The 560,743-nt window shown below is 42.4% G+C and overlaps 7 protein-coding genes across 23 annotated transcripts; 3 read left to right on the plus strand and 4 right to left on the minus strand.

Annotated features, from left to right (window-relative positions):
* Positions 1-2,421: 2,421 nt before the first annotated feature.
* On the minus strand, positions 2,422-22,751 carry RRAGD (Ras related GTP binding D). The gene is made up of 7 exons (XM_086743602.1): positions 22,516-22,751; positions 15,269-15,564; positions 14,653-14,852; positions 13,567-13,681; positions 7,576-7,718; positions 5,612-5,760; positions 2,422-3,710 (listed from the first exon to the last, which is right to left on the minus strand). Exons 1-7 carry the CDS (start codon positions 22,661-22,663, stop codon positions 3,559-3,561), a joined length of 1,203 nt encoding a protein of 400 aa, XP_086599728.1. The 5' UTR covers positions 22,664-22,751; the 3' UTR covers positions 2,422-3,558.
* Positions 22,752-27,482: 4,731 nt separating this feature from the next.
* On the plus strand, positions 27,483-137,585 carry ANKRD6 (ankyrin repeat domain 6). 4 transcript variants are annotated; one of them, XM_086743336.1, is made up of 19 exons: positions 27,483-27,601; positions 27,996-28,128; positions 29,614-29,654; positions 82,782-82,937; positions 100,067-100,323; positions 109,401-109,499; positions 118,818-118,916; positions 119,469-119,567; positions 123,038-123,136; positions 124,179-124,277; positions 126,073-126,171; positions 126,406-126,483; positions 127,248-127,352; positions 127,604-127,741; positions 128,109-128,285; positions 130,372-130,524; positions 131,125-131,238; positions 133,004-133,346; positions 134,574-137,585. In XM_086743336.1, the coding sequence occupies exons 5-19, from the start codon at positions 100,204-100,206 to the stop codon at positions 135,146-135,148; spliced, it is 2,397 nt and encodes a 798-aa protein (XP_086599462.1). In that variant the 5' UTR covers positions 27,483-27,601; positions 27,996-28,128; positions 29,614-29,654; positions 82,782-82,937; positions 100,067-100,203; the 3' UTR covers positions 135,149-137,585. The 4 variants fall into 4 exon arrangements, with proteins under 4 accessions (XP_086599462.1, XP_086599460.1, XP_086599463.1 ...); XM_086743334.1 differs by lacking the exon at positions 29,614-29,654; XM_086743335.1 differs by lacking the exons at positions 27,483-27,601; positions 29,614-29,654 and adding an exon at positions 27,862-27,907.
* On the minus strand, positions 128,720-140,969 carry LYRM2 (LYR motif containing 2). 6 transcript variants are annotated; one of them, XR_015257990.1, is made up of 4 exons: positions 140,878-140,969; positions 140,376-140,516; positions 139,288-139,450; positions 128,720-129,893 (listed from the first exon to the last, which is right to left on the minus strand). XR_015257990.1 is itself a non-coding variant. In XM_086743338.1 (3 exons), the coding sequence occupies exons 1-3, from the start codon at positions 140,920-140,922 to the stop codon at positions 139,370-139,372; spliced, it is 267 nt and encodes an 88-aa protein (XP_086599464.1). In that variant the 5' UTR covers positions 140,923-140,969; the 3' UTR covers positions 139,062-139,369. The 6 variants fall into 6 exon arrangements, 1 of the variants encoding a protein (XP_086599464.1); XR_015257988.1 differs by having other exon boundaries at positions 139,275-139,450; XR_015257989.1 differs by lacking the exon at positions 128,720-129,893 and adding an exon at positions 139,062-139,185.
* A 1,643-nt stretch (positions 140,970-142,612) lies between these two features.
* MDN1 (midasin AAA ATPase 1) lies at positions 142,613-245,141 on the minus strand. 4 transcript variants are annotated; one of them, XM_086745950.1, is made up of 102 exons: positions 244,920-245,141; positions 239,257-239,483; positions 238,407-238,631; positions 236,743-236,850; positions 236,468-236,663; positions 234,282-234,494; positions 232,892-233,023; positions 231,308-231,411; positions 229,389-229,503; positions 228,404-228,597; positions 227,277-227,358; positions 226,485-226,580; positions 225,238-225,350; positions 224,537-224,685; positions 224,370-224,430; positions 223,607-223,818; positions 222,245-222,348; positions 221,106-221,250; positions 219,605-219,701; positions 217,866-217,979; positions 216,510-216,657; positions 216,226-216,336; positions 215,251-215,402; positions 214,615-214,793; positions 214,025-214,233; positions 212,768-212,914; positions 211,980-212,121; positions 211,718-211,852; positions 211,503-211,641; positions 210,417-210,555; positions 210,191-210,321; positions 206,967-207,111; positions 205,687-205,816; positions 204,866-205,099; positions 203,937-204,134; positions 202,264-202,472; positions 201,615-201,737; positions 200,408-200,605; positions 200,209-200,316; positions 198,925-199,113; positions 197,714-197,803; positions 197,341-197,601; positions 196,925-197,195; positions 196,046-196,205; positions 195,623-195,739; positions 193,939-194,147; positions 193,228-193,373; positions 192,146-192,348; positions 190,851-191,071; positions 189,704-189,817; positions 188,774-188,906; positions 187,996-188,105; positions 187,222-187,355; positions 186,522-186,682; positions 186,066-186,186; positions 184,793-185,003; positions 184,419-184,650; positions 183,125-183,251; positions 182,283-182,453; positions 181,924-182,138; positions 181,450-181,831; positions 181,136-181,245; positions 179,315-180,011; positions 178,160-178,321; positions 176,957-177,230; positions 175,882-176,117; positions 175,109-175,204; positions 174,791-174,885; positions 173,961-174,085; positions 172,678-172,824; positions 172,295-172,404; positions 171,777-171,850; positions 171,391-171,586; positions 170,149-170,308; positions 169,833-169,979; positions 168,610-168,736; positions 167,713-167,818; positions 165,832-165,947; positions 163,985-164,464; positions 163,207-163,433; positions 162,731-162,880; positions 162,341-162,507; positions 161,806-161,967; positions 161,534-161,671; positions 161,184-161,325; positions 160,052-160,224; positions 159,676-159,819; positions 158,835-158,970; positions 157,875-158,200; positions 157,465-157,626; positions 156,995-157,096; positions 156,598-156,799; positions 155,783-155,956; positions 154,120-154,280; positions 151,189-151,278; positions 149,586-149,701; positions 148,786-148,960; positions 148,067-148,140; positions 147,860-147,974; positions 146,869-146,932; positions 145,000-145,142; positions 142,613-143,590 (listed from the first exon to the last, which is right to left on the minus strand). In XM_086745950.1, exons 1-102 carry the CDS (start codon positions 245,016-245,018, stop codon positions 143,402-143,404), a joined length of 16,731 nt encoding a protein of 5,576 aa, XP_086602076.1. In that variant the 5' UTR covers positions 245,019-245,141; the 3' UTR covers positions 142,613-143,401. The 4 variants fall into 4 exon arrangements, with proteins under 4 accessions (XP_086602076.1, XP_086602078.1, XP_086602077.1 ...); XM_086745952.1 differs by lacking the exon at positions 236,743-236,850; XM_086745951.1 differs by lacking the exon at positions 156,995-157,096.
* Positions 245,142-246,172: 1,031 nt separating this feature from the next.
* On the plus strand, positions 246,173-271,044 carry CASP8AP2 (caspase 8 associated protein 2). 4 transcript variants are annotated; one of them, XR_015258118.1, is made up of 11 exons: positions 246,173-246,252; positions 247,401-247,476; positions 248,643-248,723; positions 250,564-250,664; positions 251,851-251,925; positions 253,971-254,086; positions 256,551-259,066; positions 261,579-264,540; positions 265,547-265,646; positions 266,997-267,492; positions 268,784-269,987. XR_015258118.1 is itself a non-coding variant. In XM_086744493.1 (10 exons), the coding sequence occupies exons 2-10, from the start codon at positions 247,428-247,430 to the stop codon at positions 270,923-270,925; spliced, it is 6,003 nt and encodes a 2,000-aa protein (XP_086600619.1). In that variant the 5' UTR covers positions 246,173-246,252; positions 247,401-247,427; the 3' UTR covers positions 270,926-271,044. The 4 variants fall into 4 exon arrangements, 3 of the variants coding, with proteins under 3 accessions (XP_086600619.1, XP_086600617.1, XP_086600618.1); XM_086744493.1 differs by lacking the exons at positions 266,997-267,492; positions 268,784-269,987 and adding an exon at positions 270,923-271,044; XM_086744491.1 differs by having other exon boundaries at positions 266,997-269,987.
* Positions 271,045-274,210: 3,166 nt separating this feature from the next.
* GJA10 (gap junction protein alpha 10) lies at positions 274,211-282,982 on the plus strand. Its single transcript, XM_086745484.1, has 2 exons — positions 274,211-276,948; positions 282,007-282,982. The coding sequence occupies exons 1-2, from the start codon at positions 275,578-275,580 to the stop codon at positions 282,043-282,045; spliced, it is 1,410 nt and encodes a 469-aa protein (XP_086601610.1). The 5' UTR covers positions 274,211-275,577; the 3' UTR covers positions 282,046-282,982.
* A 5,530-nt stretch (positions 282,983-288,512) lies between these two features.
* Positions 288,513-478,523, minus strand: BACH2 (BACH transcriptional regulator 2). Of its 3 annotated transcripts, XM_086743288.1 has the most exons (9): positions 477,938-478,523; positions 437,831-437,917; positions 413,933-413,972; positions 393,004-393,112; positions 371,423-371,574; positions 335,371-335,625; positions 304,632-306,176; positions 296,559-296,765; positions 288,513-291,445 (listed from the first exon to the last, which is right to left on the minus strand). In XM_086743288.1, exons 6-9 carry the CDS (start codon positions 335,611-335,613, stop codon positions 290,966-290,968), a joined length of 2,475 nt encoding a protein of 824 aa, XP_086599414.1. In that variant the 5' UTR covers positions 335,614-335,625; positions 371,423-371,574; positions 393,004-393,112; positions 413,933-413,972; positions 437,831-437,917; positions 477,938-478,523; the 3' UTR covers positions 288,513-290,965. The 3 variants fall into 3 exon arrangements, 1 of the variants encoding a protein (XP_086599414.1); XR_015257977.1 differs by lacking the exons at positions 288,513-291,445; positions 296,559-296,765; positions 304,632-306,176; ... (1 more) ...; positions 371,423-371,574; positions 413,933-413,972 and adding an exon at positions 381,382-381,549 and having other exon boundaries at positions 393,008-393,112; XR_015257976.1 differs by lacking the exons at positions 288,513-291,445; positions 296,559-296,765; positions 304,632-306,176; ... (1 more) ...; positions 371,423-371,574; positions 413,933-413,972 and adding an exon at positions 381,382-381,549 and having other exon boundaries at positions 477,938-478,522.
* Positions 478,524-560,743: the final 82,220 nt, after the last annotated feature.

Below are 560,743 nucleotides of genomic sequence, written 5' to 3' on the forward strand. Positions count from 1 at the left end.
AAATATGTTGTATCTTTTAAGAATGTTAGTACCATGTAATGGATTTTATACAATTTATACATTTTTGTACTCAGTATTTTTTTTTCAGTAGCTTTTTGCTCAAGACTTAGCCTGTAGCTTGTAACGCTTGTAAGCCAAAAACAGGCTGACAGGAACCAAGGAGACTGGGTATCAGACCTGTTTACAGTGAAACGTATACACAGATAGCAAAATGAGAAAGGTAACGCAAAAGGTACCAGGGAGAAAACTAATGAAAAGAAACAGTCTGTTAAAGTCTTTTTAAAAATGTGGCCATTTGAGGATATATGCATGAGCTAATGTGCAAATATTAATACACTGGGAAATCAAGTGGGATGTCAGCCGTATGCCACCACATCAGAGGAGTCTAAGAATTTCCCAACCAAGCTTATTTCTCATTTCCCACACAGCTGAAATGGGTGAAGTTGAAATGTTTGTCTGTAATTGAGTAAATTCACATGTGGCTATTGATGAATATTTAGAATCTGAATAAGAAATTTCAGTGTCAATGATCTGATTTCCCCATTGAGCAGGAGATAAAGTTACAGCAACAAAAATCACTGTGTAATAATGTCATGCACATCATGCAGTACAAAAATGGAAAAACATAAATGTTCAATTTAAGAAAAATATTGTGCAATGACTGTTGCAAATGGCAGGAACAGTAAATATGTCATTAAAGCAAACAGTTGCTACTGTATATGATTACCTGTTTAGGGTCATTTTCTTTAATTCTTCAACTTAATCTGATGATGTATTAAAAAATGGAGAGAGTTTATATATTCTTTAAAATTTCTTTTAAAAATTGCTGCAGTACTTTCACAGAATGAACTCCCTTAATATAAAACTTTATCATAGGAGTGTAATTTCACATCCAAGAAAACCCAGAAAAAGCAAGAGACTTTAAATAATAAATTCTCTAGAAAAATAAAAACCTTGTGTGCCTCAGTCAGTCACTTCAGCTAGAACATGAAAATCTGAGGTACTAATTAGAAAATGATTACGCAAAAGTGAAACACACAAGTCATCACCTAAACTGAAAATGCCAATGTTAAACAGTAAAGCTAATCCATTTTTAACATTCTTTCAATTTTATGATTAAACATATTTGAAACATAAGTAATCTGATAATATCCAACTAGAAATTTTGTATTTTTGCTAAAGTCACCTTCACTAAATTATACAACACAGTCTATGCCAAATTCTGGAGGGGACTACAAGAGCTAACTTAATTGTGTTAAACAAGTTGATAGTCTGTAAATAGAAAGGTATGTGTGACTACACAGAAGTCAGGCCAAGTATACGGAAACTACATTCTTTAGTTATGGTTCATACCATAGCCAGTATGGTAAGATACATTATTAACGACAAAATCAAGCATCTGGTCCAGCCTGGTAGGTGTTCTTGGTCCTACATAGTTGCCTATACCTGAAGGTGTGACAAGAGAACAGAGATTATGCCCCAATGGTGGGTCTTAACAAAATGAATGACAAATGTGTGGCCAGAAATTATGGCAGCCCTTCAGTGAAAAGTCTGTGGACTGCAGAGGTGTCAAAAGGTTGCTCTAACCCACCATTGCTGTGGTGAATTCTGAAGACAGCTTTGTGTTACTTTAACCAAGGCGTTGTTCAGAAGAACTGCCCTCACCTAAGATGACAGGTGGTGACAGTAGTGAAAAGGAATTTGAACGCTCTGTATTTTTGAAGTGTTCTGCTTTGATGACAGCTACTGTCATTATCCTTCACACTGGCAACAGGACTGGTACTTTTAGCTATTCTCAATGTTTCTCACCTCACTGAGCAGCTAGAACTGCATTACTTATCAAGTGAGCCTCGATGGAGCTGAGCTGCATCTATTGACTAGCACCTTTTCCAAATAACTCCACATATATTCAACAGACTCATGCCAAAAGAGCCAATTTGTTCCAAAAAAGATAAGCCACGTGCATCAGGCAGCAGTAAAGGGCTTGGAAACTACTGGTCTTTCTTTTGGTAGATGTTTGTGTAGAGAGCCTTTGCATCCATGCCAACTGGCTCTCCCAGGTCGCATTCAGTATAGTACTAGAGCCTCAAGATGTGTCAATATATAGCATACAGGAACTCTGCACTTGCATTCAAACCACACCTGAATTTAGACCCTTCTGTCTCCAGAGCTATCTCAGCCAGGGGCGGAGCAGTTATGAATGAATGAGGGACAGCTCCCCTTACCTGTTTCTGGTGTACGGCAAGCTACCTGCCATTCAGGTCAAGCTCTTCCTACTCCCAAAAGCTGCTGACAACACCACTGGACTGTGCATGCAATTCGTTTGTGGCGGGACTGGGAAAAAAAAAAAAAGTTGCTCTTCCCGCTAGAAACTACAATTTTGTATCATTAATTAAAAAAAAAAAACAGTGAATGCACAACTCGGAAAGTAAGTTTTACTTCTTTTTACATTTGAGAGTGCTCTGCTGTCCTGGCTGATCCGGTGGTAAGTCTGCCCACGTTCAATATTAAAAAGGAGTGACGTACTGATTACTACAGCAAGTAGATTGTCCAGTCCTCAGTTTAATGGTCTCTCCTTAACTTCAATCACAGATGCACCCCTATTAGAGGGAATCAGAACCCAGTGCTCACATCTTCAGGATATCCTATCAGTACATCAGAACGTCAGGGTGGAAATACAGATTCTTCACTGCATCAACTGTAGACGTGCAGGCTCTCAAAACAAACTTAGCAATGTAAATTCAACCTTTCAGATACAACACCCTCCTCTGAAGCCTTATAAAAATACCAGTGCAACATAGAGCCATTTTACAAAACAATTATCTTTATAGAAAGGTATTTTAGTGGTATATGCTGAGGTAAATAAAACAGACCCAACAGAGGGCATGACCAGTGTTATGGAGAACTCCGGATGAAATTTGGCCACAAGCCTGTTTTATAAAAGCTAATATTTACCTACCAGTTATGATTCCTGGTAAGGTGCTTATTGCTGTAATACTTCAAAATTATTCTTTAGTTTACAAATTGAAAAATATACGAAATTAGAGCTGTATGAATGTTAGGTATTAGCTATCACAAATTTTAAAAGGCATTGTACCCAGTTTTCTTAATTGTTTACTAACCAATTTGATTGTAGCAGGTAAATAAACTACAGCATACATTTACCTGACACCATGCATCAAAATCACCATAAAAACTAAGTTTATCAAAGTCCAACTCCACGAGGAAAACATGAAAAAGTGCAAATTATGTACCCAGTATTTCTGTCACAGCTGTTTTTTCTTACTATGGCATGAAAAAGGTTTACAGCATATATTAAGAAAATTATTACAAGTGTTCACCTCAATGCTTATATATACAACATTTTGCTCAAAGTGCTCACTATATGAAAAAAAACTGATTGGATAAAAATATTTAAACAGTGCTTTCTGAACGTTGAGGGAAAATTCATATAATACATCAGTCCCAGTCGTTTTCCTCTTCACTCAGTGCAATAAGATGCAGAAGTCACATCAACCTCATGAAAACTTTGCTTGCCACATTGCCAGAAAACCTCAGTTACAGTGGCATTCTTGGTGTCCCATTGGGAGTGGGTCTTTTATTTTTCTGTATGTGGCTTTGATGTTTTCGAGATCTTACTACTTTCATTCTTACTTCAAATACTTCTTGTATGGCTTTTCGAAAACAATGGAAATTGTAGTCTATTAATCCTACAGAGACAGAAATGTTTTCCGTATTAATAAAGACACTTATACAAATTAAGTAATTAAAAAATGCTTATATTCTACATTTAGTGAAATATCACCCTCTCTATGGAGTTCACAATCAGTGACTTTCCCAGGCATTTTTCTTCTGTCCTAAGCAAAAGTGTGTTTGATGAATAAAAATAATTCAGCAAGCATTATAGTTCCATATTATGTCCAATATTAAATATACTTAGTAGTCTTAAGAAAAAAAAAATAGCAGTTCATTGGCAGATAAAGACCTTTGGAGAAGTGCTCAGAACAAGAAAGATTAAAATCTTTCATAAAATACGGTGTCATTTGATAAATTTGCTTTACAGAATAACTGTGATAAAAATAAGTAGCACCTAGTAATCAAAGAATTTTTTTTGACAACGTGTAAGCTTTGAAATGGATATTTGATACAAATATTACCAAATAAGAGACAATCATGCTTCATCTTACATTGTAATTGAAAAATAACATAATAAACACACTGTTGGATTACATACATACATGACAGGCAGATAACATTACCATGTGAGTGGGCTGAATCTGATCCCACAGAAAAGCTGTAAAGCCATATTGTTAGTCAATTGGAAGACTTACTGGGTGCTACAATTGTGTAATACTGCAATACAATTTTAGAATTTTGGTACTGAGCTTATAACCTCATTCAAAGTTAATGCCATAAGCTTTCTTAACTCACATACTGCAGCGTTTTCCACTTCAGTTTCCCTAACAGGAGATGATACATATTTTAAGTGGTTTAAATCCACCATGTTACATTTTATTTTTTTTTCCAGAAATTGTTTTCCCTCTCGCTAGAGCTCAGACAAAACACTATGTGGAAGGCACCAGGCACCAAAAGCTAATCTGCATTATAATACCAGAACTGTACTGTTGAAGAGTACAGGGTACAGAACAAAGTGTTCCTAACTATGTAGACACAACAACCTGACCCATTTGTGGATGAACCCTAATGGGTGTTTATTCAACATGGTATCTTTTCAGCAACAGTGTTCTTAGTAGGTATGTCAAAGTAACACTTCTTGTGCTTACAGCAAAAAAAGAAAGTGACCACATCTAACATTCATAGATAATAAAGGCATAGGGGTATTAAAGAGAAATTAAACCAGTTGAAGTTCTATAAAATAAAAGCTAAATAGCCTGTCAAACAGCCCAGCAGCCATGGCATAAGTACTGCTGTCACATCAACACTGACTGGTGAATTAGTATCACAAGATGGGGACACAAGCCTAGATGATGGCTCATTCTTCCACGGCTCAGTTCTGGTCTCAGGATATTTCACTAAGACCAGTAACACAGTGAAGATCATGCCAGCGAGAAGAGTGATCATGGACTAAGCTTTCAGTATTGACCTTGACCAGGAGGGTCAGGGAGATAACCAAGAAATTTTATGCACTTTAACTGCAAAATATGAAAGCCACCTAGTTCCCAAATATGTAGCTTTTCAAAAGCCTCCTTTCAGAGATGAGAAAAGCAAGAACATATTTCTATCAGCCAGTTTCAATAATTTTCCCTTGGTTGTGGCACGCAAGCTGTTCCAAATGCACATGCTGTCGCCAACAGGTACAAATCAATGTTAGCCAAGATAAACCGACACATTCTACTGTTGCAGATGGATGTAAACTTTCATATGCTTTCATATCAGAGAGTTGTCAAATACATATATGATTTCACCTTACCTTAATGCCAGTACAAATATCTCATGCCTTTGAATGTCTCATGTGAGCCCTATCAAGCTGTATTTACCTTTAATATTTGTGATACAGCTAAAGGCTGTTATCAGCTAATCACAACCACTGTTATTCATTAACCCGTTACATAAGAGAAAAATAATACAATACAAGAAAAGGGAAAAATACCTTTTCTCTCAAAGCTTTCTTCTCTGACAAAACAAACAAGAGCAAGGAATTTTGTCACCTCTTTTAAATAAAGGACAGTTGTATTGTTCAGTTTTATGATTGCCATTGATTCTTTGTCATAAGGAGCTCCAGTGCCATCATCTTTAAGCCTAAAGGGCAATATTCAAACAAACAAACAAGAAAAGATAAGCCACCAGGTGAACTAACAGAAGTACTTCCACATTGGTTCTTTCACCAGATAATATCAAACTTTATGAATTTTTTATTTTAACCTTTCAGGGAGACTCTTCTTCAAACTACACGCTACATAAACTAAGACGACGTAGAGATTCAATCATTTATCCAATCACACACCAAATCTTAGATGTGGGGCTAGAAATCAGATTGTTTGATTGCTGAGTCCCTGAACTGGAGCCTTATTTTTTCATCTATTAATTGCCAACTATTTACCACAACCTTGTCTGTTTTCTTTTAATTACTGCACTGTATTATGACTTTATCTAAAACCTGTGAACTAATAAGTCTGTACTGATAATTCCAAATCTAGTAACCTTGCTTGAGGAGTGGCAGCTGACTGTTAGTTTAAGCCATCATGAGACTTTTCTCAGATGCTGACTCTTGCAACATCATATAATGAAGAGATTTCTCCTTCACAGATGATGTGTTATGATGATCACTGTATTAGTTTTGTAACCTGTAATTTTATCCTCATTCCTAAATGCACACACAGATCTTGTTAAATGGGTAGTTATCACCAGCCTCTCAGAACAATGAGTTTCAATAATGTATTAAGGCAGCAAATTCCACAGATGCTCCAGGAATAAGAAATGAATTGTAATACCATTTCTTTAGTCTATAGCTAAAAACATGACAAGCAGATTTCCGATGATAAATGGTGACACAAAGACAGTGGCAGACTGACATTTTGTGAATAGAGAGCCCCACAAGTGGTGGTGTACAGATAGTAATTAAATGCATAGTCTTTTGAACTACACAGCAGCATCTTTGTCTGTACAAAAAAAAAAAAAAAAGCCAGAGAATCAGCATCCTTTATTGTATACCTCTGTAAAACAAAAGTTCTTGTACAGTTACTGAAGTGACTGTCTCCAAAATCTGAAATATACAGTAGAATATAGAAACTTAAGAAATTTTAGAAACGTAGTAAAGAATTTGTTGTTCAAGGATAACATATGCATATCTGCATCAGCATTCTCCCTCGTGCCTTCTCCAAGAGTGCAAGAAGTCTATCAATGGCTAAGAATGCAAGGCTACCAAAGACTACCACACTCTTAAGTATGCTGCAGTTTAGCCTCCACTAATTCTTAATGTGCCCTTGCCTTTTCCAGGAATAGCTGGCAGCACATTTGGCCAAAGGCCACATAATTTAAAACATAACTTGGAAGGAGATGTACATGCTTCCCCAGGAATTCTCCAGTTGCTAGTGTATAAGGAGAGGGAAACTAAAAAAAAACACCACAAAGGTCATATAGGGAAAAGAGGATGTACAGAGAACTGAAGCAAAAGTGAAGCAGCTCTCTGAGGCCAGTAGAGGCCACTAGCTATTAAAGTAAACAAAACTAAATATGGCCCCACCTTTTTTTTTTTTTTTTTTAAATGGGAGGCATCCATCCATTGAATTAATCCCTGCGGGACAAAAAGATAATGTTTCCTTTTATTGTAGATTGGTTATTTCCCACTCCTTCCTCCAAATAAAATTCTTAGCATAGAAAGAGGAAGGTATTCACAAAAGATGGTGGACAGGGAATCTGTACCTTGTTGGTGGAATCCCTCTGTTGCTGGCAGGGTACCTGTACCTCAGAGGCCTGCCGTTTCCTCCTTCTCCTGGTCCTGACAAATTATTCTGGCAAATTACACATCCTCATTACTGTTTATACCCACATCATTCCTATTTTGAGGCGGTTCCATGGACACAGTTTGATGAAAAACATTAACGATTTACTTACCCATATATACAAGAAATGTCAATCACAACATCTATCATATCACAGCAGAGCTCATAAGTTTGCATATCCACTGGAGTACTGTCCGTTGCAATATAGATCTTACTGACAACATCAAATAAAAATGCTTTCTCAATTCCAGAATTCTATTTAAGAAAAGAAGAAAGAAAAATAAAATGGAAGCCATGTCTTCAAATTAATATCAAGGTTTTTTGACCCCCTACTTGCCTGTTATACAAAAAGCTAAGCTGAAAAAGTGGAAGTTAAACTGCAATCAAGCTCATTTTGAAAGAACTGTACGTACAGCACTGACGTGTTTGTAGCAAACTCTGATGCTCACAGACCTTCCAACAGTTTCTGCCTCTGAGCAGACATAACGCCAAGTTGCACTCCCAAAATTCCCCTCTCTGGAAAACATCCGGAGAGATTGCATTTTCAGTGGAAAATGCAGGGGAAAAAAAATCTTCCAAGATCAAGCTTTTGGGTTTTTGACTGTAACAATGGATATAAGAAGAGAGCTGTAATGGAAAGTTTTTCTAGTTGGACATGTAAGAAGGTAGAAACAAGGAAAAGAAAAAGCTGATGGACAAAGAAGGCAGTACTATTCAGGAACTAATTTCTCAAGGAAATTGAGAAATTGTCTCATTGAGGTCTACAGCTGTTTTACTGTCTGGTTCCCTAGAACATCTTCTAGGATCACAGGAGAAAGACCAGCATTTTGATGTGCTCTTTCAGTTTTCATGTAGCATTGGTGGTTAAAGCCATGTTTATAATGCTAAGGCTTGCTAATGTGATGACAGCTATGTTTGTGTCATCCTGCCAAGCTGATTAAGACTCTTTCCATACTGGAGATGTATCGTATTTGCAGCTCTCAGAGGCTAGCCAGGAATGCTAGCTCATACTCTTTGTGTAGATAAGTAAACTGCCACAAGCCTCTGCTTCCTGCGGGGGGCGGGGAAAAAAAAAGGAGGAAAAAAAAGTGTACTGTTTAACCGAAAACAGTAGCTTTGCCTGGTGATATCAAGGGATTGCACCTGGGCAGCTGTTCCAGCATGAACACAAAAGGCAATTTCCCAGTATTGCTAAAGCTCAAGCTAAAAAATATGCTTCAGAATCCACCCATACAGAAAGAGAAGCAACCTTCTCCCACCAAACCAAATTTTCTCCATATATGAGCTTCCCTTTTCAATATGGTTTGGGGCTGATGCCACAGCAGTTTCGTAACTACCAAAAAACACACTGAAAACCCCTAACAACTTCAGCTTACTTTGTAGTAACATAACTTTTCCTTTTCTTCCTCTTCTTCCCTAAGTCAACTACTTAACACATAGTTAAGAGACTAAAGTGACGCCCTAACTTTCCAAATGCCCTGAAATAGGTAGAAAAATTTCAGCCCTAGGTATGTTATTGAACAATGGCCAGCAATATTTTGGACTTTTTCTTCTTAAAGAACCTTATTTCTTTCACCATCACACACGTAACTAAGGCTGGAAATATCCATCAATAACAACAGAGTATAGAGGTTAATTTCTTGCATTTCATTATGGAAAAGAGTCCATGAGTGGCACATTTCAGTAATTAATTAATAGAAAAAATATTCAACACAAAGTATACACTGGGGATACGTTAGGTACATGGGCTGAAGCATACAATATACAAGGAGAGTCTCAAAGAACTGTGTTTGTTCAGCCTGAGGAAGGCAAGCCTGATGGCTTGTTGCTACCTACAAATACCAAATGTAAAGGTGCACAGAAGACAGAGCCAAACTCTTCTCAGAGCTACAGTGTTGAAGGACAAGAGGCAACAGGCACAAGCTGGAATTCTGACTCGATAAAATAAAAAAAAAAATCATCATGAGAGTGGTGAAGCACTGGGAGCATGCTGACCTGAGAGGCTGCAGAGTTTCCATCCTTAGAGATAACACAAGGCTGGACTGGACCCAGCCATGAGCAACCTGCTCTAACTGGCCCAACTCTGAGCAGGAGCTGACCTCTAAAGGTCCCATTCAGCCTACGTGGGACCTATGAGTACACGTTCTTAGAGTACGACGAACAAAAATGTATGCATATTTATTTTGGTTATTCTGGCCACATGCGATAGTTCTGTCATTTTAATTTTTAAATCATAATTCTGACAGCACCTCACATACTTCAACAGATGCTGTCAAATGAGATTAATTACAAGATTCACCTATAAATATCATATAAGTATACAGCTGTAATTCATTGCCAAAATACATATTTGAAAATACAAGTCATTTTAGACAAAAAAGGTTGGAACTTGAGCTGCGTAGTGTCATTCATGAGGAATCAATTATAAAATCTGGTAGTATATAAAGAGAGATAGTGATAATTTCAGCTGTACACGTAAGATGTACCTTAAATTATTAAGAAGCCAGTGACAATAGGACAACATTTAACAATGAGAAGTGATTTTTCTGTCTCGGACCTCTGGCTGCTGCAGCCTGCCTGTACTTGCAGTGACAGTCTAAAAGGTTTTCATCTTGAGATGTTTGCCATGCCAGCAGTTGTGCCTGAAGGTAAGGGCACAGCTTGGTGTCTTAACTTAAATCATGCTTGCTTGTTTTGAGTTGAAACAAATACATTATAATAGAATCTGCTGAGAAACTGGCACGTATTTGCTTCTGTCAAACTCTGTGTGGTGACAGAAACCTCAGCAAAAGGGCAGGATGGACTGCCAGGAGTAGTAACCACTAAATTTTACCCACATGACTTCACAGATTTGCCAGGGTTTTTAGTACAACTGTAACAAAAAAAAAGCAAAGGATTTGCCAAAATATTTGTGACAAAATTGCTCAAGGAAAAAAAAATACCAGTACAAACAATAATTACAAGTCATTAAAAAATCAGAAAATGGTGGATACAAAATACTATTCAAAAAGACATTATATCATTAATGCTTAGTCATGGAAAATGACAGTAAGAAACCAACTGTTTCTGTTACTAGAGCAGGAGGGTTCCTTATTAGAGAAACAAAGGCCAACAGCTGCCTTGTGCAACACAATGAAATGCTGCCATTGATGTCAATGAGAGCAGGGTCAGAATAAGCAATAGTAATCTCTCGACACAACCCTACAGCCTGGAAAGATGCTACATGCGCTAAAAGCTCTATCAAGCACACTGAATTGATGTAAGAGTATTCCACGGCTAATGTGAACCAAGAGAGCCATTGTGTGAAAAATCTTCTGCAAGGAACATATGAGATTTTATTCTGGATAGGTAAAACCCGTGAGGCAGCTGAAATTCAAACCATGCTTCACAAGTATATTGAGTTTCATAAAGCAGAAGGCAGTTTCTATTCTTTAAATGGAATGGCTTCAGTAAAACTGGGAGTATTACTCCAATTTCTAGGTAGTAAATGGGCCTATTTTTTCCTTCTTGGAAGTATGAAGAGTAAGACAGAATTTGGCTCTAAAAAGTAATTTTTAAAAGAACTTACAGGGTATCACCAGTCACTTACAGTTAGGAATAAATTTCAGACAGTTATTTAAACAGGTCTTGTGGCAAACAGCAGATTTTGTGAATAATTTTTAATTTTAAATACTACTTTTGAATTTACAGATTAGCACATTTAAATCACTAAATAAACAAAATTGTACTTTATTTCATTTTTACCACAATAACTCATTGTTTAGTTTTTAACACATACTTTTAAACATCCCTCAAAAAACCCCCAACAGCCCTAAAATGAAAATCCTCATTCCTGCACCACACAACTTGGTTGTTTGGTAGTGCCACAGTAATTAAAACCCAGACATCCTTTGTATGAAGCTGATAAGAGTGTTGGTCAGGTAAGATTTACACGGGTTTTGAATGCCAAACAAATTGCTATTTTATGCTTTACAAGCAGTTACATTAAAGAAGGTAGAAGCAGGATTGTCACACTGATGGTTCCTCAAACATACAAGCCAACACACTGTGGCACTACAAAGTTAGGCAAAAACCTGATGTGAACTTAAGTGTCTATTTTTGTAATCATCAGCTTTTCACGTTGGAAGTCTTCATGGCATAACTGAAAGCACATCCCCATGAATATTGCTGCAAAACCCAAACTAGAACACCAATACGCCCACACTTTGATATCCAACACACTGGCTTCCTGAGGTAAGGCATGACCAAAATCTGTGTCAAGATTTGTTGTGACTAAAAGTTGCTGAAGTAAAGAGGCACCCGCTAACTAATTCTGTGCTGGGGAATGATGTTTAGTCTTCCTGTGGTTGCAAATAGAGTCATTCTGAGTCTCCTGTCTACAGACAGAAGATACTCATAAAAACAAACAGCAAGCATGCTGAGGACAGTGATGCAGCTACACCTTGTTACAGGTCATTAACAAACTGCATTTTGCTCTATTTGGAGCTAAAAAACAGTCTGAGACCTTTTCCCCTACTGAATAGGGGAAATAGCGTACCTCTGAATTTTTTGGACTTCCCATTCATTTGAAAGACTTGTTCTTCCTTACAAATTACATCAAATATTCTAGGTATTATTGGAGCTGCCTTCTGGGTGTTCCAGACACACAGGCAACTGTCACCAGTCATTCAGGAAGCAGCTCATGCTCGATTCATCTACTGATTTGGCAGAAATTCTTCACCAACTCCAAACAGTGAGGAGAGCCCATACAGAGATCTGACTCACAATGTGAGGGACTGGGGTGACTCTGGCACAAGGAGCACTATCATTCAGACAGCTTTCTCTTTCAAGACTGTGTAGCATATTCAAAATCCAATTGCTCCAGAACTGCTGTCATCACTCCTTCACTACCCTTCTGTCCTAAGTGGAGTTTGAGACTGGAGGATAACTGGTATACAGTCCAGCCATTGTGGCAGAAACAGACCTTTGTAACAAACCATTCATTACAAAATAGCATCCTTTGTTGCTTAATAGTAAGAAAATATGTTTTGGAAAGACCTTCCTCTAATCCTAGCTCTCTTTTTCAGCAACACATCCAACTTCTAAAAGTTGGATTTTTACACCCTACACTTGAGAAACTGTGAAGTCTAATTTTATCTTACAGGCTGTTGAATGATATTCAATAAATTCATTACTTCAAAATCACAAGAAGGCACAACAGAATACCTTGCTTGGAAGCTGAAGCTTGACAAATTAATGCTAGATGCAAGGTGCAAAACTAGAATAGCATGAGAAAGGGTGCAGTTTCAGGAGCGGCTATGACCTGACAATGACCACCAAAACCGGGACTTCTCCCTTTTCACAACCTACTCACTGTGCTCCCCTTTGCTCATGGCCACACATTCCCATCTTTTATCTTGTGCCAAAACAAGAGGATGTTGGACTCCTCCATGACTTGCTTTTAACTAAATTAAACAGTGCATTAGTGTGTGTCATAGTGACTCTATGAGAGAACAGGCGAGTGTCAGAACCAGTACAAAGGAGAGGCAAGCACCACACATACAGAACAGTGGAGCAAGCAATTACCTCCACAGGGATAACAAGGCACTAGATATACAAAACTCTACTTGGCCTTGGGAGTAACTATGGAAACTGTGACAGTCGTGACGGACTCTACCTCCAAAAATTTCAAGACAAGATAAGATTTTCTTAAGTGGGTTAAACTTCAATACAAAGTAGAATTAGTTCTAGGAAGCTTAACATAAGAGGTCAGACTAGATTAAGTTCCTTTAAGAACTCATTTACACTTCTTTTAAGTACTACTTAAACAAATGCATGCAGCATAGACCTTTTGCAACATTCAGATTAATGTATGAGCAGAAAAGTGATGGCTACTAACCCACTTCATGTGATTCAGCAAATACTTTGAGTATTTCAGCAGCTCAGCAACACTTTAATAGACAGGGAGGTGAGGCCAACCTGAATGTGGGTGCATTTCAACTAAGTTTTGATAATTTGAGAGTTCACATTGCTCATAACTTCTCAGAAGGCAGCAAACAGAATATCTGAACATGCATGTTGGACATAGCCAGATCTACAGACAAAGTATATAACAAGTACTTACTGAAATAAAGATGTTAAGCAGGTTTTCCAGTGTTGGGAGCTGTGGAATCAGTTTCTGTACCACTTTGCTAAATGCTTCAAATATAGAATGATCATATATGCTTGTCAGATAAAAGCTGGAAAAAAACGTCACCACATTTTCCTTTTAGCCACATACTGTGAACATGATGTACCTTTCATAATATGAGTGAAATGAAATATTGTCAAACAGCAAGTGCCTACACTTATGCAATTACCTCTTGTGATTAAAAGTCACATGTTATGATTGAAACACAGGACTTCATCTCTATACAGAAAAACGCTAGACACTGCAAACTAGACCTCAGTGTAGAACTTCATGATGCAACTCCCACCTTGGTATTCTTATGAAAATATTTTCCAAATTGCAGGAAAGGAATATTACCGAGTATGTCTGTTGTGATCTACTTTTTAAAAGCTGTGGACCCATTTATCAATGCAATGGTGCAGTCAAGCTGTTAAGAGCTCTAAAGAGCTGGCACGTTCTCGGAGCAGGTCTCTCTTTGTAATATATTTTTACTTGGCTTTAAGCGCTAAGAAAGACATGACAACTTGATCTCCTCTAGTTCCTAGTCTGCACAAGTCCACTATTTTACATTACTTGCTACAACATTCTGTTTTATCAGCAGATATAAGGCAAAGATACAGCACCTGTCTTCCCAAGTGGCTCCAAGCAGGCTGCAGCAGTGAGGACTAGTGATTGGGAGGGGACTACGAGGCAGAGAGGTTTCAGAGAAGGCAAAAGTGATGTAGGTAGCATATACACTCTACTGGTTGCTGCCACTGTTCAAGCAATTTATTTCAAGACAGCAGCTGCGGCAAGAACTGGTAGGACTCTGGCATATTTGTCATCTCTTTTTAAACACATCTCCTCTCCATCTTTCCCTCCAAGACAGCAATCACAAATAAAATATTTTATTTGTCTCAGGTCAAATACAATGTCTCTGATTATCCTTTTCCTTCATATATCAAAAACTTGTTGCCTGCTACTTCAAGAGAACAGAAAATGGTAACTTGTCAAATAAGCTGCTCTCCTCTTTAGGATTCTCTGCACAGCAGCTTTTCTCACCTGAGGTGAATCTTCTCCAATCCAGCATCTGCAAGGTCATCATTTGCTCTCTGGTGAATATCTCTTTGCGTTTCAATCTTGTGATCATCAGATAAACCATCCACTTTGTGGATAAAGATTTCAAAGTTGATATCTGGATTCACTTTATAGGCTCTGGTCACAGTAAGATGCAGCCGAGCTAACGCTTCCATATAATCATCCTAACGAAGTAAAAAGAAAAGCTACAACTGTAGGAAAGATCTTAAAAATACATGTAAAACTTTATGATACTAACTTTTAGATAATGCTATGGTTTGACAACAGCTTAATTTTTTAACTTCTTAAAAGCAGAAGCCCGAGCCTACATTCAGCACGTGCACCAATCTCATGCTGTCAGCACTTAGGAATCTGAGCAAGAACCTTGAGATATTAAAGCAAATTAGTTAACTTTAGAACATACTGCAGAGAGAGAATAAAAATAACCAAGCAGCTCTTCAATTTTAATGACTTTCTTTTAATGTGTGTTTGTGATGTAAGTTACTTATTTGCTTTGAAAAAAAAAAATCAGCGCTTTTCAACTCATTTGTCTATTGCTCAAGGAAGAAAAGGAAAAGGTAGCTTAAACCCCCCTTTTTACCTGAGAATCAATAACAAATATCAGTGCTCCAGTGCCTCTGAAAATCATCTCATAGTCAAACGTAGGGTCAAAGAAGTCAATTTGCCCAGGAAAATCCCATATCTGAAAGTTGACAAAGGAGCTGTTGGAAACATCCTCTCTGCAGATCTTGTTTGTGCTCTCCAAGAAGAGAGTCTCATTCGGCGACATTTTGTGAAAGACAACTTTCTGAATGGAAGACTTCCCACTTCTTCTCAATCCCATGAGTAGGATTCTTGGCTTAACTTCAGTACTGAAGGGATCATTGAAATCCAAAACTGAATAAAATCACACAAGAAAAAAAAGTAATATACTATAGCAATAAAATTAGTAACTGCCAGATAACATGCATTTGACATTTATTTTCATTATATTTTACTTGGATTTATGCAAATGTTATCAACTTTTAAGCTTAGGGACTGGTGCTACAGGCATTTTAACTTGAATTATTTTGCCCCTTAGGCTATACTACCAGAAAACCTACTTCTCACCTGTAAGACAGAGACTGTATAAAGTTTGATCGCTCAGTTTGTATGTGAAAAATGTGTTATCACACACAGACATCCTAAAATACCTAATTTTAGTTTAACTAACACTATCTCATATACATTCTAACCCAACTTTAAAAGAATATAACCCTGGTCAACTGATAGCTACATCATATTGCTGCAAGATAGGAGTAAGTTTGTGTTAATTACATCTGTGTGATCTTCCTAAGGCTACATGAGGGCTTCCTTCCTCTAAAATGAATAAAAAAAGAAATAGATAGATAGATAGATAGATAGATAAATAAACTCACACATCTCAGGAGCTATAGAAAGACGACAACTCAGCAGGCAAACAATTCCTCTATGTTGTGACTTACAACACTGTACTGAGCTCATGGGATGTCCTTTTCTAAGGTAGTTAGGATCTCACCTGCTATTGAACAATTTGTGTCACAATCTGTAAAAGTTTGTTATCCAATAAATAAAATTACAGCATATCCTGCCTATTTGCAAAACAAAGGCCTGGGAACACAGTGATTTCATTGTCTTACCTACTCCAATTTGAAATTGACACCACTAAACCAGAACATTTTCTAGTGCTGATGCAGTTATATTAGTATAAAGGCAGTTACGGGAGTAAACTATACTGTTATATCTGTAAGGACATCAGTGTATAGCTATCCACATCTGTAAGCACACCAACTACAGTTTCAGGTATCTCTAATCAAAACAGCCACAACAGTGTCAGTTGCTGCATTTAGCTGGGCTATAACTTTGAAATGCCCAAGCTGAAAGCGGTACTGCACGTAGATGTAAAAGCTTTCAAACAGCTCTGTGATATCCCTTCTGCAGTATCAAACACAAGCAATGCAAAAAGCGGAGTTGTCAAGGCTAAATCTGCAGAGCAAGGCTCACAGCACACAGTGATCATGTTTAAAATACTGATCAGACCACAGGCTAAACACACGAGCTGTCAGGCAGACCTCCCACCCACTGCAGTACAGACTACTCAGCATAATTCAGCGCGCAACATAATGGCATTTCTTTCTGCTGGGATAAATGTTGAGTGCAGAAAACTGGCACACATTTCTTCATACGCATCCCTCCTGCATATGTCCTGCATACTTTAAGTGGTCAGCTTTACAGCAAAAGCATGGAAATCCAAACCAAGAAATCTCAGCAATAACAATCGGAACCTGTCAGTTTATTATACAGCCTTACAGGCTGAAAAACGTGGAAAGCTTGAAGGAATCCTTTGCCTTGGAGCATGTTCTGCACCAGGGGTGGTGATCACATCCGACCTCTTGCATTCCTCAAGCCTCACTCGCGAATTTCAGAAATGCAAGAGCAGGATGTGCCTGCCAGGAGGGCACAAAACCTTGTTGACCTCTGTGCCTCTTGAGCTTCAGTTACCGAGAATGAGGGCTTCTCAAGTGAAGGTCTTGGAGTGGTAGGGTAAAACATCCCCTTGGCACCATCTACTGGCTTGAGAGTGGTTGTGCCACTCCTCGTGGGCCCATGTCACCACAGGGACTGACAGAAGTTGAAAATGCATTATCAGTGGGATCCTATCCATTTTAAATAAATTTGAGAGGCCCTGATAGCTATTACCAGTTACTGTGCTCTTGTTAATTATCACATATGAAACCCCCTCTCTAGCAGAACAGCGACAGGTAACTCCATAAGAATCTCATCCTCCTAACACAGCAACGGCCAACTTCTGCTGATCCTCGACAACAAATTTAAGAACTAATAAACTGCAGTCAATATGCTGCTCTACTCTTCCTGTCAACCTGAACAGTGATAGGACCCTCCTGTGGCTGCCAGAAGTGCGTGCCTAAAATACTTCGCACCAATGGAGAAATAATGAACCTCTGCTCTAGGGCAATGTAAAAACATTTTATGTTTTGGGGATACAGTGTTGTCAATAAAGCAAACCAAAGGTACAGGATTTAATGTGTTTCCTCCGCCCCACTTTCTTCTCTAACGCACAAATTTTCCACAGTTGCCAAATGTATAGCTGCAATTTCATTAATGTGCATATATCCAGACATGATGCAATTTGCATTTTGGCCATCAGAAGGGAAAATATTTTATTCAAAGCTTTATAAGAACTAGTTTGAATAAAATACTTTATAAAGCCATAGGAAGAACAGACTTCTCATTGAGGCTTTATTATATGTTTTTAAAAAAAAATTTAAAATTCCCATTTGCTCTGTACATAACAGAACTTATGAAGTCTAATTTGTTACAGATTTGTACTTTGTGTCCCCTTCCTCTCCCCGCCACAATAACACCAACTTCCCCATGTATGTCTTATGACATATCCTCAAATAACAGATATGACATGCTGTGGCTGATCTGGAGCTAACACGGGTCGGTCAACTAGACCATACACGCATATACACCGCTTTGCCAGCTGCTGCCACAGAGAACGCACATATCTGCTTGCCTGTCCCTTTCGTTTGGGTCTCTCCTCTCTTCTGAATGTCAGTTTTCATCAAATTTGTGGGAACTTGCTCATCTTTGAGATGTCTTTTGTTCAAATTTGGTTGAAGGTGGACAGCAGTTTCCAAAGTTCTGACCGGTGATGACACAATCAGAAGATAGGCTACCTACATAACTCCCTTTTCTTTGAGAAATAGGCTAAAAACTCACATATATCTAAAAAAAAATATATTTTAAATAACTTGCAGGTTTACATTGTTGTTGTATTAAATTATTTCAGGGTGTTAGATTTTTACGGACTTTAACACTTACTAGAAAGAAATCGCTTTATATTAAAGGCATACTAAAAAGAATACAGTTGCAAGCGCAAACAGAGCTACCAATTAGAAGAACGAACACCAGTCCTTCTGCTAGTAACACTGTTATTTAGCTTCTGAAATCCTGTCAGTTCGAAGACAGAGAAATGTAAATGAGTATCATCCAAACCTGACTAGATAGCAAGGCTGCTATAGCACTTTCCTCTGAGAGAGTTAAGAGATTACCTTATATGTAAAGGAACTGGATGATGCGCTGCCTGCCCACATTCCTTTGCAGAGTACATGACAACTCCTTCTTTAATTCGCCACAGAAATGCCAGCAGATGTATCACCACAACTTCCCAGACTAGGTTACTGAGTGAGATCATAATATGCTTAAGAGGAACATTAAACTCAGCTCTATTCTGTCATAGGAAATACAATTTTCCCTATTGTGAGATGCAACACATTTCCTGCTTCATTCACTTTTGCAAAGAGTAAATATTATAAGAGGCCAGTTTCTAATGCATATCAACAGTCCTTCATATTTCAACTTTTCTAAGCAGCTATAAAGAAGAGAAGTCACATTGGCTAGAGGCCGTATGCTTTGAAGTAGTCACAAATTAAACTGAGCACACTCAAAAGTACTTTCCCCACAGAGAAGCACTCAATTCCTTACAGAATTCCTGTAGCTGCAGTTGTGTCCTTGCTTATGGAGTACAATTTGCATACATTGCAACATGCAGAAGAGCCCAGCTCCGAGGAGTTAATCGAGAACTGCACATAGTTGGCCTCAAGTTGCGTCAGGGGAGGTTTGGATCAGGTATGAGAAAAAATTTATTTACTGAAAGAGTGGTCAAGCATTGGAACAGGCTGCCCAGGGAAGTGGTGGAGTCACCATCCCTGGCAGTGTTCAAAAAACATGTAGACACAGGACTTCGGGACGTGGTTTAGTAGGCATGGTGGTGTTGGGTTGACAGTTGGACTTGATGATCTTAGAGGTCTTTTCCAACTTTAATGATTCTACTCTATTCTATTCTAGCTGTTTTGACCTGCCTCACCAGGATGCAGAGTACAGAACAAGTACTCTAATCTCCTTTACGCTATTAGGGATATTCACTGATAACTAAAAAAGTTTTTTAAGCCCATCGTGAATTCCCTATCAATTGCAATCAATTGTCAGGGCAGGTGATTATTAGTGCTTCCCAGACATGTGTGACAGGGATGCCACATTGGAAGGTGTATTTGTAGATCTCGCCAGTTTTCAAACATCCAAATAAAGCACTGCAGTTCATCTGCTCAAGTGAGAAGTAATTGTTTTGCTCTTCTTACTGTCTGTAAGGTAACAAGCTCCTGAGTCTAGTTTTAAACTAACACAGCTAATAATGATTATTTTTTGCCCACTAATGAAATTATGTTAAAGTTTTGACCTTTATTTTTGTGTAAAGGAGAATTAGCAGCCCCAAACTTTGCACTCATGTACCTTCAAGCCCATTGATCTAGCAGCATTTCAAGTACTACTGTGACTGATATCTGCAGCACTTTGGAATGCTGTCAAGACAACAGCCTTACAAAACATATACAATGAACATCTTCAACGGTAACAGATGGCCCAAGCCTAAAGAGTTAACAGAAGAAGCTTATTTGCAATCATGAAAGCTGTTCAGCTACTGTGGGTTCATAAACATTGCAGAAATGCCTGGTGGAAGGAAATTCTTGTGGCTAGAGAAAAGACTCAGAACCAGAAGACCTGGTTCTACTCTGCCACAAGTGTGGCACCGTGCAATGATATGTCTTAAAGCTACTTCCTTGGACACTCTGCAGAGGGTTTCCTCGCTTCTAAATACTTTTTAATTGCATATATCAAAAATATGCCTAGGCTTTATGTAAACTAAGTGCCTTAAGATCTCTGAATATGACCCCTGTGTAAAGGAACAAGATTAACAAGAGGACAAGAGACGTGATTTCAGCATTCAGGCTGGACACAAGAAACCAGTATGGGGTGAGAGATGACCAATATGAAGTTCTTAAATCTCTCATATGGCTATAAGCACAAGTTATGTTTTCACTTTTAAGACTGGCTTCTCCCTTCACTTTCAACAGCCACACATTGAAGCTGTTCTCCTTATATTGCCCTTTCAATTCTTTCTTTGTAGAAAAGTGAAGGCTGGGACACTGAGTTTTGGACTACTTATTGTACAGACCCAAGAAGAGAAGACAAAAAAATGGGAAAAAGAAAGCCCCTTGCCCTGCAACTCTGTGTTAAATACATGAAACAGACCCAAATCCCAACCCCCTCCATTTCAGATGCTCTATGCCTCTTTCTCCAGAGAATTCAGAACGAAACAGAAAGCCAGGGGACCTGGACTGTTAAAATGGCCCTTTGTTTTAATCCTGTGTAAAAAAGGTCCCTGCATGGACTGTCTTCTCCTGCAATTCAAGATGTAAATGTTTGTCTCTGGTAAGTACAACATTCTTGTGTTACTCTGAAGAAGCAATTGAATTTTCTAGCAGTCTAACAAAGTTCCTATTGAAAAATATAAAAATAAATTCCTCTGAGGACAGAATATGGATTACTTCTCCACATAAAAAGCTGTTAGTTTAGAACTAAAGAAATATGCTAGAATATATTCTGTTTGCATGGAAATAAAGGCAATTTTTTTTGTAGTTTCAAGTAAGACTTTAATTAGGCTTAGCTACAGCTCTTACATCCTAGCATTCCCACAGCGTTTGACCATGAAGGCTTACACTCAAAGCACTGACCCTCTCCCCTCCCCAAAATTGTGTCAGTCAATGCGATACCTCTCATGGCAGCCTGTAGGACTAGGCCTTTAAGGAGAAGGGTTCTGCATGCTAATAATCAAAGTAGCCTTAAAACATGCAGTCTTTTTTACGTTTTTAAAAAAAAAACCAATTCTTTTTTTCAGCGGAGATACTGGGAGTTCTCCAAGCTCCTTTGTGAAATGCATCTCAGAAGAATGAATTCAGGCTCTGAATGAATGCAACAGGCTCTGAGCTGGCATTGCCTCTTTTTACTGAATGAGGCTGCTTTTCCTGGTAAGCCTGTCCTTCCTAGAATCACCGTCCACGCTGACACGGATACGCGGCAAGTAACGCAGGTCCTCATACGTGTAGACACATGGCCAAGAGACATGGGGACTGACGTTCACAGCTGCAGAGCAGCCCTGGACGCGGAGCTGCGTGTTGCTGCTGCCTTTTATAGCCTGACATCCAACCCAGCCCCCCAACCACCACCTTCTTGGCACACTCAGGTCTCAAGTCACATCACCAGGCTGTAGCTACTAATAACTAATAACTCTGACCCCAGACATGGAGAATACCGAAACGAGGTTACCCCACCACCACCTTCTTTGCACTTCTTTTACCTCCTCCCCCTCTCCCAACCCTTCCCGCTCCCTGTCAGCCTTTGCCCTACTCCCGCCTCAGAGCTCCCCGCTCCCTCTGACCCCACGGTAGCGCCCAACGAGCACCCTGTCCCCGTCCCCGTGCCGCCCCCCAGCCCCTCGATAACCTCCGCTGCATCCCCGCTCAGCCTGGCCTCTGACCGCCCACCCCCACCCGCAGCGAGGCCTGCCCTCCCCCCGGACGCCTCGTCACCCCCCTTCTACCGCCATCCCCGGCTCCCCTCTTGCCCTGCTCACCCTCCCCCTGCCCAAACCCCCGGGGAACCTTCCCTCCTCCCTGACCCACATCCGCGGGCAGCCAGGCCCGACCCCCCCCAGCCCTCGGCAGCCGAACCGAACCTCCTCCAGCGGCGGCCCCGTCCCTGCCTCACCTCGGCCCCCGCCCCGTCTCACCCCCATCTCGGCGCACACCGGGCCGCCCCTGCCCCGCACCTCGCCTCCCCCCCCGCTCCGCCCCCGTTGTCCACAGTCCCCTCCGAGGCCGCTGCCTGCCCCCCCGGCTCTCCCGGGGCAGACCCCGCTGCCCCACCGCCGGTGCCGACGCCGCTGCGGCCGCCGCGGGTGGCACTCACACGCCTCATCGCCGCCGCTCTCCGCGTCCCCGTCCGAGAAGGATTCGGCCCCGTCGGCGTAGCCCGCCAAGCCCACGATCTCCTCCTCCTCTTCCTCCTCCTCGTCCCCCTCCTCCTCCTCCGCCAGCTTCCTCGGCACCTGGCTCATGGCCGGCCGCGCTCCCGCCGGGGCTCCGAGGGCCCCTCTGTCTCCGGGCCGCCTCGGGGAGCGCCTCGCCGGGGCGGGGGGGGCCCAGGTGCCGCGCTGGCGCCGCGCCCCACCGCCGCTTCCCTCCCCTCCCCTCCCCTCCCCTCCCCTCCCCTCCCCCCAGCACGGCGCGCGGCGGAGCGCACGGCGCAGCCTGGCGGCGGGGCGCAGGCACCGGGCGGGGGAGGCGGCGGCGTGACCCGCGTCACCTGACGCGGCCGGTTACGGGCCGGCGGGGCCTCCGCGCCCGCCCCTCGCCCAGGCCGAGGCCCGGGTCCCCCGCTCGGCCCCGCCGCCGGCACCCGGCGCTGGCAGGCTGAGTGGCGGGCTACGGTGCTGGCAAGGCGGGCTGCGGGGCCTGCCGGGCGCCGCCCCGGCCCTGTGGCGCCCTACGCGGGCCTAGAGACGCGCGTGGGGCCGGTGCATACACGGTGCGCTGCGTCTGGCGTGCGTGGGGGCCCGGGGTGGGCGAGCAGAGTGGCGGCAGCAGGCAGGTGCGCCGGTCCACGGCACTAAAATGACTGCTGGCGTTTTTATGGCCGGTAGCCCGCCCGGAGGGGCCTCAAAGTCAGTCAAACCCCGCAGCCTCACCACACACGGAGCCCAAAATAGGGCTCTCGGGGCCCTCCTGCGTCACCCCGACATGTGCTTCTGCCTCCAGCGTGTGGGAGACACGGGGCCCGTGTCTGCCCCACCGTGTCTGCCCCACGCTGCTCGGCTCGCAGATCGGCCATGCCCCCTCGAGGCCCAAAGGGTGGCGGCAGCCTGCCCAGTGCTCCCTCCGTGCAGGCCGTGTCTGTTGTCATACGGCCAGGCCCAAAACGTTAAGCCAAGCTCTAATGGCAGGTAGTAACCTATTCGCCATGTGGGTGAGAGCGGTTGTTTTAGAAATAATACTCTGGATTATTTGGAAGACCAAAGAAAGCCATAGTAGTGAAACCTCCTTGGAAGAGGATGGGATTTTGAAGGCCCTGACAGACTGAAGTGTGCTCACCTGCCAGCCACAGCTTCCTCCAGACCTGCACCATGGAGACAGACCTTCTGCCCCTCAGCCAGGCCCCTTCTCAGGAGTTCCCAGTGCTGCTCTTGTTGTCTTGTACCAGTCCCGGCACTGGGGCGTGTGTGTTAGCCCCTAGCTGTCATCCCACACTGCCTGCTGTGGTTACTGGCAACTGAGTTCCCAAATCTCCAGCAGTGTATTTTCCTGTTTCTCTCTTACTAATTATTCCTGTCCCATTCTCTCTCCTTGCATTCAGTGTAATGGTTTGAGTTATGTTCGGAGTCTCCACGTGTTTCCTGCAGCTGATTATTTTCCCAGCGCTAGGCTGTGTGACAGTCTTCTCATCACCAGGCCTTCCAAGCTGCACTGACCCACTTGAGATAATGGAGGCACACTTTTGTCTGAGGAGGAAGAAATCCCCCTCTTATGTTCCACGTCACGACAAATCTACCAATACACAAATTTATTGAAGTGCCTTTCTTTATTCTCAACTCATCAAACCTGCCTGGAAGTTTTGCTTGAATGTTAACAATGTACGAGAAGATTATGGGAAACATTTCAAAGTTAAATCCCTTACAAGGAATTAGGACTTAAGTTGGGAGCAGGAATTTTTACCACTCATGGTTTCAGCATTGTGTCTTGGGACAGCCCTGGGAGGCATTAACCTGCTGAAAATTCCTGATGGAAAGAGGAGGAGAGTTTCCAGGTCTGTAATGAAGGAGCATCAGCTGACCACATCTACGCAGAAAGGGCTGTTAGCTTTCAAGGTCGGCTATGGGAAGTGGGTCTTGCCCAGAAATCCAACTGACTGTATTAGGTTTGTTTTATACAAAGAGCTATGAAACATCACCAGTGAGAGAGAAAGAATAATTTGGAGATCTTGAAATACTAAATGAGAGCGTAGAAGCTCAGGAATGACAAGACTGGTTACAATGCAGCTCTTCCCATAACACTGATGTCAGCGACGTCCAGCTTGACCACAGCTTTGTGTTCAAAGCCACGTAGACTCCAGGCCCATCACCGGGTAGGTTTTCAGAGTAGGGCTGAAGCTCTTCTGCCAACCCCTTGGCAATATAATCTGTCCTGGACTCTACTTAAGCTTCAGGACTTGTTCCTCCTTTGTCCCTTTGCCACAAAGTTGTTCTCTGTCCCCTCTGCACCTGTCCTTTTTCTTTCCTTCTTTTTCTTTTATCAAATCATTTCATTCTGAAGCCTGTTGCACATAATGAAACAGCACCCATCCTTCCATCACAGGACTTGTAGTAAGGGCAGGTAGACGTGGGATTGAGTCTTTGAATATATAGAATCACAGAATGGTTTGGGTTAGAAGGGACCTTTAAAGATCATCCAGTCCAACACCCCTGCAAGGAGCAGGGACATCCCTGACTTGATCAGGTTGCTCAGAGCCCCGTCCAACCTGGCCTTGAATGTTTCCAGGGATGGTGCATCCACCATCTCTCTGGGCAACCTTTTCAGTGACTCATCACCCTCATTGTAAAATTTTTGTTCCTTATATCAAGTCTGAATCTACCTCCTTCTATTTTAAAACTATTACCCCTCATCCTATCACAACAGACACTGCAAAAAGTTTCTGCCCATCTTTCCTGTAGGCCTCCTTGAGGTACTGGAAGACCGCTATAAGGTCTCCCCGGAGCCTCCTCTTCTCCAGGCTGAACAGCCCCAACTCTCTCAGCCTGTCCTCATAGGAGAGGTGCTCCAGCCTTCTGATGATTTTGATGGCCCTCCTTTGGATGCGTACAATATGATGCGTACAATATTAGATGTGACTGGATTTTGTCAGCAAGGAGCTGCAGTTCATGGGCATGACATACTTTCTATTTCAGGCAACTGAGGGGAATCCCTCATTAATTTATCTTCCCAACAGAAAAAAAAATCCAAAAGAATATAAAATTGGCTGTCTGGATTAAAAAAGGTTAATGATAATTAAGCACGGGGAATGGTCCCACCGACATAGAATCATAGAATCATAGAATGATTAGGGTTGGAAGGGACCTTCAAAAGTCATCTAGTCCAACCCCCCTGCAAGGAGCAGGGACAACATCCGTACAATCAAGGGAGCCCATGTGCATCTAGGTTTGCGAGATCCCAACAGTGTCTCATCCTGTTTCTGTTAAAGGGGAAAAACTCCCATTAAATAAATTGGTGGCAGATCAGTGCCAAGAAAGCCTTTTTCTGCAATGTGTTAATGTCTTGTTTCTCAATCATAATGATCAAATGTAGCCAAAGTAGTTCTGCAAACATTTACATATGTACTTATTTAACATATAGCCTCTTACTAACACAAATACTTCCATTCCTACATCAGAATTTTACACAATATCAAGTAAAATAAAATTCCCATGAATTAAGCCCACTCTGAATTTAGAAATGAGAAAAAAAAATACAGTGTGAGGAATCACAACATATTTTTATGTATTTTAGCAATTGCATTCTAATTTCAGTAATGACACCAGACTTCAGACTAGTGCTGCGGTTTTGACAGAGCTACAAGGCTTTGTTGAGATCAGAGAGGCGTCAGAACACAAAATTCAGTCAGTAAATCTTTCTTGCAGAGCACCAAGGGTTTTGATGTGAGCCTATGGTGTGACTATTGCCACAGAACAATGAACACCATAGTAATTGTTTAGTGAAAAATGCATTAAGTAGGGTAATCTGCAAAAATACATTCAAAAGAATATATTCATCGCATAATTAGACAATTTTTTTTTACAATGAGGGTGGTGGAACACTGAAACAGGTTGCTCAGAGAGGTGGTGGATGCCCCACGCCTGGAAACATTCAAGGCCAGGTTGGACGAGGCTCTGAGCAACCTGATCTGGTTGGAGATGTCCCTGCTCCTTGCAGGGGGGTTGGACTAGATGACCTTTAAAGGTCCTTTTCAACTCTAACCATTCTATGATTCTATGATTCATTTAGGGCATCATCCAGAGAATACCTTTGAGCCAGAGGAATGGCCTTTGAAAGTGATGTGCCCGTGGGATGAGGCGTTGTATCGGGAATAGCTGTGTTCTTTCTGTGTTCTCCTTCTTCAGATCCCGCTTTCATCGTTTTACTCAGTCTACTCACACAAACTCCTTTCTCCTCTGCTGGTGTCTCCAGTTGGTCACGTCTGACTTGCCTCCCTACCAGTTTATGAATTACTGACATACACGCGTAATTGCCCGCACATACGCACGACTTCGGTGAACAGAAGGTCCCTGGGACATTGCGACAGCTAGAGGGGTGGGTGAGGCGTTAAGCAAGCAACGGCGAGCTTTCATGTCAGCTGTCTCTGACCTTCAGCCTAAACTTCAAAGCCCGCCGGCTGGCTCGCTGCTGGAGGGAAGGGCATCAGGGCTCCCTGAAATTGGTTTTGTAGGGCTTATGCTCCTACGCCGATTATTCTGAGCTTCCACAACCAAGTTGCAAGGGTGCTTCGGTTCAGGAGAGCGCTCAGCTCTCCAGGAGCCTCGCTCGGGCCAGAGCCCAGTGGTCCTGGCCCGCGGTGGGTAACTCGCCCAGCTGGTGAACCAGACCGGACTCCACGCTCGCATCAGTCCCCTCTGCCCGCGCCGGTGCCAGGTAAAGTGGGGAGCCGTGGCCCCACGCCTCCAGGCGCCACCTTCCCCGTTTCCTCGGTGGGAGAATGGCAGCGAGGGGGCCGGGAGGCCTGTCCCGTCACGGCCCTTCAGCGGGGAGGAGGCGGCCCGGGATGGCGGGGTGCTGCCCGCCGCGGCCGCTGGGTGTCGCCCTCGTAGCGGGCACGGCGGCGGCGGTGACGGCGGCGCCACCTCCGGGGCAGCCCGGCCCGGCCCGGCCCAACCCGGCCCGGCGGCGCCGTTGGAGGCTGTGCCCGGCTCCGCACTCGGTGGAGAGCGTGTGCCGCAGGGGGGCCGCAGGTGAGCGGGGCGCCGCGGGTACGCCAGACGCGAGCCCGGCCGCCGGGGTTGCGTGTGGCCATGGTGAGGGGAGGGGGAACGAGTCGTAGAGGGCGGCGGAGGGCTGGGGCCAGCGGCGGGGGGCGCGGGCAGGTGGCCGCGGAGGTGGCCCGGCTGGGGCGGGGCTGCAGCTGGGTACGGGCCCTGCAGAATCAGTGCCCGACTGATTAAAGTGTTTATTACGGCCCCGAAGTAGGATCCGGGGAGAAGACCCTTCCCCACCCCTTCATTTCTCCCTTCATGCGCACACGAACTCTCCGGGCATAGGTAGAGGAGCCTGTATCTACGTAGGAGGACAATTGCAGGTTTTGGGGCATAAACGGGAAGCCTTAACGCTCTTTTTGCAACTTTTAAGGCCGCCTCTGATGAGAAATGGAAATCTGGCTCGAAGTCATCCTTCCTGTTGTTGACATCACCTGACAACTCCACTGAAAATATTTCCACTAGTTTCCTGCAAGCAGCAGCTTCCCCCGAGGACTCGACGCCTTGTGAGTATACGCTCGCTGCTGGGTAGAGCTCTCAGATTTTGGAAATCCATGGCTACGGCGTGTAATTGTTCTGCAGTGTTCGTTTTATTGCAAGCATTAATAAAGGGCTTATCGTGCCCTCGGGTGTTGTTGTCTACAGCATAGGCTGTAGACAGCGCTCTGTTTGTTTGGTTTTTTTTTCTAAAGGCATAACCAATATCTTTGTATTTTTATAGTTATGTGTGAAGTGATTCTTTGGGTTTCTGTTTGGTATTTCTTCAATACACATAACCAAAAGGACGTGTTGTTTGCTATTGTCTACCTTTCATTCACAGGGGAAAAAACTGAGAGGGGGAGAGTGTCTTACTGGAAAGGGGATCTTCCCTCCATTAATTTTTTAAATGAATTTAAAATGTCCTACCAACATTAAAGGAACAATCTGCTGAGCAGATCAGTAAATCTGTCTCTGTTCAAAGGTGGAAAAATGTAACAAAGACTACACAGCATTAGTTAGGAATGATCCAGATCCTGTAGTAGGGCTCTTTGAGTGCATGGCTTATTCTGAGGAGAATGTTATTTGCTTAACTTACTTGCTTTCAATGTGATATGTTGGGGTGTGCAGCTGGTTTTATAACAACTTATTTTGGCAGGCTCAAGTTCCAAGTATTGTGCAATCTTAATTCTGTAGGTACTTGGAAAACAGTGTTTCTGGAGATTATAATTACATGTAAGATCTTCAGTTGTGTTGCAGACACAAGACCTAGCCCAGTGACACTAATTCAGAATTTAATAATTTCTGAGCAGAAAATACTAGTTGCGTCCACTGCATATCACAGAAGTACAGTTGGCTAGCTACGTAAAGTATTAGGCACCTGCCTTTAGATTTCAGTGAGTGCTGAAGGTCTATAGAAACCCCTGTTTAGATGCCTGATATGTAGATGATGTATGCCTGTTTGTGTCAGTGAGGACCTGTTAGTTTGCGAGGGTGGATAGGGATTCTGTAACAGTAGTAATCTCATTGCTTCTCCCCTTGTTGTTTGTTTGAAAAGAAACTGTAATAAAATTCAGAAGTGGCTTTGTGATAGGGAGAATTTTCACTTTCCCCTGCTTCTTGATATTTACCCAGACAGTGCTGTCAAGCTCCTGTAGGACACTGGCTTTAAACACTGGAAATTAAATGGTCAGTAAATGATGGGTAAAAATAAGGTGGCCAACCTCCTGATCATCTAGGTGCTTTTCTTCAGGCTTTTTTGCAAAGCTCTTTTCTTTTTTGGGGAGCAGAAACTGGGAAGCAGGGTCCACAAATGGCACTCCAACATTTGTTGACAGGATGTAGTTGCAGTACCAGGCTTAGCATCATGGTCTGTCACGGGTGGCATGTTCTGGAGTTTGCACTGTCAAACTTGCGGTGTTCTTGGACTTGATTACATCTCAATACATCAGGTACGTGCAGGGCATGGTAATGAGCGATTGAGCCTCAAGTTGTATTTCTCCATTTGTCTTCAGTCTCACCTCTGTTTGACTTTGCCAGTGAGTCATTTTGTGATGTAAGAAAAAAGCCTTGCTGCCCCTTACTCTCTACATCTATATAATATGACTAACAATATTTATCTGTTTGGATGGGTGGCCTAACAATGAATGTTTGTAAAGCACTTTTAGGTTCTTAGATTAACTATACTATCTGACAACTATGTTTTATTTATTTATTCTCATTAGTTTCAGATTTGCAATTCCTTTTTTTCCCCTCAACAGGACTTTGGATGAGCTTCCAGAGAACTCATAGCTATATCTTTTCTTAGAGATGCATCAGTGCAACATGTCACTAGCGGAAGTATTTTATTTAAAACCACAAATGAGGTACCATATTTCACTGTCAAGATTGGCCTAGGGAGATATTTGTCAAAGACATAAATGAATTGTAATTGCTTTGGGCAAATAAAAAATTGAAATAAGTAATTTTAGCTCCTTTTGTTTATTAAGGAATGAAATATGTGACTTCTTAAAAAATGAGCCAACAAAAATTAGAAGGTGTAGAGCTGCACTTTGGAAAGACTGCAGTCCCTAACAGTATAGCAAGGGGCTAATTTTCTTTCCTGCCTCCTGTCTAGCTATGAGGACCCAACTTCAATGCTTTTCAGGATTTCACTTTTCTCTCTCACAACTGCTATCAATATACTGTAACAGGCTATTCTTCAGCAGCACCTGGTAACAAGGAGTGAAGTAATGAAGAGAGAAGGAACTAAACTCTTACTAGAGAGTCCACAAGCTAGTGATGGTATGCAAGAATATTTGCTGTTATTTTACTCAGAAATTATTCTGAATTTCTTTTTTTTTGTCAGAGTGCTACATAAGGTGGATATACTGGTAGAGAATATGGTGTGTACAGTGTAGAGAATTATTTACAGGTTTACAAAAATCTGTTCTGTACATAGTTTCATCTGATAAACATGTACACTCCTTTAGTACTGAGGAGAAATATGATGGACTGAAGTGCAGCCTTGCTTGCTGGGTAAATACAGCTTATTTAAATTTTGTACCAGGATTTTATCGGATCAAATTTGTGTCTAAATTAATTTTTTTTTTTAGCTACTCAGAGGGGAAAAGAATCAACCTTCTAATCAAAATTCAGATTACAGTCTGGATGAATATTTGCATGAGGCAAAGCAGAAACACCCATTTCAGTATCTCTGACATCTGCAGTTGCTTCTAGTGTCTATTCAGTTCTTTAGAGTTTTCTCAGCCTCCTTGAGAAAGAAATCTTAAAGGTGCAGGAGCAGGCTATCCCCATGTGCTGAAAGACAACCTGGGAGGGAGGACAACCAGCCTGGATGAACAGAGAGCTTTAGCTGGGACTCAGGAAATAAAGGAGAGCTTATGACCTCTGGAAGAAGGGACAGGCAACTCAGGAGCAATACAAGGATGTCATGAGCTTACGCAGGGAGAAAATCAGAAGGACATCTCCATCCTTTATTGGATGCAGGTGGAAACACAGTGACAAAGGATGAGGAGAAGGCTGAGGTACTTCATGCTTTCTTTGTTCAGTCTTTAATAGTAAGACCAGTTTTTCTCTGGGTACCCAGCCCCCTGAGCTGGAAGATAGGGACAGGGAGCAGAATGAAGTCCCCATAAACCCAGGGGAAATGGTTAGTGATCTGCTACACCACTTAAACACACACAAGTCTAAGGGGCCAGATGGGACCCACCGAAGGGTACTGAGGAAGCTGGTGGAAGTGCTCACTGAGTCACTTTCCATCATTTACCAGCAGACCTGGCTAACCAGGGATGTCCCAATTGAACTGGAGGTTACCAAACGTGATGCCTATCTACAAGAAGGGCTGGAAGGAGGATCTAGGGAAATACAGGCCTTTCAATCTGATCTCGGTGCCTGGGAAGGTTATGGAGCAAATCATCTTGAGTGCCAGCACATGGCACGTACAGGACAACCAGATGATCAGGCCCAGTCAGCATGGGTTTATGATAGGCAGGTCCTGCTTGACCAACCTGATCTCCTTCTATGACAAGATGACCCATTTAGTGGATGAAGGAAAGGCTGTGGATGTTGTTTACCTGGACTTTAGTAAAGCCTTTGACACCATTTCCCACAGCATTATCCCAGAGAAACTTGCTGCTCATGACTTTCCTGAGCATACTCTTTGTTGGGGTAAAAAAACTGGCTGGATGGCTGGTCCCAAAGAGTTGTGGTGAGTGGAGTTAAATCCAGCTGGCAGCCGTTCACAAGTGGTGTTCCCCCGGTCTCAGTACTGGGGCCAGTTCTGTTTAATATCTTTATCAATGATCGAGACGAGGGGATTGAGTGCACCCTCAGTAAATTTGCAGGTGACACCAAATTGGCCGAGAATGTTGATCTGCTTGAGGGTAGGAAGGCTCTCCAGAGGGATCTGGACAGGCTGGATGGGCCGAGGTCAATCATATAATGTTCGACAAGGCCAAATGTCCGATCCTGCACTTGCATCACAACAACCCCGTGCAATCCTACAGGCTTGGGGAAGAGTGGCTGGAAAGCTGCCCAGCGGAAAAGGAGCTGGGGGTGTTGGTTGACAGCTGGCTGAATGTGAGCCAGCTGTGTGCCCAGGTGGGCATTTTTCAGTTAAATGAGAAATACATATTTTTAAAAGCAGCTATGTTTTTAGCATCTTGCTGAGACATTTAATCTAGATATTTGGTTGAAATTGAACTAATGGTTCTTTTCATCCTAACACTTCAAGCAGAAAAATACCTTAATTTCTGCCTGTTCGAGTTCAAACAAATAGTTATGTGTGGGCCAGTTGCCATAGGCCATAGAGTAATGAAAAAACTTCTTAAAAATTCCTGTTCAAGTTCAGATGTATTTATTATATGAATTAAAATTTCACGTGTTATACAATGATAAGTTGTGGGAATTAAAATAAGCATGAACTTCAAATGTAGCTTTCTTTTCTAGGTACTCTAAGCAAACCAGTGTTTGATGGGTAATAATGTGTTTCTTGGTACACATGTGGTTACTTAGCAGAAATACAAGAAGAGATGATTTTTGATTCAAATTGCAGTTTGTAAGATTTAATTGATTCTAAAGCATTTTTTTTTTTAGTCTGGGAGCTTCTAGCTCCGGTAGTCCCATGGGACAGCCTCTGATTCCGAGTGTTGCACTTAAATTCTTTGTCTGTTTTTACGTTTAGATCTAGATTGATGAAAAGGGCTATTTAAATGATGCTATTAGTGTTGTCATCTGTGCTTACCCAACCATGAATTATATTATGACTATAGCTTGTTAATATTTCCCTTTAAAGATTGTTCCTTTAAATGGTATTAATTTAAAAATCCATTTTTTCCGGGGGGGGGGGGGGAGCCACCCCTGTGTCTTGCTGTGACCTTTCACTGAATTGTGTGTAATGACTTCTTCCTAAACTTTTTCTTCTCCTCTGTGTTTGGTTTATCTCATGCTGCCATTCAAAAGACCGTTGGGCTTGTGTAGGCAGGTGTTCAGAAGTCAGGAAGAACTGAAATAAACGTGTGTGAATTCCTGGCTTATTTGTTGCGTTGCTTTCAAATGCACACATGTTGGGGTGTTCTCCGTGTATTGCTTCCCTGGAGGATGTGGTTGTACATGACACAGTTGATGCTCTGTATCCAACGTAGTGCTAGTGTGGCCACACAGGTATTTTTCTTGTTTTCTGGAAAACCCTTGAGATTCGATTGTAGATTTACAGATCTTGATAGCGAAGCAGGGAAGGATACTGTTGGTGTGCAGTAGTTCAATACCAAGGCGAAGAATGCTATCAAAAGCCAGCAATGAAATGAGTAAGTGTCAATTTAGGACATGTTTTTGAAAGTGTGTGATAAATGAAGCATTAAGGCTGCACAGGACTTTGATGTTAAAAGAAATCTACCACATTACTCCTAATAGTTAATTAGGTGCATTGAAAGAGGAAGATGTCTTGTGAAAACAGTCCTGTTGTGATAAATAAATTCACATTGGGTGGCCTAACCAGTACAGTACAACAACTTTAATTCTTGTGTTATCCAGTTGTGGAGGGCTTGTCTTGGTAGCCTCAGTGATGTACTTCTGATGTAACATGGAGTGCGTAGCTCGCTCATGATATGGTTCAGGGCTGTAGATTGATGGCTTGTTCTTGCACCTTTTTACTTTTGATCCTTTATCAGTGATTCTGCTGTGTGTGGCATGAAATTCAAGGTCCTTGCAATCAACGAGACTGTCGTACTGCCAGCACTCATGTCTTCCTGACTGCTCCTCTGTGCCTCCCTCCTTCCTCCTCCCTTAGGCCTTCTGCTGATCCTCCAAACCCTAGCTGCATCTCAGCCAAGCCATGGCCGTGGGGGAAGCTGGCTGTGGTTGGGGATGGGATTTGGGTATGTCTGTGGGAAGAGGTGGATGGAAGCATCTAGTGTGGATGCCAGGTGGAGGGTACTGGGGCTATGGGGTGGCTGGGGTGTGATGTGCTGAGTGTGGGCACCCTAGCAGGTCTGCCCTAATCCTGAAGAAAATTTTATTTGGCCCCAAGTAAAAAAAAAAAAAGCCTAAGCTTTTTAATCTTATGTTGTGATCAAAAGTGTATTTGGAGTACTCTTCAAATCGTGAAATCTTACCTCCTTCAAATCCTGGTTTAAAACAAGCTGCTTCTAACAGCCTATCCCTTACTTTCCCTTTCTCTCTCGTGACTTGCCGCCTTCCCCACTTAAATGCCATCTGTTTTTGTGAAGTGAGTCACTGAAGATAAAGTTTTTGGGTGCATGACCTGGGATGGTGTTCGATAAAAGCATTTTCATCTACATTATGGAAGATGCATTTGGATTTGATGGGAATGAATTCCGTAAGGGAACTCATTGCATTCAATGCATCATTGTGTCCGCATTGCAGTGGGATCATTTTCTTTTCCAGTCCGAGATGGTGATTGCTTTAAGCCAGTCAAAAATATCTTCTGTTGGTTTTGTCAGCATCTGCAATGTGACATCATAGCAAGACCTGTTGCTAGTCTGTTTATATTGTGCTGATACACTTCTGAGTCAAAAATCCCTAAATTGTCTCAGGTGGGTCAGCCACTGAGGAAAGTGCTAGCTTCATAAAATAAAAAGCACCATGAATGTATGGTAATCATATGTCAGCTGAGTATTTGAGTAACTTTTTAGTAGTGAGCGCAGTGAATAATTTTAGGTGTGTTTTATTAAGGGTTTGAGGTCTATACATGTGCTATGGTTGCAGAAATTGCAGCTGGCTCAGAGTCTTGGGCAGGACATCATGTTTTCATCGTATCACTACTGTCTCAAATAATTGCATTAATATCTGCAAGGCAGACCCCTTGCTTGTCAGTTCATTAGTATATTGTAAAGCTTACATATGAGTAATTTTCCTTCATTTTCTTCCTAACCACTTTTGTGATTAGATTGCATCTGGCTGAAGTCTTTTGAGAGGATTTAGGGATGAGGGGCTGGGACTGGTCTTTCTGCTGGCTGTGGAATTATCTGCCTGCCATCTGCAGTCTTTCATTGATGTTATTGTTCTGGTTTAAATCCAGATTTTGAAAGTATACTGCTTTCTTATCATTTTGTCTTTTCCAGACTTTACAGCAGCTTCTGAATTCTTGCAAGTATGTTTTTTTTTTTTCCCTAGCTTTTCACAGTTTCTGTATCAAATCAGATTGTGCTCTTTTCATGTGCCTTTTTTTTTTTTCTTTAAGTATAAATGGTATTGGTCTCAGATCTTCGTGTTCTTCCTCTTTTGTTATAGTGTGATATAAGTTCAGCCTTTGGCTAGCCCTCAAGATCTAAAATTTACTTGTGTGGAAACACAAGAAGTTTGGATAGGTTTCTGTTGGCAACAAAGCTGCTGAAGTATCTCTCTATCTTCAGTGATACGGTTTTTCATTGAACAGTGCTGGATGATGGGGTTGCAGGCAGATGTCACAGCAGCTGTTGCTGACCAGCTTGGTTTTTTTTCATTTCAGAGTCTGAAGACAGTTACAATAAGAACAGTTGTTATGCTGTAACTTGTGTCATGTTATCATTTCTGTGTGCTGTCATATGGTGCCCTACAGGTAAATATGAGTCTCCACCCAAAAAACTTGGTAAAGGCTCAGAGGCAAGATGTAATTGGAAATTGTTTTTCCTCCTGCCGCTGTGTTATGCTGCCTGCAACATCCATTTCTTTCATATATTTAGGTTCTTGTAGACGTGCTGAAATCCAGTTTCTGGACTTGTCAGGGTTATGTCAGATTCCTCCTCAGAAAAGAGATTGTGGAGGAACGCATGTTCCAGCCCTTGAACAGATATAAATTTGCATTAGCACAGAACAAGGTAGCCTGGTTTTAGCGTGTGATGATTTCTTCCAGAAGTGTGCTAGTTTCCTCCAGGAACAGCTGTTCGGTGTGCTTGAATGCCGTGCATACTGCAGCTGTGGGTCAAGTCTGTCGACATGAATGGGAGATCCTAGTATGGAGTAAACTGAAGCATGAATTTAAAGTACAATATTTTATTGCTGAATAATCAGGTACCAAGTTGGGTCCTTTCTTTTCCACCATAAGATTACACTTAATCGGTTTGGAGAAGGCTGAGTTTAAGAAATCCTGACCTAGCATGTACTGGGTGAGGTTATCATCCATTTCACTTTCTCTGATGTCTTGATGGGCATGTGGAGATGCCTCTGCAGATGGACAGCTTAGGTACTAGTATGCCTGATAAAGCAGGGCTGGATTTGATGCAAGTGAGGCCAGCTCAGTCAAGAGAGAGGTTGATGTCAAGTGTCTTAGTTGCTACTAACCTCGAAATAAGCAAGAACACATCTAATTTGTTTAAATTTTAGTAAGATAAAGAGCCTTTTCTTCTCACTTATTTTGAGCCTTACATCTGCTGGTTTCATCTGAATGTGATCTAGTATTTCTCCAAGCTGATTTTCCCCTATTTAATTGCAGTCTTGCATTTGATTATTTTAATGTTCTTCCTTGAAACTCCTCTAGTTTTGTTAAACCTTTTCTGAGAAAACAGGGCCAGAGTTACAACTTTTAGGATGCAGTTGAACTTTTCAGACAGTTGAATGAAGGTTTTATTCTCTGTAGTAGTAATTGCTAGCACTCTCCCTGCTTTTTGACTGTGCTGATGTTTTCATAAGAAGAATCCATTATAAATCCAAGATCTCATTCCTGAGTCATTCATAGCCCATCGTTGTGCGTATGAAGTTGAAGTGCTTTTTCCCGCCATGAATATCAGTCTGTGTTTAAATGGTATTGAATTCTGCCAGCCCTTTTACCAGCTGGTTATTTGGTGTCATTAAGTCCTTCTGTATCTCTTTGCAGTTAGCACTTGCCTTTATGCTGAATAATTTAATATTATCGGTGGGGTTTGTCACTTAACTTTTGTAATCTTTCCCTGTCCCCCTGTGATTCATTAGTGGGTATACTGAACACAGTATATTCTTAATGCAGATGGCCGTGGGGCTGCAGGGTTAGTGTCCCTCCACTCTGAAGCCAGACTGCTTTTTCCTTGTACCATTTATTTCCTCTCTAGCTGGTTCTCTATACAGATGAAGACTTTTCCTATTATCCCATAGCTGCCTAGGTTTTAAACAGCCTTCCTTTGAGAAAAATCCTTGGGGATCATACCCAAATTACTGTGGCTTGAGGAATAACTTTACATCAGCGAAGCTGTGGTAACAGACTATGTGCAAACTCGCCTCAAATGTGAAGTAGCTTCATTTAAACATCTTTCTTATGTCCAAAAAATCAGCATTCAGCTCTAACTAGTCTACATTACAATCACATCCCAGCTTGCTTCATAAAATTTTAAGTTTCAGTATGCTCTTTGGGATTTTGTTTTGGTCAGAGTGCTCTGAGTGCGTTTGTTTGACAGGTCTCAAGTACAAACTCTTTAGAGTAACTATTCTGCTTCTCGTTCTTCCTACTTGTCAGACCGGGTTGACTATTTCTACATTTAAGCCTCCCTTGTTTATTCAGAAATTATCTAGTCCTTTCTCAATGAGAATTTTACACTTTGTTTACCTGGAAGCAAGATGGGACCCATTGTGAAAAGTGAACAGCAGATTTAAAAGATTGTTATGATACTTGCACCAAGTAGCATGCCATGCCAATAAGTCAAAGCAGAATTTGTAGATATAAGCTCTGGTCCTTAGCAGAGTTTCTTAGCTGAAAAAACCCCTATTTTAAAAGTGATTCCCAGATTCATTGTGTGCCTACAGGAGTAACTTAAGTCGAAAAAAACCAAACTCCAACTTTTTTCTGCCTCCTCTCAATTCCCCCTTATTCCTGTCCATCAACACATGTGCTTAAAATCAAACTTCTGGCTTCCACACTCCATGACTCTTTCAGCGAATCTAGCCTTTCATGTCTATAACTCTGCAGACATACAAATGAGGATGTTACTGCTTCAATTATTAGAATCATGTCAGGTTTTTCTTCTTCTTGTTTTTAATCCTCAAAGTGGAATACGTGGCATGGAAGCTAGGAGTATATTTTATTCAAAATCTAGCATCCAGAATTTGGATGCACATATTTCCAACTTTTAAGAATAAATTATTTTTAAATACTGTACTAATATGAATTTGCTTATGTATCATATATGGTTTTGTACCTCCAGCAAATATCTAAATATTACTTGGGATGAGCTGGTTTTAGTAGCATACACGCAAATCAAGAAAACAGGTAGTGGTGCACTCAGTAGAACTGAGCATAGCACTTAAAAAAAAAAAAAAAAGAAAACAAAACAAAGAACCAAACCCAAAACATTTTGAAGGTTTATTTGTTCTCCTTCTCATAATTTGAAATGAAGAATCTCTCCTTGACTGAGCTGAAGTAAGTGTTGAGCAAATCGTTAGGCTGCAGTGTAAAGCCAGTATTATCTGGGACCTCCGTTCTGGTCTCCGTGTTTCCCAGAGATGCAACAGAGAGTGTCGGTGAAATGGAGATCCTGCTCTGTCATTCAGTCTTCTGTAGCTCTTCTGAAATGTGTGGTTACTCTGCCTCAGTGGACAAAAACACTAAATGCACTTTTCAAGTAAGCTAAGCCAGAGAGGGTTAGCAGAGTAGAGTGAAACTGTGAGGGAATTTCTGAGCACACGACTAAAATGTGTGTACAGTGTTTTAAATTAAGATGATGGATTTTCCTATCGTTCTAGGGAGCTGTATACAGACATCCTCCCCCAGATACTAAGATTTTGAAATGCATTAACCATCCAGGCAGTGTCTCTCAGTCTGATTGTTATTAATAAATTCACATTTTAAGTTTAGTATAGCAGGCAAGCATCTGTTGCATGTCTGTGCTATTTACTTGTAAAAAACAAACCAACCAACCCTCATTTGATTAGTTCTCATGCTTCAGAGTATTCACTCTTCTACTAACAAAGAACATCAACCAATCTTCTTGTGGTTTGTATATCTTAAACTTACCTGTTCTCCAAATATACACTGTCTTTCAAGAAAAACAGGACAGGGTAGAAGTATCTGTAATGCGAAAGTTAGCAGATTTTACCAAGTGTCATTAAAAAAATGACTTCTCTTATGCTCTGTAAATGGAATTTTCAAGCTTTCTTAATTAAAGATCAACAATAAAATGATACTGAAATAATTACTCTTCTTTTACCAAAATTCTCTTGGTTTGTACTTGAATGTATTGCCCATAGAGAGGTAATTATCAACAACATGTGTATAGTAAAATTAGAATTAGTTTACTGCATTAAATCTCAGAAGGCTAGACCTGAAAAACAAAACCTTCAACTAGTCTTTGCATTATTAGATAGTTAAAAAACGGATGCTTATTATCCTCGACTTTTAAAAAATGAATTTTTATGCCATATTTTGTAGCAGTAATGATGGATTAAAACCTCATTTCCCTGCTTGTGTGACTGATCTCATTTAATTTAGTGAATCTGTTTACATGAATAAGACTCAAAGAATTTGACTTTGTATGAAAAACATTGTCCCAGAGGGAATTGTAGTAGACTTATGCTTAATATTAAAAAAAAAAAAAAAGGGAAACCAACATTTGTGTTTCCTTGTCTCACTGTATAATGATTTTCAGTGAAGTTTCATATTCCATGAAATTAAATCTGTAGCCAAGATGATATGATATTGAACAATTTTTACAAATCAACCTGCAGGTCTGTGCTGTTGAAACAAGAGGCTGAGTGTTTTAAGGTGCAGATAGCCTGACTAAAATAACGTGTGTTGCAAGAGAACTTGCAGTGCATTCTCAACGGAGAATGTTCGGCAGAGAGATATGTGTCAGCTCTGCATGGTATGTTACAATCACAGGAGCAGTAAACAAGATGATAAAGAAAATCTCAACTTACTTTCTGTTTACAAAACTGGCATTGTGGAGGGGTTGGAAAGCAAGAATACAAACATATAATATGCTTTCCTTCTCTTTTTTCCCTTCCTTTCTGCCTCCCTGAATTGAGCCAAAGATAAATGAGCAGGCTAACTGTAGGAAAAAGAAAATGGCACCAGAGTAAGTTCTCCTTTTTCTGAGTTTTCTCTCTCTGTTTGATACATTATTTAGAGCTGATGCTATTAAGCTGATGCTTAATAATGTTTTATACATTATTAAGAGCTGTGGCACTGCAGCTCCCATGATAAGGTATGATTCCGTCCTGTAGTGCTGACAGAGCAAAACGATGCTGTAACTTTGTTCCTTAATCCCGTTGCGGTAGCTGCAAGTTCAAGGATGGATCGGCATAGTTTGAGAGTGAAGTTTGATCTTGTCTGCATTGAAATGCCAATGCATGTTTTGGCCATATTAGGCCTCTGTTGTGGTTTTAAGGTAGTGAAGATGTCCTCCACCTTTTGTCTGGTGCTGTGAGTTTCATTTTCCCAAACAAAACTCCTCTTCATCTTGTACCACTTCCAAAGGTTTCTCTGTATTGTTCCTCACCTTTGTCTTCTCCCCTCTTTTGTCCGAGATGTAATTTTCTCGTCCTTGATCTGTGAATCATCTGGTTTTCTTTGATCTGTTTCCTGTCCCTTACAAATCTGCTGTTGTTTTGCTGGTTGTGTTCCTGACACTGGTTAATGAGTGCTGGGTCACCGCTTTGAACTCAGACAAGCTATGCAGAGAGCAAAATGTAGGTTAACAAACCTTTAAAAATAGAATTTGTGAGAGAGTGAAAAAGGATTCCTATCTCTCTCCCCTGCTCTTCCAGGTGCTCTTTACCAGATTGGTTGATGTAAAATATCTTCTGAGGCTTTTTGAAAACTCTGGGATTTTCTTCCTCATCTTGTCTTCTAGGCTTTCCCTGTCTCGGTTTGCAATCTCTCTTTTTTTTTTTTTTTTTTTTTTTTTTTTTTTTTTTTTTCCCCAATGCTTTCACTTCAGCCTTAGTAATGTTTGAGTCTTGGAGCATGTTTTTCCATATGCCTCTTGACTTCTTTTAACTCTGTCTACTCCAACATCAGCAGCTCATGGGCTTTCCTGGTTGTTTTTCCAGCTTTGTTAGGCTTCCAGTCCTTAGCAGTGCAGTGTTTTGGTTTTTTTTTTTTTTTGAGAACACTGGTCTACTGTGTTCCTAGGTAGGAGTGACGGGCGAGGGAATATCTGTTTCTATCTTATCGGACAGGAGCTGACTCCTTCTTGAGATTTTGGGTTTGTTGTTTGTTTTTTTTTTTTTTTTCCTATGTTGTAAAAGTGAAAATAGGATCTGTCTGGAAAGTGTGTCCTGGAACACAGGAGGCACAGGGGTGCTGAGCTTCATGGGGGTAGGGAAGCAGAAGGCCAGAAGGAAAATCCTGCCTGATTCTGGGAACATGGACCAGGAACATGATGTCCTTGTAGCATGGGCTTGCCCTTCTCTATTATTCCGTTCTGTTATTTTCCGTGTGGTAACAGTATCTTGCACAAGCTAGCTCCTTGTAAAGTATTAGAAGACTCAGGTATGCTGAAATTTCAAAATATTTATTAACTATAAAACAGGTACACTGAACTGAATGATCCTTTTCAGTACTTGAAATAAGGCCAAAGCATCTATTTTTGGTTGTAGACAAATTAGAAATATAAGGAGACGGAAATGGGCGCAACAAGTAGCGTTGTCCTCCACATGTATACCAGCGGCTGACCAAAGAGATGCTTGCACTAAAGGATCCTGATGTTACAAAGGTGTGGTAGCCTGGCCTGTGTAGTAAGGCTTTTCTGGATTTTCTTTTCTGCCAAGCTCTGGGAAACCTCAAAAGGAGGCTGAGTCTCTTTAAACCTATCTTCAGTCCCCAGAGAGATGGCTTCCAGTGCAGGCTTGCTCCTTTGGGTTCGTGCAGGGCTGGCGACCGCATGGGAAAAGGTTGGGGAACAGGGAGGAGTGGGGGCTTTTGTGTTCCCTTTGCACTTCCAGCTCCCTGTACTTGAAACAAGTACAAGTATTTCTGCATGATAAACCTTCTTGTGCATAGCCATTAGGGTAGTGTCCTCACTGGGAGATGAGATTGTGTCCTGTTAGAGGAGCAACTTTAAAGAAATGCAGTCTCTGTAGCAAAGACTCCCTTTAATCACCTAAAATTATGTTAGTCATGCTCCTCTTTATCTGTGTGAAGAGCCTGCTGGTATGGGAGATTTCTATTTTGCCTGACTGGGTATCGCGTTTTGATGCAGCAGATGGCATGTGTCTGGCAAGTGTCTTTTGGTAAGAGAGAAGACGTAGCAAGAATATACCCTAACCCATTGATGTTTTCTTAGGTCTTTTGTAACATCAAAGCACCCTTGTGCAACGCTCGTTATAGTCACCTGATGCAAGATCCAAGGTTTTGTAATACCTACTTTCTTCTGTTGTTCCAATGCTTGTACAGCTGGCAAGATTCTCAAGAGATACATGGAGGAGCAATGTGATATTCAAGGTGAATTGTGTTTAATCGAGCTGTAGCCTGCACTGAGAGAGGTTACATAAAATTAACTTCTGTTACTTGGCCTGAAAGTACTTTGTGTCGATGTATAGCTTTTAAAAATTAACTAATTGAGATCCTAGTTTGCAATATAAGTAGAATAGGACAGGAACATACGATTTTGCTTGGTGTGGAGGCATTCCTCATGAGTCAAATGCTGAGCTGAAGGTAGCAAACTGTTGATCTGCAGGCTTTACCCTGCCAGAACAAGTAAGGAAGGACCTTTTGGGAACTGGGCTATTTGATGGATTGGAACAAAAGAGCCCTAGGGTAGGGAACTGTAAGTCAGCCTTTTGCTACCCGACTGAGATTTCCACCACTGGACACCTGCATGGTGTGGAGAGTTTTCTGCAGAACTTCCAGAGAATTTAGCAAGTATTAAAGAAAGTGTAGAGGGTGCCCACAACCCACTGAGAGCTCCTTCAGCTCCATGTTTGCCATGGGATCAGGCAGGGGTATCAGGATTTCCAAAGTATTGTCTCTCATGACCTGTTTGGAGGTTACTCACAAGCATCATCTATACAGATACTGCTGTGAAGGGCAGCTTGACCATCCGTCAACCAGAAAAGACCAGAAAAAAAAGCTCTACTGCTAAGCATCAGCTGTTGTACAGCATTAGAGCTTTATAGGGGATTAAGACTACTTCTTGCAGATACTGTTACTTATGATGGTCTTCCCTCTGGAAGAACTTGGAGCATGACTGTATCTGCATGGCATCTCGCTCTTCCTATTCCTGACCATTTGTTGATAATGGTGAGTGCATGAAGCACTGGAGTCTCGTTTCTCTGAGGAATCAAGTCCTCAATTCAATCCCTTAAGTCCAGAACTTGTCAGCCTTGTCAACATTTTCCCATTTTTTTGATTGCTTCAGACATCTGCTTTCCACTGATACTCTTTAATTACCTAGGAGTAGATGTGAGCTGTTCCTTTCTGTTCTTTGAAGCACCCAGTGGGAAAGGCTTCAGAAAACCCTCAGACTGGTACAGGACATAAAGCACGCACCAGAGTTCCATCTCTGTAATGTGCAAGTCTCAATCATGCGCTGTGTCAGACTTTTTAAAAGGATATGTTTTTCCTGGTTCATGACAACCACTGTGATGGGTGATTTGCTACACCAAAGCAGGTTATTCACTGACTAAAAAGGTCAAGATTTTTCAGGTAGTAGTTACCAAGTTTATCTCTCTGTACAGGATAATTTCCATGGTGGTATTCTGTCTTTGCAGCTTTAGTGATAAACCCTGTTCCAGTTTTAATTGTTCTTTCTGTTAACTGTATTATCTTTCTGTTTCAGTAACAAAACCTTCAGGAATTACAAATCCAAATGTAACACTGTTGTACTTAGCATGGTCATGGCACTCACTGTTAGGTCTTTAGGCTGATGCATTAAAAACCTCACTGGTAAAATGAATGTGTAAGAGGAGCCCTTGTTCTCAACTACCTTCATTTATTTTACATCTTGTAAAGTACCAACAAGAACATTGTGATCACAGATCTGAGCATCACAGCATTGCATCCTTTGATATCAGCTATTGGTGAGGAAAATGAACTTTGGTATGCCTACCAGAATTATTGATTTAGTTGTGTTTGCTGCGTAGAAATTGCCTTCTTTTGGGTTGCATCGGATATCCTCAGATGTACATGGAGAACATTACTGCTGCACTGTTTGTCATTCAGTGGTTAAACAGCTCAGGATGAATTGAGGGAGTGGAGTGGTACCTACATGGAAAACACTGGTCTGGTCCTCATTTAACTGGTGGTGGTGTCTTTGTTTTGTCAAAAGAATAAATGCTTGAATACATCTTTACAAACTTTTGATTTCTAACATAGCTACCCAGTTTACTAAAAGCTTAACTAAAAGTCATAAATCTGTATTGTGTAAGTCACAGAATACATTTTAGATGGATCACAGATGGGTTGGGGTTGGCAGGGACCTCTGGAGGACATCTGGTCCAACCCCCTGCCCCCAGGCAGGGCCACTTAGAGCTGGTTACCCTGGTTGCTTAGTTTCTTTGCAATGTTTTGTATTGGAGTTATGTATCTGAACGTTTGAATGTTCTGTATCTTAAAAGGAATTCGTGCACCCGTATCTTAAGCCTCTGTAGTGCTTAAGAAGGATATTTTAACCTTTTTTTGGTTGAAAAAGCATTGCAGGTTTTACAATAAACAGTGCTCCATTAGGCAAGATCATATGTCAATTTTGATACTATACAGTCCATAAAAACTGCAGATAATGGGTACAGAGATGGCTTGATTTAACAGAGTGGTTCATAAGCATGGCTGAGAAGAATGGAGCTGGAGGGGGATGGGGCAGAGATTAGTCTCAAGAAGTAATTTACAGGCAATGTATTTTTTTTTTTTTGTGGTTCAGGATGTTTCTTAATACTTGGTATCTAAAGTGTTTGAATGTGAAGGAGTTGGAAGGGACTGAGACCTTGGCAAACGGTTTCGGCTTTGCTGATCCCATGCAGAAGGTATAACAAGAGCGGGCATGGCGTGAGATGGGTCAGTGCAGCCGAAGGCCTTTTGTAGATAATACTTTAAACCTCTGTCATCAAGGTTATTTACCCGACACTGGGACTATCTTCAGAAATAAGTGTATATTGCATGAAGTAAACTTACTCCTGGACTCTCAGGTTGTAACATCTGAGTCAGCAAACGTGTCCTACCAATACATACAGCCCAGTACGTTTTGATGAAGCAGAGATCTTGTACCAAAACCCTGCTGCTGTCATTGTTGTACAGTCTGTCCCAGCACCCACTTTTCCTCAAGCATAACCCCCCCTTCTCCCCCCAAAACTGGCAATTGTAAATATCCTACTGGCATGTCAGCACATGTCTTCAGAGAACCCCAGGGGCATTTTTAATGAGAACAGGTTTAGAATTCCTGGCTTGATTTATGAAGAAAAGAAAAAAAAAAATTACAGAGACAGTATCCTCTTACCTATTAAAATGTGTGCCTTCTGCTTAATGGTGATATCAGCTTACCTTTTGCAGATGCAAATTGAGTAACCAAATGTTTACCTGTTTTCCACTTAGAAGTATAGACTCTTTCTCTGCTTAAATGCAATACAATTCCAGAAGGAGGGAAGTGGAAAGGTAAAGGAAAAGGACTTAGAGGTCTTTTTTTCTAAATTACAGAAGAAATAAACATTCAGGACTTCAGCACTGGATGTTTCCTGCAAAGTTTTCCTGTAACTCGCCTGTGAGAAGTAAAACTGAAAATACTTTTAGCAGTTTGCTGTGCTGTTCTAAGGAAGTTTTTGTAACTTGTACAAAGTGAGGCGAACAAGGCAACAGGTCTTTGCTCTTAGTTCCCACTCATCAACCCAGCTGTGTTAATATGTGGATTTTGGTTTTTGTTTGGTTTCGAGCAAAGCTTTACGTTAGAGCCACAGAAATAAGGCAAGTACAATCATTCTGCATTATGTCTATTCATACATTCATAATCATAATTCATATTCCTAATCATATTTATAGGTGTAGAAAACCACTCCAGCCCATGCTGAGGACACCATTTACAACAGATGCCCTCGGTCTTATCTGCATCTGCGTTGCCTTTCAGAAAGTGCCAAACCTGTTCTCATTTATGCTGAACCGAGCCAGCAGACATCATTTCTCACTGTTCAGTAACACCTCCCTCTCCTTCACCCCTCAAAAAAAAAAAAAAAAAGCTTGACTGCCAACATTCCTCTCATGTCTTAGAAATATTTGTGTAAATCCTTGGCAAGAAGCTGACTCTGCTCCTCACCACTAGCCAGTCCGTTTCTGCTGCCTTCTATGCCTATTTCTTCCAGTGCTTATTTCTGTAGCTCAAATACCAGAGGAGGTGCGTACTGTGGTTTTGAACACCCTGAATACAAGTCCTGTGGATCAGTAGCATAGGCAAGTAATATGATAGAATATAGAGGCATGGAGTGCTGCTGCATATTTGGTTTTCAGTGGCTTTTATTTAAAAAGGAAGTTAAACATGCAAAACCGTAAGAAAAGAATGCTGCGGTGTAAACCTTAAAGATATCATCATCACCTATGTGTTACTCTGTGGGAGATGTGCCTCGTGTGGTGCAGAGGACAAGCAGTGGCTGGGCAGGGCTCAGAAGAGGTAAGAGTGTCTTTTGTGTGGAAGCCCTGACCTGGAACCCAAGAGCAGGCTTGCACCATCAGGAACAACGGTTGACTAATTCTGGCAGTTCCTGCCCTCTCTATTTTTTGCCTTTCAGCTTTAGCGTTATATTAACTCCTTCGGAGCAGACATGTTCCTTAGGTTTCTTGTTGCACTCCCAAACAGACACATTCATCAAAACCAGGATCATTTTCTGTACGTACATTTATTTTACTGTATTCTGTTGCATGAATTTACACTGTACATAAATCTGGAAAAAATATGTTTCAGGATTTTTGTTTCCTCATTTTAATACCTGTCACTGCGGTACTCTACTGAGGGGTTAGATCTCTGGGAAATTTCTTTGCACTATACTAATGATGGTCAATTTACATCAATTTAAATCCAGGGAATGAAGTAATAATAATGAGATTTTGTCCCTTGTCTGATCCTGAGCAGAGCTGCTCTGGAAGTGCACAGAAGGTATTCTTTGAGAGGAGACTGGCACTCTGTTGCAAAGGTTGCCCAGATGCCAGGTCCAATACTCAGTTAAGAAATTTCTTGCTCCTGTTGGTTCTGCAGACTTTGTTTCAATCTCTTAATTGTTGTTTTTTTTTTTAATCAGCTTTGAATCAAAACAAGCAAGAGCAATATTCTTCTCATAATAATGATGGTAAAACCTGAAACTTCTGAGGCAAACTCCTGTTATCTTCAGCCTAGCAGATCTGTTAGTAAATCAACATGCAGTCTAGCAAGGAGGAAACTTTTCAAGTAGAACTTTTCTTAAGCAGATGGAAATACAAATCTGTAGGTCTCAGTCTCCAAACATAGTTAATATAAAATCTCAAAATGCCTTGTAAGAGAACATCTACAAATCTGTTGATGTAAAATTGCAAGTATTGTTCTCTTGTGTAAATCGTCTGCCAATAGTACTGCAGGTACCAAAGTAGAAAGAAAACTGTGCTCACCACATGAACAGTCTGCTCTGCCTGATGGTTCTGGCAGAAATTGTGTTTCTTAGGACAGGAGCAGGATAGATTTCGGATTCTTCATTTCTTTAGCCTTTGCTGCTTCCTGCTGAACTACCTGCTTTTTTTTTTTTTTTCAGTAGCCTGAAACACATTCCAGAAATGTCTGTGTGAAGGAAAACAGTAAGAGTGCCAAGGCTGCTGATGAATAAGAGACTTTGTGATGAATCTTGTAAAATTGGACCTTTTCGTTCAGACAATGGTTCTCCATTACAGAGTCTTTTGTTGCCTTCTTTCGAATTGGAGGGGAGAGGAGGAGATGTTAAGTGTTGTCCTGGACACTTCCCTCTAGCCTACCTGAACTACCAGAGGGATGAATTGCTTTAACTGGAGGGCGTGAGGGGAAAAATGCAGAAGTTGATTCACTCTGTTAAATCTGAAGATGCAGCGATGGTATTACTTCATTTCTAAAATTACCCAGTTTTGGGAAATTTGAATTTACATTGGAAGTTTGATTTTGAACTATATTGATTTGGGCTGAGAGGTGATAACAACTTTCAATTTTAAGATCGCTCTTTTTTTAAATAGACATTCAGATCTTCTTGACTGACAGTCCCTTGGAATAAATCTCTCTTGAGTGGTTTTGGTTTTTTTTTCAGTTATAAACTATTTTGCAACTGTGTTATTATTCTGAGATTTGTTTTGTTAGTACATCAACTTGGAGCTTCCTACAAGGTGAGTTTGGATTGCATGTATATTTTACCAAGGCTATGTCAGAATCCCAAACATACAATTTTTCCCTGCTGAATGTACCACATTTCTTACAGGTTTCCTGGTAATAACAGCTGGAGAACAACTGCGGCAGTTTTTAACTTAACTAGGTGACATGTAGTGTGTGGTCAGGGCTGCAGCAGCTGTATCCCAGGCATACACCTTAGTAAGATTATCCATCACACCTCAGATGATAGTATCTGATTACACGTTGATTATTACCTATTAGTAAACTTAGACGTGTGAGCTGTCCCTTCAAGAAGGGGCACTTGATGCAGTGGAGGAACTGTATGAAGGAGCTGCCTGTAGTTTGCCAAGCTTAGGAGTCCTCGCTTGTGAGAGCTTGCAGTTAGCAGAATTGAGTCTCATGAACTTGTCTTTAAGCCTTAGTTCTTCATTAGGTATGACAGGGTATCACACAAACGTCCTTGGAGTGAATCCATTATTTGAGACTCCTGTGGTGGTTCTTAACTTACACACCTCAAGGGAGAAATGCCTTTCCGTAGTTCAGTAGTTTTGCCCCTTCAGTCCTAGCAGGAGCTCCTGTTGTGTCCACTTGCAATGTTTCCTTCTCTCTCGCTGCAGCATCCCTTCAGCATTGCCGCCGGAGCCGTCAGTCTGTAGCTTCAAGGGAGCTGCAGTGTCTCCGCAGATTGCTTCCAGCTTTTTGTGTTGGCTCCTGGTGCGTTGGCTTGGCAGTCGCTCTTATCTGAGAGAGCTTTTTAGAAGACTCTAATCTTTATTTTGTGTAAAAAAATCTTCTGGACAAAATGTCTAACTTGAAAATGAGGCTGCTGCTTTCCACACTGCATCCAAGTTCTGTGTTTGACTTCTTTATAACATATGAGGGATCTACAGTCTTCCATTGGCTGGGAAGATTGCGCTGCCTCTCTGTGCTGCTTGTCCTTCTGAACAGTTGCAGCAGCCAACATCCCTTCAGATCTCAGTGGCAAACACCTAAATCTTTTCAGTGCTACGAGGAACCGGCCCTGAGAGGGGCTTGTTGGGAAGCTTGGCAAGATCTGTGGCTACATGGGACCTCTTCTCCCTCTGCTTGTGAGGGTAGCACCCTTGGTAGCCCATGCCACCAGCTGCACCGGGTGCAGAGGTCCACTGATGCCCCTTCCCTTCTCCTTGCAGACTGAATGTGTCAGATGCACTCTCTGCCCTCCCTGATAGTTTTGTTGTGACAGGGCATCCCAGGGACATAGTCCCTCTGAAGAGCCCTCCTCCTGTCCTGTGCATGTTTATGGGGGTAGCGCAGGTCTGCCAGGACCATGCACCATGGACAACTAAGTAGCAGGTGTGGGGATGTGGTAATACACCCCTGATTTCTAGCCTGATGGTGTTCTGTGTGAAACCTTGCAGACTGGTGTGGGGAAGAGAAGACAAGCACAGTCCTCTTTCGGAAATGCTTTTCGTGACTAGTTTTGTTCTCCACTCTGCAAAAGCTGGTATTACAGGCATGAAATGTATTGAAGGGAATGAATAACCTGGTGTAAGCCAGCACTGCTTATTTTGCTCATGTGAGATCATTTGTTATGATGTCTGTTCTTCTAGCTGGGGAGCACAGCAGTGGCTTCTTGGGAGGCAGACAGCAGATCATTGCAGAAAACAGACCTGTAGACACACGTGGTTCTCTGCAGGTGTGCTGAGATGTCCTCTTCTCTTGTGCCAGGAGGTAACAATCTCCCCACCCAGCAAAGGGACTCTTTCAGTCTTAATCAAATAGGTAACATTCCTGTAAAAGTGAATCTCTGTTCTCAGGGCAAGATGGAGGAGCTGGTATCCCCACTTCTCTTCAGACCTTGCCCTGTTTTGTTATGGTATCATAGAAAGTATTGCCTCAAGTTAGAAAATACTGAATATTGTGAAAATCACAGTGTACATCCTCCCAAGAGAATTTACAGCTGTGCATTGCATTTCCTGCAGAACAGTGTATAGGGGAGGAATTTTCTGCTCAATGTAACGGTTTGAGGTTTCGGGTTGTTTGTTTTTTTTTTTTTTTTCTTCAAGGATTGGACTGTTGCTTGGTGTTACTGCTGCAGATCTCCAGGACTAATGTCCAGACCTGAACACGTTTTGCAGGCTTCTGTATTCTCTCATTGCTGCTCTCCTCTCCCTAACCCCAGCTTGCCACTTCCTCATCCACTGAATGAAGACAGAGGGCTCTTTATTGTATGATACTCAACATGTAATATGATAATGTTGCAGAAGAGCTAGTGGAGCGGTCTTTACCAGGTGTTTGGCATTTTCTGTTCCAGGGAGATCTGTAGCCGTAAGAATGGCTTCTATCTTAGTCCGTATACAGGCAGGGAAGGCCATATACAGGTTGGGGATGCCTTGTTGTGTGGCATCGTGTGCAGCCAGAGGCCTTCCCAGGGGTTGCAAGTGGATGGGGAGTGGTGTTGTGAGTTAGGTCCCTCTTAGCTGAGGAGGAATAACACCTACTGCTCAGACAGAGGTGAATGTGGAGCGGGGTCTCACAACACAGTGGATGTGAAATCCTTTGCAGAATCTCTAAAAGATGCGATTTTAGACCACATTTTTTTTTCATAGGGGAAGGATGGGCAGGTCTGTTGTCATATAAAGACATCAGGATTATTTTTTCTCTGGCCTCTCAGGATGGAAGAAGCTAAGGTTTTACTATGGGATGTGCTTTTAGTTTGCTGGTCAGATAATCTGATGTAGGTATTCCTGCTGTTTCTGTTTCACCTTCTGTTTTACTCCAAGTGTGCCTGTAAGCCTGTACTGATTACAGTGTTGTCTTTTCTGGCAGGCAGACAAATAAAGCAGGACTGATACAATTGTTGTTTCATAACTGCTTGGAAGACATCATTTTGTGGACAAGCGCAATAGCCAGAACATGTTTTCTTCATTTTTGAAAATGTGGCTCATGAAACACGTGGTGTTCTTTGGAAGTAAAGTGCATTTTAATACACAGTAAAAGTCTCTGACAAAGAGAACATACATAGCAGACAGGGAAAAGTAGCTTAATTCTGCTGTCTTTAAAGATTACATTCATTTTGGAGCTTCTCTCACAACAATATGACTAAAATAAGAGATTGCCAGTGGTTGTCTTGGACAGTTGAGCCATTAAGGCAGTTGAGATTTGGAAAGCTTTCTCAAAATGAGTTAGTCTCAGTAGCAGCCTAGCATTCTCTCAGAGAAAGACATCTGTGGGTTTTTTTCTTCTATCAGATTTTATACAGATATTTTTTAAAGGCTTATTACAAATATTCCCTCAATGAACGAGAATTGATTATAATGGTCAATGGTTGTCATTGAATGTAGTTGTACTTCCATATGAAACCATCCTTTGGCCCGTTAGTATTTTGTGTTTCTTCTGGCAAGTAGATTAGTGGATTCTTGTGGCAAGTCTTGGAACTGAGTTCTTGCTACAGTCCTCCTACAGTTTCATTGATTTTAGAAGTGACAATGTTTTTTCATATTCTACTAGTATGTGTACTTCTTAATATTTTCTAACTTCATTCATATTACAGACTAGTTGAGTTTGGAAGGGACCTCTGGAAATCTGTGGAAGCTGCACACTTTGAATGATAGAAAATTGCTTTAAATACCTGACAAGAACTAAATCCTCATAAACCATGCTATTCAGACTGAAGATGAAACCACTTTCGGCTCTGAAGCTGGTCTCCCAACAGCAACAGACCACTATTGATTTCATCTCTAGTAATAATTTCAGAGTTATCCTTATGTCATTGCCATGTTTTTGCCCTTCACCCTTGACTGAGCTTTTGAGCAGTGAGCATCTGCTGAAGGTGATGACAGTGATGAAAGTGTAACTATTCAGAAGGAGGCAGCAAGGATGTTTGCACAAAAAGGTTTATGTTGAGTATTTGCCTTCACAGGTGAAAGGTGAAGAAGTGAGATCTTGTCAGAAGGTCAGTTGTTCCCAGAGTGATTGGACAAAGTCACCAGGGCATTGCAAGATTTCATCTCACGTTATGAGGAGAGGTCATGCTGGTCAAAATTTCAAGCTAATTAGTAGTAATCTCTTGATTTTTATTTTAGAAAGAGGTCAGCACCTCCTGCTGCCGCAAAGCTAGCCTCCAAAAAGCCAGCCTCTCCTCTACCTTTTCTCTCATTACTAGATGTTCAGTTGGCAGTGGATTATCCTAATGATTCTGCTCTTCCCTCTCTTTTCTCCATGTCAAACCTACAGCCTGTGTGTACCTGAAAATGTGTGTAGGTCTCGGGTCTCTGCAGCCATTCCCTCCTCTTTTACCGTAGTTGCCTTGCTATCTGTCAAATCACTAATGGTCATAAGTTTAAGGAATAAGTCCTTGATTAGCTGGTTTGTAAGTAATGGCACAGTAACAAACACAACCACCCAGGTTGAAATGACAGCAAATCCAATAATTCACCAATACTGGGCTAAGCTTAATATCCAGGTGTGCCAATACTTACATGACCATGGTGACCAAGCAGGCCAGCAGAAAGCCAGACATAACTCTTCAGGTGAGGAGCGACTCAGACCAGCTGAGGGGCTCAGGGAATGCCGAATTCACTGATGGGACAGTCCTTCTTTACTGCTGAGCTGCAGAAGCAGTGCCTGGATTTGTTAACTAACGATCATATCCCACTTCTGCTCCCCCTCTGTACCGATTCTGTCCTTGGTGTGCACAGGCATGGAAATACCGCATAAGGCAATACTGGCCCCACGCTTATGCCTCCGTTGGCATGGCTTGTCAATCAGGAACTAATTATTCTGATTTTGGAAGGTATGAGTGGTGGTCTTGGAGGCAGATGTTTCCCTGGTGTCAGAGAGAGGTTCTGCTCCTAGGCAGGTGGTTGTAATGGATGACATTTGTCTTTACATGTGAAGAAGACACGTGACGTGTGTCTTTACATATGGAGAAGAGATCTGTTTTATGTAAGTGTACCCAGTTTTCTCACTTTCTATCCTTACATTGGAAGGAAGGCAAGATTTCATTTCCTAATATTTTAAAGGAAAAAATAAGTGGGGTAGTGAATTGGGCCACTTAATCACTCATGGAAATCTAGGGAGAGGAGTAGGGTGGCCAAGGGGTGTCAGCCACCTCTTGATGCCCCAGCTTACACAAGTGCTTTTGACTGTGCTCGTGTGTTTTATTTCTTGAGTTTTTAATGTTAGGCTCCTGAAGGCTTGAGCTTAACTATAAAATATATAGTTAAGCTGGAAGAGGGTTGAATTTAGGATTCCCATTCTCCTTACTTGCCCCTTACAGGAAATTATTGATGTATTTGTGGCTTTCCAAAATGGACAAGGAGAGGGTGGTACCTACTCAACGAGGGTTGTTGTTACTTCATTACTGATTTTACAGCCTGCTTTTACCTGCTGTATGCTGAGTTCATTTGGATCCAGCTGTTGCTGAAATAAAAGGCTATTTTGCCATCTGTGTTCACCTGCCTAGAAAGCCACCATAAGCAGAGTGGAAATAAATACTTTGAATCAGTTGGACATGTGAGGAGTGCTATTCAGTCCCATGGTAGTCATTGCTGTGGGCGTGCAGGAACTGAAACAGTAATTGTAATAGTCTGGTTTCTTTTACAGCCTCTCAAGGCAAGTGCTTGCGGTTATTTGCTGTTAGATACAAATCAGAAGCAATATGTGCATGAGGTTTTGGGAACCATTGTATTAGCCTCGTGTAAGCAGGGAAAAACAGGTAGATTCCTATGTGCTAAGGGAATTTCTTGCAATACCCTTTGTCTGCAGCATAAATGTCACGAACTATTTAAAAAAGGATATCTCTTGAAAACAAATTGCTGAATATCCATATTTAGTCGGTGGATCAGAAAGGCGTTACTCTCTTCTACAGCTTTTGCTCCAGTACCTGCACAGTGCTTTATCCTGAATAGTCATTCTGTGGGGCAGCGGAAGGCGCGGGAGAAAGGAGGGTCGCCGCCTGCTACGAAACTTCTCGTCCAGCTCTGCGTTAACAGGCTCCTTGTTTTTTTCTGGCCTGTGTGATACCTGCTAGCTGCCCCTCCTGGCACGTTTGCGCAAGGACCATTCGTGCGCTGCATTTGGCCTCAGTTTGTGCTGCAGCTGAATTAGATCAACCTAAGCTGTGTGTAAAATTTTTTTTTTTTTAATTTTTTTTTTTTCCCCCTGGTTAGACTGACCTCGGGAGCAAACCTGTTCCCTGGGGCTGTGTCTGTTTTTAGGTATGTGCTGGGTCAAAGTGTTAACCGTTAGTTGAAGTTGCTAGCTAGCTCACAGTTTACTAAAAGTAAAGCAGACACGCTAACACTGAACAGAACATCTAAAGCTCTGTTTCTTGCCAGTTGTGGGGACCTGGCCTCTTTCCTCTTGCTAGTGGTTTTGTGTACAAGAAGCTTAACTTGTCTTTATAATCTCACTTGTCAGTAAAAACAGCTGTGATATGAAAGCCCATCTCACATGGTGAAGAAAAATACTCTCTTACCCTATTGTGCAGAAGATAACCAGACAATATAGATGTGCAGCCTGTCTGCCTGACAGAAATGAGTAGGTCAACTCTGAAACTCTAATGGATGTTGTTTACTGACCCTTAATGGCTTTTCTTGTGTCCTGATCATGTCCCCTAGACAGTGGGGGAGCTGCCCGTTGCATTGAAGGACAGCATCAGACCCGAGATGCTGTGTGGTCACAGGCAGAGCAGCTGCTCTTGTGGATGTGGTGGGAGCTGTGCCCAAGTTTTAGGACTCCTTTTACCCACAACACAGGGGTAACAGCAGCTTCTGGTGCTGGATCCTGACCAACTACAGCTGTGAGTTACTTCCAGCCTTGCCTCTTCCCTCCTGTTTGGAGGTGGTGGTACCATCTTCTCTAAGGGAGAGATGGTGTGTTGGGAGGGTTCCTTATGGAGATTGCATCTGCTCCATAACTCCTTCTCTAATCAGTGGCACAACTTTTTGTGACTTCTGTGTTCTACTTTTATCACAGTGGTCCTTGCTATGCCAGAAAATGTCCAAATGAGACTTTCCATCCTTTTCTGGCTTCCTCAAGACAGATGAATTGCACCCTTGAGAGCAGTAATAAATATGAGTTTGAAACACTGGTTTTATATTGCTTTTTAACTTTTGTATTCCTTCCTCAGTGTTTCAATTAAGGCAAATTAAAAATTAAGCACATAACAAGGTATATGATAAGGTCTTGCAAGTTACCAATATAAATTCGTTGTGTATTTTTGGAGCATAAAAACAAAATGAGAGATTTCAGGGAGTCTTACAATACTAATTCATTAGCAGTGAGCAAAATAACAGACTGAGATTTGCTAGGCTCAGTGGGATCCCGGGATAATCAAACTGTGCGCAGATCCTAGATAAACATCCATACCTGCAGATAGTTAGATCATCCATATTACATTGCCATTTCTTTGGCAGTGCAAAAAAATCCACCACCCAAGTGGGGACAAAAAGTCGTGCACACTTCCATGTGTCTGACCATAAACACAATAAGTATCCTGTGCCGATCTAATTCGAGTGGTCGTTTTGCTGGCTGGAGATTTGTGTCTGGTTTCAGCCTCTGGAGGCTGGGATATTGGCACTACTGAATATCTCTTTGAACAGATAAACTAAATGTTACTTTAAAAAAAATCTGAGGCAGTCAGTCATCTTAATAATAATGATAATGTATTTTTGTAGTGTATCTTGTGTCATTTTCTAAAATCGAAGCACCGGGGCCTAAATAGCTGAGCTTCATTAAGGAGATGAAGTACATGAGGAGAGGCATCTGGCAGAAGAGCGGAGGACAGTGTAAAAATAGATGCGTATGTTGGTTTGAGTAGCATTAGTCATTTCTGATACTACGTTGCCTGTGAACCTCTGCTCCATACAAAGCTGAAGACTGAGCCAAAAAGCCAGTTTTCAGGACATTCACACAGTGTTCCTTCCTTCCTGAAAATAAGCAGCTGAAGGTTGGACAAAGTGGAGGGGCCTTTTGGCCAGCAGAAATCTTTGCCACAAGGACAATTTGATAATGTATCCTAAATAAATCTTCAAAAAGCAAATCGGTGATTTTTATACTGCCCTTAATTTATTTAATTATTTTCTCAATATGCTGATGTGTCCTGATTCATCGTGATCGGTCAATACGAGCACCCTGGAGAATATAACTTCAATAAACACACTTCTTATTTTTACATATTTATTTGTATAGCCTGTACAAAGAGGGTAGCTTGCTTTGTGCTAAGTTGCAGAGTTTTTACCTTAGGCTGCAAACTGGCTAAATAGAAACCTGTATTTCAGAAACATTAATGGCTTTTCACACTTTAAATCTTGAGTTAAAGAGTAATTTTCAAACTTCTATCCTAAACTCCTCCTTCCAATTTTTTTTTTTTGTGTGTTCGTCTTAGTTTTATCCTTTTCCTCCCTTGCACTTATTTTCTTGTACTCTCTATTTTCATCTTTTATGTTCGTTCCAAGAACCATAGCTTGGTGCAAACATAGTGCATTACTGTTGGCAATATCGTTGTATGTCACGGTAAATCTGGAATCAGCATCTCTGTAGCTTGCAAACCAGAAGCACAGAGAATTTAAATGACTCTCTCAACAGCACCGAGAAATCTGCTGTCAAACCTGGGACTGGAATATGGGTATTCTGGTCGCATCACTGGACCCAGGTACCTCTGTGTCTAATTTCTGCTTTATTTGTCTGACCTTTTCAGTTTTTTCTCATTGTTTTTCTAATATGAGCTCTATCTTCTGGTCTAGGTTGCTTCAGGCCTGCCCACTCTGGACCTGCTTTGGTATAAGTGTTCACCTGGCTCTCCATAATCCTTTCCATCATAATAGTGACATAGGCAGGATATTATTTCTTCTCATAGCATAAATATGCTCAATAATAGTATGATGGGATATGGATATAATATTTATTAACAAAGACTACAGAACATGTATCTGTTGTTACCCACGGAGAATAGGAACTTCAGGATTATTTCTGATTTATATAATTGTGTGCACCATTATAATTAGAGAATGACTGTTTCCTGAAGTAGAGAAAACATTTTTGGTAGTTGGTTGAAAATTCCCTTGCGTCACTGATTGTATTGTACAAATAATGTCATGTAGTGAGCAGGGGATTGTGTTAGATGGGAAAGACATGTTTTGCTTTAATATTTAAAGTGCAAGAACAATGCACTGCAATAAGGAATGGCAATTGACAGTTTGCTAAAGGGAGTTTTTAAGATTTTAATAGTAATAAATACAATAATTCTGTATACTGAATGCTTCTAATTGTGAAATAAAAGGTGCACCAAAACCAGTTTTCTCATGTAAAGATGGTCAGCATTTCTCGTTGAAATGAAAAAGCTGTTTAGCTCTGTAGAAATGGGTGAGATCTGTGCTGATTTGGACTAGACACAGGAGAGGTTCAGTCCCTGCCTCAGACTGTTCTCCACTCAGTTTCCAGTGAGCAGCTGCGAATGCTCAGCTTTTCATGCAGGTAGTTGGATTAGCAAAAATGGGATGATGTAGAAGTTACTTCTATCAGAGAGGAAATTCACTGGTGAGGTTTGCCATAATTTAGTACTGTCTAGTGGTCACGTGCAAAACAATTTAAATGAAAAATACACATATCAGTGTTCATTTTGTCTCGTGTTGAGGTGGAGAGATCTGGAGGAACGTGAGTAACTTGCATAAGTAGCCTAAGATTTTTTTATCAAGCTATGCTAAATGAATTAAACATGGATTACTTTATGACAGCATCACTTTATTTTTTTGCATCAGTTTAATTAAGTTGGTTTTAAATCACAATCTATGTCACACTGCATATCTTACATGAATGAGCTTCTGCATTTCTATTCCTTTGCCTACTAAAATCCACAGTTCTCTAGCCACTGGTAACATGTCTCAGTCTGAGAGGTATCTTTTATACTTCAGCATGATATTCTTTATTTGCATTTAGTTTTTGATTCACTGTGTCTAACAGGTGCTTTCCTCCAGTCCTGCTGCTTAGTCAGTTCCTTCCTATTTTTGCATTTGTAGAGTTGATTATTCCTGTCTAAATGTGGAACTTTGCACTTTATTGATTGCATCCTCTTTATTTCAGTCCATTTCTGCAATTTGAAATGACTTTGAAATACGGATCCTTTCCCTCTCTAAAGGACTTGACACTTTACCCATTCTGATGTCAGGCACAGATTTCACAAGTGTCATCTCTGTTCCCTTTGTCACAAATGGGACTACTGAACAAAACTGGACCCAGAAGAGACACGTAAGCGACTGTGTTAGAAACAACTGAACAGTTTGATAAGGAAACACTGATAACTATGGAGTTACTGATTTTTCTGAACCACTTGTGCACGTAGCTTGCAGCCATAGGTTGTGTTTCCTCAGCTCATGTGTCAGTGTCAAAAGCTTTACTGAAGTCAAGATGCAGACACTGCTTTTCTTTTTGCCTACTGACAGGTTACCCTGTCAAAGAGGATCATTAGATCAGACATAACAAAAACAAAACAGTGCAAAAGAAATAAAAAATTATCTCATTGCCATTCCTGTATTCTCCTTGTGACTGCCTAGCAATTTGTTTCTGGGTGGTAAAGGTAGGATGGCAGTTTGTAATTATTTTAGTTTTTCTTTGTTCACTTTTTCAGTGACAGTCTCAACCTTCCTTTGTAGACTTTGTGTCTTCCCTCTTCTTAGTGAGTTCCTAAATGTGAGCCTAAACAGGTTTACGGCAATTGGTTGAGTGTTTTAATTGAGGTTATTTTCCAGAGTGTCCTGACCTCCCCCAAATTTTCTCATGTGTGCTTTCTTTGGTACAACAAGACAAGGCAGAAAGATGAGTGGGTCTACCAGCTCAGCTTGCACCAAAATCTTGTTTCTTACCTTGCCTCATACAGTGGCCAGAAGTGGATGGCTAGGGAAGAGAAAGGGAAAAAAGCAAAACCAGCATAAGCGTTATTTCATAGAACCATAGAATAATTTAGGTTGGAATAGACCTTTCAGATAATAGAGTCCAGTTGTAAACCTAACACTGCGAAGTCCACCTCTAACCCGTGTCCCTAAGCACCACATCTACACTTCTTTTAAATACCTCCAGGGATGGTGACTCGGCCACTTCCCTAGGCAGCCTCTTCCAATGCTTGACAACCCTTTCAGTGAAGCAATATTTCCTAATATCCAGTCTAAAGCTCCCCTGGTGCAACTCAAGGCCATTTCCTTTCATCCTGTCACTTGTTACCTGGGAGAAGAGTCCAACACCTGCCTCCCTACAGCCTCCTTTCAGGTGGTTGTAGAGAGCAATGAGGTCTCTCCTCAGCCTCCTTTTCTCCAGACTAAACAACTCCTGTTCCCTCAGCCACTCCTCATAAGACTTCTTCTCCAGACCCTTCACCACCTTCGTTGTTGTTCTTTGGACGCTTTCCAGCAACTCAATGTCTTTCTTGTAGTGAGGGGCCCAAAAGTGAACACAGTGTTCAAGATGTGGCGTCATTAATGCTGAGTACAGGGAAAGTATCACTTCCATAGTTGTGCTGGCCACACTATTTTTGATGCAAGCCAGGATGCTGTTGGCCTTTTTGACCACCTGGACACACAACTGGCTTGTATTCAGCTGGCTGTCGACCAGCACCCCCAGCTCCTTTTCCATTGGGCAGCTTTCCAGCCCCTCTTCCCTAAGCCTGTAGCGTTGCATGGGGTTGTTGTGACCCAAGGGCAGGACCCAGCACTTGGCCTTTTTGAACATCATACGATTGGCCTCGGCGCATTGATCCAGCCTGTCCAATTCCTCTGTAGAGCCCTCCTATCCTCAAGCAGATCAACATTCCCACCCAATTTGGTGTCATCTGCAAACTTACTGAGGGTGCACTCAATCCCTTCATCCACGTTGCTGATAAAGATATTAAACAGAACTGGCCCCAGTGCTGAGCCCTGGGAACATGACTTGTGAACAGCTGCCAACTGGATTGAACTTCATTCACCACAACTCTTTGGGCCTGACCATCCAGCCAGTTTTTTGACCAGCAAAGAGTACACCTGTTCAAGCCATGAGCAGCCAGGTTTTTTTGGGGAGAATGCTGTGGGAAATGGTGTCAAAGGCTTTACTAAAGTCTAGGTAGACAACATCCACAGCCTTCCCTCATCCACTAGGTGGGTCACCTTGTTGTAGAAGGAGATCAAGTTGGTCAAGCAGGACCTGCCTTTCATAAACCCATGCTGACTGGGCCTGATCACCTGGTTCTACTGTGTGTGCTGGCACTCAAGATGACCTACTCCATAACCTTCCCTGGCACAGAGGTCAGATTGACAGGTCTATAGTTCCCTGAATCCTCCTTCCGGCCCTTCTTGTAGATGGGTGTCGCATTTGCTAACCTTCAGTTCAACTGGGACCTCCCCGGTTATTTTCTCCTAAGGCTCTCTAGGATACTACCAGCTCTAGGACTTTCAGAGCCAAGTATGGTTTTGTGTATTTGTTGTCCCTCAGTAGATTTCTTTTCCATGTACTTGTCTGCTCTCCCTTTCAGCATCTACAACATCCTTTTACAAGGAGTTGTGGAGGTCTGTCTTTCCTCTTGCTTGTTCTTAAATGACTCCTCCCAGCTTCCTCTGATGTTTCTCTTTTTTCTTTTCTTTCTTGTTTTTGTTAGAAAGGACAATGAACAGTTCACCTGTGTGCCACCTGCATTGTGCTGCCCCATGTCACTTCCCTGCAAAGTTTCTTCTATTCCTTTCTGAGGAGTTCTGGTTCATCTTGACAGTCCTTGTATGGGAGCTGGTGTCTCCTTTTTGGGTGGGAAGACCAGAACCTTGTGCAAGATTTGAGATACAGACTTTGATTTACATATCATGTGTTTATTCAGTTGCATTTTGAGGACCTCTTTTATTTTTTTCCCTAGCAATTTCTAATACTTGGTCCTGTTAATTCCCAAGGCTTTGACCATGGCTGGTTGTCAAACCAATGTTTCACTGCCCTTATTGTCATAATCCCAAGGTCCCTGAATGTCAGTGATCAGCTCCCCATTGTGTCATGTGTGATATCCACCTTGTCAGTCCTGTAAGAGCAGGGTCCCACTGTCACTCCATCAGAAGAGCTTTCGCATTCCACCCTGGCTTGGTGCCCACTCAGTGAGTTGAACCAGCTCATCCAGCAAGAGGACCATCAGGAGTAGGTGGCCAAGTGCATGGCAAAGAGTGTAAGCGCTCACATTTGAGCAGGAGCATTGTTGAGTCATCTTAGCCGAGTCAGTCACTTGCACACTTGGGATCTCCTTGCTGGATTTGGCTTTTACTCCACTTCAGATTTCCTGAAAGCCTCATGCCCTGCTCACCAGAATGAAGTCTGAAACAGTGACTTTAAGCCATCCTAGGCAGGGAGGGCCATTCCCAGCAGCCTGCCTCTTTGGGGGCTGGAGACTGAGAAAACACATTTAACACTTGAAATCGATGGCTGTCTGGCTGAACACATTTGCACCTCAAAGACCACCGCTTGCCAAGGAGGCATTTCATTGTTAGATATAACTCTTCTGTCCTCCAAACAAAGCCAGGGGAACAGCCTCCCACCCTCTCCGCACCCTCCTCGCTCTCCATCTGCAGCTTCTCTTTGAGCACAGCCTCACATTACACCAGTTCTCCTGGGCCACAGAACCTTCATACTCCGCTGCCACTTATCCAAATTTATGCTTTTTTTTTCCTTTTTCTTTTTCCTCTCAAGAAGATAATGCCATCCTTCAATTTCTAAATCTCTGTGTATTGATATCTTAATGTATTTAGATTTAAGGCAGTTGCTTGTGTAGACAAGGAGCCCTTGACAGAGGGAATAAGGAAAGAGGATCTCCAGCAGCTGATGCCTCGCAAACACCCCTCCTCATGAGGGCTTCAGTGCGTGTCTGCGAGTAGTGTTGGTGATGCTGTGTTTTGCCTGTGCAAGGTCGCATAATACCGCTGCTTTTCCCCTATCCAGCAGCTGTGGCTGCAGCACATGTCTTTGGTGGGCTGAAATGTTATTTTGGTTTTTTTTTTTTGCTTTGGGAAGAACCACTGGAAAATTCAGAACGGAAGGTTTTTTTACTCTACCTGTTGTCATCTGTAGTATGTTAGTTGGAGACTTTCTCTGGATAACATGGGATTGGATAACAACTTGATTTCCTGAATTTCATAAATGAATGTGTTAATTTCTGAAGGTGAAACAGTTCTTTTGCTGCAGTGTTTTTGTGGCTGAATATTTAATCAGACTGTATTCACATAATAAATGTTTATGTCTTCAGCAGAACTTTCCTTAATTTTTCCTGATATTAGCCTACCACTGCTGTAGCTGCAGATAGTGGGTTTTTTATCATAAACTGTGACATGGCTTTGGAATCTGGTAGAATCTTATATATTGTATGACAGTTGAATGACTGCAACATTCTTTTGGGGATACAAACATGACTGATAGAAGTTTTATCTAAAATAATTAAGAAGCATTTTTTATATTTTAAATGAAAACAGTAGGCTACTCTTAGGGAAGGGTGATGAAAGAAGGATGACAGATTCAGGTGGAACAGCAGAAAGAGAGAACTACAAGGTGCAGGATACACGTTCACTATAGCTGAGTGAGTGTACTGAAGTAATCCGGCTTTGAAGTTGTAAATTTGTATAGGCCTTAGAGATTAGCCTGTGAGATGTAAATGTCAGTGTTGCTTTTGTGTGGTTATGAAGCTGATGATTGGAAAGGAAGCACCTCTGCAAAGTGCTCACCAGCTCTAAGAATCACTGCACTTTATTTGCTTATAGTTCATCTATGAAGGAAGGAAGAAAACTATATATTTATTTATTTCAGTGATGCATGCAGTGAAACTGAAAGGGTCTGCTGTTTCTCCTGACTGCTTGGCTTTTCATTGTAGCGGTGTTTCAAACACCAAAGTCTTCTCTGACTGCATTGGAGGCCTCCATGGGGGATCAGCGTGGTTAGGATGGGAGTTTACCCATCACTAGACTGGAGACTGGACTGATGCAGGACATGCTTTGGCAATTGTACCAAAGTGATGCGTTTTCCTGAACATAATCCAAAACCAAAGTAGCAAGAAGGATTTCTCCTTTCCTTTGGCACTTTCGCAGTGATGCTTATTACTCTGACGTGGCCTTTCCAGTCATTCATGAGACATCCGAGGAGAGGCAAGACCTGAATTTCTAATGTAAGTAGTAAACAGGAGCTTTCCCTCTCCTCACCTAAATATGTATTTTAATATTATAGAGGCACAGGGTAGGCTTTCTGCAGCAGGCCATTTTTAAGAGTCTTCTACAGAGAGAAATTAAGAAGCTCGGGCAAGAAAGGAAAGATACATTTTTCTCCTGGGGTTTGAAACGAGTTGGAAAGTAGATGAGGCAGGGAGGTGCATGAAGGCTCTTCCAGCAGCACAGAGAAGAGTTTTGCACCAGCAGTGCTGATGTAATTATGGATGGGCAAAGAAAAGGCCTGCAGCACTTGAACAGGAACATCTTTTAGGGAAGAGACGGGAGCAGGATCCCAGCAGGAGGGGTGCACAAGCTGAGTGAGCCAGGCACGTTTGTGTTTTACATGCCCAGTCTCTGTCCTGCGTGGGTACCGCCGGCTGTCCACGGAGCAGTGCCGGAACAAAACGTGGCCTCATTGGAGTTGCTTGCAGATAAGGAACAACTGTGTTGGCTTGTCATGTTGTTTAGTCTGTTTAAATTTGTTAATGCATAATAATGTGAGAATTCAGCAAGAAATCCCATTCCTTCCTGCTTCCCTCTGCGATGAGGCTGCTGCCTGTATTGTTTCCTTTCTTCTTTTCCCTCTTTCTCTTCTAATACTTACCAGACGTCTGGCATAATGGAGTTGTTTTGCTTCTGCAGCAAGTGCAGCACCTGCCATGTGAAGTCTCTCTTTTTCTCTTTGAGTGAAAGCTTTAACCGACACTTCTCCCAGACAGAGATTAAGGCCTCAGTATTACTGTCTGGGCTGGACATTTGATTAATACGGGGTCTCTTTATTGTCACCCTGCCTTTCTGCTCTTCCTCATTAGAAATCAGTGACTCTTCCTCAATTAATTCATGACATGGAGAAAAGAATACCTAATGATACACATAGACAAAGAAAATACATCGCACGCATTCAGCTGGTAAAATGAACTCTTTTCCCACGTGGAGAAGGGGTTAAGCAGGGAGTGCGTTTGCCTCCTGCAGCTGCTAGCAGAAGCTTCTGCCAGACGGCAGCGCAATATAAATGCACGCGTGCATGTATGTACACACACGTAAGAGAACTGAGCACAGTTGCTGTTCATATATAATTTTGTTTCGTGTTTGCGTTTCGGTGAAGCGATGTGGCCTGGATTTTTTTTTTCCCCTCAGGAGGTTGGAAATGGTTTTGCTTCTGTGAGCTACTGAGTGTTTCCGTTAGCACTTGACGGCACTGTGTCAGCAGGGAGAATACTTATTTGCTGGGGTTTGTCCAGGGTGGAATTGCAACGAGGGGTGTGTGGGGGTGTGTTTTGGCCAGAGTGAAGTGCCCTGGGGATGTAATCCTTCCCGTAATGAATTGCACAATTTACTGAGTTAGGAATGGGTACAGCTGATAGTTTGTGGTAACCCTTTTAGCACTTACATCCAGGGTTTTCTCCGCTTTTTAGTGACGCAGTCTTTCCAGACACAGACGGTGTGAATATTTGCAGCAGTTCAGCTGGGGATAGCGATGGATGAGTGCAGTCCTACTGTCTCCCAGCTGAGCTGCCCACAGCCGTGCCGGGGCTGGCGTTTGGGGCTTGCCATGGTTCCCTTCAGCCTGGGTGGGAGCACAAGCCCGAGAGGTGCAGTGCAAAGCCCAAGCCAACGAGCTCTCTTGGATGTGTGCTGATCCTGTGTAAGGGCAGCCCTGGATGGACTGCTGATGCAAAGAGAGGTGGGAATAGCTCAGAGGAGAGACACCTCAGGTCCAACTGTTACTGAAGGGGATTTAGTGGGGAGCAGAAGCTTTCTTCTGTGGTGGCGAGATGGATGGGGGAACATGTACTTGAAGAACAGGTGCTGTGTGAGTGCTTTCTCAATGAAAGATGCTTGTCTGTCCACTGCCTTGGCAGGGAACTGCCTCCAGAATGTGCTGTATTCACCCCAAATCATAAGGTGGCGGTGGCCGTAAGGGCCTTCCTTTGTCTTTCAGCTGGTTTTACTTCTGGTTTTAATGTTTTAGCACAGTAAAACTTTTAGCATCCCAGTGCCTCCCTGAGAAACTTACACTACTGCTCTATGAACTGACCTGGATAATAACTCAATTTCAATATTAGTTTTTTTTTTAATGCATTAAGTTCTGTGTGTACCTGAAACTGGCAGCTTTCTTTGGCAGTGATGCTACAGATCAAGAAACCAAAAGTAGAGCTCATATAAAGAGGGAATTTCCACAAGCACCTGTTCACTTTGTTTATGAGAGATGTCTCTAGCACAGGATGAGCTTCGTTCTTGCAGCTCTGGCAAATGAGCTGTGACATGCTCTTACTGACGATGCTGCTGCAAGTAATCAGCTAGAGGTTACTTTCCTGGGTGAAATACATTTAAATGGCAGTGAGGGAGAGGACTGTGATTTATTTTAATTGTTTTTCTCCATGATATTTGCATACTGCAGTATGCGACATGAGCAGCTATACATAATGACCTTTTTTTTTTCTCCATATGACACCATAAATCAAAAGAGAGGTTAAAAAAAAAATTGCTTTTAGTGACATTGCCTTTTGCTTTCAAGAACCCAGGAGGAGCTCATATCCAGATGCCTCAAATGGACTTACTGTTATATTTGTATTGAGTATAATGGTACATTTCTGTGATGAGTAATGTATCATCACTTGAATATAATAAGCATTTAGAATCAGCCTTCTTTGGTTTTCTTCTCATTCTCTGGTCAGTGTTAAAGAAATGGTTATAAAGCTGTTAATCTGAGGTTTTGATAAACACTTTTCTATAGTTGTCAGAGTGATTAAGATGTAATAACTTGTTTGAGATAAGCTTGAGAAAAAAAAGCATGTAATAACATAGCACTGTACTAGCTACTACGGAACAGCTGTGTTTTTCTTCTCTTTACCAAAGAGGTTATAAATTTGAGTATTTTGCTGTGCAAATTCAGTCCTTTTTTATGTTTAGCTTTATTTAAATTGACAAGAACATGATAATAGGTAAGGCAAAAATAGGTATAATCACTCAAAATTCTGCATTAGGAGTGCATGAGTATGAATTGTTGGCACAGAGGTCCATTTGTCGAAACAGAACATAAACTCAGTTTGTAATCTGCCTGTAACAGGCTCAAGTGATACCAGTTTAGAAAGTATGAGAGCCTTGGAAGGAACCTAAGCAGTGATTGAATTTGACTTCCTTGCTTGCTAGCTTGTGCACGCGTATGTTTGCGTCTGCTTGTTTTTCAGACAATTGTGCCGGCACGATAACGATTCCTATTTGGCACAACAACACTTCAGTGCGCTGAGACTGTGATGCATGTTTTGTCCCCGCCTCTGGTGAGATTAAGTATTAGTGCTGCTGTTTAATGAACAGTTTGCGGATGTGAATGAATATTTGGAGTTGTTTTTGTTTCCTCTGGTTTGTAGCCAACAAAGCCGTCAGGATGAACAAAGCCTTCCGGACCGCCTAATATATAGATTAATTTACAGCTGCCAGTTTATATTAGTTGTTCTATTTATTCTGCTTGGGTGCTTTTTTGAGGAAAGGAGTATTTCTTAGACAATTGTCTTGCAAAGGGAAAGGAATTTGAGAAATGTGAAGCAAACAAATTCCTGCTAATTAGTCAAGCTTTTGGCAGCTGAGTTGTTTGCTCCCTCTTCTTATGATTTTAATGTTACGCTAAAGGACAGAAGGTTGAAAACAGAATTTAAGTTGGAGTCGGAACTTTTTCTTTACCTGCCTGTACTCTGCATTGGGCTCAGTGAATAGCAGCTATAACCAAATTTCTTGTCTGCCGTCTTAAAAGCCTGGCCCTACTGAAGGTTTTGACGAGCGGAGAAGGTACGTCTCTTGCCTCTGCAGCTTCCAAGATGCTGTAGGTTTATTAGGAACCTCTAACACTCCTTATTTGTGTGATGTTTCCCTATAATTCTCCTTCTCTCTGTCGCTCTTTGTGCCAGATCCTAGCTCCATGTGCCAACTGCCTGATGCAGCCAGGGACTGCTGGCTCTTGCCACTGGAGATGTCCAAACCTTCACACAACCCTGCTGATTTCGGGGGTCCACACCCCTGAGAGGTGACTCTGTGCATTAGGTGGTTGTCAGCGAGGGCATGAAAGAAATATCTGAGAGTTCATCCAAGAGATTTATGGATATGAGTGCAGACTGGCTGATATCTTTACTCATCTTCTGAAATAATTGCTTTGGAGGACACAGGTAGTTCAGAAGAGGATTAGTTGGTTTACTTACAGCAAGATCAGACACACCGGGAGATGCGCCCTTCTTCCCCACCCCCAATGGAGCTGGAGCTCTTTGTTGCCCAGATTACTGAGAATGAGATCAATCTGGGCTAAATATAATCTTCTATGATCCTGCACAGGGGGTTCCTTCTCCACCTCGCCTCTCCTAGGTTGCAGGGTGGGCTTGTTTGGAAACCAAATGGAAGGTAGTAAGATGTGAAGCATCCAAGATACTAAGAAGAGACCTTGCAGGGACAGGAGCAACTGCTCTTGGGACCCCTTAGGATCAGGGGAGCCCACTCTCCACTGAGACGTCCCCAGTGGGTTGTCGGCTCTGAGGCAGTGCAAGGAAGTAAAGTCTCTTTGACTTCTGGAAATAATTTATTTCCCTCCTGCTCATTGTAATGAATGGTACCTTCTGTAATGTACTGGTAAACCTTGACAGGTAGCAATTACAGTATCTCGTGTGTTTTGATGAAAGTGTCTAATGAGAGAGATATATCCTGCATAGATAGATAGATACATAGGAATATTTGTATACACATGTTTGTTTGGTTTTTTTCTTTTTTTCTTTTTCTCCCCCCACCCCCGCTCTGGTGAGAAGGTGGTTTTGCTCCATAGTAGGTGATTAGTAGAGGGCACAATACCTGCGCTGTAATCTCTGTTTTCTTCAGTTTTGGTTGGACTTTGGCTTTGGAGCTTGCAGCTGTCTAACTGTGGTGATGGTGCAGGTGTTTGCTATGCAATGTGCAGCTTCATTTGAGAAATATTTTCTGGTCCTGCTTTAGTCTTTATTCTTTTGAACGTCTTTTAATTGACTTGGAAATAGTGATTTAATGAATGTTGTTCTTTTAACTGTTTCATATCAGGTGTTAGAAATATGTGTATGCTCCATTCAATAAGAATTTTATTTGAGTGTGTTGAAAGTTACTTGATACGTACTATGTGAAAGGTTTCAAAACCTTATTAGCTAGTCTTGTGTTTCTAAGATTGTGTGGTAGAATGGAGTTGGTACTGAGTTTCTTCAAAGTATACTTTGACATACAGTGTCAAGGATAACTGAAAAACAAAACCTCAACCCTCTCAAATGCACCAAAATAAAAAATGAATAGTCAATGAACTATCAAAAAGAAAAAAGCTACACTGAATAGATATTTATGAAAATACAGTATCTGACTATAGATATACTATCAGACAATAAATTGTCAAATTTTACTATGAACTTTATGTTTTGTTGCAAATTGTTGTGCCTTTATCATCACTAGAGTTGCTGAGCTTTCACATTTCTTAAATCGCACGTAAAATTAGTTCTTTAAATTAAATCAGTTCCTCCCAATGCCTCACTTCAATGCCAGTTGAATCTGCTGCTCAGAAAACCCTTTTGGACGTAAAAGCCCAGGCCATGTTGGGTTGTCTTCAGAAGGTGTAAAGCTGACAAAAATGTATGTTGCAGTTGTGGGAGGTTTTACTCCTGGGGCTAACTGCCAGAACTTCAGTCCAGCCATGTGCCCAGTTAGCTGGCTAGTATTGATCGGATGTTGAGAATGATTTCCTCTACGGTTGGGGTGGATTTACAAGTGTCCTGCTTCACCCTGGGCTCATCTAGTTCCCTTGCCACGGACCAGAGCTGTAGACATCCTGGGTACCTGAGGGCCTGCTGGCTGCTGCACCTCTTCCCTGCTGTGGAGATGGTAGGGCAGATGTAGGATAACCTTGTGTAACACTGCAAGTAAATATTTGTGAAAAATACGTGGACATTTAAATCCTCTTAGCGTCCTTTTTGCCTGTTACTCCATCGCTGGTTTTGGTTTATGGAATCACATCCAGAAATTCCCTACAGTTATCTTACATCAAGGAAATTTTAGTTATGCATTGTTTTATGTTACAGCTAAATAAATATTTAAATTTCTTCATTAACTACTACATGCCCATGCAGCAATCAGAAAACCTTAGGACCTGAGTAGAAGGGAGAAAACTAGAGTACTTCTCAGTACCTGGCTTCTTCATTACATGTAGTTTTTTTTCTGCGCTCTGTTTTTGTACGCATCTAAAATCATTGTGCTTATTTTGATTGTTATCAGTAAATAGAAAAGTCTTACAAAGAACCGTACAGCTACTTAATTGCCTTCTTTCTCTTTCGTTCTGCAAAAATACATGTCTGTCACTATGTATACACCATCCAAGTCAATAGAGGCTTGATCCTTGTCTGCATGCAAAAGGGAAATTGCCCTGCAGGTGAACAGAATACAGGAGTCAGTCAATATCTGCCTTAAGCTTCCTTAAACATTTGTAAGAGTAAAACCTTTGACACATTTTGTGGTTGAAGACCTTCGTGTCAAATGGAGTTATGGGTTTTCTGATTTTTTTTTTTTTTTCATGTGCACAAATGACAACAAAAATAACGACTGCTGACTGTATCGTAGAAATATATGTTCAGAGGGTACATAATTAATAAGACCTTGTAAAGTAATTGGTGTGCATAAAAACCCACAAAATGACTTGAAATTATATATTTTTTATTTTGAATGTTTTCTTTTCAACTCCTGACTTTCTTTTTTCCTTTCTGGTGTTTTTTTATAGGAGCTGATGACAATATTGTTTTAGAGAGCAAACCTTTTTAATCACTATTTTAATCATCACATGTATTCTTTGTGGTGAGATCTGATAGGCTAACCTCAAAATAGTATGCTTATTGGTTCCTCTCAAAAGAAGAAATAAAGCAGAAGATATTTGGGATATGTTTAGTTTTGTTTTGCAAATATCCCAGTTGTAGCTATCCAGTTGTGTTATGTGATTTTGAACCTTTTTTTTTTCCCTTTTTATTCCTACCCAAGATGTGGAGCAGGCTGAGCAGGTATGCAGTCACAGGCCAGGAACAAGCAAGTGTTCTTTCAGACAGACCTGCCAGCCTGTCCAGATGCATCTGTGCGTCTTCTCTGAGCTGCATCTCTGTGGGAAGACTGAAGATGAGTCAGTAGTGGCAAGACAGTGGGAACCACTACCGAAGCTGAATCTCATATAGAATCATAGAATGGTTAGAGTTGGAAGGGGCCTTCAAAGTTCATCTAGTCCAACTCCCCTGCAAGGAGCAGGGACATCCCCGACAAGATCAGGTTGCTCAGAGCCTCATCCAACCTGGCCTTGAACATTTCCAGGGATGGGGCTTCCACCACCTCTCTGGGCAACCTGTTCCAGTGTTCTATAACTCGCATCGTAAAAAATTTTTTCCTAATATCTAATCTAAATCTACCCCCCTCTATTTTAAAACCATTACCCCTTGTCCTATCACAACAGGCCCTACTAAACAGCCTCTCCCCATCTTTCTTGTAGGCCCCCTTGAGGTACTGCGGAGCCTCCTCTTCTCCAGGCTGAACAGCCCCAACTGTCTCAGCCTGTCCTCACAGGAGAGGTGCTCCAGCCCTTTTATCATCTTCGTGGCCCTCCTCTGGATCTTCTCCAGCTGGTTCATGTCCTTCTTGTGTTGGGGGCTCCAGAACTGGACACAGTATATTTGGGTCTCAATATCCAAAACTGAAATGGGACTAATCTAGTGACCTTATATACATATATGGCAAGTATGCATGTTAGTTTATATTAGATGAGCAAAAATAGTTCCTGTATTTGCTAATATATTTTAAACATGATGATTTAGAATGAATATGAGAAAGATAAGCAGGTCATTTTGTGAAGTCTTTCGGGTGTTACTGAAATGTCAGGCTGTTCAGTTTTGGACACTTGACCCTTAAGCCAACCTGACTCTGTTGGACTCTCTTCTAGTCAATGGAAAGAGAAGTATTTCCTCCAGAGGGATATTCAGAATCTCCAAATTAAGTGCCTAGTCTGCGTTGCTTTCTGTCTCTGTCTCCATAAGTGTGCTCTGCAGTCAGCGAAGAGGATTGGGCTGGGATTCCTGTGGATGTGCTTCCCCTATCCCTTGTCTGTCCCATGGGGTGATGGTTTGGGTTCCAGTGTAGTGGTGAGGGAGAGAGGTGGGGCAGCACGGACATCAGATTCTTCAGTTACGGGATGTAATTGAACGGAGAGGTTTGACAACTTGTTCATTTGTTTGAATTAATTCGTAAATTTGGCACTCCTAAAACTCCCCAAATTTTAGAGGAAGCTTGAGTAAGTGACATTTTGTAAGCTAGCCATTCTGTTATCTAAAGAACTCTTCTGTTTTCATGTGGAGGGCGCCTCATTCCCACGGTCATACTGCTCCACAGCCCTTTGTTCATCTTTGCCTCTCTTTTTGCCCCTTTTGGATGGAGGGACATAAATCTCCCTGTCTGAAACGTCTAGCTAAAATGTCAGGGTACTTACTGAAACAGGGATGCAGCAAGTTACGTTCATCATGAAGAATTTAAACAGAGAAAAATAAACTAATCCAGCAAGTTCGTAAATACAAAGATATGTTTTCCTGCAAGAACCATGACGATTCTCTGGTGTCTGTGCATCGTAGACCGTTACGGTATCTGGTTTTATTGTGTGTGCCTTACAGTGACTGTGTAGTTACCTGAGTTAGCGTTCCTTTGGCAGCCGTAACTTTGAATTTACTTTTATGTGCTTAAACTTCTCCTCTAGTATTTCTCCCTTTTTTCATTTGATGTCCTTCTGAAAAGCAGTAAATAAACTATTGAAAGAGAAGGAAGGACGATGCAATGGAGAAATGCCATAATTCAGTTGAATGCATATTTGAATTGAAAAGAACTGTTCTTTTTAAAATTCGTGTTTTGGAGCTGTATCACAGGCTGGCAATCCTGTTCACTTCAAAGAATGTGGGGATTTTAAACAGCAGACATTAAACCCAGCAGAAAGAATTCTTCAGTGTGTTGTGTTTTAGGCGGAGAAGATCCACAGATTAAATGTTCTGAGATCCAAAAAAGATCCTATATTCGGAGATCGAAAAAATATCTTAGAGGTTTAAATCCATTTGCAAATATGAACAATAGCAAACCTTACAGCTATCTGGGTATCAGGAGCTGGAGTGAAATCCAAACCCCATCAAAGGTAACAGCAAATTGCCTGTGACTTAATAGGGTCAAGAATCAGACTTATTTTCTACTTAAGGTTTTGTAGTATGTGTAAGATTAGATGTACTCAAAGTGGCAGAAGGAATGCCTTTGCTGCTTAAAGATGTTAAATGATGGAGAAATGAACAGTGGTTAAAAGGTGCTGGGAATCCCGTAGCCTGCAGATGGGAGCTCAGGGCTATAATTACAGTTCAGAAGACAGTCTACAGACAATTTTAGCTCTTTCTGTAAGAAGATGGAAGCCTTGGAATAGCAAAGTACTTTCTTTAATGGATGACCGGTTTGTTGTTATGTATGGGGCTCACACCTGTCTAGAGGTGTGTGAAAATTAAAGGTGAGCTCCCTTTGTGATCAGAGGAAGAGGCCAGAAAGAACCTGGGATGCTCATCCTGTGACTGCATTGCAGCCATTTCTCTTTCTCCATTGACTGTGGAAGGAAATTAAATTAGTCTAAGCTGAATCTTTTAGAAGGTTTAAGTTACCCGAGGTGTATCCAGCATGTTGACTATGGAGGCTTTGAGAGGGACATGTATGCCTCCAGTTAAGTCAAAGAATTTGAGGGAATAACTAATGCATTGCCTGTAGATAGTACAAAATAGGAGTATAATCAGTGGGAGTAACAGGGAACTGCAGAGAATTGTCTGAAGTCCCCAAGGTTGTGTCTTTTTCCTTCCCCCTTGCTCCTGGGTGGGTCAATAGAAAGGGAGAGCAGTTGTGTAATGGCGTTTTTGCCCATCACTGTGTGATGTTTGTTTGACACATGCAATTTACTTGGGAAAGCTTAAGTAGCCTTAATAACAGAAAACCCCAGCAGAGCTGACACTAATGGTCTCCCCCGTTGTCAGTCTCAACAGAGAGATTAAGAACCGAATGAACAAAGAGACCAAATTACCATTCCCCTCTCTGAGTGTTGCCACATGAAGACAGGTATGAATGAGCCATGACACTGGGTCTTTGGGCAGACTCTGGCTGTCCACCATGTACTGGAACAAGAGAGGGTTTTGCCTGCACTTTCAATTTAGCACCATTACTGAGGGCTGCTGCAATGTCACCCAGTCCAACTTTTCTACACAAATAGTCAAGTCCAGTCATCTTGAAAGAAATTCAGTATCTTGTGCCCTGTTAATGCATATTATTGAATACTCTTCAGACCCTAATAATCCAATGCACTGTGATAAACCTAGCCCAGCTAGATCTGCCATTTTTTTTTTTCTACCCAGTTTTGCTCAGGCAAATCATCTTTTCTTGGCCAAAACTCTCAGTGAAATGTAACAGCACAGCTCTGTGGGTTGTGGACCCAGAGAGAGATGTGCCCCCACTGTGTTCGGTTCAACTTGCAAAAATGTCTCAAGGAAAATGCATCATCTGTTTGTGCTTTCACTAAGAGTTTGGAGAGACTTAGTTTATATATATATTTAAGTACTATCTATGAATGACTAAACACTTCCCTTTCTGAGGGCTTTTCCTTGAATATATTATAAAGTACATGACAGCTGTATTTTGCATCCCTTCTATAGGACAAGTTTGTACAATCAATCCACTGTTCAGTTAAAAAAAAAAATTGCTGCTGCATATCTTGTCTGTTTTTTTTTGTGGCCACTGCGTGGAAGGCTTTAATTGTGACTCACTTCTCAGTAATATTGGCCTTTTTTTTGGGAGTGTTGCTAATTTTCTGTTTCTATAGCATGGCAGACCAAAAATTTCTGACCATTAGCAAGTAAAACAAACGCTTTTCAAGAGGAGATTAGGTGGGCTTTACCAACGTGGGATTTGATCTGTGAAGATGATTGTGAAAAGTAGACCCTCCACCTTACTCGGTGTCAGTACTGAGGAAAAGCAGATCACCTTTCTGTGAACAGGTGATTTTCTAAGATACTGCTGTGCTGGCAAATCAGTTGTTAAACATAAACCAAACATGTATCCCCTGGATTTAGAAGATTAAAAACTTGTATGGCATCAGTATCAGTGTTGTCTAGCCTTATCAGTCTTTGCTTTATAACTCATTGTGTTTTCCAGTATTACTTACAATACTTTGCCAAGTATACCAGGTGAATGGTGGAGCTCAACGTACTTACATTTCAAAGGTAATGAAATAGATAGCTTGCATTTTATTAGCTGATTCCAAGTATATGAATGCATTTAATTGATGGTTCTATAGAGGAACAATCCTACTCTTATACAATATAATGACTAGTATTTATGTGGCTAAAGTATATTTAAGATGCATTAAAGTGATGGGGTTTTTTTGACTAAAAATGGATTTGTACAGCTTTGTTTTTCTTTGTGTATACAGCATACAAATGAACTCTGTACATCAGATTCATGCAATATTTAATCTCAAGTGATGTGTTTGACACTTGTAGCAGCAGCTCAAAGATGTGGATAGCTGTATTAGTGTTTTAGAGTCACGCTTTCTTAAATTCTTGTCTTACTGTGGTAAATTAAAGTTTTGTTGTTGGTCTCCAGCAATTACAATTTGCTCCGTTATATCACAGTTACAGTGATGTTTTTTAATCTGTTAGTGCATGTATCAAAAACGTGGGGGGGGGGGGGAGAAAAAAAATTGTTTTGATAATAATTATGAAAAATAATTACTACCCTGATGGTACCAGAAACAGATTTTTCAACACACAGCTAAGACTCTGGGAGTAAATTAAAATCTTTTAATTGTTTCTTTAAAATACGTCCTCCTTACAGTTTTTTTTTCTGCCATTTTTGTGCATTTTTTGTTTGTTTTCAAACTGCCTTCCGTGGGCAGTAAGTCAGGAATTAGTGTTTTGCCCTTTGGCAGCGCAATGTCTGACCATGTTTCCACAAATGCATCCAGAGTCAGTGCCTTTACACCAGTAGTTTCCAGCAACCACTTGTAGGTGCATTGTGAGCTAGTTGTACATTTCAGAAGTATTTTGCAATGTGTAAATGAAGTGATAAAAGAGGAAAATGTCTTGTTTGATCCACTAAATTGAACTGAGGCTCCATAAAATAACATGCTGATCCGAATCTCTGCAATGAAGGGGAGGCTGTGAGGAGCTCGGGGGTTCTAGCATAAAGGAGGGAAGGAAAACTATTGTGTTAGCAAGCAGATTGAGTGCAGATGATTGACAGGAGACGGGCTTTGAGATGGAGGCATGAAAAGATTGAAGCAGAACAGAGAGAAGAAAAAGAACATCCCAGAGAGACAGTAGCGTCTCATAAAAATGGCAAGTGAGATTCTTTCCTGTTCAGTTGGGTTTTTTTAATGTTTTAAATTATTTTTTTAATCTTTGCTTTTATTCTTAATACCTCAGTCATAATCTGATAAAAAAACCAGGATATACTATCTCTGCCTCTTCAGATGTTTTATAAAATTCATGCTGAAAACTGCCTCACATATACAGATCAAACTATATTTATTCAAATGTAAAGGAAGCACCTTGCAGTAAGAAAATCAGTCTTACCGTTATTGTCCAAAACTCTAGCACAGTGGAAGATGAGGTATGAATAAAAAGGAATTCAACTCATGAGCTCCCAATTGAAATTCATAAGTGTGGAAGAGAGAGGCTGAATCTGATTTCTTCTCTGGGAACTCTCTTTTCTGGCAGCCTACAAGGATGGAAACCAGCAAGCAGTTATAAAATAAATTTCTGGAGAGAAATAGTTCAAATAAGTGGACTTTGAAAGGAAAAGTCTGTTAAAGAAAAACAAATTTTCTCCTAGTGCCATTCTCCTTTTGCAGTGTGAAGTACCACAGCACTGTTCTGTCATTCTTCAGCCATCCTGTTTACACGAATGAACATAGCAGGGCAGCTTTGCTCAAACTTCCAGTTTTGGATTCTTAACAGCAGGTCAGGCAAAGATTACAGTTTTTCTAGACACTGAGGAAGTTTGGAAACATTGACCTGGCCAAATGGAAGGCCGCCTGAATTTTGAAGTCCTCACTTTTTGTGTGATGACTGGTGTGGAAGAAATAGATACTGTCCATGTAGGAGTCAGGCTCAAAGGTGACCTGCAAAATAACATGTATTCTGTATTTATTCAGCTATACCATAGAAGACATTAAAATATTAATTTCCAACTACATGTTTCAGTTTTCTGTGTATCAGTGTGAGCTCCCAGTATGGATTTAATGTAAGTTGGAAAGATTTTGTAGCCACTTTGCTTGGACTTCAGAGGTGGAACTGTTACGAGTTTACAATAAACTGCTTTTTCTACCTCAAAAAAGTGACAGTGTTAGACCTGCTTTTAATAGCAAGGTTTTTCCTGGTACTGGATGGGGCTGAGCAGGTGGATTTGTTCAGCATTTTGGCTTTGTTTACTGTGCTGAGAAAATTTTCATTTTTTTTCAGTTGCTTGGTCTTTGGTAAATGCCGTGATAGAAATACGGAGTTATTTTAAAACCACCTTGAGAGCTGATAATGCTGAGGGAATGTTACAGCTAATAGCCTGCATCTTATTAATATCATGGATTATTCACTTTTAATCCCTGTATCTGTTTCTAATACTTGGTGCAGTAGTTATCACCAAAGAACTGAAAAGATAGGTGCTTTCTTCTAAAAATAGAGTTGAGCTTATGTTAATGTGCAGCTATGCCCTGCAAACGGTGCAAAAGTGCCATCCCTTTTATCCTGCAGGCTGGTGTCTTTCTGGCATTAGAGCCATACTTTATTGACAGAAATTAATTAACTCCCAACTCTTTCTAACGATGGGAAAACACTGTAGAAACTGCGCTGGTGTATGCATCTGGAGCATATTTGTTAGTGAAGCTGCAATTGTGAGGAAAAGTTTTGTTCTCAGTAAAGGCACTGAAAAAACAGAGACTGTAGTGGTAGAAGAGGGGGAAAAATTGACCTTTGCATTGCAGCTGTATTTGCTGTTCAAAAAGCTATTAGAAACACTGTTATTTTATTTTTAAATTGAGCAGGTTTAAAATAGATTCAATGAGACCTATTTCACCCTCTGGACCCTTTTCTTTGAACTAAGTTTCAGCTTGTAAGTAGTCTTTAACAAATAATGTGTAAATTAGCAGCACATTGTGGTAATTTCATAAATTGCAGCTGTGTTCTAGATATTAATTGCCAGATGAACTCTTTATGTAGATGTAAAGTTACTTTTGTTAGTATACAGGTTCCAAGGAGTACAGGTAAGAAATAAGATGCTCAAGTCACAAATAACTTCCCTTTATCTGCTGGTCACGTTCCCTACTAGTGTAGTGCAGTATGGAGTTTGCCTTATTCACAGCAGAAGCACGCTGCTGGTTTATATGAAGCGCAGTGTCCACTGTAATGCTCGGGTTCCTTAGCAGGGCTATTGCTCATCTGGTCAGTTCCCAGCCTGGACTGGGCCATGGACTATTCTGCCCTGGTGCAGAACTTCACACTTCTTCTTGGGGATCTACATTGGCTCTGTCCTGAAGGTTGTCAAGGTTGATGGATCAATGCTACTTTCTAGCATGTCAGCCACTCCCCCAATTTAGTGTCATTCACGCCAATGATGTATTCAGTGCCATCTTGGGGTCATTGATGTTAAACAACAGCTCATTGTTTCATTGAGTATGGATGGGCTAGCTATTAGTGATTTACCTTCTCATCCTGCACGTGCTGGGATGTGCATTCCATGAGGATGTGCTCCATGTTTTTTCCAGGGACTGAGGTAACCAGACTGGCCTGTATTTCCCTGGGTCCTCCTTCCCATCTGTCCCATCTGAACATGGGTATAACATTACTGTTTTCTAGTTGTAACAGACATCTTCCACTTCACCATGGTTTTCTGCAACGGTAGAGAAATGATCAACCAGCTCTTTCAGCATGGATGATTCCCATCCAATCCATGCATTTGCGTAAGTCCTTGCCCTCTTGCTCCCCTGCTGTTGGTTGCTGCTGTCCTTCCCAAACTGCGCTGGTACGCACACGGGTCTGGCAGCAGGCTTTGCCTGTGAAGACTGAAGGGGAAAAAGGGGTTCAGTACCTCAGGCTGTCAGTATCTGGCCATAGGCTGGATTATCTGTCAGTAGGTTGTCTTCTCCATTCATTAATGAGCTGCAGTTTTGAGAGGAACAGCAGTTCAGCAAGGCGTGTAAGTAGCCTCTCCCAGAGTAAAAATCAGAGTTTTCTAAGCTGGTTACCAAAACTCAGATACGTGAGTTTGCAGTTCAGAGACTTGGGAAGTTTTATTTGATTTCCAACTTGCTAAGTACCAGCATCAACTTCTGTTACACTATAATATGGATCCCTAGAGACATGTGCTGTACTATAAAAGAGCTGGAGTAAATGAATAACAATGAATAATTCTTTTTACATCATTTGTGAAAAACGGCCTGCATTTTGCTTTTCATCGCTTAGTCCAGTGACAGTAAGTTAATCCACAGATACTTATGGTGTGGTAAGGGAACTGAAACATTATTTAACTCTTCAAGCATCATATACACAGGAACTTAACAACCAACATTCCTATTAGTTGCAGAAACTTTTAAACAGTTAGTAATGACTTAAATTATACAGCAAAGGATAAAAGGAGTTGAACTTAGGTCTTGTAAAATTAATCTTTTGGCATCCGTGTATCGAGTTACAGCTTAGGTTCAGTGTTACTGCATTTTGTATTGTCAACAGCTTGTGTTTCAGTGGACCACTCTGTAAAAGGAAAGAGAAGAAAGCCAGATTGGACTATTTTTGTTAAATTGTAGTCTGAATGGAATCACTGCGGTGGTTGAGTTGAAAGCCAAAATCAAACTGCCCCATTTAGTTTTGTTCAGCTGAACTTGCTTGTCCTTAGGCATGCTGCCTGTCTGGCCTGACCTCGCGTGTGGCACAGCTCCACGCATCCAGCAGCCCGCCTGGGTAATGGGAGGACGCGCAAGAGCCGGCGTTTGGGTTTTGCCCTGTCAAGCTTTGTACACGGGACGCGAAGCTCACAGGTCTTGATTCCCTTCCTGAGCTCCTTCCCAGAGAGGTCATGGTGTTGCACTGTCTACTGGTAGAAATAGTGCCGAGCAGGGTCCTGCTCAGGAGCCTCATTGCCCAGGTGCAGCCCGGGACTTGGGTCCCTCTTCAAGTGTGGTGGTGGTGGGGGTCTTCCTGTCATGCTCTCTCACACCAAGTGCTTTCTGGTGTTGAGACTTGGTGCATCAAAGCTGGAGAGGCTGGGGTTTGTGCAAGTGCACATTTGGGTCCAGCAACCAATGTGTGTCTGCTTTACTTTGATTTGGACTGTCCGGCCTGTTGATACAACCATCCTTCATGTTTGCTTTAGGCCTTCAAGACATGAAGATGGTTTTACATCTGATTCTTCTGCTATTGCCTGACTTCTGCTGGCTATCAGTAGGTGTTATTTTTGGTACTTACTCGTGTGATTACTAGCAGGTCAGAGTCCACTTGCAGAAATAAAAGTTGAAACTTGAACAAGGAGTTTTAAGCATAGCATCTAAACTACCTATTGATGTTAGGGTCTTCAATCCACCTTAAAAAAAAAAAAAAAAAAGGAAAAAAAAAAATCAGGCTTCTACCTGAGTTTGTTAATGATAGTAAAGGTTCACAGAGGACCTTCTCTATTTTCTTATAAGAAAGTAAATGCCTAACATGCATCTTGAAGTGTACTGGGGAAAAAGTTTCATCCAGGAGAGGGATGTGAGGAAGAGGAGGAGAGATGTATAGCTATTTTATTCTACTTTAAGTAATACTAGTAAGGGAGTTTTTTCCCAAATTTTTTCTTTTAAAAATAAGAGAATTTGTGATTTTCAGAGAAAGAAGGAGTGGGAGCAGTGAAATAAATACAAGGGACTTAATTTCAACAAACTTAAGGGAAGTGGTGTTCATATTCTGTGGGAATGATAAGGATTTTGAGACAGGAAGAATGGTTTCCAGACAAGGTAATTTAAAATTTTGCCTTTGATGCATTGACACTGGAAAAAAAAACAAAAAAAACAAAACAGAGAAACTGTGGAAAGCACAGCTATGGTAAAAGCTGTAAGAAGGGATTAGATGAGCTCTGGAGATCTTTCTCAGGTTTCCATTTCTGTGATTCTAGCTTTAGCCAAATCTTTTTGCACAACATCTTGTACATGGCTATTAATCGTTTACCTGTAGTTCAGATACAGTTTATTTATTTTGTTCTTTGTATTTCAATTTATATTTTTAATTAATATGAAACAGAAAGGTGTACTTGCAAGACAAGGACGTTGTCACTGACAACATAGTCAGCAAAACACTACTAGAAGGTGAAGTCACAGACATAACTAGAGGTTAGTTTCCCAGTACTGTTCTATATTATCAGGTTTTTTGTACATAAACACATCTGATCTGAATGCATTAGGAAAAGGGCAGGAAAAGCAGCTGAATTATGTGGAGATGTTAATTTTTAGGAAAGGGGGAATTAGTAGGAAAGAGGTCTTTCAACAGCATTTGCTAATTGAAGTCACTGAACTGGCATTTTGGCAATGATTTCTGCTTCGGAGATCAAGAGGGATTATTTATTCTTAGCAGTTTTCTGTCTGCAGCTCTCAAAAGTTCAAGCAGGCCAAGTGACTTCCATCATTTGTGAACATCGTTGAACAAGTAGTGACATCGCACTGAGATGGGAGGGTTCATTTTCTGGCCTGTGGGGCCAGGCACCGCCAGGCAGGCTGTTTGGTCTCCTCTCTGACCATAAGGGGAGGAGATGGCTGCTGCTCCACTTTTGTTTAACAAAAAGGTTCATTTGAAAAGGCATCACTGTTTAAAATAAATAAATAAATAAATAAATAAATAAAAAGACCCTATACAGGTATTAACTTTTTATAAGATGCATGTAGGTTTACTTGAAGCACGTGCTCAGCATTGGCGTCGTATGTTCTTTTGCAGCCTTTCTCTCACCTGTATGTGAGAATGGTGAAATGCACCTGGTCCTCACGTCCGTCTCCAGCACTGGCCTAAAGCAGATACCTAGTGAAGCACGCAAGAAGCGGGCAAGCGTGGAGTGATGCTTTGCTAGAACACTCCCCGCGTTTGCTAGCAGTGTTCATATGAAGTGTTTCTTATCTTTGCTGGATGTAAGAGGTGGGGCAGGGAAGCTTGCCATTGTTGAAGTGTGTTTCTGTAGCATGTAAGTGGGCTTCAGAAAGAGGAGGGAGTCACCTTTCTCCCCGGTGTGGTCATTGCCGTTTAGAGGCAATAATTGAGCACATCATTTACTTTTATGGCTTGCCCGGTTTTAGCAGCAGCCCAGTCTCTGGCAGATCCTTTGCCTCTACTGCAGGGATTTTAGGAGGAGAGTAAAAGTCCATTTCCTCCTTGTTAAAGGGGCAGCTGCTCACTCTTCCTCTGTGCCCTGAGGAATCTTCTACAACTTACTTCTCTACAGAGGTACGGAGCTGCTACCTTCAGAAAGGAGACCACCATGAGCCCTCAGCCCCTCCACCCCTGCATGCCTCAAGGGCTGAATTTATGACCCGGGAGTAGTAGAGACCTGCTTGTTTTGGCAGTGCAGGCCTGTCAGTCTCCTCATCTACTCACGAATACTGCTAACACAGCCTGTCTGGAGTTAAGAGGGGATATGCTGCCTTCAGAAAGGGTGCAACGACAGTTACGGCAACCAATATCCTGGAAAAGCAGCAAGGAAGAGGAGCTAGCGGGAGTATTTGTGTAAAGAGAACAAGAGAAGGACCACAGGCTGAGAATGGAAATGTTAGTGAATACACCTAATAAGTTCCCACAGCCAGAGAAAAATCTTGCTTGCATCCACCCAGGTGCCATGGCTGAAACGGGCTACCTGGGCTGGGGTGACAGCAGGATGTGATGGGGAAGGTACCAGAGACAGAAGCAGAACAAGTCCTTTTCCTGGATTTGATTGATTTGTTGTGTGATTTCTGGGAAGGTACGAGGTCTCTGTCTCATTGCCCTTATTCGTATAATTGTGCCGCTCTCACTGCTTTGCATTTTCAGAGATCGGTGAGTGAGAACCAAGTTGGAGGGCCACGTTTTGAACTTGTTTCGTTTATAGTGGGAAGCAGCTGTGAAAACCTCAGGAGGAAATAGCTGGGTTTGCCCAGGTGTATTCGGGCAGCCGAATGCTGCAGAAAGCACTGGTGTTAAATTTCTGGACTCCTCGGTCTGCTGTGACACTGTTTATGATGTGTTTCTCCTCACGCAGGAGCAGTGTACCGTGCCGTGGTACAGAGACTCGCTGTTGCAGTCAGCGCAGGAAAAGACTGAAGCTGGCGTCCCCATTGTCCCCGGCCAGAGACTACTGTGCAAGGCACAACTGTGAAATGTTCATCAGAAAAAACTGAGCAGTAGATCCTTAAGAGTGAGTAAAAAGCAAATCTGACTTTATATATATTTTTTTTTTTTCCTAAAATGTGTTAACATAATGCCATGCAGAAATTTATTTGAAGATGCATTAAAGTTCCTGGGTAAATACAGAGTGGGAGGAACTCGGTTTTACCTGTGGTGCCAGGTTAGGGTATTTATCTCAGATTGCTGTGTCCTTTGGAGTATGTAGTTCCTCACCTCCTCTGCTGTCAAGTGTTCTATTGAGATGGGATTTCCCTGAGCAAGAGGCTGGCTCCTAGGAAGGAGAACTATTTTGGCAGAGAAAAGATTACCTGAGAGGGACCAGCTTCTGGAGCTCATATGAAAGCTGCACAGGAAAGTGTCTGGACAGTTATATCAAGAAAGGAGATGTCCTGTTTTGTGGGCCAGATTCATCTGCTTAAGCAGGGGAGCTGTGTAGGGATGAAGAGGACAGTATCCTGACCTGCCTTCTCCAGGACGCCAGTGGACAACCACAGTTTTCAAAGGCAGAGAGAGATAGATAACATCTTCAGAATGCTTTCTGCGGTTTTTTTGGTGATTTTCAATTGCGTTTTAGTTTCAAATGTGAATGACTGTGTTCAGAAACCCTTTGCAAAGCTCATTCTTAGGTATCTTGTAGGTTGTAACTCTAGCTTTTAAGAGATGAACTTGGAGACCCAAAGAATTGCATAGTCAGTGGGATGCTACAGAGTATGAGGAAGTGGCTGGGCAGGTTGCAGGGAGGTGACTCCAGCATCCAGGCCTTGGCCAGCTGTTTGAACCTGGATACTACTCCTGCCTTTCCGCAACTGAAAGAGGTCTGCTTGTGGAGCCCATCACTTGAGACACATCACCTGTGCTCTGCCCAGCCCCATCTGGGAGAAATGCCCGGGACTGAATGATTGATTGCCTTCACAACAGCCCAGGGAGTTCCTTTTGTGGAGTGCTTGACCAGCTGGGATATTTGTGTAAGGTACATACATTATACGTTGTTAACTTGTTATGCATGATACAGCAATGCCGTTTTCTGAACCTTGAGTGAAAGCAAGCTGCGTGTCTTCTGCTATCTTTAACAGTTAAAGAATGAATGTTAAAATGAAATAGTATTGCTTGACTTACCAAGGTACCCACAATTCTGATATACCTGAAAGGAAAAAATCCAAACCAATCTTTACTATAAATCTCATAATTAAAGCAGTGGCAGACCGAGCAATATGTTGTTAGAAAAGCAGATTGCAATTACTTGTTTTATTTATTCAATTTTTACTTAAAATCATGGCTATATGAGTACTTCAGCAGGATAAATGCTCAGGTACAGGAAAGCATTGTGAGATACTGTATTTTTGGATAGATGGAGCTTGTAATGCTTTTTGTGGAAAATCTGTGTTTTTGACAACTTACATGGGTGTGCATACAGTGCCTACCACTTCCCGGTATGCAAACCAGGACTGCAGTGGTGGATATGGAGAAGAAGATGAAGGACCAAAATCTGGAAGCATAGTTCCCTAAAATCTTTAGCCTCTGGAGTTCTCAGTGTTAAAAGCCCAAACACTTTGTAAGAATGCTCAAAATTCCTTAGAAATTAGATCTGTATTTCTACATACTTGTACGTATGTGCATCCATATATAGGTATGTATGTGTAAAATAGTATTTTCACCTACATGTATGTGAGTGGATAGGGAAGTGGAGAAGTGTTTTATTGGAGTCAGAAAGACTGAAGGATGTAACTCTAATATTCTTTAACTGATAAATTGCTGATCGATGTAGAAACCAGCTGCAGGTCTGTAACATACATACATATATATATATACATACATACATATATATATGCGTGTGTGTATATATGTAAATGTGATATACACAGAGAGAAGAAATAACTTGGCTTTCTCCAGTCAGCCTCCTTTATGTGAGGGGTAGCTGCATCTAGGGGACTCTGTGAGGATTTTGAATAAGTTTTGTGATGATGGTTGGGTTTTTCAAGCAAAAGTCGTAGCCCGTCTGCCTGGAAGGGCCCATCCTCTGCAGGAGAGGCTTTCCATGTGCTAAGCTGTTTTATTGTTTCTGAGAAATAAAGCAGTCTTGATGCTGGAGGATGAGCTGGGCTTGTGGGATCATTGCCAGAAGCAGCTTAGGGCTTAGAAAATAAAACCTGAGACGGTGGCATGATTTCTGAAGTCCGTGCAAAAGATAAGTCATTACTGAGATTTGCTGATACTTTCTGCACCAGTTGTTTTTTGCATTTCTTTTCCAGACTGCGTGTTTTAATTCTAAATATATCATGGTGATTTACTGTTGTCAGGAGATGTCATGGTGAAGTCAGGCACATAAAAGTCCTCTAGCAAATTGCAGAAAGCTCAGTGTTTCTCACAGATACTGTGGACAGGATTCATTTAATCTAACTTTGGATGTTTATAGTGCTGTATCCAACATGATGTTTAATGAGGTAAGTAATTTTAGAGTGTGATTCATCTGACAGTTGAAATGTACTTTAGGATGACACGGATCATGTCCTTTGTTGACCGCAAAGGGATCCTAGCTGAGTGAGTCAGTAGATGTCTGCACTGCCCAGTGAACCTTTTTCTTTACATCTGGTGTGACAGTGCTGTCCAGAGAGCCCCTGACTTTCGGAGAGTCCTGAAAGTTTGTATTCAGTCGTCTGTGGTCAGAGCAGACAGAGTAGAGGTGGTGCCAAACACTTCCTTGCAATTGATTAGGTGTTTTTTTTTTTTTCTTTTGCTGTCATGAATCTGAGATGTGGCCTCAATCATCAATAACTGTCTTCAAAGGAACATTATATAGTATAATGGAAGTGATACTTTTTGAACTATTACCGTGAATTGTAGCTCTGTGGTAAAACTTGCATCTGAACTCGTGTCTTAAAAGTGTAGTCCATGCCATACAACCTCTAAAATAAGAATTTATGAAAATACAGCTCTGTTTTTTCAGTTGGATGTCAGAGGAACCAGCTATTTTGGGCTTTTAATCCTTTTGTGAAGATGTTGCAAATTTCAGTGAAGCTGGAGTGAACCAGAGCAATGAGGACAGAGCCATTCTCTCTTCAGTGGTGCTCAGTGACCGAACCAGAGGCAGTGGGCACAAACTGAAATGTAGGAGGTTCCCTCTGAACATCAGGAAGCACCTTTTCACTGTGAGGGTGACCAAGTACTGGCATGGGCTGCCCAGTGAGGTTGTGGAATCTCCATCCTTGGAGATATTCAAAAGCCATCTGGGCATGGTCCTGAGCAACCATCTCTAGGTGGCCCTGCTTGAGCCGGGGGCTGGACCAGACAGCCTCCAGAGATCCTTGCCAACCTCAACCCATCTGTGATTCTGTGAGTTAGGTAGAACTGGCTGGCTGTCCCTCACAAACTGTTGCCACTCTTCTCAGGAATTCTCACAAGGTTGTACAAACCTCCTGGCAAGGGTACTAAACATCTGCTCAATAGCAGGCGCCCATAAAACACTGAAAATGTGGCTGGGTACTTAGGAAATATTGCCCGGGTGACACTTTTTTGTTACGATGTTAGGTCAGATGGTGAAGACAGTTGTAACTGCATTTGATAGATCGTATATGCAGTCAGGGCACCTGATTCTTAAATTTGTAATGGCCCTACTTACACTAATTATCAGTGAAGCAGAGCAGATATGTTAGATCTATTACATTTACTGCAACAGGAATAGCACAGTACTCACTGGCATCAGCGTTTTACATGAAGAATTAATTGTGCAGTTAAGCTGTTGTTTTAAAATGTGTTTCCTCTCAGTGGTGAAAGTCTTCATCTGTGTAATACTGAAATTCCGCTACTAGACAGACCTAGAGATTCAGAAGGTGGTTCACAGTGTGACAGTTGTGGTATTTTTTAAAGATAGTGATAATTATGCAATTTTGTGCCCAACAATTCAAAGCAATAACATCGGCCTTCTCCAGTGCAGCCCCTTCAAGTGTAGCAACTGGATGAGAAATCAAGATGTCTACAGAAAGCTTTTGCATTGATTTATGATTCTCTTTGACAAAAATGTATTTAGCCCATAGTGATTGATTTTTCACAGCTTGCAAATAGATTTATGAAGCAAGTAATACTTGCATATCCTTCACCTTTTGTCCTGTATGTATTGTCCTTGATGGATGTTGTACGTGAAGGGGCCAAACCCTGAAGATACTCAGTGCTCATTTTGCTGCCTGCTAACGCGAATGTTAAAATCAAGGACACTGTACATGGTTGTCCTGGTTCCAGCTAGGAATAGAGTTCATTTTCACCGGAGCTGGGAGAGGAACTGGAGCTGGTGGTCCCTATAGCTGGGGGATACAGCTGGGATAGGTTACTAACTAGCCAACAGTTGGGACAATTTACCCAAATTGGCCAAAGGGCCATTCCATCCCATGTGACATCATGCTCAGTATATCAGTGAGGAGGGTGCTGAGGGGAGCCTCGTGCTGTTTGAGAGGGAGCTGGGCATCAGGATCCACTGTGAGCTATTGTACTGTAAATTATGTAAGTATTGTAAGTATTTTCTGGTATTGGGGTTTTTTGGGGGATTTTTTTTTTTTTTTTTTTTTTTTTTGGTTCTCCATCTCTGTTTTCTTTTCCTCTGTTGTTCTCTTAAACTTTTTTTTTGTCTAAACCCATGAGTTTTGCTTTCTTTTCTTTACCAATTCTCTTCCCTGTCCCACTGTGGGGGAGCGGTGAGGGGAAGGCAAGCGACTGTGTGGTATTTTAGCTGATGAGTAGGGCTAAACCGTGACAATGGTGATAGGCAGGATGACATCTCCCTGAAGAGAAAATTCTCCTCCCACAACACAAATACATTTATTGGTGCCTGAAATGAAGCAAAGTTACTTAGCCTCCCTTCCCGGCAGAGCAAGATTTTCCCACAGTAAGTTAGAGAGCTTGCTTCAGATGGTAACTTAGGAGAGAGTGGTACATGAGACTGAGAAGTACCTGCCCAGGGACTCAAACTGGAAGCTTTGTATCTCTGGGGGTCACTGCAGGTCTCCTAGTTAACACACTGGTGCCTTGTGAGCTACAGAGGTGGATGGGAAGCTGTGATTTGGGAGGGTGCTGATTGAAAGGGGTTGTGGAAGCCGGTCAATGCATGTTTTACCTATGGAAGATGCACCTTTGTAACTCATAAGAAAGCCTATTTTTTTTTCCCTATTTTAACAGGAAAAAAAAAAGTAGTAACCTGTTTGTACTACAAGTTTGTTTTGGGAGGAGGAGGGAGTAATGTGAAAGCTCAGTAGGCATCATTCCTTTGCAGTGCTTTGGTCTCACTGTCCTCAGCTTCCATGATGGAGACCTTTTTGTTCCAAGGTCTGTGTATGAGTTGTTGGAGAAGAATACGCTTCTGCAACACTACAACAGTGATTGACTGTCAGTGTCTAAGGAGGGTCTTTTTCGCTGTAAAGTCTCCCTCATTAACATGCTCCCACAAGAACACCTGTCTGGTCTCCACCTGACCTGTTCTGGTCTTGCCAGAGATTTTTCCATTGAGATAATCTCTGCACAGCTGTCTCCTATCACCCTTGCAAGCCCACGTGGAAAGAAGATCATCCATGCCATCAACATTAAAAGATCTTAGAGTTAATAGCACCATACAGTAAAGCAGGAAAAAAAAAAATCTGATGCATATAACCCTTTCCAAAATGTGTTTATTTAATTTTTTTTTTTAAAAAAAAGGTTGGTTTTATCACATAGACTTGTTTTTTTGCAAGGATTTAACTTAAATTGTTTAGATATTTCAGATTGATTAGCAGCCATGGAGTGATACTAATTAAAGTAATTACTTTAGTCCTGAGAGGACTGCAACATGTTTTAAAATACGATTTAATGCTGCTTTAACATAATAAAAAAAAAAGAGGTTTCCAAGTAGATACTCTCTCTGTTGCTGCTCAAAATGTCTGTGGGTTTTGGCCTTGATAGTTATTACTGCTTCTGTCTCTTCTGCCTGGGTAACTATACAGAAATGGGTGTTAAAACAGGCTTGTTGAGCTCCTTGCACTCACTTAAATGTGTTTTTCTTAATGCCCTCTGTTTCTCAAAAATAGAAACAGCCTTTAACCCACAGTTCACAAATGGAGTGGCGGGACAGAAAGGACCCGAAAGCTCTGTGTGGGTTGGAGTGGGGAGGAGATGTAGGAACTTCAGAAGGAGAGGAAATCCCTGGAGATTTGACTCCACCGGGTCCAAAATCAGGAGGATTAAACTCTGCGGAGGTGAGTGCCAAGCACTACACTTGTTCGGCTGTAAGAATGGATCTCTGCTTCCTACAAGGCAAGGAATGACTGATGAGGCTGCAGAAACAGGTCTGAGAGTTTGGAGCGGGCTGGGAAGTGAATTTGATCTGTCTGATGCAGTTGCAAGGAAAGGCAAGCCTGGCTGCGGACCTCTGGGATGCAGAAATGGAGCTCTGGAGGAGATCAGAGGGAATTATTAACTGAGGAGTTGTCATGACCTGAAGGGTTACCCAGCCTGCAAGAGTAAGGAGATTGCGACCGTGGGTTTGCAGGATTCTGTGGTAGACAAAGACATGAAAACTTCATCCTCTAGACTTTTCTGCTTTATTGAGGTTACCAAAAAGAACACAAAATCCAGCGCTAGCAAGTATACCTGTGATCAATACAGCACGTGTGTGTGTGTGTGTGTATATATGTCAAGCTATTACAAATTATTAGCAGCAATCAATAATAGCAGCAGCAAGTGTGTGTGTATATATATATATATATATATATAATATTGCAGGTTACTTCAAGCTTATACCTAGTAAAATCACTGATAGTATGACAGCAGATATGGTAGATTACTTACATGTATATATATGTATGTTCATCATAGTACCCAGTGTACCAAACCAGTCCCAGAAGGGGGCCAAACCACCCCAGAAGTGGGATGACAAACCAAACTGACTCCAGAAGTGGGCCCATGGGGGAACCAATAAAAGTAACAGACAGAGTCTCACTTCAAAGGTGATCCTTTTCATGGAGAGGGGAGTCAGCCAGACATCTCCAGCGAGGGTCCAAGAGCTTGTCTAGGAGATCTGGTAGAAAGTTCATGCAGGGAGCTCAGCCTGTTTCAGAAAAGGAAAACTACATGCAGCACAGGAACTTCTCAGAGGGAAAAAGTTCCATTTTGGGTAAAAATTAAGTCTTTTCTATATCACAGAAACGTAAGAGGGTGTAGGACGTGACCCCTTCAGGCAGCCAAGAGGTGCTGTTAATTTCTGTTTTTCACCTGGGAGAGCCAATAGGTGGTGATGGTTTCTGTTCTCTCAGACCATTTTTTATTTTCCAGACTGTTTTCCTGTCCTTGCAGTTAGAACAGCCAATGGCAGTTACTGATCCTTACTTTCTCAGGATGTTTTCCCCTTTTCCCAGACTATTTTTCACCTTTTCAGATGATAAGTTGTTGTTACAGTTCCTTGTTTTTGCCCTTATCTATGATATTTCAGGATGCCTCTGGTTTCAAGGCACCCAGCTGCACTTCAAAGATGCCAGCTGTGCTCGTCAAGGGTGCTGGTGGTTCCCAGGCTCACAGGCCAGTAGACATTTTCTCTGTCGGTATTTCAGGAGACATCTCCTTCTGCTCAGTATTTCTCCCCCTGCAACCAAGTTGCCTTTGGGGCTGCTCACAGCAAGAGTCCTCAGCAAATACTCTGTGTGGTTTTGAGTATCAAGCCTCAGAAAAAATACAGCAGAGGACAAACAAGCAGAGAGCTGGAAAAAGTGATCTAGAGGGAAGGGGCAAAAATACCTCAGTGTATTAGAAAAACATTAGGGATCATTGTGATAAAATGGCTTATTTTGTGCAGAAAAGAAGTGAGTGTAGTAGTTGTCTGGGTACAACACTGACAGTATTGAAGTCTCTGCTTATTGCCCTAATTTCTCTACCCTTCTGAGCCTCCATGTGTAAGAAATGATGAGGAAGTTCAATCTATTTGCTGAAACTGCTGACAAATGTATCCTTTAATAGGTATTGCATTTTTTTTGGTCATTTATGAATATCTTTGCACTGGAATCGGAATAGAGACCTTCTGTGGGTGCTGTGTAGGATCCCCCACAGCCATGAAACAGCAGCTTTGGTAGCTGACCTGACCTGGCACAGAATTGAGCCTGTGGTCCAAACAGAAAAGCTTCATCCTTTTCACCTGCTGGCTTGTAACCTGAAACACTGAGCACCATGAAGAGTGTGCAGCGTGGAGGTTTTGTGCACAACATTAGAGAGTCTTTCCCACCTTTGACCCAAACTCATAGATAGCATCGGATAGAATAGAATAGGATAAACCCACACTTACAGCCAGCTTCTTGGCAGCAGTGCTGGCAGATCAGCACATGGTTTCGGGAAGTAAGGATTACCGTCCCAGCTGTGCTGACTGTTGGGGTGATACCATGCCCCTTGCGACCTCCACTTTAACTTCCCTGCTGCACTCTGTTTCTCTCTGTGGTGGTTTAGCCCGAATTACCACACAGTTTCTCACTCACCCTCCCCCTCCCCAGTGGGATGGGGGAGAGAATTGGGAAGGAAGGAGAACTCATGGGTTGAGATGAAGACAATTTACTAAAATAACAAGGGAAAACTACAATAATAACAGAATATAAGGATATTAAAATGTACAAAGTACAGCCTGCCTGTCCCGAGCAGCAATCAGGGAAACAAAACCGAGCGGCAAGCAAAAGAGCAAAAGGGAGCCAGCAAGGTAGAGGGAACAATGCCAGCAAAAATGAGGGAGAAAAGATGGATGCCAGGAAGGCAGATACCCACCCTGGCCTGCCCCCACTTATATACTGAGCATGACGTTTATGGCATGGAATACTCTCTTTGGCCAGTTTGGGTCAATTATTCTGTCTGTCTTTCTCCCAGCTTCCTGCATCTGCAAATCAGCGAGACTTGGAGAGCAGGACAGCGTCCTTGGTCTCATTCACAACAACTGGTATCATCAGCGTGTTTATCAACATTCTTCACACACGAAATCCAAAACACACTGGCTACTGAGAGGAAAATTAACTCCATCCCTGCCAAAACCAGGACACTCTCACTTGCCCATTTTCCAGGGCGTGCCAGATCCCTGGATATTTGTGCTTCCTCTTGCTGTTGCAGTACCCTGTGATGGGACACAACTGGAAAAATTACCTTCTCTCAGCAGTGACAGTGTGCACTGTAACTCAGGCACTCACCACTCCATGGGTTACAGTGGGCATACTCAGCATTTCCACCCATGTTTGTCAGAATATGTCTCTACGCCCTCGCAACTCCATCCCTCAGATTTCATCCACTGACTTTCAGCTTGAGCCTCATTAAGGTTTTAATTGACACACTGCCTGTGAATCTTGTGCATTTGTGCCAGATGCCTAGTGATATTGAGGATTATTGTGCTAATACCATAACATCTTGGATGTCTCAGTGATTCTGTGCTGAAGTGGGAGGCACTGGTCCAGCTATGTCACCGCATCTCCCAGTGCTCTCCCAAGACATCAGCTGTGACGCTGTAGGAGGGACGATGTCATCACTGCTGGCAGCTCCTAAGGTGTTTTTTTCTTGAAGAGAAATAACATCTCCAATGTTTCTTTGTGAGCTGGAAAATATTTTGAAGCTGGTAAATGTGTGTTTTCTTCTTCCCTGCTCTGTCAGTCAGAGCATTTTCTGATTGCTGCCTGGCTGCACATCTTGACTCATGTTTATAAAAGATAGCATCTAGCTCAAATAGAGATTTGTAGCTTGGTGCTGGCTGGCATTAGATTATTGCAGTGATGTTTTCTGGCCTTGAAAAAAAAAAATCTATAACTGTAGGAATTAGGTTTTTCTTTAAATTTTCCAGCATGTCTTTTGCAATATTTACTGGAGTTGCCATTACGTGCTGGCAGGGAGGAGGGTTTGGAGCAAACATGAGGAGGGGGAGACCTCTGCACCATCACACCAACACGGGGACAGCAGGGTCCCCAGACTGAATGGCAGGTAGAATCATAGAATGGTTGGAGTTGGAAGGGACCTTCAAAGGTCATCTAGTCCAAGGCCCCTGCAAGAAGCGGGGATATCCCCGACTAGATCAGGTTGCTCAGAGCCTCATCCAACCTGGCCTTGAATGTTTCCAGGGATGGGGCATCCACCACCTCTCTGGGCAACCTGTTCCAGTGTTCTACAACCTGCCCATGCTATAGGTAATTAGAAAAGCAGCATCTCTGAAACTATCTTTCTGGTATGGAGGTGGAGTAGAGAGGTTGGAAGGCCTTTCCTGGCAGTGGAGGATGCAGCCTTGGGGGTAGGAAAGGAGGGAAGAGCAGCAGAGGAGGAAAGGGAATTGGTTATGGAAAGGATTTTGGCACCTTCAGCTCCTAGCGAGGTTCTGCAGTCAGCTTGTATGGGATCCATGTGGCCTTTTAATTGATTGGCAGGTGGCTGCTGCAGAGAAGATGATGGTGAGGGACAGTCCTCCCATCCAGAAGCCCCACTGTGCGTGAGCGTTAACGTAAAACTCCACTCTCCCACGAGCGCAGCCGTATGGCCGCTTCGTTCCCAAGGTTGGGCTCCAGCACTTCTGTTAAACAGCAGTGAGCTGGAAAGACCTCCTAACTGGTTTTATGCAAATAGGAGCGAGGCATCTCATGCATGTGTGTTTGCAGAGAGGCACTGTCCCCTGTCAAACAATAGATATTGTTTTGTTATGTAAATAGTGCTCAACTGACCGGGGCTTGCTGAGGGTTGAGCTCCCTTGTACTGAATTGTTTTGACATGCATGTGCATGCAGGTGTTGGAAGAGAGGGCAGTAATAAAGTTGTGAAACTTCATGAGATATGCCAAATTAAAAAAAAAAACGTGTTATGTGGAAAGTAGTAAGTATGTCATGGATAAGGGAGGTCAGGGCTGCATGGCAAAGAGATAAGTAGGAGGGGAAGAAAAACAGTTGTCTTCGTACAAGGAGATTAGTGATGTTTAACGGATGACTTGAAACTGCCTCTGATCGTCATCGTTGGTCTCCATGTGTCCGTGCCTCTTTCCAAAAGCATTCTGCTCTTCAGGTGCAGGTCTGAAGGTTGGTTTTGGCGGTAACATGGCATCACTCGAGCTTCCAGGAAGCTGAGGATTTACATTCAGTGAAGCCGACAGCGGAGGTCGGGCGACAGAGACGTGCTCGAAGAAGCGGTTGAGGAAGCTGCGGTCGCTGTCTCCCCACGTTCGTCGCATGTGGGGCTGGCTGTTTGTCTGGCTGCGGGCGGCCACCAGCTGTGGTGGAGCAATGACATCAGTCGGTCTGATTCTGGTTGTGGTGGGATGCGTGATGAGCTGCTCTCATGCGGATACTCCCAGGGAGGCTGCTAAATAGTCTTTGTTGAAGTAATTAATAGCAACAAGTGGAAAAAAAAAAGCCCAGAAAATATTCTCAGATGTCTCAGACTGTGCTGATACTGAGAGTGATGAATCACACAATTGTCCATAGGAAAACTGAATAATATTATTTGGTGTGATAAAATATGCAGTGAAAACAATAGGAAGAAAAAGCAGAGACCAACATATAAGCTGCCAGCCTTTTATCTAGGTGTCCAGTTCAAAATGTTCATCAATATAAAGTCAAACTCCAAAAATATTAATGATATTGTTGTAAAGAAAAGTATGAATCAGAAGCATATTGTTCTTGACTTGGTGCGGCTTTGCTGTTTTCCAGATATAACTGCTGCTGGTGTGGTTTTTATTATGACACCTTTCACTGGTTTTTAACTGTCTTTTGGGGCAGGAAGGGGTGAGAGGCAGAGTCCTGGCTTCAGTAAAATACATACATTTTTTTATGTGAGCAGTTTATACTGGATCCATGAGGGAACTGGAGAAAAATCACTTAAAGGAAAGCAGTGCTGCAGGTCTGGGAGAAAGGTCTCTCAAAATCAGTTGAGAGAAATGGTAGATATATCAGCATCCTGCAGTGAATGATAAAATGAGTTCCAGGAAACTCATTCTTTCTAGTGCAATAATCCACTGTGCTGAAAAATGCTGTTCTTCTAAAGTGAGTACAATCTTAAATGTTTTAAATATGACAAACTGCTTTGCAAACAGGCTGGACAAGATTTTATAGATTTTATAGATTTTAATATACTATTATGTTTTGATAAGCAAAGAAACCTATTTTGCTCTGACAGCTGAGCAAAGAAGAGATGGAGGCAGTATTTAGACATAGGAAACTTTCTAAGAAAGACTTTTTTATTATTGTAAAATGTAGCTATTAGATACTGTCTCATAACAAAATGATCTGACTCCGTATCTTAACATTGGGCTATTCTAAAATAATAGAATAATTTTATTGCATTATTTATATTGCATAAAATGAAGCTACCAGGTGCTGGGAGTTTTTCTTGCACTATTCAGCATCATTTCTGGTGATAAACTAGAAAAGAGGATTTGTAGTCCCATGCAGAAAAGTGGAGTACCTTTTTTTTTTTTTTTTTTTCCTTTCATCTTGTACTTTGGTACTATGGGAACTTTATGCTAGCTATGTAAGCATTCTTTTATTTAGAAGCTAATTTAACTTGGTGATTGTACTGAGAGTGACCTGTGCTCTGGCACTGCATCTTTTCCATTTAGCACAAAGGACTTCATAAAGTTGATCATTTCATATCTCTTAAATCTTTAATAGTTTTCAGCTTTTTTTTCTCTTCCCTCAGAGAGGAAGCTGGTTTTTTTTTTTTTTTTTTTTTTTTTTTACTCCTTTCTGTGAATTTAGGAGAGGCTATCACCCAGCCTTTCAGTGTCTGTGGTGTCGAAAAGTCCTGGACTTTTCTTTGGCTTTTTTGTCGGGGCCGTGTAGGTGATACGGCCACTGAAGCAGCCTGGCAGCACTTTGGAGGGGAGGGAGCTGGGGGAGGGGAAGATGCGTAGAGTGTTTTTCGCCCACTCTGCCAGTTGCACGGGAGAGAGGCCACAGCTGCGAGCTTTACGACCCTGCCACCGAGCAGCCGGCCACCCACTCGCACTGTGCTGTGCTGCTCCCAGCCACACATCTCCTGGAGCATCTGTAGGGCAGCGTTGACTCATTGAGCCGCGGGCATCAGCCGTGGGGATGCAGCTGCATCTCAGCACCTGGGGATGAAGCCTCACTGCTGCCGGTCGGGAATATGAATCCATGGTCAACCTGTCATTTTCCATGCTCTGCTGATGGGGTTAGCAGGTTATCCTTGGGGATGAGCAGGTTATCCTCAGAAAGGGATTGCCCCACAGGGGAGCAACTGAACCTGTGGGCATCATTGCACCTGGTCGACTTCCACCAAGCAGAGAGGCTTGGGAACTAGGTGTTGCTTTCACATCCTGCCCCAGGTAAGTAATCTGATCTTAAACAAAGAAGCACAGAGATGGCTGTTTCTTATTTAAAAATATATTGAAGCAAAATCCTTTTGTTTGTTTTGAAGGCAGAAGGTTTGACTTCCTGTGCTCACAGATTTGGGGGGTGATAATGAGGGATTTAATTCTGGGCAGCAGGTGCTGGCAGCAGGGATGCGATGCAGCGCCTGTAATCGCGTTGTCGGGTTCATTTTGCACCGTCTGGGTGTGAAAGGAGTGGTCCAGCTTTTCATTGTAGTCCTTGGGCATCTGATAGCTTCCTCCTGCTGCTGCGAGTGCAGATGTGTTCAAGGAAAGATGCTTTGCCTGTCTGAGGCATGTAGAGAGTTAAAGCTCGTGGGGAGTGATTCTGCTGCCTGTTGAGCTGAGGTGGGGCTTCTCTTCACCGATGCGCTGGGGAAGGGTCTATCCCTGGGGAATGGTCTGTCGGGAGGAGGAGGAGAAGGTTGTTCCCCCTCCCACTGGTCACCCTCGCCTTTTCGTACCAGCTCAGGAGAAAAGGAAAGTTGGTCCGGCCTTGGATGCACTTTTTTGAGTTGCAAATAATCCCAACTGAGAAGATGTAAAGTAGCTGGCCTGCGGAATGTGACCTGTTGTGCGATCGCCCATCTGCGAAACAGCCCGAAGCAGGAGCTTGTAATGTGACTGCCCTCTTGCAAAGGGGACCGATGACTGCCAGAGACTTGGACAACGTGGGAGAGATCTGTAAGAGACCAGTAGCTGAATCTACTCCTTAATATGCTTTTATATGTGATCCAATCTGTGGGAGAGGCAGGAAGGCAAACTACATGATAACAGCGGTGTCATCGCAGTCCGTCACTCCAGCGCGGCAGGGCATGGCAGGCTGAGGAGGCTCATGATCTCCGGGGGGAACACGCTGCAGTGATGGGAAGGCAGCAAGAGAGAGGGAGAAAAATCAAACTAGAAAGTGAGTACAATTTCCGGCATTTACCTTGCACAGGTACGTAGCTGGTAACTGGACTTTTCCCTGGTAACACTAAACTTATCACTGTTGCAAGTCATTTGAGGTGTTAGTGTGTGTGGCTGAGAGGTAACAAGCATCTGGTCTTTCTGTGAGTTTGCTCAGAAACGTCAGTGTGTCAGGAAAATGTTTGCCTTGAGCCTTTTGCAGTGAATATGAAAATGATGCAGTGTCAATGATGTTACTGCTTTCTTTTGAATTTCAGGGGTAAGAAAACCAAACAGGGTCTGACTACGGATGTTTTAAGATGAACAGAGTTGTCTAAATGCATGACTCCATCGAGTGTACGGGCAGCCAGGTTAGGTGTAAGGGTGGGGACAATCAAGTGATGGTACAGTTCATCTGGAAACCACCGCTGCAGAGGCGAGGGCTAACAAGGAAACAAACCACCCCACTGCCTGAAAAGCTTACGGAGAAAGATCCCTGTTGTAAGGCTTGCCCTGCACTGCGTACCGGTCACAGAGGGAAGGAGTGGGGAGCGCTCCTGGGTTACGGAGATGCTGCTTTGAGATGTGATGGGAGGGTCAGGGAGAGGTGTTGGGAGCAGGAGGGCCGGGCTCGGGGGGTTCAGATTGCATCGGTAGCATGTGTCACTGGAAAGCACTTAGGGAAGTGAGGTCAAAACTTGGGTTGCCTTTCACAGATCAGATTAAGTGTAGGCCATCTGGCCTTTTTTACGTGGTTTGTACTATACTGGCTGCATCACTGTGCCAGAGGGGCAGGGTATGATGTGTACGGTGCTGGTGAAGGAAACGAGGGGGGTTTTTTTCTTCTTACTTCCATCTTTTTTGTGTTGTGAGGGTGTCCAAACTGTGTCCATCACGTTGAAGGTGTGGGTGAGACTGGTCCAGTGGTACAGGGTGCAGCACTGCTTCTCTGATGTCCATTCTTGTGCTGCTTTTGAGACCCAAAAAGTTTTTATCTCATTTCTCTGAATAAATGTGCGGCTATTTTCATGTTGCTCTAAACATGTTCACACCTAGAAAGCAAGAGGATGGTAAAGAAAAGCTGCCTGAATCTTTTACCTGGAGATAGTATTGTTTAATGCTTATACTTAGAAAGCAAGAGGTGATTATCTGGAGTTATTTCCTGGCTTTGACATAACTTTTATATTAATTGGGAACTTGCCTGTGCTTTAATGGGCCCTTTTCTAAAATGCATGTGATATTCTTGAATATAGTACTCACCTCAAAAATTAATTCTCATAAAGCATTTTAAGATTAACACAAATTACCCTAGGAGTGCAAATTAAATAGTGTAAGTATCTTCTACTACTACAAATTAACCAACGTGGTTTTAATATATGTGTGCTTGTGATCAAAAATATTTTGTGTAGATCAGTGATCCTGTGGGGTCCAAGGACTTTGGATACCACTTTGGTGACACAGAGGATCACCATACCCTTTTAACCATTGGATTAAACAGGGCTACAGCACCTTTTTCTTGCAGAGGTGTACTGGTGGATGCGACCTTATAACACTGGAGTGATGTTCATTGAAAGGTCTCACCCCCAGTATTTAGAAGATGGGGAGGTTGTGTGCCACAGAATCCCATGCATTTTTTCCTTGTTGCTGGCCTGGAATGAGGATGGAAATTAAATCTTTCTGCTGTTCTGGTGAAGATCTCCCTGCTGAAGCTGTTAGAAAAATATCAATACTCTGAGTGGTGGGATTATGATGGGGAGGTTTTTGTACTCTCAGCTAAACCTAGGCAAACAAATCAATTTAGAGGAGCAGCAAAGCTATTAAGCAGTAATAGCTTTTAGTTATTCCTGTTTTGAGATAGATTCAAAGGGTTAACCTAAGGGTGAAAGATGTTGTATGCCACTATCAATCTCCAAGACCACCTAGTCGCTGTACCAGTTGCCTGTAGGCTATGCAAAGCCTGTGATACTCGTGGCTGATAAGGAGCAGTGCAGTGATTTTTCTAGAGAGAAAGGTAAATCATCTGTATGCAGACTATCTTGAAGGTGTTTTTCCTGTACTGAAATAGTTAAACCAAGGTGTGAAAAGCACAGGTAATGCTGAAATCCTCCCATACTGGGCAGGTTCTGGATCCTACAGCTCAAAGTGATCTGCGGATATCTTTTTCTGGAATTATGTCAGAAATCACTTTTCAGCTCTGATGGTTCATTGGACGGGTCAGTGGAGCCTGGGAAGAAGAGCGCGCTCACAGGTTTGCATGACAAGTGCTAAATGTGAATTGTTTCTGGGGTCAGTGTGGCGTGATGTCAGCTCTGCAGGGGGAACATCATTTCTCACTGACAGTAAAGATCAGTATTTCCCTGTTGCAGGTTGTGATCCCTCCCAAAGGTGTCCTTGGGATGGTTTGGGGGAGGCTGTGAAGCATTTTATACTCCTGAGGGAACAGTCAGCTGCCTTTAATTGCTGACTGCACTCAGTCCTTCCAGGGCAGGGGTTTGTGTATTTATATCTGTAGCCAGTAACTGTAACGTATTTTTGTTCCCTTGACCAACACAGGCTGAGCGACTACTAGCAGTGGAGGTAGTGAACCCATCCTTGCCCAATTAAAGTCTGGGAGACCAGAGTGGAGAAGAAGAGAGTGACAGGGGGGCATACAAATACAGGTTAGGCTAAAAGAGAATTACACTTTCAGAAAGTTTAAGGACTTCTGTCCCAGACTAGGGGAATGAGGGCACGCTGAGAACATGCTACTGTCTACATCCCTCTGCGTTGCAACAGAAGTGCAATGTCTTCAGGAGGCTCTGAGGGCTTTTTGTGACCCCCCTCTTCAAGTGATGGGAAGACAAATGCTGGGGGAGGAGCTGCTGCAGTGCTTCCGTCTCTGAAACCTTGCTGACAGCAGTGTTGTTTTCTGATCCACAGGTCCAGAGGATGGCATAGCTGTAGTGTCACCATCCAGGGAGCTGGGGTCCTTCCTCGCCTGCCTGCGTGCTGCTTGAACCGATCCCAAGCCTTTGTTTTTGGACCGAAGAAACCTGAAAACCTTTCTCTCCTAATTCATGAGCCAGCAGGATGTGGTCGCTGTGCTTTCAGAATGCCTGCTTGTAGCCGCCTACAAAGGCCAAGTGGAGAATGTGGTGCAGCTTATCAACAAGGGTGCCAAGGTAGCGGTTACCAAGGTAACAGGAGAAAAATGCTTTGCAAAATCCCTGGGAACTAATGTAACTCCTAGACCATTGTCTCTGAAAATGACCTCCTAGCTTTACCAATCTGAATGTGACTGAGGCCAGTGTTTAGATTTCCTTAAAGTTTATACTTACTAGCTCATGTGAATTTACAATATAGTGCATGTTTTGTATTTGTACACTTCCCAGTGAACGCAGCTGTGGTGAACACCGAATCCTTAGAAACATGGTGTGTCGATGGAGAGGCAGCGACATTTTTCAAAGTGTGCATTGACTTTTGAACACTGTGCGAACGGATGAATGGAGCGATTCATCACTGTCGAGGGGAGGCGGTTCAGAGCGCCCATCTTTCTGGGTGAGGGGATGGGGGAAAGCCACCTGTTGCGGCAGGGTAAAAGTACGCAGAAGGTGTTTCTTGCCGCTGGAGTCTCTTGGTACAGCAGCCTCGCTTGTACTGACATCCTCATTGATTCATGCTGCGTAGTCCCCAGTCAGTTACAAACTTGGGGATTGCAAACTGTGTTTGCCATACTTTCCAACTAAGGTCGGCATCGAAGATATTAAGAGAATTTAAACTGATATTCACCTATTCCTAACTCTCAACATGTTATAAATAATCCTAGTGTATTAAATATGAGATAGAATTGGCTGTTGCAGAGAAGTTTTGATCAGTAGAAAACCTTAAAAAGAATTAGGTAAGTTAGATCTTTAGAGCTGTAACATAAAATTTAGGACATCCTGTTTTGCTGAACTACTGTTCTCCATCATATCTAGTTTTATTTGTATTTCCATATTGGTCTTGAATATTATATATGTATGGGAGCTAATATTTACAGATAGAAAGCAAATGTGAGTACCTTTGATAAGTAATCTGTCTTTTCCTCTTTTTATCTGTCAGTGACATTTGTTTTCAGTCCCTTTGCAGTGTTTGAGTTGTAGAGATATTTATTTTGAAAGCTGGAGTGATACAAGGACAACCTTTGTTTGTAAGTTTTGTTTGCCAAAACTAAGTGGCTTCTTGGTGATAGATACAAAGCACAGATGTAATAAACATGAATGGTCCCATAAAGATGTCAGTTTGGCTCTGTTGTCCAAGCAGACCTGTAGCTGATGAAGAGCTATTAAATGTAGTCAGTAATAGATCAGGAAATAGTGACTTACAGATGTCTGAATGGTAACTCAGGGTTCTGTGGTGGTTGTTTTTTAAGATCATGAACTTTGAGACTGTTGAGGTACCTACCTGAAAATACAGAAATGATTGAAAGGATGCTATGCTTTGTATACGTTTATGCATTAATGTAGTTTCAAATCCAGCTTCCACACTGTTTGAACATAAAATGTGGTGTCCTTTGTAAGGCTGCCAGAGTAATCATGTCACTGATTTAACTATTCCATAGAATTGGTTGCCATAATCCACAATTCAAATGCAAAATTGACACTTTCTCATTGTTAAGGTTGTTTATTGTGAAATTTTCAATGCCTTCTGTTAATTACAATAAGAAGCAAATTTTGTAGATCTGACTTTGAAACACAAAATCAGGTTAATTTGATAAAATGCAGATTTGCTAGAGTTGACAAGTTTTGCTTTCCTATATGATACAGGTGGTTTCCTATTCCTTGCACTTGCTTTGTTGTTGGAAAATCAAAGCAAAGCTCATTTGGCAGCAAAACTGTGCCCAGGTGCAGAGTGTTGGTGTTTCCTTTGGGAAGCCGTGCTCGCTGGTGAGCTCTGAGGCCATCCCTGTAGCTGACCTGGGACTACGAGATTGTACCTGTTCTTTCCTAGAAGTTGTAGGTCATCCCCGTGGAGCCCAGGGAGTGGGGATAACACAAGCTGTCCCTCTTGTCATTCTGGGTACATCCTGGGACATCAGCAGACAGTGCAGACGAGCTACTCGGGTAGCCTGGTGACAAGCCCTGCTCAGAAGAGGTGAAGTCAGATCAGCGAGACTGTTGGAGGAGTGCAGAGGAGTGGAGAGGCTCTCGGAGGAGCAAATGGGGCTCTGTGCGTGGGGTATTTTGGAGGTGCGCACACATTTATTCCTCCCATGGTGTGAGCCAGATAGAGTTGAGCTCAGTGTGAACGAAGAGGCGTGAGGCCAAGCTGCTGCCCTCATCAAAGCCCATCAGTTCAGGCTCAGTAGTGTCCTGTCTAGGTCTACCCAGCATACAGCTTGCAGCTGGCTCTCACCCAGCCAGCTAGCTGCATAGGGAGAGCATGTGCATATTTGCCTAGGAAAGGCTGTATAAACATACCGTGGAAGAGCTTAGCTTGCTAATCTGGTGCCACATAAAGGCTGGAAGGAGAAAGAGATGTTTAAAGTCAAGGACAAGGTTGTCATAGGAGCAAGCATGTATAAATCAGCCTCAAGTATGTTTAAACTGAAAATTTGAAGGGATTTTTCAGCCATCAGTGAGCCAGGTTCTTGTGCGTTCTTTCAATAAGCGGAACAGTCACAAAATAAGAACTACTTTCAGGATAAGGTTGTTAATTTTAGGATGAAGATTCGATGGCATGCTTGTTGTAGTGGAGAACTATTGATCAAACTTTCAGATAAATTGAGACCCCGAGCCCTCTCCCCTCCCCAAGATAAAACTCATTGCAAAATGAAAAAAAAAAAAAATTATTCACGTGCATGCTTTAGTTGAGGGAAGCAGCTTTTCTGCAGAGCGTAGCATTAAGGTTATAGATACAAAATTGAATTCTGCGGAGAAGGGATGATCCTTTGGAAAAAACCATAGAACTACAAAACGTAGTGCTTCTGTTTTGATTCAGTAATTCTGTTTGTTTGATTTCATCATTGATCAAATGATCAAATTTGATTTTTTTATCTAGTCATCTTATGAAGCTGCCTTATGGCAATACTTTCGTAATGCTGGGGAACTTGTAGTCTTGTCATTAGGATTTCAACTTCAGAGCATGTTTACCTATTTAAAACAATTTTTTTTAATTCTTAAGACAGAAACAAAAAAAAGAAATATATTTTAGGGCTTTCACATTTTTGTGTGCCTTGAGTTTGAAAAACTACTTGTGTCTCTTTTAAATAATAAATGAAATGGTATTAGCAAACATTTAGGGACTTGCTGAATGCCTGTTGAGGTTGATGAGAAACTTTCTGCTGACTTGAGCAAGCAGGTTATTCGTGGAGAACAGTCTAGCAAATCATCAGTGTGAACAATGTGACAAGACTTGTTTTTTGTTTCCAAGCTTTCCAAGTAAGAGTTGGATTGGCACGTTTTTGTGTAAGTGCAGAACGGATGAATGCTTGTAAAGCACAAGAGCAGGGTGCAATGGAGAGCTGCATGTTCTTGCATGAAAGTATCTACAAATACATAAACACGAGGAAAAATCGTGTGGCTTCTGGTGCCGAGGCCGCCCTGCGTGGGTTTGATTGCGGAGTGCATACACTGGCAGCTGCCCTAAGAAAATTCTGCTTTTAAACCATACGTATTGACAGCTGCCTGTCGATGTCTGGAAGTTAGAATATGGATTAAATACAGACAAAAACCCTACCCTTACATTTTACTGCTGAAGTTCATGTGGCTGTTTACCGTGCTTGGCTGCAACCTGATATGCCCCATAGCTGTGGCAGCGTCACGGCTGTTGGAAGTTGCAGCCATTTATTTTGTTAATAAGCCCGTGACACGGGAGGATTTGTATGATTTGTTGCCTGCTGAAGCAATTATTTACATATGAATAGAAGTCCAAATTGCATATTTTTTATATGAATGACTGCTTTATTGGTTCATTAATCCCGTGTTGTACCAGTCTCTCATTTGTATTTCTCCAGTAACCCCCAAACCATTACAGTTCGTATTTGGAAATGCTCACAAGTTTGTAAGTTGGTAATCTGCATGTTAAGGAGTCTCTGGTTTTAGTGTTGTCTCCTCACAGAGAGCATCTATAGGAGACACTCTTGTTCCTGTGTTTTATCTCCCACTAGGGCCCATGTGTGTATTCAGATAAGCCCCCTCTTTTATGCTACAGTGGTGAGTGCGAAATGTGCGAAACATCTTTATGGAGCAGACACAGAGAGGAAGAAATGTCTACTTTCCTCCCTCTTCCTTCTAGATATTTTAGGTAGGATGCACTGTTGTGAGAGAAAAATTTTATTTAAAAAAAAAAAAAGTCCAATTAGTCCATCAGCATCCTCCTTCACAGCCAGTATGAAGAGCTGTTGGTTTGACTTGAGACATGAAGGAGAAGATCAGAGGTAGGCAAGAGTAGCTCTGGCTGTCACTGTGGAGGCCTCCCATCATGGCACAGACCTGTTGAAAGTTTCTCTCCAAAGATTGCCACACTCTAAGTTTGTCCTCACAGCATGAGAAATACCCAAATTGCCTTGTCTCCCTCATAGTTTGTTCTGGATTGGTGTGTGCAAACATGAGCACGTACGTTTCTGTAGGGAGGTGGGTGGGAATGTTTTTCCAGCGTTTATATTGCCCATACTGGAACACTGTCCAGCTGTACCACCCATCTCTGCCTTCATTTTGATGTTACTGGGAAGAAAAACAAAATCTGGCGTTGCCAGTTCTTGCGGAGTTATGATTAATCTTGAGATGATCAGTGTTCTTGCAAAAGCCTGAGCCTCTAATCAGTGTAATGTGCTGAAAATGGTCCTCCTTCCCACTCTCCCATCCTAGGTAGGGTCATAGATTTCCTACTCTCCCTTTATAGCCAGTGGAAGAGCTCAAGGACTGCATGTATGCAGTAGCTCTGGTCTTTGAAGGCCTCTCTCTAGGAGTCTCCAGTAGGTAGGATGCCTCTGAACCTGTTTCTGGATAGAGAATCTCAAATCAGACAACACACAAACCCTCTGGAATAAAAAGCTGGACGCCAGGTTGGATGGGGCTCAGAGCAACCTGATCTAGTCGAAGATGTCGCTGCTCCTTGCAGGGGGGTTGGACTAGATGACCTTTGAAGGTCCCTTCCAACCCTAACCATGCTGTGATTCTATATAACTATGAATCCCCTAGTCTTCCATTCAACAACTTTTTGGATTTTTTTTTTAAAGCAGAACCTCGGGTTTGGGAACCTGGTTGAAGTTTTTGAACACTTGATGATGATAGGGAAAAGGCACAGTGAACATGAATCTCTGTTCGCTGAGTGACAGGAGTGGCTAGGGAATGTCTTGCATAGGCTCCTGTCCCTGGTGGTGCTGAGGACATGGTGGTGCTTGGTGTCACTTGCTGGAGGGACTGGAATGAGGTGGTCTTCTCTGCCAGGCTCTGCTCTTTCCATCGTTCCCAGGCCTGGTGGCTTTGCTCTCTGCCTGCTGATCTGAAAACACAGCTTTCCCCAGCCCTGCAGTGGCCTCTTCCAGCAAGTACCCTCTCCTCCAGCACCCATCCCCTGAGGCTGGCCATGAGCGCGGGGAGGCCACCCAGGAGACAGGTTGGTCCCAGTGACAGGAGAGCTTGGTGATCCCTGGGGATTGGGCAGCCTCCTCCAGATAAACTCATTCCCTGGGGCGGCTTTATTTTAACGTACCTTAAGGCACTGAACCAGCGGGTGAAGGTCGAGTGATCTGTATCTTCTGTGGTTTTGCAGCCTTTTCGTGTGCGCTCTGTGTGGCGATTGCCTAGGAAGGTGTGTTGGGTGAGGAAAACACGTCCCTCGTAGTGAAATAAACACGTACTCTGCTTTCATAGTTTATTTTTAACACAGTACCTTTGGCTGAACCTCAGCATTTTTTTCAGTAGTTAGAGATGGTTATCTTATCAGAAAGTTTCCCTGCTGGGATATATTCGTGTAGCTGATGCTATTTTCCTTTTAAAGTACCTGAGCTGGCTTCAAGTTGGGTTTGTTTGGGATTTTTTTCTGCTCTGTGCACAGATTGCAATAAATTGTTTTCATGATATATTAGTAGCCTGCTGGGAAGTGAGATGGCCAGATTACGTGATTTACTTATTGCCATTAGGTAATGTAGAAAGTCAGAACCCATAAACCTGAACAAGTTGGAGCACACGTTCATAATACAAATATATTGTTCATAGCCAGGAATTATTTGTCAGTTTGGCTTCTTTTTTTTTTCTTGTCCTTTCCTTTCTTTTCTTTTTTTTTTTTTTTTTTTTTTTAATATTTTCCTCTCCTGTGTTGCCTGGAGACTTTTATACCTCCTGCTATTGAGTTACCAGGAACAGCGACGTAGCCCTGGCTCTCCTCCAGGTTGACGGAGAAGGAGGTGCGCTCAGTGCAGCTTGATGCCCTTCGCCGTAGGAGCAGGCGTTTAGGGTCCTACATCCAGGTTCAGTGAGAAGTGCCCAAGCAGCAGGCTGGACGGCGCCCAGGGGCAGTGGTGACAGCCGAAAGTGAGCCCTTCCCACACCTTCAGCAGGGCAGGACTGGAAGTTTCCCATGAGGGAGCGAGCTGGTACCGCTAACGGGAGACAGTGTTTGGGTTTTGAGAGACTTGCTTGTCAGAGTGGGTGAGGACTTTTCCATTAGGTCTGTCCCTTCAGATCAATAATACAGGACAGTTAATTAATGTTTAACACTTTGGAATCACAGCACAACTAGTCAGTAATGACATGGACATTTTGTCCCCAGCCATTCTGTGGATTTCAACACTGCTTTTCATTTTTGCTCTGAAGAGGCTGAATTCTTGAGGCTTTACCAGCTATGCAGGTATGGGATTTGCTCAGTGGAAACAATTCTGTCCTGAACTTGGTTTTTTATTTACTTGAAATAGCTGTGCTGCTGGAGAAGTTGCTTAGAACTTCAGAAAGCTGGTGGTTGCCTTCTGCTTACTTCAGGCTGCTGGTAGCCAGCCAGCTCTTGAGATCATAGAATCATAGAATGGTTAGGGTTGGAAGGGACCTTCAGAGGTCATCTAGTCCAACCCCCCTGCAAGGAGCAGGGACATCCCTGACTAGGTCAGGTTGCTCAGAGCCTCATCCAGCCTGGCCTTGAACGTTTCCAGAGATGGGGCCTCCACCACCTTTCTGGGCAACCTGTTCCAGTGTTCTATAACTCGCATCGTAAAAAATTTTTTCCTAATTTCTAATCTAAATCTACGCCCCTCTATTTTACAACCATTACCTCTCGTCCTATCGCAACAGGCCCTACTAAACAGCCTCTCCCAACCTTTCTTGTAGGCCCCCTTGAAGTACTGGAAGGCCGCTATCAGGTCTCCCCGGAGCCTCCTCTTCTGCAGGCTGAACAGCCCCAACTCTCTCAGCCTGTCCTCTTAAGAGAGGTGCTCCAGCCCTTTTATCATCTTCGTGGCTCTCCTCTGGACCTTCTCCAACTGGTCCATGTCCTTCTTGTGTTGGGGGCTCCAGAACTGGACACAGTACTCCAGGTGGGGTCTCACCAGGGCAGAGTAGAGGGGGAGAATCACCTCCCTCGACCCGCTGGCCACGCTTCTCTTGATGCAGCCCAGGATGCGGTTGGCCTTCTGGGCCGCAAGGGCGCATTGCCTGCTCATGTTAAGCTTCTCATACACCAGCACTCCTAAGTCCTTCTCCTCAGGGCTGCTCTCAATCCATTCCCCGCCCAGCCTGTATTTGTGCCTGGGATTGCCATGACCCAGGTGCAGGACCTTGCACTTGGCCTGGTTGAACTGCATGAGGTTGGCACGGGCCCACCTCTCCAAATGTTTGCTCCTTCTGAAGGTCCTGTGTTAGGGCCATTTATGTTCCTTTGCAGGGTAAATCTTTGAGTGGAAAAATAGACGATAGCAGCCATACTGAAGAAATAGATACATAGTAGGTGCAGATTAAGAGTAATGTAACTCTTCTCTATCTCGTATAATGCCCAGTGGAGAAATCGGGATTCTTTGTGAAGATACTCTGTGATTTTAGCAATGTCTGAAATCCTATTTTCTTAATTGCAATGAAATAAAATTTGCAATGAACAGTTTTAGAGTGTTGCTGTTTAACAACTCTTAAGGTGTTTCACCCGCTTTTCATGTTGATGCTTTGAGATTTTTTTTGTATACACACACTCTTCCTAGAGCAAGAGTTAATTATTGATTCTCCCTTATAAGTTTTCTTTTTCACTTTGTATGGGTTGAAAGTTTAGGGAATTGCTTGTTGTAGCTCTCCTCTCTTATCCAGACTGCTTCTTAGAATCTCTTCCCTTTTGAGCCTCTTTTACATCAATTCTTATTCCTCTTTTAGGAGAAGCAGCCTATTCTTTTCCTGACATGTTTCATTTTAAATTCTGTCAAAGGATAATCAAGTGGGGCTCAGTTACAAGTAACTTGTTTTTCTCTTGTCATTTCATTTAGATTTTTAGAACCCATTTGTTTGGGAGATGCTTTTTTTTTTTTTTTTTTTAAAATAGATTTTACTATCAAATGTCAATCTTTAGGGTTTTTTTCTCCTAAAACCATACATGATTTATCCATCTCACTAATTGAAGCTTTTCTGTCCTTCTGTTTGTTAGGGACCCGTCCCTGATTACATTACACTGCAGATTGAATTTGTCATGACTTTTTTATACTCATACTTTCATGTGGGTTAGAGCTTGATAATGTTTTAAAAATAAGTATTGTCTAAAAACACCTGACAGATCATTGACAAAATGAGGTTGGTTGTCGTACACATGAAATCACTTGGAGTGACTACAAGTCTTCCATTCCTTTTAAGGGGAGCGTCCATCATACACAACAGTACAATAATTCTTATTTCTATTGCGAAGCTGGTACCCATTACAATATATGAATTAGCCCGCTATTGCAACTTTGTTATACAGAGTGAAGTTGAAAGCCGTTGACAATTCTGCACTCCAGAGGGACAGAAATAAAAGGGCCACGAATTCTCTTTAGGCATGGACACAAAGCCAGATCCGAATTTGTAAGGAGGTATCCTTACTTGAATATAATATCCCTTTTGTAGAGTATCATTGGGATAAACTGAAATGAGGTAGAAGAGGGAGAGGAGGAGTTTTCAGCGTACACAAAACTGAGGTAAAGCCTTTGGTACACTAACATCTCAGTTGCTGCTGTTGCAGGTTTCAGAGGATGAAGTATGAACAGAAAAACAAGGAAAAGCAGTTAAAATTCTGGTCAACTACCATGCATAAAAATTCATCTGAAGGTATTATTGTTTTCTTTCATTCATAGCATGGCCGGACTCCCCTGCATCTTGCTGCCCACAAGGGTCATCTCCACGTTGTCCAGGTTCTGTTGAAGGCCGGTTGTGACCTGGATATTCAGGATGATGTAAGTAGATACAGTCTTCTTACTTGGGGTGGAGGGGAGAAGGTAATTTGCAAATAACAGTAGACCTTCTCTTCTTTGAAGTAGGATTAAATGAAAACAAAATCTGTCCCTGTATTTTCTAATTTGGAGATGTAACCTCTAATTTGGAGATGCAAAACTGCATGGGAGACAATGTAAAATGTGGTGGTTTCCAGCAAATAGCTTGGTCCTCTTGCTCAGCCTGCAGAGCTTTATAAGAGCTCTGGTTGCACCAGGCGAGTGTGAGAAGCAGTGAGAGTCGTTGTCTGCTGCTTGGTGTAGAAATGAAATAAGAGTTTATTGTACTCTGTGGGAACCCACTGGAGGACGTCAGGTAAGGGACACAGTCTGTTGCGATGTTTGCCTGAAGATGGAGGTGCTTCTTGTGTAGACGCGTGCTGCAGCGTATAGAGTATTGAGCAGCTGCCCGTAGCACAGTGCAGCATCGCAGGGAAATTGATTTGTTGGCAGCTGTGGGGTGTTTGCATCTGTGAGGCTGTCGTGTGGTGAAGCATCAGCGCAACGAAACCTGCTTTGAATTTAGCAAATGGTAGTTTGTTTTCATTCGTTAAAATACGTAAGTTTCTGGAATTTCTCAGTTTTCCTTAAGAACAGTTCTAATCTTGAACCAGGCTTTAGGGCACGGTGGAGTGACTGAGAATGTGGTTTTAGTTACCTCACTCTCATGAACAGAGGTATAGGCTTAAATATGCAACAGCAGTTGAATAATTGTGAATTCTGCAGATTTGTTGCTTACTTCTGATAGCACACTGGAACGAGTTTGAGGAAGAGTTGCTTTTATTTCCTCTGTAATATATAAGGTGTAGATTCTTCAAGGGACCTAGAGGTCCAAAGGTGGTTAGTAGAGGACTTTTGAAGGGACACTAGAAATGTCTAAGTGCCTTCTGAAAATCCTCTTAGGCATTTATTTGCATCTAAAGGGTCTTGAATATCTGTAGAAACTGAAAAACTAGATTCCTTCTCTGCATGAATAGATGCTTCCCTGTGAGACATGTGCAGTCTGTGTCTGGCAAGTGTAGGACTAGGGTTCTGGTGCAGCCAGCTTTCTACTGGGAAACTAGTTTTTCTAGGAAGAAACTTTGTTTCCGGCGCTCTTTAATCTTTCACTCTGCCTATCTGTGAAATGGAGCAGATTTGCAAGTGTAATGGGAGTATCAGTTTATTCAGATGTATCCTGAGTATGTTTTTTTGACTTCCCCCAGCAAAAATGATTCATCAGGTACTTAAGACAAAATTGCAGGTACTTTACAAGTACAGTCTGTTTTCCTGAGAAATGCAAGTTGCTCTGACTGCAAGAGCTTCCACTGATTTGCTCAAATTGGGTTTCTGTGAAAACTATTTTTTGAGTAAGTGTGGGGTTTTTTTTAATCCTCTAGTAATAAAATATAGGCTCTTTATATGTAAACGTGATAACCGTAATGGAAAAACAGTAAATCAGTGTTTACCATCATTTCAGTTTCGTAAAGAGTCTTCCATTGTAGAAATATTCGTCTCTTAGAACACCTATTTCACTTGCCTTGCAAGCTTCTCAGGACTTTGTTCACAACAACTGGGTACTGCTTCTAAATGTGTGGCTAATCTGAGCAGAATAGATGCGTGCTTGATTCATGGATACTGCTTCTTTAAAATGTATTTTGATTTTGGCCCTGTATTTAGTACTAGTAATTGCATTGGGGTTGAGGAGAGCCTCATGAGTTGCTCAGTCTCAGAGGGTGTCTTTGGATTTGTCTCAGAGGAGGAGGAAGGCTAAAACTCCAAGTGAAGATTTCTCCTTGTGAAAGGTATTAACTAAAATATTTCTGCTTTCCTTTTACATAGGTCTCCAGAGAAGGTTCTTATTTATGGTTTCTCCTTGTATAATTTATTTATGCCACACAGAATATGTTCATATACTCTTTTAATTGCAATCTATTGATTAATGCTTTGGTCACTTTTACTGTGTGCTTATTTGGCAGTGGAAGCATCTTAATATCAAGTGTTGATTAACATCTGTACGTTTCGTTTCATTGCTATTTTTCAGCAATACAGATTTAGATTCAGAGACTAAATCGCTCATGAGAGTGGAGAGTATATTTAATTGAAAAGTAAATTACTTAGTTGATTTTTGTCTGTGGCCATTGTGATGATAACACAAAAAATTATCCAGATTCTAAAAAGATGATCTATATTTGGTTTTTTCTAAATAACAAGAGAAACCTAAACCTGACTCTCTTTAGCTAATGAACGAATGCAAGACTGACTTTTCATCTGCCACATGATAAGCAAAAACTTAAAAGTTGCTAAATGTTATGGAGAGATTAAAACACTCACTTCATGTTCTGCAGATACATTCTTTAAAACACAGTAAGAGCCGTAAGAATTAGTTGAAGAATGACCTCCAGTGGCCTGGAGTGGGATTATTATGAATTTCAACCGGTGGAGTCCAGCTCTGTAGAGTACGCCACCCCGGGAGCTAACTCTTTCCTTCTCCCTGCCAATACTGAAAACTCTTACTGGGATCCCAGTGTCATCTCTGAATGGTCAATGAGTATCCATACAACACACACCTCAGAAATAGTCAAGGAGAAAATTGTCCCGGTGAAGGACATCAAGGACGAAAAAGATAAGAGAAACCAGAAGAGAAAGGCTAGGAAGGAACCTAGAAGATCAGAAAGAGAGAAGGAGGTTAGAAATCTTGTGCATCAATCCTGCCTTGAGCTTGACATCTCCCACGGCTGCATGCTGCGAAACCTGGGCCTGGCGGTCTGGCACGAGCGAGCTCTTCTGCGGTGCATGACTGCATGGCAAGCTTTGCGCTGGGTGCTCTGCATCAAGTTTCCTGCCCTGTATGTGCTCTCTGAAAATATAACTGGGAAAACAAGTTAATTTAAAACAAAGGCCGAAGGCCCCGAAACTTCTCCTCTGAAAGCTCCAGTTTAAGAAGCAGAAAATTAATTTCAAATGGAACAATAACCCAGGGTTCATAATAATTTCTATCTGAATGTAAATATGCAAAGTAGCTTATTCTTATACTCCCATTTCAGCCTCATTTAAGCTGTAATTTGTTTCCTTCAAGCTTATTTTTTTCATGCCTTGCTCAGTTCTGCTGGTCGTGCATCATCATTTATGAAATTATTCTTACCATGTATCATGATGACTGCCTTTCTTTGGCAAAGGGGGAGGAGAGCAACACGTGGACATTGAGAAACACGAGGGCACGTTCAGTGGCCTTTGTGTACAGCTGCTTCAGGATATCCACGTACGCTTGTACACTCCTGCAAGTATTTAACACTTGATTAATTTTCACTTTAAAATGTTTTTAACTTTCTACTGTGAATTTAATAGTTTGATTTCAAAGTATAAAACTTTGCAAGTGCCGTCCAGCACCTTGAACCAGGGATTGAAGGCATGAGTTTTTGCTGGTTATTTTGGTGCAGTTCTCCTGTAGCAAGACAGTTGTTTGGCAATTTCTGCAAACATGGAAAGAGAGTGAAGAGGCCAAGTGTGACACTGGAGAGGGGCTTTACAGGAGAACATACAACTGATAGATGCTCTGGAGAACAGGATAATAACCATGATAGTTATAGGGGTTTGTTTGTTTGGTTTTTTTGGGTTTTTTGTTGTTGTTGTTGTTGGTTTTTTTTTTAATCAGAGAAAAGGAAGAGTAACATTTATTACCAACTAGGGTAAACCAAATCTCGTTAAATTTGAGCGGTAGAGTCTCTAATAGAGACTCCAATAACCCAGGAGAGCTGGCAGAAGTACTAATACCTACCTGAAACCCTTTTGTAAGTTGCTTGTGTTGTTTCCTTTCCTTGGGGTGAACTTCAGATGTAAAATAGATGACTGTCCAGTTCCTAGGTGCCTGGTCCCAGTGGTTGCATCCACTGCTTTAAGTTATTCAGCAAACTAACGAAGCAACTCGAGGAGGTAATTGCAAACACCAGGACACTGAGCAATCGCCACTGGCCTAGCCAACACGAGAGTGCTAAAGGACAGGGGTCGTGCCAAAAATCCATGGAGAAGGTCAAGATTTAGGTATCTTCCTTCCCTCAGGACTCACAGCCTGTAACCCTCTCCTGAAAGCAGGTGTTTAAGCTCTCTATAAAGAGCATGGTTTCATCTTTTGGAAATGTACCTGCTGGTGCTGGGCCGTGCTGTGGAACAGCCCCATTACACGGAGAGCCCTCAGGATGTGCAGTCCCACAGCCTCTGCACCAGCGGATGCAGATGCGCATCCCAGTCTCCCACAAGCATCTTCCTCTCTCTATCCCAGCAAATACTGAGATTTTTTTTTTCTTAAAAGTAGAGCGCTTTGAACACAGCAGTGCTCTCATGGCAAGACAAGCTGGGTGAGTAATATCAACTCTGGGCTGCTGCAGAAGAGGCAGGGGCCATTTCAAAGGGTGGTGGGTGTGTCTGTGACTTGTGTGGAACTTCTTCAGCAAGTGTGTGAGAGAGGAGGGCAGACAGCTGAGTTAGGGGCTGTGGCAATGCTGGGTATGTGCTACGTAATGACCTCCTCAGTGCCACCATGACTGCGGTGCCACATGGTGTCCAGGACATTGAAGTGGAAACGACTGAGTTTGAGTTGCTTTCAGGGATAGGCAGCAGCTGAGGAAAGGGATTTAAGACACGCAGTTGCAGACTTAAGTGCCTTACTTCTACCAAGCCTCGCTTAAGCACCTAAGTGTCTTTTTGGCTTCGGGCCCAGGCCTGCATTTAGGCAGACTCTGTTGTTTCTGTCAAGGTCACATTTGTGTGACACAGCACTGGAGTTATCTCTCTTCATTGCTGCTGATCTGTGGTCTGTTCCTAAGGCGTAAATCACTTGCAAACAGGATCATAAATTGTGCCCGACATAATAGTCTGGGCAGTTACTACGCGTTTACCAGGGTAATTGCTCTCCCAGCCTCTGGAAGGGCCCTCTAATGCCTGGCTAAAGGCAGAACTCTGATGAGTGCTTTCAGAGACAGTTATTTTAGCAATTAATAAAAAGATACATGAGTTAGTAATTACACGGTCTGAAAATTAATGCTGTGGGGAAAAAAAAAAAACCTCACTCAACTTTTTTCTCTGATTCCATAAGAGGCAAGGTGGGGATTTGCTCCTCTGTTGATGGGGAGGCAAAACCAGCTAGAAACACAGCGGCGCAGGTAGTGTTATTTATAGGTGGGCTATGCCGTCGGTGGCTGGATTGCTTGGTGATTTGCATGCAGAGGCCATCACAGTCTGGTGATTTGGCTTCCACAGCACCTGAAGCAGCTTAAGGTTAATGTGCGTGCTGAGCTCTGGATGCAACGATCAACCAGGTCCTGCCCTGCTGGCTGAGGGGCCTGGGGGTGGTAGGAACCTTCACCAGGACATTGGTACCTGCCATCTCTTCACTGGGAGGTGCCTCAGTCCAGATGAGGCAGGGTTTGAGATATCCTTTGACATACTCTGTTACATGGATGAGGTTTTTATTTATCTGGTCAGGGTGCTGGTTGGACCTTACTTTTAGGTGCTTGGCTCTCCCTGTGCTTTTGTAGGGAGGATGTCAGCATCAAAGCCCACACCTTGGGCAGAAGGCACCTGAGCCTGCCATCTGCAGGACTTGTGTCCCTTCACCTACCTGGGCTTCCATTTTGGGACCAGAATACAGTATGGGACAAAGCCTGGGCACAGCTGAAGCTGTCCCAGTGCCTCTCTGCAGCCTCGGTGAATGACCCCCAAGCAAATGGGCTGGGCTCCCCAAGGGCGACCTGCTCCTGCAGCAGTCAGGTGTGCTTACCGCTTTCCAAGTATGTGTTTCTTTCTAATTTAACCAAGATGCCATTAGAAATAGCTGTTGTATCTACAAACCCCAAAAAGCTGAATGCCCTTTGTCCTCACTGCAATTACTGTGGTAGGGTTGGGCTAATGACATTAACAGCCTTGATTTAAACTGGCTCAGTGAGAAGATCCTTAAGTACAAACTAAATCAATTCCTGCCCCAAATTTGCTCTTCTCCACAATTGATTTTCTGGAGTCTGAAGAAGTAGGAACCAACCATTCATTGTTCAAGTTCCATCCATCGCAATGGCAGATGTCATCTCATTTTAGTCTTTACTATAATACCTTCCATAGTTTTGCTGGTGCAGCAATACTAGTTGGCAAGGATAGGTTGACAGGTTACTTTCCACTTCATGGTAGTCTGATAAAATGACTTTTGCACTGTCCACATCGCCCATTGCTGCAGTAGCAGTGTCAGTCATCAGTACCGTGCATTATCAAAAAAGGATGTTAAGCTCTTCTCTGGCTTGTTAGTGGGCAGATTTCTGTGCAGTGATAGTTACTGGAAGCTATCTGACACTTGCACTTGTGAGATAGTATATTTTGGACACTTTCCATAACAGTTTTGTTATCTTCAAAAATTGGAATAAATAGGCAAGTTCAGAGAACTTGGGATGCTGTCAGTTTTCCAATACTTTGTGTTTTTCTGAAAGCATCAGTTCCTGGAACCGTTATTGCCTTCTTCAAAATCTCTTAAAACACAGGTCCAGCCTTAATAAGGACAAGAACAAAAGGAGGAGTTATGTGACCTCTAGAGACAAAATATAGATGGCAAATTAAAAACAAACAAACAAACAAACAAACCCTTAACACAATTCTTTAAAATCAACTTTGTGATTATAAGCCAATTTAATGATTTCCTGGTGGCGGGAGCTGGCATTACTGGGGTTACTGACAGGTTGTGTTTGGCAATGCTCATTTTTTGCTTACGGATTAATAACTATTTTGGTGTCATTAGCACAAAAGGACCCCACCAAAAGCAAGTTTTAAGTCAGTTGCTGTCGTAGTTCAGCCCCAATCAGGACCAGACTACACAGTCTGTCTCTCGCTCCCCCCACCCTCCGAGAGAATAGGAGGAGAGGATATAAGAAAAAACAGCTCAAGGTTTGAGATAAGGACGGGGAGAAATCCTTAAAGTTACCGTCACAGGCAAAACAGACTCGACTTGGGGAAAACTATTCATTTATTTCTAAAATTAGCAGGAGAATGAGACAGGGAACAAGATAACCTCCCCCCACCCCTCCCTCTTCCCGGGCTTAACATTATCTCTACTACCTTCCCCTCCCGAGCGGCACGGGGGGGGAAAAGGGAATGGGGGTCGCGGTCAGTTCATCACGCGTTGTTTTACGCCGCTGTATCATCGTCGGGGGAAGAACTCCTCGCATTCCTCCTCTGCTCCAGCGTGGGGTCCCTCCCACGGGCCACCGTCCTTCGTGGAACTGCTCCGGTGTGGGTCATCTCTTCCACGGGGTGCAGTCCCTCTAGAACAGCTGTCCCAGCGGGCTCTCCACGGGCCACAGCCTCCTTCAGGCCTCCACCTGCTCCGGCATGGGGTCCTCCACGGGCTGCAGGTGGATCTCTGCCCCTCCGTGGACCTCCGTGGGCTGTAGGGGGACAACCCGCTCCACCATGGTCTTCACCACGAGTTGCAGAGGAATCTTGGCCAGAAGCCATATTACTCCTCCCCCTCCTTCTTCACTGACCTTGGCGTCTGCAGCCGTTCCTCACAACAGGCTGGCAGACGCCTCTCAGGATCCTTTTTACATCTCATTCACTTCTCATCTCCTCTCCACTTCTTGCAGCCAGGCCAGGCCGAGTCGGGCCCAGTCGGCTGCCCGGCGGGAGGCCAGAGGGTGAGGCCTGCAAGGCCCATGAGGCTCGCACCTCCCCCTCTCTGCCCCCCCCGCTCAGCTGCTTCACATCTTCTCCTCCTTTTTTTCCTATTTTCCCCTACTTAAATACGTTATCGCAGAGGCGTTATCACGGGACATTCTGTTACCAATTGGCTTGGCCTTGGCCAGCAGCAGGTCTGCCCTAGGCCCGGCCGAGTCCACTGAAGAAAGGGGAGCGACTTCTAGCAGTTTCCTACAGAAGCTACCACCTTAGGCCCCCCTCACTAAACAAAACCAGAACAGTTGCTAATTGCCTTTCAGAACAAATTATTCAGATTATCCAGTTATGTAAAGACTTGTAGGACAGAAAATACAGAAATTCCTCTAGTTTTAGTATTTAATAAAATCTGATGTTATCTGATAAAGATTTGTAGCAGAGAAATCTTGTCTCCATTTAGGACTTGCTTCCTGCAAGCTGCTTTTCCTCAGGATACCCCGCTTATCTCTGCCATGCGTGTGTTTTTGGTGACCGTTATCTAGATAAGCAGAAGTGGATTGGATTCCCGCTCTGTTTATTCATCCCCCAAAAAGGCTGTGTGCAGCTCTGAAGCTGGTCTTTGTGCCTAGACTCGGGCTGCAAGTTCAAAGCAACTTCAAAGGAAAGCCAAGACCGGTTGTTGTGGCAGCAGTGGAGCTACTGCAGCTCATTTTCCTGTCGGTCAGTGTCTTGCATTCCTACGCGCTGCTGCATAAATCCTCCTCTTTTATCACGGTCTCACCAACATGCACATAAAAATATATAGGTAACCCCCGCTGGGCAGGGCCAGTAGTTTGCGTCTACCCAGTCTTCAGTTTCTGGAAGGCTTGTAGAAAATTAATCTTGGGCTCTTTAGCTCAGTAAATGAGTTCAACAGTAGTTGGAGGGGAGGTTGATAGGCGGTCAGACAAGATGACTGCATCAGCGTTGCTTCTTTTGGTAACTTCTCCATAAAGGAGATAAACTGATGTAAAAAATGTGCTTGTTGCCGCTATGTGGCAGGTCAATGAGAAATTAAAGTTGTTTGGACCACAAGATCGCTCAGTTGCTTGAATGAAATAAGTTGACGGTCTTGCAGTTGTGGTCCTCATCATAAAACTGCCTCCACTCTTAGCACTAATTAGTAAATTCATCAGAGGTGCTGAAGAGACCGATCTCATCTCATGCTCCTTATCCTAAGCAGGGCTGATGGAGCAATCAGAGCCAAAACAGGAGAGCCTCATCCAGTTATTGTAAGTACTGGAGGGTCATTATGATGAATTACGACAGCCTGTAATTCCCTTTAGTTCCCTGCAGATACTGTTGATTATTAGACATGTGGTGCCAAATGTGTTAGATTCACTGCCTTCTAATATTACCATTACTTCAGCACTGTGTATGGGATTGTGATGACTTGCAGACTTCTACAGACTTGCAAGACTTCTGTAAACAGTCGATTTGTAGCGCTCTGATGCTTTCAGCAACTTGTGTAGTTGTGTACGGGGACTGTTTTCAAAGGCAGCTTGGATTTAAACAGTACGTGTGTGGAAGATGCAGCCTCAGCGTGTGGTGTGCTTTTGGATTGGGTCAAAAAAGGGGTGGGAATGGTACCGATTACAAATTTGCTTCTTTTTGCAGGGTGATCAGACAGCATTGCACCGGGCTGCTGTCGTAGGGAACACCGATGTTATAGCGACTCTGATTCAAGAGGGATGTGCTTTGGACAGACAAGACAAGGTAACAGGCAAAAGCAAAGTCCTGTGGGGTGGCAGCCTTGCCAGCCAGTACTGTTAAGGTCTCAGAGAGAAAGTTATGGTTTATACTCCTGCGTAAGTATCCGATGCTTTGAAAGTAATGGGAACAGTTACAGCGGAAAAAAAAAAGCCATACCATCTCCTTAATAGAAATCAGTGGTTACGTTATTTTTGCATATCAAGCTGATAGTTTTTGATTTAAGAGTCTGTTCTCGGCTCACTAAAGGAGGAATGAAAGAACCATACTATGCCCTATGCAAAAGCCTGCACAGTTTCCCATGATTATCCCAGCAACTAAGAATCCCAGGCTGTAAACTTAGTTTGGGAGTAAATGTAACTAAAAGTTCCAAACAAAAGAAATAAGAATATTTTTAGCCTCTTCTAAAAATTAAATAGAAAATAAGCTATTAGGAAAGGAAAAACTTTTATTTTTTAAGTAAGCAGCTGGGACACGCAGCTGCTGCGTTCTGAATGTGAGGTTACTCTGAGTGTGGACGCAGTGCACTAACCTTCTCCTCTTGTCTGTGTTCTTCAGGATGGGAACACGGCTCTTCATGAAGCTTGTTGGCATGGATTCAGTCAGTCTGCCAAAGTGCTCGTTAAAGCAGGAGCCAACGTTCTTGCCAAGAACAAGGTGAGACCCATGTAGGAGGAGCTTTCAGTTCTGGTGTAACCTGACTGATTCTCAGCACTGGCTGTGGCTTTCTCAGCGGGTGGGGGACCAGCTCCTGGTGGTTTTTTTTTTTCTCTCCTTCTTTTTTTTTTTTTTTTGCGTTTATTATGCCTGAATGGTTCCTCCACAGGCATTAGGAAATTCATATTTTGACAGCTGATGCAGGAGGAACTCAATAGGGCATTGGATGGTACATTAATTATGGCTGAGGTACACTGCAATGCCTGTGGAAATCTCCACGGTGCTCTTAATTTATACCGAGGGGAATAATTGTGATTGGTGTGATTTAAAATGAAAATTAATTGTACTAACAAGAAAATGGCAAATAACTGTGTATCTTTTGTTAGAAACTTCTTCCTAATACATTAGTGTAGGTTCTTACAAAAATCTTGTAATGAACTCAGTTTATCTTCCTTTTGCTATTTATAATACCTTGAGAGCAGTTTAGAGGGAAGAGTAACAAAGCAAGGGGTTTTAGTTCCACTCTAATTGTAATACCTGTGGGAGACTTGTCTTCAGTAATTCAAAAGGGAATGGAATAGTCTAGACAATGGCGGTAGTGGCCTGTGGAGTTTGGACCACTGTGCCGATGTGTCGGTCAGATCACGCGGTTGGCAACAGTGTCCTTCATTTCAGGTGAGAGTACTTTAGTATGGCTTTATGTGACCTCTGAGCAGTTTTTGGTAAATGTGACTCTAAAATGACAACTGAAAGGGACTAGGGAAGAAAGGAGACAGCTAAACAAAGTCTAAGATTTTCAGTAAAAAGGCATGATGATGCCTGGACTGTATGTGCACGTGAACATATGCACAGTGTTTGTACAATAGTGGTCACTTTGTGGTCTGTAATTACATCATCTTTGATATTATTTTATGTGTATTCCTTTTATATTGTTCTAACTTCCAATTTTTAATTTTCTGTAATTACTTTTGCTCTAATGTTCACCTAGATTTGTATCAAAGGTACTTTAGACAGCTTCCCATGCTTGACTTTATAGTCTTGTGAACCATTATACTCCTATCACTGGATATACTTGTCTATGTATATACAGATACTTCTGTACAAAGGTGTGGGCTTAAGATGCAGCTCTGGTTATCCTGCTTGCTTGAATGCCTCAAGGTATTAGAAGATTTAGCTTACAATAACAGCGTATGTCAACTGGAGAGAACCTCTCTTGGAAAGCATGTGCAGAGAGTCGCTCAGCAGGGCTGATGTCTGAAATATGATGGGCAGACTTTAACACTGCATTAGCAGGTCCTCCTCTGGCCTTTGATGTCTTACTCGCACAATCCTCTCCGTTTGTACTTCACCATTTGGTTGTTTTTTAACGGACAGGATCTTTTCTCAGCAGCTGCTGAAAAATGCGGGGATTGTGCATGCTTGCGCTCATGCATGTGCTTTTACCCCTTTTGATTTCAAGAAAAAGGAAGAGCTTAAGTCTACTTAATCCTGAAGTGGTTTCTCTGGTCTCTCAGCTTTTTATGTTACTGACAACAGGGCATAATCTTTCTGACAGCTTTTCTGGCAGCCAGGGCTGAGTGCCGTCTGCAGGAGCAACCTACAGGCTGTTGACTGACACCTGGGCATCGTGCGATTTTGGCTGGATGGGACAGATACGGGCTGCTAGCTTAGCCAAACCCTGCTAAGCAGCAGCAGATGTGAGGGATTTGACTTTATATTTTCTGTAAGTCTTGGTTAATATCTCCTGGGACTGCTTGAGGAATGCTTGTAGAGATGTACTTCTTGCAGCACAGCACCTTGAGCACTGTATGTAAAAGAGTAATGCAAATGAAGACAGGTTCTGTATTCAGTGAAGCGCAGAGGCCAGACAGGACACCTGGGATGTTGAAGGCAGGTCAGGCAGGCATTTGAGGAGTGGGACAACACACCAGTAAACCAGCTGGGTAGCCGTATTCCTCCTGTCCAGCAATCACCTTGGAGACGCAGTTAATTTTCAGTCAAGTTGGCTTAATAAAAACACTTCTGCTGTCACAGCTTATCCCATGAGATCAGTTGTAGCCTTCTTTTTAGATCCTCCATCGCTCTGTACATTTCAGTGAAGATTCAGTAGATCAGTGACGACCCCCACATCGGTACAACTCGGACCCAGTCTCCCTCTCACAGAAGCTGGTGAGAGGTTTGTCACCCTGTGGGAGATGACCCAGGTGAGCCTGCTGTGTGAGCCCTGACGCTGTGCACCAGCACTGTGACTTCTCCCAGCACTGAGCTCCTCACCCATCATCTACTGCACAGGACCTCTCTGCCTTCCCACCGACGCTGACCTTCCAAACGGCAAATGATAAAGACACTGCAGAGGCTTCTCAGAGATAAACCCAGGAGGGAAAATATTGACATTTAAATGCAATTTAGCTAAGAAAGAAAATGTTCATGTCTACCACAGCTCAGAGACTACATTCAGGCTTGAAACAATCTGTAAGGTGGAACTGAAGAACCTATAACCACACCTAAGGGTTGGCCTTTTGTAATTCAAACCCTGCAGCTTTGATCTGTGTCTTGAAAGCATGGGGACAAATTAGAGGACAAAATCAAGGTGAACAGGCAGCCTAGTAAGCATGAGAAACCTTTTTACCTGAGTTGACTTCATTTCTAGCTCCCAAGAGCCAAAAACTCCAAACATTTTCAGGCCAACAAAAGCCAAGTGCTGCCAGAAAAACTTGTCAGAGCAATAACATCCTTCAGAGTCTTATACAGACAATGCACAAGCAAACTCTTCTTTGATTTCTGTTCATAAAAACTGCATGTTTGCTTCTTTAAGGAACCTTAGTATGTGATTCTCTAGGGTTTAGGTGGCTTTTTTTTTCCCCCTTCTCCTCTTGCCTGAAGATGGGCATGCTTTCTGAACACTGAAGCTTCCCGATAATCTAAAATCTGCATCCTGCCCTGTGAGAGCACCTACAGACCCAGCCAGACTTGGAGCTGGTTTGTGTTACAATCATAAGGAAACAGAAATCATTGTGACCCTCGTCTGCCTGACACCCTGCAGCACTTGCGTCTGGCTGTGCTTGAGATCAGAGATGCCGTGCCATGGCAGTCTGTTTCTTTGTGTGTGTGCGTGGGAGAAACCTGAACCACAAGAGTTATATTTCTTTAATTTAAATACTTGATAGTACTGTTTGATATTACTGAAACAGACAGTTTCCAGAATCTTTGCTTCCTGCACACAGACTTGACCAATGCAGATATCGTTAGACTGTCCAATCTGCGTTTACTATATCCCAGATAAATAATTTCCAGGATGAAGAAGGTATTTCAGTTTCCAGATTCATTCAGCTCATATTGTTGGAAAAATAATAGCAACAGTTTCCCACCCTGGGTGGATCTTCTTTTGGGAAGACCTGTGAGGTTTTATTTCTTAATGCTTATGTCCAATTTCTAAATACGGCTTTTGTACTTTCCTGTATTTCTCTAAGGCAGGTAACACACCTCTTCACCTGGCTTGCCAGAATAGCCATTCCCAGAGTACTCGTGTTTTGTTACTTGGAGGATCTCGAGCAGACCTCAAAAATAATGTGAGTTTTGAAAAGAATGTGTTCATTTTTGTGTCCCTTTGTTTTAGCTATATTGCTTGTAGAAATACTCAAATGCTTTCAGCTTTGATTTTTATTATAAATGCTATTGAAAGGAACCACTAACAAACCATTGTATACGTCATGTACAGGAGTGCTTTTGATGGGACTGAGGGATGCACTACTTGTACACATCTCTTTGAGTGGGGGTGGAAGGAGCCAAAGCGGGGTTTGCTCTTGCACAGACCAAGACAGCTTTTTCTTTCGCTGCTTTTCGGGGTCCTAATGGCCCAACCCATACACTGGCGTGCAATTCTGCAGAAAGGCTCCTCTCTCAAAAAGGTGGAAATCTTAAAGGGGTTTTCTGCCGGAGTGGTGAAAGTCTTCAGAGCTGCCCTTGCTGAGATAGATACTGTGTGTCAGTCTGTCAAATGAGGTAGTTTCAAGGTGACTTCCATTTCAGACAGCTTTCCTCCTACTTTATGATGATTCTGACATGACAAAGGAGAAGAAAAAAAAAAAACCTACAAAAGGAAGCCAGATGTTGTTGTCCCTGCTCAATAACAAGGTGTGCAGAGGGACACAGAAATGGAAACCTGTGGGGCTCAGCTCCTAGTCCCAGCTGCATACGTGCCAGCCCTCGTGGGGACGCTGCTCTGGCCTCCACTCCTCATGTTTTCTTCATGATATGCAACACTGAGCTCAGTTTCCAAATCACATTGGTTTGTGGTTCAGAAGAATAGATTTAATGTGAAAATGTAAATCGGGTTTTGTAGTGTGGTAAACCAGCATTTTATTCCAGTATTTCCCATCAGCGGTTAAAGAATTTGTACTCTCGCCTTGCCTGAGCCCAGCTCTTGCTAAACCTTCCCACCCATGATAGCAGATTTTTTTACCACAGAGAAGACGGCATTGCTGTCCAGTGGAGGTGTGTGGCATTTACTGCTCTTTTTGGTTTAATAGGATTATTTCATCCCCGAACGCCATGACAAGCGCCAGCTTTCTTACTGTGATTACATGCTCAGAGCTTTGTTTCTGTTTGCAGGCAGGAGATACCTGTCTGCATGTGGCTGCTCGTTATAATCACTTGCCCATCGTTAGGGTGCTGCTCAGTGCTTTCTGTTCTGTCCATGAAAAGAACCAGGTCAGTGCATGAACCTCATTGCGACTCTGCGCCCTTCGCATACAGCTAGTTGTTGGGAACAGGGATTCCTACCCAAGTAATCCCGCTTCACTCTGTGTTTCACTGTACCACCAAAGGCCTGAGCTGTTAAGAACAGCCTCAAAGTAATGGCACATCTGTGGATTATTATTTTGCCATCGCATTTGCATCATTTCTTTAAAGCATTGCCTGTTTATGAGGGTCTGCAATCGTGCGTTGGTGTAGAAAGGAGGTTTGGGGCAGAGGTGGTAGCATAGGGTTAGGAGTTGGTGCTTGTGGGTCTTTACCAGTTCTGTGCAGAATGGGACTGGGCAAGACACTCAGTCATTTTATGGGAGCTCATTTCCTCCTCTGTAACGAGGATTTAATGACCCTATGTTCATTACAGAGACTTTGTGAATCAGAACTCACTAATGTTCAGATGCTACAAAAGTGTGAATTCCTGTGGAATATTTTTCTTTGCTGCATTTTGCTGTAGGGTGAATTAAAAGGACATAAAAATAAAGAAACAGTGTGCTTTAAATTCAAAGTAATGATCAGCCTAACCTAGGATTAATCATCCATAGTTGTTTTATAGAGAAGTAATTGATTGCTGTGCCTATAGCATAGCCTAATTGGGTGGTAGGAGGGAATAGATTTAGTACATCAAAATGTGTTAAATCTGCTAGCTAAACAGATTGTGGTGCTTAACCACATCATCTCCTGTTCCTGGGAAATTTTCCGAGCGTAGTTGAGGATCATAAAGATGTTTTCTGATCTGTACATTTAACCTTGTTTCTTAGATATGAGATTCTACAGCAACCCAAATGGGTTTCAGCATGCTAAATTTACTATGTAATTTTATTTGGAAATGAGTTTTTTAACTTGCAAAATTGAGCTATTGAATATTCTGAATATTAAGATTAACTGGTGTGAACCAGGCCCAGAGAGACACCCCTTCCCTTCGTTCCCCAGCACTACCTGAAGTTGTTCTATATTTGCACATATAATGATTTTATTTATGAATACGTCTCATCCAAGTTATCAACCAGCAGTAGATTTCCAGTAGTCTCAAGGAGATGTAATTTTCTGAAAGCAAAATGCAAGGCAAAGGGGACAGGAGGGCATTGTATATACGTGTCCCATCTCCCTTGAGCAGCTGCTGGCTCTGTTACCAGTGCCTGAATCTGATCACAGCCGTCTTCACCTCACTGCGCCGGGACAAGGGCAGGGCAGTAAGTTAGTGCTGGACCTGGATCGCCGCCTGGCTTTGGTCCAAAACCTGTTTCTCTTGAGGAATCTCATGAAGAGAACACCAGCCATCTCGCTGCTGGTACCTATCTGATTATTTTTTGAGTAATATGATACATGGCCACCTGCACACCAAATAATCAAACCTGGAAAAAAAAAAAGAAAAGAAAAAGAAAAGAAAGTTGTGATGGGAAAACTGGTTCTGCCCTCAGATATTGTACCTGTTTGCTGGTGGTGGAGCTGGGCTGTCTCCAAGCTGCATCGTGTGTCGCTTGGTTTAGTTAAACCAGATGACCTGTGCCCCAGCTGCGTTTCTCAAAACGACGCTGCAGTAGCTCCTTGCCCTGAAGTAGCTCCTTGCCACCTCCTGTCCCCTTCATCCCAACTCTGCTTTTTTTTTATTGACCAGGCCTTATTTAAGCTTAGTTGTTACATCAGTATGTGTAGGTCTTTTGACCTCTGAACATGTTTTAGGAAGGTGTGATTTCTGCAGGGTGAGACCCAAGGACTTGAGTGACGCGGTTGTTTTCTGCTTTCTAACTTGCAGGCAGGGGATACGGCGCTCCATGTAGCAGCTGCTCTGAATCACAGGAAGGTGGTTAAGCTGTTGCTGGAGGCAGGGGCTGATGCATCTGTTGTCAACAATGTAAGCAGGACATGAAGTTTCTCTGGTATTTTGTATTAACGCAGACTCCCTTCAACACTCTTCACAGTGTTGGCAGAAAATATTTGGGTGTTAGAGTTGCATTGAATCTGGGAAATGAAAGCAGTTAGTCACTTTACTCTTGTGCACAGAGCATGTACTCACTTTGGGTGGAGAAATTCCACGTTTCCAGCAGCTTGTGTTTTGAAGGAAATGCCGTTTTCTTTTTCCTCTCAGGCAGGTCAGACCCCTCTAGAGGTTGCCAGAGAGCACAATAACCCTGAGGTTGCGCTACTCCTCACTAAAGCATCACAGGTACGTTACAGACCTCTCCCCAATGCACGCATACGCATGGAGCTGAGGCCAGCTACACTTGAGAGGCCACATCCCTTGGTCCTCAATCTTCTGCTGTGAAAGGTGCCTACGTTTCTGCTGGCATTGTGCGCTGGCCTCAGGTCTATAGACGTGGAGCCTTTCAGTCCCCAGGCTCAGCAAGGTGTGCAGATTAAGCCTCAGCGTTAAGCACTGTCAGAGGTCCCACTGTCCTGACTGGCAGAGGATGGAGCAGCCAGCGGCACTTGTTCCCTGCAGTGGCCCAGGGGTTAGAAAGCTGCCCTGGACCCAAAAGCTCCTGGGTTGTGTCACTCAGCTGCCTGCCTCAGACATGTCCCAGCCCTAAGATGTTGCTCACACTGGAAGATGCTTTGAAATGGGGACAAAATGTCCTGTTTGTACTCTGCTGCTGTGTGTGAAATGCTACAACGTTCTTCAGGTCAGAAGGCACGTGGGAGGGCTCTGTATGAGACCAGGCACAATCCCTGCCCTGCTCCTCCTTGTCCTTTTTGCATGAGAAGGGCTGGGCTTGGCTTGGCAACCAGCCTGAGGACACAGGAGGGGGCCTTGATAGCCTTAGCTCAGCGGTGGTGAGGTGTTTTCACGGGTATAAACACCCATCAGCGTCCATCTGGCCGTGCGCTCTCCTTTATCCTTTGCCTTTTAGACAGAGGTGGAAAAGGTCTGCTCTGTTACTTGGCATCTGTGGTACGAAAGAGCATGACATCAGTGTGATCTGCCTTCAGGTCTCGCGCTTTAACCGTGGGAGAAGCCTGAGGAAGAAGAGAGAGAGGCTGAAGGAGGAAAGGCGAGCTCAGTCGGTACCACGGGATGAAGTGGTACAGAGCAAGGTATGGCCCAGCATTGCCAGCTGCGTCTGCTGTGAGGAGGGAGTGTAAATAAAACCCATCAGGACGAAATCTGTTTGGAGCCATCACTTGTGCATGACCATGGCATCTGTCTGAGGAAGGCTGTTGTGCTTTGCTGCTGAAGACTTGCCCGCTCACGTGCGCAGAGCAGCTTAAAACTGGGAAACCGAAGAGAAGGCACCTTATCCCCATCTCTGTAACTGCTCTGAACTCCCTGTCTTTGCTTCAAGCAGGGCAGCGTCTCCGCTGCTGACGACACGCCAAGCAGTGACCAGCCACCGCAGAGGAAGAGTGATCTGAAGGATGAACCCCGGTCAACCTCACCAGATCCCAGAGGGAAGAAAAGCAAAAAGAAAAAGCCAAAGGAAAAGGTATCAGTAGATTTAAAACAGCAGAGAGAGGAAGGGGTAGTTGTTGAGCAATAGTACAAGTGTCCCTTCGGCATGTGGGTGAGTCAGGGCAGAAGCCCCACTGTGCTTGTGGGGCAGAGGTAATCTTCAGACAAAATTGATTTCTGGTGGGGAAATTCTGCTGTTGAAGGTCACATGAACTGGGTTTGTGCAGAAATCTGGTTATTTTTCTGGCAGACACCAAGGTTGCGGCCAGCCACTGCAGCTAGATCAAGCACTTTAATCAGGTTGTTACTGTAATTGTCACAATGGATTTCTCCCGTTCCCACCAGAAATAGTTTACTTGGGGGCTCATAAACAGGGAAAACGTTGTGTGTATTTTATACAGGTTTCGGCACTCTCAGACCCCATCTCCCCAGCTGACCAGCAGACGCTTCCTCGGCCCCAGCAGAACGTGCCTAAGCGCAGAAGTAAGCATCACTGCTCCTCTCCACCCCCTCCCCACGAGGTCCGAGCCTACCAGCTCTACACGCTCTATCGAGGAAAGGACGGGAAGGTGATGCAGGTGAGCCGGCCGCTGCCCCCGTGGAGGGAGACACAGGGAGCAGCACTTGGAGCTGGGGCACAGTCAGCTAACTGATAGAAAATGCGCTTGGTTAGCTGCACTCTCAGGGGTATGAGATCGTGACTGGATTTGTTTTCCTTGTTTGGGCTTCAGCTGCATTTTGGCCTGAAGTCTGGTAAACAATAAACTGGTTTTGTGCGTGTTAAAGAAAACATCCTTAACTAGTTTAGATCTGCAAAGTGTTTGCTTTTTGGAGATAAGGTGTGAACAGTGATTGGAAATGACACTGGAAATTGTATGATACACTTCGAAATATTAAGATTTCTGAGAGGAAATGCAAAGAGCTTTTCCAAGGAGAATAAACTAGAGCAGTGTGGGAGCACTGAAGCTTAGTACCTAAACCGAGAGCTGGAAGTATGTGCGATACATTTTGTTTCAGTTCTTTCTGTTTATTGCAACACGTCTTTGGGGATTCTAGAATTGCCGGAGGCAGGAGCTGTACAGAAATTGGTTCACAAATAAACCTGGAGTTACCAGCTCATGTGCATTTATTCCAGTTTAGAGACCAATATTTTAGTCATTTTATTACGTGAGTATTTACCAGTACATGTTTATAAGAAAGCGTGAAAACAGTCAGCAAATTACCCTGTAGACATTGTAAAAAGTCTATATTGTTGTTTTCTTGATATTGCCCTCCTGTACCTCTGGGAGTTCAGTCCTTTAATTTCCTTAGCTTCTCACATCCATCCACCGGCTCTCCTCGGTCCCGTGCTGTAGTTAAGAAATTCAGCAGATTCTGGAGATGACTCAAGTCAGATTTCAAAGGTTTTACTGGCCAGATTTTCCAACATTTCACTGTGTAACACTTGGGAAATTTCCAGACCGGGAAATGGGATTATCCTAATAGCAGACATCAGGAAGGATGGAGGACTGTTTGGTGTGTTAAAAGGAGCATCTCCCTGCCCCTAGGATTTGATGGTAGGAGGATGGGCCCGTAGGAGGGACTTGGGGAGCAGGAAGAAAGGTGGAGAAAGCAGATAGGATTTGGATACAATTCTTATCTATTCACAAAGATTCGCTTAATAGAGCTAGACTCCCTTGTATTTCTTGAAATACATGACACTCCTCTCTCCCCTTCTTTTTTGCTCATCTGTGTTCTTTGATGCCCTCAGGCCCTGCATAGCAAAACATTTCTTAAGTACCTGTATTTCTGAAGCTTTCTCCAGCACTCCGCAAACCACCCACCTTCCCCTGCCAAAGGAATAATCCCCAATTTGTGAAACAGTACTGCAGGGCCAAAGGAGAGAGGGAGGCTCCTCTGCAGACAGATTCAGAGCAGCCGCTTTGGGCTTCTGACTCATCCCCCTGAAGGAGCTAATTTCTGCCTGTGGACTGCAGAGGAGGCCAATGAGGATTAGCTGTCCTCGCTTATGGGAGCCTTTTGCGACCGTCTCGAGAGATTTAAACGTGGTCAGTGCAGCTGCCCTTGCAGAGGAGCCTTGGGCTGGTGTTGTGTGAGTCAAAGGCAGGCGCAGCAGCGAGCGTGGGAACAGCAGGTAAGGGTCAGCTGAACGCCAGCGGGGTGAAGGCAGACAGGAGCAGTGAGACCTTGCCATACAGTACAAAAAAAAAAAAAAAAGAGCACATTATTGGCATTAGGTTAAAAAAAAAAATGCACAGAAAAACACACATATCCACCAAATCAGATCTTTTTTTTTTTTTTTTTTTTTTTAGTACAATTCAGAATTACGGCATCAAGACAGGGGGCATAGGCTTATAATGTGATATCCTCTCTTACAGCACGCAGTACCATGGCATACGTCATCTGAGCTCATTGCTTGTTGCCTCAGCAAAATCAACACTGCGGTGTTAGGTTGTGTCCATATAAATCAGATCAATCCTTTTCTAGTCTGTGCTTTTCCAACTAACAGCCTGTTGGCTGAGCTGCTGTAAGATGTTAGCAGGAGGGTGAGATACAGTACGTGGCACAGAAGAGCCCAAGCCTGACTCAAGGAGGCTGTGATGATGTTCCAGGTGCGCTAAGAGGGCAGCAGAATGTAGCAAGTAAATTTATTTCTCCTTTCAGGCACCGATAAATGGATGTCGTTGTGAGCCCCTGATAAATAAACTGGAGAATCAGCTGGAAGCAACGGTGGAAGAGATAAAAGCTGAGTTTGGGACAGTACAAGATAAGATGAATGTTAAGCTGGGCCAGATGGAAAGCAAAACTCAACATCAGGTAAGAATATGACCTGGAGGTCTGCTTACCCACATGACTGTTAGAAACATATCCTAAGCTTAATGAATATTTTCATTGTCATGCTTCGTTTATTGCTTCTCGTGTTGTAAAAAAGAATCTGAAATCTAATAGTCAAGAGCAGGAAATTGTGACATTCCACAGGGATCTAATGTTGCAAACCAGGGTCTTGAGAAAAACATGTTTAATGTGGTAAGTGGCTTCAGGTGCTTCTTTAGACAATAAATCTAAAGTGTCTGAGGCCCTAAGAGGGAAACTTAAAGACAGAAGGCAGCCCTACAGCTGGTTGGTCTGTAATTGTAAAAATCCCTCTTGCTGAATCCTTTCTTGCTGAAAAATCCCTTCTATTTGCACTGAGATTCAAGATTCCCTAAATTGTTTTTATTTGTAATGTAATTGTTATTAATCAATAGTTTTGTGATTGAAACTTTTTGCAAGCTATATTTAATCGTAGTTGGCAGCATTCCTAGAAATGAAGACTGAAAGACAGACTGTACTTTGACTTACAAGGTTCACACATGGGAGGTTTATATGGTTTTTAACATGACCGTCTCAGCTAAATTGTGGTTTTTTTCCCCAAAGCTCCGTGTTTTGGACAAGCTTATGGCTGAGAGGCTGTCCGCAGAGAGAACGGAGTGCCTGCACCGCCTGCAACAGCACACTGAGCTGGAAAAAAATGAGGGGGAGAAACGGCAGGTAGGGCTTGAAAAAGCTACTCCCTGTTATCTAGATCAGCTCAAGAGTTTTGTTCCAGCAGGCAGAGAGAATATTGGAGATTTCTCTCATCTGTTGGAACAGGCAAAGGAACTTCAGAGAACAAATTATTCCTATCCACCACCTTACTCTCTAAACCAAACTTAGAAAGCTTTTGCATTAGAAGTGGTGAATGTGAAATCCAGTCCCACTGTCATAATTTAATTTGGTGACTCTAAAGTGTGGGATCTATAACAAAATATATATATTTTTTTTTTCTAACCTAGTGCTTTGCAAAAATTCCTACCACCACATTTTTAACAGTTGTGCGTTCAGCTTTTGCTTAGTTAAAGGATGTCTGCAGGAACACCTGCAAATAGGAACAAAGGGCTAAGGTCTGTGGTGTTCCTTTTACTTCTCATCCATTTCGTTGTGTGCCCTGGGAATCTCTCCCTACTCCTCTGTCTGATCTTTTGTTTTCCCCCATGTATTAAAGGGTGCAGTTCTTCCCTCTGACTTTGGCAACAGTGTGCCATCTCCAAGCTGTGCATTACTGCCAGTAGACAAGTTCTTTTTGTATTTGTTTAACCAGCATTACAAGAATAACTGTTCCTGTGGAGATCCAGCTCTTCCCCCTCTAGCTTCTGCACAAATTCACCATTAGAACATGCTAAGAAATTTGTATTCCTCTACTTACATAGATAAACTTAAAGTACAGTTAAATTTCTTATTATTGGCCTTCTTCTAGGAATAGAGAAATACACTTTTTGCTAGTAAAAGTCATGACTTCTTGTAAGACAGTTCCGAATCTGTGATAAAAGGCTGGCAGCTGTTATAATCCCAGCATAAACTACTGATTAAGATACTTTGGGCTAACATCCGCAGAACTCTCTTCTCCAAAGAAAACCACTTCTCAAACTAAGGCAGCTTTATTTTTTATTTCACAGTAAGAGACATAAGGATTATATTGGCTTCTGAATGTCTGGGCTTGTGCTCTGTGTCCTTGCAATCTCCATTTAAGAAGTGAGATCCTGGAGTGATGCATCAGGTGAACTGAAGTTACCATTAAGTGATACCAGCTGTTCCTGTTCTGTTGGGTCTCATTGAAAGTAATGGCAAAACTGAGCTGGGCTTTACTAAATGCGTGGACTAAATGTCCATGTGCATAGGAGTCATATGAACAAGAGGGTAAAAGAGCTACTCACATTTTAAATGGTTACCTAAGTGGTTACTAGCAAATCCCTCTGCAGCTGACACTTATTAAGCACCTTTGTAATTTGAAAGCTGTTAGTAATTTCTCATTGAGTGTTGGACTCCTCCTTGTCACCCAATGAACAGAGGAGCACAGGTTAGTAATGGTTTAAAGGCTGTGTCCCAGCAGTGTCTAATTCGAACTTCACTCTTAAAAATGGCAGCTTTGACCACATGTGATATTCCTTGCACTTAGCCAGTACCATTGACTGTATGATTAAACAAATCAGCCTTGATCAGAGGCCTTAGAGTTGCATTTGAAGTAGCACATTCAAATCTAAGAGATGGTAGCTTGGACTGAAGAGGGTGCCTTTCATTTAGATAATGCATAATTCTTCATCTTTTCCAATTTGCAGTCCTTTAAATATTCCCAGTGGCAGCATGCGTATCTGTACAGGGAGTCTAAGCCCACAGGTACCAGGCTTGCTTCTCTTTGTCCCTGCCACGTGTCCTCAGCAGCCCAGGAACCATAGGATGTAATCATAGGATCATCTAATTTACAGTCTCTTTCTCACAGCTTTCCTTGGTCGATGAGCTGAAGACATGGTGCATGTTGAAGATTCAGAATCTGGAGCTCAAGCTTTCTGGAGATTCCAGGTCATCAAGACCAAAATCAACTTTGTCCACTTGCGAGTCTCTCACGGAGACCCTGGATACTGAGAACAACCCCCACAGTGCCAAGGACTGTAAAGCCAACCAAACCGTGCTGCAGTCAGAGGGCTCCCACCAGCATTCCTTCATCACGCTCCCAAACAGCCTCTCGGAAGACGGGGGAAGGAGCAGAGTCCAGATGTCAGAACAGAGCTTTGGGCAACATTTTTGCATTCAACAAGATGGTGCGTCAGGTACAACGCTGTCAGGTACTCAGATGTCATATTCCTTCAAAGGCAAGCTAATTAACTGAGGGCTACTTGCATTAACACCACAAATATTATTAATGCTGGCTGTGTGCTTTTCCCCCATTCATATGCATAATGTCTTGGCATTAGAATACACTTCCAGGCAGCTGCGGGGAATATTGTAAAACATGGGTGGAATTCCAGGTGGCTTTTCCTGATGCTTCTTTGTCACTGTGTCTTCGAAGCCAAGTCCTTTGGTGGTCTGAGTAACTCTGTTTTCTGAAATTTCTCCAGCTTCTCAGTCAGAATTGCTCCCATCTCACTGTCTGTCAGGAAGGTGTGCAGATTATCCGAAGTCTACTGAAGAAAATGTATTGCATTTAGTGCTTTTCAGATGTATGGAACCTATAATGGCAGGGTGCAAGGATGTGAACCTAAAATACTCGTTTCCTTTGTTGATATTCAAAGTGCAAGGATATAGAATAAACCTCCCACTTTTTCCTCTTTCCTTGAACCAAAATCTTTTTAATTATTAGTTCATTTGACAGGAACCAGCTTGAGAACATTCAAGCCCATTCAGGGATCACGGCCACCTGAAGATAGGGAAGACTTTGGTTCAAGCCACCTCTCTGTGCTTGGCCAGGGAAGCTTTTGAGGGAAAAAGAAACAGGCAGAATGCCCAGGTTTCCACAGCCAAGGAGAGTGCTGTCAAAGCCCTGGGCTTCTGTAAAGTGCATTGTATATGCCCCCCAAAAAACACTATGCAAAGGTAGCAGACAGGGACATGGATACCAGATCAGAATAGAAAGGCAGAAGACCGCACAGGGGATCTGGTGGCAGCATGAGTGTGAGCTGTACTGCACTGAACAGTTCAGAAGCATCAAAATGTGTTACCTTTGCAAAATTAGTGGGGCTTTGATTCTTGTAGAAGCAAGGGGGTCAAAACTATCAGCAGATATAAACTACTTTGGGAATCTAGCCTGATCCTTGTTACGTATCCTTCTGGTGAAGTCCTTTGATTGTTTCAGTCAGTAGTCACACAGCCGCACTGCAGTGCCTCTCTGCCTGAGCCAGCTTTTCTCTTTTAATGACTCTTTATTGTATCACCTGACTGTGAAGGTGTGATTAACTAGTACAAGCCTCTAGTACACGGGAAACCGCATCATTCATTGAACAACGAGGATTTCTGAATGCTAAAATAAATGGCCAGAGTTTTGCTAACTATTATGTATATATTTTATTCTGTAGGTACAGAGCAGCAGATAATCGTTGGCGGACCAGTTTCTTCTTCTGCCCCTGCTCAAGATGTCAGACCAAAGGACAAAGCTGTTAGTGGCAGCACCTTTCACAGGTTCCAGCAGGAGCTGCCCTCCGCTGAGCTTTTGGGCTCCAAATTAAGACACGTTAAGGTTCAAGCTGCTTTGCAGCCCTTGACTGAACCTGCAAAGACTGAACCACAGAGCGGCTACTTCATCGACAAAGGAACACAGACAAAGAAGTCCAGCAAAAGTGGGCAGTCAAGGCACAAAGCCCTGCACCACGCCGGGGCGCATCAGAGCCAGGAGCAGCAGCCCTCCGCCCTGCCTGTGGGACAGCCACCTGCCCCGCCGCTCAGAGACACCTCCCAGGCCCTGGAGATAACACAGTACTTCTTTGAGGCCGTTTCCACGCAGATGGAGAAGTGGTATGAACGGAAGATAGAAGAAGCCCGGTGCCAAGCTAATCAGAAAGCACAGCAAGACAAAGCTGCGCTCAAGGAGCACATTAAAAGTTTAGAAGAGGAGCTCAGCAAATTAAGGACTAAGGTGCAGAAAGAGAGCTAGCATCTACCAAGCAGGTGTGGGACTCATTTTGGAACCTGCTGTACAGGAATCTGGAATGTTGTTAGATATATGCATTTGTAGTGCCTGTTACATCCAAACAAAATGCTCTTTTTCAGGAGCAGAAATAACTTTGGAAACTCCAGAACCGAGGAGAATTCATATGCAGACTGTACTGATGACAACAAGATGCTGCAGATTAGATCCCTTCTTTGTTATTTCCAAGAGTCTGTTAAATACTGCAGTCTCAATTTCCAGGTGCTGCTTGAAAACAAACTGCGTTAGAAACCAAAATTGCTTTCTGAAAAGGGAATCTCCTTATTTCCACATAGGTCATGTGTGGCTAGAGGGTTCCACTGTATGCTACATGTAAACAGGTGGTGATGCCAGCACTGAAAGAAGTGCCAGATGTTTGAGAGCTTTCGACAGAAACTCCTTAGTGATGAAGGGCTATGGACACTATTTTAGATACTCCCCATGGCCTCCCTCTGCGCAGCGGAGAGAAGCCACAGAACCAAGTCACATTACAAGCCCAGGTAGGTGGCAGATGTGGGCTTCCAGTTGGGAGAGGCCAGGCTCCCACAGCGTGAGATGCAAGGTGAGTCTCATCCCATTAGGTACAGAGGCTGCGGTTGCCACTTTGCTTTGCTTTTGGTTTTACGTTGTTAAAACAAATGCTAAATTAGATTTGTCCTTTTTTTTTTTTTTTTTAATCGTTTTCTGGTTCCAAAGCTCCTTGTGGTTACGTGGTTTGGGGGCCATACTTGGGTGTCCTGACTGAGAATTTTTTTTTTTAGGGCATATAGATGGCAAATACTTTACCATAACATGCCCTACTTGTTAGGTGTAATTTTTATATAAATCTCTTTTCCTTCAAGCAGCAAATGGCTGAATTTTCTACTACTGAAGAAGCCTGGAAAAGTCCTTTAGATAAAAAAGTGAAAGCTTGGTTCCCTGTACTCAGATGCTTATTCTTCTGTAGAGCCAGGATTTTCTCCCAGACACCTTTTCCAGACTGTCTTCCTTTGTTCCTCTGAACGATTCCTCTCTGTTTTTTCCCTTGTACCTCTAAAAAGAGAGGCCAGGTGCTGGTGAGTCTGCAGATCCTAGGATTGGTTTCACACACAATCCCACAAAAGAAAACTGAATGTTTTTTTATGGATGTGTTTTGTTACAAAATAAAAAAATAAAATCATCAATGTCATCCAGGTTGACAGACTCCAAATAAATTAGAGTCACTGTAACTCATTTTATCTGCATCCCTTTAGGGTTTCCTCCTTAACTTCTGAGAAGGCTCCATCAGATTCTGTTAGAAAAGTAAGTTTACTTAACAGATCATGATAGAACAATTGTACAAAACCAATTCAAACACAGGATAGTACTGTTATGCCTAGGAGAATTTTTTTTTTTTTTTTCTGTACTGAGGAGCCTTAAAATCAATACAAAATACTTTCCAGAATTAAAGACACCATTGACTAATTAGCAGTGAAGCTTTCATCTTCTTAGCAGGTATGTAAAGCAAATAAAATTGTATTATATAACAATATTTTTAAAGTTCCTATTAATGCACTATCAAGACAAAAGTATATCTGCCGTTACAGAAATACTAGTTTTATTGCTCTGAGTTCTGTAGTCTAATAGAGACACTTTCCTATGTTTACAGTTTTGTTGAAGCTACTGTAGGAATGCAGAAGCATGCTATTTAAGTTTTGTATCATCTTGATAAAGTGAATGTTTTTGCCAAGCAATTAAAATTAAGTGTTGCTCAGAAGTCTGTGGTGTAATATTTTCTAGCCAGAGAAAATTGACAACATCCCCTCACTTGACTCAGAAGGGGAAGCAGAAAATTGGACTTGGACTTCTAGGCTTTTGTATTTGTGGCTATAAAACATGGAAACTGCATCTACCATCTGTCCTAAGGGAGGCTGCAGGGACTGGCTGCCAGTTGGTGGCTGACGCATGCACCCACCATTTTGGAAGTTCCTGGCACAGGGCTGAGTTGTGCCGCTGATCACACACATTCCTGAGCTTGCACGAGTGCCAGGGAAACAGCAAGGCTATGGCGATAGCTAATCTGCTTCACGTATGAACTGCGCTGCCGCGGTACCCACTGGAACAGTCAGGTAAGACAGGCAGTAACGTGGCGGCAGAGTACTGTTTTCAGAGATTTCTGAAGCCAAGTGTACTGTAAAATAAAGGGAGGCATTTTCTGATAATTCCTTACTATTCCCCTCTCTAGTCCTCCCTCCTTCAAAACAACTAGAGTTGAAGGATTACAAAATACCCCTATTAATCTACCTTTCTCTGCAGCATACGCTTGGAATAAACTAACTTACCCCAGCAGACTGTACTTGGTCTCCTAAAGGCTTCTGGCAGGCAATTTTATCTTGACGAGCCCAGAAAGCAGTGGAGATCTTGGGCAGCAGTACTCAGGGGGTCAGCAGCTGGCCAGGGCCTGCCTGTCAAGACCTATTCCTGGATTCTGTGGCTACAACCAAGAAATGTAGAAACTGGAGCCAAACGAGTCAGTGCAGACTCAGGGGGTCCAAATGAGGGCTGTGATGAGGTGGCTGGGAAAAGTTTCCTAATTAAGGAGCAGAAATCAAACCACTGGCTGAAGAGAAAGGGAGAGCTACGTGCAAGAACAAGCTGACATTGATTACAGGTTCGTTTAGTCAGCATTCCTTTCTAAACAGCATTTTCAGGTCATGTGAAAAATCAATCCCCAGCACACTAATGTTCTGTCAGTGTATTCTATCAGCAAATATTAACAAAATTTAGATTTTTTTAACAAAATATTTAGACATATGTATTTTTGATGGACTGATTAGAAGCTCATTCAGTCTGTACAAACCTGAACTCTTTAGCAGCCTCACTGGTTGCCTGTACCACATCCTTTACTGCAAAGCTAAATAAACATCACAGGAAAGGATTCTACAGTGACTTCCAGGAAAATAAACGGGGGGGGGGGGGGGGGAAGCAACCACCCAGCATTCTTGTTAAGTAGCAGCTCTTTGCAGAGCAGCTTTAGTGAACTACATAGCTTTGAAGACCCTTTGTTTGGCTCCAGTAAAAAGCATACTCCCTGCACCTCAGTGGGGTCTTTCTTCCCTGTAGCCTGGATGGGGAACACTGCCTGGCCCCTTCCTTTGTGCCAGTGGTGGCACTGACCGCACTTGCTGTGAGACCATCCAGCTCACTAGCTCAGCAGAAAGCCTGCTTGGCATGGGTGGTGGCTTCCTCATCACAGAATCATTAAGGTTGGAGAAGACCTCTAAGGTGAAGTCCAACCATCAACCCAGCACCACCATGCCTACTAAACCACGTCCTGAAGGGCCATGTCTACACGTTCTTTGAACATCTCCAGGGATGGTGACTCCACCACTTCCCTGGGCAGCCTGTTCCTGTGCCTGACCACTCTTTCAGTAAAGAAGGGTTTCCTAATACTGGATAGTCAGGCATCTCTCTACTGTTGTCTGGCTAGTTATGCTGAGAAAATCCCAGACTCACCTTGGCATTTTTAAATTATATGGGAGAAAAAAAAAGTACTGCCATTTACATTAAGGTAAGAACAGTTACAAGCTAACAATTAAAAGTAAAGTAGAGTAATGACATTTGGAAAAACCACAGCAATTGCAGTTAGAATTTTCTACTTGTAATTCTATTTTATATTGACTTTTAAATACGAACTTGAAGGTACTTGCTGTTAACTCAGTTATAACTGAAAATCAATATCTATATACAAAACATTTTCTTGATGTTTTATCATGTTTATTTGGTTTGGGCCCATTTATTTATCCCAAATGTTTTTTTTAATCCTAAATTTTGGTAAAAAAGTCCTTGGCACAGTACAGCAAGAGCTGTTGCCAATACTAATGTTACCACTTAGAGCTGCCACAACAGAAAACAGACAAAATAATCTGGCTAATATTTATTTTCCATTTCCCTGGCATAACACTGCTGCTGCAATTTTTGGTGCTTTCTGCTGTTCCCACAGCACATGCTACATCATCCATTCAGTTCTTTAAAATCCTTTGTGTCTGAGTGATTTCCACCTGGAAGGGTAAACAAATTGAAAAGAGGAAGGGGAAAAAAACAAACAAACAAAACCCACTGTGGTAGATTCTACCTTCCAGCATTACCAGTTTGCCAGCAAAGACTGCTATTATAACCACATTCTGTGCTATGAAATGATGAAAAGTCCAGCTGCCAGTAAAATTAAGATCAGGATTTTGCCAGCTTAAGTGTTCTTTGAAGTTCCTGAAGTTGCATGTTGCCTTGAGTAATCATCATCCTGATTGCATCCTGTAAAACAAAATGGAATGTACTGAACCGAACACCTGTACGCAGCACAGGTTTTACAGAAGCATGCGGATTTTAACACTTTGACATGGATACACTTCTTAGCAGCACTATTGTGATCTATTGGTGTGAAGTAACACTATAGTCCCTGACATGGTTAAAAAACAGGTGATCAAATAAATTAACCTTCTCCAGTTCCTTAATGATGTTTTTGGGGACATTGCTTTAAAACTCAGTTTTGAACTGGATTCAAACTCCTATTTTAATGCCTGTGTGTCTACCACCTTTGCAATTAAGTAGTGACACCTGCACACAGGCACTATGAAGAGAGGTGTTTTACACAGCAACTGCATGTTTCTCTCAACACGAATTTTTATCTAAGTACTGTAATGCTTTGTCTGCGTAATTCAGCCATCAATTCCCACAGCACTAGCTAGAAAAAGGAGCAAACTAGAAAGCAGAGGACAGGAGACATACAAGAAACATAAAGGTTTCTGCGTTTCATACATGGTTCATAGCCACAACCTTCCAATCTGATTGTGTTCAGCTTGAACACAGCTGAAATTAAAGATAAAAAGCTATAGAAAGCTTGGCCATTAATAAGTTCATATGTTACTTACTGTAGTATTCAATACACTTCTTTTTCTGATCTGTGGTTTGAGTAAGCAAGATGTTTGGTTTTTTTAGCTTTTTAACTCCAGATTATTATCTGGAAATCAGAGAAACACTACTGCTAATTAACGGACTAATATTTAGAGATGCTGAATTATTTCTTCACATAAATGCTCCTCAAAAGAAAATAACAGGAGACTTCTCACCAGTCTGGAAGTGGCACCTACAGAACAAGCCCAGTGATGGGGTACAGGACAGCACACCGACCGTTCCCCGGGCTGGGCAGGCCGTCAGGGCTGTAGGTTCCCATCCTCACCTCTTCTGTAGCACCCTTATTCCTCCTGAATTCCTCCCTGGCCCAGTCCTTCAAATAGCGGCGATCTGCTTCAGCAGGGACCTCACGAATAGCCCGCAGGATCTTCCTGTACAACTGGAGAACCTGCTGTCGCCTCAAGAACTGGGAAGGAGAGAGGGAACACTCTTTGCTGCCAGCTCTGCCCTCAGCGGCTTTGTTTGCTCTGAGGGACGTTTAAACAAACATAAAAAGTCCCCCCATTGCCTTTTCTCAAAAATTGCCTAAGATCCCAGCCCAAGAAACGTAAATTTCATATAAATGTGGAACACATTATGCTGCCCGAGGCTAGCTGTACGCACAACATACAGCACAGGCCGGCTCCCCCTCCGGCCACACCGGAGGACGGACTGCCCGCCCGCCGGGGCCCACAGCCCGGCTCCCGCTGATCTCTTCCCTTCGCCCTGCTGCTGCCATTTGCCAAGATCGGGGGGACAAGATGGGGGCCTGACCCACCCGCTCCTACCTGCTTCAGGCTGAGTGTGCTCGGGGGAAGGCGGCTGGCGGCCATGACGCGCAGCTCCGCCTCTGCCGCCGCGGCCCGGCCCGGGCGGGCGGGGCCCACCGACCGCCATTTCCTGGGCTTCGGGCCCGGGAGAGCCGGTGCCGAAGGAGGGCTCTCTCCTCCACGTGAGGGGGGGTCGTCATGGCCGCCTCGACTCCCCGCTGCAAGGAAACCGGGGAGCCGTGCGTGGTGATGCCTGAGAGCAACCAGGGAGCTACAGGCCCAGCCAGGCCCAAGTGCCCGCGCTTACCGGTGGCAGAACCGAGCCCTCCAGTCGGTGTCTGGGGGCTGTAGGAAGGCAGAGGCACCAGAAATTGCACCCGAGGAACCGAAGTGCGTGGGGTGTGCATGCCTGTTCCTCCGCTGTTTCATTCCTTCCAAAACTGCAAACAAGCTCCAGCAACAAACCAAGCACCTAAGTACTAAGCAATACACTTGCATTTCACGGAAGGCTGGGTGAAAGGCCCACTTTGAAGATTGATGCAGCTGTAAGACTAAGATATTTAACTGCAGCATCAAATTAAAACAGTGCAATAAGATCCAGAAGTCATTTGAGCAATCACAGGACATTAAGCTACCTTTAGCATCTTTCTAAATACTTGCAGCTCTCTCCAAACACGTCATTGTTGCAAACAGTGCAAGGCACTGATCATTTCTTTAGCACAGATGTGCCAGTGACTGTCAAACCCAAATACGGTCACAGAGCTGGCCTGCAGAGAAAAAACAATTAACCCATGCCTTTCCTTTTTGTGCTACTTACTCAGTGTTTCCTTGTACCAAATACAGCACAAACACTTTGTTAATTATAGATAGAGAAAAAACTTTAAGCATTTCTACAGTAAGAACTAACAATAAACATCCAACATCCCTGCAACAAACTATGATTTATGCTGGAAATGTATCCTTTCAATCTTAAGATAAGTTTTTAAAACTGTTTTCTCCAAGTTTCCTACTGCAAATATTCAGAACAACTCTGAAATGGAAGTACATTCTGGAGAATCACCAGAAATTAAACAAACCCATCTACTTCCACAGTTAAATTTCCCAAAGCATGTAAGTATTTGTACAGATGTATGAGAGATCTAAAGAACCTTGGAAGGATATTCTATCGTACCTGACATTTAAATTCTGATAGGACAGTGTTGCCCTGTTAAGGTTTCAGTTCTGAAACTTGCTTATCATGAATTAGCTGTGGCAAAGCTACACAAATATGAGAAACAGCCTTGCTGGACCATTTCACACCTCTGGGTCTTGCTGCTGCTGCACCTCAGAAAAGCTACAGCAATACTTCAAGTGAGGTTTTTCCATCTATAAGCTAAAGAAAACGATCACAACTTTGGAAATGCACCCATGTTTCCAGCCATTTTCTGATCAACTCCTGCAACCCACTTAGAGTGAGACACCTTCAATTTTTGTATGCAAAGAAAATGTTCAAAGAGAGTTTAGCCCAGGGGCATTTAAACAAAATTTCCTTCAGATTTTCATTGAGAGAATTCAAAAGACTGGATCCCTAATCAAAACTCTGTGCTGGCATATTCTCCTCATAAAAGGAGAATAGGTGAAGTTACATAAACCACAATATATTTTCATGTGAAAATTCATATTTGTGCACTGCTAGAAAATGCACAGCATTTCCATGTGGCAAATTTGGTTAATTTATTCAAGCTTTGATCAACTGAAAGAACAGACATCATAATTACAAACAGTGGTACCTCTTTTTATTAGTACAGACAATATAAGATGCATAGCTTTTGCAATGAAAAATCACGTCCATGCTCTAAGACATCGTATTAATGAAAGGTCCTCAATGTCTGCCTTGGACAGAGGGGCAAACTTCACAGTGTAAACTGATAATACAGGGGTGATCATATGGCATTATTCATAAACCTCCCTGTTTATATTGTCAGACAAAAATCAGCAATAATTAAATAGGATGTGTTAACTGCAGAATAGTTTCAAGTATTCAAGTACTTTTTTTTTTTTGGTTGTTTAAAATCATCTGCTTTCCCTGCTTCCCTGACTCCTTCCCAGAGAGGCACCAAGCCACATGGGTGAAGCAAAAGAACGCTTTTTTTTTGCAAGACACCTGAAGTTCTTCTAATGCAGAAATGCCTTCCCAGAAGCATGACCGATTTTTCTTATTGCAATAGACAGTGGTAGGAAAAATTTTAACTTTTTGAACATTACAAATACATTTTTTTTTAGAAGTAATAAGTTATTACAAGAGAAGCTGAAGAAAGTTTTACATTATTTGTGGGAATAGGCAATGAAAGAAGAAGACAGTGTCACCATTGCATAATTCTCCTCTGACAAATGTGGAAGAATGCACCTAAACCATTTTGTTCTTAAGCAGTCTGACTGCCCGAGGGCAGCTCCTGCACGTTAATCCTAGTTCGAAAGAGGCCTTCGGAACTCTCCGATGAAATGTCATTTCATATATTTCAGCGGTTTAGCAGCAATCAGGTATTGACTTTGTCTACAAAGTCTACAAAGTGTCTGAGGCAGTCACCAGTTCAAACCACTGTCTGAGTGCATCACTGAGAGTTTCTGGAAGGGCGTTCACATCTCTAAGGATCATATAGAATGGGAATGGGAATTCTTCCATGTAAGATCTGATTTCGGGCAATTCTCCAGGTCCTTTGAATATCGGTACTTTAATGTCCAAAATGGAATCCTGTAAAAAAGAATTTATGTTACTACTAAACCGCAAGCATCTTTTACAGGCCTTTGATATTATTTATCCTGTTTTTCAAATACTTATAATTCCTCCCCTGTTAAATTAAAAGTTAGAGGGTTTTAAGACTAAAAGCCATAAGTATTTAGTGGTAAAATGAAACCAAAAGCTGAACACAAAGCAGTTAAATGCCTTTGCCCTTTTAGATAAAAGTGCTCTCATCAAGGAATTATAGGCTAGGAGAGACTAAGCTTAAGCTTCTGCAATACCAAGTTCTATAAATAAATCCTGTCTTCTGTTAGTATTTTACAATTTGAGTTTACTGTTCCCACTTCAGTTTTATACATTTGATGCCTTCCTGGTACACTGGCATCTGTAAGCTCTTTAGGACTAAGAGTTCAACTTGCATTTGTGCAGTGATCTAATACAGCACGATTCTTTTGCAATTTTTAAATAACATTTCAACAAATACTACAAAGACAAAAACCAGATCAAACTCCAGCTGTGCTTCTTTTAAAGTGACTTCTTAGTTGCTCAGTGTAGCAGCTCAGAAAATTAATAAAGCTTCCAAAAACTACATTTCTGGACCACTACCCAGAATTGTCACTTGACATTATACCTAGGTTTCATGACAACCTTCTAAGTTTGTCAGCAAGAGAATTGTTATTTGTTCAACAATAAATATAGCAGATGAGTTTTGTATGGGAAAATAAAGATATAGAAAGAAAATGTGAACTACAAAATTAGAGTCTTCACCGCATAACTATAGTCTTCACTGCATAACTCAAAGTAAGGCTGAAGTTCACTAACTTACTGCACTACAGAGTCTCCCTGAAAATACCCAGTCTCCCTGAAATATCCAGAGCTCCTGGATATTTCAGCTTCCCAAAGAAATGTAACAGTTTTCTTTCACAGCTACCAAATATGGTACCCAGCTTTCCCAATTCAGGCACTAAACTCTCCATATACTCCTTTCTGTCTCATGTTTAATCTCATGTTGGCTCCAGCTGCCATATCAAATTGATACTGCTATCAGAAATTATCAGTTTGAATCAGAATTGAGATGAACAAAGCGCTTCTCAAACTTTTAATCTGTAAGCCTGCCAGTTGCTTCTCTGGTGGCCAAAATCTACAACCCTTTAATTTGAAGACAGGAACTCTTACTTAGACTTTCTGTGGCATAGAAGCCGATTTTTTTTTTTTTTAAAATATAAAAGAGGATAAACATCACAGTAGGGAGAAGTCATAGATGATCCAACAGACGTTATAAAAAACTGAAAGTGGGGTAAATATCTCTGACCTCCGCAAAAGATAAGATAGCTGCGAAGCAGTACAAAAGACAAGAAAAAGGTTTGTATCAGTTTCTCACTCACTGCACTTAAATACTTCTCTGTTGTTCACTCACTCACCCGGGAATTCGGATTGTCCAACACTACAAAAATAACAAAGATATTGGCATTCCGAGCTGCTTGAACTGCTGCTGTCACTCGTTCCTTGCCTTCCAAGAAAAGGCCTCTTCCATCAGATACAATCAAAAGCAGCTGCGCTGTTTCTGAGCACAAAGAACATTTAAAATTCCAGTTAGAGTAATCAATTTAAAAGGCAAACGGACTATTTTCTTGTTAGTCCTCTGGGTATAATGGAAAAACCCTCAGAGTATTCCTAAGGAAATTAAGTCTTTACCAAAAAGAATTCTGTGACTGAAGCTGCAGCTAGAAGTGGGTCAAGAAAGTAAGTTTTTTTTTCCACTGTGTGTAACCATTGAGAAGAACTGGGGAAAAATGCCCCAGTCCATCAGTGCCATAATTAAGCATGAAAGGCATGGAAAATAACTAATGAACTTAGTCATGGCCTTGTTTTTTCATGCCTGGTAAGTGCCTAGAAGTTAAATATTGGCTGAATTATAGGAGCTGAGGCACTAGATCACTACCTCATTACAGCAGCAGCTGCTGCAGTAAAATAAGAGTCCAAATCTCTTCCTCCAGAAGCAGGTACCTACGGGTGCATCTGCACTGGCATTTCACCTTGGGCTAAGACTGCGTTTTTGAAACATGTTTTCCTGTTGTCCTCACTTTAATGGGCTTGGTTTCCATCAGAAAGCAATCTGGGCTATTTTTTGAGGAAACTAAACCAGAAGATGGGCTCCAGAGGCACAGCCAAGGCAGTCCAACCACTACAGGGCACACAGTCCTTGGGACCAGACGAGCTAATCTGAAATAAACCTCCTGAAACACACACAGCATAGATGCTGGGTTCCTCAGCACCATTATTTTCTGGAGACATGTTACTTCACTCAAGTTGCACCCAGAGTCAGAGATACATCCCTCTAAAGGGACATCCTAAGTTATGTACCTATCTTCTTTTAATTATGAAGGAAATCACAGTAATTACAGTTAGGAATGCAAGCCCCTCTCTCCTGTTCCATGTGCAGCATAATGGCTGGAGAGGGATGCAGAACACTTCCTCCTTTTCTGCAGACAGACCCTAAGTGTGACAGGGCTTGGTCTTTTTACAAAAAGGGGGGGATGTATCCTACTGCCTTTTCTCTCACCAGCTCCCTGATTCTAGGGAGCCGATCGCTGCTCCATCCCAGTCTAGTTCAACAGGACTGGATGCTGTTTCCCCTCAGAATATTCTGACAGCCAGACTACCCTGTGACAAAGCAGCTGTGAATTAAACATTCCAGACTGTCCATTTCTTGGAGTACTTTAACAACAAACACTTTTTAAAAATATGGGTGCCACCGTGACGCTGGCACAAAGCAGCCTTTTAGGCTAACCGTGCGCCAGCTGTGAGGTAACAAGCTTTGCAGCTTTTCTGGGAAATTCAAGCAGCTCATGATCAACCTAAACTTGCACCGCAGTGGAAGGCAGGCAGGAAGCAAACACTTCTCAGAACAGTGTGCTTCTGGATACCTACAGAAATCAAGCAAGAGCAGAGGTGCCTAGGAGTCGATGTCACAAGAGGGCTGGACACTGCTCTAAAGCAGGCAGCATCTAGGGCTTGAACATGACGTAAAGGGAGGCAGGTAGGTCATGCATTTTTAAAAAGCCTTAAACAAAATTTCAGTGAATTCCTGACAAATACGAAGTAGGTGTCTTTTGGGTTTTGAGCTGAATTTGAACCAAACATTCCTTTTGACAAAGCAAAACTCAAAGCCCTAATGCAACTGATGTCTCGGCACTAGGAATCTTTCTGGCAGGATATTGCTTCAGGACTGTACTGAGCATTCTGCTGCCATGGCCACAAGCACAGTAACAAAACAAAAAAAACCTCACCTGGATTAATACTTTGAGACAACTGCTGTGCTGCAGCAAACATATTTGCTGATGATTCTAGAAACTGCAGAGGAAATGAATAAGAAAATTAAGTTCTCTCATCATAAAATCATAAACTTAATAATAATAACATTTTAAAAGAACACATTTCTGTATTTTAAATGCCAAGACAGTTTAGTCTGACCACCTATGCAGATACAGTCCTTGGCATTTTCCTATATTAACACTTGCTTCAAATTTAGTAGGTATTTTTGAACTAGAAAATCTTCAGAAAAGCCTTCAGTCTGGTTTTAACATTTTTCCAATGCTAACAAAGCCATAAAAACCTCAATAAATTGTTTAAGTGATTAATGGAATCATTAAAAAATACATCCTATTCTTGATTGAACTTCTTTTGCTTCAACTTGCAACAGAAGTATCTAGTTACATATTGCCCATGAAAATTAAGGGCATCAGCTGTCAGTCCTCCCAGTTTTGGCATTTATAAGATTACCATCGAGGTATTTGGGTCTCCTCCTTTTCCATTTAATATTAATGGGAGATCTTACTCAAGTCTGGAAAGGTAAGACTGCAAAAACTTTCCTTAAAGAAGAAAACTTTGCAGCTGTCCAGGAAGCGTTACTATAGAAAGTTATTTTCTTCAGGAATCAGTCAAGGCTCACAAACTTAAAGACTGACAAACATACAAAGCTCTTCCTCCTACTGCTACTTTGATGTGATTTGACATTGTAGTACCCAATAGCTTGTACCCAAAATACTGTTTAAGACCTAATACACATAAAGATAAATGCTTCAAAGTGGCATACAGGAGAACAAAAAGTGAGAAAACACAAACAAAATTCTGACCATTCTGTCATCTAACCAGTTATCACACACTCTAAAATATAAACAACCAGTAAATGTTACAAAATGATCATGAAACCACAAAGCTGCTGAAGTCCTGTCTGGAAAAGATTTGCAAAGATGTTGTCCCAGAGGCATTCTTCTGTACCTGGGCTATTTTTGTTTTCTTCTGCTGAAATTTGCAAAGACGCAATATCCGTGTCCCTGACTGGTCACTGAACTGTTCATGGAAGGGGTGCAGCAGCTGAACAGTCTCTCCGAAGCTTTAGAAAAGAAGAAAAAATTACAGTGTGAAACCAGTGCTTGCATTCTCTGCTCTGAAGTCTTGAAAAGCCAAGATTTCAAATAAACTCACCTACATACAGCAATTTGTCCCACTTCTAGAAGAGTCAGTGCATTTCCAATAACTGCCAGGGATTCATATGCAAGCTATTAAAGGAAAAAAATTACATTAAAATAGGATTTGCCAAGTTTTACTCACAGATCACTATTAAATATGAAGAATGTTACTGAAATTATTTTTCATAGTCTAGTAAAATAAATGAAGAGACTTCCTATCTTTTTCCTGCCATAGTTATGCAAGATAGTAATTGCAATAAAGATACACTAGTTCTACTCGAGGGCTTCCGTTGATTGATTAAGAGACACTACTTTAGGCAGGCTAATTAAATAAACACTGAAATAAGTATTTAGAAGGAAACACGCTTTTTTAATAAATACAAACCCTACAAGTGAGCTATGATGAACTTATATTTAATCCTCCAATGAACTGCATAGCTAAGCAAGTTTCGGCCTTTTGTAGGCTACAAAAAAAATAATTTTCCAGTGGATATGCACACCTCTATCTAGCAAATGTAACATCTCCTTTCAGCTAACTTTCACTGATCTTTTAGTAACAAATTTCTTCAGCATAAAGTGACAAGAGCTCAAGTGTACAGACCAGAAAAATAACTGCTCTAGAATCACCAGCCAGGCTTTCCAACAGCCACCACCTCTGTGTGAAACACGTCAGCAGCTGACATACTCATCAATAACAGGTGGTTTCTTTGTACTTCCTCCAAGGTTTTATTTTACCTGTTTAGAGTGATTGTCTATCATACTGGAGGAATCATCAATAGCCAAGCAAATCCGATACTGTCGTTTACTGGGCTTGGTCCTTCGCAACCAGATCTTATCTTTTCGGAACTGACTGGCAATATATGGAATCACTTTGCGCATGTTCAATCTCTTCCCCGTTCTGTAGTCTCCTCTGAAAGTTAAGAAAAAAAGACATAGTGACAGGGTTTGACAGTAAATACCTCATTCTGGAAATCCTGGCCTATGCAGCATATGCACCAAAATGACAACAAATTTTGCAAAATATAATAAGAACAAAATTAGTAGTTCTAATATTCATATTCAGGTAGAGATTAAAAAACTTCAGATTTTTAATGGAAGATAGATGTTCAGTGTTTTTAAAGGAAGTTTTTAAATCTAGGTGCCTAAAATGGAAGGCAGACCTTGAATTTAGACTTCTCCAGTTTGAAACAAGTCTAGAGCTCTTAAAAAAATCACTTAAAGTTAAAAACAATGTAAAACATTTTGACATCTTTGACTTAACAGCGCTTCATATGTTTAAGTTGGTTTGATCACCTGTTGCACAGAACAAAAAAAAATAGGAGGCAGTAACCTCAGGATGGGTACCTACTACTATATCATGTTTGCATTTCATAAAATAACATAGTGTTCCCATAGAAAAGTAAAATTAATGCATTTGAAAACAGGAATAGTTGCTATAAAGCAAAAACAACACAGATCTGCAGTTGTATGGAGGTTAAAGCACCGCAAAACCAGGAGTTTAAAGAAACTAGAAGCCTCAGAAAGATGCAACTTACTTCAATTTGGCTGCTTGAGTGGGTTCCAGTATGAGTCGCAGCTGTTCACAAAGCTGCTGTGATAGAGGAGCTGTCAGGACTAAATATCTCTGCCACAACTGCGCTGCTTCCTTCTCCTAAAACATCATACATCACAGAAAGAAAAAGTGAATTAGGAAAAAAACCAAAAAGTTAGGAAGCACTGCCTGAAAAAAGAAAACAAACCTCAGGTGTACTATGGGGGAGGTAGTAGATAACTAACAGCTGACACTATGAGGTGGTCTTGTGAGCACTCTATAAAGATGACAATTTGTGTTAAACTTGGGATGCTCCTTGCTGCTACAAAGCCGCACTGTGCAGTGATCATTCCTCTAGGGGTACCCAAAGCAAGTTTGGCATTGCTGTTGATACTGGAAAATCCTGTAACGGCCACCATCTGATAGCTGGTATTACAGCAAGGCAAGCTGTAAAGTTTGCTACGTTCTCTGTTGGCCATCAAGGGGAAAAAAAAAAAAAAAAAAAAAAAAAATCAGCAAAATTGTTACGCCTCATTGCACTGGCAATTTCATTCAGGAATGACTTCCACATATGGTTTACAACTCATGACTAGGACAGTCGGAAGAAGTATCATATTCTGGTTCTACTGTTGGCTAGGTCAAACTCCGCCACTGCAATTGAAGCACAGTTTCTGTTGACTATGATTTTGTGAAAGTGGTATCCAGCACTCAACTGCAGGTGGCAACTCAGAATGAAAGGAGCTTGGCAGGACTGAGAAAAGTGTTTCTAACTATGCAAGTTTTAGAAGTCATTATCAACAGAGTAACTTTCTGCAAATAATACACAGCATGTTCAAAACAATAAGAAATATTATCCTACTTTAATAATAAGGTAAGTTTTTTCAGAGTAAGTTAAACACAATGTCATGGTTTAACCCCAGTCAGCAATCAAGTACCATGCAGCCACTTGCTCACCTTTCCCCCTCCCCAGCGGGATAGGGAAGAGAATTGGGAAGAAAGGAAAACTCGTGGGTTGAGATGCAGACAGTTTACTAGGATAGCAAAGGAAGATGTTAATATTAACAAAATAGAGGGATAATAAGATATATTGATATCCCGAGCAGTGACCATGGAAATGAAACTGAAAAGCAATCCTGAAATGATCCCGAGCAGTGAGAGAAAGAGCAAGAGAGATGGCCACCTGCCAACCCCCACTTATATACTGAGCACGATATCTATGGTATGGAATGCTCTCTTTGGCCAGTTTGGGTCAACTGTACTGGCTATACCCCCCCAGCTTCCTGTACCCGCACATTACCGAAACCTGGGAAGCTGGAAAAAGTCCTTGCTCTTTTTAGCAACAACTAATAACATCAGCCTGCTATCAACATTCTTCACATACCAAATCCCATGCTAAATCCAAACCACAGCAGCTATTGAGAAGAAAATTAGCTTCATCCCAGCTAAAACCAGGACACATAACAACAAAAATAGCCTCTAAATCATGTGATTTTGAATATTTAGATTCCAGTCTGCTTGGCTTCCTCAATGCTTCAGCAGTAAAACAAGATGAAATAATGCAATGAAGGATTCTTATGACAATTTTATATTAAAATGAGGTCACAAACCTCATCGGGAGTTCCAGACTGCTGTGTCTGCCAAGCTTCCAATTGCCTTTCAAGTTCCTTTCTTAGCTCTTCGGGATCTCTGATGATGTGCTAGAAGTGTAGTTATGAGATTTATAAGACAGAAAAACAAGTTCACACATCTGGTGATCCCCAAACTATAACAAATTATTTAAAAGTACATTTTTATTATTCTTTTAGACACAAAAATACCTGAAAGAAACATAAATGAAGATTCTAAATCTCAATTTTTTTTAATAGCTTCCATGTACAGGAAGGATAAGTAACTCCCCACAAATACCTGCATCTGGGACACAATCAACACAGAAACAAAGCTAGGAACATCTATGATGCAGACACTGAAAACTGTCAAATACAGAACTTCAAGATAATTCAATGAAATTATCCTGACAAACATCAGGTTTATTGACAGTATAATGGAGCTCAAACTATTGAATACTACCTATCTAGTATCTTCCAAAATATAGCATGCTTCCTTTAATTGTAGTTTTTAAAAGTTTCATTCAAACCACTTGAAGAATTGCATGACATTTTCCTCTTCACCTACCAGCAAATACTGTTTGATAAGCCATTCTTTTAAAGGACATCCAAGCTTTGCTACATTTCTTTTACTTTTATTGTGCTTTCAGTGACTATTTCTGTTCCTGACGTGTAAAACCATTGTTTAGCCCAACAGCAGCATACAGTCTGCATAACCTGCAGGTTTACAGATTAAGGAAAATCAGCCTATGAATGCAAACTCAGCAGTACTTGTAACTTCTCATTCCTCAAGAAGCAGCAGCACTCCCTCTGGTCACTTACTGCAGGTTTAAGGAAGGGAGGAAGAATGTATGTGGAGGCGGCTTCTTCCATCTCTCTTTTGCTCAAAGGTGACAACTTGCACTTTCCCCCTGCAACGTTTCTCCCTTCCTCTTTAACTGGTGCTGCAAGAGCTCCCCCTCCTGTTTCAGGTTTTGCATGCCAATTGAAAAAATAGCAACAAGAAAAGGCACCTAACAGTCCTGACAACAGGAGAATGCTCTTGCCTTCATCAGCCTTTTTCCAAAGAGCTGCAACATTTGGCATTAAGACAGAAATTGTAGGTATAGCTGGCACACAATCTTTCCTGTGTTGTGCGCAGAAATAGTAAAATACTGTTCTCTAAGTATGTACACAGGACACAATACTATAAGCATGAAAGGTAAATACTTCTAAAAAGCAGATACTGAAAATATTCTTACTTTATCAACTGGTTGTCCACCATCAACTGCTTCTGTGCCATAGCTCTTTATGATAAAATGTGCTTTTTCACAGCTAACAGTTTGAACTGGGAAACAATGAGTGTTACAGGAAGCTCTAGGATTTTCTAGGCTATGATAATATTTTTTGAATTGAGACATTCATAAAAGGCTCAGAAAGGTTCTATACCATTTGCAATCAGCTTTTTTGAAGAAGTAATATATTTGTGATGAACTGAATGAAATGTGGTTTGTTTGTTTTTTGTTTTTTTTTTTTAATCTTTTGTGTTTTAAGGTCATTGATGCCTATCTTGCTCATCACTCTGAACACTTTTTTTATCTTCAGGCCACACACCCTTGCCTGTCGCTTTCCACTCTACTGAAGCATTTGATCAGCAAATTCATCTGAGCAAAACAGGTCTTGACAGTTAGAAAAACAAAAGTTTGTTTTAAAACGAGTGAGGATGGGACGTTTCCACATAAGAATGGGCAGGACTTGTCCCTCAGGGGTCCGTGTTTATCCCTCAGGGGTCCGTGTTGGGCCCAGCTCTGTTCACCATCTTTGTCGGTGACATGGACAGTGGGATAGAGTGCACCCTCAGCAAGTTTGCTGATGACACCAAGTTGTGTGGTGCCGTCGACACGCTGGAAGGGAGGGATGCCATCCAGAGGGACCTTGACAGTCTGGAGAGGTGGGCCCATGCCAACATTATGAACTTCAACCAGGCCAAGTGCAAGGTCCTGCACCTGGGTCATGGCAATCCCAGGCACAAATACAGGCTGGGTGGGGAATGGATCGAGAGCAGCCCTGAGGAGAAGGACTTGGGAGTACTGGTGGATGAGAAGCTTAACATGAGCAGGCAATGCGCCCTTGCAGCCCAGAAGGCCAACCGCATCCTGGGCTGCATCAAGAGGAGCGTGGCCAGCGGGTCGAGGGAGGTGATTCTCTCCCTCTACTCTGCCCTGGTGAGACCCCACCTGGAGTACTGTGTCCAGTTCTGGAGCCCCCGACATAAGAAGGACATGGACCAGTTGGAGAAGGTCCAGAGGAGGGCCACGAAGATGACCAGAGGGCTGGAGCACCTTTCCTATGAGGACAGGCTGAGAGAGTTGGGGCTGCTCAGCCTGGAGAAGAGGAGGCTCTGGGGAGACCTGATAGCGGCCTTCCAGTACTTCAAGGGGGCCTACAAGAAAGGTTGGGAGAGGCTGTTTAGTAGGGCCTGTTGTGATAGGACGAGGTGCAATGGTTTTAAAATAGAGGGAGGTAGATTTAGAATAGATATTAGGAAAAAATTTTTTACAATGAGGGTTGTAGAACACTGGAACAGGTTGCCCAGAGAGGTGGTGGAAGCCCCATCCCTGGAAACATTCAAGGCCAGGCTGGATGAGGCTCTGAGCAACCTGATCTTGTCGGGGATGTCCCTGCTTCTTGCCAGGGGGTTGGACTAGATGACCTCTGAAGGTCCCTTCCAACTTTAACCATTCTATAATTCTGTGATTTTAAAATAATTGTTTAGCTGCATATACAACAGCTGGTTGTGTGTTTCATTCTGCTATTAAAGAACAGCAAGCTACTGAGTTGTCTCAAGGAAAGTAATTCTAAAGTTTTGCATTCACAGAGTTTCATTAACACAGGTCAAATAAAACAGACTGTTTCTACTACTGTAGGCAGAAGAAGACACATTGAGTATCTTACCTGGGGAGTGTCCATCAAAAACTGTTGTGCTGTATGTATGGTCGAGTCCTTGCTTCTCTCTGGCTTCTCTTCAGTCACCTCCTTTGGTAACTTTTCTTTTGTAGGGTCGTTGACATCCTCAGAGTCAAAAGTCTGGATCTCTGGCTCCACTTCACCTGGTCCTGCAATCACAAAACTAATTACTAACTTTGTGTATCAGACGTAATACAAGAACCAATACCATATCTCAACTCTTTTACAAAGTGCCTTGCACGCTTTGTAGTACAACCCAGACTTTTTTTTTTTTTAAGAGAAGTGCACAAATTTTAAGACAAATTCATCTAATTCCTAGAAGTGATTAAGACCTTGCAACTCACTAGAACAGATAAATATGCATTTCCTTATGCAAACTGTTTTTATCTCTTATAGCCTTCTGTCCAAATGAACAAAATATTAGCAAACAGATATTTAACACCCAAAAATTCCATTGATGAAGTATATTTTTTGAGCTATAGCCTCTCTGACAGTGACAGGAGCTATAATAAAGCAATTTGAGAACATTCAGAAAATCATAATTAAAAAAATAATGGCAGTCTTATATCATCTTTTATTCTCTAGTTTTGAAATGGAACAGTTTCCTATAAATCAGAAATCAATTTATAAATGAAGGAATGGAATAAAGTTTTTATTTTATTATTGTTTCTTCTATACTACACTTTTTAACAACTCTATTTTTTAAGAATTATTCTAAGAAAAAAAACAATATGACAACATGGGAGATGTTTCAAAGGTCCTAGTTTTTCTCTAACAGAACAAACTGTTAGAGAATCATGTGGAAAAACAGATTGATTACATGCATGCCTGTACCATAAAGCTAATGAGTCTAGCAAGAGATTTATTTGAAGAGATTAAACCTGAAGGGAGTGGGAGGCAAGAAGGTGAATTCAAGCTGATGAACTCTCATCTCCCCCTCTCCAGCCAGCTTCTGTGTTGTTTGGTAAGAAAACAATTTAAAATTCCAAGCTAGTGTCATTTATTTAGATTCATCAAAATGAAATACTCCTATTGCAATTGGCAAGAGGTATTTATTTATATCTAGCTTATTTTGTCTGTGTGGGCTGCGTGGCTGACAAGTCAGACCCATCATCTTCTGATCCACCAGCCATTCACATCTGACAGCCATTTTCTATTAGGCAGCTCAGTTTTGTTTTGTTTCATTCCCACTTAAGGAAGAAAGCAGTGACAGTGCCACTTCGGTGCTAGCTCACCGGATATTGTTTGGATCAGCTCCTCAGCTTCCCTGTGTTTTGTCAGAAGTTAACCCACAAAAAAAGTTATGCGCTGCTGATGCTGGTGATACTGAAATCCATTGTTATATGCCAATTAATTAAGCTAATTGCCACTGTGTCTAACAGCAGGAAAGTGTTTGCTTTTTACTTCTTCAAAGAAGTGGATAAAGATTAGAGACCATTAACTTGAAAGAAAACAGCCAATCTCTCTGTCACTCAACCAATTTAGCAAAGGCCAATGCTAGTTACTAAGCAGAAGTAAGAATACTGCTGCAGAAAAGTCAATTATGAGCAGATGTTTTAGTCTTTAAAACGTATACACATCCATTACAGGCAAATATACATTTAAAGATGCACATCAGCATATGTTTAGAATGTTTTTAAAGTTAATGTACCAGGAGTTTTTGTGGCAGTAGACTTCTTTTTTTCTGGCTTCAGCTCCTCTGTATCTACTGCTTTGAGATCCTCATTGTTCTGCATTTCTGTTTCCATAGCTGCATCTTCAGAATCTCCCTCTTCCTTTTCTTCAAGAGGCATAATGGGTTTCTCTTGCTCCTGGGTAGCTACATCTGTATAAAGGCAACAATATTTACTAAGGGGAAGAGGAAGGAAAAGTAGTGAAGTTGCAAAAAAACCTCTGCATTTTGAGGCCACTGTGTATCAGTTTCAGTGAACTTCAGAAGAGACTCAAGCTATTGTCTCAAACCTGTTTTATCTGTCACTGTGCTACGCCATGTTGTATCAATGAGCTATTGCCCTGAAAACCTGATGAATAAAATAACTAGTTACCTTAATAGAAAGCAATATAATTAAATTTAGATCAGAGGAATATTTTAAGTAGACATAAATTTGTCTGATAAAGAATAAGGAACCTGCTGTGTTATCCGAAATATATTGCATGTGTGGTAGCAGTTTGGGCTTCAAAATAATTGAAGCGAGGTTTGGAAAGAAAGGATTTAAAATATGTGTATTAAAATAAAGTCCACTTTTATAAGTCAATTCAGTTTTTTCAAAAATGTTATCATTAGTTTGAATCTGATTGCTAAAGAGTAGCATTTATTGTAGGGAAATGGTGCTATATCTTAAAGCAAAGCAAGGATTGTTAAACATAACTTAAAAATGTACTGGGAAAAACTACAGTAAATAGTAGGAGTGCTTCAGGATACGATTCTGCAATGACAACTCTTGACACCTAGAAATACCACTGTACCGTAAGTCTGTGCATCATAGTGTTCAGAGCCTTCTTTGATATGTTCAAATGCATCAGCCTCCTCCACGTTTTCTTTAGGCTGAGTTGCATTCTGCTTTGCTTCACTGCTGGATTCTATGGTTCTCAGTCGCTTGTGGACATGTTCGTTGTGATCGCCCATTGAGCGTTCATTGTCTGCCTGACCAGGTTTCCTTTTGAAACTCTGAAAAACACCAAATTAACATCATGAACTCCAAGTAAGGTAGAAGCAAACACCAACTAGAACAAGAGTTCTAACTAGGAGAAACCGAGTCCCGCCTATTTGCTGGTTCATATTGACATTAAAATAAAAAAAAAATAAAAAAATAAAAAAAAAAAAAAGGAAAAAAAAAAAAAAAAATCAATGAAAGATAAGAACCTGGGTATTTTTTCTGCTTTGCTTCTGAGAAGCCATCCGGGCCATACGTGTGGAATCATGGCCTTCTGATTGATTTGCACTTGAAGCTCCACTTCCGTATTCCTGAGAGACCAAAAAAATTCCAACGGTAACTGAAAAGGGATTTAGCAACTTTTGTAGAAAGATTTGAGAAGTTAAACTGCAATGCTGTGCTACCTTCTATTGTGAACGACAAACGACTCACAACTGCAAGTATTATTGTCTGCTCTGCACAAGGGTATTCTGCAGCTCAATCATTAGCCTAAACTTAACACGCAGTCTTCACTGCTATGGTCTTCAGGTTTTTTTTTTTTTCAGTGAATTTATAACTGGTGTTTTAAAAATGGAATCTTAGACAATTTAAAAAAAAATGGCAGCAATTCCTTAATTGTAACTTGAAAAAACATTCACAAGTTCAGCATTTGTAACTAGGATACCTCCATGTAACTTACCTCTTTAGACTGGTCTCTTTCTGAAGCCTCTCCAGCCAGCTCAACAGCACTGTCACTCTGCAGGTTTTCTTGCCCAGTCTGCCCTTGTGTTTCATGCTCCATTCTTTCCTCAGGCTCAGGGATCTGTTCATCCATCTCTGAGTTATCTTTACCCTCTTCTTCCTGAAAAACATCAGTTTATTTTAACATTCTACGAAACATCAAGAAACACAAGGCCAAGGAGGTAACAGGAATACAGATGACAGAAACACACCAGTTTAACAGTAAGCACATCTCTGTTATCTTGATGAGGACTGACTAACATCACACCTACTCAATGTCAAATTTGTTTCAGAGCATCATAGAACACAGAACACATCTGTTTCTTAAGTCTTGTAAAAGAAGAAAAATCAGGCTTTTATTACTCTTACCTGAGGTTGAAGGCCTTGGTCAGCTGCAGGGATTCCCTTATCTTCAGCAGATTCTTTTTTTTCTTCATCAGGTGGTTGTGACTCTTCCTCCTCCTCATCTTCTGCTGCATCCTCACTGTTTCCTGCATTTTCTTCTTGATCATCAGCATCTTTGTTCCCTTCATCTTCATTCTCCTCTTTATCTTCAGAAATGTCTTCTTCAGCTGGTTCCGCATCTTGATCATCTCTTTCTGTCTCATCAGTATCCTCTTTATTTTGTTCTTCTGTCTTCTCTGCTTCACTTAAATCAGCAGGTTTCTCATCTACTTCAAAAGCATTCTCTTCTTCTGGATTAAAAAAAAATCAGAAAGGTACACAAAACTTTCAGTGAAGTACAGAGACAGTGAATATTACAGATATTTGGAAAAAAACCACCTAGCCTATCAAAAGAATCTTGAAGAAGATACTGAGAATTCTGTACATAGAATCTAATTTTCTATAGAAGATAATTTATTTAAGTCACAACTGGTTTGTAACTAACAAATACAGCAGGATTAATTCCTGTTAACTTCCTTTAACCTAATATTCTTGAGGGTCAGTTGACTTTGAGTACAAATGCTTGTAAGTACCACAGAAAAAACTGAAACCACAAAAGCAACTGGACACTGAAATAAGGAGCTTCTAGCATAAATTAGGGTGTATCACTTGGATGACATGAGAAAGCCTGCTCCATGTGAGTGTGAAAAGGAGGTAAAGGAAAATGCTGTAATGCTGAGTTCTTATCTGTCTTGCATTTCGTATCTTGATATTTTGATACAGAGAAGTGAATTTGCAGCTTCTTGTTATACAGAATCCTACCACTACCTCTCTTCATACAGAGAAAAAAAAAAAAAAAAAAAAAGAGCTCATTATTTGACTGTTCCTCCCTATTTCTATTTGGCTTTAATCTGGGAATCTGTAGAGAGATTTTTTCAATTGTACCTTCATCCTCTTCCTCTTCATCACTCTTCTCATCATTCTCCAGGTTCAAATTATCAGGAAGGTCCAAAGGTTCAATTTCAGGCTGCTTTTCCTGCTGGCCATGATAAGGATCTACTTCGTTCTCATCATACTCCCGCTGTTAGCAAAAGAATGGGGGGAAAATAAATAAGAAATGTTTTAAGTAGGAGGAAAGGCAAAGATGAGAAATAAGACACTATTGAATTCTCTAGGACACAGAAATAATGGACAGAATATTACATTCTGATCAGTTAAAAATGAATTTCCAGTGGTCCATATCCTCATGTATAAATAGTAAAAAGATTAATTTCGGCAAATGTATTTACATAAATCGTTACTTTTTCAAAACAGCATGTTTTGTGTTCAGAATGCAGTTTTCCTAGCTGAAAGATTCTGAACAGAATCTGCACTTTTGCAGATGGTAAATGCACTCTTGAATACTGTGCAGAATCTTCAAGCATCCTGTATACAAATTTTTGAGATGAGTCCCTCTGACTTAGGATGTTTCTGTTGCTAAACACAACAGAACAAGAACTACTAAGCTTTGTCTATCAAAATATCAATTCAATGTAAAGCCTGTTTTCACAGCCGTTACAAGTTCAGATTAGTACAAACAAAAAAAACTTTTTGGATTATGGATCAGAAGATATACATGTAATATAATGGATACAATATGGTTTAGTTTTAGCTCTAAAATAAACTAGCTTTTTCAGTGCACTTCACTGTTACATAAAGAGCGTTTCAAATTCTCAGAAACACATGATGCGAGCAACAGAATACAGTTTAACAGCAAGGTATTCTATGTAGTCCAAATCATTTTTACCTCATCAATTTGTTCATGGATTTTCTCTTTGTTTCCACTGTCGTCATCTTGTTGCTCTTCTTTCTCATCCTTTGGATGCTGTTTTTTATTATCCTTGTTTCCTGTGCCCAAATTGTCATCTTTGGCAACGAGCTCTGAATCCTCCTATTAACCAACAAATTCAGAAGAACTCAGTTCTGCTACCTGCTTCTCAAAGTCTGAGTGACAAGACATTATCTCCTACAGAAAAAATGACAACACTAAATAACTTGTGATATACCCAAATTATCCTTTTCCAAGACAAAGAGCTATGCAAGGGAGTTCACGGTCTAGGTCACATCAAGTTAACAGAGTTTAATTCTTTTTATATTCTTCTTCTTGCTCCTTTTCTCTTTACCTCATCCATCCCTGGTCCAGTTTCTTCTGTTTTACTACCGGTATCATCTTCATCATCATCATCGTCTTCATCCCCCCACAGCCTCTCATCCAGTTTATCATCAGCTTCAGCATCATCAAGATTTCCCATCTGCTTATCCAGCTCCTCCTCTTCATCTGAATTTTCATCATTTTCTGTGTACAGGTCAGAATGTGTTTCAGTACAGAAGAGACAAAGCTAACTTTTCTGTTAAGTTCGGAAACAAACGAGCAGTCATACTCGCACCATAATTTCATCACCCTATGCAGTTAATTGAGAGATGCAGAAAAATACACATGCTCTAACACCCAAAAGAGCAGGGTCCTAATTATGTGTTTCAGACTGTTCTCTTGGACATAGGGACACATACAGCATTCTCTCCCACAGATTAACAAGTCCCAGGTCCAAAACTTGGATGATTTAAACTCACTATTCCTTACCCTCTCCCTCCTCTACTTTTGAAATGTTTTAGCATTAATGGGATGGGAAAGGTCCATTCCACTTTATCTGTTTATTAGCTTGGGAATTTGGCCTTCTTGTGCAGATGAACTATTTCTTGGCACTTTGTCAGAGATTTGAAAGTAGATTAACGCTACTGTAATTTGTAAGCCACATTAGTTTCAGATGTTCAAGCTGTTACCCTTTAAAGTGAAGAACTGCTACCTTTTGGGCGAGGAGTAATGTGAACGAATCTACCAAATGTTGCTATTTTTTCCATTTTAAAAAGGTAAAGTTAAATTATTTTTGTTGCTTAAAAGTTAGCAATAGCTTCATTAGTCATGTTTTTAAGTTAACTACAGCCATATTCTCAACAGTTCTGCGGATCTTCAACAGCTCCACAAAGTCAGTAACTCATTTTAAAATGGATCGATAGATCAGCTCACAACAAGGAGAAAGAATCGTCTCCTTTCATTCCAAAATCACCACAGTGACAGCAAAAAGACAGTATTTTCTTTATACACTTCTTTGCATTCGTATTAATACTTCTTAGTATTTATATACAAATGACAATACTCTGTTGTTAACACTGATTTTTCAGTATATGCTTCATTATATAAAAGTAAAAACCATTATTGAACTGATCTATAAGTTTGCCATAGTGGAAGGACCAAACCTTTTTTCTCCTGTTCCCCATCATGCATTTTTCCTTCAAAGTCTTCTGACATTTCAATTGCATTGTCTTCTCCTTCAATGTCTGGTTTAGAGTCTTGATCCTCTTTTTCCTTCTCTTCACCCTTTTGAAAACTGTCTTCTATCTGAATTATTGGTAATGCAAAAAAATTACAATGGATCATATCTATATATTAAAGTACCATGGTAATATTTATAAGCTTATATGCAAAGATAAAAGCCAACCTAACTAGGAGACTGAAGGTAACTTCATGCTTCTTTTACCTGAAACATCCACAACATGGATTTCAAGGGTTCTTTTCAGTTTTACTTGAATTAAACAAGAACACTTGCCTGATCTTCACTTTCTATTTTGTCGCTCACATCCTTCTTGCCTTCCCCATCTCCAATACCACCATCCTCATAATCATGAAACTGTGTTGCTCCCTCTCCAGCTTCATCTTCAAGTAATTCTTTTGGAAGACAAAATCCCTATACAAAGGCAAACAGAAACTCAAAACTTTCTCTAATAGCAAATACATCTCTCAGCTTAGTTTCCAGTTAAGACTTTTGTATACATGAAATACACACTTAGCATATATCCACTGTTATATCTAACAACTTACCTTTTGGGCAAGCTGTGTAAAAATGCTTGTTAGAACAGAAAGCAATTTTCCAGTAGTCCTGTGAGATGCCAGTGACACAGTGAGGTAGAACAGGATAAGGTCTGCATACTTGCAGAGCATGGGCTTTAGACGCACCAGCAAATAGCAGGACTGGTTGAAGAACTGCAGTTAAAACCAAAGAACAGCCGTCAAACATGATTATGTACATACTGAGATGCACCTCATGTACAAATGATAGAGACTGAAATATCAGTAGGCAAGTTTAAATACAATTTCTGAAGTTTCCAAGGCTTTTTCTAGATTTTTACAAAAACTTTTCCTTCTTACTGAAGGAACATCCAGCTTTTGCAGTACAGAAGAGTACCTCTATTTTGCCATCAATCCTCACATGCTTCTAGTTCAAAGGTATCAGACAATAAGAAGCAATGCATTTTTAACCACCAAAGTTCACAATTGCAGATTTTTGAGACTCCCTAAGCCAAGAGTTATTGAGAAGAACAGTTTTACCTTATATTTATCTGAAGTGTAATTTTACCTTATCTGAAGTGTAACCTTCCCCATAAGATTTCAGGTTCTCCAGGAGTTCTGAAACTGCTGAAATTGCTTTCTGCACATGCAAAGAATCCAAATCAGCAGAGAGATCTTCATCCAAAAGTTTAGTTATATGTCCCGCTTTAATCACATCAAATAAAGCTGCATCCTCTTTGTTTGAAATACATAAAAAATATGGAAATCAAGTCAGACATTCTAAAATGTTATAGCAAACAATCTAGAAATATCCATCATATCTGTTTAAATAGACAATTTCTATTAAATTAGACAATTTCTTTGTGTATTGGTATCTCTGCTAGAAACACAGTTTAAAGAATTTTTAAGGTTTGCATAGTTTAATGTCTCCTCCTCCCCCTTAAATTAACAAACTTACCATTTTCCTCTGGAGATTTTTCTTCTTCTTTTCCATGTTTTCTCTCAACCAAACACTGGATGGCATACAGAACAGCATGGATAACAGTTTCCACTTTTGCTGAGAAGTGTTCCAAAAACTCTTCATCTGACTGTTGATTTCCTTTTGAACCTTAACACAGTCACAAACACATTAAATTACAGGTGAGTGGGTTTCCCCCTGTGCAAGCAACATGGTAAGCACTATGCAATTTTTACCACATCGTTCTGCTAAAGCCTCCTTGCTAATCCTGATCTACAACTATGATGTAAGAGCTGTCATCAACAGCAACTACAGGGGAAAAAAAAACCAAACCATTACTGTGTAAGTTTGAATTTCATCAACTGTTTCTGGATATCTGAATGAACATGGAGCCATCTTCTGAAATGACCAACCTAATGAACTCCTGTATCTTTATTGTACAGATTACAAAACAGGCAGAGAAGAATTGTCCTTACCACCGCAATTTGACATGGAAGCAAGAAGCTGTGTTCTCCAGGCTACAAAGTCTGTGGATGTATTATTAACTTCTTCTTGTATATACTTCAGGCTCTTAATTAAGGTCATCTGATTTGCAGCTTGCCGGCCTTCCCCATTTGGAAGAAATAGGGACTCTATGCCTTGTAACTGAGCTGAGACTTCCAGCAAACAATTCATAACTGATGTGCAAACTTCAAAATCTGTCCTGCAACAAGAAATAGCATAATATTGTAAGAAGAACAAACATTTGAAATTAAGATTAAACCTTTTCTTGGGGCAAGGATGAGGGGAAGGCAGCTGATCCACCTAACTTATGTAATAAGAAGTTTGACAAGAAGCAGATGAGCCACTTAGTCTCACTGTCTGAAGTAGACAGAAAATCAGAAGCATATATTTTGTTGGTTTTAATATTATTACTATTAAATAGACTACAGATCTCAAAATAAAAATGTCTTCATTAAATTTACATTTGAAATTCCCTTCAACTAATGAAGGAGCTATGGGGATGAAATCCCAGGAGACCAAAGACAAACTGAGAAGCTGAGATGAAACACTTTTTCTGACTTCTCAGGGGAGTAGAAGACATATATGTTTGTTTAAAAAGCCAGGCACTGCATTTTGCTAGAAAAACAAACAGAAACAAGCCTCAAGAGCACCCGAACACACTTTTCAAGATATGCAGTGTCAAGATGACTACACACATCTTATATGAACATACAACACACAGTTCCAATTTTATGCACATGTAGAACTCACCAGGAATAAAACAAGGTCTCACGTGACTGTTGTCTTATTTTGTCCACTCCTGCTTTCATTGCCTTCACATTTGCCAGCATTGCAGTCAATTGTGTAGCTACCTGCAGCCATAACTGATCCTTACTTCGCATCCTGCAGCCAGGAGGCAGTTGTTCAATTGTTACTGGAGTCAGGTATTTTAGCTCTGAGGGAATTAGGTCAGGTATTCCCACACAAGCATTTCCCATTTCAGGTCCTGAACTCTGAAAAATGTTTGTTTTGATATCTGTCCTTTCATTGTCACTGTACTTTGTTAACTCTTCTTTTGGGCAGCATTGTATAAACCAAGACAGCTCCTCGAGAACCATCACACACTGCATGGAAAGTTGCTGCAGCTTGTCAGTCCAGCGTTTAATACTGTCTTGAGGAGGAAATGCTACGTTATATTCTCTGTCAGCAGTCAACCTAGATTCCATCTCTTGTATACAACTCAGGAGATTCCTGGTTAGGAAGAAAGAAGGAAAAGATACAAACATTGAGTTTTATGTTATACTTCCCTTTGGAAAGCTCAATCTTTAGACTAAGTTCATAAAAACCCTAGATAATATAAACTCAGTGGAAGTCAAACTTTTTTTCCTGGAAAAACTAAAAATTATAGTCTTTTTTTTAAAAAAGAGCTTTGCTTAATTATTGCATTTTTCTCTCCATTACATATGTTTGAGTTGTCCTGAAAGCAGGGCTTTGTGAGATTTCTCAGAATACACACCATGTTTTCAAACAATCCTTTAACTCCTGGCCTGATACTCAAATATTATTCATTTTCCTCCATTATAAAAGCAAATTAGATTCTAATGCATCTTCATTCTCTGAAGTGCTGTGTAATAGTCAACTCATAATTAATGATTAATCTGATTTGCAATGAAAGTCACACCAATGCAGGTAAGTATCTTAGAAGTTTTACTGTTCCTGCAACTGTAAAGTTGGGGGTTTGTGTTTAGGGCTTTTGTTTGTTTTAAGAGTTTTTGGTTTGTTTTTCCAAGTTTCCTAGAGTTAACATAAATGCACTGCTAATCTCTAGTCTAGATTTCCTTCCTTGTAGAAAGGAAATAGCTCCTGACCCAACTTCAAAAAGTTTCATGGATTACAATAGTGACGAATATTCTGTACATACAAATATGCAGGAAAAGCGGAGTCTGCAGTGAAACCGATGAGTCAAGCAGTGGAGTGAAAAGTCACATCAGGTGAGAAAGATTTCCTATATGCTTCTCCTTTTACAGTTTTGACACAAGGTCTAGTATCTCTCACCCTGCTAGAATTTTTTTTTTGTAAGCTGTTGGGGTTTCTTCATATCGGCTCAAAGTGTCATCCAGATAATTCATTTGCTCCAAAGCAAACCAACAACTTGAACATAGCCAAAATTAGCTTAGGCCAATACCTAACAATCTATAGGTTTAACTTTGTAATTAACTACAGTAATTATTTCAGTCTTCATGTATGCCTAATTTGTTTCTCCCAAATTATTTTGTTTCCAAAATATTGGCTGCAATGACAGGATAAGCAATATGTAGCCCCTTCTTGCTCCCCTTTAAAATCTTTTCTAACTACACTTAATTGAGAGGAGGAAACAGGGAAGCAAGGGGAGGAAACAGGGAAGCAAGGGGAGGAAACAGGGAAGCAAGGGGAGGAAACAGGGAAGCAAGGGGAGGAAACAGGGAAGCAAGGGGAGGAAACAGGGAAGCAAGGGGAGGAAACAGGGAAGCAAGGGGAGGAATTTTATTCTCTTCTACCTTATTTTCCGTTTTTCTTGAACTGAATTGCTTACTGTCAAACTCCTTGCCAAAATTTAAATGTTGGAAAATGCAAAATACCTCAGTAAGATCCACTGTTCTGTTATTGCAGTAAGAGATTGTCTCTGTCTGACAAGTATTTGCATGAGGTGTGCTGTGAATCCTTTGCATCGTTCAATGCTGCCTAGTCCAATCTCCTAAAGAAAACAGATACAGAAAAAGTGGGAGGGAACAGTTAGATGAATAAGCAGAAAACAACATTCTCTGTGCCTCCATTTCATTTCACTGGGCAGGCTGAAAGGATATGGTTTAACTGAACAAGTCTTAAAATGCACACAAAAATTATAGTTATTACAGTTTCCCCCATCTTCATTTTTCTGCATCTTCCCTACACCCTGCATACAAATTCGATTTTCAAGTAGCTTCTGCAACAACAGTCCTATTAAACTGCATTCCATTCCAGTAACAGAAAAAAAAAAAAAAAAAAAAAAAAAAAAAAAAGGCCAGTCAGCCTCACCTCTGTGCCTAGCAAGACCATGGAGCAGATCCTCCTGGAAACCATGTCAAGGGACATGGAAAATAAGTAGGTGATTGATGACAGCCAACATGGCTTCACTAAGGGCAAATTGTGCTTGACAAGCTTGGTGGCCTTCTACGACAGGGTTATGGCATTGGTGGATAAGGTAAGAGCAATTGACATCATCTACCTGGACTTGGGCAAAGCATTTGACACTGTCCCGCATGACAACCTTGTCTCTAAACTGGAGAGACAAGGATTTGATGGACAGAGCGCTCAGTGAATAAGGAATTGGCTGGATGATCACACTCAGTTGTGGTCAATGGCTCAATGTCCAAGTGGAGATCAAGTGACGAGTGACATTCCTTGCAAGCTGGTATTGTGCTCAGCCCTGTTTAACATCTTTGTCAGCAATGTGGACAGTGCAACGGAGCGCACCCTCAGCAAGTTTGTCAGCAACACCAAGCTGTGTGGTGTGGTCGACATGCTGGAGGAAAGGGATGCCATCCAGAGGGACCTTGACAGGCTGGAGAGGTGGACCCATGCAAACCTCATAAGGTCAACCAGGCCAAGTGCAAGGTCCTGCACATGGGTCAGGGCAATCCCAACCACAAATACAGGCTGAGCAGAGAATGGATCGAGACCAGCCCTGAGGAGAAGGACTTGGGAATGCTGGTGGACAAGAAGCTCAACCTGAGTCAGCAATGTGTACTTGCAGCTCAGAAAGCCAACCGTGTCCTGGGCTGCATGAAAAGAAGTGTGGCCAGCAGGTCAAGTCTCTTGAGACCCCACCTGCAGTACTGCGTCCAAATCTGGAGCCCCCAGCATAAGAAGGACATGGACCTGTTGCAGCAAGTCCAGAGGAGGGCCACGAAGATCATCAGAGGGCTGGAGCGCCTCTCCTGTGAGAGAGTTGGGGCTATTGAGCCTGGAGAAGAGAAGGCTCCGGGGAGACCTTATAGCAGTCTTCCAGTACCTAAAGGGGGCCTACAAGAAAACTGGGAAACTAGGGAGGGACTTTTGACAAGGTAATGTAGTGATAGGACAAGGGGTAATGGCTTTAAACTGAAAAAGGGTAGATTTAGATTAGACCTAAGAAAGAAATTTTTTACTGTAAGGGTGGCGAAGCACTGGAACAGGTTGCCCAGAGAAGCTGTGGATGCTCAACCCTCGAAGTGTTCAAGGCCAGGATGGATGGAGCTTTAGCAACCTGGTCTACTGGAAGGTGTCCTAGATAATCTTTAAGGTCCCTTCCAACCCAAACCATTTTATGATTCTAATTCTTATCAAGAATTTAGTTCCAATAGTAAAAGTACCTTACATAAATGATGATTAAAATCTAAAGAGATATCAGCCTAAATTTTTTACTAATAGAAAATTTCAGTCCAAACTAGTAAAATACAGTTAACAGAAGTAGGATTTCTAATTTTATTTTGGTGTTTTACCTTGGCAGGTGCTAATAATGCTGTCTGAAGTCTAGAGAGGCGTGCAAGTGACCGATAGAAGTACTTCTGGCATCCATCCCAGGCAGAAGAAATCTCTGTCAGCAACCTGGCAGAGCAAAAAAAAGTCTGATACTACAAAGGTATGGAATTTCAGTATTCTCGTCTTAAGAAAACATTTAATTTTTAAAATAATCCCTCAGGAAATCCTAAGCAATAGCAACAAAATATCTATCTTTGAATATAATTTAACACTTAAATAGTGGTGTGAGGTTTTTTTCATGCTGCTAAATGCAGCTTGACAGGGAAGCCTTTAGTTTGGCCTTGATGAAAGGTACTGTAAACTAAACCCTTACACCAGAGGCAGACAGCAACCAGCATGCCTCAATGACAAAAATAACTTCCTACTGGAAAAACAGAGAAACATCTGAAAGAACATCTTACCTCTAGGCAGTTTTTTTCCAGAAATCCCCGCTTTGAAGTCTATGTATTTTTCTCTTGAAATATCCCATTAGTCAATTAAGATAAAACAATTAATGAATCCCTATAAATTACAACTCATTTTAATAAAATTGCTAGCATTCTAATGATGCTAGCAAAGCATCCCAGGCAAAGCTGAGCGATGGAGAGTAGTTTAAAATTTAATTCACAGAAACAATGAAACTGAGGGTAGAGTTGTCAAAAGTGCAAATTAAAAAAAAAACCCCTCTCAGTTGTACGTGCCAGTACAGTATGTACAGGATTTTCAAAGTGAGAAGTAATGGGGGGAAGAGAAAGGAGTATCTAAAATCCTAAGTAAATTATATTCCAGAAATTCCAGTCTAAATCCACATGCAATAAACTCTATGTATTATAGCTGCAATTCATACAATCTGAGTGTTAGAAATACTGTGTACGTACGTGGCATCCAGTTCATGTGTACAATTTACTACACCTAATGCACTATGCAAGTCCAGTGGACGTAGGTAGAGTATTTCATGATAGTCTTTTGAACGGGACCAAGAAAGGCCTTTCCGGTATGACAAACCTGGAATGACATTTGAACACACATCTTTCTACATCCTCATTCTTTTATATGAAAAATGTCACACATATAGTTGGTTTTAAGATATAAAACCTTCTGATGTAGTTTTTTTTTTTTCTGATGCTGTCTAATTTTGACAAGTCTTTGAACATATTGTAATTTTTGTAATGTAAGAATACATTGTAGCTTACTTATCTTCAGCTGAACGTAGCTGAAATAAGACAAAACATAGACCTACATGTATAAAGAAGGCTGGTGGTGGCAGCCAAGACAAACAACAAAAAGCCTTGAACCTGTAAGCCATGCTACAGCCTGAGAAAGTTACAGCTATATACTTTTAAAACTGAGTCTTAAGTCTGTTATTTTAGCTATTTTTAAAATCACATTAAGCATGCTCATTTCTCTCAAGCCAATTAAAACACTCCTTTCAAAGTACCCTGAAGATAAGCACAGCCTATAATAACTACTCAGTAGCTATCTAGGTTACGTTGCCATTTTTAAAAAAAATGGCAAACAAGTCTTAAGAGTGACACATTTCACTTCTCCTGGTCCTTTAAGAAAGCTGAGTTAGGGATCATCACCTCATTTTTAAGACATGAAAAGGCTGATGAATGAGGAAGGTAAAGGTGTCACCTGAAATCAAAGACAGAGCCCAGTGAAGTCCCATGTGTTAATTAAATCACCACAGTATGCCATTTCTCCAGCATAAACTTCACAGAGCAGCAATGGCAGACATCTCTGGCACCAGTGGGTGCAAAAAAATGCCAAACACAGGAAAAGTGTATGTGCTGGAAACCTCCCACTTAGATTTGCCTGTGTTTGCAGTCATCTAAATACAAGAAGGACCTTAACCTACTGGGTGCTATTTACTCAGTACACACATCACCTCATTTACGGTAGCATAAGCTAGAAACACTCAAAACTACAACTGAAGCCTCCTCCTGTACATCTAATGGAATAGAAGAGGAATAGAAGGTATTTGTGGCTCAATGACTTCAGGAACATAGTATTATAGTGGGTTTAGATGTATTGGCAAAAATGGTAAAATGCTTAAGAACTTTGTACTTTTAAACCAAGCACATTTTTATTCAAGGCTCACCTGTTTTAGCAAGGCTTTTAAAGAGATCTGACAAAGCCCGTTGCTTCTGCATCTGAATATGCTTTGCCTCTGATTTCTGCTTCTCCTTATCTGCTGTCTGATCAAATGTTAAATTTTGCAGTTCAACTACAGAAACAATGATACCACCTGTACAAAAACCAGCAGGCAAAGGTAAGAGATGTGAAAATTTAACATACACAAAGCAGCCATGGGAAGACGGTCTGGGAAGGGAACTATATATCTACACTTTTCCCCAATTTGTTCCATTTACGTTACAGAGGTCAATTATGGTATGGACGTCACAAGAATACTTAACCTGTGAACTGGTCAAGATTTTCCACCAGAGTTAAGAATGAATTCTTTTCTGTAACTGTTGTACACATTTTCTTCATTCTTTTAGTAAGCTTAGGCAGACGATACTGAAGAGATTCCGTATGAAATGTAATGCCATCCTGACATTCTTCTGGGAGTGCCCTCTGAGAAAAAAATGGAAGAAACAGTTCAATTACACCCATATACACAAAGCTGTCTTATTTGACCAGAGTAAATCACTGCAAAACAAGGGCTAAATTCTGCATTGATCTGAAACCCCAAAACAAGCCCACATGATCCTTTGAACTGTTCAGCACCAACACTTGCAGACAACATGGAACTGCAACAAGTGAAATCAACAACCCTGTTGATTATGAGTAACAGGCTTGCAAACAAACAAACAAACCACCAACCAACAAACCAAACCCACAACCAAACACATTACATTTGTATCAGATTTCTGCCTCCTCACTCTACCCTCCTGTCACAGGACAAGAGCAAAATCAGCCACCCTCCTGGTCTGAAGAAGCAGAACAAAGCCTTGGAAGATGCGAGTAACTGAGCATTTCCCACTCACCCTCAAATTCTGATGAGTTACGATTGTCTCCTTGCATCTTATTAATAAAAACTAATGTGAATAGCGATCTATAGGAAGAAAATTAGCCAACTTCCTCTCTGAGCTGGACACACTAAACTGTGGCCCTGTGGAGCAGGATTTACTACATAGCAGCTAATCCAACGCAAACATTTGCAGTACACAGGCTGTCAGTCAACAGCAAACGTGTGACAGTGTAGTGCATTCCCCTACAGGATTCAAACTCAAAGTAATTTTATATTTAATCAGAGGCTATTTGCACACAAATTCTACGGCTGGGATCATTTGTTTAGGTCCTTGTTTAGGAAAAAACGGGAAATAATAATTTCAACTCTCAGTCCATATTACTGCACTAGTAGGGAAGTAACAAATTGCTGCAGACAATATGCAAGCAGCTTGGAGATGAAATGAGTATCTGCTATCATCTCTATATTAGAGCACAGATATTGTGCCAAATCAATACACGTTTGTCTTTCCATGCTGCATTCCCACCCATCTGCACTGTTTCATAACACTGAATACAAGACAGACCAAAAAGTTGATGATATATTCAACAGATTTGACACACACATAAGATTTTTCTGCATAAAACAGTGAAAAGCAACATAGAGAAAATATCCTTCCCACACTTAGAATAAAGAACATAGTCACCTTGGTAACATCTGTTCCAACAGACAGAATTTTTTTTAATGCATGGCTCAGCCTCTGAACTTTGGTGTCTTTGTTCTCGGATTCTTCCTGCTTTTGCAAGCAGTCCAGCTGCTCCTCTTTACCAATTTCCACCAAGGCAGGCCGACATGGCTCATTCAGAACAACTTCAAATTTCTTCATGAATTTAAAGAGAGTCCTAATTACCAAAGGACAGCAAAAATGTAACTGGGTTTTACAATCCTGGAAATCCTCTCAGCAGCTGGAAATAAAAGTTTCTACTGTGTTACGAGTAGAAGAAACATGCTTGCATTCAGATTTAACATCATAAAGAAATAGTCTAGAAGGAAGGTTCCATATATGGAGCTTAATTCCAAGCTCACAGTTACCTGCGTATTTTTTCAACTGATTGTTTTATAGCCCAGAAGCTGACGTCATTCCACTTTGAAATTTTCACAAATTCCTATTAGAAAAATAAATAATCAATGGGATTGCTTATATAAATGCAATTAAGTATTTGCTATAAAAGATGATCTTTAAAGCTGTTCAGCTATGATAGTATGGCAGTCTTAAAATGCAAGACCTTTTAGTAAGCAAGCAAATTATTGCATAGGCACCTTATTCTATTAAGATATGCGTTTACGCTAAAACTGCAGCATAGTCAAATGTTGTGAAATGCAAAGGAACTTCACTACTGGGTAGAAACCTCTGTAGCTAAATAGGACTGACCAAACATTAAAGAATTCAACCAACCCCCACCTCAAAACCAAATTCTTGCCGAATAAAATATGAAGTATAGTAGGGATTTTGGTGGCCAACAGAGCTATTATATACAAATTCAAGTAACATCTGCTCCACTGTTTCCTTGATTAGATCAGAATATTGTCTGAGCAAAGTTTCCTTTTACCTTAAGTTCCTTTTCTATCGGTTGACGAAGTTCAGTGATTCTGGCCTCAACACACTCTGAAAACTGCTTATAATAATTGTATAGGTTCCACAGGATGCTGCACAGAACATCTAGAAGGGACAGACAATAACAAGCTTTTTTTAAAACAGTATATTCTTGAGTATCAAGAGAAACGCTTCCCAAGCATTATTGTGACCATGAAGCTTAGAAACAGCAAAAGATGGGGTAAGCTGACCAACAGTATTCTTCATGAAAATGGGAAAAATAGCAGCATAGGCTTGTGTTGTTTTTATGAGCTTCATGACCTGTTTGGAAAGTCCTGAATACCTGATAGTCAGGTTATTGCAAAGAAGACTCAACACATATAATGCTTAAGAACATACCCTTTTCTGGTACTCGAGGCATCAGCAAGACATGGCAGTGGAAAACCAGTAGCGCTTGAAGTCGTGCGTGAAACTCTCCCAGCGTAGATCCTTCAATGAAAGCTTGTAGTGTGCTGACCAGTGTTTTCAGATCCATTTGCCCAGTTTCTGAACATTACACCAGAAATTTAGAGAAGCATGAGAAAACAAAAAAAAACCCTCTACATGAAAACTGTTGTCTGCTCCTTGTAAGCTTCCAACTAAATATCAGGTCTCTGTTAGGAAAGGTTCAAAACAAAACACGAAACAGGAGAGGGGGAGAATTCTAATTTAATAATATGTAAAACCAACAAACAACACACTGGAAGAAGGGAGAGGAGACGAGAGGCAGCAGTAAGATAGTGACTGAGGAGTACAGCTACATGTCCAGTTTCAGAGTGCATCAAGTATTTGAAGAATACTTGCTGTTCTCTATGAATGAATGGCTTTTTTGGCCATGACATAGACAAATTAGTCACTGCCTCCTCAAAATCATGCAGACAGAAATAAATCTTAGAAGAATCTGGTAGAGAATACAGTGTCTTTAGAGCATTACCTATGGAAGAAGACATGCTGTCCACTTGGAGATATAAAATAACCCAAGGATCTGAAGCTCGTCAAGTGAGTGCATTAATTAGTCATGAGATTGGAAGAACCTTGCCTCATGCCAGAGGATGCTACTCTCATCTTTACAATTTCATTACATTTTGGGGAGGTAAGGGACTGACAGCTACCTTCTTTCCCCTATTTTATGTAATGTGAACACCTGCAGATAGATTTGCTACGAACAGTATGTACCAAAACATACTTACTGTAGGAATTCTTTAGGCTTCACACAGGATGTTAAAAGCAGTTCAGCTAGGATATGAATTATGCTTTGTATGGTTAAAAAAAAATGAGGGGCCTCTTCCAGCTGCAGATGGAGGCCTCCCACCCTCCAAATCTGTTTGAAATGTTTATATGTGCATGACATACAGTTATCACAGTTCTGCTTTCTTTCAGATGCTTTTTACAGACATCTTTTTTCTTTATACCACCTACAATGTTGGCCCTTTGAGAGACACACGTGATTCCAGAAATAAATACCAAGCTAAGTTCACTCTATATGGAAGAGACTCTACACAGTAATGGAATTTATCATAGAGTAAATGGGACAACTACACCCTGAAAGTGCATTGTCAAACTCTGGCATTTAGGATCTTAATTATGCATCCTTATTAATTGCTGGAACTGCATCACACATTCATATAAAGGCCAGCACTTACCTTCTATATTTGCCTCTGTCTGTTCTTGAACATACTTCTCAATCATCTGATAGACTGAGAACCAGTGCTTTGTGGATTTCTCTACATGCTGCTTCATAATATTGTCCAAGCTTACTGACCAGCAACTAGAAATAAGGAAGGAGAGAAAAGAAAAAAATAAAGCAAAAATACTGTGGATAGTTTGGGCTCCAAAATAACAACAAACTTTATTCTCCGTTTCTACTGAACTAAAGGAAGATTTTACAGGATGGAATAAGCTGCCCATATGCTTAATATACACAATCAACTCTTAAGGATCACTGCTTTGGGACTATTATTAAATATGAGAGAAGAAATGCAGGAACTAGGGACAGTAAAACAAAACCAGTCAGAGCCAGATTCAAAAGTTGATTTTCACAAAACCTGAGGTAGACTTGTGGAATTCCTGATTGTGGCATACTATGGATATAAAAATTTTACATGGTCTTAACAGGAGACTGGACAACAATTTTTAAGGGAAATTTAATGAGGGTTGTTAAACAGAGAAAACACTGCAGGATCAGTAAGCCCTAGGATGAAAACAGGAGGAACACTAGGAAAATATTAGGATGAAGTACTGTGGTTATCTGTCCTGGTTCTACATAGGGTCACCACGGGCCAGATACACTCATTCTGAGCCAGTACAGCTGCTAGTTTGGGGCTTTTTCCCCCCTGCATTGTTACTAGGACAGCCACACACACACAGACAGAAGCGTGTTCCATGATCAAGGCAATTCTGCATTGGAATGCATCTCTGTAGGAAGGAAGCTGACAGTATCTAAGAAAAAGCAGTAGGGAAGTACAGTTCTTACTTCAACTCCAATCTACGCCACTGAATAATCAGTTGTGTGACCAAATCAAGATGTTTCCGCAAGGACAAAGCTCGACTAGCATTTTCCTCCCAGTCCTGGAAAAAAAAAAAAGTTCCCCTTTATACAAAGCCAAAAACTAGTCTTTGCATGCAAGACTCATGCAGTATTCTGGATTACTCCTTAAACTTAAGATATAGGGCAAGTTCACTTCCTCAGATCCTGGCACGCAGACAGCTTTCAGTTGTTTTTATCATGGTACCAATATAAATAAGGAAGCATAAAAGAGAAAATAAAAGTTTCCCTTAGCTCTTTTCTTACCTGTGCCTTTGCAAGAAGAATTTCTAAGCCATTCAGGAACTTTGAGAGAGGACTAGAGAGTGGAAAACTTCTGATTCTGTCCATCACAACTAACAGCTGCAGAATAAAAAAAAAAAAAAAAAAAAAAAAAAAAAGCATTCAACCTATAGTAACAGATCTCTAACAGAAGTCATGAAGTTAGGCTCATTTATATTAGCATAATCCTCCCCTACAAGAGATAAGAACATTTTTTTTTATATTTTAAACTGCTTCCTCATTTTAGTATAAGCTCACTAGTAGCTCAGTGAAGCCCAGTGTACTCGGGGAAAGGAGCACAAAGGACCTAATGCAAAGAGCTCCAATCAATTCTGAGTTTCTGCATTACTCTAAGAAGTATAACCTGAGGGCCACACAGACCCTGTAAGCGGGACCCAAAGCTATCAATTTTAAAGCACTATGAAAGAAAGCATTTTGGGAAAAAAACAAGAGCCCAGACAGCAAAAGATCTCAAGAATCTTTGAGGTATGGCACAATGAAGATTGCTTAAAGCTGTAAGAGCAGAGTAGGTAGTGAGTAGCACTTAACATTGTATAACTAAAATAGAACAGCTAATAATACCCAGTACCTCTTAAGAAGAAACAGGTATGACTTCAAAACATCTGCATAAGTAATACAGACAACATCTAGGCAAGTGTACGCATGCGCATGTCTATGTATATCTATACATGTATTTACACACAATGCAATTCTAAAATGCTCCCGTTTTCCCTAAATATTTGTTGAGGTGTTTTTACCTGCACAAGTACTGGATGCTCCGGCCAGTCCTGCAGTAGCCCATTTATTTCTTTAGCAAAATTATCAAGTACAGGTTGGCACTGTCGGACTTGCTGAATATTAGGATGCTGGTAGAAGTCATATGGGCCATCTTGCTGCAGCACAAGATCTGAAGTTAATTCCTCAAAAAAGGTATTGTGAAGAAGAGTGCTAACTAGAAGTTGGCTTCCCAAAAGCCTATCATTCATTTCAGCACCTAGGAAAAAAAAAAAAAAAAAGAGAAAAAAAAAAAAGGAAGACATCACACATGCTATTAATTCTTTTTTTTCAGATCAACAGATGAAGTTTTTTTTCCTGTATCCCAAGCCTTAGCTTGTATCTTTTACAAGGAACATGCCACACAGAAGCAATGAGATTGGAGTATGGAACAAAAAAGATGTACTTAAAGTTTACATTCTCACACTTCACGTATGGACACAAAAATAAGTTACTGTAGAAAGAGCAGCCCTTATCTGCTGCTTCCTAAGTGCACATATGTACTTTCATTAGTGTAGAACTGAAGTACAGCTCTGCTTTGAAAAGTGTGATGGTCTTGAAGTCTCACACACTGTTATAATTATCTACACATCAAGTGATCAAGTGTGCCAAAATTCACAGTAAAAAAAAAAACAAACAACAAACCAACAAAAGAACCACCACCTTTTTTTTCAATTGTACAAGCTCCATTTAAGCCCATTCTTTTATGAATGTAATTGCAAACTACTACTGTAAAATTTCTACAAGTGCATCATCTTCCACAGGATTATGCGGAATCAAACGACGAAAATTTCACTTGGCAGTCAATTTATTCTTAAACTGTGTTGGTCTTATATATTAACAAATGGAATAAAAAAAAAAAAAATCCATGAAAGAATAAAAATCAAAGCATTCCACTAAGACAATTCTGAACATGGGGCACAATCTATGGAAAAATAAAATTTGGTTTTGTGCATTTTTCCCATAATAGGTCTGTTTCATGACCTGCAAGACAATTAATTTTAAACAAATCATTACAAAGCTAAACCTGCACATCTGAAATACTGCTAGCAGTCTTACCAATTAGAGGATAGAATTGTGACACCAGACATGCACCAGTCTGATAGCAGGAAATAAATGTACTGAAATAGTGTTTGGCTTGATGAGAAAGCTGACTCTGTTGATACCACAGGGATCGAGCAAAGTTTAAGCACAACTGTTGATGAACCGTCATTACTGTTTGCATAGAGCTCTTGGACAAAAGGGCTCTATCAACTTCCAGCTGGTCTTCCAATGGATCTTCAGTTTCCATTTTTTCTTCTAGGCTTGGCTGTGCTGTGATATCTTCGAAGTCCTGCAAATTACATCATAATCAAAAGTCAATTATAATTTCATCCTTTAATGCCTCCCCTCTCCATCTCCCCTTTTGCAGTTTTTGGCATTGCAACAATACGCTAACGATTTGGAGCTGGCACTATATAGATACACTGCCTGCCTCACAGCTCAGATGTCAGGCTGAAAGAGAACATAGGCAACCATAAGAATTAAGGGCATAACCACAGCAGGCAAGAGTGCAGTACAGCAATGGCTGAGCTGCTGCCAACGAAATATCTTTCAGAAAAAGCAGCAGCAGTCATATCTCCTGATAAACTATCTCAATGCTGTTTGGTTGCTTGAAGAAGTGAACTATCACACCCCAGCAACACAACGAAACACAATTGTCTGGTGGATTTCTGTACTGCATAACATAGCTTGGTGAAGACACACTTAAAAAGTAATGCAAGCCAGTTAAATTTGCTAAAAAAAAAAAAACCTCAAAGCTTTATTTAATCAAGTAGATTAGCCTTATTCACAGGTAATAAAACTTCAGACAACGTTATTTACTAAATTAATCAAATTCCAGAATTTTACAACAATTATACTAATGATATTGTCATTCAGTTATGTAACTTGGGATTATTCACCTGAACCACAGTATGGTTCAAGTCCAGAAATTATTTCAATATTTAAAAAAAAAAAAAAAAAAACCAAAAAAAAAAAAAAAAAAAAAAAACAACAACACACAAACAACAAAAAAAACCCAAAAAACCAACTTTCTATAACCAGAAGGTAAAAGAAGCTAAAAGCATGGTACTTAATACCTTTCTATCAAAATCTACTCCATATTTTTATTTTGAACAAAGCAAAAACTGTTTCATTCCTCATTTTACGTATAGCATGTATTTTCAGGAGCTACTTCAGAAGTATTTTTTTTATGTTTCTTTACAGAGTTACAGCTGTTACCTTTTCATGAAAAGGAAATCTCCTCTTAAATTCTTCTTCCTCCTCCTCTTCCTCACTCCGTCCTTTCCCATGACTTTTACTTCTGTATCTGTACAGACTGCGTTCCATTGCCTCCCGCTCTTGGGCACGGCGTTCCTGTTCATCCCATTCATTTATAATTGCCTAAGAAAACACAAAGCAGAATATTTTTACAAAAAATAATGTTTAAAATCACCTCATATTTCAAAGGGGCAGCATCTCTCCTGTTTAGCTCTGTCCTCCTCTACAGTCTACAACAGTATAAATCAAAGCCATCCAACTTTTTTGTGAATTTGTGAATTCACTTTTGTGAATTGCCCTCTCAAAAAGCCAATGAGGAAAAGGCATAGAAAACAGGACACAACAGAGTGCTTGGCCAAGTTCTAGTCTCCTTTCTTAACTATTTTATAAAGAAACTCTTTATAAAGAGTTTGGTTTGGGGCTTGGTGTTTTTTTTGGTGTAGTTTCAGGTTTTGTTGGGTTTTTTAATAAAATCTTTGGTAACCACCACAGGCTATGATTTTATGCCCTGATAAATCCAAACAAGTTAATTTAGTATTTTAGATTATGTTAAAACTGTCTTTTATCAATTCATTGGGGAAAAAAAAATTAAGAACATTACACTGACAATTATCACTGTAAAATCACAGAATGGCTTTGGTTGGAAGGGACCTCTAAAGATCATCTACTCCAACCCCTCTGCCATGGGCATGGGCATCTTCCACTAGATCAAGTTACTCAAAGCCTTATCCAACCTGACCTTCAACACTTCCAGGGATGAGGCATCCACAACTTCTCCAGGCAACCTGTTCCAGTGTCTCACCATCCTCATTGTAAAAAAATTCTTCTTAATATTCAATCTAAGTCTACCCTCTTTCAGTTTAAAACCATTCCACCTTGTCCTGTCACTATGAGCCTTGGTAAAGTCTCTTTCCATCCTTCTTATAAGCCTGCTTTACATACTGAAAAGCCACAATAAGGCCTCCCTGGAGCCTTCTCTTCTCCTGGCTGAACAACCCCAACTCTCTCAGTCTCATAGTCCTCTTTGAGACCTGCTTTAATAGATTCATGTCTTTCTTGTACAGAGGACAAGCTAGCTCAGTGCAAGAATCCCAGTCACTGGCATTCTGATGTTACCTGACACAGATGCCTAAAAAGTTGCAGAGATTTCTGGTCCATCTCTCCTCTGGATAGCACATGGCATCGAAGATGCAACAAAGCATTCACTAGGAGCTGTTCCAGAGTTGGGCAAGGCTGCTCTGCTCCCTCAGATTCTCCTTCAGAGTGCTTCAGAGAAAACTTTTTAAGTCCATGAAGGACCTCAACTGAATTCACTGAGCACAAAATTTCTGCACGAGCTAAGTAAGTGGGAAAGGCATGGCCAACAGAAGGAAATGTCACCAAAGAAGCGAGGAGGTTGGTGAGATCAGCTGGACGCACAAAACTTCTGAGCACTGCATAAACTTCAGAAGCCACTAATCGCATGCCATGTTGCAACTGTAAGATGGCAGCTTGCAGTGGAACGATGGCATCAGGGAATACAGCATACTCCTCTGCCAGGCGTTTTCTAAATTGATGGTGTGATTGTTGCCAGGATGCTTCTTCATTTAACAGGTTTTGTATTGCCTGGAGTGATTTAGGTCTTTCTCCACGGAGGAACTGCAGAAGGCGAGCTAAAAGATCTTGGACTGAAGAAACCCGTGCTATGCTGTGGATGTACTGGTGAGCCTCCTGGTATAAGCAATCATATGGTGGGGCTGGAGGCCTGAAAGCTTTTTTTCTGGATAGACTGCTTATTTGCTCCTTCAGCCTTTGCATTCTTTCATGCAACAGTCTGTTAAGAAATAACATTGACCATTTTAGTCATATAAACATGTTTTTATATATATGTAACATAACTGTTAGATATATAAAAAGATTCATCAGAAATATTCTGCAAGTTTGTGTGAAACAAACAAAAAAAAAAAACAATATGTACTTTCTTTCCCCACCCCACCCCCCCCTCATCGACAAACTTCAATTATTTTTTTGCTTGCTACCTGACAGCTCTGTGATCATTAAGGAAAAAGTAGTACTACTGGAAGCAATTGGTAAAACTCAGCCATTCAGAACTTGCTTTCAGTGACTATCATCCCCTTTAAGCAATAGCATAGAAGTATCAGATCCACTACGTGTATAATAATAAAATTGAAAACTTCCATTAATAGTGGAATATAATGAATAACACTCAGTTTTTATCTCCATGTACAAAAAACATCTGGAAATCAGCAAAAAGGAAAAATCTCTGTTCACTTAAAATTTCCTCCTTGAGTTCCTCCAATTAAAAAGAACAAAACCAAAACCAAACAAACAAAAACAAACAAAAAAAACCCCACCAAAATTCAGCCAACCAACAACAAAACAATGGCTACAAATTCTGAATGCCAACAGTGTACTCTATGTGGTAAGATACTTAATTGATCCACAGGACTCTAGGCAAAGGCTGCTGCTCAAATACATATCTAGAGATTGCTACTCGGTATGAAATCAGTCCAAGAACACTGCAAAACAGCACTGGCTTCCATTGAGGCCTTAAAGAGTTACAGTGGTAGATACACATTTCATCTCATTTCACTCTGTTGACAAGGTTGTCACATTTTAATGAAATTACCATAATTTAGAGGTATGGCTTTATTTTTGCTTCTGGGCATAGCTTCAATTTTATAAAGATATGAAGGCCACTGCTTTATTTGTTGTATTTACAGCAGTACAAAGTGTGTACAGACAATTTCTTGGTCACTGCAAATAAACAGAACAGCTTCTGTATTTTTCTTTACCACCTAAATATGCAAACTGATACTTCCAAATCAGCAACCTTTATTTCTACAGAACACCACAAAAACTGTAAACTGTGGAGAAGAGCATCCAAAGATGAAATTTCCAATCTAGAAGAGAAAAGCTAAGTGCCTGAGATGTTACCTGAGATGGGGATGAATATAGTTGCTGACTGCATCATCTTCAATACTTTTTCCTGTATGCAGCTGGGATGAGAAATCATTTGTTTTCCATTCACACTCCAGCTGGTGTAACTAAAAAGGAAAGAACAAATAAATCTCTGAGGTTCTGGTTTTGGTAACCAAGCAGCTACATCATCTTCTTGGACATAAAAAGAAGTTCTAACTGTATAGCTTAAAAATCATGACCAAAGATTTGCCCAAGACCACCCAAGTCAAACTCCTTTGTGTTGAATTTATACATTACAGAGATAAAAGTCAACTCAGGTCCACACTCACCTCTTCTTTTGTGTACTTGAGCTTGTATTCTCTTTTAATAGCTGGATCAAATGTAGTCTGTGGAAGCCACACCTGCATCTGCACCAAACCAATATTCACCCAGAGGCTTCCTCGCCAAGCTGTCTCTGGTAACTCCTTAAGCCCTTCCCCGAAGAACTGCTGCAAGCAAGTGAGCAGGAGAAATAGGAATTCTTTAGGAAGTAACTCCTGATCTGTGATGCTTCTAAGTATCTTGAGAAGGTACTCATATGCAACAGGATCCTTGATGTAGAGCTTCTCACAGCACTCCAGAAATTCTCCTTGAAGATCCATCGGTACCAGATCTACCAGAGCAGAGAGCTGTCTGCCTAGCATTATTCCTTGTAGTCTAGCATCTGTGTATCTGGAGGCAAAGGAATGAAAAAAGTATGGTACGCAAACTCCTGTAACATACCTGATTTAAATAACATATACGTGGAAGAGAGGTCTTAATACCTAAAATCTGCTATTGAAGAGACAGCTAGGTTGGTCCACAGTGCTGTGCTGACTTCATGAAGCTGCTGTGCCCTCTCCATCCATTCTCCCAGTGTCACATGGGATGATGACAGAACAGGGAGCCCATTCACATCCCATTGGCTTGTCTTGCTGCTGCTAGTTAGAATTTCAAAGAAGCACTTTGAGAAAACGGCTCGGGTCAAAATACCTGGGCCCTAAATTAAGAGATTAAGAGTTAGATTGTTCAGATGCAACTTGCACTGACTATGCTAGAACTTACAGTATTGCTTTAGAGAGCTGTTGAATTATTTAATAAGAGTATTCAGTGTAGTTGTTTGATTAGGTCAGAAGAGACAAACCTTCATAGAACAGTTCATACGGGATTTATAAAAGTTCTTTTCCTCTGTTGCAGGTAGTGGCTGCCAAGTCAACCAGTAGTCTGGGTCCGTGGTGAAAGTACTGCTCCAAAAGGATGCTAAGGCAGCATTAACTAGTTGAGATGATAGAACAGACATATCTTCAGGGGATATCTAAGGAGAGAGAAAAACCTAGAGCTGAGAATAATTTACAGAGAGCAAAATAGCAACTTTTTTGTTGAGGTTGCAACATGAGGTTGCATAAGCATGAAACAGATAAAGCTATCCAGTATTCTCCTCCAAAGAGGAGAAAAGTGAACTTCCTGGTTTACTGAGCTTTATGGTATCATAGTTAAGTATTAACCAATTAGAATTTCTCTGACACTAAATGGTCTGCAGACAGTACATCAAATAACTGTCTCAGTCTATCTGATTTGCAACATAGACTCAAACAAAATTCAGAGGCACAGGAACAGAGGTGAGTATTTTTCAGCATAAAAGTACTTTGAATACATACATACAACCAGCAGCCTGGCACCTGCTATTCAATTTCCTGTTTTCCATCACGTCACAGATGGATGAATGGAACAATAGTACCAAACTAGATCATATAGAACTATGCTATTTAAGACTTCATTATGTGTGATTTATGTTTTTATGTTATGTTTTAACTACATTTTTTGCAGGCTCACAGTTAATAACCTTTCTTATTAAAAGAATGAACAATTACTGTCTGGCACAAGTAGAAAAACTGCATGTCAAAAAAAATCTTATAGAGATATGCTTGTTTTGAAGAGTCTGTTGAAAACTTCTGCAAGACTAATTAAACTAAAACTTGTTCTTACTTCATTAAGGTGTAACAAGTGCCACAGTCCAGATAGCTGGTGAGAAGCAGCTGGTGTCAACTTCAGGGAAAAAGCTATAAGCTGAACTATATCTGACCGTATGTTTAGTTCTTGACTGCAGTTCTCCCTGTAGCAGGTAAAAGAAATACAATCTAAGTAACACTTAAGCAGGCAGGGCACATGAAAAATCAATTTGATAATGAAACAAACTGAGAATGGCAGATGAAGTCACAATAACAAAGATTCCCTGAAAGGTTGAAGTGACCGCATTCTAAACATTGCAGAAGAACAAGCAGTCAAACAATACTCAGAACACTTGCATCCTTCAAAGTTGGCAAAATATAAATACAACAAAAGGGGGAAAAAGTGGTATCTTCTGTAGCTAAAAGTTACGCATTCAGCAAAACATACAAAACATTTGGAGACAAACTGTCTTCCAGCTTTACAGTTCTTATGAGAATCAGAACTTTGCTGAACTCAAGAGTGAGTCAGTGATTCTAGGAGTCTCATCGCTCAAAAAAATTACTTTCACTAAAATCTATAAATAAAAAGCTCTCTTTTAAAGAATGGTAAAATAGTCAAAAAACCCCCCCACACATGGCCTCTTAAAACAACACTAACACTTCTTAAATTAATAATGTTAATTTAAAGTAGAAGCATATGCGTGTAGTTCACAAAAGTAAGCAAGCATGCTAGTGTACTTCCTCCATCACCAGGTCTAATTCAGTCTTTCTGCAGTAGCCACAACAACATGGTGATAAACATCATCATGTTAATTCCTAAAGTGAAGGACTCCTCTATTTCTTTAAAAGGCTAATACTATGTATTTCAAAAGGAAAATACTATGTACCATTTATGACATGAAAGGTTTTCGTTTTTCTCCCCCTATAATCCATTTGACTATTAGTAAAGCAGTTTCTGGAGTCTAATGTGTTTACTCTAAGGGGCTTGGACATTACACTCTTACATTTGCATCAATAAATTGTTAGAAAAGAAGAAAACTACTTCCTCATTATAAGACTAAGTTACTCCCCTTGCTGATACTTTTTATAGCTGCTCAAGTGCAATTCTCTATGCAGACAAGGAGTGCATATGCATTTATCTACATACATATATATAAGTACGTGTGCACCACATACCTATATATGCATATACATACAGCCATATATATTAGCATAGGTGTACACACACAGATATACATACAAATGTAAAGTGCTGTAGTTATAGCTTTCAGCTAGGGATTTTGAATCTCATGAAAGGAACACAGGATTTCTTTCTCCAATGTTTTTCTTACCTTCTTGCACAAGCTTTGGCCACATAATCTGCTGTCAGTTTGTACTGCCAGAGTGAGCCTATGTATTCCATTGCAGGCCACAGCTGAACCCGACTGCACAGCTGCTTTAACAAGGCAGGGTCTAACTGGTTGGAGAACGTATCTTCAGTAAACCTTTCTTCTGAATGACTACATATAACTCCTTCTGCTCTCAGCTGTGAATGTACAGCTTTCAAAAGAATCTGTAGTTGTCCTGTTTGATAGAGTGCAAGAGGCATGTAAATGCACACACTGTATTTCTTGCCAGTGAACATTTCACATCCTTTCCATTTGTATACAAAAAGAAAGCAAATAGCAGAAATCTCTTCAATGATCTCTTCAAAAGTGTTACCTACCCAGATTAACATCTTCTAAATGATTAGCTCTAATTATCAGGCCATCAGCTTGCAGCAACGCTTTCTTCATCTTCCATCCAGCGGCAGCAATTTTCAGACAGCACATTTTTTCCTGCCATCTACTTTCTCCAAAGACCAGTCTTAGCTCCAAGATGTTAAGTGGTTTGCTGAGAACTTTTAACTGAGAAAAACATTCCACGCCCAGTTTATCCTGAAGAAAATAAAAAGGATATTTGAACTAGATGCAATTTGTTTCAGCAGCACTAATAAAAGAGCAAACAAGTTCTGTGACTGTAGTCAGAACTAAGATTTCAAATTCATATGCACATGACTGAAGTACAAGTATATATAAAACAACCTGCAACAACAACTTAACCGTAACTCTTTTGTACTCAGTACAGTAGGAAGACATAAACCAAAATTGTTGGCCATAATTCCTCCTCGTCAATTTTTTTTCCATTAATGAAGAAAATACATAGACTATGCGGACAAACATAGTAACATCTCAACATGGCAACTTGCCTAAACTACGGGAAATAAATACACAAATTAATAAACTTTAGAAGCTACTGTCACTTAAAAGAAACTGGCATTTTACATCTGCAATTTAAATACATTTGGATGCCTAAAAAAACTCCCCAAATTCTCAGTAAACATTGGATGTTCTTTAAAGTCCCAGAAAGTAACTACGTGCATCTTTGAACAGTTGAGTATCTCGGAGATAAGGCCACAAAAACCAAGGTCTAATTACTAATCGACCACACAAGTAACTTAAGTGTCTGCTTGTGCTCTGCTTTTAAAAAGGGACTTATTTCTTTAGAAAATTTTACTGCAACATTTTTAATTGAATAACACCAAATGGTGAAATAACTTAAGGAAAATAAAAAACCAAAACTGTCAGTTAAGAGGCCTTGTCTTGGCAAGTAATAAGGTAGCCCCATCCTATGCTGTATAAAAGGAAGTACATGTTCTGTTCTATATACACACGTTCACTAAATAAGCAAGTGGCGTATTGATATTCACAAGTCTCCAGAACAGAGCAAGTAGTAATATTTTTATGTCTGTCCACTGCTCTATATTAAGTAAGTGCTATCTATACAAAGCAGAAATTCTATCTGGATAACTGATACATTTCACAAAAAAAAAAAAAGACATATATTAACATACACTGAAATTGCTTTTTAAATCAATCTAACAAGTCCCAAAGGAATGTATTTTTGCTGGCCTGGAAATAAAATGATACAAATATTTATGATTATTTTAAAGCATATACCTTAAAGGGAAGAGGTCTTCCTAGAGACTTCTGTAACATCTTCATATTAGCAGAAATACTGGCAGGATTGGCCAAACAGCTCTGAATCTGCTGTGAAACAGATTGAATTTCCTTGGAAACCCTTGGAGATCAAAAAAAAAAAAAAAGCCCACACAGTTAACTCAGAATTTGAGAAAAAAGACAAAAGGATGCACAAGAAAGGAAAGTCCCTTCTCTTAACCTTCCACAAAAGGGGCAATTTAACTTTAAAATACAGAAAATGGATAGAGATTCTCTATAATCATTTGTAAAGAAGCCCAATGCTACAAAACCTGAATTTTAAAAATGAACAGCTATGTAATACATTGCACTTACATCACTAATGGAACGCAATTTGGACACTAACAGCAATGTTAATTACTAACAAAGGGATAACTACACAACCACTTAACAGAAACGCAGATCAAAGCCACTTACTTGTGCTGGTCTGATCCAATAAGCATCTGAGGAATTCTGTCAATTAGATGCTTCATAACCCAGTGCCAATGCAGAGACAGAAGTGACAGTCCTGGTGAATCCACTGTCAGAGTATCAGCAACTGCCCAGAATCGGTCACGCCACAGCAAGGAGCACAAGATCTAACAACAAGCCAAAAAGGTTACAGTTTTCCCACTGATGACCCCTGTGTGTTACAGAACACTTTGTACTTCAAGCATGAGAAAATGCAAAAGCATTGTCACTTCCATTAATTTCAGAATCATGTAACAATTTACACTTAGTGGCACACAACTAGCACTCAACTATATGTTTTCTAAAACAGGAGTCTGCTGACAGGTGGAACTACAACAAGTCAAAAGCAAGGAATCCCTGCACCAAGTCTACAGTGTTATTGTCAGATTTCAGCAAAATGACCTTCAGGGTCTAAAAAGGGAGAGGGAGAAGTGAACCACACCTGTGACATGCATGTCAGAAGTCCACGTTCAGATATCTTTATCTGAGATGGGTGTGCACGCTCACTTTATCATTAGTCGAGAGAAATACGCACTTCTATGGCATATTCTGAATACCAGCAGAAACAATGCATTTTATTTCATGGTCCCTGAAACTAAAGACAGTGTTCTACACACTGTCTAATTTCATACAACTTCCATAAACATACTATGAAAAGTCTACTTACATCATGCATGTCATCATCACTTAAGGCCACCTGAGTAGATTTCACCCAGTGAAACGCAAACGCATCCCAAAGTTCAAAGAAAGCAGCAAGGTTGACCACAATTCCATGAGGAAGGCAGTTGTAACTTCCTGGATCTGAGGTTTGGGGAAGAGGGAAAGAAAGGGAGAGACTGAATATTCCAGCCACATAACATGACAAGTAAGGGTAGATCCTCTCTGTGGTTGGAGGGAAATACCCCAAAAGATCTAAGAATCAGAGTAACAAAAAGTATTCCTTCAGTATTTGCACAATTCTCTATTACCTCTATGCATTTAATATTAAAAAAAAAAAAATCCAGAATGAAGGAAACATTGATCTATTGCTTCTATGCAACATAACTTCATCACTAAATTTTCCCCCTTTGTTTTAGAAGTAAACATCCTAATTACATAAAACAATAGAAGGAGGATTAGAACAAAAGCACAACTGTAGAACTTGGCTATTCTTACTAGATAAAAACAAAATGCAATTCCAATTTCTCTCCACTGTCTTCCTAAAGTTTAGATTATTAAGAGAGAAATTACATGCACTCGCTACCTAGTAGAGGCTGGACACAAATGCCGCAGCATAAGGTATATCTAATGTAAGAATAATGTCTTACATATCATGTTAGTGCTCATTCTCCTTCGCATATTCAGGGCACATTGTATTTAAAGTACACATTTCCTAACAGTGCAAATTAACCATATTTCAAACTGACCATAGAACTGAAGGGAACAGTGAAAATCAACCCACCTTTGCGGAAATCTAGAGACATTCTTAAGACACTATTTCTTGGCTTCTTGCTGGTAATCAAATTCTTCTCAGTGTAGCTTCTTTTTTCTCGGTCAAGAAATAATACTGCTCTGAATTAAAAATAAAAGTTTTTAGGAATTCAGTAGCATTTTAAAGCCCCCGCCTTAATGAGAATGGTGAACTACAGAATGACATTTGATATTTCATTGTGTTATGAAACAAGAATGAAATGCAGCATAACTAACTGCCTGAATATAGTTTCTGCAGAAGCAAGCTTCACAAAGAGCAGATTCCTGGCTTCAGCGATCACCAGGAAGGAAAAAGCAGTGAGTTACAAGCAGTTGCAACATCACCACCTGTAGGATATGTGCACAGCTGCTTCCTTACACTGTAACTGCAAAATCTGTGTGTTTTTTGCTCTTATTAGGAAAAGCAGTCCAAAGCTACAAGCAGGGCAACAATATTGTTAGAGATTTAGAGATTTCACACTGCTGCTTCTGCCTCTTTTATGCTTTATCCCATAGTTCTGGTTTGTCCTTAAAGTACTCCAGCCTATATGGAATGTTGGGAGCCCTACTCCCTAAATTAAGTGATTGGTTTTAGTTTGCATCTACAGAAAACACAAGCAAAGAATTTAAATACATGTAGGATACCTCTACCTAGCATTTTAGACCGCATCTCTCAAAATCTAAAAGCATAGCTGGTAGATACTGCAAGTGTTTATACAGCACTGATTACAGTCATCGGGCAAGCTTCACAAGCTTTTTTTGTAACCCACCGATTTGCTACAGACTTCAAAAGGATTACAAGTTGATCTGTGTGTTCCATTTCTGTATCGAAGTTCATCGAATTCCTAATGATATCCAAAAACTGCATATTCCATCTTGGGTCCAGAGGCATCACATGTTCATCTGGGAAGGCAGACAAGACAGGACAGCAGTGGAAACATGATTCAGTGAAAGACTCTCCTTGATTCCCCTGCCTATGCAAGAACATTAAGGAAAGAATGAAGGAAGACTAGGAGAGTCTTAAGCTCTCTCACTCCAGAAATTCAAATAAAAAAGCTTTAAGTTGACTGCAGGTTCTGTAAAACAGAACAGCAAAAGCAAATTAGCCAGTGGTCAGAGTACCCAAAAAGACAGCCTGGAAACTCAAGTCCAACTCCCTTTTCCTTCACAGTCCAGGCAAGGTATCTATGACAGATCATCCATAAAGGGTCCTGTGTCACTGTAGCTTTCATGCACCTAACAAACTTTGAAAGGAAACCACAGGCCTGAGCTCCCTGTAAAACACTGAGGGAAAATTATAGGCCTCAACATAGGTTTCTGATGGCACAGTACAATAAATGCTGAAAAAAACCCAGGATGCCTAAACCATCCAGTCAGAAAGGCAGTAGAAGTATACATCACTCTTCAGAATGCTGCTTAACTTTGAGCTGTAGGAATACCCCTGGGTCACAGATACACAGCCAAGATTCATAGTCGTAGCACTCATATCTAATTTGCATAGGATGAATGCATTTAATTGCCATGTTTGCAGTTCTAAGCAGCAATAATGGCTTTGTTATTTCTTTCGCAACAAAAGAAACGTATAGTTAGAATTTAGCCTTTGTTTTGTTACACACATTTCCTAAGAATGGTTGCAGTGTGTTCAGAGAACAAATAAAGGAAGTGCCAATATCTTATATCAATTTTTTTTTCAGAAGTACCTGTCATAGTTGGCTGTAGCAACTTGATCATGTTACTGACTCCAGATGAGAGGGGACTGGCATAGAAACTACCAAGGGCTACAGCACCTGCTTCCACCTGAATCCGCACTGGATCTGTAGGTGAAGGGGAGAGAACATCAGTGTAAAAAGAAGACATAGCATTTAATCCAAATAAAGAAAAATAACTTCAACTGAGCCAGGACAAGCAGCCTGAATCTCATCTGTGCATGCACTCTGGACATGCTAGTTGCTCTTATTTTGTATTAGCTCCAAGATGTCTTAAAAGCAGTCAGAATATCATAGCCAAAGAGAGAAATCCAGTGAAGTGTTGTGGTTCAACCGGTGATACCTCATGTATGCTATTAAAAATATGGCTTGTAAAAAAATCTATGACTTTATACCTTCAAATCTTCCTCTTAGTACATCTATTTTTGATTTTTTTTCCCCTAATTAAAATTTTAAAAACCCACGTAAAAGCATATCTATCATTAAAGTAACTTTCTAGTTTATAGACACACCTGCCTGGAAACAGCAAGATCAAGGGGGAGCAATGCCATTCATGTAGGAACAATACAGTCTGAGATGTCACACCATACAAGGAAGCTCAGTGTGTGAATTACTTGCACTAATGCCTGTCTAAATTCTCCACAAGCTGAATGCAATTAATGTAATTCAGCAATGAATACCTCATCTCAGCTGCTATCCTGAATGTTCAGGCAACACAGCTTCACGAAATCTCAGTTCTGCAGTTTCCTAGCTTTCTAACCATTTGTATTTTAACACTAAATAAACAGAAGGCATTTTACTGCTTTTACTATTAAAACAAAAATAGTGAAGAGAAAGGCATATTTGCTTACACAGACCAAGAGGTATAAGAAAACAACTGTAATTCAGAAGCAGTACAAGTTACATGCATGCTTGAATAATAAAACGCAATGTCTAGTCCAAAGACTCCTTTTGTCCCTGACATGCACAATCTGTTTCTGTCTCTCTCTGGAGCCTCAATGCTCTTGATTTAGTGTGGATAGTTGAGAACTTTCATATCAGAGCATTTGAATGGTCTGGATGTTGTAATAGAAGACTTATGATTTGTGAAAATATAATAAATCAGCCCTTAGGCAAAAGAGAAAGTTAAATAATTACATACCAAGCTCCTGTGGCAGATTTTTGGCTAAGCAGTTAAGCCATTTAACTCTCAATGTCCAATCTTGATTGGTTGCCTTTTCTATGAACAATTTCACTGAAGCCTGGAGAACTTCCATTTTATCCATCCAGTTTGCATCTGTCTCAACAGCACTGAATTTGAGACTCTCAGGATTACTGGACTGCATAATTTTTTTAAGATCTTGTAGAGTCAGTGGTAGTGTCCTGAAACAAAGAAATGAAGTCCAGCAATCAAGGGCACTCAAACTGCCAGTTCCAGGAAATAATATATTTTGCAAGTCAAACTATTCAGCGTGCAACCATCTTCAGGCAAGCAGGTAGCAATGCCATAATCTCTCCTCTTCTCTTTATTTAGCTTTAAAGCCAGTTTCCAAGTTTAAATCAGTTGGGAGTGTCTACTATTAGGAACTCACTACTGGCAAAAATTCTGCAGTGCCAGAAGTGAATATGCACAGTATTTTAGTGAGTAATCGTAATTGATTTGTGTACCAGAATGATATGTGAAGGTACGTTTAAAAAGACAAAGACAGGAGAGAAGTGTCATTGATAAAAACCCCAGCACGTTGCTAAAGTTTTACAATTTCAACATCATATCTCAGTACTAACTTCTTCAGCTTGTTCTTTCACTGGAAGCAAACCACAGTACCTGTCCACAGCAGGTCACTAAGTAAAGCAGGCAGGCAGCAAGACTTTGCACCAGGGTTGTGAAAGTAACAGTTCTATTGCTCAAGATATCATTAAAAGAGTTTTTGCGTATGGCCCTTGCACATGAGACTTTCAAACAGCTCTGTTTGAAGGAAGAAATTTGGTTTTTTTCACCTGAAGCTACTGGACCTAAAGTAACTGATGAATAACTGTTTACATGAAAGCAGAAAGTACAGAAGATCATTAGTATATTTAAAACTTTTTTTTTAAAAGCTCAGAAGGAAACTGAAGAAAGATACTTTTGCAGCTCTTATTACCTTGTAAACCCAGTGTTCATATTAATGTTTTCTGCTAAATGCCTACTCCTAACTCAACTCAAAATGGATCAAATGTACTTATCGAAGATTGAAAAGAGTTAAGTATTTTGGACTGAAGAATAAATCAGTAAATAAACTTGTCTTTCTAGCAGTTGCATGGAAAGGTAATAGGAGCCTCAGCTACAGAGTGTGACCACCATAGTCTCCACCCACACAATTTGCTCAACACAAAGTTTTGCAGGGCACAATGACACCAGTAGTTCACACACATCTTGTTTCTTACTCATTTATTAGACAAAAAGTGTTTCTTGCCTACCTGCAGTTTTTAAGATTTAGTCTATTCAGCCAATACATTAGGACCTGTGCATCACTCTGGACTGTCGAAAGAAGGGAGTCTTCGGCAGCAAACACACCTGTAGGTAGGGAGTCTGGCCACAATCCCATTGCTAGCAAGGAGTCACCCCAAGTTTCAGGGGAAGCCAGTGATGAAGCATGCTTCATAACCAGTTCTAATACAAGCTACAACAAACAACCAAAAAGCAGTTTAGAATCATATTGAAACATGTATTCAAGTACAGTAGCTCAGGGAACTCTTAATTACATGTATTTATTACAAAATCATTATAAACCAAATGTTCTACAAACACTATATAACCTACAAGACAAAAGTACCAAAACATTCCAGCCATAAGTTAAATAACATGCTGTACAGTTTAAAATAGAAGTGAATATTGCTATCTCCAGATGACAGTGTGCACAGTGTGTCAGGCTATAGATAAACCAGTATTAATATCCCAAAGTCTCAGCTGAAGCTGTTAAAAAACAAGTAAGCCTCAGAGTCCAACTGGGATACTCTCTGGCTCCCTTACACTGCTAAAGAGTGAGCGACGATCTACAAAATTTCCCAACAAACCATATTTATTCCCCGGGAATATCTCAATAAGCACATCCCCGATTGAAAGTCTTTATGCAGCTCTCATTCATCTGACCTCTGTCTCCAGAAGCGTGCCACTAGGCTGAGAAAATATGTCATGACAGGACAGGGGACAGCTGAAATTCACCATACTTCACCATTCAATACAAAAAACTGCCAGCTTCTGGAGCTTCAACCAATCTGTTAGTTACATACAGAACTGTGCACTGCTTATACTGGAGCCAAAAAAGGCTCAGAATCTAAGAGATACAGAAAGTGTCCCAACGCCATTTAACTCCTCCTCTTCAACACGTGACAGATGCCTGAGAGGATATTTAAAATTGTTTGGTTCAGCTCTCCAAGAGCACTATCTTCATCAACCCCTTGCTCAGGCACTTAGAAGATCTCAAACACTAGCCTCATGAAACAGTATTTTTCACGTATCTAGACGATGTAAGAAAACCTTTCAAATACAGAACTTTTACCTTTTGGTTAATCTGCAGTTGTTGTGAGCGGCCATAAACTTCCCAACAGGCTCTGTAAAAAGACTTTGCTAATCCAAGGCCTCTTTGTATCTGCTGCACTATTAACGCAGCAGCCTGAAGCAAAGGTGACAAAGATGACACAGAACCTGAAAGATACACAGCATTTAGGGTGATATGAATGTTTAGTAACAGTCAGTCCTTTAAGCCTCTGAGGACAAGACCCCGAGGAAGACCCAGACCAAATGAATTCTAATGGGTCCTGAAAATTGAAGGGTTCTTCCCAAGGTTAGTAAGCAAATCTGACAAGACTATAAATAACAGGTGACCCGCTCAAAATAAGACATCAAGCAGCTGAGATGAATGAAAATCAGTCATCTTGCTCCACAGAAAAACTTGAATACGCCTTGTGTAAACCCTGTATTTCGCTGATTTTCACTTAGAATGTATTGCCTTCCCTATAGCAATAGACAACTGACACTTGCCAGCATATGATGTCTCTTTACACAGCACTCCAGTTACCATCTCCTTATGTTTTCGGCCTACTTCAGGAGAACACAAATAACAACCCAAACCAACCTGATTGTACTTTTATGCCTTTACTTTTATCAGAACATAACAAAATGAAACAACCAAGCTTTAATATTAAAGAGTTAATCCAAATATATGTAGTGAGTCCAAACTGTTAACAAATAGTGAACAGACTTATCTTACCTGCTATTGCTGCCTTGGTTTCTGAATGCACAGCCACAAGTGCATCACAGATGCTATCTCCCACTAAACCCAAGCCATGCAGGAGTAACTTCAAATCCAGACTGTCCAATACATTTCCATCATTCTCCCCAGGAATGTAAATTTCAATCCCACGATTACGCATGGCTCTGGATATTTCTCCATGAACAGGATCCATGGAAAGGAACAGCCTGTTGGATATTAGAACAGAATAGTTCAGTTGGAAGGCACCCACAATGATCATCTAGTCCAACTGCCTTAAATTCATAAAATCATAGAACGGTTTGGGTTGGAAGACACCTTTAAAGGCCATCTAGTCCAACCCCCCTACAAGAAGCAGGGACATCGCCAACCAGATCAGGTTGCTCAGAGCCCCGTCCAACCTGGCCTCAAATGTATCCAGGGATGGGGCATCCACCACCTTTCTGGGCAACCTGTTCCAGTGTTCCACCACCCTCATTGTAATAAATTTTTTTCTTATAACAAATCTGAATCTGCTTCCTTCTGTTTTGAAACCATTACCACTCATCCTATCACAACAGGCCGTACTAAAGTTTCTCTCAATCTTTCTTATAAGCCCCCTTAGGTACTGGAAGGTACTGAAATTCTTAAGATGTAACTTAACCACCAAATCTGCTCTTCCATAAACTAAATAAATTTTCATAAAAATGGGGACACTGATATCTAAAAAGCCAGAAGTATCTACCGAATTTAAATGAGAAATTTGTATGAATAATTGTACTTTGAAATTAGCCACAGATATATTGCATGATTTCAAACTCACTTATATCTGAGCTATATCTCCTTACAAAAAAAACATTAAACTAAGCCTCTGAGCTACTTTTAAAAGTCTTAGCAATGGCTTCAGATAAATTTGTGTTATTTAAAAACTGAAGTATCCAACACTCAAGTAGTTAATACTATCAGTAGACATCTTTTAAAAGCAAGGAGGAAAAAACCTTCTGAGATACAATTCAGCAAAACCAGGTTTCTGAACAGTCAAAGTTCTTGCTTCAAACTCAGAGGAAACAGGCCATATTAGTCTCAATATTCTTTTCATTGATAAAATGCAAGAATTATACAGAACACTCTCTTTGTTCTCGTCCCATCTCCCCCAGAGACTACTTCAGGTCTGAGAGAATACAGACTGTTTTGTTGGGGGTTGTTTGTTTGTTTTTTTTTAAAGTTCTGTCATGGCTGGAAACTCAAATTTATGGATGGGATGCAAAAAAGCTGTGAAGAAAACTATGTCCATATACTAGCTTTCATTACCAACATATCTGAATACTCCACCATCTTCAACACATGTATCCACAACTCCATTAAAGTGAGATAGGGAAGTGCTAAAATCCTAAATTGGAAATGGAAAAATCAAGGCAGAAGTATACTGCTACGAATTTTCCAATGTAACAGTCTGTGCTCCAACAGGGATATAGAGCCAAGCCTCTTCAGCTCTCTATCATATGCTCACCACACTGCAGTGTTCTTCCTTGCCAGACAGACAGTGTCACTACAGCACATGACAAAACGAACAGCATCTAAAATACCAAAAGACTGGCTCACTGCTGACATTTTTTTTTCTAAAGCTGCTATTTGGTATGGGGAAAAAAAAAAAAAAAAAAAAAAAAAACAAAACAAAAAAAAAAACAACAGAAATGCAAAGCACCTGAAGTTTGGATGAGGAGCTATTGTAGGAATTGTGCCATCTATCACACCTCTCTCACTCATGGTAAGAACGCCTCCTGGTTCAAGTAAAGCATTCAGGCGGTCCAGCACAGAAGGGCTATATTCAAAAGAAATTTATATGGTTATAAAAAGGTAACAATTTGATCCATTTCTGATCTGAAATCACAATGGTACCGATCTTAAGCAAAAAGCCAAGCAGCTAATTACATTAAAATGTAACAGGAAAACGATCAACCACTAAGCTGTCTAAGAAGGAAGATACTCTTAGAGAAAATATGTTACTGCTCCCATGTATTGTTATCAAATGCAAAATGTTCAGTTGTGAACCATACAGTAAAAGGCAGAGTAAATTAGAGAGGTTAGGGGATTTATTCAGTGAAACAAGGCCACTAAAATATCTTACTTGCAGAAGTTAACGTTGTCCATTAACAGCCAGTCTCCAGACTGCAGGGCCTGAACCAACATCCCATCCACCCACTCAAAAGTGCCATGGCTGTTGCGGTCAGCAGCCTGGGCCTGCTGCAGCTTGAAACGCCGGAACTCTTCTACCAGGTGAGCAAACTCTGAAAGGAAGTATATCTTACATCAAGACCTATGTTAGTGAGGTAGCTTCCTGTTTCATTCAAGAAAAACAGTAGTTATTTTGTTAATAAACATATATGCTTCCTACTTAAGGGAACATAGCAGCAGAGCCTCCCACTCTTCAAGTCACCTCCCATTGGCAAAATCCGTGAGGACACGCAGGATTTGCAAGCACAGAGAAACAGAAAGTAGACTGACCCTCTTCTTCCTAAACAGACACTTTTTTCCATCCCTTTTCCCCCATTAGATTAAGTTTGATAGATATTAATGCCATATTTTAGACAGTGGCTTAAAAAAAAAAGTCACATACATTATTCTGCTGACATTTGTAAAGCTCACCTGATTAATGCTTCAGAGAACAAGTACAGGAATACAATATCCAAATTCTGTTTCTTAGGAATACAAGATAAGAGCTGCATTGCATCATATGTTGAGTATTTCAGTACAGAATTTGAATGTAGACTACTGTTTGCTACCAGGTCTAACTACACACACACACACAAAAAAAAACCAACCCTGAAGAACATCACCAATGTAACTTTTTCAGAAGCTAGGCTGTTACTTAAGTAGTACAAAGCAACTACAAAGAAGGTATAAGCCACCCCCAAGTTTTCTCAAGCTTTCACTGCAGACTTAAATATTTCTCTTGTTTTCTTCAGAGGAATATATAGCGTTACTTCAAATCGCCGACCATACATACCTGCCTTTGAGTAAGAATTTATTTTGTTGTTTAGTCGCTGAATGAGCACAAGTATTCCCTCCAGTTTGCTCACTAGTTCAGCTGTAACACTTCTACCTCCTTCACCCAGAGATTTGGGTTTGTAATTCAGGATGAAATTGCTCCAAGCACGCAGCACAAGTTCAGCATCATCTGCACAAATTTCTGTCAGGAGCAGACTGTCCCTTACTAGCGTGCTCACAGCACTCTCCACTTTTTCCAACAGGTGCTGCCATGGCCTATTGATATCAACCTGCAAACATGGCATTATCGAGTTAGTTCATCCAGAACTGCGGTGCCTAAGGCTCCATTTAGTGCTTAAACACTAAGATCACAGCAGACTGGCCACTGTTAAGTAGGAAGGAGAAATATTGCTGTATTACCAAACCAGCATTTACCTGTTCAAATCCACCCAGGAGTTCAGTTGTATCCATTGCACTGTTCATTGCCATGATTTTTAATCGATGGCCGGTCAGATGGGCCAGCAGCTCAACAAGACTGGTTTTGCCGACAGCTGCTGGGCCCACCAGGATTACCATCCAGCTCATGTGCACGCATTTCATTATAGACTCAAGGGACTGCAGTGAATGATGCAGAAGTGAGAGACTTCTGCCAGGATGAGGAATATAGTTGCCACGAGAAAGAACTGAATAACCAATCTGGAAGGCATGAGAGACACATGGATGAGTAATCAAAGAGGCAAATAGGAGTTCAGCTGTGCAAGTTGCTTCCTTCTCTCTCCACTCACAAAACCTCTTGTCAACAGCTTACCTGAATGTTATATGGAGTGATGTGAAACTCCCTGGTTCCTGTATACACATCAGCCTCCTGGCCAAAAATGTCTCTGAATACAGATATAACCTGACACAGTTGAAAGAGCAAAAAAGAAACTTATCAGTCTTAATTTATCCATTGCGCTAAAGATTTACTTCAAAAGTAGCATTCCCTCTCAGCTTCATAACCACGTGATAGTAACTAACACAGTTTAATGACAAATGTCATTTCATTCAAAGTGCAGCAAGTGATTAAAGTGAGTGTGAGCTGTCCACAGCAACCCCTTCAGTAACCACACTCTCCTGTGTCTTGAAGTACTGTGAGTAATGTTTCTCTCTAACAAAATACTGGGAAAGAAGTTACTCCGTAAATACGCTCTTTGATAAGACACATAAATGTAATAATACTACAGGGAAGGGCAAGTAAACCCATGAGAAAAATATCCAGTCACATTCAGTAAGTAACTTCAGTCTTACAATCTGACTGACTTTTAGTTTAATACCATTTCAATCTTGTGAAATTAAACAAAAGCAAAGGATTTTTAGGCAAGAGAGGGATAAGTAGGTGGCAAAGGTAGAATAACAACTGCAGAGAGTGTGTTTTATCAGAGGAACGTTAAGCAGTAAGTTTAATAGAATGAAGGGAGAAATTTGACAGGCTGATGAAAGAAGTGACAGATAAATAAAAGTCAATAAAAGAAATCCAATCCCAAACAATTTAAAAATGCTGTCAGGGAAGGGCAGAATTATGGGACGTTATTTTTATTTACTGTACTGACATAAATGCTTTTTAACTGTAACTTTAAGAATTTCTCCATATCTCAGTGCTGTTTCTCTTCTCTGTTCCTTATTTTCTCTTTCCTAATGAATTCAACCATGCCACTTCTATGAGAACGTTATTTAATACAGAATCACAAAAGAATATGTTGTGTTTTGCTCTGTTCAAGTCCTTTGTTATTCTACCTGCCTTTATTTACACCAGCTTTCTGCATCTATACTAGTAGGTAATTAAATTAATATTTTAAAGGACTTATTTTAAAGGGGAGCAGGTACATATGTTAAACCACAAAACCCCAAACAAAGCTATTTTTCTTTTGTAAGAAATAATGTCTATGAATGAATTGTAAGGCAACTTCAAATTTATACTTGGATTTCTAGAAATACTTCTTGACAATCTGAAGAGCAAGGAAGGAGCCATACACAGCTCACCTTTTCTTTGTCATCCCTGGTTCTCATTCTTTCTCCATATACCAAAAATACATGCTGGCCTGGATCATAACATCCTGGTGACTGGTCAACAAGCATAAGCTGGCACCAGCGGAAGAGATCACGTAAGTTGAACTCCCAGGGTCCTCCTTTCTGTCCCCAGTCCTTTTCAGCCATTACTTCTTTGTCAATCTGGAAAAAGTAGAAATTAACAAGAGAGGGAAGGAAAAAGAAAAAAAAAAATTATTCCACCCATGTGCTGGTCTTCAAATATTTTTTAAAAAGAGCAAGCTGTATTCACTTTTCTGAAGATGTCAAGAACTAACGCTTGATTTAGTTTATGTCTCCTCTAATTCTCTAACACTCGGCTCAATTTTCCTTTTTCCTCTTGTGTGCTATAAATGAATATTCAATAAGACGCTGCCACAAAAGATTTCATGTAAGGCCACAGAATATTGCTTTCTCTTAATATTACCACACTTTTTTTTTTTGTTTCATGAGATGAAGATTAAACACAAGTTCAGAAGCATGATCATAAACATAACTCTTACTGAGAATTTTATATCCTGCACTTTGTGCAAAATGGCAGCATCTAAGCCACAAAATAGCTAGTAAGTTGATGCCTTGTAATTAATGCTTGTTGAAAATCTTTTCTATTAGCACACTTTTAGATCTGAGCATCTCTGAATCCTTTGCCATAGACAAATCCTATCAAGAAAGATTTTCCTGTTATTGGTCTCTCAGCGTTCCAGAAGAATGACATATATCCTTAAAAGCTTCTGCTTCTGTAAAGGTCAGATGCTGCTTTCACTAACAACATCCCGTAATAAAAAGCAGATTAAAAATCCAGACCAGAAACAGAAATGTGTATTTCAGTTCTTGTTAAGATATAGCTCATAGTGTTTGTGTTTCAAGAATAGTCCACATATGTGGAAAAACGTTATTTTCTCAACTCACTTGACCAAGCTACCAAACCATAATTTTTTTCATCTTTTGCAGAACAAAGCCTTTTAAAAAAAAAAAATATACATAAAATCTTCTGTGAAAAATCACACCTCTTCAGTTATCAACCAAGTGTCTTACAATTAGATAGCTGGTTGATAACTGGAGGTGTACAAGAATTCAGATGGTTTTAAGTGGTGTTCTTTATTCTGCATATATTTCTATTACTTTTTCACCCATGCACTTCTCTATAAAAATGCTCAGAAATATTACATTAGACTTAATTTTTTAAATCTTCCTGCATTCTGCCTACTTTATAAGAAATATACTAAAATATATACTTGCCTTGTTATTGAAAGCAACCATTTTAGCAATAATACTTTTATCAATAGCAGGAAATAGTGTATTCCCAATAAACTCCATATCTTCTGCTGACAGTGGGTCAACATACACCTGTAGAATTAAGAGCATGCTGAGTGTTTATATAGTTAGAAAACTGCAAGACAGGATCATGACATACTTTAAACCAAACAAATAAGCTTGCCTGTGTAAATCTATTCAAAAAGGACTTCGGCAGACCCTTTCTTCCACCTCCTTGTCTGTATGGATTCTGGCATCCAAAAATCTTAGTCTTCTTGTGCTGTACATGAAAATTCATTCCCAATTCTGGAACATAAATCTCTGCTCTGTGGTCAAAGCATGCATTTAGCCCCTCTAGTACAGACTGAGAAGCCAGATTCAACTGAGGAAAGAAATAAGGATACAATATTAATGCTCCACAAAACACTTCAGCATAATCTCTAGTTTAACAGGCTGAGATACACAGAAGGTAAAATTCAATTTCCTTGCTGTTTTAGCACTGTCATACGTTATTACACTGGAGCAATAAAACTATAACTAACACAGTTTTCCTTATATGCATTTGCTATCTGTACTGTGTTTTCACCATGATAACAAAACAATTCTCCATTGTAAAATCTGGATGCTCGAGATATTTCTTCTGAAATTATGTTCATACATTTGTGACATCCAGAGTGTTTTGTCTGCTTATTTGTTTTTTAAATGAAGGCAGTCTGGGTTATTTAAGTATCATTGTTGTTTAAAATGGTATTCTTCACAATAGGAAAAAATTGTATACAAACAGCTAAAGAATTTAAGAATTTGCACTCTGCAATAATTAGCATGCATATTGTCAAGAAGTGAGCTCTGCGCACACATATGCTTGAAAGCACTTGCTACTTGGTTTATGAGCAAATCTGTGGTGACAGGATAGTTTATACTGGAAAAAACTCCTCTTCATCTCATTTAAATAAGTACCCAACACAGTATACCAGCCCCAGCAAAAGGCCGCCTATTTCAGTGAAATTGTATCCATATAAAAGCATGTACACCAAAACTTCTGTTGACACTCTTCCCAAAAACGTTCAAATGTAAATCACATCTATCCTTGGTTTTCTGCAGTAATTTCACCTGGGATTCAATCCTTGTTCTCTTGTCTAAAAAAGGTCTAGTCAAAGCTGGTCTTTTACACTCCCTCTATGGAGGGTCAGTGGGCAGAAGGACTTAGTAGAGGGAGATTAATTTTCTCTTAAGTGGAATGATTACTTTCAATGGGGCACTAGATGCACATAACTAAAATTAAGCAAGATTTATTTCAGTCATCAGTCCTTAAAGGTATTTATCCTACATGACAAATCATCACTTTTGCTCTTCCAAAATATCCCATTTTATTTTTATTTACTTGAATTTACCTCATCTAATACAATCCAGTGTCCAGCCTTTAACGCTGCTAGTAGCGGTCCATCACGCCAGGCAAATTCTCCTCCCTTCCCACCTTCAACAGGCAAGTCTGTCCCAAACAAATCTGTCACATCCTTTAGGAGTAGAGCACAAGGAGGGGGAAAAATTTACAAAACTCCACAGAAGTTCATAAAATCCCGTGTTAGCTTTACCTCACATTTTCTCCCTCCCCTTTAAACAGAGCGAAAATGTGGGTATTAAATGTCAGTAATCGCAAGATGCTAAAAGCTTTTCCATGATAGGACTCCAGTGACCCAGTACTGTACTTAACAACAAAAAATTTGAATTGGAACAGAAAAGATGAAAAGCCTTAAGGCTGTTTTCACATAATTTTGCAGAAGCCAAGAAAAACACAGTAGGCAAAGATATGCACGTCTTCAGCTAAAAAGAACAGAGAAATCTGAGAATTGGCTTTTGCTCACAGAATGTCACTGCTCTTTCTGGCTCCTCCTTCCCACTTAGTTTTATCATGACACTAAGAAGAAAAAATTGACATTTCAGACTTAGTGCCAAATTTAAAAAGAACTACACTTTTTAAAGTTATACGAAACCTTCCTCTTGCCATAAATACTTAGATGCAAAGATAATAGTTTATTCTACCGTTTGCTCAGACAGGTTGATTCGAACAAGACAGTTTCCTGAGGCCTTTGCCAGGGCAGCAACTAGACTGGTCTTGCCCACACCAGGTGACCCCTCCAATAAAATAGGTTTGTTAAGCTGTAGGGCTCTTAACAGCCTTTGTGCATTCACTGCTGTAGTCCCAGCATTTAGAGCATAATCTGTAATGCTGTTCCTCTGGAGAACAGGGCCTAAAACAAAGGAAAAGCAAACCAGAAAACAATTAAATCAGAATGTTTATATTGGAGTGGTGACAGTGTGCTTCTGAACAAGACCATTCTGTCCGTTAACTCATGATCTCATTACAACAAGCAATGGAGGTCAAGCTCGTACCCCATTCTCAGTGATCAGGCAAATACACTTTCTGTTTGACCCACAGCTGTGTCTCAGCACACTTCCACTTATCTATGTGGAATTCTGCAAAAAGCAAATGATTATACAATGAATCTTGCCATTAAACTTCAATGCTTCCAGGTTCATGATCCCAACTCAACACCTATCACTGAAAAATCACAGATCTGTCCTTGTGCTTCAGAAATGTGGACCTAAAATTCAAAAGCAGCTTTTGAAAATTTGTCACTGAAGGATAGAATGCAGTCATATTATAGAACAGCATATTAATCTGTTCCATATACTGCCAGTTCTGTGAAGGAAGAGCGATTTAATTAAAGTGCACTGCTAGGCAAGTACTTTACTGTTATTAATTACCTTAATTAATTTACTTTAATTAATTTACTGTTAATAATAATTACTGAATTCCAGCCAGTATAGCTCACTGGGACATCACTCTCCAAATTCTGTAATACAGCATTGCTAAGGTATACAAGGTATTAATCACTACTTTATCTTACACATCTTGATATCTGCTTAGTATAAGAGACCTCCTCCCTTTTGTGATCTAATTAGCAGAGGGAAACTAAGTGATTTACAAAAAAAAAAAGCATTATCTTGTAAAATTTTATGCATGACTAACACAATCCATGAATATCAAAACGTTCAAAAATGAATTATTAATATAGCATTAGGAACACACAGTTCCATGTACCCAAAACTAACCAGCTGAACTAGAAAGCTCACAGTCACCACTTTTTAGTCCCGTCACTGTATTTTAAGGGTAGAAAGCAATATTTGGAGAGTTCCATTTGCATTCATTTGTCACACGAGGAATTGAAATGCAGAGACTTAATAATTTTGCAAAAATTGCAGTGAGTCTTCAAGAGGCTACAGCAAGGCAGGGCATTAATCTCCACTCTGTGTAGCATCGCACTCAGGACCCCTGCTTCCCATGCTTTACATAAGGCTCAGGATGAGCTGTGGATTTAGTTAATGGAAGTTAGCAGACATTCTGACCATGGAAAGTGATGGAAAATTACAACTCAAAATTAAAGAAGCTTTGTTACACCAAAAAAGTGTACTGATTAATCAGTAATTTTAAAAGCCAAAGAAAGCAATTAATAGATATGTCATCTTAATAAATATGATCAAGTGGCAAGCAACAGACTTGTAGGCAAAAAAGGCATTTTTCTAAGTCTTGAGAACAGACTATAAATTGTTCTGTAATGGTTCAGTATCCTATTTAGGCTTAGTGATTAACAGAACTACTGGGAATAAACACCACAGAATAAATGTCCACCCACTCCCACAAAGTCTCTTGCCTCTTGGAATAAAAAAGGGGTGGATTCCCATAAAGTTGTCCATCCACACAAACTCTTTCTGCTTTGTTCTGTCATAAATCTTTAGTTCATTCTTCTGATAATCGGTCAGCTGAAGGAATTGAGTCACTTTCTCACATAAGAATGTCAGGCATTTTTCACGCGCTAATAAAGCTGTATCAGCTGAGCAGGATGTTGTACCTGTAATTAGAAAAGTTAAGTGTGCTTTACAAACATAACTAGGCATGTTCATCTTATGACTAAGAAACTCAGTTTTTTCAGAGATGCCATATTTTTGTGCAGTATTCTGTTTCAGGTTTATATTTCATGTTAGCCACCGCTTCCAGTCCTATTACCATGGAAAAGTAGTTCTGTGAGCAACAGAATTAAGAACATCTTTTTTTCAAAACCCTTTTTTTCCTACCATCACTATCATCCTGATCCATTGCCATAGTCCCCTCAGGCCTTCTTTCCCTGCATTTCTTGTGTTTTTTCACTTTTACCCCACTCCCATATCTCCTGTTTATCAGCTGGGCCAGTGGCTAAACGTGCAAAGATGCACAGGATAGAGGCTATCATGTACAGATGCTGACATATGGGGCGGAAAAGGAGAATATCTGGTCATGTAATTAAGTACCATATCAGCTCAAAAGGCTCAAAAAACCACAAGCTTTCTTAATTTGTGTGTTAGCTTTTGTAATATTATTATTAGTACCTCTAATTTACGTGAGTTTGCTGTATTATTCAAACTCTTGCTACTGAAAACACTAAAAAGGCATATGAAGTACAGGATATTGTTAAATGGAAGTGAAAACTTCTCCCAGAAGACTTCTATGCTGTCCCAAAGCATTTTGTTTGCATTCTACTCAGACATACTAACACAAATACATACCTTCATATTTTCTGCTACCAAATGAGTACTGAAGACTTACCTGATCCTATTCCATCAATGTACACCAAACATGCAGCATGGACAAATGACATCACTGGAGAAATGTAAAGAAGGCTATATTCCTTGGTAGAGTTTGAGTCTTCATCCTCTACCATGACATTCATAAAATTAACCCATGACAAGATGTCTCGCACACTGAGAATACACTGGCGACCAAACTCCTGATTAGTCAGCCATGCAACAAAGTCCATCATGAGCTCTGCTATGTCTGCCCCTGAAAAGAGTTAAAAAAAAATCAACGCAGTTAGCAAATAATTTTAATGGTAACATCTACTACATTCTTCTGTAATAAGCATCACTAAAGTAGGTACAGCTGCAATGCAGGAGCAATGTGGATGGGTACTCTACATCCTAATAGGCAGTATAAATGAAGCTTAAGTCCATGCCTGTGCTGTCGTTATTTATTTAAAACCCTTTAAAAATATTTATTTTAAATCCTTTTAAATTCAAGTAACAAGACAGAAACAAGTGATTAATACTAACAGTGAAGCTCATGGCAGAAAATGAAGTGCCAGTCCTTTCAAAACCTTACACTGAAACTAAGATTGGGCACTGAGGGGCTGGGAATAATTCAGCTACCTGGATGATGAAGTAAACACAGCCTTGATCTTACTTCTGGATAGCCATATAACATACACAATTAGGGAAGAACAAAGTCCAAAGTATTTCATAAGTGTCCTCAGAGATGTACATACAAGAAAGAGGGAAAAAGTGGTGCAAATTCTGAGGAAAGTTTAACAGCCTCCAAACTAATTTTTTTCTTAACAATGTTTGAATTCCAGCACACAAAGAAACACCCACCTTGATGGTTTATTCCACCCAGAGACAATCCTGGATGAAGATTGTGTTTTACAATCTGTATCAAATCATCACGGCCATTGCTTTGGGGACACCATATTTCTGTAAATCTGTTGCGCAACGCAGGAGAAAGCTGCAAACAAGCAGAACGACAAAGCAATTTAATTTACGTTACACCATATTACTTAAGGCTGCAGTTAGTTTATAGCCTTGTAGCCACAGTATTTGCAAACAATTAAAAAAGCGAACAAGCTAGACCTCTCCTTCTAATTTTGACAGGACCACTTTACAACAAAATCTTTGAGATAATGTGAATTTTAAGATTTCTAGTAGTGGCATCGATCAGGAAACAGCTGATAAATGAGAAAGTTCAAAAGAACATGGGAAGAAACTGTGCTGGCTTGCAAACACCAAGGTTCCATTTCATTCTAGGACATTGTGTATCAGACAATGGCTATGGCTATGTCTCTTTGCTTACAGAAGCAAACTACCACATGCAAATTTGCCTCCAATTGCAACTCATTTCTGCAATTCCTTTTTTTCCCCTGGCTAAATTAGTCCAACAAAAATCATTAGCACAAATGCAATGCAGAAATAAATCCCCTTTAAACACATGGCTTTACAATGAGTTGTTCTGTTCTGTAGAAGCCACTGTAAATGGAGTACCCATCTTCTATAGGGTAGAAGAGCTTATAGCTCTTTGTTTCAGTCCTAGTTCTCAACACTGCTTAAAAGTTTTGGGGTTTGTTTTTTCGCTGGGTTTGTTCTTTTTTTTTTTTCCACCTGTGTTATGGTACTTAAAGCCAAACTTCAGAAACATTTTTTCTATTTAATGAGAATGGTCTTTTGGGATGTGATGTTCATATTAATTGAGAATGACAAGATTAATTCTGTCACTTGCTGAACAGTATTAGGGAGAATAATCTATTATGCAACTTCACACTATTTCAAACTCATGTTAGAGCTGGAATTACTTGCTTCATGAGCCACATTTCCTGTACTTGAAGTATTCTACACATCAAGCCTACCTTGAGTATTTAGAGTTTAGAAGTTTTCTTTGCCATTCTGCTGAGTATTGACTTATATCGTCAAAATGACAGCACACAGAAGTGATGGAAAACAAATACATCCTAACCCTCCTTTAGAGTGATGAGGCAGATGCCTACTAGGAAGCGCTGGGTACCAGAATTGGCATGACACATTTTTGCATTGGGCCTCAAATCACATAAGAGCTAGTAAGACAAGAAGATGCATGTTTTACTTCTGGTTACTTTGACATTTACCTCCTTTTTCCCAAAGTCACCTCCTGGGTTCATGGTTGCAAGGATACGAAATTTCTTTCCTGCAACTAATAGTTCTACCTCATTATCCTCATCATCTTGACCACCTTTTTCTGCAAGTACTAACGTCTTTTCAGCTTCAAGAACACTAAAAAGAAGGTTAAAAAAAAAAGTAACTTAGTTTAAATTTCATATCACACTTCAAAAGGTCACTTAAAAATGAAAATCACATGAATTGGCCTGATCAAACATTCATTGTCCCAGAATTTTAAGAAAAAATAAAATCCATTCATCCTCCCTAATTGAGAACACTTCTGATTTTGTTCAGAAGGAAACTCTGCCCAAACCTTGTTGATAAGGTTCAGTTCAAATGATCTGTCAAAAGACTTGTCAAGTAAAATATACATCTCACAGCTCTCTTTTTACAAAAGCAATAGTAAAATTTATATTCATAGGAGCAAGATAAAGAATCTGTGTTTAGGCTGACAAACTATACATCTGAGAAGCATTCTAGTAGCTTTTTGGTTCATCGCTCCCTCAGCAACTCCTCATAAGACTTGTTCCCTAAGTGGAAGGATAAAAATGAAGGATACTGCTGCAAGTAGATAATTAAATTAAATTTATATTTTATGAATTTTTAGACCTACAAAAAGACAGAAATAACTAGACTCTGTTTCTGGTATTTCATAAGGTGCATCATTTTCAAGAGCTCACTGACAGGCTGAAAATATTAATATTGTGGATGGTAAACTAGAGATTTGAAAGTTATGGTATCATAGGAATAACTGAAATATAGTGGGACAATTCACATGGTTGGAGGATCACCATGGATGGCTATAGCCTGTTTTGTAAAGATAGGCAAAGAAAAAGAGGAGGAGGAGGAGGAGTTGCGCTCTGTGTTTAGAAGAACCTTAAATGTACAGAAGTCAACTACAGCAATTATGGAAGCCCTGTCAAACGCCTCCGGGTCAAGATCAGAGGGGTTGTCTCTGAGGCAGATCTTACAGTAAGGATCCACTACCAACCTCCAAGCCCTGATGATAAGGCAATATTTGGGTCACTTAAGCAAGCTTCGAGTCAACAGAACATGGTTCTTATGGGCGACTTGAACTACCCAGATGTTTGTTACAAGAACAACACAGCAGCTCATATGTCATCTGTCGAGTTCCTGGAATGCGTAAAGGAATGCTTCCTCATACAAATGTTAGATGTGCCAACCAGGAACGAAGCACTGCTGGACTTGCTACTCACAAACCAAGAAAACCTGCTTTGCAATATCTTGGTTAGTGATAGCCTTAGCTGCAGTGATCACAGTATTGTGGAGTTTGGGATCCTGCCAAGCATGCTAAAGGTTACTACTAAGACAAAGGGTTTAGATTTTAGAAGAGTAAACTTCAGCTCGCTCAGGGCTCAACTAGGAGGGATTCTGTGGGAAGCTCCCATCTACAAGAAGGGCTTAAAGGAGGTTCCAGGAAATTATAGGCTCATTTTTCTTACTTCAGTCCCTGGGAAAGTTATGGAAAAAATCCTCCTGGGGGCTATCCCAAGTCAAATGAAGCATGTGATTAGGGAAAGCCAGCAGAGATTCACCAAGGGCAAATCGTGCTTGACAAACCTGATCACCTTTTACAACAAAGTAATCAGCTTAGCTGATGTGGGGCAAGCAGTGAACACTGTCTAACTGAATTTCTCCAAGGCTTTTGATACGGTTTCCCACAGCCTCCTCCTAGAGAAATTGATGCATTACGGTCTACACAAGTGGTTGGTGTGGTGAGTGGGGAACTGGCTGACAGGCTGCATCCAGAGGGTGGTAGTAAATAGCTCCTTTTCAAACTGGCAGCTTGTCACAAGTCAGGTCCCCCATGGATTGATATTGGGCCCAACACTGTTTAATATCTTCATAAGTGATCTAGATGATGGGATCAAGTGTACCATGATGAAGTTTGCAGACAACACCAAACCGAGTGGGGAAGTGGACACTTTGGAAGGAAGAGTCACCCTGCAGGAAGGCCTAGATAAGCTGTAAGAGTGGGCTAACAAGAACCTTATGAAGCTCAACAAAGACAAAAAAAAGATGCAGACAGGCTGGAGAGGGTCCAGAGAAAGGCCACAACGGTGATCAAAGGACTGGAAAGCCTGCCATATGAGGAAAGGCTGAAAGAACAGGGTTTGTTCAGCCTTGAGAAAAGAAGGCTTAGAGGAGACCTTATCACCATGTTCCAGTATTTAAAGGGTGGCTACAAAGAAGATGGACACTCTGTTTTTACAAGGAGTCACATGGAAAAGATGAGCGGTAATGGGTACAAGCTACTCCTGGGAACATTCCAATTGGACACAAGAGGAAAATTTTTCACAATGAGAACAATCAGCCATTGGAACAGTCTCCCCAGGGAAGTGGTGGATTCCCCAACATTGGATACTTTAAGATTCATCTGAACAGGGTACTAGGCCATCTTGTCTAGACCATGCTTTTACCAAGAAAGGTTGGACCAGATGATCTTTGAGGTCCCTTCCAACCTAATATTCTATGATTTCACTTGTAGATTTATTTTCCAACTTGATTCATGCTATAAACTGTCTTTAGATACTGCATAAACTGTTTCAACTAAACTAGGGTTTATGTTCTTAATTTCTTTATCCAAGTACATGAGCTATTGAATAAAGCAAGTTCTTTCATAATCTTATTTTTGTCCATGAAAAATACAGCAATTTGAGTGCAGATCAGTTTGTAGCAGTACTGTAAAGCCAAATGGAAAGTAAAAGCACTAAGTAAAGCATTCAAAGCCAACATAATCAGTGTACCAACACATGTCAAACAAACAGATATGTATCTGCTTTTCAATTGAAGTACCTTTTATTTTTCCAGGTAAGTTAAGACATCAAGATCTAGGCAAGACAAGGCAGTTTCATCTTGTCTTACCTTACTATCTTTCCCCCTAGTTGAAATTAGAATTTCAAACAGCAAAAACTGTCTAAGAATTACTATGATTAAAGGTAGCACCTCTGTCAGATGGATGACAACTAGAAAAACAAAGCAAACTGGCACAGAAGTTGAAACATGAACAAGGCCAGAATTATTTGGGTTATTCTCCCTTTCAGCAAGAACTGTATGATTACGAGAGCAGCTCACCTAGGCCAGGAAAAAAAAAACGTGCCTAAAAGAAGCTAGATTTGCCCCACTCCTGTTTATATGATGAACAGACATACAGAGGATACTTAAGACATACCTGTTAAGCCGCTCTAGTACAGAATCATCAGCTAAAGAAATCTCATCAAGGAGAAAAAACCCCTCCTCTTTCATTGCTAAAACAAGAGGTCCATCACACCACTCAAAGAGTCTAGAACCATCAGATTCCTCCTAAGAAACGGAAAAGGAAGTGAGAAGTCATTAATAATCACTACTTTTTGCTTTCATAGTCACATTATCCAAACTACTATTGATGCAAGACAAACCTGGTCTTTTGACCTCTGTCTAACTGGTCGCAGTCCTCCCAGAAAGTCTGAAGTCTCCATATGCAAGTGGCAATTCACTGAATATAGCTTCTGATTTGTTAATGCTGCAAAGATCTGACAAATGGTAGTTTTACCACATCTGCAACAAAGTAATTTAATTGAAGAGGAAGAATTAAAAAAAAAAAAAAAAACAGCTCACTTTGGGCAGCATTCACACTTTCATTGAAGAGCTATGAGGCAGAGGTCAAGCATGCAAATTCCTTCCTGCTCCTTTCCTTGAAAGGAGTATGCAAAATGAAGCCATTTTTGGCACAACTGTTGCTGACTTGCATAAGATGCTTTTAATCCAATTTAAATCACTATCTGCATTGATGGATTTCTGCAGGTTCAAAGTCAAATTTATTTCAGCCTGCCCCTACAGGTACTCAACTAGCCTAACATTTCACTGAACTGGAGACACTATGTGCCTAGACCAAGCCTAGAGTCTGAGGGAATAAACTGCTGACTACCTAGAGTTCTCATTTATTACCTAAATAATTTTACTTCTCCCTTTTCTTGTGTTTTTCTCCTCTTCTCTCCGACAAAAGATTACTCTCCAAATTTATAGCCAGCAAAAGACCAGACATCTACTTCTACGACCTCCTTTACAGTATATGAGGCAGAACGAGGAGAAGTAGTAGCAAAGGTATATTCAAGTTCTGAAAACATGTAAAGTGAATGCGCTCTCAAACAGAAAAATGTCACAATTCCCCAAAAGCAGCCTCTTTAGTGAGGCACAGTAAGATTCTACAGGGCACCTTGTGAAAGCTGGGGACAGAAGTCAGCTCATCTCAATTTTACTACTTTCGATACAATTTCTGTGTAGTTATACAGAATGCAAATAATCCCATTAAAGACTTGTGATGAAAGAGATGCAATTGCTTCCCCTCAAAAGGGAACTGTGAAAAACAGCAGTTGCAAGTCTGCCATGACAAAGGCTTAACTGTCGCAGATCAAAGAAGCACTGAAGCTCACACAATCATTTTGTGTCTGACTCGGTGGCTGGTGCAGCACTACAAAGAACTGCATCACAAAAAGCAAGGTTACCCAGTGTCTCCCACCAGCAGTACTGGTTCACCAAACTCCAGGGCTCGTCCCACCAAAATGGCAAGTCTCCTCATCCCTTTAGTCCAGACAATATGGTTAAAATCTCTGTCCATCACTGACATCTGCGTGGAGGATTTAGCTGCACAACACAAAGTGATCCATCAGCTTCAGTCACATCTAGAGAACTACCAGTGTGGTCCTTCTAGGAAACTCACCCAGTAGCTTTTTGACACTTTCCTCCGAGAAGAGAGACTTGGGATATAGGTTCTTCTTGAAGTGTTTTTCGAGGACACTCTGAATAACATCCACTTCCTCCTGTTTCCTGACTCTGCCTGCCAGAAGCATAAAACCTATAAAACAGAGAAAAAGAGAAAGCAATTACTACCTGCTTAATCAGCAACAAAACCTTATACTTAAGAATTAAAGTTAGAAAGTAATTCTACAGGCGCTCTAAAAACCTGAGGTAGCAGGGCTCACCATCATTTGCTAAGTGTTGAAGCCAGTCATACTCCTTCTCCAGCTGTTCTGCCAACCTGTACCTTTCAGCCCAACGAAACAGATCCCGCAGGGTAATGAATCCATGCTTCCCAGCAAACACTGTTGAACCTCTGCGGTAAGACTGTAATAAGAACAAAACATGAGCCATTTTTTCATGAACCTGTCCAAATACTTAAAGCAAAGCTAATCAGAGCTCTCTGATGTGATACTTCTTCAAAGAAAGTGTATAAAGAAAAAAAGAGAAAGAAAAAAGAAAAACTGTCTACTACAGTCATGACTCCCAAACTCAAATTACCTTTAAGCAGGATTTGATAGGTACCAGGAACAAAATAATGCTGCATTTCCTTTTAAATACAAGATAGTTTTAGCTATATACTAAGTGTTAAATATCTGTTAAACACAAGAGTGTCAGAATGCATCCAAAATTCTTGCTTAAAAGGAACACCAAATTTAGCATGACCCAAAACCAGCTACAAATCCAATACTGTACTTTGGATCCAGAGCAAGGGATTATTCTACATATCAAATACCAAGGCCTTTGGTTACTAATTTTTTGCAGTTAGCTTTCTCTCAAATCTGTTATCACCTTCTTCATTCTCTATCTTAACCACAGAACTAAGTCTTTTGGTGGGTTCTCTTCCATCAGTTATGATTTAGATTTTTAAATATCTGCCAGTTAGCAACACCTCCCACCCAAAAGGAAATTCCTATTACTTTGTGCTGAAATATGTTTGCATGTCTTCTACAAAAAGAAGAAAGACTCATACTTGCAGGTCTAACATGACTTTGACAAGCTTGCTGCAATAAGAAGGTGGCAAACTGCATCGCTTGTGCAGGATGGTTTCCAATTCAGCACTTGGCAGTTCATCAAAATGTAGTTCCACAAAACGATTTCTGAAGGCTCTGGACAAAACCTAAAATACAATAACAGACTATTGCTTGAACTTTTTCCTTTGATACTCCTTATGTTATTATTTTCCCTTACACATCCAAAGGAAATATGGATAGTGTCACAGCATACAAATTAGCACATACACATAAACACTGAAAGAAAGCATAAGAGACAGCCCGGATGAGGACAAGAGCTTTAAATTGTGTTGTGTTTTAATCACAGTAGGCAGGTAAGCAGCAAGTAGTCACTCACTCAATCCCCCTACAACGGGATGGGGGAGACAATTGGAAGGGTAAAAGTGAGAAAACTTGTGGTTGAGATAAAGACAGTTTCATAGGTAAAGCAAAAGGTGTGTGCACAAGCAAAGCAAAATTAGGAATTCATTCACCACTTCCCACCACCAGGCAGGTGTTCAGTTATTTCCAGGAAATGAGAGCTTCATCATGCACAATGGTTATTTGGGTAAACAAACACTAAACATCCTCCTCTTTCTCCTTCCCCCTCCAGTTTTTATTGTTGAGCATGACATCATATAGTACGGTATGCCCCTTTGGTCAACTGGGGTCAGTTGTCCTGGCTGTGTCCCTTCCCAGCTTCTTACGCATCTCCAGCCTACCTTGTGGCGGGGCAGTGTGCAAATTAGAAAAGGCCTTGACACTGTGCAAGTATGCAAGCATTGTTCAGCAACAGCCAAGACATTCCTGTATTATCAACACTGTTTAGGTCACAAATCCAAAACATAGCACCGTACCAGTCACTATGAAGAAATTTAACTATTCCAGCCAAAACCAGTACAAAAGAGACATCAATAGCCTAAGTCGAGTATTTTCTCCAGTGCTCTTGAGCAAGAAATGCTGAGTGAAATATACCATACATGAACTCCAGTTCAGTAAACCACTTAAATCTCAACTACTCAAAATTAATTAGAAATTCGATATTTGCAAAACAAGAGACTAACCTAAACAGAATCTACTTGTACTAAAAGTTAGTCCGCAGCCACCTCAACACTCTACCTCTTGAGAGTTTCATGTTAATTCTGTGCTATGCATCAGAAACTTTTCACATCACATTTCTAGTACAAGAGATTCCTCCCCTAGAGTTGTAGCTACTAAAAGGAAGAGATTACACAGACCTTTCTCCCACCATAGAGTCCTGGAGGATTCTGTGTAGCAAACAGCATGAAGCGAGGGTGAGCTTTGACAACTTCCTGGGTCTCAGTAATGAACAGCTCCCTGTTATCATCCAACAAACGGTTGAGAGCCTCCAGAACATCAGTGGGAGCCAAATTCAGTTCATCTAGAACAATCCAGTAACCCTTTCTCATTGCATCTATGAGGATGCCTTGGAGGGAATAGAAAAAGTTTAGTAAAAAATCTAAAACTAAATGTAACAAAAGCACGCATTCATATACATTTAGCAACCAGTTTTCACTCAGTCTAATGCTAATCCAGAGATGGAAGCAACGGTATTGTTTAAGGTGTTTAATTCTTTTCTTTATGTCCAATAGGTCAAGTATGATGAGATAAACTTGAACTCTTAAAAATTCACTGAAAATCACAGAAGTTATTATCATCAATATGCAACTACTAATTTTATGACAAATCATCTCTCCATGGTAATAAGACAGAGAAGTTCGACAGAAAATTAAAAAAAAAAAAAAAAAAAAAAAAAGAGCAGTAAAGTGAGACAGCAATTTGCAGTAGATATAATATGCCCACTCACCTTCCTTAAATACCAGCTTCCCAGAGGCATCTGATGTATAACAGCCAATATATTCCTGGATGTCAGTATGCTCGTGATTGTTAATCCTTACACAGTGGTTCCCAGTAGCTGCAGCCAACCAGCGAACTAAACTGGTTTTACCAACAGAGGTCTCCCCTTGAATCAGTACTGCATGAGTCCTAAAAGAGATAACCAAAATAGTAGTTTAGAAGTGTAAGTTGTATCTTTCTCATATATGATATATCAACATTATTTTAAATTTTCACAGATTGCATTACCAAAATATCACTACTTCACTCACTCGCAGTATCCAAGATCATACATTAATAGGGAAACGTAAGTCACTTCACCCCCAAATGCTAACTGCTACCCATGAAGCTTTACATGGCAGTGTGAAATAAGCAGGTTATTCTAACTGCAATTTTCTAGATTATCATTCAAATAAAACTAGGTAAGGCAGTAAAATGGCTTAAGCAGACAAGAAATACATGTACAAATTCAAGTCACTCTATAATGAAAAGTCAACTATAAAGTAAACGGAAAATTGATGTTATTCATGCCAAACAATAAAGGCTAGACAGGCACTAACACCTGAGGCTCAAATAAACATAAATGGAAAAGTTGAAACAGACATACCTTGCAGACACAACTCTGGCAATGTCTTTCAGATTAAGCTTAACTGAAGGGGTTAGCACATAAGTCTCATCTACAGTAGGTTCCTTATCCCCAGCTGAAATCCAGTATCCTTCTATAAGTATAAAACTCCCTCCTTGGGGTTTTGGTATTTGCTAAGGAGACATGACAGAAATAACAGATTATACAAATGAGTTTCAATTTGCTAATGAAGACAACTGCTGTTACGCCACTGCAACATAAATCTTTAAGAAGTCATTTTAAATTAATCCCTGAGCACTTCTGCAGTAATCACTGCCCCCTTGTCACAGAACATGAACTGCAGGAAAAGCCTGACCAGATTATTTCAAGGTCATGAGAAGCAGGAATCTTTGTCAGTGCCATGAAGATAAAAACATCTCAAGAGTCCTAGCACTGAATTTTAAAGTACGCTTCCAAGCAGGAAATTGGCTTTTATCTTTTTATCTAATATGAAGGGTTTTATTCTGAAACAAAATACATCTCTCTTACAACTGGCTTCCCCATCCCACCTGCCCAGTCCCTCAGGCAAACTCATGCTGGGCTGCCAGAACTAGTGAGATTCATTTACAATTAGCAACAAAGCACAGATGTTTGCTACCCATCCATATGTTCTTCATTCAGAGTCTAAAAATAAAAAGTCTACGAAAGCTTGTCAAAAGCCTGTGAAAGCTTTACAGCTAGAGTCAGTGTATTAAGTTGCCCACATCCCACAATGCTGTAATTATTCAGACTTCCATATTTTTTCAAATTAACAAATAAACTAGTTAACGTATGGGCATTTCAAGCAGCAGTAAAAAATTACAAAGAAACAATGCTAATTTGGGGGGGGGGTTAGTTCTTACCTTTCTAACATGAAAAATAGGACTGCGAGAGGCAATGTGGAGGAAAAAGGCAGGAGAAGGCAATTCAAATTCTACCCCGAATACTAAACAGCTCTACACAGGCTTAGTTACCTACCTGCTTGATAAGGCTTTTGATGTTGCCAGAGACTATGTGCTGGCAAATTAGCTTTTGAACTACTGGGTGAGAAACTCTGTCAAGCTGCGTCAGGAAACTCAAACAGAAGCCCTAAGAAGAAAAGTTATTTTCAGTGACAAAATTAAAAATCATTAGAAAGAAAAATTGCAAAGATGAAAGAATCATTTCTGGTCAACACTACACTTAGAAGAGAGGATTTTCTTTTACCCAAACAGTTGTTGTAGTGAATACACACTGAAACAAATGCCAACATAGGTAATCACCTCATACAGTGAGCGTGCTATGCTGCTACATGGATTAGACGCTGCAAATCTCAATGCCCTGCAAAGCGTACGGAGACTGTAGTGAGGTCTGTGGCCAGTTCCATCCACCAGCTTTGCTTCTGCTTCCTTTCTCACAGATAAATAAAAGCTGCAAAAATAAAGAGTGAAACCACTTCCAGTTACATAGTGCTGTTCCTGATCAGAGAACTGCTCTAAGGAATTAAACCCAAAAGTATGAACACTTAAGCTCATCTCCAACTGTCACTTTTTCTAAAAGCTCCAGCTTAGGATAGCTATGTTAAACTCTGCCATCTGTATAGTCAGTGAAGCAAAGCAACAGAATATTTTAGAACCATATTTTTGAGTGAGCTTGATACAAAGAGAATGACTAAGAACTCAATATATTCTAAACATGTTACAGTTCTGGCCTGTTTCGGCTGGGATGGAGTTAATTTGCCTCTCAGTAGCCAATGTGTTTTGGATTTCTTATGTGAAGAAAGTTGGTAAACACACTGATGCTATGAGTTGTTGCTAAAGAGACCAAGGACACTTTCCCGCTTCCCCGGTTTCAGTAATGTGCAGGTGCAGGAAGCTGGGAGGGATATAGTCAGAACAGTTGACCCAAACTGGCCAGAGAGAGTATTCCATGCCATAAATGTCATGCTCAGTATATAAGTGGGGGTTGGTCAGGGGGGCATCTCTCACTCCTTTGCTTGCTGCTCAGTTTTGTTTCCATTATTGCTGCTCAGGATGAGCTGTATTGCTCATTGGGACGTTGGGTGAAAAAATTGTGCATCTTTCATTTTGTACATCTTATTATACTTATATTTTGTTATTATTGTCATTTTCCTTTGCTATTCTAGTGAACTGTCTTCATCTCAACCCATGAGTTCTCCTTTCTTCCCAATTCTCTCCCCCAGCCCACTAGGGAGGAGGAGTGAGCAACTGTGTGGCGGCTAGGGCTAAACGACAAGCTCTTCAGGTGAGATAATACACCTTAAGCTAGGAGAAAGAAACGCAACTTGAACATGCAAGACTTTCATTGGTATGATCTACACAAACAAACCATTTTAGTCTCTCAAATGGGAAAGAGGACTGCAACAATAACGCTTTCTACTTAGTGCCACCAAGAAAGCATTTCTGAGTAAGAAGTGAATCTCCCCCACACAAGTACAGAAACCTTCAAGAATTAAGGGGAATGGATGTCTACTCTCTTTAACCTCCTAAGGCTATGCAAACTGCTGTATAGTGACTATTACAGTGCTTCCCAAAACAGCCTAACCACAGACTACAGTTTCATATTCTCTTTTTGTGACTTATTCCATCAAGGATTTCAAGAGATTACAACCAACTTACTTCACAATTCCTTGTACTGTATTTTTGTTCACATTCAAGCCTCTCAGATAATCCATTATAAGAATTTGCAAGTCTCCTTCATTTCTCAATTCTTCTACATAAAGTTCAGTAAACCTACAAGAATCAAATCAATCCATAACACTCAGACATTTGACAATATTTTAAAAAAATCATGTTACATGTGATTCTCATGGTATATAACATTTAACATTCTGTAAATAGCAGAATACTGACTTATCAAGCTACCTATAGGTAGACTTAAGAATCAGAGTAATTAAGAAGAAAGTATTTAGTAATATCTTCTATCTAATTTATTCTAATTTGTAATTATTTTAACATAGTAGACTGAAAATGAACTACAGGACTGTATTTTTTTAAATAAAATTTTTAAAGCAATTTCCAATAGATATCCAAACATTACAGCCTGAACACTGGAGCACTGACCGACACAGCAGGAACACTTTTCAAAATGGACTCTAATGATCTGTCAACATTTATGAGATATCACTTATTCTAATTTTGTATTAACTAGCATATCCAGAACTAGCATATCCAGGTTGTTTTCTACTTTTACAAATATCCAGCTAAGCAATGAGAAAATGGGAAAAATTCACAATAAGCAAAGGAAAACTAACAGCAAAACATTACTTTACGTTCTGAGTATCTTTAAATATGTCAGCAGTGTTTCACATTTGGTACACCACACTGGCAACTCTAGTTAATGAACATATTTTCTAACCATTAGCTAGTCCAGTATACTCACATTGGGTGTTGAATGTGAGTCTATAGTTCTTCCATACCATGCATTACAACTGCAAGCAATAGCTCAGGACAAGCCACAGCAAACCCCAAACAACTGAGCAATACCTTTAATTTCAGATGGGTGGATATTTTTGACAAATGCAAATATAAATTCATTTAAACTTAACAAGCCATGCCGAAATCTCCTTTCTTCTGTACTACTCTGTCTTTCCTTTCACTACTAAGCCAGAAGAGCTAACAGCGATAAAACCTTACTTTGCCACTAGTAACTGCAAATGACTAGTTACATAAAGTAACCGCAGTCTTGCACAGTGTTTATGACTCTGGTAAGGGACTACATGCGTGACTTTTGGCACACAGGAGGGAAACTGCATCAAATACAAGTAGAAAATCTTCGCATTCAGGAACAGGTAGTACTAAAGAATGGATTTGCCTTAACTCCAATTTCACGGCTGCAGCTTAAATGTTTGAAGATTACACATCAAATATTTTGAATATCACACATCTGCTCCACCATGCAAACCACCTTCCTTCTAAGTGAAGACGGGTGGATATACAGCTTTTTTCAAGAATCATCAACACTTCTGAGTTATCAAGAGAAAGGCTGCTAAACAGAGACAAAGCACTTCTCTTTATTATCCCCATCAGGAACATAAACTGCTGCAGTAGCATTCCCAGGCATCGACAGCTTAATTGTAAAGAATGATCATTCCCCTGGTCCCAGTGACAATCCCCTACACTACTGCTAGACCATTTGTTCATGCCTAGCTACTTCACAGAAATATTTTCCTGATGCTATTTCATGAAAAAAAAATCTTCACCATGATGTAGAAAGCATCCCTCACAGGAAATTAGAATTCACACCTATATCCTCGAGCTTCAAATAAAGCATTCTTCACTAGGTCAACCTGTGAAGCTAGTTAAATCCTGAAAGAGACATTGACTAAGAATTTGAACACAGAATCACTATTTCCTACCTGTTTCTTATTCCTGGAGGAAGATTTCTCTTTCCAACATCTGTAGCTGGATTCATGCACGCAAACAAGCGGAAATCTGGGTGACGGACAAGAGGCTCTAAAGGGAAACAGAAATAAGAGACATAAGGTTAATGCTAAACCCAGAATACTTCTTATTTTAAATGAGATATATTTCTTCTAAGTCCATTTTCTATTACTGTACTACTACATTTTCTTAAAATGCCAGGGTTAAAAGTCAGAGAATAATCCCACGTAATTTTATCAGGAGTTTCTCTGCATCTTTACAACCACCACAGGCAAGTGAAATTGACTTTTATTTGCATGTAGCAGGATGTTTTAACAACACTGGCTATTTCAGAAAATATGTAAGTCCTAAAATTGGAACTCCCTGTGTCTCTTTCAGAACAATGGATAGTGATTCCCATAGCCAGGAAGAAAACCCAGCCTAGGAAGCACATACAACATTTGTCTTTATCTGTAGCTCTAGAAAACAATATTCAACAATTACATTTTTTTACCTATAGGTCTGTAGTGGGTCTGGCTGGGAAGCAGTTAACTTTCTTCATAGCAGCCCCTATGGTGCTGTTGAGAACACACCCACATTTTGGCTATTGCTGAATTGTACTGGCAAAACATCAAGGTTTTTTTTTTTCCCCCGACTCTGCCCTCTTTCCCGAAATGACTAGGCTGGGAGTGGGAAAAAGTTGGAAAGGGACACGGTTGAGACAGCTGACTAGAACTGGCCAAAGCAATGTTCCCTACCATACAACATCATGCTCAGCAGTAAGAACTAGGGTAGAGGAAGAACAGGGTGGTGATTTTTGTCTTCCAAGGTGGGTGTTGCTTGGTGAGACTGGCCAGACTTTGTATCACTTGTTCCACATCAATATTTTTGCTTTTTCTCTTCCTATTCTCTCCCCTACCCTCTTGGGGGTGGTGGGGTGGAAGGAGTGAGTGAGCTGCTGTATGGGTGCTTAGCTGCGGGCTGGGGTCAACCCACAAGAAGGACTCAGAAAAATTAAAGGTCTTGTCCATGTATTTCTAGCTTTAGAACAAATATATTCTCAGGATCAGTGAAAGACAATGACTACAGCAGCAACTAAACCTCACATCCCACACCTTTAGCCATCAAGCTACCTCAGCTTTACAAAAAATATAACACTCTGAAAAGTCTTTAGAGACAGTAATGCTTTTTAAGGCCACTAGAGAGACCTGCTCCTTGTAGAATCCAAAGACGCAAAAGCTGCAACAATTTCTGCATACTGAAACCTCCTCAGTTGCAGTGAATTAAAACTCTCACTTCTTGCATAAAAGTATGAAGTCTAGAAAGAACACATTATTCTCTTCCACACACACTCATTTCAATGGTAAAGAATATCGTTATTTTAAGCCACATAGGATAGGAAATTCAACAAACTGGACAGCAAGATAAGCACAGAAATAAATAAGCACATAATAAATTCAACAAACTGGACAGCATAAGCAAGCACAGAAAGAGTACCTGTATCTCCTCTGTCTAGTAACACCAGCGACCCAGATGATCCTTCCAATAAACCACTCAGGCATTCTAAAGTCTCTGCTGCAGCCAAGTTAATCTCATCCAACAAAATCCACTCTCCTTTTTTTACTGCTTGTGCCAGAGTACCCTGAAAATAAGATCAACTTGTTAACTGCATCACCAGCAGTGATACATCAAGTAAAGTATCCATATTTGGTTTGGCAGTCCATGGACTGATTAGACAAATGGCAGTTCTAGACCTTTTACAACAATAGCAATTTTAGTGCACTCCCTCAATAACACCAATTATTTTGCAAGTCACAGAAGTCAGATAGTTACCACCCCTATCACCTACCATTTAGACTGGCTCAGATACAACAGAATTAAGCTCTCTTATTTATGCAACACTGCCTGTCAGTGATATCCACCACTGTGTTGACATCATGTGACAACAAAGACAATTAACCTAAAGTATCCAAATAAAGACACAAGCAATATTATGTTCCTCAGGGAACTATAACTTTTACTTAAAATTATACTTCAGTCAAAGATTCTCCAACTGTTTATATAGCCAGTTTTCAGCAAGAGGATTGGTCAACATTTTACACACTTTACGTAAAACTTGAGAGCATATATTCAGACTAATAGGGTAACAAGGAACAAACATGCATAGACCATAATAGTTTCCTGTAGCCACACCTAATGTCATTGGAGTATTATACCATGGGTTTGAAACATTTCAAAAGACAAAACAAACAAAACAACAACTTCATGATAAACAGCACAGATTCTTAATACTAAATCCTTCACAGAAATCTCCATGCCCTACTGGAGACTGGTCAAGATGTTTTCTTCTTATCTCATACACTTGAAAAGATGATATGACAAACTGCTGATATTCTTTTATCATATCAGTCCTAATTCCTATTATACAGCATTGAATTAATGTCTTAGCACAAAACAGTCTCCCACCTCCCCACCGCCTCCTTTAAGTAGCACACTTAGTTCCATGGAGTAATCATGGAACATTTTACTTCACAGCAACATTTTTGCCAGGAAGCTAATTATGTAATACTGATTGCAAAGTCTTGTAAATGCTCCTTCCTATTCTTCCTCGTATCAAAATGCAAATTTCTAAATACCTCAACAAATGCAAAGAGAAGAGCATTTTCTGTCATTTTCATCTGTTGATGAGCATGATTCAGTTTAAGACCAAACGCCTCCCACTTTTCCTTCAGTGGTGAGCCTGTAAGCAAAACAAATTTAAGCTTGTACCATCAGAACAATAGCATAAAAAGTGTTTAACAACAGTATTTTAACCAAGCTGTTTCAAGCTGAGCAATGAAAACATTCAAGTTCTACAGATAACATCTTATGAATTTAAAGAAAAAAAAGCAGCTTTTTTTTTTAATTTAGCTGAACACTATTGACATATGCGTACAGACAATTTGCCATTCATTCCAGTATGTTCTAGCATAGGAACAAATACTTATGCTGGCAATCCACTGCATTCCAATATGACTGTTTCCACTCTCCAATTCCCAGAGACAGAAAGAGCCATTTCAGAAAAAAAAAAAACAAAAAAACAAAAAAAACCCACAAATTTACAAACATTATGACAGAAGAGACAAACAATGAACACTTCAGTATCAGTAAAAACACTGGTTCAAGAACCAGTTAAAAGAAAAGGGGAGACAAGGTTCATAATTAAGTTTAGTTGGCCCACACAGAACGAGAGCTATAACTTCACTTGTTCAACAGGTCTAGAACCAGAAGCCACTCCATGCAAGGCAAAGTACCAATATTGCCTCTGTCACAAATGGGCTGTAAAGTATGAAATAAGAAAAATCACTGTTTGGTGACAAAACCACAATGAAACAAATTAAAGATCTAGGCTAGTATCACTGACAGTGAAACCAAAGTCATCAGCAAGCGCTTAGCAAGCTTTTAAAGTCAGTACTACCCTAAGAGAGCTATTACTTTGAGTTTGGTCGGTTTTTTTCTGTTGTTGCTTTGTTTTGCTTTGGTTTTGAAACAGGATGTATTTGCAAGACCTAAGGAGGTCCCAGGACTGAAAGAAAGTATGAATTAATCCATATGGAAGACCACCACATAAAAAACTAGGACTGTTCATCAACACAGTAAACAAGCAGAGTGCCAAGTGTAGATCAGATGTCAAGGGTATCATAGGTCAGACAAGTCAATCTTCACTCGGTCAGACATAACTAACAACAGCGATAGATTAAAAAGGAGGGAAAACAAAAAAAAAAAAAAAAAAAAAAAAAAAAAAAGAGCAACAACCACCACCCTATTCTAACAGTACTTTGAATGTCTTTTTGTAGAAAGAGATTGCATTTTTCAAAACCAGAAGAAAAAGTAATAAACGAGGGATGACAGAAAAAACAAACCAAAACCAAAATCAAACAAAAAATTCACCCCTATTTATCTACTCTCTGCAATGGTTCACTGCTAATGATGTGTATTTGATCAGTCTGAACTCTTACCAGATGCATTTTCTTTTGCTTCCTTATTAATAGCAGATTTATGAATATGCTGCATTAGTTTTAGCAGATCATGCCAACGTTTCTGCCTGTAGCAGGTCTGAATGTGTCCCAAGAACGTCTGATTTTTCTTTCTAGAAAATGTCTGAGAGAAGAGTTCTTCAAAAGACTCTCGCAGAGGAAGCCAGATCAGCTTGTTATCCACAGGCTTGTAACTGAAGAGAAGCCAAAGAGTAGTTATTTATTTGTTACACAAGAACAGGAACTCGCATCTGTGAACTAACAAAAACAGTTACTGAAATAACAATATTGTGCATGAAAGAACCCTGGTTTCCATATTTTTTTACTCAACTAATAAGCAAAGTAAAATTGCACATATTTAAATGCACCTTATGATGCAATTTTACAGAGACAGGATCACCCTGATAAATAAAATATCTTTACTACTGCCAACCAGTATGTCCAGTGAATATTGTGTCACATTTGTAAAAATGGCTAAGCTGTTCAATAAAGAGACATTGGGTTGTGCTTTTAAATGACTTCATCATGTACAGATGTACACACAATTCAGTGAAACTGCCTCCATTCTTCAGCAAGGATAACAAGGTTTCTGCATGCAAACATATTTCTTAAGACATTTATGCTACTACGAAACAGATACGTGTCTAAAACCAATTCTTTGACAACACAACTCTACTTGCAATAGTAGCTTGTTCTGATACTGACAATTTGTTATGCAGAACAGACAAAACAGTCAGTGACTCACCCCCCTAATAGATCTGCAGTGTCACTTTGTTGGTTCATGTTGATAACCCTCAAACGGTGTCCTTGAAACCATAGAAACAGAAAGCATCATCAGCTTGTGGGGTTTTTGTTTGTTTGTTGCTTTTTAAATCATCTTCATATAACTTACAGTCTTCACACTTTATTTACCTGTAATGTGAGCAAGGTACTGAACAGTTGAGGTTTTGCCAGTTCCTGTTTCACCAACCAAAAGCACAGGCTCTCCTTTGACAACACAAACTGCAAGCTGTTCTATCAATACTGCAGACGGCCGCGTGGCAGCGAAGGTTTGTTTTGCTCTAAAAAAAACAAAGGAAGCAACTCAAACCCAAGATTTATCAAGGAGCTCATTTCAATTTTACCTTTATTATTGTTTTAGATGAGTGGTTGAATTTAGGATTTTTAAAGTTACTATTAAAAATACAGGTTTGGAAAAAATAGTTCCAAGATACGCTCGTAGGATAATTATTTTTCTCAAGATACAACCTAGAAATCCAGAATTTCCAAAGAACGTCTTGGCCAGTGGAGTTACTGCCACATACTACAAAAGTCTCCCTTTACAAAGACAGAGTCCTCAAAATCTTGTTTTAACAGCTGCAGATACACACTGCTTTAAAGAAATTACAGTTCAAAAGAAGCTGAAAATCTCCATGCTTTGGCTGCCAGAAATATTATGCAGATAGCCTTAAAGATACACAAGGTTAAACTCGGATCACAAGAGAAAGAACTCATCACATTCCTTTCATTAGTGAGAGTAGCCAATTTGCATTATTTTTAATCCTGTGACTTCTAATCTATTCTATTCCACCACAAAATATTTTCATTCACATGGAAACGACAAGATATTCTACCTTTGTACAGTGAGAACCTGGCTTTGTTTCCTCATGAGATGCACTCTTCCAACAGAGACTTCTTGTTCCCGTATTAGAATTTCCGGTTTATAGAGCTCACAAAAGAACTCTACCTGTGAAGAAAGCATCATCATTTCCAATACTAATGCTGCCTACAACATCACACTAAGAACACCCATGATATGCTACCAGTATTACTTTGCAGCAAGCTAATTTCCTTTGTAAGATTTTATATTTTGTAAGTTCTACCTACTCATCACCTAAAATACTGAAGGACCTCAGAAGTGTTAGTTTCTATACAAACAACACCTTCCCATCCAAAAACTTGGCAATGGGTCTATGCCATTATATTTCTACTTCATCTACTTCCATGGTAGTTCAACAACCTAAACTTGAATCTGGGAACAGTTATCTTAAGTAATAATAATAAAAAAAAAAAAAAACAAAAAACAAAAAAACAAGCTCCCTCAAAAATCCTTGGTGGATACCTCTGTGTAAACAAGGATATTTTGCCATTGGCAGAGGATAATACATTATCATATTGAAATAACGCAAAGAAAGAAGGGCAAACAGAAAAATCCACAGAAGTTTCATGGATCCATCTGTCCACCCAGCTGGCAAGTTTTTCAGTCTTAAAGTAGCAAAGAAGGGAATTAGGGAATTTTCTTTGCAATCAAACTCCTATAGTCAGAAGTAGCTAAAAAAATTATTTAGTTTAACTTAGCCACTTATATCACACATTATTAATATATAGAGAGTTACTAGCCTCTAGAGAGGTACTTGATTTTGGAATAAATTATTACAGAACAAGTAGTAAGGAAGATCATGTTTCTCTCTGAACTCTTCATTTAACTGATTGAAGTTCACTGTAACTACCAAAGAAAAAACACATTCTTTACTGCTCTGTGCATCTAGCAGTATGATGTGCTTAGGGAACTGTGCTGTTCCAGCTGTGTGATCCTTCTTTTGCATGATGAAGCCATTTGCAATGTGCTCTGAAACAGGTTCACTGGCACTTTCAGAGGGAAAAAAAACCCCAACCAAACAAAAAACCCACACAGCTGAAAATAAAACAGGAGAAAAACGTAGATCCCAGGATAGTACCAAGAGCAAAAAAAGCGTTTGGGACAGAGATACAGGCATAGTTTTTTAAGAAAAATAGCAGAACACATTTAAATTAAACACTAGGAAGACTGCAAGTTATAGAATGTTACAATAAACATCATGTTAATTACAGCTCAACATACCTTTTTCTTCGAAATGTTTAGTTTAGTTCCAATAACTTTTGCCATTTTCTGTCTGCTCCCTTGGTTGGACAGCATAGCTGTGAAACAGTCCAATGCCTGCCAAGGGGAAAACAAACCAACTTCTTCCATGTAAATTTTGTATGATATGATCTGACAAGCACCATCTTAATTTACATGAGCCTGAATCCAATCCAGCCATGGTAAATAAAATTATTTTACTGTCCACAGATAGAGTCAAACAATGGATTTCAAAAGGATGTAATAACAACCTCTAAACTCTGTAGTGTAGTGGGTTTCTACTGAAAGTAAAAGCTTTTCAATGCCCAGTCACAGAAGCTATTTTTAGATGAATGGACCAAAATGGAGCAGAAAGTAGCACCGTAAGGTCTCACGTCTTAAAACTACCTTGACTAATGCACTAATTCCAAACTTGGAATGTAAATTCATGCATAGGAAAGTAGGACAGAAGCCTCCTATTACAACAAAAAGGAAAGATCCTAAAACTTCTACTCTCAGTCATATGCAATCCCAAGTCATATCACTTAAAATTATGTTGCAGTATTCTGTTTGCATTACAGTAGTAAGTCAGGATTGGCTTTCAGCACATTACTGCAAACAACTTTCCTCCTAGCAAGTAAAGCCTCTGATAGAGAGATCACAGACATTCCAACTACAGTCCAATTGCTTCAGATAAAACTGAATATAAGTTCCCATCTCACATTCTCAGAGTTAAGATTTGTGAGACAATGCCAGAATTTGAGTAAGCAATTTCTGGATCAAGTCTTACCGCACCTCCTGAAAAATATTCACTGCTGTGGTTGACGAATTACTGTCAAAGTTGTAAGCAATCCTGCTGCACCAATTCAGTAAGTCTCTAAAAAAAAAAAAAAAAAAACAAAAAGATTTGGTACAATCAAGTCAAAAAGAACAGCACCTTCTTTCACGTTCAGCTTAGGTCATTATGTCATCTTCTGGATTTCCACATTTAGTTGTTGTTTAAGTTGTACACGGGAAGACATATAAATAGGATGCTAATTCTAAAGAGTAGCTGAGCACATAAAGACCAGTGTTGCTTTCAGATATATTACTTAAAAATAGATAGTGCACACTCCATTAAACCGTAAAGTAATTATGACATTGAAAAAAATTAAAAGCAGCAAGCTTTTCATCCAGAAAGGTATAAAAACCTATTTTTTCAAGATACTCATTCCTTATCAACAACAAAATATTCCAAAAGACATGAAGAAGAAACATCTAATTCCAGAAAAGCAACTGCCATTTTAAAATTAGTAGCATTCTTATGCTTCACAAAAATATTGGGTACTACCCACACCTAGTACTCACTAACCAATTCATATGGTAATACTGGTTACAGAAATTCCACACAAGTAGAACTGACATGTGGTATGACAGGAAGAAATAATTGAACATCAAGCTGCATTTCATCATAAAAATCCGAAATTAACGGTACACTATAGATTTGCTTATTTTCAGTCATCCATATATTAGAACACTGTGGTTATCTAATACGAAATTATCTAGATAAGCAAACATATACAATTGCTGAAAACGTTATCAACTAGCTCTTGTGAGAGCATCATACAGTACATTTCAGTTCTTAACTAGAACTGATATTTTATGTTAAAAATAATTGAGAAGTAATCCATATGGCTTGATACCAACTCAGCAACCACACACAACAAAACCTACACTTTTTCCTCAAAAAAATCGTGGAAGTATAGCAAATAGGAAGGCCCGAATAATTCAGATTGAAATTTTTGAAAAGATACATTAATTATTATTTTTAAATGAAAAAGTGATTTTTGCAGTTTTTAAAAGAAAAATAGCAAGATAAACATTCCTACCTCTGCAGCTAGCTGACTAAATTTCCTTCTAATAAACATGTAAGAAAATACAACCTTAGAGATAGTTCTCGTCCTTCCAGATTTGGTTTCTTATTTTCTGATTTTGATTCTGATGAATCTTCTGGTATGGGCCTGGAGCCAGATGCACCGTTTTCTAATGCCTGATACTTGTCTCCCGTAAGGTGGATGTAAATGTCTAGCAAGTGATCAGTTACAAGAGCAAGGTTGGGGTGTCTCCTTTGAAGAACCTGAAAAAAAGAAGGAGAAAAAAAAATCTCACAAAACCCCAAACCAGAAAAATTTTTAGCACTCGAAAGACACCACTAGCCCCTCAAATTTTAATAGGATACACTTTAATAGATACTCAGGTTAGCAAGCTGCATAAAACCGCTTCCTTGGAATCTCTCATCTGAAGAAAATAAAAGTTATTGTGACTTGTATGATATCGATTTGGATGCCAAAAGTGAACTTTGTCAACTCAGCTCGGCTCCAGTTCATTTAACACATTTGCATAAATACCAACAGGAAGAACAAAAGATACTTTCAACCCTATCTAAACTCAAATCACAATCATATGACTTTACATCTGATAACAAAAGTTCTTACCTCCTGTTCTTCTTTTTATGACTGGATTTTTTTGGGCATTCAAGTTGCCTATTCACTATGCTGACAAAGACACATTAAGTGGCTAATTTTTCTTCTGTGATTTCCTTCCAGCTCAGTTCTCTCTACTAAAGCTTGCCAACCTGTTTTGAAATCTCTGGGGACTACAAAACAGCAAAGTAATTTGATTCTTAGACCCATTCAAAGCAGAACTGTGTCTGCCAAGGCAAGTTCCAGGAATCTTTGTCCAATTCACTTCACAGTCTCCTGACAAACTGTCCATTTACTTCAAAACTGGCAAAATAAATCCAAAATTCTAAGCATGTATTGTGGAACTTGGAGATAAAAATAAGGACCAAATTATTACTGAAAAACATTTATTACCCTTAATTGAAACAATTATTCACATGCCACAACAGAGAAACAAACACCGTACCTCCTTGAGTTCTCCTTTGCTCATGTTATCCAGATGTATTTTGGTCCAATACTTGTCCAAAAGAGCAGCGTGGCTGCTTTGCTGCCTGTACCAACCTCCACCACAACTGAAGAGCCTAAATCCAAACAACATGAACAAACACAGCATATTGTGTCTTGCTGAAGAATTCAACGTTTTCAGTGCATTCCTGTGCAAAGAGCATGTTACATACTGCTGCTACAGCATAATGTGCATGCATAGACCACCCACTCTTTGTCCCTGGACCGTCATGTACCCTACCGTGGCTATCTCTGCTTTTCAAACTATCTGTTCTTTTACCATAGTGTTTTTCCCCCTGTAGTGCAAAAGTTCCTTGGAGGTACTTGCAGAAAGACTACTGACAAAGTGAAGTCTATTAGAAGCAACACACAGAATTCTGTCAGGGTCCTCTCTTTACAAAGAAGTGGCCTGGGGAATATCCTAAAGGATCTGTGCTCTAATATAGAGATGCAGGAAAAGCATCTCCAGCCCCTGTCCCCTCCACCATCTTTCCTGATTATTCTTCCTTATTCTTCAGGCTCACAGTCCTTTCCATCATGTATTCCGTTCTGGTTTTTTTTTTGGTTTTTTTTTTTTTGTTTGTTTGTTTTTTATTTTGTTTTGTTTTTTTTAATTGCACAAATAACTATGCAGTCATGTCTTATACCCACTATAGAAGTAGCCTTGCACATGTAAAATATTAGGTATCGGGTTTGCGGTTTGTTTTTTGTTTTCTCCTGATTTTTTGTTTGGTTTGACTTTTGGTTGCTTTCTTTTTTTTTGCTTCTAATAATATTCCACAGCTGGAAACTGCAACAGACTTATTGAATCTGCTCTAACTAGCCCAATGGCAATTATATATAATTTGCTGCTATACAAACTGTTGGCCAAGTATACAGAAAATTAACATCTTAGGAGATAAGGCAACCAAAAGAGAGTTGAATCCAAAAGACTCAATTCCAGAAAAAAAAAACCAAACCCACAGACTGGATAAATCAAAGAAAAGAACGAATCTATGAAAGGTATACAAAATCAGAAAAGTTTGTTACAGGCTTTGAAATAAACTACAAGACATTTGAAAACCATGTAACCATTCCCCTTCTAGCTATCCTATCCAATAGTACGTCTTAATATACAAGAAGACATTTTGACATCTGATGCATGAGCCATTACTACAGTGAATCATCAGGGAGAGTACCTTTAATCTTTTCCTGGTTAGAAACATTACAAACCTCTATATTGACACAATACTTTCACAAACCATATTTTCTTAAAAATAAAAAAAAAATTTAAAAAAATCCTTCTTTTTCTTTTTTCATGATTCTCAAATAAAAAAACTTTATCTTCTAACAGATGGAGGGTTGAAATTATGCAAGAAACTCTTAAAATATCTTCCAGGGAACACATGTATACAACTGCTCAAGCAGTTGGAATAAAAAAAAAAACAACAAAAAAACAAAACTCAAAAAACTAATCATATTCAGAAGTCAAGCTGCCAGCTTATGCCAAGATCAGCAAAACTAAGAAATATTTTACACAGGTGCTGTTCAAACTAGCAAGTCAAGACACCTTGTGAATACCCATCATAAACATTCTTCACACAGTAATTGCCAAGAGTGGTATTTTGTTTTGGTGAGAGGCTGGTTTTGTAGGGTTGCCCCTGGCAAGTTTCATTCCTTCAGCTTTGTCGAGTAGATCTTTCTGTAAAGAGACCTGATTCACTCAGTAGTAATATAAGGCTTCTCTAAAGTGAAAAAATTCCTTTTCCACCTTCTGTGGCTTCTGTTGCTTGTTAATTGGAAATTGCTAAAATACTCCTGCTCAAGTACCTTGCACTTCCTGTCTTTGACTTAAAAACAGGATATCCATGCCCTTAACCTCATTTAACTTTACAAGCCCACCTCCTGGTCGCAAAAAACTGGAATCCCGATGCTACTTTTAAACAGTCACCACGACCAGGAATCAGCAACTCTCTTTTTTCCAAAAGAGGAATCAGCACAGAGATCTGGAAGAGAGAAAAAAATTTATAAAACTTTTTTTTTGTTTTTTTAAACTGTAATAGCACACTCATCCACACTCATTTCACACTTGAGATGCTACAGCACTTCCACTGAGCACCACAACATTGTCAGCAACTGCCATTCCTGCAGATTGCACTTAAAAGTGATGCCAATTGCAGAGTCCCTGGTAATTTTAAACAGCAGTGGAAGTCACAGGTGTAATGTTTATCTATCTTCTTTCTCCTGAATCCAGACAGTATTAACACTGCAAGTCCAAATCAAAACTAGTTATTTTGAATAGTCAAATAAATTATTAGACATTTTCATGTCAGAAGCCTTATTTTCTTTATCTGTCTAAACAAACATGACCTGCATCTCAAAGGTTTCGTTCTCAAACATCAACATTTTTCAGTGTATACCCTGCTACTCCCAGGAGAATTCAGTATCTATTTACAGAATCTATCCTTCCATGCAGAAGGACACTAATAACGGTGGAAGGAAAAAAGGGAGGTGGGACCACAAGGATTCCTCAACACAGAGGGAGGCAAACATGGAGACTTTGATAAAGAGAAAGGAGACAGGACGTCTGCTGGGCGGACCTGAAGAAAGGAAGAGATGAATGCAGGATACTACTCAGGGCATGCTTATGATGCAGTAAGCTGAGTCCACAGAAGCAAATAACTGCATGACTCTCTGGCAGTGAAAACCTATGTAGTACACACAAGCAGTATTTCTTGGCTTTCTCACAAATTCCCTATACTTCAGAAGCCTAGAACCCAATAAACAAGTTGTCAGATTATTTCATCACACGAAAGGATGCTTTAAAGAACAGACATGAAAGAAAACAACTATCTGCAGAATGTTCAACAGGCCTATACAGCAAAACATCTCTATGACATCGTTCTTGCAGAAGACATGCTTTCAGCAGCCATTACTTCAAAAGGGAAGGACGACAGTCTAACTAGTCATTCTGGAGCTGAAAACAGGAAACCTATGCTGCTTAATGTAACAACACATTTTTAATATCAAGCCAGAGGTAAGAAATGTGTCAAAATTAAAAAAAAAACAAAAAAAAAAACCCACCCCACACAAATACCACCACATAACAAAACACTAAAAAAAAAAATAATTTTCTTGACAGCACCATTCTAATACAGTGACAATATTCTGCGGTGTTTGTGGCAACATTTGTTTTCAAATATTAAAACATTATTTAAGAGACACATAGCTCATTATCAGGGTCAATTCAAATCTTCAGAGCAAAATTTGACATCAGTGGCAATGTTATGACTATTCTAAAATAATGACAAAAACAAATTCAGTGTGCTAATATGCTAACAAAGACAGACAGGTTAATTCTTTCTAATTCCTTTTAAAGGGGCAGTATTTTCAGCATCTGCTGCAGAATTCATGGTGATTAGACTCCAAAAATTGCTAGTATGGGCCTTAAGACCAGTACCTTACAGAGAACATGAACCTACGTACCACATCTAGAGGAGCATAATCAATATCCTCCAGAAGGATCCAATGACCTTTGTTAACAGCTTGTGTCAAGGTTCCAGGTTGCCAAACAAACTCCCCTGGTACATCTGTACAACGATACATACCAAGCAGCATCTATGACAGAAACAATCAGTACATTAGAGACCTGTTCATTGCATCTCTTAAAAACTCAGAGCAGAAATTTACAAAAATGACCAAAGCTGGTACATAAGTAACACTTACTTGGCCTGCACACTACTAAACAATCCACCTGGCAATCTGTGCCCAGCACTATGCTTTTTTTAATTAAGAAAAAAAAAAGAAGTTTCACTCCTCTGAATCTATGATAATCCAACTGAAATATAGTAATTAACATGAACCGGGTAATTGTAAGTGAATTTCCAGAGCTGTGCCACCATAATTAACAACCAATCAACAGTATACCATACAAAATTTGCTAGGTTTGCACTGAACTTTATTTTACATTTTTGAAAACTCTGCGACTAAGCTAGTAAGAGGAATTGTAAAGCAAGTTATTCAAAGATACAAAACTAGTCAAGTGTTGCTTCTCTGTAAAGTTATAACTTCCACATTCAAGCATTCCTTAAACAATTAACTTCATAGTTTCACTACTACGTATGTTGTACCTTGAACTTTATAACTTTTTCTTAATATGGTGGTCTTACTCATGTACATGAAAATATACTCTTGTGGAGAACAGTTGTGAGATGGTGCAATCAGCTGTTCTATGCAAGTAAAGAAAGTGCTCATGCATACTAAGAACAACATTCAGATAGCACTTCTGGCAGGTGCTACCCACCTGGGAAAACTAAATACAAATTGAGGCAAACAACATAAGTCAATTCACGTTCAAAAGTTATACGTGCAAAACCAGAAGAATGTGAAACTATCTTCACCTCTGGTTTTATCTCTACAGGTAGAGCTAGATCACTGTTATGTAAGTGCATGCGTCCTCAGCGTCACAGGATCTTACTTCATCTCACCTTTATCACAAAAATCTGGTAATCAAGTTAAACTGACATTAGCTCACTTAAATGGAAATTAAAGTGCCTTTGGCACTAGCTTGAGTCGTTTTAGAATCTTTTTGTTTACCCCAACACAAATAAAAATTAAAAATAAAATAAAATAAAATAAAAAAATAGGGGTCTTCCACACAGAAAAACCCTGATAAAACATAATTTGAATGAAACGGATACAGCACAATTATGCATAGAATTTAAAACCTACTGAAACCTGTGATTTTTCTTCACATTTTATTCTCCTCAACAGTAAGACCAATAAAGTTCAACATTATCTTATTAGAAAATTAAGTCCATGCGTTAAGTAAAGATTACATCTGATCATCCAACCATAAAACAACTTAATCAGTTACCTTACTATCGGTTTGATCCCCAAGTTGGACTTTCAAAATATGAGGAGGCTTTGCTCTTCCTGTAACAGCTGCTAAATATTCAACTAAAGAAGTTTTGCCACATCCTATTGGTCCTTCTAATAAAACAGGCCTCTGATCCGCTACAGCAATAGCAAGGTTTTGAAGATTTGTGACAGCAGATTCAACCAAAACAAAACTGCTGGTGTTATTTTCCTGTTCAAATATTAAAATTGAATTATACACTGAAATTTTTAACTTTTTTTTTTGTAAAACACAGATTGTACAACACAGAACAATTAGGAAAGTGAGTCTGGCAATTAGAAAATTTTGGCCTGTAGATCTGTCAACACACATCAAATAAAATAAAGGATTCTAAAGCTGTATTTAATGACAGATATTAAAATAGACTTAATCAAAAACCTATTATAGGTGAAACACTTCATAAAGTATATGTACAATTTGTTCCCAAAGGGAGTTCACACTAAGTTGTCAGTACAGGCATAGTAACTATTCAACCATAACACGTCAATCAAATACAATTTGCAACCTAAGTAAAACTAAGTCATCAGAATGGATCCAAACCACAGCACAAACCAAACAGCAGTTAGATTCAGATGATGCCAAGTATGAATATTAACTGTTGTATTTAATTCTTTCCACACAGGCCAAAGTATAAGATCACTAAACTCAGTGCATGGAAAGGGGTAGCGGGGAAGGTAAATTCAGTAACGTTTTTATTTTATTCAAAATGCAATGAACGTAATTCATCAAATGGTAATTAATCAACGCTACAAATACCCTCCTACAGTCACTTATATATCAGTATATGGCATAAAAATTAGTGTTTTCCTGCTGAATGGCACAGATAAAAGAAATCAGAGTACACACTGCACCAAAACAAGTGTCTTGTATTTCAGGTTGATCTTCTCCTCAGATATAGTTTCACGCACTCCTCTGGTAACAATGCTGGTTTTTGAGAGTACCTGCTTTCCCTCACAGCTTGCTCCCACCTCTTAATCAGACCTCCCCAGTACAACTGGAACTACACTGTACACTGCATCAGTGAAATACCCGTGGCTATTAGAAAAATAAAAGCATGCTTTTTTTTGGGAAGTCCTCTCTTCCCTCACAGACAGAGAATCATTCCAGCAATCCAGTTTACAGCATGGCTTAGCTTCAGCACATCTGCAGCAGCAATGACACTGGCATGGGAGTAAGAATCTCCTCAAACAGCTCTACAGTTTCCCCTACTGCAATGAATTTCAACCCACACTCTAAATCATATTAAAAAAAAAAAAAGCTAGAACACAGCAAATTCAACTACGGAAGACAGGAGAGCAATTTAGGAGGAAATCTCTCTTTCCTTGCTTCTGCTAGTCAAGAAATTCTGGGCATTGGGAATCTTCATTCATTTCCTTGTCCTTCATTTGTAGATCAGTGTCACAAAATTAAATAGAAATACACAGTCAAGAGCTAAAACTGTACCTAAGTGAGAAAAAAACAGCCAAGAAAACTGGCTGCAGCTACAAAAAAAAAAAAAAAAAAAAAGAATCTGAACAGTTCAAGATGAACAGCATCTCAAAAGAAAAAAGGTTAAATATTGTTTGGTCAAAAGTGTTTATGCCTTCGATGGACTTCCTAAAACTGTAAGGCACTACATTCTGCCTTACACTTCACTCAAAAGGAGAAAGTAAGTTCTTGCTCACTTCCTATCCCCTTTTTCTGCCTTTTAGAAGAGAAAATAGCAGCCTTGTTTGCTTTTAAGAGAAGAACTAAGAATATGTTTGGAGAAAGGCTGTTTATAAGGTGCAGCACAGAAAACTACTTCATGCAGGTAAAAGCAACTGTGCCAGATCCTACCTTTACTCAGCGATAGACTACCACCCTAACTTGGGCTGGAGATACTATGTAAGGCTGAATATTATTTTGTAGCACGTTCGTAGGAACTGCTAGATGAAGATGAAATAAACAGTACTGCCACACCTTCAGTGCTTCCTTTCACTGCAGAGCTTCTTTGTAGCGACTATATTACCCAACACTAGCTTACAGCATACATCAAGAAAGCTAAAGATACACACATTACCTGTCGTATCTCAATACCATTTGAGCAGGAAATAAAGTCAGTTTACTGCATTTAGAGATTCTTTAAAAAAAAAAAGGTACAGACATAACCCTGGGTTACATACCTGCTCTTCAGAAGAAACAAGCTGCAATCTAGGCAGCACAATACCACATACAGCTACGACATTTGCAGAGAGGTCGCCTGATACAATATGTCCTTGCGTATACTGCAGCTCTTTCTCCTTTTGCCAAAATGAGGAGTCCGGATTGGCCAAAACAAGGGCTCGTTCCACATTCTGTAGCCGAGATTCTTCTAGTAGCCTGTGAAATCCATGTTTATTAACTCAACTGAAAGCCATCAACAAAAACAAGTAGCGTTCAAGATTTTTAAAGTTCTTACTTTAGTCTGAAATGTATCAGCTCCTCAGGATTGAATATCTTCTTCAGGAAAGACAATTTATGCTCATCATTCATGCATGTAACCAGAGCAAGACAGTTTGAAGTATACCTAAAAATTGTATTAAGAAATTTAGTTTGACAACTGCTAATTGTAAATCAAAATATCAAGTTTGAAAAAAAAAAAAAAAATGCAGAAAAATGTCTCCATAGAAATTATTTTAGTGCTTTACTTAACACTCTGCAAGACTAGAGAAATATCTCAGAACTGAGAAAAGCAATACTATCACGGCGTATTTTATTGTTTATACACCAACTAGCTAACCTTTTTCTGAAGGACTGAATGATCAACAGCAGAATAGCAAAGGAGAGCACTTTCCCAAATAAATGAAGGTAAACATATGAAACAAGGAAAATCAGGTTTTCTTTGCCTATTTTGTTTTTTTCTCCTTCCTACCATTTCCCTTTCAAAATTGCTTTGTATTTCATGTTATTTCTAAAATAACCCTAGCACAATGAACTCAAGACCTAGAGCCAAAAGAAGCCAACAACTCACAAGTTTGACTTCATTACTACAAAAAGCTGTCTTGCAACAAAAGGACATTTCATACAAATTATAAAACACTTTTCATTTATTATACCATTGTTTTTATCTTCCAAGAACAAAGCTTTCAGTGAGCTTGGGTGAGGGAGGTGGGAGGAAAGCAAGGAGGAAGAAGAAAAAAAAGAATTGCCAGAAGATGACTGGTTCAGGACAAAATTTCAAAGTCAGCTCATTCACTTACCTAAGATTATTAGCTGAACACTAGGTAAACCAATTCCAGTCAATGAATCAGAAATTCTGTTTATTTTTCTCTAAGACTATCTAAGTGTATGTCACCCTGAAGAGCTTCATAAATGGCCAATAAACTTGACAACACTCTTTTCCCTGCCCTTCCTAAATTATACACCTTATTTAAAACCTTTGTTTTACTAAAACAATTCTGAATTCATGTTTTTTTAAAAAAATAAAACTATCAAAGATCTTTTCTGAAATAAAAGGCACTATCAATACCACTCACATAAATAAGGTAGATCATGTGACTAGGTTGAAGCCCTGCAGGCAGACACCTAACATAAAACATCTGACCAAAACCCCATGCAAAAAGTCTGCAAGAGGGCCAATTAGGAAGTGTAGCTTAAATAAGCTAACATTTACAGCGACCGAGATGCCTATATATACAAGCAATAGAAAAAACCCAGCTCATTAATAATCTGTTAATGCAGAACGGTGGAGTAACAGTAGATTAATCTCTGCTTTCTTCTATGATAGTATGCTAGAACGCATATAGTACACCAACAAGCTTACAGTAGAGGTGAAGTGATAATGCTTCACCAAATTTGCCATCTGCCATGAATCCAACTTGCATTGGATAACCAAAGTTATTTGAAAAGATACTCCAGACCATAGCTTTAAGCGTGACTAAGAGCCAGCCTACGTTTCACTCTGTGACAGATCACTACAGCTTTCAAAAGATCAGGTAAGAAGCACAGGTACAGATACCATCAGTACAGATTTTTCTGAAATTATTTGAAGATGCTTTTCCACTTGCATGTGAACATTGTTAAATACTATTCAAGACACACAGACATGTTTTCAATGGAGAAGATCTGGGAGTTTCAACTTACCAACGGACTAAAGTGTCATGACTCCTTAGGAGTGGAATACACACACTCCAGTCCCATAATTCCCGGAAAACCGATTGCTCCTTTTGTAAAAATCTATAAGCTGCCTCCATGAGGTCGCGTAACTTCATTCGTCTGCGCCCATATCGAACTGTGGTTGCATCTGAGCTCTCCAGGAAAAGCCTCTGGAAAACTGGTGATGTGCTCTTGAAATATCTCAACGCAAACCTTTAGAAGAAAGAGAGAGAGAAAGAGATGGAACACAGACATCTAAGCCAAAGGAAAGGAAAATAGTGACTAACAAAAACATCAGGACAGAGGTCCTGAAACAGAAATTGATGGTATACTGAGAACTAAGGCCTATAACTTTGTCCACACTTGGGAAAGACAACCACTGCAGTAATCAGCTGACAACAGATACTTTACCTTACTAGAAATCATTACTTAATTATAAAGGGGAAACAGTACTGCCTTTGGCAAAAACTCTTTGATTGTTCTTGTTTAATGAAAAAGTAATGCTGATTTCTACTTAGGTAACTTTGTATTCTACTGACCCGCAGATCTAATCTTAAATGTAGAGATTTTGGTTGTGAGCAGTTTTCATGACAGCTGTTTTGCTTTTCTTTTGATGATTAAGATGAAAATCACACTAGATCTTACAACACAATTTAATTTAAATAAGCTGTGTTTAAGACTTGTGTTTTCTAAATAATTCTTTCAATTCAAAACACAGTTGTTATTGTGGGAGACAATCCAAATTGTAACACCACCTCTAATCACCAGTGAAAACTAACAAGCATGTACTCCCTAAGTTTAAATACTGCACAAAGAAGCATTACATTATATTACTTACGGCAAAACGTCAGGGTGGTCAGCAACCAACTTGCTCATTGCTACGCACAGCCTTTCATGCCGATCATGGTTGATCTGGCCACCAGCTTTAATGGCTTCTGCATTTCTTTCCAACAAATCCAACAAGATTGGCCGAACTTGACGGCCAATCAACAGAGTACATTCTTTATCCAGTAATAACTGCGCTAAAGTGTCAAGGATGCACTGCCGATCCTGCTGAGTCCAAATCTAGAGGAGTGAAAAAAACAGGTTAAATGGGAAACGATTTGGACTTTCAACTTCAGAGTTATTCATGTACGATTCACGGTGAATTTTAGAGGAATACATCTTTCAAAAAACAGAAAGGAGACCAAAATTCCCAATGGAAGTACTTACTTGACACAGCTCTCCATACTCAAAAAAAATTAGGAAACAGAGTAAGTGATATGAAGAAGGACACACTAAATAGGCATTACAAAAAAAAGTCTCTAAATCCTAAATTATATTTTACAGCTGAAAGATTTTTCTTTAAATATTTGCTTTAAGAAAAAGTTGGGAAAGTGTTATAACAACCAATACATCTTTGTTAATAGAATTCCCACTGATCTCAACAGCTTAGTCTCATGAGAGCCACAAAACATTTAAGAACTCAAGTTCTTAAAAAAAGTTTAAGTTGCCATTTTCACTCTCTCTTTTTCAGAAAAGAAGCATTCAATCATGATCCCACACTTATTTCCATATTTCTGATAGCAATCATATTGAGCAGTGCTCTTGACAAGCAGCAGCATGTATCTGCAGTTTTGAAATTGAGATTTTATTTTTCCTTACTTTTATATAAAAATGATCCTTCAGTACAAAGAAAAATACCAAGCTTTAGAATAGATAGCAAACACATTCAAATCTGCTAGGAGGGTAAAAAAAAAAAAACAAAACAAACCACCGAAAACCAAATCCTCTTCCACCCCCCGCAAAAACCCCAAACAAACAAAAAACCACACCTCTCCCCATTTCCCCCTTAACCCCTTCACATGCCCCTCAACCTTTCTAACTGTGTTACTGAAAAACAACAATTCATTTCTTGTGTCTTATGCTTAAATTTCTCTCGTCTTTGAGCTCATGTTATTATCCAAGCATCTCTCCACTTCCATGATGTTTAGCTTATAATGCAGTAAAAGTAATTTGGATTCATGAAAAATCAGGGTTATGAATTCACACTGTAGCGGTTTTGCTCTTAACAGCTAGGCAAGGCAGCTTTCCAAACAAAACAACCACTTACTAAACTCCTACAGAAATATTCTGTGATTCGGGTAGTCTTTCATTTTAGCAACAACGTACAGTCAACTTCTGCTTCTCCTAGACTTTTGTCACTCAGGTAAAATCTGCCCCAAGGCCTGCAGATGGGATGGTTTTATTCTTACAAGATAAACAGAATGCATCCTTTGAAAGGGTGACCTAAGGATATACCTCTGCCAGCATGCTTCTAGAACACACGCATACTTGTTCAAGTTCCCTGCACCATCTCCTGAATTTGAAGAGACATTGATTCTCTAACAGCATCTAAGAAATCAGGGAAACTGCAGTATATACTACAAACATCAAAACCATCCCATTAAATGTAAACTATTTCTTACACACTTCATGTTTATTTTTACAAAACATAAGGTTATCTTCCTCTCATCTATCAAAGCATCATCAAAAATATTTTTTAAATTGGAGCTGAAGGTCTGCACTCATCACAGAGCAAGCAAGCCACTGTTCATTACAGAGGATCAGATTCTGAATGGCAAAATGATTGACAAGCTGTTCAACAGCAGCACAGCTCAAAAGAACTGGAGACAAACTCCACTGTAAAAAAATTAAAAGAACCTTCAGTTTACAAATCAATTACATCTCTGGCCACCCAAACAAGTCACAACAGGGTGCTTAATTTATTAACCAGAGCTTTCAATATCAAATAAAGGAACAGTTAACAATAAAATAGTAAATAATGTGACTGACTCAGTAAAATTCTGTAGTTACATGACTACTGTACAACAAATCCATTCCATCAGCAATTTTGTGAGAGCAAGCAGTTTTTTTAATCATTGTGTATAGTACCCTGAGGACACAGAGGGTCTGTGTGTTCAAAAATCACAGTGGCAACATTCCCATTCTACAGAGACCATCTATTTGATTTCAGTGCCTTTCAGAATCTAACTTAAAAATTTTATGGAAAAGAAGAACACTGTCAGAGGGGATTTTTAACTAAAGGTGGCTTTGTGAAATATCCAACTTTCTCAATCAGTAGCAAAGGACAGCTGATATGAAAGTGTTTAATTCTAGTCTTCAAATCTGGAACAGTAAATATGCGACTGTGGTTCCAAACAGCTGCTTTAAGAAAGCACAAAAGACTGTCCTTCCAAATATTGACTATATACATACATTGTGTATTATTAATGGAAGAGATATCAAACAGAAGCACAGCTAGGACTGAGATCTGGAGTCAAACAGGATCCAAGTTGCTCCTGTAGCGGTATGTTGCACACCTCCTTCCCAACCTGCACAGTACATTTACACAGTGCTCACAAGGTACGGAAATCTTGGCAAGATCATCCAAGTTAATCCTTCTTCCAAAGTCTTCCACTGGCTGGGAAAGTCAAGCGGATTTTCCACATCAGCACACTCACTAGGTTCAGGATAAGAGAAGCAACAGAAAGGTGTGGCTTGGCCTTGGGAACAGGCAAAAAGAAAACAGAGTAGGACCACTCTTTTTGGCAGCTACCCAGTTCAGTAAGATAAAGCAAAACACGAGCCTGCAATCTTCTTATAACCCACATACTTCAGAAAAAAAAAAAAATTAACAAGACAGGTGGATATGCAGTCTCATAAGAACAAGATAGCCTCAGCTACCTGCAGAACAAGCTAGAACACCCTACACATCCTCCAGCATATCACATTTTATAAGAGTTGGACAAACCACTCCTTCAAGGATAGCAAGAATGTTCTCTTTGACTTTTTATCAGTATATTTAGTAATATACTGTCTCCCAAAAATCACAGCTGTTCAAAAACTAGAAGGAAATGAGAATATACTCCAGGACAGAAGCCAAAGTGCAACATACCTTCCCTTATTTATAATGCTGTATGATGTAACACCTAATTAATCTTTCACATAAAAAGCTGAAGTCATATTTTAGGAAAAAAAAAAAATAAATAGTCTGCCTTAGTTGCCAGGACATTCTTCTGATAGCCAACGAGTAGCTGGGTGAATTTGGGACAGCTAGGTCACCTATTTTTTTTTTCCTACATTTATTAAAAAAAAATGGAATAAAGGCACTTCTCACCATCAAATGCTAAGACTGAAGGGCTATAAATAAAAGCTTGGAGTTATTATTAAAACTATTTTCACTCTCACATGGAAAAATGAAAGACAAAATGAAGGATGCCAAGCTAAAACACCAGCAGAATAGGGGATTCAGAACAGCACACTCGAGATCTCCAGTTGATTGAAGACAGTTCACAGACTACACAGAAGAAACATCCAAAAGGGTCAGGGTTTTTTACTTATATCTTTCCATATATGCAGTGGTGGATGCAAAGGACAGAAATGAATAAGGATATTTTTGCACTAAAGTTCCAGTCCTACTAGCATTTTAACCTTCACATTAATGAAATTCTCTACTGAAATCACAGAGAGCCAAAAGTAAATGCATTTGCACAAAAACTGCATGTGGAATTCTATGCAGGAAGACATTCTCATTCAAATAGACCTTTGGTAACACACAGAACCAAAATCACATTCCAGTAGTTTGTGGAGCCCTAGTGGTTATACAGTTTGCTTAAATTATCCAAAAATAGAAAGGCAAGAAACAAAGACTGCTTTAGAGAGCTTATTTTCTTCATTAAGAACGCAGAAATTTGCTGTACCTTTGCAGAGTTAATGGTAAACAAATGCTCTACATAAAAGGCTCTCTTTCTATTACACACTGAAGTACAGGGAACAAGATCTTCCATCACCACATGAACGGTGCTTTCCTATGAATCTCAAAAACCTGCTCCTTACTTAGCAGTTGTGGACAAGTTCCATTCCGTTATGGCATACTGAAGAAATAAGCTGCCAGAAAGACACAGTGAAGCTGCAGAGCACACAGAGCTCTACATTTCCAGAATGCATGCTTCCCAAGTTACATACAAAGCAACTGGCAGGAAACCAGGCACGACGACTGCAGCCATTAGTTGTTCAGTGGCAAGATAAGCCTAACATACTCCTAGATCAGTAACTTTAAAGCTTGGAGGTAACAAACAGGCTCTTTCAAAAGAGCCTGTCCTCGTTCATTAATGTGCTGTTCCAGACTCTCTGTATGTAATAACTCTTTAATAATTTCCACCCAGCAAGACTTTTAAACTTAAAGCACATCTCTCAGAACAGACACCAGAAGGGAACGGGTACAGTCTCTTCCCCAGTCTCAGATCTCAGTGACTCACTTCTGGTTCACAGCTCCATCTGTCTGCTACATCATGTACCCACATCATCCCCATCTCTATTTCTCAGTCTTTCTCTTCAATAGCAGCTCTTCATCACTGCTTCCCACCAATTAGCATCAGCTCTCCGACACAGGAATATATATTCATGTCAATTTTACTTTGATCCTATGATTTGCAGCGACAGAACAAAAAGCCATCCGTCTACCCACAGAGAACCTTTACTACCAGTATGAAAGCCTTCCCCAATCACAACTAAGAGACAGGAATTCTGACTGAAAGCCAACATTCTGGGAAAAAAAAAATATTATTTAAACTTTTCATCTTCAAACAACTGGGACACTTCCTAGACACTCAAACAGAAATATGGATTTTGAGTGCCAAAGCGTGTACACAACTGAGAGGCTCAAAAAGCTCTGTCGTGAAAAGTATAAATAATATGACATCTGATGCGTTGCTATCTTATTACTACATGTCTTCATGTATTTCAGACACAGAAACGATCTAGGCCTTGATTCTCCTAGAAGACAGGTGTGCTTTTCACAGTTAAAGCAGTCAAAACACGAAAAATAGGAACATGTTTCCAGCATCGCTGTGATTAAAAAGAAAAAAAAAAAAAAGGAAGCAAAGCCTAGAAAACCCAATCCTCTGTCTTTTTACCCTACATGTTGTTTTAAGGCAATTAAAGAGGGAGGCAGAGAGCATCAGGGCAACGTGCTGCAGCTAAGGGACTAGATACCTTCTTAGCGCTTGCTAATCTCTCGCTCTCACGCTTGCACAGAGTCACCCTAAGGGACACGGAGGATATTGAACATTTTAACTGCGGGGCAAAAATGCCTCCTCAGGCGGCTCAACACAGGGGGTACCAGGGTACGGGGGGGGAACCTTCCTCACGGGGCTCCACTCGCACGGCCCCGAAAGGGGAGGGGAGGGGGAAGAAACCGCAACAGGCACACCGAGAAAGGGAGGGAGAGGGGAAGAGCTGCTCCCGCAGAGCGGCTCGGCCGGTCGCCCGAGGGCGAGGGGACGGGAGGGGTCGCCAGGCGGCAAGGGGAGCAGACAAAGCTGCCGGGAGGAGATGGCGGCGCGGGGGAAGGCAGCGCGGCGCGTCCCCCTTCCCTCCTCGGCAGCCCCAGCTGTGCCCGCCCGCGGGGATGGGGAGAGAGAGAGAGAGAGAGAGAGGGCGGCTGGGGGTTGGCGCCGAGCTCTGCGCCACCCTGCTCACCTGCTTCGCCAGGAACCTGCTCAGCTCCGCGCTGCTCTTCTCGTTCCTGCGCGCCACCAGCTGCAGCGGCTCCGCCAGACGGAACCGCAGGTCCGCCATCCTGCGCCGGCGCTGCCGAGGAGGAGAGCAGCAGCGGCGGGAGGGAGGGAAGAAGGGAATGGGCCCCGCGGCACGTGGGGCGCGGGACGGCCGCGCAGCTCGGCACCGGCTTCCGCTCGCGCCGGCGGCGTCACCCACTCGCGACGTCGCAGGCAAAGGGAAACGCGGACACCACCGCCGCCTCCTCCTCCTCCCCCCGCCCCGCCTCCCCACGTGACGGCCCCCATGCCGAACTACAGCTCCCAGCGTACACTGCGGCGCACGGGACGGCGAGCCCTTGGTGCCATTCCGGTGGGGAACGGCGCCGTTCGGGAGCCGAGCGAGCGTCTCCCACTTTCTCAGGGCGCTGGAAGCTCGGGTGTGCGGGGCTCTCTTTGCTGCGTCCTCCTCCTGCTCCACTCCCCGCGGAGTTAACTGGCATCCCTGTTGCAGGAGCAAGGAGTGGCCGAGGCCGAGGGCCTCAAGCCGGGGTGGTTGCCCTAAACCCCTTTAAATCAGAGTCCGGCGGCGGGCGGTGACTAACCCAAACAGGTGGTGCAGGCTCGGGAGGAAGGGCGGCCGGCATTACGTTAACATCTCCGCGTCACCCTCCCCAACTCCCCCCCGCCGGCCGCAGCCGGCTCCCGGAGTCCGAGCGCGGCCCTAAGGCGCTGCCGATGTCTCCGGAAGGGTTTGACAGCCGGCTCCCCGACAGCAGGAGCCGGGCGTAAACCTCGGGCGTGCCGGGGGAGCTGCCTCACGACCACCCCCCACCGCACACCGGGTGAGCAGGCGCGTCACTCCTGCGCTGTGCCGCTCCAGGCGGCCCCCTGCCGCAGCTCCTCGCCCCTCTCCGCAGCCTTTACGGGAGGGCCGGGTGGCCGCACACCGGGCTGCCTGACCAGCGTGGTCACTCCGCAGCCCCTCCTCCTGCCAGGCGAGGGGAGCCTTGCCCGCCCCACTCGGAGCCGCGGGGCTGGCGCAGCTTCCCGCGCTCGGGGCCGAGGGGCGGAGGCGAGGGGCGGGGCGATGGCGGGGCGCGGCTGCCCCACGCTGTTCACTTTGGCGCCAACTGCTTCAGGCCGGGGGGCGGGTTTTGCTGACGTTGCGGCCGGGGACGTGCTGTGCGTCTGCGGCCGTTGGCTGTCGCCGCCGGGAGCTCCGCCCCCTCGGCGCCCGGCCTGCGGGACCAGTGGCGGCGGCGGCAGTGGTGACGACCTGCGGGGTGCCGCGGGCCGGGGGCAGCGGCTGACCGGTGAGTGAGGGCCGCGTCGGCCTGCCGACGGAGCCTTCTGCCCCCCTCTCGTCCTGCCCCTTCCCCTCCTCCGTCGGCCCGGAGGGGAGCTCAGCGCCGCCTCGCCCCGCGCGGGTGCCGCTCCCCTCCCCCACCACTCCTAGGCGGGTCCCACCGCCCGGTTCGGCCCGGCCCGGCCCGGCTCGGTCTGGCCTGGCCTTGCCCACCCCGGGCTCTCTGGGCCGCCGGCGGTTGCGGGGCGCCGGGTCCCATCCGTGTGGCAGCAGCTGGGGGTGCCGCTCCCGGGCCGCCACCGGCGGCTCTCCCGCCCTGACCCCCGGGAGGTCCTGGGCCCTTCCGCCGTGACAAGAATTGGGGCGGGCGGGAGCCCCTTCCCGCCCGGGCAGGGCAGGGTGAGGCCTGGGGAGCTGGTAAGGGCCGCAGCCTCTGCCCTGGCAGGGCCTTTGCTAGTCTGTGCCTCTGCTTGCCCCGACGCCCCAGCTTTTTTCCAGGGCTCTTGTTTTCCACGCAGTGGGTGTCTCGGTGCTGCAGGCTGCTGGTCTCACTTCAGAGGTATTTGTGTATCGGTGCCACAGGCGTGTGTGCTTGTAAAGTCATTCTGCAGTCGCTCCTGTGGCGGATGCTGCATGTCCTGTGGCCGAGCATCGTCCTGTGGCCGAGTATTGCCATACGCCTTGGCAGGCAAAGTGTTTCTTGCCTGCTGCTGTTCGTTATTGTTTTGGCTGGTGGTGTCAGGTAGGGGAAACTTGCTCTTAAGTGGTCAGCAGTGAAGAAATCAGAATTATCGAGTCAGATTGTTTTAACTGGTTAAGAGATACGTTCAGATAACCTGTTTGTACAGTGTGATGCTTGTTTTCGTAACAAAATGTCCTTATAGGATGTTTATTTGAGACATGAATAAAATATACCACTTAGGGTCTTCAGAATGCTTATATACAGGACAGATAATTTCTTACTTTTCTTGGTAGAGCTCTCAATTTGTTATCTTGATGTAAGAGTTTTCTCATTCTAGTGTTGGATTTTATTGAAGAGCAAGGGCCACAGGTAGCTCAGGTGTTGTTGTCTTCTTTCAGGATGCTTCTGTTTTACGATGTTGTTCTGCAATTATCAATTAATCTGTTGTCTTTCCTCTGATATTTTACTCATAGATGGGGAAGCCGTAGGGAATTTGTATCATGGCAACAGATGAGGATGGACTGGGACTGTTTGATACCCGCTATGGTGGTAAGATGTGTTAGATTACTTTCTGTTTTGCAGTGAAATAATGCAAGCAGTCTTATGAAAATAAGTAGGTCCAAAAATAACTTAGAAAACAAAACGGAAACAATTTAAGTTCAGATATATACTGACGAGCTTCAACTATAATTAAATGGCTTTACATTTACATTGTAATGGCTTTACATTTATCATTGTAAGCCATATCGCATTAGTAAGTTTGGATTTTAAACCATAACTGTGTACATTGGATTTCTAGTATGTTTTGAGGGGATGCCTGGAACTGGTCTCCCCCTGGGTTTTATGGTGTATAGCTTAACCTTCGCTCTATCTTAATGATGCACATATTTGGACAGTTAGGAGGATTGTTCATTCGTTTGCTGTTTGTAAGAGCAAATGAGCTGTCATCTAGTATAGTACCAGCAATCAAGGTTCTCTAACGTTATATCCAGCTCCGCAGTTGATTGATCTGACACATATTTGTGAGATTCTCAGCCTCAGAAGGACTGCAGATATTGATGTTTTTCTTTATAGTAATAATACTTGTTGCAGAACTGGAGAGGTTCGTATAGAGGAGATGAGAGTGATAAGAGGCATTGGAAAAAGAAACAAAGAGAGTCTGAGGAAATGTAGATTAAAATGGTTTTACAGAACAAGTTAGTGTGTGAACAGATGGCAATACTAAAGCAAATTCTTTGAATTATGATACAGACAGTTACCATACTTTCTGATATAGCCAGAAACTTTTCTTTAACAGTAGCGATTTTATCATACCAATTATTTTATTTTTGTTTCTCAGCTGTATAATTTTTGTATTAGTTGTATTCTGTAAAAGAGTTTCAAATTCAGATCGAGTTGACTTAGTTTATAGTTTTAAATTTTATTTGTACTTAAAGCTATATAATTTGCTTGATGCACAATTCTTGTAGTATTTAGGAATTGATCTTGCAAGACCGTCTTTACTTCCTGGTGACTAAACATCTTTCCTCCACAGTAGCAGTAGCTCGCTGGGTAAAATTCCCTTGTCTTTTACTAGTCTGTGCTACTACTTTTACTACTGTCTGCTGGTCTGGAATCACAGCTACACTTACTTTATGGGAAAGTTAGGGGTTGGAGTTACTAAATGTTTACTTTGGCGGTTTGTTTTTTGTTTTGGTTTCTTTTTTTCTCTTTAGCTGAAACTTCCCCGTTCAAGGAAGGTGATGAGAGCTCAGTGGATATTTACGATGGCTTGGACAATGGTTTGACAGTTCCTGGTAAGTTGGTTGTATCTTGCTGCTTGGCTTGGAGCATTATAGAGTCTCTGTGCTTCTTAGGCTGGTTCCAAGTAAAACAACAGTTATCTTTAGATTTGCATTTAGCTGGTATAACACATGCTTCAGTGAGCTACTTGTTTAAATTAAATATATATATGTTATACTCCGTATAAATACAGCAGAGAATTCTTAAATCTATTAGCTGAATGGTTATAAGATATTCTTCATGTGATACTGCCTGTTTTAAGAGACTTGGGCTCTTAAGGGGTACAGAGAAACCTTAGCTATTCTATATGTGTCTTTATATAGGATGTTTTACCTTGGATTTACCTTGGAAAAAGCACCTCTATTTTGTGATTTTTAGATAGCTTCAGGACCAGAACCAACAGTCACTGATCACTAAATCCCCAGTGAGAGCTCCAAAACATATTTTACTGTGTGATACAGTACGTTCAGTAAATTGTTTTAACCTTTTGTTACTTTCTCAATAATTTCACATGCTAATGTAAATTAATTTACCCTTCTAACTTCTTTGAAGGTAACAAAGAAATGGACCCAGCACATGTTCTTTTTTAGGAGTCTTCGAATACCATTCAATGAAATGCTGTTTCTAGTATTTAAACAAGTGTTTCTCTACAGACCTTACCACTGTAAGGCCATTGAATTTTTATGGAAGGACTATAGTATATCCTACAGACATAAAGCATCTATTACATCTTTTTGTCACTTTCTGTTTTGTTTTTGTTATAGTGTATAAAAGTATTCGCTGAGTATATTTCACATACTGAGATGCATTGTTTAGTAAACATAAAAGATGCAAGGGGGAATAACTTAACACAATGCAAACATTTTGTGTACTCTGGTTCTGAGGGATCTCTTTTAAACTTTAAAGAAAAAAAAAGAATTGGTTAGATTTTTTTCTCTATACAGATTATTGTCTTGCATTATGTTAATGCTTTTTGCATTGTGGTATTGTCCAAAGGATTGAAGCACAGCTTCAATAGCTAACTTCATTTATTTGTCTGCAAATGAATCTGAATTTCAGAGGTGTCAAAAGTCAGATCTTGTCAGTAACACCTATGACTTGAGAAAAAGCACCCTTATCTAAATAATCAGGGTGTTTGCATGTTGGGTTGTTTTTTGTTTTGTTTTGTTTTCTTTTCTTTTCTTTTCTTTAATTTCTTTGGAACTAAAGCTAGAAGGTTTAAGTTTGTGAGGGAATATAAAGCAGCAAAGAACATTTTTTTTCAGCACAAGAAGCATGGTATTCAACCCCATACAAACTCTACCATAATGCCATGTGATTCTGATGAACTGATCTCTGTTTGTGAATGTGTAGGCTGTTGGCATCTGAGTATTCTTTTTTTCAATAAATTTTTTGAATGCAAATGTTACCAAGCTGAAGGCTGGCCCAAAGCTGAATGAATTGTAGGGTGCACATATTTTTTACTCTAGCTTTCTGCTATCTGTTGGCTCTAGAATTGCTGAACCTCAGATCACTGCTAAGGTATAGCCCTTCTTGCTTTATTAATTAGGTAGATTTACTGAGAGTTAGCTCTCTGACTTAAAACAACTTATTAAAATGCACCCGTCTTTGTTGTTAGGTGTCCTGTATATCTCTTAATTTTTCTAATACAATGTTTTCAGTTGAACTTTAATTTTCATCCTTACCTTTTATGGCGATTTAAATTGGGTCAAGTATTTCAAATAACACTAACGTAAATGTTGACATTCAGGATAGGAGTTTCTCCAGATAAGGTCGTGTGTTTTCCTCAGTGACACAATGCAATCTGGCTAGAAAAATACCTTTTTCTTTATGTAATTTATTTTCTTTCTACAGACAGTTCTGCTCCAAATTCTACACCAGTTGGAAACGGCTTGAATTTATTTGATGAGATATTAATTGAAGAAGGGACTGCAAAGGAAGCATCCTACAATGAGGTGTGTGTGTGTTCATGTGACAAAAATAATTCTGGTGTTTTGGAGTTTTTTTTGTTCCAAATTTTCTTGTGTAAAGTGCAAAAAATGTTGTCAGTATACTCACATTATTGGAAAAATAGGGAAACTGTTTCTAAATAAGTAAAAACAAGAGTGTGCTAATAAACTGTTATATCAATAAGTTTATCAGAGTAAGTGAATCACTCTGTGACATGATCTGTTCTGATTTGATATTTGCATGTGGTTCATGTATCAGCAACATTATGGGAAAATGTATTATAATTTTCTTCTAGTTATGTATCTGTTCAGATATCTGATACAAAACTAATCTTGATATTTCTTCCAACAAATTCTGCCAGACTAAAGCAGATAGGTCGTGGATTGATCTTACGTGTCATTAAATTTTGTCCTTGAGACTGAAGACAACCATGTAGAAGCAGTTCAGTGCAGCTGTTACTCATGTAGCATCACCTGTCCTGGTCGTGAGACATATCTTAACTAACTTGAGCTCTGGAGTAAAAGGGACAGGCATCCATAGATACAGTGCACTATAGAAGAAGCAGGAGCAAAACCTCTAATAGTCTATTAAGTGATCAAAATGTCACTTTGAAAGTTTGAAGGCAGTTGGCTGTTAAGTGTGACAATAGGAAAGTTGTCCATTTTTCCGTGAAAGTTTTGTTGCCATCTACTTTTAAAGAAGGGCTCACGCCAAATATATTTTATTTAATTTTGTGATCTCAACAGGAGCGTGTCCTTTGCAGTCTAGTTTTGCACTCCAGGTTTGTTTGTAGTAGCTTTTTGTTGTGTTTGTCAGATTTTGTGCAATACAAAACAGATAAGGAAAAACAAGTCCCCATCTGTTGGGCTCTGATAACTCCTATTCCTTAATAATCCTGTCTTTACTTTCACAATAATATGGCTTCCTATAACTCCGTAGCCTGTTACTGTTGGGCAAGCACACATAGATTTTTCTCTTATTTGAGTGTTTGTGGTGTTTTAGAGACTTGTATACCTGTTGGAGCATATTGAAGCTTTTTGTTTTAATATTAGCTGTAATATGTTACTTTTGGAAAAAGAAGCACAGCTTTGCGATATACGTTATTGTGTTAACTAACTATAAATCTAGAGGGGTAACTTTTCTGTGTAATTAAGTCCACTTCTGTGCTGTGAATTCTTCTCTCTTTGACAGTTGCAGGCAGAATATGGAAAATGTCAGCAGCAAATTAAAGAGTTGATGAAGAAATTTAAGGAAATACAGGCACAGGTACTGTAGTTAAAAGGGCAACATTGTCAAGATTTATGTAAAGGAAACTGAATATTGCTTTGAGAGACAGTTAATTTCTTATGCTTTCCAGAACTGATCTGTCATGTGGATGATTTGTAAAGCACCTCTGTGCTAGGAACTTGTTCTGCCTAGGATAGCCTACTGACAAAATCAGTAGGTAAATTCACTTGTTTCACCATGTTGCATGCAGTTTGGACTTTAGTTGCTTAAAAGCTATCTTTTGTCTCCTTAATTAGAAAACAAGCATGTCAAATGAACAGTTATCAGAAAGGTATCGAGTTCTCTTGTTCTTTAAAAAGTAGGTCTTTAATGCACTAGGGAGAGGGTTGCAAAAGGTACCTCAGCTGTTATTAGAACTGGAAGAGGATGTCTGTATTGCTTTGAGCATAGTGCCGTTTTAATAAGGCTGAACTGCTCTTCAACTTAAGCTAGTATCCCCGTGCTCTGGCATCCTATATAGTTAGATTATCTTGGGCAATTCTGCAACATGCTCTGCTGGGTATTACAGATAAGTCCCAAAGGTTCTATGCTTTGCAGCTTCTGCCTTTTGACACTTCTGCATTGTTCTCTGCAAAACTTAAAACACTACTAATAGCTAATCATAGAGTGGTTAGGGTTGGAAGGGACCTTTAAAGGTCATCTAGTCCAACCCCCCTGCAGGGAGCAGGGACATCTCCAACTCAGGTTGCTCAGAGCTCCGTCCAACTTGGCCTTGAATTTTTCCAGGGATGGGGCGTCAACCACCTCTCTGGGCAACCTGTTCCAGTGTTTCACCACTCTCATCATAAAAAATTTATTCCTAGCGCTAGAGCCCTCACCGGAGAAGACTGAGGCAAAAGAGTCATTGTGTACCTCAGCATTCTTCATGTCTTGGGTAACCAAGTCTGCCATTTCCTGCTGGAGAGGGCCCACGTTTTCCCTGGTCTTCCTTTTATCCCCGACGTACCTAAAGAAGCGTTTCTGGTTGTCCTTGACATCCCTGGCCAGATTTAATTCTGGCAGGGCTTTAACCTTCCTTACCTGATCCCTGGTCACTCGAACAATCGCTCTATATTCCTTCCATGCTACCTGTCCTGGCTTCCATCTGTAGGCTTCCTTTTTGTTTTTCACTTGGTCCAGGAGCTCCTTGTTCATCCATGTTGGCCTTTTTGCCTGACTTCCTCTTTGTTGAGATGCATTGCTCCTGAGCTTGGAGGAGGCACTCCTTGAATATTAACCAATTTTCTTGGGCTCCTCTTCCCTCTAGGGGTTTATCCCATGGTACTTTGCTCAGCAGATTCCTGAAGGGGCCAAAATCTGCTCTCCTGAAGTCCAGAGTAGAGAGCTTTCTGTGCGCCCTTCTTGCTGCCCTTAAGGATCTTGAACTCCCACCATCTCCTGGCAGCCAAGGCTGCCCTTGAGCTCCACGGAGCTCTACGCATTTATCTGGCTTTCTGAGCAGGCTTTACCAAGGACAGCTACTAAGAGAAGAAACTATCTCTAGAATTGACAAATAGGGTTCTAGAACATCTCACCTAGAAATGTTAGCATGATACAGCACCCAAAGTTGGTTTTGATGCCTTGAAAGAAATACAATTAGCCTCTTTCTCTGAAAGGGCTTAAAAGCTGCATCTCTTATGTGACACAGTGACCAAGAAAACAATAAATTGAGTAAAAGAATGAAGCAAAGGGATGGATTGTAATTTCTTGTCTCTGTGGCTATTTGGTTTATATCATATTTCGATTTTAATAAAATGTATGCTTAAAACGTCTTAAGTAATTACCAGGAACACAAACAGGAACATAAATGTGAATAATGTTTAAAAATAAAACAACAAAAAAAAAAAAAACCAAAACTCAATAATTCTGACTTAGCCAAAATGATTTCTGTATATTCTACTGTCAATTTGTATGTGATGGGACTTTTATTAATGATTGTCTTACACTGTTTTTCATTACATGTTTGGATAACCAAGCTAATTCTTGTTTTCACGTTTTTTTTCCCTCTCTCTTGCTCTCTTTTTTTTTGTATATTTTTAAAATAGAATGTAATTCTACAGAATGAAAACCAAGCTCTCAAAAAAAATATTTCAGCACTTATCAAAACAGCAAGAGTGGAAATTAACCGTAAGGATGAAGAAATCAGTAATCTGTATCAAAGGTACAACTAGACAGTGGAACTATAAACATGCTTTTTGTCTGATCATGTTTATATACTTATAGAAAACTTCTGTGTGTATTTCACTACTTAGAAAATAATTGTTTGTGTGGTTTAGTACTGGTACAATCAGAAGAAACAGGTCTTTGGTTTCTAATTAAGAAAACGAGGAGGAATCCAATTTGCCTGAATTCTGTTTTGTTTATTTTGTTTAATCACCCATTCCTGGTGGGTTTTCTAACCATCTTGCATGTTTCAAAGCAGATATTATCTTACACGGCTCAGCTTCAGAACTAGTCTGTTTTATGGTCTCAGATGTTAATTCCATGGAACTTTTCAGACAACAAATGAAAATAAAGGAAGAGACAATCTAATGTTTTCATGGCAAGATACAAAAGCTCTGTCTCCAAAGGTGGGGGATAGCAGCTAGAGAATTCTTGGTAATTTCTGTGTACTATTCATCTGACTGCAAGGAGCTGAAAACACTGAAGTGCGGATGGGAGAGTAGCTGAGTGTGAGGTTTCTGAACTGCTTGAAACCAGAGCAGGGGTCCAAAATTCAGGAACCCTAGCTTATCACAAGGTCGCCTGCTTGTCACTTGTGTGACATCAGCCACATCATCAGTTTGTTTGTGTTGCAATTTAACCATTTTATGTTTTCTTGCACCAAAAGGTGTCATAAAGAAGGTTAATTTGTCATTACTGTGCTAGAGGCTATATGCATATTAACTATGCAATATATTTTTTTTTCTAAATACAGAAAATTACTGCAAAAAAAGTAATTTTTCTATATGATCTGTTGTCAGAAGTCAAGAGGTTTTAATGTAATTCTGTGAGTTGATCTGCTTTGACATGATGGCTGTCATTTTCACACCTTTGAGTGTAGTATGCTGGGTTTTAAATTGAATTGTTTGAAAAATGTTTTGTTGTTTTGAATACTTGACCTCATTAAAGGGTTTACAAACTCTGTTGCAATACATTGTGATGGTGATGAAAATTTATGAACACCATATTTGATCTAGGTATTTTGGAGGCATCTGTCATGGAAAATTGTGGGGAAAGTGGCACTTTGAGGTCTTAGAAGCACACTTTGTCTACCTATCTTTAAGGACTACTTCAAAGATAATATCTTTGAGGGGAATTGTTAGTGCTGATCTAAAAAAAAAACAAAAAAACCCAAAAAAAACCAAAGCAAACTAAAAAAAACCCCATTGGATGCAATTACATTAATCACATATCTGTGCAGATTTAATAGCCAGCCTAAAGCACAGCAAGAACTTATCAGTTTAGTTCAAAATGAAACAGAAACATAGGAACGGATTTTTGGATTACAACAGCTGCAGCATTGTTTTAGTTCAGCATTCAGTTCTCATCACAATGTCACGTTTTTGGAGTAGAGCCAGTTGTAGAAGCTGATCGTTACATAATTAAATTCTCTGTATTGGCCTGTCAGAAGTGTTCAATTTTATAAAGCAAAACCAACCCCATTTTGTACTCTTTCCTTACAACTGGATGCTGAATCAACGTAGAATTTCAGGCCAAAACCAAATGTCTGTGTGTAGCAGCCACTTCATCCTTGGCTCTCTGAAAAGGAGCCTTATGTTTGGTGGTTTGCTGCCATTTTTTTGGTGTTACTTTTATTTCTGTTTCCTTCCGCATGGATTAGACACAATCATTCTTTTTACATAGTGGAGAATATTTAAGAAGGTTGCCATTGTCTTTAATCATGTCATTTTAATCAGATGCTTTGTTTAATATGGCAGAATAGTGTCTGTCTGTTTTTTGGTGGTTGTTTTGGTTTTTTTTTTTTCTGATGAGGTAACTTTGAGTTCTATCATGAGTTCAGGGCACACAGGCTACATGTGCTTAATTTAATTTTTTGTTTTTCTTATGATAACCTTGCACCAATAGCCTGTGACCTTGATGAAGCTTGATTATTGTAATTTACTACTTGTTTTCTGTAGCTTGCAACAAGTTCCAAACATGGTATCTTATTTGCTTATTGAGTAGAGTAAGCACAGTCACATTATACCTATTCTTCTGGTTGCCAGTTTACCAAATAGTGAACTGTTAATTGCTCTTTTAATTATTATAATTATTTTTAAAAATCACTAATGCTGTAAAGAACAACTTCTTTTCCCAGGGGAAAACTCTTTTTATTCCTGGACAATGAAATGCTAATTTGAATTCCTGAAATTGTTAATTAGTCCAAATACAGTATTTTCCCACAGATCTTGCTCTTTTCTTTAGATGAGTTTCATTTGGAAAATATGTATACAAATAATTTTCTTTTGCTGTGTGCTAATGGAAATTATTAAACTTCTACTTTTATCCCACATTTTTTTCAACTTGAAGCTGAAAGAAAGCATGAAAAAATTTTAGAGATATATAGATTCATTGTAATTTGGCTTTAGTTATGTTTAAATATATTTTAAAGTAATGTAACTTTTTTTTGTTTTTATAAACAGGCTATCAGAATTTCCCAATCATCGAAACAGTTTCACCAGAACGTACCTTCCAGGATCAACTAATGGAAGGTGCTCTGAGATGTGTAAAACAAAAGATTCCAAATTCAGACCTTCTGATTTAGGTGACAGTATAAAGATGGAGCATAGAACGAAAAATGACTGTTCAAAAGATACGTACCACAGTTGCTCATCTCATAATATGGACAATGGGAAGTCTAGCTCTGAAAAAAGAAACACTCCATGTTTACTGAGGTGCCCTCCTGAAGAGCTCTGCAACGATGGTGCTCATATGTGTCAAACAAACTATGACCATAGTTCCAACAAGGATAACAGAAAGGAAAGAAAAGAAATTAAAAGTGAAAATGAACAGTACAGCAGAGGAAATGGCAACAAATACAAGAGAGAAGTACATCACAGCACCGGAAACAACGGTGACAGTGAAGAGGGGAATTCAAATCCTCAGCAAAAGCTGAAAACCCTTTCAGAGAAGGCTGGTAAAAATGAGTTGCAACAAAAAAATCAGAGTGTAAAAGTCAAATGCAGTCTAAGTGTGGAAAGAAGAGTAGAAAGGAGTGTTTCTTCCTGGGAGAAACAAACTACTAGTAAAGACAGATTTCAAACACGAGGTGAATTGTATGCTGAAGAGAGATCCCAAAATGTATTAAAAAAAGATATTAAAATACATGATAAAGATGAAAAAAATGCTGGCCAAAAAAATAAACCAAATGAAAAGCTACAGGAGCAACCAAGGAGATCTGGCAGAGGAAGCAGTCCACACTCGAAGAATGAACATCCAAAGAGTCTTCACGAGGCACGTAAATGTCGTGTAGAAGAGTCTAGAAAAGGAAAAGACATCGACTGCAAGAGAGACAGGGGAACAAATGATCATGGTTCTCGAGAAGGAAGGACTTCACCTTCTAACTCCAACATCAGAGAGCATAAATATGTACGCTTGAAGGAAAATAGTAGTAGATATGAATGGGAAACAGCACATTCCAAATCAGAGAGACACAGAACTGAAGAAAAAAGGAAAAGAGAGAGAGAGAATCAGGATGAAAATAGACATTTTAGAAATGAAAGAAAAGTTGCAAAAGAGATTTCTCGCCAATCTGCAAAAGAATCCAGGAAGGGTACAGATGTTACAAAAAGTGAGAGGAACAAGTCCTACAAGCTAGAAGAAACATCCAGAGTAGCAGATAGCTTGAAAGACCATAAAGTTCCCAAAAATAAAGATAGTCACACTGGGACTAAAAGCAAAGACTTAAAACTTAGCTTTATGGAAAAGCTAAATTTAACTCTTTCTCCTGCTAAGAAACAATGTCTCTCTCCAACAGATGGACTTAAAACACATTCCCAAAAGGCCACAGATGAGGGAAGTACAGAGCTTATGCTGCAGGCAGAGCTGTTAGATTCTGCCCACGCTGTTAACTGTGGTCCTGCAGAGCAAACTAATTCAACACTACAAGTTCTGGACAGTACAGCTCAAAGCAACGTGGAACTAGCACTGGCTGTTTCTGTCAGTTCTGAAAATGAAGCCTTGAAAGTAGCAGCAGCAGATCCAGCACGGTCTGAAGCATTCCCAGCAGTGGCAGCTGATGAACTGAGCTCAGAAACCTTGCCAGAAGCAGAAGTGGGTCAGGTACAGCCCCAAGTCTTGCCAGGAGCTGCAGAGGTACTGGGTCCTGATGAGATGGAGGCTGAAACGTTGTCAGAAGCAGCAGAGGCTTGTGATCTGGTTGAATCAGAAGTCTCAGCAACAGCAGTGACAGATCTGAATCACCCTGAATCTTTGGCCTTGGAGGTGACAGAGAGTGTGGCAGAGTGTGAAAACTTGCCTGTGACAGTGGGTGTGATGCAGGATGATAATGTACCAGCAGCAGAAGTGGTACAATCTGAACCTGCCAGTGAAAATATGGGAACTCTTTCAGAGTCAGCAGCAGAGAAGAAAGAAGATAAAATACGGCTAGCTCCTGACGTGGAAAGCTCAGCAGACCAACATGGCTCTCAAAGTCTTGTCTTAGATGTCTCAGAAGCCAAAAGTTCTGGTGGCCTGGAGTCCTGTGACATCGCAGATGATATTAGTGGAACAAAACCAGACTCTTTAAAGGAAGTAGTGAAGGACAATGATTGCTTGGCTGCAGAAAATGTTGAGTGTCCCATTGAGGAAAAGGGTATCTATGAAATTAATATGAGTACATCTCAGTCACTTGACAGAACTATGTTAACTGATAAGGATGAACCCTTAGTTGACCAGAATGCTTGTGATCTGGAGCCAGACCTAACTGAAATCAGTACTGCAGCATCTTCTCTTAGTGGTGAGATGTATCCTAAAACTAACGAGAAGGAAACTAACCCAGTTCCTGTTGATGATGACAGCTCAATCCTGAGCATTGATCTCAATCACTTGAGGTATATTCCAAAGGCAATCAGCCCACTGAACAGTCCAATGCGCCCTTTGGCTAAAGCACTTAAGATGGAAAGTCCCTGCAAAGGTCTTGTGAAGAGTTATAACAAAGGTATTTGCATATGTATATTCTAATTTCTTTTCTACGTAAAGACTTGGAAGATCCATTAATGGAAAGCAGAATGACTGCTTTCTCAAAAATATAAATGGTTTCTTCTTAAGCTGTACAAGTCTCAATGGTCCTTTTTTTTTTGTAGTGGAGCTATTTAACAGTGCAGCCGAGATTGTAGACAACTGAACATTAGTGCTGTAAAAATTGGAGTTTGTCACTACTGACAGATGAGTGGTTGAAATAGAGTTACGTACTAACTTATATAAAAAAAATACAGGTTTCTTAATTGTGATTAGGTCTGAGTAGATCTCATTAGTTTTTTCTCTGAAATTGTAGAGGCAAAAGTTACTTAGGATCATATTCTTTCAAGTATTTTTTGTGAGAAAGCTGGAAAGAGTATCTGAGACTTAATTTCTAGGAATGTCAGCTAAGATAAGGCTGTACTCTCCATCTGAATTAATTCAGTGTGAATTTTTATGTATATTTTATAATTGTGAGTCAGTTGGTGGGGAAAAATAGAACAAATAGAACATTAGGATTTATCATTAATGAAGTAAGAGCTAACTGTTAAATGAGGTGTCAGGGAGATAAAATATGGTGACAGCACTCACAGGATGAGAAAATAGATTACCTAAAGTTTAAATTATTTATGTGAATTTAACTCTTCCTCTAATGTCCTGCTGCAACTAATAAGTTTTCTTGGAAGTTTAGATTTCCTGCTAAAAGAGGAATGGTGGAGTGGCATTTAAATCTTTTTTTTCTTGTGTTTCGGAGCGTAATCCTTATGTCTTTTTGCAAATGTTGGTGTGATTTACTCTGCAATTCTGTCTTATGTGCTTGAGACAGCTACTCTTTTAAGTGTGAATTCTTTTAGCAGTTTATATTTCATCCCTGTAGTAGTTCATATTCTTTGAAATATTGGGGGGGGTGGGGGGGTGGGAGAGCTTTGGGATCAGAGTACATGAACAACAAATAAAAGTATTTTTCTGATTTTGTAGTGTTTCCCTAAGTTGCTTATTAGAGGAATCCATCCTGTCCCGAACTTGCTACTAAATTCCAAAGCAGTGATATTCAGCTCTGAAGTTAGATGTCTTTGTGATCTGACTGATGATATGCCTGTCAAATGTTCTGCATCTGTTAATTGACAGGAAGCTATAGTTTCTCTTGGCCTTGAAATTCAGCACGTACCTTTCTACTGTTCTGCAGGACAGGAGTACATATATTAATAGCATATTTTGACCACTTTTATCTTATACTTTGGTTTGTCAAAATATTGAAGCGATTACTTTGAGAAGGTATTGATCCTTGTAAAACTGAAATGGAGGCAGTGATGGAATATGGTTTTGCTCCTGTAGAATCTGTATAAAGTAAGCATTTTCAAATGTTGCTTTAAAGTGTTAATCACAAGTTTATTTTTTATGGAGATCAATTTAGATATGATCTTTTATGAGATTAAATGTTTGTTAGAGGTCATTAAGCAATCTTATCTATGTGCGATTGAACATAAGTGTTTTATTAACTAGAGTGCCCAGCAAGCCTAAAATTAACTGCGAATCTCGTTAATCAATACATATGCACTTCAGTGGAATTTTTGTACAATGAAAACGAGCTTGCCTTTTCATCTTTTGTAACATGCTGCTTTGTAGCTAACTGTAATGACTTATTTTTCTTACCAAAATAGCATTTGATTTGAATTTTAAATAATAATGAAATATTTAATGATATCTCAAAAATATAAAACATGTAATGAACTTATTTTTGAGGCACAGTAAGGCATACAACATTTGGGAGAACTTTAGCCTTTCCTCCTCATTCCTCAATCCTGTCATTCAGGAACCTGAACTGGAGGCTTTCTCCAAAGTTTTTAAGAAAAAAAAATGCTTTTTATACTGTTGTGCTTAGTTGCAGTTCTGGTAATGTTAAATGCATCAAAAATTTAAATAGTTTTATCATGTGTGTAGTGCCTAGTACTCTCTTTTGTTTAGTAAGTCAGTTTCTTGAAAGATTAAAAGAACCTTTTTATCAACCATGGAAAATCTAGCTGAATGCAAACATTAATAGGTCATTTGTTCTTCTCATTTTGTTTTCGTTGTGAAACTGTTAAAAGAAAAGCCACCTATTTTATGTAAATACTATCCATAATAATGTTAAAGTTAAAATTTAGCTTGTGCAACATTCAGAAAGCTTGTTAAAGTAAATGGAAAGAAGCTCAAAACTGATGGAAACAGCTAGATTTTTCTGTTTTCAATGGATGTATTTGTGAGATAGATCACATGTTCTTGATGAAATGTTGAGGTCTTATTTGCTCTTTGAAGATCAGAAAAATCCCTTATACTAGCAGCTGTTGAATCAAACCACCCAAACTTCTTATAGCTCAAACTTCCTGAGTTGTTGGCAGTTTCAAACAGTTCTGAACAGTCACTTTACGGAAGAGAATCTTCCAGGTTTTTCTGAAAATGTCTGTTTATAATATTATTCCTATGGTGATTAGCAAACTGTTTTCTTTTTACAGATTTAATTCCTGAAAGTTCGATTGTTATCTGCCCCTCAAAGAATTTGTCAAAGGAGGTAAACAAAGAAAATCAAAAGCCAGTTAGCATGTCTGATGAGCACTTAGAGATGGAGTCCCATCTAAGTATCTCTTCAGATGAAATAGAAGAAGGAGAAATCATAAGTAGCGATGAAAATGAAGAAAAATCTAAACCAGAAAGAGGCTCTGAAAATACAAAAAAGTCAGGACCAAAAGCTTCTCCTGAGACACAAAATTTGACCAGCAGTCCACAAAATCAAAAGAGCAAAACTGTGCGTTGCAATGAAGAAAATGGAAAATTTGTTTCTGTGCAAGTAAGTACAAAGAAGAACAGAGAGAGGCATAAAAATCAGACTTTCAGGTCTTCAAAGGATGTGAAGAAAAGTAAAACCGTGAGCATTGCTTGTCTTGAAAAAATAGTTCATGTTGTTGTTGAACCTTCAAACGTACAAGAAATCATGCAGATGCTAAGAGCTATACGAAAACAGATGAGGAAAAATTATATGAAGTTCAAGGTACACTTCCCAGTTCAGCATTTTCACAGAATTATAGAATCTGGTATCATAAATTTTACATCATTAATAAAATACTTGAACTTTTCCAAGATGTCTACATTAGGTGAGACCTTAAAATTGAATATCTGTGATATTATAGAGTCCAAACTTAAGCAAGTTAAAAAGAATGCAATAGTGGACCGTCTTTTTGAACAACAAGTATCAGATATGAAAAAACAGTTATGGAAATTTGTAGATGAACAGCTTGATTACTTATTTGAAAAGATACGGAGAATGTTAATAAAACTATCTGATGTGAGAAATGTGGGAAATGAGAGTGAGGAAGGGAAGTTTGAAAGAGCAGGAAAGCAGAAACACAAGATCAGTCATAAAAATGATGTGCTAAGATCTAGAAAAAAGTCACTGAAAGCCAGGTGTCAAAAGTCTGAAGAATATATCCTTTCAAAGCAAATCGTAGATTATCAACGACCTAAGTGTCACCATGAGAAAAGTAAAACAGATGCACCGAAACCTGCATTTACAAAGTGTCTTAACTCCATTGATAACACGAGGAATTCCCAAACCAAAGTGCACCTCTCTAAAGAGAATAATTTGCAAGGCACTCTCACTCCATTGAAGGGTACAAAATATGAAAAGGAAGGATTCCAGCTATCCAGAGATGCTCACAAGTCTGATCTTAGTTATGAGCTTCTCACAGAACAACAGGCGTCCAGTCTCACATTTAATCTTGTAAGTGATGCTCAAATGGGTGAAATTTTCAAAAGCTTGTTGCAAGGCTCTGATCTCTTGGAAAAAAATGGTGGCAATATTGACAGAAATGAGTGGGAGTTCAGGACTCCAGAAAAACAGTTTTTAGACAGTCATAAATGCAGAAGTAATGCTGCTGGACTGGTGCAAGAGCTTGCTCCAAAGGAGGCTTGTGTGGAGTCTCGACCAGTGGAGGATATTAACTGGCCTATTGTTTCACCTGTCAGAGTTCCCTCTTTAGCATCTAGGCTTCAGATGTCTGTTGATCCAGATGTACTAGATGAAAGCTGTATGTTTGAGGTTCCTACAAACACAGCTTCATGCAAAGAAGATGAATGCAATTTGCAGAAGAATAAATCATTTGTTTCTTCTATCCTCCTTGAAGATTTGGCTGTTTCCTTAACTATTCCATCACCTTTGAAATCAGATGCCCACCTCAGCTTCCTGAAACCGGAGAATAATTCTAGCTCACCTCCCGAGGGTGTTCTCAGTGCGCATTACAGCGAAGATGCACTTCTTGAAGAGGAGGATGCCACTGAGCAGGACATTCATTTGGCTTTAGAATCTGATAACTCGAGCAGTAAATCAAGTTGTTCTTCATCGTGGACAGGTCGGCCCATTGCTCCCGGTTTTCAGTGTCGCCCCAGCCTACCAATGCAAGCAGTAATCATGGAGAAATCCAATGATCACTTTATTGTAAAGATTAGGCGTGCAGTACCATCTACCTCACCAGCTGATCAGGTGGCTTCAGTAAAGGAGGTACGGGCATCCTCAACCAAGACTGGAAAAGAAGAAATGAAAAGTGGAGAAAAAGAAAGGAACAGTCAGAGTGCCCCAGCAGCCACTGTGCAAGAAGCTGTCAAGCGAGATCTGGTTAAGATGGATCAGTTGCCTCATGTCAGCACTGGACAAGAACAAAATCCTGCCTTACCTCAGCCTCTAAAGGAGCCACGTAATAGTATTGGAAAGGAAGAAACAACTGGGTTGCTTGGACCATCTAGAAAATCGTCAAACACAGAGAGCCATGGCACTGAAAGCCCAGATGAAGGCTCTGAGCAATCTCAGGCACACCAGTTGAAAGTATCTGAAAACATAAATGAAATGGGTGTTAGATCTCAAGCTGCTTTTCCTGCTGGATGCAGTATAGAGTCATATATAGACTTAAGAGATGATACTGTTAGTGAAACTGAAACTTTGTGTCTTGCAGTGGAATCCACTGCAGGTACGAGGACTCAGGAAACTTCTGCAGGAAACTCAGAAATCAGTGATAAAAAGGGAGAAGTGGAAGAGTGCTGTGATGCGTTTATAGACTTAACAGAAGAGGTTTCCAATGAGACTGTAGCAGGTGAATGTAATCTTGAAACAAAATCCCTTTCAAGTACTGATGTAGGATGCATAAGTGTAGAAGATAAAACCAGTAAAAAAAGGAAAAGAGAGACTGTCAGAGAGAATTCCAACTCAAAAAGGCAACGAAAAGAAACTGATTCAGCAGGTGAAGGGAGCGATGCGAGTGATATGAAGTCCGAAGAGGTAAATTCAGCACCCGAACGATGTTCCAATAAGAGAAATGAGTTGCAGCAGAACAAAGACTCTTCTCCTTTGGCTTCATCTGCATCATCGCCTAGCCTGTATGCCAAAAACATCATTAAAAAGAAGGGAGAAGTAGTAGTTTCCTGGACAAGGTAATTTCTAATTTGATTTGTTTGATTGTTTTAGATTTTCTTAAACTACATGTTATACTGAAGAGTGGGAAGAAACCGATGTTTAACTGATTACTGCAGTTATTCAGTAGCTCTACATCCTTCTGTAAGTAGTGGAGTGGGAGCCTCCTATCTGTGCAGGATGGCTTATGAGATTGGTGTCTTTTCTTAGAGTACCACTGAAAGGTCCCAAAGTCTATGTTATCCTTTTTCTATAAGAGTTGTCCAGGGGAAGTTAAATTTAGGAGATGGACTGATTTCATGTAATCCTGTTAGCAGCCTTTGGAAGAGAACAATTTTTAGTAATTTCTTAGGTGGGTTAAATCAGATTTGCCTTAAAGAAGATGGCTCCCACATGTCATGACTAATTCCATCACCCAGATCTCCCAAAACAACAGTACTTTTTGCTTTTGTTTTTAAAGCTTATGTTAAGGTGACAAGACGTACTATATTGCACTATCCGTGGTTTTTGTTTCCTCTGCCTATTTCCTTCCTGTCCAAAAATTCCCACCAGGCTTGGTAGGGGATGGAGGTCTTTGATGTTCCTACAAGGCCTGGAGCATTGGTGACTTAATTGATTATTTAATCTTTGAACGGCTTTAGGTGAAGGCCACTGCCTAGCCATGCAAACTGAGGCAAGTCTGCCTAGAACTACGGACCCCTGTTGCATTTATGAGTTCTTTCCAAGTTTGAATGTCTGCTTTAGAAGCTTAAAAAACTCTTTTTGATTTGGTTTTGGGCTAACTCTTGTAATAATCCTGCCCTTCCTAATAGGGTAGCATAATCTCCACTACCACTTGTTTACTCTGACTCTGTTACTCTGTGCTGGGAGAGGGAGGATCCTCCAAAGTTTATTTCTGCTCTTTGAACTCATGTTCTGTAGCTTGGAAATACTCGGAATTTTATATATGCCTGTATGTATGTTTTCATTTCTGTGCACATATACATATATATGTATTAATATTTTTAAAATACATTTTTGCTATAGAAATGATGACCGAGAAATTTTACTGGAATGTCAGAGAAAAGGACCATCAAGCAAAACCTTTGTTTCCTTAGCTGTTAGGCTAAACAAAAGCCCAAATCAGGTAAGTGTTATCATTCTTGTATTTGATAACAACTAAGTTGCTACATTTATGATTGCAGTTGAACAAAAACCTCTGGAAATCTGCTAATTTGGAGTTGTTTTTTCCTCAGGTCTTTTGTTGGGGGATTCTTGAAAAAAGAATCTCAGATTCTCCCAGCTGCTACTTTTTAAAAATAGACATTAAAGGGATTTTATAGTCTAAGGATTCTTCAGTATCTGTTTGACTGGTACCTTGAAACTGCTGTGTTCAGTCAGAAGCCAGGGACAACAGGATTGTTTCTATTGTTGAATCAGCACTTAGATAAAAAAGGGCAGTTTGGAGAGGCCCAAAGCATTTGCACACATTCAGTAAATCAGGAAAGGATTAAAATTAGAGCTGGGAAGAAAAAAACGGGATTTTGCAGAAAGGACTTCTTCATGAAAATATTTCTTTTTTTTTTTCTTTCACTTTTTAATTAAGAAACTTCAAGACACAGATGTCAATTTGATGTAGAATATTTCCAGAGATTTGCATATCACTTTGTACTTGTTCTGAATCGCTATCTTAATCTGTATCCTGCAAATCTAAAAAGGATGAAACACCCATCTGACTAAGTTAGGAAGTCCTACGTGCTTGGGATTTGGCATTTAGGATGTAGTGTTGTATGGTTGCAGAGTCTTTGCGGGGTTTACAAGCTGTTGGGTGGATGGTTGGATAAAACAGTGTTATCTGTGCATTTATGCCACTCTTCCCAGTTAGGTATTTGGTGGATAGTAGATACTTATATGCATATAGTGATAAGAAATACTAACTTACAATTGAATGAGGTTGCTATGCAATCTCTAGCTACGCTCATTAAGAAGATGTTTGACTCTCGTCTACAGACCAGTTTTGTAAAATCCTTAGTAGGCAGATTACTCCATGATGAGCCATGAATACCTAAAGCAACAATTGTACAAGAGGGTAGAAAATAACCAATAAACTGTGCTTTCTGTGGAGTACAAAATAAACTTTTGTCCTTACGTTTGAATCTGATTCAGTTATACCTGGCAAAATTTAAGTCTAATTGACTTGGAAGCTTTCATTTTCTTCCTCCTTGTTGCAAGGAAACTTGTGTAAACCAGTAGGTTGCTCTAGCTCTGTGTGATTAACCTGGAGGCTATTTCAGATGTCAAAGGTATAGGAAGACTTCCTACATCCAATTAATTTGTTAATGGTGCTCCTAAATTTCTCCTATTAAAAAGTATTGGAAGCAAATAAAAAACTTTTAAAGTTTTTTTTAGGAAAAACTCCATGCTGTCAGATCAGTTTGTCTTGTTAGGTAAGGAAATCCAGGGCCTTAATGATACGTCTTTTTATGTCCTCCGTTAGGTTTCAGAAAGATTCAAGCAGTTAATGAAGCTGTTCAAGAAATCCAAGTGCAAGTGAACTTACCACCAAGTTGCTTCATGGTTAGAGGGCTTAGCTGTTACCAGCAACGACTGACTACAACTGCTGCATTCATATGAGATGAGTGGGAAGTATCCAAGTCAGAATGCTAGATTTGATAAATCTGATGCACTGTTAATTAGTTACTTCCCTGTCCATGTTTCCTCTGAAGTGCTTTATCAGAATAACACAGAAGGAACTTTATGAACAAACTGGCTGGGAAAGGATGGCCACATACAAATGGAGCAGGATCATTTCAAGGGGCTGACATCTCCTGCTGGTTAAATGTGTTTTATGAGCCAAGGGCATGCAGTCAGGTGAAAATGGCAGCTCTTGCTTAACTTGTTGGAACTACTGCATATGGTGATGTCGAACTGTGATTTTAAAAAAGTAAGAGTGCTTTGGAATCCAGTTGATAGATAATCCTGGAAAATGACAGGTACGTTATCTTGGTTACCTTGAAACATATTTTAAGAAGTCAGGCTTTTTTCTTTCAAAATAATGATAGCTATGATTCCAAAAGCTGCTTGTCTAGTAATAGGATTCTGATCATAAGGAATAGGTGGCTCTTGCTGCTTTGTCAGTTGCTCAGTGGGTTTCAAGGAGAGAATCTGGCACTGAGTGCAGGGTTTCTCTTCAACTTTAAGCGTGTTATCCAAGTCATTGCTTAATGACTCCAGTGTTCAACAGAGAGAAATTAATTTTTCTTTGAGAGTGCCCATCTGTCATCATTGACAGTGGAGAAAATTGAAGCCAATTGTCTAGTCTAGATCCCTAACTTTCAAATTTTTGAAGTCAAATAAAATGAGTCCCAACCTCTGTGAGAGAGTGAAGCCAGTCATTAATGCAGTGACCAGTGTTTCAGTTTCTTTTAAATTGTGAAATGCTGTAACGAGTATTAATATACAAAGAACTGTCTTGTATTTAAAAACATTTTGCAGTTCTGATTATCTTTAAAAAGACTTGATACTGAATTTTGAATAGTTGGGGTGGTTTTTTTCCATGAAAAATGTACTGGATTTTTTTCAAAATTTTTTTTGTTTTTTTTTCAGAAAAGGCCAATATGTTTTTCTGCTCCAAATTACACATGGGAAATGTACTTAATTTAGGTCTTCAACATAATGAACATTTTTTTGTTAAAAAAAATAAAAGTTGACAAGTTATTTTCTTTTTAAAATTATTTAGAAACGTATTTTTAAAGTTTTATAAAATCTGACTTTATACTTAGTAACCAGGAGAAAAATTTTTCTGTAAAAACAAGCAGTTTCAAAAGCTTGTCAACGTGTCATGTTTTGACAGCAATTGTATCTATCTTTACAAATTGTTTAGTACATTAGAAATTCATTATGTTCTATTTTAAAGAACTCTTATAACTGCTTCCAGTTTTACTAGTACATACTAAAAAGTGTGTATGTATACATATGTATACATACACATATCTCATAATACACTGCTGCTGTATCCTGAATTTCTAAAAAGCTTTATTTTTTTAAATTTCCCATAAGAAACATTCCTGGAAGTTGCACAGTTTTTTTTGTATTATGAATTCATTGATGTTTGAGGTTTTATTCTTTGTTGAGGATTGGAATTGCTGTAGTCTTTATTCAGTCAGAAACATTTACTGAGTTTAGTTAGACTTCATTTAAGAGTCCCACCTAAGAGCATTGCCTTTCAACTTGGAATTAAATTGACTTGTTTTCAGAATCCAATGACCGCTTCTTCACTTTCAGCATAGGTTTTTTGCTCCCTCTCCAACTAATGGGACGGACTTCTCGTTCTAGTAAACCATCAGCTAATTTGTCGGTGACACTGCCACTGGCACCTTTGGAGTATTGTAAGTGTGACCTATGGAATGGATGTCGTGCTGCCAAACAGTGCATCGTCCTAATTTTAGGCAGTGCTCTGGAAACTGTTACAATGAGTGACTTGAGTAAGTGATGGTGTCAGTTCTGACTGTCTTCCATCTTATGTGCTTGCTTCTAAGATGTTCGCTTTTGATGATCAAGTGTCATCTTCCATGCTACCCTAGTGATTTCAGTGGGGGACTGGTATACCTACCCATGCTTGTCCTTAACAAACATTTGTGAGAATTGTTTACTTATTGGAGATTTAAATCTAACTGAATCTCTTCTAAGAATAGTCAGTTTGCAGAAGAGCATTCATGTTTGTGGAAAAATCAGACTCTACTGAGAGTATTCTTTTAACCATATCGTTAGAGATCAAAATGTGCAGAGTACTGAAGACACTGAGGGAAGCAGCTTCTCTCCACTTGAGTGCTTCATCTCTAGCTCAAAAAAGCAGACAGTATTTTATTACAAAGTTGTTTATTCCTTGTCAGTGTTTATTTACTTTCTTATCTGTACAGGTGATGGGAGGGTGGGGTTTGGCTGGTTTGGGTCTGACTTGGATTCCTTTTTTGTAAATTATGAAACTTTTTTTAATGTTCTGACTATTGTAAGTATGTGTACAGGTTCCTATGTGGTCATGTAAAATATCTGATGCGTGTATATTTATAAATATATGTATAAAAATAGAGAGAGCTTTGTTTAGCCAAAGATGATTTTTTTAACTACGTAAAACTCCAGGTTTATTTTGTATAAACTAAACTGTAAGAGTAATGCAAAAAATAAAACTGTAAAATTCACACACACATGTTCTTGTTGAACAAGGGTTGGCTTGGAGTGATTTTGTACCATTGTTTGTAATTTATTTCGCCAACAAGAATTTTGATACATATATGCAAAATGTACTGTATGTAAATCCGCAGTCTTGTTTGTGAAACCTCAGGTAAATGAAAGCATTTTCTAGAACTGTTGGCTAATGGCTTGACAGCTACAAATGCAGTGAGGCAGCATTAAAATTTACTTCTGTTAATTTGTATAACTGAGTAGCTATGTTGATGTTCTGGCTAATAAACATGGAAGTAATCAGCTGCTGCTCTGATGCAATTACTGCTCTGAATGCATACTGCTTGTTTTTTACTGGGCATGACTGGATCAGAAATTGGACCATTTCACAAACTACATAAAACCTTTAAACTGCTTATGAATTAGAACCTACACCTTTCCTCCTTTTTTTCGTAGAACTATTGGTTTAGTGTTGAGTGGCATATTACAAAGGAGAAAGACCTGTTTGTTTCCAAGGCTTTTAATTGGAAGAGTGTAGCTGGCAGCCCTTTAAGAGTCTTGTTCCCATTTGCTATTGAAGAATAGGTCTGCTTCTATCCAACACGTATTTTTACAGGATTCAGTTTAAAAACTCTGGGTGGACGTAAGTATTGGAAAACTTTCCAAAAGTGGAAATTCAGAGAACAGGGTTTGTGGAGATGTGGATAATAGTGAAATCATAGAGCATCAGGTATGAATTTTGAGATATTCTCTCTAAGGCGTAGTCTGTTGCCAGCTGCCTGTCTACGTACCATAGTTGACTGGACTAAAGATATTCCTGTTAGGTGTCAATCCAGCAACCCATAGCAATTGCCATTAAGTTGTTCCTCTGATTGTCTTCACTCTAAAACCAGTTGCAGAATGTTTAACAAATTTTTCTTCATGAAGGAAGGCAGCAGTTGTAAAGCATGCCAAGAAACAGGTTTAAGGGTTTCTTAGAAGAATCTATGCAATCAATCAAGAGGCATTTCCAGAGCAAAAGTGGCTTTGAGAGGAAGGATGGATAAAGTTTCAGTGGTGGCTGGCACTGCCTCTCCCATCAGAGTTGGAAAGTACTGTGCTGTGCCACCAAAAGCAAACCCATCTGAGTCACAAAAGATAATACGGGCAATAAAATAATTAAATAAATACTTTAACAGCAAGGAAGTGGCAAAGCTCTTGTTAAACTAAAGAGGCCCATGGTTTGCTTGGTTCTCATCACAGTGAGCAGTGTTGAAGAGAGGGCTCCTGAGAAACACCCAGGAGGCGCTGGAGACATCGGGTCCACCATACCTTCTGGTGAGGCACCAAAGGGCACCCAGGCCTGAGCCAAAGCTCTGAGATGGTGGAAGCAGCAAGGTAAGGCTTTAGGGACTTTGTGACTGAATTTGGAAAGAAGAGACATGAAAATAAAATGCCAGTGACAAGTATACGAGAGTACACAAGCTTGAGACTGAGTGTGAGAGCACAAGCATAAGGATGAGAAAGGCCCGTGGAGGTCTGGGTGGTTTGCATGAGCATTTATGGTGTCTCTCGGGGGGGGGGGGGGGGGGCGGTACTTAAAGCATTTTAACGTACACATAAACCATACATCTGCTGCACTAGGCTGAGGCTAGGGGAAAGATGTGCAGCCACCTCAGCTGCTGCAGGGCAAGGCTCTGAAGACAGATTTGAACAGGACTTTCAGGGAGATGAGCAGAGCTTGTGTGGGAGAGAGGGAATCCCAAAGAAGAGATGCGGCTAGTGTCTTTTGAGAACTGGCCACTGGTTGTTGTAAGGAATACCTTTAGGGAGAAGAGGCTGAAGTGGAAATCAGTCACAGGATGGAAGAAAAGGGCCAGAAGTTCTGAAGCAAGGGAGGAAAAAATGGATATTTGGGATTTCCATAAAATTTAGGCCTGGGCAGTATTAGAAGCAGAAGCTCTCAGTATAAGAACCCCAGTGCAGATGGCCCTGATTTCTCACAAAAATTCCATTTTGGCAACTCTCCTTTTTCAAACCTTGTCTCTGAGTGGGCTTGGGGGTGGCTCTTTAACCCAGCTGAAGAAGGGTTATCGTGCCAAAAGCCTGTGTTTCTGACTGAAGACTTGAGTCTCGGTTCCTGTGGCCTCAGTTTTCAAAGACTCAGTCTAACGCATCCTAAATTAACTCACCAGGCAACAGAGTATGAAATCGGACATGACCGATCGATCCTTGGGCATTGATTCAAAGCGAAACTAATGGAATGTAAAGAAAATGTAAGAATCTATCATGCTGTAAAGGCTGCCTATTTAGCCGTTTTAGAAAATAAAATTTCATTTGGGAGCTGAGTGGAGGCATAATGTTTGAAGAACTGCCTAAAACAAGGCATAGGGACATTGCAAACAATTGCCGTACAGATCGAGCCTGGAGGGAATGGCTTTGTTAGATGCCACTGACTAAAATAATTGCATGATAATTTTGGCTAGAGGCACCATCCTATCATCTGATGATTTTTAAACGGTGCACGGATAGTTTAGACTGTGTGGTCTTGGCATTCGGCTACAAAGAACGGAGAAGTCTGCTCAGCGTACCACGCCTATGCTTTGGCTCTTGGGGGAAAAAAAACACCAAGAAAAAGATGTTCTAGCACTGTCGAAGGAAGGTCTCCAGGCTATAGCAATCAGCAGCGCTGCGTGCTCCTTCTGCAGTGCTCTAAGATAGACCAACCAGGGGCTTTCTCCTAAGGTAAGTGGCAAAAAAATAATTCTTCCTAGGGCAGTACGGAGAAGGCAGGTCTCTGTCAGACTTGGGGCAATATGAATTAAACCTGGGAGTGTTTGCAACTTAGCATTTAACATTTTTTTACAAGAAATTTAAGATTTAACTTCACTTTTTCAAATCACAGCTGATGAAAACCTGGCATAAATTGAATGTAGAAGTGATTTGAATACTGGCAAATGATCAAAGGAACTTTAAAATAAAGAAGTAACAAAACAAAAAAAATAATGAAACTTCCTCCAAGAGCAATGGTGGATTTCCATTTGGTTCTAACTGCTTACATGCATGCATTTGTATTGTTTGAAATAACTATATAAAAATATTTGGACAGACACAAAAGTAGTCAGATGGTATAGTGAGAAATGTCTCAAATATAGAATTATAGAATCATAGTATCACAGAATGGTTCGGGTTGGAAGGGACCTTCAAAGGTCATCTAGTCCAACCCCCCTGCAAGGAGCAGGGACATCCCCGACTAGATCAGGTTGCTCAGAGCCTCATCCAGCCTGGCCTTGAATGTTTCCAGGGATGGGGCATCCACCACCTCTCTGGGCAACCTGTTCCAGTGCTCTACAACCCTCATTGTAAAAAAAATGTATAATCTATACTAAAAAGGGTACCTTTCTAGTATACTAGGCTAATATTCTAGAATTTCTAGTACACTAGTAGACTGGAAATAATGATATAATTGATATTTGAGATTACACTCTTACAGTAAACTGAAATACTCTGTTACACAGAGCTCACGTAAGACTGGGAAGGGAAAGGTGTCAGCCATTATAAAGGAAAGATGAGAACAGAGTTTAAACACTGGTAGAAACAACTTAAGGAACAAACACATCTAATAGAGATGAAGTGATATGCTTATAGTCCTCTTCTTATCCTCTCTTACCCTGAAAGGTTACATTCACTTTCTGTGCCAAAAATAGGCAATGATAATTCCTACTACTAAACAAATGCTATCTTTTCACCTTTGGGATTAAGACACGTCTCCTTTCCCTACATTTACATTTTACCATCTCACTTGGAGGGTTGTTTTTTTTTTTTCAGAGTCTATCAATTTCAGTGAGACATCAGTCATTCACAAGACAACAAATATACCCAAAGCTCCTCTGCGTAACTGTTGTGTTGCCATGGTTCAGTCACCTTTCAGGGGAAGTGGTATGGAGCAATCAGCAAGTGTCACCCACTCATACTTGGCCTCTTGAGTACTCTGGCTTCGGGAGCTTGCTCTGTGTAATCCTCTACTTCTCACTTTATTGAAGGTGAATGATTCTATAGCTGCACTTCCAAGCTCTGAAAAAACAGGTTCAGCATTGTTAGCTTGAGATGCAATATTTGCTAGTAAACATTTCAACTTATGAACATCTTTACAGCCACCCAGTCTATGAAGGTGCAACAATTTGATATCTACTCTCAATGAAATCCATATGAAGACAGAAGAAAGATCTGACATTGTTCCTTAAAAACAAGGAAAACAGACTACAATCATCATTTTTGCTGACTTTTTTTTCATATGTTTTATTTTGATGACATACATGAGAGGGAAGGAATGGGGAAAGGAGATATTCCACGTGCATCACAGCACCTAAGAAATTGCTTAATTCACTTGGTTTCCTCAACCAGTTCCCTATGTGAAAAGGGAAGTTCATTGTGAAAATTCAAATTTGCGGAGAAAAACCCAAACCCAGAAACATAATAATAAAGGCACAGGATGCCTGTGTAGAGAATGACTGCACTGTTGGTTACAATTGAAAATCTTTCCTTGCGGTGTGGATAAATACAGCCTCCAAGCAGGATCGTACTACATGGGATCATATCATAAACCATAACCAAGCTCTGTTGATAATGATGATATCACCCAGCTGTGCTATCAGTTAAAATTGCATAAGATTTAGGGTACTGCAACCAGCTGCTCTTAAAAAAGCTTAGAAAGTGTACATTACTAAAGGTTGTGGGTTAGTGGAATTTGGGAAGTTTTGAAAATATAGCAGCACAAAAAATGTAAGTGCAAACCCTGAAGTAGATATGATCCCAGTTGCTTTCCGTATTTTATCACAACTTAGCAGAAAGAATTCCGGGGACACAACACTGAATTCATTCACAAATAAACAGACAAATACCTTACATTTCAATACCCCCCATTACCAAGAATTGAATAATTTCCAGAAAAATGGCTTGGAAAGCAAGCATCTGGCAGCAGAACATAGAGCAGTTTGATGGTGAATCAAAGAGCTTCTGGGAAAGAGGTAGTTAAAAAGATCATCTCACGCTCCCAGCTAAACAACTCCACATCACTCCGTTATGTAATCCCTGTTTTATTGATCTCATATGTTGAAATTTATAATTAAGATAAAGTCTTGATGATTCAGTAAGGCTTTAAATTAATAAAATGAAATATATTAACCCTAGAAGCACTCTTCATTTATTGACATTATCCTAGAACTGAGACTACTTGTACATGTACAGCTGTGTATAAATTAGCTACGGATTTGTAGTTTTAGGAATCCAAGTGAGAAACTTGTGGATTGTTACCCTGGTAGATGGAAAAATACTGGATGGATGGCACTAATAATGCTACTACCTTAGGGTACAAAATGAAATGTTTTTTTCTGTCACAGTTATAGGATACTTCCCAAAACTTTATCACACAAATGAAAGCCATGCACATCATTATATTTTATTCTAGTTGTCTTTCACCCAAAGCTAAGTCAAAGCCACAGAGAGCGGAATGGAGTGGGTGTAGAATTAAACTGTAGTTGGCAAAGGATTTGCAAAGCGGGGGAAAAAAAAAAATGTCTTCTTTCCTAGTGGGAAAAAAATAGTGTAAAACTGTAGGCAGTTAAGAAGTGCTGATGCTTACAGCTGAAATCAATCTCTCTTAAGCTTAAAATAATCTCACATTTGCATCTTTCACCAGTAATCCTAAAGTCTGGATTCATTTAAAGACCCATTAAGTAGAAAAATAATGATGAACTTCTAAGAGCTCTCTTGCTATCAGAAGAATGTATACGAAAGATCGTTATTTAAAAAAACCCCAAAACTAAAAAGGGCCATTTCCAAAAGAAATCCAGTACTGTATTAAAATAACTTTTTTTTTTTTTTTTTTTTTTTTGCATTTCAGATATGAACTTCTGACCATGGGGGACTGGAACCTGTTGGGCAGCATCCTTGAAGAAGTGCACATCCACTCCACCATAGTTGGCAAAATTTGGCTCACAATCCTGTTTATATTCCGGATGCTGGTGCTGGGAGTGGCTGCCGAAGACGTCTGGGACGATGAGCAGTCTGAGTTCATCTGCAACACAGAGCAACCTGGCTGCAGCAACATCTGTTATGATAAAGCCTTCCCCATCTCCTTGATCAGATACTGGGTACTGCAGATCATATTTGTCTCTTCGCCATCGCTAGTTTACATGGGCCACGCGCTCTACAGGTTGAGGGCTCTTGAGAAAGAGCGACAGAAGAGGAAAGCACACCTGCGGGCTCAGCTGGAAGATCTGGAGCCTGTGCCTGAGGAGCACAGGAGAGTGGAGAGGGAACTGCGTAAGCTAGAGGAACAGAAGAAGGTGAATAAGGCACCCCTGAGAGGGTCCCTGCTGCGCACCTACGTCCTGCATATCCTGACCCGCTCGGTGGTGGAAGTGGGCTTTATGATCGGTCAGTATCTTTTGTACGGGTTTCACATGTCCCCCCTTTACAAGTGCACTCGGCTCCCTTGCCCTAACACCGTGGATTGTTTTGTGTCCCGACCTACAGAGAAGACCATCTTCATGGTCTTCATGAATAGCATCGCCGCCGTCTCCCTGTTCCTCAACATCCTGGAGATCGCCCACCTGGGCCTCAGGAAGATCCAGAAGAGCCTCTACGGGCGGCCACGCTGGTCGGAGGAGGACGCCAGCCTCTACAACTCCAAGAAGAGCTCCATGGTGCCGCCTGCATCCCCTCGGCGCCCTTCCACCGCCCAGGGGCCGCTCCTCTGCGTTCCCGCCGCCGCCTCCCAGCCTCCTCCAGCCGCGGCGGGGCCGCCGGGCCGCCGGCAGGACGGGGAGCTCCGGGCCGCCGTGCAGCCCCCCCGCCGCCGCCACAGCGCCGGTCAGCACCACGGACAGCAGCCGCCGCCCTCCTCCAGCAGCGAGGAGGCGCCGCGGGACGGAGGGGCGGTGGCGGCGGAGGGCGCGGCGGCGGCGGGGGGGTCCCGCCGGGTGCCCCGCAAGCAGAGCCGGGTGAGCGCCTGCCGCGACGTGGAGGAGGAGCGCGGCGACTCTCCGGATAGCGGGCACTGCCCGGGAACCCGCAAGTCCAGTTTCCTCTCCCGTGTCCTCGGAGGGAGCCGGGCGGGAAGCGACAGCGACAGCGCCGCTTCACAGGGTGGCTCCGGTGACGGACCCGGCTCCGGCTCCGGTCCCGGCTCCTGCCCCGGCTCCGGTTCGGAGGGGAAGGGCGACTCGGAGGGAAGCTCGCCCGGCAGTCAACTGCCCGCCGCCGCTGCGGGACGCCGCGTGTCCATGGCAAGTAGCGACCGGTGGGGCCCGGCGGTGCCCACGGGTAGGGGGCGACGGGGGGTTCCAGCTGCCCACCCCTGCCCTGGCGATGAGGCGAGACGGGGGGCAAGGTAGGGGGCCTTGGCAGGGCCTCTTACATCCTGCCGCTCCCTGCATGCGGGTCCTTACATCCAGCTGAGCTCCCTGCATGCTTGGTCCTCTTCCAGGGCGGAAGCAAAAAACATCACCAGCATCCCAAATTTCACTGAGTCCCAAGGAGCTCTAAGTCACGGAATCTCGGTTTCTTCGTACTTGTTACATCATCCCAACCAACTCGAAGAGGGCTATCTCAGGAGAAGTTGGTTCAGCTCCAGCCTGCGTAGCACTGTGAGAATGCAAAGCCTTGAGTGCATTGAGTTCAGTGGCTCAGCTTCTCGGGGTGTCTCCCAGGGGTGACTGCCCAGTTGAATGATAGTTCAATGAATAAATCAAAAGATCTACGTATAAAATGCCAAATAATTGCAATGCCAGAGCCAATGACTGCAGGATTGCATTTTCGGCAGCTGTTCCTGCTCCTCGGCTGCGCGCTATAAATTTGGGTGCAGTCAGTGTTGATAAGATACAGTGCTTGCATTCAAGAACCAATGAGGTGTTTTTTCAAAGAAGTAATTTGATTTCTGGTTGCCCCAGATCATAGGATTTTGCTCTAAGAGCAAAAAAGCTCCTTTACAAATGCTTGCAGGAGCAAGCCCTTAAATACTTTTCTATAGGTCATGTAAGATACAGAGGATTACCTCACACAATACTCAAAGTTAGCAACTCTTCAATTTTTTTTCTCATTCTTCCTAAAAATAAATACTTCTTCTACATACAAAACAAACAAAATCAACCAACCAACTAAAAAACTTCAAATCTTTTGTGGTGAGAAGCAGAAGGCACTCTTACACATTGCTCGGCAAAATTGTGAGTTCCAGTTTTCATGGAATGGCAGTTTCTGCAATACATAAATATTCAGCATAAGGCTTATTAAACTGTCACTTAGATGCAATTTAATCACTTTCCACTTTGCCGTTTCTAGTGTAGGAAGGGGGCCTAGAGCCCAATCTGTCGATCTTCTGCTGGCTTTTGATACTCAGACGAGAAGGCTCTTTGAAGAGGTGAAGCGCAAGAAGGCATTAAGCAAGACAGAATTTCAGTAGCACCCTGCTGAGAACTCACAGAAGTTGCCTGACAGCTTTTACTGTTTAATGGCAACGCCGCTCTCTTTCAGGGGAGATCTTGCAGAGAAAGAGAAGCCATTTGCAAAGCAATGTCATTACTCTCTTCTGGCATGCTGCCTTTCCGGCTCGTTATGTGTGGGACTGGTACGAGCATTTTAAAATGTGACTCATGCAGGTACACTGCCTGTTGCTTCCTGTTTACAGCCCCGGATATTTTAAAGAAAAAGTGTTTCTATATACAATTGAGTCAATATTTTGGAAAATGCACTTTACTGCTGGCATTGCTAAGGCATTTGATGAATATTGGTTTCGATACACCAATATTCTAGTGCATCGTAAAAAAAATTGAATCTGGACGTTAAAGCTTACATATCCTTCTGGTCTGTATTTCCTAATTCCTGTAGTCACTATTTAGTTTTGGTTGTCAAAGACACTCGGCATTGGTTTGATTTGTTTTAATTTGACTTCCAGAAGACAATCATCATGTATTAATTGTTAGATAAAAGAAAAATATGTATGACCAGATTTATTTGTGTGACAGAAGCATTTGAAAATTAGTGATCCTATTTACAAAACAACAAAAAAACAGTACTTAAAAGGGAAAGGGATTGTATTTAAAAAATTCCAACTGAAGAACACAAAAAAATATTACCTACTGCCATGCCTAATTAAAAGTGACTTGCATCAATAATGAAGAGAAAGGATAGATACTTTTTAATATAATAACGAATGCACATGCACCAACTTTTTCTAAACAGCCGAAATACAATCTAACCTGGATCATACTAGTCTAAGCTGGACAGCCAAATGGAGCAAAAACATAGCAGAATTGATACTGTTTCTCAATTCTCTTTGATAATATTCTCAAACTATCTTCTTTACCTCCACACTGGCTCGAATGCTTTCTTTTTCCCTTTATCCATTCTGCAAGAATTTGACTGTATTATTCCTTGCGTTAGCTCAGTGAGAGAGAATGAACTCAACATTGGAAGTATCACTTTCTATACCTCAACAGCCATTCTAGCAGCCTTCAACCAAACACACTCCCACGCTCTGTGCTAAGACAGCAGGACAACTGCAACTGCCTGCAACCACCATAGCTTTCTTAGCCGAAAGAAAATCTCAAAGCTGCACAAAACCAATCTATCTGATACCACAAGAGTCTGCACACAAGCCAACTGCATCCTGGGGGGTATGGGCTCACTGTCTGATGTGTGCAAGGCTGTGTGAAGCCATGGGGATGACTGAATGACTCTCTTTTTCTCTCTGGGGAGACAAAAATAAGAGATTGAACAATTAGGGAAGGAGAAAACTTTGTTTCCAAAGTCACCCTTTGAGACAATCAACCAGTCTTCCTCCTCGACTGTTCCTACAAACCAAAAGAACAATTGCAGAAGGTCAGACAGCTCAGCTGAGCATAGCCACAGCCTAGTGTTGCACCTTTAGAGTATCACAGGGTCACCACAATTCAACAGCTGAATGCAAACTTTTCTATGAAAGTGGGAGGCTGTGTGATATTTCATTTCTAGCTGCATTTGAAGTCTTCCGCTAGCTGTGTCTCTCCCTGCCTTTCTAAAGCAGAGGACTCCAGGTGCATGCTACCTGATCATGTCCAGCATCAGGACCTCATCGCTCTCTACAATTACCTGAAAGGAGGTTGTAGGGAGCTGGGTGTTGGTCTCTTCTCTGAGATAACTAGTGATATGATAAGAGGAAATGGCCTCAAGTTGCAGCAGGGGAGGTTTATGTTGGATATTAGGAAACGTTTCCTTACTGAAAGAGTGATCAGGCACCGGCACAGGCTGCCCAAGGAAGTGGTGGAGTCACCATCCCTGGAGGTGTTCAAAGAACATGTAGACACTGTCATATTCAAAGAACATGACACTTTGGGACATGTTTTAGTAGGCATGGTGGTGTTAGGTTGACGGCTGGACTTGATGATCTTGGAGGTCTCTTCCAATCTTAAGATTCTGTGATTCTATGATTCTATGATATTATTTTCTAAAGAATCTTAAGGTGTGCTCTAAAACCTATGAGGTTTAATTTGGTTAACCTGGATTTTGAGTATTTACACTAGATTTGCAACTCTTCTCACAAGGACACCATCCTTCAGATGATTTGAAACCAGGTTATCACATTTGCACCTCAAGCCTGAACCTGCATGGAGAGAACTACTGTGCTAGTCCTCTTGCTAGAGTACCCAAGGACGTACCTAGTCCTTGGAGGATGGGGCAGCTTGGCATTATCTAATGGTTGTGTTTCTTCATTGAGCCAAGATAAGTTCCTCGAATCACAGAACAAAATTGGAAGTCATTAGAAGATTTATAATATTCTTAGCAATATCTTAGCTGAACTGCTTTCCTGGGAAATCAAAATTACTAGATCAAGACTTTTTGAAAGAATTAGGTATTTTAGGCACTCAACTTCAGATTCCTGTTTGTCAAAAAGTTATGAGTTTTTTTCACTCTCACGTACATTCCTCATTCTTCAGCCCACCCTCTCCTCCAGAGAGCCCTTTGCTTTCAGAGTGTCATTTCTTTAGGTCTAAATTTTTTTACTACAAAGTAATCAATCTATCTTTAAAAGCAAGGCCCCCTCCTCATGGTGACTGAGGGAGATAAAGCTGATAATGAAGCAGCTGGTAAAGCTGATACTCTCCACTTGTAGAATCAGACTGAGATAGGGTTGCTGATTTTATTCATTTGCAGAAAACAAAGTCTCTGGGGCTGAAATCCTGGCTCTGCCAAAGTTGGGGAAATTTTACGATTCACTGGGTCTATTTTCCTTCACTGCATTGCTTTTTTTATTCCTCTGTGCTGTTCAATTCTTTTTCTACTTCTCAATTCTCCACTCAGCTTTGAGCCTTTTTACCCAGTGGGAAAATACTCCGTAGCGGGCAGGATATGAAAGAGAGAGCTGCTATTCAACCTGAATGCTTGCAGCCTGCTCCAGAACAAGGCATGTTTACTCATCCTTTCAACAACATTTGAAGAATAAATATCCACTCATTTAACTAGCTGCTCACCCGCTCTCGCTCCTGCGGCTGGGAACAGTTTGATAAGAGTGAATGTACATTGAAATAACAAACCTAATAACTGCAGAGGAGTGAGTTAGGCAGCTGAGCTCCACCAGCAAAATCTACAGGTGGAGTAAGGGACTGATGAAGCCCTTTGTTCCTCTAGGATGTTTGAGAATCCTTAAAGGTATTCATATTTACACCTGCTAAGAACTACTGCTGGCTTTGTATAGTTTCCCTATGCAAACACCCTTTAAAAAAATTAAATTCCACTGTAGTTGTATTTTATTCCCTGCAGCACTCAGGAGAAGCTCGTGGTGAGGACAGCCAGTGTCATTAATTACCCTGCAAAAGCTACTTGGTTACCCAAAGGTAACCCTTCACCAGTTCAAAAATACAGATAAACTTTGGGGGGGGGGGGGGTGGGCGAAGATGTCAACAGCAGTTGACAACTAATGAACCCCTCTGAGGATTTGTGGAGCAGCAAACAGATAAGCTGGGTTTTAGAAAGTGGAGCTCATCTAACTGAGTCCATCTTTGTATGTGTTTAAAGCAATAAAAAAATATACAAAACCCCTTAATATGTAAACCATGGCCTCTAGGATGGATCCACTAATTTCAAGCAAGTTACTTCACGGATTAATGTGTCTATTTTGGTTCTCCCTCTCCCCACCCTTCCCTCAGCACTGAACAGAGCCTTAGAAGGTAAGTGTGTTGTCAGCTAAACACTGGATTCCCACCTTCCCAACTATGTATGTGTGGGAACCTGGGTTAATTACTATGATAATGTTTCTTTTTCTCCTTTAAGCCAATTCAGCTTCATCCTTTCTTTCTCTTGTTATCTTTCAGAGCATGCTCCTAGAACTATCATCTATCATGAAAAAGTAATGACATTCCGAGGAGAATAAATAAACTAAGGGACCGAGCACAAACCACCTTCAGCAGAGAGATAAAAAACAAATTTTGTGTTTCTATGCTCCCTTCTCACGCAGCTATAACGCTAAATTTGTAATACAGTTTAAGAAACCAAACACCTCTTTTATTCCTCCATTTTACACCAGTCCTACCAGTACCCTACTCTGATTGCTGGTGTTAAGGGGTAGCTCGCTCCACGGCTGAAGATTTTTCTCACGTAGACTGAGCCGGATCCGGTCAGCGTGTGCTGCCACTGCAGAAACAGCCTTGTGTCTTTGGGAGAACATTTTGGGATGTACAACTTGTTGTGCATGCTAGCATCGTTCATATCAGAAACCAGCCTGATCCATCGACCTTCCAGGTAGCAGAAGGCCCAAGACCCCTATAAGAAAGGATTGGTTTGATTTGCAAGTAACCTGGAAGGCTACATGGCCTCTGTCTCCCCAGGCTTCAGCACCCGATGAATAAAAGATGGACGGAGCACACGAGGAACCTGAAGGGACAGAGAATTTAACAGAGATAAAAACCCAGCTGGAGAATATGCTGCTGCTCACCTGCCTGTGCTAACGCAGTCCTCAAGCTCTGACAGAGACATTCCATGCTAATGTAGTTTCCTTGTAGCTAATACTCTTGGCTTCAAGTTTGAAACTAAGTAAAATCAGGCAATTTATTTTAAGTAGAAGACATCCATGCTTTTCTTCAGTTTGCTCTTCAAGATCTGCAAGGTCATGAAAATCTTACTCCCTTCACTATCTCATAGAGGAACTGAAGGATAAGCAAAGCCGAAAAGAGCTCATTTTAATTTTGCTAGGACAGACTTGCTCTGGAGGGTTGGATTTCTGAGTTGTATGCAGCCAAGAAAGCAGTCCTTTCACTTGTGTATCTGGAAAATAAAGACCCTTCCTCCGACTGTCCCTGACCCTGTTTCTGGCCACATGCCTTTAGCTGCTTTTATTTGTCAAGCTTATAATAGTTCACGTTTGCTATCACCTCAATGGAAAGTGATGCTTAAACCAAGCTCGTTCACTATGCCAGTTTCTCCAAGCGTCAAAATCCTCTATGACTTGACAACTCTAAGGCAAGGCTAGCAGAAAGCAGGCCAGCAGGGAAAGTGGAAAAAAAAAAAAAGTGCCAAACATACGGATTACTCGAGATTACAGTGGTTTTGTTCCAGTGCACGATTTACACTCATATTCTGCCTCACTACAAACTCATTGACAGTTTGCCTATGCATTGTTAAGACGGTGGCCATTAAGTGCCAGCAACAATTGATCAGGGATGGAGAAACAGCTTTGCTGAAGTACATTCTCTACTGCCAGGCTATGTGTGGATGCAATGGATGCTACATCTTCTGACAGATTTGAGAGGGTGGGATGCTTTCTTCATGTATCCTCAACAGGAATATTCAGAAAACTGGGAAACTCTGGAAAGCAACATTTCTGGTTTTCTTCCATGAGCATTTTATGATTGAAAAAATCACAGGCAACCGTCACTGCTGCAGATGGAGGAGGATGTAGTTTGTATCCCTAAGGATGGTGGTCCAGGGCACACAATCTAGTGTCTCCTGTCTGGTGATACAAAGCCTGAGGACCTCCCTCTAGCAGCTTGCCCTCCTCCCTGCTACCCACAGCCGCATCCCAGCAAGTGTGTGGGCCACAGTAGGACAACTGGCCATGCCACTCCCCACCTTCCCAGGTCTCTTCCTGCCAAGCTGTCGAGCAGGCTCTCAGGTTGCATCCAACCCAAGGGGTGAGGTGGCTGCCACTTGTTCGGGAGTCCCAGAGAGCAAACACCCCATCCCTCCCCCGCCACTAGACACCCACATCCCACATGTGGGAACAGCATCCAAACCTGTTATCATTTCTTCTTTCCTTTCTGGATCTTCTGCAGTTTAAGTAATGCTAATGGTCCATGGCACAAGTTCCTGCTACAGAAAAGGAGCACTGCTGTATTTAGGTTACACACAGAGATTTTCAGCTATTTTTCTGTTTCTACAGAAACCTCTTTCAATTGCTCTCAGGTTTTCTGTAAACAAACCCCAGCCTCTCTCCTTGCCTCCCAACACATACACTGACACCTGGGAAGACCAAAACAAAGACTTAGCAGAATTGCCTTAAGTCAAGCACTAGGGGAATGGGTACAGAAACAGCTTATTTGATCTTCCAAAACAACTTATTTCATCTCTGCAATGAAGTGCCCTCGGCTGTTCCTGCAGCAGATCAAAGATAACTGGATCCATGGATCAAAGACAACTCATGAATTAGCAATGGGACCACGTGAATGGAGGTCTCTTCATCAGTCCAGAGATTCACCAGGCAGTATCAACCACATCCAACCTACCCTCCCGAATCTCACCTACAACCCATGCGTTAACTGAGAACTGCAACATCAATTTCAGAGTCAAGACGAGTCAATTTACAATACATAATGATATGTCTTTATTTCATCAACAGAAATGGTGTCTAGACAAAATTCAGTTAACACTAGCAATTCAAATGAATGAAAAGGGTCGGGTGTTTTTTTTTCTTTTTTTTTTTTTTTTTGCACAATACTGTATTTACAATGAGTAAATGATGTTTTAAATTCATTAGTTCATAGCAATGCTTTCTTCCAAAAAGGTAAAAATTCTTAGTAACAGAGAGTAAGCATCAACAGCCACCTCATTTATTTATACAATAAAAATCACAAGAAACCACAGTCACCTAGAAAAAAAATAAAGACAAGCTTAAGAACTAGTACAATAAAATGATGCATTGAATTAAGTTACATTAATCGCATAGAATTTGTGTAAAAAGTATGTAGAAAAAACACCTGATGTAACCTGTTACAGTCATTGACCAGTTATGAGAGGTACAGAGGGTTATACAGGTAGATATGTGTGAAAACTGTCCATACTGTTTGACCTGGGGAGGAAGAGAAGAGGGGTTGCACCCCCTTGCATACACTGATAAAACCCTGTTTTGAATATGGCCTCTGAAGTTTGTAAGGCATATAGAAGAGGTGCACTTGTAACCAACTGGTTCTGGAACAAACTCTTAGGGCATCCCCACCCTTGAAATCAAAGGTGATGCTTGGAACTAGGCGTAAACAACCACGCATCGAGTATCACCAAAGTGTTTATTATCATTCCTGCCGGTCTGAGGGATCCAGATAGCTTCAGGCAGAGCAAACCTAGTAGTGAGAACAGGACTGAAACTATGTATGTTCCTCTCAGGTACGTCACAAACGCAGGGTAACGCTGGCCTGGGCGGGGGACCCCAGCCACAACCCCTGGTGTGGGGTAGCTGCTCCCTCCTCTGACCACATCCTGGAGGGTGGGCTCCTCTGGTCGCAGGGATGAGCCCAGCTGGAGATTCTTGCTCCCCCTCGGCTCCCTCCAAAACAGAGGGGTCGTTTGGGTTTGTAGCCTGGGACTGTCTCTGCTTCTAAACAATCAATGAAATCAAACACTGCCAGTTGCCATTTCTATTTTAGGATGCTAGTTTCTTTCTGCATGCCCTTAATTAGCCAAAAGGGACAACAGTGGCACTGCATGAACCGCACAGTGGCTTTTGCCTACGGAAAGGGCTCTGCCCACAGTCACTAAAATTCGTACAAGAGCAGGAGTCACCTACCTAGCTTTTTAGCAGTCGTTTGGTTGGGTCAATGACCTTATAAAAAGGTATTTTTAGCACTCCTTCCTGCCAAAAAGCAATTTGATTTGCAAAAATGGCAACGTTATCCATGTAATACCTTAAAATGCATATCAATATTTGACTTCGATATAAATAATACCTATCTTGGTGGAGTGTAGAAAAATACTGTACATTTAGTCTTTGCAAGTAATGCCATTAAAATTTTGAGAGTAATAATTATTCTACAGACCACCAACAATAGATCTTTTAAATATACACACAGTATTGGAACATATGCATATACACATATATTGTATTCTACAGCATCAGATCTGATGCTTGAGTCATGAAATACTCCACGGAGTATTATAAATATACATATATGTATTATAAACAGGAAAATACACAAACACACACTCTGACTAGAATTATAGATGTATGTATACATACATACACGTATTATATATATCGATGTAAAATTAAGTTGGACTGTGTCAGCAGAGACAGAACTGAAACGAAGTCAAAATCTGTTGAGAAAATTTCTAGCAGGAAAGAGAGCATAAGTTCCTTATGTTAATGGTTTTAGTTTCACCTCACTTCTGATAAAAATAAACTGCTCCATGCTCAGCAGATCCCCTCCTTATGCAAGGCCATCAGCTCCACTGCTCACACTGAGCTAAACCTCCTCTAGGCAGCCCTAAAATAGAGATTCTCAAAATGCTGCAACCATGGGCTGCAACACTTACCCGCAGGCACCTCCAAAGATGTCTCAAATTCGAGAAAAAAAAGGCAAAGGCAGAGCTCGTCATTGCAATGCTAGAGGACACGAAGTGCGACAAACTGTGAGCTTGCGTAAACCTGGCAAACGTTCACTTCGTCTCACTGCAAAATTCACAACAGGTCTTCCATCCTGCAAACCCACCCCTCTCCCTCTTTCAACCACCACAGCAGTAGATTACAAAACAGAAGAGAGGTGTGGTGTCGATTCTGGAATGGCAACGCTTCACCGTGCATTCTCCTAGTGGATCAGATTTGTTTTTATTACAGGACTATAGTCATTCCAGCATGCAGATTTGTTTTCTTTATTAGGCAATCATAAAGTTACATATTAAAAAATCTAACTATATATTTAGGCATTTTAACTTCTATTTAAGCGCTTTTTAGAATATAGATTTGATGAAGTGTTGGACTCCAGATTAACGACCACACTATCAGCATTAATAATTTCTCTGGCAGCAGTTAATCCATTTAGCAACGTTACGTATCTAGTTCCCACTCTCCTTTTTAAAGAGAAGTAGCAGTTAGCATACTAATCACTGTGGCTTGCCTTTGCAGCACATTTTACTTCCTTGGGAAAAAAAAAATACAAGGATTAGATCCAAAAATATAGTGCATCTTAAAAGCAGCATATACCCTTAGAAAGACATTTAATAAATTACTTGTACAATATATAAAATAATAGTTTTATACTGCAGCATCAAACTCTGACGCCTGAGTCATCACATGTTAGGAAGTCTGTGATATAAATACTGGGATCTCCTGATAACACAGCCAACATTTTTGCTTTTGTTTTGCTTGTTTTTTGTTTTGTTTTCCCTCTCATTTTTTTCTCCTTTTTTTTTTTTCACTACCTTTTTGTTCCAGAATCAGCTTGCAATGAGCTTTAGTTGTGTTCAAGGCACCCCCAGAGAACGCAGAGAAACAAGCACATTATATAGTGTAGTACTCACCTGACAAAGCATAACAAGCCTTAATGAAATGAGGTTTCCTGGTGACACAAGCAGAGCAATGGCAACGGAAAAGGAAGATTAGATACAGACTGGACAAAGCTTCAAGGACTTGCACACCCATAAGAGTGGTGCAGCACCTCACGGGAAATGAGGTCTCACCACGCCATTCCCGAGCAATGCCCGAGAGGACCGATGCTGCATGTATCCTCTTTGAGAAAAGCAAAGAGGTTCAGATCACAGTAACCATCGGCCAAACTCTTAAAATTCATGAATACTGTAGTCAGGTTTGGGTTTTCTTTTCCCCAGTGGTATTCTTGTGGTGAGTTGGTTTGACCTCATGACATACGGTTGGGTATGTCAACTGGCATCCAGGTCTGAAACTAATTCTTCCAATGTTTTCCTTTAACATTAGTCCAGTAACCGCTTTGAAAGCTGTGTGGTTCGGAATAGCAAAAAACAAAAAAAAAACAAAACAGAAACAAAAAACAACCACCAACACCAAAAAAACCTCACTGAAAAACCATGATACATGTAAATATAGGAAGCAATGACACAAAATCAGCTACTTCTAATGGGAAAGAATGAAATCAAACATCCAGAAAAGCTCACGGGGCAGAGAAAGAGAGAGAGACAAGAGAAAGGTTGATGAAGAGACACTTATTTGAGCAGTGGTTTTAAATATTAGTTCCCAAGGTAGAGGAAATCAAGAGACCCAGCACCAGTATGAAGCCAGGTCAAACCTAAGAGCTGCAGCGCAATGGGTTGTGTGGGTGGGTTTTTTAAACCGTTGGAATGAGGTCAAGAGTACCAGTTGCACATGAGTTGTTAGTAGAGTAAATCTTCATGTTAGGAAGCAAGTTAAAACTTGGTTTTATACTCATAAAACATTCTATCTATTCATATATATAGGAGGTCACTTAAAAATAAAAAAGGCAACAGAAAAACATCTTTAAAATACTGTGTCAGTTGATCCTTCCCTCCCTCCCGCCCCCAGCCCCCCCAAGTAGCTATGACTCTATAATGTGATTCACATTTAGTTTTAAATTCTAGCTTTCACCATGGTCTCATAGAAACAAAACTTCTCTGCGAAGCACAGAACTGCTTTGCAACGTCAACGAATTCAAAGGAAAATCAAATCCCCCCCTCCCTGCCAAAGAGCTTCTCAGTCAGTTACCTGCAAAAGATGGCTAGGAGGGGGTTCAGATATTTTTAGATTAAGCTCTTTTAAAAAGAAAGGACGACTCCTCCCCCTCTTTCAACTGTGTGAACTAGGAGTTTATGGCATTTGTATATTTTTTAACATTTAAAGGTAAGGATTTTGTACAGTAATGATTAATACTTAAACATAAATATTCTCCTACATTATATACTAGTTTTTCTTTGTACATGCGGGGAAAAAAAAAAGTATTTTCAACAAACATGGCACATGCTATATGCATTTCCTCCTGGGTAGCTTGGCTACAATAGTTTGGGTGAAGAGGGTAAAAGCAAGACTTTGTGGCGAGTGGGCGATGGTCCATGAGCACAGTCTGAAGATGGAGGAAGTGGAGAGAGGGAGCTGATTCCTCCTCCAGGGTCAAGATGCTGATCTACTGTACAGAGTGCCTCAAAAAAAGCACCAGCGCACACCTCTAGTGTAAACGTTAGCGCAGAAGACCACATTATCACTTAGTGCTTCTGAGAAGCTGCTTCCCCCCACATATTTTTTTTAATAGGTGTGAACAGCTGGTCATTTTTTTCAGTGAGTACAAACAATATCAGCCAGTAAAGCACATGACAGTTGTCGTCCAGGATAAAGCCACGCAACCTGGCACACGTAGGGCAAAGAACCACAAAATAAAAACTCAGTACACTTAGAATAATAATTATTAAAAAAGCATTAGGAGGACGTTTTTCTGTCTACACTGTACATACAGATGTTATGCTTGGAAAGCTGCTGCCTCACACAGTCATAACACGAGTCAACATCGCTTAAGATACAAATCCAATACAGTTACAACTAAGCCAATTCACTGAGTAGTCTCCTTTGAGACAGCGCTCTTTCAGCTGCGGTTTGTGCTGAGGGCAATGCTGCAGGACGAGAGGATCCTGGAACACAAGAATTTGATGGATACGCGACCAAATCGGGTGTTGGCAGATGTATGTTTTGCTCTTAAGAGGATACAGTGCTAACTTGACTTGTGTAAGGAAAGCAAAGTCAACAACTAGGGGTCTGATCCCGCAACTCCGCCTACCCAGGCAGGATCACTGACTTCACCAGACCCACCTCTGCAACTCGGGTCTGGTGAGGAAAACAGGTAACGGCTGAGGACAGCTGAGGTGAGGCTCTGGGGACCAGCCGGAGCAGCAGTTGCTTCCATGAGTAAAGAATGCAGAGCAGGGCTGGAGAAAAAGCCCCCCACAAGCGTATTGATGTGATCTCCATTTGCTTTACTTCGTGGAACGTATGATGAACTGATCCAGTTGTCAAATACCTTTTTCTCTAAAGAGTGAAATATACTTTCCCCTATAAGAATCCAAAAGCATCATTAACAGCACTTAAACTTGGTTTGTGAAACAGAAAGAAGTCTGAATATAAAAATAATTCAAGCAGATTCTCTTTACAAATTGTATAGTGAATTCAGTATTTGGCAAGACCGTTTTTACTACATAATGAGCTCCTGAGTGTTTGTCTATTAGCTAAAACTTTTCTATTTTCTTTAAGCCATAAAGCAAAGAAAACCATATACTCAAGTTATACTGAAGTCATGACTTCATTCATGAAAAGAGGTTTGACCAGAAACTCAGTGCAAGTGGCAAAGTTGACCATTACTGTACAGTATCTGCAAGAAAATAAAATAACTCCACATTGCTCAAGTGGCACGAAATGGCTATGCCAAAAAAAATGTCTATAATAAAATCTCAAATAAGTTTCCAACATTAAAATTTTATAAATAAGTACAAATCGAATGATATTGCTGAACTGCGAACTGAGAAAAAAAAATTATCAACAAGTTACCAAACTAGTTCTAGCATTGAAGACAAAAAGGAATGTTGGAACTTGTTTTTACAATAGAAATGAAAGCTTCCAGTTTGTAGGATGAGAAAAATTGAGGCATGCAGGGACTTTTGCATATGGATATATATATTTTATATATATTATATATAATATGTACAGTTTAGCTATAAAACTTTGATGTGTAAAGAAGCTGTCTTCAATGAAAAATTGAACATTCAGAGGAAATTCCTGAGTTAGGGTTTTGTGACATGGGCCACTGAGAAAAAAGCTGCGGTTGGGTCCTCAGAGGTGTTATGTCCATCCCTGTTAAGATTGAAATCAACATACAAAAAACAGACAGTGTTGCCACTGCTTCGTTCCCTGCCTGAGCAAGGGATAGCACCATTGTGAAGAGAACTCCTGCTTGTAGAGAGGAGGGAATACTTAAAAACAGTATTGCTGCTAAGACCACTGTAGTGTGCACCAAATATGTTCTTCTAGACAACAAATGAACACTGCCACTGGCTGACTGAAGAACACCTGACCAGGTGTAACATTAAGGTTACAAGTCACTAGGTGTAATCTTTCCTAGGTTGTTCATCTGTTGTACATTTATCAGTCATTTCCTGACAGAAGTCTACCGTGACCGTTTGGCTGCTCTGCTCTGGCGGAAGCTCTCTCTCGGGGTAAGTACCTGTGTCGGCTGCATCCAACCCCCCACCGGCTGAACAATTTTCTGAGACGTTGTTGGGCAGCCAGGGTGCTCCCAGTTGCACTGAGGCTTGCTCTGAGCAGCACTGCATGCTTTCGCCGACGCACTGGGAGGTCACCAGGCTCTGCTCCACGCCAGCTGGGGAGGGGCTGATGGTGGTGGCTGGCTGTAGATCCATGGGTCTAAGAACAGGGCAGTATCGGTGGAGAGCTTGAATCTGTTCCGGGCTCTGCATGTCTCTACACACTTCTTGGGAAAGACACGAGAAGTTGTCTAACAATTCTCCCATGCTTGCTTTTAGCTGGTTCCTTTCTGAGAGCAATTTCTCTTTCTCACACACCTGAAAAAGAAAGAATGCATCTTAGGTTGAGGAAGAGCCATCCGCTGGCTGCACACTCTGGACATGTATGCAGCGGTACCCAACATGTGAGTTACTTTGATATGGGTAGAAGAAAAGTCACAAAGACATCAGGTATTCGACCACCACATTTGTGTGGACTGCAGTTTGGGAAATACCTGGAGAAAAACATTTGAGTTGGAAGAGGACAGAGTCACAAGTTATTCCCAAGAAACTGTTGGCTCCCTTAATAAACTAAGGCTGCTTGATGGATGACACAAAAATCTCTGAAAGAAACATTCTGATGAAGAAAAGCCATCACCCATCTGAACAAGAAACCAGGGTTTAGTTCCTTAAGTGAGGATATGTTGCAGAAGTTCAGTTCACCCTCTAGCTGCTGGGTTGGTCAGTCAGGCTGGGTGCACCTGCTTTGGCCCATGTGCCAGCTGAACCCTCCTCACCACTGCAAGGTGCATTATTCAGAGGCCAGGATCTGGGTAAGCATGTGCTCTGCGTCCTGCACCATGGCTCATTTTCTTATGTTCTGGTGCTTATTGGTTTGAGTTTGATCTAATCAAGATATTTTTATGAAGATGTATGTGAAAACCCTGAAGCTCGATGTGCTTCTGTCCTGGTTTTATTTAGTGAGGGGGGGCTACTGTGGCAGCTTCTGTAAGAAACTGCTAGAAGTTTCCCCTTTGTTCAGTGGACTTGGCTGGGCCTAGGGCGGACCCGCTGCTGGTCAGGGCTGAGCCAACTGGTGACAGAATGTTCCCTGACAATGCCTCCGTGATAATGAAGGGGAAAAATAGAAAAAAAGAAAAGAGAAGTGAAGATGTGAAAAAGCCACAGCAGGGGCAGAGACGGGGAGGTGTGAGCCTTGTGGGCCTTGCAGCCCTCACACTTTTCTGGCCTCCCGCTGGGCGGTCGTCTGGGCCTGACTTGGCCTGGCCCGGCTGCAAGAAGTGGAGATGAGATGTGAAGAGAACCTGAGAGGCATCTGCCTGAGCTGATTGTGAAGAATTTTTTGATAGAACTCATTTTTTTCATGCAAGACTTCAAAAACTGGTAAAACAAGCTCAGGCTGTTCTGCATCCAACAAAACACCAGTAAGGCCCCCAACCCTAGCTAAGCAGAGGGCGCTGTGCAACATGCTGCGATGGAAGTCCAGCTTAGACCTCACGTGGCCGCCAAGGCCCCTATGGGGTAAGCGGTGCCTTCCCTGTGCTCAGGAGGCAGATCAGAGGTGTTAGGCACAGAGCCAGACCCAGCCTGGGCATACACCTCTAAAAACCAGTCTTGATTCAGTGCAGACTGACTGGGACGGTCCTGCTGCATCACCTTCTGTCCCAGGAAGGTGGGCATACAGCTCGAGGGAGTAGATGAGATTTTGTAGGGTACCAGAGCTATTTCCAGAGCTAAGCTGGCCCTGAAAGCAGTGCAGCCGTGTACCTCACCTAGTAACACTGCTAAACTCAAGCTGCCTCGGCATCTGAGACGTGAAAACTTCACAACTCAGATAATCCAGCTACGGGTGGTTGTTGATAGCGGATAGTATTGCCCCGCGTCTGAAGCCTGTGCTGGAAGCATACAGCTGTGCAAATGAGAAAGAGAACAGTGCACATGAAAAGAAGCAACTGCTAAAATATTGATAAATCTATCAAGAAAGCATAAAAATAATAAAAAAATAAACAGATGCTCAAGTACATCTTGAGATAATGAATTATGGAAGAGAATATGCTGTGAGTTTGCAGGGAAAAAAGGGAATGTGAGTGGGTAGATGGATGAGCGAGGGAAGGCAGGCAAAAAAAAATACCTATCAAACTCAGAGGATACAATCATTTCACTCACTGTCTGCTGTGAAACCATCTGTGTCAAGAAGATGGGTGACTTGCAGGAAGTAAGTGCAGGGAGGTAAAGGGGTCTTTCAGAAAGAAAACCCAACCGAGTGAAAAACCCTTAAACCCTAGAACCACTATGCAATTCAGGAGACTGGAAATTACTTGTCACAAAGTGGACAAAAGATGACAAAGGAATTTCCAGTGACCATGTATTGTGTGAAGTCAACTGGAGTATCACTGCTGGTTTTTCTAAGCGTACAAGTAAGATCTTGAAGCAGACAACCTGCTTGGAGAGCACGCGTATGGAGGGAGGGCAGGAGTGCTGGAGAGGCAAAATTGAAGTTGCATGAGTTTAATTTTGCAGCTTTGTACTCTTGCATATCTTGTGATTGTCTTTTTTAACTAATGCCCTTTTTCAGAACAATGCACCAGATCCCATATTGCTACTTACTGAAGTCCAGCTTGCTAAATAGAAATTTCAAAATTTCTTTTGAAGACTCCTGCACCTCAAAGCATTTTTGAGACCTGAAATTCAGCAGGGATCAGGCCCACAAGGTCACTCATATGTCTTTCATTCATTTCTCAGAGATGTGTATGTGTGCTGGAGAGAGAAGGGGACTTAAAAAAATTATTTTGCCTATACACAGTTGATTAGGTTAGACAATAACGGCAGTGTCACAGGATTGTGTAAAGCCAATGAACCCAAATTAATTTTCAAGTCAAGGCTACAGGAATCAAGCTGAACCCCCTGTTGCTGCTAGTCCAGCCCTTAGAGTGCTCTGCTCTGGAGAATGGGAGATACGTACTCCTCCCCATCCTCAGCTCACTGTAGAGGGACGGGCATGTGCAGCCAAGACTGGACCTGCTTCTCCTGACAACCTGGACAAGGCACCGCTCCTTCACCCTTCAGAATCTCTGACTCACCCCGCACATACTAGATTACGCTCGGTGCAGGAAGCAGTTGCTCGCTATTTTGTTTATCTTTGATGTTTTGTTTGTTTTGCATCAGTGGAGCACTACTCTAAACAATGTTTTTATTTTTGTTTTTTTTTTTTTTTCCCCCCAGGGCTTCAGCAGCATGCCATCTGAAGGCTTCACAAGCCTTGATGATTTAAGCCTCCCAGCCAGCTTGTGGGGTCGGAGTCACCTCCCTGTTACAGACGGGAAGCAGACAGGCACAGGCAGTGAGTGAGTAACCCAAAGTCAGGAGGATTTCTGCCATTTGTGGGGTGACGGTAGCTCAGCTTCTTCCAGCAGATCCTTGCCTCTTTCACACTATGTTTGCTACAGCTTGGGCAGAAAATGAAGCACAATGAAGCCTACGTTAAAGGCCAGTTTCAACACACAACCTGTTATGACAAGAACAAGAAGTACCCTGTTCCCCAGACCCACCAAGTCCAACCTACAGCCGAGCACGTTTTAAAGTGCACATAGACATTTTAATCAAAGACTCCAAATACCCTTTAATTTTAATGGAAGCTGAGTACGCAGAGATCTAGGTAAAGAAATCAGCTTTAGCTCCTTTTGTTTTATTTATGCGAATTAACTGATTTATCACTCAAACCCTTGGATATTCAAAGTCTGGGTTTAATGCTGGACTCCTACATCTCTGCTGCATAATGCAATTAAACTGTCCAGTCCTGCATGCTGCACACCCACACTTCTCCTAACAGCTGAACTGGGACTTTTACATTATTTTTGACATCTCAGAAAGCTTTCAGAACTTTTACACAGACCAGGAGGTGCCAACCCATTTTGAAGTTCCAGTGTTGCATTCCTCCCACTGAGTGACACTCTGCAGACATGTCTTCCTCCATGACCCTTGTCCCAAAACTTTTTTTTTCCATTGTGTACCAGTTTGCTTTCTCAATGGGCAAGGGATGGCAGGAGAAGAGGAGCAGACCCCTCAGATCACAGGGGCACTATCAGAAAGAAGGGGAGTTTTTTCAGCTACAGTGCCTATAGCTAAGATATCTCCATCTGATATGGCTCTCCAGGTGATCTTGTTTAGTGATGGAGAGGAACAGGTGGGTACACTCGGGCTGTATGTCACCTCCTCTGCTGCAGGATGAGACAAATTAGATTTGACAGGCATCTACTTCTCTTCACTGACTATAAAGGAAATTAGGACAACTAGCTCCAGTGCAGGTGTTTATACTGTAGACATCTGTGTTTAGCCACCCAAACCACACGTGAGGTGTCCACACCATGACTGAAAGAGAGAGGATTTCCTGAGCAGCCATTTAGCCTTGCTCTGGTCACCTTACTCCCTTAAATTAAAATGTGGTAGCACTATCCACTGACACCTTGGCACACAGGAGCCCTGTGCCCAGACATGATCTGTCCAGTGAGCAGGGCATGCTTTGCTCTCCTCTCTGCAGTAGACTACTGCCAGAGACACACATCAAGGAGTGTTGGGGCAAACTAATAGTTGTCACCTGAACCCAGTGCATGGGATGTGAAGGCCAGTGCCCTGTGGAGTGGGAACAGGCCTTTTGTGTGAGATGGTCCTTGAATCATAGAGGGGTTTCAGTCTATGGTACACCAGGAGCATTAGAGGGAGGAAGACAACAGGAGCAAGGAGAGACATACCCTTGCCATCTCACTGACCTACACCAAGGAATGTTCATTTGCCTTGATACTCACATTCCTGGCTTTTTGCTTCCCTTGCCATTTCTACCATTTGCTCAGGGAATGAAAGAGCTGAAGAAAAGGCATAGCAAGCTGAAACATCCTGAAAACACTGAGCTGCCTTCTAGCACACCAAAGAGAAAGAAAATCTCTACATAGAGATGAAGTTGGCCCCGTCATATCACTGTGTAGACCAGACAACCTCTGAAAGTCTCTTCATACCTATCTCTTTTGAGTACTCCATGAATCCGTGTCCGACAGATTGTTACGGTAGCTGGGCATGGAAATGGGGCTCGGATGAGGAAATGCTTTTGTGGATGCACTGCAGGTACTGGGAATAAGTTCAGCTGCAAGAAGGGAGCTGTGACACAGGCTTCCCTCCCCTTCCAACTCACTTAACAATCTGCTCTTGAGATATCAAAATAAAGAGATATCTAGGCCTCATTCCACTGGAATTTTGTGCTATATATTATATACACACATATACTAATATATTTTTTAATACTAAATTTTCATAGTAGTGGTTCCACTTACTTACGTACAAACTAATTGAACCCCCTAAACTCTGGACAGGAATTGCTGTCAGTGCCGTGCAAGCTGCGGCGCAAGGGTGAGCGGGGCCGCAACGAGAGCACACAACTCACCAACTTGCGGATTTCACATTCTAGGTTCTGAATACAGTCCAGTTTCCTCTTGCGGCAGCGCTGAGCTGCAATTCGGTTTTTGCTGCGCCGGCGGACATCGTGGATGAACTCGAGCTGCTCTGAGGTTAGCTTGTGCATCTTTATCATCATCTGGAAATCATTCCTTGGAAGATCTGTGATTTGATCAACAGGAAAAGGAAGTTTCACCTAAAACAAACAAATATAAGACAAGAGGAAAGAGTCATATTTTGCTTGCTGAATGAAAGTCGAACAACAGTGAGCAGAAGGACGATTAGCTATGCCGCTGCCCCCTAAATAAACAACACACCAAGTTTTACATTGAGCAAGTCTTTAAGACTCCCTTGCAGCATGTTGTGGAGGTCCAGCTGGTAAGGATCAGATTATAATTGTACTGAAATCAGCAATGCAGATGGATCCCAGGTAAAAAGTTCACCTTTCTAAAAAGCTCTAATAACAGCTCTCCTTGCATTAAAAGAAGGTTCTGTCCACTAAGAGACTCAGCTTTTGGAAACAGTGAAGTACCTCACTGCTACTAATTTCAAACTGGTTTCAAGGAACGAGCTATTAAAGCAGCAGGAAACCTGCCTCTGCATGGTCTGCAGGACTGAAAGTTTAATTAGGTGTGAGGTTAAAAATGCAACCTGACACCTCAAGTGGATGAAAAATACTGTATTGCAATTAGGAAAGGTCACTTAATCAGCATTTCAGCTGAGCAGTACATCATATAAAAAGAAAGGGTCAGAGGAGTGCGATGCAACCTATCTGACTCTGCTAAAATACACACATTTTGAAATAAACCAGTATTTGCTGACACTCTAATCTTTTTGTAGATTGAAGAGCACCCAAGTTTCATTTATTGAAAAAAAAATACCCAAACAATCTAAAACCTCAGTTACTTGCAGTAAAATATTTTTCCTTCAGGCCACGAACTGCCATCCCATTTTCACTGTAGACCATGCAACAGCAGCTTCATATTCTGACTTTAGGAATTCCAACCATCTCTTCAACTCCTACTGATTATGCATTAAAGCAAAGCAAAACACAAAGTTCCTGACAACTTGGAGCAATGAACTCACACTTTCTTAAAAGCTGGAGAATAGTGGATGTGCTCAAAGACTTCTGCTGGCTTTTTTTCCCCAAACCTATCAGCTTGCTCAAATCAAAGTGCGCAACTCTCCCTACAAACCTTGCTTCACCTGTAGCTTGAGCCCAATGACTATGAAAAAAATAATGTTCTGTGGTGGACTGCTGTGTTTGGTGGTCGAATCAGAATCAGTTGACAAAGCCGAAGCAGATGACAACTGAGTAACTGGATTGACTCCCTTTTTTGAGTCATACTTACACTGCCCAAAAGATGGCAGTAAATATTTACATTTCTGTCCCCATTTGGTACAATCCAACCTCTTGAATAGGGCGACTACTCTGCACACGGGCTACCAAAGAAGATAGGCTTAAGTTGCTCCAGCCAAACAAAATATACCAGTTGTAAAGGCTCCTCTGATATTTAAAACATGGTTATTGTCTTCAAACGATGCACTTTAATTATTTGGAGATAAAGAAAATAAAAGCACAGATTAGAAATAAATAATTTTCATCAGAGAGTTGAGTTTGATTATGCAGAACAGTTTGCTAAGGGCACGTGTACACAAACACAGCAGTGGCCTCTGACATTGACAGTCATGGATCCTTGCCAGGCACCTGGACCTGCTGATAATCAGCTCCCCACCTTGTTTATGAGCTTGCGTTTTCTTGTGCTCTTCCATCATTCCTCTGCGCATCTCCAAGCCTGGGCCACGTGAAATTCAGTGCAAACACCTACCGCACCCTTTCAGATGGTTTCATGCCCTGAACGTTGCCCCCTGCCCTACCTGTCCAGGCACTGCTGTGTAACACCCTACTTGACAGGTCAGTTTAAACCAGCAAGAAACACCAAACACTGCCCCAATTCCCCCAGACTCCTGCTTGTATACACAAAGGCTGACCTTAGGCATGCTGATGTGGACTACCTTGTTTACAGACTGCTAACTAACGACATGAAACCTGTTTGATTTCCGCTCCCTAGCCTTTGGACAGTCAACATAAACCTGGCGTCACCTGATTTTCTCTCAAGCTTCAACCAAGGTCTGAAAATGAAAACAATCTGTGCTTTCCCCTGAAAGACATCACAGCTTCACTGCAAAAACAGTCCTTTCACGTTTCCAGTTTTTCCTTATTTTCTTAACTCCAAAGCGGAAAGCAACGTTAACTTTATTTCTTCCTGCCTCCCCCTTTCGAAACATATTTACTTGTGAGCAGGAGATGTGCTTGCAGCTGGAATGGGAATGAAAGGGAAGAGACTTAAATCTGTCAGGTAGAAGTCACTGAAGGGAAATGGGAAAATAAATAGAAACAGCTTCATAAAAAAATAACAGATTGAAAATAAAACCATCCACACAGCAGGCCAGAGACTGCTATCAGTAAACCCAGCATAATCCTGCTCCTGTCACAGGCAGCACAGCGCAGGATTAAAAATGTGAAAGGGAGAGTGGAAGTGAGTCAGACTCATTTCCTTCACCATTCACAGCATTTTTATTGCCTGTCTCCCTCTCCGCAATTAGCTGTCAACTGAAAAAAAAAAATACCAAGCCTTTGGCATGGACACAGTGAATAACTGCACGGGGGTATTGCTGCAGTGAGAGGCTAATGTGTTCTACACCAGCACAGAGCAAGACTCTCCACTGGTATTTATCACAACCGAGTGGTAAGTTAATTTGCGAGAGCCGATGACTGTGCCATGTGTGAGGTTCATCTGACCCACCTAGAGCTGTCTGAAATGATGGGTTGGGACCAGCTAGTGCCCAGGTCCCCACCACTGGCCTCGAGCAGAGAGAGGCCTTCAGACAGCGATGTATCCCGCACGGCTTCTCCTTCCTGCTGGCTGCAGAAGGAGTGGAGACGACACTTAGAAGAGATGCTGCATCTTACAGCATCTAAGGTAGGTGATAGAAACCTTACCTGAGGTGTCTGAAAAATGATAGTCAATATTTTCTAAGCTGTGTAAGAAAACCTCAGCAAGTATGTTTTTCTCATAAGCTTTTCTTTTTAGTAAGAAAAGCGGCCTGGGTAACCTTTTGATTTGCCACCTGCCTCAGAGAACTGGGCTGGTCCCATGGCTGAGAGCTTTAAACCAATGATCAGGAGATGTGGACTGACATTTCGTAGTTTAGCCCATGACTTGGACTTGTATTCAAATCACACACCGCTGATGCTTAAAATGCTGAGCTGACCTCTTCTCGTCCACCACTTGCAATATCCCCAACTTCCAGCCCTACAAAGGGCATGACAATACAATGCTCCTGCCCATTAACAGGCTTTTCTGAGAACATCAATAGCACAGAAACCCTGACAGAAGCCGTAGGTGCATTTGAGAAGGGCAGATCAAGCAGTGAAAGGGGAGATAAAGTGCAGTGTTTTTCTGAAAAATCTGCTCTTGCAGAAAAAAATCAAGAACTGGAAAAAGTCCTTGAAGCGTTCCAGTAAGGGCTTCAGCTCAGGGCATAACAGAACTGGTTGTAGGCTGCAATGAAATAATATGGTGTTTAAAAGGACCTTCCAAAGTTTCAAGCTTGTAATGGAAAACTCTCACTATTGCTGTAACCATGTAGTTCCCTGCTATCAGCATGGATACCACTACTACTGAAGAGTGGGAAGGAAAACAAAACTGCCACGAAGTTTATCTTGCAAAACTGATTTAACAAGACTCCATTTAATTAGATGTTACCAAACACAATTCCCAGTGCTCTGATGCTGCTGAGGATCCTGGTCAGGAGAACATCCACCAGAGAAGGACACGGAGAGCAACTTTCTTGTTTTCAAATTTGTAAACCCAGTAAGATCAGGAAAGCTGGGGTGGACCACAGAATTCTGGGGAGGAACTACATACAAAAGCAAGTTAACACCTTAATATGTATTTTTCTTGGTTGTCCTTTCTGCATAGTACTCTTCACTAAGTAGAAATATTAAACAGTGAAGAAGACTCAGTTTAGGTAACTCATCACAGCTCCAGTAGGCTTCTGGTAGAGCAACTTTGGTTTACTCCCTTTTACTGGGGCTCTGACTTTTAGTACTTTGCTAAGCATCAACAGCCAAACGGAGAAAGGGTGGCTGCCTGGCACTTAACATGGAAGGTTTTGGACTCTCACTGAAGGTTATTTGCCTACAATATCCTCAACGGTCCAATTGCACTAGTTCCGCCTTTATGAAAATATCCTTTGAAAAGGGAGTCACTAACCCAGGTGGGAAATTCTTTTGAAATATAAATGAAAGACACCTTGAATGCGATTCTCTAGATAGTAATAGTTCTTGCAAAACTCCATCTCTTGCCTCCTCCTACCCTTGTTTATTGTTTCCCTAAGAAAAGTCACTCATCAAATTAGACTGAGCTGAGCTTTCTTTTTAACTAGTTTAGTAGTACAATATTTTATACAAGTTTTCTAGCAGAAAAAAAACCCCATAGATACTTGCTGAAGAAAACGAATATAAAGAAAAGTAGGTAGTGCTGAAGTTTCTGTTCCTAAGTAGGTTAACAGATTGACAGACTACTTCCTTCTCAACAATTCACTATTTCAGAGCTTATTGTTTTGTTGTTGCTATTTTAAGCAGGATTGTCAGAACCTGCCTGCAAGCACTGAGTGTAAGTCGTCTCTCTAGTATTATATCCCAATAATTGATTTTTAACAACCTGTGGAGGCCTTAGGGAGTCAGATGAAAAGAGCAACATAAACTGTTAAATGTTTCTGTAAAGTCCCAGTAGCTCAAGTAAAAGTCACAGGCCTGTTCCTCTAACTCCATAACATGGGGACACCCCAGATTGCACTTGCTGCTTCTATCACAAAGCCCTAAGAAACAAAAATCTCAGAGGATTCTGGGTGGCTCCCTTAACAGCAAGGAAAACCAAAGGCAAAGACATCCCAAAGAGGATTTACCAGCAGTGTTACGGGGACTGCCACCTCCTCTGACACTCGCGACTGCAGTCTGCACCTTTGTATGGGACAGGGAGGCTGGTTGCAGGGTGGGGTCACCTTCACCCACACAGCACTCATGCCAAGCCCTACCACCCCACTTTTGGCACTGAACAACTTGGGCTTGAGCTCCTGAACAGCACACATCTGTGGGAAAGCAGAGTGCCCTAAACAAGCAGAGAGAAAAAACCTTTCACCTACTTCTCACACAATCAATACACTGGCAAATTATTTTTTGTGACATTAATTCTGGCACCGGCAGCACTTTGGGACCCAAATCAAGACCAACAAGGTCCAAATTCCAGGGGAACTGAGCAGCTCTGTGAGATAATCAAGGGTCAAAGTCCACCAGGCTTATTCCCATCAGGCCATCCTACCTAAACAAAAGCCCACCTGCAGCAGAAGAGCCTGCGTGGCTGCTCTCCAGAAGGGCCATTGCCTGCGTGTCGCCCCCAACTATCTTATCAGGAGCTTTTTGAAGAGAAGCCTAGCAAACACCGTGTGATCTGATATCACAGGGGGCAAGGGATCCATCTGGGAACTCATCAGCAAGGGCAAAGCAACAATTTCGGGAATGGAGAGAGTTTTCCATGCAGCTAAGGGGAGGCAAAGGACAGAAAGCAGTCCATTTCAGACCGCTGTGAGTCTCTCCCGCCGTTTTAACAGCAGCTGAACTGCTAAAAGTAGGTAGAGTGACTTATACGAGAAGTTCCTGCTGCCACTAGATATTTTCTACTGCCTGGTTTAACATATCCTTCACCAAGGTTTCCACAGTAATGATCTTGCAGGATACACACCCCTATACAACATTGTTTAACGAGGCTGCAGTGTCTTTCTTGTGTTGGCAATAACCTCTACAAATTCATTTTTTAGAAAAAAATCTGTACCGAAGCACTATTGTAATCTGTTTACCCCTGGCTTGCTCAGAATAGAGCAGTGCAACCTCATGGAGCATTAATTTCCTCACTACATTTATAATGCCTAGCAGTCCTAACGAAAATGCTCCGGGAAAAAAAAAAAACAAAACAACAACCAACCAAAAAGAAAAAAGAGCTTTATCAGCAGTCTCAGGGAGAAACTTGCTCAGCACAGTGCAGAAAATCTCCCCAGGAGGAAACAGTCGCAAAACCAGGATCGGAGCAAACCCTTCCCAGCTCTGCCCCAGAGTCAGACACGTCACACCAAGATGGCCTCCTGTAGCCCACTTGCTTGCTCCTCTCGTGAACATCCCTCCTCTTATCCATGCTCTCCTGCACACATTCACATACTTTTTTTTGGAAAACCACCACCAGTCCCCTATAACCTTCTCATTTGACTCTTCCAGGCTCGTTTCCGCTGCGGTATCTCCACACAATTAGCCAATTATGACAGCTAATTAGTCATCAAACCCCAAAAGGCTAACCTCCTGCCCTCTTCGCTGCCTCATGCTGTGCATTAGCTTTGCTGAGCAAGCAGCACACGTAGGTGGAGATGCAACGCTCCCCTTGGTCTCATTCCCTGCTCCCTTCCGCCCCTCGTAAAGGCAGGACTTCACAGAGTAACCTTGGCATGGCCAAGCAGAGTAGTTCTGCTGTAGGCCCTCCCAAATGAGGTCCTACACACAGTATCCCAGGCAGCCTACCAAGGAGACTCCTCACCTGTCTGCATCATCCCCAGCTCAGGACACAGGGAAAAACAACAACTGTCCTCTCAAAACCACTGATACAGCATGACAGGGATGAGGACACTAGAGACTCCTCAGGCTCTTCAGCCTTTCCTTAGAGCTAAGACACCAACTAAAGGAACCACCCACATCTGTGGGAAAGGTATCTTGCAGGGCCTGGGATGTAGCTGGAATAAAGACTGAAGGATAAAAGAAAATTCACTCCTTTCATCCCTAGCCCACAATAAGCCCACCTGGATCTGTCCTGGTTGCTCACAGCACGTGAATCCCCCAAACTAGCACTCACTGCTCTCCACACTAAAGCACAAGCTCTCAGTGGAGCACTTCAGCATTACTGGAGGAGCCAGACACATGATTGCACCCAAATGATCTCCAAGTCATGCAGTTTCCTATTGAAGCTCTGTGAAAACATTCAGTCATTTTTCAGTTTCTGGGCTCCACAATGCATCTCCATGATTTAAATGTTCCCTCAAATTAGTGACTTTACACAGGCAGTTTATTCGATCACAGTTAGCCAGTTATCACCACAGCATCTCCAGCTGGCCCACCTCTAGTTTTAAAGCAGGCCCTCCTTCACCTCCCTCTCATGGGAGAGCATCACGGAAATCTGTCCCCCTGCTGTTCTCCTAACAGGAGATTACAGGATATTACAGGAAATTACAGGAAAACTTCTCTTTGAAACCTTTTATGCAATGGCTACTAGAACTCACCACCAAATAAAGTGGGGTCATGGGTAGGAAACATCATCTCGGCTGTCACTTAATGGAGGCAAAACCCATTACCTGCACGTGCAAGACACACACACAAAGGGAATATGACTTGAACACCATTCCTGCAGCCAAGGGTGGCCAGCTATGCAGCTGCTCAAGTCATTTCACATCCCTCTCTCCTCCCACTCTGTCTGTCTCCTCTACTCCAGCTGTTACTAATATGCAGCAGGGGCTCTTGGTGTGGGCTGCCCAACCCTCGGTGTCAGTGAAGGCATGGCATGAGGTTGCTGAAACACATCGGCAGCAATAACAAGTGGAGCTGGAACCACCTCAGCAAACCAAGGATGAGTGATGATGCTTTGTGCTGCAGGTGAGGGAGAGAGGAGGAGAGGATACTGCTAGTAGACTCCTAAACACATTAATGCACTCTCATCATTCAGCAGCTTGCTATTGCCCCATACCCAAATTCCGATAAGCGCCAAACACCTCGGAGGTCAAGCAGACCTAGTTACATGAAGTCAACCACATGCACTCAGCTGACGAGTGAATAAACAGAAGTTACTCTTTGCCTCTATAAACAAAGAGAGTGCCTGGGAAAGGCCAAGTCACTTGAGAGAATCAAAGGGTGATTAATTGGGTCACAATGACTGCGATATATGTACTTATCTTAAATCCCTACCTCATGCCCTCTGTCTTGCACAGGACATGATTCACTGTCTGCTTCTGAGAATGACCCAGACTCATCGCTGGAGTTTGTTCCATAGGATGGCTCACATTTAATCTGGGCTCGGACTGGGTTGTACAATCCATCCCCCACCACTCCGGGCTCCTGGTGCTCAGGTGCCAGGAATCGGGGGCCTTGGGAGCAAGGGGAAGAGGAGAGCTCGCAAAGACGCAGACTGCAGGGAGAGCCGCCGCTGCCGTCCTCTGCGTATGAGTAGGAAGAGCACGAGCTGGAGGTTCTGGTTCTGGTTTCCAAAGGAGGAGAGCGAGGGCAAACTTTAATTGGCACCGGACAGCTGGTGTTCGGCCGCATCCTTCCTGGCAAGTGATCAGCTGTCAGTCCACTGTGCGAATAGGTCTGAGAGCTGGGGAGAGACTGGCTACTGCCAGCCCACAGACCCTTTGGCACAGTCTCAGTGAGGTCTTTGTCCAAGCTGCTCACACCAGAATATGAATGCACCGAAGTGTTTACTTGGTCACAAGCGTTTGAAGAGAATATAACACTCCTCCTGTCCAGCTCCCCTTCTTGCTTACAGAGAGTTTCAAAGCCGGGCCCCCTGAGCGGTGATCCCACTGTGAAGTTGGAAGCATCCTTTTGCATGGCATGGGACTGTCCATAGTTCCCTGTGAAAGGGACGTAATCAGTTTTGTGGTCACCCTGAGTTGTCCCTTTTTCAAAAGGGCATGCTGGACTCCTGCCAAAGTGCTGTTGGGAAGTGCTAGGGAAGCCAACCAAATCTATGCTTTTTGTTCTGTTGAAGAAAGACCGCAAGCAAGAAGGAGAGGACCCACTTTTTGGCCTGTCAACGCAAGTGGGGCTTGGCTGTTTCCTGTCCATTTCAACATCCCCTTCTTTATCCCTGATGTCAGGTTCATCTCCAGACAGGCAAAGCGTGATGCTTTCTTCATCGTTCTCTTCATTCTGAGGCTCGCTTTTTATCTGCCCCACAGCAAGTCCCGTTTTGAGGCCATTTCCAGAGCTCTCTTCGTTGAATGTGCTTGCAAAACCTGAGGTACTGATGTGTGATGTGTTGTAGACATTCTTGGTACAAGCAAGCTGGTATTTCTTGTATCTGGGGTACCGTGTTACTGCATCTTTGTCCATATTGTCCTTGCTATCTCTCAGAATGTCAGAGTCAGGCAGCATCCCTTCCCCTTTGTCTGCTCCAGCAACAGTGGTTTCAAAATTGAAGGGCTCTTGGTGCATCCTCTCTCTTGGGCAAGATATTTTTGACGTCTCTGATTCCATTGTCTCCTCCTCGTCTCCATCTGAGTTCTCCTCATCATGCATGCGCTGGCAGGTGGTATCTTTTTTGCACAGGAACAGGCCATCTTCGTTGTTCAGCAGTTGCGTCTGAAGGAAGCTGAAGCAGGAGTCCTCCAGGTTGTGCATGCGCAGGAATTCAGCGCAGTGGATGACCTCCTGGATGTTTTCTCTACTGAGTAACAGCTTAGCAGTGTAGGCAAACTGTAACAATGGACCAAATCCCCTGACAGTGACCTGCAAAAAAAGAGAGGGAAATTGTCAGTGTTACCATCATCTCTTGATATCATTCCACATGTCCTTCATCATGTAGTTAGATAACCTAACAGATCTAGTGTCCAGAAATAAATACTGCTCAGTATCAGTTTTTACTCTATTGGATCAGCAATGATGCCACATCTGGTAACTAGCACTGCTCCCTTTATGTTGCTCCTGTACATAACTGCACAGGTTGAGCTGAGCATTATTTTTCCCAAATATCTTGAAGACCTATGAACTAAGCTTCTGCTGTAATAAAAGACTGAAAAAACAGGCTGGGGTGGACGCTGCTATTTCTTGGATGGATCTTATTTTAACTGTGATGCAGCCTACCACCCTAAAATGACCAGATTCGAATTTCATTCTTCTGCCTTGATGGAAGTTCTGGTGACCAGTGGTTTCAAGTTTAAGATTCCCCTTCAATACCGGAAGTGTTTTGCCAAGGAAACATTTAATACTATAAAAAAATTCAAGGAAACACCTTTCTACCTCTTTCAAGAACAAACTGGTTCCTTTTTTTCTTCTCAAATTTTTGCAAGCCATTGCTGAATAAATAACAGGTAAGTACTGACTGCACAGCTTTTTTCTTCAACCCATGGAGACTATTCTCCTCATACTGCTCCTGATTTTAGTGAGTCTAAGGTACAGCTAACAGGAAAGAAACATATATTCATAGTTCAAGCAATACAAATCACTCAGAGTCCCACCTCAGTATTTAATTTTCTACCATTTTCTTTGTAGAAAGAGTAACAACTGTTTCCAGGAGAGTGATCTCCAACCAGCTGTTCCAGGTCTGAGTTATGCACCACCACTCATCCTTTTTTTTCATCATCCCATCTATATTTTACATTCATAGTTCATATACTAAAAAATACACACTTTCTTCCCCCCGATTTTTTACAGTGGCATATGCACATATAACTATCAAATAATTTGCTAAGCCACATCGTAAACTACAGATATTGGATATTTTTTCACAAAAAAATAATGCATTGGCAGTAACTTATGTTGCATTTTTTTTCCCCGCAATGGGCAAGAAACAAACTATTCTTCATGAAGCAGTGAGAGGCTACCTCAAAACCAGGACTCACCAACAAGGATAAAGGTTTCTCCACAAGAAGGAGATCCAGTGGTTTGGCCACTATGTTGAGATCTGGGAGACCACAACTCCATCTCCCATTGTACTAACCACCTTCTACATGACCCTGACAAGTCATTTCAGTCTCAATTTCCCAAGACACCTCCTTGCCTTGCTTGCAAGTCGTATTCACAAATCCGCTTTGTGTAACAAGGAAAGGCATCTAGACGTGGTTCAGAGCAGCCAAACAGCTAAAATAGGCAACAGCAACCACATCTGGCACCTATGTGTGCACCTGCACACCTGTGTGAGGTTGGGATGCACAGCCTGCAACCTTCCTCTGGCTGCAGCTATCTCTGGTAGGTGTTCCTAGCTCAGTTTCTTCTTTTAAAACAAACAAGAAGAAGAAGCACTGCTGTTCCCTTTTCATAAAATAGCCTGAAGATTAGAAGAGTGACCCAGGAAGTAGGAGACCAGGTCCCTTCCCCAGGCTGTGGGGATGCAAACTTACATTTCCCAGCTCCTCAGAAGGACATCCTATCCAGTAGGCATAGGATACCCTGAAGGTGAGCTGCTTTTCCTTGTTCTTCCAATTGAATTAACGCCACTGAGCAAGAAGCTGCTCAAGAGGCTGGTGAGACATCAGGCCATGAATTTGTGATGGCTCTATTCGTGATTAGCATAAATCCGAGTGAATAATTTGGTTGATGCCAATCAAAAGCCTGTAAATTCCCTAAACTGCCTCAGGACCAGCAGTAGAGCTCACAGATTTTTATAGAAAATCCTGACTTCCAGAAACAAGCCTTTGTTATTCATAGATCTGCACTTGTGATGCTGGATTATGAAGATACCACAAGTGGTACAGACTTTGATGGAGAGAAAAATACTTTTAAAACACCTCTGAAATTGCTCCCAATAGCTTTTCCATACATAATATTACTGCTGTATCTGCTATTTTAAGAAACAGAGCATTTTCATGCACATACTTACACACTTGCACACTCCTGTTTTACAATACGCCTCTGGTACAGAATTGCCTAGATTTACAGGTGGCTATTAAACCAATCTCTGCTTTATCGGTGTTACACTTTCTGCCTATTTGTCAGATTATCAGCTCACTAAAGGCCTATCTGCATTTTATCTATGCAGCATGATTAACAAAATTGCTCGGGAACTTAATGAGCTACTCGCAGGCTGATGTTTCTCTTTGATACAAGTTTTCAGTGTGGGGGCTTACACATTCCTACACATCTTGTAAGCTCCGCAGCAGCGTAGGTCCGTAGGAGCAGTCATAAATACCATCTGGGGTTTTTTGAGTACCTTTTGATAAGGAGGGATTCTAGAGCACAAACCCAGCTCTCCTGGCAGTTATGTGACTTGGCCACTAGGTGGAATGACTGGAAAGTAAATTAAAATAATTTTCTGTGCTGGGCAGGGCTTCTTTCACCTGCCTGCCCGCCACCTCAGCGCAGGCATGCTGCAGAGCTGACTCATACCACCCCACAGCAAGGCTGTCTCCCACGCTGACTCAGGTTTTCGCTCCCAATAAACCACCGCAATAACAAACAGCAGCAAGACAGCTGTTACAGCTGTTCTGTGCTGGATGTATCGAAAGCAGAGCCTGAGACTACAGGCTCTTCACGATGCCCAGCAAATGCTTCAAGTGAAGAACGATGAAAACCTTGGTCAAACATGCACTTTGACTTCCCTATGAGATCTTACCCGGTGACACAACTTTCCTCACTCTCACAATCTTCAGATCCAGAGTGGGAAAGTTTCTTTTCAAGCACCTGGCACTTGTCATTGCCCTCAGGGAGGAATACAGAATCATAGAATCTCAAGTGCCAATGCTTGAAACTGCACAAACAATAACTCTGGTAACAAATGGATGCAAAGCTTGCTGCCAAGTGTGAAAGTCAGCACAATCTCTGTCGCCTGAAGCTGTCTAAATATTGATTTGGCTCCCATGGCAGGTCCCCTGCCTCAGCCCCACCAGCTTCGGGACCGCCTGCATCTGATGCATTCTGGCAGGAATTGAGGCTCTGGAGTGTGGCTACAGGCACCACATATTGGGAAAGAAAAGGCTTCGAAGCTGCCTGTATTACCGTCACACATGCATTTCTGTAGGAAGAGGTAAGAACAGTCTTTTGAAATGATTTGACCTGACTGATGCATCCCAGTGAAAACATTTAGTGAAACCAAGTTGATCTGTGTTTGCAGAAGGAAACAGATAATTTGTCTGATGTAACAGTCTCCATGTACACGTGAGAGAGACCTTTCCTGGACGGGTAAAACACATACCAGTAACAATCTCAGTTTTGTTGTTTTTTTTTTTTTTACCTACTGCAAATAAGATGCCATATGTTCAAGATTTGTTTGCTTTTAAACCTTATTTTCCCTATAAATTAATGTTTCAGTAGTCAGGTCAATTTGTGGGAACCTCCACTGGGCATCTTGTCTAAGCTCATAGACAAAGACCCTGCTTCCCTCCTCTCCCATAATTTGCATTATTCCAATTTCTACCCATTTCTATTGTTTCAATGGAATGGACTGGCTACAAGAAAACCAGGCAGAGAAAACATAGCACATCTAACATATAAAACAACAACGCCCACACAGACAAGAGGAGCAAAGCAAAGATCTCAGCTTTGTGGAGGCTTGCTTTTCCTTATCTTTCAATGCAGACCAGGAGAAGACTTCACTTTTGTACTTGAAACATGCCAAACACCCCACCAACTCTAAGGAGGGATCACTTTATTTTGTTTTGCTCCTATCCGCAGCTGGTCTTGTACACATTAAAACCAGCCTGCACACCCAGTGCACAGAGGACACGGGTACTGTAGCCCTGCCTAAGCCATCTGGCATATCTTCTTGCTCTACAGCAATCCAAGAGATCAAGCACCGGGGATGCACATGCAATTCCTGCCTCTGCTGTGCTGTCACAGTTACACTGTGCTCAGCACGTGATGTAGAAGTCTACATCAATTCAGCACCGCTGCGATAACAAGCCTGACCACCGCTAACATGAAACAAAGTAAGTTCTCCAGTGCTTTATCTGCCGCTTGTCTTTCAGATTGAGCTAGCTGAGCTAGGAGATGTGTTTTGTATGTCCATGCCCTCATGAGTTTATGATACTGAGGAACGAGGAAATAACGCAATGATAGAATCACTGTCAAGAGAGTTGTTAATCAGCATCAGCCACATTGAATTTACTGGCAAAATACAGACAGCAGCCCTGCAGAAGATAAGCATGTGAAATCTATTTTAGTTCAGTCCAACACTGCTTTTCTCCTGACAGAGTCCTGCGGACTGTGATGCTCTGGTTCATTTTAATTGATTTAAGTGACCAGATTTCCACTACTTCCTTTGGGAGATCATTGCCAGACTCTTACTTAAAACCTCCCTGTGAGGCAATCTTCCTTCCCTTATTTTCCTCCATCATCTCTCATTATATTTCCTTGATGCATTCCGGGCAATGCTTCTTCCTTCTGGAGAAAAAGTTGCATTGTATACTCTCTGCCTTCCCTTCTCCTTTGGTTGGTATTATAACATTAATGAAAAACTAGCTAATTCAAGGAAAACAATATTGATCACTGCCAGATGGGAGAACAAGAAGCTGAGACCAGAGTCAGCAATGAGAAATGCTAGTAAAGAAGACAGCATTACAGTTGCAAATAGAGAGTGTTTTTGGCACAGCATTTTTCTACTACTGGGCATGCACTGTTCTCAAATTAGGAGGAGGGTTAGCTCACTTCCACGTTACACACGTCATATTTTCAGAAGGGACTTCTAGGGTAAAAATTCAGTTTTAAATGTAGTTGTACACACACCCACAGGCACCACGGGAGGTAAGAGCACTGTGGGTGAACTCTCTCTGGCTCCCCATTGTATCAGGTCTCCTCCATGACGGCTGATCAAGCATGCCGTGGAGGCCTCCGTGTTATTTTGAACACACGGGATGTGGCCTCAGAGCGCACACAGAGGTCTGACATTTCTGTGGATGGGCTGGACTTGCTGTGCACTGCTGAGTTCATCAGTGCATGCTCATTAGCTGGCTGCCCAGACTTCCAGATGTCTCAAAATCCCAGACAAATAGACAAAATCCTCCAATTCTGCACAGACAGTATTTCTTATGGGGGGAAAAAAAGGTTATTTCCAAGGGAAACATGGATGTCTGGTAACCCTGCTCCGAATGGCATCTGTGAAAAGCTACATCTGGAGTGGGGAAGGTCAACCCCTGCAAAATGCCAGCAAATCTAAGTTCAATTTAAAGAGGGGAAAAGTCATTAAGGGCAAGGAAAGATCACTGTAAACATGTAGGAATGTAAAACTTGGCAAGGCAATATCTAAAATGGAGCAAGAGAATGTTTACAGTAATCTGATGCATTCTAACGTCAAGAACAGAGAAGAATTGTCTAGTTTGCTATGGGGTGCTATTGCTGATTGCGGCAAGAAGAAACTGAAGAAATTAAAAACGCAGGGATTTTTTTCCTGACTCTTAACCTAACAGCAAATTCAGTGCCATCTTGGAAGGCTTGGATGGGAAAATGATGGATGCTTTATGTCTGAGTACTGCAAAGCGTAACTAACAAAGCACAACCTTGTTCTGGCGAGATGGGCTTTGATAATTCAGTAGGCTTTTCTAGCCCTAATTTCTGTGCTAGCGAGGGCACAGTGCCAATGATCTTCTAGAAAATGGCACTGAAGTTCAACAGCAAATGTACATGGAGTTGTTCCTTTTCAAATAAAGAATACGTGGGGCATAGTCACAGAACAAGCTCATTGGTGGTGGCGTGGGAGGGCAGAGCTCCCTCCACCCCTCCAGAGATACAATGAGATCTGCAGAACAGTAGTTGCTAAATCTCACCCAGTCGGGGGTAAATTAGCTGTTCAGCCCTTCAGACCCACTGAGAACGCAGAAGTCCTGACTGAACAGCACAGGTGCAGATCATTTTCTTTACGCATTTGAGCAGTCTTGTTGAAATCAATAGGAGTACTGATGGGTTTTCTGTGAAACACGCAAGCTACTTGTAGGATTATGGATTATATTTTTAGTGTTTTGATTTTCAGGTTAAAGTCATCACCAGGCACCAAAAACACTTAGAAACCCCTCATCTCTGATCTCCAAACATCGATTTAACTATTAAGCAATTTTGTAGGGAAGGAAGAAAGGAAAATTGAATCAAACCTCACATGCAGATCATCAAATCCCAAACTAAATATTAATTTAAAACAATTGGACAGAAACATAGAAGAAATAATAGAATCATAGAATGGTTAGAGTTGGAAGGGACCTTCAAAGGTCATCTAGTCCAACCCCCCTGCAAGGAGCAGGGACATGTAACTATTTCTTGAAGAACCCTGAATCAACCTGTTATTTGCATACTGTTTTGTAGCAGGCCTACTGTGGTACCCATTTTGTTAGCATTATAGTGTTGCTACTGCAGTCTAAACGCATGTGTGGAGAGCTTTTAAATCCATCTCAGCCCTGAAGTTTGTCTAATAAACTGAAGGATGTAGCAAACTAACTACTAACTTCTCACTTGGCCAGTGTGTTCCTAACACTACAACTTATATAATCAAACACATGCTAGAAATAGGAGATAAGATTAGTGACAGTTAACTGCTGCTATTTTGTTCCACAGCCTGAAGAAGGTCTCTGGGATTAAATATTAACTCTAATCTTATTTGCCAAAATTAGCGCACACTGTATTTTTTCTTTTACAGCCAATTGCAAGTATAGCGTGGAAGCTATTTTCAGCGTGTAATCTGATAACCAAAATCAGTCACCAAAGCTGTTATTCCATTAAGAGTTAAGAGACTTCCTGGTTATTTACTCAGTTATTTTTACTTGGGATGGTGGAGCCTGGCAGATCCTGTTTTTCCTAGTTTGAGCTTATTTGGTTTTGGAAAACTCTCTGAAAGATTGAACTATGTTACTAGGCTCAAAAGGATCAGTGGCATGTGCCAAATCAATGGTGCCAGACATCATGGTTTGTCCCTATCCATGAACAAAGTAAGCTTCCATACAGTCAGGAATTCTTTTGAAACCGTGATTCTTTTACATAGGTGGGAACACGCAGGAGGCAGGAAAAAGCCAGAAGAAGAGATGATGAACAGCAGAGGACTTTTGTAAGCCAATGCTACAGCAGTACTTTACTGCATTTCTCCCCTCTTTAATTTAACAGCGTTTAAATATTCTCTCACCAGCTGCTTACAGATGTATTTCCCCTATCTGCTCATAAAGCTGTGGAGCTCCTAGAATGAGTAATCAATCTTTAAAATTCAGCTTGGGTGAGAAGCATCAGATGCAGGTATTTGTATTATCTGGGCCTTTAAACAAGAGAGGAATATACAAGTTGCTCATGGGGAAGGCTGAGGAATAAAGGCCTTTGTTTTCACTCTAAAACCACATTTTAAATTAAGCAGATATCCTGCCAGCCCTAGTTTTACATTCTGCCACTTCACATACTGCATACAGATTTCAGCAGAAGAGTGACCTGAAGTCCAAGTGACAGTCTGGCATCTCCCACATCGCATAACATCCCATCACGTCGCAGGGGTCGGAGGCCACCGCACTGCCACTGCAACAAACACCCTTGGGCATGAATGCATGCCAGGGAAAGGGAGAGCCTGGACACACAGTTGCTTTCATTGAGAGGCTTATTTACCTGATTATTTTATTTTATTTTTTTTTAGCAAAAGTCCCACTGAAAAAGCTGCTGCCTGCAAAGCCACACTGAGACTGGGCTATGAGGCATCCCAGTATCTTTTCAGTGCGTCCTCCACAACAGCCTCTTGAGGTGTCAGGCTGAGAGCTTCAAGGAGATGCTTAACTGCCTTTAGCAGTACTTCTACAAAAGATGTCACATTGGAAGTGCTCATCCAACTACCATTTTTGTGCTTTTTGGGAAAAAAAAGCACAAGCACCTCAGCCTTCCCCCTTGAAGCCTCAGCTTTCGGCCAGATGACAAATTTACATGAGAAGCCCTGACTGCCTATGTGAGAGTATTTACAAATCGAAAGAGGACACCAGATGACTTCTCATTTTCCTCTCTCCCACATAATGAACATGTCCATGGGCAGCACTTCAAAAAGTCTCCTCTCTCTTTGCTTGAAAGGGAGGGAGAGACCAATATCCCTCAGTGCCTGCAGAGCACCACGATACTCTTGGGCAGCAGGTGCAACCGCGGGAGGCAAGACAGAGAGGAAGGAGAGGTCCTTCATGCTAGACTCGCCTTGAGGATGGCAAGCAGTAATTGCAAACAGTGTCCATCACCCTGTGAGAAGTGCGTCAGTGCTGACGGCAGGGCAAGTGGCTCGGAACTGATTGCCAAGCGCAAAGATGGCGTAAACAGCTGGTAGATCAATGCCCATGTTATTGTTATGTCAGTGTTCGACTGCACGTGACTTATGGGTGGAGAGCAAGAGTTAAGGCACCCACATATTTGAGGTTTTTCTCAATCAAATTCACTGCAGTAACGGCTCCAGCTTCGAAGTGTTCTCAGAAATTCTGGCGCCCAAGCCTGGGGCCAATAATGTCAGATGAACCAAAAGAGGAGACAGAATCAGAGGATGTCTAAGAAGTTAAAAAACATAATAAATCAGAGTAATAAAAGCAAAAAGAAAGTAATCTCTGATCCAACTGCAATACTTATTTCAATCCACGACTTCAAGTTTTATTTAATCTTGGAGTCATTGAAGTCCAACAGGAATTCCTTTGCTCTTTGGAAAGTGACATTGGTTTCAAATTAGAATGAGGAATTTACTTTTGGAAATCCTGTCAGTAGCCCTGGGTGTTTTCAGCATCCTTCCCGTCTCTGAAAATTTTAAGGGGAAATTAATTTGTTAAATTTCCTGCAACTTTCAGAAAATACACTGTTTAATGAGAAGGAAGGTAGAAATCACCAGGCATATGCCTCAGTACTTTGTTGCTGACACATTTCAGTGCAGAAAACAGAAGGCATCTTTACCAAACATAGATGAATACGCTTGCAAAACTGAAAGGCTCTAGGACTGGAAGATCTAGTTCTTTTCCATAGCAGGGATGCACTGCCTGGATCACATCTACTTCAACGAACTTCAGCAGAAGGAGACAATTTTTTCCTAACTAATCATGTGGTTTGGGGTATGTTGTTGATGTTAGAGGCTGCCCAGGGTGTAACTGAAGAACAGGTAATTCAAAATTACAGCCAAGAGAGTACCTGCAGGCAAGCATAGGTGAAAAAGCTCGGAGGAAAACTTTCAGGCCTGCTCAGGTCAGACTCTGGGTGGAGATGTTAGAAGGAAAATTAGAAATGGGGATGTTTCAAATAACCTTTTATCCAAAGGAAAAATTAGGCTATGACATGACTGAATCAACAAAGAACACATAAAACCAGTGGCACTAATTAGCAGTTTAAACACTCAGGCATGAACTGGAAGATCAAGCAAAGGGAAATACTGCCGTGATGCCTGCCAGTGTGCAACACATTTGTTTTTCCAATGCAACTTCCACCTGAAGAAACCTGGAATGCAGTAACGAAGGATGACACAGGAGGGTGGCTCAGCAGAAATGCTACCTTCTCTCCCTGGGTGCCTGTGCAAGCCATGCTGAAACCAGCGGGGAAGAAACGAGCAGAAACGAACAGATTTTAACCCAAGAGTATAATCAGAATTACAGTGCAACTGTAATTTAAAAGTAAAATCAGTCTCATATTTTTGCAAAAGGAAAACTAAACTGACCCCCAGATTAAAAAAGGAAAAAAAAAAGAGAGAAAGTGTTGAGTGGTAAGGAGGGGGAAGGAAGAAGTGGGAAAGCTTTCACAGAATACAAATTGTGAGAGAAGAGTCTGTGAAAGATCTATTTAGGTGCATATCATCAGCCAAAGTGGGGAGAAAAAGGGGAAACAAACAGTAGTTTAAGAACTTTTACAATGAAAAGAGAAACTGTAGAAGCCTCCAAGTTACATTAGGAAATATCAAAATAGGCAGGAAAAGAAGATACATGCAGAAATTTGCTAATTCACAGAGTGCTTAGAGGAACAGTTCAGAGCTTCCAAAGCTGCAATTAATACAAAAGCAAACACAACAATACAGGAAAATTACACAGACCCGCAAATTACACAAAGACTCCTCTTTCCCAAGCACAGCAGAATTTACTTACGTGAATAAACTACGTAATACAGTGTATTAAATACACAGTACATTAAATACACTGTAATTACTTTATAAAAACAAGGAATACTTCACAGCAAGGCATCTCACTACAAGCCCTACTATTATACTTTGCGTAGCGTAGGAGAGGAACAAACAGGCTCTGCTAGATATGATTTAGGGAAACACAAAGCTGCAGCACTCTAAGGAACAGAACTAAATCAGAAGACAAAGGAGCTGGAGAAGAAGCAGGCTCAGGAGACGAGGCCAGATAACATGTGATGCAGCTCACGGATGCTCTGCTGTGGTTTCCACAGGGCTGACGATGCCAGCGCTTCTGGCACTGCCCGTGACCACGCGCCAGCATGGCACAGCATATAAAATCCCCAGCATCCTTATGCTGGCGTAGCAGAAAGTGCAGCCCAGCAAATACTGTATCATTTCAAATTCAGAGATGCTTTTGCTGGGCTGTGGAAGGAACTGAATGTCAAAGGCTTTACTACTGCGTTTCAGGAGGTAATCAGGCAATTACAATTATTAACTGGTAGGCTGAAACCCTGTATAAATAACTCAACTTCCTGCAGACATCGTATTTTTAAAACAAAACCTGCCAAATGCTGCATTTGTTCCAGTTTTCCTTTCCCTTCTCCCCCACCTTGCCTTTTAATTTCCAGTATTTGGACATGCAATTTTTCTGTGTTCACCTCAGTTTTGTTCTTGCACGGCTGCTAACAGATCTGAGGATTACAGTGGCTTTTGTTCCACTGCTTGGTGTTCACATTTCATCAATGATGTCTGCTCAGCTCAGCAAAGCAGGTTTGTAAGAAGAACCAGCCACTGCTGAGCTGGCAAAGTTAGTTGCCTCCCGTCCTCCACGAAGATCATTTAACTCCTCCCATGGTGGCCCAAAAGGTTAGCTAGGCTCCATAAATCCCACCAGAAAAAATCAGAGGCATCTGTCTTCTTGCTAAGATTTCATGTCTGCTGCGAGCAAAGGTAAATGGCTCTTTCAGTCCCTAAAGGAGCACAAGCTCAGTAGGAGCACCTGGCATCAAAGTGGTTGAAGGCATGGAAGGATGGGAAGGATGGGTAATGGCATTCCAGCGCAGCCACAACCCCGTGCCTGGCTCTGGGCTGTCCTGAAGGAATTGACTTCCCCATTTATGCTTCTTATGCAAGATTTTTCACATCCAGACAGAAAGCGAAGGGGAGAAAATGCCATCTACCCCTACCTAGGAGCCCTAAAAATGCTCTCCATACAGAAAAATGATGGCATTTCCAGCTTGACATGTGACTTCCCTGTCCTGGGAGGGTGGAAGTCAGGACTTTACAGCTATTTGAGTGTGTGTGTGTCTACATATGCTCCTGTGCACCCATGCACACTAGTGTGAGAAAAAGACTAGAGAACATGAACGTATGTGAAAGGGACTGAATTAGCCCCATCTGCTCCGAAAAGATCATTTTCTCCTTGGATTTCTATTACCATCGTATCATTGCCACACTAGAGTGCTTCTAAAATGCTACAGCTCTGGCAGCCAGCATCATTACAGCTGCTCAGATTATTAACAGTATAAATAAACTCTCAGAGACACTACTAAGAAAATATTAACTACAATTATCACTGTCTGATAAAATAATGAACAGTGAAGTGTTATTCTGCTGCCTCAGTCACCAGTGCGCATTTATGTGTGCCGTGAGTAATGAAAAACAGTTTATTTGCATACTGAATCATCCTGGAATTGGTTCTTGCTATTTTATTTTATTTATTTTTTCTAAAGATCAAGCAGCACAGGCTGAAGCTCTGTATTTGCAGAATTCAGTGTACTCCACCTCCTTTCCCGCCATATATAATCCCATTAATTCCAAGTGAACAGAAAGCTGCGGCCGTAGCCACGCACACGTCTGCCAGAGGAGGGAGAGGGGGCAGTGTGCAAGCTATCAGTGGCAACTCTAAAACCTCCTGATGGACTTTTATGCTTAGGTCTCACTGCTTTTTCTCCCTAGACAAGGAGCAAGGGCCCATAGGATGTCAATGCCCTGTTTGCTGCGTGGATCCTCCTCTCCTTTGCCTCCTCCGCTGGCCTGCACTGCTTTGGCTTTGTGTGCTCATTCTTCCTCACATTCCCCAGCGATACTCTTGAGTCCTGTCCTTCCTTGACAGCACTGGGGAACTTGTGCTTGGCTTCTAACTAATAGAAGTTATTATTTCCCTGCAAGCACTGGGGGAAAAAATGTGGTTAATCACTTGGAGAGCAGGAGATGGGCACAGGAGCCTCTCGCCCCAAGCCCCCAGGCTGGGCTCCAGCCGCACACCTGAGCAACACCCTCCTCTGCAGTCATCTTGTCTTCTTCACCATCTGTTTGTTAGCGGAGATCATTAGAATGAGGAGATATAAGCTACTTGGGCCTGAAACCACTCACTGCAGGGCAGACATGACGCTGAAGCTCCAGACTAGGCAGCCTGTTCTAATGGCCGCAATGTGGGGAAGGTTGCCTTCTTTTGAGCTGGGCCCTGCGGATTAGTAACCACTCAGTCCCAAGATATCTTTAATGTCTTCCCAGGAAGGTGTCAAGTAAAGCCCCTGCTCTGTTCAGCTCTTCCCTACCAGGCCACCACAACAGACCTGACCGCTGGTGGGGAGGGACAAAGGTAAAGGCCTGGGCATTTGCTCGGAGCCCCCAGTGCTGAGGGCAGCCGACACTGCCCGAACACAACGGATGCAGAAGCGACATTTTCTCTATCAGAGCTGGCGGAGAAGATGATGACTCGGGATGACGGCAGGGTGACACGGCTAGCGTGAGGCACGTTATCAAGCTGAACATGCAAGCTGGGCCATTTCTGCCGGAGCATGCAAGGCTGGCCCAAGGTGAGAGCGTCTGGTGGGCTCCTGGGGAAAGGGCTGCATCCCAGCCAGGTACGAAGGAAAATTAGAAAGATGACAGGCAGGGGCAGCAGCAACTAAAAGCAGGCAGAAAGGAAGGCAAAAATGCAATGCTGAGTGAGAGAAAAGGGAAGGGGACGTTTTCTAAAATAGCTTCCCTCAATCTAGGCCAGAAAAATCCTGCACTGTACCTTTAGTGTTTTTATCCTACTGCCCTTTTTCTGTGCCCTTTTCCATCATTTCTCCAGCATCTCATGCTCCCTGCCTGGTCTCTTTTCCTCATCTACAAGCCTTTTGTTCCACCAACCCCCATTTCTGTGCTTACTGCCAGCTCCGAGCAGCCAGCCACGGCAGGACCACCTTTCCGTTTGCACACCCCAGGGCTGTCGTCATCTGCATTGGTATGAGGGTGACAGAGGAAGAAAAGAAGGGTGCAGAGGAAACCATCTTCTCCCTCCATAGAAATCACTCCTAGAATGAACCTCCACTCCTGGGAGGGGAAGAGTCGAGCTGCAGCCTTCCACGCTATTTTCCCTCCAGCATCCTCCCTCTCCTCGTTCTCAGCATTTGGACTCTTCTGGCCACCAAAGCAGGTTAGATGTGTCTTGCCCTGAATAAGTGACCTTCATTAATTTTTCGTCTTTAATTAAAGAGTTCTTCTGTGAAATAATTTATGAGAACTTCTTTGCTAAGGGAAAGAAAACAATGTATTCTTCCACACTTGTTTACAAAGACAAGCATGCTCTCTCCAAATTAATTTTGCTCCCCAAAAAGCCTCTATGGAAGGCAAAACAGAGAATAGTAAAGGATTCACTGAAGAAGAACTGAAGTTCATTTTAAATCAGTGTACCATGTAAAAATGCTGTCTTACAAATAGGATTATTTAATTTAAACCTTAGGTCTGTCAAGTTCCATTACTTCAAATGGAGTCTGTCGTTTCTTGACTTCATTATAAATCAGGATTATATTACAATTTATGTTAGGTAAAGTCACTGCTTCGACAGGAGGCAGTGAAAAAAAATTACACAGCAGTCAGTAAATAGAGCAAAGTCATTGCACTGTTCTTGAAAGGCAAAAAGTCATCTTGCTAAATGAGGGTCCGAGCTGTCCTGTACCAAGACTGTTCCTAATAAATAAAAGACCTCTGGGAAAAGTGCTGAGCATACGCTGGATCTATTTTCAGCTTGCATCAGCAGCTGCTGCCCCTGGGATCGCATCTTTGCTCATACCCTACACCATATGTAATCACTCCAGTGCTGCAACCAGTAAGATAATGAAAGAGCATGGCATAAATCTATACTTGAGTGGAATGCTAAATGAGAAAAATAATACAAAAAAGGGGGAAATAAACCACATTTTCAAGTCATTAAGAAGAAAGACTTTGACATATGAAGTGTTGCAACCATTAATAGCACTTATCATATAGAGTGGAGACAAAGAGACAAATTAATCAAACTGACAGAACTGGGACATTTTATGCTAATGCAGGCTCCTGGGTTTTCGTTTGTATTCCTCTGTGTCTGGAAAACTGATACCATTACAGGGCAGGAAATTGCATGAATAACATGCAACAGATCATAAAAATTCACACACCAAGTGCAGAAACACTGCCAAAAGCACTGTAAAAACAAGGCTAGAGACCTCAACAGAGGAACTACTGACGGCTAATGAATGCAAATAAGTACAGGAATATTTCCCATCCATGCATAACAATGAGACACAGGCTGTGACTCCGCAGTCTCCAATAGTGTAGGTAAAATAAAGCCTGGAGAGTGAACACGCAGATAGCTGGGGGGAACTGCTGGCCAAGCCAGGGTCTGAATTTGTTTGCAGTATTGCAGCCAGCAGTTTAAAGCCACTGGGGAACTGGCATAGCCAAGTGTCGTCTCTGTCTAAACGTATCACTATGTCAGATTTAATTTAATGTTTCAGGTAGAAGAGAGAGGGGGAGGAGGATGAAAGAGGAAATAAGAGAGAGCCACAGAACAGCACATCACGATACAAAACAAAAATCCCCTCACCCCTGTGTGAATCCTGAGCACGCAGTAAAAACACTTGCAGATAAAGACATTTAAAACACCACTTGTTTGGGAAATACAAAATGTGCTTGCTGTCCAAAGCCACAGTCGTGTTGTAAGGGGCAGGAAATGGCAAGAACTACAGGAATGCTGGGCAGAGCACAGTGTAATGCAGGGTCTTGCCAAGGTTACTTCACTTGCCGTAAAGGCTTCTCGAGGACCTTTAAAAAACCCTGTCAAAACAGGGCACTGGTGAAGTGCAGAGAGCTCACCAGCCATACAAACACCAAACAACAAATACATTTACTCGATGGGCAGCCACAGCATTTCTCATTGCTCTCCATTTTTTAACAAAGTGATGTGTCTCCCTTGTATGGTAGCTACCATACAAACCTAAGGTGAGGACTGACTCTCAGGGGTAAAAGGAGTAAAGCTGATACCTTCTGGAGCTGTGTCATTTCCAGCACTGCTCTCACCTTCCCCAGAATAGAACGATACACAGCTGATAGGATTGAGCAAGAGCATTTACATGCCAATACTACATGCACAAACAGGGTGAGGAAATGCCAGCCTGCCCAGGGGTGGCTGCTATCCTGAGGAGCGAGTAGAGTTCAAGTCCTTCCCGCATTTGGTGCTGAAGGACCCCATGTTCAAAGGTGGTAGCACAGAAGCTGGTTCACCCTAGTAGAGATGGGCACAGGAAGCATAAAACACAGAGCCCAGCTCTCCCTTTGCTCGCCAGCAGACTGCTGTGGAGGTTTTACAGAGTTTTAGCCATCTGAACAGGGTTTATCTCCAAACCTCAAAACCTCCTTCTGTTCCTTCGATCACTACTAGAGTCTCAACAGGGTGCTTGGCATGGTACCAAAAAATGGAGCACACACACAAAAGCAAGCTGGTTTAAAAGCTTTCCAAAGACAACGATGGTGTAACCTTTGTTCTAAGGGGAGAAATTAGAAACAGGCATTCATTAATTCCTGTAAACATACATCCATCTGACAGACGGACCAGTGTTTCAAGCTGCAAATGGAAACACTTTCTCCTTTCCCTTAAATAAAAATAAAAATAAAAAAAAAAAAAAGAAAAGATAGCACAGACAATTAGTTACAAAAAGGCCTCATGAAAACCTCAGATATCAGGAGGGAAATAATTTGGTCAAATAGTTACAACGATGTTGATTTCTTCCACTCTTTGCAATAGAAAAGACATCTATGAAGTCTCTCAAGAACACATAGGACACCTGACCCTTTCTTTTCCTCTATCTGCAGTCAGAGCAGTTTGGGAAAAGAGAAGCATAGTTAGAGCAAAACATCAATTCCTGAAAGAGAGGTCTTTACCACCACTTTACCATTCAACCAAGAGGTAGAAAGCACAGTGACAAGAAATGACCATAAATTCTCACACCTCTTTAGCTATGCAATTCCTTTTCATAAAACCAGTTTCACAACTGGACCGTAACCTCACCAAATAATTCAGATTAAAACTGTACCTGAGAACTAAGCTGAGAGTGCAAGAGCAGATGATGCAAACAGTTGGGCCCTAGGCTGGGCTTGACCTGAAACAGCAGCTTATGGTGTGCAGTGCCAGTCTGCTCTACACCTCAGCTGTGTGCCACCAGCTGAAGAGAGAGGCCAGAATGCAATCAATGCTTATCTTTATCCTGTCTATGCTCTCTCAACTGAAGTTTCCAATGGGAAAGTTCACACATAATAGTAAAATAAATCCCATAAGTGAAGGATTAGGCTCATCTTTGAAAAGGAAGCAAAACTAAACCGAGCCCAAGGTAGCTCTTCTGGGTGTTCTTCTCAGTCCTTCAACTGCAAGATACATTGAAGATGGAAAAAGAAGATAAGGAGTTATTGATTTAAAGGTTTCTGCCACTACTGCAACTCTTGCTGCTTTCTGAATGCTATGATGACTTCCTAAATGTGAATAAGTTTCTTTGTAGAATGCCCCAATGCCTATATATGTCATGGACATCTCTTCATTCTTCACATCCTTGGACAACGGTATAGATATTATTTGTCCTCAATGGCTACTGCTTCTATAAACCAGGCAAAAATGACAAGGATAGGTGGCTCTTACAAAACACAGGCAGCTCTCTATTTTTTTTGCCTTTCATTTGACAAATTAATTCAGACATTCAAAACACAGCCGTGGTTTGATGTGTCCAGTCTCCTGAAAACTAACAAGCTCAAGGAATAGACAGAAACTGCTTGACTTGGCTTTATGTCCAGACAAAAATGCCATATGCAGAAAGCCATCCATGGAGGAACATGGAAATCTGCAATCAGATAAAAATAAAGTTAAGAAATAGTTCAGTTCAACAGGCAGATGGAATGGCTGGAGACCCATGCACCTCAAGTCCACCTTCCCCTTCCGGAAGCAAAAATGAGCACTAGTCCTCTGTGGGAAGCAGAAGGGAAGTTGTCAGGATTTGTCTTTCCTCAGCTTTTTCCTGTCTTGAAAGGTTACTGGCTCCAACTCCGTCCTTTGAAAGAAACAGGAAATAACTGGAGCTTATTCTGTATTCTGAACCAAGAATCCCCTGACAAGGAAATTTTCTCTGAATGTTGCCTGTGTATCTGAGGAGAGAGGTAGCTAGGCATGTTGTACTACTGCTGTGTGGTCAGAGATGGAAAGATACTTCGCTTTCAGAGTTGTTTAAGACTTGTTTTTTACTAGCTGCAGGCCCTTGAAACAGAGGACCACAGATCTGAATTTCAAAGGTCAGCAAAATCCCAATATTTCCCACAAGCAAAAGCTTTACACAGCCAAAAAATGTATCCTCAGCCTCCTAGCTGATGAAAATCCCAGACCACTTCATCAAAAGCATTTTTTCCTGACACTGAGAACTGTACTGGTAAAGTTTGCATGGACAATTTTTTTTTTTTCTTTAAATCTACTCCTTTTCCATTGAAACACTACCACAGACTGCATCTCCACCCGTTCTGGGAATATAAAGTAAGAAGTATATGCACAGACTAGCGAATTTGGTCCTATCACAATTCAAAGCAAGCGAATTTCAAGTAGAGTATTATCAAGTGTTTGATGCACAATACACTGGATGCCCACACCTCTTTAAACTATTAGCCCTGTTCAGGTCCCTTTCTGGGTCAATTCATTTATTTGGATAGTCTCTTTTCTATTTTACTACCCCCACAAACCCACCTCAGCCCTGTTTCGGGAAGTACATCTGACACCACAGGAGCAGAAGGAAACACCGAGAATACAACGCTGCCATTGAATCCATCCTGAGTCACACCTGCCAAATCTCTCTGCAGTCCTTACAGTAAGTCTCCACACTCTTGTTTCTCTGAAGTGGTGTTCTGAAATGATGAGCAGCTGCTGCAGGGAACGATGTGGATCAGGTGCAATATACACTCAACTAAATATGGTTGCTTCAACACCAAAACAAAGATGCCTGTTTTTCGAGGTCCTGAAAACTTACAGCTCCCATCTGCCAAGACTGACTTGCTCTCTGTGGAAGAGATCAAGTCTTGCTAGGTACCTACTTGCCTATTGTTTGGGACAACCGGGATGTTCACAAGCTACAATAATAGAGGAAAAAGTTTTTACATCTTTGTCTAAGTATCAAGGTTTTTTGTATTTTTTTTTTAATGAAGAATTTATTTTTGAACCTGGGTCTGCAGCAGCTCTGTCACTTAAGTAAAAATTGCTAATTAAGCATCCTCAAAGCGTCCCAGTCTCTTGGTGAGGAACTGGAACTCTGCAGCAACTCACACACTCCTTCCGGCCTGCTCCATGCCTCCAGGTCTACTTTCCGCTTGCATGTGGTAGTCTCAGCAGCTGTTACGGATGGCAGTGCACAGGACCTCAGGGGTGATGCAGGAAGAACAGGTAGAGGACTCAGGACCAATCAGCCAAATAAGGCAGCGAGCAGCTTCACCCTACCCCAATCACATGAAAAATGCTGCAACTAGTTTGAAAATCCCCTCAATGGCTCCTGCATGCTTAAAAGATAGAGAGGGAAGAAAATGAGACTGAAACTCTGTCTGAAACTCTGATAAGCTGGAAGCTCTGAGTTCAGATACATGGGCTGCTCTGGGATCAGCAGCTGTGCCAGTTGTGGGTCAGTCTGTTCACCTCCCTGTGAGGTAATGTTAACCAGAGCACTCAGAGAGAGGTAAACACAGCTGAGTGGTTCACACAAGGTGATTTAATCATCACTGACCTGATGCACAGACCTACGCTGTAATTCCCATCTGATGCATCAGCTTCCACCCCAGCATTCGCAGAGAGGTGATGACAGTATTTTATTTGTTCACAAGAGACCTCAAAAATCTACTGCTGAAGGTTTTATGTTACCATTATTTAACTTCAGAGTTGATAAGTCTCAATCCCAGCTGTTTGGTGACATCTTGTTTATATATCGGTTTTACTGAAAGTGCTAGTACCGCAGTTCTTTGCCGTTCTCAGCCCAGCTGTGGCTATTTTAACTGCACACCCCCAGCTAGCAGCAGTCCCTGGGTCACGGTGCCATTTGAATTACAAATTAACAAATTATTCTAAAGCCTCCATCACTGACTCTTAAGTGACCCAAAAGATGCATTGTGCAAACTTCAAGCAAAACAAACCGAACCAAAAACCTCCCAAAATACAAACCAAAAATTAAAAACCAAAGTATTTCAACTACTTCTGAGTGTGGGAAACAGTTACACTTAACCACACACTTTGATGCCATCCGCTCTTACAAGGTCAGAATAAGCAAAGTGAAGGACAGAAAGGTTTATTAGCAGATCTGATCTATGTTATCTTAGAATCTTAAATTCCACTCAACTACATCTGTACTGAGCACCAAACTTCTTCAAGGAGTGTCTAAAGCTTGTCCCTATCCAAGGCCATTTGCCTTACAGTTATGAAACAATGTGCAGTCATATACATCACTGAGCAGTTTGTTGCTGAAAACATATGCCAAATTTTTCAATTGATTTTAATCTGGCTTCAAAACAACTGCCAGTGGCTCTCACGATCTTTCCCCAGTAGATTAAAACACGCTTTCTAGAAATATGCCTGATGCTTGCTTTTCATTTAACATACAAGCCTCCTCTCAAGCTCTTTCAGAGAAATTAAACCTAATTTTTAAAACAAACCAAGCCTGGGCTAGACGAATCTGTAGTTTGACCAACTACAGCTGTTCCTATTTATTTATTTTATTGAAGTAAATAAAGTGCCCAAGGATATGGCTTTTAGTAGCATTAGACTGCACTGGGACTCAAATGTGTTTGGTGGTGGTCTCCCATCAAAGCGGGACAGATGAAAATCCAGTGCTGCACAGAAGTCCTGGAATAAACCAGCCATTTCTCTCTTCAGAGCTTGCATTGAACATGTAACAGAAAGTGTGTCTACTTGTTCTTCTAAAAAACCCAACAGCCTGACTGTAAAATTCACAGAAAGCACTTCATTCCCAAATCCTGGTAGGATTCAATTGCCTTCTGCTCACCTAAAACCCATATTTCACTTCCAAATTGAACCATACTTCCTTAATATATGCCATATTCCACCCCATAACATGCTCCATTTCACTGGTAGCTGAGAAAAATAGTCAGTCTGACATCATTCACCAGGGAGTCCTTGTCAGAAAGTGCTGTACAGAGATAAAACCTTATCTTCTTTGGGTCTTGGGAACGCTAACGAAACAAAGCTTGGTACTGGGATCAGAAAGTACCTTGCAGGTTGTGGTCTCTGACGTGGTGAAGCTGAGGGGTGTCTTATCTGGGCCTTATCTGTCTGTTTATTCAAATGGCAAATGCTCAGTCTGTATTTCTGGACTCTTAAAAGAGCAGATACTCAGTTTTCTGGCATTAAAGAAATTCAAAGCTTTTTTAGAGGGAGAAAAAGCAAAGGTAAGAGAATCAAAGGTGGAGGAGGAGAGGAGGAGATCTTTCAGTCTTCAGGGCCAGAGGGGTCACAGCGCTGAGATGCAGTCATGGCTCAGCCACCTCATTTTCATTCATGCCCACATATGTATTTGAATTCAGGGAGAAAAAAAACATACACCTCCTGTTACACATTCTTGTTGCTTCTGCTCATGCCTTCAGCATAGTCTATGTCTAGGACTTACTCTTTGGGACATCTTTTACATTTTAGATTATAGACCGAGAAAGTTTCCACACTGCAAACTGCCTTTTCAACAGCGAGTGCAATCACACTCAATCAGCCCGATTTAGCACTAGCAGCAGGCAGGAGTCTAACAAAGGCAATGAAATTGAGTCCACTTATCGCGCTGGTGAATTTCATTCTACACATTCATCTCCATATCCTCTTTGTCAGTACATTTTGATATGCTTACTCAAATAAATAAAAAAAAGAAATAGCACAGCTACCACCAAAGGGAGGGAAAGGAGTTACTGCAGTATTTTCTCTCCTTAACATTTATGTATGCATGGCTTTTGTTTTGCTTTTTTAAGCCCTGCTCTCCCTTCAACACAACAGAGATGCTATTCGCTTTTCTCCACTGGAAAAGATCAGAGAAGAATCATCAATAGCAAGACAGCCATCATCAGAAAATAATGGAAGTTACACCACGCAGAATGAAAAGTATGCGGCTAGTTTCTTTGTCATACTTGAGGCATGAAAAATCAGGCAGTGCCGGAAGCCTTTGCAGTGAGAGATGGATGGAATTTCATATCACATCTTCATGGTCTAATCTCTGTTTCATTGCTCACCTGCTAGAAACAAAACACCTTTGTAGCTTATACTGCACTACATAAGCAATGCACATAAAACAATGTCCATTTCTGTCTCATGGTTTCTCCTGAGTTATTATCATGCCGCACAAGCCCTCAAAAAGTACCTGAATGCTCAGTTTTACTCTTACTACAGATCTGCAGCCTCCAATCATCCTTTGTCAGCATTGTGAATCAGCATGAAAAATAACACATTCCTTAGGAGGAATTTAGGAAACCAAAGACCCAACCTTCATCCACACAGACTTACTGAAGTGGCACTGCTGAGGTAAGGCTGAAGTGTAAATGAGTTTGAAGCCTGACTTCATTAGAAACCTGATGGATACAACCTCTTGACACTACAAAAAGCTCCACAGATGACAGGGGTGGTGGCTTTCAGGAAGGCTTTCAGGTCACTGCTGCCTCCTGAGACAAAGCAGAAATATTTCTGGCCACTGCTGCAATTTGTGAGGAACATCAGTGGCTGATACAGTAGAGAAAACCACATTAAAGCTTCCCATTTGCTAAGAACTAACCTTAGCTACTCCTAATACATCTCTGGGGTGCCAAAGAAAAAGGGTCTTTTGTTGTTCCCTACTGTATAATAACACCTGTCCAGCTGGGAAAGAAACTTTGAGACAGACATCTTCTTTTTGCCCTCTTGCTCCTCTTTCCCACATTTATCATTTATTATTTCTTCCACTTCATGCTCCTGTGTAGAGCACTCCTAGCTCAGTCCCTGCATTCCTTGAAGATATTATATCCATACATATACACAGCACACAGAAAGGAAAGAGACAAAGTAAGAGACTTGTTTCTTTCTAGAGAGATAAAAAGGAATAGTAATTGCCAGCAGGGTATGTAATAGTTGACCTCCTGCATCCTGTCTTTGATTTTCTCCTCATCGCAATCATCTTTCGTTGGCTAATTCCCAGCATTTTTCCCTCAGGCTGGTGAGTTGGCATGGATGGTTAGCAGCTGCCAGTATTTCTCCTCCCTGTCAGCTACGAGCCATACTAATGCTAGATGCCTGGCTCAGTCCCTCCCGGGGTGCCGCATGCCTTCAGTTTCCAACATACTCAGCTTTTGCCAGCCTTGAATCCGAACTGGGGTCCCGTCCTGCCTTACTCCTTGCAAAGGTTAACCAGATGAGGGATTAAACCTGTGTCAACTGAAGAAGCAGATGACAGATTTTGCAGGGCTAGACCTCATGGGGAAACGGCAGGTTCTCAGCAGCTGTCAGGGAGCAGTAAAGCAGTAAGAATGCAGAGAAATTCAGCCCGTGGTGGGCGCTAACATCTACTTTGAACATCATTCTCTTAATAGCAAAGAAAAGAGCTGTGCGGATAAACAAACAAAAAAGCTCCCCAAGCACATCTCTCCCCCTCTTCCTAAAAGAGATGTGCTGCTTCCCTTTGCCCTTTGGGAGATTTGTAAGCCACAGACAACTCCAGTTAATCCTTTTGGAAGGTAATGTTTCCAGCAGATAGCTTAATGCATTTAAAAAAGTCACCAGTAAGCACTCCTTGAAACATTCAAGAAATCTGAGGGTTCCAGGTAAAACTAACCAACCTACTTGAGAAGCAGATTGTTTTTATAACAGATAGTATCATATCGGTGCTAGAGAAGGCTTAGTCTGCTGCTTCAGAAGATCTGTGCTTAACTTCACCAGAGAGAAAGGCATTTGGTGCTCTCACAGCTGGAATGACCAGGTGAAGGTTTTTTCAAATGTACACCCCAAAGTCAAGAAAATGCAAGGAACATCAGGAATCTCAAGCTGGAGGAATCAAATGCAACTGAGTGGTTTTATGCATTGGCACCGTTTCTGTCTTTTCACCATTTAACAGCAACCTCAGCTTTCAGAAAACTAAGTGAATAAGTTGTTTGCACAGACGACGCTCTTCTGTCCAGCTTGCCTATATACACACGCTGTGCACTTATATTAGCAAAGGCAGGCAGGTAGTAATAGCGACTAAAAAGCCTATTCGACGAAGCACTGGCTCCTTCTCAAGTAAAGCAGAGTACCACTACAGCACGAATGACTCAATCATCTACTCGAGAGCTATTACTTGCAGCGATGAAGCAATGTTAATTGGATAATGGCCTGCTGCCAGCTAATATTGGCATGACCTACAATACCCCTGGCTGACAGCCGTGTCTCTCTCTCTATCGCACCTTTTTTTGTAATCTGGATGGGAAGTGGAAACCATTAAAAAAGCCTCATAAGTGCCATTTAACTTCTTATCATAAATTAAAAGCTTAATTAAGTGCCTTGTTAAAGGAAGGAAGACCAGCTTTCGTGATTAAATAAAACAAAACAACAGCTAAGGGTATGGAGTGAATGACTAACTTTACAGCTTTAAACTCAGTTCTTGGAAAATATTAATTTTGGGTTACATTTAACAGCAGCTGCTAGAGGGAAACTGCACAATTGCTGAAAAACACCCAGGGTGAAAAGAAGGCGAGGTTCTAGTTGTTTACAAAAAACTGCAAATGAAGAGAAAAGCATAGAAGTTAAGAGCTAATGGGGTCCTTTTTTATTAGCTGTAGAAAACTGACACACTCCATTCCTCTAACTCTGCTCTGAGAGCTGATAGCTCATACACCACAGCCACATCTGAGCCCTGGTTATTACCTGGTTGTTTTTCCAAGCGCTTATCTGCACACTGAAATACGTTGCTTTAACAAAAGATGTAGTATGAAATCAAATTACCAAGGCTAGCACAAAAGGGTTTATGGAAAATCAACCAGTGCAGAATTAGCTCCATACGGCTTTATTTAAGTTGATTAGGGAAAGGTTTGAACTGAGGCACATTAAGTCATGCTTGAACTGACCTGAAATATCTAACACAAAGTTTTGTAGTGGTTTAAAACCCCCTAAGTTCAACTAGTCTCAATTCTGTTCGTGCACGGTGTTTCTCCCTACTGAAACGACTGGCGTATCGTAAAGACTGCTCTCACGTGTAATTGGATATTAACAAGAAATAATGCAAAAAACATCTGTTCATTGTTTAGCTAGCCAACAGTTAACAATGTCTAGATGCCAGATTAAGAAAAAGACCCCAATATGCTATGAAGCAAAAAAAAAAGTCTGCAATTTAGACTTCAGAGGCAGATTTACTGCTTTGAATAATAAAAAATAAGTTCTTTTGTTTTGATGTTAAGCTCCCTCACGCCAACATTACATGAGTGTAAAAGCTTTATATATAAAGCTTTATCCAGCTCCAACATCAAATCTCTGAGAAATAATAATGCACTTTCTCCACAACTGTGTACTTTAGCAGTTTTCAAACCACACCAGAATTTAAAAGGCAATGCTTATATGACTGACTTAAAAATAGACTTGTTAATTTAAGAGTGATCGTCACCTTCAGGAAAGTTTTGAACTGTGAAGACTATATTTAAAAATTATTTTCAATCTCTGTTTTTCTGTAACAAATATATGGCAACATAGATTGTCTCTAAGCCTGAAAAAACCTACTGGATCAAGACATTAATTTTCAACTTTTGTTTGAAATTTTTCCACTGGAGGTATAACCCCCTCCTTGACAGACTAAGTCAGTTTTCACAGATCCCTTTAGAAATAATTCACAGGCTGCCAGAGCTCTGCAGTCCACAGACTAAAAACAATAGCCTTGGGAAGAGCCATTAGCTTGTGAACTGAAAAAGACCCTGCTAACTTCTTTTAATGCAATATAACTAAGAAGGTTTTCCCCTTGCTCTACCAGCTCTTGAAAAACAGGAGTGTTTCAGTTCCTCTCATGGGGAGCTCCAATGCTGTTCGTTATCAGAGGCACTTCCCATACCTAAGCACGGGCACCTACCAAAGCGCCCAGTACACTGAAGTAGAGCAACACCAGAAGCAGAGACGTGCACCTTAACCAAGGAATGACTGAGAAATAACAAACTGCATCAGACAGGTCTATACCCTAAGTGACTTAACACTTGTAAGAAAATTATTTAACTGATCACCTCACATATTTAAATAAAGTAGTTACTGAGTAAATCAGATTCAATGGAGTTAACAGCAATTAATCTGTATGTGGAAAATATCTGTAGAAGTAGACATTGGTAAGTATCTCTTTTAATAGGCCAGGAGAGTTCTTTTCCAGGATGAGAAAGTTAAAGCCCTGGTGCTCTGCAACTCAGATTGGACATACGGAAAAATTTTTTTACAGTGATGGTGGTGGAACACTGGAACAGGTTGCCCAGAGAGGTGGTGGATGCCCCATCCCGGGAAACATTCAAGGCCAGGTTGGACGGGGCTCTGAGCAACCTGATCTGGTTGGAGATGTCCTTGCTCCTTGCATGGGGGTTGGACTAGGTGACCTTTAAAGGTCCCTTCCCCCAAACTATTCTGTGATTCTATGATTCTAACTAATCAAAGCACGCGGCAAAATAATAGTGGTAGTCTTAGGGAAGCATGACAATTTCAGAGTACTGGGAAAAACCTTAAGAACCTTATAGGCTGGATCGCTGGGCTGAGCTGAATGGGATGAGGTTCAACAAGGCCAAGTGTCGGGTCCTGCACTTTGGCCACAATAACCCCATGCAGCGTTATAGGCTCGGAGCTGAGTGGCTGGAGGACTGTGAAGAGGAAAGGGACCTGGGGGTGTTGGTTGATGCCCAGCTGAACATGAGCCGACAGTGTGCCCAGGTAGCCAAGAGGGCCAACGGCATCCTGGCCTGCATTGGAAATAGTGTGGCCAGCAGGAGCAGGGAGGTAATCATCCCCCTATATTCGGCACTGGTGAGGCCGCACCTTGAGTATTGTGTTCAGTTTTGGGCCCCTCACTACAAGAAAGACATTGAAGCCCTGGAACGTGTCCAGAGAAGGGCAACAAAGCTGGTGAGAGGTCTGGAGCACAAGTCTTATGAGGAGCAGCTGAGAGAGTTGGGATTGTTTAGTCTGGAGAAGAGGAGGCTCAGGGGAGATCTCATTGCACTCTATAGCTTCCTGAAGGCAGGTTGTGATGAACAGGGGTTTGGCCTCTTCTCCCAGGCAACAAGCAGGACCCAAGGAAATGGCCACAAGTTGTACCAGAGGAGGTTCAGATTGGACTTGAGGAAAAACTTTTTCTCCCAAAGAGTGGTCAGGCACTGGAATGGCCTGCCCAGGGAGGTGGTGGGGTCGCCGTCCCTGGCAGTGTTCAAGAGGCGGCTTGATGAGAAGCTACAAGATATGGTTTAGTAGCTGTGGCAGCAATGGTAGTGGGAAGACGGTTGGACTAGATGATCTTATAGGTCCCATCCAACCATGTGATTCTATGATTCTATGATTCTAAGAATGAGATTCGCTGCCTCTGCAAATACATGGACTTCACTGGAGCTGTAACAGCAGTCAGTGTAGCCCTAAGTCACTAAAACTTTTTGATCTTTCATTAAGATATATTCTAAAATGTAAAACTCCAATACTTCATTAATCCAAAGGGGAATCACTTAAATAGAAATAATTTATGGTTGGACTGGAGGAATTGTTTTTACGTAGTATCTCACATAAAACACACAAAAAGACAAACCTTGGTGTTTTAAATCTTTAGTGTCATATGAACATAGGACTGGGTCACCAAGTGCAGACACATCACCCCGCTCCTCCCACTGGCCTGCAGCTCAGCACCTCACCGCTGCTGTGATTAGAAATCTGCTGATTTCCAATCTGCTATTACTAAAAGCCAGTTGAAACCAATCAATGCTTGTGTCAACACTGTCTTTTAGTACTATAGAGAAACTCCTCCTCTCAGCCATTTAATCTCCTCTGCCTACATGGAGCAGGAGCATGTCACAGTTGTCACACCATCAGGATGAACCTGTCACGGTCTTGTCTTCTCCTCCTTTAGGCCAGGCTCCTTCTTCCGAACATCTCAGTCACTCTTGTATCTGCTTTTGTTTTGAATTTCAATTATTTTTCTTTATCTAACTGGACTGGAATCATACATGGAGGTCTCACCAAAGCTTTGTAGAAGAGGGCTGATACTCTCCTGTCTCTTCCTACCTGTGCAGCTCTGGGCATGTTTTGTCACCTCCCTGCTTCCACCCTTGCTTTGCAGTGCGAAACCTGTGCGACACTGACTCAGGCTCGATTCTTCCACTGGAAATTATTAGTGGACACTGTAGAATCATAGTGTGCATCCTAGCACATCCTCTGCGATATCTCTAAACTCCTATGCAAAATGTCTGGGTTGAAATTTCTTCATGAGTAATACTCAGTGTCAAGACTCATGAAGTCACACTCAGTGACCTACTTCTTCTAACGCTCTCCAACTTGTGCCGTGACAACATCACGACATTGCTGAAGTCTCTGGAGAGCTAAAACAGAGGGGGAAAAACTGTGTGATGCTTCGGAACCTGTCATAATTTAAAAATACACTGTGCTTTTATATGGGCATTAAGCAAATGATGGAGAAAAGCCCTCTGTATGCCAGAGTACCCTCCCACTGAGCAACTGCCACCCCATGCCCTGGAGACATCACCACCCCTTGTTCCGCCTGCCCCAGCTGGAGATGCCAGGCAGGCAGTGCCGAGACGGCGAGTGACGGCAGCCCTGGCCAGCAGGCACACGTCTTCCCTCCGTGGGCAGCAAAGCCACCGGTGTGCCCTATGGTAGCTGTGCTGTCACGGCCGTACGGCTATGAGGAAATTACAGTGGGGGTGGAAGCTAGCCAGTGAGATTCTGTGGTAAAATAAAGTAAACTTTCCAGTGAGGTATGTATTTTCTGCGTCCCTTGGCTACCTGCTGTGGGAGTCATGCTGCACGAGAAAAACACTGGTTTTTGATAGATTGTGTTCATGGTTTCTTGGTGGAAAACACACAGCTTGAAGCAGTTAAATCCCAAACTTGTCGTGAGGCAAGAGGAAGCATGGCTGAATGAGGTGCAGGAGAGGGGAAAGAGGAGGACGAGGATATGAAATGCCAGAGAGGGTGGACAGCAATGAGACTCCCAACAATGTGACAGCTCAAATGATTTTTCAACAATAACCTGCCATCTAGCAGCCAAATCATCCCTTTCAAATTTCCTGTCTGGGAGGGCAGAAAAATATCAAGGTCCTGATAATGCCCTGAATGAGGCGACAGAAATTAAGCTTTTGGTTACGACTCCCTCAGTGGTGGTGAGAAAGGTGAGCTGAAGCATTCCAAAGCTTTGCTGCCACAACCGTTAGGAGTTACCATCGGCGAGGAAGGCTGGCACGAACATGTTCATCCTTCAGCAATTCACAACCCACCCAAACACAAAAACCAAAGCCAAGTTGGGGCAGGCATCAACACCCATGCCGCGCTCCCCTTGGCCACCTTAGTGGACCGTGGAGGTCTTCCTCACCCTGCGGGATGGAGGGGGCTCATGTTTACAGCGGGGGCACGGCAACATACTGTACCTCTTCTGGCAGGCTGACCACCAGGTCATTTTCCGTCTGCCCTACCAAGGCCTGCAAGAAGTACTCGCTGCAGGCAGCCAGCACAGCCCGGTGGGCGCGGAACTCCTTCCCCTCCACGATCAGCGTCACGTCACAGAGAATGTCCTGCTTCCGCTGGTCATTTAAGCAGAGGAGAATATTGGTACAGTGCACCGTTGACTCATACACATACATGGGGGAGTCAGTCTTCTCATCCACAGACATGCCGTTCACACCCTGCAGGGGAGAAGGGAGGAAGAAAACACAAACAAGACAGTGAGGAGCAACGCAGCTGCTGAGTGAACATGGCACGGTGGGATGCTGCTCGATTTCTGGATACTCCGGACCATGGGGGTAATTCTTAAATTTAACTCTTAAATCTGGGCTAGTTGCTCAGGAAAGGTATGAGGAAGGGTGTTCGTTGCCACCAGCTTTCACTCTGCCACACTTTGATTACCTAACCTCCCCTAACTTCCCCCCTCAAAACCCAAACAGAGTTTAGATGGACTGCAAAGTGCTTTCCTTCAACCACCTACTATGCATCTATGATTTTCAATTTAGTAGAGGCAGTAACATGGGGATGTGGGAAATTTTAGAAGATTTTAGCAAAAAAAAAGCAAGAGTGACTGTTGGGTCTTTTAATAGTGAAAAAAAGGGCTTTGTGCTTGCTTCTGTTATTTTCAGATTAAGGGAAAAAACCCCCAAAATCCCAGCCTACTCTCCAGTGGACAGGCAGTGCTGCGTGTTTCCACTGAAGATCTTGGCTCAAGTGAAAGGCAGGGTGTAACTGTACCCAATGACAAGCCACAAACTACAGTGACCTCATTTCTCAATCAGAATTGGAGTGATTTTAAGCCCTAAGGGGGAGAGAAAGACGTTTAGTGTTTTCAGAAGAAATCTGTTTCCAGGTATGGCTAAAGCAACACGCCTTCACCGGCAGTTTAATGTCATTTACAGAAAAGAGTAGTTTCTGAATTCCAGACCCACAGACCCAAGAAAATCCCCCAGCCCATGTGGAGGTCCAACCCTGGGTGGCAGGGCAGTGCATGGGTGCTGGAGCTGCTCCTGCCTGCAGACATCTCACCCTCCTGACAGCAGAGCAGAGGTTGGAAGGATGTAAGACACCTGTTACAACTGTCTGAGCTAGGAAGTTCTCTGCCTGCTGTTCTGCAATTTCTGACACACGTAGAACTGGCAATGCCTATAAACATCGGGATTGGACTTGCCGTGGTGATGGTGGTGGGAAGCAGCTACCCCCGACACCATATGAACTCCCTTTGCGCTTGAACACATTGAAGTAAATCTTTTAACCAAAACTTTCCACCCAGCACCAGACTGAATCCTCTTGACACTATTTTCCCATTTCAGTTTCTCTGAGTAGAAAAGTATAAAATTCTGTGCCGCGTCTGAACACACTATGTACCCCAAAACAAACCAAACACACGTGTTTTAAGGCTTACATGGGAAAAAAGATTATTTGCACGTATTCTACCTGCTGCTGAAAGGAGAAGAATGCAAACACACAAACTTCAAGTATTTTAAGGAATTATTTTTCCAAACAATAACCACCTTCTGGAAGATAAGATTCAGAGGCATACAAGGCTAAATGCGACAGACAGGAGTATTTTGGTATAACACTGCTGCACTGCAAATATCTGACCACTGCAGAAACTGGAAGCACAAGTCCTTTTCTGCGACTTTTTAACATGGTTCTTTGCAGCATGTTCCTTTGCTAGTACAATATACAGGTACACGTAGACACAACGTGACTTCAAACTATTTCTCTTGCCATGCGTTTAAACCAGGGTACCATTTTTCAACAGTGTCATTCAAAAGATACTAATAATCTAGACCAAAATGGACTTAAGACAACTTGCTTGTTACTTGTACAAGTGAGCACTTCTAAGTATTTACTAGACTTCTCAAAAATAACTCCATCTTCCCACCTTTATAGGAGTATTTTTAAGCCAGCAGCTATGACGACTCTTTCTGCAAAATAGGGGTTTTTTTCACAACATTACAAATCCATAATGTTATTGGAATTCTTAATGAGGCTTACAGCTTCTCTTTTACTGGTATTTTGAGTATTTACTGCTGACTTATGCTACGCTTCTGAGTACTCAGTTGAAATACCTACACGGACAGGAAAAAAACAACTAACCAACTCAGCCCTTCAGTGACTTCGTATCTAGAGAGAAGATATAAACCCGCTTATTGATCTGCACGCAGGTAGGGAGGGAGACATTGTGGTTTTTTTTATGCTACTGGTTGGATTCCTTAATCAGAAGAAAATTCTTCTTCTTTTTTTCCTTCCTCATAGATTGAGACTAACGAGAAGAATTGACAGCAATCATTTTATTAACACTATGGTAAGGTAAAAGGGAAAATGATACTTAGCTCATCCCACTCATTTAACTGAACTCTGATGCTAATGATAGTGTTATAATAATGTTCTGAGTGGTCACTCTTGCGTACTATGAAATGCAAGAGTTTACAAGAACAATCTAGTGGGAAAACTTGAGAGTTGCAAATGACAATGCAAAGGGGAAAGGATTCTTGTTTTTTTCCTTTTTTTCCAGGCATGTCTTATGCCTGTAATGTCTCAGATGACGCAAAAATGTACAAGAAACCTGAAACCTGGCAAGTAATGAACAGAACATCAATTATATTTTCAGTGCCAGTTTTAAAAAACCAAAACACACTGTTTGCTTGAAATTGCAATCTTTTTTTTTTTACAGTAATAGTGCAATTTGTGTGAATCAAACCCTGAATTACTTGGTTACTAATTAGTAATTTCCCACTTTTTAACTACAGCTCTCATAGAGTGTATTTTTTTGAAAAAATTCATCGCATGCCTTGTGAAGTGCTGAAAATACCACGGTGTATTTCCCCACTGGCAAGCAAGTCTGCCTGCTATGCTAGGAAACCTGACCGATGAGGTACAGAGAGGCTGGGGCTGTAAATCACACCCTCCACTCCAGCGGATTGCTAGCTACACTCCCAGCAAGGACCTCCATCCAGCTGCTTATATCACCGTGCTTTCCTAAGGCTCTGGCAGTCTTTAGCTACTGTTGTGACTCCAGGGGCTTCCTGAAAGCGGATCCACGCCGTACCCCTTCCCACAGCCGCTGGGAGCCCGTGTGGATGCCGTGGCCGGTGGCTGCAATCTCAGCCCGGCACAGACTTCCCCTGGCCGTGCTCCTGGCAGCTCCAGGAAGCACCCTGAGCCCTGCATTGCGTACAGGGAAGTTAGGGCTGGGCTATGGCTCAGGACCACCTATTTATCAGCTTTTAATGTTTCAACACAAGTGATTTATGGTCTTCCCTTTTCCACGATCTGCCATAGACTGAATGACCTCCAGGCATGAGGTGTTTCCTCTCCAAGAGGGCTTTATCCTGCAGGACAGGAGCAAGATGGTGAAACCCTGCACTGGGAAGTATACTGTTCACTTTCATGGGCAAAGGGTTTAGAGCACAAAGAGAAAAGGTCACCGCAGGGCTTTGGCATGTAGCAGCACAAAAATTAGCAGAATTCAACATTTTTCTTTTCCCTCTCCTCGGAAGAGAAAAGCAGGGATTGAATATTAACTCTGAACTCTGAGGCAAGCCAGGCTGGAAGTCTTTTATACAGTATTAATTCAAACCGCATAATTTTTTGCTGAATTCAGTATTACGCTGAGTTTGCAAAACCTTCTTCATGGAAATGATTGTTACACACTTGGTATTTCTTCAAACAGAAGAGAGAATGTCTTAGCAAGCCTTTCTCTGGCTCAAAAGAACATGCTGTGCATTTGTTTGCATATAGGTCACTGTATTGCCAGAAAAAGCCTCTTTGAAACAAAAGTTTCCAGAAACTGGCACGAACTACTGTGCCCAAGGAAAGCACCATTGAAACCTCGCCAAAAAAAAGTTGCTGGTAAAGGCCAGGAACTGCAGTGAAGCGAACCGGAACGCTGCTTACACGGTCCTTCCACAGTAACAAGTGGGAGATCCCACTGAGCCCTTCTGCATGGGCAGCATGGAGGAGGCACACGAAACCTCAGGAGACCAAAAAAAATTGCTCATGGAACATCCAAATCACTTCAGTTTGCAGCATGTCGTCTCTACTAGCTGGCACTCATCCAAAACTCTCCAGGAACTCATGAACACACTGCCTGAGCTGCTACCAAAAATACATTACCTACCACAAAAAAACGGCTCTTGCCTCACAAGACTACAGCGAAGACAATGTGGTGTCTGTTTTTGTAGGGAAACATCAATGGAGAGAAAATCTTATCAAGATAGACCAGAAAGTCCTGCATCAGAACTGGGTTAATTAGGTGAAAAGGTAAATCTTGATCGTGGCAGAGCTACAGAGCGCTTAACCAGGCAAATTATCATCGTGACAAAGCAGCACGGCTTCTGCAGGGGGGAGTCATGTCTCTGATGGGCCCTATTAGAATTCCTGAAGTCTGTCAAATTAGCAGTGAGGAACACTGGTACGTGTAATTAGTGTTGACTTTCAGAAATCCTTTGACAAAACCTTTACAAAAGGCTGCTAGGAGAAGCTCAGTTGTCATAAGGTAAGAAGTTGCATCAGACTAGAAATTACTTAGGCTAAACTGTATTCAACAGAGAAGGGATGCAGGGGCAATTTTCAGCAGGTTAACAGCCAAATTCCTCCAGAAATGAAACAGCAGCAGTACTGGCTCACATCTGCCGATGGCCACGCCATGCAACACACCTGAGCTTGGATTATTTCTGAAGCTAAAACAGGGTTGGGCACACTTAGTAATTGGGTAGGAAACTGCCTGGGCATACCAGGGTCTTAGCAACAGCCTGCCACTACCTACAGTGAGGTCAAGACGATGGAGCCAGACACTGGGAGAAATCTGAAACAACAGAGGTTTAGACTGGATATAAGGAAAAACCGAGGAACAGGTTGTCCAGAGAGCTTGTGTCATCTTCATCCTCAGAGGTTTTCAAGACCAGACTGGATACAGCGCTGAGTAACCTGCTCTGAGTTCAGAGCTGACCTGCTTTGAGCAGGAGGTTGTGCTAGGAATCTACTGAGGTCCTTTCCAACATGAATTACCTGATGATCCTATATTGGTTAGCGACTACAGACCATGACAGGGAGACTGAAATTGATAAAATTGCTTCAAATGTTAAAGGTAATAGGGATTGTTAGGAATTTCAAAACCACTTAATATAAACAAGAATTAGACTCTAATAAGGTGACACACTAAATCCAGGGCATTCTGTTATACACAAGCAGTGATTAGAGGGGAAAAAAAATATAGAACGGTTGAGGTTGGAGAGCAACTCCAGATACTGTATAGTCTAGTATCCCTGCTGAAAGCAGGGTGACCTAGAGCAGGCTGCTCAGGACCATGTGTGGTTGAGTTCTGAATCTCTTCAAAGATGGAGACCCCACACCATCTCTGGACAACCTGCTGCAGTGTTTGACCACTGTCACAGTAAAATAGGAACTCATTGACCTGGAATCTCAATTCCAGTTTGGAATCTCTCATGAAAAAGACAGATTAGAGACAGACAGCCATCACTTAGAGAGATATTTTAGAGAGAGAGAGAGAAGTATTTTAATAAGGAGAGATTTTTCTAGTTACTTCTGGTGTTGTACATTTCTGCAGAGTCTGCATCTGATTATGGATGTTGAAACAGGGAGAAAAGAAATCCTCAGGAGAAGAACAAAAAAGATTATTGTCAAGGAAAGAGAAAAAACTCTCCTCAATATGTGTGATCAATTCGATACACACTATACAAATAACACAAAATCAAAAGGTCAAAGCAGCACTGCTACTTATTGTTTCTAATGTTGCAAACAGGAGTAAAAGAAGTGAGACAAATGCAAAATTTATAAAAAGAAGAGCTGTGATTCCTGACCATAGAGACAAACTGAAATTGTACCCTGTACTCACATGAAGATGCTTGTTCTGTTTTTCCTGAGAGATTTCACAGTCACAGCCGCATATGTACAACTGACCATTGCTGCATGTTATGAGCAAAGAACTCAATGGATTTGTAAAAGCATTAGTCACTCCTAATAAAAATATCCAGGGCCACATTACTCAGGGTACAGGTTTACACAGGATGAATATTCACATGCTGCAGGACACTGGCCAACAACAAACTGCCTGGGCAGAGGAACGCGTGTGTATTATCCATCTTTCCTGACCTACTAACCACTGTCTCAGAAACAAATTATTTGATGGATGTCGACAGAGATGAAAACCCAAATCTATCACTTCGAGAGAGCAATGGGCACGCTGTCCTGCACTCTCCTCCCTTGACCGGGCACTGGACCACGCTGTGGAGGACCAGCAGTAGAAAACATCCATCCAAAGCCTACACGTGATGGGTGTTCCTGACACCAGGGGCTCCTGCTCCCACTAGCTCCAGTGGTGGGTTTAGGACATGAGAAGCCATCAGATGTTAGCAGCTCAACAGATAAAAGGTGCACAGACTGCAGTGGAAGCATCTTTGTAGCCTCTTCATGGCAAAACACCAGTGAGGAAGGGGTTGGGGGGAAAAAGGAGCCTAAAGGCATCATTTCATCCCATGAAACAAAAGCTTGCGTATATCCCAGGAGGTGTAAGCAGGACACTAGATCTGCAATAGTGCACAGAGGACTCCCAACAACTTCACGGTAAAGGCCTGAAAAGGTTTATCACTATCTCCTCATTATGCCTGTAATGCTACATTTTAGTACGGCAGCCAACAGATAACACTGTGTGATTTCTCATTTAGGAATCACAGTACCTGACCCGGTGTAAAATGATCCACAGGTTTTGCTTCGAAGCATAAACTGGAGCTCGCATTATATCCTGCTGTGCAAGGTGACTCCCCGTTTCTCCTGATCGCGTTAAGAGAGGATCGATACTGAAGTGGGGTTATTTTTAGTTCCAGCTTACATGCTCCCAATTCAGCTCCACTAACAGTTAAAAAAAGACACTTGGGAATACCTTGAAGTGGCCAGCTTGAATGCCTGTAAGGCTATTTGGTCAGAGGTAGCTGTAGACTGCACCACAGATTTGCATGCAAATGTCCAACAATATTTCTGTTTAATAGAGTGCAAAGAGTGCGAAAAAAATACTCTCTTGTTCTGATGTTTTCTATTAATTTTTTTTTCCCCCTAACAATTTAGCAAAAGGTGCTAGGAAAAAAATGGGCAGAATGATGATAAAATAATGAAGAAGTTAAGAGGTACTCGTACTTCTGACAAATGTCAGCAAAAGCACATCAGACGTGACAGTTTTTAGGGATAAACATGCACTGTTTTTAAAAGGCAAGTGGGAGGAAAATAATTTTCCAGGCTTCCTTCCCCATCTCCTAGTATTTTTTCTACTAAAAGACTTGTTCTGTGTAATCAACACGTTGGTTTTAAATAAATTTATCAATAACTGACACTTCAGAGCTCCTAAAATGACCATCCTTATAATTGGTTATTACGATCTCTCAATTATAGCTGTAACAATAAAGGATATGATTATATTGTCACTGCTTTCCTTTAAAAAGAAACTATTGAAAGGCCTAATGATTATTTCACCATTTTTGAGAGCTCACTGTAATGACAGAAGACTATATACAAAGGTCTCTTCAGTGAGCCCATTATTCAATTAATAAACGCTGAATACTGAGCAGTCATAGTCATATGAAACTCCCAAGAATTGTGTGAATTTTTAACCAATTAATTATCAATTACAACATCATAAAACACCAGCACAAAAATAGAAATAATGAAATTTAATTATACATTATTCTTCTTAGTTGCTGCAAATACTATACAAGACTGATTTTGATTAATAATTCATACAGCAATAAAGTATCAGGAAAGATAATTATACTGTGCCACAATTCTCACACTGATTTCTGTAATTACAGATTACAACAGTGTTAGCAATTTTAAAAGGTTAGGGAGCAGTAGTAATTTGCTATGTCATCCTCAGCAATATTAATGTCTGCTTCTCTGAGAACCTCAGATAATTGAAAATAGACTAGCGGGCCGCCAAGCTACACGGGCTTGCCTCCTGCCAAACGTACTGTGGGTGCCAGGGCCATCAGCAAGAACATCTTCAAAAATAAGCTTTTCACATTGTTCAAGTAACTTCTGCTGTAAAGCAGGTGATACATGGCCAAGTGGAAAAGACATTATAGAGTATTCTTGGCCACCAGCTGCAGACGTGTTGCTGCTGATTGTGATGGCTGGTGCTTCTGACCCTACTGCCTCAAAGCAAGACCTTTGTTCAACCATGACTGGGAAGGGGGACAGCTAAGAGAAACCCAAGAGAGGACTTAACCACAGGCCCTCCAGAGAGGCAGGTCTGGTTGGGCACACAGCCGGGCCCTGCAGACATTTGGTAACATCTCCTAAAGGCAAGAATTCACATTGCTGAGGAGGCCGCATGGCTCCAACACATCAAGTGTTCATGGCCCAGGGAGCACCCTCTGAAATGCTAAACAGCTGCACATGGTTCAAGGGCCACAAACTGGTTCCTGATGAGCTACACTGTGGGCAATGAGCAGAAGCATCAGTGCCTGGACTGGCTGCAGAGCTGGGCCATGAGTCCTGTTTTCGTATGGCAAGCTTCATGTACTTTCGAAGTAGGGATGAGAATACTGGAAATTCATTCCTTAGTTTAAACCAACAGGAACAGAGATATGTCCTCCAAACCATGGAAATGTTGCTTTTGTACAGCCTACACGTTGTCATAGCACAGAGGCTTTGATGTAGGAAGTAAGTCCCATTGCAAAAGTCAGTTACTGGCTTTATTAAACTGGATGCATGACGGGATAGAGATTAGGGAAAGGAAAAAAAAAAGGAACTCTGATCCTGCAGACCTTTAAATAGAACTGCTGGATATAACTTTTGTCTGCAGCATTTTGGTTACTTACAGTGATTTTGCTACTGGCAGATTGCACACACGAACAGAAATGTACCACAGCTTCATTTCCACAATGGATCTTGGTTTTTTTTTTGTTTGTTGGTTTTTGTTTTTGTTTTTGTTTTTTTTTTAAATTAGTGTCAGGATGCCCATAGTCTCCATGATGACTGCTTATTTAAACACCAGGTGTCTACTCTAAAGAAATTGCGCTTCAGGTTGTTCAGATTGGTACTATAAGGAGGCAGGGATTCCCAGTGGAGGTTGCTTTGAAGATTTCTAATAGATTTATGTTCCACATACAGATAAAACCTACTTCTTGACTTCAGAGGGTTGTGGTGTTATTGTTTTTTGAGAGAGCAACCCAGCTGAGCAAGCTAATGATAGCTCATGGTCTTTAGGGACTTTAGTTAACATGCAAATAATGTTTACACATGTACATGCATTGATATATACATTCTATACAGGCCCAACAGGCAAAGCGTACACGTGCATCTTTTTATGACTCAGTTAAAATTACGTAATTATACTACTAATTGTCCTATACTAAGTGAGGCTTAGTTTAACACGCATTTTTAACGTCCCTTAAATATAACTGATGATGCCTTCAGGAGAGAGGCATAGTAGATGGGGTGGGGGAAGACATAGACCAGGTAGGGAAACAGAAGGAACAAAAGAAAGACTGTCCGCTATCCTTATTTCTCAGAAGCCACTCAGTTGACCTATATGTACATGCAAAGTGAGAAACACAGAACTCCTCCTCCCCAACAAACTCTCTTCTCGTGGCTTTCGCATTGCTCTTTACAGTAGCTGGCTATTGTGAAGGGGACTGGAACCAAGTCTGCTACTCAAAATAGCTTATTCAAAGCAGAACGGGGAATGCCCAACACTAAAACAGTGCCAGGAAACCACCAAGCAAAACAAACAACATATTACGTTTTTCTGAAGTGGTCAATGCCTCCAGGACCTTGGGGAAAAGACACAACCTTTTGGGTTATTCTTGGGTAAGACAGATTGCCAGATTAAAGAGTCAGAGAGGGAAAAATGAACCAGTGATTTGTTTTTATCTTGCCCTCCAGCTTGGTGAGCCCTCTGAAAAGGTTTAAGGTCTCCACACAGAAAGAGGCTGGAAATTCTGGAAAGGGCCCACAACATTTAGGTCCTGACTTCCTTGCTTTAAATGAGTATTAGAAAAGTTCTCTCTCAAAATTACGTCTCCTGGTTAATTTTCTCTTCACTTTTCAAGCTGTACTAATTACTGCTTTTTCAGCCTATCTGCACAACTGGTGGAAGAAGTTCTGTCTGCGTGGGAGAGTATGGCCAAAACCACTGCTAACATCTTTGACTACTCAAATTGTAGAGGTTGCAAAAAGGACAAAAGCCCATTTTCTCCTGTCATACTACATAGCTATTAAAGGAAAAATCTGCTTTCTCCGCGCACACCACCCCCCACCCCCGAAATGCAAACTCTTCATCTTTGCTGCAAGTTAGCAGGTGTTGAGATTATCCTTCATGTTTCCTTGGGACACAAACCAGCATGTCCTTTGGAACATGTCTGTTGTGATTAATGTGCGAAGAGCAGGAACGCATGTAGTAGGTCACTGGGTTAAGTTCAGGACAGACTTTTGTAGGGTATAACTTCGCACCTTCTGCTCTTGGGAAAGAATACAGGTGTCATCTTCTCCTTGGAGACTGGGCTGCTAACTGCTTGTGCAGTGTTTTCCACAGCCAATTGGATACCAAAAATAATGATCTCCTTTGACAACATATGTACAGAAGAAAAAATTTCCTTACAGTAAAATCACAGATTTTTGCTAATCTAAAAATAAATGAATAAATAAATTAAAGTGACTACTGCAACAGTATCCATGGATTTACAGGTCTGAACCTTGGAATGTCTAACAACACTTACAAAAAACAATTTTCATATCTTTTTCTAACCATCAAATGATCAGAAGGTCACTGAAATGACTATTTAGAAACTCTCAGAGCAAGTGTCAAGGGGATACCTGGATTATACCAAGGCATTCTGAGAGTGGTTTTGATCCTGCAAGGATCTGAGAATTGCCATTTTGTTACTGGAAGGTTTAAGAAAAAGTTTTAAGCTTTCCCACCATCCTCAGAGTCTGGCACACGCCTAGATTCCTATTTAAAGTCCCTTTATCCATGGTCCAGTCATTACTCTGGAACTAAACTGCCTTTCTTGTTACAGACAATAAATCATCACACGGAGAAAGGTGCACAGAAAGCAGTCAGCTCTGCTGCCAACACCTACCAGGCTACAGCCAAGGCAAGGAGAGGACCTGAGACAGAAATGGGCATTTTGGCTAAGTGCAACTGCAGCCTGAAGGAGCCCAGTGAGAAAGAAAAGATCTGATGCATTTGAGCCCCGGTTCTGTGGGTAAACAGAACCAATACAGCATCTGCACCTGTAGTTTAGAGGACTGCAAAGACAGCAGAAGGCAAAGACAAGCTTTCCTTCTCCTATAAGATCCAGAGCAGCTTATGAAAGCTTCTTTGCTATGGTAAAGAACAAAGGATTAAAGCTGCAAATGCTACAGGAGGAACTTGGATTTGATCTTTGTTTGAGGACACTTACATTATTTCTTGAGCTTCTCATGCAGCTTTTTGAAGTTTGTTTGGTTTCTTTGCCCCCACAGAACTACAATGTACTCAACACACTTAAAGCGGCAAAAGCCACCAAATCAAATCAAATAGGAGATTAACATGCAAAACCCCAAACTAAGCCACACTTTATCCCAAGGAAACAGAGTGGCTTGATTATTTCTGTTTGAATTAGCGCACTCTGTCATGGGAGTTTTAATCTCGGGGCATTCCTTATACGGTTCACAAACCTGAAAGGCAGAAAGGACCACCTAATCTGGCCTCCTAAGGGCAGTTATCAACAGTTGCCTTTATCATGCAGACTTGCAATCCTGACAGAGTAAAGAAAACCAGTGGTTTGTTTGACAAGCTCTCTCTTCAACTGTTACTGGAATTATCTATACCTTTAGCCTCCAAGTTCTCTCTTGACAGATCCTGAAATAGCTGTTCCGCTATTTTACCCTGGACTGACGTCAAGCAAAACCAGCCTTCAGTTCCCCGGGACATCCCTTTTATCTTTTTGAAATATCGGAAATATAGTTGGCAGCCCTCCAATTTTCTGGAATTTCCCGTTTCCCAAGATTTATTATAAAATAACAGCCACTTACAGAGCTTTTCAGCTACCTCCTTTAAGATTCCTGGATGTAAAAGTTATTAGGATGTGAGAATGTTGCATTTCAACTACTCCTGCCCGTCTCAGATCCTCCTTTGCTATAAGCAGTAAACTTTCTCTCACCGCACAGGATGGACACATCCTCTTCCATGGTTTAAAATACAGAAACCATCTAGGGAACTTTTCTGCCTTTTCTATTTTCCCTTTTTTGATATTCAATTAATTAATGCTTTATCATAACTTCTATTTCTGCATTTAACCAGAATGACTTCTCATTAGAGTAAGGTTTTTTGTTATTGATGGCAGTGTAAAATCATAATTTTGAGCAGCTGGCAGAATATTCTTCAACAATTCCCAGTGCGTTCAACACTTTTTACTTTAAATGTAATGTTATGCCAACACAACAGGTTCTAACTTTGGAAAACATCTTTTTCAGTTCTGAGTACAGTGCGTGCACAAATTTATAGTCTTCTGGTAGGAGGTGTACTCTGTTTGCACAAGGTCACCGTACGGGATTTGAGGTCCCATGATTCACATTATTTAAGACTGTCCACAGATACTGGTGTTTGACAAACTGCTTCCCTTCTTGTTCCATTTTCTCAGGCAACAAGTTGTAAACCTTTATTTTCCAGTCCATTTTTAAGAGAACCACTCCCCTAGAAACTTTTTTGTATTCCTGCTTACGTGCCACTCTCTCCAATGCCTCTCCCATAAGGCCAAGAACCTGGCTAATAAAACGTCAAAGAAGGTGACTCTTGTGCAACCCTAATGGTTTAGATTTACATATACTGAAAGAACCATAAGGTTGGTTTATGCGGTTGGGTGTTCACTGATGTCACTCTCTCCCTCTATGGTTAGTTTACAGCCCCCATTTGCTCATTTGTCTTCAAGGGGAATGTACTATTGGTAGAGACAGGGCCCATTGAAACCAGACATTCCCCACAGTCTCTGCAGGTCATAGGTTGGAGAACCAGACAATCCCAAGCTGTTCACCCTCAGCAGTCTGGTGAGTGCAACCCGCTGCTACCTTCTGCCTTCCCTCTCCTTTCACAAGGGGATGGACAGTCCAGGACACCTGACGACTGTACCATATCTGAGAGCAACACAAAACAAATCAGTGAGGACGTTGTCCCCACGGTGGCAATCACTATTGCCACATGACTTTGAGGACCATGGCAGGTTTTCTCAGGACTGTGTTTCAGGCAGCTGTGAGCTACGGAAGCTTTGCCTGGCTGATTAAATGTACCCCGTACCTACAACCCTACAGGACAATCTTTAAGAGACAATGATATTTGATGTACAAGAAAATGCTTTTTTTTTTTTTCTGAGAAGAAAAAAGGCTGTATGCTTTTTCTGATGTGAATTAAGAAGCAATATTCTCCATAGATCTTGGAGGCATACAATTAAAGACTGTCAAATTTGCATGCGCACAGGACCCAATTGAAGGCTGAGCTGGCGATGTTATAACATTTCTCACTTGACTTGACAACTCTGTATTCTTTCAACAGCTTCTGCACATAATTCCTTTACTTTAAACAAACTAAAGATGCCATTGTGTAACCCAACCCTCGAGCCCACATGGGTCAGGAGGAGGGAGGGAGCCATGAGATACCTGCTTCCCAGGCAGCACTGGTTGACCATCACTGGTCTGCAAAATCACAATCGAGCAGTCCGCAACGCTGCACCAAATACGGATGGAGTGAGCAGAGCACAGCTCTGCAGGTCCCCCTGGTTTGTCAGAAACCAGATTTCTGAGGCAGCACTAAGCAGAAGCCATCAGCTGCCCTGGATTTTCTTTTCTGAAGTTTCTAGCTGGTCAGATGGACTTCCACGGGAATAGCAACAGAAACGGCTGCACCTGTGGCCCCAAACCCACTCTCCAGCTGACATCTCATGTCTTTGCTCCACAGCATGGGGGCACCAGAGCTTCAGAGGAGCTCAAAAAAATGCTTAACATGGGAAAATCAACACAAAATTTAAAGCTTTATTTTCCTTTTTACTTCCCTCTCAGCTGAAACACTTTGGTGGTGGTTTGCCAGCTTCAGGCTGAGAGAATATCACAGCAAGAAAACTGTGACCCTATGCACCTGAAGTCTGGCAAAACTATTGTGGTTCAAAATAAGGCTATATAGAGTGAAATAACAAGATACAAGGCAGGCAGCCGTGTTTCTGGTGCATATGTAGAGTGAGAAGCACTGTGAGATCTACAGGCAACAGGGCTTAGTTGGCATATTCCAGCACTTATTTGGCCTTTAATCCATGCCCTTTAGTGAGATATGAGATCCCCTGCAACAAGTGGGATCAAGCCATAGGAGTATGAAGACAAGGAGATTAAACTACAGATTAATAATTACACAGCATAAACAACATGGGATAAAATAAAACTCCATTGGAGACTGACATGTTTATGTATAAAGCCAGGAATCTATAAAGCTCATTGATTAGCATTTCAAACAAAACTAATCTAAAAGCATTACTGATTATTAACTAAAATATGTAATCAAATAGCGTGCTAGGCAACAATCAATATCTCCCAGTGCCTGCAACCCCCTACAGCTATTTTTGTGCTAAAAAGGGGACCAGCCTCGATGGCAAACTCTAGTGCTTGCCAGGGAGTTTGTCTCTCTGTATACATGTAAAAGAGAACAGTCCACAATGTAAAAACAAGTACACTTTTTTCTTACTCCTTCCCCCTCAACTTCTGCCTACTTTAACTGTACCTAACCTATATTGCAGGCTGCAATAAAAATAAACAATTAAAAATCATCACTCCACAAATCTTCTAACTAAATCAATGTACTGTGTTTCTTGGACTGTCAGAAGAATGCAAATATTGTTATGCAAGATCACGTCCAGTCTTTTTAGACAAACTTGACCACATAGTGACATAGCTTCACAGAAGGAACAGAAAATTTTCCACTATCAGACTAAATTAAGATTTTACCATTAGCACAATTCAAGTCTTGTAGAAAAAGGCTCAGTTAATTTATATTTATTGGTATATCTACAGATTCATGCCATTACTTAAAGAATTCAGGTCCTGGTAAGACGCAGTTTGGTTACATGCCCAAAGGAATGCTAAAATCCTTTAAAAAATACTTGTTGCTTGACGAAATACAGGACAGTCACTGCTTTGTTATGAATGATGTGATCCTTTTTCATCACAGCATGCTATGCTCCAATATAGCATCTTAAAAACAGACATGTATGCGCATGTGCATATAGTTACATATGTGTATACATGCACATGTGTGTACATACACATACATGTGCACACATACGGACAATGTTTAATTAATATATCTTAGAAAATACAAACTGTTGTCATTACATGTTTCTGGAATAGCCCATGCTGTCTGGCATGAGCTTTCCAAACATTAAAAAATGACATGACCTCTATTAAAAGGGTCCTTGGGCCAGTCCTATCAATAGAGCTACCCAGACTTACATCAAAGAGGAAACACTCTTTTAATTCTGTACAAATTAGGTAGCTTGGTATTATTTGCAGCCATTTTTTCCATGCATTTCTCACCTGAGGTACATAAGCACACATGTATTCTTCTCCTCTGCATGTGGCAAGAGTTTTTTGAAAAAGAGCATAAGCAAGAGAAGAAATTAAAATCCTGAAAAGGATGTCTGTGCAAATGTTTTTAGTAATAACAAAGGAGGAAAGAAATGTGTGAAAAAAAGCTCTGAAATAGGACTAGTCCAGAGGCAATGGTGAAAAGTTGAAGGGACGAGGAAGAGCCAGGAGCAACACACAGAAGGATGTTAAAAGCTGTGTTATTATGGATGAGTGGAAGGGTCCAACATAAAAGGGAAAGGAACAGGCTTACCTTGGAGATAGAGGAGGCTGAAGAGGCTGGGGGCTTACGGATCAGGAGTTACAGAGAAGGAAAGGTGGAGGAAGGATAATTGGAGAAGTTTCAAGGGGGAAGGGTCTGTAGTAAGGAGGCAGGAGCCCTGTCCTGTCTCCACTGCTTCCAGGGGGGTGGTGGGGCAGAGGTGAAAACAAGGGAACAAATTGTGGGAAAGAGTGGCTATTTTCCAGTGTTTTCTGTGAGCAAAAAGAAACTGAAGAAGCCGGAGATAAAGCCATTGCATACTACAGTGAGTATGTAAGGATGCTGGGAGAGAGCAGAAACAGTGGGCAGGCGGCAGAGAGAGGTTGCACTGCCCAGAACAGAGATGGGAGCGACTGCCAAGGAGCTGGAAGGAGCAGTGGGAATGGAGGCGACACCAAGAAAAATGTTGCTGGAAATTGTCCTTTCCCCCACTGAGAGGTGGGATGAGGCTTTTTCAATGGCAGGCAAGGGAAGGGAAAGTGGCAAGCACTCAGAGAAGCAAACAGAGACAAGTGTCAGAGCGGAGGAGAGATGAGAGGAGAGAGGTGATCACTGGTGAGAGACTGGAATGTGGGTGAGGACACAGTGCCAAGAGATGATAATCCAGCTGATTAGGGAATTAGGCACAAGAGATGATGTTAAGCGAAAGGCAGAGAGCAGAAGCAGCTATGGAGGTGGCAAGAAGAGCCTGAGCTTAAAATAAAACTGTCAAGCAGTCCGAATGCACCAGTCGTATGCTTCCCCTCTGCCTGCCCCCTCCCTCCATCTCATCGGCAGAGACTGACTACCTTATAGCAGGGAGCAAACAAAAATCCAGCCACCCTCAGGCTGATCCCGGACGAGCAACAAAATAGGAAAGAGGGGAAATAAAAGCCGGCTGACAATAGCTGCCCGTGGATAAAAAGGAGGCTTTTAGCACAGCTGTGAGGCTATATTTGATTTACGTGGGCTTCTTCATGCAAAACAGAGGCACAGCAGTGCAAATGGTTTTCTAAAGAAAGCATTGCAGACAGAAGAAACTCCTGCACATTAGAAAGAGAGAAAGGAAACGCTGAAGTCCTGGGCTACGCCAAGATGCATACGGAGCTGGAGATCCTGGCTTAGGCAGCCAGCACAAAGGCGCCTGCATCGTGCCGTCCCCATGCACGGCAGCACTATGCCCAGTGGCAGAAGGACTGACGTACACAAAGCCCAAAGCGCTTTTTTAGGTGGCTTACTATTTTGAGTTTGAGCTTGACATCCCCTTGTAATGAAAAGGCTCGCCTCCTCAGGAAAATGACTACCAAATACTGTAAACACCATTCTTTGTGACAAAGAAGTCCACTTCCAAATTAAGGAAAAATAAAAGAGTAGCCTTGACTGTACACTACACATTTTTGTAAATGTTCTTTTCTAGTAGCAAGCAATTAATCTTGTGTTAGAGCCTGAAAAGTCCCTACTAGTTTTTGAACTTGCAGACAGCTGGAAAATGCCTACTTAGGCTAGCATGCACATCTTTGAGTAATTCCTGCTTGCTAATTACTCTTCCAGAGGCTGCCAACAGCTATTCTAACATTTTGCTAACTAGGGAGGGTTATCACATTGCATTATCATATATCATGCAAATTAACAACAGGATGCTGGTGAAGCAATGGGATAAAAATCAGATAGTTGAGAAAGAAATTAAAGCTAATCGATTTGCACAAAAGAAAAATAATCTGTGGTAAGTAAACAGCATTTCAGAAACAAAGGACACGGCTGAGGAACAAAAAACAAAAGTGAAACCAGCATTCGCAGAAGTTGTCAGAGTAGATTCCTTCTCTTGGTGACAGATGAGATTAGAGTGAAGCCTGGAACCCCTTGCAAATGAGATTTGCTAGTACTCCAGTAACCCACTGCAACCAGAGCAATATTCCCCTCCGCAACACAACAGACGTGATTCAAGCTGGCAAGTCCTTGCACGTAAAAGCACACTTCCCCCTGCTCAGCGAGGTTTCTGCAATATTCATCGCAGCGGCCCAGAGGGAATTCCAGCTTGCAGCGTGCTGAAAACTCGCTGGTGCTCCTGCACAGCAGAGCAGAACCCTTCGTGGCTGAACGGGCACCGAGGGGCACCAAGTGGGTGCTGCTGGAGGAAACCCCTCGAGATGGAGCTGCCGGCAATGTGAGCATCCCATGCAGCCCTTGGGCCTGTGTGGGAGGTGGGGGGAGGCAGCCAGAAGAGAAATCAAAAAGGTACCTTTATATACGTGTGTGAACATTATTTGCAGTGAGCTAACAAAGGATTTACAGTAGGGATGTCTGCTCTGAAAATGACAAAGGCAAGTTATTATCAGGACGGATGTCCTTATGCAGCGTCTCAGGGGAGGCTCTGGCCACGTTCAATCAAATGTCTTTTTCTTGGAAAGCTGTTAAGGTGTGCTCATCAATCCTGTTTAAGGGAAGGGAAAAAAGGCTTCGTATCACCGCTTTCCCTCCTTACTCGATGCGACATAAAATACCAGCACATTAGCACAGGCGACAGAAACGGAGCCTGGCTGATAATGGCCACGCTCACGTATTTATTAAGCAGCCCGGGGAAAGTAGACACAGAAGACAACTGTGCAGCTCGTTCATCGAATGCCTGCAGCAGCAGTTTCCTGCTATCGAGAGGTTTCCTGGAAATCCCTCCACAAACGCTCTGCAACCAAAGCATAAAAGCAACCACTTGCCTTGCTCTGATTGCCCACTTGAACTTTTCGAGAAGGCCGCATTTATTTACCCTCGGTCTACAGGACTGTGTTGCCAACTGACCTAAGGCTGAAAGACTGCAAAAGCTGACTGGGGTACTTACACAATACACACCTCACTTTGCCTGTACACCCCAGAAGAGTACATAGGGAGGTATGGCACTATCCCCATTTATCGGTGGGCTGTGGGGGTACAAGCAAACCCCCTGATGTAGGAGCTTGTGCTGCCATGGCCAGTTGTGCAGGTGAGGGCAGGCCCCTTACCTTGACTTGCTGGCTACTCTTGGCTACAAGTCCAGATTGGCAGACAATTTCAAATTACACAGCTGTTTATTGTTAAAGTAGCATTAGTTTCCATAAGCATGAAACCACTTGAAATTACCAGCATAAAAATGTAAATACGTAGTTTTAAATTTTTGAAGTTTCTCTAGTGTACAAAATAACACATGGAGCAGAGGACCACTGCAACCGGTTAAAGCACCAGGCGATTTTCCTGATGGTTATGGCCTACACAGGAGCTGGAATTTGGCCAGCCTTGGTTGTTCAAACACTTCACTGCTGAGTACTGCTACAGGGTTTAGCTCTGCTGCCTCCACTATCATCTCCCGGTGGCTTGGTCTTGTCTGTGCTGTGTATACATAAGCACACATGGAGTATGAGACTCACAATGAACTCTTGTAATACTGGCTGTCAGCAGCTGACTCAGAGTCAGGAAAAACATGCTTCAGCAAGAGGTTGTGTCTATAAATATGGCAAAACTAATTATCCCAAGAAGGGTTCCCCTTCCTCTTAAAATCAGCAGTCTATACAGTCGGATATCTCAATGTAAACACATCGCTCCGAATTTCACCAGCTTCACTATCAAGCACTGCGATGGAAGGAAAAGTAGGAATGTCCCTGTTCGAAGCCCCTGCTATAGCAGATACTTAATCCGACACGTGAGAAGTTCTACTGTGGTGTTTTTAAAACAATGAAAGAGAAAAAGTGTGAGGCCTAAAACCATCAACACACCAAAGGTTATAAGATAAATGTTAAATGAGTGTCCCTGTGAGAAATGGAGAAGATAGCTGAAGCTCCCTGCTGTGATCAAGGCCTCCAGTGAAGAGGCCAGGAAAGAAAAGGGGCAGGCAGCTGTAAGAGAGGATGAGGGAGCTGATGCCATCCTGGGTTTGAGAGCAGGAAGGCTTTCCACAAAAACTGCTCTGAATAGTTTAAGTAATCATCTGTCCAATATAGGGCAAGAAAGAGCCCTCGGGACCAGCCAGACCTGGGGAATATGTTAACCACATCTCACAAGCCAGAAGAGCTCAGAAAAACCCTTCCTAGGGCATGCTGTGGTTTTCTCTCTTTTTTTTTTTTTTCCAATTTTACTTCATTATTTCAAATCTGTCTTTAAGTAACTATTTATTTAATCCTTAGACACATCCTTACATCTCATCCAGTTGCCCAGCTTTTCAGAGACAAAAGCAGAGTACTGCATTCATTGAAGTATGGTTGTCGCTCAAATCACTGAACGGGACACCTCCTGCGGTGCCTGGTGCTGCTGCGCAACCCAGCAGTAGTGCAAGGATAATGAGATGCATACACCCTCGTATTTAACGAAGGAGCCTGTGTGAAAGAGATGTCTCCCAGTGAGCACTGCTAGACTGGAGAGCCCTGCAGCACGCAATAGGAGGGTGGAAAGAAATGCTGAATGAGTCATGAGAGAGCAAAGAAGGTTGTGGCAGGCACACGCCCACACTTTTCCATTTCAGCTCAGTGAAGTTTAGCTATGTCCAGGTGATGCTGCTGGAACCCCTGTCCAGAGAGAGAAGTGAGAAAGTCTGAATCAATCAGATTCTAAGAATTGAGCAAAATCCCGTGGCACAGTAAAGGATGGAGAAGTTGTCATCATTTGCACAGGAATAACAAAGGAAGGCGAGTCCAGCAACTTTATCCCAAACAAAGGAATAATAAGGCAAGTTTCACCCAGCAGTGGGGAGAAAATGTTGGGAAAAACGCAGCCGGATGTCCTAGCAGAAAATCCACTGATCTCCCAAACCTTTTCCATGTCCTTGGGTGCAAACACGCTGCCAACTTCTGCAGAGGGAGCCTGCCCTGAGAAAGAGACACAACAAGTGCCATAGCCCAGTCTTTGCAGCAAAGGAGCAACTACTGCTCAACCAACGCAAAACAACAGCCTCAAATGCTCATGCAACGGTGAAGCATCGGCAAAAGCCAAATGGGAGATGAAAAGAAACACGCTCTCGCATCCAAAGCCATCTGTCCCTATTTGCTTGTTCTTGTTGCTTTACAATTTGACCTACTGTTCCAAACCGCAGCTTTTCAGAAATAGCACTGGCTGAAGGCATTATCAGGAAAAATGATCAGCATCAGGTAACCAGTGCAACTGAAAAGTTATTCCCAGGAGGCTGAGGCAGTGATGACAGAAACTGGAAAACCAAAATCCCAGAGAGGGGGAAGCCCGGGCGACTCAGATACATCAGCAAGAAGCAGAAGGACCAACATTCAACACTGCAAGTGAATGTTCTGTTCTGCAAGCAGGTGAGAAGTTTAACAAAGACCATTCCTGTTGTCTGGCATAAACGGTGCATTTCAGGGGACAAACAGCTGTCCTTTCCCTGCCCTCCAGACCGGTGTTGGAGTAGAGGAGACCATAAAAACAAATTGATTCCTAAAATCTGTTTCTGCACCAAATAAACAGCTGGTATTCTCCTGTGAACTGAAAATCCCCTCAACAATTCCCAAACAATTACTGCCTCCCCACCCTGCACAAAGATAAATTCCTCTCCAAGGTAATTTTCAATATCATAAGTAGTCCTGGTAATGGCAATCCCATTAATTTAATATCCTCAGAGACCTCTACCATCTCTCCCTTGAGATTTGAGGTTGAGCTTTTCCACAAAGCATCCATCCTCATTGTTTTTCAGTCTTTTGAGCCCTCAATTTCCTATTAGATTGGCATGTCTTCATCGGCCTGACTAGTTTTATTGTGTACTTTAATAGGTGGTAAGCGAATTACTCCCTTGCAAGGATTTTTGGGTGGGTGGACGAGGGATTCCTCCCAGCACTGCCCAAGCAGCCATGACTTGCCACGTGTCCTCCCCCACCTTGGTGCTCCCTCTCCCTTTGAAATGAAGAAAAAGGAAAACTAGGAAATGCAACAGATGGTCTGAAATCCTCTTCCTGTGAAAACCATCACTACTGCAGCTAGCTTAGGCAATATTTCAAGTATTTCTGCATGTGCCAACAGTGGTATCCATGACTAGGAAAGATGAGGAGACTGCTTGTGAAACTCCCCCGTAGGCACAGTGTTTGCAACAGCCTAGTCCGCTTGTTGAAGGCTCTCTTCTTTTCCCTACTCTAAATCCAATGAGAAAACTAATCTTCTCCAGATTTAAAGCTGACAGGTGGTACATGCATAATTAAAGATGACCTAACAGAGAATGCTCTCATTTCTGGCATATTATCAGACACTTAAGCAAAGCAATTATCAGTAGGCAATCTTTTCTGTCAACAGAGATTGGATGAAACATTTTGCCAGTCAGGAAGATATTGTAATGATTATACATATGTATTTGCAAATACTCCAGCAATGTAACATAGACCTAAATCTCTGTTATCTCGGAGAAATGTCTTCATCGCCTATGGAGGACTGAAGTAACCTCTTCTCACATTTCGATGTTCTCCATGTTCTCTTGCACTATTTCCGTGGACTGACAGTACTACAGGGACTCCACCTTGCTCTTGCTCATGTCAACCTCCTCCTTCAAGCCACCTGCACTCCCTGCAAGTCTGCTGTTCCTTCCCACCTAGTCCTACTGTCCTCTCTAGTTGTGCACACCTTACACCTGCACTAGCTGGTAGCTGGTTTGTCTGTGTCCCAGAAAACTTGTCCTCCCTCTTTCTTACTCAAAGCAAACAAAAATTCAACTTCTCCAACAAAATCCAACCAAGCCTCCCCCAAAAGCCCTCTTCTTCACCTGCAGGGTGCTATGTTGCTCTCTTTTTCTCCTCGTTATAGCTCTTGTGACATGAACATGCGCGGGGAGGAATTCTGGACCTCATATCTCATGATGAACTGTGCCTGTTGTGAACAACCTCATCTTACTCACACATTGTGGACCGTGAGCTGAACAACTTTCTCCTGGGAGCTGTGAAAGTGGAAGAGGTAAGTGGCTAAGCTCTCCCCAGCTTATAGACAGGGCAAGCAGAAGCAAAGATCAGTTGGGAATTTTAAGTGGAATCAACCCAAAAGTCTATGCTAGAACTAGGAACATCTTTCCTGCTTTTTGGTTGAACAAACAGATGGCACTGCCTCCCAAAATAGCAATGTCACCCATGCAGTTTGAGAGAGGCAGAAACTTTTTAACCTAAACTCTTAAAATGCTTCTTTCAAGTAGTGTTTTGCAAAGAATCCAGAAAGCGTTCTATGCCTTTTTTTTTTTTAACTCCTAAGAAGGGATTTTTGAAAAAGGATCTTTTGGGGAGGAAAAGCAGGGAGAACAAAAAACAACTAGGAAAAGGGAAGCCTAAAAAGGTGAGTGGTTTTCTTAAATTTGAGGAAATTAGGATTTTGAGAAGTATTATAAACCGCAATTACATACACACACATGGGACTGCACTTTACCTTATGAAAGACATGCTCTTAGGATACAAAATTGCTTTAATATTGCACTAAGACAAGTGTTTTTTTTTTTAAAAAAAAAGGCTTACGATAATGGATTTTCAAAGCAAAAGTAAAGCTGCTTTTCCCTGAGAATAGGGCTTTAGAGATGGGAAACTTCACAATGCCAGTGGTGTGCTTTTTGCTGCATTTCACAAGATCTCTCATTATTTAAATTCCAATGTATTTATGTCATACATGGATAAACGATCTTATTGTTCAGAACATGTCTTTATATGAACATCTCTGCTGTTAGAACTAGCGTTATTTTGCTCTTTTTTTTTCCCCTCCCCTTACCAAGTCAGAACAAAAGTCTCTTTTACTGCAGTTTTGGGAACTTCATGCAAATGGCAGTTTTTACACATCAATCGTCAGTTTAATAACACTAATGATAAGAGGGGAATTAACGGTAATGGGCTGACTTTTTGGCAAGCAAATCAGAGTTTATAGAGAAGTTCCTGCTATGTCAAACTTTATAGCCCTGTGTTATCAAAAGCACTAGCAGTGAGAATTAAAATTAAGCCATTGACTCATTAGCAAGCTGGGCTTACTGAGCCACAACTTTCCTGCACAAAGATTGATTATTTACAAATCCATTGTACAAGATAGGAAGAGATAGAGATAGTCTTCTGGGACAGCAGGGAGCCATTTACACAATGAAATACATTTGCCAGAGGATACAGATCTGATGGAGCAGGCTCAATATCTCTCTCAGTTGAAGCAATACTGGTCGGTCTCTCAGTCTTCCCTAAAGGCAGAGTTTGGTCATTCCTTCTCCCACTCTACCCGACTCTTGCAATCACAGTACTTTGCAGCATTTAAAGTCCAGTCTTGCATCCATCGCTCCCATGAGCGACCCTGGTGACTTCACAGGTGCTGGTTATAGGTGTTCATGCCGCAGGACCAGGATGGGAAGAGGAAAACAGCATCATATGGATAGCTAGGGCAGCGAGAACAAATAGGTCTTCTGTGGATTGACGGATGACTACAAAGAGCCACATTTTGAAAATGTGGCTCAATCATGACCGCAGGAATGACACTGAATATAAGAAAAGTATTTGCTTTACCAATATGCCAAAAAAAAAAAAAAAAACCCCAAAAAAACCAAAGAAAAAAGTGTCAAAATGCCAGCTTTTGATGCAAAATACCACAGGAGAAGTGAGCGATGGCAGATTTTTAATAATACTACAAAGGAGTGCTTAAGCAGGTACAGTAGCTCCCCATGGCAATGATGGTCTAAGGACAAACTTTACATCTCTTACATCTTAACTCCTCTTTTTACCCAGACAGACAGACACAGCCCTACACCCTGGGCCACTCCAGCCCAGTTCTAATGCAGAAACTATAGATACAAATCACACTTTGCTTCCTCCCACTCACCTTTGGCTATGATCAGGACCTGCCGACCTGCTAATAAATTGCTCTACTATTGAATCCCATCCCATGTAGAGCATCTCATTTTCCACACGTCTCACTACTTTTTCAGGCTGCCTGTAGGTTTGATGTTGTGGTTCCAGCTATGGGCTGTAAGGACTGAATCCTGCGTCCTGACGAGGATGGGCCACTACCATGGAAGCACCTGAACCACAACCTTCCCAGAGTCAGTACCCTTCAGTTTGGCCATATTTCCTGGTTAATGCCCCCACCACTTGACATGGTATTTCCAGGTAAAGAAGTCTATGCTAAGAACTGCTAATTTAACTGTGCTGCATGTCCATCCTCTTGCCATGTGTGGGCTCTGCTGCGAATCAAGCTTTGGAGAGGAGAAATGAAGCCCACTCCCTTATCATTATTTACAGCATGCACTTTCAGTGATGCTTTTCATGAGCAGGCAAGTGGAAAAATATGTTTTAAAGCAGTACAAAGTCTGCTGAAGATTTACAAGAAGCCCCAAGGCAAGTAGGGCTTATTATGCGCTGCAGGAATGAAACACAACATCTTCAGGGAGAAGTTGTTTTATCATCGAGCAGCAGTTTGGGAGAACTGTGGGAGCTGGGCTGTCTTATCCACGAGCAAACTAGGAAATGACAGGAGCTTGTAGGTGTTGTCTGTTTGTAAGGTCAGAGACAGAGAAGCAGTTAAGCCCCGTTTCTGAGGTACTGCCTCTGCGAGGGTGGAGGCAATAGGTCATTACAGAGGAAAAAAAAGGCAAGAAATAACTATTCCACTCAACACCATCACTGTGGCTGGGGGAAGCAAGGCAGCATTAGCAGTGGGTTTGGGTGAGCAACGAGCAAAACAGTATGAGGAACACATATGTATGATGTGTCAGTGCACGCACACTGAAAGTCTCTAGATTTCTGCTGCACTGTTACCATGACATCATGCTCCTAGCTACCCGCATCATGGACCTTGCCATGCTGCCTGAGTGCCTCTCAATCATAGAATAGTTTGAGCTGGAAAGGACCTTTAAAGGTCATCTAGTCCAACCCCCCTGCAAGGAGCAGGGACATCTCCAACTAGATCAGGTTGCTCAGAGCCCCGTCCAACCTGGCCTTGAACGCTTCCAGGGATGGGGCATCAGCCACCTCTCTGGGCCTGTTCCAGTGTTCCACCACCCTCATTGTCAAAAATTTTTTCCTTTTATCAAGTCTGAATCTACCTCCCTCTATTTTAAAACCATTACCCCTTGTCCTATCACAACTGGCCCTGTTTAAGAGTTTCTCCCCGTCTTTCTTATAAGCCCCCTTTAGGTACTGGAAGACTGCTATAAGGTCTCACAGAAGCCTTCTCTGCTCCAGGCTGAACAGCCCCAGCTCTCTCAGCCTGTCCTCATAGGAGAGGTGCTCCAGCCCTCTGATCATCTTTGTGGCCCTCCTCTGGACTCTCTCCAACAGGTCCACGTCCTTCTTATGTTAAGGGCTCCAGAACTGGATGCAGTACTCCAGGTAGGGTCTCATGAGAGCAGAGTAAAGGAGCAGAATCACCTCTCTCGACCTGCTGGCCACGCTTCTTTTGATGCAGTTCAGGATACAATAAGTTTGTGTTTCATGATCTGCTGCTGCTCACCACAATCCAACCCCAGAGACTGCTAGTGAGAATGGTAACAATCTTCCTCTCCTCACAAACCTATGCTAGAATTACCCCATGACCAAAGTCCATCCCAAGAAGCAAGTCCTCAGCGAAATGAAGCAACACATAAAGATCACTGCTTGAGCTGGGAACACATGACTAGATTTTTCCCAAGTTTGAAGAAGTTTGAATTCCTTCTGAAAAACTGGGTGCTGCAGGCTGGTATCCACTCCAAACACCATCTCAAAAAACACTATTACTTCATCATTACATTTGTAATTCAACCAAAAAAAATTTCAAAAAGCATCTGAAGAGCTTTGCATGGTAAATATCAGAAAAACACCGCTTTCCAACCCTGCAGCCAGTTGTTCTATAATATCTTCTGCTTTGTGCTGACAACCTTTTTTTCCTCCAATCATTCAGACACAATGCCTTCAGGTCTGTCTAAGTAATGTGATTTACTGGAGTGGAATTCCCTTGATACCTACTGCAGCACTCAGTGACAGTATCATTTATACTCTACACTGTCATGCCATGACACTGATACATTGGCTTTCATCCCTCATTCAGTGCAGAGGGTGCAATTTCACCTTCCATTGTGCCCTTTCGCAGACTGCGTGTACAAATTCCCTCCATTCATTTCTAATTACAAACCTCTGCTGAAATACTCTCATTAGATTTATATTTCTCACTCCAAAGTGTCAATCTCATTTGAAAATTCCAATTTTCCAGAAGATTCATCCATTAGCAGCAACCTCCAAAGCATTCCTTAACCGAGTGCATTAACAGTGAAGCTGGCAGAGCAGAGATGCACTTAAAATACACCATTACAGCAAATCTCCATTGCTAATGTTTTTGCATTATTTGAGCAATGCAATAATGAGCCTGCGACCGGCCAGCTCCGTTCCTCTGGCAAGAGACAGGCGTGAGCCAGCAGACAACCTCTGTGTCCGGCTCTGCTCCCATCGTGAGGCTGCACCACGTCCCTATGCATCCATCGTGGATGCAGTGGAGCAGTGACAGCCAAGGTGGCTGTTTAAAGGACTCCAGAAACTCCAGAGCCACAGAAAGAGTTTATCACAACTGTAAAAATGCCTGCGTGCAGCTTGTTTGCTGTGGGAAGGTTAAAAAAAAACAAGCTGGGGGTTTCCCGAGGTAGCAGATCTTCTGCTATGCAACCCAACAGGTTGTTAGAGCTCCTCAGCCAAAAATCTCAAGTGGGTTGCTTCAGTCACTTATACTGATCCTAATTTAGTGGCTACATGCAGGACTGTTCCCTTTGGACCACGTACTGAAAACACAACTCCACGGACCCAACAGAGCAGCTCTACAAGCGGTTAAAAGAAACAAAAAGAGATCCGACTACCTCTTCACGAGAAAGCTAAACATCTTAAAAACCTCATCACCATACAAGGGAAAAAAATGAAGAGCCCGGCAGCGGGTACTGATAGTTGCACAAGGCGTCCGATGTGCCATCTCTAAAAATAGCCCGTGTGGCGATACCCCTGGAAAAGACCAGCATGTCTCATCCAGCTGGAAAGTGTGGCAGCAGTGCGTGGCGCGTGAGCACCGTCGCCGCATGACGCACTCTCTCCTGCTGTTATCATCAGAGCCATCAGGTCTGAACTCATCTGCATCGGGTGCAGCAGTATAAAGAAAGGCGGAGGGGGAGAAAAAAAATCCACCTCTACATCTGTACTGAAAAGGGAAAATTCCACAGAAAAAATGACAACAAACATTTACGCTGCTTGTCAGCATCTGGTCACCTACAGGACTGAGACGTGCAGGCGATTATAACAGATGTAATGTAATCCCCTGCAGCAGCCACCAGTGTGGAAACTAATTATTGCTGAAGTTTTGCCCGTTCCCACTTGAAATATTTAAAACCTTGATTACTGCATTAGCTCTCTTGCCTTTTGTACTTTGTATCAAGGCGGGAGCCGGTCCGACAGGCGCGCACAGATGTAAAAGCAGAAACACGCGTTTCAGCAAAAAGGCAAAAGTAAGGCAGCAGCGACAGGCACCGAGCTCCCCTAAGAAGAGGGGGAGGGCTACACCAAGCTAATTTAAAGGGATTTCATATTGCATAACAAAAGACTCACCGCCGACAGTGTGGCTATTGCACAGAAGGAGCGCGTGTGCCTCTAAATGCCTCCAGCACCCCACATCCTCCGCACCACGCGGCGTTACTCAGAGCGAAAACCTATTGTCTTATGCAACCCAGTTCTCAAGACCAACACCCCTGCTACCCTGCCAAGCCTGGAAAACCTGGAAAGGTCACGAAGCGACACGCAAGCGGTAAAGTTCGAGCTGCCACGCAGCAGAAAGCAAGTTTTTAGCCTCTACCTTTGGTTCTGCAGCTCTTGGATAGATGCTCTCTCTACTCATCCATCGCAAGAATGACATCAGACTGAGAAGCTCGACATGCACAGGCACACTCATTCTCTGGAAATGCCACGGCGACTTCATGAGTGAAGCTGGGACAGCACCAAACCTTACACCATGAAGTTACAAATTTCCCTGCACAAGCTGACAACATCTCTCTTTAATGTTTCTCTTGGCCACGAGCGGATATATCAATTAATGTGGTCAGAACAGATTTAGTAGCTCAAGATATCGCAACTAATTTAGCGGATTCCTATCCGGTGCAACTACCTGGAAAAGCTACCAAGACAGCATATTTCAATACTGTCACTCTAAAAACCAAACCAAAAGTATGCCAAAAGTAAACTCTGAAAATTTGTTTCTTGATGCTGACCACATTTATATAGATTTCCTTTTTTTTTTCTTTTTCCTTTTTTTTTTTTTCTTTGACAGAAGATGAAGTTCTGGACCAATAGTTCAAGCTACCTCAATGCAGTTTTGGAGGTCTGATTTTAAAGATCTTTCCGTCCTCTCCAAAGCTGCTTTTTCCAGAGAGGAGAACAATTCTGCTTCCAAAACGCTTTCATCATCACCTCTTATTTATGCACTAAGTAGCAAGCCTAACTCCTTTTTTTTTTTTTTTTAAATAAGAAAATGATGAATTAACATAGCTAGACCACATTGCAAGTAAACTCTACCTCTCCTTGCAGCACAGACCCATTTACAAGCATTTAAGCCTGGGACTCACCTGACAGAGCCGAAGCTGCAGGCGAGCCAGTCATCAGAGCTAAGAGAAGGATTCTGCTTGCTCTACAAATTCTGAAGCATTTGAATCTTATTTTTAGTTGTACACAAAGGGCAATAAATGGAAAATCTTATTGTAACCACTGCTTTTTCATGGCCACCCACACTTCCAACACCTACAGCAAAAGTATATAAACGCAAAAACCCCAGAACTCATGGCTCATCTGAACAAGGGATGCAAACTAGCTAATTGCTGGTACTTTTTTTCCAGTTTGTATTTAGAGTGCCACTATATTCTGTTAAACATCAAGGACAACTGTTCACATGCAGTGCGTATCTACTGTCCAGGATCCTGCTGGCTTTTCATATATTTAATTGTTTAATTGCTTTCTCTCACCTACCTGGTAGAGTCTCTAAGTTAGCTGACCACTGACCAATTTTCAAATGATGAAATGGAGGAGGTGCCTCTCCCCAGTTCTCAGTTTCTCCCCCCACTGCCCAAACTACTAAGGTATAAGGAGTTAATGCTTCGCTTACCTGTGAGAAATTATGCCGATACTCTACCCAGAAACTGGTAGTTAAAAAGAAAAATTCCTTTACACTCATAATAGTAGAAGAACTTCAAACAAATTGCTGTCAAGGACGACCTCACCGTGTTTAAATCCACTTTATTTTAAGTCACTTTGCAAATTACTCTTTAATTTTATACCTATAACTCTGTATCTACTACAATGCCAGTTGACCCTCCTGTCTGTCCTATGCTGGATTCTTTCAGTTTATCAAAAGAAACACAAGCAGGAACCTAATTATAATCCGAAAACCTGCAGAAAGCTAACCCAATTATCTAAGGAAAAAAGAAATAAAGAAAAAGGGTCTGTCTAAAGACCAGACTCAACAAGAGCATAGGTGATGCCATGTCTGGGGGTGGGGAAAGGAGAGTGAAGAATCTAATATCATGAATTACCTTGCTGTCCCTGAAAACCCAAGTTATTATAGCCAGAGAAGCATCCACCACAACACTTTTACTTCTCAACTCTTTGCAAATCATAACAGGAAACATGTCCCGCAAGCTAGCAATCAATATTTCACAAAATAATCTAAGACAAAGTGCCAGCTTCAGAAAAACGTACCTTTACCTGCACTTGCTCATTAACTGCCCGCTAGACCCAATGGCCCATCGCCTTCCCGTAGCCCCTGGCAAGCCGAGCCGGTCGCTCTCAACACACGTCACTGGAATCAGGTGTGTGCTCTTCTGGCCAGGATCTAGGTCGTAGGACCCATGTAGTGAAGGCTGCAGGAGTGCAGGTATCTAAGTATTATGAAAATAAATGGGTCATACACCACTGAGCTAACAACCACACCACCCCCAAGCCGGGCACTGAATGACTGTGCAGGGCTCTGCCAGAGGGAGAGGATAGGCTGAACCAGCAGTGAAAACAAAACTGATGCGGTGAGATGGATTTTACTTTTCACTGGTTTGGGTTACAGAGAAAGTTGATCTTGCCATCACCATCTCTCAGTCTTTTCTTTAAAAAAAAATAATAAAGCAACACGTGGGCAGCTAAGCTGTCCGGTGGAGATGGGCTGGCATCTCGCCCCTCCCGGTAAGGGGAAGTGCCACCAGCCCTGGGCGGAGGGAGGGCTGTGACTCAATCCCTCGGGCTGACACACACACACGCACCCGGGCTGTCACCTGCCGCAGCGAAAAATAAAAGTCCTCGCCACAACACGGCAGCCACGTGGGAAATGCCGAGTAAACAGATCAATGACACCGCGCGCCCACGCGGCTCGTCGCACCACTGGGGTGATGAACAAACAAACCTGTGGTCAACGGTAGCGAAAGGGAGCGGTGCCACAATAATTCAGTTTCATACAGCATGCTGCGCTGCAACAAACACCGCTGTCCTCCTCCATCATACCAGCTAAGCACGCCTAAACACAAACAGGATGCTCCTCCTGGCTGTACAGCCCATGGCTGCTGCGCGTCCCTGGGTGGGGATGCCTCCAGCACGGGGCTCTTCGTCACAAACATCCAGTGAGGGATGTCGGCTCACCACCGACACATGCATGCATGTGCTGCCGCTGTGCATGAAGCTACACCAGCGCTTTTCAGACCATACAGAAAATATTTGTCCAGATACATATTTTAACATTTTTAAAAATTATATATTTTTATATGACTATTTTATATATAAATATACATTTTACTTATACATATACACATATGTATATATAAATAAACATATATATATATTTAATCAACAGATATGTTTGCAGCAAACACTTAAGCAAAAGCCATCTGCAGCCACCCAGGCTGGAGGTGCAGCCTGCCGCGTGTCCAGGGGCACCGACAGTGCTGGGTAGCACTTGATCACGCTGAGGGACTGATGCAATGCCAACAGCGGTCAATGGCTTTATGTATTCTCAACAGGGGGGCAAGCAGGAGTAACCGGACTAATTACTGGCAAAGAAGATTTCCCCTAGATCAAGGGAAAATGCTTCTTGGCCATTGCGAGTGTGACACCCAGGACAGGATGCCACGGGATGCTGTGAAGCTCCTCAGGGCAGGAGATGCTCCATGCAATGGTGCACGAGGTGCAGAGTCCTGCTACGCTCATACCATAAAATGAGTAAGAAAATGCCACCTTCACCATAAAACTGGCACTCCAACAGGAAAATGTACCAGAAAAATCATGAAAACCACATACGGCCAGATCTCACATCAAAATTCTGTAGGATAAAACCACCCATGTTCTCAGCTATGGCCATGGCACTTGGGAAGTGGGTTTGGTATGGAGAGTTAGGAGTGTTTGGTAAGTCAATGTTCAAAGGGATACGACTTCACCTTCTGAAAGCTGATTTCCTTCTTAATCCAGTCAAGTTACCTGACCTTTCAGTGCAGATTCAGAAAAAGACACAACTTCCCAGGCTGTGGTGGTAGGCGGGTGACAGACATTTAATCACCAAAATCTGCATCTTAAAATTTTACATTATCTACATCTGCCTACAGATGGTGGCAGGGTAGATTTCAAGAAATATTTAAAAAATTTTTTTAAATATTCTGAAGAACTCATACCTAGCAAATACAAAATCTGCCTGCAGTGGTTTCTGAGTTTTGGGTTGCTTTTTGTTTTGTTTTTTTTTCATGAACAAAGAGCTTAAAGGCCCTTGCTGAATTCTCAACACTGCATAAGCAGTACAACTTAGGACAATTTATTAGACACAGAATGCCATTGATTGGGATGTTATTTTTGCCGCTCTTAAAGGAAACGACACAAGGGTAAAACAAAGTGAGAAATGTGAGCAGAGCGTGAAAATTGTTAGGAATCGCTGCCTACCTCTGCTGGGATGCCAGCAGCCCTGCCCCAGCATCTGCTCCAAGCCACAGCCACGTCCCCAGCACCTGAGCAAAGCCCTGTCCGTACGCTGCCACCGGCGATCACTCAGTATAACGAAACATGAGCCACTCAGCAAAGAGCACAGCTTCTCCCTAATTCCTGTACTCCCTCGTTGTAACACACGCGGTCTAACCTGCCCGTGATTAATTCACAGGAGACTTGGGTAAATGTTTTTTTTATCTTGACACATGCATCGTAACAGGGTTTTGCAATCTGCTCCGCCAGAACAAGGAAGAAACCTTCTCCTTTGAATTCAAACATCAATGCACATTCTTTTGACGGAGATCACATCAATTCAGCATCCTGGCAGTAATACACAAGCTAAACAGTAAAGGGAAGGAGGGGGAAGGCATACTTGTTTACTAAATACACTGCACCCTGGGAAAAGCAAGAAGAATACGGTTGTTACAGCTGGGTCAGCTTTGTGCAACTGCTCTTTCCGACAGGGATAATTAACAAGGGGAAGTTCACCTCCTTCTATGGGAACTGCTATAACAAGGGAATTGTTACAAAGCAGAGTTTGTTATCACAAAAAGCCAGACAGCAAGAAACACTGCGAAATTAAGTAAGCAATGGACAGCTTGTCCTCATATCTACCTCTGCCAGCATGGATCTGCATCCACACCAGGTGAAACCCCGGCCAACAACCTGCGACATGACACACGTGTTTTCCAGGAGTTAGAGCACTCATCATGTTTTAATAGTTTGGCGTATCTTGAGCATACGATCATATTAAAAAAAGAAAAAATAAGGAAAGCACCTATTTGATGACAGCTCCTATATCCTTACACTGGTACTCAAGTTTATTTGGTCCTCAGATGCATTTTTACTGATGGAAATGGGGACTTCTGATGATCTGCAGCATGAGAAGCAGCAGGACAAAACTTCCTATGCACTTCTTGGACCGAGAGAGGTTTTTTTCCATTTATGTCCGTTCAGTTTCTGGCTGCTTTTTCAAGTTCCCTAAGAAGGATTTCATTTTTAAAGTTAGTTCCTCTGAAAGTGATTTTAAAAGTGAATTTGCAAGATGCCTAATGATAAGCTTTTCAAGCAACAAGAGAAAAGCCTGCAAAAAACTGTGAGTAAGGCTTCCAAACCTCATGGCAATGGTGCTAAGTAGGACTAATGAACAACGTGTTGTTTCTGCTTGCCTAGCTGTTAGAACTCGTATTTTCAAGTTTTCTCCCCTTAAGAGAAGCACTAGAAACAAGTTTCAAGCCAGATCCAAAATTTTGCTGTAGTCGGATGATTCCTGCTATCAAGGTTTGATTAATAACTGTACCACATATTGCCAAGCCTGCCACGAAATGGTAATGCTCTCCCTTTTTCGGAAAGCAAAATCAAACCAACACCTTGTGAGGCTTCTTTGACAGTGAATTCTGTCACTACCCAGCCTTTCTCTGTCACTCTCGCTATTATTTCTGCTGATACTAATCACACCATAAAAAAACGTATCCTCTCTTTAAAAACTGATTTTCCATATGCATTAAAAAACTCTGTCCTCCTTTTACAATAGACTTTTATTGTTTTAAGTAACACTTTGTCACAAATAAAGTACCTCAAATGAAGGTACATTCCTAATATAAACTCTTCAGTTCCAAAATACTCTGATTTTTTAGAAGTAATATTACAAATCAGTTCCTATGATTAAAAATGGTGTTAGCAAGCATTCAGGAAAAAGTGACCAGCAACGAGTGCTCTGGTTGGCTTCACCACCCTGTCCTGAATAATCATTAAACTGTGTTGTATGAGTTTGTTATTGCAGTGAACGAACAAGGGCAGGGATGTGCACAGTGACACACTGTGAACTACAAATTTTTACTATCTCTGGCTCAGGCAGCCTTTGGCTAAGCTGCTCTGTGCCACCATCTGAAAGATAAAAACCTCCTAACCACAATGAGATTTGGTTTTATTTAAAAAATTAATGCAATAAAGTTGTGCTCAAGTCTTTTTCCAAACTTGGCAGCTCTGGGATGTCCCAGTCCCCAGACAGCACAGACCACCACACACATTACATCCTTATAATGGTCCAGAAGCTTCTTCCACCTGCAGATCCATCTCAGGATGAGGGTTAGGATCGCTAACAAGTTAAAAAGGGTCAAACCAATTTCTCTCCTCTAGAACAGCCCCTCCGATCCCCCCCAGTCCTCCCCACCTGGAGTACTGCGTCCAGCTCTGGAGCCCTCGACATAAGAAGGACATGGACCTGTTGCAGTGAGTTCAGAGGAGGGCCACGAAGATGATAAGAGGGCTGGAGCACCTCTCCTATGAGGACAGGCTGAGAGAGCTGGGGCTGTTCAGCCTGAAGAGGAGAAGACTCTGAGGAGACCTCTCTCCTCTGGGGAGACTGGGAGGTCTTCCAGTACCTAAAGGGGGCCTGCAAGAAAGCTGAAGAGGGACTTTTGACAAGGGCATGTAGTGATAGGACAAGGGGTAATGATTTTAAACTAAAAGAGGGTAGATTTAGATGAGACATAAGGAAGAAATTCTTTACTGTAAGGGTGGTGAGGCACTGGAACATGTTGCCCATAGAAGCTGTGGATGCCCCATCCCTGAGAAGTGTTCAAGGCCAGGTGGGACATGGCTTTGAGTGACCTGTTCTGGTGGAAGGTGTCCCTGCCCAGGGCAAGGGAGTTGGAACTAGATGATCTTTAAGGTCCCTTCCAACTCAAACCATTCTATGATTCTCTGATGATTCTATAATTCTCTGAGGGAAGTATTCTGGAAATTCCAAAGGAGGAGGATATGAGTTTTATGATGGGAAAAATACAGGGCTGCCTGCAGTCCTGCTGAGCAGAATGGCCTCCAAACTCACGCAGAGCATGTGCAGCTTCAGCACAGCACACCAAGGTAAGTGTACACACGTTTACCCGGTTGTGGAGAAAAACCAAGCGTAGTTAGGGGGATGGGGTAAGAGAGCTATTTTAAGTACTTCTCACTATGGTTTACTATAGTAGCAGAACACTTAGGAAAGCCCTCAAAACGACAATCACCATTTAGGTTAAAAAAGCAAGTAACTACTTCAGTAACAATTTATTCACCATCTAACAGCAAACCTAATGTTTGCTGTTGAATTACAGCTTTTACAGTATTTTTCTAAAGTATGATGTTTACAGCCTCCACCTTGCCTCCTCAAGATCCTTTTTTTTCTCTTTTTTTTTTTTATATTAATAGAAAGGAATTTGAATAATGACTTACATGTAACTTTTCTAGGTTCTGTGCTGGCTAAAATGTTCTCACGATGCAGGGAACAGGATCAACGGAGAAATTAAAAGGCTGCAGCAATCCATTAAGAAGTGGCCCTCCAAAGCTCTGTAGGGCAATGTTCTGGCAACTCAGTCAATAGCAACCTACAACAAAATAAAGGCAGGCATTAAAAAATTCAAGCACTGAATCTTCACAAAACCCCTCTTTCCCCCACACTCTTCAAATTCTAAAAACAGGTTAGAGGCCTTTTTTTTTTTTTAAACACAGAAGGCCTTTACGTCAAACATGAAAATCACATTATGTCTATTACATACTTCCTCTTACCTTTAGGTTGTAAACACCTTACAACAAAGACTATGTTTTTCTTGCATTTGTATAGCACCCAGACATATGAGGCCCCTGAGAAGAACTACAGAACAGACAAACTAACACTTCTGTGATTATTCTACCAGATCATACTGCAGGTATGTGCATACTCATGCACACATACTAAGAAATCCTTCACAATGAGGGTGGTGAGGCACTGGAACAGGTTGCCCAAAGAAGCTGTGGATGCCCCATCCCTGGAAGTGTTCAAGGTCAGGCTGGACAGAGCTTTCAGCAACCTGATCCAGTAAAAGATGTCCCTGCCCAGGACAGGGGGGGTTGGACTAGATGAGCTCTAAAGGTGCCTCCCAACACAAACCATTCTGTGGTTCTGTGAAACTGTGCATCACAGCCCAAATGTGTTCCCACAAAACCAGCAAAATTATCTAACAGACTTTGAATAACAATTAATACTGGCCTTTGTCAAAGCTTCAGTTTGATTTTATCCAGGAAATTAAGTTAGGAAAATCAAATTTGTTCTTCTGTTTCCACTTTATTCTGGGGAGCTTCAGCAAAGAAACACCGTCAGTGTGGTTCGGTATCCCCAGGTTAATGCAAAGTGTGTCATATTCCTCCATCCACTCTAACGCTAAGCTACCTATGACACCAGTCCACGTCAAGAGAAAATTGGAGAGGGAGTAAAAGGTTCATGTGCCCACAACAAATTCATCGTGCTGCCTCCACTGTGCAAGAGGTCTGGGGCTCAGTCCCCGGAGGAGAGGCACTTTGGGATGGGGAGGGCTGCTGAGAGCAGAGCTGGGGCCAAGGGGCTGGAAGCGGGGGTGAACCACCCAGCACCCAAGTCCCAGCATCCCCGTACAGCCCAGATCCCACTCAACACCCAGTCCCAGCTGACTCTGAAAAGGCTTCCTCCATCTACCAAGGAAGTGGTCATGCTCTGAAGTGGCTGGGGAGAAGGGTGGGAAGGAAACACTTGTGCAAGGAGAAGTAATTAGTTTTAAGTTAGAGGGATTTTCAAATTTAAGTTTTCAAGTTGCCAGTGCCCAACACTTTACTGTTTTCCTGCAAAAAAAAAAAAAAAATCTGAATGCTTAACTAGTGTTTACTTGAATAACGTTGGAGAATCAGGAGTGGAAAGGAAGAGGATTTTCTTTTGAACAGATGGGGACAGCAGCAGTACAAGCAGTGGCATGTATCTGTCTGCTCAGGATCACTGCAAGGGCAGTACCTGCAGAATTACCACAACCTAAAGCTAAACAAAGACGGAGGTGAGGGAGAGGAAAATAAACCTCAGAAGTTTAGATTTTTTTTAAAACTACTATTATTTTTCTGAAACCTGCAAAATGAACTCTTCAGTAAAAACTGCTGCTTTCTCAAGAAATGTCTCCTGACTCCATAAAAAACCCAAAAACTAACACAAAGCAGTGCAAATGAAAGAGGTTTGGTTGTTGGTCTTTACAAATATGCAGTTCCTGGTAAAAAAAGTCCAACACTTGTTGAGCACTGATGTTACAGCATTTTACTCCAAGCCTTGTAGAGAACAGGATCACTTATGAAGAGTAGGTTATTTCTTCTGGATGGCACCCTCCTAGATGATTTACCAACAGATGCTCAAAATACTGCTACCTTTAAGGTATGGGTACTTGAAAAGAATCATGAGGCCACCCTAGGAACACAATGCTTGTGTCTCTTTAGTTTATACAGTTTTCTCCAACTGGGCATAACATTCACTGATAGACTGTAAGAGGACCAAGTATTTATGGTCGCAAATATACATTATCTAAATTGCCTATAAAACTAAAAATATAAACTCCAAATCTGTTCAGTCATAAATCACCGGTAGAACAAAAATAACTGTTGCTTACTCAACGGCCAAAGGAATAAAACCAGGGAAGGCTCTGTTTTTTCAAGGACAAGTTAGTTTTCTGAGCTCAAACTGCACTTGCTACAGCATATCAGAAGGAAAGGAGAATAAACAGAAGTGGGGAACAGGGAAACAAGAAAAAAAATGAGGGGAGGAAGAATCTCAGTGCTATGCTTTTCTGAGAAGGTGTGATTGATGTTCACTGCTGTAGAAAGCATGAGGCTGCATCCCAAACATTTCATTCCCTTCTGCAAATGTCTCACTCTGTATCTTGCCCCATGTTCCCTAGATATTCTTGCCCTACGCGGGATGATCCAGCCAGCATCAGGTTTTACACATGATCTGAAACATGAAAGCAGGAATCTCTCTGCCCAGGGGTCAGCTTAGGGTAGAATGAAACCTAACCCCCCGCCTACGCTCAACACGAGGGCTTCTTCATGCTTTCCATTCGATAAAAGAACTTTCTTTCTGAAACAGGAAAATTATTAAAAGCAGAACTGTTGCTACAGCTGTAAACTTACAAGGAACACAGGAAAACTGAGCTTATTCAAAAATGAAGAGCCAATGGTGCATCTACTGAGGAGGAGTCTCAGTATTTTAACAAGCTGACCAGTCAGGTTTAGAGCATGGGAAGAGCTGGATCCTAGGCAGGGGAAGATGCACTCTCCACTCCATGGCTTGCTCATATCAAGGTCTCAGCTGTCAGCACAGACCTACATATGTGGACAACCAGTTACAGGATCATGAGAGGTCACAAACCCATTGCTCATCTTGAAGACCCAGTTCCTGGAGCCATGGGAGGTGCAAGGAACCTATATTTTAAAAAGAGGCATCCTCCTTCACACCTGCATAGAAAGACAGAAAAATAACAATAGTCCAAAACAGACAGTATAAACTTTTTGTTTTTTCCCCAAGCTGACATTGTTTAACAACCTCTTCTACATTTTTTAACCAGGTTACCCTTTTTTCCCTTTTCTGAGGGCTTCTAGTACTGTTTGCTGGCTGAAGTTAGCACAGAAGAATGCAAACGTAAAGGAGAATGCACCAGACACCACAACTGGCAGAAGGAAGAAGGAAGCTAAAAAAGTATTTACTTCAAGAAAACATATTCCAGCTTGGATTTCTGGAGGATGCATTTCAAAGCGAGGTTTTGTTGTTAATGTAAAATAATGACAGCTTTGATGCTTAGGAGGAAAAAAACTGCTATGTTCCTCAGTTTGCAATGAACAAACCAAGAAATGATTTGAGAAGAGCATGATGAATGTACCTGGGGATCACTCCGGTTAGCATGAAAGATGTTTCAAACACAGCAAACCGTGTAATCATGCTCAAGAAAACCAGAGAAGTTGGGCAGACAATGAGGGAGGCGAGCAAAAAATACAAAGTGGGGTTAGCAAACAGACCAATGTTCACAGTGGGTGCGTAAAATTAGAGTCAAGTAAAATGAACCCACACGATGAGTTGGTGAGCTTCTCACAGATACAAACAGGAGAAAAAAAAAATTAAGGAAGGCTGCGCACCAGCAAGCAGGAAGAAGTGAGCACAGATGTGCAAACAGAGCTGGTGTTTTCTGAAGCGACACCTCACTTGGTGGAGTGCAACGCTAACACAAACGTGTGCAGAAATTTGTCCCAGTGATGTCAAGGATCCCAGTCTGTTACATGCAATACCATCACAGATTATCTTTATGTTTGGTGTGGTTTTGAGTGAAGCCAAAGAATATTTCTTTCTGGTTGAAACAGCTTCATTGGAACACTTGTAACTTGCAACTGCTTGAAGGATCGCCTGAGGCTGAGAAGGCATTTGCAGTGCTCCTGACATCTAGTACAGGATCTCTCATTGAAATTTAGAAATTAAACCCCAGATAATATCAATACCTATGTCAGAAAAGATGCACAGCCTGGCTTCACTATCAGTGCATTTAATTTCCTACTAATAACCTGCTCGGTTCTTCCAAAGAGAAGCAATGCGCTCATCCATCACTCCTGCTTGTGCTCACGTGCACTGTTCGGCCAGAGGCAGCCAGAAACAGGAGTCCGAAGGGCACAGCAGCTTCTTTCCCAGTGCTCAGAGGGGGGATGCAGAAGACCACCACAACCAAGGAGGTGTGGACCAGAAGCAAGGAGGTCTACCCACCCAGGATGAAGAGGACCGGCTCTGCGGTGTGTCTCTATCTGGGCAAGTGGTGCCAACAGTCAGCGGAGATGAGATTGAGCTGTTTGTTCAGATAATGGCAAAACCACGTGAGGAATCAGTCTGGCTAGAAACCACGACTGAAGTTGTCAGGAGAAGCAGCAAGATAACCGTCGCTGACTGACTGAAGGGGAAGGCAGCTGCTGCTGCTGCCCTGCGCTGGCCAGGAAAGTGCTCCAGGGTCTGCAAACTGGATTTTCCCCAACTACGCTTAACAGCACCAACTGGGCTTAAATGGAAAACCCTCAGAGAAGCTGGCAGATGTGCATGGGGGAAATTTTCCACCCCCTCTTGGCAACGCAGTTGACTCTGTGACACATCAACCAGGCTGGGCTAGGAGAGGTGGGAGACTAGTTCAAGAGTATCACTGCAGGAACCTGTAAATCTTTTAATGTCAAATCCAAATGACTTTATCACTGGAATACACTCAATTTTAAAAATAAAGACACAGTTTCTTATATCTTCTTACTGTATCTTGTGGTATGACTAATGAAAGAATGGGTAGATGTAAAAGGAAAGTTAATATACGCTGTGAAAGACCCCCACATACCAATATTACCAAATGACACAACCTGAATATTTATGCCCCACGCAGTAAAACCAATACACAGCAAAAGTCACGCCTGATATTTTGTTCCAGATCCGATGAAAAGTCAGACACCTGGCATATTTCTCCTTAAGTACTAGAGATTTTGGTTAATACACACACACAAACAGGAGAAAATAAGTTGGTCCAGTGACAAGGATGAAATCACTGTCCTGGAGCCTGCCCTCTTGGAAGACAACACTGGATTAGCCAGCGCTGGTTCTCTCGGGTAAGGATGCTTCCCAGGGCTGCACGAAATGAAGCAAGCTCACTGGCTTTATGCTCCAGGACTCCTGCCCGAACGCACGTGAACCACAAGAACGCATGCCTGCCCTGCTGAAATGCTCCCATATTGATTGATTATCACAGTCAGACTTTTACTGCTGATTTCTTTTAAAAATGCAAATCAAGAAAACAGTTAACATACAGAACGAAAGAACGGGCCACAGTCAACCACAAAAACTCCCCATAAGGTTCAGCATGTGGGAAACAGATAAGTAAACACTGTAAAAGATGAACAATATTTAAGTATTAACAAAAATTGTTTTTTTTTTTTTTGGGAAGGTTTATCTGGAATCTCTACTGGTTTTCCTCCAAGCTCTAATACAAAAATAACTACATCTAACTGTGACTGGGAGAGATGGCAGCAGCTCAACATTGCTCCTTTTTTCCCTCTGTACTCAGAAAAAACCCCTACCGTCTCACAACGTCAGACAAACTAATTTTCAGGTAATTTCAGAGCAGGGTGAAGTCAGCGATGCATTTGCCAGTTCAGAAAGTTCAGTCAGTGGTCTCATTTTCATCAGCCTGTGAAATGAGGATATACGTCTGCAACATGAGGGCAGGAGAAATAGAGCCTTTCTCAGAGCTGTGGAGCTGATTCCCCAGGCTCCAGCATGAAGTGAAGGAATTATCCTTTAGCTCATGTAAATGCTGAACGCAACAGTTGTGCATCAAACTATGAAGAGGGAGCCCATGCTGATGGAGGCACGCGTCTACCACGAGCCTGCGCGAGCTGTGGTGGGGCTGAGAGTGGGCCAACGCTGCACCTCCTGCGAAGGAGCTGCCTCTTTGCTTCTCCATTTTCACCTTCACACCAAGCAGGGGAAAGTTGAAAGACCTGAAAATGTTTTGTCAGTTATCTTCACTGGTCGTAACAAAACAGAAAAAGAGAAAGGCAGAATTGTGATGGGAAAGAGCTTCAAAAATACGTTCCCTGTTTAACAAGAAAAGCCAGAGAGGCCACGCACAGTAATGCTGAGAAAAAGGAAATGGTACTTCATTTTAGCCAGAGTCATAAATCTTACCAGCGAGCCTCTAACGGCAAAACGGTGAGCAGGGGAATTTTTATACACAGATAATTAGTTGCGAGCTGATACTGGGTTTACTGTGCTGTGCACTCCGCGTGTGCAGTGCATTCTCAACCTGCAAAACACCCCGTGAGGTTCTGGCTGCCTTGCTGCCACTGGCTTCACTGGGAGGTGGAGGGCTGAAACTCCCAGAAACCCTTATTAAAAAAAAAAAAAAAAAAGGTGGAGATGGATATTTCTGCTCCACAGAAATCTTTCTGAGGTGAATCCAGAAAGATTTTTTCAATGGGGAAAATGCACCATGCTTATAAAATCAGCCCCTCTGCTACAGGGGAGACAGACTAACAAGACACCTTGTCCCACCATTAGCACCCTCGTTTTCTGGGGTACGGACACTGCTCAGAGATCCTGCAGAGCAGGCATTTCAGTCAGGGAAAAGGCCGACCCACTGAAGAAGAGAAAGAGAATGTGGTCGAGGAAATTCATCAGCCAGAAGCAGCTGTGGAGCTTTCCTCACAAGGACTAAAGTCAATAGGGTGTTCCCACCACCTCTGCTGGGAACAAGGCTGCCCATCTACCAGCGCTTGTTCCTCGACATCTTGCTCTGTTTCAGAGCAGGGCCAGGGACTTCCACTAGTGACAGACGTGGATTCACCACATCAACCAATCAGACCGCACTTCCAGTCAAAGAAAAGCTGCTTTTCGGTTTCTAGATGAGAGGGTATCCAGGGGACATATGCCAGCAGCACGCTGGGCACGCAAGGTGCTGGCAAGCACCGCCGGCACTTCTGACGCTACCTCAGAAGGGACCAATTTCGTCTAGAACAGGTCTGGAAGCCTTGATCCCCAAAGATGCTCAAGCTAAGAGAATGGCCTGGAGTTAATAGCAGCTTGCTGCTCTAAGGCTGGCCCAGAGATGCCTTGGTGAGCAAGGAGAGCCCACCTCGTTCGCACCAGGAGCTCTGAGGCTATGGTCCCCACAGGCTGCCCTGGTGCTCCTAATTACTTCTTGCCCATTCTCTTTTTTACCCCCAATGTGGTGCAAAAGGGCAGATACATCCCATTGCTCGACTGCACTCCCCTGTTGGTCCAAAAGAGCTGGAGGTAGGTTCAGGCTACGGGGGTAAGCAGATCAGCTCCACCATCCCCACAAGCTTCGTCTGCACGGGGTTAAGCAGCAGCTCTCTTGTCCAAGGCTCAGTTCCCTTGCTATCATATGTTAAACAGAAAGACCAATCTGTATTTACTGTGCTGAACTACAATTACGGGGTTTTTTTTTTTAATCATTCAGCCTAATGGTATGCAGCTGTCACAGAAATCTTTGAACACATCGCTGGCTCTCTTTGAGCTGATTAACTAGATAAGGAACCATAGCCAAAAGACATGAAAAGATGGGTCCAAATTTCAAACTCTCAGCTGAGCAAAGAATTTCATTCAAAGGACTGTACAAAATGGACGGGGGGTGTGGGGAGGAAAGTTCACAACACAAACGAAGGTTTTGTTTACTACTGATATAAACAGTTGAAATACTCTCTGTCACTCAGTTTGAGAGTCAATGCACACCAGCCTCAAAGCAGTGCTGACGGGTATTACAGCTGCCACACCAATCTGTGTGAATGCCAATACTTGTGTCAGTTTTTTTCTGGACTGGAATTGAGGGAGAACCTACCAACAAATCTAACTTTACACTGAAGAAACCTCCTTGTGATATTGAAGAGCTCCAAGACCACAGACACTTCACCCAAACTGCTCAAGGCATTTCTTCAGATAGCACAGTATTTTTTTTTTAATTCAAGACAGCTCTGTGTATTTGCTTTTATTTCTAGCATTATGTTTACTATTCCAATCAGAGCATTCTGTAATCTTGTCTAAATGTTTTATTATTAATTGCTGCCCCCCCATCCCCCAAATAATTATTCTCAGGAGAGGTAAACATTTCAACACGAGTTACTTCAGTTAAAGCCATGAATATGCATTATTTATTTATTTAGATAAACAGTAATTAAGAAAAATCACCCAGACTGTCTTCTCTTTGAAACAAGCAGCTACTTCACCAGCCTTGCCATGGGAATTGCAAGTCCCTTAAACACATATATTACTTTGTCCTCCACCGTGATTTACATTTGCAGGCCCCAGATCATGCAACATCTGCTAGGAAAGCTGTCCTTGCGTTTTCCATGGCCATGCAACAAGTCCAAAGCATCCAGACTCACTCTCAAGGTTGAGCAGCAGGTACTCAGATGCCAGGAGAGAAGAAAGCAACAACTTTTTGGGTGCAGGACAAGGACCAGAATGCTGCTATCTATCACCAAATATGCTGATTTTTAAGGTTTTTTTTTGCAGCAAGACCACGTCTACTAACATCAAAACGCTCATGACCTCCCTCTGCTCTCTCTCCACGGACAGAGGGCTATGTCCTTACAAACCAAGGGGCCGTCACCACCATGGCCTCCTCGTGCTAAGCTGGGAAGTAACCAGCTCCAAACCAATGAATGCTTGGTGCCAGAGCAGTCCGATGACCCCATGTGCCGTACAGATATAACCCATGCGTTGGGTAATAAGCAGTTGAGTGATACCACTCAACTCCCTTGGACTTCTTCCTCCTTGCTATTGCACAACCTCAAATATCACAACATCTTGTCCTGCCTAATACTTACACCAACTTCTACCACACGCCGTGACAGAATCAGGCAGCACCACAGACAATGAAGCCACTTACAAAGACCTCATTTTTTTAAACCAAAAAATCAAGACACATTAGACAGTCCTGACATGGTTGATCATCCAGCCTACAGATCACACCGGTGCTGCAAGACAGGACTCAAAATGTCAACCAACGACAAAGGGATTTTCGCAGATCTAAAATTGTTAGGTAAATAGATAAAACTGTGGTCTGGGCTTTGTTTCAGTTTTCAGAGCTAATTTCCGGCCACCGTTCAGAGAAATGCTTTGCATTTCCATTTCTGACTCACCCGTTTTAACAAGTGCGCTCGCTGGAATTACTAAGCATGGGATCTGATCAAAACATTTCGCTTTCTGAATCAAAGTGCTTTTCAATTTTATTGATGCGAACTTATCTATAAACTTAACGTGGTGACCGACAACACTGGTGGCGTGCGGGTATGGTCCAGGCATTCGATGCAACGGGTTAGAGCAGACCTCTCTCCCACTAGGGATTCCACCAAGGTATGAGGATGCCTCCCAAATTCTGCACAGCCGCCCAGAGCATGGTGAAATTGGTCTCTCGCATCCCGATCACAAAATGATACACGCTCCCAGACACACGTTTAACTGTTGAGTATGAATGAAAAGCATTCCTGAAAAGAATCTGTTACGAAACCGAAAATCGGAGACCGCTGCAGCGCTGTGCCTAAGTTGAGTCATCAGTTCCCTTTACAACCTAATAATTGACACTGCCTTGATCAGAATGACTGATCTGAATGCTGCTTTGTGTTTGTGTGTTTTTTGTTGGTTTTTTTTTTTAATGAAAAAAATAGATTTCTTATGTAAACAAGCCGCCTGTCCAGGAGTGTTTGTATTTGCCAAATCACGAGAAACATTTATAAAAAACCGATGTCGCTCTCCTCAGTCAACTTGGTACAATCTGCATCAGACTGTACTACAAAGAAACCAAAACTGGGTCTTGTTACGGAAAAAATACGCTGCCAACTCTCAGTGGAAGCACTGATTTTATTGCATTTTCTTGGGATTAAGTGCTGCAAAGATTGTTAGAGAGTTCCCTCCTTCCCCTGAGGGATCTCTCCCCCAAAGGAAATCCTCGGAATTTCAGAGCTGCTTTTCTCCCCTCTTCCTGTGCTCTTCCAAAATGAAGTACCTTCTGGGAAGAGACAAATAGGAGAAGAATCAAGGTTCAGTAAACCTCAGAACACGCTGATTTCCCACCTTTCAACACCGGTACTCCGATAACGGAGTCATTCCGCTCCTGATGCTTTCAACAAACAAACACTCCCACGCTCTTGCATCCCTCAGGTCACACCTCCCCAAAACGATTCATTTATTATTTTCACATCTTCTAAACAGGGAAAGATCAAGTAAGGCTGCAACTGCCTCTAGCGGTGTTTTCTGAAGAAAAAGTGACACAAAACAGGGTGGTTGCTACTACGAGGATAAGGGTGATGCAAGACAGTCATACGATGTCTTCTGCCAGGGAATGTACTCTGGAATAGTAACATCGTTAGGGAAAAAAAGAATAAACTAAAGGGAAAAACAGGTGTAAGACTTTAACAGAAAGAGGACTAGGCTACCCCATCAGCATGAAAACAAAGAGGAGATGACTGGGGCAGGAGCACCAGGCTCAGTGGGTACCACCCAGGTGTCAGGGCTGGGACTGAACACAGAGCCCTGTTAAATGGACCAATAATTTATAGATTAAGGGGACAACATTTGAAACATTTAGCAGCAAATACATGATCTTATTAGAAGTATTTCCCTGGATAGGTGAAAAATTAACGGCCATGTCTATGTCAGCCTTTGTCTGTAGACCGAAACTGCCAGTACCGTGGAGCTGATGTGATGTCCAGTTTTTGTGTTTTGCCTGGCAGTAACTCCAGCCTGGTACTGCAGACAGAGTGCCCACCAGCAACTAGAGTACATCAGCAGCACTGTTGGAGACACAGCTCTCAGCTTACATCAGTAACTCACGGATTAGACAGCACGCTACTAATTCTTAAAAACAAGGCATGGAGAGAGGAGGATGTTCTGGTTTTGTTAGTGAGGGGGGGCCTAAGGTGGTAGCTTCTGTAGGAAACTGCTAGAAGTTGCTCCCCTTTGTTCAGTGGACTCGGCCGGGCCTAGGGCAGACCCGCTGCTGGCCAAGGCCAAGCCTATTGGTAGCAAAATGTCCCGTGATAACGCCTCTGTGATAACATATTTAAGTAGGGGAAAACAGAAAAAAAAAGGAGGAGATGTGAAGCAGCTGAGCGGGGGGCAGAGAGGGGGAGGCGCGAGCCTCATGGGCCTTGCAGGCCTCACCCTCTGGCCTCCTGCTGGGCAGCCGACTGGGCCCAACTCGGCCCAGCCTGGCTGCAAGAAGTGGAGAGGAGATGAGAAGTGAATAAGATGTAAAAAAGATCCTGAGAGACATCTACCAGCCTGTTGTGAGGAACGGCTGCAGACGCCAAGGTCAGTTCAGAAGGAGGGGGAGGAGTAACGCGGCTCCTGGCCAAGATTCCTCTGCAGCCTGTGGTGATGACCATGGTGGAGCAGGTTGTCCCCCTGCAGCCCATGGAGGTCCACGGAGGGGCAGATATTCACCTGCAGCCCGTGGAGGACCCCACGCCGGAGCAGGTGGAGGCCTGAAGGAGGCTGTGGCCCGTGGAGGGCCCACTGGGACAGCTGTTCTAGAGGGACTGCACCCCGTGGAAGAGATGACCCACGCCGGAGCAGTTTCACGAAGGACTGTGGCCCGTGGGAGGGACCCCACGCTGGAGCAGAGAAGGAATGCGAGGAGTTCTTCCCCCGACGATGACACAGCGGCGTAAAACAACACGTGATGAACTGACCGCGACCCCCATTCCCTTTCCCCGCCCTGTGCCACTCGGGAGGGGAGGTAGTATAGATAATGTTAAGCCTGGGAAGAGGGAGGGGTGGGGGGAGGTTATCTTGTTCCCTCTCTCATTCTCCTGCTAATTTTAGAAATAAATGAATAGTTTTCCCCAAGTCGAGTCTGTTTTGCCCGTAATGGTAACTTTAAGGATTTCTCCCCGTCCTTATCTCAAACCTCGAGCCGTTTTCCTTATATCATCTCCTCCTATTCTCTCGGAGGGTGAGGGGAGCGAGAGAGAGACTGCGTAGTCTGGTCCCAATCGGGGCTGAACTACGACGGACGAAAACCTCGATAATACTTTGGAGAAGATGGAGGAGGACCCATCTAAACACTGAGTACTAGTAGAGAGTAGTACAAGGGTAGATTTTAAAATAAGAAGACAGACAAAATCCAAAGCTGTGGAGAAAAAGAAATTATTAAACAAATAGCATAAAAAGGGAAAATAAAATTATTTAGCGGCTGAAGATGACAGATTTTATTTCCCTAACTGTGGTAGATAGTTGGACATAAAACTAATACTTAGAAGTATGTGCAAGATATTGTACTCTGTCTCCTTTGAATGGGGCAGAAGTGGATTTAAATGAACCTCACTTTTCAATGACAAAAAAATCTTCATGCCAGCAACTTACACAGCTCTTTTGAAATGAGAAATGACTAAAGAGTTGCCCTTATGAAGCAAATCTATGACAATACTAAACAAGATGTCATCTCAACTGTGATTTAAAAATAATGTCCAGAACCATACAGCTTTAGCTCTATTCATAGAATCATAGAATGATTAGGGTTGGAAGGGACCTTCAAAGGTCATCTAGTCCAACCCCCCTGCAAGGAGCAGGGACATCCCTGACTAGGTCAGGTTGCTCAGAGCCTCATCCAGCCTGGCCTTGAATGTTTCCAGGGATGGGGCTTCCACCACCTCTCTGGGCAACCTGTTCCAGTGTTCTACAACCCTCATTGTAAAAAATTTTTTCCTAATATCTAATCTAAATCTACCCCTGACTATTTTAAAACCATTACTCCTTGTCCTATCGCAACAGGCCCTACTGAACAGTCTCTCCCCATCTTTTTTGTAGGCCCCCTTGAGGTACTGGAAGACGGCTATCAGGTCTCCCCGGAGCCTCCTCTTCTCCAGGCTGAACTGCCCCAACTCTCTCAGCCTGTCCTCTTAGGAAAGGTGCTCCAGCCCTTTTATCATCTTTGTGGCCCTCCTCTGGACCTTCTCCAACTGGTCCATGTCCTTCTTGTGTTGGGAGTTCCAGAACTGGGGAGAATCACCTCCCTCAACCTGCTGGCCACACTTCTCTTGATGCAGCCCAGGATGAGGTTGGCCTTCTGGGCCGCAAGGGCGCATTGCCTGCTCATGTTGAGCTTCTCGTCCACCAGAGAATCGCTTCAGCAGAGAAGAGATGAAGAATTCTCTTCAGCAGAGAATCCAATGAGTATCATCAGCCTTGCAACATTTTTGGGGAATCTTATATTTTGCTGAGCAACACTTTTACCCGCTTCAGCTATTTTAGAGAGAAACAGCCAGCCACACTCCTAAAATATGAGGAAATATTTTGGTTAGATTTAAGAAGAGACTGCACTTAGCACTGGTTTTATCTGCCTGATCTAGGATAGCACATGCTTTCGACTGCGACTTTTATAAACTCTATGAAGTTTGATTATTCCAAGGTACAAAGGTGGCAATATGAAAACGGAGGAAGCAGAGAAAAACTGAATGGGAAATAAAAGCACTTTGCACTCTCAAGTCAGCAAGTGAAAGAACCGTATTTGGCTTCATGAAAGCATTGCCAACACTAACAAACCATTTGCCGTCTGGCGCTGCATACTAGCAGGTCATGACAGAATGTACTTTAGTGCTTTGATGAAAGCTAAGTGGACAAAACTTGAAGTGCCACTTGTATTTGCTTTTCAGATAATTTTGCACCAACTCTTGAATGTCACGATGAAAAAAATAAAGGCATGGGAAACAAAGCAAAACAGGGTTCATCACCTCATAAAGAAAGTTAGCTAAACCAGCAAAGATTGCATTTTAAATGTCTATCTAGTTCTCCGTAACAGCTCAACTCAAACAGAAAACTTGGGCACTACATGACTTTCTTCTTCAGTTTCATGTCATCTGAAAACAGAAGTTTAATATCAGTATGGTCACCATCCCAGTTAACTATCACCCAAAGCAGTAGTAAGAACCAGCATGCATTAGGCCAGAATCAAAGTCAACTCCATAACCAGATAAAAATAATTCTTTTCTTAGCAAGCTCCCTTTGCTGCTCTTAAACTGTGGCTATGCCCGCTTCAAGGATGTCCAGCACCATCCACACTCACCGTTTGTTCCTGTAAGAATAAATGTTCTCTGCATCCAGTAATGACAGCTTAACTTCGCTACCTAAAAGAGTCTCTCTTCCAATTCACATGGCTTTTGGAGGTTTTTTTTTGATTTAACTCATACTACAAAACCTACCAGTTCTGCCTTGATTATTTTGTTCTATTATTCTCTGTAGTCCTGGTATTTGTTTAAAACGATGTGAAAAATAGGCAGCTGCATATAGAGTGATTAGTACAGCACATGCCACACCAAGCAATCTTATATATTTTATTGCTTATGAAGTCAATGTACCAGAACCAGCTAAATCTGTTAGTCTGGTCTGAAAATATGTTCTTCCTCTCCTGCTTGCAGCAGGGTAATTAAGACTTGGAAGAAATAATGGAGAAAATAAGCACAGCAGTAGGTGAGCTCACCTACTGACATAAGCTCACGTTTGGATCAAAGGCTGTGGTCTGGGACGTATCTCTGCGAGGAAAGAATAACAAAGTTTGTGCCTCAGCATGTGACAAGAGCATTTGGTACACTGTCTGTTCAGCCATCATCCCAAATTACTCGTTGCCTGTGCCAGTGTCCTTGTCCCAGTGCAAAAATCGGTACTTTTTTCCTGAAGCTCTGCAAGTCAAAATTAAATCCTAATGCTTTGCCATTTGTTGAGAGTGGCTGATGAAAAATGCATTAACGAATACTTGGGTGAAAAGGCTCTCCACAATTACGGCACAGAGTTATAAAAGCCAACGTACGATGGCCAGTGAATGTTTCTATGTAGAAATCAGCTTAACACAGCTTCCTACTTGGGAAATAGTGAGAGGAAATTCTGAATAAATATTTGTTTTCCCGTATTTATTTCTACACTGGGTGAGGCAAGACAAAAGGATGTTTAGGCACTGAACTGGTTTCAGATTTTGTCCTCTGTGCACCATTTGGCCTGCAATGTTATAGGGCTTTAAATCTCATATACCTCGTGGATCCTATTACCATCACCATCATAATGAAACCAGACACAGCTTACTTCCCCGTTCCCCCAGCGAGACACCGGCAGGGCACACTGAAATGAGAGAGTCACTCATGTAAAACTGACTGAAGAAGGCTCCCCATCACTTCAGCTGCTTGGCTTCACCTCCCCGCGTCAAACGGTGCCACCTCAAGCCGCTCCTGCCAAGGCACACATCAAGCAGCAGCGTAACCCAGACCGTAAGGATCAGAAGACATCCAACTCAGCTTGTCCATGGGAACGGCAGAAAACAGTCCCTGGGTGTTTCTACAATTCTGGTTGCTGTCAGCGCAATTAGATTGTATTGAACTGTAATCCTAGATAAGTATATTGAACCTTACAGCTAAAGTCAATTACGCTGCACTAAATAGCCTTCCTGATTTGCAGCAGGAGAATCACTTCTTTGGTATAAAACTAAATTATAGCTCAATAACTCATTACTTGTAGCTTGGCACGAGGCTGAAACAGTAACAGACAACTAAGCAGTTCCTGTATTTTCAAACACCAGTCCTTTAGAGCTATAAGCAGACTGAATTCCCGGTTTTACCAGTGGTGACAAGGGATGAGCATTGCGGGCAGAGAGGGGACACTCAGTGTCAGCAGCACCACGTCTCAAACCACCCATGTTTTCTCACGGCAGAGGACTCTGGGCTAACCAGCCTCGGAAGGGAGGAGACATCACTTTTCCTGCAATTAAAAGTCCTCATACTTAGAGGTTTGGATTAGACACAGCAGTCAACCTGGAGCTGCAGTGGATCTCTCCAAGAGAGAAGTGGGCTCTTTATTCATCTAAAATGTCAGTAACTCAACGAAAATCAATGGGGCTGCTCCCAGGTCCACCAAGGCTGGACCATCACAGCCCCTCCAGTGCATCCCTGCAGTGCCTGTACTACCCACATCTGCCTTCTGCCTTCTCACGCGCTCTCCATGGATGTTCACTCCTGGCCACGGTTGGAGGCAGGGCTGGCGGACCTCTGGTCTGACCCCCATTCAGCACCCGGGCTCAGAATTTAGGCTGCCGTTTGCTGCCGTAAACCAGGGTCCAAAACAGAAACTAGAACCAGACCAAACCAAACTGTTTCATGAATGAGGAGAGATGGAAAACTGGTGAAGAAGAACCGAAGAAAAGTCAACCTTCCTGAGACAAAGACTGGCTGCCATTTGGGAGTAAGAAACAAGCAGAGGAGGGAAGGCCTGTGAGGGAACAGCAGATCCTGTGTCCCTTCTGTATCTCATCAGATGTGAGTCATGACTGAAAAGAAACTTCTAATGACAGGGCCAGGATAAAGAATATCAGTGGCAGAAAGACGTCCAGGTGAGTATGGATCTCAGGGTAAGGCTGGGGAAGTGCTTCTGTGGCCACGGGAGGAGGAGGAGGAGGACTGAAATATGTCACAGATGAGAGGACTACACAGGTCCCAAAGAGAAGGATCTCCAATTAAGCCTGGCAGCTTGGAGAAAGTGGAGGGTCAGGTCAAAGGAAGGTTTGTGAAACGAAGACCAAAAAAAAAGGGAAGGCAATAAGAAGGTGGGAGGACAGGAAACAGCAAGAGCTGTTGTAGCAGCATCAAGCAGAATGTCTGGTCTGAATGTGAAGCTGTCTGTACTTTCAAGATCTCATCACTGGCTGGAGAAGAGCATTACTAATGTTTGGAGATGAAAGAGTGTATGGGGCTCCACACCCTCTTCCCAGACAAAAAATAATTCCTGTAAGGGGTGAGAAAAGTTTAACTACGAACCCACAGGAGATAAAAGGACAGATCAAAAGGCACGTGACTTGTCATTTCTCATTCTTTACTCAGAATTAGCATTGGCACAGGGTGAGATTCATATAAAAATCTCTTAAATGAATATTTGCAGAGGGGCTGAGTGCCAAGAGTGCTTCTCCTCAGGGGCAGAATGGAGTAGCAGAAGAGCTGAAGGCCAAGCATGGTGATGGGCTATCTGGATACCCTCAAGCAGGTACAGCAATGCTGTGTCACCACACACCTTGCCAGGGGGCCGGGAAGGTGATGGCCCACTCCCTGTACCACCTTCCTCAGCAGTTAGGGTCACTTTTGGTAACCCTCTGACCAGGCTCAAGCATTCTTGCTTTTTTTTCTTACCCACAACTGTATTTAAACATCAAAAGAGATCTCCGCATAACTTGGGAGAAGACAGAAGCTGTGTTTCTGATCCCGCTGGGTTTGTGTGGGTCGTGCGTGTCGAGCAGACAGGAACGACTCAAAGTCATGAGCAGACAGACTGAGAGGAGAAAGGCGAGAGACCGGGAATACTCCAAATGCCTGCTGCTGCACTGGAACAGCCAAACTCCATGAGAAACAGGCCTGAAAGAATCTGAAAGAAAAAACCCAACCCTTTCTAAATCTGGAAAACATTTCCTCTGCTCTTGAATGCCGAAATGCAAGCAGCATGGGTGATTATCCCCTGCGAGGCAGCGCATCCTTCTCACTCCATTCCCCGGCTGGCTCTCCCCATTGCAACATCCACATCTTTCAGCAGCATCAGTAGGCTTCACCTTCACGATGGACGATCTCCGCTGCACAAATGAGGAAGTTGGTCGTGGGGCAGATGAAGGAGGTTGCCTGAGAACGCTCAGGAAACCTGTCACTGAGGCAGGGAACTGAACTTAGACCATGAGTTCCAGTTGGGTGCCCAGTCCAGGCTGGGTGGCTGACAGACCACCTCTTCTACTGGGGCTTTGAAATTTAAGTTTGGTGAGTTTTTTAATGAATGTGGGTTTTTTTTTTTTTAATTTGTCTAGCCACTACGTTTCATTTCACTCACACTTCTGCTTTGTGGAAGCTTTTTATTCTGCTTCTTTTTTGTTTTGGCTTAAAAAATTAACACAATTGAACATTAAACAGAACTTAACCTTCAATTTTTTGGTCTTCTCCCCTACCAACATCAGACGCTCTCTAGCACTTAGTGTTAAGTGTCCTTTGTTTGTGCACCCTGCATGCACAACTTCATCAAAACACATCAGTGATATTCAGAAGATGTCTCATTCACAGCTTCAAAGAATTACGGCAACTGCTTATGCAAACAGCAGCGTTGTGAGGCAGCAGAGCAGATCTGGTGGGAAAACCAGAGAAAAGAGATGCACAAAAAAGGTAAGCTCCAAAGCAATGCTCTCATGCTGCTATGCATCACGTCAAAATGAGCAATCGGGTGAAGAACAGCTACCAGTAAGCCTCCAATGTTTTACTGGCTCGGCTAATGAATCATTGGGCAAACGTGAGCAACGCGCTCAGAGCCAGGGTAGTCTCCATGGTGGGTGAGAACAGTGTCTCCTCTATTATCATCATGATCTGTGGTTTAATTGATATTTGAAAATGTCTTAAGATCTTCCAGTGAAAGGCACATAATATGTATCTCTAAGACAAAATTCTGTGGTATTATACCACTTGGAAAGAGGTGCAACAAGTCAAACCGTTATTTCATAAAATAATTCACACTGGCTGAATCCCTTACAGAAAGTCTCAAGATCTTGGGAGGGAAAAAATAGCTAATTTCCACCTGTGTAATAACTAACACAGTGAGAAAGAAAGAGATTTCAGACTTCTGTGAGAAAATGCTGCAAAACCACAAACTTTCAAAAGTGCCCAAGATGCTATTTTCAGCTTATCTGGATGCAGCCCAAAATATCCACAGCTAACCAAGGTGCATCAGAAGATTGTCATCATTCCACTTCCACCGCAGGATTTCAGTAACTTGCGCCCACCGTGCATCCAAGGCTGTTGAGCCCTACAAAATCACATGAGACTTATGTTTAAAGCAGCTGAGCAGCTGCAAAAATAACCCACTGAAAATACTGAATACTTGGTCCCACTCAGCAGCTGGAAAAACAATTACCGATTGAAAAATTCAGTGTTTGATATTACTTAATAGTTGGGGAAAAAGTATTTGTGACTCATAATTAACGTTTAGTTAACTATTTAAAAGCATGCATCTACTGTTTGAGGCTTCACGGAGAGCAAATATATGGCCTTCTGGCACCATTAACAGACTAATACAGTTAAATTGGAAGGACATGAGGCAGAAAGCCATGCTGGAACAGTGAATCCTGCAAGGAAGTGGCATAACTGAGATTGTCTCAGTAGTGTGTGCCCCGCAACACCAGGTCTGAACCCGCTCTACCAAATCAGTGCAAATGCCTCAGGGTAAATTAAACACAAACATAGCTCCAGCTCCTGGTGCCACAGTGATTCAAACATCATGACATAAACTGGATGAAAATCCAGCACTAACAACAATAGAGCAAAAATTTCCTGTTCAAACAGCCACAAAGCTTATGGGCAACTCTACGGTGGTGCCAGCCCAGGATCAGGTGGCAGCAGGGCTTTCAGTTGGCCAATGCTGCAGTGCCCTGTGAGAATGGACCAGAAGCGCCCGTCATCCCTGGAGGAGCCAGGCTCCTTCCTCCCGCATAGAAAGTGCGGCCAGCAGGAGTAGGGACATGACTGTCCCCCTGTACTTGGCACTGGTGAGGCTGCACCTCAAATATTGTGTTCAGTTTTGGACCCTTTCCTACAAGACAGACACTGAGGTGCTGGAGTGTGTCCAAAGGACAATGAAGCTGGGGAAGGGTCTGGAGAACAAGGCTTATGAGGAATGGCTGAAGGAACTGGGGTTGTTTAGCCTGGAGAAAAGGAGACTGAGGGGAGACCTCATTGCTCTCTACAACTACCTGAAAGGAGGCTGCAGCAAGGCTGGTGTTGGTCTCTTCTCCCAAGTAACCTGTGATAGGACAAGAGGAAATGGCCCCCCCTCGGCGGGGGGGTTAGATTGGATATTAAGAAAAGTTTCTTCACTGAAAGTGTTGTCAAGCATTGGAAGAGGCTGCCCAGGGAGGTGGTGGAGTCACCATCCCTGGAGGTATTTAAAAGACGTGTAGATGTGGCGCTTAGGGACATGGTTTAGTGGTGGACTTGGTAGTGTTAGGTTAACAGCTGGACTCGATGATCTTAAAGGTCTTTTCCAACCTAAATAATTCTCTGATTCTACAAAAGCAGCAGTGACTTGGGTCAGGACATAAGTTCCAGAAGCAGGCAGGATGCCACAAACAAATTTGCAAGCAATTCCCTCACCCTTCTCTGCCCACTTGCTGAGGACGAAATGGCAGCCAGGGCATCCAGCAGGTAACTCCTGGCAGAGCTGAGACAAGGAATTTTGTCAGGCACAATCTCACCTGGAGAGTGACCCAGGCCTGTCAGCTGTCTGCACAGAACAAAAATCCAGAAACAAGAAACCTATTCCAAGAGATTGACTCAACTGCTCTACCACTGGGTTTGAAGGAATTGGTCTTGAGATTAGTGTATATATACAATACATATATTTTAAAACTAGTTTATATACAGTAAATGTAATCTGAAGGGAATATTTTGCAAGGTGCTGAGCAGTGTGAGCAGCCTGTACAATATGCTCAACTTCAAGTGACTTGAGCCCTAGGTCACTAACCCTCCCACTCTTTTTCTCTGAAGTGACTGTATTATCAGATGTCATTTCAAGGGAAATGCACTTAAGTCATAAATACTTCTTATATCATACTTCCCATAACCTGCATCAGCAGCAGCAGAATGAAGGTAATATAAAAAGAAATAAAACAGCTATAAAACATCAGGTCACAAACATCCCCAAATGGATTATGCTTTCAAAACGAACTGCATAAATGGCATGATGAGGTTTCCTTGGTGTACAAGGGATGATGTTATTCATTTTAAGTGCAAACATGCTCTCAATGCCATACTCAATGCAGTTGGCTTTTAACCTAAAATGGGGTCTTTTTCATCAACACACATGCATCATGGAGAGAGATGCAGCTGACCAAATCCACTGCCACGTGCAGCCTCCTGAGGTTCCCTAGCCATACCCACAGCACGTTTGAAGAGACAAATCATGCTCTTTTCTCACCAGTTAGGGCACCTATCCATGGAATGTTTTGAGTCAAGCTAGGTGGATCACAGCCTATGCCCCTGGAATATCTCCACAAAGCATTTGCCCTAGCAGGGCTATACTGGCATAGTTAAAATGCTGAAGTGTGAAAATGCAGGCAGGGATGAACACTCAAAAACATGATGTATGCCACAGACCAAATGGCAAAGTAGATCAATATGTATTTGTATTTTTTGTATTTTGTATTATTTCTTTCTAGGCTTAAATGTAGCTGCCTTTTCTCAGAAGTGTTCAGGTTCTGTGTCACGGAGTTTCAGAGTAAGTCAGCAAAGTGCCTTTAAAGGACTTCAGCTCTATGCTTCAGACATGGGAGAGCTCATGGTCCCACATGCATTGCTACTGTCTACTTTATGTTAGAGTAAAACTATGAAACTATAAGGAACAATCAAAACATCTAAAAAATGCCCCCGAACTGAAGAAACAATTTCATGCTGCTTTTGCGAATACTTACTTACAGCACAGTCCTGGAAGCAATTTTGAAGCAAGCCAACTGGTGCTCTAGACAGTTTACTGGGTGGTGTGGCTCAGCTCTTTCATACAAGCAGCACCTACAGTTATATCTAGAAAAGGAAATAAAACCAAAATTCTTTATGAGCAAATAGGCAAATAAACTCATCTTTCTTTTTAAAATCATAACCAGGTTAAAACTAGCTGTAGCAGGACTCAGCAACGTTCTCATGCCAAGCTTCACGTGCGCTGCCTGCTTACAAGAACGAGCTCCAAGGCGCAGTCAAAGCCCAAGTAGGGTGCTGAAGCCAAGAGCGACTGCACTTGAGAAAAAAGCCCCATGCTGAGCGTCTCAAAGCAGTGAACAAACGCGCACAGCTGTTTTTCTCATCTAGTTCTACTTAAAGCATTTGCAGGAAACCCAAGACAAAATACTGGCGTTAGCGCCAAAAAATGTAGGTGACTTCAGCAAGGCCAGGAATTCCAGGCACCAACTTCTTTTTTCTCTCTCTTGAGTGGGTGTTCACTTCTGAGTTGTAGACATGTTAGCAATTCAGTGACTGACGGAATTAATGTTCAACTTAACAGTCATTGTTAGGTTGGGAGGTTATTACTGCTTGTTCTGCTGAAGTGACAGGTTAAAATAGGTTTGTATCTGAAAAGTTGTTTTCTACAATACATATTCCCCAGCTTTTTGTACCAAATAATTTTGTTCTATCACATCAACTCCTATTGTATGAACCATCACTGCCAGCTCCACCACAGCAGCTGGGATAGGTACGGAGAAGAAGCAAGGGCACAGGCGAGGAAGAGAGAGCACTCAGCCCCCATCACTTCTCTTTGGGCTGCCATCTTGTTTTTCTAGGCATTTTTTTTTGTTGTTTCTGCAAGACTTGTCGACAGAGGTGTAGGCTCACATTTGCAGGACACATTCTGCTTTTAAAGCAAGCAAGCAAAGGCAAAATCCAAGAGTAAAGAGGGGGCTCTACTTCACATTGCCGCGAGCCTGAGAAACCTGTTTGCTCTCAGGCACTACTTGGTGCAACGGCTGAAGAGTCGTGATCACCCAACTTTGCAGGTGATTATTATTAATGGAAAAAAAACAAATTTTCAAGCTTGAGCTGACCGGTATGGAAGAGAAAAAAAAGACCACCACATGTTGAATTTTTGCAGACTCAGATCCATTTTGTACTAGTAAATGAGCTTTCATCCTTCCCTTCTCTGTTGTTTTTTTCTTTTAGGGTAGCTCACAAGCTGCTGACAACTCACACTGTACTAAGGGCTGTTCACACCGCACAAAGTGTTTACCACTCACAACCGATGCTAAAAATTAATTTACAGCACCGCTACAGAAAGCTTTGACAAATTGTCATGTGTTGACACAGTCATAAGTTGTTGGTTAAAAAAAGTAACACTTCCCTCTTCTGCCACCTCATGTTTGAGACCAGGGATGGGCACATTATGCAAAGTTTGAGGGTTTGTAAGCTTCACAAATGTTTGGGCTTCACAAAACAAGCTTGGTTGTGAAAGTTTTTTCTCTTACAGTTAGGCATGTGTTTATTGCCAAAAAGACTCTACTAAGAAAAAAAAAAAAAAAAGAATGCTTTCCCATCTACCAAGATCTGTGCTTTGCACACAACTAGGAGAAAAGATTGTAAAAGAAATAACCTTGCACGATACTTGTTCTAGGTAAGATCAGACCGGTGACAAATACCCTGTAACAGCTAGTCAGAGCTGTAGATACCACCCTCCTGCTGCAGAAAGGAAGGGAAGAAAAAAAATACAGCTACAAGTAAGAGTTTTAATTGTTCTCAGCTGTCACACAATGCTATCTTAAGCAAATGCATTTATTTCTTGATTTTTCTGTATAGCTTTGTATGGAGAAAAAAAGCAGCGGCATTCATGAGACAAGGTCCAAATCAATTTCCGTGTACTTAAGATAGTATGCGTTACTCGGGACTCGTGCCCATGAGTGGCAGCTCTTAAATTCTAACTCCTCCTCCTCTTCCTCAGAATAGGATAAATAATCTGCCTAGTTTACACCCCAGAATCAGTAACTGACACAAAGGTAGTCTCAGCAGAAACCAGTAGTGTTTCGGTGGCAATGCTAGCCTAAATCAAGATAAAGAAACAGGGGCAAGGATGGAGAGAACCAAACCGACAGGAGATAGCCAACACACCCATTTGGTCGAGGTGTCAACAACTTCAAGTTATCCTCATTTTTTTTTGTCTTCTGAGTACTAAGTTCCTCTGCTCTTCTGCAGAGACATCCATGTAAGGTAGGGACTGCCATCCAGCAACCCAGCCAAGCCGTCAGTTGGTTCTACCTCCAGTGTTGCTGATGGTCAGGACAGGAAGACTGTCAATGCAGGAAAGAAAGGGAGTCAGGCTGGGCCTGACCCCAGGCAAAAATCAAAATGCTAGTAATGGTCCAGAGCAGCAGAGCACAGTACTGAGCACTCTCAGTGTGTGCCAAATAGGCTTCACGATGAACGCTTAAAAGCCACCACTTTATGTTGTGCACCAGTGACCTGGACTTCCAGTGCTCCAATACCTCTCCCTAAGCTCCATCACCTCTCAGAGCACACACTGTGCAAGAATGCAGAGGAAATTCATTCAGGAAATTAACTTGGCAATAAAAGGAATTAATTTTCTTTTTTTTCCCCCTAACACTTGTACAAAGAAGAGATGCTTCGAGTGGTTCCTAAGTTCTGAGGAGAGGCAATGTTGTACCTTTGCAGAACCGACCCACCTGCCCGATGCCTGCATCGGTGCAAGAGTGATCCATGCAATTTCTCTAAAAAACTCAAAACATATAATATCAACCAAAAAGAGCTCCTGCAAAACATTAAAGGGGGATGAAATTTCATACAGACTCTTAACTTGCTCACACCTCACACACCCTGTACAGAATTTCTTCATTATCTGAGATGCTACTCTGACAAATGACATATATTACTCTCTGACAGATATAATGGAAGCAAAGAATTCTTGGGTCATTATAGACAGGAGAGACATTACATTGTGCTGTTGACTGCAATGACATCATCCATGCTTAATTAGCTTAGATTGCTGTACATTTAGAAAAGCACTCAAGTGGCAACTCCTACCTCCCTCACCCAAAGTAACAAAAATTTATAAATATTTTCAGTAAATTATATGAAATGCATTGTTTCACTGGATCCAGCCCAAGAGTCAATGAGGTTGAAATAAAGAGGATTCAACTCAAGTCAAAAACTTCAGTTGTGCAACTACCCAGAAGGTAACACTAATTTTCCTCCACCTTGGTGGAAAACCAGTAAAATATTTTACTGTAAGTTATCTCAACTGCCCAAATATAATCTCTCCTGTGCAGTTTTACTTCTTTGCTGTACAGAAGGAAACACAAAGAACATGAACTCCCTGAGTTCTTACATTGGGATGGAAAAAGCCCAAGACATCCCCACCAACCCAGTGAAGAATACTATTAGGAAGAAAGTAAGACTTGAGGTTTTCTGGGCATTTTAAATTTTTTTTGAGAAAAAGTACCTATTTACTTGTGACAAGTTTTTTCCTGATGGACCCAACTTGCGATTGTGAACAAATCACTCACAAGCAGAAGGGTCCTTCTTGCCAAGTCCCTTTTGGGAGCTTGTGCCTGCTCTGACCAACGCAGGGCCACCATAAGAAGGTTCAACATCAGGGAAATGCAGGCTGAGGATCTCCTGTGGCCTCCTTGCACCACACCTCCCTGCTCTGCCTTTCAGGTTTCTGCACAGAAAGGATGGCAGAGTCTTGTCCGATCCCGCAGCTGCACTCCCTCCCGTTGCTACTTGCAGGGCATTAGAAGAAAGCCATAAAGACGACATTTGCCCCAGTAAGCCCTCACCAAGAAAAGCAAAAGGGAATACATTAAGCTGTCCCGCTCTCTTGATGATGCACACATGTAACTGGAGGAGTAAATCTACACATACTGAATATATATACTGAATATGCACTGGGCATGGGATGCTGACTGCATGAGACAAACTCCCCTGGCTGGAAACTTAAAAAACAAAAGGGAGGATTGCAGCCTTATTCCCTGGGCACCACTCTTCCAATCAGCGAGGACAGGTTGCTAACCCAAAGGCTTCAGAGCTGCTGGGTCTTAAGAGGGCCTCTCCTCTCCCAAGGCAAGCGGCACCAGTGACTAATACCACCGTGGGCAATTTTCCTGCCTCTGCTCTATGCTTGTCTTCACGTTGCTGCAAAGGTCACCGCGTCATAGCTGTTACACTGAGGTCTGCCGCCCACCAGCAAACTGGGAAGGAGCTCATCTGGGCAGTCTGGCAGGACCTCCTGCGAGCATTTGGGGGGGGGAAACCTTTGCAGCTTTCCGGTCAGTGAGGAGTTCTTCAAAAGTGGTTCCAGTTCTCAGACCTTAAGAAGGGACTGAGAAGCTCAAATTGCCTTGAACTGAAAGGATCTCAACTGGCCCCAGCTTTGCACAGCAAGCTTTGCTCAGCAAAGCCCATGCCCTAAAGAAGATGTTCCCTTCCTGACTCTCTGTCCTCAGCACAGGAGAGGGAGCACTGGGAAGCGGTATCTCTGTAAGCACAAAATGGTGTGAAAAGGCATTTTGTCCGTGCCTCTCTGGAGCACACGTTGTGCTTCCAGCCCTTTCAAGGATAAGAAACTTGGTGGCCCTATGAAGGGTTTAATCGCTTGCAAGCCAGCATCCATGTTCCCCCTTTGCTGCTCCATCAAAAAGGAAGGGCAAGGACCCCTCAGGAGGCAGACTGGGAACTGCCTGCCCCCTGCACACAAGGGTATTTACACACATGCACATGGGCATCCCTCTCCTTTGCTTCATCATTTTTTTTAAACTTTATACACTAATACATTTTTCATTACTTTCTTAGCGTTACATCTATTGCATGGTGTGTACTGATCAATGCCAGTATTACCTATGGCATTAGCACAGAAACACATAATTCATTGAAAGAGGACTTTCTTCTTCCCCAGCTTCTCATAGCCAGTTTTGTTAAATAAACTCATCTGATTTCTTCCTTGACTTGTGTCTATTCAGATCAAACCGTTACCAAAGCTAGAGGCATTTTGTTTCTGACAAAGATATTCCCATTCTCCCAAATCAAATCTATACTTCTGGCTGAGACAATGTCATCCAACTTTTACTGTAGTGCAATGCTTCCAAACAAATCAACTTAAAAATTCAGTTAAATGGCAACACGCAGCTGAAGGGCTCTGGAGGTTTATCTATCACATGGCAAAAATCACTCTTTGTACAGCATTTGTATGAATGACTGTAGGATTCTCTGGATGTTTCTGAGCCACCTCAGGTCAGAAATGTAACTAGGCAACAAAGAAAATCATGTCAAGTTTTACGAGATCTTTAGCAAAAATGTTTGCATGGGACCACTCTGGTTAGTGCAGTCTGAAATCCTCCTGTCTACTCCATGTGGCGTTACCTTGTGTGTGCAACCTGGTTACAAGTCAGGAGAAAGAAACAGCTCGAGAGTTTTTCAGAGGTTGGTCTCATCTACAGCACTGCAGCTGGAAATGTTGCTTGACTATTTGATCCACAGTGATTTCCACAGGAGAAATCACTGCAGGAAAGGTACCGGTCAATGTAGTTAACTAGTAGTGCAGGATCCATCTTTTAGACCTGCTGATAAAGACAACTCAACGAAAAGATGAACATACTCCCCATGTCCTCTGAGGCAATTTTTCTTCATAGGGCGTTCAAGAAGCCACCATCCCCTTTATCAACTCCTTGATACTTCTCCCAAAATTACAAAAGCATCCCAGCTTCAGGAGTTGCTGGGCCACGATGAGGATGTGTTCAAAGTGCTGTCTGTTCAGCAACGTGGACGCTAACGTTAGATATACAAATGTTGAAGAGGCACATGTGTCCATGCAAAAATTTCCTTCAGCACAAAGCAAAGAAAGACCAGAGCACAGGAATCCTAAATTAATCCAGTTCCTGTCTTCCCAGTGACTTCCCTCACCATTGGAAAGACTTTGGTTTGGATTTTAGTCAAGTCTGGTTTACAGTGCTCAACTTCGGCTGTCCAAAAAAAAAAACCCCAACCCTGCTGGAACGCCTTACCCATTACACAGCCTTGCAAAAATTATTAGCTACGTTACAAGGCATTTCCCTTTGGGGACCAGAAGGGGTGAAGAAAGGGGATGGAGAGTGACAGTTTGTGGTTTCTAATGCAGCAGCAAAAAAATAAACAAGTAAGAGGAATACAGGATATAATGTGTTTACATTTGTCAAAACAAGTTTCCTGGAGACACGGAGGGTTCACGCTGCTGAGCTGTCACTTCTGCTAGAAACTGCTGCCTCATGCTATCAGGAGGTCAGTCACTGACCTACTTTCTGATAGAACTGAGTTAATTTGCTACTTCTGTACACAAATCTTTCTTTTTTTTTTTAAAGGAATACTCAACAAACCCATAAAAAGCTGCCTTTTATCCAACTTGGAGCTCCAACTGATGCTGTGCAAGGCTATTACATACCCTGGCACGGGGCCCACTGTGCTCGGTCTGCTTATTCTTTTGGAAAAATCTGTGCAGAATGTTTTTAATGAGTTGATGCCGCAAATAACATCTTTCCTTTTTGAACTCCTACATTACACCAATACCAGCGATATAACCCACTACAGACAATAACAAAGGCTAGCACTTGAACATGCTGTGCTTTGTCTAGGCTGCTCCTGAAATAGATGCTTACCACCACGGGATTAGCTCCCCAAATAGACAGATGCACGGCACAATGTATTTATAGGATTAAAATACAAAGTTATTAACAGAAAACAAGATGAGTAGGTGAAACTCATAAACTAAACACCTATCGATCCGATCATCCCCTCCACAGAGACAGTTAACAAACATCTGTGCTCACCAGGAGATGGTGGTACAGTAGGACCACTCGAACTAAAGCATTCCACTTGGAAAGTGAAGTGGCAGAAGCAGTAGCAAAAGAGGTGCCACCTACTTGCTCTCTTTGCTAAACGGCTACATGCACATAGCTCTAATGTCACTACACAAATCCTTTCACTCAAATAAAACCATGGTTGGGGGTTTCACAGATCTTCCAAATCACTGGACCATCAAAATGTCAGAAATCAGCTCTTGAAATCATCCTTAGCAATGTCGTAACTGAAAGCTTCACTGATTGGGTGGACTCACCTTTCCAGGTTTCTTGCCGGTGGCAGCACCATTGTTTGGAAAGAGAAAATCAGTGTACCAATCCGTGAAAGCGGAGCCATTCCGCATTAAAGCTCCAGACTAACATTTGGAAGATGAGAACCCACCAACTAACACTCACATCAGAACTCTTCAGCAACTTGGTCTCACACATTCACCTCACCCTCCATCTGCAAAGTGAAGATAAAGATCTTCTCCAAGTGCTTGGCTTGCTTAGTACCAAAACACTGTGGGTGAGACTTGCACTTTCCTTTACATTTCCCCAGGGTCCAATCTAACAATAGTGGAGGTAGTACTAACTACCGTAATAAAAGACAGCTACTGGTACCACAACAGATTTATGATCACTCGAGTTCCTGGACTTGATGAGGCTCATGTTGCCAAAGATAACTATGCCAAACCTAGCACTTGCAACTGCAAGTGAGTTTTTGTCAACCTTTTCAGCTTTCATCTGTGCATATTTACAAGCCCTGAATCTGAAGTTCAAATAAATCCAATAATTCACTCAAACCCACTAAGATTTCAAAACATTAGGGAAGTGTCAAGATGTCATCGAGCTTGTTCTGCAGAGAAGAGCGCTTTATAGTTTCAGAAGGAAAGAGACAAGGGAGCTATTTAACGAGAGGGTGGCATATTGAAACATGGATAGATAAGTAATTAATAGCTACCCTCTCTAAGTGAAAACTTTTCTGAGTGAAAAATCAGTTTATATGAAAAGCTACAAGTCAATTGCTGCCATTTTTGGGTGGATAAGAACTGTCACACATGTTAGTATCTCCATTACCATGAAGGATTTTACTCCCTTAAGCAACTCACAAAGACCTTCACACAAAACAGCATGTGGGAAGCAAGGAACTAACAGAAGGAGACACCAAAGAAATGTTGATGTTCGTAACTAGAATTCTAATGAAAAGTGTTATCAGGAATCCATGAAAACTTCTGCCATGAGACATCGAAGCTAAGGCAACAGGTTCATTCTAGTATCTTAGCAGCAAGTGTAATTGCATGGCTGTCATTAGGATACAGAATATCGGCCAAATAACCCCTTTATGTTGGTAGCCAAAAACATTTTCCTCTTCAAAAGGTCCAATATTTAACTAGTAGATCATCTAATTCAGAACCCTCTTAACCCTGACGTGTGGGTTTCTGTACCAAATTTCTATACAGCTTCAAGTGGAACATATGGCACCTTAAAGCAAACAAAACAGGAGGAAAAATAGTCATGCTCCAAGAAATAGGACGCATAAACCTGTTAATTAAGCATTTAATTCTTTTTATCCCTCACGTCTGTCTTCACACTTTAAAGTCTCTCTCAGCAATCAACCAATTTCGGGATTCATTGCTGTCATGTCAATCGTGGCAGTACTTCAGCTAAAAAGGCACTGTCAGACATAACGAAGTTTGCCTTCAGCTGGTGCCCACACTGGTGCTGCATACAGCATATATGCTGCCTGCCGAGGGAAGGTGGGGCATGGGACTTCACCTGCCCTAATTCCCAAAGGCTGCAGACCAGTTCTAAGGGGCAAAGGCACAACTGAACCATGCTGATGGCTGAGACTACATCCCATGGAAACCATCTCACACCCTCCAACGTACAAATAGCACTCAATTGGCTTTGAAACATGTTCGAGAATTTTCAGTTGTTTTCTTGTATATTCTTTCCAACTTTCCTATTTTCTTTTCCAACCTGCACATGCCTCAGGCTAAGGCATACTATAAACACGGGAAAATTTCCCAGTGCTACACTGTTACAGCTCAACCTCTCCCTCAAATCCATGGGCACCATTCCCAGTCCTTCACGCAGGGCTGCTGCGCACAGAGCATGAGGAAGGACAGGGCAGCGGGATTCCCCATCGGGAAGGAGAAAATACGTGTCTCTAATTGGTATTTCTGTTTCTGGCAGTTTGTTTTCTTACTGGTTCTACTGGAACTGGTGTTGGCAGAGACCAAATAGTAGGCCAGGACTTTGCACTGTATGATTGTCACCGACACAACGAGCTGTGCATTTGTATCTGCTGATTCAGGCGAAGAAGGTAGCACTAATGTCCTAACTGTAAACTGCATTTACAACACACATTCAGCTGCCTCTCCTGAATTATCCATCCCTGGATAATCCATCCACTTTATCCATCCCTGGTAAGCTCTGGCCCAGCAGTGGACCCTCCTGAGTGGCTGGTGGCCACTGAGTCCAGTGGATAGGCCTGCCAGCTCCGTGGGCCGAGGCTGCCACCATGCATTCACCCAGCACATAGTGCAGACAGGCCTTGACCTACTCGGCCTCTGGGCATCACTGCAACATAAGGGATGATAACCCAAACACCAAAGAAGGGCAAATACTCAGTCCTGGAACAACGGCATGCTTTACAGCAAACGCCTTGTGGCCCAGAGCTCGAAACAGAAATTTATGTGACAAAAACTTCGCAACGTGAAAGTCTGCATCAAAAAACCAGCAAGCTGCACTGTTTGGCATTTTGGTTTCCAACTCTTGTGAAGTTCAAATAGCTCAAATACAAATCTGTAATATTGCTCTCTGACTAAAAGCTATTTTAAACTGATTTTGGCAGCCACTAAGAGTCGTAACCAGGATGCCAGCTGCATGGTTTCTTGCCTCCTTCTCCTGGCTCCAGCTGGCCAGCAGCAGTGATGGGACACCTGCCTCCTCTGCAAGGGAAGCTCTGATGCCTCCACCTTCCTTCAGACCAAGCATGCTGGGCTCCTGCAGCGAGGAGAGCCTGCCTTTGCAGCTCCAAGGATAGATAAAGAATATCACCAACAAAAATCAGAATCTTCAAAGTTTTAAGCAGTTCCCTTTATAAAAAAACAAGCCTTAGACAGAGAATACCCAATAATGAGCTGCAAAGTCCTTTTTTATAGGCACTCCCTTGAAATGACCCACATAACTCATGAACTTCGTCACTCAACTTTTCCAAACTTAGGGCAGTATAAAAGCTTTTACAACCATGCGTGATCATGTCACTTTTTTTTGCTTTGTGTATAAAAGTGCCTAGTGTATTTCTTCATTTTTCAGCAAAAATGAACATCTCCACACAAATACGTGGACCATTACATCCATTTATGAACACGTGAACATCTAGCATCTGCTGATCCTGGTCACTTCTGTGCCTCTCTTTACCTTTGCCACCACCCTCCCCTGAAACATTTGCCCATGTTTCAGCTTTCTGAACACCAGCTGACCCAGAACTCTGGCTGGAGCACAACTTGCTGTTCACCAGAAATTCCTTTCCCTGGATCCCTAGGCTGCACAAAGCTCCCATCCCAGTTTCCTACCTGCGAATGCATGATGGGAGGGCAAGATGAAGCCTCATGACCATGCAGCACAGGTTACAATGTATTAAATTAAATATAATGAAATATAAATAAAAATAAGGAAAAGTCTGCAATAAGCAAATTCAATTTTTCCAATGCACACTACAGGAACATATATATATATATATATATCTGCAGAAGGGATTAGCGTACTGCATCTGTGTTAGATGGAGGGAGGGTGAGAGGTCAAGTCAGGAAATTTGGGAAGCAAAAGTACGAATATCTGACATAGAGATGGCAGTGGAGAAAGAAGGGAGGGATTTTTTTTTTCCTCAACCACAGCAAGGCCTGCAGGGACAGGGATGCTGTTAAAATAGCACTGCTGGCAAAGTGTGAGGGCAGTCAAGGGAGGTCATGTCATTCCCGCAGAAAACCCTGCCTGAATTATCCCACTGGGCAAGAACGATCATCCTCATGGAAAGAGTGCAATAAACAGGCTCAGGTCAACCTAAGCGACTCAGGACTCGGGCTATGGAAAAACAAATCCCAGAAAGCAAAGCCGCTCCTGACAAACTGGACACAGATAGAGTTCAGCTGCTGAAACACATAACAGGAATGACATAATATTAGAACATATTTTTATGCTTACTAAGACAACAACAAACCAAAGCCTGAAGCTGTATTTTGGGCACGCTAGCTCAGACTATCTTTAGACAGGGAAAGTGTGTGCGTACAGATGTTCCAGCAGGCAGGGAGAGCAGGGAGCTGGAAAAAGCGCTCGCTCACTTCCGAGCCTTATAAAAAATGGCTGTTGTAAACAAGGGTGGGAATAAATACATCAGGCAATGCCGAATCAAAATAAAAAATTAAACGAGCAAGAAGCTAGTAGTTGGTCAGGGACTGGTGAGGTTTAATGGCTGCATAGCTCCCCCAGCTTTGCTTCTCCCGATGAATGTTTTCAGGTGGTACCCCCTCCTGCCGTCTCCCCTGACGTTTTACTCCTCCTGCCAGCTCTTTTATCTAGCTTTCTAACTATCTCGCTTTCACAGACGCTCTCTTGGAAGCATGATTGAAGCTATAAATTCATGTCTACACATCTGTAACAAAAATAGTTTTTCTAAAAGCTATTCTTCTTCCCTATCGGTGGCGACATGAATGATACAGAGTTGCTGGCAATTCAGGGGTCTCACTGCAGCTTTAAACACCAACCAAGACAGAGAGCAATGCTCTCTCACAAGGAAAACAGCAATAATGGAACTTTTATATCTATATGAAACTGTTATTCTCGGATTCATTTCTATTTGTGAAGAACTGAAAAATACAAGAAGTGGCCTCAAAGCCACTCCATGGAGCAACTATTATTTTTTTGAAGTAGAACATAATTATCACCTCCCTCCAGAAAAAACCTCCGAGTCCCTCAGTGCAAGGACAGACCTAATTTATCATGAACACTGCTCAGCTTGCAGTAGTAGAAAGGTGATGGCAGCAACCATACAAAGTACAATTTAGACCTCAGTTGAAAAGAAACCTATATAAATAGGACATATTAGGTTATGACAAACCCTTGCTTTTAGCTAAAAAACCCTGAAGCGGTGTGGCAAGGAGCCCAGTTAAACTTCATGCACAGCAGACCCTGCACCTGCAGGACTTTGTGCCACAGGGATGGATGCCTCTGCTGCAGCCCACGGACCTGAGCTCCAGGCACAGCAAGGAGAGGGTCCCTGCGCACACCTAGACGTGGTTCTCCTTGCCCCTTCCTGGACGTAGGGAAATCCTTGGTGCCGTGACCAAAGCAAGCAATGCTTGCAAGGGCTGTAGAGGTGACCTGAGAGTACTAAGAGTACAAAAGACCTTGCTCATCTCACGAATCTTTCTTAATCCCAAGTCAATGGCAAAAAAACAACCCCAAAGCTTGTGTTTTGGGCATGATGCAGAAGCGACTGTTCCTGCAAGCAGTGCTTGTACAAGACAACTGTGATTTGCATGGAAGCACATCTCCTTTGGGCTCAACTTGATTTGCCTTTATAGCAAATAAATTAACCATGGGCAACCACTGGGTTAATATTGGCACAGCAAATTCCAGGCATGAAGACACAGGAGAAAGTGCACAGCTTTGGGTGATGGAGACAGGCCACCAGTCTGCTGGCGACAGGGTGACGGGGGAACCAGATAAAGGGAAACAAAAATGCACCAAGGGGAGCAAAGAGAGATAACAAAGAGACTGATTAAAAAAAAAAAAAAGCCAAAAGAGGGAAGCCTGGCAGACAGGGACAGAGCTTTCGGAGGAAGCTCTACATGGTATATTTAAAGCAAGGGCAGGGAAGCAGGAGCCAAGTTTAGTGCTGGACCTGGAAGGGTCTGGTTCACCCTGGTGAGTGGCTCTGCCTCCAGGAGAGCCCAGGAGCTTTTCCTAAGCTCCTCTCCTCTATGTGCAACCCAGCAGAACAAAGCTCTGCTTGCAATGGGCATGCAGTGCCACTGCTACTGCGGCATGACAGCCAGCAGCTTCCCAACACATTAAGAGGACGGCTGTAATTCTAGTGTTGCAAGGGTATTTGCCATCAGTTTCGTTAAGATTTTCATATTTAGCAAAGTCACCACTGTTTTTATTGAAATTCACACACACACACACAGAGTGCTTTGAGAGAAAGAGACAGGTAAAAACAGAAGCTTAATTGAAAGTTCAGCTTCTTTCAACTAAATGTGTTGGTAGGCTTATCATAATTTTTTGACAGAATAATCTTTCCACGGTGAATTATTTTCACCAGAAAAAATAGGAGACCAACAAATTGCTGGATATAATTTGTACCTTAAATAATAAAGCAATTAATGGCATTTTAGCAGGAACACATTCTTCTCTACAGAAACAAAATCCCTATTTCATCTCATCTAAATTGCTTGGTCAGCTTCAAATGAACGCAATATAAATCTCCTCCCCATACTGCTTCTGTAATCTATGATAAAGGGAAGAGACAGAAGGTAATCCTGTGTTCTGTATTCACTGACACATCATTTTCATGCTACACTACATTGTGATTTATTTCTAATGGGATAAACCTCTTGCAGTCTTCCTGCGTTGTTCAGCCACGCACACATCCCCAGCCGGTACCAAGGCTGCGGGACCAGCAGGTGCAACACCCAGGGACCACACTCCATGGAATAAGGACGTCTGCTGCACATTTCAGCGGTGCTACAGCTGTGAAAATAAACAGCTAGACTCTGTAATTAAGGTGTGCTTTTATTTCTTCCCACCCGCCGCCTCCTGGAAGCAAGGCAGTCAGAGTACGACACTTTTCAGTATTTCTCGTAATTGTCAACTAAACTTTTAATTTTGTGTCTAATCAGTTTGAAACAATCCAAAAAGACATGTGGAGCCAGAAGAGATTAAAGGATGTGCAAGCCAACTGAAACTGAGAAGTCCTTACAGTCTTAGCCATAACAGAGATACCACTTCATATGAAGGAAAATATCTTTAAAGCTCTTTCTGCTGTCCTGATCAAGAAAAATGCAAGAAAGAAGTAAATCAATGTCTTAAAATTAAGGTGGGGCTCTGAAGCGCTAGATGTATTATTATTGTTTAAAATAAACATTTTCCATAAGATACAAGAGAAGAAAAAGCCCTAAGCTTTAGGTTTATAAAAGCTTTCTTCATACTAAAAAAACCTGGACATTGGGCCAAATTGAGGATCTAGTTATTCTTGATGCAATCCTGAAATGGCAAGGTGCAAACAGAAAGCCACTTAGGATGTTCCTGCAGAAATTAATATATTTTTAGAAAACATCCATGCTTATTTGTAAAACATTTTCCTCTGTTAAAATGTGCAAGACTACCACAGGATACTTAATCTGCTGACAGTTAATAAACAATATTATCACACACCACAATTTAGAGGCAAGAATCTCTGCACTATTGTGCCTTTCACACTCACCTCTCTACTTCAGCTGATCGCTATACTCACATACAGAATGCACCTTACAAAGTAAAACATTATTTGATTAGCTGTCTACTACTTATCTAGCTACTTTTACAGCCCCATCACTCCAGCAGGTTACAACGGGATTAATCTCATCAGATTCAGATGCAAGGTAGAAATTTGCAGCCAAGACAGTCATCTCTCCAGATTTCCTTTACCGTTGATGCAAAGTGACAGTCCCTTCCAGGGCACATGTCACACCATTTCAGGTATTCATCTTCAAGGCAGTGAACAAACCCCTTCAACTGCCTACAGAAGGGACTAACAGCTCCGCTGCGGCCACCCGCACCCGGACAAAGCCCTGCTCCAGGGGGGCTGGCAGCAGGAGAGCTGGGTCTGGTTTCCTGGGCCAAGGTTGCTCCCAGCAGCATTTCCGCAGCTTTGCCATCTCCAGCTGGACTGGGGTCCTGAGTGTGCCCCAAGGCCCTGGGCAGGATGGTGACAGCAACAGCAAGTCTGCAGATAAAGGGCAGAAGAAATCTAACGCCGGGCACCAGCAGCAGGGTTGCAGCTGCTTTATACTGCTTCTTGCTGCAGATTATGAATCTGCCCTGTTAGCTCTGGTTTACCAACAGTTCACGCTTCAAAAACTTGACAAAATACCCCAAAGGCTAACTCCTGCTGAACTCCATCTCTGCTGCCATGACCAATTTGTATTATAACTTTGTTCTAGGGCCATATCTGCAACCACTGATGGGAATGCCCAAATTACTTGATTCAGCCTAGCCAGGCAGGCAGAGCTGCTCACATCTGCGTTGGGTGATGGGGGAAGAGATGCGGTCTTAAGAAGGCCGGGCCCAGTTTAACAGGGCTTCCAGCTGAGATCGTGCAAGCGAAGCTCCCTGCAGAAACCACTGAGCTCCCATGGCTCTGCTGAGGGCCCACTGGGGAAGTCCTTGGGCATCTGGAGCTGCCCCCTGGCAAGCTCCCCGCTCTCACAACCAGCCTCTTTCTGCACCCCAGCCTACCTACGGGATTCAGTGCCAACCTATACTCTGATGTCTGCTGATTTCAAAATTTCAAATACAGCAGGTCCTGTGTTCATTTAGGCTCTCGTCATCCAAGACTCCCTCTTAAATGCAATCCAGATGAGCTCCTTGGCGCGGAGAGCACACGTGGCGCCTGCCCTCGCTGTCTGCAGTCCCATTTAGCAGACTGTTTTCAAAAGGAAGCAGAATCATTTTAGATAGACTGCCTTTCACTGTGGTTGGAAAGGGGCTCCTTGATCACGCTCCCAACCTCAGATCCTGGCTTCTGAGCATCTCTGGTGAAGGGAGGGCAGCATAGCTCACACCACCAACGCAGGAAAACGCCGTGTCTTTACTTAGCTGCTTGTGATGCTTATCGGTTCTCACAGGAGAAACACATGGCCTTGAACTTAGCTCTTGGCTGGCAAAGAGATGAGTGTACTTTGTCATCCAGTGGCTCTAGACATGAAGGATGGTGTCATGTAAAGCGCGCGGGTCTGTCTCTGTCCGCACCTATGGCCGTGGCTCACCCTGCTGCAGGGGAGCTCCGCTGCACGGAAGAGGGCAGGCAGAAACCAAACCTTCGAAAGCGATGCTCAGTCACAGGCTTCTCGTTACCATGATCCATAGTTTTCAAGGCTACCAAGAAAGACTGCTGGAGGAAGAACCAAAAGGACTAAATCTGCCTAGCTGGGAAGGTCATAGTAAATGGTAATAAATGCCCTCCAGGCATGTGCAAGGAAAACAGCAAGATTAAATCTGGAAGGAAGATGTTGGGATTCCTACTGGGAACAACTTTGAGGCAGAAAGGTTGGCGTTGGGTGCTGCCACTGTCACCAGGGCTGGGATCTTCTTGCCTCAATCTTTTAAAACTAGGCTGGATAAGAAATAATAGGAGGTTGGCAGGGAGAGCGCGAGCAGATGATCAAATATAAAATAGCAACAAGATATAGGATATAAAAAGCAACAAGAAAAGCTTCCATAGGTATGTAGAGGACAAAAGAAAGTCCAAGGAAAATGTCGGCCCCCTCTGGAAGGAAACTGGTGTCCTGGCTACCCAGGACATGGAGAAGGCTGAGGTACTCAATGACATTTTTGCCTCAGTCTTCACTGATAAGGGCTCTTGTCTCACCACCCAAGCTGTGGAAGGTACAAGCAGGGACTGCGAGGATGAAGAACCACCCACTGTACTCGAAGAGCAGGTCTGGGAACATCTGAGGAACTTGAAGGTGCACAAGTCCATGGGACCTGATGAGATCCATCCGCGGGTCCTGAGGGAACTGGCGGATGAAGTTGCCAAGCCACTGGCCATCATATTTGGGAAATCACGGTGGTCTGGTGAGGTCCCCGATGACTGGAAGAGAGGGAACATAACCCCCATTTTTAAAAAAGGGGAACAAGGAGGACCCGGGCAACTACAGGCCGGTCAGCCTCACCTCTGTGCCTGGCAAGGTCATGGAGCAGATTCTCCTGGAAACCATGCTAAGGCACATGGAGAGCAAGAAGGTGGTTGGTGACAGCCAACATGGCTTCACCAAGGGCAGATCGTGCCTGACCAATTTGGTGGCCTTCTATGATGGGGTAACAGCATCGGTGGACAAGGGACGAGCAACGGATATCATCTACCTGGACTTGTGCAAAGCTTTTGACACTGTCCCACAGGACATCCTTCTCTCTAAACTAAAGAGACATGGGTTTGATGGACGGACCACTCGGTGCATAAGGAGTTGGCTGGATGGCCGCACTCAGAGAGTGGTGGTGAACGGCTCGATGTCCAAGTGGAGACTGGTCACGAGTGGTGTCCCTCAGGGGTCCGTGCTGGGCCCGGCCCTGTTCAGCATCTTTGTCAGCGACATGGACAGTGGGATAGAGTGCACCCTCAGCAAGTTCGCTGATGACACCAAGTTGTGTGGTGCTGTCAACACGCTGGAAGGGAGGGATGCCATCCAGAGGGACCTTGACAGGCTGGAGAGGTGGGCCCATGTGAACCTCACGAAGTTCAACCAGGCCAAGTGCAAGGTCCTGCATCTGGGTCGTGGCAATCGCAGGCACAAATACAGGCTGGGCAGAGAATGGATTGAGAGCAGCCCTGAGGAGAAGGACTTGGGAGTGCTGGTGGACTAGAAGCTCAACATGAGCCGGCAATGCGCCCTTGCGGACCAGAAGGCCAACCACATCCTGGGCTGCATCAAGAGAAGCGTGGCCAGCAGGTCGAGGGAGGTGATTCTCCCCCTCTACTCTGCCCTGGTGAGACCCCACCTCCAGGTGGGGGACGTGGACCAGCTGGAGAAGGTCCAGAGGAGGGCCACAAAGATGATCAGAGGGCTGGAGCACCTATCCTATGAGGACAGGCTGAGAGAGTTGGGGCTGTTCAGCCTGGAGAAGAGGAGGCTCCGGGGAGACTTGATAGCGGTCTTCCAGTACCTCTTCCAGTACCTCAAGAAAGATGGGGAGAGGCTGTTTAGTAGGGCCTGTTGTGATAGGATGAGGGGTAATGGTTTTAAAATAGAGGGAGGTAGATTCAGATTGGATATTAGGAAAAAAATTTTTACAATGCGAGTTGTAGAACACTGGAACAGGTTGCCCAGAAAGGTGGTGGATGCCCTATCCCTGGAAACATTCAAGGCCAGGCTGGATGAGGCTCTGAGCAACCTGATCTTGTCGGGGATGTCCCTGCTGCTTACAGGGGGGTTGGACTAGATGACCTTTGAAGGTCCCTTCCAACTCTAACCATTCTATGATTCTATGAAAGAAGCCTTTTCTGCCTTAAATTTCTAGCTCTCTGCAAAATCAGCTTCTCATCCAACAGGCTGATGACACTGCCATTAGGAATAAAAATGATGGCTGTTGGTACCCACGTGCAGATGTCAAAAGAGGAGCAGCAGGGATGAGGTAGCGCAACTGGCTTAGCAAGAAGCGTGCAAACTGCTTCAGCCCTGATACACAAGGACGTGCTGAGCTGCGTGATAAAAGCACAGAGAATGAACAAAATCCAGTAACTTTTCTGTGAAAGCAGAGTTTCCATACAACTGAAGTGTTATTTGTACAAATGAAGAAAGGATTAAAAAAAGAGTGTGAGATGTTATTTTTGTCCCCACATTCTACAAAGTGGTCTAAAACTCAATAACCTAAACATTTTTTTTTACTGTAGTAACTACCTTCACCTAAAACACCAAATGAAAAATCTCAAAGTCAAATATGCAAGCACCCATAAAGGAGGAAGGTAAGGGCTACTGTTCACCTCTGGAGACGATCTGTAGCTACAGTTACATCATCTTAGGTCACTCTTAAACAAAGCTACAAGCAACTTCTTTACTCCTAGTGTAGCGTGTGAAACACGTGCTTTTTTTCCTATTTCCACAGCAGTCTGCTTCAGCTACCAGCCCTTGCGGATGGCTGTGAAACCAGAAAAAGTACTGTCTTGTCCACTGTTCCTAATTAAGATCCCAAGGTCTTGTGGTCAGAGAGCTCTGGAGAACCAGTGGGGTTGCGCGATTTGCTTGAGGTCAGACAGAAAAAGCACACTGGACCAGAGATTACGGATGTTTTGGCTCGTGTGCGCAATGCAACACTCTGCAGCCTGGGCCAGAAAAGCAGTCACCGGGAAGCTCTGGTTCCCCTCAGTAACCTAACCTTAAATAGTCTAAATTTGCAAAGGAAAAAACACCATGTAAGGACTGCCCCACAAGTGAACCAGGCGTAACTTTTCCCCTCAAAGCCTTCCTGCACCCACAAATGTTGCTCTGGAAGCCAACATGGCTCCACTGTCTGTGCTGATCTTTAGCCACTCTCCACATTTTTCTGCATCACTGAGTGTCAGTAAGCATCCACACTCCAAATGATATCTGCTTTGATCATTTGCGTGTTCCTCCACTCAAGAGCCCATCTGCTCGGACAGGCTCACTGGCTTTGCTCTCAGCACGCGACCCAAGTGTTTCCATCATTTACCCTGGAGAACCTGGGGGCCACACTGGTGACAAAGTGACAGATCTTTGCATTTGTGACAAATTCACTACATCTGTTACCTAGTATTTTCCCCAGGTATTTACTTCTGGAGGCATGATGCGTCTGTGTCTTTGGTGAGTTTCCAACACTCACATCCACATGTTAAAATGGAAATAACATCTGAGTGGAAGACTCCTAGTTTGGTCTTTACATTTGTATTTTCAATGACTAATTCTGTTTAAGTTAGTAAACGCAGCTGCTGCCTTGCCAGTTGGTGACATTTCCTTTTGGACTTCTCCACTGGTTGGTGTGTTTCTGCCAAGACATGTAAATTGACTCATTCCTTGTATTCCTTTGCCTTTTTATATAATGCTTCAGCTGGGATTTGCTGAAGGTCTCCTGAGATTTGTTTTCCTAAGTAATTACTAGCCCTGTGATGTTAGACAGTCTTTACTTACATGTTTTCTAAACTGTCACTTAAGCATCCCATGCTCGGGATGCTGGATATAATTGATGTAGCACTTCACTGTATTGTATCTGGCTGTAATTTTTCGCATGGTGACTTGGTCATGTCAACATCAAGTCAACAGCATTCGGAAAGAGATGACAGAATGCACGTCTGTTTTACACCAGCGTTATTCACAATGAACCATTACTCAGCTCTCCACTTACTTCAGTGGTTCAAGCTTGTCAAGACTTCACAATTATTACAAATACATACTTCAGAAGAGTAGACTAATCTGAAAAGAGTAATTGAAACACCCTCCTCCCTCCCCAAGAACATCAAACAAACAACTGCATCAGATCGGCAGGTAATCTGCCTCAAGCCAGGGAGCAGGAGAGACTATCCAAAAATCTGGCCATCCCTTTATCTCCTGAGTTAAAACAGCTGAGCTGAAGCTATAAGAGAAAAAAATTAGAATTTCTGTTTTGTTTTGGTTTGGTTTTTTTTTTCATTTTTCATGACTGTACCACTGAAAGGAACAGAACTTCTCTTCAACTGTTGCAATTGCTTATATCACCTTTCTAGAATGCTTTAATTGGAATGCAATTTCTCCATCAGTCAGATTATTATTTTTTTTTCATACTCCCATATTGCTTGAAGAAGTCAGCAACATTTTGCAGCAACGGTCTACCCACAGCTTCTCCAAATTTTGTTTTTAGTGAGTTTTTCACATGCAGAGACAGCATCTCTAATTTGGCATTTTCAGTTCCTTTGGCAAAGTCATACTGCTCCTCCCATCATTGTCCTTCTTTTCCTGTCGCTAAACAGTTTTCACTTTTAAACCTCAGACAGCCCCACTGGATGGTGGCACCTTACCTGTTGAGCTGATGCAGACAACAGTGAAGGGGACAGCTTTTTTGGCAAGGCTATCTGCTTTATTTCTCTCGAGGTCCTCAATTCTTGTTCTGAAAACAACTGCCCTGCTGCTTTTGCTGGACACATTCAAATGACCACTGCCAGCTTTGATATTTCTATCCTTGGAAAGCCCACTATTCTGGCTTGTTTAGCTGAAAACCAGTTACATTTTTAATAACCTATGCCTTGTTCACTTGGTAGTAAAAGCAAAAGAAACACCTCTCTTACTCATTCTCCTGTGGAGGTTTTTTCTTTTTTCTTTTCAGTCCTGTCAAAAAAAAATAACAATCACTTCTACTGCATGTGGAGATTTGCTGAAGATAAGCACTGTGTTTGCCTCCAACACACTCAGATCACAATTCCACCAACTGCTCTGGGGACATCTTTACACTATGCCCACGCATCACCAAGAGCCTCGAGAGCAGGCAGAGCTCTGCCAGGCCCCGCGTTATTGCTTCGAAGACAGAAGATGACACTTGGCCATCGATTCCTCCATTCTGTCACCGTCCCTAACCCTGAGAAGGAAGTCTCCCCGTTAGTAAGCAGCTGAGGAATTTGGTCCAAATCCGCTGACAGCTCTTATCTCATCATAGTAGTTGTCTGTTGGTAACACTGTGTAATTGTCATTTCATGTACTGTGTTTGAAATCTAGTTCAGAGCAATCGACCGCTAATTGGTTCCCAGTCTATAAGCTATTTTTCTGCCTTGGAAGTCATAATTAATGCTGCTCCCTCTGAGTTATAATCATCTTGCTTCATGAATATATTATAGCTTTGTTTTCATTCTTAGATTGCTCTTCATCAATTCCTGGTCACAGACATTTTGCTTACTCAAAAGATTTTACTTAATGTATTCGTCCATCTCTTTCACCTGCACCTCTTTTGTTGCTGCAGCCTTTCTTCCAGTGTTCCAGAAACCTGCTTTCAGTGGTTGGGTTTTTTTTCCAAAACTTTCCCTGAAGAACTCCTCAGAGGCTTGCTTGGCTCACGGTTTTCACCAAAGCAGGTCATATCATTTAACCCAAGATGGAATCTGTTACTTACCTGGCACACGCTTTGCTGGAACAGCTACCTCGCCATCTTCCTTTAATTTGCCTCTTTTCCAAGGACAGATTTTTGCCTGTAGCTGAACCCCAAACACAGAGTGTTCTGCTACTGCTTTTCATCTCAACCATGTCGTTTGGCCAGTTCAGTTTGGGTCATGAGACTCTACAACCTCGCCCTCAGCAAGTTCAGTTGCAACCTTTTTTCGGTCGTTGGGTAAGGTGGTACCCATGCACTGCCAACCGCTACGGGAACACAGCAGTTTTCCTGCCACCTACATTCTACTTGATAAGGATGCTGCAAGATGAAAAGATTGCAGAGTACTCACATTTTACAGCAGCCATTTCAATACCTGGCTTAAAAAAGAAACCACATCTTCTACCTCAGAAACAGCTGCGTTCTGTCTCCTGAACTGCTGTGAATTGTTGATACCTTCTTCAGCATAACATTTTGCATTGCCTCCCTCCCTCATCCCCAGCACACTAATACGTTAGTAGTTATCACCACCCAAATCTTATGCAGGTTCACGTAAGGACTCCCTAAATACAGTGAAACACAGAAACTTAACACCTACCAGAGATAGGAGAAAAAAACTCAGAAAATTTTTTTTTGGCTACTGAACTAGCTCATATTCTTCTATACTTATGGTGCTATTTGGCTCAGCAGATGGAGAATGAAAAGGAAGGTCCCTTTTGCCAACAATTTATACTACCTCACGTGAGAGATGTTATCTACACTCGGGGCCCACGTGACAAAGTAATTCTGGACCCGATAGTGGGTAAACTGTAAGGCAAGAGCAGACTTTGCACTTGGATGGCCAAGCCACAGACCTGAAATACTAACACCCAAAAGTCAGGGTTAAAGAGGCAGCCAAAAAGGGCCAGCAATGTTGAAAACAGCAGTAGCTCAACATTGCAAAAAGCCCAGTCCTTCAGGGAGACAGGCTCCACAGAGGGGGGAAATTCAACCCAGAGGACCAGTACCTGGGACTTGCTAACTTACTTTTTCAGAGTAGAATTGCAGAGGATACCTGTCAACCAAACAAGATGTGTAGAAGCTACACCAAATCAGGATGGTAGGAGCTGCTCTGTATGTCTGCAGGATGGTCAATGGATTAGGTCAGTGCATTATCTGCACCGGTGGTGCCATCCAGCCAGGTTAGTGAATGGGGTGGGGGACAGGGTGGGGAGAAGGAAAAAGCAGAGCTCAGGGTTAAGAGAGGGTCTTCTGGTTAAAAAATGAGGCAAAAAAATGCTATAATTGGAGATCTTTGGAAATTGGGGGTCAGCCTTTTAATCTCGCCAAATCAAGCCAGAAGACACAAACAGGAAAGACAAAGAAGATACGTTCAGAAGAACATAAAAAGCCCAGATGATTTAACAATATTCACAGATATCCAGCCCTCAAGTAGTACAAATATAGATTGACTAAGTGTAACCAATGTGTAGCTTGCCTCAAAAAAGTTAAACCACCTGCACTTCACCTCTTTTTGTTAACACACCGTAAAAAATGAACAGCCATGCAAAGGCTAAAGCAAACAACAAGGGACTTGGGTTGTGTTAAAAACCTTCTTGTATAACCCTGAGCAACCTCTTTGTGCCTCAGCTTACACACAGGTAAAAGCTGTATATACTGCAACAGGTGTCTGTAAGATGGGTTCAACTAAAATTTGGGTGGTTAAAGTACTGTTCAGTGTAAATCTCTGAGAAAAATTAACCACAAATGCAGAATTACTTATCTGATACACTATTCCTCCACAGAAAACAGCTTTGTTCCAACGTACAAAGAGCATAGAAAGCGCCCTGTGTTTCTGAAACTGAAAGAGATTGTTGAATCCATTTGTTCCAATCCAGACTTTAAAAGACCATAAGCAACCCCTCAGACTTTCCAAAACACAGGCTATCACCCTTCGGAGTTACTGTCTGCTGACAAAGAGCAATCAGCAAACAGACATAGGACACAACCAGTACCTGCCTGCGCCAGCTCCCCACCAAGTCTCCAGGAGAGAACCTCCAATGTAGTTTTCTCTAGTGCAGAGCAGGTGTCTGAGTAAATACAGGTGTCACAAAAATCTGTAGCTACTAGATCTCAAATGTAGAAAAGAAGTTTTTGAAGGAAGACTGAAATGACTATTTAGATTCGTAAGAGAACAGCTAGCTTCTGTTGCCCCAAGTAATTACAACACTGCTTCAGTTGCTTTGATTACCAATTTCAATTTTGTGATCCCTATCTTTCTTTGCTTGGCCTCATCATGGCTAGAGAACAAATCTGTGCATGACTGTGATGAAGTTTTGGTTTTACCTCTTGACAACTAGGCCTCGTTGATGGAGCATGTTTTTGTATTATCTGCAGCCACAATGCTCCATCAAGATAGGGTTTGTTGTCAGCTTTTGATTTTGCTTGCGAAAAACCAGTAAGTGCAGACATGGACAGGCAAGACCTGAAGCTTCAGCCCAAACAGCAGTGGGCCCAATCCCTGATCACAGAAGTAAGCACTTGGGAAGCCTGGAGAGCACACAGGGTCACCCCCTCCTTAGTTTAACCCCTCCACTTCTGCAACTCTCTTGCCTTCCCTTTTAGAGGCTGCTAACCAGACAGAAGAAGAAATACTTGGAAAATGAATGCCAAGGGAAGACCTCCTTGCAGAACATTTTTGTTTTGTTCTTCATTAGCAGGTGGGTGACAGCCGTACATACCAATGTGGGTGAGCACATGGGGGTTTCATGGAAGACAGAGCGCCAACGTTCATTCCCAGGAGGCTCAGTCTCGCTTACGTGACGCCCACATTCGCACTGCAATCACAACTGCACCAGCTACAATCTTGTTGGAGCCTCTGCTTGCAGGATGCTGGTTAAAGATATACTGAATCCCAATGCCATCTCCCATTATCCTGCATTCCCTGACAGCAGGCTCAAACTCGGGATCCTTTACGATAAGGAGAGCTTGACCAACAGCTTTATCACTAATGCAATCCACCAAGAAAGTATTTTTCATTATGTGTTTTTCATTACATTGATCTGTTATATTAGTCTGATTATTTATTCCTCACTAACTTTATAAAACAACAACACTACACTGAAGACGACCAGCGATACAGGAGCTTTTGATGTTTGCAACGCTTACAGAGCCCAAATCTAAGAGACATAATCGTTCCATCAAGAAATGTCACATCAAGGTTTCCAGTAGCTTCAACATTTCCCACTTCATTAAATAAAAAAGGGGGTGGAGAAAGGAGGATACTGTGTTTCTGCTCCACTTATTTGATGAATGCAAGAAACTGCGTATAGAAGAGATTGTCTGACACAGCCTCTCTGAATCTTGCCGAAACACACAAACAAAGCGAGATCAATCCGAGTAATTCGCTTCCATGGTTTTGGCAAATGGTTTAAAAACCCAAAGGTTTCTGGACACCTTGGCTGAATGCTTCCAAATAATTAGTACCCACATGCAACAGCACACTCCAGTAAATAGCAGGTTTCAGAATTCAGCGCCCATCTATCCACACCACTTCAGTCTTTCAACAGATTAACTCCGTATGACAACTTAGCTACAAGCCTCAGCCTGGAAGCACTTCCCTCCCTCCTCCACCAAAATCATAGTCAGAAATGCTCCGAAGGAGATTAAGGAGACGATTTCACAAAGCACTGACCTAAATGTGTTCCTGTGTAAGTAGGTGGAGATTCTAAATTTGACTGAACGGCAATGTTCGGTCCAGCCCTTTGTGTTTTCAAGATCTGTGTAAGCTTTTAAAGCCACTCATTTCATTTAAAGCAGGTTTTGCCATCTCTAGAAATGTTTTCTGCTCTTAGTGTATTTTGCTATAACTGCACATAAACATATTCTGCTGGATCCGGAGAAATAAGAAGTGTTGTGCTTCACCTGCTACCACTGAAACAGCAACAGTTGGAGGCGATGCTATGGCTTGTGCCAGCATTTGGTAGTGGTGCTACAGCAGATGGAAGGCATGGCTGCTTCATTGGACAATGGGCTTGGGAAGCTTTTACACGGGGTGAGGAAATCCCAAAATACCGCCCAGATGCATTTCTTATTTTCACTCACACAACTCTGTTAAATCAATGGGATTTTCATGGATTAGCAAAGGACAAAATTAGCCTATTTTAGTAATGGTAAAAATGACATTAAGATTATAACCCATCTCACACTCCCAAGACTAATTACTTCCCAACTCAGTGTATGGGAAGGCTCTTTCTGCCCAACAGAGTCACGCCAGGTGAAAATAAAATAGTGGGGATTTTAAAAAATTTCTCTCTTTTAGACATGATGTATTTCAAAACTGAAATATTTAATCACTTCTTTGCTTCAGAGAGTGAAAAAGGAGCATGGGCTGCTATGCCACTTGACTAGAAGCACTAGACGCGGAGGCTGCTGCCAGCTCACTGAACCCTGAGCTATGACATCACAGCTGGCCATGATGTAATTCCTTTCGGAGGATGGAGCTCTCTTATACACCTGTGAGGCTGCTGTTCCCCCCAGCTGCTCCTGAGATTCTCACACATGAATAACAGTGCCTGTATGGGAACATTCAGACAAAATGTCACCGAGGTTTTGAAATGATAACCAGAAAATGTGCTGTGGTAGAAGTTCTGCTAAACATTACAAAAGCTTGAATTTTAGTTTTTATTAGCCTCTGCAAGGCTGAATTTCCCAGAATGAAGTAATTGGTGTCTCAAAATAATCTGAAAATGGCTTTGTTGTCCTCACACTAAAGCTCTGCACCTCCCCCCTGCTGAGATACGCATAAAAGAGCTAATCTGAGCACAACTCAGTGGTTTTAAAGGGACCCAAATATAAAATGGGCTAAAGGACACCTAGGATGATACAGAGAAACACACTTTGCACATGTTGGGGATGCAACCACTTTGGTATTGCCCAAGAAATCCCCAGCCACCAAGGGACCGCAGCAGCTGCCCATCTGTACACCGCTCCTGGGGCCTGGCTGCCCCCAGTCCAGCCCAGCTTAGCCCAGAGTTAAAGCAGGTTACTCCATCTGTAGCTGCCGACAAACGAAGGGGTTGTTTGCTTTTAATGCAGTGAAGATTACCAAGGGCAACAAGTTATGAACATGGAGCCCACGTGGACACTTGTTCAATGGTTGCCCCTCCAAATATTTGGCCTCGAGTGATGGTCCCAGGGCCGTATTCACAGCTGTGGCAAAGCATCTTCCTCCAGAACTCAGTTTACTCTGGCTGCTTTGTTTCAAGCTTCTCGCATCCATTGTTCCCTGCACCCTCAGCAAACGCAGGGCTGGTTTATAGTCTCTGTCCTAGAGACTGCATCTCAGCGGGGCTGTGTGCATCCACTACAGTTTAAGTACTTTGGGACTGCTCAGAGTGAAATGCGTAAAATGCTAATGTATTACTAGACTCCTACAATATTTTTAAATAGCACCTCAGGTATATGGAACTATTTTACAAGCAAGTCAGTATTCCATGACACCAAAGATTTTTATTTTATCTTTTAAAGTTTTAATACCACAGAAAAGTGGGTGTTGATGGGATCTGCCAGCAGCACAAACAAAATGTATGAATTCAGACTAGTAATGAAACGATCTCTCCACAATGGGGAAATTAAGGCAAAACAACAGAAAAGCAGCCACAATATACAGCAGCTTAAAAGTATCAAACAAGTAAGTGGAACAAAGATTTCAAAGCACATTTGGGCATGCCCTTCTTCAGGCAACATGTCAAAACCACTACTTCTCCTTCCCTTCTCCTTGACAGACGGTCTGGTTGGGCCCAAAGCCACACCACCAAGCTGTGATCCTGGCAAAACCCACAAGGTAAACAAGGCTGGGCACAAAGTGCAACGGGATGGGAGGCACGCAAGTGCCGAAGGACGAGATGCTGGTGGTTCAGCAAGCAGCTCAAACGGCTCTGAAACAATGCTCCGGCACAATGCCATGAGTGCTCTGGAGGTAAATGCTACGTAGCCAGAGCTGTATCCATCTCCAGTTCAGGCCCTTGCGCATTTAAAAGGTTAAGTGCTTCAAATTTCCTGGGCAAATCCCAATTCTGCTCATTTTTCTTCAAGCTACTAAAAAAAAAAAACCCGAAACAAAACAACCAACCCTTAATTATCCAGTTAGCATTTAGTGAATTTTGTTTTCTTCCATCCTGTAGTGTGGTATAAGAAACTGCTACCACGCTCTTTTGCAAGACAGGATATATTTCACGAGCACTAAACCACCTATATGTGTGCTTTGTAAGAGCAGCTGATTCCCTCAGAGCTAAAAAAAAAACTGAGGAGATGCCAAGTGACATTATTTGGGCATTTTCTTTTGTTTTAGCATTGTGTAGCAGAACCATCTGCGCGAGACCCGATCAATAATCAAAGCCAGCTACAGCCAGGCGACAAATTTCTCTGCTTCTGCAGGTTTAAATGTCATATTATCGATGCCATTCAAATTCTGCTTTGCTTTTAACTTCAGATCAAAGCTAACATAGCTGGGAAGACAATGCTTTCCACCCTCCGCCTTCCCCCCTCCTCGCTGCTCTGAAATCATCTGTCTCCAAGCCAGAAGTCTAAATGGAGTGTAGGGCGAGTTCAAAACAGAGAAGGTTGATGGGAGTCTACTGCCAATTCCGCTCTGCAGTCACAGCTTGCTCCCACAGCTCCATTAGCTGCCTGCAATCAAGGGCGGCCGACTCAGTCCTGCTTGCTGTCCAGGTTTAATAGGTTCAGCTAGTTAATGAGCAATGGCTAGATTGCATTCCAAGACTTCACATCATTCACAAAGCAATTAAGTGTACACTTCTTGGTCTCCTCCAGGAGCCCGAGAGGAGTGCCTCATTCTGCTGAGAGGATAAATGCAAGCCACAATTTTCTAAACTGAACAGTGCGACACAGTGGGAAACCGTCAGAATATTCACCTTCTCTAACTATCAAGCTAAATGCATCATTCCTTTTCCAAGAGCCTCTGAAGGGCTCCCTCACCTGTATACCCTTGGATTATAGATTGCTCTTGCTAGATGAAACCAAGAGCTGTAAGCCACCGGGAAGCATCTCAGTGAGCTGCTGACAAAGCAGGCTAGGGAGCTGTTGTGTTAAGGAAACAGAAGATATTTAATTTGAAAGCCACTGCAAAGGCAGGGGTACTTTTTACATGTATACTTTTTCCATCTTCCCAGTGGTGCTGCAAGGCACCTGGCAAAAAATGAAACACTTATCCCCAGATTTACAAAGCTCAGAAGCTAAGTGACTTGAGCCCTCGGGCATCCCTCACAAAACCAAGACCATGTCCCTAGAGGATGCGGCTACCTCCAACGGCAGAGCTGGAGGAAAAGCAAGCTTTTTTTTTTTTTCATTCACGCATGTCCATTCACCTCTCATGCTCTTGCACTATTTTATTGTTGTTAACATATGTACCACTGCTGTTCCAATGCCCCTTCCAAATGTTTGCCTCTTTTTAAGCTCTCACTTCCAGGGCAAAGATCTTACTTGTTAGAGGGAGGTGACTTCTCGACGGTACAAAGGATCCTCAGCCTGATACGGCTGATTCACAACGGAACCAAAGCTGAATCTGCAATGTGCTCTGAAAGGACAACTCCATACGTGTACAGGCTGCCTTTTCCAGCCTGCACAGCTGAACCCGAGGGAGGGAGCAGTCCTGCTGGCAAGGACCTGTCTTTTCTCTCTGAGAAGGGACTGAAAAGACATGCTGCTTCTATCTTACACTAAACATTAAGAGCCATGACCACAGAACTAGTGAGCTGATGGCAGCCACATCTAGAGAACAAGGAAAGAGATGCTGGTCATACGTTCTTCTCATCCCACGTACAGCACTCACATATGAGACTTACAAAAGCCCAGATACTTACTGGTTTACAACATCATTACCAAAAAGAAAAGAACAACAAAATAATCCCCAAACACTCAAGATCCTTTAACAAGCTATTTCTGTAAAACCAGGAATCAAATAAATGTATCCTAGACAAAGGGATCTTTCGAATTTTGAAGAATCAGATTACCCAATCTCTAACCCCACATTGATTCAGTTTCTCTGAGTAAAGACAGACAGAAGTATCCACTATTGAAACTGGAGATGAGTTTAAGGAAAAAAAAAAAAACAAACCCAAAACAAACTCCTTCACTCATTTACCAAAAAACTCATCATTTAAACTTTAAAAAAGACACAATAACACAGATTGGTCTTTTAACTTCAAATGCAAAATCTTGGTATGGAAAGGAAGCACAGCTGAAGGGTTATATAAGTTTTTTCTTCTATTATTCTCCGTTTCCTTTGCACATGCCAGTCAAAACTATAAAATACTTGTGGGAGAAATGCAGAAGGCACGGTTTCACATTCCAGAAGATCCATTTCCATGTGCTGCATACAAGCCAGGCGACCACCCAGGAAAGCTGGGCAAACACGATTTGGCCCACCAGTGCTGCAATCAGACACTGGCAGCCCTTCTCTGTCGATGCTTTGCCCTGTATTTGCCATGAGAACTAACCACCAAGCCTCACCAGCAGCTGAGCCTGTGGCAGGATCACCTCTACACCAGCACTGAAATGATGTTAACAAGCAGCCCTGCATTTTCTCCTCTTGAGAAGCTGTGTCAAGCTCAGATGTAGTGCTAAAATATTCTGAATACACTATCCATGTGAAAAAAAAAAGGTAGATAACCAGATAACCTCAATACAGTAGCCTGTAATATTAACAGCTCTTTACTTCTCAAAACTCTTCCATCCCCTGTCCCTTGCCCTCCATCACAACACTTTCGTCCCAGTTTTACTAAGGAAAGGAGAGCAAAGGTGGGTCATCTCCAGTCTTGGGAAAGGGTTCCACCAGCTACTTCCTCTCCTTAGAGCCCCTGACTATGTTGTTTTCCTTTTATATGCTGATCACAGAAAGAGCTGGTAACTGTTTCAGAGTCACTAAAAAGGAATAATTTCCTTGGAAATTATTGGGTTGAGAAAGTCTGTTGGCTGAAGTGACAGAAGTAGGCATGACTTGCCTTCAACAAAGCAGAAGGCATTTGTTTTTAGTCAGTCGGGTAAAGGGCAGTAAAACTTGGCCAAGTATTTATTTATTGGACTGGAGTGCCTGCAGCGAGAGAGGAGGGTGAGACGTGTGTAAGGTTTTTGTAATCCCAGCCTTTGAAGGGAGACAAGTGAATTTTGGTTTCAGTGTTGGAATAAGACAGAAAATAAGGAATAAGCACAGAAAAAAGCCTTGGTATGTGACATAGAAACGCTGATTTATAAAAGGGATGTTTGAGGAGGGGGAGGTGTGTGTGTGTGGAGCGTAAACAAAAAAACACAAAACAAAAGGTCTTTAAAGCTTTCCCAGAAAGGTCTTTAAAGCTTTCCCAACATGATACCTTCTCTACATCTGTTGGCCATTACTTTCTCCCAGTTCAAGACAGTTGAGAGCACGAGGAGGTAACAAACCACGAGTGAGACTGTCGCTTTGCAGGAATGATGCTTTTATTTCAGCAGTGAGGAATGCTGACTGTACCCTGAGCGTCGCTGAAGCGTACCCCTCTGATCTCTCCAGTGGGAATACCAATTAAATTTAACAAAAGTAACAAGTATTAATGGAGCCTTACCTAGTCTCGACCCAAAGTGACACTCAGCAGTGTTACTGCTGAATGGTAATACTTCAGCACATGCTAACATGTGGCCCCACTAGCTGTGACCTTACTTGGCTCTCAGTTGTGTCCCCTGCTCAGTCCGAGGGTAACATCAGAGGGGTAGGCAACGAGAGACCACAACTCTGACTTTGTATCAACTCTGCCAAACATGACTGACTTTCAGATCGTGGCAGGGCAAAAACACGTGCAGGTCTTCCACCCGGGATGGTACCACCTAGGGATGCTGCCAAGGCTTGCTGGATGTGTGGCAGAGAGCAAGACACAAAAATAAAAGAGGAAAACCCAGATGACCTTGTAGTGCTTAGCTGGAACAGTTAATGCTGAGGAATCTTGCAATTCTGTTTATATTCTTTCACCACAAGCAGGTGTTGGGAAGCCCAGCATGGGAGGGGCATGCAGATAAAAAAAGAAAGAGGAACCACTTTTTTTTTTCTGACGTGCGTGATCTATTCAGATGAATCTTTTTTACCGACAGACTCTTTTCCTGGAATCGGCACGGACGCCCAAGTGTCACTCCGACAAACAGACAGCATACCTCAAATATTCAGGGTGCGTTATTTGTTTGTGGTGGAGGATGACGTGGTTTTGACGGGAGTTCTGGGGGAATTAAGTGATTTTTAACAGAGACATTATTAAAACCTCCAGGCCTTCCCTAATTTAGATCCGTTTTGCCAGGTTTTTTGTTATTTTTGTACTATCATAGTCACGTGCTGTCATGTTTACCATCCGAAGTGAGGAATAAAGGACAGACCTCCACCGACATCCATCTAGTTTCTTCCCTTGGTCACCTCGCATACAACCACATACGTGATTTTTACACTGATGGATTTTGTACAGAGAAATGCTTTGACCTGCAGATTTCCCCCCACCCGCTGCTGCTCCTTGTCCAGCGCCACAGCCACCTCACTCTCTCCTTTCTTCTGCAGCTCTTTGTTGCTGAATGTCAGGGTCATCAGTGCCACCGGCTGACATGATTAGTGTGGCTGACACTACACCACTGCTCTAAAGGAAGCAGGCAGAGGGCAAAGGGAAAAAAAAAAAAAAAAACCAACAAAAAACACTCAAAACAAAACCTGCAGCCATTTTAGGCAGAAGGAATCAGGCTCAAATAGACAGTAAGAACCTCACTCTTTCCAATTAAAGAGAAGGCCCTTGCTCCGCAACAGATGTATGCGGCATTTCAATGTGCTCCCATGCCCATAAAATCAGTATACTTCTGTCTGCCCCAAAATATATCCTGGAAAGTGTGCAGTTCTCGGAGATCAAAGGCGAAGATTAGGGAGGGGGAAAACAAAATGTTTTTTTTTAAAAAAAAAAAAAAAAATACAAAAAACAAACCAAACGAAAAAAACCCAACAAAGCGCATCAGACAGGAGATAAAGCCTGACCTGTGATTCAGCAGATTCGAACGCTCAGAAGTACAACAGCCTGTGCACTACTGAAAGACAGCAGCAGTCCATTACACGTATTGATTTGCAGCACTTTGTCAGCACTAATGATGTTACCTCATTAAAAGAGATAAATGCCCTACTGTTCTACCAAAAGCATCTGCTCCTTCCTCCTTCGCCTGTTCTCCAGCGGGGCCCTCAGCAGCAACACAGTAAAATCAAATCAAAATCCAACGCTAGGCTCACGTAGAGCTGCTTGCTAAAGTTGTTTGTTGTTATTCTTGTCTTTTTTTTTTTTAAAATGAGCTTATTCTGCACTTTCTATCAGGTATCTTCTCACGGCACTGAAGGGGCACATAAAGGAAAACAAAGCCCTGTGAACCACCACGGCCCTCCTGTTGGCAAAAGGCTCCTCAGAAAATAAACTAACATCTACCTCAGATAATTCATTCACTGTTAGGTCAAATGGTACGGGTTGCAACTTTGATCGCAACAGGTCAAGTGATAGGTACGGCGACGCTGATGACTTCTGTCCATTTGCCACACACAACGCATCAGTTTTGTTTCGTCAGATTCCTCGTTACATGCAAAGGTAGCAGTTTACCGTAATGAATGTTTTATGCATAATTCCTTTGTGTATAGGGTCTCCAAAGTACACATTATTAAAGTCTATTAAACTCTCTATTTAGCAGAATTACCAATGTGCCTTTGGGGAAATTATTACAATGAAGCTGTACCGGTATTTAAATTCCAGTTGTTTAACAACCTTTTCCTAATCACCAATCCAGGTATCTACATTAAAGTGCAGTCAGACTTCTTCCACCACGGCATAAACCTGCCTATGAGCTACTTATGGAAATTCATTTAAAAAATGAGTATTTCAACTTGGCATGTTTTTCATAATTAGCCTCAGACAGCTGCTGTTTTAAAATAATAGGGACCCCTTCCTGATCCTCTTCACCAAGCACAGCACTCCATAGTTAAATGTGGTTACAGAGACAATCAACAATTTGCAGCCATACGATTTAAATCAACATATCGATATCTGCAAGACACCAGCCTATTTAAGGCAAACTCGGCCAACAAGGTCCCGTTCTTTACACATGGCTTTTCTACAGGAAAGGGCCTGGCCTTGCATGGAACTGCACAGTTTCATGGATGGAGCTGCTCAAACTTGGTGTATGCTCCAGTCCCTCCTCTGTTCCAGCTACTAAAAACTCTTGGAGTTGTACGTAAAGCAACAACAGAGCAGCTACTAACTGTTTGTGCCTTTCAGACCATTTCCCCTTTTAATACTTCACACTGCAGCTATAGCTAGCTACTCTCTAAATGTTCCAGTTTTCACGGCAATGAGTCTTAACTTGGGTTCCAAATTTGTAAATGTGTGCCTGTGCCTCCCATGGTAACAACAGGTATTTTTCCAACGGGAAGAGTCTCATGTTTCTCAGGGGAGAGGAAGTAAACTCCATCAAACTAGAAATCACGGGATTCGGCTTCCTGGGGTGGGGTGGAACAGACCTAGATAGCAACCTTTCAGATTTCCTCCATAACCTTCAATAAATCACTGCATTCCTGCCTCTATTTCTCATCAGTATGAGTGTGATATTTCACCCTCTTTGAGATCCTCAGAAGTGCTCAGGTTCTATCTCTGGGGCAGTGAGGCTCTCCAGCAAAGACCATCGAGCAAGCTGACAAGACCGATGTCTTGTCCTTGCCACTACATTACACTGGCAGTTTTACAACTTCAACACCAGTTCAACCCTCAGTCAATTTCAACAACAAAGACAACATTAATGTATTGAAAAAAATGCTGACAAAAATCTGACGAAATCAATGGGCATAGAAATAGAACAAAGAGTAATGAAAAGGAATTGCTCAACAGGGCTTCGCATCAAATGAATATGCAGAATTTAGGCCATCATACAACTGCATGTTTTGATACGCCACAATTCAAAGTTTATGTCCAAGTAGAGATACAAAGAGGACTAAAGTCATCAGTGGGAGCTGGTACGTATGGTAAGGGTTACTCTAACAAGTACGAGTCAAATACTGTCTGCTCTTTTTGGCTCTAAGGCAAATTCAATGCCCTCTGGCAGGCCTACACAATGAAGCTGTTTCTATCAGGATCAAAAGTCCTTCAGAAAAGAATTCTTGGAAAAAAAAGCACAGCAAACGGGTGGGCCTATTTTAGCCATACACTAATTTCCTATAAACCAATGGACAAAAGTGCTTCCTTTCTCCAGTTACAAACCTGAGCCAAATCACCTTCTCTGTTTTATAAATGCAACCTCATTGACTTTGCTCAAGTTATACATGCACCAAAGCAGATTTTGTCCTTACGTGCAATGGGAGGCCAAATCTCCCATAAGAAAAGAAACAGTCTGTTCATCTCAGCTGAAGCGGGATGAGGAACTTCTCTTTCGCCTTTATAAAGGAGATGTATATCTAAGAGACAGAAGGGAAAACACTAATTTCACCTCTTCAGTTTGCCTCTCCATTAGAAAAGACTGTTATATGCTTAGAAAGGACACATTTTTCAGGCTTTTCAGGTTATTTTATCCGACTGCAGATCAGAAGTCCAAGAATATCAGATGTTGGCTTAGAAAAGTCTCCAGCATCCACTTCACTATCTGTTAGAGAAGTATCTCTTCCATCCTGTTTGATAGGGGTGGTAGATCAAGGGTGCAGCTCTACTGCATCAGTCCCTTTTTCCTATCACTTGCTCCTTCGCCTCAACTCTAGTTTCACGAGCACGAGCCAAGATGGTTCTACCAAGTTGCCCAAAATCCAACCACATCTTTAATTTAGTTAGTTGTTGTTAGTTCATGGTGCAGCACCTGTTGGTGTAAGAGGGAATAGGGGAAGTCCTGGCCAAGGACACAGTGGGGAGAGAAAGAGGATGAACAGACTCAACCAGGACTGGCTTAGGTGACCATGAAACCCTTAGAGCCTGATGCCTACCTGAAGACATCACGGAAATAGAAGACGCAGTATGGCATTTAACCTGGGCATTACCACACGTGTCTAATATTCTTAGGTCCTCGTGTTTATCACACCAGATGACAGACCTCACAGAAGCACCCAGCAATATGACGGCACTTTTTCCCCAGGATACTGAGTGTAGATGTGGTGTGGCCTTCATTTGTTATTGCAGTATGTGGACAAGCAGCTACCTCAGCCAAGCTGTCACTTTGTCTCTCCTGCCACCTACTGTACTGAAAATCAAAATAAGTGTCACCAACTCGTGTGCATTTCCACTTCTTTTTGGAAATACCAACCTTTAGGTCTTCTATAAGTGCTACCGCGTGTATGTGGGAACTCCCTGCTGTCACAGCTCCTCCAGTGATGCTATCCAATGCTTCCTGATGAAGGCTAAATGCAGCACTTTGAGCTATAATTAACTCACTGATGCTTCAGGGTTAAAATTAGCATTAAATACCAAAAATTCTCCAGAGTTTAGGGCATGAACTCCTCTTCTCCTTTGCCCCACAGAGAATTAATCACAGAAGATTTACTTTACATAGTGAACAGGCCATGATGCTCCATAAACCTCTGCCCCTTTATTTGCACTTATTTCCGATGACAACACTCACAAGGGGCAAAACCCAGCAGAAAAATAACTTCCCATTGGGCGTGTGACTGTCAGCCCGTGGGCAGGGGTGAAACTCTCGCTGCACTTGAGCTGTGTAACCAAATGAGCGTCAACCAAGAACAGACTCGCCAGATGCAAGAGTCTGCTTCAGACCGTGGTTTACCTTTGTCCTTTTAACCTCTCGCTCTCAAAAAGCACAGCTGAATGAGCCTGGCTGTGCCATGCACACCCTCTGCAGTGCAGGGCTACCCCATCCGAGATGTCCTCCCCAGGATCGGCACACAGTGCCGCTGTCTCCAATGTCACCAGCTGCAGAAGAGGCTTCACTGACGCTTGTGCCCAAGTGGTGCCTCCAAGGAGAAGACAATTATTTCATAATAACCATCTGGGTCTGCCATCCATCCAAACACCGTTAATCACCGTGAATGGCATTGAGAAGAGGGGCAACAAGTTTGAGCTGATTCAGCACAGTCCAAGCCCACCACAGGGACTTCAAACCCACTCATGGTACTATGTGGAAGCTAATAAACAAACAACCCAAAAACCAAGTAGACAGATATCCCATTTTAATTATTTATGCCACTCTCACAGAAGGCATGACAATTTTATTTTTTCATTATTAATTTCGAGAAACTATTCACATAGTAAGCAACAAGCTGAAGATGCTAAAAGAAATCTCATTATTTTCTAGTAGGAAGCTACCTTGCGGGTGCTGGTTTATTCTCCCATATATGGCATTCCCTTTTACCTAATCAACAGCTTGGGGCTCTATGACAGCAGAAATCTTTGATAAAAGGAGTATTCTGATGAAGGAGAAAGACAGCCAACATTTGCATGATCAAGTAAGCTATCAGATGTATTTATTTATGCTGTGACCATCGTAATCAAGAGGTATTAAATGTGGAACTGAGCATCAGTTAAATGCATTTTAAATCTGATTTTTCACTGCTTGCAGTAAGGAAATCGTTGATTAGCAGGACTCTTTAGGGTCTTTACACAGTGCAATTAGAGAAGTGGATATATAAGTAAATTGCTCTACTACTGCAAAAGCAAGTCTTACTTTTCAGGCAACAGTGGGCCTTTCATTCTAGCACTTAGAATTTGATCAACATTACTGTAACTCCACTCATTCACAGATACAGATCTCTGAAAACTGAGGACATCTCTTTTCCTTAAACAAATCTGACAAGGTTGTAACTAAAAATATTTCTGTAACACACACAGTTCAGTATGGACACAGGAAAACAACGGGCACGAGTAACCAGTGGCTAATCCCAGCTATTTAGCCTAAGAGCCGCGATACATCCACTTAAAGTCAAATATGGCCCACAAATATCTATTAAACAAGAATGAATTTATCAGGAAGCAACAGTATGTTCCCATTAACTGCACAAAGGCTGCAGACAGGTAAAAAAAAGACATTTTTACAATGGTGATTAGAAGCAGCTTTTGCTGACACCAATTTAATTTATAGCAGAATCAAGGCAAAAAACTAAAGGATCACGTTAGCAGTCAGTAATGCTACAGGAACTATCAGTGAAAAGCTAATGGAGTGAACAGAGCCTTAAAATAATTTGATATTTTTTAACACAAACTTGAAAAACCTGCTACTGTAAGGGCAGTGTCAGAGGGTGCTCGCAGATCCTCGCTAGAAACTCTCGGACAACTCTCAAGGATCCCTAAGGATGCACCAAGGGAATTACAGAAGCTAATTTTGGGCAGGCTGTGCTGTCTGGATTGATCTCTCATGAAAGTAACAGGCAAAGTTTAATCTCCAAAAAGACTTCTACCTCTGCTGCTCTCGACCAAATCGACAGGAAAGAGATCTAAGCTTGTCTGGTCTATGGCCGACGGAGAATTTCTAGCAGAAATGGAAGTCAGGCGATGAGCGGGTGATAAGCTGCTCCCAGAGATTCCCCTTGCTTTGAGAGGAGCTGAGTGGCTGGGAGATTTTCAGAGCATATTCTCCAAACAAGCTATTAAGAGAAGCCACTATCCAGAAGGCTCGACAGGAGGAAAAGGAAGCAGGGAAATCACAGCTAATGGGATTTGGCCGCAACCAGAAAACGACTAGGTTTCTGACTGTATTACAAACAGTCCCGCACTTCACCGCTGCACCAGTTCGTTGCTGGATGATAAAAATTCACATAGATTTAATGCCTTAAAAAGCTCCACGGAAATTTAGATTAATCTGTTTAGACCAAATCTCGCCTGTCCCCTGGGAAGCCCTGGGAAGCATACACAAAGAAGAGGAAATTGCCACCGCTATACCGTAACTTCTATGATTTTCTGTAAGGAGGAGGCCATCAGTCTAGGGATTTATTTCTTTTGAGATTATTTTGTAAGTCCCATAAACAAAGGTTTGTGATACAGTGAGGTCACTGCCCCGCTCATCTTAGACATCACCCTCTCAGCCTGCCGATCCCTCTGCAGATGATTATAAAGTTTGCCCAAGTTTTCTGCAGGAGGCAATTGCCGTCCAATTCTGTCAAGCAGGATAATTTGATCTTAAAATTAGAGGGTTATCTTATTCCCAGAGCATCTCTCCTTGGCACAATTTCAGATTGTGGAAGGTTATAGAATTAGGGAAAAGAATAAGGTCTTTGGAAGGAAACATCATGCTCTCAAGCCTGGGGGAAGGCAAGCAAACCCCTGCCTATGAGTTGCATTGCTTTGGAAAGAGCAACCTCAGCAGGAGGTCCTCAGTGCCTCCCTCACCAAGGCGGCTCTGCTCATCCTTCGACCTAGGTAGAGAGCAAGCTCGTTGCCTAAGGTGGCAATCAAAGAAAAATTACCAGAGAGGATGCCCTCTACCTGTGCAAGCTGAAGCCAAGTGTGGGACATGACACAACACGTTTGAACTCCAAAACTCATCCTTCCTCAGATCCCAAAGGAGGTAGCGCCGCGGTCTGTGTGAGGAGGGAAGATGCTGTCAGCAGAGAAATTTCTGGTCCAACCGTGAGATAGAGGAAGAGGCAGTAGGAGCAGAATAATGGAAGCGATACGAGAAGCGAGATAAAAGAATTACGGGGCTGATAGCATCTTACAGACAACAAAATTTTAGAAGAGGAGGAAGTTGAGCAGCTGTGAAAGAGAGGGAAGGAAGAGTAAGGCTGATTTTCCTGATAGTCAGGTCATGAACAGTTCCCGAAACCCATCTAGTCGGGCTGGATGTCTGACGTAAAGAAGCAAAAAGCAACATGTGCGGCATCTTCCACATGGAAAAAGGAGCTATTGGGGAGTGGGGCGCTCTGCGGCGAATTAAAAAAACTACAAGTCTTGGAAGTGCCATAAATAGAGACAAAGCTATCAAGCCAACCAATAATGAATGTGAAAAGTTAACAGCAGAATTATGCAGAATTGTCCACAAAGACAAAAATCTTAAAAACTTTGGCTTCTCACAACCGTCTTTTCTTTTGGAAATCCCACAGCCACTGCTGGGAGATCAGCCTTATAAAGTGAGAATTTAACTGGAATTGCAGCTCTGGGTAACTGCAGGAAATGTTGCTCACAGCAACAGTAAATGTAAGATAATTACTTATTTTGGGGAAGAGGGGAAGAAAGTTACAGTGACTATGCAAACAGAAAAAATAACAACATGGTCCTTCTCTGGGACCTTTCCGAGGATCTCAGAGAAATCTACAGCCATTCCTCGTTAAAAACTGCCTTGCTATGGCCACAGATTATTGCACGATCGAGGTCCCAAACCTGGCTGAACTGCTCATCCTTGTACTTTTGTCCCTCTGCTGATCCTCACCCCGGACATCCGTCATAAGTGGAGGCGCAGGGACCCCATCGTGGATTTGAGCAGTGTGAGACCCCAGCTGGGATGCGGGGTGCTGCCAAGTCCTCCTTCAACATAATTAATGAGGCAGCCCGATCAAGACACAGAGAAGACAAAGGGTTTCCACCAAGTGAGAAAACTCTTTAAGTGCGAGAAGCGAAGGCTCTCCCCAGGTCCAATGCTCTGCGCCGCATAGCCCAGCACAACAAGCGGTCTGGGAAAGCCAGCCGCCTTTCAGACAAAAGTGTAAAAAAGAAGTGGGAGGAGAAAAAAGGGAAGACAAGGCCAAGCAGAGGGAGGCAGGCTCCAGACAAACCCTCCCCAGAGGAAAGCACCTCAGCAAACACTGCTGCAGAGTCTACAGAAACGCTGCTCAAAGGGTCAAGTTAAAATACAAACCCATTTTTACATGCTCCTGCGAGTTCCTTAACTGCAGCTGAGAATATAACTAAACGCTTCGCACGGAACTTGTTGGATTGCACATGTTTTTGACCAATTTCCAGTTCCAGTTTCTGCTCCTACTCTGATTTTTCATCTTCGTCGGGACAAAACACTGATATTCATATACTGCCTCGCTAAGAAGCATGGAGTAACTGGAATTTATATTAAAAATATTTAAATACAGTCCATGTCTATTTAAAGGTCTGAATGCATCTCGTTAGAACACTGCATAAATTAACCCAACCTCATTCTCTAGGACGCATCAAGATCTGAAAAGCCCCAAGTTTGACGTTCTCTCTTACCACCCACTTAAAAAACCCAAACCCAACACGCTGGGGTTAGCTTAGGTTGCAAACCATAACAAAATCAACATTCAACCTAATTGCAATTTACTCCCTGATGTAACAAAAATCATGCCACAACCAGTGCAAAACCAAAACTAGAAGAGGCTCTCCCCCGCCCCCTCCATGCACATCCCCCCATTTTCGCTGTTAACGACGCCCCAGCGCAGCCTGCCTGCTCGGGATCCTGCATCGCTCCCTCCATCCCTCCACACCGCCTGAAACCATCCCCGGACAGAGCGAAGCACACGCTGCCGCCGCCAGGCTCCCCGTCCCCGCCGCCCCGCTCGCACTGGCGGCCAGACAAAGCAAACTCCGGTTGCATCACGGAGCAAACTCATTTTTCCAGCAACCTCCCAGCCTGGAGTTTACCGCTACTGTAATCCGGTGCTGTCAACAACGCCGCCTTTGTTGCGTGCTCGTGCGCGCGGCTTGCTTGTTGGTTGGTTTGTTGTTTTTTTGTTGGTTTTTTTTTTTGTTGTTGTTGTTGTTGTTATTTATTTTAAGGAGAATTTTTGTTTCAAATGAGTAATCTGTTTTTGAGTGATTTCTCCTCCACGCTGGCTCCACCCTGTACTGTAAACGAGACATTACCTTATACAAGAATGAATCTGCTGCATTCCTCTGTCTAGCTGCCTCGCAGCACATTTCCTACGCTCGCAGCAGCCCCGGCAGCGCACGCTCTCCCACCCCTTCCCCCCCTCCACAACCTTTTTTTTTTTTTTTTTCTTGCCTTTTTTTTTTTTTCCTTTTCACTGCCTCGCTGTGTTTTTGTGTAAATGATCTCACATGACTCAACAAATCCATCTGCCTGGAGCAGGCCAAGTTTGGAGCCTTCCCAGGAGGGAGGAGAAGAATTGCTTTGTGGAAAGGACCTGGAGCTTTGCCCTTTCTCTGGCTCAAATTACCCGCCTGTCAGGGCTGACGGATTTGGCTAAAAATAAAAGGAAGCGGGCCGTGAAAAGGAGATGAATGAGCTCAGCAGTTCCTTAGATAACATGGGCCTGGTGTCGCCCAAAGCTCCCAGAGCAGGAACTTCAGATGCTGGGCATGTAAGTGCGGTGCTGCAGCCGAGGTGAACTTGGCTGCTCAGGGACCAAAAAAAAAAAAAAAAACAAAAAAAGAAAAAAAAGGCTTCAAAAAGGGCAAAACCAACCATACGCTGATGGAAATAAATGGATTAAAGACACGCAGAATGGGAAAACTGCCTGCTGTAGGTTTTGAGCTTGTAAAAGGGGAGATTTACGGCGTTTCCAGTGGGGAAAGGAGGGTGTGGGGGGTGTGGCGGGGGGGACGCACATGATGTCAGCCTCTCGCCCTGCCCGGGGAGCCTCAGCATCCTCCCTGCAAATGCCTGCCCAGCGCCCGCAGCGGGTATTAAGCACTTAGTTTGGCAATGTAATGACACACTGCAACAATCTGTAATGCGAGGCAGTCAGCAAAGCCCTGGCTCGCAAAGCTCTTTCTCCTAACCATTAACCATATGTTTGGCTCCACCGTCGCCCGAGCGAGCGGGTGTTCCAGCGCACCATCTGGTTTCTATCCACACAAGCAACTGCAAAGCACAGAGTATTTCCCTCCGGAGCCGCGTCTTCCTCCCCAGCTCCTCTTCCCCACCCGGCCCCCCGCTCCTCTGCTCCCCATCTTCCTCCCTCACCCCCCTTCAGCAGTGGCCTTGCCTTCCCTTTGCAATGCTCAAAGCACAGGGGACCACAGTCGCCCCACCGAGGATGCAGCAGAAGAGTGGGGACACTGTGGCATGTTGTCCCTGGCAAGCTCACATCCATGCACACACACACACAGAGGGACTGCATCCCTCTGCGTCGATGCTTGGGGTACCACATTAAAAAATAGGTGTGTTCTTGATCCATCCAGGAGCCACCACATTGCCCATCGCATCTCACTCACACACATGCGCGCAGGGAGCGTTCAATTTGGATTACATCAACTCTATCCTGACTGTAGAAGGACTTTAAGAATGAACATAACAACAGGAGGACAACTGGCAGTGTTATCTCCCGCTCCCAAGCAGGGCTTTCTAGGCACATCGGGTGTTGATTCCCCATCCCACCAAATGAAGAAGATTCTAGGGGAAACGAATAGGGGGAAAACAGAGAAAAAGAAAGAGGAACGGAATGACAGAGCACTGAAGAAAAAGAAATGAAAATATTTACTTTTCCTGTGATAACTAAACAAGCTCATTCTGAAACTATAAAAAAAGCTTTCAAGTGTATTTTAGAAGACCTTGTACCATATGTTTGCTTTATGATTTTATGAATTCTAACTACTATTTATGTTTTTAAAGCACTTCCATCCTTCTGTTTATTTCTCAAATCACCTATGGGAGATCAGGAGTTATTTTCCTCTCAGGTTGCCCAATTTAAGATTAATCATGACGTAATGCAAACGTTCAGGGATGCAAGCAATAAGATACTCAGCAAATCCCACACTTGCTCTTTTAAAATAAGTTTATACTCTGCAATGAGTCACTCGTACAGTGTTTATCCAAGTTACCAGTGCTACAAGGGAAAAAAAAAAAAGCCCATTACATTTGCAAATACATACAAATCGCAGCTGTAAGCACCCAACTGCTTACACCAGGACTTGTTTCTATGACTGGATATTGATTTCTTAATAATGTGTCATTATACCAACGTTGATACAGCAACTATCTTCCCAGAGTACGCAATTTAATATTAAAAGGAAGCTGGCTCTAGGAAATATCAAATTCACACCCATTCACACACTATTTAAACATCATTCTTGGTCACGAACATAGCAATGCAAAGCCACAACTGTGTTTTTCCCACCTAGCACCTAACAAAGAAAACGCAGAGGACTCGCTAGTTAAAATCAGCTCAGCCTATTGCAACCAGCTCTGCTGAACCTCTCCAATGGGTGCTGAAAATCCAAGAGGCTACATTGAAAAAGAGGCATGTTTTTCAAATCTCCTCATACATGTGAGAAATCAGTGCATGAAAAAGCGCGCTGTAGGCCCTTATCCTGGAATCAAATACACATGGGGAAAACCCATATGCTTGTGAAAAGCCTGATGACTTCACTGGGATTGCCTAAGAAGTTTGAGGGTAGGATCTGGCACCAATTATGAACGTGAAGTGCAATTAGCACTGTAAACTCCCCCCCTTCATCTTCCACTCCCCCTCAGTGAGGGAAATAATTAAAATGATTAAAAACATAAGAGAAGCATTTTAGCTGGCAATGTACATTTCCTACAAAACAGGATCTCAGTATGTTAAAGTCCATTATTTTAAGATAAGATTGTTGCAAACATATTAGTAGCATGCTTAAATATCACACATTAGGCTTCCTACAACCATGCAACAAGAAATTGTCTTCATTGACACATAGAAATCAACCAGCAGTAGTCCTCTAAAGCAGTAAAGGTCTAGGTCTGGGTCTTTTAGCAGATAATGATCTGCTCTGATCCAGAAATCTTTTTAAAAGAGGAATTCAAGGGAAATATTCATAGATTCAGAGTTGTGCAGTCTGAAGGGACACCTAATCATTTGACCTTCTTCCATAAAACAGGCATGGAGCTTCTCTGCCTACATCGATGCAGCTGTAAGAGGTTGAATTGGAGAATCTCTTGGGGTAAAAAATAAAATAAAATAAAATAAAAATTTAAACCCCCCCAAAAAAGAACAGCCTCAGATTCAACAGCCTGACATAAGGAAGGAACCTACCGCAGCCCCAGTAACATTGCCCTGTTCAGCGGTCACCTACACTGGAAGAACACTCACACCCTCTCACCTGGTCTGAATTAATTTAGCAGCCAGCTATTGGGGTCTTGTTGTACCTTGTTACCTTCCTCTACTCCTCAGTCCCTGACAAAGGGCCACTGTCAGCCTGAAACCTAGCCAGTTTTTAAAATATAATAAAAAGCAGTGTCTCATTATTACCTGAATCCACCGAGTCCTCCTGCCAACAACGATGTTTACGCAATCACATTTTTCTGCTTTTAAAAACTTCTCCCTTGCCTCATCGCTCTGTGTGAAAAAGAACACAAAAGAGAAGAATTTATTAACTCACATGATTAACTATTATTTGCATTACAGTAGTTGGCTTTCCCAGCAGATATTTAGGTCTTTTGTTTTGTGCCATGTGTCATAAAGATATCAAACAAGAAAAAGTCCTTTCCCCAAAACTGCTCATTGACCAAACAGTAGCAACAGAGAAAAATTTGGAGGGGTGGCTGAGGTACCACAGCCCATCACTTGTACAGCTGCGCAGGAGAACACAGTTCTCCCCATGCCCAAATCCTCTTCCCTCTTCCCAGGGCATCCCGCCTGGCAGCGCTGGGACCAACGCCAAGCAGACATGTGGTGCCATCAAAAGCCGAAACATGGTGGAAGAGAGAGCTGCTTAAGTTTCTTTCAGTTTCAACAGTAAATACATGCCACTAATAACAGCAGCAGCAATGTAAAAATAATACTTGCAAAATTACATTGACAGTAAACTACTTAATTGTACAGTTTCCCTGAACTTTGCACCTACAACATTATTTAAGCAGTGACTCTGCTGAAAATTCTCGAAAGGTTCTTTCAGTGTCTGTTTACCCCCCACTTCACATATTAGTAGCTTTAAGCTTCAGTGTCAAATTCTCCTGCCAATACACCAATGAACTGAAATGTACGCTTCATATAAGAAATTTCCACACTTAAGTAAGGAAGAAAAAAGCCCATATGGTAGAAACCCAGCTGAGGATACAATCTCAAAAAAAACCCAACCCACCAGCCTCTCTGAATGGCCAAAAGACACATCATAAGTAAAGAAAAAAATGTGACTGGATTTTCAGTACTGGAAATGCCATTAACTTCAGTATTTCATCGCTTTCTCTGAGAGCAAACAAAACAAACCCCTTCACTTAAGGAGACACAACTCAGCCATCTGTACCTGATCCCTTGCGCGTCTCCAAAGGGCACGTGAATTAAACACAGCCACGGGCTGGGGGGTATGGCTGTGACACCCTTCCCGCAATTTCAGGGCACACTCTGACCATCATTGACATGGACGTCTGCCATGAAGTTTCATTGCGAGGTTTCAGTCGCAGTGGTCTGATTGAGCCATTCCCGAAAAAGTGGCTGGAAAGACTCAGCAAATTCTGACAACCTCTGGAACAGAGGGTTTAAATGCGGGACTAGCCAGGCCACATGAAGCTCGGTCTAGTCCAGGGCTGAGGAGGACTGAGGTGGTCTTTTCTTCTTGCATCTGCTCCTGGGCCATCTCCCAATCAAGAACAGGGATCAACCCTCTCCCCTGCTCCAGGTGCCCTCCCTGTCGCAGCCCCAGCAGCATGGAGCCATCTACGCTCAACACAGAGCAGTCAAGACCCGGGCCAGGGGACGGCGGGGAAAAATACATGAAAACAAGGAATTTCCCTTAACGGAGATGGACAACTAGAGGTAGGATGGGGAGAGAGCAACAACCTTGGTTAGGCCTTGTGGGGTGCGGTGGCTGTGCAACTGCAGCACTGCCAATGTACTGTGTTTAAGCTTCTACTATGCTGGTGAATGCCATTTGCCGTTTGTTTGCTTTCCTTCTTTCTGCTTTGGTGTACCAAAGCTACGTTGCAAGAGAGGACAGCCCACAGATGAGCTGTGCCTTGGAGAGCTGCTGCACAGCTCCGACGCAGCGCCGCTACAGTCATTTAAACCCAGTATTTCCCAAGTGGCCATTAATGGCAAGTTCCTAACCAACCTGAAACCCTGGCTTCTCTCAAGCAACACTAACGAACGCTTGCAGCAAAATGGAACTGTGTTACCAGTATGCGACATACTACGTAGTACAGACACATCTCAGCAGCAAAGCTGTAAGATCCTCAAGATCCTTTGTCCTCTGATTTTAACTCTCTTCCTGTAAAGAAGTGGCAACGCTTCCCCAATCATTTGTCAAACCCTCAAGCCTGACACTGATAAACAGAAAAAGTTTGTGAGGAAATGACATATTCCTTCAGTAGGGTTTGAGTAGTGTGCCATAAATGAAAGCCCAGGGCCAAACATGGAACAGCAGGGACAAACCAAGGTCATAGAATCACAGAATAGTTTGGGCTGAAAGGGACCTCTAAAGGTCATCTAGTCCAACCCCCCTACAAGAAGCAGGGACACTTCCAACTAGATCAGGTTGCTCAGAGCCCCATCCAACCTGGCCTTGAATGTTTCCAGGGATGAGGCATCAGCCACCTCTCTGGGCAACCTGTTCCAGTGTTTCACAACCCTCAGTGTAAAATATTTTTTCCTAATGGCCAGTCTGAATCTACCTTCCTCTATTTTAAACCCATTACCCCTCATCCTATCACAATGCTGAGTAGGGCGTTTGCCCAGGGCTTGCAGTTGCACGCTTGCCACTATGCAGGGGACTTATGGGAAGAGTGGGGCACAACCACATAATTGCAAACTGTTCATGCATTCACAAGACTTAAAATTAGGTCTGCACAAATCCTTTTTATATCTTACAGAGTTGCACTCTGACCTTAGTAATAATATTGTAATGTATTTGTGTACAAAAATAAAATTAACAGCAAAGAGGTGAAACCACCCTAGATATTATGCTGCCTTAGACACTCAGAGCCTACAACAAAGCATAGGTCTACAGTCAACCAAACTCACAACACAGGAAGACAGACTTTAAAGGTAAATAATTCAGGGCTTGAATTCTTTAAGGTAAATAATTTAGGGCTCTAATGAACTCACTGACTGCAAATGGGGAGTTCCACTGCTAGGAACTCTCCAAACTGCCCTACATCCGATCCTCAGGAGTGCAGGGCAGAAAACTGTCAGCAAAAACACGTCTCAAATATTCCTGGCTATAGCAGCAAGGTCTTGCTCTTTCTCAAACAAAAGGAGCCTCAGATAGGAAAAGGCAGCTTCCCAGACCAGTTCCAGTGCTCCACACTGTGCCCATGAGCTGCTGAAAAGGAAGAGCAATTTCAGAAACATCACCTGGGCAAGTGGCGAGGTGGTCTGTGGGGTAAGGCAGTTGACCCATGTTGAGTCCTATGGAAGCAGTAGAAAAACCCTTCAAGGATAGCCAGCGCAGCGGTTTGGTCCAGAGGTGCTAAAACACACGCATGACCATGGGTGAGGCTGTAAGCTCTTTGCTAAATGCAACAGCCCCTAGATGAAAAGGAACCAGACAACCCTTCAACTCTTCCTCACTTCACAATCTCTCTTCTCTATCCTCTTACAAAATTGGCTACGGTCAAGTGCTTTTATCAACACCTGGGAATTCCTGTGCATCCATCAAAAAGCACCTCAGCCAGACAAAATCCATCAACAAACCGCAGTATAAATCCTCATCAATTCTTATATTACCAGCAAGTTTCAGCCTTCCCAGCCAGGATCCTCTAGTTCCAAGGAGTCATTCACAAGCAGCAACTATTCCTGACCAAGCAAGGAAACCGTATTAAAATGAAGATACAGTGAATTGTCAGTTATACAATGTTGTTGCTGCTAAAAAAAAACTGTAAGGACTTTTATGCTGTCTCATATGTACATAAAGTAGCACGGAAAAACACCCTGGAGTTGCCTCACACCCTCTTACGAGGCCTACATGAAACCAGACCGTGGAAGAAAACCTCGCCTTTTGCCGCCAGACACGGGCACGTCAGCAGCAATAGCCACGGTGCTGCAAGGCTGCTGATGAGCCTGGAGACACCGCATGGGAACATGCCTGCAGATCAGTGGTTGAAAACGCAACTGCTGTTCTCACTCCGTGCCCAGCAGAGATGAGATCTCATCGCCAGCAGAGATCTGGGTCACCACCAGGAAGCTGGAGCTATCCCAGCACCATCTTCTAGGTAACACTCCCAAAAGGGGAAACAAATCTGTGGCGAGGCAGCATCTGACAAGATCCCGGGTGTAAAACAAAAACAACCACCGGTGGTTTCTTTGCTCCCTGGCAGTACCATCTGATTGGAAAGAAACAAAACCATATCGCATGATGTCTTGTATGCAAACTACTTTGCAGAAGGAGTTTGTTGTAAATGCAAGGTTCAGATTGCAGTGTCTCAAGAGCTGGCAAATGCATCTTGATTGCCAAAGTCTGCCTCCTAAATGCCAGGCTAAGAAGTACTTGTTTCCCTATCCTGTACTTCAGAAATAAAAATGCAGACATGGGGAAGGAGAAAGCAAGAAAGACAATTAAGTACCAATTTTAAACCTATGATGTTTGTGAAAAATAAATGCGCTGAGTCTCCATGCAATCAAGTAGGTGATACCTATCCAGGCGCAGGACTGAAAACCGAACCAGCTTTCCAATCTCTGCTAACCAAAGCTGTTGTGATCTTCCTGTACACCATTTCCTTGTTTACATCGCATGGTACCGGAGTTCAACTTTTGGAGAAACACAAATGGCGAACCTAGAAAGTGAAATGTGGTATTATTTACGGAGTAAGAGAGCACGCTGTTTGCAAGAATTCGTAGGCACGCACATCCCGATCCTGTTCCTCAGTTCAACACCCACTCCTGAAATCCTGTACCAACCAGATTAGCCGATGTGCACATGCTTGCACTCTTGCGGAAACAATAGTCTCTTTCAGTCTGCACAATCTTCTGAAGAACCAGGCAAAAACGTCATGGGAAAAGTTAGGAAATATCTGCAGAAAACAGTCTGCAAGATGAAAGGCAGAATGAGCCTTTCAACTTGTACAAAGTACATAACATGGAGGAGAAATGCACAGCTTTGTTACCTAGCCCCTCTTCCAAAAGGCTTTTTTTTTTTTTTCCCTCAGGATGAAAAAGGGTGTTGAAACGACGTCAGATAATAAAACACTCCAGTGGCAGAGCGGCTCCCTTACACACAGTACTGTAGGCGGAATCCAGCCGGCAGATCTGGGAGCCAATACCCACTCCCCCACTACACGAAGGGATCTCCCGCTGACAGCAGGGACCTAGGACCGCAGGCAGGATGAATCCTCCCGCGCACCCCGCTCCTCCCCTCCCAAACAATGCTCGGCTGCTCCGCAGAGCACAGAGCGTTTTTTTTTAATTAATCCAGCACAAGGTTTGAGCTGTCTCAGGGTTAAGCTAAACATTTTCCATCTTTAACCAGCGTGCAGAAGTTACTATAGAGAAAAACGCTCTGCTGTAAGGATTGAGGATAGGAAAAAAAAAGCTGCAGAAGGGCCAGCTTTGACCTCTCAAAACCTCACCTCTAGAGGATTCAAACAGAAGCAACCAAATTTTCATCAGCAAGGAAATGGGGCAGGGAGACCGGCTCTTGGTCACATTATGGTCGGGAATATTATCACATAAAAGCCCTTATAGAGGCGTACCATCCATCTGCTAGCCCAAACTGTAGGACTCTGAAAAAGGTACCAGAAAAAAATTTCCCCCACTATCAGGACAGCACTAAGCACTCAGAGAGATTTAAAACTAACACAGTTCTTCAAATCCTTGTTTCTCATCTTGCAAGGGGCTATATAGCTCCTGCAGGAAACAAATGCTCCCATATCAAAGCAGATTTTCTCTGCATGCACTCACGCTGCCTATTACTTTTTAATCGTCTGGTATGCATCTTCCTACACAATTGCTTATGTTAAGGGAAATACCGACATTAGCTCTGCTAAAAAATACTGACTCCTGTTCTACACAAACACAGCGAAGGTCAATAGCAGCAACCGTGGCTTCAGCGCTGCCATTGCCTCGCGCTGAGCAGACCATACAACCACCGGCATCTTCCCTCCGACGCGTGCTTCTACTCAACTCACAGTCACTATCTGCACGATTTTACTAAGCAGTTCACCTAAACCCAAGGGTACGTATTTTTCAAACCACAGGAGCGAGTCAAAGCATTAATTGGATGTGTCTGACTGCACAGACACCATATGAGAATGTGAGAGCTGATCACAGAATACAAGTTGCTTTTTCATGTCACAGCTCCAAGAGTCCAAAAGGGTGTGTAGGACCCTGATACATACCAGATGTTTTTAAAGTAAGGTGGAAAAACTGGTGTGGACACATTTGTCCACCGTGAAAGCTTTCTCAACGGCTACCAACTGGCTCTGCTGCAGCGAGCAGGCTTGCTCTGCCTGGGAAAGATGACAAGCCTAATGGAATGGGGGTATTCACAGCTTTCACGCATACGTATAATCCTGCTCTTGATCCTGCTTACTTTTGCAGAAAATAAATTTGACAAGTCCACCAGTATGATGTGAGAAAGCCTCAAAACTGAACTCATTTTGCTACATATATTCTTGTACCTACTTAAGAAAAAACTATTTTTTTTAAGAAAAAAAAGTTTAGGCTGAAGTACATCCGTGGTTTCACCAAGTTCCACATTCAATCCAAGAAATGAATGAATAAAATTTTATCAGTTATTTGAGGCAAATCTTATGACATGTCAGTTTCGTTCAGAACTTTTTTCTCCAGATTTGTGTTTGGTTTAAAATAATAAATAATAATAAACCCCAAAGCTTTCACCTGAGCTGCCAGGGCTTCAGTCACTACCCTCCTTGTATGAGGCACTCTACAAATGCATAGAGACTTCACATTTCTGTCCTGAAAAGCCAAGTTTCATCTTGTAGTTACAAAACTGGAGCTTGTTTTCTTTTCTTAAAAAAAAAAAAAAGAAAAAGGACAGAAGTCATCATACAAAAAAAAAAAAAACAACAAAACTGCTGAGAGTGGACACTATTGTCCTTGACTGTGTGGCACAGTGGGGTGTGAAGGTAGAACTCCTCCACTAGCCACACACTTCCCATATGAGAAGCCCAGGCTCTCCTGGAGGCACCCTCGTACCATGAGAGCTCAGGAGAGCTTTCAGACAGTACAGTGATACGAATCTTGAAAGATGAAGAGAGACTTTGATAACCTTCTTGTTGGTGACTCTGCAGCTCCTGTTTCCACATGAACGCCACAGGATATGCATGACAGAAAAAGGAGTATCTCAGGCTCGCAACAAGTAAACGCGTTCGCAGGTGAAGCAAGCCAAGGGCTGGGAACTCGCAAGCCTCCCATACCCAACCCAAAGCAACTTCTTCACTGAATGCTGCCGCCTCTTTTTTTTTACATAATGTTTGCGATGACAAAAGGAGGTTTTGGAGATTCACGTAGGGCTTGTGAGGTGACAGGGTATTTTACTCATGGTCCTGTTGAATATTATTTATGCCTGTTGTTTTGTTTTGATGGTTACTTGTGCACATACATCGCCCCCTTCCTTCAGGCTGGCTCTGTCTGAGGAGCAGAACTGCCAAATCTTCTGTCTCTCTGAGCAAAATGCTGCCTACACCAGCCTCGAGCTCAGTACTGAAATCACCCATTCCTGCATAGGACCATGGAGATAATCCTTCTCCCATTAAATATCCCACTTTCTTCCTTATGGCTCCAGAAGGATACGAACAAATGAACTTTGCTTTTTCTGAACACCACCTCCTGTCTTTATTGAGCACTTCAGCCACCGGTTCCAGCTGCACCTCCCTGCCCTTTGAGGCAACGCTTAAGGTTGTTAGGTCTGATTTCCAAGCCCCCAGCTACAAGTCTCTTCAAGGAAAAAAGGTTGGATGCTATTAGCTCTATGAGAAAACATGCATTTAGTCCATAACCACAGGCTCCTGAAACACAGCTGTTATGCACAAATCCTAGTTTCTGAAATTTTCTTGCTGTTGCCTCATGATCTTTACCACATCCCAGCAGAAACCAGGGTCCCCACAGGCAGAGGGATGAAGTCTTTATGCCTCCAGCTGCATCTAACGCTGGCTAGTCAACCAGATGCAAAACGCTGCATCAACCTGATGTTTCACTTCAAAGTCTCAACATTTTTCTCTTACTGCTACGACTAGGTGCTTATGGTTTGAGTTACCACTGGGGAAATGGAAACTCACAGTCAATACTTAGGATTACTTCCCAACACTGCTGGGCTGCCCTCAAAAGAAAAAACAAGCAGAGGATGTGAGACACAAAATGCCTTAAATTAGATGCCTCTGTAATAAATAAAAAGTTAAGTGCCATTAATTGAACTGAAAGCTGAAGCTCACAGTAAGTCATCATTTTAAGATTCGGACAGGATCCCCAAGTATCCGCTCTGGCCAAGAGGTCCTGACCACTAAATTTAATCCCGCAGGTGCGGACTTCATGCTGTTGTTGTCTTCCAGCCAAACCATCCCAGCTAAGCAGCCTTTCATATTTTCAGCAGAATCCATAGACTGAAACTCTGTTTTTTAAGTATAGTCATGCACAGAAAAAAAAAAAATATATAATTCAACTTGCCAATGTAGAACAAAAATACCAGATCAATGAGCATACAGTCTTAGGAATATAACACTAATCTCTCACTTGCTAAGAAATCTCTTTCAAAGAAATGTTTATGTTAAAATTTAAAGTTATGTTCAACATTAATCTTAGGGAATTTTACAACAGAATGTACCAATTTTAAAAGGATTCCACAGTTTTAATGAATTCCTAGAACCCATAGACAGAAATTAAATGGGGGGGACCTACAGTGTTGGCTAGACATATTTCAATATTTGTTACCATAGAAACAAGCCAGTAGATTTAGGTTTTGGAGTTATCCTTGCTATAAAATATTAAACTTCTTACAGTTTTTGCATATATATATATTATGGCAAGAACACTGTCAATCCTAATAAAGCCCAAAGCATCTTAATTATTTAACAAGATTTTAGCTTTTTTCTTTTTTTTTTTTTTTTGAACAGAGTATCTTTTACAGTTTTTTTTTTCTTTAATAGACTGTATTTTAAAACCTTCCAGTACTTCCAGAATACCAAAGAGACACTTCTGGCTGCCAGAATAATATATAGGAGATACAGAGGAGATAAAGACTTATTTTTCCACAATGCTGTGGAGAAGCGGTAGATAAAAGGATCATAAACATATTCTGATAAAGAAGATTCAACAGTAATAACAAAAATACACCAATTAGCAACTGTGATAAGTTTAACAGCTAGAAGTACATTAAATATTGTACTTCATTTAAAAGAAGAGTTCATACTTCAGGTTTGGTGGTTTTGTTTTCAACCTTGGCAATGGAGAAATGCTGAAGCACAGATTTGAGTGATTGAGATAACATCTCGACACTTGAACACTATCAAATACTTCTGGCAGATGCCTGAGAAATTCAACAAATGCATTGTCCTTTCATGCTTCAGAAAAGCATCGACAGTTGTGTTCAATCCACAGCGCACCCAGCACGCCAGAGGATCAGCAATTCAAACGAAGAGGAAGGACAGATGTTTTACTCTGGCAATGCTCCTTCAAAAAAAGAAGGAAAAAAAAAAAGCTTGCTCACACAACTCAAACGGTGGAGGGGACTGGCAGCTCAGCCTGCCATACCAGAGGACTCCTGAGCACCTTTCGTCGTCGGCACACAAGCTCAGCCGGGAGAGTGGGGAAGACCAACGCTCCAGCAAGCTGAAGCTCACCGCCGCCAGGACTGGATGTGTGCAAGTGGCTTTGACCCCGATTTCACAGCCAAAACTGGTTGCACGTTGCAGCCCTTGCTTTTTGTTTGGATTCAAGAAAATCTGTTTACTGGAGGCTCAACATGAGGTTGCCATATGATGAAAAAGCTAAAAACTGGAGAGTAAAAGCCATAAACACACAGTTGTTTCAATACTATATTCCAGCACTGAAGGAGACCAGGAAAAACGCCCACAGAAGCAAAGCAAACAAGAACAAAGAAAAAAAACTGAACGAGACTGAAACACCCTCTTCTTCCAAGAATTACACAATGCTTTTTATGAAGTGTAAAGATAAGCAATGGGACTACCATTTCCTAATGTTTCTGAGGTCAGTCCTCTAACACAGGTTCTTAAATAGCCAAATAAACGTATGCAGTCCTCATTAAACTGTTACAATCACATGTGTACCATCATCTTAAAGAAGCCCGATAGCTCAAGCATCTTAAAAAAAAGGAAAGTCTTATTCTTGCAAGAGAACTCTAACTAATGGAAAATCTTCAACACTTTAAAAGAGGAAAACAGCAAGATGGCTTAATTTTAAATGAGTAAGTATTTAAATGTCACTTCCTGCATGTGACATCAATTTGAAGAACCTTGCATTTTTGTTTTCTTTGGTGTGGTTAACGGTGGAATCTTTGTAGAGTACATTTCTATGGCATTTACTGTTGCATGTTTACATTCAGCAACTGCTTTGCATAATTCTGAACACAAGAAAAGCAGAAAGTGATTTTTACTCCATAAACAGAGAGATTGATCTAAAAAGTAGCGTGCTACTAGGGCTTTCAAAGAAAGACTGGGAAAAAAACTATCCCAACACTCAAGGGAAAAACACACAATTTCCTTTCACTGACAGCTGCAGCGAGGTACAATGAATTCATTTTATCTGAGCAGTTATGTATACATGTCAAAGGCAGAGCAACGCTATGTACTATAGAGAATTTACCCACACAAGTCCACAAAGGGCACCACTATCAACCTGCAGTCAAGAGATGGGAAGTTATTCAGATGTCTGAATAAGACTTGGAATGACAAGAGATGCAGGCTGCACATGTTGTCAAAGTTACAGCATCGTGTACATGCATTCAGATGCAGAGCTGTAAACCCCCTTGATGCACCTTCTTGTAGGCTGCCCGGGACAGGTTTGTCCCTCAGGGAGCTGTACACCCCTGGACACGGGGCTCACAGGGCTCACCTATTCAGCATTGTGATAGGATGAGGGGTAATGGTTTTAAAATAGAAGGGCGTAGATTCAGATCAGACATTAGGAAAAAAATTTTTACAGTGAGAGTGGTGGAACACTGGAAGAGGTTGCCCTGAGAGGTGGTAGATACCCCATCCCTGGAAACATTCAAGGCCAGGTTGGATGGGGCTCTGAAGCAACCTGATATGGTTGGAGATGTCCCTGCTCCTCACAGGAGGTTGAACTAGATGACCTTTAAAGGCCCCTTCCAACCCAAATCATTCTATGATTCTATAACACAAGAAGAAAATAAACTTCAACCAAATAAAACTTCAACATGTATAAAAGAAAACACTCTCTAGACAACGTGCAATTTACCCAATAGTAATTCATTCTCCTTTATACCAGGCCAAGAGGCCAGTTGGGTTCAAAAAGAAACTGGACACAAGTTTCCCATCTCAGGAGAACTTTGGAAAAGAATATAAATGTCTCACGCTTCAGTCTTGACCCAATAATTACAGGCTAAAGCCCGGACCACCACAGGCTGTTGGGATGTTATAGATGCCATTCAAGGTGGGGCAGGAGTATGGCTCTTTCCTCTGGAGCATCTTGTTGCTGGTCAACAAAATAAAGAGCGAAGACTGGGGTATACAGACAAGGATCTCAACTGGCACAAAAATGCATACAACTCCTTATTACTGGAACATTAATATGCAAAAGAGTTGATGAATGGGAAGGATTAAATATAGAACCAAAAAATAAGCAAAGTGATTAATTGCTAGGAAAGGGAACTGATGATTTATGGAAGAGAAAATTAGTGAGATTTAGGAAACTGAAGGGAATAAGTAGCGAGTGAGCTGCGGGGTGAGACCATCTGGTGAGTACCAGGAACGGCAGCACAGGGCATATGTCCCCCCACACCAGATTCGGCTGCCCCTCTCTCCTTCTCTCAGCCTTGTCGTGAGCAGAGCAGACACAGCGGAAATAGGCGATGTTTGGAGGTTCCTGGCTGAAAATAGCCAACTTTAAAAGCAAGAAGCTGTAACTGGTTTAAAATAATGTCCTATAATATGAAACAAAAGAAAGCGGTCTCTTCACTCAATTAAACACTTGCATGCGGTCTTGCAGCGGGCTGATAGCACTGTCATGCTCATGTGCTCCTCTTCCAGCACTTTCTATAAATTTCTAAAAATAAACAGATACTTGTTTAATGCCATTTTCATTTATTTTAAGAAGGTATAAGTAGGAATGAAAATAGAAGGCATTTTTAGCATATTAATTTTTAATTTCTGGGTTATAACATCTCAACAGAAACCCATGCTTTTGGTTCTAAGCCTCTTTGCTTTGCAATTGCTAAGGTTATCAAACTCGTTTGCAGATGGCATCCAACCAACAGGCACCCAAAAGCAGCATAAGTCTGAGCAACAGTCAGCACCTTAAAGTCTGCTATGATCAGCCGTTTGCTCAGTGTCTTCAATCCATTTGCTTTTGTGTGGGGAATGATAACACAGAGGAAAAACACTCCGATACTCTGTGAAACCATAAAAGCACTTCACGTTCTGGCATAACACCTGCTTATTTTTTTTAACTTAATGTCATTTTTAAATCACTTACAAAAATACTTTTTTTCAGTTAAAAAAAAAAAACCAACAACAAAAAACAAGATACAACCGACTACATCCTCTTTGGTTATGTCATGAATGAGCTACTGTCTGCATTAGAAACAAGCACCTGGATCAATTCATGGGCATCCAGCGAAGCCAGCTGGTTTCCTTTCCAAACCCTAATTTACAAAAGACACCATCAAATCCCAGCCTGCGGGTGGCCTCGCTATTAAATACAAAATCTGAGGGGTGGGAGCGATGACATGCAGGAGGCAGAGGGGCTGCCCGCCACGGTGACTGCCGAGGGCCAGAGGCTCGGCTTGCAGCAGCTGTGCATGGGAAGGAGACCGCTCCTTCCCCCAGAGAGGTTATTAACACACTGAGGTAAATACCTTTCATACTTTTCCAAAAGTCCATTATGAAATACCGTACTGGAGACTCATTAAGAAACAATTTTGTGCTATCTTCGGGAGATCTTGCATTTCCTCACACAAGCCTTTATGTGGGCTCATCCCCTTTACAGTCAAATAGTTTTTGCACTGGGTAAACAGCAGGACCTGGATTCGCACAGACTTCCCGTCAGGCAAGACATAGTTTGAGATTGTGCGGAGGCATTGGCATGTTTTGGTTCAAGTATAGTCGTCTTATTAAAAAAAACACCCAACAACTCAGCAGGGACAATCCCCACCGCCCTTTGTTTCACCTGCTCTGGCTCCTACACATCTTAAGCAGAAGTTTCCCATCCTTCCCTACCCAGAGGAAAGGACAAGCTCAGAAGAGCTGTCACTGTGTCACTAACACACCCAAGGGGACTTCAGGCTCCATAAGAGAGCAGAGATAAAAGTGCACCACCAACTACAGAGCTTTCCATGCCTGTCGCTCCCACCTCCCAGTGCCTCACAACTTCTAAATTCTGCACTGTCCTCCCCTCTCCCATTCTGTTCCCCAGGAGTCTTCTTCTGGACACTCGGCTTCTGGACACTGGTTTTAGGACTCCAGCAGTTCCTCCTGCTCCACTACAGAAAGATCCTCATGAACATCAGGGCTTAAGAAATATATTAGCTTGACACATTTTTCTTGCTGAGGTTCAGTTTTACTCATTAGCCTTTTGAAGGAGCACCTTTTAATTCAACATGAGTACGCAGAGGATTATTTTCCCCGTATACAAAGGCTAAGCTCTAGAGGATAGCACAGGTCATCCGCTGTGACAAAATTCTGCATGAAGAGCAGTAATAAATTTTTTTGAGAACCTGATCTCTTTATGTATATCAACACCCGAACCTCAAGTTTCAAGTAAACATCCCATTCTCAGTTTAATGCTGCAGGTTACAAAGGAGTGGATTTTCCACTCAGTGGTGCTATACAGTTTCCCTATTAACTAAACAAACTCCCATATTTGATTTAATGGGAATCTGTTGTTCTAAACAAAACAGATAAAGTGAGAAGGTTTACTTAAGCTGCCAAGTACTTAAATGAAATTGAAAAGAAAAATCAGAACAGGCATAATACATTTCACAAAAAGGTACCTGTAACAATAATTAAGTTGAAGTGGCCAAGAGATGAAGCAATAGAAAACTGGAAGCAGTTAACATGTAACATTCAAGAAATATTAAAAAGCCATACTGAAGACTCAACACAGCATTCACACAAAAAGATGTGGTGATGAAAAGCTGATACTTTGCATAATCAGCAACACAATTTCAAACGCAGCCATCAAAACAGAGGAGACCGGTAATGCTGCGCGGAGGAGAGCTGCTTGCAGAACAGCAGCGTTGGCAGCGCAGGCAGGGAGGGACGGGGCCCAAGTGCCGGTGCATCACCCCCACGTTCATGATACATGGGAAGAGCAAGGAGCTTGCTGACCACATCTGAAAGAGACAGCAAGAAGTCTGATGATAATGAAGCACCAGGGTTTTCTGTCTCAGCTTTATGTAGAACTTCAAGACGACAAAGAAATCATCCACGCCATTGCAAATGCAGATGCCAAGGGAGCCTTTCCCTTTACTTTTCATCCTATTGAAATTTTAACATAGGAGAAATAATTTATTTTTTTAACCTGAATTCTCACAGGCTTTGAAGTACCACCACACTTAAATGTAGGGCCTAGCAAACTCCAATGAAAATGGCTGATTAATTTCAGATATTTTTGTTCTGTTGTTCTTATGTTTGATGTTCACACTTTGAAACCTGAAAAATGCTGGAATGCAATTGCTATTCTTGCATGATAAAGGCTGTTTCTATCACAGCCCTGAAATACTGCAGGGGTTACACACAACGTGCACAGCTCCATGACTTTATTGTATAAAGCCCACAAAGTTCTTACCTGCAGAAAATAAATTCCTACACAGTAGTTATTAGAGAACATTACTTTGATTTGCACATGGGAAAAATATGTTCTCCCTGGACTTACAAAATTATCTTTTAATATTACAGCCTTTTGTCTTCTTGGGAGGGATGAGGAACACCAAAAAAAAAAAAACAAAAATACAAAACAAAACAGAAATCTGAGGTAATGTGAGAAACCAACAGATGCGGAGTCCCCCAGAAGGCAGGGATGTGCCTGGGTATCTCCTTGGTCTGCACAGTGCAGAAGCTCTCTGCACCCCAATTTCAGACCTTGTTTTATCTGTTATCCAGCACTGGGCATTATCCAGCCCAACTATGTGGAGCTAAATCCCAGAAGATGTGGAGGGGAAAGGGTTGGGGGATAAGCCCAGGCCAAAGACACCACCAGGACCTTCAGGCAGGTGATGGGGAAGGTATGAATTGGGAGGGTTGCAGAGGCAACGGGGACAAGCGAGAATCTGCACCACCAATTCTGATATGGGCGGGCAACCTGTCCTGAACCAGGTTTTGAATTTGTTTGGAAGCAGGCACTGAACATCATTTTCCAGTTGAACACCAGATTTGCACCGGATCATGTGAAGTGGTGAGCCTTTTCTTTCCTGTAGGCTTTTTGGAGGAGGTCTGGGCCAGGTGGGCACAAGCTGGGATGGTGGAGCCCCCAGGAAGCACCCCTCACTCCACAGCATGCGCCCAGGGAGCATGCAGGGCCCTGTGCACACCCAAAGCGGAGCTTGCCTGGCATACGCAGGTCCCAGGCGCAGTTCATTTGTCTCAAGCTGATTAGAGCCAACAGGTCCATGCTTGTATTTACTGAAACGCTCTCAGTATTTTGCCTCCGCCTGTCTCGCTCCGCTTCCTTTTAGAGTGGGCTGAAGTGTCCCAGAAGAGCTGGCCACCCCACGTGGCTCTGGTCTCCCCGTGACCACTGGTGGCGTTCCCGCCACCCCCGCACACCCACGCAGGGGTTCTCCTGACCCTGTCCTCACTGGCCGGAGCTCCTCCCTCTCCATCGGGGCCGACGTACGTCACCCAACCCGGCTTAGGGCTTCTCCTCTCCAAAGCCAGCCCTAAGGAGCAACTAATCCTCTCTAAGCCTCGGGAAGGCAGGTAGTGTCCATTTTACACGTACAGAAATGGAAGAAGGGGGGAAGAAGTTCAGCCTGTTTCTTTCAGTAGAGGCCTGAAGATCAAGCACAGCACTGGTAAGCATTTTAGCTTAAGCTCTTAGGCAACACTGGGTAACCTACCAAATAAAGCTAACAAGCTTGTGCTGATTGTTTATGATATATTTGTTTACGTGACACATAGAAAATTTACTCTGGGTGATTTATCTGGTATGTTCACTGCTGTGTAAGCTTGTGTGTGCACGCTTGTGGCTGTATCCTCTCCTCTAATCTTCAAGCTAATTTCAGCCAGAGAATTGACTGGAGGCAACAGGAGCAATCCATGCAGCCTTGTGAGCTTCCTTCAGAAATCTTTGCATGGACTACCTAAGCCACGCTTCCCATTCTCCCAGCCTAATTGCTATACAAAGAAGGCAGAAGGACAAACAAAAGCTGGAGAATGTCATCTGCAGAAACCACGAGGTAGCCAGCTGCGGAGCTCTCCCACCGCACCCAGACCTTTCCGGCACAGAAACTCGCCAGCCGACTGCCAGCATCACTGCTGGACATCCCATGGATTACCTGCCCTCTGGGCTTCTCACACACGTGGTTATTACGTAAGGTCATACGGTCCAACACATGTGTTCCTAGAAGTGACGGGCTCCCTGGAACCCATCCAGAGGATCAAGGAGAGCTTTGAAGGCACGCTGCTGTTCAGTCGGTTGTATCCTGTTTGGAGGCTTAATGGGGATGACCCTACTCTTCTAGGAGGTCCGAGACCTCAGTGGAATTAATTAATTAATTAGCACAGCGGAACTCCACATCCGCATTACATGTTACAGGAGAATGATCTCCCGTACCAACGCTGGCAGATATTATTGAGATGGAATATAAAAGTTGCTTTAAAAAGGCAGAAACCTTTTAAAACCACTTCAACATGTTAAGTGACTGAAATAAATGCTATCTGCTAACAACAACATTTAAAGTGGGTGGCAATCCTGGTTCTAGCATACTTAAGCTTTGCATCAGAACAAAACTATCATAAATTGGTTAAAAACCACAGCGATATGCAGTTGACACCCACGTATGTTATACTGGTGCCCAAGAACAAATGATATGTGTATAATATATCTCAGTATGCTCCATGTATTATCGCCGTTAAGAATAATGCAAAGTACTTAAAAATCTAAAAAAAAAAATCTAATGTAGTTGAAAAAAAAACAAACCAAACATGTTTCTTGCACACATACATATTCCTCTACATTCCCTATAAGACTGATATAGTTCACTAAAACATTCTTTGTACAGACAGCAAAAGATCAAGAAGAGATCACGAAATAAGAGAATATGAATGAAAGTATACATATAACTATGATGTCCCCTAGTCCTTTTCCCTATGTTATTATGGTAATACATATGCTGAAAAAGAAAAATAAACTTTATAAATATGACACATGGACACACAAATAAATACCACCTGAAACAAAGTATTCAGCTGCCAGACACAGCCTCTGAATAACAGAGACTCCTTGGGATATTCCAAGTAACTGCAGTAACAAGAAACCAACCAAGAAAATCACTTTGGTCCAGAGCAACTGTGCTCAGTGGCAATAAATACTACTGGTCCAAAAGAGCAGTATGTCATAAAAATCTTCCCTCTGTTTTTTTGCAAAGAATGAAGTGGTATCTGACTTTTCACCTGTAGCTCTACAATACCATTATTCTGACTGACAAACTCACTTGATTTCCAGTCTGAAGTTTGCTTTATCTCAGTCTGCAGAACTGCACAAATGCTTCTCCCATCAAAAATGAAATCCAGCCTGCTGCTGACACTTAGCTAGCAATCCCAAAAGCACGAACTGTGGATCCTTTGCAGTTTAGAACACTATGCTTTCCCCCTAAAACCCGAGTATCAGTTCTGACAAAGCCCTACATAGAATCACCCACCTTACCTGAGGAAGAAAAGCTCTCATGCTTTACCTCTCATGCACCCCACAAGAGCAGCTGAGCAGCTCCTCACCTGCTGAAGCAAGGAATCCGCTTGGAAAAGGGTTCTCTGCTCCCATCCACATGCCAAGGGCTTGCCATTCATCTTGCTTCTTTCAGGACCAATGAATGGTCCTTCAGCAGAAGGCACCAGTAAAACAACAGCCATAACCCTCCTCCATTGTTTTTTTTCCTTCTGTAAAACACCTTCCAGCAAGTGATGCTGCCACTAAATTTCACAGCATTTTAACTACTTGCAAACATATTAGCAAAATAAATGAAGGTGAAACTGCATTGCAAGTGTCAGTTTCACTGGGGTTCTTTCTGCCACAGAGGGAAATTTCACTAGAAAAAAGCCCTCCACATCAGTGTTTGGAACTAAACACTTCAACTAAACCTTGGAAATAAACTTGGACAGGAAAAACTAAATCTTTTGGTTTATGAAGGGAACTGATTATTAGCTTGCATAATCTCAAATTCTCTTCTGGTTAAACAAGACATTCAAGACAGAGCATAGACAAAAACCAGCTACTTACTGGGACAAAAAAAAGGAATTGAAAAGAATCTTTAAAGAGGACTGTATTAAACGGACACAAAACCCCTTTGCTGAAAGTCTCATGCTTATTCTCCCTGCATTTATTTTCCCACATTTAGCAGGTAATTTCCCTAACACCTTTGAAAAGATGAACACGAATTCTAGGCATTATTAATGATCACAGGCTCCATCTCCTCACGGCAATCATTCCAGGCTGAACTTCACATAGTAAACACTGCATTCCACAGACTGTCGAGCCAGCTTTCAGATAAACACGCTTGCTTCAATACCACATATTAACACCCTATGGCAATTCGAGTCCATGCACGGTGACTCAGTGCAATTATTCTGAGTGCAACAATAAGTGGGCAGTCATGCGGATTTGTAACTTATTGGTTTAAGTATGAAATTAAACAAGCAAGAAAAATTAATGAAAACTATTCAGTTTTAGACCAGACTGGGTACAAAATATGAGTAAGTATTATAAACATGACATAATCTCATTTAAAGAGACTGTATAACACATAGATTTTACAAATATTTACAGACATTAATCTTGTTAAGTTGATTTCCAGAGTTTTATTCAGTAACAGGATTGATTGGCTGGAGTAACACAGGCTCAGACAAAAGGGAAAAAAAATAGCTGAAAGCTCTATTTTTGTCAGAATGATGGATTCTTTTCTTAAATAACTTGTTTTGTTGTCTTTTGTTCCAAGACTATAAACATCATTAGCAGTTCTCCAACTGGCAAGAGAGGCTGAGATGTTTCGTCTTCACCATTCTGGATTGCTTTTTGTTTTCTTACACACTCCAAGAGTCAGGGAAGAGGCAACCACTTTGATTTCCTTTCACTGTAAGATCATCTTTCCTTTGCCCACAACTGGATCTTGCCTCTGAAGCAGTGCGTACATATCTGCTCGCGCTTGCTCTGATAAGAGACGGGTTGTGAATCCTGATAACCAGAACTATTGCAACCCACGTGAGTTTACGTATCTGACACAACCCACATTAACATCCAGATCCCTGTTGTTTATTTGCTTCCCATCATCGCTGACTTCCCACAGCTGAACCTCCATACAGCTTTCATGTGGCCACAGTTATTTCTGTCTGCACTGAGAGGTCATTTCATACACTGCTAGCAGAAGGGATACTGCTTTCTTCTGTGACTTCAGGCAGCTTTTAGGAAACACAGATTTCCTGCCCCCTTTCCAACTAAAGGCAAAGGTCAGCGAGTCTAACAATGAAGCACAGTGTTGTAGCTCAGTATTTTAGTGCTAGAAAATTTACCCACAAAAGCAAAGAGGACAATTGCTATATAAAATTCCATGCGCAGTGCCCAAAACATGTCCTGTCCAAAACGTGCTCGTAGCCCAAGAAAGGATTTGTGCCCACTAAAACAATGCTATTATGTATAGGTTTTCCCAGAAAGATATGTTACTAAGAAAAAGGTCCAGTACATCAAAATTGGTACATCTGTTTTCTTGTAAGAAATAAGAGGTACAATATACGCAAGACGAACAAAACAGAGTATACTCCTTGCTGGACTCAAACAGCTAATAGCCATGTTCATGCTTTACTTCGAAGTTATGACCCACCTGTCCCCTTGACCTATGAGAGGCACTACACTGAAGCGGTGATTTTTTTTTTACGTCAACACTGCTAGTCCAATTATGCTCCTCTTTTGACTAATAGGGCTACATCTGATGTACCATCCTACACTCTATGGTATTCCTCATATTCAAAATCCAAGAAGAAACATACTGGAACCGCTTAGCCCTACATTTTTCAGAGCAATATAATACCGTCCAGAGCACCAAGACCTCACTATACATTTACAAGCAACCAATTTTTAAACAACACCCTTCCCAGGCATGGAAAATATCACCAATAAACCACACTGAAAATTGTTTTATTATCTGAATGAGAGCTTGAATGTCTTAGCTGTCCCATACAGAGAACGGCAGCTTTTGTGCTAGTGTTCAGTATAGATCTCCTCCATTTGGAGGAGATGGGGTCCTAAATCTGAGCCTGTCAATGGAATCATAGAATAGTCTGGGTTGGAAAGGACCTTTAAAGGTCATCTAGTCCAACCCCCAATGTCAATGTGGTGCATCTGTGATCTTGACAATCAATGGCAAGCTCCTTATCTAGTTCACTGGTGGTAATACACTGCATTTAGTTTTGCTAATTTTCATTCTGTGGAAGCTAAGTGTTCCCCACACAGTGGTACTTTTCATTTACACACTTTTTTTTTTTACAAGACTTCCAAATGTATCACTCAGAGGATAGAACTGGCAACTTTCCGCAGTAACTGTCTGATAGCAGCTTATACTGTACACAAGAAAATGCCTTCTCAGGTGACACTCGTGGTTAACCCCACCATCAGCTTCAGGCAGCAGAGCTACAGACGCTTCAGGGCAAGGCACAAGAAAGCTAGCAGTGGTCAATCACAGGAAAAAAAAAAAAAAAAAAAAAAAAAAATCACAGAAAGTCACAGAAAACCTACTCCATTGCGTCTCTTCTGTTCCCCTCACCCTGCTGGAAACCAAGCTCTTAGGACCGTGCTTAAGTGAGCCTCACTCCTTTGGGTTACTCACCAGGATGCAGAAAAGGCTCGTGCAAACCTCTAAGGTTTCTTCCATAAAAATGAAGCGGAGCCACTTTCTCTGACCCTGATGTTTAGGTACGCTTCATTCTGCTGCCTCTGTGATGAGCATCCAGCCACGCACACACATGACAGAACTCACCTTGTTGGGTGCTCACCACAGCACTTCCCAAACTAGTCAGGCGTGAGGTGGAGTAAGGACATATGCAAAACAGAAATCCAGCTGCTTTTTCCTGAATGGCTTCATTGAAATTAAACCTCTCCATCTACTTGCTGACTTCCTCCATTTAAGTACAATTAGTTAAATGGCACACATTGCTGTAGAAAACAGGTATGTTGTACCCAGCGGTTAGAGAAAGACAAAAAAAAAATATTTCTGACATAGACTGCCCCTATATGAGGAAAACAGGCTGGTATAGGTTGAACTTGCTCGGGCATCAACAGCCAAGAAGAGCTAGGAATGAATGGGAGAACTTTTACAGTTGCCTCTTCAGCTGGGCAAAAGCAAGAGGGGCCTCCGGCAAGTGGATCAGATGACTTCTGGTTACGCTCCAAGTAAGAAGAGAGGCAGGAAAGGAAGCATAAGCCCTACTGCCAGAAGAGCAAAAGCATGTTCTACTCATGCTCCAGTCCCTGGAGAGCTGCTGCCTGACCTGCAGCACACCATTATTGTTCAGTAGTCCTCCGTCTCCCTACTCTTGCTCTACAGAAACCATTCATGCTCCAGCCCTCCATCCCCATGTTCCTAGTCCAGCCCTTCCACACCTTAGTCAAAGTGGCAGAGGAAACAACATGGACAGCTGTATAGCAGTTGTAAAGCATCCAGGACTCCTTCAGTGGGACCTGGCAACTGGGAGCCCCTTCTCCAGCCCAGGTGAGCCACTTCAGCGCGGCGGCATGGGTTCCCACTACCCCTGAACTGCCTGCCAAACTAAGCCTCTGTTCTAGAACTGAGTTCCTCTGCCCAAGGGAAATCATTTCCCCTACACCAATTCACTGACTTGCAGCTGGTTAAACACTCCCCCCCCTCATCTCCTTGGTGAGCACACACACATACACATGCACATGGTCTGCAGCTGCGGAGAGAAACCCCAGGGGAGGCAGAGCTATTGATGTGCCATGTATGGCCTGCCACCAGTTGAGAAAGCTCCCATCTCAAAGGATAAATTGCTTATTTTCAATATCAGATGTTCTTTGCACTGTCTTAGATGAAGGATCAGTCCCACATCTAAGCCAAACCCCTCTCTATTCATAAAAATCACACAGATCCATAATGAAAAAAAATCTGATGGTAACAAACTGTGCTTCTTGGTCTGTACAAGCACTTCCCGCCCCCTTGCTGCCTCCATGTCTAAGTGCCAGGTACCACATCTGGCTACCTTGGGTTTCTCCTCTTTTGAGGACAGAGAAAGGCGGCTGAAGAGTGCTTCTTCCTAAGGCCCTTGTTTTGGAATGCACTACGTCTCCATAGCAGCCAGGACCATCGGTGTGCTATGCAGAGGGGCCAGCCTGGGCTACCAGCCTGGGCTACCAAACCGCAGGTATCATGGCTAGACTCCAACGGCACCCAAACTAACCCGCTCTCCGTTAGGCTGGCATTTTCAGTGTTAATGCTGCTCCCCATTTTAACTGGATCCTGTTTTCCAAGTGAAGGTGATGGCTTTATGTGTTATAGGAATTGTTTTGTGCCAAAGCAGAGAACAAAAGAAGTGATGGCAGGAATGGGAGAGAAACCCTAACCTATTTGACCGGTGGGGTCCAAGGACAGTAAACCAGCCCACATCTTCACAGCCACGAAGCAACCCGCTGGCTGAGGGTGGATTCTTGCATCTCAGGAGACTACTAATGAGAGCGTCAACAAGAAAAAAAAAAGAAACAAAAAGCTAGGTCACTGAGACTACAAAACGCCAAGAGGCAGGAGAAACATATGCAGAAAGGCTCATTAATCATAAAATACTCTCACCACTCCCTCCTGCTCCTTGCATTGGGGATCCAAGACAAACACTGGGATTTAATCTCTTTGCAAGAAATTACACCAAACTACATAAATTCTTGATTTCTCCATGTTTGGGTTTCTAGGCAATAAGACTTCAGTACAACTCTATTCCACGCCAGGTACTAGTTTTAAAATGGAAGTCAGACTTCCTGGACATCTGATGGTGGGAGGTCTGAGATACTGCACATGCCCAAAAAAAGTCTACTTTTCTGAAGACACTGTTGGACTCCCCTCCAGTTATATGAGAAGCAGCTGCTTCTTTTTGTTGTTGTTGGTTGTGCGTTTTTAATGAAAATTCATTTCCTCTTCTCCAGAAAAAGTTCCCAGGGTACCACGGCACCCTGAGAAAATGCCTCATGTAGCATCTTGCTTGAAGGAAAAGTCAAAAGTTTTTTCCTACAGTGAACTGAGGAGACTCCACAGCCAGGGTCCTCCCAGAGAAGACCAGCAACACGCAGAGGGGAAAAGCAGAGGCCAGGAGCTCAGGACTGACCTCAGGATTTTCAGTCTTGTTACCTCTTAACAACTGTTATGCTAGCATGACACATGTCTGCAAGTCTGAGATGTGAAAATAAGGTCCTTATAATTAAATGCTAAAAGGAGGACCTAACTACGTCAGATTTTTGGACATTACATAGGCCTAATTTTAAAATAAGACTATCATACAAGGACATTAAGAACTGTTCTCGCTCTCACTTTTGCCCTTAATGGACACTCCACGTAGAAGATCATTTTCCCCAGGGAGCAAACGACGTTGCAGCAGACTAGGAAAAGAAAATTACACTGAAGGGTGCAGGCCCCACTGCGTGCATCTGCAGCAATGCCAGCTCAATGCATTTCCATTTTTCCCCATCTGCTTGATCCCATTTCTACTACAACTGACGGACCCCTTACCTTTTTCAAGTTAAATTTCAGTAGCCTTGTTTAGGAGCAACATAGTGAAATGGCCGAGTTTGAAAAATCATTAAGAAAAAAAGGTTGTCTTTCTCCCCCCCCCCCCAAACTGAATGTTCATTGATATGGGTTTTATTACTAGCTACTCTGGTGCAAGTGGATGCTTAGTAAATGGTTGTAGAGAGAAGAGGGCGAAATAGGAGCCCTGAGATGGAAAAATCAGTCCACTGGAGAAGCCCTGTGTGAACCCACACTTTCAGCCAGCTTATGTTACCAGCTACAGTTGACTGCAGACCCAGGAGGTTTTGGCTTAGCCCAGCACGAACGTGGCTGCCCTGTACCTGTACAGCAGCAGGTACAACGGGGACACACTAACAAAAGTGCATGTTAAAGTGCCACCAGATGAGTAAGGTGCGCGATGCTCTTACCTCTGGCTGCTGCCCACAGTAAGGTACAGAGCAGCTTCGTCATCCAAAGAGGCATGGAGCACCCGCCTTTCCCTGCTGGAAACCTACCGGAACAATAACCGCCTCGCAAAGGGTACCACAGAAACCGTCCACTCTCACTGCTGCTGTCTGCACTGCCACACTTCTGGCTCCTGGAGCACTGTCCACACATATTTCAGACAGGGCAAAGGGGATACCCTTGTTTTAGTGACTAGTTCAGTTATCAATACAGGCACATCCTCTGCTCATCATAAGGCTCCTTTGTACCTGCCAAGCACAACTGGGAGTGGAGTAAAGGGAGGAAGATATTCTGCATTTATGTTTCCATTAATTCATCAAGAGAAATAGACCAAATGTTCATTTATTCTGCGTTCCAGGACACTTCTCCTAGACACTATATATAGTTTCTCAGATACCAGCGTCTCCCTCACCTACATATTCACACTAATCCATATAAAACTATGAGTCATTACACAAAGTTCCATCCAGAAGAGTAAGCCATTCATCCTTTGGGGGAGGAGGAGGAGAGGGGAAATTAAGAGCTGTTTCCAATGTAATTGGCAGGCTTTACATTTTTGTTCTGCTTCCACTGGAAAGTGTGGTGCTAATTTTTCTGCCACAGCCACGGTGAGATCTTGATCTGCTTCATTTAGTTCTACCAGTAGGACCTCTGAAAAAATAAAATAAAATCAGAATTGCATTTGCCACGTGCCTCTGGCCAGCATGCAAGTTCTGCGTGCTGAACTAAACGCTTGTGTTGTTTTGGGGACTCAAATGTTTTAAAGCTCTCCTTTTGCTTTCATACAATAAAGCATATGTATGCCCCACCCTGTCTTTTTACTGTATCTTCTACTCAAAAACATGGTTTCCTGTAAGCAAGCAGCTCTTTTTTTTTTGGTAGAGTTAATTTTGAAGTGAGGTTGCACAGAAAGCAGTAACTTGGAACAGGTACATGCTTTAATTCCTGCATCACCTACTCCGACATGGGAATTTTAATCATATGTTCCCCTTTCCAATGTGACAGAGGACAGGGCTTTGACTGTCTTCTCATTTTTCACTCTTTGCGTAATTTCTGATTTTTTTCTCAGCTGCTACTTGGCTTTGCACCACCTTCTCTCTCGTTTTCTAATCCAACGATTCCAGCCTGGCAGCTGCACACAACATTTACAGCTATTTCAACTCAACCTCCCTCATCTTGTTCCTATTTGCAAACAGCCCCTAAACCAGGGTAGCCAGTCTTTGCCTCCCGAGTGGTTCAGGGGCCATTCCCACCGACTGCGTTACCGAGAGGTGCTAGGGCTCTGCTGGTGCAGGAACTGGCTGTCACCCTGCCAGCACTGAGATGGGTGAAGTCCACAGGAGCTCCCAGGACCACCAGTAAGGCAGCCAGTCTTCTGGAGAAGGACTGGCACCTTCTACTTGAGCCATTCCCGGCACTCCTGTAGCACTCAAGGAGGGATGCCCAGGAGGACCTGACCTGCACAAGGACTTTGGCAAGCGGACTGCAGGGTTACAAAGACCAGCCACCTCAAGTCCAAAGCAAATAACACACAAGAAACAAGAGCTAGGCAGTATTTCTGCAGGAGATGAACTTGAACTAAAGTGCTATGAGACCTTCAGCACCTTTTCCCAAATTAAATCAATTTAATTCTGTATGACTTTGCATTAGATTTCCCTGCAGTTACTCCTTTCCAAAACACAAATCAAGCCTTAACACTTCCACAATAGCTGTGCATCAACATTTTCAAAAGTGCCAAACGTGCAGCCTACAACTACTGTTGGGTCCTTTTGTTGCAGTCTCAATTAACAACGAGACACGAGGTGGCACGAACATCAGAAAGACTGCTCTACACCTCTGCTTGATATCTAATAGCTACATTTGACAGCTCAACTCACTCGGGCTCCCCCTGAGCAGAGAGCATTTGGAGCTCATGTCAACTGCGAGCTGATGCCAGATATTCCAGGAACTCCCATGGGAAAAACACCCTCTTCTTCAATAAGAAGAGGAGTGGGTAAAGTCTACCCCACTCTGTGGCAGAGAAGGACATGAACTAAAAAAAAAAAAAGTTAATCAGTAGGTACTAAAGCTGCACAATCTATTAAGAAAGAAGGGAGTTACATTAATCAGATGTACATCTAAGCACAAGTCCACTCACTTCTATTCCCAGCTCCTCCCCAAGCCAGCACGTGCGATTTTATCTTTGCCATTAGCCCAATGGCAGCAAGGCTCGCTAGGCTATAGCATTTCATCTGAAACGTAAGGGAATATGAGCACACATCTGATACACTCAACCAATATCCAAGGCGTTAAGCAGCACCCAAACTGTCAAGGAAAATTACGGGCCCTCAAGTAAAGACTTCAAAATTACAAGGAAATGAATCTGCACTTGCAAACATTAACACCAAATTTTTTGAGGTATGGCTGCAGGAGACAGGCATCTCATCTAAATAGAGCGAGCCTCCTCACAAATTCCAGGTATTTAAGTTTTCTTTTTATTTGGGTTTAAGGCTCACCAACAGTATTAGATTTTTAAACCTTAAAGGCTATGAACTTCTTTAATCTCAAAAACCAATCTTTTCAAAGGTAAAAAAATGTGTACTCACAGCTGATGAGTAACAATCAGGGAAAACTTTTTATTTTAAAATAAAGTTATGCTTCTTGCCATCTAAAAGCTGTGGAAACTTAAAGGTAGAAAAGGTCATGACAAAAGAAAAAAAAAAAAAAGAAAAAAAGAAGAAATGCAACACTAGATAATTTTAAACACTTGGCATACCTAAAAAGGGCATATTAAACCACAACCTTAGTCATAAACCTGCAACAGCAAATCAGTAAGAGCAAAGACAAAGCACCACAGGCGCGACCTGCAGCCGCTGGGCTGTTGGGGAGGCAGTGGGTTCGAGCGCGCAACAACAGATGCCAAAGGAAGTGGGTGTCATACCTCACCCCAAGCATCTCCTCCTCTGCCCACCTGTAGCAGCCTCAGAGGAAGCAGACGCGCTCCCACATACTTTCCAGCTACACTGCGCCAGCCGCAAAGTACGCACGCAGCCATCGGCACATGTGTGAAAATACATACATGGAGCGTCAGCGCCCAGTCTTTGCAATGATTAACCTACTTTGCAGGCAGCCAGACTTTCTCCCTGTTTCTAATTTAAAAAATAAACCAGAAAAGCAGACAAAGGGGCAATAGGGACCTCTCCATCCCATTCGTGCCCTGTCACTTTCTCCCCCCTACACACACACACACCTACCCACACCTACACGGTGCTGGAAAAAGGCCATAAGAAGGCATTATCACCAGCGCGTCCTGGGTATTGGGAGCTGTGGTTTTGAGATTAAACACCCAGCAATGAAATTTCACCCTTTTGACCATAATTTTCCATACGCGACTGAACATGGGTAAGGAAAATTTATTTAAAAAAAAAAAGTCTGAATTTCCTCTCGTGTTCGGATGCGGCAGTATGGTTGAGATCACTTCTCTGCGATAAGCTAAAATTAGGGCAAAAAGAGCGCACGCCAAGTGCTTGAGAGAAGGTGCCCAGCCGCAGGGACCACGGAGCTGGGGACAGTGGGAGCCAGTGCCCGGGGAGCAGGATCGGACTTGGGGGCTTGAAGGGCACCCTGCCTCCACTGGCTTCAAATACGTAGTTATTATATCTTTTAATCAGTTGTCAGCCCTTAAAAAAAGAAAACAAAACCAAATCAAACAGGCAACTCCCCCCACCAAAAAGCCCCAGCAGCCACAGAAAAAAAAAAAGTCTTACCCCCATGCAGGGATAAATCCCAAATGAGAAAGGAGCAGAAAGGAACAAGTAGAGCTCGGGGAAAGAAAAGGCATGAGATCTCTGCCGTGAGGGAAGCAACTCTCTTTTCGAGGGTCCTCTGGAAACTCTTGGGGTGCTTTGCATATTTGGCAGCAACGATTTTTCCCTCCTTGAGCCGTTTCAGCCTCGCCAGTACGCCAGGGGAGGAGCCCACGGGTGGGGAAGGAGTTAAATATAAAAACAAACACTAAAAAGCTATTTGTAAACAGTTTCACCCTGGCGATCACTTCAACTCGTGGTTTCTTTAACCGACTGAGCAGCGCACCTGCAGAGCGAGTTGGGGCGGGAGGCACCCCCTCTATAAATACCCGGGACAACCCTCGGCACCTCTCCGCGCAGGAGGACAAATGCTACTGGTGTGCCCGTCTTCATGGGAACGTTCTCAATTTTACAGTCGGGAAACAAACGGAAGGTGGGTGAGGGTGGGGAAATAAAAAAAAAAAAAAAAAAATAAAAAGAAAAAAATCCTCAGATAAAAATGCCTCAAGTAAGATTTCAGCTTTGCAACAGTCAACACTGCCCTTTATCTGAGTTTCAAAAACTAGAAGGTCTTGGGCACCTGGTCATCTCTCCTTCACCCCACAGTCTCTTAACCAAGCAAGGAAAGCAGCTGTGCCAGGTGTTAGACCAAGTACAGCTGAAATGTTGCAGCCTCCTCCTTTGCCCAGTCCAGGTGACCTGAAACCCAAAGTGCCAAACCCAGCCTAAGTGATCCCCCAAATGCTGCACACCCCTGTGAAAGGCAGGTGCCCGTCTCCTCCGGCACCAGTTGAGCGCCCAAGGTCTGTTGCCCAGCGTCGACCGCCGGAGGTCAGGAGCAAAAGGCTGAAAGTAAAGTCATTCCTTGCAGTTTTGGTTTACTCATAATCCAACGCAATGACACCAATTCTTACCTTTGGGCAGATCACTTCCTTTAAAAGAAAAAAAAACAACTAAAGAAAACCCCAAAAAAAATCCCATATCAACTTCAGGTGGTGAATCAGGCATTGCTCGAGACACATGCGCACAGAGCGTGCCGAACCACACCAAGAGCTGCAACCCCGACCTCAGCCCTTGCTCTTCTCTCTTCCCCACCCCAAAACTAGCAAGGAGGCAAGCTTCTTCATAACGCTCCTGAGGTTTAAATCAGGAACCTAAAAGCAACGTTGGGGTGGGTACAGACATGCTATTTGGGGTGGGGGCAGAGCGGAGGGGGTTCGGCAGCCAACGGCTCCACCAACCCAGCGCCCACCGGCAGCTCCCTCTGGCTCAAGAGCAGGAGAGCCACAGGCGCGGTCGCCCACACCACCAACTGCACCGGGCTGCGGCGGGCAGCAGATCTGCCTCTGTCGGTTCAGTGCCTTCTAGGAAGGTGGAAATTATGATTTTGGAAAAAAAAAAAAAAAGGGAGCAAATTTATAACATGCTGATCTTACAGAGAGTTTCTTGAGCTATTCTGATACTATTTTTGGGTCCCTCCATTTGCAATCCTATGTTGTTTTAACCTTTTTTATTTGAAATCAGGCAGGGGAGTCACACCCGTACAGTTTGGCTCCTGGACGCCTTTCAACCAAAAGCAGGTGAAAGCTCCGCTCATGCTCGAGCCAACTGAGAAGCAGATATATCCAAGAAATTTTCAAATTCTGATCCAGTGTTGCTCCTGAAAAGTAAAGCTCAACAGCCGAAACTACAACCTAACAGAAACAAGTAATTTTTGAAACACGATAGCTGCAATCAGTCTGAAGAGGCAAGTGCATTAACTAACGCAGCTGATGTTGGAAAATACACAGGTAATTAGGATGGACACATTTCACAGGCTGGCATTCAAATAAGCATCCCCAACATGGCTGTTTGTCCAAAGCTTAACCAAACTATTCAAACTCACTGGTGTGCAAAGTCAGGCTGCAAAGAAAAACCTTTCAGAAGCCAGACACTGGAAGATGGCTACATTTTGGGTATTTACATGGAGTGGAACTGGATTCTAGGAATGGGGAAATGGATCTTCCCCTACCTTCTCCTCAAGACTAAGTCAATTCTTTATCATTCCAACAGACTTCTCTGCTTTTACCCTGTTACTCTGAGGCAGAAGTTGGCTACAGACCCTACAACCAAAGGCTATTCCTTCCCATCCACCCACTTTTGCATCACCTGTTTACAGAACTGTGGCACTAGGGACATCCTAAAACCAGAGGAGACACAGGTGCCTGTGGAAAGCACAAGGACAGTATCGGGCCAAGCAGACCACTTTTGGTACCCACGTTTACCACCCCTACCTCACCTGACCTTCCATGCATGCGCACCCTTCCCGTAGCACTGAAGTCTCTCCTGCACTTTGAATTCCTTTGCTGCCGAGCGTGGTAGTCAGCCCTTTCATGCTATTTTAGAGCAGACTGTAAAGACTTTGGTTGTATAAAGCTCTCCTGTGACATTACTGACCTTGTTACTCTTCATGCTACTCCAGTTTCCATAAGAAAGAAAAAAGTAGTTAAATTCTGCCAAGTGATTCAAACAAATACTGTGTTCATCTTCAGAAATGACTGGCATCACCTTGAGATCAAAATATCTACCCGATCGCTATAGGAAGGCTTTACAGCTTCAAGTTCTATATAGAAAACACTTTTAACAGCACAATTATTTTTTTTCTACCAAAAAGAATAACAAAAAGTACCAGAAATATTTGCAGTCAGCAGCTAATACTAGGTCCTGCTTTCCTTGCAAGCTACTTTTACTAAATTAATCTTGATAGCACCACGATTTGTTGAGACAGGGAACAATATAAATTAACAAAGTCGTGGCAGTCTGGGGAGTGAGAGAGGGAAATAAGGAGGCAATATTTATCTGTCGAAAGTAGGAGTTGCAAAGAAAAACAAGAAGTGTTACACTGATTAAGTAATACACAGGTTAGCCTACGCAGAATTTGTGTGCTACATTCACAGCCTTGAGTTTTGCTTTAATAACCAGGGCTAGACAAAACAACTGGACTGTAGCTGTAGCACACGGCATGCCAGACCTTACTTGCTTTGATCTTACAGAACGGTAAAAAATTTTGAAGAGAAAGTTTGGAGGCGATCTGAATGATGCTCACAGCTTTTCAAGCTTGGAATGTGGTGGTTAGTGCATTAAGCATTACTCACTTTCTGAACAAAGTGGAAAGTTAACACAAATTGGCAGATGACTAACTGTCCAAGAAACAGATTACTGAATGAATCACTGACTCTACTTTTAGTCTAATAATAAGACAAACTAAGAGGAACAAGAAGGGGAAAAAGACAAACAAAAAATTTCCTTGCAAAGTGCTTGTATTTGCACTGCCCATGAACTTCCAACGACGACAAACAACGCAACAGTTTTGCAATTTACCACGAGTTTTACACTGGGGTTAGCTCCCTGACACGCCTCACGACCACTTCACACTGTCGATTCATTCAGATTTCTGTAAAAAGAATACTGCACCACGTTTCCCCTCAGTACACATTTAATAAGAGTTACAGGAATAAATGAAGGGATGTGAAATGAAGTTAAAAGGAGAAGTAGGGTCAGAAGCATTTGGCAGGTTATGGGTTCAATGCACAGAAGTACCTCTGGCCTAACAGTTACCCGAAGCTGACCTGAAGCAGAAATCAAGTTTCTCAGCTCAAGAGCAGGACCTAACCAAAGTCTGCGGACACTTTGATTTTTGCCAGTGAAGTTCTGGACATAAGTTTGCCTAATATGCACGGTCAGCATTCAACTTTGCATAAAAATACTGCTGGTACTGCTCAGGAACAGAGGGTTTACAGTCGCAGCCATCTTGTTCAAAAAAAACCTCTCCCCAGTCACCAGGTCTGCTCATCTCCTCAGCTATAACTTAGGTTTAAAATCTAAATTTCCAAGATCACAGCAGGGAAATAAGTGACATGACCAGGTCACATCAGGCCATGACTGACCAGAATGAGGTGGGAATAACAACAGTTATTTGAATATTTGCAAAGATAGTATTTTTGCATTTGGCTAACATAGAAGACTTGTTTGTTTGTGTTCTGTTTTCCTCAAACATTTATTTCAACTGTCAGTTGCAAACACAGGCAAAAATTAAACGGCCCTGGTCTTAACCCAAACTGCTCAAGCCTTGGCAGCAAGCTCCTACTGCCAAGTTACAGGTTAAGCTTGGCACAGGCTGCTAATGGCTTCCTGCAGCATCACCACGTTGCAAAAGCAAGACGAGCATGACTTTCAGGAGACGGGGCACGATGCTCTGATGGTCATTATGCTTAAGGGGCCAGGTGTCTCCTGGTCCAGCTCTAGGACTTTACACAAATTTTGGTTTAATTTGATGCCCTCTCAGGTCCTTGCCAGACCCTGCAGTAAACTCAACCAGCAGAAAACTAACTCTACACATACAACAAGTAACTTTCTGCCCACTTAGCTCTTGGGGCTGGCCCATGGTGGGATGAGACAGGTGCCAGGGTGAGTGCAAGGAAAGGAGAGGAGATGACGCAGAGCAGAAGCAGAGTCTCAAAATTCAGTAGCGACAGCATCTGTTGCCCTTCACGGGCCCAGCCCTCAGTAATTTTGCGCACAACTCCTGTTTCCAAGTCAGCGTTATTCATTCATCATGCCCGTACCCTCATGATACTTCCGACGGTGAGGTCTGTAGAAAATAAGCTGAAATCAGAGTGCTGAACCTACGTCCTCCTGAACTCTGAGCAACCACTGACATCGTGTTCAGCAGTCCTTACTGAACATTATTCTGTGAACTTCAGCAAGAACTGTCCATAAATAAATCCCTTAAGTTGGAAATTGGCCTTTTCTCCTATACTGATCCGAAAATAGTAAAATATCTCTTATGTAACAAACAATTGGATTTTCAGATGTTTCAAAGTTACATCTCCACAGGCTTCTGCGCCTCTATTTTTAATGTGCCTTTCCCAGTAAGGAGCCACAAGACAAAGACTCTCCATCACAGCCTGGTTCCACAAGAAACTAACAAACACATCCAAGGTATTTCTGCAAAAACTACATAAATATATTTAAATATTTAGTGGTAAAAGATCCCTGCTGACACCAAGGGAGCTGAGACAGGTCTATATTTACTGAGACTCTACCCCAGAATGGATTTTGTAAGAAGTACATACACCCTGCTTTTAAAACAGAATAAGAAACACAGAACCATCACATCCTTATAAGGAAGAACTTACTAATATAAATATTGCAACAGCAGAGAAAGTAAACACAAAGGTTTCATGAATGTTGGAATTTTCACTCTAACAGGGAAGGAAAGAGTAGCTCTGCCTCATTTATAGTCTTTAAATCTTGTAACAACACAGGCAACTTGAAAGCAGGCAGCAACACGATACATTAATGCAGCAGATCAGAAGGCGCTGATTGGACTACCATTAAAAGTAGAATACCTCGCATAAAAGAATTAAAATCTGATATACTGTAACAGCACGGAGGGCATGCTCTGCTAACATGAAAACAAAGTAACCTTGCATTCTGCAAGGCACAGTTTCAAACAAAACGCACTGTGCGCCAGGGGCTGCTTTGTTGCAATGCACATGGAGCAGAGTCTTCACAAAAGGATGCTGGCACATTTGAAAACTATTACTTTAAAAAAAAAAAAAAAAAAAAGAAAAAAAAGAGAGAGAGAAAGAAAAAGGAGCATTTAATAGATTGCTTTCTGATTTGCCATTTTTTCAGTATCACTTTCACTACTGGAAGATGTGCGTTTCCTCCTAGGTAACAACAGACATATCCGGCAGTTGTTCTTTATTCTTCAACTCCTGTTTTCCGTTCACTTTCCTCTCTAGATCCTCTGACCCCAGCTCAAACGGCCACACAGGTCACTCAGCAACCTTACTGTCCTCTCTTTACCGGAGTGGAAGAGAGGTGGAGAGAACAGCAGTTCGGCAAGACAGGGTAGTGTGCCAAGCCTTCCCCCGACCCGACGTAAACAGATTATATTTTCCAGATGCGCATCTCTGACATCGAGACTATGTGTGGGCAAGACTCACCGCGGTAAAACGCAAAACACTGAGGAGACAGGAGAGGGGCACTGCAAGATGTGATACATTTAGATTTTTTTGGGGAGGGTACGAGATCTTTCACTGTTGAACAGCAAATCACTAAAGCTTCCACAATTTAATTAAAAAGTTCAAAGTAATATTTTCCAACCTTTCACTAAGAGTAGGGGCCAAAACCACACGTTTTTAAGGTCTTCCACAGTTTTATTATTAGAAGTAGAAACCCTACTGATACTGATGAGTCATTTGTATTGGCGGAAACCAAGAACACCCATTTTCTTCATGTGTTACAAAGCTCTAAATGTGGTTTTTCTATTCATTACTGGTCGAAGTAGTTGACTAAAAACAAAACAAGTGACAAGAACTCACCTTATTATTATTAAAGTCTGTTTTATACCAGCTGATTTGATTTACCACACTTTCAGAGATCACTTATTTTTCGCCCCATTCCAAAAAAAGAAGAAAAATACACAGAAGACAACTACGAATCGAAACTCCGTGACAGTAAATCCACAACTGCAGATGGATAATTCACTCCGCTTCTGTGAAGACTTTTGCGATCAACTAAGAAAGGAAAAAAGAAAGGAGAGTAGAAAAAAACAACCGCAACAAGATCGGTTAGAAATCATCAGTCAGCAGAAGCTATTGTTTTAGGATCCTTATGAGTAATCAGAATAGAGCCTGTAAATGAAGAAGCAGTTGTACAAGAGCGCAAGTTTTCATCTTCACGCAAATGAAGGAATCCTTTCATGCTAACGGCCAGTATTATTGCCACCCAGGAGATAAAAAACAGATTAAGGCATAGCAAAATTTTGAAAACTAAAGATAGCTGAACCCAGGTTTTTAAAGTTTAATCAGAATTTCTTGCTAGCTTTAAAGATTTCTGCTGTAAAGAGGGGTGGAGGGTAGGAGACTGTACAGCCTGCAATACAATTCATACGCTGGACTTACCATATCCAAATTGGGAACAATGCTCGGGGGAATTTTTTTTTTTTTTTGTAATGTCCCATTCACAAAAAAAGAAGCAAAATAAACCCCAGAGGTTTAGTCCTGCTGAGCATCTGTAGCATCCAGATGCACTTCGAGCACAACCTCTGCAACGGTGCAACACGCTTGGATTTTAAGCTATGCACCCAGCAGAACAACAACCTGGCAAAATGACAGGGTGTTTCAGTATCACCGGGGGAGACAACCACAGCAAAGCAGTGACCGAAGAACTGAAAATAACCTTTGAACAACAGCTCGACACTGATGGCCTCTCTGCCCGCACCTCCTCTCCAGGACAGTTTTATAGCGAGGGTAGCTCCGCGCCGCACCAGACACGTGAGTCAGCAAGAGCAGCTTGTAGGAAACTGCTGACATGTTCAATTGCTCGCACATACACTGAACACACCTACCCACTAAATAAAAAAAAACAAAAAAAAAAAACCAAACAAGCTGCATGCAAATCAGGGTAAAGGAACACCTCCACACCTACAGTTCCTGTTTTCCTAGTTCAGGTTTAAATTTTAAAGCAATCACTAAGAAAGAAAAAAAAACAAAACAAAAAAAAAAACAAAAAACAAAAAACAACCACAAACCTCAGTGGATGTCAGCTACAGCTAGGATTGTCAAGGGTCATTTTGTTTATTTAAACAGACATAACTGCTTTTCCTCTTTTCAAAAAACAAAATTGCTGCTCCACAGCCCAGAAGCCCTGCACAGTGATAGGCAGTAAACAGTTCCTGTTTTTCTTAGCTGGGATACTCCTTTCAACCTATGCACATCTCTACCCATCACAGCCCAGCTGAGTGTTTTCAAAGCCCAGGGGAAATAAAAAAAATAAAAAAAAAAAAAAAAAAAGCTTCCAGCTTCCATTTCAACTCCTACTAGGGGTAAACTGGAAATTCCCAAGTTTTTCATTACCAACAGCTTTTCAAGCATTTGCTCCATTGATATGACAGCAGCGAAAGTTATTGGTCAAGCTGTATGCAAATTCTAGGTCTTTGGAATAAACCTGGGAGGATCTGACCCCTTTAGGTCACCTTTCACACTAAAAAGAAGAAAGCAGCGTACCTCAAGTCCTGGTGCCTCGTACCCCTACAGCCACCACCACCTCTTTCTCTTCTTCCTTTGAGGCACGGAATCTAAAGTACCCCAGTTCGCTCGGAGGGCAGGTTTGCACCAAGCAGGTGTCAACAGCAAAGGGGGAGCAGAGGCAGAAGAGATCGGGGAGGGACAGGGGAGTTACACACGTAGGAGCTGCAGCTCAGCCCCCACCGCATTAGGAGCTCTTCGCACGGAACCCGTTTCCAGCAAAACGGGGCCACGTCTACCAATCTGCCGAGATGCCGGTGCAGCGCAGCTGGTGTTCTTCAGGTTGTTGCCGCGGCTCTTTCTGCCTAAAGATCAATACGATCAAGCAGAGGAGTCTTCTGAACCCAGTTGTTGACAGATCGAAGTTCTGCCGTACACATAAACTTCTAGCACAAAGGTTTTTCTGAACTTATTCCCTTGTTCCTTTTTATTTACCTGTTCTGAACATGTGGTTGCTCTTTGATCAATACCATTAGTTCGAGTAACTCGTCCATCACTGGCCACAAAAGCATTTGTATGCATTCCAATGCTTGCCTGCTTCAAAATTATAATTCATAGCCCAAGAGTGGCACGGTAAGTAGTGCTCTTTTCAATCCACTATAAAGATGTTTCTGCCTAACTAAAAGGCAAAACTAACACACTGCAACCCAGCGGGCTATATTCATACACTTTACATCTTCTTGATGCAAGCTTCAAATGAATGCATAATACTCAGGCAGCTGCCAAGGTTAATGTCTTTTGGCTGAATTTAAAGGGATGATGACTTTTTTTTTTTTTTTTTTGGTAAAAAGCTAAATAAGCAGTTTGAGCACTATTCTGGAAAACCTCAGAGAGTTACTGGGGGCAGAAATCTTCTGTCCATTCAGCTCCTACAACAAAATCACTGAGGCACCTCCCCAGATATCAGTAAAGAACTGCAATATCACAAAGACTCTCTTCCACATTCTCTTAAAGCATCTGTAGTCCGGAGGAATGCTGAAAGCAGCAGGACTAACGCAAACTTAGAGAAAACTTTAAGTTTAAATCCAAGTTTTCTTCCACACATTAATGTAATGATTGGTTTATTTCCCCCACATAGCTCAACTCAGAAACCACTAATATACAACCATCACGCCCGAAATCAGCCGCGCTGGAAGTTCAGACCCAGAGGTAAAAGACGGAAACATGCATGCCTTCAAACGTTCATCGGATCTGCTAAACACTACAGGTATGTTCATGCAACTTGTAAACTGAGAAGCTATTCAGAGTGCATTCCTTTGAGTAGAAAGGCACGTACATTTTTATTTGACTATATAAACTGCATTCGTACTACCTAAATTAAAATCACAAGAGAGTCTGTTCACGCCACACAATAAATGCTATTAAATTTTTACCAACAGTTTATTGCATAAAAACATCATTATTACCAAAATTATTACTTTGCATACATTAACGTTACACATCTCATTTTTCAGCTTAGTTCCATGAATGTCTCTTAGTTGGGCTCTAAGAGGTCTCCTCTTTATCTGTCCTACCCAATATGAATGACACAGGCACAAAATGAGAAAGCATCTCTTTTCATTCTCCTTGGATTTTTTTTTTTTTAATGTGATCATCAATTATTTTTTTCCATGGTTGGTGATATTTTTAGAGAAAACCTTGAGGAAAATAACTAATTGGCAATCATACTGCAGCCCTGTTAAGAAAAATAGCTACTGCACTTCAGAAAAATCAAGCAATGGAAGTTTTATAATAAGCAAGAGCGAGCAACTTCTATCACATATTCTGCACTACGCATCACCTAGACAGAGTTTTATTTTCAGCTTTGTCATTAATTACGCACATGCAGAAAGATACACAAGACTGCTATACAGTACGGGGATTTTATTAAACTCATTAATTTCAACAAGTCTCTGAGGCCTATGATGCTGAATTTCCATATATTAGGAGCGCTGTGTCAATGTCTATTTATTAAGATTTGGACCATTATTCTAAGCTAGGTGCTTTCTCTAACTTTTCTGCACGCCAGCACAGAAGAACAAACAGACAATGTTTTCTTGCTGCAAAATGAACAACAGAAAGCAAACAAGGAAGGAGAAGAGGGCATCCCACCTACACCACCGGAGCGTCCCAGCAGTGTGCATGATGTTAATACCAACAGATGTTCCAGATGTGCCTCCAGGTCAGAGAAGGACGACTAATACCTGCCCTAGCACTGTTTCCCAGTGTGGGATATCCAGGCATAAATAACTGCTGACGATCAACCAGCTGGGATCTGTCAGCATGTGCATCAGTCGCTACCTGCTGCGTGCACCTTTCCCATTCGACCTCCACAACTGTAGAAGTTTTCAAAAAAAGGTAACTGCTTAAGCACAAATTACACAACAGAGTTGCCCAGCATCCCTCAGAAACACGCACTCTGCCTCTACGGAGCATTTCTGCACAGGATTCCTAAATATCCTGACAGCCACCCTACCTGCCACATCACTAGGGACCTTTCTTGCCCGTTCGACAGCTTAGCACACCAACGTACATCTGTTTGAATGGCTCATCCAGCATTACAGAGCAAACTAACAGGAAAACGACACCTATGATCCTGTTTTTTCGAGCCTCTACTTTTCCAATTAGCCACGGCTTCCTTCCATTTCTCGCGGAGCACTTTTGAAGCTGCAGGGTCAAATGTGAAAAACGATGCTGAAAGCCCAGGTTCAAAGCACCACAGGGAAGTAACAACACCGATCCATTTTGCTGCCCAGGTGTCCAGCTCCCAGTGGCAGGGGCCAGGCAGGTGGAAATGAAAGGTAAGACTTTTACAAGAAGCAGTCCATATCCGAAGTGGAATTTTATTTCTGTCTGTCAGACATAGACTCCTAAAACACCAGTTTTGGGCTGTTGCGACACCAGCTTAACACAAGACCGTAACGTTTTATTCTATCCATCTCATCAAACACAATTACCTCACATTTCAGTCTTTACATACCTGAAGAAGTCAATTTACCCAAAGCACCACCACCCTCAAACTGCAGAGCATTCCACCATCTACACCAGAACCTCAGACAATTCCCAGCCTGGAAAAAAAAACAAACCCCAAATCAACTTGCTTCTAGCTCGAGCCCCGGGATACCAAATTAAAACACGTGCAAGTTTAGGGACAGTTCCAAAAGTCTTGGAAAATGGGCTTTCGCCGACTCTACCAGGGCTTCAACAGGAGCGAACAGCAACACCGCGATTTCCCAACCTTTCCAGCACCCTGAAGAACAATTTTAATTAAGACGTCATCCCTGCCCCTCGCGTTTATTATTATGAGAAAGAAGAACGCGGTTCACGTCACGCCGGAGCGGGCCCGGGGGGGCGGGGGGGGGGGGGGGCGGTTTCAAGCAACGAGGGGGCAACAAGGCAAGGCTCTCCCGGGACCCGAGGCGCTGGAGGCGAGGCACCCGCGCCAGAAATAGCCCGCTCCACAAAAGGCGAGGGCAGGATTTCACACGCCGCGTCTCTCATGACAGCCAGCCCTCCTCGCGCCGCCGTGCCCACCCGCGACGTTCTAACCGTCCAAGAAACTGCTCCCGCCACGGGAGTTCACGGCTTTCTCCCCAAATTGCAGGGGAAGGTTGGGGGGGGGGGGGGTAGAAAGGGGCGGGGGGGGGGGAGTACGGAGGGGATGGCTCGGTTGCCCACTCGCCCCGACCGGCTGCAGGTGGCCGCGGCGGTGGGGAGAGGAGGGGAGTGGGGGGCGGCCCACGGACCCGTCCGGACACGGGCGCACCCCTGGGCGCCCGCTGCGCCCCTCCAGTTACGCAACGCGCGCACCCCGCGCTCCCACAGAGGGGGCTTGCGGGGGTGCAGCCCCCCCCCCCCACCACCCCAGTAACCCCGTGCAACAGCTGCTGCGGGTGGAGGAGGGAAAGGAAAAAAAAAAACAAAACCACGCTGCTCCCCCACCCCGTCCAGCCTCTCCCCAAACTTCGCCTCCCTCTACCTCCCCCCACCCCCCCCCCCCGCCATTCCCCTTCGCCGGCGGAACAGGCGCACTCACCTCGCCTCCGCGCAACTTTCGGGGGGTCGCCCGCCTCGCTGCAGCCTGGGGGTGGTGGTGGGTGGGAGAGGCCGTGGGGTGGGCCCGGGGGAAGTTGGGAGGGGGGGGGGCTGTTACGGCTGAGGAGATTTGGGGAGGGGAGGGGGTTGCTCTTGTTGTTGCTGCTGCTGTTGTTTCGGAAATTCTTACGGGTATTTCTCTGCCGTCAGAAACCTGCACCCTCCCCCCCCCAAAGGAAAAAAAACACCCCGACCCAGACGCTCATCACATGGCGATTGCTTTGAACCAGCTGCTTCCAGAGCCAAAGTCTTGCGGAGAAAAATAAAGGGGGAAGGGAGGGAAGGAGGGAGGGGGAGGGAGGGGGCTGGCAGGGGGGCCGGAGGAGGAGAGAAAGCCGCAGCGGAGGGAGGGTGGGAGGCGGGAGGGGTTGGGGGGGGCTGGGGGGAGGAGAGCGGCACCGCGGCGGCTGTGTCGCTGCCGGAGCGGCACCCGGGGCCGGCGGCGGTGGCAGCCCGGAGGTGGGGAGGGGGAGGCGGCGCTGCGCTGCTGCCGCGGCCGCTGCTGCCCGGCTCTGCTCGCCCGCCGCCTCGCGCGCCCGGGCCTGGCGCCGCCCCCCGCCCCTCAATCGCTACATTGTTGACATTCGCAGGCTGACATCATCCATCCCTCCCCGCCCCGCCCCGCCCCGCCCCGCCCCGCCGCCCGCTCCATTCACAACAACGCTACGCCAACGGCGCAGCGCCCAGCTCCCTCGCCCGCTCCCGGCCCTTACGCACAGTAAAGCGGCGTACGGCCGCTCCGCGAATAGCGGCGCCGCTGACATTCCACCTGCCCCGCCCCTCCTGCCGGGAGCGGGCAGCGCATGCGCGGAGCGGGTTCGCCCCCTCCCTCCCTGCCTCCCGCTCTTCCCACGGAGGGGTGTGTGTGCTCGTGTCTGCGTGCGTGCGCGCGTGCCGCTGGAGCCCGTGCCGGGGCTCGCGCCGGCGGCCGCAGGGGTCTCTGGGAGCCGTAGTCCGCGGCGCGCGGGGCCGTTGGCCGCCATGGCGGCGGGGGGGTGGCAGAGGCGGCGGCCTGAGGAGGCCGCAGGGGCCCGGCCCGGCCCGGCCCGGCCCGGCCCCGCCGCGTCGTCGATGGAGGGACGGTGGGGTGTGCACCTCGCCGGGCGACGCGAATGGGGGAGGCCGGGCCCCGCCACTGCCACCAGGCCTGGCCGTGCACAGGGCGAGGGACGCTGCCTCGCCCCGGCGGTGGCTGTGGTCAGACTGCGATGGACAGGGTGAAAAATACCCACCGGGGCACCCCATATTGCCGGTGGAGGCTGGGTGCTGGTCCTGGTGGTACCCTCTGCCCCTGGAGCAACCTCGTCCTACTTATATTGTAGGACTCCAACAGTCATGAGTCAACCCCGCTGAACATCACACGAATAGATAAGTGCTCCCGAGACTGGAAACAAAGCCAAAGCCCCATCAAGTGTTTCCAGAGCAAGAGGGTTGTTCGTCCTTGGCCCGGCTTCAGCGAGTGTGAGGTGCCCGTTTTTGAGGCCTTTCCCACCACAAGGCCTGGCGCCATGGTTCCTCTGGCCGCGTGGAAAGCTGTTATTCCTGATGCGCATTATCCCGGTGCTGGGAGCCAGCGCTTCTGAGCAAGACCCCAAATGCCACGAGACGTGAAATGCAATTGGGAGAACCGGTAAATGAATAAACCGCGTTCTACATGGCCGAGTTATTCAGCCAGGCTAGGGCAGAAAAACAGAGAGATGAAAGACGACTGTTAAAAAGGAAAGTTAGAAAATAAATGATTCACAATAGGGGCCGTGAGTGAGATTATCTCTGGAGACATCTCTAATTAAAGGGCGTTGGATAACTAGAGGGTTACATTTTCCTGGGTCAGTGGTCTTGAAAAAGACATTGCAGTTGCAGTAAATGCCAATAAAGAATGATGGTGACCTGCTGCTAACAAAAGCACGTTCAGTAATTAACATGTGCATGTTTGTTATTTTTTCTGTGTTTATGTCAGTTTTTATTGTTTTCATCCTCTGTTTCCCCCTTTCACTACAGGCAGAGGATAGATAGTATTTTCCATGTCTTTTAGAGAGCAGCAATTTCTGTAAAGTTATTTCACTGACATCTTCTGAAATTGCAGCAACTCCATCAGGCTACCAGCATTTTCAAAGTGTACTAAACTACAGAAAAGTATGCAAATACTGTGTACCAACACAAAATCAATTCTTTGTGTGTAACAATAAATATACTGTCACTTTTCAAAAGCTTAGTTCTCTCCCGGATTGCATTTTGCACGGTTGTCCGCTTGTGTAAAGTGAAAAGTGTTTTAGTTCGGTGACGTTTTACCTGTACTTTTCCTAGCTACATGTGGCTGCAGAATAGCACCCCACTGGAGAATTTGACTCGTAAACTTCACTTTCCCTTTCCAAGCAATGTTCATATAAAGCCTTGCTCACAAGTGCTATTTAGGTTCTGCTTCTGCAGACATATATAGTGTTAAGCACGTGAAAAGTCCCGCAGTGTGTAAGGGGACTTGTGATGTGTTTAAATGCTGGCAGGACTGAGTCTTCTTGTCGCCTTGTTTTTCCTAGAGACACAAAAATAATTTTGTATTGGCATGAGAGATAAAAATACTATATTGAGAAGGACGGAGAGATAAAAATAAGCCATACAGCATTTGTAATGCTTTAGTTAGCACGCTACGTGCCCGTTATGCCACTGCATTCAAAGTGCACGTATTCTGTTATTTACAACGCACTGCAGGCGATATGGCTCTAGGTAGTCAAAGCCAGCCAAACAGAAAACTCAACAAAGCGCTCCGTATACACTGCCCACATTTCTGAAAGGGACAATAATTGCCATCTATCTTACTGGCCAACATTTTAAAATTAATGTTACTATTTGGCATAAAAGAAGCGTAAAGTGACAATGTCCAGTTTAGATTTTATTATTCTGTTTACCCTGTGATAAAATTTGCGGTGACTTCAGCATGAACCAGATCACACTTGGCGCAGGATGGAGATCAGCACAGAGAGAAAGAAGCTAGAGCCAAGCAGGGTTTGGGCACATAGGCTTCTTGAAAACTCACCAGGCACCTCTATGCAGCTTTTAGTGCTCAAATACTATTAATAATTTGATGACCAACTCGTAATGGAAGAGAGAGTTCAGGTTGCTGTATATCATTCAGATCGTGATTTTATTATGGTTGTTATATCCCTGTGTAACTGGGGAAAAACTGACAGAGTTGATTTTCAAAGCCAGAAGGAATATTACACTAACCAAATGAAACCTACTGTTTAAAAGGGCTATTTTTGTATCATGTATTTTACATTTTAATGCATTGACTTCCCATTTCATATTCCAGCAACAAATCCAGTCTGATCCTGTTTCCATTGCAATCAACTATCTCCACGCCTCAATTTTTTTGTGTATGTAGCTGTTTCAGGACCATTTTTCTTGAAGTACAGCCAAACATATATGCCGGACAAACAGTAATTATTGAAGAGATGTCATGTGTGGGCCTTCAAAATGATCCACAATTTGTCAAGCAACAACAACAAGAATAAATGTGAAGAGGTACAATTTAGAAGTTGTCCCACGAATCCTTGAGAGATAACTTGCTGTGAATGCTGCAACACTATCCTCAAGAAAAGGTTGCATCCATGCATTCAACAACTGATTTCAGCTCACCTCTATGGACAAATTTCCTGGTTACACGTTACCTTTTCTAATGTCTTAATTAAATGGGTTTTGCACACTGCTGCTATTTTATCCCTTTAGAGAGGACCGCCTGGTTGAGCTTGTGGCACTTAACCCAGTTTTCAGTGTTTTCTTTATGGATAACACAAAACTTTCCAGAATATCTGAATTATGATTATCTATTTCAGTCATATTTCATATGTAAATTTAAAAGATTTTAAATGGAATGCAATATTGTAAAACATGTCCCAACATCCCTTCCTGACATCTCATTTGCATATCAATCTCGTAACTTGAATAGTCTTAATAGTGCCACTTGTTGGAGAGCTCTGTGTATTGCAAGGTATTTCAGTCACGTATTTATAAAAACAAATTGTTTTTTGCTGGTGATAGGTAATTCCTAATTTAAAGTGCGATGGAAGAGATGAAAGTACCCCACAGAACAACTTTTGTTGCAGTCTCGGCTTCAACCACACTGAGTCGAAGACTCTATGAATGAGCAACACATTAGTGGATCTGATGCAACTTGATCTTTACAATGATGATGAAGGAGTAAAAAAGGAAAAATAAGGACAAATCTTGCAGTTTTTAATTGAGGAAATTGTCATTTCCTTCCGAAGTGTGTTTTACCCTGCAGTATTCAGGTGAAAAAGATCAGCTTTCCTGGATAAGCCCTGGTCCTGCGCACAGACCTAAGTCATTATTGGTAATTATGCACATATTCTCCTGGGATGTGCAGGTAGAATTCATGAAATTGCATCATTTTCTTTGAAGTGATTAAGAAATTCACAGTTGATTACTGATTATGCTACAGGCACTGTATGTCTTTTCGCAACCAGATTCTAACACACCCCAGGTACGTTGCATTTCCCAGAGCACTGACAGTGCGAGCAGCACGCCCTGACTCAGTGACTGTGATGGCTACGAAGGAGACATTGTCATGGTGCGTGATACCAAAGATCCACAATGTAATGTCTCCGCAGCGTGGCTTGACATCACATCAAAAGCTCCACAAAGGAACATTTGCCATGCACAGGGCATCAGATCTCCGGCGTGGTATTTTGAGGAGCTGGTGAAATAGAATATTTGAAATATTTTGAAGTATTAACAAAGCATTGTTACTTGGACTAAAATTATAGTGTCAGGAAGCAAGGTAGGAGAAAATGGCAGGCACTGACCTTTAGAAAAAATAGATGCAGATAACATAATAGAAAGGGAATTTAAGGAGCTGTTGACTTCGTATGTTAAGAAATCGAGGGTCAGGAATCATTAAGGTTTACGCATTATGTCCAAAACATGTCCTATGGTCACTAAGTTAAAAGGTAGAGTCTCTTCTGGTGTTTATCTTTTTCAAAAAAAGATCGCCTGCTTACTGGGGTTGCTGGACTTCCGTTTGGCGTACAGAAATTTGGGAAAAGTAATCACAATACCTACGCTATACAAATAGGAAGAATAACCTAAAGATGATTCTTTCCACTGGTTCTATAGGAGGTCAGAATTTATCAGCCCCAGGGCAAGCGCAATCGTAACAGCCTTCTGGTGTCTTGAAGCTGTGAGAGGCTGTCTGAGCGCAGCCCACAGCAAGCCCTGGAGACAGCCAGCGTGGTTAAGGCTTTGTCCTTGCCCATTTTGTCTGTAAACCAGTGCCACCTTCTGAGATTTTCATTAAATCTATTACTGCTTTCAATTTTTTTTAATCAATATGTTCATTATTATTTACAATTAGTGGGTAACATTTTAGAATTTGCATTTAAACTGGTGTTTAAAAAAATAGTATAAACCTGCTTTTTTTTTTTTTTTTTTTTAGTGTTCCAAAGGTCAAATCTGGCAAATTCTCTGATTCTGCAGGTCAGGATGATCCAAGAGTCTGCTTCCAAAAGCAAGGACATCTGTAATGACATATTTAAATCTCAGTTCATATTCCCCTATCACTAAGAATCAGCACAGGCAAATCAGCTCCAAAAGTCGTTTGAGAGCAATTGTGGACAAAGCTTAACCTTGTTTTATCTCAGCTTGCTTAAAAGCCTTGTAATCCATTTTTTCAACAACCCTCTGTCTTGACAGTTATCCAGAAAGGGGAAGATATCCTCAGCAAACTGTGAGAGTGCGGACAAAGCGTCTGCCTTGGCAAGGCTGTCCTTCTGCAAATCAAGGGGTGCACGAGAGGGTTGGAGAAGAAGCTCCTTTCTCCTGAGCACTACTGAGGGAGGGAAAACATCTGCAACATCTGGAACAAGGAGGGCACACATGGGGTGATGTTTGTGCTCTCAACAGTAAATATCGCTTGTGAGACTTTTTCCATTCAAGAGCACAGAGCTATTTTTGAGCAGTTGAGGTCCCGGTTCTGACATGTCGCAGAACACCGGTAATCTGGCAAGAGTTAATTCAAAGTCATGATTTTGGGAAGGAACAGAAGATGGGTAAGAAAAAAAACCCCACTATTGCCTAGGGAGAAATTACTATTTCTAAGGAGTCTTCTACCCCACATAGTCTTTAATATCAATGAGAGTTTATGCACATGCACCAGTGGCTGTCTAGACCCAAATCCATTAATTAGAGTAAAAGCCTTGAGGTAATTATTACTCACAAACAAAGATCCTGGGTTGGTAACAGCTCTGACTTTCTAGTGCCTGTGATTCTGTTTTCAGTGGATGACTGCAACAGAGGCTTGGTGCAAATAAATTTCTTTCCTTCCAGGCTGGACTGTGCAGCCACAGCCCACCACACCTTGCTGTCATCACAAGCAAGTCTCAAGGAGTTTCTTCAGAACTGGCAGTGGTGGTGGGATGTCCGGCTGGATGCCCAACTGCCATTTGTGCCCCTGGTGACCCCTCCCTTGGTCCTCAGCGTGGGCTGCCGTCGTGGTGTCTGTGCGGTCCCTTTGCCTCTGCAGGAGGGGACGTACTTTGCCAAGCATGCTACTGTTTCGTTGTGAGGAGGGAATTCTGGTAATCAGTCATGCAGGATGGCGCAGATGGCGGGAAATGTGAAGACGTGAAGACAATGCAACACTGGTAGGACTGGGAAAGGAGAGCTGGGCACTGGAGGTGGGCAGCAGAGATGGAGGGGAGGAGGACGCAGTGTGCAAAGCCACTGTCACTGCTGTGTTTGGGGCATGGCCAAGGTGTCCATCGGTGTGCCTTCAGAAGGAGGGGTGGGAAGTGACACGCAGCAACATGTGGGAATGTAAAATTTGAAAGACAAGTCTGATCGTCGCGTAGTTTAATAATAATGTGTGTTTCATGTAGCTGAAACATGACTGGAGCATAAGAAGGCTTGTCGAGGTTGGTCATGGCATCTGGCTGAACAGAAGCCTGAGAAGGACCAGCGGAAGGGCAAGTGGGCAACATGGAGGATGCAAATGTACTGGCACTGAGAAGGCACACCGTGGACATGTTGGCACGGTGGCTCCCAATGTCTCTGGTGGCCTTCGAGTAAATGTTGGAGTATTTTGGAGTTGGTATTCCAGGCTAAATCCCTGACAGTGGGCAGTTCTGAAGAGGGGTTGGAGTGCTTCAGTACTATACCGGAGGCTTTGGCTTTTGCAGGGGCAGTTTATTTTGCTTTTAGCTCTAATACCAACCAAAGAACTTGGGACTCCAACGAATCTATGGGTTTCCACTCAAATAGCTAACAACTGTTCAATTAATTTACTTCTCACATCAATTGCTTTTGATTTTTTCAAAAAGGCTGCAGGATGTTCTTGTGCTTTAAGCAAGGACCAGGACAGAAAATATATTTCTGTAAGGGTGAAGATGGCTCTTTCCATGCAGAGGGATTTATAAGCTGCATTCATATATTTTTTGATTAATAGATAGTGTTGCTGAAGTGTTAGCACTTAAGGCAGAAGTGAAGTTGCTGTTATTTTTCTGTCTTAGGGGTGAAAGCAGAGTGCATTGGCTTGCAGCATGTGTGTGATCTTTTTTTTTTTTTTCAGCTTCGGCAAATAATTGTGACCCCTGATTACTGGAGTGATTTAAAACTGCTCTTTGCTGTATTAACTTGAAGTTGTGAACTACAAAGCTCTGCTGTGAATAGCATATGAATAGAAAAGTGACTCTGCTGGAACTCTCTATTATGTTTGAAGTTGGTAGAAACTAGAGATTGAAAAGACCCACTAGTTCACTGAATGAATTCATTGCACATGCAAGACAGAAACTCCTCGCACAGTGATATCCTTCTTACATTTCTCAGGAAAAAGAAAACATGTTGAGATGTTTCTGGAGAAAACGCTTTGACACAATGCAACACATTAGGACGTCTACATTTTGACCTGGTCTGCCATCTAGGTAATTTTTGCATCAAATTTACAGTGTCAGTTGCAGAATGACTAAAAATTAAGGCTTCATGTAGAACAAAGATGGTTTATTATGTATTTCTCTTTCTTACACTGAAAGGAAATGTTATTCCACTGCTGTTGCAGTTCTGGTGTTCTTTGAAGAATTGTCAGTTTACTCTAAACGTAAATGTTGTGAAAACACATATGAAATGCAAGGTTGATAATATTTTATTTTACTTTTAGATAGAAGTCCAACAAAACGTTTTTTAACAACTGGCAACCTGCAATGTCTGAAATTCACATAATGATATGAGTAAAAGCATGAAAGCAGTTGGTAAGGAAACAAAAAATTGGTGATATCTGGTGATTATCTCAAGTGGAAAGAAAAAAATAAACAAAGGCTGCAAAGAGTGACAAGTAAATTCCATGAGAATAAATTTCAGTCGTCTAATAATTGAACTTAATTTAATTTAACTAGACGCGTAGGCCAAGAAACCTTTTTCTTTTTTTTTTTTTTTTTTTAATGGACTTTCATGGGAAGTTGATAGAGTTCCTCAAAGGAATAGATTTGCTAGCTGCAATTTATGTATGGTATAGCCTACTTTTGTCTTCAGCTTATGAAATTTGGTCTAGTTTGTCATGACTACTTTCTTTGTTAAAAGGTAAAATGCACATTGGGCAAATGTTCTATGGCAATTTGCATAAAAGTGATGACAAAGAGCAATTAATTCCTCATTATTATGCAGTGAAATGCTACTTTGCTCCTAAGTGACTGCAGAGGAGGGTTTTTTCTCTGTGTGTAAATCTGTTGTGGCATTGTTCTAAAAATAGTACTTAAGAGCCCTCTGCACTCTTTATAAATCAGGGTCTTTGACACTCCGTTTGATTCTCCACAGAGAGATTTTTCTCACACATGCTGAACACTACAAGTATCGCCCCAAATGTTCATCAAAATAATAATAAGCATCAGAATTTAGTTAGATAAAGCAAGATAGAGGAATTTAATATTTTGCCAAATTAGATCTCTATCCTTTTTATCTGGAGATCGGTATTCAAAGTACACTCAGATCACACACAAATAGAAACATATTCCTACCACACACAGCTAGTCTGTACAGAACAAAGAGTCAAGATATCATTTTCTATGAAGGCTTGATCCTGAGTACAGATTTCATTACTGGCTCACCATAGGATAATGAAATTCCTTCAGGGCAAAGATGAGGTACATCAAAGAGGCAGCGTGGAGAGGCAGACTTTGTTAGTGCATGCTCTGTCACCTGCATTGCTGGTCCTTGCCTGCCTTTAATTTGTAAGGAAATGCTAGTAATTCAAACCTTTTTATTGGACCAACTTATATTTATATATGTACATGCATACACTTATGTCTATACACACATGCACACAGAAATACGTATTTTTCAAAATACAAAACCTTCTGGAAGTTGCGTGACTTCTTTGCAGCTGAAATGGAATACAGAATTAATTTAGGACCATGCAGGTCCTAAAAGCATCTTTGCATTTAGTAAATAAATGCTGTCTGCACCATGTAGATAAATAAACCTTCATGCAATTTGGCCTTTTTATTTCTATAACAATTCAGAGTGACTTTAGTGCTTATGGAAATGAGAGGCCGATGTTCGGTAAGACCAAGAGCTGCTGAAGACATGAATCACCAGGGCTTTCCCACAAAGCTTTGCCAATATGGGAACAAAAGGGTTGCCCTGCAGAAACACATAATGGGTCTATCTAGTCCAGCATCCCACCTCCAGCAGCAGCCAGTAACTGATGCTTCACAGCAAATCAAAACCACAGCAAGCACCTCGCTAATTATGAGATGCAATGCGTAGAGGAAAAAAAAAAAGGTTGATCCTGACTCACAAGAGAGCAGTTTGTGCCCTGAAGCCTGAGGTTTGATTTCGCTTGTATCCGTTTGCTTAACTCACACAGTTGCAAATACTATTTATGCTTAAAAGAGTTTCTAATCCTCTCTTGGATCCTAATCAACAATCTGTCTCAATAACCTGAGTTACCAGGAAGTTCTTGGGGCTGAGCACACACTGTGTGGAAGCTTTGTGCTTTGCTAGTTTAGGGAAAGTTTTCCAGCCTTGGCCTAACACCCACTGCCCTGAGGATCAGACCTAATTGTCTAGATGAAAAATACCCAAGTTACCACTCCCTTCCCCTTGAGTCCTCCCTAACTGGAGCAGTTAATTCTTTCTCACTCCCCACTTGCAAAACCATTGCTTTGGGTAAATTTCTTTCACTGGCACAGGGCAGTGGCTCCCGCTTTCTATCCTTCTAGGAGGTTTGGACAGTTTCCTCTGTGCATCTCACCTCAGTATGAGAGGTCTGCCTGCAGGCAAGCAATGCTGCCTGGCCATGCTGCCTCTTGCCGTTGCAAAGGAGAGGGCAGTGATGGGCAAAGGAGCAGGGCAGAGGAGAGGCTCATGAAAGGCAGCCAGCTTCTTTCTGCTCTTCCAGCATGTCCTCGTGAAGTAGCAGGAGTTCCGCTCAGGCTACTCTGTGGGAACATGCAATGCCTGTGAGACTCCCTCTCCTTCCCAGTCTACTTCAGATTTTCTGCTCCCCTAGGCAAGAATGCAAGCAACGTTTTCAAAGCATCCTTTGATGACCTCAAACAACCTTTAGCACCATTGCCGTGGGGTCCTGGCTCCATTACTGTGGAGCGATAATCCTCTCTGCACTCTCTCCCCATTGACTGTGGATTTCTTCTTCGTGCATCTCAAAATCATAGAATCACAGAATAACTTGGGTTGGAAGGGACCTTCAAAGGCCATCTAGTCCAACCCCCCTGCAAGAAGCAGGGACATCCCTGACTAGATCAGATTGCTCAGAGCCCCATCCAACCTGGCCTTGAATGTTTCCAGGGATGGGGCATCTCCCACCTCTCCGGGCAGCCTGTTCCAGTGTTCCACCACCCTCAGTGTAAAAAAAAATTTCCTGGTAGTTATTTAAATACAGCACATGGACCTTAACAGCAATACCAGAAGGTAAAGGAGATCCAAAAAAGGCTTAACTACTCCCCGTGGGGCCTAAGTGCTTAAGCCTAAAGCTGTAACCCTGAGCCCCTAAACAGAGGAGTGCCTCCTAAACAAAGAGGTGTCCAAACTCTGTAGGTTTGCATCTCTTCACGACCTGAGGCTGTCATTGCTGTGCGGGTGCAGACAAGCCTCAGTTTTGGTGGTGGCAAGCAGGCTGGTGCCTAAGGCTGTGCTTCCAAGAGAGCTCCAAACAGGCCTTGTGGGCACTGCTGCCATCCCATCCGTACCTCTGGCTGTTTTTTCCCATCTCTCCCGCTCCGCTTGCCCCTTGGGCAGGTGCTGGTGCTTGTCTGACCTTGCAGTAAGCTGGTTCGGGAGCTAAAGTGGCTACACATTTCTTTGCAGGATTAGTTTTCTGCCAGCTTAACTTCCTAAACCAGCTGAACAGGAGATCAGAGGAGACCAGGACTGGTGCAAAGGGAATGGGAGTGGGAATGGAAAGCTGGGGACAGGGCAGAGCACCCTGAACTTGTGTGGACCTGCAGCCTCAAGAGTCCGGACAAGGCACCTCACCCCAGCCTGGCACCCTGCACAAAGGTGTTCTGCCCGCTGGACGCTCCCCAGTGTGGAGGCTCACCGGCATCTGCTGTGGTGCAGAGCCAGCAACACCTCAAAAACAAATCAGAGCCTTTGTTTAGCGATGATCTCCACACAGGGGATACAACCTGCCGAATACAGAGGTCTGGAACTGCCTGCGGTGTGTCGGTTTGTTTATCTAGCATGCCTCATGCTATTTTATTTGCTTAAGTGTCATTACCTGCATCCTGGGAGAGGTGGGAGGGATGTCTTGTGCAAGCTATACTGAATTTTTCTGAAACCACTGAGCGAAGAGGATGCCATTTCATGTCAAGAAACTGTTATTTCACTTACGCACGTGTTATGTTGTGTTTTTCAGACTACATTTTACATGCCTGGGGTGTCTACGTGTGATCTACTGAAATCGCTTGCCCTCTTCCATAATTTATGCTGCCCTTCAGTCTTAGCAGCGTGCATACATTTCAGCAATGCATTGTCACTGCTCTCTAAATCATTGTGAAAAATCCTCTGAGGAACAGCACCGGACCCGGGGCATTCCGCGTTTCACCTGCTCCACTTTCCAGGCCGGGCTCTGAGGTGGCAGGATGAGACAGCAGAAGAAAAATCACAGCCAGCAAGGTGTGAAATAATGTCCCTGATAGGAAGAGATTAGAATGGGTAATTTGTTAGCATGAACCTTGCTGTGGCTATTCAACCTAGTAGCGTCGTCCTAGGGGTGGCGGAGTCAAGGAGAACCCAGCTTTCCTGAAGGCAAATCTTCCCCCTTTTCTTCAGGCAGCCTCTTCATAAAACCTCATGATGAGCAAAGCGATGTAGTGGAAATGGGAAGACGTGAGGGTTAACCTTTAAGTCACCGGGGCTTAGCATTTACTGTTGTCATGCAGGACTGTACTGAGATTATTTGTTTCCTATTGTTGAATCAATTTATAACGCAGTGTAATAATCCACAATTTGTCATTTGGCCCATTGCTCTGCTATGAGGAGCTTTGTCAAAAGCATTTTGAAAACTCGGCGACACTTCCCCCTTCCTTAATCCACTGGGACTTTTTGCAGGTTGGAGGGGAGAGAGCTGCAGCCCAGCTGGCCTGACTCCACCTGCACAAATTAACCTGGTCCGTGGTTGCACGCAGTGGGCATCTTCAGCCCTGGGGTCAGCGTTACCTACATTCATCTCTGACTCGTCTTTTGGAACAGAGAAATTATTTAGTCTCAGGAAACAACCTTGTTTTTCAAAGTGGTCTTGCAGACTCTTGCCAGTCTCTCTGTTCTGAAATTTAGCTTCTTCTGAACACTCCTGGATTCTTTTAACTTCTTCAGCTCAGCTTTTCTCAACTTGCTCCAGTACCCCTTCTTCAGACACGTTTATCTTTATAATATCACACTCATAATTTCCATAAATTTCCAAATCCCCCACTATGGTGAAAACAAATGCAACTAATAAATTCAGCTCCTTGAAAATGTCTTAATCCTTGTTAATTGTGTCCTTAATTCCTTAATGACCTGGAGGGCCTACAGAGACACACACACACACAAGCAGCTTTATTTACGTTTAGTCTATTTGAATAATTATGTATTGTTTATCTTAACATCTTTGGCTATTTGCTCTCTCTCCTCCCTCTGAATTACTATCTATTTATGGTTTGCTTGTGACTTGTGCTGAGCTGGTTTGGGCAGAATTTCTGACACATCTGTGTGAAAGCTCCCCCGGTGTTGTCCTGGAGGCAATGTCTCTGAAGTTCACAGCACCACGCTTTTCTTCCAGTACAGCAGCTCCTGCCTTGACACAGCCTTTAAGGCTCTGGAATTTCTTATAAACATTTTGCTTGCCTTGGTTCAGTGAGATAATACAGTGCGATTTGATAATTCAGTGAGGCATTTGATTTTTAAAATCTTATCATCGTTAACAATGATACAAGCCAGGAGAGCAACTTTAGCTTAAGGTTGTCAGATATTTTCCTCCTGTCAGCTGCTCATAAACTGCCCCGTTTTAACCATTACACATGGTTTTTTCTCTGCTCTGTGTCAAGCTTATCTATTAAAAACATGGAGTTTTTTAAGAAGGGGAGAGGGGATTTGTGGAAGGGAGACAGGCTGGGAGGTGAGGGAGGAGATCAGAGTGGGGCTGAATGAGGAGCCGGTGGGAAATAGGAGACTGCCTGACCCAAGGACCACAGCTGAAATAAAGCACCGGCACCCAGCAGCCTCTCTCGGCTGCCTGCGTGGGTGACTTAGGACATGCCCTCTTGGAGCTTGTGATTTGTACAAACAAGGATCAGGATGAGACCACAAACTTCATTTGTGAACTAGAACTGAGCCAAACCCCTAAAGATGCAAGGCTAGTTCAGTACCTCACCCAGCCTCTGATTTCAAGCAATCTTCATTTAACTCGTCACCGCGAGGGTCGTCAGAGAAAAAAAAACCTTTTGACTAGGTTATCTTTTTCTTCTTTTTATGGCTTTGGTACAAAATGTATTAATTAAAAAGGAGAGAAAAATAATCTCTTCTCTTGTCATGAGAACAACCTGTGCTGTATAAAATAGAGAGAGAAAAGGAATGGGTGCTGTAAGTAGTGGATTATTTTACGTACTTCATGGGAAAAAAAAAAAATTGGCCAGCTCATTTCAAAGCAAACTATGCCTGTAGTACTTTAAAGGGAAGTAGGAGGAAATAATAATAATTATATCTGCATTGGCTTAGGGCTAAATTCTGTAAATGAATATGGGTGTGACTGGGCAAAATATTGTCTTGATGTTAACCCGAAGGAAAAATAAACCTATCAAACCTATTCAGTTGCAAAGTCTTATGTGTATTATTGCATAGCCATGCAAGGTTATTTGATTTTTTAATTTTCTTAGCTGATTATGCAAATTGGCCTACTTCTTATTAGCTTTTGTAGGAGCATATTCATCTGAAAAAATATGAAAATTTAATTTCTGTATTTCAGTCTTAAAGATCCAAACTGGCCAGTGTAAATGCTATCAGAGAAAAGGAAAAAAAAATATTAATGAGTTGAGTATATGTGGGTTTTACTCTAAAGTAGATGAGAAAGTGGAGAAAGACCAGTAAGCTTATCTTTATCTGTGGAGTTAACGTTATCTTTAGGGCAGACGGGATTACGTTATTGATCAAGGCTAATAGCCACAGCCATAAAGAGAAATAAATAAGAAAGTTATTAAAGGGAGCTTGTCATAGGAAAACTTTGATAAGTGGGGCATTATAGACAAATTGAGGAAGGACTAAAGGATAAACAGAATCCAGTCCTATGTAGTGGAAAAGAGAGCTCCGCTGCAGCTCCTAACCGCAGCAGTTAGGGTGTTACTGAGAAGCAGGTTTTTTATCAGCATCCAGTAATGTACGAGTTAAAAATTCTTTCTCAACTGACAAGGGCTCAGCTAAACAGATCAAAAAGAGAAGGAAAACCAAAACACAAGTTCAGAAGTTGCCTTTGCCTTGTACCCGGAGTCAGAAGTGTCAAAAGATGTGTCATATCTTAAAAGGCTAAATGAAAAGTTATAGTTCCTCAGTACATGAAGAAAGAAGAGCTTTATTGAAATAGTTTCTTTGTCGCATCCTATAAAAATATTATGAGGACAGCGCGTACAAAAGAGTGAGTAAAGCAGAGGTTGCTGGAAATTCATGTAAAGACGAGTTTCTCTGTTTTATAGCGTAATGAGAGAAAGACATCAGTCTCAATACTTCTAATTATCTAGAATTTTTTGTAATAGTTTCTAGACTTTTCTGCTAAAAACCTAAGACATTTCCTGAAAACAGAGTGTTACGGACATTATGAGAGTAGTTGGATAACCTGTCCATCTTTCCTAACTCTGATTAGCAAACAAGAATATTAATATTCTCCAGAAATGTGTTTTTTGAAGTCAAGGGCAGAAGTTTTTTCCGGTGGATTTTGACATGGTGTCCATAAGTAGTGACGTACCAGTGGCCACTCCTTCAGCAGCACCATACAAAGCACCCTCCCCTGCCATGGGATGCAGATGTGGCTGCAGAGCTGCATGGGTGCTCATCCACACTGGAGCTGCCACTGCCCGTTATGGACTGCTTTTCTGTCAAGCCAGACCTTGGAAAAAGTTGGAGAAAATGGGTTTGCTCTAGCACGTGGTGGTCCCCGAGAATCCGCCTGCCATCTGCAAAAACCTGAAGTTTCAGTAATTCCAGCAGTTCGTCTTTCTGTTGCACTCCCTGAGCTGATTCTTGCTGGGTACCAGGTCTGCATGAAAGTGATTGATGGAGTTGGCCTGTACATCGCTTCTGTAAACTCTGGAGATGTTCTTGCTCCACTCCTTGCCCCACTGGAAGTACATGAGTTGGGCTGAGGGACCTGAATGAAACTGCCTTTGATGCTTTTTTGGGGGCAAGCACTGAAATATTTCCCACTGAGGTGCAAGTTACAGGTGTGGGCTAGAACATCAATGCACGAAGTTACCCTCAGTTGATTTGAAACTTAGTGGAGCTTTGCCTGTGCAGTAAACCTAAGCGAGGCAAGCAGGAACCATTTTATCCTAAATATCCTTGTTGGGTCTATATCTTATTTCAAAGGGGTTCTGAATGCTACTGTTGAGCCAGATTTGCTGAAGAACCATGGTATTCACCCTGAAAGTCATGATGAGATGAAAACTGCCCAAAATTAAGGTCCGTTTCTGAGCTCAGCTGCATTTCTGAGCCTGTTCAGGGCTGCACTCACCCTGGTGAGGAGAATGGCCTTCGTCTCTGTGCATAGTGCGGCAGCCTCTCCCCTGCCAGCAGCCTCTGCCGCCATGTTCCACAATCAGAGCTGGGTGGATGAGAAGACTTATGGTGCTCCTTAGAAAGGGCCAAAGATTGCTACTAGAAGGACATGCAGTATTTGTGAGCTGCAGCAGCCTAAATGCAGATCGATTGCAAGCACAGTAAGGATTTTGAGCAGCTACAACATGGGCATCTGCAAGAATCTCAGCTCAGATACAGAATAGACCCTTTTCCTGACCTATGGTCAGGTTGAAAATGTCTCAGTTCAGTTAAACAGGGAGACATTTTGCCTTAAATTAGGTAAATTCTGCCTTTGAATTCTTCATGGCTTTTTGCATTGCTTACTCACTGATGCCAGTGCAAGTTGGTCGTAATTCACTTGTGACATGGGAATGATTTGTACCAGCCATGCACCAGAGAAATGACTTTGCAGCCTTCTCAGTGGAGACCCTGTCCTTCACTGGAGACCCTGTCCCATTGACTTCACTAGGAGTTATGTGTCTGTAACTGAGACTGTTGCTGACCCCAGATACCCTGATGGACACCAACCATTTACCCCGTTGGCTCCTGCGCTTTATTAGTGTTAGCAGTGAGGCTGGAAAATGGGATAGATGTCTGTAAATCCATATTCAAAATATTGTTTCTCCTCTTTGTCTAAGTGCTGCAAGCTCTCCTTCTCTTCTTCTTGTCAGCCAAGGAAATACTGCTGCTGTTCATAACTGAAGCCAGGTATTTCTGCTATTTTTATGCTACAGATGTGTACTCTGGGAATAATTGCTACATGTCCTTCTCCCAGCTGAAAACCAAGTAAAAGCAAACCTTAACCATAATACTGGTAAATAACTAGCTATGATTTCTGTTAACAAAGCTTTTTTTTTTCACACACAGTGGAGAAGCAGCAGACTGGGAGTGTTGTTAGCAGCATATTGTCTTCTCACTATTGTTAGAGTGGCATATCGTCACCATGTTTTATTTCTTCCATCTGTTTCATGCCAGCATTGCTATAATAATACTTTGAGAATACTGCGATCGTTTGTTTGTATTGATATCAGAAATAAATATAAAATGTTTTTGAAGGCACCATAAGGATGGAGGGTTTTATAGGATTACGGTAAAAGCAGGGAAGATGTGAACAGAGATACAGACTGCTGCAACATATAGAATCTGTGGAAGAAAGGAGTTAGAGGTTATTAAGGGAAAAGGAGAAGAAAGATGTTCTTATGACTAAGGCACTGAACAGTTACTAAAGAGGTCTGGTCTTTGTTTCTGGATGCATTATTGGATTCCTTTGCGACCTGTGACAAGTCACTTAATCTCTCATTGCCTCAGTTCTTCACCAGTAAAATGGAAGTAAATAAAATTTATTTACCTCACCGATCTACTTCAGAGATAAATCCATTCAAAAGTTATGAAATGTTCCGCTGTTAAAGTGATGAGCACAGGGGAAAATGAGTAAATCAATGAATTCTAACTTGCTGCTTGGGATGAGTTCAGCGAGTCATTTCTCTGGCCAGTGAACCTGGTATGAAGGCAAACACTAGCTTTGTCCTAGTCAGAGAAACATCAATTACCACTGTTTTGTGTGAAGTCGTAACGATGTCTGAGATACTTTTAATGATAATATGTCAGTAAAGGAAGGAAAAAAAAAAGATGAAACCCCCTTTTTTTCTTATTACATCAAGGAAGAAAAGACCCAAGAGAGAGAATGATAGATGTCCTAACTGCATAAAATGAAAGCTTAAATAGAGGAAATGTACAACTTTTCAATCACTAGGAAACTTTTAAAGATTAAAACACACATGAGCTTGACTTTTCACTGCTGGGTACCTTGCACAGTCAATCTCATGGATAGTGAGAATAAAATGCTTCACATATAGCTGGTTGTATTTTATATTCCCCTTGCACCTGTATAAATGACCACACAAGGCATGAGGCATGGAGAATCCATTTCCTATAGATTTCCAGCATATCGCAACCTGAGGATATTGCTTTATTCTTCAGTACTTGTCAACGAAGCTACAGAGATATGATGTAAATCACAGTGGATCACACCCAGAAAGCTTCCTAATCCTAGATAACTACTACGTGCTGCTGTATGTGTTTGGAACTGATAAGGAAATCTTTTAAATTTCCTATTATCTTTGATTAGATATGGGTTTTGGTTTTGATTTAGTGGTAGGCACCTACCGTGAGGAACAAAGGAGGTGTCACAGATAATGGGGAGATAATTGTTTTAAAAAGTGAGATCTCTAAGAGAATAAAAAGCAGGTTGTTTAATTTCTTCTCATTTTATTGATTATCCTTTCACTACGATTATCCGTCTGCGGAAACATATACTTTGAAAGGAGTTAATCTTATCTGTGAGATGACTAACATGCATCTCAGTTTTCCATTGTTACATACCAATGACATGTCTTTAAACCAGACCCTTCTCCCGAATGTATCCAACACCAGTGACTCTGGCTGGCTTTCTTTTAGGTTGAGGACAGGCAGTTTTATTTGAATCACTGTGTTCTTCATGGCTCACATGTGGTTGAAAATTATTTGCAGGCAGATGCTGACAATTTCCTGAAGAAACTTCATGGTTCATTACCTCCCTTTATGATAGCAGCAAAATAAATTGCTGTAAAGTCAGTTAATGTGATAGAAAATGTTCACATTTCCAATAATAATAACAATAAAATCTCAATCCTGCTCTCTAAACTCTTCCAAAATACTTTCCAAATCGCCTCCCCTTCTGCATTTGCACGCAGATACTGAGTCTTACTTTGTGCTAAGCAGAACAAAGGTTGCTGCTGCGATGCAAACGCTGCCGGTTTGTGGTGCTGCTTAAAGAGATTCTCCAGAAAAAAAAACCAACGTGCATAATTTAGTGCGACTGCTGGGTGAGCAGAGGATAAACAAAGAGTGGGGCTTGTTGCTTCTGCTGGATGTTGCTTGCTAAGTCCCTAACCTGAGTTAGAATTAGAGCATACAGTGCAATATCTGTTAAAAACATGCTCACGTCTTTCCCTGGAGAGGGATGGACGTATATCATATAATAAGCATACAGCTAATGTGTATATTCTGGTGAGCGTAAAATGAGTACAGGTGGTACAGTAAGCAAGAAAGAGCAGACAATCAGGCATTTCCAAATTCCAGTGTCTTTGCCATGCTTGACTTTAGGACTGTCTCAAAATAGCTGTGCTGGTTTACGTTTTGCTGAATGGCCTCCTGGCCAAGTTTCCAAAGAGGCTTTAACTGAGCTAACTCTCATGTTCAGAGGGAAACAATACCAGGGGTGCTTTGGGGCTTGCTCCTGCCAGTCAGGAGGGGGATTTTCTTCAGGGCTAAGCTTGGATTCTGAACGGTGTTGGCACAGCCCTTCTGTATTATCACAGCTCATGGCTCTCAAGAGGGCAAAATGCAAGAAGGTGAACAAAATAGGAAGCTGCAAACGAGGGGTTAACTAAAGTGGATTCTCTTGATCAGCACAGGAGATGCTACAGGAACAAAGGGGTGAAGGTGGTGTAGCCAAATGTGACCTGACCCAAGACAGGAAAATGCTTTTGAAAAATCAGTGCTGGAGAACTTTCATGGGAGTCAAAGAGATGACATCCTTTTGTTTTGAATGATAAAGGGACAGATTCTGTAAGTAACCATGGCTGCACCCAGGGCAGGTGGGTCGTTATGACCTCCATAATGCATGTTTGTGTTGATAAAGCACGCAGGTAGAAAATCATAATCTCATAGCAAGCAAATCATTCTAAAGAGGAGATTTGCATCCTAAAAGCATGCCCTAAGCCAGAAGATAAGTCTTCCAAAGCCTGTATTTACCACATGTAACACATGTTTAACTCTGGGTGATGTGACTTCACTTACAGTTGAAGCTAATGCCACAGCTCAAGCTCCAGAGGTACACAGAGCTGAGCAGCATTTCAAAGTCTGTACCACTGGACAGACCAACCATTTCAGATGGAAGAAAGAAACAGGGTTTCTGAGGACTGGGCAAAACTAGGGCTTGTATCCTGTTTCTTATTTTTCCATTAAGCCTGATCAGTAAGTAAAGGAATAGAATCGACATGCAGACCTGTAAGTTCATCGCTGAGATGAAAGAAGACACTCGGCATGAAGGCACAAAGGCACAAGAAAGAAAGGCAGGGAAGTAAAAGAGGAAGCAAAAGGCAAAACTTCAGTAGAAAAATCCAAAGGATCAGAATGGCTGATTTCAGCTTCAGAGAGTCGCCCTGAGCATACATTAAACTGGGTTCAGCTGCTCTATGTACCATCAAATATTTCATATTAATAATTAACAAGTCACTGGCTGTCAGAGCAAGATTCAAATGGATGGAAGGGGAGTTTGGGTCACCTTCCCTAGGACTGAGAGTCTTAATGAAGGGATAGCTTTACTGCACTGTTGAGGAATGATGATATACTAGGCAGAAGGATTAAGGGATATACATCTTGAAGGCTCCCTCCATGCTCGCTCCCCCATAGGAGATTATTTAATTTCCTCTTTTTATTGTTCTCGTCGATTTACAGACAATGTGTACACATAAAGGGCTTGATCTTGCCTGCCAATGTGTGAGGTACCCCAGTGTACTTCTCCGGAAAATTAGCTTGCATATATGCAAACTTAACAGCAAAGGTGCTGTGTACCAGGGACAGGACTGCATTCAATGACTGTTATAAATCAGAGTGCTTGGTGTGTCTTTGCTGGACACATTCTCATTTATCACGGTCATTTTTAAACCTGTGCCTAATTCCCATGCGTGAGAAATGGAAATTCACTGAAATCTCTTGCAATGCCTTGTTCTAGCTTTAGTTTTTCTCCCTAACCCTCCTGTTCACCTTCAAACCTACTTGAACATGAACATAAATGACAGACTAGGAGGCACTGAGTTTACTGCCTTCCCATCCATCACTGATGGGCTGTTACAACTCATGCCAACACATGAACATCTTGAAATGGCACAGTCAAAACCTAAGTTTTCCTGGTTACTCTCATGAAGTGGAGAACTGAAATGGTACAAGTTCAAAGAGACACCAGAAAGCCTTCGTGGCCTTGGCTGCAGGGCCACAAGTGACTGCAGCTCAAGAGAATAGCCTGGCGGGAAGTGGCAAGCAGGATTTAAGAGAGAAACAACAGTGTCTTCAGGATCAACTGGAAATGTTTATGAAGTCAGGCTGCCATTTGCACCTCTGGCTTCGGACGAAAAATGAGCAGAAAAGCTGCAGAATTAACTTTCTTCTAGTCCTACAGAAGGGCAGACAGACACACTGACAGACTCTGAAAGCCCACAAGAAAAAGTGGCACATTTCAAAGAGCTAATTACAATTTCTTTCCCTTGGAGATTAATCCATGGACTGTAATTAAGCTCCCTCTATTTTTGAGATCTTGGCAAGATCTAAGAAAAGCGTGAGCGAGTGCCCTTGCTAGCCAAGCAGATTTTTTACTAAGCTCTATCAGCCCTAATTAATAGACCTTTGTGTAAGACCAACAAGAAATCAGATTTCCAATAAAGCTGAAGCAAATGGCCTTGGCTACCTCTGCATACACAGTTTGTTAGGAGCCAGGCCGCGGCCAGGATTTACACATTCAGAGGATGAAAAGGAGGCGTAGGGGGGATGAAGGATGAAGACGCTCCCCCCCCCCCACCCCAACTCCTTCTTCTCCTTTGCTGCTGCTTTGTTCTCCTTGTAATCTTACCAGATGGCTAAGGCAGCCTAGAGAAGAGATTGCTTGAATCAGGCAGGTGATGAGGCCAGCAGCAGGGACTCCGGCAGCGATTGAAGAAGCTGATACAGCTCTCTAACCGTCGCTGCTAGCAAAGTGCTTTGTTATTCTTCTTTTGCTCGTGGCTACGTTGCATTTTGTGCCTTTCTGATGGCCAAGAAGGGTGCCAGAAGCCAGATTCTTGGCTGGCACAAGTGAGGACAGCATCACTAACATCCCTAGAGCGTGGCTGATCTGTGCTAGCTGCAGCTTTAGCCCTTAATTTCTGCACATCCCAGCTCTGCTCTTCTCCTCGCAGCTTCTCCTGTGAGTAGGCAGGCATGCTCCTCTTAGAGCAGGGAGCACCTAGCCCTTTCCCACAGCTGTACCTGGCAGACAGCATGTTTTTCTTTCCACCCACACTAGGGTAATGCTACGGGCAAACAGTGGTGCAACAGAGACCGAGCTGGGTCATGGAGAGGATTCAGAGATCCCCAGAAATCTCTAGAGAGAATAAATATTGACTATGTCAACCCCACCCTCAAGAGCAGACTTGACTGTTTTCCATATTGTGAGTCCATAAGTGCAGCCCCTGCCCGGGTTCAAGGCGCACTCTCTGCAGCAGCTGCAGGGACCATGCTTGCCTCAGCTTGCTCCCTGAGCTAGGATGCTCCCAGGTGCATTCAAACAGGCCAAGGGCAATCTGTTTGCAAGGCAGCTGTATGGACTGAAAGTGGGTGGGATGTGGGGCAAAATATGTTCCCAGCCACACTGGGGTTGGTTTTCAAAGCTACCAGGTCTGTTCATGTTCAGGGATCTTTTGTAATCCAGATCAAAACCATGACACCGCCAGGAAAGGTGGAAGCAGCTCGCTCTCCATTTCCGCTGCAGCTCCCAGCAATCCAGTGTAAAGAATTAGCCCTTTAAGAAAAAAAAACCCAAAACCTGTTGGGTATTTAGTTCCGTGCAATATATAATCTGACCCTACTTTCCTAAAAGTTAATAGTGAAAACGCCGTCAACTTGAATGGTAGCAGAACTGGGCCCTGTTACTGCACTGATGAGGCTGTAAGAGCGGAACAAGGCTCACAAGAGTTTCCAGTTATTGTACAGTCAAAGACCCAACTTTGTCAGTTCTTTAATATTATTTTGGTTTGTGGATTGTAACGACATAAATTAAAGTACATTTAAAGTTCTATTGTTCACCCACAATGAACTAAACAACAATAGAAAGCTTGTCTTTGTAGTTAAAAAAATAAACTGAAAGCCACAGAACAAAAGCTGAAATACCATAAAAATAAGGTAGGCATATTTTTCATAGCTAAGCTTATGTGCAGTATAAATATCTTTTGTCTGATTTTTTTTTTTTTCTGGAGAATTAAGCACTGAATTTAAAAAATGAGAGAAAAAATATTCTACTATTTCTTTTCTTAATCCTTATTATAATTATCTTTTAATCCTTTTAAAAACTTTTTGGAATAGGACCTTAATAGTATCAATTTCTTGCTCTGTACCATCATCAAACAAGTCTTTTTGTATATCTTTTAAAAGTGGAAGCACTTCTACTAGAAAAGTAGAAGTCTTTATTTGAACCAATAACTCTTGAAAAAAAGATAAAGTTTGAACAGAGATGTCTCATGCAGGATGTTTTTCTCTGGGAGTTTAAGAGCTTTCTTCTACAACTGCAGTGATCAGGATGGGAAGAGCATTACTCATTCTTTTGACCTCTACCTCATGTCATATTTTGCTTCTTACCTGTGGTCTCCTTGAAGCGGGGGCTACAAGACCTTCTACAGAAGGAAGTTAAAGGTCTTAAGAAAAAAAACTGATCATCTTCCAAAAGGCCAGAAACAAAAAAGCTTTTCTGAAAAGTTTCCTCCATCTGGCCAGTATTATGGCAAATCTTTCAAACTTTGGAAGTGGACTTAAGTTGCCCAGGGAACACGAGAAACAAAGAAAGAGTCTGGCAATTTGTCATGACCAGAAGCAGAAGAACGGGAACGTTATCGTCACATCTGAAGGTATCAAATCACCACCAGGTGCTGAATCAGACATCTGCATGAAGAAACTGCAAGAACCAACTGGAAGATAAGATGTGCAGGTGGTGGAGCAGGAAACTGTGAAACGCCGCTCATCTCTAATGGGGTAAACCTCAGAAAAGCCCGTAAGGGACTCCCAGCTGGTCCCAGTCAAGACAGACAATGCAGATGGTCATCCCTGCAATGACAACGCAGAGGGGCTGGTGGTGCACGTGGCTCCTGGGGCTGCAAGTGGACCCCACGGCAGCTCCCTGCTTTCCGTAAGTGAAGGACATCATCACAATAATAGAGCACACTCATGTGAGGCATCCCAGACTGGTATATTTGATGGAGATCCACACCGGTGACATCAGTTTCACCTAAAGCACTGTCCATTAAGGACATTGCTACTTTTTAGACCATCACAGATCATAACCAGGCTCTCTGAAAGGTTATAGCCTTCACTTTCAAGTGGTGAATTAAAGAGGTGTTGGTGTTGGCGAGCATTTATTAAAGTGCACCTAATTCTACATGCTCTTAATCTTTCTCTATAAAGTGCAGTAAAACTGCATTATCATGTGCGCCTTTCTCCTGGGACGCACCGGCTAGACTTCTCTGGCCAGTAGCAACATTTCCTGAGTTTCCAGAAATGACGAATGATTTCTTAATGCAGAAGTGCTGTGGCTTCACTGCAGTCACAAAAGCAAATTAAATTAGTATTGACCTCCGTGCTGCAGTAGCCATGCGGGTATCAGTAGAATGTATGACAACTCCGCATACTTGTTCTCATTCTGCTTGATGAAGATGAGATCATCACTGACCTAAAAATTGGCAGCTGCCCCTGCACCAGTGAAAGCAGCCTAGTTTCATTGACCTTGTAAAGAAAGTACCAGCATCTATCGTGTATATTTGGAATTTCACAAGGGAGAATTTTCCAAAAACTCAAACCTTTTCCTGACATAACTGATTTGTAATGTGGGAAGCATTACCTCAAACTGAGCACTGTTTCATGCTGTCCTACTGGTGTCCCTCAGCCATGGTTCTGCAGTCACGCAGGGAGTTGTGCTGCCGGAAAGATTTCCAGGCTGAAAGAAAGGACGGACAGTGAAGCTAACAACTGTAAATAATGCACAGTGATGTGGAGAGCTAAAGGAATCACTCACATAGCTTGAGATTAAATGGCTAAAGGCAATAAGAAGGTATTTTTGTCATATTAGGAATAAAAAATTCGTAGGTAAGGTAAGGGTCTACTGCAAATTGTGGATGTGTAAATAGGATTGCAAAAAGGCAGACATTTTCAAAGAGATTTTTGTGCTGTATGTCGTAGTTCAGCAGGAGGAAATGCCCAGCTTAGATGAAATTATAGCCAGAAGTGGAAACCTCTCATGTGCAGAAAAAAGTGCATGAAGCAGCATCTGCTAAAGATCAACATTTTCAAATCAGCCTGTTCAGATGATGCATAGCCAAGAGACTGAAAGAAGTGAGTCAGGGTGCTCAGAGCTTGAAAAAACTCAGATACTTAGGCAAGGAGTGAGCAATGATGTGATTCAGGGAAGTATAAGACCCTGATGAAGGTCTTGGTCAAAATAATAGAACAATGAATTCAGGACTGTACAAACAATAAACTAAACTCTAGTTACATAGAATCATAGAATCATAGAATCGTTAGGGTTGGAAGGGACCTTTAAAGGCCATCTAGTCCAACCCCCCTGCAAGGAGCAGGGACATCTCCAACCAGACCAGGTTGCTCAGAACCCTGTCCAGCCTGGCCTTGAATGTTTCCCGGGATGGGGCATCCACCGTTTCTCTGGGCAACCTGTGTCAGTGTTCCACCACCCTCGGTGTAAAAAAAAATTTCTGATGTCTAATCTGAATCTGCCTCCTTCTATTTTAAAACCATTATGCCTTGTCCTGTCACAGTAGGCCCTGCTGAAGAGTTTCTCCCCATCTTTCCTATAAGCCCCCTTTATGTATTTTAAGACTGCTATAAGGTCTAAAATTATATCAAATGTCGGTCAATATGGGATCAGGGATGGCATGTCGCATCACACAAACCTGTTGTCCTTTTTTGAGAGGATTACTGGCCCGTAGGTCTGCATCATTATATACTCTTATACTTCTCAGAGTCATTTGACTTAATACCACATTATCTTTTGATTGAAAAGCTTGCACAGAATAAGGAGCACTTTCTTGGAAAGTGGTACTGAACAGAAGGACATAGGGGTCATTGGAAATAATTACCCAACCACAAGCACTTAACGCAATGCCGTGGGAAAAATTGGCCAATGCAACTCATAGCTGCATAATAAAGGAATATGAAGTAAAAGAAGGAAAGTGATTTTGAATTAATGACTGCTATTACAATACTTTGTCCACTTCTCATTTTCATGCTTCGAGAAAGATGTGAAATACTGCAGAGGATTCAAAGGAGAGCTACAAAAATGACCCAAGGGCTGGAAGACAAGCCCCTAAGATAAGGCTTATGCAGGCCGAGAGGTGACTTGGTCTATGTTTATAGATATTTACACAGAGAAATAAGATCTAGGGCAATGTTTTAATGTCATATATAAAAGCGTAACAAGATCCAATATCTGTAAACTGAAGTTAAATTAATTCAGCCTTGAAATAAAACCAGTTTCCTAGCAGTGGCGGTAAATGAATATTGAAATAGTTTACCATAATGGTGGTGGGCTTGACATTGCTCCATGTCTTTAGGATGAGATCAATTGCCTTTCTGAATGACATGTCTTTATCCCATTACTCTCAGAAAGTCTATGGAGATATAACCTTTTCTGGCTTTGGGAAGGAGGAGGCTGAGCCCCTCACCTGAGACTGACTGGTGCTGTGATGGACGCAGGGCGAGAAGGGATGGGGCTCTTGGGTGGCACAAAGGGTTGAGAGCCAGGTCTGTAATGTGGAGCTGTGCAGCAGGGGCAGGGGTTTGCTGTTGGTCACATCTGGGCATTACCACCCGATTGCTTCCTTTCCACAGTGGTGGCCACAGGCATTGGGGGAAATCAGTATTTCTGCTGCGCTGGGTCTGTGACTGAGAGTCCCAAGGCTTAATTTAAGTTTCTAGGCCTTATCTTGCTCAGATTATTTAGGCTACATGAGATTTATATATAGGACAAAATTACTCTTGTTATAAGGATTTTTAAGGAGCTAAACCAAGTTAGCTGCTAAGTGATGATAAAATTTCTGGGAAAAAAGGTTTTTTTTAAAAAAAAGATTTTGACAGCCATCAGTAAAATATGGACCTGCCTGATTCAGACCAGGGAGCACAGTGTTTTTCCCAAACTGACCCAAGGGAGATCTATGCAAGCCAGCCAAGGCTCAGTTTTTATCCTACAACTAAACTGATGCAGCCAATGCCTTTAAAATGTCCTGCTACCTCTGACCCTGGCTTTGTGGTCCCACAGCACCCTGCACCGCTACTGAGGGTGGTTTGCTGACCTGGCCCTGCAGTGACCTGATTGGGGCAGAAAGCCAGCAGAAAACTAACCTCAGAAGAAAAGGTGACTTGCTGTCTGCTGGTTCAGCTCCTGTGCTGGAGGACCTTGGCCTCGTATGAATGCCAGCACCCTGGAGGAAAGAGGACATGAGTAACTCATGGAGATGATGGTGAGGGGGAGGACCAGTCATTTTGATGATGCTTTGGCTTATGTGTGATGTCAGGCTGTGCTCAAAAGCAACCCAAGTTCACCCATGCCACCTATGAACCTCAGAAGAGGACCTTCCTGTCACAGGGAAGATTTTCAAGGCCCACAGTTCAAGAAAGGTTGAGAACAGGAGCAGGTGATATCTTCCTGTCCTTTCTAGCCTGACTTGGCGTGCTTCTGTGGTTATAATGGAAAAAATCAGCTCACGGAACAGAGGCAAGAGCAAGTTATGCCAGTGTCAAATCAAATATGGAAATGTTTAGCCCCAGCAGCTGGAAACAGTACCAAATGTAGTTTGTTCCAGTCTCCATTGAGCAATGTGTTGTGGACAGTGCTGGCTCAGCTGACTGGGTTCCTCAGGGCTGTCTCTAACCATCTCTGCTTTCTTCTATTATTTCTGTGATTATGTTTTTACTCCATAAGTAATGAAAAAATATGTTATCTGAATTAAAATAACTGTTAAACAGTTTATTATACAAATGACCTGTGTTTTTGCAGATGACATTCTCTAATGCTGATGGCCACATTATTGATACCAAGTTTTAAAAAAGAAAGGAGAAATATTAAAAATTTGCATTAATACATACAAACAATATGGTATCAATATGTAAAAAGCATTGACAGGTGTTAAAATTAAGAATAACAATCTTTTTGCTCAATCACCAGTTCAGGATCGTGCATGTCTTTTGACAATCCGTGTAAACCACTTTTCCTTCCCCTGTTCAAGGAGCATGTGTGTGTTTTGAGCATAGGTGTGCATATAGATTAGGTCAAGAAAGGACCTAGTGGTCCTAGCAGACATATAGGCCATCAGATACAGCCGCAGTTGGATCTGCTCTGTTTGTCAGCAGTACTCCTATACACATAAATGCACAAAAACACCTTACTCTGAGACATTTTTCTACTGGGGTCATATATTTATATTAGAGTACTTTTATTATAGTCTGCTTTTCTTGGCTTGGAAATATCAGTGTATAATTTAATCCTCCCCTCTCACTGCCTCTCTTTTCTGTTCCTCCCCTGAAGAGAAGGAGCTTGCAGTAAGCAGTGGCCAGAAGATGCCCCGAGGAAAGCATGGTTCCCCATAAATAGGAAATGAAACAGAAAGCTGCAATCATGAAAGAAGGGTGTCTGAAAGATTTTAATAATATTTTTCAAAAGATGTCTTGTGAACACTCACCACAATTTAATCCTCAAGCGTTTAAGTGCTCCTGAAACATTACATCTTCTAAAGGGGAAAAAATACCTTTCTTCTCTAGTGTTTCTAAACCCCATGTTTTTTTTCAGCAGTACATTTTCTCACAAAGCCAGTACACAAGAAAAGGAAAGCAGTCCACACCCCTTGCAAAAGCAGGTAGGATTGGGGCTTGGTGGAGCTTACACCGACCGTGTCCCATGCTGCTCATGGCTGTTATTAGTGTTCCCTTCCTAAAGTCAGTCCGAGCAGCCTGTGGGCACTGACTGCTCTTGTCCAAAGAGCCGACCAGGAGACTGGTACAAGGCAAATGTTGCAGGTCTGGCCATTTTACAATTTGCTGGTAAAGCTGCTTAGCCGCATTACGCCTCCAGATATGACCAGACTTGCTGAGTAAAGGCTCGCTGTCCAAAAAATTACCTTCTGACCCTGAACTTCCTGCTTTCCCAAGGACAGCACATGCTGGATTTGAGGCAAGGGAAGCCAGTGGGCTACTGTGCCTTTTCCAGCCCTGAGGGAGTCAGGGATCTGCAGTGGGAATTGCCCTGGGAGTTGGACTCTGGACTCGTCTGGACTCTCAGCCCTGCAATGCTGGGTGCTGCAGAATAGAAAAACCCTGCAGGAAAGGCACACGTTAAAATATCTGAGTGAAGAAAGACGCTCCGCAGTGCAGGAAGCAAGCATGTACTGGTCAAGGAATTAGATTACTCAAGATGGTGACTCACCCAGTAACTATTCAGTGTTTGTGGTTAAAAGAGAAACCTTTGCCAGAGAATGACTAAAATCCATTGGCACAGGCTCTAAAGGAATCATGACTGGGCCTAAATGACTGTGTACGCAAGTGAATTATTTTTCCGCCCCTTTCCACTGAAGCAAGGCGGACGATAAAGAAAAATACACCATCCCTGTTTACGTAGGTTATAACAGCACTGGAGTCGCCTCAGGGGGCCTTTCCCGCAGCCGCTGTCGCTGGGGCCGGGTTCAGGCTTACATTTCCCTGTTCAGGCTGGGCTGTGATTTTTGTGTTCATTTTAAAGGCTTGAGTTGGCAGTGTACAGCTAGCTCCGGGGCATTCATTCTTGCTTCGTTGAACGGTATAGAGGAGGAGAAAGAACAAATTCCAGGATCTTGCAGTTTTGCCACAGAAATGGAAAACAGAATGACTGGCTTTTGCAGGCTGCACCAGGGTAATCTGGGACTAATCTCAGCTCAATCGCAGCAAGCTGCTGAGCCTGGCCGTGTCTTGTCGCTCAGAATCTGGCAGGATCAAACCAAAGGTATCTCAAGAAACTTGGAAAAAATACCACTAATTTATGCAAAAAGCAAGGAGAACATAGTGTGATTGAGAGATGAATGAGATGCCTATTTTTCTTCCCACTGGTCTCCAAAGTTGTTTTCATGTTACCATTTTCTTTGTTTAATTCTGAGATCCCGAATGCCCTGATTTTTTTTCCTCCCTGCAGCCTAGCAAACCATATTTACTGCCTTTGTCAAAGGTCAGTGAAATATTTCAGTGGCACGGGCTGTCAGCAAACGTGCTTAGAAGAATTTGAGAGTATTTGGTTGCTTTTGTCAGGTTTTTTTTTTTTTTTTTTTTTTTGTGGCTGTAAGGGAACTAGGCAATAAGGCAATAGCCTGGCATGCACAGATGTGTATTTCCCTCCAGTAAAGGTTAACGCACAGCCCTGGCATCATTCAGAAAAGCCTTCCTACACCTGCTTTTCATTTCCTTTTGCTATTTCTGGTAATGAAAATTGGAAGTGTTGCTACAGATTTGGGGCGTAGAAGGCCTTCTACACATTTTCTTTTTTCTTAAAGGCAAGCCTGGGATTAAATGAATGTTTAAGACTCAAAAAGGTGAAACCAGAGAATTTCTGGAAGGAGGAGAAGAAAAGGGGGAAAAAGCTTTCTCTCAGTTATTATTTTTTACTACTGATCCAGCTGGGAAGCTCAAGTTGCCTTTCGTCCTTTTCAAACCTCGGCTGTTTTCACACCAGAAAATCTGCGGCTTGCTGGAGCTGCCCCTTTCGAGGGTTTAACATGGAAACAACAGAACTGCAGTCTGTTTTACAACAAGCCATTGAGCTTCCTGTAGAAACAAATTCCTTTCCAGCACTTTCTTCCCCTCCTTGCCTGTCAGCCTTTTGTTCTCCTTCTTTTCAAAGCTTGGCTGTGTTGCTTGAAGGAAAGGGGCCAAATGAACTTTTTCGCTGCTCCACCCCACCCCAGCTGCTACTGAGACCCGGCCCCCACCCCAGTAGATGCTGGCAGCAATTAGGGTGCTCCAAATCCTCAGGGAGATCCTTGTTCATGGTTCCCCCTCCGCTGTCATCACTCGGCGTTGGTGGGACCTTTGGGTGTGTTCTGTTTTTCTGGGTGGGATTTCTCAGCCCCTCTGAGGGAGGGCAGTACCAAATCCCCACCAGCCCTAGCAGAAGAAACTGCTGCCTTAACGGATCTGTAAACAGTGTAAACAAAACCCTCAGAGCAATGCTGCGTGCAAGTTCAGATCTCACCTGAGTGTTTAGAGTATTTCCCCAGAACATGCAAAGCCCAAGCTTCACTCTTGTTCTGCCTTATTTGGAGAAACCACTTTGAAGGCTTGCATCCCGTGGGATCCCACCTCCCACAACAGAGTATGGGCTGTAACAACTGTAGTGTACTGAATGGACGAGGTTGAGACTCATCCAAAGTAGTCATATTTGGCAGCAAAGGCAGCCTCTGTATGTGGTGGGTGTCCTGGGCTCATAACCTGCTGCCATCAGATGTGTGGGCCTGTGAGTGCAGCTGCTCTCCCCAGCTGGTGCTCTGTTTGTGGGCTAATGGCTGTACAACGCTGGGATGGGGCAGGAAAGCTCTTTGTCTCCTGTAAGAAAAGTTCGAGCAAGTTTTGGCAGCTAGCTCCAGGCAAGAATTTCAAATGGAGCAAAGGACGTCGCTATCTTTGAGGGGCTTTGCCTAGTCCGCTCTTGCTGCTGATGGCCACCTACTTTCACAGGGCTGCTTGCACACTTCCCACTCGCCTTGCTGGCTTTGCAAGAGCCTGCTCTTAGGCTTTCCATCCTCTACATGCAGCCTGTTGGGAACCGGGGTTTCTGCCCTGTGGCTACGTTTCCTACCGACCTGAACCACTAAGTCAGGCAGCACTGAGTCACGGAGGAGATTTTGCCTTGGGTGCACCAAGGCCCTCAGGTGTGTTTGCAGATCTCATCCTATGACTCCAACCTCTTTTCCTGACAGTGCTTTTGCTCCTCCAGGGTTTTTGGTCAAATGATAGCAATGTGATGTGTGTGTGCCCGTAAGTGCCATTTTGAATACATGTGAACGTGCAGACTTGAGTGTTTCGTTTTGAGATATGGACAAGACCATCTCCAGAGGTCTCTGCCTATCTCAGCGCCTCTGTGTGATTGGGGGTGTGGGAGAGGGAGCAACATTCCTGCTCTTCCCTCTCTCTTCACTTTTGAAATCCCTTTTGGTGCCTCTCCTTGCTTTTGCACTCCATTAAGGTTATTAGCAGATACTTAGGAAGAGGGTAGTTTGGCTTACCCACTCTGAAAGCATCTCATCTAAATGGGAACTTTATAGGTAGGTCTCAAACCTCGCAGGTCAGTGTAGTGATTTCCAGCCACTGCATGTTCTCTTTTAGCATTCATAAAGCAGATGGACTCCATGACTTTATCTCACGGCTTGGGAAGGGAATCTCTCTGCTTGCTAATATCCTTATTTTAACGTGTAGGACAGAATCACAATTGCTGTATACAAAGGGTGAAACCAAAGATGATGGGCCTTGAAAAAATGAGCAGGATCTGGTCTTGAGTTAAGTGCAGTTCTGCGCTTAGCTCCAGGGAGAGCAAGAATGATGCAGAAAAGCGATCTCCACTGAGGCATTCCTTTACTACAGGTTTTGTGTCTCATCTTTATTCTCTGTCAGGGTTTCCTCCACCTCCTTTAAACTATAGTGTGTGCTCCTTTGAAAGAAACATGCAATTATTAATCCATATATATAATGCATAAAGAAATGTAATAGCTGAAGCTTTTGACTTTGGCAATGTCAAATTGTCCTGATTTACTGGTGGTTTCAGGGTTTTTTTTTGATAATACGTGAAGAAAGTGCATCCCCTATTGCTGTAAGGATTCAGACTTAAAACAACCACCCCATCCTTTCTGCCTTTGGCATTATTTGCTGATTAACCATCTGCTGTCATCAAAGTCCTGGTGAAGAAACGTGTGCTCTGCAGTGCTGACTGAGCGGGCAGTGTTTGGCAATACCAAAGCATGGAAATACCCAAAGCAGCGTCAGTGCAAAGACCAGAGCCTCAGGCAGCTTTTTCCTAGAAAGCTGAGGCAAATGCTCAGAACTCCAGGTGCTGCAAAGGTGATGGGTGACACCGCTGTTCGCCTTGGCTGTACTTCCCAGAGGAAATGCTTTCCTTGTGGGGTGCCCCATATGATTAGTCTCGCTTTGGTTCAAACTTCCTCCAGTATTACTGGGGTATCACATCAGCTTCTCTATTTGGCCTTTCAAATAAATAACATCAGTGGGAATATTCAATATTTGAATATTTGAATATTCAATAATTGTTGTGAATATAAATGATGTTCTATCTGCCCTAAATTTTTAGAGAGGAAAGGTTACTGAACAATCAGGTATGGCAAGTGGTCAAGAACATTCATTTGTGCCAATGAAGAGGCAAAAGTGCCATATTTGAAAGAGAGGTGACCTCCTGCAGTGGAGTGTTGCTGCTCCTTTGCTTCAGGTGCTTGTTGGTTTTCATTCGCTGTGGCGCTCTTAACTCATTATGTTCTACAAGAAAATATCTGCTATTTGACCCAGTGGTGCTCGTCTAGGCAGATTAGTAACAACAACATCACGCCCAGCACATCATAACAATACATTATATAAAAAGTCTGTCTCTGTCAAAAGAGACCCTAAAAAAGAAAACCTACTCCCTCATTTTTCTGATTATGGACCACGGGCTCGACTTTGAAGGGTGGATCTGTGGGTGAGACATACAGCACCTGCCTGGGCCCATAGAGAAGGAGGGGGAATGCTGGTCTGTGCCCCTCTGGCAGGGCCCGGAGGGCACCAGTGGCTCCTGACTCTGGGTGGGCACCGACCCAAATCCCAAGAACATGGCCCGCACCTGGGTAGGGCTCCATTTCATGGATCCTCTCTGATGCCAGCAGCCTTTCCTGCTGTAGGGTTCAGTAGGGTTCAGGAAAGCCTGCTTAAACACCCATCTTGCAAGACCAAAGGCCCCAAGCCACTTTCTGCATGAGGCTGACTCTGGATGCAATTGAGTTTGGATTGAACTGTGGCAACAAAATGCAGAAAAAACAAGTTGGGACAGGAAGGGGACACTTTGCCCCCACCTGAAATTACTGGGAGAACTCTAGGGAAAAGACTATCGCCTTGTGTGCAGAAATCTGGCTCAGGTGCAGCATTTAACCCCTCTACAGAAAGTGTATGTGATGTCTTTTTTCAGTTTTTGGTTATCTCCTAACAACGTGTCTGTTACACTTGGATCTCTGTCTAATTGACAGAGATCTTCTCCCCACGACAAGAAAACAGAAAGCAAAATAAACTAAGAATGCAACCCCGATAGGTGGAGGATGGCAAAAATCTCCGTGAAGCTGGTAGCTAGAGACAGAGCCCCAGAACACCTGATGTGATGAACAAATGCATGGTGAAAACTTAATGCACTCCCTGAAGCTATAGAAATGGGCTCACAGATTTCAACAACCCTCTGGTGTCCCCACTGCTCCTGTCTGGGACCAGTGCTTTATTTTGCTCAAAACCCATGTTTTGAGGCACACCTGAGTGACAGTAGGGAAGCCAAGCAGCAGTGATAGCTCCTACATTACTATACACAATAGTTATTCCCGTTAGAAGGCAAAGGGATGCAGCAATTGCCCTTAATTTAGAAACAAATAGCAGAGGGACGACGAGCAGCCAGGGGAGCCTGCCTGCATGTGCACCAACAGAGAATCTATAGCACGGGAGCAAGAGGATGCGTTTTCAAGATGACATGGAAAGAACCCACTTTGAAGTTCCCAGACTGAGTAAAATCAATATCTAAACACTTCAGTGAAATGTGTTTGATGTTGTCTACATGTAGAAACCCAATAGCGGTCACTTATTATTGAATAATACTAGACTGAGCAAAGTGGGTCATATTACAGCTTTGTTTGGGAAGCAGTGTTGTACCTGCCAGAACAGCATCCTTAATGCATCGTGTCTGGCACTGGAGAATAGGTAGGCTATGCACCCAAACCACCTGCAAGAGAGAGTACGCAGACAAACAGAGCTCATCCATTATTCTTTTCTGAAATAATCATTGGTCAAATTGCCAGATCCTGTTGAGTGGCTACTTGAACCCACCTCACATGCCAGGCATTTGCAAAGGTTATTTATAGAGGGACTGTGACTGTGGTGGTGCTGAAGATCTGTCAGCATTTCTATTACAGGCTCCTATAACTTGGCAGTACGGTATCCACTCCAGGCTACAGCCTGACGTGAAGGGGGGGGATTTTGTTTTGAAACAAACGCTACTTCTCCTTATGTCTGGATTCCTTTCCCTAAAAGCATTAAAATTTGTTGGTATCTATTAGACTTCTGTGTTCCTGTTGCTTTAAAAAAAAAAAAAAGAGTATAAATTTTCTTGATTTTTTAAAGAATTTTTTTTTTTCATTAACAAATATCAAACTATATTTTCCTGTAGGGAAAACAGAGATGTCTAGAGAATTGGAAATGGCAAGCGGCTGCCCCTGTGCATTATTAACACCGCTGCTGGCTGATGGCTGTATGTGACATGGGGATGTTGTGCTCCTGGGAAGTGTGTGTGACATGCTCCTCTAGCCATGCAGAGGACCGTCAGCTCGCCTGGTCGCTTTGCGCTGGGGTAACTCCACCCACATGCTGCCCGAATTGTGGGTGACTCCAGCTGTGGCGTGACCGCTGTGCTCACAGCTGGATGGAAGCATCCTGCGCCCACTCATTGAGCTGTGCGTCGATCGCAGCTGGAGCCACCTTCCTTACAAACAGGAGGTGGGGCAGGGGGTGCGCAACGCCAAGGGCACTGCCTCCCTCCGATGCTCCATGCTGTCTGTGGGCACTGGAGGAGATGTTTTGCCAATGTGCCCTTCCTTGCTCACCTCCTCTCTCTCGTCGTCTGGCCCAAGAGGAATTGCAGTGCCTGGCAGCCCAAGCTCCTCGCCCGCTCTCATACAGAGTCTGGACACGCATTGATTTTTCCACTTTTCTCAGACTGCACTCATCTATCATTTTATATTACTGGAGATACGATTAGCAATAAAATAAAGGATGAAAGGTACAGAACCCATTAGAGTGCTTACTTCATGCATATGAGAGAGTGAGTGAAACAATTAAAAGCACATCAGCTTATAAACATGCTGATACAGTTATTAGCGCAGTGAATAACATTCAGAGCACAATACCAGGGGATAGAGATGAAATCTCCCCTTTCCTTTCTCCTTCCCTTCCTGGGAAGCAGAGGGAGGGATCTGATATTTCATAACTGTGCCGAATGTATGTAGCCACAGATATTGTACATGAGCAAGATGAAAAGAAGATTAAATCAGAAAATCAAGGGACATTACACAACAACCAGTCCACAGTTGGCTTCTACATGAATGAATATCAGACCCACAGTGGTAAAACTAGAGTGACAGGGAGGTTAAATGTAAAAGGAGGAGGTAGCAATAAAGTCCTGAAATAGTTTATAGTAAGCTGGGAAAGGCCTCAGCAAAGAAAAGGACGAGTTTGGTTATTCCCATGCATGGAATTATTTAACCAAAATCCTTCTGAGAGCTTGATACTCTGAGGATGATATGAATAAGAATACAGTGTGTATAAATATTAGATGATAAGCAAGCACTTACCTACCTTCCTGAACACTCCAGTGTCATTTGCAAGGGAAAACATCTACCGTGTGTGTTTTTGCAGTGTTTGTCTTTACTACCTGCCTTTTTCTCTCATTAACCTCGGGTGATGTGCCTGGCATCTGGAGCCGCAGGTAGCTTTACTCCGATCAATAGGAGTGAGCACACCTTGTTAGTGGTGTCGGGTCTCTTCCTGCAGGTTTTAGACTCACTTGCTCCAAAGGGTGGTGGGCTCGGTGTCTCTGTGGGTTGGTGGTCCTCACTGCAGATAGCCGTCTGGCACTTTGAGACAGTGACCCGGGAGGTCAGGCCAGGTTAGGACTAAGGCATTTTGGAAGCTGACGGTGCTTGAAACTTTCACAGAACAGAAAGTTATCGAAGAGTTGCACTGCTATTTGGGACGGAAATTTTTACAAATGGTCTTTTTGATGAGGTCAGTGTTGAAAAAGTGTGGACTTTCTGTATTTTTATGTTTCTCTTCCTTTTTTACTCTGTGACACTGTGTAGAAAAGAGCTCCTACTGTGATGATGTCCTGGATGATGATATACCAAAGTGGGGTGGGTGAGTCAAACACGACAAGGGTGCGGAGGTGACACGCTTAGCTCAGCTGACGGCACCACGTGGTGGGCAAACCCGTCCACAGCTGCTGATGCACCCTTGCCCCTGAACACTTCCCCTGCCCTGGGGCGTGATCTCTGTGGTCAGAGTCCATGTGGTCCTTGGTCCTGCTTGTTGCTGTTTTGCTTGTGGCTAAGAGCTCAAAAGAGCCGGTGAGCCAGCCGAACCCAGTGAAGTATAACCCAATGGTGTCCACAAAGTGCCCTCTGGGGCAGCTGCCCTCCTCCTTTCTAAAAAATGGTATGTATGAATATAGATCTTAACTCTGCAGGAAGATGGTTGCTAGATGTTAGGGAGTTTGTCCACGCCCACACCTCCACTAGTTTAATTGTGTCAGAGCAAATCTCTCTGGACTGATTTAGGATGTGGTTACCTTGCTATATGTGTAGAAGCTTGAGTTAAGTCCTACAAAGAATACCTGTGTACAAAAATCCACCCAGGGTTCAGTGACCAGATGTATTGATGCTGATCAAAACCTGCTTAATAACTCAGCTCTAAGCTAAATGAAAACAACAGTGTGTTTACGTCAGGCTTAATAACTCCCTGTGGAACAGAACTGTGGGGCTCTGATCGTGGAATCATGGACTCATAGAATCATAGAATGGTTAGAGTTGGAAGGGACCTTCAAAAGTCATCTAATCCAACCCCCATGCAAGGAACAGGGACATCCCTGACTAGATCACGTTCCTCAGAGCCTCATCCAGTCTGGCCTTGAACATTTCCAAGGATGGGGCATCCACCACCTTTCTGGGCAACCTGTTCCAGTGTTCTACAACTTGCATTGTGAAATTTTTTTTCCTAATATCCAATCTAAATCTACCTCCCTCTATTTTAAAACCATTATCCCTCGTCCTATCACAACAGGCCCTACTGAACAGGCTCTCCCCATCTTTCTTGTAGGCCTCCTTCGGGTACTGGAAGACCGCTATAAGGTCTCCCCGGAGCCTCCTCTTCTCCAGGCTGAACAGCCCCAACTGTCTCAGCCTGTCCTCATAGGAAAGGTGCTCCAGCCCTCTTATCATCGATGCGTGAGTTCAGTCGTGTTTGTGCTTGACAAGGACACGGATGGCAGAAGTTGAAGGTGAAATAAAAGAGAACAAAAAAAAGCCCTCAAACAAAGTTACTGGTTTGGTGAAGGAGGATCACTGCAGTGGAGGGTGTGGAAATAGAGGAAAGGGAAATGATCTTCTCATTTTGACCCATTTAGCATTTTAATCTTGCTTTGAACAACAGATGCTGCGATCCTTCAGCCTGAGATTCAACACAAAGCTTAGAGCGGAGCTAGAAAAGACAAAATGGATCCTGCAAGCGTGAGCAGGTTTTTGAGAAGACGTATAGTGTCAGGCCATTTCCATGGCCCCAGGGCAGCCGGCAGGGTTACGGCACACGTCTGTGTGGTGTGAAGGCTCTCGTCTGCCCTGGTGCGCGGGAGGCAAGCGTGCATGGGGAAGGCAAAGCACAGCTCTGGTACACACGTACTTCAGTTCCTGTCGTGGGATCCGGAAGGAAATGCTGACTAACAGAAGAGGCTTGAACTGAACTGTTTTGTTTTTTTTTTTTTTGTCACTGATCCCCTAGCATTAAGCAACAGTGACTTTGCATGGACTGACTCATTTCAGATATCCCAAGTATTGGAAAAAAACCTGAAAGATCCCAAATCTGTCACAAAGCTCATTTTGATTCAGGTATTTGTCTACCCAAATATTTAACCAGATCACATTATGCTCCTTCTGGATGCCTCAGTTTGTGTTCTCAGGGAAACTACCAAATGACATTGTAATTTCCTTTTGTTGTGTGAAGCAGCAGCACCGAAACTTTTTAGGTCGCTACACTGTGTGGCTTTATCAGAGTACCATGCGGTGTCTCTGGTCAAGTACAGCCCAGGCGAGCTCCTGGAGGTGCCGAGCACCCTCTGTGCATCCCACTCAGACCCTGTGTCCCAGAGGGAGGGGCTTTGGGAGCCAGTGGTGCTTGCCTAGAGCAGCTCATACAGCTGGACCTGGGCTGGCTGCTTCCCCCCAGTGAGCAACTGGGCAGTGGGGTGAGTCAGGTAATCTGGGGTGGCAAGAACCTGCCTTGTCTCCCTGGGATGTTGAGACCCCTTTCTGCTCCCTTGCCGTGCAGTGGTACCCCACAGCTGTGCCAGGGCTCTGCATCCATGAGAAAGGGGGTGTCAGAAGCTGGCTGCTGTTGTCACCACTGGATTTGGCCCGCTCCTTTGGGTTTCTGGGAAAGGGGGTGACTAGGTCATGGGATGCACGATGAGGCTTGAGCAGTCACCTGGGCACTGCTGATGAATGGGCTGTGCAGTGAGCAACCTACAGGCCCTCTTAAAACTGTCACGCGCAGATTCTCAGAGGGGGGTTTTGTAGTGCCTAAATCCCAAGGGCTGGAAGACATTTTTTTATCTGAAAAGATCCTTTATTTACATATTTATTTATTTATTCTTCTTCAGAACAAAAAAGATTGTTGTAAATAGAAAACTGCCAAAGAAGAAAACCTTGCAGGTGGGAGAAGAGAGAAAAAGAAACCATGAGAAGAAAAGTATGAGAACAAGCCAAAGCCACTCAGCTCTTTGTTTCGCCACAACTGTTTCCTGACCTGCTTATTGCAGTAAGTGCCTATTAATGGGCTGGCTGGAGCCCTCGCACTCCGATGTGTGAGCTCTTACCCCAATAGTTTTGTCGTGGTAAAAACAAAGCACAAACAACAACAATCCCAAACCCTCCGCAACCGGTTCTTGGCATCGAAAGTGTTAGCAAGCGCTAATGTAGTAATTAAATGTACCCAGTGCTTTCTGACTTCACAGATGACAGTCTGTGGTTTGCCTGCCCACCCAAAACGCGTAGGAGGGCAAACCCAAGTCTTAGAGCTCTAGCTGTGCCGAGTGTCTCATCGCTTTCCTTATCAAGATTTTCACAGTCACTGGGAAAGGGTTGCACCCATCAGCAGGAGACATTCCAGCACAGGAGATGAGATGACTCTCCTACAATTCAAGCTGCACAGGATTCCTGCATAATCATACTCCATATCTCATCTCTTTCTGCTGTGCACCTTGTCCCTCCTGTGAAATTTTGCATCTCTTTGTCTGAATGTAAAGGGAACTCACAAGAGAGAGCAGGAGTTTAAAGCAAAAAGAAAAAACATTACAGCTTCACAAAGACCTTAGAGGCATCACCAAAGTTGTTCTACAGTGACCCTGAGTACCTGTACTTTCGGGTAGTCTGTCCTTTCACAGTAACCTTTCATAGAGTCCCTGACAAAAAAATAAACAGTGAAAATAGGCACAGGACGAAGGGAGTCGTATTTGATGGCTGAGCAGCACAAGGCAGGAGTAGGCTGGCAATTCTCAGCGTGGCTAAGTGTCAACAAGGAGAAGCTCTAAACACCTTATCTAGAGCAAGCGTTTGAAATATGTCGGTCTGGAAAGGACGGGAAACCACTGCAGCTACAAAGCTGTACATAACCTGTCACTGGTTCATGACTCAAGAGAGGACTGTGAAGAGCAACAACGAGACCTAACAAGATGGAGCAAGATGGCAGGAGGGAGACTGCTGTTGACAAGGGTGGTGTAAGACTTCGGGAGGCTTGGGTCTGTGGGAGTGCTTTCTTGGCAGCTGTATCCCTTCTCTATGTCCCCAGACTTAGGGGTCAGGTAGTTAAAATAGTATTTTTGGCTTTGGAGCTCTAGGCATGCACTTTTGCCGATGTCCAGATACCTGCATTTTGAAACAGATGCCCCATCCCAGACCTTTTCCTATCTCCTCCCTGCAAGTCCTCTATCAGCTTGGTGCAGTTGACAGATGCCATCTCTTCCTCTTCTTCCCTCTCCTTCCTCATCCTCTTGCTGCTGCTGCTGTCCAGGACTCTCACCCTCTCTCAGACACCGACAGTGTTGCTTGTCCATCTGACTGTGGAGCTGATCCATCTACCTGCTCCATCAGAAAATGTCCTTTGCTTCTCAAGTCTGTTTTCCTCTGGTTTCCTGAGCTGCTTCAGCTCCATGTGAAGATCCAAGAAGTACCAGTGCTGCAGGATGGGAGTCAGCACAATTGCTTGAGTGGGATGTAGAGGTGCTGGGAGGGTGAGGCAGGGTATCACCTCCTGGCAGCGGTGATCCTGTCTGACTGCAGCTCAGTTGTGATGCCCCACCAGAGCTAAACCACCTGTGTGGTCTGTCGTCAAGGGAGGGCTGAGTTAGCTGCTCAGCTCACTGAGTGCTGTGCTGCTCTATCCCCAACTGCGATTTTCCGAGGGAACCAGAAGGATTTTTGAGTATCCTTGTAAAGAGCAACATCAAGGCACTGCACAACATACCACAGCGGTTAGAAAAAAAGCAAGATGCTTTGAAAAATGAAAAAATGAGTGAGAGGATACCATTTACAGAGATATTATAAGGTAATCTTTCATGCAAGGTATGCTCACTTTAGTGGTAGGCCAGTTTTTCTAGAGAGGATAGAGAAACCTGGTGATAAAACAACAGTGATGGGAGACTTCTCAATGGAAAGTCGACAGAAAGTCTGAGCTTGCTCACTTAGACAGGAGATGAATTAAAGGTGACAAAGAGGAGCATCCTATGGTACACAAATAATGCATATAGGACTGGCTGAGTTAAAAATGAAGTGAAACTGAAAGGTAACCATTTCCAGTAAATGGTAAATATTTTTTCAATAATCAAGTTCACTGCCACAAGATATGAAGAAAGTAAAGGCATTATTAGGCATTTAGACATTTACATATATAAAATAATATCTGTTGTTATCTTGTGTAGGATAACTGGAAAATCTAAGGAGGTAAATACTCACATTGCATGTGATAAGCTACTTGCTTTTCCTGGTGCAGGTAAATTGGAAACTGTTTTGGAAATCACGCTACTCTACAACTGCTTAATAAGATCCTGGTGCCTTTCTCAGAAACATCTAGAATTGGCTGGTCTCAGGCAGGACACAAAATGCTTTAACCTTCTATGGAAATCCTCCTATTCCTAGCACAATAAAGAAATCCCATGTGAACACGAGTGCAGTGGATGTTGGGAGCTCATTTTTCTGACACTAAGAAGCAGGAATGTCTGAAGGCATGGGTAATGGTGTGACCCCGTATGCCCATCTCTGTCTCCAAAAATGGCGATTACGAGGTGCAGTGACAGCAGCCATATAAAGGCATTCAGGGCAGAGTACAAGACCCATCCCATCTTCTTCTCAGCTTTAATGCAAGAAGTGTTCAGCAAATCATGTAACTCAGAATTATAACAGATTCTCTCAACAAATGGCACTGCAGGCTGGTGTGATGTGAGGATCTTCTGGCGCGTATTGCCATAGAGGCTAAGAGAAGAACAGCACCCACTTGTGAACAGCATGAGCCAGGAAACTGATATTAAGAAGCCTGTTTCATGTTAGATTAACAGCTCTTAATGGCTTTTTGATCTGCCATTCTGCATTAATTTATAGTAAAGAACTGACTTGTTTTGGATCCATAAATAATCGTAAACAAATGTTGGACCAGATAATCTTGCTCCTCCACACATGGGAGGATTTTGCAAAGCTTTCAGAAACATCATGTCTTGTTGCATTTGGGTAGGGAAATTAAAGTTGCCTTGAGGCAGCTTTAACTTGTGTGACCGACACGTACAAAGCGAATCACAGCAGGTTTTACTGACCTTGGCAAAATCAGAGGTCATATTTTCACAGATATAAGCTCTTTTAGACATATTCCCCTGACGTATTCACTGCAAAAAGGTTTCTTTCTGTACTTCTGCTGAATGTAATGCATGTCCTCACCTTCATTCTTCTCTCTTCAAAGTATTACTGAGGCTATCGAGAAGGAAATTAAGTTGCTTTTAGAACATTTCAGTACAATTATTCAGGGCAGGATTCTCTGCCATGCTCTTGGGTATTTTTATATTTATGAGTTCTCTTTAAGGCTTTAATGGGGCAGCAGCCCAAGTAAGATGAACCAAATAGGACTCTTAAAGAGGGACTTGGTACATTAGGGGCAGATTCTCATTCTCGTTAGCCTTATAATTTTTAATCCTCTAAGCAGCAGCAGTGATTGCAATGTGACTAGTATTTGAGTGAGGTACAATGTAAGGTGAATCCAGTTTTCACAGTCTGACCCTTCCTTGTTCCACTAGAAAAGCTCAAACCAAATGACAGTAATTTCCCTACTAAAGAATAGCTGATGGATGAGAGAGGTTATAGGATCAGCATATCTTCGTTTTTGCTGTAAAGCAAGCATCACTGCTAATATTTCAGGTAAAATAAGGAAGAAAAAACAGGGAAAAAAATAAAGTACAGAGGGTTTGCAAAGGCCTAAGACCAAGTATTTTTCTTCCCCTTATGTGTTCTGTGAGTTGCCCCTTTCAGTTCAAAGTAAAAGAGTATGAAATGCCAAAGCGGGATGGAGTGGTACCATAACTGTGTGTGGGCTCTTATAAATTTATGGTAAATCTGAAGCAGCTGATGGAGATTAGCTTTCAGTGAAAAACACTGAGTTACCTCACATTTAGCACAGCTTGAGGTCAGTTCCTATGGCTCAAATGATGCAGTATGAGAGGACTTTGACCGCCCAGATTGAAGCCTCGACAAGCTCAGTACTCAGTCTTTAACACTGACTGACAGTGGAAAGGAAAATGGTTCTAGGGTGACAGTGAGACAGGTATATTCCCAGCTTCTGATAATCTCTAACCTAGAAACTTCCTGAGCTGGAGGTGGCATCTTCGAGCAGAATAGCTCAGGATGGTCTTTTCCTATGACTTTGTCCAATTGCTTTTTGGAACCCATGCAAATTTTAGGGATTTACAGCATTCTGTGGCAATTAATTCCACAGTATATTTGCTTTGTGAAAAAGTGCCACCATTGTTTTGAAACTATTACCTAGCATGTTCAAAATTTGATTCATCATATAGGAAGAGTGAATAATCATTCCCTATCCAACTTCTTCGTGACATTCAGGGTTTTCTAGATGCACGTCATCTCCCTGCTCAGTGTATCTCCCTAGGTGAAAGACTCCTGGGTTGTTTCCTTGCTTTTTGAGTATTTTTTCCTTACTTTTACTCACTTGTGTTGTATGTCTGTCCTTTTTGTAATTGTAGGGTTTTTTTTAAGACAGATGGAAGGACTGGAATTCCACGGACAGTTCAAGATATGGGAATAACAAGGACTTTTGATCTCTGTTCCTTTCCTAACAGTTCCTGAGATGCCATTTGCTCTTTTGGTGCTTCTAAACCCTGCGCTAACATGTTCATAGAAAAGACTTTTATAAGGCCAGGGTCACTTTGCTGAGGACTAACAGTTAGCTCAAAACCCACCACTGTATCTCTGAAGTTAGGGTTGCTTTTCCTTGCATCCATAAGTGTTGTGTTCACAGGCACTGAATTTTATCTGATGTCTTATTGCCCTGTTGCTTCGTACCATAGCACTGAATTGTGATTTTGCACAGTCATCACTCATTTTTACAGCTTCAGTGACCTAGTGTCATCAATAAATCTCATCGGCTTACTCTCCATTACCTTTTCTAGGTGGTTAGTGAATATGCTTAATGAGACAGAAGCAGAAGAGATCTCCACAGGACATTAAGGTTTACTCATGCTTTTTGTTTCCTTTAACTTTAATCCATGAGAGAACTTCCTCCCCTAGTTTAGCATCTTTAAGAGCCCTTGGTAAGGGATATTGTGAAAACTTGTCAAAAATCCATTCCTGCTTTACCAACCAAATGAGCTACACCTACATGCTCATTATCTCCTTTAGAAAACTCCAGTAAATTTGTGAGATATTGCTTCCCTGCACAACAGCCGTTATGACTCTTCTTCATTGTATCATATTTTTCCGTGTGTCTACTTGCTCTATGCTTTTAAAAAGTTTCTATTGATTTGTCCAATACAGCTGTTGGTCTTACTCATAGGGCAGCTCCCTCTTTGCCCTGCCTTTACTTCATGAAGCCATGTGCCAACCAGTCATGTCTGAAACATCAGGAAGAGAAGCCTGGAAGGTAGAGTCTTTCTGAAATGTTCAAGGGATGCAAAGATTGTTACACAGACATTTTCAGGCCTCCTTCCTGGAACTGCCATCTGCTAGCAGATATGTGAGCGTCAGTTGCTATGGTAGCACACAAAATACTATGTCCAAACCCTGGAAACAGGTCTAGAGCTGGGCTGTGGACCAAGAATCTCTGCAAGGTCTGGAAGATGAGAGTTTTATCCCCTTCCTGGCCTATACAAAGAAATGTTTTTACTGTTGTATAGTCTCAGGGCTGGCATGGGTTCAGTGGCAGATATTGTCATCCCGGTTGGGGATGACAATATGTAGAGCTTCTTGTAAAACAAGCCTTACTTTTGTTTTGCAAATCTCCCAGTGGAGAGGCCTATGTGGAGCAGCAACAGGCTGCAGTGAGACATTTTGGTGACTGTTTCCTGGTAAACTTATGCAACCTCCATTGTGCTTGTGCAGCCTGTTGCAAAAAAATGGATGCCATCCCCAGAATGTCAGCTGAATATTGATTTAGCAAATGGGGAGAAAAAAAAGGAATGAAATAAAAGGCTATTGTAGCATTGTACTGCATATAAATAGCTGAGAGGTTAATTTATGTTATTTATGGAAATCTGGAATACTGGGAATGCCCTAATGCTTATCCCAGCTAGACTATTAGTGCTGTTTAAGTTCTTATATGCATGCATCACCATGTTATCTAAATGTCTCTAAGCCTTCTTTAAAAGCAGTCATGCAAGGCTTTAAACAGACTAGAAAGGGGACTGTGAAAGAAAGTGTAGTTTTCTGTAACTATTTATAAACCTAAAAGGATGCATGTAATACAAGTGCACGTAAGAAATGCTTTTGTTTACCAAACAGTAGAGAAAAGCTGCAATAAAAGAAGAAAAAAAGAATCTCCCTTCCCCAAAAGAACAACAGTTCAGGGTGATTTTTTTTTTTTTAAATCATATACATAGTTCTTTCCTTTTTTTTTTTTTTCTGCTGGAAGAGTACACGTATGACTAAAAGAATCTCTCTGAACCATATTCAATATGAATTTACCTTGTATGAAATGCACACTCCTCATTCATTTGACTATGCAAACTAACATAAATTAAGAAAAGAAGAAAAGCAAATGCATTATACGTTTCATGTCTTACAAGGATGATAGCCACCCCGCTTCTACGAGGGGCACCGTGGTTTGCTCTCAAGCCTTCTCTTTTAACAGCTTGTGGAAAAGGTGTGACAAGGAGATCTGACGGTGGAACGACTGTGCTACATCAGCTAAAAATACTCCCTGGTCAAAGCAAAGAGCGGATGAGAATGTGCCAGAGGTGGGGAAGGAGGCGAGCCTGCAACGTGTATAAACAAATGCCCCAGCGACAACTGGAATGTATACAGAGCCATTGTTGGAGATTTCCTACACCTTCAGGGGCTCATTCTTCTGCTGAGATGCACAAACAGAGATGCTTTTCTGACAGGGTGTCTCAAAGAGTGTAAAAGCAAAAGCCACCGCTAAATATAGACAGCTGTCACATGCTGCCTTTAGTCACATTTCAATTCATTGTAAACTGCAGCATGCCGAGGTTCTTTTAACCTCGGCGGCGTGTTTGAGGCATTTTTTGCTTGGGCACATCCCTTTCCCCCCTCTAATTTGGAAGTGCACGTGCAGATGTGCAGTCAATGAGCAGGCAGTTTTGATGGTCCTCTTGAGCTTTAAAATGTACAGGCCTGTCTGAAACAACATGGAAAGTGCTGGTGAAAGGGGGAGTGAGTGGATGAGTCACTTTTAAAGCAAAGCAGGCAAACTGTGAAAAAAAGAAAAAGAAAAAAAGAAAAAGATCTGTGTCTTGACTCACTGCCCAAACTCTTAAGCTGATGCTTCACTGCACACTCTGAAGCTCAGCTTATTTTTCCTCTCATTTGTTCTCTTATTTTTATGTCTTACATAATGGAGCTTTGATTCATAGAAATCTATTTATATAGTCTAGGATCTGGGCCAGACTCTGAAGTCCTAACTCTGTCTTTCCTCAGGCAGAATGGCCATTGTGATTAGCGATATGAATGAGGTTTGCTAGGACTGTGTGTTCAGGGTTGGGTTCCTGGGGGGCTATGCCTGATCACCCTGCGATTTCTTATGTTCTTGCTAGAGCAGTGATTTAGTGTAAGGAACTCTAGGCTGTACTGCAGCTGGAGGACAAATTGCCTGGGACTGACAAAATATCCCAGCTTTTACTGGTGAGGCCAGTACGAGCCTGTGCTCCCTCCACGTGCCCAAAGGCCACCAGTCAGCACTTTCGGTCCCAGCTTTTTGCCTTACTCCCCTTCTTCTGTGTCCATCCTACAGCAGGACAGACATGGAAGTCACCCACCAGCTGCTTGCTGGGAAAGACCTGACATGAGGATGGGGATGTACCCCTCCTTCCTGCGGCCTCGACTTGGGGTGTTTACTGCGGAGGAGGAACGTCTGGACCGTGGGGCTCCGGCACTACCCCAGCTGCAATATGTATTTTCATTTCTTGGAAGTGGGGAATGGGAGCTGGCTTCTCCTGGGGCTGCTTTGCTTGGTGTGGTTGGGTGTGAGCAGAGCACCACACGCAGTAGGTCCACCTAAGGAGCTGGCAGAGCCAGCTGACCTTTTATCTGACAAGCTGGCAGCGAGAAGACGGATGCCAGAGAGAGAGCTCCCCGCTGACATCAGAGTTATTCTTGGGGCTAGATGGAAAACAGCGAAAGATAATGCTCTTTGCTGTAATGATGAGGCTGATTTCAAATACTTTGCATGAAAATAGCAACCCAAACCCAACTAAGTAGGTCAGGGGAGCAGAACTGAGGCAGATTGCTTCTCTGTGGCACCATGACCAGGGGCTGGAGTTTCTGCTTTCTCATAAAGTATGAACCCCAAAAGAAGCTCCTCTGGGGGCCAGACATGCCCAGGTATATTCTTAGCAGCCTGCTAATACCTCAGCTCACCCTCCAGCATTTCTTCCAGTGCAAATGCTCTCATAATCCTGTTTTTTTTTTATGGCTGCTTGTGAGAATGTAGCATCTTTGATACTGCTGCCTCTTGGTCATATTTGATGACACCATGCTCATATTTTTAGCCAGACTAAAAGGGATCACTGTAATGATTCAGGGGGAAACGGGGAAAATGCTTTCAGTTTATGCTAGAATACGCGTGCACACACACGTATTTATATATAGCACGCGCTCGCTCTCTCTGTATATATGTCTTTTCATTGATTTGTCACAGTTCAGGATGCAAAAGCCATAGATAAAGTACTCCAGTTTTTGGCAGTATCAGGGTAATGAAATAGCCAAACAAGCACTCCTTAGCCCTTCACTCCCTCAGCTATTATTCTTTGAATGTTGGAGATAAATGTCATTTGTAAATCCCACTCATTGCTAACATTAGTACTATGCATATGTACTTCCTTTGACAAGTAACCCTACCAGTGAAATCTGTAAGGCAGCAAACTTTAAACCGTTTTCTTTTAAGCATGGATAATTAGTAACTGGGGGCATCTGTCTCTGCTGAACACCCACGCTCACTCTTCTTTAAGGTGTTCCAGGTTGGTGACTTACAGTCAAAGAGCCTTGAAATGTTTGACATCCTTTCTCCTAATTATGAACTCCATTATCAACTTTCTCTCTGCTGGAGTGACTTTTCCTTTCCCTTCCTTTCTCTTTCATTTTCTAGCACAAACTTTGCCCATGTATTAATTTCAGCTATGAGGGGCTGCTCAGCAAACCGAGCTGAGCTGCAGGGTCTAGGACAACCCTGAAAAATTTGAGCCCGTTGACTCAGCTGCTGCTTGGCCTTCTGTCAGCTCTCTGGGAGCATCACGCAGTGAAGAGCAGAGCCGCTCTTGTATGATGCTGTTCTGTGCCAAGAAATCTGAGGACCTTGCTTCTGTGAGAGAAATCATGCCTTTTCACAAGAAAGATGCTGTTCCTTAGAAGGCTGTTTCCTCCGGGTTCAAATTTGTGTCTGGTTATATTGCCACAGGAGGCACTGTGAGGTGCTGAGGGGTACAGCCTGTGGAAAGAAATCATCCAGCCCAGTGGGCAGAGCTACTTTTTCCCATAATCACATAGAGTGCATTCTCTCTCTCTGCTTCTCCCCTAGGCTTTGCCATGATAAGAGGGAGACTGATGCCATTAAAGGTACCTCAGTTAGAAAGCCGGTGTTCCTTGGCTTCTGCTGTGCTAGAGAGCAACGGGTCCAGAAGACGCTTCGGATCTAAAGTCTGTTAAGGTCCCCCACGTTGCCTTTCTTTCTCCAACGAGTCCAGGGAGGCCCTAGGGAAAATGACCTCCAAAGTCAGCTTAGAGAGGAGGCGAAAACTGGCACTTCTGAATACCTCCATACATTGTCCTTCATTTCTCATCTCATCCAGGGATCTTGAAAACTTGAAGACATTGATAGTGATTGAAGGATGGAACATAAATCCTAAAAGGTAAAAACTATGTTTGCTTAAATTAAGCCACTTTTAAAAATTGTTTTTTAAAATACAATGATGGCAATGCTAAAGCACAGAATTTAGGAAATAAATATGCTTCCAGGCTGAGATTTTTATAAGTCAGCCTTAACACCCTTGCAAATACTACCACAGTTGCCAAGCTAGAAACTCTAGACGCAGAAGTTAATAACAGACATTGTCACTGATACACATTTAATGGTAATAACACTAGCAGGTGATACAGCAATAATAAAAATAATGACTCCTTGCAAATAAAGGATGGGTAATGGCTTTCCATGATAGCCCTGTACCACACTGAGCACACAGCACAATCACAGCATCTGACCTTTCCAGTTGTTTTATGAAGAGCAGATTGCAATTCACTGACTACATTACATTTTGATTTCTGTATGGATATTGCAAGGGATTCAGATACATGTAAACTGAGGTAACCAGTTGGAGAGAGTCCAGAGGAGGGCCACAAAGATGATCAGAGGGCTGGAGCATCTCTCCTGTGAGGACAGGCTGAGGGAGTTGGGGCTGTTCAATCTGGAGAAGAGAAGGCTCTGGGGAGACCTTATAATGGCCTTCTCTATATGAAAGACAGGGAGACAGGGAGAAACTCCTCAGTAAATATTCAAGGCCAGGTTGGATGGGGCTCTGAGCAACCTGATGTAGTTGCAGATGTCCCTGCTCCTTGCAGGGGATTGAACTGAATGACCTTTAATGGTCCCTTCCAACCCAAACTATTCAATGATACGATGATTCTAACCCATGAGAAGATCTGGCTTCCTTAAGTTTACTTGGCTCCCTCTCACTGTAATAATTTTTCTTCTTAACAAACATCAACCTATGCAAGAAATGAGAAATGCATGTAGCAGCTCAGCATCATGGACCAGTTCAACAGCCAGGCAGTTCCTCTGCCTTGCTGTGGCCAGCAAGTTCCCCACAGCCCTGACAGTCCCTGCCGGGAGGAACCACAGCAGCCTGAAAGGGACCTCCCCATGCCATAAGGACCTGCATGCCCTAAATTGGCTCCTTCCCTTCTCCTTCTAAAGCTTCTATGGCAAGTGATGTACCACTGGCACAACCCCCACCCCTAGCTTTGCCCTTTCCCCACTAGCTGATTCCTCCCAGTCTTTGGAAATTACTTTATCCGATCCTGGAGACAGACAGAAAAAGTCTCCAACAACACAAATTTTCCAGAGTTAAATCAGGAGGAGAAAGCAGGTAAGCTGCTCACCCATGCTGCCATGTCCTGTGACAGCACACCTGGCAGGATATCTCATAGAGTGTGTCCACCTGCCCCAAATGGTGATGAAAATGTGTTTTCAACACATATTCATAAGCTGTATATAATTTATTTAAAAAAAACACAAGGGAAAATTGTTTTCTTCCTTTCAGCCCTGGCACTTCAGTGCTTGAGTAAAATTGTCTCCTGATTTGTAATTTACCAATCTTTTAAACACAAACCGTGCTTGTCAGATGGGCAAAGCAATGCTTGCAAAACAGTTGAGCTGCACAAAGGAGGTGATGGGTTTTAGTAGTGATGGAGGACTGCAAAAAGCCCTGCTTCCTTCAGACTCAGGGGTACCCCAGAGCAACACCAAGCATCTGTGGTGGCTGCCTCCTTCACTCCAAAGCATGACAGCAGTTTGAAGCACTTTTACTTTTGCTGTCAGCAAAATCTGGTTGATTCTATGGGTTGCTGCACATGGATGTCTACATGAGAGCTCTTAGGGTGAGCACAAGCTTGTGAAAAAAGTGTGTGCCTCAACTGGAGATATTTTTGTGAAGCAGTGACTTAAGCTTTCTTTTTCTATGTCCTTGTATAAGACAGTTAAAATTTGGACTCCCAAGGGTTGGTGAAAGGCAAAACCAATAGGAATGTGAATATGGCTTGTAGATATCAGTTATAAAGTTTATATGCAATAGCCACAGATTTTTCTTCAGCTTTCCTTGTAGTCCTAAGTGAATGTCCACTAACAGCACCAGAGTGAGTTCAAGTCTTATAAAACCCCACAGTCATATATGTCCTGACCTTAGCTTTTCTCTTTATCTGCCACTGCTCTTGCAGGTTTGTTGTTTTTTTTTTTTACCCTTGTCGTAGATTAGCCCACTTGGGACCAGAGTCTCTCTCTCACTCCCCCCATCCTCCAAGGGAATAGGGAGAGATAATGTAAGAAAAAAGGTTTGAGGTTTGAGATAAGGACAATGAGAAATCCTTAAAGTTACCATTATGGGCAAAACAGACTTGACTTGGGGAAAACTATTTGTTTATTATTAAAATCAAAGCAGGATAATGAGAAAGAGAACAAATAAAACCAGAACAACCCTATAGTAATCACTGCAAGATCATCTGTGCACCTAACTTTTTTTCCTAACAAGGAGGAGTCTGTTGGTGTTTCTAGGAGGAGAAAAAGTGTTAAGTAGCTTTTAGGGTAGAGAAATCTCTGCTGTGTATTTAACCTACATTTGTTTTCAATTTACAGGAGTGTTCAGGTCTAATTCTGCTGTTAAAGATGAAAATGAAGTAACTCAAGTAGTTCAATAGGATTTGGCTGAATTACTGTAAGGGCTATAGCAACAAAAATTGTGATGTCTTTTTACAGAGATATTGAAACATGGAGGAGATTACTGGACAAGTTTAATTTCCTTGGAGCTGACAGCCTTACCTTTCTCTAGTCAGCAGCTCATTTTAATTGTAAAGGAAGATGCTCTCTGTCCTAAGCTCAGCATTTGACTGACAAATTCAACACCACGCGGGCAATATTAGTCCCTGGCAGCCCTCGGCAGGTTGATGAGAGAAGCAAATTCTGTAAAACAGGGAAACAAAGGCAAGTGGCAAGCCACACAATGCATTTTTTGTCTGCACGTATGTGAGGTTCATTGTCAGAAGCCATCCTTTTCTCCAACTGTAGGAGAAGGCTGCGATTGTGGAAATTCCCAACAATGGTTTTGAAGTAATGGAGGCTCTGGCACATCTAGGCAGAAGTACTGGATGTTCAAAGGGACAAAAGGGAAGGCCCCCTAAAGGCCAAGAAACTGGAGTAAGGAAGGATAAACACGCAGTTTCTCTTTATAAAGCTGGATCCTGAGCAGCTATGGTTCCCTTTTAACTCCCAGCACTTTAAACTCCATTGCCAGCCCTGCTGTAGCTTAAATTCAGTATTCAGTGCTGCATCTCCTACCAAGAAACTGGTTAAAGACGGGGCCATGTTTTAAAATTCTGCTAAAAAATTTTGCCCAGAAATTGTCTGTTTAGGAACATTTTTGCGTGCTACAGTCCTGTCTGTGTTTTCGATCCGAGTCTGTAGTTTCATATCTAGACTGTAGGTACAGAATGTCTGTAGGGCTGTGTATAAATAGTTACATAAATAGCTGACAGTGGACAAAGCAATTGCTTTCGTGAATCAGGTAATTGCTGGGCAGGTTACCCAAAAGAAAAGCTGACTCCTCTTTCCTGGGAAATGCATAACAGTCCTTCTGGCAAAAGAATTTTCAGTTATTAGTGGAAGCACTTTTTTTTTGCTGATGACCTAAGTAATTAGTATTTTCTCTTTAAACAAACATGCCAAGTTTATATCTTGCAGATTTCTTGTTCATACTCCATCTACATATAACCTTTCCTGGCTATCTGCAGAGCTTCTTAGCATCCAGAATCTTAATGTTTTTATTGCAGCAGGATCTTTGCTACAATTGTCATTTCCTTAGCCCATCACTTGGATTACTCCTTTCTCTCTGTGACGATCACATCCCCGTGCTGGCTCTCATCTCTTTGTGATATCAGGCAGAAATAATTTCTCTTCCCTTGCAAGCTCTATTAGAGCCTATCCCCACCCTGCCCATAAACCTTCATTCCCTGTCAGAAGGCTGACTTCCACCGTCATCAACCACAAGCAAGCATCTCTGCTATTTTCTCCTCGGGCTTGGGAGGAACTCCTCATTAAGAAAGTGCAACGCTCTCTCCCTTTCTTCCAGCCCCTGTTTTCAGAAAGAGTCTCCTTTGAACACTGCAGCCCAACTCTTGTCAGTAGTTTGCTAGACCCTCAGGATGGCTAAAATTCTCCAATGCTCTCTTGTGCACGCTGTCTCTGGATCTGTATCTTCGTGTTTGTGTTGTGAGTGAGGACCGTGTTCTTGTGCGTGGAGTGGTACGGTGGGGATCCCAAGTCTGTGACAAGCACCAGTGACTCATTGTACAGGAGCATGCTTGGGCAGAAGGAGAGGAAGGGAGGAGAAAGTACACAGAGATTTTAAGAAACTCCTTTCCCTCCCTTTAAACACTCTCTTTGATACACCTCAGCCCCATCCCTCCAGGGGAATGCTGTGTAAACCTTGCAGACCTTTACTTCAACCTCCAGCTCCGGCCTGGCTTTCTCCAGGAATGCAGGGAACTACACAGGATGCTTTCAGATATTGCATTACAGTCTGAAACCAAGGCTGTGCTTTCGAGTGGAAAACCCAAGTCAGCCTCAAAGAATTGGGAATCTGGGTGGTAGCCAACTCCTTCTGTGCAGCTCTGCTTTTCACATCACCCTGCCCTCCCTTTTCCTCTAGACTTCGTCCTGAGGAGGGTTGGGTTCTTGCTTTCTCCAAGAGTTTTACTATTCTGAACAGTGCAGCATTTTACCATCAGGTGCATCCTCCCTCTGCAATGATCCCTGAGAGGAGAAGCAGCGCATGCATGAGAGAAAAAGAGTGTTGTGAAGGACAGTTTATAAATGACTTCAGTGAGGCAGAGTGATGTGTCATTCTGGCAGAGAGCCCATTAAAGAGGAAGCGCTGCTCTTGAATGCATTCAGCTGGGGTTTCTGAGAACTCTTTTATACCCACTCATTATCCATTTCACATTCTGGAAGTGGATGGTTATGTTTGCCTATGTGACGCAGATCTTAATAGTTTTCTGCAGCACTACATCATTTAGCTCTCAGCTAATATAAAACCAAGCTAGTAATTAACATTAAATGCTGAGAAATGGATCTGATGTGATGAACACTCAGCACATAATGAGAACGCTGTGATTTCTTACTTGGAAGTCGTCGTGGTCTTACAACATAACCAGTTGTTACAGATGCCCAAACAGAGCTGGGATTAACAATAGGATCTAGTTACACTTGCAAATCTAATTGTTGCTAGTCTGGTAGAAGTTGCACTCTCGGGCTCCACTTCGATGGATAACAGCTCTGGCATCTATTGTCATTTCATAATGGTGTAATGCTATTTATGCCACAGAAATCCCAGCTGAGCCATGAATTACACGCAGATCAGGCACACCATGGAAAATGCAGCTGTGTCAGGGGACAAGGCTTGCGAGTGACTGCTTTGCAAGGCCAGCTCGTACACTGTGGAGTGGGACAATGTAAGTCAACCATAATAATTGTTAATAAAACAGTTTGTTAGAGCAGCCGTTGAAGGGCCAGCAAAACTGGAACCAGAGTGTCCCAGACACTGCAAAACCAGCAGCTGGTTCCTGCTAAACAAACAAACAGACAGACAGACAGACAAAGCTAGGCCTTAGCAAGGGGTAGACTGGAGACCTTGCCCTTGATGTCACTAAGATGAGGGATGCCAGGAGGACGTGAATATGCTGCAGTCCTTCTGGCTTCTGATGCTGCCCAGGAACTAGCAGTGGTAGTGACTGAGGGCTCCCGTGGGACGTAGCCTCCTTTGGGTCAAGGATGAGGGACGAAATGTCCTAGGATGAGCCTGAATGCAAGGGCGTATTCCCAGCATCCCGATTTTGAGAATGAGCTAAGCAGGGATAAAGCACCAGTTTCTTGCCCCATGTAACACCATTGCAGGGTCCAGGCCCCTTAAAAGGCACCCAGAGAAGACCTGTGATAGAGAAATGTAGGGACATATAGTCCCCCTCTGTGGGACAGTGACCTTCCCCTCTCTACAGAGCCTTCACCTTCCCCCGATTTAGCTGCTGCTGCATTTCCGTGTCAGGAGGAGAGAAACTTGCTGGCGCAGCAGCAATGCCTGAGAACCGTGGGGAGGAGAAGACCTGCCCCTCAGACCATGGGGTGCCCCATCACCCTGTGTCTCTCCAGCCTGGGTGCTCGGTGTTTGTTGCGGGGATGAGAGGGGACACAAAGCAATTTTTTTTTAAAAAGGGAATGTAGGGTGGTGTCAGTTGCCAAAATGTCTTCATTTAGCTCTGGACACAAGCAGAATAGGACGTAATGTTCAAGCACAGCAAATGCTGTGATGGCAGCAAATACGAGACTAATTGCATGCTTCTTGTGTGATTTGTGTTTTGGTTTTGGGCGTGATTCTTTTGTAGGGTTGTGTCTCTAGCTAGGAAGGCACTATCATAGGATCATAGAATAGTTATGGCTGGAAGGGACCTTCAAAGGTCATCTAGTCCAGTCCCCCAAGTGGAATCCAAGTGGAAATAGAAGACAAGTGGGAGGAGGGGGTAAGGGATGAGAATAGGGGAGTAGCAGGTGAGGAGAACAGCAGAGAGTGATTCCAACATGAAGAGATGACAAACAGTTTACATAGATTTGAAACAAAGAGATGATCAACATAGGGCAGAGAAAATCCAGCCTGTACTGTGGAAGATTTTGAATGCACCATATCATTAGCCTCACGCTGACCAAAATGTTCCATGTCCATATCAGGCAGATAATAATGAAAGTTCCTATAAAAGTTTACACACAGCAGTGGCTTGGAAAATACAGTGATGCGAATCCTAAGAGTGTAAAAATAGATAGAGTGCTGCTGGGTATTCACTTGGTTTATCTTGGAAAAACTGAGTGTTGCATTGATTCTGCTAAAATTTGAACTTGTCTTAAACCCAAAGGCTGGATCACAAAACTTGCCTCCCTGGCAAGCGTGTGGCTCTCCCTTGCAAATGGTCATTAACTTGTGGCTTACCGTGAAATATTTTATTTTCCCATTTTCTGATAAAAGTACATTTTGTAAACTGTCCTGAATAGAAACTTTTCTACCAGATACAGGATGTTGAACATCAGATATACTGCTTCATGGCCATCTCTCTTGGGCTTATGCCTTTGCTTTGTGTATTTTTAAGATTTTATGTTGCTTAAGAATAGCCTGTAGTTGAAACAACGGGCATTTATAATATATCCACATTCCCTTTCTTAGCTAAATTAATCCCAAAAGACACAGAAATGGGTTCTTAGGGGGAATTCTTCAGGTGCCTTTTCAGTCAGTCCTTCTTTTCTCTGTGTTTTTAGTATAAAAATGTCAGTCATGATCTGTCTTGTTTGTATGCTGGTAATTTCATTTCCCAGCTTTGTTCAGTTCCCCTTGAGCTATTGGATCCAAAATGCACAAAGGAAGAAGAAAAATCCTTGAGTCTGGTAGGGTAGGGTTGGCTTTGGGCCTGCAGTATGAATGGGGAAAGGATGCACATTCTGCAATGGTGTGTATTAATTTTTAATCTATTATTTTTTTAAATTATTCATGTCGGAGAAATAGAATAAAGAGCAATGACAGTCAGCACCTAAAACCAGTGTTCTTGTGCAGCTAATGGTCTTTTTCCTCTCTTTGTATGCTCTAATTCTCTTTCTGATCAGAGGGCTGGAGCACCTCTCCTATGAGGACAGGCTGAAAGAGTTGGGGCTGTTCATTCTGGAGAAGAGAAGGCTCCGTGAAGACCTTGTAGTGGCCTTCCAGTACCTAAAGGGGGCTTATAAAAAAGATGGGGAGAAACTCTTCAGCAGAGCCTGTTGCAACAGGACAAGGGGTAATGGCTTTAAAATAGAGGGAGGTAGATTCAGACTGGATATTAGGAAAAACATTTTTTACAATGAGGGTGGTGGAACACTGGCATAGGTTGCTTGGATAGGTGGTAGATGCACCATCCCTGGAAATATTCAAGGCCAGGTTGGATGAGGCTCTGAGCAACCTGATGTAGTTGGAGATGTCCCTGCTTCTTGCAGGGGGTTGGACTGGATGACTTTTAATGGTCCCTTCCAACTCAAACTATAGACACATCTGTGAGTGAGCATAAGTTACCTGGCAGTCGTGGAGGTCACCATACCTGATGCTGTTGAGGCTTTGCTGACATCCAGTGTTGATGTCAATGCCAGCCTCAGGACCCTCCACCCCACTTTTACCCACTCTTTTCCCCTGACAGAACAGGTTGTGGACCCATGCTGTATTTACATCGGGTGTTTCTTCTGTTTGAAAGAAAGAAGTAAATGTATATTTTTGTGGCTCCTAGACTAGAAGCAGACATGATCCACAAACAATTGTGTTGATACAGATGAGGAGAGGGTTTGCTGTGGTATGAGGATGGGAGATGGGGTAGGATTGCCTTGTGCCAGTATTGCTGCACCATACCCTGTGTTCACTCCTGCATGAAAGGTGTAGAACACTCAGACTTGGGGGGCGGAAAGAAGCTTCAAGTTGTGCAGCTTTCCTGAATGTGCCTCAGTTGCTGGCTTATGGCTCAGATGCCTCCACAGCATAAATGGTTGTGGTGACCATGTGCCGACTCATTACATGTACATATGTGCAAGGAGTGGACTGAGGATTTTGAGAATCAGCTCAGGAAAACAGCCAAAATTTAGCTAAAAGTACTCCCAGAATGGATGCAGTGCATAGAGAGAGCTATGATTTGGTGAATCAGATCAAGTTTTTCTTTGACAACATCTTGTTTTAACAGTGTCAGTAGTGCACTGTGTGCAGATAACACTGTGCAGACCTGGCCTCTGGCTCCTTTAGCCTCTGCTCTATCTGTCAAGTGAGAGCTGCTGTTACCTTAAGATGCTATACAGATCAAAAGCACCTAGTTAAATACGCCTACAGATTTTCAGTCCCACAACCATATCTCTCTGTGTATTTGGGCGACACACAGCACAACTGATGCTGATTTTGATTGCGCCTTTTCTGCATTACCGTCAAACAAACAATGAAAGAGCCGTGAGCGGCGTCCTCTAAGGCATTGCTGTCTGCATGCCGTCTCCCCGCTTCATTTCTTCAGGTCGGTAAGACTGTAAGAGCAATCCTCCGCAGGAGCTTTTGTTTTAAATAAAAGATGCTACAAGACTATTATGTCATGAGGCATCATGAAAAATACCCTTTCAGGAGATCAGATTGACACTTCCACCCTGTAAGTGCGCAGTGCAAGAGCTACACATATTGCTAATGTTTGTGTAGGCACCGTGGAAGGTCCTCCAGGGCAGGCAGGGAGGAACCGCTTTGTTCTCTCACCTGCGCTCAATCAAGAGTGCTATCGGTGTGCCGATAAATCCTGCCACAGAGTTTTGTTACGCTTGGAAGGAAAATAATATGGTGTGTTACAAAGCTCGGTAGGTGCTAAGGAAAGAAAAAGTTTGCTTTGCTTTGTCTTAAATAGGGGTTGTTTTGTGAGCAGGCATCTGCATAAGGGGATATAGCAGTGATGAAGACGGCCTGCTAAGGAGATTGGTGGCCCACGTTTAGAGACCTGAATTCCAACTGCTCAGCCGCTTCTTTCCTGAGCTAACTGCAACATGATCTTCAGGTAAAACACTGTCTAACAAATGGTGCCCCTGCTGGGAAATTCAAGGGCGGCTTTCTTCATTTCCCGGGTGCCCACCGGTCAAAGCAGTGTGCCTTTCAGCTAGGATCTCTGGGGGTGAAGCCTGTAAGAAACCTGGACTCACGTTGCCCTCCACAGCGTCCACTCTTGAGAAGATGCAGTTTGCTCTTAGTCCTCCTGCATGCAGCCATGAAGCTATAGCAATGAAAAAACTGTGTGACAAGATCGATCACATCCTCATGTACCTTTTTTGCAGTTTGCCTCCACAAAACCTCCAAGGCATGGACAGAAGATGTATCCTGGTGTATGGCTTGGCTGGAGTCCCATGTCCTCCTTTCCATACTGAAAAAACAAGTGTAGGATTGCTGCTTTGAAAAAGCCACCTGCAACAGTCACCAGTGCACGGAGATTGCTGCTGAATGGCAAATGAAGTTATGGGTAAATTCATGCCACAACCAATGCCACGGAAAAGGGGAAGAATTGAAGAAAGCCTGCTAATGGGGTAGGGATGGGAATAGCCCTGGGAATGAAGTAAGGATGTGGGGAGGAAATTCCCAGGTGTGAGGTGCTCCACACAGCACCTAGGCCTGCCTCTGCAGATAGCCCTGGCATGGGTGAGTGGCCCAGCTGGAACTTCTTCAGGGCTGTAGCACTTCTTCTGACACAGCCACAACGGCACCCCAGCAGAGATCTCCAGCAGCTGGAGACAAGCCTCCACCTTGGCTGGGTTGCCCACTTGTCAGGAGCAAGATAGCTTCTGAATGTCTTGCAAAGCTCATGTAGACTGCACAGCACAAATGACATCCTGGCTGTTACTGAGAGGGTCTGGAAGGACTTTCATTTGGAGGAGATCTCCTGAAAGTCAAATATTTAAGCAATTGACTGCTTCTGGACCATTAATGTGCTCAGGAAGTCCCAGAGGAGTGGCAACCCAGGGAATCCTGAGGATGCTTGGCAGCAAGAACTTGACTGCCAGAGCTTTGCTCTGCACCATTTTCTGCAAGACCATGAGTGCACAGCCACAGTTGCCCTCCACACCTCATCAGTGCATCAGAGAGGGGTTATACAGGCTGGTCTCACCACTGTAAGACCAATGTCTCTGTCTAGGTAGCCCGGTCTGTGAGACACTGGCCTCAGAGCCAGGCAGGTGAGCTGGCAGTGGTGGGCCAATGTGGTAAAGGACAGCAGGAAGAATAAGAACAAGACCCAAGGGAAGATCATCAGGCTATTTTCTAGATTTTCCACCTCTTTGATTTTCTTTTGGTAGGGTAAACTGTCCTGTCTCTGTTCTTTTACAGATGATGGTAACAGACCCACTTTACCAAGAAGATGGATGGATAGCTCATAATCTGGATTTGAGACCTGACATGGTAAGTCAGAAAGGGCTTGTGGCTCTCAGGTTTTATTTATTGCACTTCTGCAGACCCCAAATAAGTGCTAAAAGGGCAGACTATATTTCTTACTTATTTTTAAAGTTTTGGCCACATTACATTTTTATGCTTTCTGGTTTTCTGCAGAAACCTATTCCAGCCATAAACCAGTGACGGTCTGGGCACATTTAATCTGAGGGGATTCCAGATGGCTGTTGTAATAGAGAGTGACCAACCTTTCAGTGTGTGGTCTGTGCTTAATCTGAACTGGCCCAAATAAAAAAGTGATATGAAAATACCTCTATATCTGTTGATTCCCCAGTGAGGAAGTCTGGAACTTTTGTAAATGTTTTATTTTATTTTCAGTCATTAGTGGCACAAAGCTTTTAAATGTGGGCTGTTTTTTGGGTTTACCCCTTGCCAGTAGCCTCTCTGCAGGAAACCATTACAGTTTTCTTGCATTTGAGAACAGAAGTTTTTTCATTTGACAATTGTGAAATATTTTTGCACTTCACAACATCTGCTTGTTATTTTGATATAGGGCCTTGGGCAAACTCTTAGTTCACACACTGTCTTCCATCTCATCTATGCAAAAAGCAAGTGAGGTTCATGATAGGTGCCCTGAATTTAACAAGTCTGCGCTTAGTGGAGGCAGCCTTTAAAGATTTTCAGAGGTACAGGAGAGAGCAGTCTGCCTGTGACCCTCTGTGTCTGACTACAACATAATTGGTGTTATCACCCCCTTTTCTAAAAGGTCCCTTTCTGCTGACCCATATCAGCCTACCACAGCAGCATGATCAGTGGGAAGCTGAGGGCTGCAGGGGACACCTGACATGTTTCCATTTGCAGGGGCTGGTATCAGAGGGTATAAGAGGTTCAAACATGTCAGGTATGGAGCAAGTGCAAGAACGACCCTTTGAGGCAGGTTGTTTGGTCACCCATACCTCTGGTCTGATGGCAGCTTGGATGCCTTAAGGGCTTCCACCATGGCGATGGCCTTCAGGAGTGACCTCACTAAAACATGTGGGCACTGTGTCAACCCCTTGGGGCCTCTGCCATGAGCATAATGGAAGATAGCAATGCTTCCCTAGCTTACAGAGACATTGCATTTGTGTTTGGAGGGTTTTGCACAATGGCAGATAAGTAATTCTCTAAGTAAGGGAAACTAAGTACCTAACATAAGCAGATGGATCTTCTCATTTGCTTGCATCATCTCTAGTTGGACTAACTCCAATCACCAATCACAATTTTCCCTCTCCCTAAAAAATCAATACTTCACTAAATCATTGTCTTTTTCAACTCCAAACATGAACATTTTATTGCACAATGACATCTACCTCAAATCCAGGCAATCTTTTACCCTGAATGACCGTGAATTTTAGGGGCTAATATTTGATGATGTTGAGAAGACCGTAAATGTGTTACGTTAAGTATTTCGGTCTACAGGTTCTGAAAAACATTAATAAACTTGAAAGAAATGTCCTGTCAAATGCAGCATGGAGTGTATACTGATATGGCATAAATGCACCATCTACTCTCCTTGGAAATATGACGTGACAATTTACTAGTCTAGCATAAGGTCTCTTCACATAGGTGGTCAGCCTGCACCGTATGGGAGTCACCTGCCCGTATCTTAATTACATCTTCTAGTCTGGCACCAGAGCGACCCTCAAGCAGCCCATTTTCTAGTTCTGTCAGACCTTATCTATAGAAAGGAGAGGAAGAGGTGGAAAGTAATCATCGTGCTCAGGCAGAAAGGCCAGAAAACAGTGGTGGGGACTTGTGGGACTGTTGCTGGCGAGTTCCCAGTGCTCAGGGTGGACGTACCTTGTTATGCTCCCACCACACCATGAGATGGGGCAGGGTAGGAGACCAGTGCCAAAAATTAATCAGGACTTGCAAGCCTGAGCTGGGTTGTCATCTGCCCCTCTGTGGCCACCACAGGTGCTTAACACAGAGCAATCCAAGAATCACTGTAGGACTGCCATGACTAAAGGTTTAAACTTAGCACTACTTATCACTGCTAGCATTGGTCTGGTGGTCCACTTAGAGGTTGAATGAAGTGTCCTTCCTATAAGCTACGTGACATGTCAGGTCAATGGCTTGTTTGCACTTTTATCCATTTCTTTATGCGAAGATGACAAGTTTATTGAGTCAAACTGTGATGCTTTTGTTCAGAGTGATGGTGTCTCTACTTGACTTGAGCGGAGCCTTGCCAGAATAAATCCTGAATGAAAAAGGAGGCAGGGCTTCAGGCTTTGATGGAGCGTTTTAACCAACATTTTAAGTTGAAGCACATTTGCAAGGGGACTCCGACTGAAAGAAAGTTTTTGTGGTAAATATAGCAATTTGAGATTCAAAAGAAGTTGCAGAATTGTTGCCATGTGTGCTGAATCTTATCCCATGCAGGAATCCTTCAGATAGACTTTGACTAGTAGAGTGGGTGAGATTAATAACGATTTGAATAATTTATATCACTGAAATATTTTTTGTGGGGGTTTTGCGCTTCCTACAGATGTCTCAGTTGGAGTTTTTGCCACAATGTCTAATAATTTTGAATATGTGATTACAAATCTTTGAACTTGTAACAAGCATGTCATACTTTTTCATGCTATTCAACCATTACTAGAAATCCAGAATAATAAAAGCTGATCGGGGCATAAGACCTCCTTTCATAAGATCTCCTGCACAAATATCTTACGAAAACAAAGGCATAATGAAGGTACTATTATTTTCTCTTCCCGTCACTTGCACATGCCACAGAGATGGAAAGGAGGAAAATTTTACCAAATAAGGAGAAAAGCAAAGCTTTTAAGTAGGTCCCAAGTGGGTTTCTTTCCCAAATGGAGCTTATTTGTCACTGCATTAACACAGAAAAAGAGAACAAAGGTGGGATCTCGGGGCAGCCCTGCCTCTAGGCACATCTCGAATTAGAACTGCCACATTACAGCTTTGCACCTACGTATACAGTGGCAGGAGTGGAAGACGTGGCACCTGCAAAGACTTGGCCTGGAGAGGTGAGGAGAAAGCCTGAGCCAACTGCTGATGCTGTTCGGTACCCACCGATAACCCACTTGGTAGCATCACATAAGTGCTCTGGGTCCTGCACTCTTGCTCAGGGCCTCCTGCTTGTAGAGACTACCACTGCCTGCATCCTCACACGCATGCTGTATTCACACCTTATTGCCCATTAGATCTTTGAGAAAGGGATGGTTTTTTTTTCTGTTATGGGGGTGTAGTGTCTCATCACGTTATGCTGCAGTTCTCATTAGTGCTTACAGATCCACCTGCAATACGAGTAAATCTTCCTGCTGCTGTCGATGAGAGCGCTAGCACTGAGTCTGGGGTCGAAAAGGTAAAGGTGAGACGTAGGCTGCGCAAATGATGGTTCAGACATCAGAAAAGACCTACATGTATAAAGCCTCCCATGCCTCTGCAAGAGAGCCCTTGTCCCTTGCTGTCCTCCCCACGTCTTGGAAGGGAGGGGGACCTGGCAAGACCACATGAAAGAGCTGAGTGAAAATGAGCAAACGTCATTAAAATTATCCAGTGGACCTCAGTAAAAATGTACAGAGTGGTCCTGGCTGAGAGAGACATTTTTCACACTGTAATGGCCACATGGCTCTCTAAGTGGAAGAAGGAAGGTCATTTACTTCACAGGGAAAAAAAAAAAAAGTCTATGAGATCATTTATAACATTACTCACAACCATTATCTATCCCAAATCATTCTTATGCCTTGTCTGTGATATTGGCTGCCTTGCAGTGCTCGGAGTCTCTCTTAACATAAAAACCCTTTCTTATTCCTTAATGGCATACCAGCTGAAATATTTAAAGCATTTGCAGACAAATGTATCTAATTGTATCCTAGATGCAGGAAGGCCCCGGGGAACGCTAACTGCTGCCGCAGCCGCATTTACCTGCCCTGGGGGAGGCTGTTGTTGCAGTAAAAACTCTGTCAAATACAGGTTGGTTAATAAGAAAATGCTTTTCCACGAATGGAGCATATTTAGGCTCACATCCCGCGCTGACGCGCTCCTCTGGGTGAGGAGACCTTCCTGACCTCTCCCTGGTGAAACGGCTGCGCCAGCCACAGGGTCAGCGACAGTCGACTTGGGCCAACCGCCGTGGTGCCCCTTTGTGTGGGGAAAGGAGGGGGCCAGGGGCTGGGTTGTGCTGCTCTGTGTCCAAAACTGGCCCCGGGTGCGTGATTAAATAGAGGTGCAGAAAGGCAGGCCTAAAAACTTGCTCAGGAAGGCCAGGCAATGAAAGAAGAAGAGATCCCCGTTGGCCTTAAGTGCATGGTTTGTACTCGAGTCCCGTATCCCTTCCCTACTCATGACCAGCCTCAGTGCTGACGTGTGTGGCAATGGCTTGTCATGCATGACCCTAATAGCAATCTTCAGGCTCCAGCCCACCATGATGGCTGATCTAGTGAGGGTCTTGAATGCTTGTCTTGCCTGCGGACAGCTTTTAGTGGTTGGACAAGCAATTACAGAATGATGCTTGGACTGCTACGTGAGGGGCTGGCAAGGATCATTCACAATCTCCTCAATATTTTTTCCTCACTCACTGCCTTTATTTATCTGTGAGTCCTACCCTGCACTTTCCAAAAACATTTATTTTGACTCTGAGTCCATACTGCAGAGCAGGATTGATGCATTGCAGGGCCCTGGGGAAGCATCTGGGACCTCTCACAGAATCACCATCATGTTTTCTTCAAGAACATGGAGCAGTTGCTTCCTCTGACTGGGGCTAGCGAGTGAATCCTATTTACCATTGCCAGGAATGTGAGAAATGGTGATGTGGCTGTGTAAGGTAGGGCATCCAAAAAGAAAAGCACTCTATGGTGTGTCCCAATTCTGAAGAAATTATACCTACTGCTCAGGATCTCTGCAAACAGCCTGTGAACCCTGCTCATTCCCTAGCACATTCAGAATGACCACTGCATTAGTAAGACATTATTTGAATAGCAGACAACTATGGAAACATTTGGCAAGAAAACATGTAGGCGATAACAAAGGAATTGTACCCTTTGGCTGCCGTGAAGCAGAATGTTTGAAAATCCTGTCCAAAAATTCCTGAAGGGGAAATGTTGTGTGTGGTACCCCAGATTCTTTCATATGAGACGTTAACATTTTTGGTGGCAATGTCTATTGCTTTTCCTGTGCTACTGACAGTGCCCTAAACCGATACGAGGGCAAAAATAAGTTGTTTTGCCCAGCTCTTAGAACTGTGAAAAAGCACGCCCTGTTCCCTAGAGTAAAAGTGGTTGAATGATCTGCTCTAACAAACATGACTCCAAGTATTTAGTGGCAGCCATCTCAGATCACAGTGGTGCAGCCTCAATAAAAAGAAATAAATAAATAGAGAGGCTGGTGGAGAGCAGTTGAGAACAGCATGAATGAACGTTGGTTAGTCCTAAACCTGCATTAAGACTCACAGCCAAAGAATAAAGGAGCTGGCGAGGGTGGGAACATGTTGCTCTCATTATGTGACAGTGGTTGCACATCTGCACTAAAAGCCAACAAAAGGGCTTTTTTTTTTTTTGTACAATTGTACATTGTATAATAAGATAAGAATAAAACTAATTCACATTTATCTAGAATTTCTCAGAATGGTTATAGTCCCTGTAGACATAGCTGACTTTATAAAATGTGAAAGTCTGAGTCACACCAGCAGATTGTACACGGCAGGGAAACTAATCTGATGTAATAGAAATGTTTACAAGCCCAGTAACCCTTCTCCCTCCACCCTCCTCCGCTTTAAAAAGCCACATAAGGCCATGGATCAAAGCGATGCAGTGGCAGCATGCTGAACACTGAAGCAGTAACAGCCCTGACTTCCTCAGACATCGATAGTACAAGTTACCAGAGGATCTTTGGATTCGCTGGAGAAGGAGGTAATGTAATCATATGCATCGAAGATTGGAAGTGGAGCTGTAATACCACGAACTCTTATCACTAAAATATTGCTAAACATGATTAAACACGGTTCAGTGGAAATATCAGAAGCTGACTACCCAGTGGGATCAAAAAAGCAGCAAACAGTTCAGAAGTGTGTCCTCAGTCAATGCTTACCAGATGCAATCTATTTAGAGTAATAGTCAGTTCCAGTCCTTAATTCACATCTTTATGAAATGAGTACAGATACCCTACTCTTATGTCTAACAGATTTCCTGCCTCTATTTTATTCTTTCTTTTCCAAGCAAGACACCACCTTCAGTTTCTTGAACTCTTCTTCACTCCCTAAGACAGCTGGAGGTTCCTTCCAGATAGCAGATTTGCTATTGCTTCCTCAGCAGATTTCGGGTTTGGTAAGGATAAATGTAATGACACAACACATTCAGGCTTTTGTAAGACACGTGACTTCACTGCGCATGACACTATGAAAATAAATGAGAACTGCAAAGTCAAAAAAGCCCATACTGAACAGGTTAAATGTTGCCTGTAAATGAGAATTTGTAACCCTGAGTGATGCTCCTTGCAGGGTCCCATGGGTTTCCTTTCTGGTCCTGGTAGAAGATCTGGAGATAACAAAAAAAAACTAGTGAAGAAGGATTAGGGATAGGTCAGCTAGAAAAATTGATCTGGATTACTTGTTAAAGGAAAGTCAGTTAAACAGCATACATTTTGACAGCCAAATGAAAGACCATGAAGCTAGGGATAAATAAAGGCAGCTTACCTACAGGAATGGGGGCTTTATTCTAGAAAGTGGTGGTTTAGCAGAGGATTTAGGTGAATAGGCTGGTAACCAAGCCTATGGGAGCTTTTGGGATAATTCATAGCATAAAGGCCGATTTGAATCTCAAAGAAGAGCAGTGATATATTTAGCTGCCCTACTAACATGGTGGAGAAAGCTCAGATAAAAGCAACAAGAGTGATCAGAGGTCTAGTAAGTGTGAACTTGGGGAAAAAATTGAAAGGTGAGACTATGTCTAGTCTGGAAAAGAGAAGACAAGACAGCAACCTTCAAATATGTAGCTGCAATGGAGACTGTAATAAAGTGTTGTCCACATCCACTGGCCATAGCACAAGTAACAAGCTTAATTTGCAGGAAGGAAGATTTATGTTAGCCATCAGAAACTTTTTCTAATGATAAGGACCACTGAGCACTGGCACATATTGCAGATTACCATAGTATTAAGAACTGGTTAGGCTGGCAGTTTCCAATCTTTATTTTGCACCAAAGCTCAGCTGAGAAAACTGGCAGGGTTCTGCCTCCCATTGTTAAATGGCAAAATTGTTTTTTCTTAAAACAAAGAGCCTTAAAGGCTTTTGAATACTGGAAATAATGATGGTGATGTGATGACACACACAAAAGACATTGCACAGGGAATGCACCAGCTCTATTAAAAACAAATGAAAAGTCAGCTTGGGAGCTAGACGCCTTTTGTAACGGTCTTTAAGAGTGGGATGGTGCTGGAAAACTGACTAGGAAGTGACTGGAGTGTGGCTGATATGGTGGTAGAGGTTGGGAGGCTGTTCAAGAGGAGTCACTGGAGACAACTGCGATGAATCAGTCTTCCAGCAAGCAAGAAATAACTGGGGTTTGGGATGAGTGGAGCTAAGGACCTTTATGGGTGGTCATGGGGTTACTGGCATGACAGAGGGCTGAGCTCAGAGAGGACCGACGCAAGGGACCAGAGATGACAGTAAGGCAGAGGCCACAGCCAGCGGTGTTTGCTGCTGGGTTGCAGCAGCTTTTCCTTCTCTGTTCCTCTGCAGCTGTGGTGACCCCATGGTGCTACACCTCACTCGGGGGACCCCCAACAGAAGTGGCCGTGCACCTCCGGGGGAGGCTTAGACCCAGTCTCAAGGTGATGATACTTGAGCAGATCTTTTTACAACTGCAATACTGAGCAACCTTTGGCAGATAATTGCCCTTGCCAGGCAAAAAAAGTGGTGCAGAGCTGCTGACAAAGGAAAGGGGAGCATCTTTCTGTTTTCTGTGCTTCTTGTGCTGTTTAAATTGTACTTGTCTGAAGCCTAAAGAAATATGTGGTGATGTAAACGTGCACATGAAAACAGAGAGGTCCTGCTCTGCTGGGTGTTGAAGGGCTGTGTAGATGGTGCCCTCAGTTATCCCTTTCCCAAGAACCTAAGGATGCATTCTCAAATTGTGTCACTCCTACCGCCCCGACCGAAATCCCTCATTGCTCATGTTTGGGAACTAGAGTCACGATCTCAAATGTTGACACATTAGCTGAGTAGAGAAATGCCAAGCCTCCCACTATGTACGTGTGAGTAGCACCTTTTCTATGATTAGCTCAGAATACTTTCTAATAGGAGTTAACCTTTGTGACATCCATCTTAATACCTCTGTCTTAAAAATAGGAAAATCAGTACCAAAATTTGCTCAACATCATCTGCTAAATCATTACTTGAGCCTGGAAAAGTGTATGCTTTGTGGTTAAAATGTGCTGCTGGATACAGGGAAGAAGCCAATCTGGAAAACAATTCCTTGACAGTATATGTACATTAAAGAAGGCCTTACTGCTGTTGCAAGCCCTTCCTGGATACATCTCTACATCCTTTTGATTTCTGGCCCAACGAGGATTTGAAATGTGTCTGGCTGAAGTCACAAGGCTCCAGTGCTGCCCTATCACTGTATATACTGTAATTCCTCTTGGAGGGAGTCCTGGCCCATGCTCAGCACCCTGAGATTAAGAAATGCGCAGAACTGTAAAAACACAAATCACAAAACAAGCTCCGTGAAGTTTGAAGAGCAGTTTTTGAACACCCCAATTTGGACGGTAAACCACAACAACAGTAACAGGAAAAGCAGGACCACAAACGAAAACCCAGTACTCCGTTTGAAACTAAATTCATTTAATAAACTAGAAGAAATTGCTCAGCAATGAAAAACTCCAACACCACCACCCTGACCACATAAGATACATGAGAATAAACAGACTTGTGGGCACACCTCAAGCAAGCTTGAAACAGCAGCCTCCTGCAAAACAGTCTCCACAATAGCAAGGTAATCTCACTGTCTGGTAGAAACAATGCTCATCAGCCAACTGTAATCAATCAATTTCACAGGAGTTCTTGCTATATATAAAAATTGAGGTTGGTAAAATGTACAGGACGTTTGTGCCAGACCACTATCTTCTGACCTGAATGAATAAACAAACTGAAAATATTTCTCACAGAAACCACTTTTAGGTTCCAGATCAGGTAATAACTTGGGAACTTCAGCAAAGGACAAGTCATAGCTCAGAAAAGTCTCCAGAAAACATTTGCAGTGATGCTTTTGATTGGGTAGTGAAACCTCACTTGGGGTCTGCTTTTGCAGAGAGGTCCAGGAAACAAGTTTTGTTCTTGATGGTGCCCTGGCAAAACTGCTTTGGAAGGTGAGCGATTCGTGCTAGAGAGGTAGGTCATAAAGGGGATGAAGCTCTGCTTGCTGCAGTGGGTGGCAGGTAACCAGGAGGCCCTTTCAGATGCTTGAGCACAAGACTGATTGATGGAGCAGGTGAAACATCTAACCTCTCTGATCAAAAGCAAGAGTGTACGTATAGACACGAGTGTCGTATCACCAAATGGGAAATTATAACATTTCTTACTCACTATGTGAGAATTAATTTTTCTGTGATTTGTGTCAGGCAGTTGATGTGTGGAAGTGGAAAGTCAATTAAAAGTACACAAATCTGATCATTTACCATCATTTGCTAATAATAAGAAAAACCTCAACTGCTTCAAATGTGTTCAGTGTATTGTGGGGCAGGTTGAATAGACCTGCTTCAAAACAAGTTTTGTATTTACATCTAACGGACGTATTAAATAAGGGAAGTAGAAGTTAATGAATGTACAGGCTGTTTCTGGTCACCGTGAACTAGATATTCAAAGATATATAAGTTCTTAAAGATACAGATGAGCACTCTGTGGTGTTTCCCACAGTGTGGCACTGGAAATCAGTGACAGTTGTGTGAAGTGGGAATGCTACCTGATCTAGTTGCAGTTTGGAAAATCTCACTCACATCCTTCATGTTTCTAAAATGAGTGTGTCTTGACCTTGCCCACCTGTTTCTAGTCACAGGCTGGAAGAGGAAACGAGCTTTGCTGCTTCTTCCACTCCCGACTGATTTCTTAACTGTGAATGAAAGAGTCCAAACGAAGAAAGTGCTTTTTTCACACCCGTTAGCTAAACTGAAACCAAAAGTCACTATGCGAAACACTTTTCTCCATAACAGAAACCAAAAGTCTTTGCATTTAAAAAGGGTAAATACCCAACAGAAAAACATATTGATACTGCAATGCATTATGTTTCAAACCAATCTTAAGAGTTAAGATGGTTTCCTTTTTTTTTTCCCGTGACTTTGCAGCTTTACTTGAAAGTCTCCATTATTAAAGTGGCAAATTAAAGGCAGCACTTACTAGAGCTGAAGAGAAAGGTTTGTCTGAAGTCTCTTACTTCTCTGTGAGACTTCTTCTGCTGGGCAGTGTGGAAGATCTCCATCGAAGAGCAGGGCCTGATGGCACTAGGCCCTCTCCCTCTGTACGAGATGTTCTAGGGAGAGCAGATGGAAAGGATAAAAAGGACCAGGAATGAAGAAAAGGAAGGGGTCATGAGGTGCTGGGAGGCTGGGTGTGTTGTTTGAGGCTACACGAGAAATCTGTGGCAGGCAGGGGAACCAGCCACTGGTGCCTGTGGAAAGTGCGTGCAGATTTCAGTGCCTCTTCCCCAAGCAGCTGCCAAGCTGATGTAGATTATCCACTGGCGCCCAAGCGTCCCTTCATAGTGACCTCATAATTCATCAACTCCCAGAAGTGCCTGTCCACAAGTGACTCAGCAGGGAAAAAATGATCTTTTTGTGCTAAATGATGTTCTACTGTATTTTGCACAACACAGAAGGTGTCAGAACATCTGACAAAAAGTGAAGCAACTGGAAGTCACCTAGTATTACCATCAGGCTATATTTGAGACTTAGCCAAACCCATTCCTCTCAGATTGTTGACTAATTCAACCCAGACTAAGCACGCATAAGCTGCCGGACTGCATCAGCGTGTGCAAAATGGACAGTTAACATGGTAGATAGCTTTCTCTTCATGGTGGCAGTCATTTGGCAGAAGATACAGTAAATTACTGAATTTTGTGGTAGTTGGTTGGGAAAGATTATCTATTTTGACAGCAGCTCTGCTACCAAGAGAAGACACTGTGAATCTTGGTGTAAGCATGGACTACAACAAGTAAATAGCCCTAAAGGAGTTTTACCATGTTCAGAATGCCTGTTAGCATAACTACACCTAGGCAGTTACTATCATTTAGGTGGAGAAAATGAGGCAGAGAGTTACCTGCTAAAGCCACAGAGGCAGGTAGGACTCCAACCAAATTCCTGTGCCTTTTTTTGCAGACATTTCCCCGAGTCTCTTTGTATCATCCTCACGCATACTCCACAGCATCAAGGCAGGGGACTTTGCAAAATAGTGAGCATTGGGGATTACTTAAATTCTTTGGTTTGGGAAGTAGAAACAGGGAACGAAAGAAAAAACACTATGTACTTTCCCCAGAGGGGAAGGGCAGTGTCTACGAATGGAAAATGGTGGGTTTTCTTTTGCAACATGCAGAAATTCGGACTCCCTTCCCTTACTCCCCACACTCTCCTGGGAGCTTCTGCTGAATTGTAGCTCCCTTGACATGGCCCTCGAAGTGGTGTGTGGCTTTCAGCCACAGTGTTTCTAGCTCTCTTTGGGATACAAACTTTGGGCTTCATTCAAGAAAGCACTTAGGCATGTGTAATTCCTTCAATTTCAATGTGACTATTCATGAGCATAGAGCTAGCACATATTTAATTGCCTTCCTGAATATGGGCCAAAATGGAGAGTATCCCAGGAGTGCATGGGAGAGAAACTTAGTTTTCATTACTTTAATAGAGATAGCTGCTCCACTTAGAAGCATTTGCAAATGGTTTAGGAAGGTTTGGGACTTCTTGCTAGCACATCTCTAGAGTGTGAAGCAGACAACCAACCCTACTTCCAATGGGATGAGGATCACCTCTGTCTGCACCACCCCAAGGGAGCGGACTTACATGAGAACTGATGCTTTTTCTCTTTTTTTTTTTTTTTTGCATGTGTGTCCAACAAGTGCTCAGCTCCAATGTTGTCCTCATCTGTTTGTGTATCTATCAGGTTTTATTAATGTCCTTTGGGAAAGAACTCTGAATTTAGAGTATTCAATTGTGCAGGTAAAAACAGAAGAAAAAACTTTTTAAGTTTCTTATTTTTAAGATATTTCTTTCCATTTTAGAAATAACTGGAAGGCGATTAGGAAAAAAACATGCTTTTTATGTTAATTCTGATGTGGTAAGAAACTGGAGGTGCAACACCAGTAACGATGGAACATTTCTTTAATGCACAAATTGCCACCCAGATCCCACAGACCTCCACTGTGTTCAACTGAAATTGCTATTGAATGTGAAAGCCACCAAACTCTTTAGTATTTACCTCCAGTTCTTGACCAAACAGTGCAGATACCCTCTTCACTTCTCAAAACCAGCTTCAAAACCTGATGTGGGTTGTTGGTGAGTAGCAGCAGTTTCTGTTTTGCTTTCTAGTTGTAAATAGTTCACATCTGAGACTATGCTGGATTTTTTTTTTTAAAAATGGAACATTTTGCCCAAGATCCACATTTATTTATTCATGTGTGGGTAATTACGGTACAAACCCCGACATATGTGATGAAATTCATCTTGTCTTAAAATAAATGTCTCTTAGACATCTATTAGATGGCTAATTAAGGCTGAGCAAGCATTGCTTAATTTTCAGACCCCAGTTTGCAACACTGTCAGCCAGCAAGCAAAACCTACTTTTCTCACGGTCACTGTAAGTGGTGGCTTGGCCTACGACAGTCATGACCCACATAGGCACCAAGCCAGCTGAGCAACAGTGAAGATTAGCACACTGACCGCTGCTGCAGGCTTAGAGGGTTTGGGTTTGAGCCATGTATGGGTGAGGGTGAGGCTTTCTCCTTCACAAAGGGTGTTATTTTTCACTGACTGCCTGGGTGAGGTAGGGGAAGAAGGAGGTTGATCGAGCAGCGTGTGTATGTCCTGCTTGCGGCAGCATTGGATGCGAGTGCTCAGCACGCTGGGGTTGAGGGTGGGTGTCCGGCCTCTGTGGTGGGCGAGAGGCTGCTGAAGCCTGGAGAGAGAACGTAGATGGTGGCATGAGGCCCCTGAATAGCCCCTTTCTTGTGGAGAAAAGCACAGCTGAGCCCTGGGATGGAGCTGCTGCTCTCCTACAGCACTGCACAGGGCTGGGGACACGGAGGAACGGCTGGGACATGATGGGGGCTTGGCACAGTGCCTGTGCACTGCCCTGTCCCATCCTTCCTCCTGCCCTCTCTGCAGCTCGGCTGCTCTTCTTGGTGTAAAGGTTCCTTCACCTGAAGGATCCTAGGCTGTTCCCAATTTTGCAAAGAACAGAGCTGTTTTGGGCTGCAGGTGAAAGCAGATTAAGCCGTGGTCCTTCCTTGTCACGTAGGTAATGGGGTCAGCATGCACAGGAGCATGTGGCTGACGATGCTGTGCAGCAGGATACATTGCTGATATTGACACATTTCTGCCCCAGGTGACACGTGAATGTCTTCCCGATGGAGGCAAGAGAAGTGCTTTTGAAAGACATATGAGAGAACTCCAAAGATAATTCCTACTTTAGCTGTTCCTGAGGAGGATGGCTCAGGAAAGGCAAAAGACAAAGAGGTACTCACACTTACGCACACGTACATTTTCATACGTTGTATGTGAGGATGATGATCATGAATGGAAACAGGTAACAGAAACTTTGCCTAGGAAAAATGCAATTCTAAAGCAAGACTGGCCTCTACAAAGAAAACACACTAGGACTGAAAAGACTGTTTTAAAATTAGCAAAACTTGACCGTTCACTTTGCTTTTTAAAAATCTTATTTCTAAGTACAAGGCCATGCTAACAGTGGCATCTAGTGGCTATTGTGTTTATGGAGCTCTCCTCCCCAACACGGCTGCGAGCGTAGCACCAGGAGAGATTTGCAGCACCACCTGTTTGCCTTTCTTGTCCAAGACTGACTTCCCAGTAGCATTTTTCTTGTGTATACTTTTTTTTTTTCCTTCGAGAGTTGTCTAATCGATCAATGCAAAGATCAACACTGAAGTTGGAGGAGTCCCAGCCTTTAGGGTGAATGTTGGGTTAGAACACCTTAAAAAAAAATAGGTGAATTTCTGGACTCAGATCTTCCTTTTATTTCAGAATCACAGAAAACTAATTTTAGGAGGCAAAAATTTAGGGTGGTTGAGACTAACGAATGCTGGAGGCAGCTCAGACCCAGGTTCCCATTTCACGGGAACTTTCAATGTTTCAGCAAAGGGGAAACGAACGTGTGAACTGGGTTCTGGCCGTGCCTCCCTTCATTCTGGCTGCTGCTCACCTGGTGGGACAGAGCCAGGGCATTTGCTGAGAGATGATGGGCCGTGCCTTCTCCTGCTAGCAAGTATCCTAAGGGGGGACACTGACAGCTAGGTTGCTGATAAAATGACCCAGTAAGCACTCTTCCTCTCAAGAGGCAGAACCGGTGGAAGAGCACAGAGAGCAAGAAAAAAAGAGGGAGGTCAATGCTGATGGCAGCTGCGAGGCTGTGCCAGAGAAAGTGTGGCCCTGCTGCTTGCTTCCTGCTCCTTTCCTTCACCGACAGCCCCCTGGCATGGAGGGGAAACACTCCTGTTGCTCCTCTTAGCTGTCTGTTCACCTTGCCTCCGGTGCAGGTTTCCCCAACCCCTTCTCCAGCTCCCCCTGCTCCCATTACCCCAGCTCTCCTCAGACCTCCAGTCTATCAATGCCCACACACCCACACACCACCCATGATATGCTCCAGCCCCGTTTCTTGCTGCTCACAGCTTCTAGCGTCTCTTTGGTCCCTGCTTCCCAGCCATGTCTCTCTCCTTCCTGTGCCATGGACACCATTGACGGAAATCTTAGCGTGATACTGAGTTTTTCTAGAGCAGAATCCTCCTCTCTTTCATCTGCCATTGCACTAGCCAGTGCCTTCGCCTTCACTGAGTCCTACACCAGGAATTTCAGCTCCTTTTCACCATCTTTGGCCAGTGCCTCACTATTTCGCCACCAAATTCCCTGCCACCCTTTTCTGCAAAGCCCAGCAAGTTTTGCTAAAAAAGCCAAACCAGTGAGCTCTGCTGTGACCTAGCTTTTCCGTTTGACCCACTCTTTCCTTTCCACACAAGCACAACTTTGACTAACAACGTTATTCTGGGGACTACGGCCTCTCCTTCTGAGAAGTTCAGCCACAACAGCCGCTTCTGCTAAAAAACTCAACAGGCTGAGGGAAAGGGTCTGAGCAGTGGTGTGTCGTTGTCCATACAGCTAATTAGCAAAGTCCTGGCACACTAGCACTCTCTCATCAATGCTGAGATATCGTCCAGGACTGCTCCTAAGAGGCTGCAGCAGCTGGACGTAGTTACCTGTACGGTGTGAATGGGTGGGTGTCAGACCTAAAGAGTGGTCTCAGGCCCATTTTATTTACTGAGGCAGCTGTAATCAGCATGATCAAAACTTATGACGAATGACTCATCACCCAGAAGATGACATCAGTCCTCACTGAATAGCACTCTGGTCCTTTCCTCTCAGAAAGCAAGGGCTGTACCAGCACGGCCATGCACCTCTGATGAGACCTGCCCCTCCTTGCCATGCCTATTGGAAAGGTGTAACAGATTTGGGGAAGCACTGAGATAAACTCATGGCAGAAGGACCCATCAAGGAGCTTCAGACCCTTCATCTTTTCTTCAGAGATCCCCAAGCCTCAGGTAAACGCAATGTAAAAGGAGTGACTGGGAGAGGAGGATCACCTCATACCTGCGCTGCTTCCGACATGGCTTCCTAAGCATCCCCCACCACCATGCTCAGGAACGGGCTGGATGTGCCCTCCGTGGCTGTTCCTTTTCACTTACCCTGTAAGCAGTAACAAAAGCAAGTTCAAGGGTCAGAGCTCTGAGGGTGGTGGTTTGTCCAGTGTGAGGACAGCTAGATTTACATACTGAATTGCTGTGTTAAAACAATTCAGGCAATAACATGAGGCAAGACCTAGAGAGCTCACGCGCTGCAAAAACCCAAGGGAGTTTTTTCTTATGTGCATACCTTATACTGTAATGTATGAAATATTGTAGCTAATGAGTCCCATTTACCTGAGATGTTCATACATCCACATCCTGTACCACTTTATCTTTTGACATTTTAGAGCGTCTTCTTTTTTTTTTTTTTTTTTTATGGAAGCGATAATTTTCCTGAGTATATTATCACAAATTCATTTAAACACCTAAAAGCTCAGCTATAGTCTAATTGTGACATAGATATTGGTAATATGAAATCTGCTTTTGCAATGCAAATGCCTGTCTATTAGCAGAATCTTGTAAATTTGATTTTGAGTTTGGAGCAGCAGCTGTTTATTCAGCTCGCAGATTTCTTGCGGTTTGTGGTTTCTTGTGGTTTAAACATTTGCAGGGTGTAGACACTAACGAGAGCACTGAATTGTTTATGGTGATCTTTGAAGCAGCATTGCAGATTTGTTATGAATTTTTGCCAGGCCAGCAGAAACATATTAGCCTCTCCTTATGCAAAGTCGCACGTGCAGAGCAACCTCACTAATCCAGTGCTTTGGGACCATGCCACCATGCGGGTCAGTGAGAGTTTATACTGCTACTGTATGGCAGTTGATCATGTCCTTTCCTCATATCTGTTGTTTGCAGGATCATCTTTTCCCCCAAAACAGGGCATAAAAAAAAATCTCAACTGAAAAACTTGTAATTTTAAACTGCTTGCAGCTTAAGCCCATGTAAAAGCACTGGATGAGGTAGCAGGTTAGTGGTGATCTCAGCGACTCATGAACTAGCTCTGTGACGCCGACTCTGTACCGGGAGTGCATGAATGGGCCCTCCTAGTTAGAAACCCATGTCTTACAACGACAATCGCCTTCCAGAATCTGCGAGGCAGGGCTCCTCTCACCTTTTCTGTGTACTTTTGCTGGTAATTCCACGCCAGTTCCACCACTGCCTGTTTTCCAGTTCAATACTCGGTAAAATGACTTTCCAGGAGCCCAATCAGTCCATGGTAAACTCCCTTGCGTGAGCTATGGGGAGAACAGCCTGGTTGTCTCAGACTCAGAGAGCAAGTGGCCAGACTTGTCCTAACGACTCCTAACTTGAGTAATATTGATTGCAGAGTGGTCCGCTAAATCGTTGTCACTCTATAGGAAAGGAGAGGAAGCTTAGTTGAAGTAGGTTGGGGAAACCTCTGAAGAGATATAATTGTTGAAAAAATATTGCACTATGGAGGAATAGGAAAACACATCTCACAAGCCCTTTTTACCTAATTCTTGACGACATGCCATCTTCCTTATGTACGTGGCAAAAGGGAGCCCTCTAGGGTAAGTGGTGTATAGGAAGATCTTTATTTTCAAGATGCGTAGCAGTTGGTATCATTTTGTACCTCAGCAGCTATGAAGGTTCATGAAACACAATGATTTATGTCACAACTCCCAGCTCAAGGAAAACTTAAGCTTCTTCTCTAAGCCCAGGACAATTTGTCAGCTGAAAGTTCTCAATATCTATGCCCTCTTCCTCTAAGCATCCACCAATGACGGGCTGGAAAGGCTGGGAGACCTTTGCCATGGCTCAGACTGGCCTTTCTTATGCTCCCTAAAATGGGGTATGAATGATTGAATGAATGCTGGGAAGTGGACACCCCTCTTACCAAAGTCCCACCCTGGCCTTCACTTTTTGCACTCCTATGCATGTTTCACAGCTGCTGAAGCCCCATGTAAATGCGCTGTTTCTCCTTTTTTCCATCGTTATCCATCCTCCCACTACCAGTTACCTATGTGCTGCCAGCACCGCCAGCCAGTGTGTCCTGTTTGTCTCCTTTTTCTGTCATTATCATGTCTTTTCCTCCCATTGCTCTCAGACTCTCTTCAATAAACAAGCAAATCCATGCTGCTTGGCCTGTGTATGCTGTGGCGGGGATGAGGAGCACAGAAGGGCGGGAAGAGGAGAGCAGTCGTGGTGCCAATGCTGTGATGAGGAGAGAGGTGAGGGAGGAAAGGGGACATGGAAGGAGTGGGATTGACTGTGATATTTAAAAATACTAGGAGATCTTTGTAGTTAGCAAAGTAAGTGGCTTCTGGTTTACACAGGATCCCTTCCTTGCTGTTGACTGAATGTAAGACTCAGACCTGCTCTGGTCCTGTGACAGCAGCCCCCAAGGACAGGAGGGTGCAGCGAGGTCCTCGGCGCTTGGTGGGATGGGTGTCCTTCAAACTGGGCATGGCAGAACCCGGCCAGCTGCAGCCATCCTGCCGCTGCCTCGCCAGCCCTCCTGTCGCACCCAGCTCGGAGGCACTGCGTCCGCTGGGCTCCATAGCCTTGTGCCCTTTTTCTCAGTAAGGATTTACCGTTGTGGCAAGTCTAACAATACTCCCTCCGTTCTCCCTGCCATTTTGCTAAAGTGCATGGCCGTAACTCAGGTAAATTACAGGCCTGCGACAGAAATTACTGGGTGTAACTCCCTGGCCTGAGTTAAAAGGATGATAGACTCGGGATTGCAGAGCTTCCTCCTGAGCCTGAGAAACCAGGAATCGCCTTGCGAAGCCTGCAGCTTTGCTCAGTACTGCAGAGTCTTCTTTTTTTTTCAGACCTTTTTGTTTACCACCACAATGGCAGCGCTTTTACTGGCTCAAACAGCTGTATAGCGAATGGATGATATGATTGTACATTTTCTAGCCTTGCCTTCTAATCCAGAAATACCATAGGCAGGAAGAAATTCTTGTTCCGAAATTACTGTCAGGGAGGAAGTGTAAAGCATGTTCATTTTAATGGGATTTCACATTTCGTCCTTTTCAACTCTCATGCTGAAGAAATAGAAACAAGTAGTTTTGCCTTGGATGCCAGCCTGTGGTGGTTTCCAGATGATGTCCTGGTCTCTGGACCAGAGAGGGGAGGTGAGAGCATGACTGCCTTTCCTTTCAAAAAGGCCCTTCCATCCCAGCAAGCTCAATGTTCCCAACACTCCTTTTCATCCAAATGGTCCCTCTTTGGAAAAAAAAAATCATTTAAAAAGGATTTGGCCAAAACCCAACCAGAACCAAACAAATAAACTAGCAAGCAAAAACTGCAGGAGCTCCCTCAGGGCAACATTTCTGTTGCCTCTTGAACTTGGGAGCCTTGTTTCCCACAGTGGTGGGGCAGGACTCTAATGCCTACTCAGGTAGCAATGATGCCACTTGGACATTAGCATCATCCACTGTAGTACAAAGATTGGTTCATCAGATGCTCATACAGCTCTAGCTCCAGAGCATCTATAAGAGGCAAAGAGTAACTTAACAGCTCCCAATTAGCTTGTAGAAAAGAATAGATGGTGCTTAAGATATGCCAAAAAAGCAGCATGCAACTCCTCTGAAAAAGCAGTGCTGCTGCTCCTTGTGATGCTTTAGCCTCCCACGGTGCCAGATGTAGCGAGTGTTTTACTATTTCTTTCTTCAAATAGCAGTGCTCAGGGGGGATAAACTTTACTTAACCTAATTAATTTTAATCACAGCTTTCAAATCTCATACTGTGCAAAGAATTACAAATTGGAATACATTAATAGAAGCCATGGTTTATGCTGCAAGCTAATCGGGAAGTGTGCATTTACATTTTCTGCATGAGTTTGCAATTACCATTAAAATAAAATTCAGTTATGTCCTTTTAAATTACTAAAATGTGAAGAACAGATTGAGCTGGTCCCATTTGTTGTAGAAAATGACTTGAAAATGGCCTACATTTCAAAGAATTAAATTATTTTTACTGAATAAGAGGTTTTAGAAAATGATTTCCAGTTGTCTAGAGTTAAGGTGCTTACAGGCATTCTGGTTTAAACAATCTCTCTTTCAAAATAATGGATTGCTTAATGTTTCCTACCTGCTTCAGTAGAGAATCATGGAAGGAACACAGAGAGTTCTCCCACAAAATCTCAACTACGTCTTCCTTTAGGAGTAAACCAGAGAAACAACATCTCAGCCAACCACATCCAAAACCCAACTTGAAAGTACCACAGCACTGAGCAGCAGTCCAGAAGATTTTGTTCCCAATGGAGAGGTTTCTCCTTGTCTGATGAATAATAGGGGGGCAAAAATACCCCCCAGAATTCCACTCTGGAATTCCACTACAAACACAAAACTCCTTTGGGTGTGTTTTAAATTGTGATTCCGGTAGGATCAGCCTAAAAATTTTACATATACCCAATTATTTAAAAGCTTATGTTCCATTTAGATGGGCATATGCTTTGCTGGGTGGAAAACTGGGTGGTCCCAGAGAGTTGTGGTGAGTGGAGTTAAATCCAGTTGGCAGCCAGTCCCAAGTGGTGTTCCCCTGGTCTCAGTATTGGGGCCAGTTCTGTTTAATATCTTTATCAAGGATCTGGATGAGGAGATCGAGTGCACCCTCAGTAAATTTGTAGACAACACCAAATTGGGCAGGAGTGTTGATCTGCTTGAGGGTAGGAAGGCTTTACAGAGGGATCTGGACAGGCTGGATCGATGGCCTGAGGCCAATTGTATGAGGCTCAACAAGGCCAACTGCCAGGTCCTGCATTTGGGTCACGACAATCCCATGAAACACTACAGGCTTGGGGAAGAGTGGCTGGAAAGCTGCCTGGCAGAAAAAGATCTGGGGGTATTGGTCAACAGCCAGTTCAATATGAGATGGCAGTTTGCACAGGTGGCCAAAAGGGCCAGCAGCATCCTGGCTTGTACCAGAAATAGTGTGGCCAGCAGGACTCATGAAGTTATTGTCCCCCTGTACTTGGCACTGGTGAGGCCTCACCTCAAATACTGTGTTCAGTTTTGGGCCCCTCACTACAAGAAGGATGTTGAGGTGCTGGAGCATGTCCAGAGAAGGGCAACGAAGTTGGTGAAGAGTCTGGAGCACAAGCCTTATGAGGAGCAGCTGAGGGAACTGGGGAGAAAAAGCTGGGAGAAAAGCCTGGAGAAAAAGAGGCTGAGGGGAGACCTCATCACTCTCTACAGCTACCTGAAAGGACATTGTAGTAAGGTGGATGTCAGTCTCTTCTCCCAAGTAAGAAGCGAGAGGGTGAGAGGAAATGCCCTCAAGTTGTGTCAGAGTAGGTTTAGATTGGATACTAGGAAAAATTTCTTCACTGAAAGGGTTATAAAGTATTGGAACAGGTTCCCCAGGGAAATGGTTGAGTCACCATCCCTGGAGGTATTTAAAAGATGTGTAGATGTGGCACTTAGGGACATGGTTTAGTGGTGGCCTTGGTAGTGTTAGGTTAATGGTTGGACTTGATGATCTTAAAGGTCTTTTCTGACCTAAATGATTCTATGATTTAAAATGAATAAATATATACACTTAGAAGACTGATCCCTTAAGCCACTTGATGGTAACTTGGGCCCATTGCCCGGTGCCTGGCTGTGGGCTTGTTGGACCACTCCTCACCAATGCTCACTTTTGTATCTGGAAGTTTAGGTGTCGAATTTCTGTGGTCTGTGTCACACCAAATCCAGGGGCTCCAATTTCAGGGCTGCTAGTGACTACAGAAGGAGTAAAAACAAGGTGGCCTTGGCCTTGCTGATATATGCCAAAAAAAGCTGACAGGTTTTTACAGGACTGTGATGCCAGATCAAAATGATTTGGGCAACTAGCGCTCACCTTCAAAAGTAACTCGATCTTTTAAGAAACTAAGTCCCATTGACTTAAGCGGAAACTTAGGTTTCAAGGTGCCAAACAACCTTCTGAGCAGGCAGCTAAGATACCCAAGTCATCTGGCTCTTCTGAGAAAGTGTTATCTCACTAGAGATGGCCTTGTTTGCAACAAAAGTTGAATAGTTCCCGAAAGGAGCGTTGTCCTCGGAAATGTATTCTGTGTTGCAGCCTGACAGTGCCCAAAATTGGTTTTAATACGAAGTTTTACATCATATTGTAGTGATGGTGTTCAAGAGAGTACAGCAGTGTTTGTATTTATTTTCTGGCGTAAACCTGCTGCAACTTAACATTTTTTTTTTTTTATTCAAGATCCTGTAAAGCAAGCAGTGCAAAATAAAGAGGAAAACCACAGTCTCATC

The sequence above is a fragment of the Chlamydotis macqueenii genome, chromosome 3 (genome assembly GCF_036417535.1).
Source record: "Chlamydotis macqueenii isolate bChlMac1 chromosome 3, bChlMac1.mat, whole genome shotgun sequence".
Lineage (NCBI taxonomy): Eukaryota > Metazoa > Chordata > Aves > Otidiformes > Otididae > Chlamydotis > Chlamydotis macqueenii.

Coding starts and splice junctions, on each gene's coding strand:
- CASP8AP2 (XM_086744491.1), top strand. CDS start 247,428: ATGGCAACAGATGAGGATGGACTGGGACTGTTTGATACCCGCTATGGT. Junction 254,087..256,550: donor ATCAGTAATCTGTATCAAAG/GTACAACTAGAC, acceptor TTTTATAAACAG/GCTATCAGAATTTCCCAATC. Junction 264,541..265,546: donor GTAGTAGTTTCCTGGACAAG/GTAATTTCTAAT, acceptor TTTTTGCTATAG/AAATGATGACCGAGAAATTT.
- BACH2 (XM_086743288.1), bottom strand. CDS start 335,613: ATGTCTGTGGATGAGAAGACTGACTCCCCCATGTATGTGTATGAGTCA. Junction 306,177..335,370: donor TGGTCAGCCTGCCAGAAGAG/GTACAGTATGTT, acceptor CTTTTTTTGCAG/GTCACTGTCAGGGGATTTGG. Junction 291,446..296,558: donor AATGTGAAATCCGCAAGTTG/GTGAGTTGTGTG, acceptor TTTCTTTTTCAG/GTGTGTGAGAAAGAGAAATT.
- RRAGD (XM_086743602.1), bottom strand. CDS start 22,663: ATGAGCCAGGTGCCGAGGAAGCTGGCGGAGGAGGAGGAGGGGGACGAG. Junction 7,719..13,566: donor TGCTTAACATCTTTATTTCA/GTAAGTACTTGT, acceptor TTTCTTAAATAG/AATTCTGGAATTGAGAAAGC. Junction 5,761..7,575: donor GACATTTCTTGTATATATGG/GTAAGTAAATCG, acceptor ATTGCCCTTTAG/GCTTAAAGATGATGGCACTG.
- MDN1 (XM_086745950.1), bottom strand. CDS start 245,018: ATGGCGGACCTGCGGTTCCGTCTGGCGGAGCCGCTGCAGCTGGTGGCG. Junction 212,915..214,024: donor GACTCTATGGTGGGAGAAAG/GTCTGTGTAATC, acceptor ATTGTATTTTAG/GTTTTGTCCAGAGCCTTCAG. Junction 199,114..200,208: donor TGGTTGCTTTCAATAACAAG/GCAAGTATATAT, acceptor TACTTTTTCCAG/ATTGACAAAGAAGTAATGGC.
- GJA10 (XM_086745484.1), top strand. CDS start 275,578: ATGGGGGACTGGAACCTGTTGGGCAGCATCCTTGAAGAAGTGCACATC. Junction 276,949..282,006: donor CGGGACGCCGCGTGTCCATG/GCAAGTAGCGAC, acceptor GTTATCTTTCAG/AGCATGCTCCTAGAACTATC.
- LYRM2 (XM_086743338.1), bottom strand. CDS start 140,922: ATGGCCGCCAGCCGCCTTCCCCCGAGCACACTCAGCCTGAAGCAG. Junction 140,517..140,877: donor GCACACTCAGCCTGAAGCAG/GTAGGAGCGGGT, acceptor TCTCCTTCCCAG/TTCTTGAGGCGACAGCAGGT. Junction 139,451..140,375: donor ATAAGGGTGCTACAGAAGAG/GTGAGGATGGGA, acceptor TTTGTTTTACAG/GATGCAATCAGGATGATGAT.
- ANKRD6 (XM_086743336.1), top strand. CDS start 100,204: ATGAGCCAGCAGGATGTGGTCGCTGTGCTTTCAGAATGCCTGCTTGTA. Junction 109,500..118,817: donor ACCTGGATATTCAGGATGAT/GTAAGTAGATAC, acceptor TTCTTTTTGCAG/GGTGATCAGACAGCATTGCA. Junction 126,172..126,405: donor ATGCATCTGTTGTCAACAAT/GTAAGCAGGACA, acceptor TTTTCCTCTCAG/GCAGGTCAGACCCCTCTAGA.